Source organism: Dermacentor albipictus, chromosome 1 (genome assembly GCF_038994185.2).
Source record: "Dermacentor albipictus isolate Rhodes 1998 colony chromosome 1, USDA_Dalb.pri_finalv2, whole genome shotgun sequence".
Classification (NCBI taxonomy): domain Eukaryota; kingdom Metazoa; phylum Arthropoda; class Arachnida; order Ixodida; family Ixodidae; genus Dermacentor; species Dermacentor albipictus.
The window spans coordinates 308,464,890-309,040,808 of record NC_091821.1 but is presented as its reverse complement, the minus strand read 5'-3'; the positions used below and the strand labels follow the sequence as shown (position 1 = coordinate 309,040,808).

Sequence of the window (575,919 nt, the reverse complement as noted above, 5' to 3'; positions counted from 1 at the left end):
GGATCCGCAGTCACTACCTGCCCTAAGTAGATGTTTTCCCTTACCACATCCAGTGCCTCGCTACCTATCGTAAACTGCTGTTCTCTTCCGAGACTGTTAAACATTACTTCTGTTTACAACAGTTACCTTGATCTTGATCCGCTAAAACAGGTTTGCTCACGACGACTGGTTCATGGTAAAATATTGAATTTTTTGCATTTCTTCACAGAAATCCTCAGCAGTAATACGAGGACTTAACTAACACTGCAGTTTAGATTCTACCAGCACCACTTGCTTCTTTAACTGCTTCTAAAAATTAGCCGGATCTTCACGTGTTTATTTTAAGTGGCAGTACTTTGAAGTAAAGCTAACTGAAGCTTAGAGCTGCTTGCAGAATACGAAAAGGAATTTACCAGTATATATACTGTTTTCCATGGTGTATGTTCAACTCGAGAAATTCACTGGTGTTTGTTGCTTGAGGAATACGCACGACTAATCTGTTTGGCGAACTGACACAGCTGCTCGGCTCAAATTTTTTTGTGAAATACGCCTTTTGGACCATGTGGCTGCAGCTAGAAAGAAGCTGAAGCGTCATTCATTAGTAGTATGGGACATATTGAAGATATCATAATGTCCTGGTGCAGGGTCAAAAATCAAGTGAAATATGTAAGTGGTGTCTCCTTATGAAGGTTTGCGAGGTTCTCTTTTACGTACTGATGAAGTGAATAGTTCTCCGTATGTATAATTAAACGACGCCGGATCGGGATATGGTGAGGCAGAAGGTACTTGAATTTTGCTTTTAGAGGCAGCCGAAGCTGCGCTGTAGTACCTCGAGTATGCTTTGAGCATTACAATTGGCACTGTAAAAAACTGCCTCATGGTTTCAATTCGAAGTTGTAGTGAACTTATTGGTTGTGCAAACAATGCATGCTTTGCCATAACGGCAGTCAGTTGCTTCCGTTGCATGGAGGGGCTACTGAGGGCAACCATGAAACATTTCAGCGCTTGCAATTGATTGGCTCTCGATCTTAACCATGAGACGTTTCTTTCAGGTAATTTCTAATATTGTATTTTTGAATTAACTATGTAAATGCTCTATATGACGTGCCGTCATGTTAGCAGCCATGAGCAATTCGTTTTATGGGGGCTTGTGTCAGAGAGTGGCGAAAGTAGCAGCAAATTTTTCATACGAAATGCGTGCCTGGCTCTATCCTTTACGCATCAATAAAGTGGCCATATTTGACTAGAACAACTCACCAGAGTAATAAGAATCATGATGACTGCTTCGCTGGGCAGTGTCTTTCTAACACGGATAATATGTTGACACCAAATACTAAGATTTTTCTTCCATGTGAAGTGCAATGTCTCTCATATCTAAGTACCAAGAGTATGTTAAGTGTTCAGTGAAGCATCATACACAAGTTTGCGTGTTGAATTTGCAGATATTCTTTTTACTCAAAATTTATAGACAGCCACGGCGCATATATGCATTGTAAAAGCAGTAGATCCCTTCAACGCTACATAGCTTGCGATATCCAAGCTGCAAATTTTCTCGACTCGCGCGCTTTAGAAGAAGGAACTGTGGTTCAGGCGTAACAGCAGAAAGAAGGCAGCATATCCTTCGATAACTACGGCTCGAGCCGCTCGTACCTCAAGCATACGTGAAGGAAATGAACGCTCGCGGCAGCCGAGTGAGCAGGAATGAGCGACGTCCTGGCCGTGACGTCACTCGCGTGTGGGCCCCACTCTAAATTCTCGTCGCTAATAGTGAACTCTAGTGCTGTTGGCTGCTGTCACACCTTTGTGGTCTCAAGGATTGGAGTGTGATTGTTTCGATCTGATTTGATTCACAAGCAGAATGTAGAACCAAGAAGACATTTTTGGTTTCTCCTATGGAACCTCGCAAGCAATACGTCGGATGTCATTTATATTGCACCTACTTCAGTTTTCTTACCAGTGTAATCAAGAGTGACCACCCAGTTACCATTTCTTTATTTAAATTATTATATTAGTCTTCCACACTAGTGAACTGTTTGACGATCACCAATATCAAATGCTCACGGGTATTACTAACATGCTTGCCCCTTCACAAGCCACATTCAAATTTGCCTCTGCTAAAATGACAGCAAGCCCATGTGCATTTACAAGTGAGGTAGCATGGTTGAACCACGAGTGCAGTGAATAAATTGATGAAAAATTTCAATAAAGATGGTCAACCAGAAATGAAAATAGTTTCGTTCTGAAGTTTCTTTTTTAAACAGTTATGTTTCGGTTAAATACACTTTGCGTAGGGTTTAAAGGGGCATTAAAGAATCTTCAGCTGAACTCTTCAATTACAATTTTTAATATTGGGAGGACAGCCTTTGTTGGGAGGGGAGCCTTGGCGAGCCAGAGAATTGACAAAATTTAGTTGCTAAGCAACCTTCATGTTCTGATACGATGGGTCCTGATGACGTTGCATATTTTTACATCTATTCATGAGCTGTTAGTAGTTTATCGGTGAACATGGATTACTTTGCATTTTGAAGGATGCAAGGCTGCAGCCTAATTTGTTTTGATATGTTTCTACACAAAAATAGCCCAAGCACACAAAAAGAACATCTAAATCTGTAACATCATGATAAGACACCAGTGCTGCTGCTGCTTTGGCACAAATATTGCAAAAGGAGAGTCTTGCCTTCATTTTCTTGTTTAATAATGAAATTGTACTCTGCCATATAAATGCTGATTGAGTCTTGCAAGGGTGCTTTGTCAATCTGAACCGATTTTTTATTTTTTATTAATGTCCAATAGAAACACAGGGCTACAAGAGGCTCGTGATCACTTTGATAGTTTGGAACATCTGGCATTCTTGTACCACACACTGAAAGCATGGTACACAAATGTTCTTGCATTGTGTCCCCATCAGAACGCGTCTGTTGTAGCTGAGGAACAAATCTCCTTTGAAAATGAACAATATAGCCACTGAGTGACCACAACGGGGGAATTGAATTAGGTATGAATTGTCTATAAAAATATCTTCGGATGGAATAATTTTCAATGCATTAAAAACTAAAGGTGGTAAATCGTTTTTAAAACAGGCTCGTTGAACAGTTTGCAAGCAGAGAGTTGCATGATTGCATGCTCAATTGGTTTGCAGGGGTATGAGCAAATAGGTTAATGATCACAGGAATTTGTGCAAAACAGGTCAATCTTCAGAAATAATGAAAAGTGACTGTGCAACATCACACCAGCACCGTGCTTTGCTGCGACTAGATTTTTTTTTGCTGCCTGTGATTATGTCCATTATTGTCTGCTGATCCTCCACTACTCAATGCTAGTTGAGCAGCGTTGAGTTCTCATTTCTGGTTTTCCGACGAGGCACATAGCTTTCTTTGCGCTGGTAGGAGTTGGTGACATGGAATTTACATGCAGCCTGGTGCACATAGGGGGGTCTGTAATGATGTGTAATTAAAATGGCTTGCTTCTCGCACTAAAGAAGCAACCTTACAATATTACACAGCAGACGATAGGCTTTCATTTAGAATAGAGGATTAAAGAAAGTATTTGTGGCTGAGCGGCAGGCACTTGAAGCAGCCATCAAGCAGCCACGCTTTGCATGGACCTTAGAGCCTTGTGCAAGCTCTAGTTATTGCAGTATACTGCAATGTTCAGTCAAAAGCAAGTGTGAGGAAGATCGGCATGCTGAAAAGCCCAGTTGCCATTGTGTGGCTTGTACCCAGTTCTTCACTCAGCACACTGAGAAATGTCGACAACTGGCCCGTTATTTGATATCTGCTCAACAGTGTTGTCAAAAACAGTGTCATGACCTCAAACCACCTTCTCACCCTTTCACCATCAACAGCCTCATGTGGCTTTGGGTCCCACCTGTTGCTGCTCCCGGGAATTCGTCCAAGCTCCTTCCAGAGTACTATGGGCCCTACCAGATGCTTGCTCAAACATCACCAGTTAATTACCTGGTCAAACCTGTATCGTCATTTTCCGATCTCCATCGTCACGGTCGAGAGACTGTCCGCATTAACTGGCTCGAGCCATATTGTGATCCACTGACCTCTCCCTAGGTCACCAGGACGGCTACTCTTTCATACCGGGGGCGATTGTGAGGAAAAAGATCGGCACACTGAAAAGCCCTGTTGCCATCGTGTGGCTCGTACCCAGGTCTTTCTCCGGCTGCGCCCTACCTGCTCATGCTCCGTTTGTCATGGCTGCTCTATGATCCGAATAAGTCCCCTTTATACAAGTAATAGTTGGAAGCTGTGAACCTTGAATTTTTTAATTGGGTGCTGTTTGAATAATGCAGGAAGCAGCTTGTGATACCATTACACATACAAATTTAAACAGGAGCTTGTGTTCCTTTTCTTTTTTTTTTTAGAATCTCTTTAGTGCTGTGTTCACTACTTGAATATAATGAACGAACCCACTCGATAGACTATTGCTAAACAAATTTTAAACATGTTTCAAGAGGTTTCAGCAGTTTCCAAGAGCTACCTACTTTGCAGACCCATCACACATAATGCACATTGTCATACCTTGCACGCATAGTAAAATTTAAATTATTCCATAGACACACTAAATTTTGTATAACTGTTTGTCCCTAGTTGGTGTACATAAAATGATACGTCTTTTAGCACCGTGTGGTAGGGTGTCACTCATCTGGTGTGCAGCTTTGAGTAAGTAGCTACCAAGGCCAAGCGAAAACTGGTACTGTGGCATAACTGTTCATGTCAGTAAGCCGAGATGATTGCATGTGGCGATGCAGCATGCCGGGTAACCATTGTATAAATATCATATTTCTTTCACATCATTGGTTTCATGACATTAGTTTGCTAGAATGTTGATAAAATGACTAATTTAATGGCAAATCCTGAAAGTGCTTTAACTGAATGTACTAAATTGGCTTAGTCATTGTTTCAAAGCTGTCTCTAGAAAATTGCAATTGAAGGATGAACTCCCTTTCCTCAACTTACAATGGACTCTAGTAGCAAGGGCATCATCACATAATGCTTCATACTCTGCTGCCAGTCTCTTGCATCTGTATCTCTTTGAATCGATATTTCAGAGATTTGGGCTGGTTTGCAGCGAGAAAAGTTGGCCGAGATTCCTAGTTTGAATTATATCGGAATTACAAATGGAACATACACAATATATTGACTGCTGCAAGCAATCCGAATAGTGAAAAAGCTGTATGTGCAAAAGAATATAATTGGTATTGTTTGCAATAAAAGTAGGGGTGGGCGAGTATTCAAAGTTTCAAATATGAATCGAATATTAGTAATTATTCATACTTGAAAAGGAACTATTATTTTCGAACACTGAAAACTAACTACATATTTCAGAACAACTGACCATTGCAGATTATTAGGAGTGAACAATGAATTTTCAGAGCAATGTTAAAACAAGATCAATAATTCAAGCTTTGTTTTCAAACAAGCATTTGGCACAGACCTGCCTGGTTAGGAATATAACTGTATTAAAGACTGGCAGAACACTATGCAAATTTTGTTTTAAAAACAGTGCGTTTCATATCCGGCTGCTGGCCCCCAGCATCTTACTCTTGAAGGAGCTGATTCAGCTCTGAAACAGGATTTTTAAAATAAATTTTGGTTGGAGTTCTGTCAGGCTTCGATTAAGCTTTGCTTTTGCACCACATGACAACTTCCGACTTTGTAGTGTGTCATCTATGGCAATCTTGTCATGCAGCAGTTTTATTTTTTACACTACACCCAGATTTATACACAACAGACGAGTGCAGACATTGCGATTCTAGAGCCACCCTGGAGCATATCCTATGAGAATGTACGGCTGTGATACAGAACAATGGTGATGCAGCCTCAAACAGCGACAGCCTCTGTGCGTGCTGGGAGTTTGCGTTGCTCACTTCAGACCTGCAGCACCAACTCTGAGCCGTCCAGCGAGCCGAGGAAGCCGCCAAAGGCCAACAACCCTTGGCCGAAACGTAGGTGAGGTCCAAGCCCACCCTACCAAATTGCAGGGCACTCAATAAAGTTACTTGAATGAATGAACCTGCAACGTTTTCCTAGCAATCAGCCCTTTCACATTACTCTAAGGCATAGAAGTCCTTCAGCACCTTTTTTCAGAACATCCCATCATTTTTTAGCAACCATTTGTTTAGAATTTATAGAAAGCTACATATACAGGCACAATTCTTTTTAGAAAACTTCGTTTGCAATCGCGCTTTAAGGTTGTTGAAAAGCTATTCATATATTTTTAATCACAACTAGTGATCTTATGTTTAAAACTGATCCTTGGTCTCTAATAGCTGTCTATGTTGCACTAGTCAGTACAGGAGTGCTATATAATTATACCAAAATAAATATTCCTTCTGTAAATATGTGTCTGTGCTTCAAATTCAAAAACATTTATATTCTAGTTTATCAAAAAGTGGTGCTACAACAGTTTTTCTACACAATAAGAAAATGTTCGTCATCTGTAGATGACGCTACCACAAACATACATGCCAAATACTATTTCAGTGCATGCAGAGGGAGCCTATATGCTGCAGGGATCTTCTACAGCAAATGGGCAAGTGATGATGATGAAGCCTCAGGTAATGGCAAAATGGCAGCTGCTAATGCATCCTGCTGATCCTGTTGCCACTTCTTTCTTGCTCTCTGTCAGATGCAAGCTTGAAGCGTAACCATAGGTGCACCATGGAAAAAAGTAAGGAAACACCAATAGGCAAGACATCTTTATATCCCCATTATTATTGGGCCCTTTTCAAAAATATTTGCAGCAACAGTATATTCACTGAAACACATTGCACTTACTAGTGTCTTCCGTTTCAAAGAAAAGGTGTTGTGGGGCCCATTTAACCTCCTTATGTAAAAGCAGTGCAACTAACTATATTAGCTTTTAGTAAAACAGTGAATGGGGCTAGTTGGTGGATGTTCATGATAATACTATGCTAAGTGGTACACTGACGAACATAAGGAGCAAGACGCAGACGTACGTATTGCACCACGTATGTCCGCGTCTTCTTCCTTATGTTCGTCAGTGTAACACTAAGTGCAATATATTCACGTTTTTTTGCTTTCTACTGGTGCTGCAGCCATCACAGCTATAATGCATCAAGGGTGTGACCAATACTAAAGTGTTGTCTCTAAGGCCAATTTTAGGACAGTCAAGCATTTGCATCTTCCATTACATAGTTATTTACACCACCTTATGCAATGGTTTAAAGATATGATCGCTAGCAGCTTAGCATTTCATTAACAGTAAATCTCCCAACTAAGCCGGCCCTCAGTTGCTTTAGATATAGAAGCAGCCAGATGAAAACAAATTCAGAAGAGGGAGTTTTAAATGTGCCAACCCTAGCTTGAAATTCTTCTTTAGTATTATTGTGTAGAGCAACAGGCCAACTGATTACAACAGAATCAAATGCTGAATCTCAGTCCTGTTTTACAGTCAGAGGACTGAAATGTTCAACTTAAGGCCAACTGCATGCTACAGTTCAACTTTGCTAATCACTAAAGCATAAGATTTTATTGCATTTACTGATGCACTACAAGGTCTGGCTTCCTTGAGTAAAATCTAAAGCACAAGCCTAATCATATTTATTGAACACAAGTATGTCCATGTAGCAACAATAAATCAGAATGCACATAACAATTGTAACATACTGTGAGATAACTAAATGGTCACTCAATGGCTCTCAGTTCTTTGAGCAGCCTTATTATGGTTAACATGTAATGTTTAGAACGCAAGTATCTGACTTATTGAACACAGGTATGTCAAAGGAGCAATAACAAACCAAAGTGAATTATTCAATCACAACCACGTCTTGGGATGTTGGTAAATGATTACTGAATGACTTTTGGCTCTTTGTCTTTGACGAGCCTTGTGCCTCACTTCTGGGTCGTTTACTTTGAGCATGGTCACTTTTGCTTTGCTTGTGGCGCTTTACCAATACTGGCAATGCGACTTCTGGAGCAGCTAGACTTGTCATCAAGAAAGGGCAACGAACTTTTTCGCCTTTGTCAATTTCTTGCTTCCTCTCACCTATACGAATATAACTGATGTAAGCATAAGGAGTGATGTGGAACTTTTCAGCGAGGTAGCCTTCCAGCAGTGCCCATGCAACTATCGTCTCACACCGCTCCCGTGGCAGGTCCGTTTTTGTAATCCCTCGTTCCTTCCATTTTTTGGCATCTTTGCCCATCCAGGCGTCAATCAACTTTGTCGCTGTCAATTGCTCCTTTGCCTCACTTGCTGCTGAAAGCACTTTATAGATGTTCTTGATGTGCACTGTGACATCAATGTCTTTCACTGTCTCTTTGAGTCGGCAGTTGTCACAGATGCCGTCATGGCAACGTATGTCTTGATGTCTTTCTCCAAAGTGTCGCAAGAACATAGCACGACGACACTCACGCACATCCACACAGTACCGCACCATTGTGTAGACATTTTCTCGGCCACACTTCTCCGTGAAGACAGATGTTGTCTGGCGAAATATGTCAGCAAACCGGAAAAGTATCAAACACGTGGCTGGTTGATCATCCCTTCCTGCGCGGCCACTTTCTTGGTAGTAGTTCTCAACAGATTTTGACAGTGTGTGGTGAATGACAAAGCGCACATTTGGCTTATCAATTCCCATACCAAAAGCAATGGTAGCAACAATGACCAAAAGTTTCCCATGCATCCAGAGGGTATGAACATTGCTGCGTCTTTGAGGTTGCATGCTGGCATGGTAAGAGTCCGCGGCAATACCATAGCCTTTCAGCTCCTCTGCCAATTCATCAGTCTCCTTAATGGAAAAACAGTAAACAATGCCGCATTGATCTTTAAAACGACCGAGAATGAGCTTGGCAACATTTTTCACAGCTTCGTCAGTCCCCGAAGGCTTTGGCAGTACTTCATAAACAAGATTAGGTCTGTCCAGTGGTGCACGCAGTACCACAGAGCTCTCAATGTCAAGCATCTTCTGAACGTCGGCAACGATGGCTGCAGAAGCAGTGGCCGTGACTCCTAAAATTGGTACTTCAGGAAATTCGCGTTTCATTATGGCCAAGTACTTGTAGTCTGGCCTGAAGTCATTGCCCCACTGGGAGCAACAGTGCACTTCATCTATAGCAAGCCTGGCAAAATGCTTCCTTTGGTATGCCTTTCCTAGCATGGACATAAAACGCTTACTTTTGGCCATCTTTTCTGGTGTCACGTACAGCAGCTTTAAGCTGTCCTCTCCGTCAGCCATAGCCTTCAGTATCCGGTTTGTATCTTTTACAGAAACGTTGGCAGCCAACATGGCAACTGGGTATGACATGGCCTCCAGCGCCATGACCTGGTCTTCCATGAGTGAAAGTAGGGGTGACACGACGATAGTGACACCTTTTGAAATCAGCGCTGGCAGTTGGTAGCAAAGGCTTTTTCCGCCTCCGGTTGGCATGATGAGAATGCAGTCTTTATTTGAAAGGGTGACGTTTATGGCTGGAAGCTGCATGGAACGGAAGCGTTTTACGTGGAACACATTTTCTAGCACCTCATTAACTCTATTTGACCACGGGAAATCGGACCTGCTCCAATCTGTGCGTGCAATCTCGTCCAGCGACTTTTGTTTCAACTTAACAGTAAGTTCATGCTTTTTCCTCGTGAGGCATTCCCGTATTGTGCTAAGACGAACTATCTCCTTCTCAGTGGATATTAATTCTTTTTCTACTTTTCGAAGTTCTTCTTCCCAAGACAACAAGGCCATTTCAGTAACGGGGCGAGTTACATACAGGCACGAATCAAGAAGTCATGCTGTTCGGACTCGCCAGGGAACGGCGCTACGGAACAGGTCGCACAAAACTGCCGCACTTAAAGGAACATACTGTCAAAACTTGCTTAAAGTTTGCTTCCGCTGTTCGAGCTGCGTGGGTGACGAAGTGACGGCGGCGACGGGATGACACGGCATCGGCAGAACTAACATTCGCTAATTTGAACCGATTTCAGCGGTAATCTGGCAGGGGCCGCCACCGATTTCCATTTCCGCCTTACGTCACGGATGAATCACAGCACTACGATTGCTGTGCGAAAGCAACGACAAATGTGACGTAGCAAACCTTGCGCCGAGAAAAATAGTTACTGTTTTGAGTTAACTTATTTAATACAAATCACTTTAACGTCCAATTTTGCGGTGGTTGCCGCCCAATTGTAGCAGCACTTAAATAAATGAACAGTTATTTGAAAACGTTCAACGCTTACAAGCTCTGCGCGCATTTTCGAAGGGATTGTCCGCAAGCCCACTAATGATGACTAATCGCAATAAAAAAAGAACAAATTTAACAAAGGCATTTTATAAATTTGTATTTACTCTCTAGCTCGTAGAATTCAAATTTTGGGGGAAATGCATCTGTTATCCCTACGCAATTTTTGTAGATACAGGTACTTTCATGGGGTGGTGCCGTGTGTGCTACAAGCGCACGTCATGCGCATTTTGAATATCTTTACTATTTACAGCAAGAGTCACTGTTTGCCAGGCGCCTAAAATGGCGAAAGATGTTTGTAAAACTCCGGCTGATAATTTCCTCCTCGTTCTCGCCCACTGCGGCGTTGCGAGCGAGCAAGCAGTGACAGCTGGTTGCCAGTATATAAGCGAGGTGCCGGCGGATTCCGACGTCACGTGCACCGGAGCCCGGCGGAGTGATACGTCGTGCGAGCATCGGTCGCTCTCGCAGTGCCGGCTTTGTTGGATTTTGAGCGCATCTGGTGCCAGCGCTGCGGCTTCGTGTCGGATACCTCTGTAGTGCAACGAAAACAACGCTTCAGAAATGTCTTGGCAGACGTACGTCGACAACCAAATTTGTGCACAGGTCAACTGCACAGTGGCCGCAATTGCTGGCCTCAACGATGGAGCCATTTGGGCGAAATATGAAAAGGACTCCAACTGTTCGGTGAGCAAGCGGCTCCAATGCCGGTGCCTCGACTAGGCCTAACACGCCGACATGTTATCACCTTTGTGGCCGGGTTTGAAAACGGGGCATTCATTGCTCGCCGTCGACTGCTTCGGCTGTGGTGCATTTTGCCGTCTTTCGTCTGCGCTTTCGTTTGTGGTCTTTCTGTTACACCTTATCGGCCCTCGGCCGTCGTTATCGCTCGAGATTGGCATTAGTACGCGTACACGCCCAAAGGCGTTACCTTGTTTGTCAAATTTTTCCGTGAACGTCAATAAATTTAGCGCGCGCTCTCGTCGCAGGTCTTTGGTGTTTTTGATTAGCTTCCTGTGACTATAAAAGTGACATTTGGCTGCAAAATGTATCCTACGTAACCGTTCATTCCTCGAATTTCATGTTGACTATCCTGGCCGCCGCATGTGCTCGGGATTTTTACTTGTGACCGAGGCATTAGTTTGATTATATGTTCACCTACGCTCGCTCGTCCTGTATTCGCGGTGTGCGGCAGCATACTTGTTCTTACTAGCACAGAATCTACTTGAAGTTGCTTTTTACAAGTTTCATGTCGCTTTCCATTGAATATATAAAAAAAAAGCGGCATTCTGCCGGTGGCGAGCATCAGGAGGTAGGCCTAGGTGCGACTGAGCTCGGGTCATCGCGGTGCGAGCCTTGGTTATCGTGACGCGGTGTCGGTCGACTTTGCTTTTCTATGTTCAACCTGATCGGAGGGGAGGGGTAATGTCATCGAGCTGAGGCGGGGCGGGGCGATTTTTCGTTTTTGTGCGCCGGTCGAACCAGTTTGTGAACGGGGGGAGAGGCTTCATCTGCTTGCTGGTATCGGCGCAGATCACGCAGCAGGAGCTGAAAACCATCGCCGACACGATGCGGACCAACCCTAGTGCTTTCAACGAGACCGGCATCCACCTTGGTGGCCAGAAGTATGTCTGCCTATGCGCCGAGAACAACTTGGTCCGGGGCCGAAAAGGCAGCTCAGCATTCATCGCCGTCGCCACGAACACCTGTGAGTTCCCGAAGTCGCTTGCTCTGTCATAAACACCGGATATGCCAGTCGTACTCACGCATGGTGCAGTATGGCAGCAAAGTATGCTACTATGGGAGCCGACAAATTCTTATTGAGCGCCGTTTGTGTAACAGTGAACATGGCCATTTCGAGCAAGCTATTAAAATCGGCGGTGGGCAAGTGACTAGAGTTCGACATGCTACCGCATGTCGAACTTGGACAGCGGTTGAATTAGGCCATAGTTTGCGGGGACGCAGTTGCTGATCGTGTTCCTGTCGGTAAGTATGCGGTCTTCTCGTTTGGAAACGTTCATTAGAGCAGTTGAAATTGCATTCTACCGGTGCACTTCGCAATTATAATATCAGGGTTGGCTCAGTGGCAATAGCTTCTGCTGCTGAGCAAGAAGACTTCGCTCATTCACGCCGGCGACTTCAGGAGGTCGCGCAACCACAAAGCGACGCAAGGCGACCGGCACGTCGCAACAGTCTCGTGATCGATGCCGTTTCAAGTCTGCTCGCAGTGCTATTGAAACTTAAAGTAAGCGCCAGCGTATAAAGACGTCGTGTTCCTGCGCACCTGATTTTTTTCAGGTCTGCCACTGAGAAACCGTGCAGTGAGCGACCGACACAAGCAGCACGCGTTTCGACCAAAGCGACAATTTGCAACTGACCTGGTCGCGCGACGTCTTGTCAATCGCCGGTGTAAATGCCTGTGTCTTGGAACACATCTCAGTGCATTACTTTGCTTCTTATTCGCAGGTCTGCTGGTAGCTGCCACCATTGATGGCTTCCCTCCTGGTGTGCTCAACACTGTGGTCGAGAAACTAGGAGACTATCTGAAGCAAAATAACTATTAGGTATGTTTAGCTTTCATTAGTCGTTTATGCCTGTTCTGTTCTTGCCACTTTCTTTGCACGGGCCTATATCGTGGTAGCTTTCATTAAACTTGCAACAATACATCTGCTGAATGCAGCTTTTGATTATTAGCAGTTCCAGTTTCATTGTTTTCGCGTCAGAAGTATTTTTTGCTTTATTTTCCATTTCAATGCTCAATTATCATTTGGCAGCTTCAGTGTATTCAGATGGACACTTCCCAAGGCTGCAGTCCTTGGGTTTAATGTTACCTTCATGCCTTGTACAAGTTTAGCCCGATTTTTGCCCATAGTCTTTGTGACACCTACAACGCCATGTACCTTCTCGAGCTGTTCGGAGTTTTGTGTGGTTGTCTCTACGGCTGTTGTCCAATTTGTAATGTTTGTTCACTTTTTCTCTGCAGTTTTACAAAGCAAAGGAAAGTGCTGTCTGCCACGAAATTGCTCGGGCTGCCTCCTCCCCCTGATCCTGCTGTCGCTGCCACCTTCCTTTCCTGCCCCTTCCCTGATGGTCAAACCATGAAGATGCCACAAAGCCAACATGACGTCCGCCGAAGACCGCAGCCCCATGCATCGGCGCTCTTGCAACTTCAGTTTGCACCACCCATTCCTTCGAATTCGCTTCCTTCCACTTTCTCACGAGCACTGTTAACATGACACGTCCGTGAGTTCTGCGGAGTCCCTCTATATTGTTTCTGTGAAAGGGGAGGGGGTGTGCAACTGCGAAGGAGAGAAGACTCCATCACTTCTTGCCTGTATTCGTTGGCACATTTTTAATTGTGAATTGTAATCTTTTTTTTTATGCGTTACAATGTATTTTTCTTCTCACCTTCTCCTCCTCTTCAATGTTTTTTTAGGTGGGTCGGGGAAACAATTTGTGCGTTAATGGCAAAGCTGTCAAAGCCAGTGAACATGGTGTTGCGCCAAATACGCCGGTTGGAATAAATTCCAGTGTTGGTGAACTTATACCCAACTTTTTTTTATGCACACATGTTGAGAGGTGGACAGGTGCTATTAAATTATTTTGTGCTGTTTCTCTTCGTCCTTGTTTGGTTTATTTTCTTTTTCATGCTTTTTTGCTAACGTGTTCTCTTCAGCGCTCAAATCGGTGCTGAGTTAGGTCGGAAGCTTCCCGGAAAAAAACATTTTCTTTCCATATTGTGCCGGCTGGTAAGCCACACTTGCTTTCAGACCTAGTGCCATTTTAGAACACTTCCATGAAGCATGAATGCTGTGGCATTCTCGCTTTTCCCCCTCTTGAAGAAAAGAAAATTCAGTGCCGAGTATACTGAGAGCCTAGTCAAGGAAACTGTGTGGTGGGGTTTCATACATTTTTAATGGGGATGTATGGATGTGAACGGACAGTTTCATGCGTGGTGCAGAGTGATTGACAGCCTGTTCATATAAAGCAGGCACCAACTTTTGGCAAATGTTGCTGGCCAAGACCCCCTCCCCAAATTGTCTTGCGAGGCCAGCTTGCCTTCCAGTTTGCTGTTGCCAGCATTCAGCAGCATTTGTAGGCAATTTTTTTTTTACTCCGTGGCAGGGAGCTCAAATTACTGCAAGCTCTTGCCTCGTTGGTGCGGCATGTTTGGCGATTTGTAGTCTGGAAGCTCCCCACTGCTTGAGTGGTAGTGGGTCTGTTTGGAGGAATCCATGGTGCTGGATGGGTGATTCAACAGGGCAAATGTGCGTTAGTTGGAAAGCTGCTCAAGTTGAGGGCCACGCCCATTGTCTTGTGTAATGACTGCTGGTTATGTGTGGCATTTTTTCTCTGGCCCGATTACGCATCAGGAGTAACTGTGCCGAACAAATTTTGTTTACCTTCCTTCGCCTCCACTCCGTTGATTGATGATGCAAGTGCTGGCCAGAAGAATAAAAAAAAAAAACGCGACATCCTAAGCCTTGAGGCGAATGAATGCGCTCGTGACGATGGCATGAGAAGGGTTCGGAAATTTTCCGAGGACTTAACCATTTTGTTTTTATATGCGGGAATAAAGGAATGATAGTGACCTTGAACAGGCTGGTCGTGGTGATTATTGGCGCCCTCGGCACATCACTGTTGCGAGGCGCATATCGCAGCGTATTCCCGAACCATACGTCGGCTAACCTCGTGTAATATTTTTTTTCTAAAAGCAACCGAATCTGCTTTCAGCTTTTCCCTAAGCTGGATTGGCTATGTACCGGTGACCTTGACCTCGCGTGCAGCGTGGAAGAGACGCCGTCAGCGCGCTCGGACAGGACAATTTGACATGAGCGTACACTTCAACGGCTGGCTGGCAGTTCAGAGCTATCTGCGACGCCCACGTATGTTACGATTGAGTTTACAGCAGTCCCGTGTCGCACACGGCGGTTTGTGTAGGTGGACGCGACTGGCATTTGAGGAGCACTCTCTCTTGGGAGGTATGATTTTGCGGTGTAAGCGCATTTGCCTCTGTTTTTATAATCTTAAATCGGCGATGCCCTAGAGATAGAGGGTCGTAGTTGCACGTCCTTAAGATGCTGGCTGGCGGCATCGGCGTACCCCGAGATGAGAAAAAAAAAATCGTTGCTGGGCTTCTCTCGGAGACATAACTACCAAGTTGATCCCGGAAAGCGTGATAGGTTGCCCTGGATAATCATTTTGTGCCTGTTCGCCATCCCTGTGTTAAGCTAAGGAAAGCCCGCTTGACCAAATACAAGGACGACAGCAACTGTCCGGGACTTAGGCGTTAAAACAGGTCCGGCGTACGCAGGCTGCATACCGGTATGTTCATGTGTCGCGCAGGCTCGCTGGGAACTGCAATGGGGGCAGAATTTCCACAATTAGGCCTTTTCATTTTCTTTCGCCTTGCGAGGCAGTAGAAGGCCAGATACACGATCTACGACCATAGAAGAACTGCCGGACCACAGCTGAGCGACTGCACTGCTGTGCCCAGAACGTTGGGAAGCTACGAATTCAACCGACGCGCGAACGACTTTCGGTGCACCGCGCGGACGAGAACATCCTTCGCCTGGCTAATCTGATCGAATTCCACGTCACGTAAAGATGGACTAGTCTGGTAGGATGCTTGCAGGGGTCAGCACATGCGCCTCCTTGCTGCCTATCTGTCTGAAGGGCGCTGGCGAGAACTCGCGCTTCCAGGGGTCCTAGGCCTGTACTTGAGGACTAAATGCAAACATCCAAGAAGCGTTGGGAGGCCGCCACGGGGTGTGGGTGCCACAAGGCGCATTTTATTGAGTCCTGTCGGGACCGATTTTCTCGATCGCCATTGGATGTTTTGCGAAAGTGAGCCAACCGCTGTCGAAAAGTTGGATAGCGATTTGAAATGCACCGTGTGACTGACGTCCGTGCAAGACGGAAGACGTTAGATAAGCAAGGGGAAGCCGGGAGATTGCTCGATAAGCATGATGGAATCTGTCGGAACGTAAAGGAAGTTTAGGCCATGCATTTTTACTGCGAAGCTGTATATGGCTAGGGCATTCCGCTCGTGTGCGAACTAGCTCGTTGGTGCCCCTCGCAGGCCACTCGGCGCAACCGCGCGCTCGTGCCACTGCTCACGCGTTTGTCGTTGTCGTCTCCTTCCCCAGCTGGCTCCGTTGCACTCATTGATTAAGGAGGTATGAGCCATTCATTGACAAGAGGAAACTATCGTCATCTACCATCATCATAAGCAATGGTTCGAGCACTGTCGCCTTACACAGCTGGCTCGTTTGCGCCACTCGGAGCAACCGCTCGAACTAAACGTATATGGTTAGAACGCGCTCGTGCCTATGTTCGCGCGTTCGTCATTTCCCACAGCTGGCTCCGCTTCCGCTCATCATTCCAGCGTATAATTCAATTTCTCTTCTGTCGTTGACTCCTTTTAGCTGAAGTAAAATGTTCTGGGCGGCTTCAGCACCTGCCACAAGAGTGCCATCCTGACACTCAACGTGCAGGGGGCATTCGACAGCGTCTCCCACGAACCAGTGCTAAACAGTCTACAATATGACAACTACGAACGGCGGACGTGCAACAACGTCCGGGAGTTCCTGACGGGCTGAACAGCGATCGTAGGCCTGGGGAACCTCGGGACTAACACGCTCCAAATACCGCAGAAAGGGACCCCCCAGGGGCCGGGATCTCCCCGTAGCTCTTCGGTATAGCGATGAGGGGATATTGGCGAACCTCCTGGACAACATCAGGGGTATCCGTCTCGCAATCTACGCGGGCGACCTGACCGTGTGGATGTGCCCGGGATCGGCGGGTGAGCAACAAGACGCCCTGCAGGAAGCCATCGGCAGGACCTATTGTTATCTACACTGTTGCGGCCTCTCATGCGCACCGGTAAAGCCGGAGCTCCTTATCTTCAAAAAGAGGACGAGAAGGTGGCCTCCCCAGAAGACACCAGACCCAACATTGACCCTGCACGGAGTCAACATACCCAATGTGGACGTACTCCGCATCCTGGGCCTCACTTTCCAGAAGGATGGCGCCGGTCTCGTCGCCGTTAAAAAGCTGCAAGCGACAGTTACCCAAGTCGCGCGCCTGGTGCGAAGAGTAACTGACAGAGAGCACGACCTGAAGGAGCAGGACACGATAAAAAGAATACAAGCCCTTATAATCGGCACTGTCACTTGCGGTATTCCGTACCTGGATCTAGATAACAGCGAGGAGGACAAGCTGAATACTCTCATAGGAAATACCTACAAACTGGCACTGGGACTTTCCCGACGACATCGACGGAGAAGCTACTCAGCCTGGGCATCCAGAATACTTGGGAGAAACTAGCAGAGCTACACAAGGACGAGTCAGATAGAGCGACTCAAGCTCATCAGAATGGGCAGGGACACGCTAAGAAGACTGGGCTACCTAGTCGAATATGAATCCAGAAAACAGCGGGTCCCTCTACCCCTGAGAGATAAGATAATAGTGGCCAGCGTCCGGAGAAACATGCATCCGGAACACAACAGAGAAAAGAGTCAAGCGAGAGTACAATCTCTATGTAAGGACTACGAAGAACCAAGAAGTGTGGAAGTCAGATACATCGACGCGGCAAAGTACAAAAACAGAGCAGCCCACGCTGTCAGCGTGATCAACGGTCAGGTAGAAGAGGTAGCAGCGTCCTCATTGAACACTCCAGATATCGATTCCGCGGAAGAAACGGCGATTGCTCTGGCGGCCACGACGGGCAAGCGAGATGAAGATCACATCACAGTCATCACGTACTCTCAAACAGCGTGCAGAAATTACCAAAAGGGCCGCATTTCTAAACACGCCCTCAGCATCCTCGAGAAATTGGACAATTTCTAATTAATATACATTGTCTGGGCCCCACGACACGAGTCCCTGGCGGGTAATTAGCGGCTCACGCCGCTAATTACCCGCCACGGTCGGTGCACGACCGTCATAAGATTGACGACGTGAAGCTTTCCAAACCATTGTTAATAGCGCTCACGTTTGCTGTGTTGTAATCAAATACTTGTTTAGTTTTTAGGTGACGTGAGCATGAAGGTGTATTATGAACTGTGAAACCGGTTGTCGCTGAACCAATCCGCAAAAATGATGGTGTTAACCCTCTCGGGCGCGGACGATAGAACAAGATCCAAAATGTTATTGATACGAGTTGGTTGGTCGGTTAATTGCACAAGTGAAAGATCAAGTGTTAGTTGAACGAACTCACAAGATGCACGTGACTGGCCTCGCAATTTTGCCAGTCATTGTCTGGAAAGTTAAAGTAACCAAGAAGAAAAATGTCAGCTTTGTTATATTTGGATCCAATAGAAGTAATGTTATCGTGTAATTCGGGAATGAAATTGTAGGAGCTATAGGGTGGTCTGTAGCATATACCATAAATTGTATTCGATTGGGGAAATGATACGCAGACCCACAAAATGTCGAGATTCGAAGGCACCGGCACAAGAAATGACGTGATATGTTTTTCTTTATGGCGAGCTATACTCCACCACCTCTTCTGTCGTCCCTATCTCTGCGATAGATAATGCAAACATCGGAATCGGGTAGAACTTCGCCATCCGTAATTTCAGAGCTGAGCCAAGTTTCCGTAAGTGCCAATACGTCGCATTCACAGTCATCTCATCGTCATCATCATCAGCCTGGTTACGCCCACTGCAGGGCAAAGGCCTCTCCCATATTTCTCCAACAACCCCGGTCATGTACTAATTGTGGCCATGCCGTCCCTGCAAATTTCTTAATCTCATCCGCCCACCTAACTTTCTGCCGTCCCCTGCTACGCTTCCCTTCCCTTGGAATCCAGTCCGTAACCCTTAATGACCATCGGTTATCTTCCCTCCTCATTACATGTCCTGCCCATGCCCATTTCTTTTTCTTGATTTCAACTAAGATGTCATTAACTCGCGTTTGTTTCCTCACCCAATCTGCTCTTTTCTCATCCCTTAACGTTACACCTATCATTCTTCTTTCCATAGCTCGTTGCGTCGTCCTCAATTTGAGTAGAACCCTTTTCGTAAGCCTCCAGGTTTCTGCCCCGTAGGTGAGTACTGGTAAGACACAGCTATTATACGCTTTTCTCTTGAGGGATAATGGCAACCTGCTGTTCATGATCTGAGAATGCCTGCCAAACGCACCCCAGCCCATTCTTATTCTTCTGATTATTTCTGTCTCATGATCCGGATTCGCAGTCACTACCTGCCCTAAGTAGATGTATTCCCTTACGACTTCCAGTGCCTCGCTGCCTATTGTAAACTGCTGTTCTCTTCCGAGACTGTTAAACATTACTTTAGTTTTCTGCAGATTAATTTTTAGACCCACTCTTCTGCTTTGCCTCTCCAGGTCAGTGAGCATGCATTGCAGTTGGTCCCCCGAGTTACTAAGCAAGTCAATATCATCAGCGAATCGCAAGTTACTAAGGTATTCTCCATTAACTTTTATCCCCATTTCTTCCCAATCCAGGTCTCTGAATACCTCCTGTAAACACGATGTGAATAGCATTGGAGAGATCGTATCTCCCTGCCTGACGCCTTTCTTTATTGGGATTTTGTTGCTTTCTTTATGGAGGACTACGGTGGCTGTGGAGCCGCTATAGATATTTTTCAGTATTTTTACATATGGCTCGTCTACACCCTGATTCCGTAATGCCTCCATGACTGCTGAGGTTTCGACAGAATCAAATGCTTGCTCGTAATCAATGAAAGCTATATATAAGGGTTGGTTATATTCCGCACATTTCTCAATCACCTGATCAATAGTGTGAATATAATCTATTGTTGAGTAGCCTTTACGGAATCCTGCCTGGTCCTTTGTTTGACAGAAGTCTAAAGTGTTCCTGATTCTATTTGCGATTACCTTAGTAAATAGTTTGTAGGCAACGGACAGTAAGCTGATCGGTCAATAATTTTTCAAGTCTTTTCAAGTCTTTCTTATGGATTAGGATTATGTTAGCGTTTTTCCAAGATTCCGGTACGCTCGAAGTTATGAGGCATTGCGTATACAGGGTGGCCCGTTTCTCTAGAACAATCTGCCCACCATCTTTCAATAAATCTGCTGTTACCTGATCCTCCCCAGCTGCCTTCCCCCTTTGCATATCTCCCAAGCTTTTCTTTACTTCTTCCGGCGTTACCTGTGGGATTTCGAATTCCTCTAGACTATTTTCTCTTCCATTATCGTCGTGGGTGGCACTGGTACTGTATAAATCTCCATAGAACTCCTCAGCCACTTGTACTATCTCATCCATATTAGTAATGATATGGCCGGCTTTGTCTCTTAACGCATACATCTGATTCTTGCCAATTCCTAGTTTCTTCACTGTTTTTAGGCTTCCTTCGTTCCTGAGAGCATGTTCAATTCTATCCATATTATACTTCCTTATGTCAGCTGTCTTACGCTTGTTGATTAACTTCGAAAGTTCTGCCAGTTATATTCTAGCTGTAGGGTTAGAGGCTTTCATACATTGGCGTTTCTTGATTAGATCTTTCGTCTCCTGCGATAGTTTACTGGTATCCTGCCTAACGGAGTTACCACCGACTTCCATTGCACACTCCTTAATGATGTCCACAAGATTGTCGTTCATTGCTCTAACACTAAGGTCCTCTTCCTGAGTTAAAGCCGAATACCTGTTCTGAAGCTTGATCTGGAATTCCTCTATTTTCTCTCTTACCGCTAACTCATTGATCGGCTTCTTATGCACCAGTTTCTTCCGTTCCCTTCTCAGGTCTAGGCTAATTCGAGTTCTTACCATCCTGTGGTCACTGTAGCGCACCTTGCCGAGCACGTCCACATCTTGTATGAAGCCAGGGTTAGCGCAGAGTATGAAGTCTATTTCATTTCTAGTCTCGTCGTTCGGGCCCCTCCACGTCCACTTTCGGCTATCCCTCTTGCGGAAGAAGGTATTCATTATCCTCATATTATTCTGTTCCGCAAACTCTACTAATAACTCCCCCCTGATATTCCTTGTGCCTATGCCATATTCCCCCACTGCCTTGTCTCCAGCCTGCTTTTTGCCTACCTTGGCATTAAAGTCACCCATTAGTATAGTGTATTTAGTTTTCACTCGACGCATCGCCGATTCCACGTCTTCATAGAAGCTTTCGACTTCCTGGTCATCATGGCTGGATGTAGGGGCGTAGACCTGTACAATCTTCATTTTGTACCTCTTATTAAGTTTCACAACAAGAGCTGCCACCCTCTCGTTAATGCTATAGAATTCCTGTATGTTACCAGCTATATTCTTATTAATCAGGAATCCGACGCCTAGTTCCCTTTTCTCTGCTAAGCCCCGGTAGCACAGGACGTGCCCGCTTTTTAGCACTGTATATGCTTCTTTTGGCCTCCTAACTTCACTGAGCCCTATTATATCCCATTTACTGCCCTCTAATTCCTCCAATAGCACTTCTAGACTCGCCTCACTAGATAACGTTCTAGCGTTAAACGTTGCCAGGTTCATATTCCAACGGCGGCCTGTCCGGAGCCAGTGATTCTTAGCACCCTCTGCAGCGTCGCAGGTCTGACCGCCGCCGTGGTCAGTTGCTTCGCAGCTGCTGGGGACTGAGGGCCGGGCTTTGATTGTGTTGTTCATATAGGAGGTTGTGGCCAAGTACTGCACCAGGGTGGCCAATCCTGCTCTGGTGAGGGAGTGCGTTACTGGTTCTGGTCACCGGGTTCTGGTCACAGTCATCTAAGTATGACGAAATTTCATTGCGTTTAGGAAGAATGCTACGAATGTTAGTTAATGATATGGATAGGTGCGAGGGCATGATGAATGTGTAATCTATGTGCTTCATTCCTTTTTTAGGACCTCTTACAGTGATTTCTTATTCAGCGCAATAATACAGGGCAGAAGGGTCCCGGAATCACCACATCTCTCTGTAGGATTGGGGGGCCAGTTCACCGCGCTTTCTTTTATTCTGAAGGATTCATCATGCGTATATTCTTTCCAGGATGCAGCATCCTCGACTTTTACAATCTAGGGTCGCTCGAAAATGGCTGAAGTGTTGAAAAGAAAAAAAAAATGATTGATGCCCACCACATTCGAGAAGTGTCACGACACAGAGGGATAATCGCAGCGAAGTACCATCCTTGGCTTATTTCTTGGAAGAGTCTCAGGAGGTGGCTCCGAAGCTGCCTGATGCGAAGAATTGAAGAGAATTAAGAGGCCATAAGTTTAACATAGTAACCAGTCGGGCGGTAGCAGCGCAGCGTTAGGAAGAGGCAACACTTTCATCAGTGGCGAGCCCCAGCGTATGCCACTCTTGGCCTGCTGAAAACCGCTGGATGGGCATTCCTCTAAGAAGTAGTAGTAAACATTATTTAGAAAAAAAAATCCTAGGGCACCTAAGCACTTCATGAGTTGTGTATGCGAAAGCATTAATTTCCAATTGAACGCTGCTGAGCGGTCTTTCGAGTTAGGAACTCTTCGCGAGGAAGTGAACGTGTTTAGACGTTTGGCCATGCTTGGCGACGGAAATTTCGGTCTAAGCAGCATGATGTCACAAAACAGAGTGCACTGGCCTGCTCGTTTAGCCGAGTGACTGATACACTCGGTCTTTGAGCGTGGGGGTCGTAGGCAGTGGCGTAGCTAGGTCATCTGGCACCTGGGGCCGATGGCTCTTCTGTCACCCCCCACCCGGGTGTTGTCGAGGAAGGCGGGGATATCGACAATTTTCGGGTGTCTTCAGACGTATATGACACCCCCCCTCCCTACTGGCCCCGTGCCCCCCCCCCCCCCCCCCGTTGCTACGCCACTGGTCGTAGGTACGAAACTCACTACCGCCAACGTTTTTCCTTTCGAATTCTGTTCTGTTTTTTATTTCTTTGAAGCGATAACCGAGGCGAAATTGGAACGCTGACGAGAGCTTGCGCGGAAGAGGAACGCGCGCATAACCGCGGATAACAAAGGCTTCCAAGAGTGTGGGTGACATGGCGTCGAGGCAAATGCCCTCACGCAACACCTGGGGTGGCAGCACGTGTTCCCTTTCGCCCGCTCTGCTCCGTCGAGGCATTGGGAGTTTACGTGCTGTTGGGCTGCTGCAGACGCCGACTACAGACGCCTGCAAATTTCCTAATCTTATCACAAGAACTAATCATAGACCGTTCTCGACTGCGCTTGCCTTCCTCCTGCGCCACAATAATATATGGGGTTTTACGTGCCAAAACCACTTTCTGATTATGAGGCACGCCGTAGTGGGGTACTCCGGAAATTTTGACCACCTGGGGTTCTTTAACGTGCACCTAAATCTAAGTACACGGGTGTTCTCGCATTTCGCCCCCATCGAAATGCGGCCGCCGTGGCCGGGATTCGATCCCGCGACCTCGTGCTCAGCAGCCTAACACCATAGCCACTGAGCAACCACGGCGGGTGCCTGCACCACATTCTGTTAGCCTAGAGCACTGGTTATCTGCTAAGATCTGCTCTATACGAATCATGTGACCTGCCTAACTCAACTGCTACCTCTTAATCTCAACTAGAACATTAGCTACACCCGCTTTTGTGGTACGCATGACTAAGTCGAAAGGGAGACACATACGCTAAATGAGAATGTCGGCAAAACCAGCAATTGGACAACGCAGATGGTGTTTTCAGAATGCCTCCCGCAAGGCTTGTCACTTCCGCTACATAGCGCCGATCGAACAGCGAGCGATCGTGGTTTCAGTGTGCACACGCGATCGCAGCCACCAGTTTCCTGCAGCGCTTTCCTCTGGCGATCCCACTTCCTGTAGGGGCGGTGGTCGATGCTCGCGCGGCTTCCTGCGCTGCTGCCGGGGGAGCGGTCCGCCGCGCACTATCGGTTTCCTCGCACGCGTCCCGCCACTGCAGAAGACTCGTGCCGCTCTGCACTCGCTGGGCGTCGTTCTCCTCATTTTTGTTACTTTTCTTTCGCTTGATGATGCTTACTTCTGTTTCGCCGAAAAGGAGAAGTGACACAAGTGAAAAAAAAAAAATGCTGGTTCTCCCGTAATCGAGAGTAGATGTAAGCATGGCTACTGTCGAAGCAGATTGGTTGACGATGATACTAACCACAGTCTTAAAATTGGTGTAGTGCATGTTCGCAACGGCACACCCCACCACACCAGTCCGCACCACACCATACTGTGCACTGGTCCATCGGTTGATAAAGAACTTTCCCCTTCCCTTCCTTTCTGTGAAGAAGGGTGACCAGCGAAGCTGGATATGTGGGCCCCTTAATGGCGATCTGCACCTCTGTCATGGGTCGGCTCGGCATCGCACTATCTTCGGGATCGGCGCACGTATGGGGAGTGCTTAGCGCCTGCACTAAGCACTGGACAACAGATAACCGATGGTGCAGCGGTGGCGTAGAGGTAGAACACCCGCCTCGCGTGCAAGAGGTCCGTGGTTCGAATCCCGGTGCCGGCAATTTTCCACTGGATTAAAAAAAAAAAATCCGCGTGTTGATAAAATTGCATAAACAGGCCTGGAGTGTGGCCTGATCCCGGTGACCAGAACCGGTAACGCACTCCCTCACCAGAGCAGGATTGGCCACCCTGGTGCAGTACTTGGCCACAACCTCCTATATGAACAACACAATCAAACCCCGGCCCCTCAGTCCCCAGCAGCTCTGAAGCAACTGACCACGGCGGCGGTCAGACCTGCCACGCAGCAGAGGGTGCCACTGGCTCCGGACAGGCCGCCATTGGAATATGAACCTGGCAACGTTTAACGCTAGAACGTTATCTAGTGAGGCGAGTCTAGCAGTGCTATTGGAGGAATTAGAGGGCAGTAAATGGGATATCATAGGGCTCAGTGAAGTTAGGAGGCCAAAAGAAGCATATGCAGTGCTAAAAAGCGCGCAGGTCCTGTGCTACCGGGGCTTAGCGGAGAGAAGAGAACTATGCGTCGGATTCCTGATTAGTAAGACTATAGCTTTTAACATACAGGAATTCTATAGAATTAACGAGAGGGTGGCAGGTCTTGTTGTGAAACTTAATAAGAGGTACAAAATGAAGATTGTACAGGCCTACGCCCCTACATCCAGTCATGATGACCAGGAAGTCGAAAGCTTCTATGAAGACGTGGAATCGGCGATGGGTAAAGTGAAAACTAAATACACTATACTAATGGGCGACTTTAATGCTAAGGTAGGCAAGAAGCAGGCTGGAGACAAGGCCGCGGGGAATATGGCATAGGCACTAGGAATATCAGGGGAGAGTTATTAGTAGAGTTTGCGGAACAGAATAATATGAGGATAATGAATACCTTGGAAAATCTTGGAAAAACGCTAACATAATCCTAATCCATAAGAAAGGGGACGCCAAAGACTTGAAAAATTATAGACCGATAAGCTTGCTGTCTGTTGCCTACAAAGTATTTACTAAGGTAATCGCAAATAGAATCAGGAACACCTTAGACTTCTGTCAACCAAAGGACCAGGCAGGATTCCGTAAAGGCTACTCAACAATAGACGATATTCACACTATCAATCAGGTTATAGAGAAATGTGCGGAATATAACCGACCCTTATATATAGCTTTCATTGATTACGAGAAAGCATTTGATTCTGTCGAAACCTCAGCAGTCATGCAGGCATTACGGAATCAGGGTGTAGACGAGCCGTATGTAAAAATACTGAACGATATCTATAGCGGCTCCACAGCCACCGTAGTCCTCCATAAAGAAAGCAACAAAATCCCAATAAAGAAAGGCGTCAGGCAGGGAGATACGATCTCTCCAATGCTATTCACAGCGTGTTTACAGGAGGTATTCAGAGACCTGGATTGGGAAGAAATGGGGATAAAAGTTAATAGAGAATACCTTAGCAACTTGCGATTCGCTGATGATATTGCCTTGCTTAGTAACTCAGGGGACCAACTGCAATGCATGCTCACTGACCTCGAGAGGCAAAGCAGAAGAGTGGGTCTAAAAATTAATCTGCAGAAAACTAAAGTAATGTTTAACAGTCCCCGGAAGAGAACAGCAATTTACAATAGGCAGCGAGGCACTGGTAGTCGTAAGGGAATACATCTACTTAGGGCAGGTAGTGACTGCGGATCCGGATCATGAGACGGAAATAATCAGAAGAATAAGAATGGGCTGGGGTGCGTTTGGCAGGCATTCTCAGATCATGAACAGCAGGTTGCCATTATCGCTCAAGAGAAAAGTGTATAATAGCTGTGTCTTACCAGTACTCACCTACGGGGCAGAAACCTGGAGGCTTACGAAAAGGTTTCTACTCAAATTGAGGACGACGCAACGAGCTGTGGAAAGAATGATAGGTGTAACGTTAAGGGACGGGGGAACAAACGCGAGTTAATGATATCTTAGTTGAAATCAAGAAAAAGAAATGGGCAGGACATGTAATGAGCAGGGAAGATAACCGATGGTCATTAAGAGTTACGGAATGGATTCCAAGGAAAGGGAAGCGTAACAGAGGGCGGCAGAAAGTTAGGTGGGCGGATGAGATTAAGAAGTTTGCAGGGACGGCATGGCCACAATTAGTACATGACCGGGGTTGTTGGAGAAATATGGGAGAGGCCTTTGCCCTGCAGTGGGCGTAACCAGGCTGATGATGATGATGATGATGATGAGCGCCTGCACTATTTTCGGGATCGGCCCACGTATGGGGAGTGCTTAGCGCCAGCTTGACCTCCGCCGCAAGTCGGGTCGTCATTGCACTATCTTCGGGATTGGCGCATGTATGGGGAGTGCTTAGCGCCTGTTAGACCTCCGCCGCAAGTCGTATCGGCATTGCACTACCTTCGGGATCGGCCCACATATGGGGGGTGCTTAGCGCCTTCTTGACCTCCGCCGCAAGTCGGGTCGGCATTGCACTATCTTCGGGATCGGCACACGTATGGGGAGTTTTGTGTCTACACACCAACACGATCCCGGGGGAACTAGGCCTTAACAGCTTCGCTGTAAAACTTTCATTGAATGTCCTGCAGATTGATGACCCGCGGCTGAGGTCCCTCACGTCGGGACGACCAGGCGACACCGCGTTCAAGGCCTTGCCTAGTCGCGGCTTCGCGGGCCTCCTGGACGAACCAGATTTGGTCAGCGATCATGGAGCTGTGCAAGGCATCGGCCCACCTCGCCGAGGGAACATCGTGAATAATGCCTTTAGTCTTTGCCCCTTATTCCTGATCCGTATTTATTTATTTATTGAAGCTGTCCTTACATGCCTCGTATGAGGCATTGGGTAAGGGAGGTGTTACAGAACGATTGAAAGAGTATGTTGACTATAAGAGGAAATTGTTCTAACGTATCTGAGAACGCATTTAAGTCAAAAGGCGAGTCATGGAGAAAGGCATGGCGGTGCCCTACTTGTAGAACGAGCCGGACGAGGGGTGTTCAGGAAAGCAAGCCCAGGATTGAAGCTGACTTAGCAACACTCCTGGTTGCTCTGAATGAAAAGGTGGACGGACTTGCAACGCTTAAAGATACTGTTTAAAGTATCGAGAAATCAGTTCAGCTGATGTCAAGTCAGTATGACGAAATTCTGATCCACATGCATCGCCAGGATAAAGATATAGGCGAATTGAAGAAACGTGTTGAAATAATTGAAAGGCAAGAAAAATGTTTGATACCTCCCAGATCATGGAAGAGGTTGACCAGCTAGAATGGCAAAACAGGAAACTGAATCTCGAGTTTCACGGCATCCCGGTAACTGAAAAAGAAAACCTGTTGTCAAAGGTAAATGAAGTAGCAAGGAAGATTAAAATTCCGGAGCTGAGCGATCACGATGTCGCTATTCACAGGCTGCCAGCCGCTAAGGATAAGGTGTCAGGAATTATCGTCCATTTCGGAGGGCAGTCGACAAAGGAAGCGTTTATGAAACAAAGAAAGGAGCTAAACACATTGAATGGGCGATGTCACATCCTTGAAAATCTTACGAAAAGAAACAGGACACTTCTTGCGAACTTGAAAGACTGGGCACGAACGCATGCCTTCAAGTATGCGTGGCATCGGAAGGGAAACATATATGTTCGCCAGAAAGACGGTAACAGCGTTATCAACGTCCGCCAGGACTAGGACCTAGATAAGCTCATTTAGTTCGTTCGATCCCTTGTTGCAACCTTGGTCCCACAGTTTACCATGGCCGAATCCGATTATGTTTTGCCTTCAGATCTTGGCAAACAATCTTGTAATCTACACCCTAAATTTTTAAAGTTCTTTCGCTTGAATGTACAGTCTGCCAGAAATAAGGTCGCTCAACTCGAAACGTTGTTCTCAGAAATTCAGTCCCACTTCGACTTTGTGATGTTAGCGGAAACGTGGTACGTTGACAATTCAAACGCCTTTCACTTGAAGGAATACAGCAATTTTTATCTCAACAGAACTACTGGCCGTGGGGGCAGTGCTTGTAAAAAAACAGTTTTCATGTGAAATCTTGCCGACCTACTCATGCATTCACGCAGACTATGAAATCCTGTCATTAAATATAGACAGCACTACAATTGCTGTTGTTTACAGGCCGCCTAGCGGAGACGCACGCAACTGGTTTAATTTTTTTTTTTAGTCTTGACTGGCTTTTGTCGGGGATAATAAGCACACTATTATAATGGGCGGATACTTCAATGTCAACATGCTTACTGATACTCCCGCTAAAAGAGAAATGGAGCACCACATTCTGTCCCTTGGATGCCCACAAATGTTATTAGTTCCCCCACTCGAATTACTGCTACATCTGTAACACTACTTGACATATTTATAACAAATAACTACACACCTTCTTGCAAAGCCGGAGTAATATGCAGTGATGTTAGTGATCACAATGCCATATACATGTACCTTGAAAATAACAATGCACGCCCAAAGAGCATACAGCAAGAAATAGCACCTAAAAAACTTAGGACTTTTCAGACAGAGAGTAAATAATTTTGATTGGAGTGATGTGCTGTGCGAAACAGAAGCAGATCATGCATACAACTTATTCTTGAGTAGCTTTATGAAATTATATAATGCATCATTTTCTTACAAGTACTTTACGCAGTAAAAAAAAATACTTAAGCCCTAGATAACGCCAAGTCTACTTAGTAGAATCCAAGCGAAGGATAGGACGTATAAGAAGTTCTTGGAAACTCGTAATTCTGATCTCTTTAAAACATACAAATGCCTTCGTAATAAACTAACGAAAGATATCAGAACCGCTACAGATCAGTATTATTGCAATTTCTTTTTTAACTCAACCTCTAGGACTGACGTGACGTGGAAAAAGTTAAAAAGTGTGCTTAATCCTCCCTCCCTATCAAACCAAGTTATAAAAATTAGTCAGAAAAATGAAGAATTGTCGGGCAGGAAGTTGGCTGATGCGTTTAATGATTATGATGTGATGGCTCTGGACTACATAAATTGTACCATAGATCAGACATGTTTCCTAAGTCCTGTAACTGAGTCCGAAGTAGAGACCGTATTTCTTTTATAAAATGATTCCGGGAGCTGTGATAAAGACAGTATTAAGGTGAAACCTGGGAAATATGTTATGGATGTAATATCACCGTGTCTCACCCATATATATTCAACCTTTGTCTGGCAAATGGTGTCTTTCCTCAGCAAATGCAGATTGCAAGAGTAGCAGTTGTTTATAAGAAAGGTGACAAGAATGACTTTGCAAACTATAGGCCTTTGTCAATACTACCTGTTTTCTCGAAAGGGCTTGAGAAAGTAATTTTGACCCGGATGAATAATTTCTGTAGTACGCATGATATACTTACACCTTCACAATTTGGTTTTCGGAAACACCGGTCCACCGAACTCGTTCTATTTGAACAAAAAGAATAAATTCTAAAATCTCTTGATGACATGAATTTAGCTTTAGGAATATATGTAGATCTTTCGAAGGCTTTTGATCACCTGATCAACAAGTTACTTTTAAAAAAGCTTCAAGTATATGGCCTTCGAGGAACGTCATTGATGCTTTTGAGCAGCTATCTTGGAAGTCGACAACACTGTTTTGAAATAAACGGTCGCCGATCCAATGTTAAAACTCTCTCTCCCGGGGTGCCGCAAGGCAGCATTTTGGGCCCGTTTCTTTTTAATATATACGTGAACGACATAACACAGATAGACAGTGAAATAAAAATGGTCATATATGCTGATGACACCAACTTATTGTTTTCAGCCTCGTCTGCCTCGAACACGGTCATGAAAATAAATACAGCACTTAGGCAGCTTGAGAAGTGGACAAAATATAATGCTCTAAAGATTAACACTTCGGAAACAAACGCCATTATTTACCGTCCAAAAAAACAAGGATGTTGATATTAACGATGATATCGTTCTTGATAATTTTAAAATAGAGATAGTAAATTCCTTTAAAGTGCTAGGTGTACTTTTCAATGAGAAAATGACATAGGATGACCACACAAATTACGTAGCATCTAAACTGTCACGTGTCATTGGATCGATTTACACTCATAAGCACCTCCTCCCTATAAAAGTGATATTGCTACTTCACAATTCATTGTTCTATTCCCATCTAAATTATTGTCGTTTGGTCTGGAGGGAAACATCCCTCACGAATCTAGGAAAATTACACGTTCAAAAGAAAAGAATGCTCAGAATAATATACAATGTAGCATATGAACACCCATCTAAACCACTCTTTATGAAAGACAACTTAATGCCGATTCATGATCTGTACGCATACCGCCTAATTTCTAAATACATTACCGAGCTCAAAAACAACGTCTCGTTCATTGCACAAATGGCATCACTGTAGAAAAGAAATATGACGTACGCAACCAGAAACACCGATATTTTGCACATACATTCATTCAGAACAGGTTACGGACAACATATGCTCAGAAACACTCTTCCATATTTCTTAAACCTATGCAAAAATTACAATTTTAAATCTCCAACGCATTCGGCCAAAAGATTTGCGTCATTTTGTTTCAGTTATACGCGAAAGGGTGGCACTTTTTGTTTGAAATGTACGACATGACATTATGCACATCGCTTCTTTTTTAAATTGTACATTTGTGTAAAAATTCTAATTTGTTTGTGCATTGTGATATTCCTTTTTGTCTGTGCTCATATGCTTGTACTGTTGGCCTTTCTTTTTTTCTAGACATTATGTATGTGTATCGGGGAGGCGAGAACCCGTCAAGCTGGAAATCCTGCTTTTTCTCTCTGCCTCCCACATCCTTGGGATGGAAATTCAAGGCACTATTATTATATAGGGCATGTAAGAAAACATAATAGACATATATTATTAATAGACAGTGGAAAAATGTATACACATGTTATACAAGCATTAAAGCATTGTACAAAAATAACAGGGTCGGCAATGTACATATTAGAAAAAAGACAAATAGTGCAGTTCTTTCGATAAACAATGCAAAAAAATGTTTCCACTCCAGTACAAATACTATACAATACTAAATAAATACAAGAATAATAAGCGAAATAACGAGCTCATAAACAAGAAAGCACATAACTGGAAAACATAAGAAAATGCATCATGCACTTTATTGAAGTTAGACGGTGGAATATGAACTGATTAGCTGGCGGAATTTATCGTGATTAGATTCGGAGACGATGAAATCAGGAAGAGCGTTCCACAATCGAATGGAACGAGGAAGCGCCGACCAATTGAATGCATGAGTGTTCCCGTAGATGCGCGTGAAGCTGAGATGATTATATAATCTGCGAGATGTGCAAGGTGTGACTTGAAGCCGTAAAGAAGATTTCTTAACCGTATGAACATACCAGTGAAATAATGATATGAGCGCAAAATTACGTCGAGTACTTAGTGGATGAAGTGAAATATCAAGTTTTATTTGTGAGATGCTTGAATTGTAGGTGTAGTTACGTGAGGTAAACCTGGCGGCCCTATTTTGAACTGATTCTAATAAGCTGATTAGGTTGTTATGATGGGGTGACCAGATTGGAGGGGCAAATTCGAGCTGGGGGCGAACAAACGTCTGATAAGCTAGCTTGCGGATGTTCGAGGGCGAATTACATTGGTTTCGGCGTAAGCACCCCCAGTGATTTTGAAGCTTTAGCACATATAGTAGTAACGCGATGGGTCCAGGAAAGGCTTGGTGCGAGATTAATGCCTAAGTATTTGTAGGAAGTAGGTGCATAAATTTCCTTATTGTTTACGTTGTATTGGAAATTAGAGATTGAGTGTTTACGAGTGAAAGACATTACTTTACATTTAGATGAATTAAGCGTCATTATCAAGTGTTACACCAATCCAAAATAAGCTGAGGGTCGTTTTGAAGAATGAGGTGGTCATCGGGGCTGGTTATAGGGCGGTAAATAGTGCAGTCGTCTGCGAATATTCGCACTCAGGATGCTAAGTTATTAGGAAGATGGTTAATGTATATTAAGAATAGTAGCGGCCCAAGAACGCTACCTTGTGGCACGCCGGAAGTGACATAGGGAAGGGGCGAATAAAGATTGTTAATGATTATAAATTGTCGGCGACTAGAAAGAAAGTTCCGGAGCCAAGTAAGTGTCAGTGAATCCAATCTCTGTGAGTTTAACTTTGAAATGAGGCGGCAATGGGCTACGCGATCAAACGCCTTGGAAAAGTCAAGGAGTATGCTATCAATCTGTACATTATGGTCCATGCCTAAATGCAGGTCAGTCGTGAATTCTAAAAGCTGTGCCTCACATGACAAACCCTTCCTGAACCCGTGCTGATTGGTGTAAAAAAAGTTTGATTCCAGATGGTTGTATATGTGAGAAGCGATTACCGCATTTACTCGATTCTAAGCACCTCCTTTTTTTCACGATCGCGATGACCAAAGTGAGGGGGGGTGTTTAGATTCGAAAAATATAGAATGAACCCCCCTCCCTCTTTTCGCTGCGCCATGACGACGAGATGGGCGGGAGAAATAACATTTTATTTTGCAAACATTCAAAAGAAAAATTGGTGCAGACAGTGAACCCACCGCTTGTGTAGGATGCTCATGCAGTCACTATCACTGCCATTCGAGTTCGCCGCACCGCTTGAACCGTTGCTCTCGGTATCCCACAGCACGTCGTCTTCCGTTCCGTCGAAGTTGTTTGTGATCGAGCACTTCTTAAATGATTTGACCACAACGTCCACGTGGACCCTCTTCCACGCGTCCGAAATCCACATTGCGATGGTTGATGGGGACGCTTTGTGCAGCTTTCCCTTTGGCGTCTTCTTCCGGTCAGGGTTTCGCACCCACTCTTCGTACTCCTGTTGGAGATTGGCTTTGAAGGGCTTGTTGACTGAAACGTCGAGGGTTTGCAGCACTGGCATCATGCCACCCGGAATCACAACCATGTCGCTATTGATGTTCCGAAGCTTTGTCTTTACCTCCGGGGTCAGATGGCCGCGAAACGCGTCCAACAGAAGCATCGACCACGTGCCTGCAGGTTCGCCGAGCAATGATTACAGAGCGAGCAAGCGCGTTTGGCGGCCTTGGTTACGCGCTCTTCCTAACAAATAGGGGGGTGCTCAGATTCCCTTGCAAACTTTTTTCCTAACTTTTTCGCGAAAATAGAGGGGGGGGGGTGCTTAGAATCGCGAAAATACGGTATATGCTCGAGCATTTTACAACAAATACACGTGTGTAAAATTGGCCGGTAGTTATCCGGTGAGTACCTGTCACCGTTTTTGAATATGGGAACTACTTTCAAGGTCTTCCAATCTGATGGGAGCGCTCCTGAAGTTAGTGACTGTCTGAGGTTGGGATATAATATTTTGCTCGAAGTGATAACGGTGTTCTTTAGTATTTTGGAATTAATCTCATCGACGTCACAAGAATGCGATAACATAAGATTGTTTACAAGAGATGCAATGCCGTCGATAGCAATGTCGATGGGCGTCATGTACTGATAGACCAAATCGGGAACATCATGTCGGGTGGAGTGATCTTCGGTACTAAATATAGATGAAAAATATGTGATGAAGCATGAAGGACACTCATTGTCTGGAAGGGATACGTGGTCGCTATCACGTAAAAAAATGTGATTAGTGTCGCGGTTCGGAGAGATAATCAGCCAGAACATTTAGGGTCGGATATGAGAAGACATGGAAGGTCATATGAAAAATATTTATCTTTAGCAGCGGATAAAGCGGAGTTGCTTTAGGTGATAGAGAAATGTGCGGAATATAACCAACCCTTATATATAGCTTTCATTGATTACGAGAAAGCGTTTGATTCTGTCGAAACCTCAGCAGTCATGGAGGCATTACGGAACCAGGGTGTAGACGAGCCGTATGTAAAAATACTGAAAGATATCTGTAGCGGCTCCACAGCCACCGTAGTCCTCCATAAAGAAAGCAACAAAATCCCAATAAAGAAATGCGTCAGGCAGAGAGATACGATCTCTCCAATGCTATTCACAGAGTGTTTACAGGAGGTATTCAGAGACCTGGATTGGGAAGAATTGGGGATAAAAGTTAATGGAGAATACCTTAGTAACTTGCGATTCGCTGATGATATTGCCTTGCTTAGTAACTCAGAGGACCAATTGCAATGCATGCTCACTGATCTGAAGCGGCAAAGCAGAAGAGTTGGTCTAAAAATTAATCTGCAGAAAACTAATGTTTAACAGTCTTGGAAGAGAACAGCAATTTACAATAGGTAGCGAGGCACTGGAAGTGGTAAGGGAGGGAATACATCTACTTAGCGCAGGTAGTGACGGCGGATCCGGATCATGAGACGGAAATAATCAGAAGAATAAGAATGGGCTGGGGTGCGTTTGGCAGGCATTCTGAGATCATGAACAGCAGGTTGCCATTTTCCCTCAAGAGAAAAGTGTATAATAACTGTGTCTTACCAGTACTCACCTACGGGGCAGAATCCTGGAGGCTTACGAAAAGAGTTCTACTCAAATTGAGGACGACGCAACGAGCTATGGAAAGATGAATGATAGGTGTAACGTTAAGGGATAAGAAAAGAGCAGATTGGGTGAGAGAACATCATCATCATCATCAGCCTGGTCACGCCCACTGCAGGGCAAAGGCCTCTCCCATATTTCTCCAACAACCGCGGTCATGTACTAATTGTGGCCATGCCGTCCCTGCAAACTTCTTAATCTCATCCGCCCACCTAACTCTCTGCCGCCCCCTGCTACGCTTCTCTTCCCTTGGAATCCAGTCCGTAACCCTTAATGACCATCGGTTATCTTCCCTCCTCATTACATGTCCTGCCCATGCCCATTTCTTTTTCTTGATTTCAAATAAGATGTCATTAACACGCGTTTGTTCCCTCACCCAATCTGCTCTTTTCTTATCCCTTAACGTTACACCTATCATTCTTCTTTCCCTAGCTCGTTGCGTCGTCCTCAATTTGAGTAGAACCCTTTTCGTAAACCTCCAGGTTTCTGCCCCGTAGGTGAGTACTGGTAAGACACAGCTATTATACACTTTTCTCTTGAGGGATAATGGCAACCTGCTGTTCATGATCTGAGAATGCCTGCCAAACGCACCCCAGCCCATTTTTATTCTAGTGATTATTTCCGTCGCATGATCCGGATCCGCAGTCACTACCTGCCCTAAGTACATGTATTCCCTTACGACTTCCAGTGCCTCGCTGCCTATTGTAAATTGCTGTTCTCTTCCGAGACTGTTAAACATTACTTTAGTTTTCTGCAGATTAATTTTTAGACCCACTCTTCTGCTTTGCCTCTCGAGGTCAGTGAGCATGCATTGCAGTTGGTCCCCTGAGTTACTAAGCAAGGCAATATCATCAGCGAATCGCAAGTTACTAAGGTATTCTCCATTAACTTTTATCCCCATTTCTTCCCAATCCAGGTCTCTGAATACCTCCTGTAAACACGCTGTGAATAGCATTGGAGAGATCGTATCTCCCTGCCTGACGCCTTTCTTTATTGGGATTTTGTTGCTTTCTTTATGGAAGACTACGGTGGCTGTGGAGCCGCTATAGATATCTTTCAGTATTTTTACATACGGCTCGTCCACACTCTGATTCCGTAATGCCTCCATGACTGCTGAGGTTTCGACAGAATCAAACGCTTTCTCGTAATCAATGAAAGCTATATATAAGGGTTGGTTATATTCCGCACATTTCTCTATAACCTGATTGATAGTGTGAATATGGTCTATTGTTGAGTAGACTTTACGGAATCCTACCAGGTCCTTTGGTTGACAGAAGTCTAAGGTGTTCCTGATTCTATTTGCGATTACCTTAGCAAATACTTTGTAGGCAACAGACAGCAAGCTTATCGGTCTATAATTTTTCAAGTCTTTGGCGTTCCCTTTCTTATGGATTAGGATTATGTTAGCGTTTTTCCAAGATTCCGGTACGCTCGACGTTATGAGGCATTGCGTATACAGGGTGGCCAGTTTCTGTAGAACAATCTGCCCACCATCCTTCAACAGATCTGCTGTTACCTGATCCTCCCCAGCTGCCTTCCCCCTTTGCATATCTCCCAATGCTTTCTTTACTTCTTCCGGCGTTACCTGTGGGATTTCGAATTCGTCTAGACTATTTTCTCTTCCATTATTGTCGTGGGTGCCACTGGTACTGTATAAATCTCTACAGAACTCCTCAGCCACTTGAACCATCTCATCCATATTAGTAATAGTATTGCCGGCTTTGTCTCTTAACGCATACATCTGATTCTTGCCAATTCCCAGTTTCTTCTTCTGAGAGAACAAACGCGAGTTAATGACATCTTAGTTGAAATCAAGAAAAAGAAATGGGCATGGGCAGAACATGTAATGAGGAGGGAAGATAACCGATGGTCATTAAGGGTTACGGACTGGATTCCAAGGGAAGGGAAGCGTAGCAGGGGGCGGCAGAAAGTTAGGTGGGCGGATGAGAATAAGAAGTTTGCAGGGATGACATGGCCACAATTAGTACATGACCGGGGTTGTTGGAGAAGTATGGGAGAGGCCTTTGCCCTGCAGTGGGCGCAATCAGGCTGCTGCTGCTGATGATGATGAAAGCGGAGTTGTAGTTTTTTAAACACTGATTGTATTTTTCCCGTGACGATGGGGTGTCCAATCGTTTAGCACTACTGTATAAGCGTTTCTTTTTGTTTCGAAGACCCCAAAGGAAACAGGTGAACCATGGTTTCGATTTATCATTGGATATTGTGATTACTGGGATGTACTAGTTTATTATTGAACGTAATTTGTCTCAAAATAGTACCCAGTTTTCCTCGACCATTCTACTGTAAAAGAAAGGAAGAAATGCATTGTTGAAAAAAAAAATCTAGGTCAGCATTAATGGTAGCATAGTCACCCTTGTTATAGTTTCGAATGTTTTTTTTTTACTATACCCTTATATGGTAACGGAATATTAAGGGTTAATTGGAATAGATTATGGTCGCTAAAACCATCCAAGTATGTTATTTGCTGTGCTGTTTCAGGGTTGGTTAACAGTCTCGGTGAAGTTGAAGACTAGGGTTAAACTAATGAATTCTAATAACACTCGACAGGTAGAGGTTAGCTTTGCCCAGTCGACGTGCGGAAAATTAAAATCCCCTAATAGATAAATTATATCCGCTGGGCAGACCTTCATTGCAGTAGCAATACTGTTGCGAAGGTCGGTGACAAATGTTTGGTGTGAATCAGTAGGACGGTAACAGGCACCAATGGGTACTTTCGTAGAACGGGTTAGACAGGCGGCCCAAACGACCTCGAGACATGAACGCACTAGTTTCCTGTCACAGACAAAACCTCATTGCAAGTCTCGTCTCGGTCAAACAACCATCTGTAGTGTACATTGTTTAACTGCGCGAGCAAACGAACCACAAAGACAGCGAGGGACAAGGACGGGCGCAGTCCTTGTCCCTCGCTGTCTTTGTGGTTCGTTTGCTCGCGCAGTTAAACAATGTTCGCTAATACCTACCAACTCGCCCAACAACAAGTTCTACTAAACATCTGTAGTGTGCCAGACGTTACCGGCTTGGACGCTGTCGTGCGCTACCGGCGCTACCGGCGTGCCGGACGCACCGCGGACCTTACACACCACTGGCGTTGAAAATAGCACAGGCGACTCTGTCTCAGCGCCAAAAGATGACAAGATGACAAGATCTTCCTTTGAACGTCGCTATTTAACATGAGACCTGAAACTTCAGCGCGTACTAGAAGTTACAGCTTGAGTTATATTGTAAAAAAAAAATTATGGGGTTTAACGTGCCAAAACCACTTTCTGATTATGAGGCACGCCGTAGTGGAGGACTCCGGAAATTTCGACCACCTGAGGATCTTTAACGTGCACCTAAATCTAAGTACACGGGTGCTTTCGCATTTCACCCCCATCGAAATGCGGCCGCCGTGGCCGGGATTCGATCCCGCGACCTCGTGCTCAGCAGCCCAACACCATAGCCACTGAGCAACCACGGCGGGTGTAGTTATATTGTGAGCAAACATTCGGAAGAACTCGGAAGCAATATTTTTTGTAACTTGTTTGGGAAGTAACTAGCGTATAAAATGCGGTCTTGACTAGCTGCCGGATGTTCTCGTTTGTGTGCCCGGATAACGCCTCTGGCTTTTGGTTCAAGGTCACTTGAAGGTCGCCGTCAACGGAAGCTAAATGCATTTCATGCTTGAATGAAAGAAAGAAAAGAACGAGATCAGCAAACTTGAGCTATTCCTTCCTCCGGTGACGCTGAACCCATTTACCGCGGCAGCCGCCATCTTCTCAGCTGAACCACTCTTGCGACGCACGAAACGTCGTCCATGTTCGTTGCGTTGTTGCTTGTTGTGGCCTCCGAAATAGGTGCACATAAGTTGCCATGCACTGTCCGATTGCCTGCGATGCTCGGAACCTATAGCAAAAACTACCGAACACTGAGCATAAGCCCATAGCGCAATGGTACCACGCCCAACCTCTAACTGCACATTGCCGAATGTACGGGAGTTCGAATCCGACTGGCACTGTTGGACAAAGTATAGTTTTTATTTGCTTTATATCGAGGGTGGAGCTGATGATGAAGGCAGCCCGGTGACGACGACAGCTCTAGCTCGTCTTTGCACAACAATTCAGGGACACAGCAGTAACAATTATCAGAAGTAGAGTACTCTGCACAGCACATCGTCTTTCAGCTGTGTCTTAAGGTATGGACGTCAACAACGGTCGTGTATTCTTACACCATATGCTATGAATATTTCTTACCGTATCTCCAGAGGACCGAGTTACAGGTGGCCCACAGTCAGGTCGCTTCCTGCATAAAGTTCCTCCAAGAAGCTGAGATTCTTCGCGCTGCGGTGCTTGCTACGAAACTTCAGGTTACGCACCTTCATTCAAGGCATAGACAGCGGGTGAATTTTAATTTACTTTTAACACGAATAGCATTCTTTGCCTACTTCAGCCATTTGTAGTCTATCTATCTATCTATCTATCTATCTATCTATCTATCTATCTATCTATCTATCTATCTATCTATCTATCTATCTATCTATCTATCTATCTATCTATCTATCTATCTATCTATCTATCTATCTATCTATCTATCTATCTATCTATCTATCTATCTATCTATCTATCTATCTATCTATCTATCTATCTATCTATCTATCTATCTATCTATCTATCTATCTATCTATCTATCTATCTATCTATCTATCTATCTATCTATCTATCTATCTATCTATCTATCTATCTATCTATCTATCTATCTATCTATCTATCTATCTATCTATCTATCTATCTATCTATCTATCTATCTATCTATCTATCTATCTATCTATCTATCTATCTATCTATCTATCTATCTGTTTACGCTGATGCAGTGGCCTAAGTTATCTTGAGTGAGTGAGTGAAGAAACTTTATTGCATGTCCGGCGAGAACGCGAACTCATCGCGCACCCGGCTAGTCCCAAGTCGGTACCGGCAGGTCTAGCCAACCGGCCCGGTCGCGGGCACGCCGGACAGCCAGGATTCGCTTTTCTAGAGCGGGGCTACGCAGAAGCGAGTCCCACTCCTCCTTGATGAACTTGGGGTATGTCGACCCGCACTCCCAGAGCGTGTGCGCTAGAGTGGAGGTCTTCCCGCAGGAGGGCAGGCGTCGTCGCGATACACGTCCGGGTAAGCCTCGTGGAGAACGGACAGACACGGATACGTGCTGGTTTGCAGAAGCCTAAGCGAAACGGCTTGCGCCCTATTCAACCTGGGGTGAGGGGGTGGAAAGACCCTTCTAGACATGTAGCAGCATGTAATAATCTCGTTGTGAGTAGCGAGAGCGTCCCTGTGGCCGTAGGGAGGAGGGGAATCGGTGCTTCTTGCAGAGGAAGCGCGGTCGGTGATGTCACGCGCAGCTTCGTGAACAGACTTACTGAAGTTCGGGGAGCACCCTCGACCGACCCTACGTGAGCGGGAAACCAGTGAATTGAATGATGCGTGAGAGCATATGGACTCGAGCCGCTAAGAAGACGAGCAGCTTTCTTGGCGATGCAACCCTTCTAAAAAGCCCTAACTGCCGTTTTGGAATCACTATAGTTATTGGACCCACGAACGTCTAGCAGGGTGAAAACGATAGCGGCTTGCTCGGCGACTCCGGGGTCTGAAGTGAGACTCGAGGCGCTATTGGAAAGCTTGCCGCTGGAGTCGACCAAAACGACGGCAAAGATCTTCCCGTCGCTGTACTCCGCGGCGTTGACGAAGCTTGCTCAAATGTCGTGTTGTTTGATCTGTTTGAGGATGGCTGCTGCTCTGGCCTTGCGTCTGCCCTTGTGGACAGGATGGATGTTTTGGGGCACAGGGACCACTTCGAACTTCTCTCGAATGCACCTAGGAATCGGGGTACCGACCATCGGGAATCCCGCAGGGTGGTAACCCAGCTCTTCGAGGATGCGTTTACCTGCCGCTGTAGTGGTCAGGAGAGTGAGTTGCGCGCGTTCTTGGGCTTCGGCAATCTCCTGGGCGGTGTTATGTTCCCCCCAGCTTAGGGAGATTCTCGGTATAGGTCCTGATGGGTAGCCCGAGAGCCCTTTTGACCACTTTGCGGACGAGAGCGTTGGGCTTGTCTCGCTCCGCTCTGAGCCAGTTGTGCATAGAAATGGTTGTACGTGAAGTAGAATAATACGAAGGCATTGATCAGCCTGAGGAGATTGTTTTTCGTCATGCCTCGGTGCCGGTTTGCGATTCTGCGAAGGAGGCGGAAAGCGTTGTCCTTCTTAGCGATTCATGATCTTGCGGAGAGCCGTTCCGTTCCTGCCGTTAAATTCGACAAACATGCCCAGGACCCGTCGTGGTCGATCTATGATCGTCATTTCAGCTTCGTGATCTTGCTATCGTCATGTCGTCGTCGTCGCGCCTTCGATGCCGGCCCAGCGGCCCAGCTTTCCAACAGCTTGGGCCACCAAATATGGGCAAGTAGTCGTGATGCCGTAGTGGTCGTTGCATCGTCTTGATTCAAGCTTTGTCATCCGTCTCTCGCCATACCTTCGTCGTACCGTCGTCGTCACGCGGTCGTTTAATGATTGTCATCACATCAGTAACATAATTCCATTGTTGTCAAGCCGTCGTCGCCACACCGCCTTTGTCGTTCCATTGACGTCAATCTTTCTTCGTCATTTTATTATATAATCGTACTGTCGTCTTTCATTCATGATTAAGTCGCTTTTGTCAAGATCGCGAGACAGTTGCTATCATGCATCCGTTGCCACACCGTCGTCATCATGCCCTCGTGGTTGCGCCATGGTCATCGCACCAGCTTCGTCATCCAACGTTCGTCATGCCGTCGTCGTCACGCTTGGTCATTTCATGATACAACGACTGTTACGCCATTGTCATAATGCACTTGTCATCCTATTGTCCTCACGTGGTTGTCAGGCCACACAGTCGTCGTCATGCATTCCTTGTCATACGATCTTCGTGATGCATCGTCGGCACTGCGATTGTCGTCGCGCCGTCGTCGTCAGCCACCGTCGCCGCACTGTCGTCGTCGTACCGTTTTCATCACGCCATCATTGTCTCGCTGTCGTTTCACCATCGTCATTACTACTGTACTTCATCCCATTGTCGTCGTTCCGTCGTCGACATACCACCTTCGTCGATCCATCGAAGTGATTGCTTGTTCCTCACCCTATTGCAAGCATGCTGTCGTCATTCAATCGTGATAATGCCGTAGTTGTCATCTTATTGTCCTCATTGTATGGTCGCCACGAAGGTGCTATACATCAGTTGCCGTCGTTCAAGCTTCCTCCTCCGGTTCTCGCCACACCGTCGTCGTCGTGTTGTCTTCATGCCATTGTCGTCATTGCGTCGCCGCCATACTGTCGTCGTCATGCGGCAATGGTCATGGGCGAACTTGGCAGGCGAGTGCCATGGCAAAACGGGACGATATTGGAGTATGTGGCACATGGCAGAGTCAACAAAACTCTCGCAATTACTACCACACGTGCAGGGTTTAAAAGCGTGACTGAATGGGGTCTCTCGCTATATTGCTCGAAAGCTAGTCGCATTGCCGTCAACAGTCCTCTTGAGATGCGTTCTGCCGTTATTTTCTTCTTTTTTCCCTGCAGACGTGTGGCAGAAAATGTTTCCACCGACTGTGAAAGAAGGGTGTACCGTACGTTCGTTCCCATCTCTCCATTCTTTCAACGTTTTGTATCTTTCTTTTATTCTTACTTTCTTTGCTGATGACAACACAGTGCTCCAAACGTGCACGCTCTGCGCATTTTCGTTCTTTCCAAATTTAGGAGCGCCGGTGAGCGCGGATGTTCCTAATGGCATGTCTCGGATCGAAACCGCGTTGTGCATGCCTCGCCACCCAGCAGTTCTAAAGGCACGGTTCGAACGCTCAGTGCAGCTCTGACGTGGGCGTCTGTGCATCTCTGTGCGCCGCGTTTTCGCGTGCGTACTTCTTTGTGTGCACGCTCATGTGTGTGTGTCTGTGCGTGTTTGTATAGGTGCGCGCGCTACGCGTGAGTGTTTGTGTGCGCGCATCCTCACGTATCTGTCGTGGCAAGACTGAAAGGCGGACTCGTAGGCGTAAACCCGTGCTCGGGAACAAAACAGCGCGAGAGACGAGCGGACGAAGAAGCAAACAACACAAACGCGGAACTCGCAGCGAAAAGTTTATTATGGAAATAGTCGAGATACGCATATACGATATGCTCATAATAGCTGACATAAAAAATACGATCGTAATTCACCAGCGCATGCCTAACGCGAAGATCAGCATGCAGTATCCAGTGCGACACTGGGTCCATAATCAGGCACGGAACTGGATACTGGGTATCTGTGGCACTGGATTTTGCAGTATGGCTTTTCCTTCTATCGTCATCGTCACCCATCATGCACCTCTTTCTTCCCTCTTTCTTTCCCACTTCCCCTTCCCCCAATGCCGAGTAGCTGGCTAGAGGAATATACCTCAGGCCGACCTCTCGGCATTTCGTGTCATTAAACTTCTTTCTCTCTCTCTCTCTCTCTTTTACCACGAATGCAATGAAAATAGAGATATGAAAATGAAAGCTTTATTATTTTATAAACTGACTTAATGTTTCTCTTTGGTGGTCTTTGTAACGTATACGCGTGCCACCTCACAGGCACCCGACTACAACCGCCGCTAGACGTGTGTCGTGTCTCTATACTGTGGCGCTTTGGCCTTCTGTGGGCTCTAGGCTTGAAGATCAAGGTTTCCTTTACGCAGGTAGTAAAGTTCTTGAGCGCCGCTAGGATAGCGCTCTAATATACACAGCGCACGGGAGCAGACGTTCGCGTGTCGAGCGTCTTGCGTACTGTCAACAAAGACTGCACGTTCAGATCGCCACGCAGCTGCGCATCATTCCTACCGGCCTTGAAGGTATCCCGTGCACTGGTGCGCGTTCACGACGGCTGTTCTGAGTCACGGCAGAGTGGCTCTGCAGTCCCTTGGTGAGTCGTCGCGGCAGGCCGAGCGCCTGCGGCCGAGATCTGTGCCGCCTCGATGGCTGCGCTATCGGCGTTCCGCTGTAAGCCCGCGGGGGCGCCGTGTCCCCCGGTTCTTCATATCACGTCGCATTGAAAGATGGTTCGCCCGCTGCACGCCGTTGCCAAAAAAGCCTCCCGTGCAGCTGCCGTTGTGAAAGGCAACTCCGTGCATTTGCAATCGAGCAAGAAATTAAGCTATAGTGCGATTAGTGCAAGATAGAGAGAAATGAAATATTTATTATACGAAGTGTTTTTTCTTTTACAGCGAAGTTGTTAAGGGCTACTTTCCCCACTATCGTGTCCGTGTCTAGAAAAAAAAATCACGAAGATAGTGCAATGCCTGGCCGACCCGCGGCGGAGGTGGTGGTGGTAAAAAACATTTATTAGGTCTCTTAATGAGAATACGTAGGATATGTGCAGGGACCGCCCCTTAAGAGGATGGACCTTACAAATACTAGGTGAGGATCCCTAGTACGGGACCCCATTGGCGTCGGCCGCTGCCTGGGCTCATCCGACCAAGGCCTTTTGGGCCTGAAGGTCAGAGCAACCAAGCAGGGCTGCCTTCCAGTCCTCCCGGGTTGGATTGGGAATAGGGCGATATAACAGGGTTGGAAGGGCAGACCCAAACCATGTGGTAAATATCCGAAGACTTCTCACAGTGCGAGCAACTGCCGAAAAAGGCGGGATCAAATTGTTTGAGAGCTGCAGGGCACAGCATAGTGTTTGTGCAAAGTCGGAGTAGAAGCCGGTCCTCCGCTTTACTTAAGCCTTTGCGCGGGCGTAGATAACGGTGAACAATTTCGCGGAAAGAATATTGTGCATTGCGTGTATGCAATGAATTAAAGAAATAAAGAAAATATGCCGGATTGAATTCCAGGTCATCCTGATCGGGGGAGTCGAGTGGGAATGCCCGGCATGAGAGCGCGCGGGCGGCGTCGCCGGCTGCCTCATTCCCTTCTAAGTGAGCCAGCAGGCGCCGAAGATGCCGCCAGGGCCCAAGCACTCGAGGCCGTCATCTAGGTAGAGAGGCGCAGGTCTCAATCCTGCTCTCCACAAATAAAATTTATTCCTCCTCCTCCTAAGTGAGCAGGAGCCCAGGCTATATTGCGGATTGCGGGGTTCCCCTGATAGTCACCATGCTTCAATAATCGATAGGCTAAGTACGCGACCAAGCCGTTTTCGAGGTTCCGACAGGCCCCTGGCCAATCGGAGACGATAGTTTGCAATGGCTACTTCCTCCGCATGTATCATGTTGCGGGCTCGGAAAGTGAGCCCGTTAACTGTTCGGTTCTCGTGGACGATAGCGGCCATATACCGCCCCACTCTTTGTTTTGGGTCGTAGGCGCCCACGTAGTACACGCCGGGTTTCGATCCATATTGTCGGAGGTGCCGCAGGCGTTAAGCACTCCCCATATGTGGGCTGATCCCGAAGATAGGGCAATGCCGGGCCGACCCGCGGCGGAAGTGCAGTTCACCAAGGGGCCCACATACACAACATCGCTGGTCCTCTTTCTGCACAGAGTGGAAGGGCACTGAGTTTTTTCTCTCAGTATAGCCACCCCACCACCATGTGTTGGCCTACCTTTGCATATGACAGTATAGTTTGGTATGGCTATTTTGAAATCTTTCACACCGTTGTTTAGTAAGCTACGTACATTACATGCAGTACATGCAGTAAGCTACGTACATTAACATTTGCGAATGTTCTTTCGGCCACTGTTGCGCGTGGCGAGGTCTGAGGCGAGGTGCCCGTTATTCGTTTTTGTCGTTTTTTCACTTGACGCTTGAAAGTCAGATGGGATTTGGGCAATTTTTTTTTTCATCCCATACGTATAATTCACCATTTATACGCAGTTTGTCAAAAATTAAAGCAATCTTACCTCCGGCTTCTTTTTTAGCCTTGGCTGCGTTCCATAGTATTTTTTCTAATCTCTCGTACTCGGACAGAAAAAAATCTTTGTAGTTTGTATCAATATAAATTGTAGTTTGTAGCAATATTTTATGATTTTCGTTTTGTCCCTGGTATCGACTAATTTGAAGATGAGGCCTGTATTTATTAGATCGTGGTTTGCCTATGCGATGAATTCTTTCAATATGTGCGGGATCAATCTTCAAGGATTCCTTTAAAACATTTTTACTAACTAGTTCTTCGAGCGAGGCACTGTTTTCTTGGCTTTCTTCTGGGAGCCGTACGGTATTAAGTTTGGTCTTCTGGAGCGATTTTCCTGATCGTCAGTTCCAGATCGTCAGGACGGACAACTGCCGCATCAAAGCACGAAAGACAGAAGGAGGCCGCGTGTACGTTATTTCTAGCACACGCGACCTTTCGCTAATCGCCTCGCAGCTGTCCAAGCCTTCTGTTTTCATATCTAATCAAATAAATATTCCAGACAATGTATTTTTCTTCATAAGAACTAAAACGTTCACTCAATAACAGCAGGCTCACCCATAAATCCCTGATACACTTCAACATACGTAGCCTTTCAAAGAACTATGATAACATGACAAATTTCTAATTTAAATAACCCTTTCACTATCATTTCCCTCTCAGAAGTATGGTTGACGAACGCTGATAGCAAGCTATTTGGTATACTCGGGTACACAATGGAAGTATGTGTCTACCCACCATGGTTGGACAGTGGCTATGGAGTTGGGCTGCTGAGCACGAGGTCGCGAGATTGAATCCCGGCCACGGCGGCCGCATTTCGATGGGGGCGAAATGCGAAAGCACCCGTGTACTTAGATTTAGGTGCACACGTTAAAGAACGCCAGGTGGTAGACATTTCCGGAGTCCTCCACTGCGGCGTGCCTCATAATCAAAAAGTGGTTTTGGCACGTAAAACCCCATAATTTTTAAGTATGTGTCCGTAAGGATGTTCGGTATGGTGGTTCAGCAATTCTTGTCCAATATAACCATCCATATCACCGTCGCCATGATCTATCTTTCTCTTGCCCTAACGTTGAATCTGTATTTTTGGAATTCGACAAATCTCTTCTTTCAGCTAGCAGTAGAAACACAATAATTGGATCAGTATACCGTTCCCCATCATCTTGTTCTGCAAACTTTTGTTCTCGACTAGATGCTATCTTGAACATAATATAAACGAAAACAAAAATGTCTTCATCCTCGGTGACATAAGCATAGATATTACTAACCCCAATGATAGTCATTGCTCTAATTATACCAACTGCTATGCGGGATATGGCCTAGATTCATTAATAACCGTACCCACAATATGTCCTCCGTCCGGATCTCACTCTTTAATAGATCATGTATTATCAAACTTACACCTACAGCAATGTGCTGGCGCAGTCACTGTTCCCATAAGAGACCACTATCCCGTATTCGTTCTATTAAAGTCTATTAACCCACTGTACCAACGAAACATAAAAACAGCGAACTTTTACACCACCAAGTTCATTAGTCAAATTGCTGAAATTGACTGGAGCCCGATTCTTTCTATAACAGACCCAATCCTGGCATTCGAACAATTTAACAACAAAGCTAAAAGCGTGTACTCGGAGTGTACCGAGTCTAACACAAAATACTCACTGGTTCTCCGCCCCTAGAAACTCATGGATAACAGGATCCCTCTTAAAAAAGTATTAAAACGCGTGATAACCTCCATAAAAAGTTAAAACGCCAATATTTTAATGTAACTTTAACGTCGCGGCACCTAACATATTCTAATACACTTACCAGACTCGTGAAAGAAGCCAAGCGTTCCTATTTTGAGAAAACAATTGTTAAACACAAAAATAACACCCGCAATACCTGGGATACCATTAGGTCCTTTCTTCATCTGTCTTCACCAAACCACGCACTGAGCCAACTTAATACAGGAACAAGGGTAGTCACGGAAGCCACTGATATCGCAAATGAATTCAATACTTTTTTCTCTGCTGCACATGATCATTCACTAGACAGTATACCACAGCCAGTACTCAGGCAAACCCCTTATTCATTTTACTTGTTCCCTACATCACCCAAAGAAGTATCCGATTCAATCGCTAGTTTACGAACTACAGGTCCCGGCCTTGATGATTTACAACCTTCTAAAATCAAATTAGTATCAGCTCATATCGCCGATGTACTGGCGCACATTATTAACTGCATGTTCACAACAGGCGTTTTCCCCGACGAATTAAAACAGGGTAACATAACTCCTATATTAAAAAAAGGTAACAAAGAATTAATTTCAAGCTATCGCCCTATCTGCATGCTATCTTTCCTTAGCAAAGTCATTGAGAAACTACTTGTGAACCGCTTAAAAAACTACTTTCACAAATTTAATCTTCTCTCGCCTGAACAACACGGGTTTCGTAAAGGTTATTCGACTGAAACAGCTATAACATCATTCACTGACAAAATAAAACATGCCCTTGACAACTCCCATATTGTTGGTTCAGTTTTCGTTTACTTTAGTAAAGCATTTGACATCATCTGTCATAAGATCCTTTCTTACAAGTTAGAAGCTCTGGGCATTCGTGGCCCAGCTCTTACGCTCATCCGCAGTTATTTGACGAACAGAACACAACCCGCCGTGGTTGCTCAGTCACTATGGTGTTGTGCTGCCGAGCACGAGGTCGCGGGGTCGAATCCCGACCATGGCGGCCGCATTTCGATGGGGGCGAAAACACCCGTGTACTTAGATTTAGGTGCACGTTAAAGAACCCCAGGTGGTCGAAATTTCCGGAGTCCTCCACTACGGCGTGCCTCATAATCAGAAAGTGGTTTTGGCACGTAAAACCCCATAATTTAATTTTTACCAATAGCAAATGCATAAACACTGTAATAAAACGACTAAATTCTGACTTAAGCAACTTATCTGCGTGGTGCACAAGAAACAAACTTCACATCAACCATTCAAAAACTCAGTTTATGCTTTTTCATACGCATAAACGCGTTATCGCGCCCACGCCACCGCTCGTCTTACAAACTCATGTTCTCTCACCTGCACATGAAGTTGTCTTCCTTGGCGTCAAACTTGACCCCCAACTTAAGTTTAACTTGCATGCTGACCTGGTCTCAAAAAGATTGCCTTTGGAATAAGAGTACTAATTCTAACGCGCTCGTACTTTCCACAAAACGTTAGAACTTAACTTTATTACGCATTTATTCATTGTCACTTGCAATACTACATCTCAGTTTGGGGAAACACATATTGCTCGCACATAATACATCTACAACATTTACAAAATCAAGCCTTGAGCATCATCAATTTCTCTAGTTACATGTCACATGCAGTACTAATTTTAAGTTCCTTAAAAATACTACCATTACGTTACATGCTCCAGCTCAAATTGGTTTTACTAATATGCCGCACACTAAATCATGAAATAATTTTAGATGCATTTATTAACTCTGCTCTTACCAACACTAGCAATACGACATTTTCCTCTAACAAAAATTTTTTACTCCCTCGAATAAACACTAATTATGGAATGTTTATTCCCCTTTTCACGGCCATTAAATACTGGAACAAACTACCACCCCATATTAAAGCCTGCCGCACAACATTAACATTCAGGAGAGATACGAAGATATATTTACTAACGACACTAATCGCTACTGATTCATTACTATAAGTATATATTGTGAACAAATTTATTTTCCAGTTTTCAATGATTCTGTATTTACCTAATGTATTGATAGCTTTTATTTATTTTTTATTCTATATATCCCTTTGTCTTCCTCTTTAAACTTTTTAGGCGTTTTAAATTTTTTGTCGCATAGTCTATATAACATTTGTACTTTGCGTATTGTAAGCATATATTTGTTTCTAATTATCTGTTACATTAACCTCGTGTTCTTTGATATGTGTCATTCCTATGTTTCCATACCGTGTCAATTACTACATATTTATTTATTCATACGCTGTATCTGTTTCATTTGCTTGTGTTTTGTATTTCAAGGATTGTAAGCACCTTTTTGCACTTGTTTATTTGCTTCATTAACTTCATGTTTTCTGATGTCTGTCGCTGCTATGTTACCATAATGTATTAATTCCTGCATTGTTAAATTACTAATAGGAGGTCCCCCTGACAGTTCTTGTAACTCCGGGACCTCCTTCTGTACTAATGAGGAATGATGAAAAATAAATTTCTGGTTGATAGCGATGAAAAAAAACTCCAGGAATGTTACAAGTTTTTGGAGATTATTGACATAGTCAGCGCATGATGAGATCTTGTTATCGTTATCTAGAACAGCGAGGTGTTATAATTTCCTATCTATGGATTTAAGCCGATCTTCTTTGATTTCCTTCAAATCATCAGCTATTGGAGTTGTTTGGAAAGCTGGGCCAAATCAGGACTTGGATTTGTTTCGATATCGCCAGCTAGCAATAGCAGTTTCACCAAGGATGGTCATATATCGTAACATATTGCAAGGATGCCAAGGAGCTCTTGATCGCGAGTCCTAGGCCTTCGCATCAGTAACCCGAGCTGGGTCTCGCTCCGCAGTGGTGGCAGTCCGCACAGCGCCACATGCATATTGCTGACTACAAGATATATATATATATATATATATATATATATATATATATATATATATATATATATATATATATATATATATATATATATATAAAAGCGATAATATTCCTTGCTCAGATATAGTGATATCTGACATGCCTTCCTGTTGGTGGATCCTGCGCACTTCGGATATATAACAGTTTCCGTAGTCTCGCACGTGTTCAACGGACGCTGCTGCGCGAAACTTTGATTGGGCCTTGTCGCTGCCAGGTAAGCTCGCCCCGCACGGATTAACTTCCCGCCCGGCAAACGGTCCGACGCACTTGTTCACTTTTGACAAAGCCCTCCGGTGTGTATGCACCGAGTGCGCCCCCAAAATGAAGCGACGCGGAGGCCTTCGTGCGGGCGTTCCTTGCGCGAAAGGCACGCCTGGCTGATGCCGCTCTGCATGCTCAGTTGGCGGCCGCTGTCCTTCTCCCCTCGGCGCAGAAGCGGGCGCGCTTGTGCGCTGCGTTTAGGAGGCGCTCGAGTGTTGCGGGCGGCAGTGGCTACACAAGGCGATGCAGTGCGCGAAATGGCTCCCGCTGAATGCCTCGCAAAATGCGGCCAAGAAGGGACGAGGGGAGCGCGGACGCAAGCTCGGGGTTGGTTGCGAGCTCCCTTGGGCGTCGGCGAGACCATGATCATGATACAAGATGAGCATGAAGATGGTCACAATCACGTGACCACAGTGATGGTGGTGATCGCCATAAGACCAATCAGCCTTTTTCATTAGAACTCGCACCGTTGCGGTGGAAAACAATGGCACGGGAATTCGCCGGAAGAATACTAAGCACGAACAGACATTCCTGGCATTTTGAATTTCGACATCCTTAAATGGCCTGATTTCTCGGCACCCTTGCATATGTGGTGCGCACCACGTGACATAATCGTTTATTTTGTTTTGTCAAGCAATAAGCTTTCGCTTGTCAGTCAGTCAGCGCTCGCGTCGTCCTTTCCTTGTCCCTAGTCCCTAGTTTAAAAGAACGCTCATTCTTTTTGTGTGCACATCGCGCCCTGGTGCGTGCTATAAACTTTGCCAGGTGAAATAATAGTGCAGGATGATGCGGTTGAATGAGTGAAAACAAGGCGACAACCTACCATGCCACTTAAATTGCGTGTACACTATTTTCCACCCTGTTCGAGCGCATACGTTCCTTTTGCGGGGCTTGTTCTCCACGTGAGCCCAGCACGTGCCTCACGCAAGGGGCTTCGCGCAGCTATGGTTCTTGCACCCAGGAAGAAGACCACTCCCCGTCCAGAGATTTACTGCTACCCTCCTTCCGCGTCAACCTAATGATGATGATGATGATGCCCTTGATGAGTTTGGCGAATCCTAGCGGTTATCAATCAGTTTTCGTCTCCTTTGCTACGTTGTCTTCCCCTTGGTACTCACCCTTGATCCTGAATAGATCATCGATTGAGGTAACTACTTCCGCCTCCTGTAAGTCTACGCGGGTTTACTTATTTCGACGAGAGCCTGTAATGATTGATTTTTAAAGTTAATGTATGATTGTCCAGATGCTTGACAACATTCTTTTTTTCCCAGCGGGTCAGGGTTACAGTAGCGTCAACGAAAATAAAAATGGGATTTTTTATACATTCTCATATTCGTTAGTCTTGTCTTCTGCGCTGCGCTTCTGAGCTCGACGTTGCAGGTTCGATTTGCGCCACGCGGCCGCATTCCGATAGGGGCGGAGTGCAAAAAACGCTCGTATATCGTGTACGTATTGGGTGCACGTTAAAACCCTACGATGCCCAGCGTTGTACAGGAGCAACGGCTCAATCGATATTTTTTTTCCTCGTGCTCTATTATGAATTCATACACTTTATGATACGCCTGGGTGTCGTGTAGAACATTAAATGGGGCACCAGCTTGTTGTTGAAGAACGATGCAGAGGTTAGGGCGAGTGGGCAACACGTGCTGACAGGAGGCGAGTAAACCTTTAGTATAAAGGCGCTTTCTTGAAGTGAACTTTTACTTATGCCAGTCTCAGCTATCGTTACCAGTGATGTAATGTGAAAAGTCAAGCACGCTCAAAGTGTCTCGTTTATGTGCAATTGACTTGCAAAAAAAAGAAAACAAGGAGCTACCGCTCACTATTTCTTTCCAAATGAAGATAACAATTTTCCGCCACCGGATTTGATTCTCCAGTGTGCACTGAACCGAGCCGTTTCTCAATCCGTGAAATCAGGTGGCGGAAGTTGATCCGGAGGTCTCTTCCACTGAACTGCGCGTCTCATAACCGGGCATGCACTGTGTACCACTTAGTCTTGTCTTCCGGTGAATCCATTAAATCCATTCGCAATTTGGATATCTCAAGTGGTGAGAGCAACCTAAATGGCATTGCTCAATTGAGGTTTTAACCAAAGGTGATAACCGATATTTAACCACTATTTCTCAACAGATAGCTCCCACGAGCCGGTGATTATAGAGGCTGTCGAGCCTTTTGTTGGCGCAAACTTGAAGTCCATCGAGCCAGTTCACTTTCACGTCGGCAGGCGCTGTCACTAGTGAACTGTTGGCGCAAACCTTCTCGCTTGCGTGGCGCGCTTGGGAAATTTCGAATAATTTCCTGTTTAATTTGTACAAGTTGGTGGCGCCTCTTCGTTTAATTCCTCGTAACTATCGCGTCGCAGATAAAAAAAAAGAAAGATCGGATGAAAAGTCTGGATCCGAACTGCTCGTTTTGCTTGGGCATTTCTCCAGAATAAGCTTCCCGCTTGTCGGCAGGCACGCTTCCTTCCGCTAATGATCGTCATGTTTTACTTATTCGTATGCAGCTCCTTGTTTGTTGTGGAATCCTCCAGCTATCTTATCTTTATATTCCCTCTCTCCCGTTTCCCAGAGTACGGTAGCCAACCAGACGCATTTCTGGTTAACATCCATGCCTTCTGTCTCTGTCTCCTCTTCCTCCAGCTATCATTCCAAACTCGACATGATAACTTGAGTGCAATAAAGAAGAATAAAATTGGGATGACGATACCAAAAAAGTTCATTATCTGCAATATTTTTATATCTTGATTATAGTTTACCCATTCTCAAATGTTCTTTGAATGACTTTACATTTCGTCTTTCTTTTGTTTTGAACTACCCGGTTTTTGCACGGCCAATCACCCAGAGCGGGTATCTGCCACTACATTCTAGGGGATTTTACTTCTACGTAAAATAAAGGTGAATTATAAAATTTTCAACAGACAGTCTAATCGATTTGGAATGTTGTTTTGGCTATACGGCGCGTACTATCACTCTCAATGGGAGCTTCAACGCGGAAGCGCGTAGCAAAGCGGTTGTAGCTCAAACTGAGCGCGTGACAGCGCGAGTGTAGTGGAGTATATATATATATATATATATATATATATATATATATATATATATATAGTATACAGTGACGTCTTCGAGGTCGCCATGTGTAGAACAGTCAGCACGGTGAAGAAAAGCTGCGCGTTATCTAGGTCCGGCTATCTCTAGCTGCCCGGTGGAAGCTTCGAATTAGACAACAATATGGCGTGGATGAAGTCACCTAACTATACTTCCTGTTCATTGTCCCAGCGGCCGTGATGACTAAGCGGCTGTTGAATTCTGCTGCTGATCACGAGGTCGCTGGATCTTGGCCGCAGCAGTCACGGCGATCGCACATCTTTTCCAGGCGCCTTCGCGTACTTTCACGGGAAGCGGGCAGCACAGATCAGCGTGTGGCGTGATCTCGGCGGTTGCAGGACACGACGACCGTCATCAAGCCACGTGATTCACCAGTGACGTCGAGCTCAGCATGTGCGCCTGCGTGGATCCCTGGCTGAGAACTTAAGATCCCACGAAGAAGTCATCGTAGCCTCACTTGGCAGCAGCAGTCACGGCGATCGCACATTTTCTAAGCGGCTTCGTGTACTTTCACAGGTTCGTGAAACTTTTCCCTACTAGCGGCAGCGCTTTCACATTTGCCGTGACTGCTGCTGCTGCTGCACATCGTAGTCTGTCGCTTGTACTTGTTTCAGTTGTACTAGTGTTGTTGTAGCGCTTCCATAAACCGTATTATTGTCTTCCTTCTTGCTCGGTGGCAATGTCAAAGAAGCTTGTTAAACTTTTTGTGGAACTGAAACAAGAAGCTGAACAAGAGCTCCGTGAACTGCGTGAAAGTCTCGAGAGGGGATTAAGAAAGGACACACGAAAGGCAAAGGACAGCTTGAGCTTCATAAATGAGAGCTATGAACGCATGCGGGAGCCGCGTTGAGTTGGAGAACAGGGAGCATCCGTGGGAAAAACTGGAGTGAGACGCTTCTGGGGCGGAAGTGGAAGAAGATGATGTGAGACTTGTACAAAACTTAAAACATATGCGATGTTGCAGCGTTGAAGTGAAGGGTGTGCCGATGAAGCATGATGAGGATGTCATGGAGATTATTAATAAGATAGCTAAATCGATGAGAGTAGCTATAGGGGCTTGTTGGTACGGCTTCTTCTATTTTGTTGTAGCGCAAGCTGAACGACAGGGACAACAGAAAGGCACATTTGACACACACATAGCGCTGTGCGTGCGTCAAATGTGCCTTTCTGTTGTCCCTGTCGTTCAGCTTGCGCTGCAACAAAATAGAAGACAGCTAAGACATTAAGATTCCACTTGAAAAGTGATGACACTGAGATTTTCCATCGCGTTTGAACTACGGGAAATACAGGTGCCCCAAATATAGTGATGCGTTTTGCCCGTAGATCAGTCGATGACTCCTTTCTTGACAAAGCTCGAAAGCAGAGGATAACGTCAGATGGCATTGAACTTGAACGCAAGACCCCAGTGTTCATCAAAGAGCACTTGAGTCTTTCAATAAAAAAATATTCGAAGCAGAAAATGCAAAAAAGAAAGAATGCAAGTTGAAATATGCGTAGGCTCACAATGGCAAAATATTTGTGCGCAACACAGACACTTCAGCAGTCATTCTGATCACCCACCTTGACGATTTGCACATAATTGCGTAGTTGTACCGGCACGCATTTAAACAAGTATTTTTTTGTTACATGGCTATAAACTACGTGAAATTAAGCATTTAGTGGAAAAAAAAGCTACATTGCCTTTTTTTCCATTTAAACATTATATCATTACAAACAAAGAAGGTGAGTTAGAAACTCTACTGAATACTTTCGGAGTGTCACGGCAATAGTGTTGACTGAAATATGGTATACACCGACATCGAACATGTTTCACCGTCTTGGCTATCAAAGCTTTTATCAAAACCGCAAAGTTAAAAGAGGACGAGGCGTTGCGCTTCTGCTTATGGAAACAATATCTTGTGCAATTGTCATGGAATACACGGCAACAACTGCTGATTACGAAATGCTCACACTGCAAAGCTCGAACAAACTTTTCTGTGTCATGTACTGGCCACCTTCCGGTAGCATTACTCGTTTGTTTTAGAATTTCTTTAAAATATTTTTAGCTATGCATTTGACCAATCTGTAGATATAGTTCTAGGCGGTGATACTAACATAAGTACGCTTTCAACTACACAATAGAAACAATAAAAAACAGAACTCCAGTCTTTAATTGCCTCGAACGGTTTCTTTATCGTAATAACAAAGCTGACACCAGTTACTTTAGAAAATACACCCTTATTAAATGTATTCATTACAATTGTTGACAGTAATTTATTAACCGCAGACGTTTTTTACACCGACATTAGTGATCATCTTGGAATCTTCATGTTAACTAGTTGATAAGTCGGCATGTTATTAAAAAGAGGCGAGTAATCTATATACGCAATCTATAACTAATAAATGTATTGAACCCTTTCGTTGTGCCATTAGTCGACAGACCTGGAACCACGTTTTTGAGGCAGACAGCAGTAATACTGCTTTCTGCAATTTTATTACTGCATTTCAAGGCCATCTGTGACGCGCACTTTTCATTGAAGAAAGTGACCACTCCATCAAGGGCGCAGAAACCCTGGATGACGTCTGAGTTGCTCCACATGATTAAGCATAAAAATAGCTTGTACGCACAATACGCAAAATAAAAAAATGAGAACTTGTTTCGCCAATTCAAAAAGCACACAAATAATCTTCCACGGAAACTAAAGGTGGATCGGGATGCTTACTTTGCAAATGCATTTTGCAGTCCGACCGAACAACGATCGGATGCAATTTGGCGGAAGTTGAATTAATTATTGCAGCCAAGCATTTCTGATACTCTCGATAACTTTCGGCATGAGGGAGAGAGAATGTCTGTTACTTCCTTAGCTGATGCTTTTGACAACTTTTTTATTGAACAGGCTTCTCCCAGTCAACAGTGATCAAAATTACGTTCAATTCTTGAAAGGAAGCGTCCGTCTAACATCACATTTCTTTACTCACGCCAAATGCGGAGAAGTTTTCTCGTGTATGAACGCTATAGAACATAGCGAGCCAGCAGATGCAGGTGGCGTTCAGATAGTGCCCATTAAACATGTTCTTCATTTCATATGCCCGGCTATTACACACATTTATGATCTGATATCTACCGCTGTATTTCCAAAGACATTACAAACTGCTCGAGTGATACCGGTCTTTAAACGTGGCGACGAAAACTTGTTTAATAACTATCGCCATATATCTATACCACTGGTATTCTAAAAAGGCATAGAGAAATTAATGCGCATAGTAGGGTACTACAATTTTTTACTAACCTTAACCTGCTCCATAATTTTCAACACGGTTTACCAAAGAATCTATACAAATAAACAGCGCTACTGACTCAAAAAGAAGTAACAAAAGGAAAGTTTCAAAATAAGAAGATAGTTGCAGGACTATACACAGATTTTACCAAAGCGTTTGATTTAATAAATCACAAAATCATGCTGCGTAAACTGGAATCCTACGGTGTCCGCGGTAAAGCGTGAGGCCTTATGAAATCCTATTTGTCTTACGCTGATGACATTTCATTGTTCATATCCGGGAAATCAGAAGGTCATACCGAAGAGGAGGGTAGCAGAACACTATAGATGCCTTGAATACATGGGCGAAAGCAAATAATCGGAAGATTAATTCTAAAAAGACAAAAATAGCATTATACTTTCCAAAAGGGAAGGTAATATCCAGGCCGCTCATTGTATTCTTGAGCCATGATCTTGTAGAGATAGTAGATTCTGTGAAAATACTTGGCATCATATTTTCCATATGTTACTTGGAATGAACATGTTGATTATGCCATAAAAATATATATTCAGCAGTTGATGTTATGTCCCACCTGCGCGCTATTCTTCCTGTTCAAGTTAGGGAACTGGTTTATAGCTGCTTAATTCTCTCTCTCTCACTCACAATATTGCAGTACCGTTTGGGGTAATATGAGTACTACTATAGTTTGTCCAAGTTACACCTTCTTCAAAAAAGAGCCGTCAGATGCATTGCTGGTGTACGTTACTGCTTCCCAACACGTGACCACTTTTTAAAAGTATGAAATCCTACCAGTCTCTGCTTTATACGATTACATACTTTTAATAAGTTTCAGATCTTCACGAAGCGAAGAAAACCACATTGGTCGTCTCGCAGAACTTGCGAAAAACGCCCATGTTCCGCAGACTATACACAAAGAAATTTGTTTAGTTCCGACACCTCGAGCATATTACACTGAACAATCTATCCCTTATACTTTGCCAGTGCTATTAGGTAAGGTAAACCGAGAAATGTTCGACCCTTTTGAGCTTTCAGATATCGTTATGAAACGTTTTTTTTTCTGAACAAGTTTATGTGATGATACTGCGTGCATTTTATAATTATATTGTTGCCCTTTTTGACCACAGCGTGTTGCTATTTTGTTTTGTACTGTAGTGAATTGCGCTGTTTCTTACCTAGTGCACTTTATTCTCTCGTCCTCGTATGTATGTTCGTGTGAAAAATTTTCTTGTTGGTCTGCTGTATTGCCAAGTTAAAAAGGGACAGGATCTCTGTCAATCTTGCGAGCGTTTGGTCCTGTCTGCTTCTCTATTTCAGATAAAATAAAGGACTGATTGACTGATATTCCACGCGGCGGCATTCCGATGAAGGTGGAACAAAAAAAAGGAACATTTAAATAAATACTAGGGTTTTACGGGCAAAAGCCATGATCTGATTATGAGGCACGCCGTAGCGGGGGACTGCGGATTAATTTTGACCATCTGGGGTCCTTTAACGTGCACCTAAATCCGAGTAGGCTACATGGGCGCTCTTGCATTTCTCCCGCATCGAAATACGGCCGCCCCACCAGCCTAACCGGCGACCGCAAGCTCGACAGTACAGTGCAATAGCCACAGAGCTACCGGGGAGCGTGAAAAAAGAATCATTTGTTTGGGTCAATGTTAAAGAACTCGAGATGGTCAAATTAAATCAAGAGCCAGATCATCACAGGAATGTGTTGTGTTTAGGCGTTAAACCTAGTATACCGGTCTTTATGGTTGGTCCTGCAGGCATGCACACCATTGTTAGAGGATGGCAATCGCCACAAAGCAAATGCAGGTCGGAGGCTGTGCCATACGGTGACGCCGGCCCTTCCATGTCTTCCGCTTCCTGCCTGTCAGCTCGTTACAGACGCAGTAGGTTCGGAGTACAACGCATCACACACAGCCTTCCCGACATGGTGTATTAATGGAGAGAGCTAGAGAAGACAGGAAAGGCAGGGAGGTTTGCTACCCTGCACTGGGGGAAGGGGGTATGGGGATGAAGAGTATTAATGGATAAGATAATGGATGAGCTGATGAGAACACCATGTCATTAGCATACACACACCCAGACACGTGCCGGGACTGTACGAATTCCACAGAGCCATCGGCGTGTACTGCGCACACACAACACGGCTGCTCACTGTCACCGGGAGCAACCGCACGAGCCGCGTTCCTTATCGTCCCTGGTGGTCAGGCCGTGTAGCCTCGTAGTGGGCGTCAGCGATAACGTCCAGTCGCTACCACTGCCGACGACCGAGCTTATCTCTGAGACCGCGAATGACTACAACGTAGTTCCGCGAAAAGGTCGTCGCACAGGACGCAGAATCAGCGGTGAGCTGCGGTGATGTATGCGATGTGCGAAATGCTACCAGGCGTTAAATTGTGTAGCAGTGCGCAGGCGTAAAAAAGTACAGATGATAACTTTGACAGGCGGGATTCAAGTGAAAGCGTACCTCAATCGCTAGCCTAGCTAAAATGTGAAACGCAGGTAACTAGGCAGTAATTTGATCTGACGGAGTTCCTGAAATTCCTGAAAAGATGCGCGGAGTTGGTGTCTAAATATCGTGATATTGACGCAATGATGTGGGGCTGCCGCACCGCGGGACGGCGCGCGCAAAGGTCGGCGCCATGAAAGACGATGAAGCGCGTGAGCTGCACGTTCTAACTAATCAAGGACATCATCATCATCACCATCATCATCATCTTCTTTTTCTCCTGACCCGCGATTAAACAGAAGCGTCTTTTGTAAGACTCCGTCTTCAATCTACGTTACATTTTTCTGCTAGAGGGGCGGGGTACATGCTACCACTCCCAGATCGAACAGCGCCTACAAGCCCAGTACGAAGTCCGGTCGAGCTGACTCCTGTTCACGTACGGACAAGCCGTCGACTTCAAGGACTGTTACCTGAGCATGAGCCTCTACCCAATCGAGTCATAAGGATGAGTACCTCAGTTCCGTCTTCTTCCTGAACCGCGCCGACCGAGGTCATCCTTAACCAGCCACGAATCCCCACATCCTTCCATGGGGACACCTTCGAAGATGTTGAAGACTGGCTCGATCACGTTGAGCGTGTCGCAGAATTCAAAGGCTGGACTCCAGAGCGCAAGCTACGCAACGCCTACTTTGCCCTCGAGGAATATGCGCGGACATTGTTTGAGAACCGTGAGGTGGCCCTATCGACATGGGACGAATTCCGGCGACAGCTAATGAGCACATACGCCAGCCTCGATCGCAAGGAGCGAGCTGAATCTTCAATTCAGGCGAGAGTGCAGCGGCCAAACGAAAGCGTCCCAATGTTTGTGGAAGATATGTGCCGACTTTTCCGACGCGCGTATTCATCCATGCTGGAAGAAAAGAAGATCAGGAACTTGATGCGCGACATCCCGGACTTTCATGGTGTGCGCCCCGTTGAACCAGCAACTGGCGACTTCAGGACTCGCCGCACGCCTTTCATGTCTGAGACACGACGACCCCGCAAGAGCGACGTATGGCGCACTGCAGACCGGAGGTCCTTGTGTTTGCATTGCAGTGAAGCCGATCACCTCTGCAGGGCGTGTCCTTACCGCCGAGCTGGGCTCCGTGGATTTTCACTGAATGCGCCGTGCCCGCGCAATGGTGAACGCCCCCTGGAGATTGAAGCCTACATCGCGGACGCCAGGACCTCGTTTGCCCCACGATTCCGTGTCCCCCGGTCACCGTCACCCGCCCGAAACAGGGCTTCCAGCCCCATCTTCACGCCGAGCGCAACAAGGCGTCGCTCACCCAGCCCTGCCTCGCGGGAAAACTGAGTCCAGCGACCTGCGGAGGTGAGGTCACTGGCGTTGCGAACGCTGAAGATCCTCCACTAAGACGACCGCGAGATGACGTAATTGAGATTAAGAGAAACCAGTGCAGTTCGGTATCAGTATCTTGCGACGTACAAGTTACCATAGACGACCACGAAGCCACGGCGCTAATCGACACGGGTGCGGGCACGTCTGTTATGAGCCAGAATCTCGCGCGTATCCTGAAAAAAGTTTCGACGCAATGGACCGGGACTCAGGTTCGTACTACAGGAGGGCACCTCATAACTCCAATGGGCCGGTGCACGTCAGGTGTCAACATTCGGGGCTTCGCGTACATCGGCGACTTCGTCATTCTTTCTGTATGTTCGAAGGACCTTATACTCGGCATGGATTTCCTTCAGGCGAACGGTGCCATATCATCGACTTGCAAGAGTCTAGAGTCAGCTTCGCTACTACGCAAGCCATAGCGAACAGCAATGGCAACGACCGTGACATCGCGCTTCACGTAGCTGACGATCACGTCACGTTATCACCCGAGAGGAGCGTGCTTACCCTTGTCCGATGCGTCATGGAGGACGTCGCCGAAGGAATTGCGGAGGCAAACATCCCTCTTTTTCTTGAGCGCCACATTTTCATAGCCAGAGGGCTTCTTCAGGTGCGCAACAAATGTTCAGTCGTCTTTCTAACAAACTTTAGCAACGAATATCGGCATGTACCGCGAAGAACGACAATCGCATTTCTTCGCGAAATGATTGATGTTACTGACATCGCCACATGGGAAATCGCATCGTCTCAGCAGTCTGAGTTACCCAGCCTAAAAAAACGGATTCATGTTAACGCTGCTCTGCCAGACCATCAGAAAGACCGTCTACTGAGTCTCGTGACTGAATTGGCGGACTGTTTTTCAACGTCGTCCAAAGTACGGCGCACGTCCATCACAAAGCACCGCATTATAACGGACGAGTCCGCACGTCCTGTTCGTCAGCATCCTTACAGAGTGTCTCCAGAGGAAAGGAAAACGATCAAGCATAAGGTGAAAGAGATGCTCCGAGACGACGTGATCCAACCGTCCACAAGCCCATGGGCCTCCCCTGTAGTGTTGGTCAGAAAGAAAGACAACACACTATACGCTTCTGTGTAGATTATAGAAAAATGAACCATGTCACCAAGCGCGATGTTTATCCATTGCCACGCATCGACGACGCATTGGATCGTCTAACGTGCCAATTTTTTTTTCTTCGTTGGATCTTAAATCAGGGTATTGGCAAATAGAAGTTGATGAACAGGATCGTGAAAAAACAGTGTTTGTGACACCTGACGGGCTTTATGAGTTCAAAGTTCTCCCCTTCGGTCTCTGTTCTGCACCTGCCACCTTCAGCGGATGATGGATACCGTGCTTGCTGAACTCAAATGGCAAACCTGCCTCGTATACTTCGACGAGGTCGTCGTGTTCTCGAGAACATTTGACGAACATCTCCCACGACTCAAGAGTGTCCTCGCGGCGATCCGTACTGCCGGCCTCGCCATCAAGCCTGAAAAATGCTACTTCGGGTTTTAAGAACTCAAATTTCTTGGCCGTGTCGTTGGTCCTAAAGGCGTCCGACCAGACCCCGACAAGTTAGCTGCCGTTGCCGAGCTTTCGCCAACCACAGACAAGAGGGCTGTCCAACGCTTCCTTGGTTTGTGCGCATATTATAGGCGCTTCGTCGAGGGAGCCTCGAGAATTGCTGAGCCTCTGACACGGCTCACACACGACGATGTGCCTTTCATTTGGTCAGACGAGCAGCTGCAGTCGTTCAATGAATTGCGCAAGCGCTTGCAAGAGGCCCCAATACTTGCTCATTTCGACGAAGTCGCTGACACTGAAATTCATACTGACGCCAGCAATACGGGTCTCGGCGCAGTTCTTCTGCAGTGGCAAGCTGGTACGGAACGCCCCATTGCTTATGCAAGCCGCAGTCTTACCAAGGCTGAGAAAGACTACTCAACCACTGAAAAAGAATGCTTAGCGGTTGTGTGGGCAATTGGTAAATTCCGGCTCTACTTGTACGGTAGACCCTTTAAGGCTGTCAGCGATCACCATGCCCTGTGCTGGCTTGCAAACCTCAAATATCCTTCAGGCAGACTAGCCCGTTAGAGCCTGCGCTTACAAGAGTACGACATTACAGTTATCTACCCATCTTGAAGGAAGCACAGCGACGCCGACTGTTTGTCACGCGCACCACTCCCTACGACGTCCTCGGACCCTGACCATGACATGCCATTTGTCGGCGCTATCGACGCCATAAGGATGGCTGAGCACCAGTGCGCTGACCCTGAGCTGCTGCCGCTGATCGAGCACCTTCAAGGAGCTGAAGGTGTCTCACGTCGGTCGCTTGTGCGCGGCTCATCATCGTACTATTTGCACAACAACGTCCTTTACAGGAAAAACCGCGGAAGTGGTCCAAATACGTACCTCCTTGTCATGCCGTCGGCGCTGCGCCAAGAGATTTTGCAAGCCTGCCATGATGAGCCATGTGCGGGACAGCTGGGATTCGCTAAGACATTAGCAAGGATACGGCAGAAGTATTACTGGGCCCGGCTTTTTTCTTCTGTGCAACGGTACGTCAAGACGTGCCGTGATTCTCAGCGCCGCAAGAAACCACCAGTTAAACCAGCTGGCTTTCTCCACCCTGTGGACGCTCCTCAAGCACCGTTCCAACAAATAGGAATGGATCTACTTGGGCCATTCCCAGTGACCTCTTCGCGCAACAAATGGATAGTCGTCGCTACCGACTACTCAACCCGGTACGCCGAAACCGAAGCTATTCCGCAAGCAAACTCGTATGAAGTGGCCAAGTTCTTTGTACACCACATCGTCCTACGACATGGTGCACCGTCTGTTCTCATCACCGACCGCTGTGCAGCATTTACAGCCGAACTTATGGAGGACGTTATCCAGCTGACGCATTGCTCTCACTGCAAGAGCACTGCGTATCACCCACAAACCAATGGATTAACTGAATGTCTGAACAGAACGCTGGCTGATATGCTCTCCATGTATATCGACTTAGAGCACAAGACGTGGGATGAGATTTTACCCTATGTAACCTTCGCGTATAACACTGCTGTACAGGAGACTACACAGTTTACGCCGTTCGAACTTGTATACGGGCGCCACGTCACGTCAACACTTGACGCCATGCTACCTCTGATTGATAACAGCCCGCCCAGTGAACACGCAGAAGAATTCGTACAAAGAGCCGAAGAAGCACGCCACCTTGCTCGGCATCGTATCCGGAGCCAACGGCATACCGACACCCTTCGCTACAACCAGGGTCGACGCGACGTCCATTACAATACCGGCGCCTGCGTGTGGGTCTGGACGCCCGTCCGTCGCCGTGGACTCTCGGAAAAGTTGCTCCGCCGGTATTTTGGTCCCTACACGCTGCCTCAGTGACGTGACCTACGAAGTCGTCCCTTGCAGTTCTGACCCCGGTTCGCTCCGTCGTCGTCCTCGCGCGGAAGTTGTTCATGTATTGCGCCTGAAACCCTACTATGCGCGTACGTTAACGCCGAAATGCACCTGAGGAGCTCCATTTCTTGTCGCCGAAAGAACTTTTTGACGCGACCGAAACGGTCGCTTTTCGCATGGGGGGGCAATTGACACAATGATGTGGGGCTACCGGACCGCGGGACGGCGCGCGCAAAGGTCGGCGCCATGAAAGACGATGAAGCGCGTGAGATGCACGTCCTTCTCCTGGCCCGCGATTAAACAGAAGCGTCTTTTGTAATCTTCAGTCTACGTTACAATATTTTGTTTACTCAGTCAATTAACGAAGGCGAACTCCCGAAGGTTTGGTTAACAGCCTATAATTAGACCAATACATAAAGCGTTACGAATTACCGACCTATTTCTTTGACTTCAACAACCTGCAAAATTGTGGAGCACATAATTTACATTGATGTGGTAGAGCTTCTTGATAGCAATCGTTTTCGCAATAAATACCAACATTGGTTTAGAAAAGGCCTGTTTTGCAGCACACATCTTGTTGAAACAGTGCATGAATTAGCAAACGCAATCAATAAAGGCAAACAGGTTGCTGTAATTTCTATGGATTTTATGAAGGCATTTGATAAAGGTTGATGAATTTTTAAATTATTCATATTTCAAAATTATCACATAATAAAACGAATTTCAGCATACCTGACACAAAGACATCAGTATGTATCTTTCCGTGATCACTGTTCCAGGCCAGTGAAAGTCCTTTCGTGTGTTCCCCAAGGTTCCGTTCTTAGGCCACTGTTTTTCATTATATATGTATCAATGGTATAGTAGAAAGCCTTTTAGTTAAAATTTAACTATATGCAGCTGACTGTTCTTTCGTGCTTCGAAATTGAGAGCAAGTGCGACCAGTTGCTGTTAAATCATCAAGCTTTCCAGAAGGTTCATTTGTGGTGCGAAAAGTGGCAAATGATGATAAATCACGACAAGACAGTATTTACGAAAATAACTTGGCGCACAAAACCACTGCACTTTCAATATGACATCCGAAATTTAATACTATTCGAATTAACTGATTATAAATAATTAGGTCCTTGGATCTCGGGTGACTTTAGCTGGAATATTAATTGTGCTGTCGCAAATGCACCGCAAGTTTCTTTTTTTTTCTTCTGAGGTGAGCTCTGAAGTTATATCGCTTATTCCTGTCCGACTTTTGTCTTACACATCTCTTTTACGATTAATTTTGGACTATGCCGTAATAATTTGGTGCCCTTTCACCAAAGTAACATTAACGAGCTAGAGAAAGTACAAAGAATTACTGCGTGCTTTGTCTTTAATAACTTCGCCAGGGCATCAGTGACGGATCTGTTCGAAAAAGCCAGTCTTCAGCCTTTAGGAAAAAGAAATCACTGTTCCAGACTGAATTTTTTACACCATTTGTTCAAAGGACATTTCGAGGTCGTTGTAATTAAGCTATATTCATTTTCCACAGAATACGCCACGAGACAGATGCATAAATTAACAATCACTCCATTTGGCACACGCAACAATACTTTGAAGTACTCTTTCTCTCATGTTTTAAATGTTTTTTCCCACGTACAATAGTAGAATCGAACCCGCCGCAGTGGCTTAGCGGCTATGGTCTTGCCCTGCTACGCACGAGGTGGCGGGATCGAATCCCGGCCGCGGCGGCCGCATTGCGATGGGGGCGAAGTGCAAAAACGTCAGTGTCCTGTGCAATGGGGTACGTTAAAGATCCTCTGGCGGTCAAAATTAATCCGGAGTGCCCCACTACGTGGTGTCCCATAATAAAATCGTGGTTTTGGCCCGTAAAACATCAGAATTCAATTCAGTAGTAGACTGGAAACAGTTTAGCAATAATACAGTGACAGCACAGTCATTATTGGCTTTTTCTTTCTATCTAGAAGCCTGTAATTAAATTTCCTTTATTGAACTGCCTTTTTATGAATGTTCGGTGCTCTGAAATTGCCTGCACTAAAGTTCTAAGTTTGTAAACTATCTATTCCTCTGTTGTGTCTTTAGTTCTGATGTACCGAGTCACTGTACTGCGGTCTCAAAGGACTGCATATAGCGTATACTGTATTTATTGTATACTATACTTATGCAGCTATATGCTGTTATTATCGTATTGCTTACTGTGATTAATGTATGTTCATTTTCTCATTCGGTGGTGGGAAAAATTTGCTGTGCGTGTGTGTAGCACAATGTTGCAGCGTGATATGTAACCATTATGAGATTCTTGCTGTTTTTAGCATCAGTCCAATTTTTTTTTTGTGCAGCATGCTTGCCGTTGACGTATGATTTGTTGTGCCACCCTGTTAAAATCGCCTTTGGTAATTGCAGTATTATAAATAAACATAAAACAAACGCACATACATGACATGCGTGCGCGAGCGATTGCATGTGAAATTTGCGTGCATTAGGTGCAGGTGTCGTACACATACCGTGCAATGGACGTTACTGCGTCACGTGGTCTCTCTCTATCTTTTTCTCGCTCTGTTCGTGGCCCTTTCCTCGACGCGAAGCGGCAGGCCAGGCTCTATTGGCCGGTCTCTCCGCTCCTGTACGTGCGTGTCAAGTACGTCTTCGTCGCTCTCATAATTTGTCGATACTTCGCCAAGACAATGGGCAGAGGCATGAGAAAACAACTTGCTCACTTCATGGTCTATGGCTGGTCTCTGTACATTAACTTATTTGTGCGCGTGGTGTAAGAATGGAAAAAGGGGAGAGTTCGTGGCTTTTCCTTTCCTGACTGCATTATTCCTTTCCACTACCAGTACGACGTATTCAATGTGAACTCTGTACGCGGCCGCAAATGACGTAGGCAATAGGCAATGAGATAAAATATTTTATTCGATTACAGTCTGCTTGCCTGTGTGAGTCGCGCATACTCTGCAAAGGAAAGAACAGTGGGAGCTGGTGACGTTAGTCTCCAATTATTTCCCAATGTGAGGCTTATCGGACGCAAGTGCCGGCGTATGCCGGCGAAAGGGGGCACGCCACCGCATCGCAACTCGTCATGCAGACGCCCTTTTTTCATCTGCTGCAGGCAATCTGGATATGGGGCCCCGCCACTTCATGCTCCAACACCGAAAGCTCAGGCTTTTTTGGGCCACACGACGTCAACGAAATTGCTTGGCTGCCAGCTGGCGACAACTACATCGACAACGACCACATCGACCTGCATCCGCTGCTTCCAGCGGTGGACCAGTCTGCCATCTGGCAACCCGGCACAAGCGCGGGAATCCGGCACCTACATAAGCCGCTGTACCACTGGAGTCATTTGGGGCACGCCACCGCATCGCAACTCGTCATGCAGACGCCCTTTTTTCATCTGCTGCAGGTTAGTTATCTTCCCTGTGCCACGTACTGTCGCTCTAGCAACCCATTTCTGCTAGCGGTGTCGTGCCCCAAAGACGCCATCGAGTGTTGTCAAAGGATGCTGTGTATCGCTTGCTTCCACTTGCTCAACGCCCACCTTATTTCTCTTCTCCTTGTTTTATCTGGTGATGTCGAACTAAACCCCGGCCCTAACGGAAACGATACTCCGCCGTCTTTGGAAACAATTTACCAAGCCATATCTCGTATTGAATCCGCTCAGAGCACCGTACTTGCCGAGCTTGCCTTGATCCGGTCCGCACAAACGAACATTGAAGACTCGATGCATCGTCTTTCAGCGCGCGTCGAAATACTCGAAAAAACTATCGAAACACACCCAGAAAAAGCAGCTGCGTCCGTAACAAACACCGACTTGGCCCAGCTTGCTTCAGACGTTAAAGCACTGACAAACAAGTGCGACGACGCTGAAAACCGCATGCGACGCACAAACATATTGTTCCTCGGACTTCAGGACGAACTCGGCGAAAGCTGGGACCAGTCTGAGGCCCACATTACTTCCTTCTGTTCCGAACACCTGGGTATTTCAATTGGTAGCCAAGATATTGAACGTGCACACCGCCTAGGTCGTTTCCAGTTAGGTAAAAACCGCCCAATAATAGTTAAGCTTGCACACTTCAAAGATAAATCAAGAATTCTAATTGCAGGACAGAAACTTAAAGAAACCCCATTTTCAGTTCGTGAGGATTACTCGGCTAAAGTTCGGCTAGCCCGGAAAAAGCTTTTTTTCTTATGCCCAACAAACTAACGCTTCATTTAAGATCCGCTTTGATAAGTTGGTTATCGGCAGAAAACTTTTCACTTACAACGCCGAAACAGATGCCGTTGTAGAACTTCATTCATAGCGGTTAACGCGGGTGCCGTGCGACACTTCCCTGCCACAGGTCCAGCTGTCAGAATGCCTGCGCACAGCTAAAACTAACAAAATTTCTGTCCTACTGACAAATATAAGAAGCTACCTGCCAAAAAAAGAAACAGTTGAGGCCGTCCTCGAAGACCATAGAACTGACATCGCTTTATTTACTGAATCTTGGCTAACACCTGATATTAACGATTCAGAATTGCTCCACAGCAAACAGTCCTTTCATATCTACAGGCGAGATCGAGTAGATCGCCGGGGAGGCGGCATTCTTGCTCTCGTGAATTCAACTTATTCATCCACTTTACTCGAGATAAGCAGCCATAGCGAAATAATGTGTCTGAAAATTTGCCTTCCCTCTTGTACCAATATACTAATTGTATGTTATCGAGCACCTGACACGGATCATTCCTTTATTACGGACCTTCACTCTGTAGTTCAAGACTTGCAATCCCGTTTTCCTCATGCCAATCTAATACTTTTCGGTGATTTTAACTACCCGGACATCGACTGGGAGGCTCTTACTGCGTCATCTCGCCAATCTAAAGATTTCCTTGAAATGGTCCTGACTTCAAACCTTTCCCAAGCAGTAAACAAGCCAACACGAGGCTCAAATATTCTTGACCTCATTCTTGTATCCAGTCCTGAGCTAATCCAATCCTTTTCATGTTGCAGTGGGCTGAGTGACCACAATCTCTTGTTCTTTAACCTGACGATTGAAGTCTCCCCTTGTCAACCATCCATCAAATACATCCGTGATTACAGTAAGGCTGACTTCGCGAGCATAAACTCCGACCTGGAACACTTTTTCACCCCCTTTCAAGCGTCCATGGCTACCAGATCCGTGAACGAAAATTGGTGTCTTTTTAAGCACAAAATCTTATCGCTCATAGACGCCTACGTCCCACTCATCTGCATTCGCGGGGATTCCACAAAGCCATGGTATTCTAACTCGCTGCGTAAGCTATCACGAAAAAAGAAGCGCCTCTTCCGTAATGCCAATAACTCCGGATCCCCTGCAACATGGGAAAAATACTTCGGCATCCTTCGCGAATACACTAGATTATTGCGGTCATCCAAAAGAAAATTCTACAGTCACGATCTTCTAGAAATATTGCGTGTTAACCCCAAGAAATTTTGGAATTTGCTACAGCCCAACAAAAACAGCTCCTATAACATATCTTTAAAAAGACAAGACGGCACAGACGTTCCGCTTTGCGAGCGATCAGACGCGATGAATTCCTACTTCACCTCAGTTTTCACCCACGAGCCAGCGGATAAGAGCATTATTTTACCGAGCCTAAATTTTATTCCAATGCCACCCGTAACCATCACATCTGAGGGAATTTCAAAGCTCATTGATAACCTCAAGCCGTCCACTGCACCCGGACCTGATAATATTCCTGCTAAAATACTTAGAGGCACGAAACATTTCACAAGCCAAATCCTGCAGCTCATCTTCACCCAGTCCCTCAATACCAGTCAAATTCCGGATGACTGGAAATCAAGCAAGGTTGTGCCAATTTTTAAGAGCGGCGACCGCACTGACCCTTCTAATTATCGCCCCATTTCACTAACATGCATCTCATGTAAGCTCTTCGAACATATACTCTACTCCCATATTGCTAATCACCTCGATCACAATTCTTTCTTCTTCCCCAAGCAGCATGGTTTCAGAGCAGGCTTCTCGTGCGAAACCCAACTTTTCGAATTTACAACCGATCTTCACCTTAATTTAGATTCTTCATTCCAAACAGACGTCATCTACTTAGATTTTTCAAAAGCATTTGACCGCGTTCCTCACCAACGTCTATTGTGTAAACTTGCATGCTTATCACTGGACCCTCTTATCTTATCCTGGATTCGCTGCTTTTTAACTAACCGCTTACAGTTCACAGTCATCGCGAGCCATGCGTCTAAAACTACTGACGTTATCTCTGGAGTTCCCCAGGGTTCCGTCCTTGCTCCGCTTCTCTTCCTAATTTTCATCAACGACCTGCCATCTGGGATTTCGTCATCCGTCCGTCTTTTTGCGGACGATTGCGTCATTTATCGCCGCATCTCCGATAATACCGACCAGGAATCATTACAAGACGACCTAAACAAAACCCAGAAATGGTGTTCTGATTGGCTAATGCAGCTTAATATTTCAAAATGTAAATGCATGCACATTTCTCGTAAACTTTCCACTACCCTTTTCCCGTACTCGCTGAACTCCACGGCGCTATCAGTAACAAACTCATACAGGTACCTAGGAGTCGAAATAACTAACAAGCTAACTTGGGTGGACCATATCACGAAACTCTGCGCTAACACTTCCAGAACACTTGGTTTCATCCGAAGATCTCTGGCTATGTGTCCCCTCCATCCATCAGGCAATTAGCATACGAAACATACGTCCGCTCTAAAATGGAGTATGCCTCAGCCATATGGAACCCTCACCAGGTTTACTTGAGTCAGTCGCTCGAAGCCATTCAGAACCGGGCAGCCCGCTTCATAACTTCCCAGTACTCACCCTGGCACAGCGTTACCGACATAAAATTGACTCTCGGACTCGAACCTCTAGCACTCCGCCGAAAACTGGCAATGCTCTGTCTTTTTCATAAACTATACTTTAACTTTCCTGCACTGCGCGAGAACTTATTACATGCTCCGATACGCTCATCTCGCCGTTTGTTTAACTCCCTTAGTATACAGCGTTTGCATGGTTCTTCCAACGCCTTCAACAAATCCTTCCTCCCCATCGCCATAAAAGAATGGAACAATCTTCCCGAAACCGTGGTTTTAGAGTCAAATCCCTCCAAATTTAGACAGTTACTATCAGACCATTTCAACCCAAAATAGCCACTTTTCCTCGCGTTTCCTCTCCCGGCAATCCGTCTTGCTTGTCATCGCCTATTTTTCCTTTTCTTATTTCTTGCCACTTATGTTTAGCATGTTCCACATTTACGTGTATTTTTTTTTATTTATCTATTGCTACTCAGTTTTGAGATATTTTCATTGTTCTGTTTATACCTGATGTATTCTACAGTTTATTATTTACTTTTCTATTGCCTTTGTTTGCATTTTTTTTTGAGCTGATGTATGGCACTTTCACATCGATGTTTCCCCCCCCCTTATGTAATGTCCCCGAAGGGACCCTTAAGGGAATAATAAATGATGATGATGATGTATGTGGGAGGTAGCGGGGCCTGTTCGGTTCAGCAACCTTTTGGGCACAGACGGGATGCTGAGCAGCGAGGAGTCTCTCAGGCCGCTAGAATTAAATGATGCCTGAGGGTCACGTGTTCTTGACTGTAAGCACTATGCAGTTCAATTATTTTATCCCTAGGTATTAGCATTCAGTGGCTCACCGCTACAAAAAACAGTCGGTATATATTAGCTTCGAAGCGACAACGCAAGGTAGGACAAAAAAAGTAATAATAATAAAAAAACTAGGCTAGTACTTACCAGAACTGACATAGAGGATGTATGCAACAACATGTAACGATATCGTGAGGGCTAAGGGGATACGAGGTATTGTCATCTTGGCGTTATCTTGGTGTGACATTACCGTGCCGTTATAAAAGGTGAAATCAGTGGCACGTGCAAACGGTATCCTGAACTATCAGTCAGGTGAAGCATTATATCTTTCATGCTCGTTTTTCTTTTAGAGGTCATATTTTGTTCTCGCCACGGTAATAGTCATTTAACAGCATTTTAAAGGAGAAAGAAGAAAAAAAGAAAAACTGAGAAACATTCACACAGTAACTCGATGTTACGCTCTACAACATTTAAAGACAGTCACACAATTCGCAGGTCCTTAAAAACTTCAGCAGAGCTTTTGGGGCTTCGAGTGCTGAAACTCGTCTGGACCAGAATCCTAGAACTTTTTCTTCTGTGAAGGGGCGGTTGTCCAGTTTTTCAAGGGCAAACGTGACGCTATAGTTTACGGAACACATTACGGTGTTTCAGGCGCATCGCGATTTGTTCCGGCGGTGTCCGCGACGGGACGCGTGTTGCGCCTCAGCTGCTCCGGGCGCGCATTCGCCCCGGGAAGCGCATCTCAGCAGCTGATTCGCCACTGTGCTGTGCCGAAGCACCGCTTAGCAAATAAGAGCTCGAAGTACCGTGCTTGAGTACCAGGGACCAAGGAGCTTTCTACGAAAATTACTACAGGGAACTCTGGCGCTGCGCCTGTTCGGCTGCCATGGAAACGGAGATGTCTAATCATCCTGTCTGTGCTTTTACACGTTCCTGTAGCGTTAATAATTAAGCTTTAACTTTTAAGTTTCCGAAACATTCTAATTTTCAAAACATGTAATCGCAATGATTTTCGGCACACGTGCATAATAATTGCGAATTGTCTGATTTATGAAGCAATATTGCGTAGAAATTGTATCGCTATTACGTAGTCACAAAGACATTTGAAGCTAGAAGGACGAATTTTAGTCGAATGCATGCACTACACTCACTGTGCCCCACGCTCCGGGGCTGATTACTTGCGGATTTCGTAGACACCAATGTTGGCTCTAGTAATGTTGCAGGAGACCATATGAACATGATGCAACACCGTGCAGTAGCGAAATAACGTGAAAAAGTGTCGGGGGAAGTGGAAGGATTATCTCGGACCCGGGCAATTACTGTGGAGCATACATCTGACATCCTGTTTGAGATATCGCTTCAACAATATCGCTCCTACATGTGCCGACCTGGAAACGGCCAACGCGAACCGCGATGACTGCGGCAGGGGACGCGTCGCGGTTGCTCAGCGCGCTTTTGTGACGAACTTCGCTTCTCACGTCGTGGCTTCAATTTCAGGCTGCCGCGTTGTCGAGTTCTTGGTGCGAAGTTTGTGTACGCGTTTGTTTATTAATCTTGCGGCTTGCCACGTGGCATAATGTCATGCCCTTTATCTGCAGTTTGAACTTCCAAGTCCAAGCTGTCTCCTTTGTATACTATATGCATCGGCATTTACATGAGCCGTGCTCTTCGTGCAATAGTTTTTGTTTCTTCTTCTCTTGCCGGAGATGAGTCGTGCTGGTCAGTTCGCGTTTCGGCACTCGAATATCTTCTTCCCTGCTTTCTATTACTTCCGCTACCGTATGTTTTGATAATTATGCTCGAAGTTTACACGTGTGCCGAGAGAAAGTTTGTTTTTCAGAGTAGATGTCTTTCGCTATACTTTGGGCGACTATAGACCGTTTTTTCGTAGGCGCCGCCATATTGTGAGCGCAGTGGCGCCGCCTATGAGCAGCGCCATACTGGCTTGGGTGAAAGCGGTCTTTTGTATACGCTCGGCGGCAGATTCTGGCGTTTGTTTTCGCCATCGTGCGGCCTGTTTAGTATGACGTGCGTCTTCTACGTGGTAAAAGGTTCTGTGAGACGTACTGAAGTGGTTTAAGGCGTCATGGCCGGAATTTCTGCTGGCGTTGAGGTGGACGGAACACGCAGCGCGATGTGTGCGCGCATATTCGAGTCTACAATCAGCCGCGGAGATGAATTGTGTATTTTTGAATGCTCCAGTCACTAATGTGACCTTATTGCAGTATTATGCTCTATTTCTAAGCTGTGGGTTAGGAGCCATGAAACATACGCGACGATCGTAAAGCCTGACCGTGGGTACCGTTCTGCTACGATAGGAGCTGTGATGGTAAACTTTGACAAGCGTTCAAACTGTTCGCTGCACGTTACATTGCGTGACTACTTGGTTCGATGGATGGGGTTTTCGCCCCTGAATAAAATAGTTTTGGCAAGTGATAGCAGCATACCTTACAGTCTGAATTACGCTTGTCCAGCAAAGGGACTATTTACGAACTGCGCGAGCGTCCTAAGCAGTGGTAGGTGCTGGATTACATATATCTTTGTTCTATATACCGCATGGTCCAAGCATACCGCATCAGCGGTTATATATTTATAAATGTTGTGCGGCGTGACTATGCGCGGCCCTGTTGCGGCGTTAGCCCGTTTTCTCTTGCTTTTTCTAGAAAGAGGATGATAACCGAATTTCTTTTTCGGTTGTGTTCGTTCCATTCTCTACGACGCACTCACACGCATTACGGAAATTTTGTCCTCAAAAATAGGCATCGCATTCTTTTTATGCGATCCCTCATATATTATGGCTGTATGCAGGCCAAAAAGGCAATGCCGAAGCGCACAGCTTACATATGTACCGTGCTGGATCACCAACCGCAGTGATCGCTGTGTTGAGCAGCGCTATCGGCCTCATGCAGGAAGGCTAGCGTAGACATATGGTAATTTCAAGCCTACTAGACTTGAAATGCGTGACAACGATGCCGGTGCATCACAAATATTTGATTGCGCCTGCCGCTTAGACGTTTCGTGGTTGCCTTAGGTTGGCCATGCACGAGCATGCGCTCTTATGCTTTATTTTTTACTCCCTACGCCAAGCGATCAGATATTGAGCAGATTTACCATTTCATGCTGCTAATACAGAGACACCCGTTTTCTTTGCTGAACTAAAACCGATATAAGCAAAATAGTTCACAACACATACACACACCGCGACTGATAATGTGCGTACACCGCGGCTGATAAAACGCGTCACAATTTCGCCCCCCCAAAAGATATTTTCGCCTATTGTAGTTACCGATGCACCGAAAGGCTTCCCTGACGACCATATATGAACGGACATGGCGTAAATTTCACAGAGTACGATCTAAAACATCAAGAAATCATTCCGCAGTACGCGATAGCAGTACTTTCAAGCAGCGCCGCGCCGGATCGCCCAAGCCAGAGAGGAGGAAAGGCTCTCCGCGCGCCCTATCCTCCTCGCCTGATGAAACGGTCTGTAAACCGCCCTTGTAATATCGTTTTCGAATCAGCACAACTACTGCTTTCTCTTTCTCTCTTCCTTTCTTTCTCTCTTTTCGCCCCTTTATTCCGTTCCTCTAGTGCAGGGTAGCAAACTGGAAGTTCTTCTGGCCATCTTACATGTACTTCCTTGCTTCTCTCTCTCTCTCTCTTCCACTCAAAGAAATCACGGGGTACAACAAGCTTTAACTTGGTGTGCTATTGTGGACATCATCAAAGTCTACGATGGCGCCGTATTGAGCTCATCAGAGAAGCCGTCGCAGCGCTTTGGGCCGAACACTGAGCTGACGAAATGGCGAATTGGACAATATGGCGCAATTGACAGCGTCCAGAAGAAATGGTGGCGCATTCACCTTTTGGAGATGATTCGCGACCTTAATGCGATTCGCAATCTACCTCATCAGAAGGTAGATTGCGTCTGTTGGGCTAGTTGGTCTAGCATTGTAAATATCAAACCAGACATGAACACCCCCATGTAACATGTGCGACAGGAGTAGTATATACAGTTCCCTTGAAGTGTGCAAATGTGTACATCGGCCAAACCGAGCGGTGCATCAACGACCGGCTCAGGGAGCACGCGCTGAAAGTTAAGAAAAAAGAGGACAAATATGCACATTCGGTTGCCCAAATCATCGCGTGCGGTTGCGAGGAGCTTTTTTACTGAGACCACTATCTTAGGCAAGTCTGCAAACCACACGGCTCGAGTGGCTTTAGAAGCATTCCACATCTACAAAAATTTATCTACCTGTGCAAGCGAGGCATCTTTGCTTTTGCACAGCGCCGAACTGGACTTCTTGTTATCTAAAGCAGGCAGCAGTTTTGTTCACCTTTTTAGTTTATCACCTTCGCATGGGAAAAGGGGCGTGAACCTTGCACGTGGATCATTTTATAAAATCGGAGGGTGTGTCGATCGGAATAAACAGTTGGCAGTAGCGCTTGTCCGCGTCTTTCGTGTGTTCTTTATGTGTGTGTGTATTTTTTGGGCTGTATTTGAAATTTACAATCTATCCTATGATGGGTGTGTAACTGGTGGTGATATGTTTATGTGTTATGGTGATTATTATGAACGGCGGCACGTACCCAGCGGTACATACCCAGTGACCAAATTTGGCATGAAATAGGTTCGCTGAAGAGCGGCGCCTACCGAGTGTCGTATACAAAAAATAAAATTATGGAGTTTTACGTGCCAAAATCACTTTCGGATTACGAGGCATGCCGTAGTGGAGGACTCCGGAAATTTCGACCACCTCGGGTTCTTTAACGTGCACCTAAATCTAAGTAAACGGGTGTTTTCGCATTTCGCCCCCATCGAAATGCGGCCGCCGTGGCCGGGATTCGATCCCGCGAGCTCGTGCTCAGCAGCCCGACACCATAGCCACTGAGCAACCACGGCGGGCTGTCCTATCCACCCAGTGACTCAACTTGGTCCGTAGGTTGGTCTCGAACCCGGTTCCCTCATCACAGCAGCCCGATGCTTTACCGTAGACCATCGAGTATCCAGTGAACAGACTTAACGTGAAAGAGGTTAGACACGGAGGTAGGGAAGGAGGGAGGGACTCTCTGTCGGGCTGCAAACTGGATGAAGTTCCCAAATAATTCTAATCCAATAAATAGGGAATTTGAACGCTCTAACACCCCAGTTAGTGTTCGCTCACGCACGCTTACGATGTTTACAAGTAATTTATCACAGGGACGAAAAAAAAATTGATAGGCGTAACGTTAAGAGAGAGAGAAGTGGTTCTTGTGGGAAAGGAGGAAAGGCTGGCACTATCTTCTGCAACCCATGCGGGAGCACGGCTCAGCGCCAGCAGGATGGGGCAGATGAGATTAAAAGAAAGAGAGGGTAGGAGGGAGAAAGGTAGAGGGTCGTCCAAGCAGCATCAGAGCAGCCCGGCCGGGAGGGCCCAGTGGGTTCGACCGGAGAAGTAGGCTGTAGGTAGACCTCCTGGTGGCCCAGTAGAAGTGAAGTAGTGGCGGATCAGGAAGCCCGAGGTGGTGGGATGGCCTAACGGCCATCCGTCTTTGTAGAAATTTCCTATAGTCTCGCCGAGAGCCCCGACGAGTCGAGGTACCCGACTACACTTAGGAAGGCCGGTAGCTGATTACGACAGGGGAAGAGGATATCTTCCTGTCGTGAACATGGGAGCCGCAGGCGGTGGAACTCTTGCAGAAGTCGGCCGCGGTGCTGCATGTGAGCAGGGCAGGCCAGCCGGAGGTGCTCCGGAGTCTCTGGTTCACCACAAGAGGCACAGGCTGGCGAGGTGGCTTTCCCAAGGCGGTGCCGGCGGGCTGCCGTCCAGTAGCAGCCAATACGCAGTCGGAGCAGCAACGAGGCATCCCTTCGTAGGAGACCGTGGAGGCCGGCCCAGGGATACCCGTTTGTCCGCGTTGCAGGCGATGATGTGCCGGCGCATCCTGTGTCTCGAGAAGTTTGCGGCCGTTACAGCAGGGCTGAGGGGGACGCTTGAGTGGTGGGCACTTTTTGCAAGAGTGTCCGCCTCTTCATTGCCCGGGATCCCCACGTGTGCCGGTAGCCAATGCAGGGATAGTGAGCATTCTGCGTCCTGAAAGGCCGTCAGTCTTGAAGAGAGCAGCGCAACCCCAAGGCTAGCTCTCTTAGGGTTCTGCAGACAGAGCAGCGCTGCCTTGGAGTCGCAGAAGATGGCTGCCGGGGTTGCTGGTAGCTCCTCTGCAAGTAGGTCCACAGCAAGGTGGAGTCCTGCTAGCTCTGCTGCGGTAGAGCTTGCATGTCCCGAGAGACGGCACAGCTTGCTCTTTTGTAGGGCCGGTGTAACGCAGGCTGCGGTGGATGAGCCCGCGTCCGGTATCACGGATCCATCGACGAAGATGTGAAGGTGGTCCCCAAGTCTCTCTTGGAGGAGAGAGGCTGCCGTCTGCTGTAGGGCACATGCTGGGGAACAGTTCATCGAGACACCTGGCAGCTCCGTCGAAATAGGAATTGGTGGCCGATGTGGTGGGCGATGCTGTACAGCGTTTGCAGGCGTGTCCCCTATGACTTCCTTATAGAGGCCACACAGCCGTCCCATGTGTGATGCTGGCCAGGAGCGTAGGCGGGTCAGGAGTGCTTGACCATCTGCGGCATGGTGTAGGCGATCAATGTGTCGTAGCCCCTGTTGCAGGAAGAGTAATGACAAGGGCCAGGCACCTCCCTCAGCAAAAGTGGCGGCCACTTGTGAGGTTCGGGGAACGCCAAGACAGAGCCGTACGGCTGACCGGTGCTGCAGCTCCAGTTTCCGCAGGCGGGGTGGGGGCAGCGCCACTAGAGGGAGGGCATACAGTAGCCGTGAAGTGGCTGCAGCTTCAAATAGCTGCAGGGCCCACCTGGTGGTACAGCCCTGTCCACGGGCAAGGAGCTGTGAGACCGCCTTGCGGACCCGAAGCGTCTGGGCGCACAGGGCCTTTGTAGCCGGCAGCCAGGTCAGCCGATGGTCAATGCGCAGCCCCAGGTAGGTGGCTGCCTTGCTCCATGGGATCTGGACGGCCTCTAAGCGCAGCCGGACAGCTGAGCAGTGGGCTGATGCTCTGGGATGCAGTAGCAAGGCCTCGGTCTTCCTGGCCGAGATGGTGAGGCCGATGCTGCACAAGCAGGCATCCGCAGTGTCCAGGGCTCTCTGTAGGGCCGCACGTGCCTTGCGGATGTGTTACGGTGATCCTCGCACCCGTAGGGCGATGTCGTCCGCGTAGATTGAGGACTGCACAGGGAAGTGAGGTTCGATCGGCAGGGCAGCAGGCAACCGTGCTATGGCCAGGTTGAAAAGGAAGGGGCTCACCACTGACCCCTGTGGTACACCAGCAGCGACTGGACGGGGTGTGCTCTTCGATTGACCCACACGTATCCTGAGGGTGCGATTGTGCAGGAACGGCGAGAGGAACCCGCGCAGGTTGCCACAGATGCCGAGGAGGTCCAGGCCCTGCTGGACAACTGCGTGAGGGAGGCTTTCGAAGGCACCCTGTATGTCGATCAGCAAGAGCATCACGAGGTCCCCGCCGGCCTTGGCGTCCTCCAGCGTGGACACCATGTCAGCGATGGAGTCTGCAGTGCACCGCCGCCGCCGGAAGCCCGTCTGTTGGTCTGGCAGGAAGCCGCGAGCACGGGCTACCCAGTCCAGTCGTGCTAGAGCCATGGCCTCCATCGACTTGCAGGCAGCGGAGGTGAGGGAGACCGGTCGATAGGATGACAGTTCCTTAGCCGGTTTTCTGGCCTTAAGGATGGGTGCCACAATGGAACGGAAAGAACGCGGTGTGGATTAGAGAGCAAGCGGGGGTAGTCGATATTCTAGTTGACATTAAGAGGAAGAAATGGAGTTGGGCGGGACATATGTAATGAGTTTGGCAGATGACCAGTGGTCTAATTATATTTGCACAATGGGCGCCAAGAGAAAGGAAGCGCAGACGATGAAGGCAGAGTTCTTGGTGGGATCACATTAGGGAATTTGCAGGCACAAGATGGGGTCAGCCGGAGTAAGACGGGGGTGATTGGAGATCGCTGTAACAGGCCATCGTCGTGTAGAGCACATAAACATGAGCGTGCTCAGTCACCATGGATGGTTGTAAGATCCTGTCAGGCAAGGACATTTGCGTTTGATTGCAAGATTCTCAATCATTGCATTCTCCGACGTTATGTTCGTCGTAGCTCGTAAAGCAATTGGCATCATGTCATTTCTTTCCTCCATGACGCAAGAGAAAATGAAGCTGAAGACTAGCAGTAATATGGACTTCATGGAATGCTGCATCGGACAAGTTCCACCCTGTGAGTCTAGTTTTGCCAATGTTAGCACGGAGAAATGGACAGCGAGATATGCGAAAAAGGGAAACAAACAAACAAACATAGAGACCAGTGTAAAGTATAACTATATAAAGCATGCTCGGTTGGGGGCCAAGATTATGACGCTTTCGGCAATGTATGACGTATACTTGGACCGCGAGACTCCGGGAATCACCACAAAGTCAAACAAAACGCCATATGTAAATGGCGCTTCGTAAGAAAGTAACGGTGCGGTAGGCGCCGGTGCCATCACTGTGCGGCGCCGTCTGCTCTTGCCACATGCGGAGTTGCGGCGGGGCGGGACTACTGAGCGGAAATCGCGCCGCTGTGTCATATCGTTTAAAGCGGGAAACCGCACCCTCGCCCTCTTCCTCGTATATACTATCTTTTTCCGTCATCCGCTGTGCTCTGTGTAGCTGTGGGCATGCGTGCAGTCGTCTTTCGTTTCGTCATTTGCAGTTATCGCTTGCCGGCTTGTTTGATTCAATGACCCCGTCTCGATAAATCGGTGCAGCGTGTGGAGCTGCGCCGATTTATCCTGCACCGATTTATCCGATTTAGCCTGCGCCGACCAGTCGGGAAAGTGAGCGTGTAGCTCTACACCAGAGCAATACAGTTATTTCACTCACTCACTCAGTGATCTTCCTCAGAGACGTTACGCGGCCTTCATTTGTCCGGCAAAGAACTAGTGAACGCTGTGAACGCGGAGTGTGTGTCAAATAGTACGACAATTCGAAGCTGAAGTAATGCTTCCACTTATTGACAAATGAAGAGCTCGTATCACGTAGCTCGCAAAATTGGTTTAAATAATGTGACAGGTGTAGAATTATCGAGTTGACGTTTCGTGAGGGGGGGGGGGGGGGGGCAGAGATTAAAGGTACTGGATGCATGACAAAGATGTCCCCCCCCCCTTTTTTTAGAAAGATGTCGCGGAACAGCGCTCACACACACACACACACACACACACACACACACACACACACACACACACACACACACACACACACACACACACACACAAATATATATATATATATATATATATATATATATATATATATATATATATATATATATATATTGATTGATTGATTGATTGATTGATTGGGCTGTACATCAGCATCTCTATATATACAAAACAAATCAGCAAAGTGACTGCCAATGTGCATACTCTTCAAAACCAGCACAAGGATGACGACAAAGGCAAAGGTAATGAAGCACAATTCTCAAAACAGGCTGATCAGATGTCTGTCAATCCGAATTACGCAATGTTACCAACTTGGGAACGGTGTCAACATGCGCTTAACCGTACTAACTTATGTTGCTTTAGAAACTTCATTTGCTGTGTACAACGCCCTATTTGCTGTGTATAACGGTGAATACATAACTGCCACTGCGATGCACCCTCCGCGCAGCTCGCAAGTTGCGCAAAGCTTGCACAAAGCTGTACAGTTTTAATTGGCGAGGCAGTGCGGTTATTGCCTGCTCGTTTAGTTCGGTGCCTTCGACACCCGGCTCGTTCGAGTTCGGTGTCAACATGTATGCGACACATGTGCGCGCGCATCTGCTCTTCGCGGGGCAGAGTGATTTCAGGTCGTTTCAGTCAGCGACCTCCTCGGGCGGCAGCGGCAGTAGTAGAAAGATGCGTCACGGCAAACCACATCCTTTTTGCGAGAAGTGCGGCGACGGCTTGGCCTGTTGCCGTTCCGCTGCGCGGGTGTCGCAGTGTCCGTGGTAACGTGATCCGCGCTATCGCGTTATTGTCGGTGAGCTGCATGTGTCAAGCTCAGTGTTGTGTCTTTGTGTTCTTCTGTTTCTGTTACGCTAGTTTAAACCATCCTTGTTATGGGTAGTGCACTCTTGTGTCCTAGGCTCGCTCTCTTCCTCAGCCACGAAGAGAAATGGAGAAAAAGAAGGATAAGAGAGCGTTAGAGAGAGAGAGACAACTTTTTTAACGACTCCAATTTTGACTCGAATTACGCACGTGGTCGACTCGGTGGCAGCACGTCTACGCAAACTTCAACCGCAGGTTCCTCTGAAAAACAAAAAAAATTAAACACGCTAGAGTGGGGGAGGGAGTGAGATTCTTCTTTAATACAATAACTGCAGCAGCCTTTGACTCCGCCAAGAGAAGAGGATTATTCTGAGCGCCAGGCGATCACGGCAGAGACGAGGATCGAGCTTGTTTCGAGGTGCTCCGAGAGGTGCGTGTTTCGCCAGGAATCTGCAGGACTACACGACGGCACTTCGAGCGCCGAGCGTGGCGCAAGGGCTGGATGCGTCTGCGTCGTCGCCCCGCCTGTGTCACTCATTCGGCGTGCATGCGGACCCCCACATTTTGCCGTTTCCACTTTCTTTTTGCCTCCCCTCGCATAGTGAGCAGCAGCTTTGCAACGCCAGCTTTTGCGCCTGCTAGCAGCGCGACCGAGTTGTCGGCCGAGCCCGGCACACGCGTAGCACAACGCGTTGCGAGCAGAGGACGAGAGGGAGAGGCCGGCTGGCAGCGTTCGGGGAACGCGGTCCTGTCACGCGTGCTTGCCAAGTTCAGGCGGCCTCCCCCACTCTCCGTCGCGCGCTCGTTCAGCTGTGCCGCGCGCTCGCTTTCGTTTCGAGGGTGTGCGTGCCGGCTTATTTGCTCGTTGCCTAAAAGCAGGCGGTCGGCCGCCTCCGGTCTTTTCACGCCGCTCTCGGCGCTGTGCATGCGGGATCCCAAAGGGCCTCGCGAGCGGCGGCGAAGACCGTAACTGCTGTGCTGCCTGCCTTCTCCTCTCACGTGTTATTTCCCGCCGCCACCGAAATTCTCACCGTTCCAACGCGAGAGAGGCAGCAGCAGCAGACGAAGCCAGCAGCGAGGCTCGTCTGCACGTGAAAAGCAAGAACTGAAGAAGCAGGAGGGAGCAGTTTCCAAGAGAGGAGGAGCGCTGCCAGCGCGGGGATCTCCTCGAGACGGCGTCCTTGGTGTTGAACTCTCGTGGCTCCTCTCTGCAGGTTCCTTCAGTGCGAGCCATCGGGCGGCCGTTCTGTAACTCGGCTGTCAGCTCGTTACGCAGTGACGTGCGATGAGCCCGATTGAGAGACGCCCGGGAGCAGACGGATGCCCCCTCGGCGTCTGCTTCTCCGGCGAGGTTTCGGCGGCGCCGAGAGCTGCTGCTTGGGGAAAACCCTCTCTAGACGAGAGTGTATAAACGTCGTAATGACGCCGGCGGGAAAGAATGTCATTCCAAGAACGCCATCGCGCGGAGGTTGGCTCGTTTCGACAGTTTGTGGAAGGGGAGGGAGCAAAGGGGGCGCGTTACAGATTGCACCGTCTCCCTTGCAGAGGGTGAACGCTTAACATGGTTTGATTGTTCCGCCAAGGTTAGGGTGTATTTCTAGCCTGGCAGAAGCCATGACATGAGCTTACATTTTGGCAAGTAGGAAGCAGTGAGTTATATTTGTAATGTGTTGCAAGTTGCAACACCTTATACTTGCGTTTCCTCTTCCCCATCTTCTCCTCACAACGTAACAACAATTACGTTGTGATTAGCAAAACGCAGACGTAGGGCAGAAGGGAACGCTCTATGAGGGCACAGTGGTAACTATCACCGGGCCAACTCGATTGAGGTATATTTCGTAGAGTCCACCCTGGAAGTCAGACGTTCAAGGACGCAGGAAGGCCGAAAGAAAGAAACTTGTCCTAAAGCCGCTAGCCGTTTGAGAGGTTATTTGACTGCTGCTGGTTATTATTGACCCTGCGCAAAGATTCAAATAGGTTCTAGCATTTTGCGCGTAGTAAATTGCGATGATCCCTCTCTTTATTGCAATATAAATTATATGGACAGTACAAGCTGCATAAGTTTTCAGCGCAACGCTAAACCTCACTATCGCTTCCAGTGCTTCGCCTTCGGCCAGAGCTGCCAATTCTCGTTTTCTCCAACCCTCTTGTTGCATCGCATTATTGCGTGAATTTTTCTCTTTATTTTTATCCGCTCTATCGCCTTTTATTTCTGTTAGCCCTTTCTCCAGCACAGGGCTGCCAACCGGTACCTGCACTGGCTAACCTTCCCGTTTTGCATTCCCTTTTTCTCTCTCCATCCCTTCCCATCACAACCGACGACCACTTACCGCAGTTTTCCTCTTGCAATAATCAGCTCCCTGTAATTTGCAGGGCTTTTCGTGGCTATAGGTTGAACTGCCCATTTCTCGCGTATTCCGAAAACAGCAGTCATATATTTCGCATAGCGAGACGCTGACATCCTTGTGTCATGGATATGTAGGCGAGTTCCTAATTGTCCTTTAACAGTTCGAGTTTTATTTTGACTAATCGCACGCTCATTAGAGCCGTCAAATGGTGTTTGTTGTTGCTAGGGATTCTCTTTTATATCTAAACGGGAAGGCACAACGTAAGTGGCGTAGACAGAAATTTACTACGGGGAAGGGGGGTGGGGGGGGTGGAGGGTTCTCTGCCGACAACTAGCAGGTAGCACTCCTCCTCCTCTCTCTCTCTCTCATTTTATGTATCGGATAAGAAGAGCGAATACACGCAAGATTGCCGCGCAACAGGCTGCTCGAGGCACTGCGTGTATTCGCGGGCTTCTCTCACGCTCGGAAAAACACTTTTATGTAGCACGTACTGAGCAACAGAAAGCTGTATCGGGAGCTTTCATTTTCCTATACAATTTTCTCATTGACACCTTTAATCTAATTATATATATATATATATATATATATATATATATATATATATATATATATATATATATATATATACACATGGAGAGAGAGAGAGAGGAAAGGGGAAAGGCAGGGAGGTTAACCAGAGGGAAAGATCCGGTTTGCTACCCTACGCTGGGGAAAGAGGGGAGGGGAGGTGAAGTGATAACAAAGTAGAGATAAAAAAAGAAAGGAGCATGACACACAATCACAATCGGTCACTGTCGCATACTGTCACCGCACAGCACAGTAACACTTGCAGCACTATCAACATCTGTTCAGGCTACAGCCGCTTGTCCAATTCTGTTGCCCTTAAAAACTGCAACAGTGCCCTCGTCGCCCTCTGCTGCGATGGCTTGTGATGACGGCATCTTAAAATAAGTTCCTCTGTTAGAGGTCTTCGGTCAAAGCGCGCTATCGCGGTTGCGAGCAATCGTCTCTGTAAATCATAGCGAGGACAGTCACAGAGAAGGTGCTGAAGAGTCTCCTCGTTACCACAGTCATCACACGAGGCATCGTCGGCCCATTCGATTCGGAAAGCAAAAGACTTGGTGAACGTCACCCCTAGCCATATTCGACAAAGCAGGGTAGCTTCGCGGCGGCAGAGTCTAGCTGGAATGCAAAGACGTAGAGTCTAGGTCGTACACTCTAAGTCTACGGCTGCGAACCTAGACGTAGTCTAGGTTGTCTGTCTGTCGTTGATAGTGGTATCGGCTCCTCTTCGTCGCCTTGAAGAGCCGACCGAGCAGCGTTATCGGCGTGTTCGTTCCCTATGACGCCGTAGTGACTTGGAAGCCACTGAAACGTCACCTGATGTCCTTTCTCAGTCAAGGTATAGATTAATTCTCTAATATCGAATATCAGTTGTTCGTGTGGTCCACGCCGCGGGGCTGATAGCAAAGACTGCAGTGCTGCCTTCGAGTCACTGAATATTGACCATCGCGGAGGTTGTTCTTGGCTGACTAGACGAAGTGCAGTGCGAAGAGCTGCAAATTCCGCAGCCATCGGTGTCGTTGAGTGACATGCCTTGAAACTGATGGTGGTGGCTTTCGCTGGAAAAACCACGGCTCCAGAGGAACACTGGAGAGCTGCCGATCAATCGGTATAAATATGCGTCGGGTCGGCGTAGCTCTCGTGCAAAAGGAGCAGAGTTAGTTGTTTAAGAGCAGGTGATGACAGCTCAGATTTTTTCCTGATTCCTGGCACGGTGAGGTGCACTGCAGGTCGAGCCAAACACCATGGAGGAATCGAAGGCTTAGATGTGGGGGTGAAGCCTGATGGAAGGCAGGTGTAATACTCCATGAATACTTTGTTTAGCGCAAAACGACAGACACAAGAAAGACGACAGGACAAGGCGCTACTCTCAACTGACATCATTTTATTGCGTCACTCCTTTATAGACCGCTCAAACAAGAGGAACATGCGCAGTGAGCATGAGCACCATGCGGTGGAGCCACCAACATCCGATCCCAAGAGCGCACTCATGCGACAGAATCCAAAAAACGAAATTCAGTGCTGTACAAGGTTAAGGAAGGCACACTAATGCACTGTGACCCCAATGACTGAACGAAAAATGCTTCCGATAACTCTCGGGCGGTGGTGTCACGGCTCATCTTCAAAATCGTGGTATCACGAAACAGGGGTTTGCACTTGCATGTTTTACAATGCAGAGCCAAATTGGAACCTGTGCCTGTAGGTATGGATCGCTCATGTTCTCTAAGGCGCTCGTTAACACATCGGCCTGACTGCCCTACATACACTTTGCCACATGACAAGGGAATCTTATAAACCACACCGACGCTGCAATCTACAAACTTCACGTGGTTCTTTTCACAATCAGGTTTTTTACTTGTTTTAGAAATACGTCTGCACAACATTGACAGTTTCTGAGGAGCGGAAAACACTACCGGAATTTGGTATCTAGTGGCGACATTCTTTAGATTGTGAGCCACTCTGTGGCAATACGGCACAACTTCAGGCCTCTTCTTTTGTGTGATGCAGTTACTTTTGTGCCGCTTCCCTTTCAGTTTTTGAAGCAAAACCTCCGAGACTGACGTCACCACCACACTTGGGTAACCAGCAGCCTGCAGCCTATTTAACTGTGCAATGAAACTCATGTTCGCAGAGTTTCATTGCACAGTTAAATAGGCTGCAGGCTGCTGGTTACCCAAGTGTGGTGGTGACGTCAGTCTCGGAGGTTTTGCTTCAAAAACTGAAATGGAAGCGGCACAAAAGTAACTGCATCACACAAAAGAAGAGGCCTGAAGTTGTGCCGTATTGCCACGGAGTGGCTCACAATCTAAAGAATGTCGCCACTAGATACCAAATTCCGGTAGTGTTTTCCGCTCCTCAGAAACTGTCAATGTTGTGCAAACGTATTTCTAAAACAAGTAAAAAACCTGATTGTGAAAAGAACCACGTGAAGTTTGTAGATTGCAGCGTCGGTGTGGTTTATAAGATTCCCTTGTCATGTGGCAAAGTGTATGTAGGGCAGTCAGGCCGCTGTGTTAACGAGCGCCTTAGAGAACATGAGCGATCGATACCTACAGGCACAGGTTCCAATTTGGCTCTGCATTGTAAAACATGCAAGTGCAAACCCCTGTTTCGTGATACCACGATTTTGAAGATGAGCCGTGACACCACCGCCCGAGAGTTATCGGAAGCATTTTTCATTCAGTCATTGGGGTCACAGTGCATTAGTGTGCCTTCCTTAACCTTGTACAGCACTGAATTTCATTTTTTGGATTCTGTCGCATGAGTGCGCTCTTGGGATCGGATGTTGGTGGCTCCACCGCATGGTGCTCATGCTCACTGCGCATGTTCCTCTTGTTTGAGCGGTCTATAAAGGAGTGACGCAATAAAATGTCAGTTGAGAGTAGCGCCTTGTCCTGTCGTCTTTCTTGTGTCTGTCGTTTTGCGCTAAACAAAGTATTCATGGATTCGCACCAACTAGCCCGCCAACGCATTGTGGTGTAATACTCCGAAATCGTAGTACAAAATGATGCCTGCGGCCTTTCTGATGGTAGTGTTGCCAGATGGTGGGAACGGGCACGGGCAACGTGCCTAATGTGCACTCTCAACACTTCCACCGCAATGTCTGTTTGTATATCCCAGGCGATTGCAATAGTCGTTACTGTCGATGTGCATTTTGGCAAACCAAGACTAGCCCTGAGAGCCCGAGCTTGAATAGCCTGTATAGAGCACGAAGATTTGTCTAGCAAGTGTTGGTCAGTACGGGCAAACTGTATCTCAAGAAGCCCAGAAAAAGAGCCCTGTACAATTCCAACATTGCATGCACTGACATTCCCCAAGTCTTTCCGCCCAGAAACTTGAAAAACTGGGAGGTTGGTGTCAGACGCTGTTTAAAGTAGGTCACGTGAGGGCTCCATGAGAGATCTCTATCAACGATTATGCCGAGAAATTTGTGAGTCTTCTCATAAGAAATTATCTGGCCATTTATTGAGATGGCGTAGGGTGTCATTGGTTTGCGAGTAAATGCCATCAGTGCACATTTGTCTGACGAAATTTCAAGACCTTGGTTGCGGAGGCATATAGCTGTCAGAGTAGCAGCTTTTTGAAGTCTTGCACGTATCTGAGGACGTGTCACACCTGAAGTCCATATACATATGTCGTATGCGTACACTGATATCACCCGCCGTGGTTGCTCAGTGGCTATGGTGTTGGGCTGCTGAGCACGAGGTCGCGGGATCGAATCCCGGCCACGGCGGCCGCATTTCGATGGGGGCGAAATGCGAAAACACCCGTGTGCTTAGATTTAGGTGCACGTTAAAGAACCCCAGGTGGTCAAAATTTCCGGAGTCCTCCACTACGGCGTGCCTCATAATCAGAAAGTGGTTTTGGCACGTAAAACCCCAAATATTATTATTATTATTACACTGATATCTTGATCGCTGCTGGCAGATGATCAACGAGACCAATGAGTGTGAGGTTAAATAAGGTAGGGCTTAATACACCGCCTTGAGGAACACCTCGGTAGGTGTAGTGTCGTGAAGTTTTACTATCGCCGGTACACACAAAGAAAGATCTCATAAAAAGGTAATGAGAAATCCATTGGAAAACTCGACCACCCAAGCCAACCATCTCAAGAGCATCGAGGATAGCCTCGTGAGATACGTTATCGTATGCCCCCTTGACACCCAAGAACAAAGCTGCAGATAATCTTTTCGGTGACTTTTGATGCTGGACATACGTAACGAGATCAACAACACTGTCTACTGATGAGCGATCTCGACGAAAACCAGCCATGCAATTTGGCAACATGTTGTAGTGTTCCAAGTACCACTCCAAGCGGGCAAGGATCATCTTTTCCATTATCTTTCCCACACAGATGGCCAGCGCTGTTGGGCGGTATGAGGTGAGTTCAAGTGGGGACTTGCCTTGCTTCAGGAGAGGGACCAAGCAGCTTGTCTTCCATTCTTCGGATACCATGCCATCTTGCCAAGATACGTTGTATAGATATAACAGTTCTCTGCGTGCGCCATCACTCAGGTTGTTCAAGGCGCGGTAGGATATTCCATCTGGTCCTGGGGATGAAGAACGCCTGTATAGAGCAAGAGCCGCTTCTATTTCCTCCATTATGAAAGGAAGATCCATGCGACAGTCACGTGAAACAGGGATGTGACTGGGGGCTGGGCAGCCTGGACCGGTTGCTCGGCCAGCGATCCTTGCACAAAAGTCTTCTGCAATATCAGCCTCTGGTCGCCCCTGGAAGAGCGCCAGCGCTTTGAAAGGGAAGTGTTGTTCAGGGAGGGAACGTAGACCTCGTATGGTTCTCCAAATGTGGGAAAGTGGCTTTCGGGGGTCTAGTGACTGGCAAAACTTTGTCCAACGTCGAGATGCCAATCTATCCATGCGACGTTGAATTTTCTTTTGTAGTAGTCTGGCTGTCCTAAGGTCTTCGATGGATTTTGTACGCCGGTAACGCCGCTCTGCACGACGACGAAGTGCACGAAGTCGCTCCAACTCTAAATCCAAATAATATTATTAATAATATATATATATATATATATATATATATATATATATATATATATATATATATATATATATATATATATATATATATATATGAGTATTATTGACAATAACAATATTAACCGTAACCGTAACAATATTATTATGATTAATAATAATATTATAGTAGTTGGTTAATTAATTGTGTAATTAGGCGGAATGCAAGAGGTTATGAGTATCTACGAGCGATGGCAAACATTATCTTGGTTCTGTCCAGCTACGTGGCATCTGCATATCTTTAAAGTGCGAACTTTAAAGATATGCAGATGCCACATAACCTCTTGCATTCCGCCTAATTACACAATGTCTTAATTAATTAACCAACTTCTATAATATTGTAATTGGATGAAAAGTGTCAATGAGGAAATTGTATAGGAACATGAAAAACTCCCGATGCAGCTTTCTCTTGCTCACTACGTGCTACATAAAAGTGTTCTTGCGAGCGTGAAAGAACCCCGCGAATACACGCAAAGTGCCTCGAGCAGCCTGTTGCGCGGCAATTTTGCGGGTATTCGCGATTCTTATCCGATACATAAAATGACGAACACTTAGTTCGCGGAACATAAACAGCAATTGCATGAACAATTCTCAGTTTTTTTTTTTTTCTGAGACATCCAGGCACTTGCGCAGCTTTAGATACGACGACTATATGCACATAATTTCTGACGATGCAGTTGCTGCTCGGTTTGGACGTGAAACGTCTTCCAGTTTCGTCAGCGTACGAGGTCGCTTGGTGAAACCGCATGTAACGAAAACAAGTAAAACTATTATCGCTAATAGCTTTGCAAGCGTGCTATCCACGCGCCTTCCGTTAGCATCGCTGCGCAGAAGGGAGAATCGTGCCGGGCTTTCGTGCACAGGCGGTGCCGTTGTCGCCCGCACTCCCGCGTGGCGTTCGGAGAGGCAGTGCGTGCGTCTGTCCGGGCGTGAATGGTCGCGTTTGAGAGAGAGTTCACGCGGCCATGCGAGGCGTAACCCATCGAACTTGTGCTCATGACGCACATATAATTCTTACAAGCGTGCATTTGTCGAATAAGTTTGACGGTCATTGGGCGCCCTCGCGTTCGACGCGTAGCCTTCAGAAATGGAGAAGCCCGGGAAGCAAGGCAGAGGGATGCCGATTCGCACCCAGGCCCACTACGAACAGGGCGCGAGCACGATTGCAAGATGTAAGGTGGCAAGATGTCGTACAACCCCTTACCTTCATCCTAGCTTTCTGATGCGCGAAGAAATGGCACTTGCCTTTTTGCTTACGTCATTTCTGCACCCTTTTGCCCATACACGCACAAGACAATGCACGTATCCCACTGCGGCTGCGTTCCCGATACAGCATGCCCGATTTTGTTTTTCTTCTCACGCGACTGTCACCCTCTTTTTTTCGTGTGTGCACAAAAGCGAAAACCGTCTTGCACAGGAAGCAACACCTCGCCTCACCTGCTTCATTCTGAGAAACGAAAAAGGGGTCTACATTATGCATCTCTGGCCACCGTCGCTTTTATTTTTTCTTTCTTTCATCCCCACTCCCCCCGCCTTTATCAGGACGCTTGACTCGCGCTGGAAACACGATTTTCGTGGAGGCAGCTCCTCTTACTGCGTCCATAGAAAAACGCGTGCCCAATGAAAAAAGCAGGAAAAGCCGGATAAATGTCTTTGATTGTGCCTACCTGTGTCAGTATTTTAGCCTTTCTTTCTTTTCTCGTACCAGCTGCCTCAGGCAGGTAAATGACAATATTTAAAGCCTTCTCAAAGGTATATTTATCTTCCATTCTTTCTTTAAGAGTAACCGCACGTGCAGCTTGTTTCTAGAGTGGGAACACGCAATAATAAATGGAAAGAATAATCGAAAATTTCTATCATGTTTGAGATAACTTAGCAGGAGCCACCTGCCGCACTACGCATAACTGCCGCCGTCCACGCAGCTTCGTTTAGGATTGCGACTTCTGTGGCGCCTGTACACTAGCGGTCTTCCTTAAATTTTTTTATTGCATGCGTTCAGTGTTCGCGCAAGACTAATATACGTATTCGGCCCGAGAAGGCTACGTTTAAAAATGAGTAGCCAATAGCATTGTAATTAAGTGTGTTGACGCTTACTCGCTGCATAGGTGAGACAAGTATGACTTGCAACACATCACTTTCGGCGCAGCTAAGGGTATCATACGAAAGAACATACGCAGAGGCAGGCTACTGATTATGCTAACGAAAAAGGGGGGAAATACCACGCTGAGCTTTCATTCGTCGCCTCGTTGGGGACGAAGCTAGCACAGGTCATATTGGACGCGAAAGCGTGCGTTGTTGCCGTCGATTCTGACGAGATAGAAGTGCGTGAGTTTGTCACCGAGCTCGAGCTTCCTCTCCGCAGCGAAATAGAAGATGGCGAAGCGCAAGAACCAGCAATAAATTGCAAAATGAAACTTCGCAATCTTCTGCTGCCATAAACACGTCTGGAAGACGCCGCAGTGTGACCGGGCTTTGTGTGCCAACGCCACGTGATGCGTTGGCTACGCGGTGCTTGGCCTGAGATTAGCGCGCTCACTGGCAAAGATCAGTGGTTTCAACCACGTCGGTTTCCGAGATTTCCCTCTGAGTAGCCCGAACCTTCTCCAGCTTAAGCTAGTTAAGCTTTAGCTGTCCCTCTCCGTTCCCCAACGTGCCATCGGTCAAAGCGAGGCCCCGGTTCTAGACACGCCGCACGGTGCTCACCACCGGTGCGAGCCTTTCGGTCATTTGCGAGGCGTATTTTTCGCGCAGTCGGTCCGACGTTCGCCGTTCAACTGAAATGGATCGGGTATAGCGCGGCAGCGCAGACTGCCGCACCAGACGCGGGATGGCGGAGGCCCTCGTCTTGGCGGCGTTCAGCGCACGCGTTCCCGTCGAGCGCCGGATTCGCCGAGAGGCGTGACACCTCGCACGCCTGTAGCCTGTCAAGGTGCAACGCTCGGACGATGCACACGAGTGGCCCACTTGGAGTCGAGCGCCGAGGCTTCTTCTGCCGCGCCGTTTCTGCTCGCCGCGAGGGAGCGCAAAAATAAAGCATTTTGCACTCCGACCAGCGACTCGGCCGATACGCCAAAGATACGCGACGCGCGCGGTCGGTGGCCCGCCGCCGCAGGGGAAGGCAGGGCGAGGAAAAGAAAGAAAGAACAAAAAATCGCTCGTCTCTTTTTCCCCTTCATTTCTCGCTCACTTTCTTTTCCATTACCTGGGTAGCGTAACTTTTTCTGTTCACCTCTGGCGTAAAGAGCGGGGTGTGTTCCGTCTCGGGCAGCGTGCGCGTTTGGAGTGTCTGGCTGGGGTCCAGGCGAGATTCCGAGGCGTCAGCCGCGCCGCGTGCCCCTCCCTCCGTGCAGGCTGGCATTGGCCTCCCTCGCCGGCGGCCACTCGTTGTGGCGGGCCGCGGGGATGCCCCTGCGCCAGAACGAGCACTGTGCGTTCTCGACATTGCTTGCGTCATTCGGTCCGAAAGTAGCTTCACGTTGGCACTCGCGTTGCGTCGTACGCTTGGCAGCACTCCGAAAGATCGGAGCTGTATGGTCGTCGAGCTCTGCTACTCCCGGAAGTTGCTGTAAACTCGCAAGATCGCCAACTGACCGCGCAACAATCGAATCGCTGTCGCAGCCGTCAAAGTGCCTGCGTCCAAAACACGACGCGTCGTTTGTCGGCTGACTTGTCTCTTATTTACGGCACCGAGGAGCCGGCGCGCTGCCTTTGCCACCGAAGCCACCTACTGCGCGGGCATTACTCGACGTTTCGGCCGCAGGACAGGCGTTTACCGAAATTGCGTACGGTCATCATCCATATGAAAGGAAACACCTAACTTACGTGCTTGTATGTTTCCATATCTAATAATAATAATTTCAAACACATGTAGGGGCTAAACACACAACACACACACACACACACAAGCACACACAAACACACAAACACACACACACACACAAACAAACAAACAAACAAACACACACACACACGCACGTGCGCACGCACGCACGCACGCGCACACGCACACACACGCGCACACACACACACACACACACGCACAACACACACGCACACACACACGCACACGCACACGCACACGCGCACGCGCACACGCACACGCACACGCACACACGCACATGCACGCACGCACGCACACGCACATATTTACGGTGAAGGGAAGGAAGAAGTTGAATTAAACTAGAGGAAGACGAAGTCTGGCAGTTGCCTAAACGCCATATACCTCAGTTGTAAATATAGATTGGTAATCCATACTTATATCTGTTTTATCTCACGCTGTTTAAAGCGCATGTAGTTTTATGTTCGAACGTCTCGAAAGGATTGTACACGAGTTTTATTCAAACGAGCTTGCTCGTGCGATTACCGAAGCGATGCATTTATTCCTCTTAGCTTTTGGTAAGCGTTCGATCTCCGGATTACTCTTGAAACCTGTATCCACTGCTCCCGTTTTTTCTTTCTCTTGATTTTTCTCGCCCCTTCTTCGCTTTTCTTTTCTCGGCTGCTATGATAGACGCCGTGGACGGGACGCGCCGGATAGTTTTCCCTCTGGGAGGCAGCGCTAAGGTTGCCGGCGAGCTCTCCAAAGAAGCGGGCACTAAGGGCGCCGTGATTAGGCTAATTACGAGAGAGAAATCAAAGAGTCAGAATGAGAAGAGGAGTGGTGCCTAAGCCGCGGCGCTTCGCTGGAGCGTGAGGCTTCTCACCCGCTGTCCCATTTGCGGTCCAGCTCGGAGAGCTGCACTGTCAGGACTCGCGCCAGCGACTCGTCGCGGGTGCCCGGCTGCCTCGTGTGGCCGCTTTGCGCACGTCTCTCTTCCTTCGCGCGTTTATGCAGGCCCTCCCCCTTCCCACGAGTGCGATGCGTCAGCGGTTGTGTACACGCGTGCGAGGGGGCCTTGTGCGCAGTCACCGGAACTGAGTGACCTTCTTCGAGGCAACAGGAGCGCGAACTATCTATCTTTTTCTTTTTTTGTATAGCATGTGCTGCCGCACATGGTGCTGGTATATATAGTCGGTTAATTTGCTCCTGCCTTAGCTTTTTCTTAGCCTTATAGTCCGTATTGATATAAATGAAGAGAGTGCATATATATATATATATATATATATATATATATATATATATATATATATATATATATATATATATATATATATATAGAGAGAGAGAGAGAGAGAGAGAGAGCTTAAATGACGGAGATGTTGGTCGGCCACTCTTAGTTTGTAAGAAACGATTGAGGGCAGAATATCTCTGTGGGATTGATAGAAAGACAAAACGGGTAAATAATCAACATTGTTTGCTAAAGAAAATACAATGACAAAGCTAAAACAACTTTAAGGAAATAAATTATAGTCATCGAAGCTTCTCGAGAACGCAGGTGCCGCCAAATTGTCAAAAAACGCCATAAACAATTGATTGTTGGTTCTTGACAAAGTGAACCATCTCCGGTGGGTGCTGAAATAAAGAATATTAGGGAAAGCATAAACAAAACATAAATTCAAGGGCACTTAGGTGGCGCTACGTAGATGAATGCGAAAGCTTTGCTACGTCTCGCCTCGGCCTCGTTCGCGTACTTGCGTGCCGGGGCCAAAGGAGCCGCGCGCAGCTGCTGACTGAGAAGTCGAAGCTTCGTCTGTCGGAGATTCCGACAGCGTTAACCGAAATCACCGCACTCACGGACAACGCTGCGACGCGCGGCGCTATATATAGACCAGCCGCAAAGTTGCCGCATCCCGGCAACTGCAGCTTATGGGACTGTAATCTTTCCCGGAAACGCTTGCGGCAAACGCTATGCCCGAACGCGAGCTTTCTGGTTCTTTTTTATTGTTTCCCTAGCGCGGCCGGCACCGCCGCTGCCACGATGGATGGATGGATGGATGCATGAATGAATGGATGGATGGATGGATGGCTGGATGCATGGATGGATGTTATGAGCGTCCCCCTCTGGAACGGGACGGTATGTTGCGCCACCAAGCTCTTGCTATTATACTGCCTAATGTCCTACCTAGCTTAAACAATAAAAACAAAAAAAAACAATATCAACTCCAACAACCAAATTTTCTGACCAGCTATTGCGAACTTTGCTTTCTGTCATTTCGCTACATTTCTTCCACCAATCTTACAATCGCCTCCTACTAATCTCTATTGCGGACATGTTTACTTTCCCCTGCTCTCTCTGAACCCAAGGGCTTCAAGGAGGCCAGTAGTGCCTAAATCGACCGCTGGGCAGATGTCTTCACATTCTAATAAAACATGCTCCATCGTTTCCCTAGCTTTACCGCAGCAAGCATATTCTTCTTCTTCCTTCTTATATCTCGCTTTATAGGTGCGTGTTCTAAGGCATCCCGATCTCGCTTCCAAACGTAATGAGCTTCCCTTTCAGTTATCATAAGTTGTTTCTTTCCTGATTTCGTTTTTTCCTTTTAACTAGTTACTCATGGCAGGTTTCTTTTCTATCGCCAGCATTCAAGATATTATTTCAGCCTCTCCGACTTTCCGCTTGACGTTCTTTGTTGCTGTGTTGCTCACCCTACAGGCCGCATACTTGCTGGTAAGCTTCCTAGTTCTTTTTCTCCGCTGTGAATCAATGTTCTTCCTGTACAGATACCTGAACACTCTTCCAGCCCATTTACTTTCTTCCATTTTCCTCAGCCGTTCTTCATACTCAATTTTACTGCGAGCTTCCCTCGCTTCAAAACTAGTCCAGCTCATATCACCCTGCACAGCTTCATTTATAGTCTTCCCGTGAGCGCCCAGTGCGAGGCGCCCCACTGACCTTTGGTTCATATCGAGACCCGATTGTACCCCCGATTCAGTGGCGTAGCAACAGGGGGGGGCGGGGGGCCGTGGGCCCCGGGTGCAAGGGGCCAGTGAGGGGGGGGGGGGGGGTGTCATATACGTCTGAAGACACCCCTCTGCGCCGGCTACACCCGGGGAGGGGGGTGACAGAAGACCTATGGGCCCCGGTTGCCAGACGACCTAGCTACGCCACTGCCCCGATTTCAAGCAAACAACCGCATTTCCAAAAGTAAGTCCTGGAACCGTTACCCCTTTCCACATACCTCGGAGCACCTCGTACCTATTGTTTCCCTATAGCGCTCTGTGCTTCATTATGGCTGCATTTCTCTTCCCCTTCACTGTTATTGTTTTTTCCTGTGTTTCCATATATCTATTGCATTCATTTATCCATATACCAAGGTATTTATATTCGTTTACCCGAGGTATTTCCTGGCCCTGTATTGCCACTGTCTGTTCACTGTTTTCATTGAATACCATAACACTTTATTTTCTAACACTAAATTTCAAGCCTAAATTCTCGCCTTCCTGTCCGCAGATATTAGCCAGACGTTGCGAATCACTTTGCCTGTTAGCTAGCAACACAATACCGTCCGCATAAAATAAACCTGGCAGCTGCTGCTCTACTACTGTACCCAACTGTTTGTATCAGAGATTAAAACCGTGTGGAGGCGAGCGCCATCTGGTGGTGTTTCAAGGAGATCAGCGACTCACGCCTCCCGTTGTTTGGTTGCGACCACGTGACTTTTTATACCATATCCTGCCGCACCACCGGATTTTCCGTCTCATAAGCCATATAATGCTTTCGCATTAAAAATGCAGCCGGATGATAATTGTCCCCCTTCCCCTCTGGAATCCGCAAGATTCCAGAGGGGAAGGGGGACAATTATCATCTTTGCCAATGTCTCCGTTCCGTTGTCAGACCAAACGCCGCACGCAACAGCCGAGTCACACTAGGGAGGAGGTTTGCGACGATCCACTCTTGCATGCGTAACCATGCGAACAGCAATTAAAATTTGGAGTCATATTTCAGAGCTCACACACGCTAGAAGAATTGTTCTAACTGATACTGAGCAGAAACACGACTGCCTCTAACTTTTGAATACAAACACACACACTTACTGCAGTCAATAAAAAGTTGTTTATTCAATTGTAGGTAATTGGGCTGCTGACAGCGATAATTATCATCTCACTTTGTGTCCTCCTGGCGACATAACTTGTTTGCACAGGTGGTCTTGGCGTGCCTCCCAGTGCGCAATTTCAAGAAAACCATAAAGCCTAATTTTGAACGCCCTGCATATTTGCGGCCTTCCTCTTGTTGCCATTTGCAGAGCCCAAGGCAAAAATCATGTTTTCCTTCTGCTCAGTAGAGAAAGACACGGCGACTGAGACGAAACAAAACGTGCCTCGAAACGTTCGCACTGGTGTTGTCAATTCGCTTTTGTGGTGATAGGTCTTGTGGCAAAAAAAAAGAGAGAAAAAAAACATCCGTGCACTTCATCTACGCCAAGACAACAGCGTTGACAGCTTGTTTCCAACTAACACCAAACGCGACTTGTTACTTCAGCCGCGACGCGGCAGATAAGGCACTAGCCCTATCACAATGTTGTTGTTTATTTCCTTCATTTCGTACTGGCTAACTGAGAAGGAGCCAGTACGTTTCCCTTTAGCAATAGCAATACCACGTCTCCCTTTCAGGGTGCTGCTTTATGATCAAGGTGGGAGCGCAGTCACGTGGTATTCTCCATATTTCGCGGAGTTTATTTATCCGTTGGAAAAAAATTTGAACACAGTTAGTACGTCGCTGAATATACCACACTTATATGTCCTTTGGCCGTGCCTACAAATGCCTCATTGACACTTTGATAATCAGGATAGTACGTCTCGAGTTAGATAATTAATTACAATTACCTAATTAAATCTCAGTAATGAAACAATTACTGGCAGCTACACCACGATACGGGAAACAATATTCACTAGCTTTTGTTGAAGTAACACAATCGCTCTTTTTTTAAAATCTGGGTGCTTGATAGTTAATTGGGGCACCCTATATATATTTATGACCTCTGCGTGCCATTGGGGATATTTCCATCCGTAATAAATTTAAATTATTAGAAGAGTTCTTTTTTTCATGAGTCGTTAGCATTGCACACTGGGAAGAGAAGCAATACCGACACACACATCATTCACGTGCATTTCACACGCCGTTGATAAAAGAGTGTGGCGAAGGGGTGACTGAAGTCTGCAGGTTTTTTCAGGATCAAAAAAGCACGCAAAGAAATTTGAAGCGAGGTAAACATACAGCAACACATTCATTCTCTAGGCATAGGCTATCCATACCTTTAGAAATAATTTTTAATTGCCGACCTCCTTCTCTTTCAATAATATAATCAGATTTGCCCTGTTTTGCATATTTCAATATATTGTGTACGTGCATGCTGTTTACAGTGGAAATTTAAACCAATGTTGAAATGAGAAAATACGGCTGAGGCAGCCGCCGCTAGTGCTTTTAATGCGTTTGTCCTCATATTGTCAGGATTTGCAGAAGTAAAGCGAAAACATGAGTTAAAAGCCGTGCACGTCCGCGCCGAAAACGATGCAGTAAGCCATTAGCCAGAATAAAATTTTAAGTGATAAGTTAGAGGTAACTCAAAAGAAAACTAAGATAATGATGTGGTTGACAAAACTTTGGCACTTTAGAGTTGGGGGGTTATATAGGCTTCGGTATCGCAGGAAGGGGCTCGGACCCCTCCTCCGTAGTCGGCGCCTATGCATGACCGCGCCCAACTAAACCCCGATGCACAACGGCTTGCCACGCTGAAGAAGACGCGAGTGAGCGGAAGGGCGTCGCTGCCACCGCAGCGCTCGGTGGCATCGGGAGATGGATGCGCTCCGTCCACGAACACTGCAGCTCGCCGAGAATGCACGGGGGTGGTGCGCGCCGGTCGGAACTTCTCTCCGAGGGCGAATTATTGGATCGCAGATGAGCTGTCGACTGACTTCATCGCTGGTTGTTTGCGTTGGCTCCCTTTCTCCTCGCCAATACGGGTGCGCTCGAAAGCTAGCGCGGACACCGACAGGCCCACGTACTTCGCTGCGGGCTGGATGGGTGTTACCGGCAGGTAAACCAAAGAACGCGACCGCAGGGGGATTCCCTTCTTTCGGTGACCCTGTTGGAAAAAGGAAGAGTTTCGGGCTGGTGTGGAGGAGAACGTAGCAAAAAGCTGCTTGGCCCGCGGCGAAGAAAAAAGAAGAACGCAAAAAGAAAAGCCTGCTTATGGTTCTTAAATAGCTTTCGGAAGCTCATTACATTTTTATGTTAGTAATATACGGCATAGATAAGATTGATTGTGACGTTTTGTAGGTTAGTATGTAATGACTCACCTTTCTTTTTTCTTTTTTTTAGGAGACAGTAATAGTGTGCGGTGTTCTGTTCTTCTTTTCCCTCTCTTGTCCAGCTCTAAGATTTGTTTAGTGTTCGTGAAATTTATGCATTTGCTGCTGGCCTCCCGTAAGCCTGATAAGGTGCGGAGCATTTAATATTTATTTCTCGTGACGTTTTACTCATTGCACTTTGTTGGTAATTTTCCTTTGGCATTCCACCTGTTGTTAGTTGCGAACGTCAGTGAGATATTCATTTTTTATGTGACAAGGAGTAGCATACATAGTCCTCTGTTGTGAGCATCTTTTGATCCAATACGAAAAGAAAACCATGAAAACAAATCGGCGGTGACACTTAAGACTGCTCACGTGTGGGAAGCCTTATGCTCTGCGGACCTCGGAACGCCACGAACGCGCTCGGGTCGCGCACTCGCGGGGTTGGCGCCACCCCATTGGCTGCGCCGTAACGCGCCCACCGTTAGTCAGCAAGAACCGTGTAGCCGCAGAGGCGTGGGGGAAGCTTGCTCGTTTCGCACCTCGGAGGTCCCGGTTCGCTTCCCACGCAGGCCGAAATGTACCACGTTTTATTTCCAAAGCCATTAATTTACGATGTTTGCACAAACCTCCCCGAGAAGTTTGACACTAATCCAAGCATTTTTTTGACGTGCTCTTACTCTTTGCGCCGTCGGCCGTGTTTGGTACCATCTTTCCAGGAAAGTCGTGCTCACCTGACGGATCTCTAGAGTCTACGATATTGTTCTTTAGTGTGCGGTAATCAGTGAGTTCTAATTAACTCCCATTATTCCAGACACTTCAGTCACATGTAACTAAACTTATGCTCTCATATCTATAATGAAACCCGTGAATTTTGTGCTGTACTATATTTTGTTATATTTTTGTTTTCTGATTTATTTGGAATTTCCTGCCCCCCGGTCTTCTCAGGAGATGAACCTGAATGCTTCGGAAGAAACAAGAGTGTGACTCAATGCTCGTGTTACTAAAGAGAAGAAAGAAGGGAAAGAAAGAAAAGTATCTAGCCTTATAGCCGATGGCGCCGTGGCACCGAATATATTTATTCAGAGGCATTTCACTATCGTAGATGTCATCGGTGAAGTACTAAGTAGCTGCGGCAGTATCAACAACGTGTACAACGCCTGCTTCCAATACGACGGCGTCGTCGCATGCACCGACTTGGCCACCAAAACGCGTGAACGAATTATTTTCTCACTTTGCATAAGCCACTTCCAATGTGTCGGTGTAGTGAAACAGGCTGTAAGTTAACTCAACCGGGTGTTGTGTTCGCTGCAAGCAGACGCGTTCGCCAATCGGTTCACCCGATGTATCATGCACCATCTGCTACTGAACTCATTTCTTATCTTCGAACTTCAATCAAATCGCAAGCAATTGTCTGGCCACTTTCACGTTCTCTTTCAACACTGAGTATTAGCATAGCAGTCAAATGTCCTGATACGTATTGTTCCATAGTGGTTTCTCTTTAGGCGAACTGCTTTGGTACTAGTCGTTCTAGACGTCAGCATCCATGTAACACAGGAGCCACACCCACAAGGTGTCGGATGACGTTCCGCGGCAGACTCCGCGCAGAATAGAGGGCCCATGTGGCGCCGCGATACAAGCACGCGTTCCCGTGAGCGTGTTTAGCGCTGTGTTCTCGAGCGCCCGTCGTATACGGATCGGCTTGGTGAGTGAGCGCGCCCTCAGCTTCCTGAACGAGGTGGGCTCCGCCGCTACGTCTCGGGTGATGGAGCGAAGCCGAACGAACGAGGCGCTCGTACTGGTGGTGAGGGTTGCGGCGAAACCAACTGTACGTGGGCCTTGCAAGGTGGACACTCTAACTGCCATTTGACGTACTCGTACCTAGATGCCGCTGCGCCATTAATTTCAGCCATTGTCTATAGCAACTGCAGCAAAGAAGTTATTTTTTCCGGCCACGCATTATTGCTGGCATCGTGCGATAACCACAAATAACATGGGGCATTGGTGGACTATTTATAGGTTGAGGGTCATTTTAGTTCCAGAGACAGCGCACCGGAAAATCCATGAACAAATACGAAAACAGACGAGCACTTTGTATTTGTTTCTGTGCTCGTTCTTGCGTATAATAATTAGCTATCTTTACATACAACGCCAACGAGATGCCCAGCTAACGAAAGTCAGCAATTATATTTACATGCACTAATGACATAAGCATGCAACATTGCAACTGTGGTATCAATCAGGTCAATAACTGACGTCGACCCGCTTGACATGCCCGTCGCACGCCAATTCATTATCTGCCGACTCGTATTCTTTTTTTCTTTCCTGAACAATGGCAGCGTTGGGATGATTAGACTGACACACGCTCCTCGCAGCCTAAAGTGTTTGGCGTAATCAGCTGCGGCTGCGAAACCTCCAGCCGATGAATCAAACGCAGGGCGGAGCCTAAGCAATTGTGACTGGAGGACGGCAGAAGTTTGCAGGAAGTGTTATCTGAATCACATGTTGCGCGTTGTGGGAGTGACTGGACGAACGCGCATTGATCTGAGCTGACGCATGGGCGGAAGAACTGCTGATGCGGGCGTATGACCTGTCCGGTGCTGCTACTCTAAACACTCTCGAATTCTGTCATGTTGTCGAATTCGACCATGTGGACGTTTCGAGCTACTCAGGGAGGACGTAGCAGCCCTGTGATCCAATCAGAGTTGACAAGATGGCGAGTGGTGGAATTTGACAGCGGACAAAATAGCATTATGCTAGCGTTAAATTATAGCATGTAGTGCCCTATTGGCCTCGAGATCGAACAGAGTCGGCTCCTAGCGGCGAGGTGACGAAGCTCCCAAGTGTGGATGCCGGCGGCCCGTCGCGGCTCCAGCCGCAGTGTGCAGCGATCGTAGTTCGCGAAATCACGATGGATGTTGTCGAGGACGGTTTGTGCGATGGTTAGTAACCTCTCAACCTGTTATTCTTTCATTTTTGTTACGGAAATTCGTAAAGTAAATCGCTGTACGTTTTTAGTGTACTGATGCGAAAAGCATTTGCTTAACGCGGCCACACCATGTGCGCTCGTCTCCTGTCAACGTGTTGTGAGGTTAACATGCGTTCTTTTTCCGTTTTACAGCACCCTTGCCTCTAAGCACAATTCTCAACCATGTTAGGGACGGTGTCAGGTGTCTCGTCGAAGGCGACCAAGTCGTTGCGGCGGCCCACATCATTGAGTGTAGTGCCGTCGCTTCCGCCTGCTGCTCTGACGGTCCTGTGCACGTTATCGCATTCGTGCTGCAATCGTCCGCGCTTAGTAAAGACCCACACCGAGTCGACCTGAATTTGACCGACGAGACAAAAATAGCAGAATTGAACTGCACATGCCCTGCATGGTAAAGTATTGCCTCAAGTTGTTCGGATGTAGTTGGTCGCGGCGCGTATCGCGATTTGTTTGCATTACATCACACTAAGCTGACTCGCTGATTTGCGATGTGTTTACGTTATGCGATAAATTTAGAGAACTTATGTTGCTTTATCAATTTTTGTTTTTAGCCAGACCTACAAAATCACGAGTTAGTTTCAGAGTGTTACTACCATTGTAAAATGTTTTCGAGTCGCTTTATAACCAGTTGCAACCGTTACACGAAGCTCAAATAAAGCATGCAACGTATAATTTATGTTGTATCATAATCATTAGATCCCTTTAATTACTTTCGCATGCAGGCACTTGAATTTGCAGTGGTGCTTGAATGCAGTGCATCGGGCTTCAATTTTTTCCACCCCCCTATAAAAGACAGGAAAAAATATATCAATATGAGCAGTAGCAATAAATTCGCTCGCGCATGTTCGTTCATCGCTTAATGGACCATCCGCTGTTGGCTCGCGAAACGACACTGTTTAATCTGTACGAGATCATGCGTACACACTTGCCGTGTTTCGGTGCTCGTATTTACACTTCTGAACACGGAGAACAGTTCCCGTGGCTGAGGAAAGACAACGAAAAACGTAACTAGTCACGCTCGGTGACGGTCGTTTAAACGGATTCGCAGCTGAGCGCGAACCTTGAATTCACTGTGCAGGCGGCGCATGAAGTTTATAGAATAAATTGCATGCGTGGACACGCGGTTAATTTACTTGCGGAAGTATATAAAAGCACAGGCAACTCATTACTGGCATCTCAGGCCACGCCGACACGAACTTTCGCGGACTGCAATGATCTTCACACGCACAGCAACCACACAGCAACTACGCATGCAGCAAACATTAATGCCCAGATTGCCGATTTGGATTCCCAAACGTGATATCATATTGGACTACTCGCCATCCTTTTTCGTCAACGAACGCTTGAACGCACCATCGTCCAAGTGCTTACTGCACACCATTGCATACTCGGAAGGGGCCTTGCCGTTCCGCAGCCTGACGAGCCATTCTCGGCGACGTGCCGCGTCAACGGGATAGTAGTGAAAGCTTATCCCTGGCTCTGAGCAATATGTGCTGCATTGCCGAACCAAACAAAATCTCAAGATGGTAAATGAAGCGTTTTCTGCGGGCACGCAGCACAGAATCGCGAAATGAAAACAGTAGCTCCCTACACTTCCACACACCGCACGGGCGACGCATCCACACTAACGGGGCGACGGTGCTGCCACTTATAGGTCGATCTCGCGGCCAATAGGCTCGCTACGTAAATCGTATAGAGAACATTGGCTGACAGACTTGAGCGGAGAGACGTTACTAATGATATTGCAGCTGTCGTTGTCTTTTCGCGGGACACATGGGACCGCTCAGAAGAGAGGCGTCCTGGCTTTTGTGACATCGTTCTAGTGACGCAAGTCTCTTTAGTTAATCGCAACGTTCAAGAGATTCATTTGAGCGTGAACGTTGCGTGGCAAAGTGGTATACTTCACCGGCTTTCTGCAGGTTTAGCTATGCCTGTCATAAATTAAAAGCTGGCGCACAGTTAGAGAGTATAATTACTGGCAAGCGTCTCAATTCTTGCAACCAACGACCTATTACTCATCCTTTTATTCCACAGGAGGTCTCCTCAGTCAATGCAACAAGAGATTAGGTGCATGAGGCTAAATCGATATAAATATGTAGAAGTCTCCGATGACAAATATTAATGAAAATAAAAGCGCAATCACTGCCACTCGACACGTGCAGGCGTGTCCATCCAGATCAAAATATTGTGGCCTCGGTTGCGCGCACCTGAGGCGGTAGAAAACATATTCATGCGCATCCCGAAAGTCTTGAATAACCGCTAGATAAAAGCTGCCGATACTGCAGTATCTCGAGTTCGGTGCACGAGTTGGGTGCACAGCTGGGTGACCACGGTCACCTGCCAGGTTGCTAACGCCTCCCTCAGGTTCGCACCAAATATACATTAATACACATTAACTCACATGTGGCGCAAAATAGGCACGTATTCGTGCCACTTTTGGCTGCGAAACTGATCCGATCCCACTTGTTTAGTTGAAAAACCGTCGCCTTTGACCTGCGAGATCACTGGAGCTGTCAAAAGTACAGCACACACGATGACCAAAGTTGTCTTAACAGCGCGGCGTAGTGTCTTTCTCTTCTCTTTATTATCTATCCGTTTACGTTGTAATGTTCAATAGACATGATGTGACATATTGGAATGGTTCAATGTGGCATTACGTTCAAGTGCGGGTGAAAACGTCTCCCGCCTGGAGCAGCGTCGCGCAAGCGCACTATCGAGACACCATCGCGCTGCGCCCAGCGTCTTGCCGCATCGGCCGCCGAGCGCTCCGTAACCAGGAGCGCGCCGCAAGCTTTCGAGCAGCGACGGCGCTGGCTCGAGGTCAGGACCCGTGGCGGGAGTCCTGCCCCGTAAAAATAGGCCTCTCGCGGGAGGCCCCCTGCGACAGACGCCGCTTGGGGCCGTGCGGAGAAAGCCCAAAACGAAGCGCGCGAAGAAGAAATCCTAAACCGAAGCCGTCATCGTGACTGTCGCTTGTCGGCTGGCGCCGCGCTCTTTTTTGACCTGGTTTCTTTGGTTTTGCTTTTGTCCCGGCCAGCGGCGCCCCGTCTCCCCTCGTTTTCTTGCTGTTCGGCTCGGCTGGCGAAGCATGCAGAGATGCCGCGGGGTCCGCGCGCGCATTCCGGAGCTCGTGAAGCTCTCGTCGCCGGTGGGAGGTGAGGCACCCGCTACGCGTTAACTAACGGGAACCCGCGTGGCATCGTGACGAACAGGAGCGTCGCTTGCTCCTCTGTGCCGCGGCAGGAGCGGGCGGCCGTGTGTAACGCGCGTGCACTGCGCGTCCGCGGTGACGGCTGTGCTTCGAGGGCCGTCGATTGGAGGCAGTTCTGCGCTGAGTGCCCGCGCTATCGGAAACGGACTTTGATGCTCGTGCAAATGCGAAGGGTATTCGGAGGGGCACTTTAATCACTTCATTTGTGAACAGAGTACGTTGGACACCGCAAGGAAATGCTAAACAGAATACGCACGAGAACAGAGCCGGTTCGATTCATCACCTGTGTGTTTGCTTTTTGTGCTTGTGTAGTCCTGCGTTCTCCAATCAAGTGCATTTCGAATGGCGAACGAGAACGGGTCTAGAGAGACAGTGAAGTTCTACAAGTGGAGAAAGAGCGGCAGTTTGACTCACCTCCTCTTTCCATCAAAAATTTGTGGATCAAGTTTCCAAGTCTTGGGAGACCAGAGAAGAACTCGGGGTGCTAACACTGACTTCCTTTTTTGTTTCTCTTATTGTCAAACTAGCAACGCTACGTCGGTGCTTGTGTGATTAGAAAACGAAAGGCGCAGGCATTGCTCTGGCGAAAATAATGTAGGAATTATGAGCCGTGCAGGAGCTCAGACATTGACCGCGCACAGTGTTGAAATGCAGCTGAGAAAAGACAACTCTGGAAGGAAAAAGTGGCTTATCAGAAGATGAACGTATGCGCATGACATCGTTCCCCACAGCGGGTTATAGCGTTCTACGGCGCGCTCAAAAAATATCGAGTCCCATGCGAGATTATGACGACGCTCGTCGTCACGAGAGTCAGGCCCGTGTGCGCCACTCTTTTATCGGCAATCGGCAACACGCAATCTTTCGAGCAAGATGAACTAAAAGCTCAAGGTGGGAAATATGCGTCAACTTCAAACGATAATGAATGGTTAGTTGCCAGGCTGGATGTCGTGTTTTTGCTCTGTCTTTAATAATGAGAAAGGATGCGAGCTATGCAGCACCGGAAAACAATTTCGGCCGAACCCATCTCACGACGAATGTCGATGTTACTGCGATTAGCGTTAAAACAACGTAATGACACACCGCGTTGCCACCGCAGATGCACGAAGTGGCAACCACGCTGCCAGCCACAATGCGAAACGATGCGGTCGATCTCGTTGCAAGCGCTGCACCACAGTTCAAACGCCGAAGAGTACCCATAGTTGCAAGTTAACCGCAATGGCTTTGCGTCAAGCGACCCCGCTCGATGCGGAGCTGTCTGTTGTGGAGGAGACGCTGTCGCTTTAATATATTCAATGCCGTGTATCCTCGGCTCACTTTGGCACATCGTTGGTGACCGCCCATAGCTGCGCGGTGGGCCCTGTTGCGTCTGCGCGCACATCACCTGTTCTCATCCGTTTCCTTCTGTGCCCACTTTCCCTTCCTCCACTGTAGGAAGGGAAATCAGGCGAAGCAGGCGCAACATGGTCAACCGGCTTGCATTTCCTTCTCTTTCTCTCTGTCTTGGCACACTGGTTCTGGAGGATTGCTCAAGAATGGGCACATACCAATATCACATGCGCTGTGGCGACGTTACCAGTTAGGGCGCATACCCAGTGAACCGAGCTGTCTACTCGACCAGGCCAGCAGCAAGCTGTGTCCTGTTGCGTGTGCCGAGGTATGCGTGGCCGGCAGGAGGTCTGGATGCCACTTCACGCAGAGTACATCAGAGACGAGGAGAGCGTTCTCGGCGGAGAATTCTTTATACAATGTTTACAAGTTGTCGTGATTATCAGGAGAGAGCAACAGAGCAGCTGCGAGCTGCTGGAATAACACCCCTCAGACCCCAGATTCCCCAGACAGTCCCTAAGGATGAAACAAGGTCGAGAGAGAGAGGGTCCGGGGCGCCTCCGTGGTCCCAATGCCGCTTTCAGCGGCCGGCGCCTCCGGGAACCGCGCTGCGTCGTCAGGTGGTGGTGGTGGTCAACGTTACTAGACTAGCTTCAGTTTTAAAACTCGGCGCCGTTGCGCGGAACCGCCACCTGCCCGCGCCTTCGTGGCGCTGCAGTCGCGCCCGGCTCCACTTCCTCACTAGCCGGCTACGCGGGCAGGCCAGACTAAGCACGCGGTGCAGCGTTTGTGCATTCTGTGGTTCGTTGTTGACAGCGAATTTCAGCAAGCATGTCATCCGTGTAACCGTAGCCTTCGCCGAGTTTCTTAAGAATATCAGCAGACGATGCCGAAGTGCTGCGTGCCTGGCTGCATAGGCCGCTATCGGAACGATGTACCAGAAACACCGATATTTGGCACATACATTCATTCAGAACAGGTTACGGACAACATATGCTCAGAAACACTCTTCCACATCTCTTAAACCTGTGCCAACATTGCAATTTAAATCTCCAACGCACCCGGTCAAAAGATTTGCGTCATTTTGTTTCACTTATGGGCGGCACTTTCTGTTTGAAATGTACGACATGATATTATGCACATCACTATGTTTTTTGGAATTGTACATTTTTGTAAAAATTGTCATTTGTGATATTCCTTTTTGTCTGTACTCATATGCTTGTACTGTTTGCCTTTCTTTTTATCATGTTTTGTATCGGGGAGGCGAGAGCCCGTCAAGCTGGATATGTAGCTTTTTCTCTCCCCCTTCCACATCCTTGGGATGGAAAATAAAGGCATTATTATTATTATTATTATTATTATTATTATTATTATTATTATTATTATTATTATTATTATTATTATTATTATTATTATTATTATTATTATGTCGACAGTTCGGCGCACCACTTTTTCTGTGCTCTCAGCAATGCGACGCTTCGCTCGGCGTGGAACAGAGCGATTCCTCGTGCCGACCGCGAACTTTCTGCGAAATCCACGGCACGTGCCACTGCTCCCGCGTTCGTCGTCATCTTCCACAGCTGGCTGCGTGGCCGTTCATTCTTTCCACCGTAGAATTTCACTTCACTTCTGTCGTCGTAATGGGGAGGCCGCGTTTACGGGGGTAAGAGCCATTGCTTAAGGAAGTATGAGCCACTCATGGTCTTACGTAACAGAACGATTTAATTTTGAAGAAATAATTTCGAAGAATCGCAAGCGCCAAATCGCAGGCGAAGGCTGCTAACCACGCCGCCGAGCAAACTCGAGACATCGAACGCAAGCGACAACTGCGGACTGCGGGCATACCGTCAGTGACGTCGTTCTCTCCGTCGCAGCCGATTGTGTGTGTAACCTCATGACTGAGAAATACTTCAATGAACCCTCGGGATTAACCTAGTGATAAACACAGGGGCCGCACGCTTCAGCTCCGCTGATTAAGCATCTTCCCGGAATGAAAAATCCAACTTCTTTATTTATTTATTTATTTATTTATTTATTTATTTATTTATTTATTTATTTATTTATTTATTTATTTATTTATTTATTTATTTATTTATTTATTTATTTATTTGTGGCTTGTGTGCACCAAGACCGACCTCATCTTTCTTTTTGCAGCGCTTCTTTGGCGTGGTGAGAAGCTTCGGTGGGGATGAAGATCATCCTACAATCACGCACTTTGGCCAGATATTCAGGCTCGTTAGCCTAAACTGCGCGAAATGTTAAGACGACAGGAAGAAACACACGACATTTAGAAACGCAGCTTCTGCGCTTCGCTGCATGCGTTTCTTCCTTTCGTACAGTTTGCCCTTCTTTCAGTATTAACGAACTGTCGCGATAAATCTTCTTGCTGTAGGTGAATACCGCTTTCTCGTGGTATCACTAATTTGGACAAGGGAGAACGCCAGCGAGCGTGAAACACGCGCAAACTGCCTATCCGCACGAGCTCATGGCTGTGCCGAGGCGTCTGCAGTGGAGCCCGATGGAACAGCGTTGCCACCTGGCGGCTGTCACAGAAGTGGCGACAGCGGCTGTAAGCGCGCGGGCGGGGAGTTTTACAACTGAAGCTAGTCTAGTAACGTTGGTGGTGGTGGTGGTGATGAACTTTATTTCTGCTATTTACAGGAGAGGTGTGAGCTGAGCCCTAAGGGCCCAGCCCTTACAAAGTCTAGGGGGCGAGGTCCCTAGTTCGGTACCCCCATGGATTCCGCAGCGGCTTTGGCTCGGGCCACCAGGACACGTTGGTCCTGGAGGGTTGAGAAGCCGAGCAGGGCAGCCTCCCAGTCCTCTCGGATAGGGTGGGGGTTTGCGGGGAACGTAGGTTTGGAGGGGCATGCGCACAACATGTGGTATGTGTCCGCAAACAACTCTCCACTGTGCGGGCAATCGCCCGAAAATGCCGGGTTGAAGTTTTTCAGCACCGCCGGGCGCAGTACTGTTTTCGTGTAGAGACGGAGAAACGCTCCTCCGTCTTTTTCAGGCCTTTGCAAGGGGGGAAGTATCGGCCGTGATTAAGCTGATACAGCTGCGTGATTTCTTTAAAGGTGATTGCCGGTTTGAATTCAGGGACCTAGTCGACGGGTGATAGAGGCGACGCCCGGAAATAAAGCGCGCGGGCTGTAGCGTCGGCTACTTCGTTCGCCTCTATTCTCTGATGAGCTGGGGCCCAAATGATGGAGCGCCGGGGTCGGAATCCCTAGTTCTCACATTTCTTAAGGATTTGAAAGGCACGATATGGAATTTGGCCTTGCTTTATATTGTGGCAAGCATCCCTCGAATCAGTAGTGACTCGAGACGCTGGATCTACGGCAGCAAGCGCGATAGCCACCTCCTCCGCGTGAGTAATATTGGGGGCCCGGAAGGTGAGGCCATTAACGGGTGTGTTTTGATGGACGACGGCCGCCGTAAACCAAACCCCGTGGTGAGGGCCGGCAGAGTCCGTGTAGAATACTCCTGGGCGACCTCCATATGTTCTGGTGATCCTTGTAGCGCGCGCTTGGCGGCGGCCCCCGTGAGTATCTCGTGTCACGTTATTAGGAAGAGGGTTTACCTGTAAGGTGACACGCCAAGCGTCTGGCAGGGAGTCTCTGGGTTCCGTGTGGGTTAACCGATGGTCATTAAGGGTTACGGACTGTATTCCAAGGGAAGGGAAGCGTAGCAGGGGGCGGCAGAAAGTTAGGTGGGCGGATGAGATTAAGAAGTTTGCAGGGACGACATGGCCACAATTAGTACATGACCGGGGTTGTTGGAGAAGTATGGGAGAGGCCTTTGCCCTGCAGTGGGTGTAACCAGGCTGATGATGATGATGATGATACCTGCCCGGAGCTGTTCCTCGTTTCGTTTTGGCAAGTGCCGCTTTGAGGTCATGAAGCTGGAACGGTCGATCCAGCTCAGCGTTCTCAGAGGCTGCATATGAGTACGCGTGACCTCGGGCATCCTGGTGTGTGGAGAGATATTTGTCTCTGAGGGAGATAGCCAGTGCGGCTGTGTCTCCGTTAAAGTTGTGGATCGCTCACTGGAGGTGTTTTTGTGTTTCTGTCCGGGTTTTGCGTAGGATCAATTAGGGCGCTGAAAAGACGCCATGTACTCCGGTTCGACATTTGTCGAGCGGTTGTATTGCATCGGTCTACCCAGTTGGAGTCGGCGACCTGGACCGCGTACTCTGCCGCCTGCTTGGTGAGTTCGGCGATGCAAATTTTGAGTTTACGGTTGTGTTCTTGCCGGCGCTATCGGCGGACAAGGCTGTGCCGGGCCTCCCAGAGGTGGAGGTGGTTGTCCACCGCCGGATTCAACTGAGAGAGCTGAATCGTCTGTTCAGTGTCTGTGAGTTGCGAGATTAGCTGTTGGGACCAGGTGGTGTACCCCTGTTCAACTATAGGTTGTGGGTTGTTGTAGTTGGAACGAAATTTTATCCACTCTGGAAGGGTTGCCTTGTGGTGAGGACGAGTGAGGGGTGAACTGCGGATTGTGGTCGTGAGAATGCAGTGGTCGCTACCGAGGGTTTCCTCGGTATTGTGCCAGTCTGCGTATCTTATGTTTTTAGCAAATGTTAGGTCCGGGCAGGTATCCCGAGCCAGGCCGATCTGGTGATCGGTCTGAATGGTGCGCCGGGCAAGTTTTATGACCCGGCATAGGACAAAGGGAACCAGCTGCAAGGCACGGGGTCGAAACATAGCCCTCCTTTGGTGGTCGGTCAAAGTGGTGCCCCGGGCGCCGCCGGACAAAGGAGGGGGGGGGGGGGCTGCATTGCTACCGCCACGGGGAGGGACCGAATAGCAGTCCGTGAGCCGGCGGCCGCTTCCGTCGTAGACGCCATGCAGCCACGAGGAAACCCGAGCCGTGCACGTAGTCGTCGTGTGCCCGAAGCGGGCACCATGCGGGGATGAATGCTGCCTCCACGGTCGACACACCGTAGCATTGGCCTCCCTTCAGGCAAATCCCAGGGCACAAACGTCATGAAAACCTACGCCAACGTCGGCGATGTCGTGGAACCTTGCATAGTTGTCACCACCGAAACAATAACTGAGGTCCTCGAGGTGCCTTAGCAGGCTTACCAATAATCGTGGTGCGAACATTGCCCAGTAGCCACAAGAACCAAATTCACACAGCACGAAGTTGGAATTGCCTTGAATTGTTTGGTGCATTTTAAAGCGAAAGCATTACTGGCCGCGAACTTGCGATTTCGCCATGGCAGTGCTCCGAGGAGGTACATGATGTCACAACGCGCGCCTAGTCTCTACTGCGCATGCGCCACTAGTAGCACCGAGCCACAGGTGTTCCGCCGCTGCGCAGAGCAGCGGCCATAGAGTTTCTCACCACATTACCTAGAGGGAAATCTGGCGCTGCTGCGCTGTGGTATGCATGGGAATGCTGGTATATTGTGACTTCGGATTGGCATCGTTCTCGGAGAGCCAGGCAAGCATCGTTCCGTCCATCACAATGATTCATATTCTACTAAAACTGCACGTAAAAAGCTGTTTTAGCTGTGTTATTACACAAAAGCATGCTTGTTTAACTATAAGTACTTGCTATTGCATGTACAATTATATGAAACGTTCTCGCTCACTTTGAAACAGTTTGTTGTCTGTTCTTGCTTTTCTTCCCTTCGCCATGCATTGCAGATGAGTAAAGATGCAGTTTGCGTGAATGGAAACATATTATGAACATTTTACTTTAAGAAAGCGTGATTTGTGTAGCCATATCCACGTTTTAGACGAAGCCTCTTACAACACCAGTCAACACAAGCCTTGCAGGCACATATACCATCATTACCATGACGGCATGGCGTCCCCTAAGAAACTCCCATAGACGGTGGCGCCAGATTTCCCTCTGCGTGTTATAGTGAGAAACTCTATGGCCGCATGGACTAGTAAAAGGCACGCTCACCGAGTAGCCACCCTCAGTGGTGCCCTGGAATAGGGGCTTCGAGCCTGCGCAGATGGGGAAGAAGACCGTGACGACGGCCGACCACATCTGCCACCGCTAATTTCTAAGCAATTAGAGCAAATAAAGTTTTCCTCCTCCTCCACCGCCACCGTTTGGTATGACGTCACACCGCGTTACTCGTCGTTGCGCTCGCCTCCGCTCGCTTCGCCAGTTGCGTCGCATGCCTGATAACATGTCGGAGGATTGAAAAGGAGAGCTCGCGTGCAGCGTAACCACAGTTGAGGCGGCAGTATGGACGGCGACAATTCTGATAAACAGGAGGAGACCTGGAATCGACATCAGAACGAGGAAACGAATCGCCCAGGAAACAGATGAACAGCGCGCCGAGCGACAGGCTAAATAACGCCACAACATAGACAACCAGACTAACGTGCACTTGCAATCAAGATTAACCAAGGCTAACCATGCTATGCCTTAGCTTTCGGTACGTATATCCTGGCATAGCCGAGCTAAGCCACTGCCGATTTGTTTTTATAATGAGAGCACTGAAGAATTTTTGAGCAAGCTGTTAAGCTATAGGTGAAATGTAAGCTTTCGTGACTGCACGCTGATTTACACGGTGCCCGTAAGCAACAAATACCGAATGGCCTAAGTGAGCAAGCTGCAAGGAAAGAGAAAAGTAGAAGGCAGGGAGGTTAACAAGAATAACGTCCGGTTGGCTACCCTACACCGGGGGAATGGGAAAGGGGAAAACAAAGATCACAGGGAGAGAGAGGAGGGAAGGAATGAAGGAAATTGCGGTGAGTTCGCTGACGCATGTGGTCTTAAAGAAATTGCATTAATAGTCACAGATGGTCGCACAAACCCGTCGTCCTTAAGAAGCACAAAAGCGCCTTCACAGCTTTGTGGGCCGACGGGCGATGGGGGTGGTGTTCCAGCAGCACCTGCACAGAAGGCGCCCGATGGTCCAGTTTTTGGAAAGCTTTGGCAAGTTCTTGCCTCTCTGGGGCATATCTTGGACAGTGGCACAGCAGGTGGTCGACGTTTTCTTCGGTGCCACAGACCTCGCATGCTGCACTGTGAGTCACTCCAATTAATGTAGAGTATGCCTTTGTGAAGGCAACTCCTAACCAAAGGCGACAGAGAAGCGCAGCTTCACGTCGAGGAAGTCCGCGAGCGGATGTCGGAGTTGCAGGGAGGGGTTTAGTCGATGCAGTCGTGTAAGTCGTAAGTTTGGCGAGTTCCACTCGGTCACTGTGAGAATGCGTGCCAGGTGTCGAAGCTGCCTTGCAGCGTCAATCCTCGAAAGCGGAATTGGAACGCTGTGCTCTTCTTGATGTGCTGTGCGAGCAGCGTTATCGGCGGAATCATTGCCACTGTTTCCACAGTGGCCAGGTACCCATTGAAACACGGCCTCGTGACCTTTTTGTTGGACATCATGGTAAAGTTTCACGACTTCGTATGTCAATTGGTCATGACATCCGTGTCGGAGAACTGACTGCGTGCACTGTAATGCCGGTTTTGAATAACAGAACACAACCCATTTTCTAGGTCTTTCAGAATCAATGAATTCCAGTGCTCGACACAGGGCCGTTAGTTCTGCCGCCGTTGAGGTCGTGATATGCGATGTCTTGAACCGCAGTGTCATTCCTCGCGTTGGTATAACCACGGCACCACCAGAACTGCACGACGTAGTCGATCCATCGCTATATATGTGCACGTGGTTGCTGTACTTTTCATGCAGAAGTAAGCTCAGCTGTTTTAGAGCAGGGGCCGGTATATCTGTCTTCTTCTGTAGTCCTGGAATCACTATATGTACTTGTGGACGGCTCAAACACCACGGAGGAAACGCTGGCTTGGCCGCAGATGCGTACCCTGAAGTAAACGGCGCACGATGTGCACTGACAATACCGCTAAATGTCGAGCAGGGCCTTGCAGCAGTGAGGCTCGCCAAGTGGTTGGAAGGGGTCCGAGCATGATGCCTGAGATGCATACGCATTGTCTCAACGGTAATGTACGTCGTGATTGGGTAATCCTGCGCAAGGGCAATGGTTTCAGCTGTTGATGTACTGCGTGGTAAGCCAAGACATATCCTAATGGCTTGGGCTTCAATACTCTGAATTGTTCGCAGGATAGTTTTGCAGGTGTTGGATATTGCAGGCAGGCTGTATTGCAGGAATCCAACGAACAACGCCATGTACAGCTGTAACATAGCGTGTATAGATACTCCCCAACTTTTTCCTGCAAGGAACCTGAACAGGTGACATTTAGCAGTCAGCCGCTTTTTCACGTAATTGACGTGCGGAGTCCAAGACAGGTCTCTGTCAATTACGACTCCCAAGAACCTGTGACTTCTGCTGTATGGTATAAGTTGTCCGTTAATAGATACGCCGTAACCTGACATTGGCTTCCTCGTGAATGCCACCATTGCGCACTTTCCGCACGAAATTTCAAGTCCTTGTTCACGAAGGCAGCAAGATGTCATTGTGGCTGCTTTCTGAAGCCGAGCGCGAAGCTGAAGTCGTGTCACACCTGATGCCCAAATGCAGATGTCGTCCGCATAGATGGAAAGTCGTACGGTGCTTGGCAGGTTGTCAACTAATTCGTAGAGGGTGAGATTGAAAAGAGTCGGGCTAAGCACTCCGCCTTGAGGGCCTCCTCGGCTACCGTAATGCTCAGATGTCGGGCCATTTTCTGTGTACACGTAGAATGGTCTCCTCTGTAAGTAGCTGCACATCCACATATATATCTTACCACCAAGTCCGACGGTTTCTAAAGTGCTAAGGATGGATTCACGGGTGACATTATCATAAGCCCTTTAACGTCTAGAAACAGAGCAGCAAATAGTCGCTTACAGGCCTTTTGGTGTTGCACAAATGTTATCAAGTCAACAACGTTGTCTGTTGACGAACGGCCACGTCTGAATCCGGCCATCGCATGTGGGTAGATTTCATAGTACTCTAAGTACCATTCCAGACGTGTTAAAATCATTCTCTACATTGTTTTTCCGACACAGCTGGCAAGTGCGATCGGACGGTATGAGGAAATGTCCAAAGGCGACTTGTCAGCTTTGAGAACTGGAATGAGGCGAGTTGACTTCCATTCTTGCGGAACCGTACTCGTCTGCCACGAGTCGTTGTACAGGAGCATGAGTGCCTTCGGAGCTTGGTCTCCTAGGTTACACAGGGCACGGTATGTAATGCCGTCAGGTACTGGCGCTGAAGAACGCCTGCACAAAACCAGCGTAGCTTCTAGTTCTTCCATGGAAAAAGGGCATTCCATGCGGGGATCGCGTGAGAACAGTGGGTGGTCGAGCGTTCCCGTACCAGTTCCATCGCAATTTGCTTCGCCAGCAATCTTTCTGCAGATAGATTCAGCGACGTCAATATCTCTACATTGTAGATGGATTGCCAGAGATTTAAACGGGTGGCGCTCACCAAAGGTTGTGCGAAGGCCACGAACAGTCCTCCATATAGGCGACATAGGTTTTCGCGGACCCAGGGACTCGCAAAAGGATACCCATTGTCGCGAAGCCAGCTTGTTCATTTGACGCTGTATTTTCTTTTGCGTTCGTCTAGCCAATCTCAAATCACAATTGGACTTCCTGCGTCTATATCTTCGCTCCGCACGACGGCGAATTGCTCGAAATTTCGCTAGTTCGATATCGAAATCGGTTCGGGAAGAACTCTTCGAAAGCAAATGCGTGGTTGTTTGTATGGCATCCTTTATCGCGCCCTGTAGGTTATAGGAGGTGCCGTCACGACAACAGTCTTCCATTATTATTTTGTATTTAGGCCAATCGGTGCACTGGACGGTTCTGGAGGACTTGGAGCTAGTCAAACCTTCGATCTTCAAATAGGTTGGGATGGGGTCGCTACCACGCGTTTCTAAATCCGAAAACCAGTGCACTCTTCTCGAAAGCGAACGTGAAACGAAGGTAAGGTCCAAGCAGCTACTATACGCTGATCCACGCAGATAAGTAGGGCTTCCATCATTTGACAGGAAAAATCCGAGTTCATAGGCAAAGGACACCAACGTTCTGCCTCCAGAGTTCACTTTGGAGCTTCCCCATAGGCAATGGTGGGCGTTAAAGTCACCAGTGAGCACCCACGGCTGTGGAGTCGATGTCAAAATTCCCCGTAAGGGCTCACAATCTAGACGGCTTGTTGGAGATAAATAGGCTCCAAGAATTGCGAACGTGAGCTTTTTTCTTCTTCCCTGTTAAGCAAACGTATTGATTTGCTTCGTCAGGAGGCACTGGGTGATGTACATAAGTCAAGTCACGGCGTATAAACACAACAACCTTGCTGCACTCTCCGTGGGTAAAGGACATAAAGCACTCATGCCCGGACAGTCTGATGGGAGCTGACAGGTTGGGCTCGCAAATCACGATAATGGGAAACTGGTGTGTAAAGACAAACTGTCTAAAGTTGAACATGCGTGACTTAAGCCCCCTGGCGCTCCACTGAAGGACAGATGCATTCTTGACCTCCTCTTGAAACGACAGCATCTCTCGGGCCGTGGTTTTACCCTAGAGCCGCAAGCACCGGACTCAAGGTGGGCAGCACCTGCAGTGCGCTCTGTGCCGACGGGGTTTCCATGCTGCTCAGTAGGACGCGCATGGCGTCCATAAGTGACTTCAGCATCACTATGACTTGGCGATCCTCAGTCGTCGTCCCATCCGCTGTTCGTGAGGTCATTGAGGGCAGCGCAATTCGATGTGACTCCGAGGCAGGTTGTGCTTGTGGAAGTGTAGGCCACTCTTCAGGAGGTGAGAGTGTTGCCCCATTCTTCGTTTTCGCAGTGTCTGTCTTTGTGGTAGTCGGCGTTGATACGGTAGTCGATTTGCCGGAAGATGGTGTATATCTTTCAGTTGGTGTAACTCTTCGTGATGCTCTTCGGTGCCGATGTCGTCGTCACCTGAGAGTAGCGGCAGCCTCTCTGTGTGTTGAATGGTCCCGTACCATACGTTTGAGTACTGCTCGCTCTTTCTTCACCCGCGGGCAATTATTGGATGAGGCCTCATGAGTACCATGGCAGTTGGGGCACTTTAACACAGTTGCGCGGCCGGCATATGCTGAATGAGATTCGGCGCACCGTGGGTACACGAGGTTATTCCTACAGACACCTTTTACGTGTCCCATCTTGCAGCATTTGTAGCATTGTGGGGGCTTCGGTACGTATGGGCGGACTGGATGGCGGACGTGGCCAACTTTGACATGTGAGGGAAGGCTGTCTCCATCAAACCACAGCTTCAGGCAACGGGTGTTGCCAAGTCTTGTGATGTGCGTGATAAGAGTGACTTCTGTAGTTGGCTTTATTAATATCGGTAAGCCGTCGGTCGGTATAGAAATATCGTCTTCATAAATGACGCCGACAGTGCCATTGCAGCCAGTAGGTGTCATGGATCGCACTTGCACTTTGTCGATCTCCGTTACGTGCCGCAAGCTTTGCAGTGCACTATACGATGTAGAACATCTACTGCAAGGACATTCTTCCGTGCGTTTATTCTCACGTCCTTTATCTCGTTTGGCGCGAGTCCCTCTAGAAACGCAGAAAGGACTTGCCTGTTCAGGAGTCGCAGATTTGACACTGGGTCCACAGGCATGAAGAGCATAGTGTACGGCCAGCGCTGTGGTGTTGTCTTCACGGTGGAAACACTTGGCGACGATGACCTCCGTAGAAGTCTTCTTTTTGTGGTTCGGCATCATGACAAGCGTGAAATCGTCGTCCGACTAGTTGACGCTGTCCGAGTACAACTCGGTTGCTGCGCTGTCCGTGTCACTTGACGCATTTCCACGTTTCCTGGATGCGACTCCACGTGATGGCTTGGCTCCAGGAAGGTCTTCGAGGGCTCCTTCATCCGTTGCCGCAACACGGGAGCGGCAGCTTTCAGAGTTTAGAAAGAAACAAAGCGAGACAAAGGTACAAGCGTTCTTTGATAGAAACACTTCGCCGTCGTCTCCGACTAAGTGAGAGTGTATAACACTCTGTACCATACGAATCTAACAAAGGTCCTTCTACACCGTAGAAAGACATTTTCAAGGATCAAAAGGCAGTTTCATATACCATGTCTCGAGTATCGCCTTGTTTCTTGCGTATAAGCACTTAGCCCCATGCCCCTGGTAACAGAAGAAGAAAAAAAAGCAACTGCGAGGGTTTTTGCACACTGGTTCCGTACGGCTAATCTGCGCGAATCTCAGTAACTACAGTAGACTCCCGTTTCATTTATTATATCGTGTTGTGGATACGTGGGCGCGCCTGGAATGGCGGATATTGAGTTATGAGGTTGAAGACGGAACATTTATTAATACGAACACATTATTACGGCGCCCTCGAGTTCGTATTAACAGGAGTCTAATGTGTATAACCAAAAAGCGTGTTAAGAAGAAGCCCGCGAGCAAATGCGAATGCATCTGCACCAACTTAATGTCATCGTACAAGGGGAGGGGGGGGGGGGGGGCGTGACGTAAAGAAGACAAGCCGCCTACCGAAACGTTGGCTACCGCGACATCCATTGTTTTATGCCTCTGTTCATCACTGCGTATGCATTGTAGGCTCATGGGTATCTTAACAGCACAAAGGCTTGCCAGTAGATAAGATATTCACTAATTCCATTACTGTAGATATATAACACCGAAGTTGTCGAAACGCACCAGGTGTTACGTACGTCAGCAAAACGCCCTGAGTGTAGGCGAATACGCGCTTGCGCACATAAGTTGAAAGACAAAACTACGTCAGGACACACAACCGTGATTTCGACTTCTCTCGCCGCATGCTCTGTGCACTAGGCTATCGCATACAGAAATGTCACTCGTACCTGCAGGCACGGAAGACAGTTCCCGTTAATTGTGCAGTGGCTTCGACGCATTCGGCCAATCCTGTACACGAAGGCGGCAAAGGCTGCAATGAAGGACAGATGGGTCAAAAAAACTGACTCGCCATCCCGGCCCTGCGAAAGTGGATGTCCGGCGAAGCTGTTGAAAGCCACCACTCCAAGTGCTGAGGGGGCAGGCGATGCTTTATTGCTTTAGCGTAATGACAATTTTGAGTAATGGTACAAATGGGAGTAATGGTAATTTTGACGGACCACCGCCACCCATAGCGGTGCTGCAAGATCATTGAAATCAGTTGCTAGGTTGGTTATTTTATATACGAAAGTCTAGGGACGTCACTCCCCACGTCGCAAGCTGCAACAGTAACCTGTACCGGGAAACCTATGCGCGGAGCGCTACGTCCTTCGCATTGTTATCAGAAGTGCCCTATTATCAATTAAGTGGATCAGATGATTGTTTTGTGCTTGTCCTTTATTGAAACGTATGCTATTAAGCTTGCTGTATGGCTGATTTCAATGAATGTATGCGCCGTTCGCTTCACTTTTCTGAGTGCTCGCACCCTCGGCCTTGAGCGGGTGCGAGCTCCTGGCCTTGCACTGCCGCCGAGATCGGGCCACATTTATGCTGACGGACGCGGACACGAAAAATGCCGACCAACTAGAGACTAACAGCTTCGCTGTAAAAGAACAAGAGCAAAGAGAGAAGAGGAGAAAGTGGCTATCAAATCGAGTAAGAGTGCTGCGGGAGAACAACTAGGTATAAATGAGCTAGCGCTCGATAAAATCCTACCACATTCAGCAGCATTATAACCTGGACCGGCACAAAGAACGCTCGCTCGAAAAAAAATCAGGTGCGTGCATGGCAGATGAGAAATGTGCTGGACGTTCTGACCAAGCTTGCCCCCTAAGTGCGCAGCGCTTTCCAAATGCGTTTGCAAACAACGTTGTCGTCTGCTTCTCCTATACAGACTCGTCTCAGGTATATATGTCTGATAAACAATTTGCCTCTTGGCAGCGTTCCCGAGTTTCTGTGGCGTGTTTTGGGGTGAATACCTTACTGAAAACTAAGTTAACTTCGTCAGCGTACCATAAACGCGTATGCTTTAGTCAGTGGTTTGCAACGTTAAAGCACCACAACACAAAACTACAGGGAAAGAAATAAAAAAGGGCAGCCGCGCTATTATTCTTTCTCTGTCCTCAACAGGGCGATTTATTTTTCATCGAGGTGGCCAGCAGAAACAGTAACCGTGCCTAAAGCGAAGTACAAAAATACCACTAAAGTAGGGGTAAAAAACGCATCGAAAGCCCACCAGGATTTAGTCTGAACACAGACATACACGCCCTATCGGCTTACCTGTTCTTTTCAATTCTTTTTCCTCCAATGGGCTCGGTTATGCGCCATTATTGTACGCCTTGGAGCTTCGTCGGTTCGGTTTTCTCGTTTTTTATTCTTTCCCGAGCGTGTCAATGGTTTGGTGTTTTCGACCTGGTTGGGCGGCTCGCGCGAGGCATCGTGCGCGCGGCCCATAGCGGCGCCCGCGCCTCCCGCAGGGCGATCGCCATAACATCCGGTGGGCGCGTGCGGTGCATCGCGATGCGACTACATTCGTGGCCAGTCGAGGCGTCGCTGTCACGTCTAGCGGATGGTCTGACGTCACCTCTCGCGGAAGCCGCATCGCATAAACATTTCCGTCTCGCACAACCAGCTGCCGGAGGCGCTTCGAGTTGCTACCGATTGCGAGACGTTTCATCATGGCAGCAGAGGAACTGACGAAGAAAACTCGCACTGCCCTTCGACATCACAAAGCCGCTTGATGCGTTAGGATGGCGTATTCCACACGCTTAAAAACGACCTCGAATGTCAGGGCAAGTCTTGTCTGGTGGTCTGAACGCATATTCTAAGCTGTCTGGAGTCTGTCTTAATCTTGCTCCGCAAACTGCTGGAAAGAATTGGTGTTCTTTGCTTGTAAGTAGGGCGCGTACTGCAGCATTTGCATGGACCACTTAGCACGGGTTTGACAAACAGCCAAAGCTTCTACTTTTGAGAGTTTTGCTATCTGTCATAGGTTGTACCGTTATAGTGACGGCGCAGAGGTATGAACACCAGCATAAAAAAAAATTACTCAAATAACCCTAATAACCGGAGCAGGGACCCCGCTGGGAAGCAGGTTCCTCAACAGAGGGAACGATGACGCCGTAGGAATAGGGGCGAATCATAAGCCGCGTCATGCAATTCGGCAATCGCCTACCGTTTTTCATTATTACCTCCGCCGATTAGTCTTTTATTTAAATGGCTGAAATTCACATAGAGCCTTTTCATTTCATCATCGCTCATATTCCTGTCTGCGTCTTCCATGATGGTATCGTACTCTTCTAATTTTGAGGCACCGTCTCAAGAGAAGTCTCTTGAGACGGTGCTATCTCTATGTACAATGAGAAAGCAGGAGTGCGGATCTTCTCTGAATATCTTCAATGGTCTTACTTTCTTCGCTTTCCAGACTTCGCACCAATATTTCAGGCAGAATTATTAGCGATTGTATTAGCATTACGAAAGCTTCCACAAAATGACCCATTAGTTGTTATTGTGACCGACTCGCTGTCTGTATGCACAGCCCTTACTGCACCTCCAAATTCTAGAATTGTGCGAACATTTTCTTCGATGGTACCTCCGTACGGCAAGTCTACTTCCTTTAGGTACGGAACATCGCTGGTTGCCCTTGAATGAAATGGCTGATTCACTGGCACAAGCATCCCTCAATGGCTATGTCGTATTTGTTTTGCCGACATCAGCTAGCTTATGCCACCGCAAATAGGCAAAGAAACTTCGCTATATCGCAAAAATTGTGCAGTATTCATTCTAGCATCTTCTTCTGAATTCCACCATCTTTGTTTCCCTTGGACAAATATTTGGTGTCCTTCAAGGCAATTGCCTTTACAAAATTGACATGTGGTATACCGCTTCAAAATGTTTACTTACACAGGTCTCGTTCCGCTGTGTACCCTCTATGTTCTTTTTGCAATGCACCTGAATATACTGAGCATTACTTTCTCTCGTGCCGCCGATTCTTTAGATAAAAAAAAACTCTTATAAAACTCATTTCACAAGTTGGGCTATCGCTAACCTTGCCAATCATTCTTTCTTTTGGGGCGACTTCACTGGGATCCAGCCATGTCATAATTTACACAGGGTGTTTCAGCTAACAAATCCACGTGTGCGTTACGAGAATGCGACCAACTCTGTATTTTTCACTTTCCTCTGGAGCAACTCAACAATATTTTAATTAGACTAGCATTCTTATGAAAGTTGATGCACGTCCCGGTGCCTGCCTGCCTGCCTGCCTGCCTGCCTGCCTGCCTGCCTGCTGTCGGAGTTGAGGACGATCCCACCGCTGTCAACCAGTTGTTGGATCTGGAGGACAATCCCAATTGCTGTCCCCCAGATTTTGGACCTTGCCGTTGGGTGCGGGAGTTGGCCGAGGTCGAGGAGGACGTCGGGATGAAAACTGGAGGTTTAGTTACATTATTTGCAGTGAGAGCACAAAGAAATTAACAGTCATAAAGTCATTACGGGCCGGCAGCAACTCGGACGCTGCGGCCCGTGGCAAGAAGCTCGAAAGAGATCAATGAAGGAATGCTCCGTTGCTGCTCCCGGTCTCTGGCTTTTAACCCTTTCGGTGTTTCGAAGTCACGTCATGTTCGGCCAATCAACGACCCCGCTCAGGTGGCGTCATTTTCGGGAAATGGTAGGCGCCCGTGCAATTGTGTCACACCCGGCGCACAGGGTCTCTCCTTGGGCCCCAATTGTCCGAGGGCTTACTTCTCTCTGCGGTATTGCCTTCCCGGTCTGCAACTGCCTTCACAAAGGCGGATGGGGGATTGCTGCCATTGCTTCACGGTGCATTACAGCCGTCTTGCCTTGGGACCCACGTTACCTGGAACAGTGCCAGGCTCTCGCTACACTTTCGGGAAGAGTCAAGCAGTGAATAGCTCCACCTGCGGCGCACGAGGCGGGGGACGCCAACTCGTTTGCACGTGCCGCGCCTTGGGGACGGGGTCGATCTGCTTCTGCGTTCCTTACTTAGGTGTCGCGTGATTCGATGTGGTCTGGTGAACACGAAGGAGGCTCAGGAAAAGGTCCCGTATCTAACACTGCCTGCCTGTCTGCCTGCCTGTTTGTTTATTTGTTTGTTTCTTTTCCCGGCATCTTGCGTCCCTGTGTAGTGTGGGTAGTCTGTAGTTTAATGGTTAGTGCATCCAGCTGCTATGCTTAGGGAATCGGGTTCAAAACCACTGGTTCGACAAACTTAGGTCACTAGTACCGAGTACTCACTGAGTATACACTGAGTACGTATGCGCTGCTCTTCAATGAATCCCTTTCACGGACACTTTCACCACAGTTTACGTGCCGCTGGGTGTGTGCCGCTCTTTAATGAACCGCTTTGACGTCACTGTTGCTTGCGCCTGCCAGTTGGTGTGGGCGCTCAAAAAGAAGATGACAGTCGACAGTAATGCGATTAGTATTAGACATCACCACCTTTTCGGCTATGGTGTTGCGCTGCTAAGCACGACGTCGCGCATCCAAATCCAGGTCGCGGCAGCTGCATTTCGATGGGGGCGATGTGAAACAATGCCCGTGTCCCGTGCATTGTAAGCACGTTAAAGGTCCCCTAGTAGTAAAAATTAATCCGGAGTGCAATACGGTGTCCAATACGGAGTCCAATCCCAATACGGTGCGCCACAATAAAATCGTGGTTTTGGCATGCAAAACCCCAGAATTCATTCATTCATACACATCACCGCATTGATCCGCTGTACCCCAAAGGTAATGTACGAGATTCTGCTTAGCTGTACGTTGGCCACAAAGGCAAGGTGCACCGACCGCCTTCACGCGGACGAAATTAATCGACTCGCCAAGCACAGGCTGCACACAATCATGGAGTAGACCCAGGAGTTTGTGGACAAGCACAACTTTGTGAAGCACGTGACCCTCGCCTCCATCCACGTGCAGTCGCTCGATGCCCACGTCAGGGACCGCTAGGACAACTGGGTAATTTTAGGGACGGACGTTCTCGCGCTTTCCGAAACGTGGAGCGACCAACCCGCGCCCATTAGCGGGTTTCGACTCTTCGCGCACAGCCAAGACGGGGCATGTTAAGGGCGCCTGCGCAAACTCCACAATGTGCCCCCGGTGCGCGGAGTCACACACGGTAGATGTCTGCCGTGCAACAAACTTTAGGTGTGGCAACTGCGAAGGCACCCATGAAGCGACATCTAAAGAATGCCCAAGAATAAAAAAATAGTTCGAAGTTCTGAAGCAAATGGTCAGGAATAACTCAACCCATAGAGAAGCCTCAGAAAAGATCCGGCATCGACGTCGTCATCGACGGAAGCGCTCAAAACAGGGTGGAGTTCGTGCACCGCTTGCGCCAACGCCATCATATTCAAATAGAACGCCCGAGAGCACAAGGAGGCCTCAAACGGAAAAGGCTGCCCCCGTGGAAGAGTGGCCGGCGCTCGCAAGCTCTCAATCTTCTAAAGAGCCTCCACGCTTGATGCTCCCATCGAAGCCCGCTTCTGTTGGTCAGGCTTGAACAGTCGACTGCCAAATGATTCCGGTGCTGCCATCCATTGTGAATGTCATCAGGGCCATGCTGACAAGCATTGACACTCCATCTGCTCGAAGTGGGCTGCAAGTGCTCGACGGGCTGAGCCCCGTCCTAGCAAGCCTTGAGTGAAGCCATGACTGACAATCACCAGTCATTTCGTAAGGAGGTCAGAGAAGCGTCGATCCTTCAGAGGAACGCGAGAGGTCTAAGATCTCGCATCGCCGATTTTCATCAATTTGTTCTCACTAACCCATTTCCAATTATTGTCATCTGTGAACGAAGATTATCACATTCAATAAGACTATCCGGCGACGAGACAATATTCTCATCAAGCGACGTCAGAAGTTGCAAGGTTGTCGTGTTTATTCGCCGTGAACTCACTTACGTCGTCCAACCTGTGCAACGTCATGACGACAATCAGTACGTGTGCAAGACTGTTAAAAAATAGGACAGTCACCTTCGCACTCTTGGGGGTGTATCTGTCTCCATCAAGTCGATTTGACACCAAATTATTTGAAGACACCATAAAAGCACAACCTGGTGCGTGGATTATCACCGGGGACTTCAACGCACACCATACCATTTGGGGAAGCTCAAAGGTTAACGCGACGGGACGACGACTAGCTTCATTAGTTTCCAACAATGGTCTCTACCTGCTGAATGACGCGAGTCCAACATTTCTGTGGGGCATAACGTACAGCAGCTGCCTCGATTTGACTTTCGTCTCCCATAGCGTCGTCACACATGTTAAGTGGTTTTTGGACATTGAAACGCACGGAAGTGAACGCATCCCCACTTACCTCAAGATGGCAAGGGAATGTCTAACACGTATACATCCACCACGATAGGAAGCATAGATTTGACTCTCTTTAAATCCTAGATTGAGGACGCTTGTCACAAAGACCTCTCTTGTGGACTTCAACAAGCTATCAAGAAAACGGCACAGACAGCCACGCGCACATTCACGTGTTCTCCAAGGTATTCTGAATTCGACCTGGAATAGGAGCGGCTTCGTGCGATTCGCCGTCGTGCTGAAAGATATCGACGCACTAAGTCAATTCAGGATCTAAGAACAGCCCGGCGATTGCAAAAGAAGATACTACGTCGCATGGATAAACTAGGGGCTCAGTGGTGGTAGAAATTTTGTGCGTCGCTAGATCCCCGCAAACCGCTATCTCATATATGGAGAACTGTGCGAGGTCTACGTTCTGTTCCGGAACAGCGTTTCCTGTTTAAGGCCCTAGCACTATTCCAGCGCCGACAAGACATTGATGCGGCGGGAGACTTCTGTGTTATGATTGCAGGCCAGCCAACTCGCACAAGTTCGCGTACATTGAATCGTATTCCAGATTCACGAGATTCCCGCATGGATCTGCCTTTCCCGACGCAAGAGCTTGACGCGGGGCTCGCCCTATGTAATCGGTTGTCGTCGCCTGGTCCGGATGACATATCTTACCGTATGCTATGTCACCTTGGTGAACGGGCACGAAGTGCGCTTCTTAAGATCTATAACGAGTCCTGGCAGGAGGGCAAAGTTCCTCAAGATTGGAAAATGAGCCGCCTGGTACCGCTTCTTAAGCCTGGCAAGTCTCCCTTAGAGATTACTTCATAAAGACCAAATGCGCTGGCAAGTTGCGTTGGGAAGGTAATGGAGCGAATGATCCTTGCCAGACTTGAGTGGTACCTTGAACATTACCAAATCTACCCGTACGCCATGCCTGGTTTTCGACGTCACCGATTTTCTAGCGAGAACGTTATCGATCTGGTAACCTAGCTATGTTAAACACCAAAAGACGTGTAAGAGGTTATCTGTCGCAATGTTCTTAGATATAAAGGGAGCCTACGACAACGTTCTTCATGACGTCATACTTGAAGCATTGGAATCTGTGTGCCTAGGCGGTCCATTATATCGCTGCACACGCACTTATTTACATAGGCGGTCTCTATTTCTTAACACTGAAGCTGGCCCAACCTCGCGATATTATACGCACCAGGCACATACCCAGGATTCTTCTTCGGGGGGGGGGGGGGGGCACCACCTTTATCGTCATCATCATCATCATCAGCAGCAGCAGCAGCAGCAGCAGCCTGTTTTATGTCCACTGCAGGACGAAGGCCTCTCCCTGCGATCTCCAATTACCCCTGTCCTGCACCAACCGATTCCAACTAGCGCCCGCGAATTTCCTAATTTCATCGCTCCGCCTAGCCTTTTGTCGTCCTCTATTGCGTTTTCCTTCTCTTGGTACCCATTCTGTAACCCTAATGGTCCAACGGCTATCTAACCGGCGCACTACATGACCTGCCCAGCTACATTTTTTCCTCTTGATGTCAATTAGAATATCGTCTATACCCGTTTGCTCTCTCATCCAAACCGCTCTATTTCTGTCTCTTAATGTTATGCCTAGCAGTCTTCGTTCCATCGGTCTTTGCGCGGTCCTTAACTTGCTCTCAAGTCTCTGCCCCATATGTCAGCACTGGCAAAATGCACTGATTGCACACCTTACTTTTCAATAATAATGGTAAGCTTCCAGTCAGGAGCTGGCAATGTCTGCCGTATGCGATCCAACCCATCTTTATTCTTCTGTGAATTTCCTTCTCATGATCAGGGTTCCCTGTGATTAATTGACCTAGGTAAACGTACTCCTTCACAGTCTCTAGCGGCCGACTAATGATCCTGATCTCTTGTTCCTTTGCCCGGCTATTTATCATTATCTTCATCTTCTGCATATTAATATTCAATCCCACTCTTACACTCTCTCTGTTAAGGTCTCCAATCATTTGTTTTAACTCGTCTGCATTGTTGTTGAATAGAACAATATCATCGGCAAACCGACGGTTGCTCAGATATTTGCCGTCGATCTTTACTCCTAAGCTTTACCAGTTTAATAGCTTGAATTCTTCTAAGCACGTAGTGAATATTTTGGAGAAATTGTGTCTCTTTGTCTGACCCATTTCTCTATAGGTATCTCCCTGCTTTTCTTGTGTAGAATTAAGGTAGCTGTAGAACCTCTGTAGATATTCTTACGCGAAGGACGAGTCAGTAAGACGAGAAACTATTTACAGATTATATTTACAACAACGGTTGCAGCGCTGACCGGTTAGATTCACAGCGCGAGCCCAGTTCGTTCTTCCTCCTCTTTTCTCGAGTGATGGCGCCCACGCACCTCGTTCAAACAAACAAATATCTCACGCATGTAGCAATATTTTCCAAACTTTTTACGTAAGCGTTCTTTACTCCTTGATTACGTAGTGCCTCTACGACTGCTGGTATCTCTACTGAATCAAATGCCTTTTCGTAATCTATGTAAGCCACATAGAGAGGCATATTGTACTCTGCGAATTTCGCGATAACCTGATTGATGACATGGATGTGATCCATTGTAAAGTATCTCTTCCTGAAGCCAGCCTGTTCCCTTGGTTGACAAAATCCAGTGTTGCCCTTATTCTATTGGAGATTTTCTGCGGCTTCTTCAGCCTTTCTCATGTTATAGTTTCGAATTTCACTTATTTTCGCCTTGTTGATCAGTTTTGACAGTTCCGCGAATTGCGTAACGCTGTGTGGGCGCCAGTCCCATACAACCGCGTAGAGCGCAGGACTCTGCCATTCTAGACGTACTGCGCTCACCGCGAAAGGAAACACCCATGTAAGCACAGCAGAGAAGTGGATACGTGAGGCGGTTCGACCGATAACTGTAGAAGCGTCATTCAATCAAAACACGTAATTGTTCTCCACTTCCTACGGCGTTCTCTCTACTTCCTTTTTAAATAAAAAGATGTTGATCCATAAATATTCCCATAAACAACGGTTAAATTTCTTATTATTCAATTTCCTTGCAGATTGGTTGTTGCCTTGGCTCTCTCCCTTAGTAGATCGCTTAATTTCTCAACTCCTGGCGATTTTTGTTTCCGGTTGCCAATTTTGCACGAAAAGTGCTATACAATTAGGGAAAAACAGACGAGGTAACGGGCGACAGTCATCTTGCTTATGGGTTTAAGGGTTATTGCAGGGTTTCATGATGGACGCTGTTTCACATTATTTTATTCCCCCCCCCCCCTATCTAACCCATATCACGTGTATATGGTTCCGGGCATCTGCCAGCGTCGCGGCGAGCCGTCATTCAAGGAAATAATGAAGCAAAGGGAAAAGTTAAACGCAATTGACGTTTTCTCCGGCCGCAACTCGTTCCACGAGAGTACCGACCAGCTGAGTAATAGCATCCCTCTCCTGGTCCCAGGATCAGCCTAAACAAAGAAGGTTGAACTAACAAAAGCAGTAGCTATGCGCGTGATGGTTGAATAGATGGTGACAACTGAACACATCTCGAGATAATCGCGCGGGTGCCGAATCTATGAGAAAACTGTCCTTCATATTACAAGAGATGCCGATAACTACCGCCATCTAAAAGGAGTGAAAAAGGCAGCATAATGCGGACTGATGAATAGCTGCCAAGTCTCAACATCGATCTGGCGGCGCTTTAGGAATGTGTGAGGCGTGGTGGCGTGGGTGGGGTGGGGGGGGCGGCCCCCCGCCCCCCGGGTACGTGCCTGATACACACCATGGAGTTCCACAAGTCCCACGCTTTTCAACCTTGTACTGATTGGTCTCGTGGAACGACTTCCGAACACAGTTAAAATATCAATGTATGCCGACGACATCTGCGTCTGGGCATCTGGTATGACCCGGCCGCAAGTACGCGCCAGGCTTCAAAAAGCTGCCATGTCAACATCGGCGTACTTAAATGAACAAGGCCTCAAGATCTCGCCAGAAAAATGCGCATTGGTCGCGTTTCGCCGAAAGCCAATGAGATCATACGATGTCTCTATCGACGGTCAAAGCATACCTTATGTCAGGACGCACCGATTCTTAGGCGTAATCATTGATCGTGAGCCCTCATGTGGCCTACCTAAAGAAGCGCCTGATGGATATTTCTAATGTGTTTAAGTTTCTTGGAGGAAAAGTCTGGGGTACTTCAGTACATGCAATGATGCAACTGTACAGGACGCTCTTTCTTGGGTATTGCGATACAGCTTGCCTGTGCTGACCAACACCTGCAGAAGTGATATCCGTACACTCGAAAGCGTCCAGGCCCAGACACTTAGAGTGTGTCTTGGATTGTCGCGGTGCTCGTAAACGACTCAAACAATTGCCATTGCACGCGATTTCCCAGCCAAGACCCATGTAGCCATGGAAGCGCTCAGAGCACACGTAAGACACCTTGCTCGAGCCCCTGCTCATCATCTAGCCTCACTGCCAGAGGATTGACCACGTGCTTCCTTGTGTGAAACAGTCCTGCCCTATCGTGCACACCTTCCATCAGGTTATGCAGCTCCAGCGAAAGTTCCGTTTCCACTTGCTACTTGGCTCAAGCAAAGCTTCGACTTATGGTACCAGGAAAACGAACAAAAGCCCAACTCTCGTCTCCGGCACTCAAGCAGCTTTCACTGCTCTTGCTGTACGAGATGTACAACGAGCATCATCATCTATGTACTGACGCTTCAACCACGGTGAATGGATCTGAAGGATCAGTGATCTTTCCTACAAAACCCTCCACCATAAAGATTCGACTATCTCACCAGACTACATCGACTGCCGCAGAGCTTGCTGCTATTCGTTTTGCACTTCATGTAATTTCTGAAGAACTACCCAAGAAATGGAGCGTGTTCAGTGGCTCCAAGGCTGCTCTTCATTGTTTGGTTTCTGCTTTACGCCGAGGACCCCATGAACAACTATTTCTAGAAATCAGACTGCTGCTTCACCACATCGTCGAGCAAGGACACGACATCACGTTACAGGGGATTCCAAGCCACTGTGGCATAATGGTAATGAACATGCCGACGCAGCAGCACGATCTGCACATGAGGAAGGCTTGCAAGACTCCATTCCATTCTCAGGAACAGACGCTGCAATGAAAATTCGTGTGCTTGCAAATGAAGCCATCAAAACTTTATGGAACACACCAAGCTTGAAGCATACACGCCTACACCGACTGGACCCATCCCTTCGACTTCGACCTCCATCTGGAGTCTCTCGACTCGAAACAGCAGTACTTTGCCGACAGTGGCTTGGTGTCGCCTACACAAGATCTTTCGCTTTCTGAGTCGGTATGGACGACAACGTGGCTTGCAGTCACTGCGGCGGCGAGGAAACTATCGAACACGTACTTTGCCACTGTCCTCAATACAGCTCGCACCGGCGGCCCCTAGCGACCGCGTTGGCACGCCTTGACGACAGGCCACTTTCAGAACAGTCAGTCTTGGAATGACGACATGAACTGTCGTCGCAGCGAAAGTCGGTCGAGGCTTTGTTGACCTTTTTACGTGACAGTGGCCTATTAGAAAGACTACAATGACCCCATTCCATCCCTTCTCACATTTTTTTCTCACGCTTTTATTTTTGTCACGCTCTTCTTTCCGTCTTTACTTCCCATTTCCCTTCCCCTAGTGCAGGGTAGCAAACCGGAGGTTTTAACTCTGGTTAACCTCCCTGCCTTTCTCTCATTTGCATCTCTCTCACGCTCTCTTCGCGCACAGCAAGCGGCTCAAGGGAAGGTGCGCTGGTGTCGCCCTGTGCAAGGACGTTCTCATGCGCTATTTCACGATCGGATGCGTCGCGCTGCGCCTGTGTGCGCACGCTGACTATACGCTAGTGCACAACGGTATCAGAGACGTCGGCATGGGTTACATCATGTAGAACGGCTAAGACACTGCTGTCACCACCGTCTGCATCAGCCACCGAGGAGATGCATATGTTCACTACGTGATAGCTTACACCAAGAGCGGGTTCAACCCCTGCCACAACAACTCTCCGGAACGGAACATGCTGCTCGTCTTCTGCAGGGAGTTCAACATCGACCTCTCGAAGCCAGAAAACGCGTTGCTTCCCAAGTACACTAGGGAGCCATTTGGCTCGAGCGGACCTCCCTAGATATGGTGCCCACGGCCAGGGCCAGCAAAGTGCTCCATCACACCTTCGTCCGCGGAATCAGACCCTTTACGCCTCTCACGTATGCATGTACCTGCCAACTCTCCCGATGTTTTCGTAAATTTTACGGATTTAGGGTCGTATTACGACTTAGGAATGTTGCGTCAAGTTTTACAACAAATGCTGTTCGCGAAATAGATTCGTTCGTTGGGCTCAGAACCTCCCGTCGGAAGTTTTCCTCTGGTAAAACGGGAACAAAAGGGGCGCTTGCTTCAAGCAAGTTGACACAGACAAGTTCACGAAGCAGGTCAAATTTGCAACGACAAAGCCACAGAAAGATTTACTGTAATATCAAAACTATGCATTGCTTGTCAGTCTCGGCAGTTCTAAGTTCGCTGCTGCTGCCGCCTGTGTGCCGTACTTAAGCTAAACCATCGTCAATAAAGCACCTACGCATGCTACAAAAGACGTGTGCTCAAGGGGGAGGAAGTAAAGGGAGAAGGCAGGGATGTTAACCAGAAATGCGTCTGGTTGGCTACCCTACTCTGGTGGAGGGGAAAGAGGGAATAGAAAGATAAGATAGAGAGAAGGGGGAGGGGAGAAAGCCGCGGTGAGCTCGCGCACGCACGCGGAGGGCCTGAGCGAGTCAAAGACGTTCACAGAGGCCAGTCGCCCTCAAGAAAGACAGAAGTGCCTTCAAGCTTTGTAGGCCGACGAGCGATGGGGACGGTCTTCAAGTAGCACCGGCACAGACAACGGCCGATCGTCCAGTCATCGCAATGTGATAGATAATGTTTGTCTTTCCGACTGCAATCGATTACATTGGCACAATAAATGTTCGATATTCTCTTCCACGCCGCAGACGTTGTATGCAGCACTGTCGGTCATTCCGATCAAATTAGTGTACGCCTTCGTGAAAGCCACTCCCAACTACAGCCGGTATAGAAGTGATGCCTCACGTCGGTGAAGGCCAAGTGGATGTCGGAGTTGTAGCGAAGGGTTCAGTTCGTACAACCTGGTGTGCCTTGTACTTGGGATGTTCCACTCTGTTAAAGAGAGCTTGCGCGCCAGATGACGAAGCTGCTTTGCAGCGTCTGTCCTGAAAAGAGTAATGGGAACGATTTGTTTTTCTTGATGTGACTCTCGGGCAGCTTTTGCTTGATCATTTCCACTGATCCCGCAATGACCAGATAGCCACTGGAAAATAATCTCATGCCCTTTCTGTTTGACGCCCCGATGAAGTTTGACGCTTTCGTACGTTAGCTTTCGTGAGCTCCACGTCTGAGAATTGACTGCATGCTGTGTAAAGCCGGTCTCGAGTCGGAAAACACGGCCCATGTACCAGGACTTTCTGTGTCAATAAATGTCAATAAATAAAGACCCGTGAGTTCTGCAGTCATGGACGTCGTGACATGTGACGTCATGAATCGCAATGTTATTCTTCTTGTCGGTATGAACACAGCAGCCCCAGAACTGGGCGATGGGGTCGATCCGTCAGTATCGATGTGTACGTGGCTACTGTATTTCTCGTAAAACAGGAGTAAGCTCAATTGTTTTAGTGCAAGCGGTGGTAGATCTGACTTTTTCTGAAGTCCTGGAATTCTGAGGTGTACTTCAGGACGGCACAAAAACCATGCAAGAGAAGACGACCTGGCCGCAGGTGCATACTCCTATGTAAGCGAGACACGATAAGCACTGACAGTTGTGCTAAATGACGTGCGGGGTCTTTCCACGGTGAAGGCAGCGAGGTGGTGGCAAGGGGTCCGGGCAATGTGCCTGGCATGTGCAAGCCTTGTCCCGACGGCTATGTGCGTCGTGATTGAAATAATCTTGAGCAATGGCAATAGTTTCAGCCGTAGACACACTGCGTGGTAATCCAAGGCATATCCTCAGAGCTTGGGCTTGAATGCTTTGAAATGTGCGCAGATTGGTTTTGCAGGTGTTGGATATTACAGGTAGGTTGTAACGGAGGAAGCCAACAAACAACACCTTGTGCAGCTGTAACATAGATAGTGTGGACACCCCTCAGTTCTTTCCTGCAAGGAACCTGAACAGATGACATACAGCAATAGCTCGCTTTTTCACGTGGTTCACTTGAGGAGTACAGGACAAGTCTATGTCGATCACAAAACCCAAGAACCTGTGACTTCTCCTGGACGATATCACTTTTCCGTTGATTGACATGGCGCGCGCAGACATTGACTTCCGAGTTAACGCCACCGCTGCGCACTTTCTCCACGTCACCTCCAGAACCTTGTTTACGAAGGTGGCATGATGTCGATGAGGCTGCCTTTTGAAGCCGAGCGCGAAGCTGAAGCCATGTCACCCCCGATGTCCAGATACAGATGTCGTCGGCGTAGAGTCGAACAGTGCTTGACAAGTCCTCGAGTAGTCCAATAAGGGCTAGATTGAAAAGCGTTGGGCTTAATTCTCCGCCCTTAGGGAGTCCGCGGCTACTGTAATACTGGGGTCTCGGGTCATCCTTAGTGAGCACGTAGAATGATCGCATCTCTAGGTAGCTACGAACCCAGAGATATAGCTTTCCACCATTTTCTATTGCTTCTAAAGCTTTAAGGATGGCTTCATGGGTAACGTTATCGTAAGCCCCTTTAACGTCTAGAAATAAGGCAGCAAACAAGCATTTACAGGCCTTCTAGAATTCGACGTATGTTACGAAGTTGACAACGTTGTCTATAGATGAACGGCCGCGCATGAATCCTGTCAACGTGTCTGAATAAATTTCATGGGGCTCTAGGTACTACTCCAGACGCGTTAGAATCATCCGTTCCATTACTTTGCCTACACAACTAGCAAGAGCGATCGGACGGTATGACGCAATGTCCAAAGGCGACGTGCCAGCTTTGAGAAGCGGAATCAGGCGACTTGTCTTCCATTCTTGAGGAACCGAGCCAAACTGTTACGAGTCGTCGTACAGGAGCAGGAGCGCTTTCCGAGCTCGTTCACCAAGGTTATACAGAGCGCGGTATGTAATGCCATCTAGTCCTGGCGCTGAGGAACGCCTGCATAAAGCAAGCGCAGCCTCTAGCTGGTCCAGAGAAAAAGGGCCCTCCATACGGGGATCACGAGAGAATGGTAAGTGGTCGGGAGCCTGCGTTCCAGTGGAGCTTGTTTCACCGGCAATCCTCCTACAGAAGAATTCTGCGACTTCAATCTCTTTGCATTGTTGTTAAGAAGGGAACTAGGCGTCGGATTCCTCATTAATAGGAATATAGCTGGTAACATACAGGAATTCTATAGCATTAACGAGAGGGTGGCAGGTCTTGTTGTGAAACTTAATAAGAGGTACAAAATGAAGATTGTACAGGTCTACGCCCCTACATCCAGTCATGATGACCAGGAAGCCGAAAGCTTCTATGAAGACGTGGAATCGGCGATGGGTAGAGTGAAAACTAAATACACTATACTAATGGGTGACTTTAATGCCAAGATAGGCAAAAAGCAGGCCGGAGACAAGGCAGTGGGGGAATATGGCATAGGCACTAGGAATATCAGGGGGGAGTTATTAGTAGAGTTTGCGGAACAGAATAATATGAGGATAATGAATACCTTCTTCCGCAAGCGGGATAGCCGAAAGTGGACGTGGAGGGGCCCGAACGGCGAGACTAGAAATGAAATAGACTTCATAATCTGCGCTAACCCTGGCATCATACAAGATGTGGACGTGCTCGGCAAGGTGCGCTGCAGTGACCACAGGATGGTAAGAACTCGAATTAGCCTAGACCTGAGAAGGGAACGGAAGAAACTGGTACATAAGAAGCCGATCAATGAGTTAGCGGTAAGAGGGAAAATAGAGGAATTCCAGATCAAGCTTCAGAACAGGTATTCGGCTTTAACACAGGAAGAGGACCTTAGTGTTGAAGCAATGAACGACAATCTTGTGGACATCATTAAGGAGTGTGCAATGGAAGTCGGTGGTAACTCCGTTAGGCAGGATACCAGTAAACTATCGCAGGAGACGAAAGATCTCATCAAGAAACGCCAATGTATGAAAGTATCTAACCCTACAGCTAGAATAGAACTGGCAGAACTTTCGAAGTTAATCAACAAGCGTAAGACAGCTGACATAAGGAAGTATAATATGGATAGAATTGCACATGCTCTCAGGAATGGAGGAAGCCTAAAAACAGTGAAGAAGAAATTAGGAATTGGCAAGAATCAGATGTATGCGTTAGGAGACAAAGCCGGCAATATCATTACTAATATGGATGAGATAGTACAAGTGGCTGAGGAGTTCTATAGAGATTTATACAGTACCAGTGCCACCCACGACAATAATGAAAGAGAAAATAGTCTAGAGGAATTCGAAATCCCACAGGTAACGCCGGAAGAAGTAAAGAAAGCCTTGGGAGATATGCAAAGGGGGAAGGCAGCTGGGGAGGATCAGATAACAGCAGATTTACTGAAGGATGGTGGGCAGATTGTTCTAGAGAAACTGGCCACCCTGTATACGCAATGCCTCATAACGTCGAGCGTACCGGAATCTTGGAAAAACGCTAACATAATCCTAATCCATAAGAAAGGGGACGCCAAAGACTTGAAAAATTATAGACCGATCAGCTTACTGTCCATTGCCTACAAACTATTTACTAAGGTAATCGCAAATAGAATCAGGAACACCTTAGACTTCTGTCAAGCAAAGGACCAGGCAGGATTCCGTAAAGGCTTCTCAACAATAGATCATATTCACACTATCAATCAGGTGATAGAGAAATGTGCGGAATACAACCAACCCTTATATATAGCCTTCATTGATTACGAGAAAGCATTTGATTCTGTCGAAACCTCAGCAGTCATGGAGGCATTACGGAATCAGGGTGTAGACGAGCCATATGTAAATATACTGAAAAATATCTATAGCGGCTCCACAGCCACCGTAGTCCTCCATAAAGAAAGCAACAAAATTCCAATAAAGAAAGGCGTCAGGCAGGGAGATACGATCTCTCCAATGCTATTCACAGCGTGTTTACAGGACGTATTCAGAGACCTGGATTGGGAAGAAATGGGGATAAAAGTTAATGGAGAATACCTTAGTAACTTGCGATTCGCTGATGATATTGCCTTGCTTAGTAACTCAGGGGACCAACTGCAATGCATGCTCACTGACCTGGAGAGGCAAAGCAGAAGAGTGGGTCTAAAAATTAATCTGCAGAAAACTAAAGTAATGTTTAACAGTCTCGGAAGAGAACAGCAGTTTACAATAGGCAGCGAGGCACTGGAAGTCGTAAGGGAATACATCTACTTAGGGCAGGTAGTGACTGCGGATCCGGATCATGAGACAGAAATAATCAGAAGAATAAGAATGGGCTGGGGTGCGTTTGGCAGGCATTCTCAGATCATGAACAGCAGGTTGCCATTATCCCTCAAAAGAAAAGTGTATAATAGCTTTGTCTTACCAGTATTCACCTACGGGGCAGAAACCTGGAGGCTTACGAATAGGGTTCTACTCAAATTGAGGACGACGCAACGAGCTATGGAAAGAAGAATGATAGGGGTAACGTTAAGGGATAAGAAAAGAGCAGATTGGGTGAGGGAACAAACGCGAGTTAATGACATCTTAGTTGAAATCAAGAAAAAGAAATGGGCATGGGCAGGACATGTAATGAGGAGGGAAGATAACCGATGGTCATTAAGGGTTACGGACTGGATTCCAAGGGAAGGGAAGCGTAGCAGGGGACGGCAGAAAGTTAGGTGGGCGGATGAGATTAAGAAATTTGCAGGGACGGCATGGCCACAATTAGTACATGACCGGGGTTGTTGGAGAAATATGGGAGAGGCCTTTGCCCTGCAGTGGGCGTAACCAGGCTGATGATGATGATGATGAAAGAGTCAGGGAATTAAATGGGTAGCGCTGTGCAGGGGTTGTACGGAGGCCAAGAAGAGTTCTCCATATAAGAGACAAAGGCTTTCAGGGATCCAGAGACTCGCAGAAAGACATCCATCACTGTGAGCCAGCTTCTTCATACGACACAGTATTTTTTTCTGTGTGCGTCTAGCCAATCTGAAATCATGAATAGACTTTGTGCGCCAATATATTCGTTCCACACAGCGGCGAATGGCCCGAAATTAATCTAACTCGATGTCGAATTCGGTGCGTGCGGAGCTTTTCAAAATCGAATGTGTGGCTACCTGTGAGGCACCTTTTATTGCATCCCTTAGGCTGGATGGTATGTCGCCTCGACAACAGTCTTTCATGATTTATTTAAATTTCGACCAGTCGGTGCATTGGACAGCTCCGGAGAACTTGGTGCTAGTCGGCCACTATGTGAGAAAAGTTGGGATATGGTCACTTCCCCGCGTTTCCAAGTCCAAGAACCATTGAACCCTTCTGTTATGCGCGATACAAAGCTAAAGTCAAGGCAGCTATTATACGCTGTTCCTCGCAGACAGGTGGGGCTTTCATTATTTAACACACAAAGTTCTCTGTTTGTTAAAGCTTGTTTAAGTTAAGTTGTTTAAAGCTCAAGGCAAGCTTTAAATGTGTATGCGCTACCGAGTTCCTCCTGGTCACTAAAATGGTGACCACTTTCCACTTTCGCAAGACGTGTAAATCTTTGTGCACTTCGATTATCATTTGTTTGGTGAAAAGTGTGTAGGGTGCTGCACGCACAGCCCCGCTTGCACTTGGCCACCCATGTACATCCGCAAAGATGGCAGCCCAGCTTCGGGATAAACATTACATGCTCCGCCACACCATGCTTTATGACTTCATCTCCTGGCCAGAAAGAAGTGCTGCGATATCACCGCTTTTGCCTAACACTTAAACCGAACCTCTTATCATATTAAATCATGCGACACTAGTCCGATCGTCTTCATTTTCATTGCGCTCATCATCCTTGTGAACAAGGGACCCGTAGTGGTCTCGAAACGCCATTATATGTTTTATTTCCTTTTGAACCTTACACGAGTGCCAGTTTATTTAACAATGTATCAACCTCGCCTGACGAGCTTTTGTCGAACTTTGGACAAAGAGTACATATTCTAGGCAATAAAATCTTCCTCGCACTCTAAAGTGTCAACATTTTCGTAGGACTTTCAGAAGTTCAGATAAAGAAAAATGGGTCGGATTTCATCTGCGATATGCCTTGTCCGTCATGCCGCAGTAACGCAGTTCGACTCTTCATGCCACTCGACGACACTGCGTTCCATATAGAACTAATTTGAAAAAAATGCTCTGCAATATGCCACGATGCCACGCTACCTTTTACCTGCCGCGGTGGCTTAACAGCTATGGTGTTGCGCTGCTAAGCCCGAGGTCGCGGGATCAAATCCCGGCCGCGGCGGCCACATGCAATTTCGCCGGCCGCGGCGAAATGCAAAAACGCCCGTGCATTGGGGGCATGCGAATGATCCCCTGGTGGTCGAAATTAATCCGGAGTCGCCCACTACGGCGGGAATCACAATCAAATCGTGGTTTTGGCACGTAATGTCCCAGAATTAAATTAAATTTAAACGCTACCTCTTGACATGGCTTTCGAAAGCCACTGGAGGCGACCACACGTGGACTATTATTTGTGTGCAAGGTAGAAGTGTGCCTGCCTGTTAACGAGGAATACGATTTCATAATAAGTAGCAGCGCGCGCTAGGTGGTGTTGGGTTTCTGGTCTCCAAATAATGCTTGTTGTAGTACTTATCAGTGAAAGTTGCAATCCGCGAGGTTGAAAGCTTGTAGTATTGTTCGGACACGGACATTTCTCGAGCGACCTTCATGAAACGTGCAAATGGCAAACGTGAATAGCAGTGTCTAGTTGCAACATATTACTGGGCGATCGCCTTCCATATTCTTTGGTTTGGTTTGGTGCCTAATGGTAGGTCTCAGTCTACTACGGAGAATCGACCATGAATCGACCATGAAGCCAGGGGGCTTCGTCTTTACATCAAGTGCGCACGTTTGCTCAGCACCCGGGCCCTTTCTAGACAGCTGATCATTTCGTTGTGTATGTTCATTACACTCGCGCCTGCGCTCGACAAACCACACGAGTGCGAACTGGTCCCTCGGTTCTCCGATAAGGACGATGTTTCACGGCGCTGAATTTCCCGAGCAGCTATTTGCGGTCGGCCGAAGGGGAGGCAGGGGGTGTGAAACGCAAGAGGCGTTGTGCCTCGACGACGGCCGCCCTCGGCCTCGGGAGCATTCAGAGCGAGGAGCAGACGACGCTGAGGTCCCGCGCTTTCACTCGCCGACTGATGCTGCATACGGATCACTCTCGCTGATTGTAGTGCACCGGGGTTCGCTTTACCGTCACCTCTATAAATAATAGGTGGTACTTCGGACACCTTCCCTCTGTTGACTGTTCCCTTGGCCCGCATTTGTGTCAGGGCTACAGTGATCTGGATTTCCTGTGCGGGAGCGGCAGGCCGCTCATACTTCACAACGCTCTGGTCAGCAGCTCCGAGTCTGCCTCGTTTGGCTTGCTCTGTTTGTTCGTTTTTTCTTAAATATATGCGTAACTCTTTGAGCTCGGCTCCTGTAGGTGTCTATTTCTACGAATATAAGCTGTGTTCAGGTGGAGGAGGTGTACACAGGGTGACGACACAATTTCGAAACGGTGACATCACCGATGGTCAAGACGTCGATCATCGCACTTAGCATTGAAGTATTACCCTCCTCACCGTGAGGAAAAACGAGGACGTACGACGATTGATACTTCGATATTTCTAATTATACGTGACAGGCTGTTGCATTGATGCTTCTCCCTTTTCGCCCATCGAATAAGAGAAATCGCGTGCTCCTCGGTGCTGCCGAGCCGCTTGACGCAGTAGCATTAAGATGCACATTGCAGACAGGCTCTTTCGCAACACCCCGGTGGGAAAATATGAGCATTTGCAACGCATTATTATCCAGCTCCCTGCCTGTGACACCTGCTGAATATTAGGAGCGACAGATTTTAAACAAGGGATGGGAATAGTGCCGAATTGGGTCACGCTGGCAAACCATGCTGATCGACCAACACAGGTCGCACACAGACATGGTCACCAGGGCTGGCGCTTCACCTCTCAGCACTTTCGTGCTTATTCGCATCATGCTTGTACATCAGTCAGTATGAAGCGTACGCCGGCACACTTCTCAGAGTAAAGACAGTCTCTGTGTACCAGACGCGCAAAAGCTGTGCAACTGGTACGTTGTAAATCATCCATTGCCGCCAGAGTCCGTACCTGGAGACGTCGTGCGCTCTAAATGTGCGGCTGCTGCAAATGCGTATTGTCGTGCTCAGTGTCTCCTGCTTTGTCCACCGCTCCATGGATGCTTCCACTCAACACTATAATTCATTTGCTTTTAAGTAAAGTATGTATTACATTGCCTCCGGAACCTCATAAACACTTGGCCTGGCAACTCTTGCAGATAATTTTTGCGCGTGAAGGACGTAAGCATGCTGGAACATCGCGAAATTCACTACATATACTGACATCATCTGTGTCGTAATTTGTGCGCGAGATGTAGGAGGTTATGCTCTCTGATAAGCCAGGCGAAAGGAATGCGCATCGCGACGTGAAACAGGGGTAGTCCAGGATACCGTGTGTCCCAGCTAACGTTAGTCACGCTGTTCAATTAAAAACAAGAAAGCTTGAGAAAACGTGGTGCAAGATACAGTTATAAAGTTTATATCCGGTACTCGGTTGTCACAAGTCTGACGACCGAACACCGTAGGTCTTCAGGTCGTATTTAGAAGTTTTTTTTTTCAAATCTTTTGTTTTTCAGTGAATGGCTTGGCCAGCGTTAGCTGGGACACCCCTTGAAGGGCTGGGTACCGTTTTCCAACGCTTCATGTCTGTAGCGTGCACTAAGCTCCACACTGTTCGTGTCCATCTTATCTACTTCTTCGACAATCAACGCCCTGTCTGTCGTCAGCGGGCCTTGATGTTTTTCGACTACGCGTGATTATTTGTTCAGGACAACATTCATTTGGGCTAGATGGTGCATACTTGAATTAGGAAGGAACAGCGCCAACTAAGGCGATCACGAGAGGGAGAACGACACAGGACAAGCGCCAGGCCGCCAGGTCTTCAAAAGCCCCTTATATCCCTTAAAGTTCAATATCCGCACGCCACAAAGAGTTCAAAAGATGTTGTTAGGTTTCTTAAGGAAGGTACTTCCATTGGTTATGTGTTTTCAGTAGATGTTGAAGACATGTTTTACTCTGTGCCCCACGATGCCTTTAGTCCTGTCAGAGATGCTATAGAATGTAACGGTGCAGTAGAGTTCCAAAACTCCTCTGGCGTGTCAATAGACAATTTTATGAAAATGTGTGACGTTTCTCTCTTTTGAGAACAAGTTTTATGGTCAAAGACAAGGGAATTGTTTTGGATCCTGCATAGCCCTGGCGCTTACTATCATTTTCTTAACCTGTATTCCATTGGACGACGGCATGGGCCAGCTACCACCTATTTCATGCTGGACCCCAATCCTTACAATGGGTGTTTTTATTTTTTTTATTTCCCCTCTCCGGCTCTTTTTAAGTGTGTACATTCTTTTCTCCATTGTTTCTTCTTCTTATCATCTTTCTTTCCTTTCTCTATCCCTTTATCCTTTCCCCAGTGCAGGGTAGCAAACTAGATATCTGTCTTCCAGTTAACCTCCCTGCCTTTCTCATTTCGTCTATCTCTCTCTTTCTCACTTCCTGTTGGAGTGTAGCTCAACGCCTCTTCCTTCAGTGTTAGGAAGACATCTCGTGTCGACAAGTGTGGCCTGAAGCCACACATATATTTTGACAGCAGAATTTGGTCTTCTTTATAATTCGTAAGTCTTGTGTGGATGACTCATTCGTAAAGTTTTCCCAAGCACGACGTGAGTGAGATCGGTATGAGGTTTTGTATGTTACAAGCCTTGTCGGATTTTGGCATTAAAAATGTTTTCTGCCGTTTTCCATTGTTCAAGAATTCTCCCGGTTGATCATACCGCTCTGTTGAAGTATTGAAGAGTCGAAACTGCAGATGATAATGAAACAATTAAAGAAGGTGACGATCTACGAAATAATAATTTGCCGGCTGTTGGAGCCGAGCACACAACCTTCGCACGGCTTCCCACCGGCCGCAAGATAACTTTTCGTCCACTTTCATTTCCCCTTTCTTTATCGTTGTCTCCATTTCAATTTCAACCACAGCTAATTTCCGCGATGCGTTCCTTGGCTTCATTGTGTTTTGGCTTAATATGGTTACGATTAACAAAACTCGAGCCCCTTGGTTTACCTTTTCTCTCGCGTTCATATATGTGGCTGACACCGAGCATCTCACTCTCAAAAGAAGGTTAGCTGCGCCAGATAGGCTTGAATTGCAGCGCTTCCAGGCTCACGGGCGCTCAAACTCGTTGCACAACGTACGCAGTGTAAACCACTCACACCCATGAGAGTCTATTCCAAGGAGGTTTTCCGCAGTATGCATTATCGATGAACCTTTCGCAACTACCACACCGAAAGTGAATACCGACGAGGAAAACCCTCGAGTAGGCTGAATGCGTCATTATGAAATGCCTTGGTTTACGCAAAGCGGAAGGTCTCCTTACGCCGACTTAGTCAGCAAGCTTGTCCCGCTTTGCCTGCGTGAGCCTCGGAGCTGAGATGTATACGCAAGGTCGCCGACTCTGAGCTCTAGCTTTACGTCGCTGTGGCGAAACGCTCGTCTCTTCTCTTTCTCGCGACATCCTCCGCGACAGCCGTAAGCGCTAAGTTTGCGCGTCTCCTTTCGCAAGTGCAAGTAATGAAAAGGTCGACGTCACAAAGACGATGCCCAGCGTAGTATATTTCTTGTTTGACGGAAGTACAAAATTGCCATACTACATAATCTAAACGGTGCGAAGTTGCTGCTTTGCCCTTACACTATACCGTGTTGCCCAGTGATAAGCAGTGTGGTCCGACTTATCTATATGTTGTCCATATTATGTCCTTGTTTCGTGGCTAAAATAAAAAAAAACACGCTCATACACTGCAGGAGTGTGCTAAACTGTACTTGGTGCGTGCTGGAGGCACCATAGCATAGCGCGGAAGGAACCCTTGCCTTTGAAGCATGGAGCGCGCCGCAAATTAAAAATTAAGTTCTGCGGTTCTATACGTGCCCAAACCGCGACATGAATATGAGGCACGCCGTAGTGGGGCACTCCGGATTAATGTCGACCTCCAGGGGTTCTTTCACGCGCACCCGATGCACAGCACGCGGGCGTTCTTGCATTTCGCCCCCACCGAAACGCGGCCGCCACGGCCTCGATTCGATCCCGCGCTCTCGGGCTTAGCAGTGCCACGCCAAATCCGCGACGCCCGCTCCGTGTGCCGCTGCCGCAAACCCGGCGCGCGCCAGGTGTCGGCCCCGCGGCCCGAATACCCGCAGCCGACTGCGAAAGGCAGCCGCGCCTTTAGCGCGCGGTTCGTCGTTTGGTGCACGAGGCACACAGTGGCGCGTCGGCGCTGACAGCGCTGTAGGGCGGAGGCCAACACGCTCGTGCCGTTGTTGCGCGGACGATGGATCGCGCTCAGCGCGCTGCAACCGCGGGCACTCGAAGGCCCGCTGACGGAACGGTGGCAGCCCCGAAAGAGTCGTCCGGCAGCGGATCGTGTATGCAGGAATGTCGCGGGTCTCGTCTCGACCGCCCGGCCCGCGCGCGCTTCGTCGACACGCGTCCGACCAGCATGCGCCCCCCCCGCCCCTCTCTCGCAGAGCTTGTGGCACTATGCTTACGCGGATGCGTTTCTGCGCCGTATGCTGAAGGCTCCACGCCCGCCAGCGTTGGCGATCGCGTCTGTTAATCGATCTAGACTGGATCTTGGGGCCTCCACCGCAGTCGTTTCCGCAATTGCAATTATGCCGGCTAAGCGTGGCGTGAAGCCATGAATGTGCACCTTTGAAGAGTTATACGCCACTCGGCATGTCACCTTCGGCGGAACGCTGACTGGTTGGCGTCCCTGCCTTTGCCTTGCTTCTCTCTCTTTCTGGCCCGCCAATCGGGGAAGGATAATTTTGTAATATAAGCATTACATCTGTCGCAGCCGAGAGAGAGAGAGAGAGGACAATTTATTGAGGAATCGCATATAGAGGTTGGCCTGAGGTAATATCCTCCAGCCTGCTGGTGTGCTTAGAGGGGAGGAGGAGAAAAAGAAGGGTGTGACGAGGGGTGATGAGGATACGGTGCGATTATGCGAGAGAGAAATGAAGAAAAAGAAGGACAGGGCGCTTAATCAGCGAATATATCCGGTTGGCTACTCTATACCGGGGAATTTATTTATTTATTTATTTATTTATTTATTTATTTATTTATTTATTTGGAATACCTTAAGCTCATTGCGGGCTGTTACAGGGTGGGAAAGAAAAAAATAGAGAAGAAAATCATATTGCTACAGGAAGCACAATTACAGCTTTCCATGAAAAGTTTCAGCTGAAATGGTAATAATATTTGGGGTTTTACGTGCCAAAACCATGCTGAAATGGTGTCGTGAAACACATGTGGATCAAGTTTATTAAATTCAACAATAGTTTTTGGAAGGTTTGAGTACTTAAAGAGATCAACTCTCCGTGTATACGGCATAATGGGGAATGGGTGGTAGTGCGGAGAGATATGTAGAGTAGAGTCTCAATTAAATTTATTTTCACGAAACATATAAAAAAAGTTGAGAGGCTCTGTTTTTCTACGTGTGGTTAGTTCAGGGAGTTGGGCTTGAATGCGCAGAGCGGTCACGGACTGTGTTTTATGGTAAGCGCAAAATATAAATCTTAAGGCTAAGTTTTGCCCTTTTTTCAAGTTCGTTGATGTGGTTCCATATTATACTTGCATATTCTAACTTGAGTCGGACTGCAGTCTTATATGCTTCAAGCTTGACATCTGATGTGGCATGTTTCAGTTTCCGTTTTAAGAAGACAAGTTTGGTTGGGCTAAACCACATGTGTGATCGATGGGGTCACCTCATGTAAGGTTTCAGTAATTGTGACGCCTAAATATTTCAGTTTACTACGCTTTGGCATAGGAATGTTGTTAATACTATAAGGAAATACTAGAGGATACTTCTTATTGGTAATGCCTATGGCGACAGATCTACTAGGATTAATTTGCCTCTCCCATTTGATGTATCAGTTCCAAATATTTTTCAAAAACTGGTGTAGCAACACTTGATCATCAACATTTTTCACGTGACAGAACAAGAGACAATCATCGGCAAACAGCCGCGACTCCCCATGATGCTCTATATCCTCTGCAATATCTTTAACGTACAGTAAAAAGAGTACACGCCCCAAAACTGAGCCTTAATTAGGGAAGCGCAGATGATACATGAGAAATGTTTGAGCTAGCTTCGGCTATGTGAACAAATTGTTTCCTGTTGGTAAGATAAGCGCGAGTGCAGCTAATAATCTGCAAATCAATCCCATATGCATATACACGTTCGTATCCACAGGGCCCATTCATAGACTTGAATCTATCCCTGCGTAAATTAAGAATTCTAAGAGTGCGGGAGTATGTTTATTACCATACGTCAGGATCTCCCGAGATTTACGGATAAAAATTTGCCGCAGAAACGTTCTATTTACCGCGCTTTTCTCACGGCGTTCTTGGGCAGCCACAAATAATGTATGCGCATGGATCGGTTTGTATCGTAATATGACAATCACTGCCATAAAAGCCGATTCTGTTGGAGGGTCACCAATACTCTGAATGAGTAAAGACTATTAATTATGCAATAGGAATTACCTAGAAATATAATGGTTACAAGGGGTGAGGTCGTGGCTTGCTATGCGGTCTGGGAAAAAAAAATGAAATTCTGTTGGTGTACAAAGCAGCCGTTTCACTTTTAATGCCGTGCACAAAAGCAATGTGCGGTCAAGCTGCTAGAGTTTGAAGGAAATTTAACGAGTACCCGACTTAGTAACTCAATGAGTGTAACTCCGGCAGGTGAAAAGGGACGGTGACGTGGCTGTTTTCTCCCGCGAACGTTCTGATGTAAAATTTATGCATCCCATGCACTGTGAGAAATAAAATTATACAAATCATTTCATAGGCAGCTAGGTATGTAGCACCGTTTAGGAGTGTGTGTTGGGGGAGGGGGGCAATATTTTCGTATAATTCAAAGAATTGTTTGTGATTACCACAGGCAGAACAAGTAATGTCGCAGAAGCCAATGTTTCGACCCACTGGTCTTCGCCCTGACGAAGACAAGTCCTTTTCCCGAGACGTTGGCTCCGGCGACGTTTCCACCAATGTTGGTGACTTGGCGCGTCCGTCCTCCTGTAAACCGCTTTCTTCTTTTGGAGCAATGGTGCGCATATGACGCGAGCGCGTGCTTCAAGGCGTGCTGCATGACAGACGGCGACGACGTCAGTACGACGGCGCTGGAATGACGACTAATTTTTCGCGCTCTGGCGAAGAAACCTTCCCCGTTTACTTTCATCTGCCCTGTTTACTCCTGCTGTCTACCTCGCACCGGCCGCGTGCTCCTCGCACGAGGTTGCCTTTCACTAATCCTCGCGATTTTCCCTCCCGCGGACGCGAAACGTCGGGATCCGTAGTGCTGCCCCTTGCGCCACGATGGCGAGATGGCGTGCGAGAGCACACCTCCGCCACGGCAGGCTTGCGCAAGCACGCGCTACGAGAGAACACCGACATCGGCGCGGCGAAGCGTTTCGACGCCTCCGCCCGTCGGGGCGGCCGGGGTGGCGAGTGAACGTGTTCCCCAATCGCTGCGGTGGTTCCTCTCCACTGGCCGCCCTTTTCGAAGACCGGAAATTGTCGAGCGACTCGTTCGTGCTACGAGTAGAGCGAAAATACGAAGGTTAAGCGGAAAAGCGCCCGTTGGCAACCCGACGCAGGGCAAGGAGAAGGGGGTAAGGGAGAAAGATGGTTCCCTGAACGCTTGCGCATATTACGCAATAGAATGATATCGCACATGCCTGTCGATCTTAAAGAGAGAAAAGTTATGCAGGCCACAGGGATCTGCAGTTCATGCCATCCAAATAGCGGCGGATTAGAGGGACGTTGTAGCGGAGGGCTTCATACCACATTAGCTTAGAGATCGTTCGCAGTTCATTATGAGACTGCTTCCTAACGCCGTGTCCTAGCGCCGTGTCCTCCTGTCTTTTCTTGTGCCTTAGCTTGTGTACCAGTAGTTCGCGCCCTGAATTTAGCCATCCTTCCTAACGTTTCTTCTCTCTCTCTCTCTGTTATTATTATTATTATTATTATTATTATTATTATTGTTGTTGTTGTTGTTGTTGTTGTTGTTATTATTATTACTCCTTTGTAGCTATCTGATTGCTGTGGTGGTGTGCACTCTACCTGTGCCAAGTCATGCATGTGCAGTGTCAGCCGCCGTATTCGAGAGAGGAAAGCGAAAGCTCAGTGGTGCTTCCTTCACCGGTCATGCTACATCATTATCGGAAATTTCAGCTTTAAAGACCCGAGAGCACCGAAGAACGTAGCAGCCAGTTGCAAAGAGCGGAGTGCAATAAAGAAAAATCCGCCACAACTCATCTCACGATGAATGTGGGCGTTAACGCAATTATACAAACCAGTTTTGGCTTACTAACAGGCGTTCTGCGAAATCTGCATTACTGCTTCAAAACAATATCATAGTGCTTTTAAAATCAACTTTATGTACCTGGAATATTTATTGACCATTCGAAAGGCTTCGATAGAATTCGCCGCACCACTAGATCAACATCAACTCGACTAAATATACTTAACAGTACGGATTTCACTAGCCATTTTGACAGTAGTGTTAACATAATTACCATCAGCAGCAAGTGGAAATCAGTGGTCACCAATAAACGTTTAGGCCCCTTCGCAGGAGCGTGCCGCTAATGCTACCAGGACCTCTGCATTTTAATGTAGTAATATTTAATTGATTAGTATAAATAGTTTATTTATTTATTTATTTGTTTGCTTGTTTGTTTGTTTGTTTGTTTGTTTGTTTGTTTGCTTGCAGATACTGCCATCTCGCATAAGCAAGACATAACAGGAGTGATCGAGCCCGTAAGTATTGAAACCAAAGAAAGATTATCAAACGTAATTGGGCAACTGAATAACAAATTGATCAAGAGGCAATTCACGCAAGGACACTTCAAGGTTATTCCAAAGTGCAATGGTGTGGAGGAAGAAGATCGCAAAAGTTACACCTGTCTACAAAGGCGGTGGTGAGACCAACATTAATAATTATAGGCCCATTTCAGTTCTGACAGTGTTTTCAAAGGTATTTGAATACGTCATCAATCACAGGCTAAGCGGTTTCTTTAATAAACACCGAGTAATAACAGAAGCTCAGTACGGCTTTCAAGTAAACAAATCAGCAGAGATTGCTCTCGTTGACATAAAAGATAAGATAATTGAAAATATAGAAAAAAAATTGCTCACTCTTGGCTTATTTATAGATTTCAGCAAAGCCTTCGACACTGTTCAACATAACATTTTGTTAAGAAAATTAGAAAAATATGGTATTAGAGGAGTAGCAATAAAACTAATCCGGAGTTATCTAGAGAAACGTTATCAATATGTACGTGTTAACAATTGGTCCTCCAGCAGACTCGAAGTACAACAGGGCGTTCCCCAGGGCTCTATTCTGGGACCCCTACTTTTTCTTATTTATATAAATGATATTATAGCAATACATGGATCCCCGCAATTAATAATGTATGCAGATGATACCAATGTTTTTTTCACCGGAGAAACCATGCAATCTTTAGAGACGTTTGTTAATGACTACTTATTACAGTTATCTGCATGGCTTCAAAGAAATCGCTTGAGTCTAAATATAAATAAAACAAAGTACGTCATTTTTAAGCCAATCAATAAACATGACTGCTACCCGGTTAACATTAGATTTGAAGGACGCTTGCTGGAACAGGTTACTGAACAAAAGTTTTTAGGTGTCTGGTTTAACCACAATCTCTCATGGAATACTCACGTTATTCACCTAAAATCAAGCCTTTCTCGCACCATTGGGTGCATTTACAAAGTACAACATCTAATACCCAAACGTTTAAAGCAGGCACTATACTATTCACTGGTTTACTCTAGAATGAGCTATGGAATCTTGACTTGGGGAACAACAACGGCTACCAACTACTACAAACTTAATGTATTACAAAAGCAAATGTTGCGCATACTGGAAAATTTTAAAGGCAACAAGCAGTTATTGAGAACACATCCATTATTTACCAAATATAACATGTTGAAGGCTGACCAGGTGTACTACTTTAAGCTATTGCAATGGATCAATAAATACAAGTTACATATTTCCGCAGTACCCAGCTCAAATTCATACAGTACCCGAAACCCAAAACGAAAAATGCCGCAAGTTAGAACCAACTACGGAAGGCAAGCATTATCTTTTCAAATAACCAATGCTCTGAACAGAAGAGATATGCAAGTCGACTTTAATAAAAATGTACATACATTTAAGAAATACTGTAGGAAGTTTCTTGTGAACAGTGACATTATGTTTTCATTATTGTAAATTACCTCACAAAGTGCGCTTTGTTCTCCTTGCCATGCTTCTCTCAACTAGTGCAATTTTTATACACGGCTGTGAAATTGTGCTTGGTTATTGTGTCTTGGTTTTGTGATGAGTGCCATGGCTATGAATGATGTTGTTGAACGTGCCGACTGATAACTAAATTGCTTTGTTCTGTATTTACGTTGCAGCCATTATGTTGCGCATGTAAATATTTTTTACCAATTATTTGCTGACTTCATATTCGAGCAGTGACTAGTCTCCCTTTTTAATATTGCCCACTGTCTGAACCTATGTCTGTCTGACTGAACTTTGTTGATGTATTTGGTCTGTGTTTATTGTGCAAGGGAGCCGGGGCCCTTGTCAGGCGCTCTGTCGCCTTTAGCCTCCGCCCCCTCTTAGACTGTGTCTGAGGAAATAATAAAGAAAGAAAGAAAGAAAGAAAGAAAGAAATGATCAGATATACAATGCCAACTAATTTAAACGCTTCGACAGCTTATTAGCGTCGCCTATACTAGCAACCATGATTGTTTATTCGTACTTTTAATTATAGAAACTGTACAGGAAAAGCATCATCTAATGTAGGAAATTTTGCTGATCTTTTTTTTTATTCATTTATAGCTGAATGCATTGTATGCTGTTATCGTCGAGTGCCGTATGTTCTTTTGTTTTTCTTGTTTTTTATTGTTCCTTGCGTAGATGCTACGTGCACATTCACAAAACTTACTCGCATACTGTGGCAACACCAGGCATCCAAATTTAATCATTACTTCCATTCTATCTTCTCAAAGTCTAATCAGTGCTCTCCGGTCATTGCTGAAGATGTAGAAAACGTAAATTCTGATTTTATAACATACGAGGGTATATTTTCTATGGTCTTAAATCTAAACACAAAAAAGACATGCGGTCCTGACGGCATTTCTAATGCTTTTCTTCGTCGCTATGCCGAGTGGCTTTCACATTTTCTTCTCGTAATTTTCCGCTCGTCGATATCTTGTGGCATCGTTCCATCAGACTGGCGGGTCGCTCGTGTAGTGCCTGTATTTAAGAAAGGCGACCCTACATTACTATCAAACTATCGCCCTATATCACTGACGGTTACATCTTGCAAGCTTTTAGAGCATATTATCTCAAATTACATGATGGAATTTCTTGAAAAACGTGGTATTCTGTCCCCGTGCCAACACGGCTTTCGTAAGGGGCTGTCTATCACTACTCAGCTTCTCTCTAGCGTCTACGCGTTCGCCTCCGTTCTTCATAAAGCCGGCCAGGTTGATGTTATATTCCTCGATTTCAGCAAAGCCTCCGATAGGGTCTCTCATTTTGGTTTGATAACAAAACTAAGCAACTATGGGTTTCCACCTAACATTGTAAACTGGATCTGTGCATATTTGAGCATGCGCAGACAATTCGTCGATGTTGAGTGCCATTACTCTGGATGTCTCCCCGTAAATTCGGGAGTGCCGCAGGGAAGCGTGCTCGGACCGCTACTTTTCCTAGTATATATTAATGACATAACAGCATGCATAGACGATAGTGTGAGTATTAAATTGTTCGCGGACGACTGCTTACTTTACAAAAAGATTAAAGATGCCAATGATCAAGTGATCCTGAATAAAAGTCTTACGGCGATTTCTGACTGGTGCGACACCTGGGAAATGAAACTTAATCAAGAAAAAACGGTTTTTATGCGCATTACCAACAAAAAACACCCTCTAACATATCAATACACTATTAATCAATCCGCCGTCTCTGAAACAGACTCTTTTAAATATTTGGGTGTAACTATCAACAATCGTCTAACCTCGTCGCAACACATTGATAATGTTTGTGCGTCTGCTCGACGTAAACTCGGCCTACTAAGACACAAGCTGAAACATTCTCCTCCTTTCGTGAAACAACTGACATTCAACACACTCGTAAGGTCGCGATTAGAATATGCTTGCGTCGTCTGGGACCCATTCACGAAAACAAATATTAAAAAACTGGAAAAGATAAACAGGCTTGCCGTCCGCTACATATATAATTGTTATGGACGTTATGACTCCCCCTCTCAATTGATTAATGAAAATAATATTGCCACCCTAGAATGCCGAAGAAAGGTAGCACGCCTAACATTGCTTTTCCGCCTTTGAAAAAGGGAACTACAACTTGGTCATACACCCTGTCTCTAGCCGCTACCAGCTAGAGCTACCAGAAATTATCACCCCGACAAGATAACCCCTATTCTTTCCTAGAACAATAAATGATTGGAACTCTCTGCCAACCGATGTATTCCTGTCCAATAACATATTACATGCCATTGATAAACTGCATTTCAAATAAACGTGTGACCGCATGAGTACTTTCATGCGTGTTAGCATGAAAAAAAAAAAGAAAAAACCTGTGTAAACTGTTACTGTAAATATTTCTTTCCTTTCAATTCAATCCCTTGCATTGTATGCTTGTAGAATGTGTTTTAATGTATTTATATCATCCTTCAATGTACCTCATATGATTCAATGTATTTCATATTTCATATGCACTTCTTTTCTTTGAACGCATTTAATTACATTACTGTATGAACGTATTCCCTCCTGCCTGGGTCACAAGTTGGCCTGCAGTATTCTTTAAATAAAAATAAAAAAATTAAAAAGTGTGCCATGTCATTTTTATTTTACTTGGTCAAGAAATTTGCGCAGACACACCCCGTCAAGCCTTCAAGGCTTCTGAGGAACTTCAGTTTGGCCTAGTTGGTGTTTACTGCATATCATATTGACTGCAAATTGCGGTCATTATGGTGCACAGTATGTGATATACGGTGATACGCGCGCACACGTACACGCACACACACACGCACACGCACACGCACACACACTCACACACGCACCTCTCGCAACCGAACATAGCCCAACGCGTCATTTTTCATGCGCCCAATTCGTTCGACATCTCGAAGTTCTGATTTAAGGGCGGAAAATTAGACGCAAAGCTCATGATGCAGTTGTTTTTTATAATATGCTGAAGCCTTTAGGGTTCTGGGCTTCTATAATTTCTATACAAATTTTACCTCAAAAATATTTCGCACTTTATATTTGTATGAATGATTTTTCGCGGACAGAGTTACAGGGGAAGAAGTTCTAGTTTCCCTTCATACAGAATGATGTTTGGCCTTTGTGTGTGCGAGGGTGGGAGAAGAGAAAGAGAAAGACAAAGAGAGAAAGACCACGTTAACTTGAACAGTGGTCAAGCATAATCGATTCTGGAGTGCGCAGTCCTTGCAGTGTCTCAGTGATCGCACCTATCAAACCGGCTTGCACAATTTAAGCTCTGCTTTCTTTTTTTCCCCAGCTTCCTCGGCCTCTGACCTGCGACTATCGGCGTGGCGTCGAGGGAAGTCACGGTCACGCGACGGGCCGCGGTGGGCGTCAAGCGTCGCCGAGTGGCGCGGACGTCGTCTGCCCGAAAACCTATCTTATCACTTCGGCGCCCGTGCTTCACCTGCATGCAGTCGGGCATTGTGCGCGGCCTAGTTTCCTCGGTTTTCTTTCGTATCGCTCCCATTGGGCTCAACTGAAAAGCTGTTAGAGGGCAGCCCGTGTATCTACCGGCGCTGGCGGCACCGATACGGCTGTCATGTTGGATCTCCAGATCTTTTCACGAGACTTGACGCCGGTGCTTGGAGAGTCGTGTTGTTTTGTCCCAAGCGCCTCGCTTAACAGGGGATTGATTTCGTACTTTATAGTCTTGTTTCTACGTTCTAAACATTAAATGAACGCTGTGCTACATTTTTTACCTCCCTTCTAGCATTTATTATTATTATTATTATTATTATTATTGTTGTTGTTGTTGTTGTTGTTGTTATGCTTGCACGGCTCTCAGTATTATTTGCGTTATTAAATGTTCGTGCAAGCCACCCCTGGACTCGTTGACTACTTATACTTCGCAAGGTGGTACTAAAATTTCAGAGGTGTGCCGAAAGCAGCGATAGCCACGCGTCTGCTTCCGATTCTGAAGCCATCGTGAAGTTCTCTCAATATGCCATTATTGCCTGTCCATGCCTGCAGTTTTAATTTAATCGCCCGCATTGCTAACCTGCATATTACCGATGTAATGGTCAACGATCCCCATAAAAGTGAATTTTTTTCCGCTTTTCCGTTATAAATTAATGTAATTCTACCTTTCCCCAACTGTCTGGTATTCGCCTGTCTTGTAAGCATTTTCCTACTGCTTTCAACACCACTTCCTAACTTCTTGGTCCTAGTTCGTTAATCAGCCTAACGGGAACCTCGCCTAGCCCTGTGGCTGTGCGTTTAGGAATTTTGTTCGGCTTTATTCTATTTGAAATTTCTCAGCACCAGCTCCTTTTCCATGTAGTTCTTGTTCATGCTCTTCTTTTTTGTTTCAAACTACTTCGTGTCGTTCGCGAACGCCACTTCGCGACAATTGTTCACAACTGAGGGCAGACGCGATGGGTAGAGTCAAAACAAGACACACTATACTGATGGGCGACTTCAATGCCAAGGTAGGCAAGAAGCAGGCTGGACACAAGGCAGTGGGGAAATATGGCATATGCTACAGGAATAGCAGGGGAGGGTTATTAGTAGAGTTTGCGGAACAGAATAATATGCGGATAATGAATACTTTCTTCCGCAAGCGGGATAGTCGAAAGTGAACGTGGAGGATCCCGAACGGCGAGACTAGAAATGAAATAGACTTCATACTCTGCGCTAACCCTGGCATCATACAAGGCTCAGCAAGGTGCGCTGCAGTGACGATAGGATGGTAAGAACTCGAACTAGCCTAGACCTGAGGAGGGAACGGAAGAAACTTCTACATAGGAAGCCGATAAATGAGTTAGCGGTAAGAGGGAAAATAGCGGAATTCCAGATCAAGCCACAGAACAGGTATTCGGCTCTAACTCAGGAAGAGGACCTTAGTGTTGAAGCAATGTACGACAATCTTGAGGGCATCATTAAGGAGTGTGCAATAGAAGTCAGTGGTAACTCCGTTAGACAGGATACCAGTAAGCTATCGCAGGAGACGAAAGATCTGATCAAGAAACGCCAATGTATGAAAGCTCTAACCATGCAGCTAGAATAGAACTGGCAGAACTTTCGAAGTTAATCAACAAGCGTAAGACAGCTGACATAAGGAAGTATAACATGGATAGAATTGAACATGCTCTCAGGAATGGAGGAAGCCTAAAAGCAGTGAAGAAGAAACTAGGAATTGGCAAGAATCAGATGTATGCGTTAAGAGACAAAGCCGGCAATATCATTACTAATATGGATGAGATAGTTCAAGTGCCTGAGGAGTTCTATAGAGATTTATACAGTACCAGTGGCACCCATGACGATAATGGAAGAGAGAATAGTGTAGAGGAATTTGAAATGCATCAAGTAACGCCAGAAGAAGTAAAGAAAGCCTTGGGAGATATGCAAAGGGGGAAGACAGCTGGGGAGGATCAGATAACAGCAGATTTGTTGCAGGATGGTGGGCAGATTGTTCTAGAGAAACTGGCCATCCTGTATACGCAATGCCTCGTGACCTCGAGCGTACCGGAATCTTGGAAGAACGCTAACATAATCGTAATCCATAAGAAAGGGGACGCCAAAGACTTGAAAAATTATAGACCGATCAGCTTACTGTCCGTTGCCTACAAAGTATTTACTAAGGTAATTGCAAATAGAATCAGGAACACCTTAGACTACCGTCAACCAGAGGACCAGGCAGTATTCCGTAAAGGCTACTCAACAATAGACCATATCCACACGATCAATCAGGTGATAGAGAAATGTGCGGAATATAACCAACCTTTATATATAGATTTCATTGATTACGAGAAGGCGTTTGATTTAGTCGAAACCTCAGCAGTCATGGAGGCATTGCGGAATCAGGGTGTAGACGAGCCGTGTGTAAAAATACTGAAAGATATCTGTGGCGGCTCCACAGCCACCGTAGTCCTCCATAAAGAAAGCAACAAAATCCCAATAAAGAAAGGCGCCAGGCAGGGAGATACGATCTCTCCAATGCTATTCACAGCGTGTTTACAGGAGGTATTCAGATACCTGGATTGTGGAGAATTGGGGATAAGAGTTCATGAAGAATACCTTATTAACTTGCGATTCGCTGATGATATTGCCTTGCTTAGTAACTCAGGGGACCAACTGGAATGCATGCTCACTGACCTGGAGAGGCAAAACAGAAGGGTGGGTCTAAAAATTAATCTGCAGAAAACTAAAGTAATGTTTAACAGTCTCGGAAGAGAACAGCAGTTTACGATAGGTAGTGAGGCACTGGAAGTGGTAAGGGAATACATCTACTTAGGACAGGTAGTGACTGCGGATCCGCATCATATGACACTGAAATAATCAGAGGAATGAGAATGGGCCGGGGTGCGTTTGGCAGGCATTCTCAGATCATGAAGAGCAGGTTGCCATTATCCCTCAAGAGAAAAGTTTATAACAGCTGTGTCTTACCAGTACTCACGTACGGGGCAGAAAGCTGGAGGCTTACGAAAAGGGCTCTACTTAAATTGAGGACGACGCAACGAGCTATGGAAAGAATAATGATAGGTGTAACGTTAAGGGATAAGAAAAGAGCAGATTGGGTGAGGGAACAAACGCGTGTTAATGATATCAGTTGAAATTAAGAAAACGAAATGGGCAGGGCAGGACACGTACTGAGGAGGAAAGATAGACGATGGTCATTAAGAGTTACGGAATGGATTCCAAGGAGAGGGAAGCGTAGCAGAGGGCGGCAAAAAGTTAGGTGGGCGGATGACATTAAGACGTTTGCAGGGACAACATGGCCACAATTAGTACATGACCGGGGTAGTTGGAGAAGTATGGGAGAGGCCTTTGCCCTGCAGTGGGCGTGACCAGGCTGATGATGACGATGATGAAGAGAGTAGGCCCGCTTCTCTGGGAGCGCGACCCATTCCACAGGCATATAGTAAAGCAGGCAATGCCACAACCAACGATTCTGCGAAATAAACACTTCCAAGCGCGAGCTTACCTGCCGAGTACCAACTTCAACAAGGACTGAAAACAGGAAGCCAAAATGCATTGTGGGAATGGATTTCAGGAAAGGGAATTCTGTTACGCGACTGGTAGAGTTTACGCGATATTAGCAGACGAACGCTGCGTGTTCTCTCTATTTTAATGTGACAGCGTTAAGGGCCCCTGTCGCAGAAATTCTAGCGTCGGTGTCGGCGTCCACGGCCGCAAAAAATCCTGCCGAACCACGCAGGCCCTCCGCGTGGCGCATAGGCGTCACTGAACTGATTGAATTCCGCAAGATACGGCAGAAAATCGGTAAAGTATGACTTACACACAACCTACAGACATGATAGCATCGGAATGTAATTTGAATATAAGATAAAACATATTTCTGTTACGCGGAAACTAAAACACGAACCCGATTTCCAGCTGCCGTTCGACGTCTGTCACAGCAGGAGCGGCGCGGCCCGCCCGGTTCCTTGCAACACCATCAAATTTAAACAACTTAAATTCTAGTGACTGTTGGTTTAGAATTTTTGATTTAGGCCGTCAATATTTTGTTTAAAATTGGCAAAAATCGCACATTTTCAGAAAATGACACTATGAAGTTTACAACTCTAACTCAGTAATGAAAAATTATATTGCAATTCTGTGAATTGCATCTAACGGTACATCTAAAGTGTAGCAAATTGATATGTTAGAGATAAATCTTTAAAAAATTTAGTAATATGGAAATAGAGTTTTAGCAGAATCTTTGCACACAACGTAACGAATTGACCTAAGATATAAATTTCGAATTATAGATTTTCGAATTTTATATTCGAATTTCGAATATAAATATCGAATTTGTCATCTCTAAATGTTCTTATAGATGCCGTTTACAGAACCACAATATCTGTTGTTGATGCAGAGTTATTAGTTTGTAAACTTCGTGTTTCTATATTTTTTTGAACTTTTGAATTTTTGAAAATTCTTTTAACAAAATTCAGGCTCTAAATTGATATTCCACTTCCAACAGTCACTAGAATTTACTTTTCTCTCTCAAATGCAACAAATTTTATTAAAATCGGTCCAGGGGTTATCTCGGAAAAATAGTTTCTGCGTTTTACGCTAGTGTGTCGTGGGGCAAACGTTGCCGCACAAACGCAAGTTTAGTTTGACACTCTCTCAGCTTACCGGGACTTACCATTTTCTTAAGAACACATGCGCGCGAGCACTCTTGTTGCACGAACATTCCTCGCCGACCTTTCAGGAGCGATCGCTGCTGAGTACTGGAGTGCTGGCACCAAGATGGCGTAGAAAGACAGACACGCGAACGGATCAATGGGCGCTAGTAACAACTGTTAGATTGTTAACAGGCATCTTTAATTACAGGACTAATGTACATCTTCTTCGGACTCGCAGCCACGATCCTGTTCTCTCTCTTGAAGAAGAAAGAAAAAGAAAACCGTCCGGCAAGCGGCGTGTATACCTGGGCCCCGTCAAACAAGCGATACAGACAAAACGCGCGCTCGGGGTCCCGTTTCGGGTGGCTGCGTTGTTTTTCTCAGTCGGAGGTTGCCCACTTGGCAGAGTGCCGACCGTGTGGGGAGAAGGAAGGAGTGAGTGCTGTTTAGAGGACGAAAGCGAGGGCCGGCATCAGGTGCATAACGTCATCAGACTCTCCACTGTCGGTGACGTCACTTGGCCGCCTGGGCATGGGCGCACTTCGTGCACCTGCTGTGTCGCTGCTGCTGCCTGGCGGTGAGTTTGAGCAGCTGCGGCTGAGCGTTGGCGCCGTCCGCTGATGGAGGGGGCGGCGGCGGCGACGAGGCGGGCTTTTTGTCCTTGCCGCTCAGCACCGCGCTCGACTTGCACCTGCGAGATGCACCGTACGCGCGGTGAAATGTGGCCCGTCAACACCGTCTCCGCACTGAGCATCCGCACTAGACGACGCCGTTTTAAGATATTGTAAAAAAAAAAAGATAGCCCTGCCAACTAACAGATTAGAATCATCAATAAATACTGAAATTGAAAATGATCGTTGTTTTGCGACAAGTGAGATACAGTTACTATGTTACATACAGTCAATATAAACATATAAAAATAAATTACAAATTGTCAAAATAATATCCAGGACGAAATGGATACGAAGTAAGACTACAGATTTCAGGTCTTAAAACAGCGTGAAGAACTTTTATAAAATATCGTATGTAGCAAGCAACAAAATTTAACAATGTAGTAATTACAGCACACTTTGAATATATAATGGGAAGCGAAAACAGTCATTTATAGTCGACTGCACTGTCTATTGTCAATTAACAAGAAATTGAAAGATTTCTTAGTAAGCACATTCCACCCGTATACATCAAGAAGTTTATTATCTTTTATATATTGTAATAACTTGTAATACAAAATTTTGGAGACCTTTAGTACATGTTTCGTAAACAAAGGCTCAGTACTCAAGTGTTCCGGCCTTCCTGGATAATTTTCCGAAAATCTCAGAACTCGATTTTTTTTTAAATTTTCTATTTAACAAGTTCCTTGTTATTCGAAGTATAAGATCTCGAGAGCGAGATATTTGATAGGAAAGTGGCATTTACTTTCAACTTCCCACTTATTTTGGGCTTCTCAGGAAGCTTCTTCGGCGTTAAAATTTACTGTGTTAGGAAACGACAAAGCCTTACGTAAGAGAGAGAGCGGGAGGCGGGGGGGGGGCGGAGGGGCAAGAAAGAAAGCTCGAGGATAAACGCAGACAGGGAAAGGAAACACACAGGATTCGTAATTGTGTAGTAGTTCTACAATGCGAATCCATACAAACGGCAGATGCACTTCACGGCAACACCTGCATGTATGACCAGCATGCATGCATATGTGTAGGTGCTATTTTCTTCGAGAATGTAGTTCGAAACACGTTGGTTCCTATCATGCGCTTTTTGATAGTATGGTGGTTTTACTGACGACCAAGTTTTTAAGTTTCCGAAGCAGAATTTACAACAGTTTAGTTTTTTTCGAGAAAGGCTGCACCGGAAATAATAAGAGGAGGAAGAAGAAGAATACAGTGCGACTGTATGGATTGCGTTACACAGCTATCGCCTAGAACCTTTAGAAATTTCAAAAAAATTATATGTAGTGCCTAACTACCGCCTCACCAATGTCAGTTAAAATTGAGAACGGCTAAGCAATTCATGATTGTATAATATTTATTTATTTACTTCTTCGTAGCCTATATTTAATCTCTACTTCAGCTTTTCTGTGTTTTCAATGCGTTCTGTGAGCCACTAAACAATCAAAACATATAAAAGAAGAATGTTTCAAGAATGTTTCTAATAAATATATTTTTCAATATTATTTATTTGTACTGGCGTTTGTGGTTGCAATGGTCACTTCCTTTCTTCGCGCACATAGATAAATGCTTCTAATAATATGGCTGTCGTATAATATAAAGCCAAAAACAAATTACAGAATCGCACTTTACCGCATGGAGTATGCACGTGCGGAAAAGCCAGCTTTAAAGACGCCACTTACGCACGTGCGTTGCCGTTAGTACCATTAGTACTCGTGAAAAATACCACAGAACGAGCTTTGCGAGAACATAGTATTGCAGGGAAGCTCAGCCAGCCGTCATTTCGCAAAGGCAGCAGCTTTACAAGTAGAAACACATTCAGCCTAACGAAGTACAATGTCCGGAAGCCTTGAGTCTTACTTTTCTAAATAATGTGTTTCTCTCATTTTCTTCGTTCTTGAGTGCTTAATGCTGAGGTTGTGGGTTCGGTTCCCACCGGGGACAAGTTACCTTTTCGCCCACATTATATATATATATATATATATATATATATATATATATATAATATATATATATATATATATATATGGTAATTTCCCCTGTGCTGGCCTTGTTGGCATAGTCCCGTCATGGGATTTGCGGGGTGCGTGTGTTCGCGCGTTTTTCTGGACCCAATTAAAGTTTGTTCACTCACTTCCTCTCTTATCTTGTGACACACACACACACACACACACACACACACATATATATATATATATATATATATATATATATATATATATATATATATATATATATATATATATATATATATATATATATATATATATATATATATATATATATATATATATATATAAGTGTCTGTGAGTGTGTATAGGGGGGATTGGAGACCTCAAAGAAGTGCGACGAAATGCTAACGCATTTCTCTCGCAGTTACCGCTAAATCGCCACTGATTTTTTTTTCACCTCGTTTTCTGCCATTTTATGAACTAGTGAACGCTATAAGTGCAAACCTTGTTTTCATAGTTTATACGAATTTCATTTTCTGTTTAAGCTAATGCCATTCGAATGGGTTCAAGGATTGTGTAGCATTTTATCGCTTACCATACATATTTAAATAGAAAATCGGAATTGGGCTAGCAAGATACAAGTTTAAGAGCGGCAAACACGATAAATAAAATTCTGCAAATTACTTCATTTTACGTGAACGAGAGGAAATAGGCTACTGAAGAGCTGGCTGTCCAACAAACATAAAAGCTAAACTCAAGCTATTAATAAATATTAAGAATCAACAAAACGCGCGCATAAAGAAAGACCAATAAAGAACAGGAAGATCGAAGGCAAATAGCCCGTAATTCGCACGTAGCCGAGCATTCTCAGGTTAAATAGCCGCACCACATTATGGGAAGCTGTACCAACCTGCGGATTTGCGCTCACAGTGATATTCCGGAAGAATGGCACATTTGCAGCGCACAAACTATAGATGAGGCGCGCACGAACACTTTAGGAAATCTGTATAAACGGATACCTAGACTTTGTCTCCTTAGATAGTTACACCCCGGCTTGTTCTTTCAATTCGCCAAAGTATCGCGCCAATCGGTTGAGCGGCTGCCGAGCCAAACTATATATACGTTCAATGTATTTAGGTGGGAAAGCCCCGCGCACAGCTCCCCGTTAAGCGGCCACCGAAAGTGTTCCAGCACGTGGGCGTCCGTGCACGTACCGAGAGATGATCTTGCCGATGAGCTTCTCCGCCTCCCTGGTCGGAGACATGTTCCTCAGCTTGGTCAGCTGGCTCGCCGCGGTTCCGTTGGCGCACCGGACGCTCTCCAGGGGCACTCGGGCCGGGCTGCGGCCGAGCGCGTTCGGCTTGGTCACGGTGGAGGAGATCTTCCCGGTGCGCACGTTGTACACGTTGTAGCAGTCCGTAGAGACATCGCTCGCCGCCGGAGGTGGTTCGAACGTCTTCTTGACCTTGGGGTTCGCCTTGGGATCCTTCGCTGCGTGTCCCTGCGGCGTCCTCGCGGTGTCCCTCGATCCCGCTTTGCTGCCGTGAACCACCTTGGCGACGGCTGGCGCTGCCTTGGTGCATCCGTTCAGCCTGCGTTGACACTGGGGCGACGGCTCTCCCATCTTCCCGGCGACGGGCGAGCGAGTGCCGTTTGTTGCCCTATGGCACACGGGCGACGCCGCTCGGCCTTTTCCCGCTACGGGCGACGGAGTCTTCGGGGGCGGACGCGTGAAGAAGCCGTCCTCCGGACAATCTTCGGCCGAGGGCGGCTTCTCCGCGGAGGAAGGCCTGTCTTTGTGTTCCGGCTTCTCGTGGGTCGTGGGAAGGATGTGGAAGGTGACCCTCTTGAGCGTGGGCGAGGCGTTCTCTTCTGCCTGCCGCCTGGCCTCCTCCTTGGCCTTGCGTGGTGGAAGCGGCGGAGGTGAGAAGTCCTCCATCGTCCTGGACGCAGCGACGCCGTCCGACAACTCGGGTTTCCGATGGCTTCGGAGACTGCGACTGCGACACAAACCTGCTGAGCTCGATACCGCTGCGGTGTGGCCATTCTCGATGATTGGGTCACCGTTGCTAGGCGACGCGGCGCTTTGTGTCCGCCCGTTCCAAGGAAGGCCGTCGCGAACGTTGAAGTCCACGTGGATGGAGTTGCGAGATTCGGATTTGCGCCGGAAGCTCCCCGTTTCTGGCAGAGTTCGAAACGTTACTGTTAGCTTGGTGTTGTCCCTATCGTGAAAGGTTCCGTTAGGAGAGTCACGACCGTTGACCACACGGGCGACTTTGCTGTCTTCCGACTCCAAGTGACCATTCTGTGAACGGGCCGCAGGCTTAAAGCTATCTGACTTATTTTGGCTACTGAGTTGCCTTTCAGCAATGTCATTGGAGTGGTTCTTATGCTGACTTGGGGAACCAACCCGTAAAGCTGTTCCCGATGGTTTCTTTGCCTCGTCACCTACATCCTGCACACTTGCATCTTGCCACTGCAAAACACACGGCTTAGAAGAAGAATAGAAGAAAGCCCTGGAGCATATAGGAGACGACAGTTGCCGCCGAAGGCTGCCGTCATTCGTAACAATGCCGTCCTGAGGCCTACCATCGGCGCTGGAGCTTACGTAATTGTCAGAAGCATGGCTGCCCGTCCTCACTAGCGCTCTCGACACTTCCATCGGGCTGGAAAGATCAGCAAACTCTTTCGGCAGGCACGTTTGCACTGGTGGCGACCGGAAGTCGCCTGCAGAAGTCGTATGCTTACGGAGACCGTCGTCCCTGCCGAAGCTGTCGACGCGATCCAGATGGCCCGGTGAGTCGCCATCACAATCTACGTACGCCGGCTGGCTACCTGTCCTAAGCAGCGTTCTGGAGGATATCGTGTCGCTTTGGCACGTGACAGCCGTCACGCGAGGTTGTTCGGCTGGTGGCCTCGGCGTCGTTGACTGAAGGATGGGGTCGAGGGGAGCGATGATAGGACGCCGGATAGGACGCCGGTCGAGATGGTTGTCCGGCGAGTCCGGGATGCTTGCCGAGGTAGTGCCGTTATTAGCGGCATTTCCGTTCATCATCAGCGCCCGTCGTCTTCGCTCGGGACTTAGGTACCGTCTCCTCGGCGGAGGACTGACGGGATACTCGCGCGATGACGTCACGGAGCCCGTAGAAGAGGAACGGGGCAGGCTTGGCGGGGGCCGTTTGGGCACCGGTGGTGGCGTAGTGTCGTCTGCTGCCGGTACGCCTGGCTCTTCCTGCAAAATGCGCAAGGGCACAGTGAGAATTAGTGCTCACTCTTGCCGGCGCAGAAGCGGTCTGTTAGATTAGATCAAGGCTCTAACAATAATCTAAGGTAGTCATGCGTTTGACGATAGCACGTGTGGGTTAGAATCATCATATTAAGAGATAAACGCGGACCCTGAATTTAAACAAGAAGAAAACACGCATGACGGGCGGAATTCACTAAACCAACTTGAGAACACGTTTTGGCGTAACAAAAATCTTACGAGAAAATTGAATTCACAAAGCTAAAGCTGCTCTTAAGATCAGCAAGCGTGCGATGCCCGCCGCTGCAAAGACAAGCGCAATAGTCGAAAGGGGCGTATACAAGGTATTTCAGCGAACAATTTCAATTTTTGTAAAAAAAAAAAAAAACTTCGAATGGCAGATAGACAAATTTAATCCGTGAGCCGGTCTACTCGAAGAGGCGGACATTACTTGCAAAAAAAATGAAACGCGTAATCAAATAAATAAAAGAATCACTAATTAACCTTATAATAAATACCTCCTGACACATATTGCAAATTACAAATTCTAGTGGGTGAAACTGCAAGGCATATCCACTTGAAAATAATTGCGTGGATGACGTCATTTACGAGACATACGCCGTCGAACTTGCGGTAAGAATGCACTGTCGTTCCGCTTACTTTCTTAACAAAACGTCGTTTTACGCATTGAAGCACAAAAGTAACTGGAGCGTCAATGCATTTCTCCACAAAGTTCGGGAATTAATATGAAGAAACCGGTGTTATCCTGAGAATTCGTTCCAACCAGATCCGCCTGGAGAGCTCCCCGGCTAGAACTTGTAAATTGTAATAGGTGCCATAAAGTGTTAATTAAAAAGAACCTTTAGCTCAGGCCCAACTCCAACGCGTCCTATTCAAATAGATGTAAAACGCAAAAACACTTTTCTGAGATGACTTCTGGACCGATTTTAATGACACTTGTTGCAATTGAGAGAGGAAGCGAAATTTCGATTTACGGCCTGAATTTGGTGAAAAAGAATTTTCAAAAAATTGGAAAGTTCGAAAATATAGACGCACCAAGTTTATAGCTTAACAGCTCTGCATCAAAAACAGATAACGCGGTTCTGTAAACGGTATCCGTTAGATCATTCAAAGCGGACAAATTCAATATGTCAATTTATATCTTACGTGAATTCGTTACGTTGTGTACAAGGGTTCTGCAAAAACTGTATTTCCATATTACTGCACTTCTTAGATTTATATGTATCATACCAATTTTGTCCACTTTAGATGTGCTATCAGATACAATTTACGGAATCGTGATATCGTTTTCCCTTGCTGAGTTCGTGAGTTGTACATTTGATAGTTTCGTTTTCCGAAAATTTTCGATTTTGCCAATTCTTAATAAGGTATGCACGATCTAAATAAAATATTGAAAACCAACAGTCACTAGAGTTTCAGTTTTTTTTTAATGCAACAAACCTCGTCAAATTCAGTGAAGTGGTTGCCGAGAAAAACGAATTCTCCTTTTACATGTATTTAGATAGGAGCACCCGAGCTAAAACTTCCTCTTAAAGGGAATCTCACCAGGCCCCATAGCAAGTTTTGGTTATATACTGGAAGCTGTCACGTGTCTTCTAGGGAGCGTTCTGCCGCAAACATTTTTCAAATCGTCTCATTAATAGCCGAGATAGAAATGTTTCACTGCCGCAAACCCACGATTTCAGCAGGCGGGCTCCACTGCCAAGGAAGACGCTCTCTCCACTTGCCCCGTCTAGCCTACGCTAGCGAATTTCCTTGCCTATGTTCTTCCATAGCGGACCTCGAGGATCGCGTGACGCATACGTCACAGGCCCCGCCTTCATTTCTTTTTTTACCCCTCGCTTTCTTTTTCGGCGCTATGCACTACCGCCGACGGCGTCGTGCGTGAGCGGTTGTCTCGTTCGCGCAGCGCAGGATTTTGCGCGCAGTGCACAAGGAAACATTACTAGTTGTATAATTCAGCGCTACACGAATACCCAGGCAGAACAAGCGGATCGCAGAGCATGATCTATGCTAGAAAATGGCATAGTTTCGGTACCTGCGCACGTGACCGCACGACCATGGGAACAAGCAGACGAAGCGGAAGTACATCTCTCTTGCTTCGGTGCGTAGTGAAACAAAAAACACGAAGACATTCAGTTTGTGTGTTTTATTATTTCTCTAAACTTCAATTCGTCAATTCAAGCAACAGATCGCACAGACAACAGATGTTCTCTTGAATAACTCTCGAAGTCACGTGTCACCACGAGCGACGTCAAGCTGCGGACACGACTACGTAGGCGCAGGGGCACGACTACGTCACCGTCCGGCTTGGAGCGCCGCGGACGCGAGAAGGAAAAACGGCGCTCAGTTTGAAATTTCAGATCTTTCCGCGGCGCGTAGCGACGTAATACTTTGCAAACAGGATCGTTGGCGCCAATGTATGCTCTGCGCTTGTCAGCTCAATATGGCCAGACCTGGTGAGGGGTCTTTTAAGATAAAACCTTAATCAGTGAATTAGTTAATTAGAAATTAGTGTGCAGCGCGATCACATACCAAACGGATGAACGTACTGGTGCTGGGCCCTTGCCTTGAGGTGCAACCAACATTATTTTATGAAGTTTTTTTTTTCATTTCCATGGTTAGTATCGAAATAAAGACATTTAGTCGTTTTGTAATACGGTGGTAGTGTTGGTGGTGTACACAGGCGGGGTTAGCCTGGCAGATCTGGCCGGCAGTTGCTCCGGCAGAGCGTCTCTTTCTGCGCCAAATGTGTCACCATGTGTCTACCAGTCCTGTCTCTCGCAGAGGTGTGAGAAGAAAGCGTAACACTGAAAGGGACACTAAATGTTACTATGAAGTCAAGTTAAAGAGATAAAGCAATGCTCTAGAGCGTCTAAGGGCCAAACAATGAAATGTTCCTTACCTCAGTAAGGAAGCCTTAATTGCGGTGAGGCCACTTTATGTCACTCTGAAAGCTTCCTTACTGAGGGACCCTCGGTGAAGGCTTCCTTGATGCTTCCTCAGCGTAAGGTAGCTCCGAAGCTACCTTCATGCGTCCTCACGCCGCTCCTGGCCCTGAACGAGCGCTTCACCTCACTACTTAGCTACGTGACGCTTACTTGCGCATGTGCGCTGACAAAGGAAACGCAGCTGTTTTTCTTTATAGTGGTGACTACACCAAAAAAATGCTAGCACTGGTTAGTGACGCCAACACCTATAGTCGCCTGACGCGTGATCCAACAGGAAAACTGCAAAGGAACTTCCAGAAGTCTCTAGCTGACGACTTCCATTTGGCCCCGCCCCGGCACAAGTCGCCCTATTACCAGCTACTTTGTATCAACGGATAAGCTCCGGCACTTCATGGCCTACCAAAGATACACAACCAAGGTGTTCTTATGCGGCACATTGTCGAATTCAGTCGCTCACCTTTGTATAAGATTTCCGGTTTCTTACACCGGATCATGTCGCCACTCGTTGGAAAATGCGGCACTCAAGTACGCAATTCTGGCGACATTATTGAACCGATACGGCATGTTGTTTCTGCTCATGATGATATCATGGTCTCATTTCAAGTTAAGTCACTATTCAGAAGCGTTCCAGTAGAACTGGCTGTAAAGGTTTGCACCGCTGCCCCCGAAGCTGACGGGTCGCTGCCTCAAAGGTCTCCAATTGACGTTTCAGACCTGTCCTGTCTCCTTAAGTTCTGTTTGTCGAATATATACTTCGTCTTACAACAAAACGTTTACCCGGAGACGCATGTTACGGCTATGGGTGCATCTATATCAGCTTCTGCTGCGAATCTGGTCATGGAGGACGTCGGGCGTTGGCATCTTTTACCCCTTCTCCAAAGGTTTTCTTGGGGATATGTAGATGTTTGCTTCTGCATAATTCACAAGTATACTATCGCTGGCTTCACTGCTCGCCTTAACAGCGTGGAACAGGCGATTCAGTTTACTGTCGAGCAAGAAGTATACGGTTGCCTACCATCGCTGCCTATAAGCGAGGCGTTGGGGCGGGGCAAGGCTACGCCCTGAAACATTTTGTTCCGAAACATTGCCCACTGCTACTTCCAATAGCTCTTTGCTTGGTTTCTTTCTTGATTTTCTGTTACATTAGCTGCCCGCGTTATGTGTGGAAAATAAAAGAAGACCTAATGTGGTAGCCTACAGACGTTTGTCTATTCCCTGAACACAAAGCGCGAGCACTGAACACAGGAGGCCTCCCTGCTTCAGTCCTCGGTGAACTTCCACTTGTTCAGTGCACACCTAGCCTTACCACACGATTTGTATATATACTTGAAGCAGCTCCACAAAATCGGCATCTATGCATGATCTCGTGCTTGCGAATGTTTCATAGAATTCCCTGGTTACGTTGTCGTAAGCTTCCATACTAGTTAGGAAAGCTATCCATAATGGTCTACTCTGAGCGACTGAAATCTCTACTGAGTTAGAACAAAGATGTTGACCTCTAAGCTTCGGCCTGCCTGAACCCCATTGCATAGATCTTCCAATATACAAATTTTCTTCGCCAATCTTGACAGCTCTACTTTATGGCTTGCATTGTTATTCATACAGTGTATCACGGACGTTGCGTTGCTATAACTGTTACTGATCTGTACGAGCTCGTCTTATACTCAGAATAACTTTTTGCCTGTCACTGTTTTCTTTTTTTTTCAAGTTTTTGCGCTAAAAGCATCGTGTTATACTTATCCTTTTTGCCTTTGTAGATAACGACTCACTTGTGCAAGCATCTTCGACTGTGTGCTGCTATCTGCGCACGTGAACACATTCACAGCTTTCCTCTCTCTCTTCTTTCTAATATCTCGTTGTTGTTGATGATGATGCCTGCGGCCACATCCCTTTGAATCGGGACATCAACGGGCAAGGCCAGATCGGATGGTCAAACTAGGCGTATAAAATCAAAGGAGTTAACAATTCGAACGTTGGAGCTGAAAAGTGAAAATTTTATGTGTGGGAAAAAAGCAATCAGAAGAAAACAGTGCATAAAAATTAATAACAGATAAATAAATAAAAAGTATGTAAAAATACTGAAAGATATATGTATTGCGGCTCCACAGCAACCGTAGTTCTCCACAAAGAAAGCAACAAAATCCCAATAAAAAAAGGTGTCAGCAGGGAGATATGATCTCTCCAATGCTATTCACAGCGTGTTTACAGGACGTATTCAGAGACCTGGATTGGGAAGAATTGGGGATAAGAGTTAATGAAGAATACCTTAGTAACTTGCGATTCGCTGATGACATTGCCTTGCTTATGAACTCAGGGGACCAATTGCAATGCATGCTCAATGACCTGGAGAGGCAAAACAGAAGGGTGAGTCTAAAAATTAATCTGCAGAAAACTAAAGTAATGTTTAACAGTCTCGGAAGAGAACATCAGTTTATGATAGATAGCGAGGCACTGAAAGTAGTAAGGGAATGCATCTACTTAGGACAGGTAGCGACCGCAGATCCGGATAATGAGACTGAAATAATCAGAAGAATAAGAATGGGCTGGGGTGCGTTTGGCAGGCATTCTCAGATCATGAACTGCAGGTTGCCATTATCCCTCAAGAGAAGTGTGTATAACATCTGTGTCTTACCAGTACTCACGTACGGGGCAAAAACCTGGAGGCTTACGAAAAGGGTCCTATTTAAATTGAGGACGACGCAACGAGCTATGGAAAAAAGAATGATGGGTGTAACGTTAAGGGATAAGAAAAGAGCAGATTGGGTGAGGGAACAAACGCGAGGTAATGACATCTTAGTTGAAATCAAGAAAAGGAAATGGGCACGGGCAGGACATGTAATGAGGAGGGAAGATGGTCATTAAGGGTTACGGACTGGATTCCAAGGGAAGGGAAGCTTAGCAGGGGGCGGCAAAAAGTTAGGTGGGCGGATGAGATTAGGAAGTTTGCAGGAACAACATGGCCACAATCAGTACATGACCGGGGTAGTTGGAGAAGTATGGGAGAAGCCTTTACCCTGCAGTAGGCGTAACCAGGCTGATGATGATGATGATGAAATAAAAAGAAACTATGGTGAGGAGGGGGGACCATCAGTCTAACATGGTAATCGATTGGTATCGATTAGGTAATTTTTCATTGCCAAACAAATATTTCTGTGACTGAACCCTATAGTGGAGGCTGCAAAACATAGGACCACAGGCACTGATAAATTTAGGCCAATATTGCGAAGCGGGATTTCCAGAGGGGCGTCGACCCTGCGAAGATGGGGAAGAAGACCGTGACGACGGCCGACCACATCTGCTACCGCTAATTTCTAACCAATAAGAGCAAATAAAGTTTTTCCTCCTCCTCCTCCTTTTCCAATGATAATTTTCTTATAACAGAAAAACGCCAGCAAGGCAACAAGAAATGGTCTATCGCCACAAATGAGCATAATAGTGAGGCGACCAGGCCAGACCTGTGTAAAGAGAAGTTCGACGTAGATATACGGGAGCGCAGCCTCGTGATGGACACTTCAATGTTTGTGTTTCGCAAGAATTTCTGTGCCATGGGCATAGACGATGTCAGTAATCAATGGAATTGGTAATAGCGGAGACTGATACTGGCTGCATAATGACACTCCTGCGGCAGTCAAGGGACAATACGGGAGAATCGGGCCGCTTATGGACGCCTTGGCTAGAGAATCTGCAACTTCATTTATAATTAGACATTCATGGCCAGGCACCCAAATCAAACGCACGCTTCCTAAGTACGCAGGCACCAATGAATGAAACGTCCTCATTGCGACAGAATCATGAGAAGAGCAAACAGATAACGGATCAGTGATTATCACGGCTGACGTAATTGATGGTCATAAATTGCGTAATCCCAGCAGCACTGATGCATTTGGCTAAAAAGATCGGTATGAAATCTGGCAGCCGAAGAGAGAATGTCCAATCAAGGATCGGGGAAATTATTCCTACACCTGACTTTTCTTCACATTGCGAAGCATCTGACACAATTAGGATGTTTGTTTGGAGGTTCTGCAGATGGTCTTGTAATATACCTTCTAGAATACGATGTGGACGTAATTTCGCATTATTAGGAAAAATGTCATCGAATTGAATATCCTTGGTAACAGCTCTGTCGGGAATCGGAAGTATATCGCATATACGCACTTCCAACAAGTCAAGTAATTCTTGCACAAATGTAAATTTGCGGAGTGTGTAATTGCAGCCAGATGACACCGAAAAACAGCGCAGGCTGTGAAATAAATATTGTTTGAGAATGCCGCAGCGGTGATTCATAAATTCTCAAGAACGCTTCGACTGTCAAAAGCCAGAACCTGCACGAAAGAGGAAGAACACGGGATTCTAGATAGAGAGCAGACTTTGCAACAAATTTAGGAAGACCTAAACACAAACTTAATGCTTCTCTTTCTAAGAGGATTAGAGGACGGGACTTGTAGGATGGAGCTCCAGAGAAGAGCACGCAACCAAATTCCAATACAGGGCGTACGTGCGTGCGATATATCATTAAGAGTGTGTCTCTTCTCAATCCTTTTCGACGATTGCTCAGCCTACGCAATATGCCAATTGCACGGCTACCTTTCCAGTCACATGATCTATGTTTGGGCTCCAGTTGAGAGAGGCGTTATAAATAATTCCGAGGTTTTTAATATATTCCACCTGTGGTATGTCTTGAAGGTGGTAAGACAATGAAATGTGCACTATGTGACGTATCGAAAAAACGAGAACAGCACATTTGCTGGCATTGAGTATAAAGTGATTAACATGTAGCCACCTCTCCAGAGCGCGAAGGTAAGTTTGCAGTCGTTGGTATAGCGTGTGGATGCCGTTTGCAGATGCGAAAAACGTGATATCGTCTGCATAAACATAAGTTGTTCCTTCTTGATGACAGGGAAGTGTGCTCATGAGAATATTAAAAAGCACCGGGGAAAGGACTGAGCCTTGCGGTGCGCATCTTGTTTGTTTATCCCTAGAAGAAGAAAAGCCACTTTCGTAGCAATAGAATTCTTTTTCACCTAAAAATGAGTGAATTCACGCTACTACGTACCCAGGAACAGCACAGTATGTTAACCAATTTATCAATACAGTGTTCTCCACGGTATCGCATGGTTTAGCGATATCGAGCGTCACTAAGACAGCGCATTCCTTATGACGTCAAGCGAGTTGTATTCGGCTTTATAAGTCGACGTGGGCATGCCAGATGGAGCAGACGGTCCTGAAACTAATCTGACAGGGACTAACAATGTAATTATCATTAATAAATTTAATGATACCAAGGTGAAGAAGCCTCTCAATTAATTTTACTGCGTTTGGTGTAAGTGCAATGGGCGTAACGTTCTCCAGTACATACCCTCCCCCTTGTCTCTTGAGCATCATTATTACTTTGGCAAGCTTCATTTAAACGGAATAGAAGCATTTTTAATTGATCAGTTTACCATGTTTAAAAGAACGTTAGGCGATTCCTGTAACAATATTTTTAACATTGCATTTGCGACTCCGTCAGGGCCAGGGGCTGTATTCGGGAAGCATAGTGCAGTATCATATAGCTCAAATATAGCGAAATTGGAGTGAAGACATCGGAAGTATGTAATGGAAAATGAATAGCCGGAAGCCGTGCTGTAAATAGCTTTTCTAAGCCTTTCGCAATCTTTTCTAAGGAGGCGCTCAATTCTTGCGGGGTCAGAATAATCGGGTCTAATGCTAAGGGCGTTGGTAGCACCTTCCTAGCACGAAAAAATGCGAATAGAGCACGCTCATTTTTTGAGTTTGATAGATAAACGTAACACCTAATATCATATTCATCTTTGGGTCGATTAACAGTACGCCTAAATACACTAGCGTGAAACTGATAATTCTTCCAATTTATCGGGCACTGATTATGCAGAATCATTTTCCAAGCGGCTTTTCTTTTTATATAGTCCCGCGTACACTCATCATTCCACCAGCGACAAGCGCGTGCTGCCTTTATCCGAAGGAATAATAAATTCAGCTTGCTTCCGGGAACCTTTTAGAATTGAGCAAATGGTTGAAGCGATTTCCTTATCATTGGCATTGGGAAGTTTCCAAACGGCTGAACGCAAGGAAGTCTTAAATTTCGTATAGTTCACAAATGTACATGCCTGGTATTCTAAAGATGTTATGGGACATATGATTTCGAATGACACAGGAAGATGATCACTGTTGGTTGCTGAGTCAACCGCTAACCACGATGAAACATTTATGCCAACGCTGCAAAATGTTACATCTAACACCGAACGAAAGTGTCCACTCGCAAATGTTACTTGTCCTCTGTTCTGACATGAAAGGTGACTATCAATAGTCCACTGCCATAGTCTCTTATCACACAGATCTGTTTTTAGCCCTCACGACATGCGATGCGAATTAAAATCCCCTGAAAACAAAATTTCTTTTTTACAAGCAGCCACAGTCCTATCAAACTGACGCGTACTTTGCGCACCGGTGGGGAAATAAGCATTTATAATTGAAAATGGATGATACCCCGGAGGACTTAAATCTATTGCCAAAATTTCGCATTCAGAGTCCATGATTTAAAAAAAAAACTTTGCCATATGACAAATGTTACTGGAAAAAAGTAATCCTCCACTCCAGTAATCCTCCACCTCACGAGTATTGATCTAATCGGAAAGACCGAAAACCTTTCAAATGAAAAGTTTTCTGTGGTGAAAGCCAAGTATCCTGAAGAACTATGACATGTGGATAAAGTTGATTAGATAGGCAAGATAAATCTGTTAAAGCTGAGAGTATAGAGCGACAGTTCCACTGCAGTACTTTCAACTGTCCAATGGTGTTGATCGCACAGCAGCGGCAACTGCCGCATTTAGAATACTTTTTTTAATCATGGGAGATGGTTGACTCTTTTTTGATTTTGGTTTCATAATCGTAGAAATTGGTGATCCCATGCGTTTGGGAGCTCGAGTGTCAAGTTCCATATCTGTGACACTAACGGTGTCTGAATAAGGGGGATCATCCTCGTCTGGTTTGACTAGCGGAGTAGTTTCTGCCGACTGATCCACAAATGTAGGAGGCGTCTCTACACCTCGTTGCTAGGCATTCGAGGTGTGGTATTAGAATCAAGAATCAAGAAGTCTTTATTGAGTAACACAAACAAAATGTATACACAGATATTTGGACCGATAGCCAATGAGGCTAGTAAGCGGTCCAATACAAAATAACATATAGGACAGCAATCACAAACACATTGAAGAAAAACTAACTTTGTAGCCTTGCTTCCATTCCCAAAAAATGTTTCTTGCATGTCAGTTTGAAATTCCTAGCTTGCTTTACTTCAATTGGCAACGAGTTCCAAATTTTCGCTCCTGTAAATTCTATTCGTCTTTCTCCGTACGCATTATGGCAAATAGGAAGGTTAAAATTGCCATTGCTGGCTTGTCTAGTGTTGCGGACGGGAATACTGAATGCACCAAGAGGTAAGGGGTAGTTGGTATTTATAATATTATTAACCATAAGAGCTATTTTGTAATCGCGTAAGGTTGTGAATGACATTATTTGCATTGCGTCAAAAATGTTATTGTTAGAACTATTCGAAGAAGGTAATCCCATGGTTTTCAAGGCACGTTTTTGTAGTCTTAGCAATGGTGTTAAATACGTTTTGTATGTGATTCCCCATGATTCACTGCAATAACTGAGATGACTGTGACATAATGAAAAATACAGTGATCTAAGAATAGCAGGTGGAAAGTGCCGCCGTGCCTTAGACAAGGTAAAACAACCGTACGCAACCTTTTTACACACACTGTGCACCTGTTCCTTCCAAGACAAGTGGCAGTCGAACATGACCCCTAAATATTTAAAAGAAGACACACTATCAATAACATTGTTGTCAACACATATAGAAAAATCACTTAATTCAATACACTTTTGTTTTGAACGAAAAATAACATATTTAGTTTTTTCAGTGTGTAAAGTTAGATGATTATTACGAAACCAGGTCGAGATACGTTGGAGTTCATTGTTAATAGGATTTTCTATTGATTCAAGTGAGTTGCCAGTAAAGATAAGTGCAGTGTCATCCGCATACATCAAAATTTGAGAACACTGTATTGCATTGGGGAGGTCATTAATAAAGAGCGAAAATAAAAGCGGTCCCAGAACTGACCCCTGGGGTACACCACACGTAACAGTTTGGTATGCAGACTTGAACTGTTTGAGGACAACTTGCTGCTGTCGTGAAGAAAGATAACTTTTAAAGAATTCAAGGGCCCCGCTACGCACACCATATGCTTCCAGTTTCATTAAAAGAATGGAGTGTGAAACTGTGTCGAAAGCTTTTTTGATGTCTATAAATACGCTTACAGCAACATTATGGTTATGAAGAGCAGATAGGATAAGCTGTGATAGAGTAACTACAGCCGTGGACGTGGACCTGCTAGAAACAAATCCGTGTTGCTGAGGACAAATAATATGATTAACATCAAGAAAGGTTTTCAGTTGGAAAGCAATTAATTTTTCAAAAATGGTATTGACGACACTCAGTACAGATATTGGCCTGTAACTAGACGGGTTGTTAGGGTCACCAGTTTTAAATATCGGAACAACTTTTGCAACATTTAAAGTATCGGGGTATAAGCTAGAGTGTATCGCACGATTGAATATTCTGCACAAAGGAACACAAAACAAATCAATGTTGTCCTTGATTACCTTAGCCATTATGCCGTCTGGCCCGGCCGCTTTATTCGTGGGCATGTTCGCAACAACACTTGCAACTTCATCGCTAGTAATGTTCGAGAAACTGAATTCATTATTAATACATCGAGGTATGTAGGATGTCACTGAAGCTAAGGGAGTAGGTTGCGCACTGTTCTGACCGTATGTTGTGAAGAACTGATTAAACTGGTCTGCAGTCTCTATTGACAAGTTGACAGGAACAATCTGTTTTCTTTTAGCTGTTCCCGTAACTTCTCCTACAATCTTCCATACTTGCTTTGTGTCATTTCCTTGACGATTAACCAAATTAGTATAATACAATTTCTTTGATTTTCTCATCAGCGCCACGGATTTGTTTCTGTAATGCTTAAACTGTTTCAAGTAATAAGCATTTGTTCTGTTGTTTTTGAGCTTATTATAGTATGAATCCTTCTTTTTCAATACTGTGAGTATTTCCTCAGTAATCCAAGGACATATGGCATGTTTGTAGTTGCGCCGAGAAAACGTCAGTGTTGACTTAGTAATTGCATCGGAAACAGCAGATACGAAGTTAGCAAATTCTGTGTGAACGTCACTGTGACACAGATTTTCGAAATGAATAGATTCGAGCAAACGCCTGACATGCGCGTAGTCCACCCGTGAAAATACATTGGTATGGGTAGGGCAAATACAATCGATACCCGACCGTGGCAGAAACAGAAAAGTTGAACAGTGATCAGCAATGTTTTGGTTACAAACACCAGCGCAGGCATCCATATCACGGTTACATAAGATGTGATCAATAATTGTTGCAGACTGATGTGTAATTCTAGTGGGCACATTGATAACATTCTTGAGGTTGAACGATTCCAGTAAGAAAATATAATCTGGACAGTCATCCTTTGATAAGTCGATATTGAAATCACCAACTATTGCTAACTGATTATTAAAAGACATCAGAGGAACCAGAATGGACTCCATATCAGATATGAACTGACTTGTGCACGTGTTTGGCGGACGATATACCACGCCTATTACGACGTCTGTCTTAAGGCGAATAAAAAGTGCTTCTGTGGTATTAGAGCTCAGAGAGGAATCCGAGAGCTGTTGATAATCTATGCCGTTTTTTATAAAAAGAGCAACGCCACCCCCTCGTGCGGTGCTATCTCTTGGTAAAGATAGCGTTGTGTAATCCGGTATGTACGGTATTTCTCCTTTCTTAAGCCAGGTTTCAGTTACAGCGATAAGATCATACTGGAAAGAATGTTGCGATAAATGTACAGTGAGTTGGTCTAAATTTTTATTTATACTGCGGACATTGCAATGAAAAATGGAAAGGTTTTCGCTCTCGTGCCACTTAGCACTGATTTCCTCGACGGAAAAGGCCATGTTTCTAGACTACCTGAGCAAGATCAGCGTCACAGGTTATATGTAGAACATGCGAGGTATCTGTCTTGCGCATCAGGATCTTGCCATCTGATACCCATGCGTGTTTCCACTGTTTTTCCTTTTTGGCTTTCCGTGCTTTACCTAGCAAAATTTTGTTTGCCGGGCACAAATGTTCGTTGATGAACACGGGATTTTCGTGATCGTCAAAGCTCAGAAGTGTAGTGTTCAGCCGTTGCTTTTTCGCTGTTTTCAGAATGCTGTCTCTCACTTTCCTGGAAGCAAACTTAACAATGATGTTGGGTTCATCCTTGTTTTTTGAGGGCACACGATGGATAGCTTCAACATCGGATTCATCGAACTTGGTGCTCAAGAGATGACAGATCGATGTCATCACTAAAATCAGATTTTCAGTGGGTGCTGGAGGGATGCCTTTGATTTCAAGGTTATTTCTTCTACTGTACTGCTGCAGTTCAGTCAATTCGTGCCTGAGAGTTTTCACTTCATTTGTGAGTCGGTTGTTTTCTTTTTTCATTTCCAGGTTTACGTTTTTCACGTCAGACAGGGTCTTTTTGAGCTCAGAGATCTCTGTTCTAAATTCTTCGAACTTTTCATTGATAAAGCCCATTGAAGTTTTGACAGATTCCATTTCAGATTCAATCACATGCTTTATATCTTGCTTTAGTTCACTTTGCTTAGAGTTAAACTGTGCACTCAAGTCAGTCATAGCCTTTACAAGTTCTTTTATGGTTGAAGGAGGCTTATCACCCATGCTGGACACAAACACGAACGGAGCAATCCAGTAGCCTAAGATCGATGTAATCAAAGATACAGGATACACACCTGCAATGAACGAAGAAGGCGGTTAGCCTCTGCCTGGTTGCGAAGGCTGCCTGGATTGCTCCGTGAATGATGTGGGGACCGTCGTGCAGCGGTTATATAGGGGACGCCGTTGATATCGGACAGTAGTGCGCAGGTGCGGCTTGCCAGTAGAGAACGGAGGGAGGGGGACGATCCGTGGACACGTGTAGGTTCCACCAGCAGTGACGGTAGCAGCTTCGGATTCCGCTCCTCAAACGCGCATTTCTGCAATGAACGAAGAAGGCGGTTAGCCTCTGCCTGGTTGCGAAGGCTGCCTGGATTGCTCCGTGAATGATGTGGGGACCGTCGTGCAGCGGTTATATAGGGGACGCCGTTGATATCGGACAGTAGTGCGCAGGTGCGGCTTGCCAGTAGAGAACGGAGGGAGGGGGACGATCCGTGGACACGTGTAGGTTCCACCAGCAGTGACGGTAGCAGCTTCGGATTCCGCTCCTCAAACGCGCATTTCTGCAATGAACGAAGAAGGCGGTTAGCCTCTGCCTGGTTGCGAAGGCTGCCTGGATTGCTCCGTGAATGGCGTGAAAGATAATGAGGACTGCATCGATATCTTAGAGGCCTGCATTATTTGTATCAAATGAATGGAAATTGTTTGCGCTAAGCAATCTGATAGGCTGTATATCAATTTATACATAGCTTTAACCATTGCTTTTTCCACAGCAGAGTCAATTGCTTCCGAGAGATTAAGATCCATGCTTGGAGTGTTGCGCGCTGTAACACCAAAGTATACGAAGGCCCTGTCTTTAATAACTGCAAGTGCACCTCTTCGGGAGTAGCGACGGCGGTCGATTATTCCATGAATTTGTATTTCTTGGGCGTGAGCTGAGTAGTTCGAATAGTCTGGTGGGTGTCTTCCCCCATTTTGAGGTTGTGTAGAGGATTCACTTGAAGGATGACCATCTCCGCAGGTTCGGCAAATCAAGCTCGACTTACATCTTCCTGCGCTGTGCCCGGATCTCCAACAATTCTGACATTGGATTGGACGTGAAGCGAGTGGTTCTACACAAAACACAAGAGGTCACTATCTCATTTCTGGCGGACACGATGTGCCCACAAACGTTGCAATTACAGATTCACTCGGAATCCTCTCATTATTTGCAAGCCGATTGCAACGGTAAATAGCAATGACGCCTGCTGCGGAGAGCTTGTCCAGGGTTTCAGTTGGACTTAAGCGGGAGTCTACGCCCCGTATAAGAACCTTGGTGCACGCAAGGTGAGGCGGGATAAAAGCACTCACTGGGTTGGAAGCGAATGAAGTGCATTTGAATTTTGAAGTGAATGAAGTGCAACACAGGTCTGATCAGGTGACCGACACACTATACTTCCCCGTCCGAACGCTCGCACGTCAGTGATACTCTGGAAGTGGTTGGACATGGTCTTAAGTTCCTTCTGGACCGCTTGTGGGTTGGTAAGCCTGATGGAACCTCCATTGGTAGACACAAGCGCAACAGGAATGGTGCTGATGCCACTGCGAAAAAAATAAATCTACGGGCAATTCTTTAGCTGTCAGGGATGCTGGCGAGGAGAATTTATTTATTTATTTATTTATTTATTTATTTATTTATTTATTTATTTATTTATTTAAGATACTTTCAGGGCCCGAAGGCATTACAGAAAGGAGTGGGTGAACATAACAAAATATTTGTGCAATATACAAAGACAGATTCAACGTGGCGTTTCATGAATGCTGGTTTTGAAAGTGTCGGTATCCAGGATGGCTGCAACGGTGGCGGAAAGGTGGTTCCAATCTTTGCTTGTGCTAGGGATGAATGCATTACTGCAAAGTTTAGTACGTGAAGACGGCACACCAACTTTGAAACTATGGTCAGAGCGAGATGATATGTATGACGGTTGGGTGATAAGCTGTTCTTTCAACAAAGGGTTGTGGTGAATTGGTCGACATCAGCCCAAGACGGCTGACGCAAGGAATCCTAATAAACCAGGGACTAAAGCAAGGCTAGTGAGACACCTGAAACCATCCGATCCTCAGCCAAAATAGCAATGCAGATCAACGAAGTTTCAAGAGGTACCGCACAGCTCTCGGTCCACCGCGTCGGTGTGCGTTAGCGCGCCCAATTGAAACTGCTTTTCTGATTAACATCCCTTTTTTCTTTATTTTCTCCTTAAGTTTATAGCAGTGACAAGCATCCGCTGTCCTAACTAAGTGTCGCATATAATTACAATATAACCGAGGACTTTACGCGAATGGCGATCGATGATGTTGACGGCAATGATCATTTCCGTTTTCTTTTTTGCAATATAGCTACTTATTTAAGCTTAAATATTTACTTCTTCATTCACCTATGTTGTGGATAAGATATCAATGCAAAAGTTGTGGAGGGTGTCTAAAAATGACCGATGACGGTGTTTAAGGAAACCTAGGTCGTGTGTGGTGCTTTCTTTCGGTGAAAAAGGACGCCTGTCAAAAAGAAAAACGAAAGGAACTCCCACGTGACAACACGTCCGCGCACCAGCAGCAGCACCGGTCTCGTCAGCACGCCTCGCCTGGAGCACGCCAGGTGCGAACGCCTGCGTACTCCGGTCCGCAGAGTTTCATGCAAAAATAACTGGAGTGAGCTCTGGCGCTACGATCGTTCATCTGCCATGAGTGCATGCATGGTAATGATGGTTAGCACATGGAATTGTCTAATGCTCGATCCTGCGGATTTCAAGTTTTCTTGTCACGTTATTTATAACGCTTTACTTTTCTAAATTTCCGAGCGCGCATTATTTTCCAAACATATCAATGCAAATATAGAGTCTGCGCAATGCGTAATCATTGTGAATCGATGCCCTAATAACGATGTGGATTCTCGAAAATGATCGTATTGCAAAGTCACAGAGTCGTTTCAAGTCAGAAGGACGCAATTTAGGCAAATCGATGTACTGCCGCGTACTGCCGTGGCAAATCATTACCACGCTGGCATGCACGGCATCCCTGCAGACACTATAGAACCCGCGTTTCCTCCACGTAACTTTGCTCGGAAACTGTAGTACGCCGGAAACTCTAGTACGGAAACTCTAGTACGCCGAGACGCCATGGCTGTGCACTCTACGCGCGTTGTAGGCCAGGCCGTCGCGCCTGACAAGGTCGGAAGCTGACGGCAGCCCGGACGGCGCGAGAGCGCTTAGAGGGTGCGTACAATTGCCATCGCAAACACGCTTACGACTAACATGCCCTCACCGTAAGTGATTGCTGCTCCCGTAAAGTACTGCGTTAACTTTCATTCTTGTTGACAGTTCGGACAGCTGGTATATTGTCGACGCTGCTGTAATTTGTCTAACACGACCCGTATCTGGTTTGGCTATCTAGTAGATTAGATTCATCCTGCTTTGTCGCCACCCAATTAGAATTCTCATTGCTTGACTTAAACCGCCGTGGTGGCGCAGTGGCTTTGACGTAGCGCTGCCAAGACCGAGCGGGGCGCGGGATAAAATCCCGGACGCTCATTGGGGGCGAAATACAAGAACGTCCGTGTGTATCGTGCATTGGGTAAACAAGTTGCCCGGTGGCCAAAACTAATTCGGAGTCCCCCACTGCGGCGTGCCTCATAATCAAATCGCAATTTTGCCAAGTAATAGCCCAAAACCTAATTTTTATTTTGTTTTAATGACTTGCTCGACGCTGCTTGTCAGCTGCGTCTTGCTCCTTGGGCTTGATCAGCTCCGTTGGGATTTCACCGCGTCTACTTCTTCCGTAATTATCAGGGACACTTTCTTCGGATTTTTCCCAGTTGGAGTTTTATACTGTAACTTTTGTACTCTGCGGCTCCTCCGGCTGTTGGATATGCTTGAGCTGAAACTACTGTTCCTGTTTTGCCGAATTTATCGCCAATAAACCCTTCTTACATGCAGCAACGCAGACCTTCATACAGTATGATGGTTCGCGCATTTTTAGCTGGTGCCTTTCGGCGCGTCTTTGTAGCTCGTCTGCGAATGTCACGCACTCAACGTTCACCTACGCGTTTATTTTTTTTTTCTGGCATTAGTTTACTCTTTTCTTCTCGAGGTACTCGTTTCATCCGGGCAGCACTGCTTCTTCGTGCGATCTCACTAGGTGATCCCTATATGTGCGTTTACGTGCTTGTTTAATATCCTTGTTCCTACGGCTTCTTCGTTTCTTCTTTCCGCTTCAACGGTTTGTGAGCCGTGCTCGTCCAATCTCCCGTAGCGTGCTGTCCGTCTCGTAATCGTGGCTCGGCTCATCAAGCACTTGGCTGATCACTGCGTGAACTGCGGCTGCTTGCTGTTGCACATCATAGCTATAGGCTGTTTCAGCGCCAATGCTGCTCGAGAAGTTATGGAAGCGTACCATATCTTAAAAAACTCAGATGATTGTACGAGTTTCTCTTCAGTGGTAATGTGCGCTACAGGAGATAGATCTCTTGGAAGGCAGGTGAAAAGCGCTGCTGTGTGCACTTTTTTCAATCTTTGTAATATTTTCTGTGCCTGCTTGACTATTGGGTGAGCGGTTATCGAAGCTATTTATTTGCGTCGTTTTAATAAAGTATTTCAGTTACGAGCACCACCATTGTCCGTCCTCATTTCTTGTTATCTGCTTGGCGGCTGAGAAACTACTATGAGTCGATATCAATTAGCCCAAATTTCTGTTCTTTATATTTATCTTACGGCGCACTAATATTCATCAGAAATAAGTCCCTGCCAGATTCACTTGGACTCAGACTCACGTATTTTCACTCGTACTCACAGAATGATTGGCTCTGGCTCCTTGAGACTCATGAAATCACGGACTCGCTATAGGACTCGGATATTCAGACTCACTCGATGTATCTTCTCGGGGACTCAGAATCACCAGCTCACGGTAAGCATATTCGCACAATCAGGAGTATACACCACAAGGCTCTTACGCTAGAACTGTTCACAAGAGCAAATGCCAGACCATTCTGATGCCGGACATAGCCAATGGCAAAGAGCACTCACTCACGAACAGCTTTGTGAGTTCGGCCCCAGGTGTAATGGCGTCACAATCAGCAAGTTGCTGACTGCCGGTGAAATAAATGCGTGCGCACGAGTGTGTAGTGAGCTGTGACGCCCTGTCATACATTGCTTCAAGATGTTTTCCAAGTGGCGAACTCAGTGGCCTTTGCGCAACAAATGAATTGAATGAAACTCAATAACTTCAACCTCGTACACGTAAAATTTGATTTATGGCCCTTGATTTACTCAGGCTTACTTGTGCCAGCGGACATTCTTTTTCCTGACATCACTTCTACTAAAGGCTTAATACTGCCATCGGTAAATCTAGCAAATAATTCTTACCTGACATACCCACCTTCTTACAATATTCGCTATTCAGTGCGGAGTTTCTCATTTTACACAATAGTCTTAATGGCACACGTGTAATTGGCAAGCTGTGTTAAATTTCTGTCTTAAATTTAAGTATACACACTGCGTCGCTGGGCCTGCTGGTAAACCATGTTATTCGGGAACCTACGGATCTTACGGGCCGAAATAACGGCTGGCTTGAGAACTTTAATGGGTTATATCGAACGGTTTAACCGCCTAATGAAAGTCCCGCAACGAAAACCTTTATGAGAGCATCATTCCGGGCAAGTTGGTAAACGATTACTCAAATAATATTGCGTAACAAAAAATGACATGGACGTAAGAGAAGAAGACGCTTGGTGTGTCTTCTTCTCTTACATCCGCGTCGTTTTTTGTTGCGCAATATTACTTGAGTAATGAAAATCTGTCATTTCCTTCTGTATGAATGCTTCAGAAGAGTTGACCTTTAATCAAATATAAGGCGTTCAAGCGTGACGCGGGAACCACGAGAAATGTCCTGCTTTCCTAACGCAGAGCACGTTGCTATACCTAAGGGCCTATACTTGGCCTGCAGTGTACGACCCTCGATCGTTGCCTGTGTCCGAGTGCTTGTGCTTCTCGACCGGCTTGTATCGCACCCGGCTTGCTTTCCTACAAGATCTGGCTTCCCAATTGTGTGAGGGACGAGATTTCTTTTTTTTTTCTCATTTTGTTTCTATATTTTTACCTTATTTTGTAATACTGCGACCTGCGCTTTTTTTCTTTTTATTTTTCTCCATACTTGCGCGCTCTATTCTTTCTCGCTGCTTTACTTTAGTCTTTGTAGCCTGTCATGCTGCTGTTTCTTTCTTTCAGCTGTTCCTTTGCTTCCTTTCTTCGTCAACTTCTTTTATATCCCCTCAATTCCTAATGAATAGGCAGGCTTTGTGCCCCTCTCGGTGGCAGTCGCCAGCCTGCTTCTTCCCCATTTCCCTCTCTGTGCATTGTACGTGCGTTTTCGTATCAGTAATAATATTAATAATAATTTTATTCTTTGGCTATAAACGTTCGGCCAGCTTTCTTCCTTTCATAATTTCACTTCGTTCTTGAGTCGGGCTGACTGACAGAGCTCCTCGCCAAGTAATACTAAAATGTCAAGAAAGAAAGCGGGGAAACAAAGAAGAGGGAGAAGGAGACACACTAATCACAGGAGCAACGCGCACAATTCACGCTGTTCGCGCAGCGAGTGGATTACCGCGATAGACTCCACGCTTGATATGGCGCAGCCCAAGCGCGTCTCGCGGAGTGAAGCAACCGCACGCGCGGACAATTTGCCTCGATCGTTCTGGAATGCCGTTTCTTCGACGCACGCCAACGTATACGCAACCCATCGCCGCGCCACTAACCTTAACGACGTCGTTCACGATGACCAGGTTGACGGAGAAGCGCTCGTGCGGCGGCGGCACGTCGGGTCTCTCGTCGGAGGCAGCAGGAGCAGGGCGGTCGTCCGGTCCGCTGAAAAACGGCAATGACACACGTGCTCGGGCACAGCCGAAACTGAGCACGAACGCGCACAGTTCACCGATAAGCATGTGCACTACCCGCGCGCGCTTGTCCCATCCTCATCGTTTGCTTTCGCTTTCGTGCCCTTAGGTTGTGGTTGACCCTGTCTGCTGGCTGGAGCGCACAGCGTCACTTCAGTGCAACACCGCTGGCTCCCGCCGTCGGCCGCCTTCTCCGTCCCTTTGCGTTACGCGCCCAGCTTCGCATCTCCCTGTCAATCTCAAGAGGCATGCAATCGCTCATTATTTGTTTCATGTCTAGTCCGGTCTGTTACACCTATCATTTTCCGCTCCATCGCTCGTTGCGTGAATTTTCTACGTTATCATCATCAGCGTGGTTACGCCCACTGCAGGGCAAAGGCCTCTCTCATACTTCTCCAACAACCCCGGTCATGTACTAATTGTGGCCATGTCGTCCCTGCAAACTTCTTAATCTCATCCGCCCACCTACGCTATCTCTAAACGTTATCTAAACGTTCTGCGTTATCCTCTAAACCTAATCAACCTAAGTTGGTACTGGTACAGGCGCTGATTGCACATATTCATTTCCAAGCACAGCATGAGGTACCGTTTTCATGCAAGACTCGAGAATGCCTCTTGCGTGCGCTTGCTGTAGCGTCCGGCCCCGGGTGTGATTCCATCGGCGGGCGTTGTGCCCGCTGGCTCGGCCGTTCATCGCACACTCGAAAGTGGTGCCCGGGCCGAAAGAGAGTATTGCCACCCAGAGTGCACGCGTGGCACGCACAGCAAGGGCGTTTCGCGTTTCCCGCGGCTTCAAGTTCGTCGTGGACAGCTGTTTTCTGAAGGAAGTTGTTTAGTGGCGAAGTTGGTTTAAGCTTTAGGAATAAATCGCGCTCTATTAAAGAGTGAACTCCACATCACGGTATCGATGTCTTGGTCATGGTTATTTTGATAATCATATTTCAATTATTATTATTATTATTATTATTATTATTATTATTATTCATTTCTTTCCGTAGAACATAAGCACGTGGAATGTAGCCCAAGGTGATCTCTGCCTCAATCTCTCCGCCGCAACAAACTTACAAGAGAAAAGAACGGAAGGCATCCACCACACGAACACAAAGTGCGGGACAGCGTCGTCGTCACACCGGTTGTGCGAGACGCCCCCGTTGCCGCGCGGCAGCCCCGCTCAAAGCTCACCCCTTGGCGACGGTGGCGTCCTCCTCGGCAGGAGCGGGCATCACCGCGGTGTTCTCCGCGGCATTGCCGTTGTACTCGGCGATCACTTGGTCCAAGAAATCCAGGGACGCCCGGACATCGTCGGAGCTGCACGAACACGGCAATGAGTAACACTGGTGAAGGAAGAAGAAAGAAATATAAAACAAAAGAGCCGCAAAGGAAATACACGCATATTATGCGAAGCATACTAGCCGCACAACCACGCTCTTCCTTGCTGCGCCGCGCGCGGCCGCGTAGCTACCATATGAAGTCATAACAGCTGCAAAGCGGACGCTTAAGCTTCGCCTTCAAGAGTGGAACGCGACAGCGTTCCCGTCGACCCGCCAAGGGGTGTAAGACAATGGGCTACGGTGCAGCGACTACGCGCCCCGCATCGGACGCGGTGAGCGTCGAGCAACGCAGCGTTCGGCGCGACAACGAAATGTGCGCCTGAGCAAGCGACGCACGCCTGAGCCGACGCCGACGACACCGGCTTTTCTGCGACACGAGCTCCTTAACGCTGTCGCGTTAAAATAAAGGCTAGTATGCTTCGCATCCAGCTAAGCCACAGACATTTTTTTATACAATTTCGACATTCACTTGTCTTTTGCTACTGCGGTAAGCTAATCTATATACTCATATCGTTGTACACTTCCTTACGGTATAGTTATCTGTTTACATGTTGTCACAGTGCAGTGAATGTGAAAAAACGGAAACACGGACAAAATGGTTAAATAATCCAACTTTTTTTAGGGCCCGAACCTTGGCTCAAGAACCAACGAAAATGAAGACAAAACAAAACATTCATCGCATTTCTCCGACATTAGCCCAGCGATCAAACACGGAGGAAGAAAGGCACAAGATAGGGACAAAAAGTATTATCGGCTATTGTCAAACACCCCGTAAACGAGGCGCCAACGACGGGCAATATTCCAAAGCCGACTTATGAGATTCCCAAAATAACCCCACGAAAGCACGGACAATTAATAAGAGCCTTCTGGTGCGCCAGCGAACGCCGGTTGTGGTCAAAAGATCGAGTTCAGAGCCCAGAGTTGTCAAAACTCAACGAAATATATTCTTCAAATAAGGCGGTTACATGAATATGCGCACACTACAGACACATTCCAATGCAATTCGAATGGGTATTAACAAAACTCTGGAAAATAATTAACGACAGGCAATAAGAGTTCGACACATTCGTCATCATCGTCGTCGTCATCATCATAAACAACAACATCATCATCACCAGCAGCAGCAGCCTAATTTATCCCACTGCAGGGCGAAGGCCTCTGCCTGCGATCTCCAATTACACCTGTCCTGCGCCAACCGGTTAGAACTAGCACCCGCAAATTTCCTAATTTCGTCGCACCACCTAGTCTTCTGCCGTCCTCTACTGCGCTTAATTCCCTTCTCTTGGTACCCATTCTGTAACCCCAATGGTCCAACGGTTATCTAAACTGCGCAGTACATGACCTGCCCAGCTCCATTTTTTTCTTCTGATGTCAATTAGAATATCGTCTATACCCGTTTGCTCTCTGATCCAAACCGCTCTCTTTCTGTCTCTTTACGTTATGCCTAGCAATGTTCGTTCCATCGCTCTTTGAGCAGCCCTTAACTTGTTCTCAAGCTTCTTTGTTATTATCCAAGTCTCTGCCCCATATGTAAGCACCGGAAAAATGCACCGATTATATAACTTCCTTTTCAGTGATAACGGTAAGCTTCCAGTCAGGAGCTGACAATGTCTGCCGTATGCGATTTAACCCATTTTTATTCTTCTATGAATTTCCTTCTCATGACCAGGGTTCCCTGTGATTAATTGCCCTACGTAAACATACTCCTCCACAGACTCTAAAGGCTGACTTGCGATCTTGAATTCTTGTTCCCTTGTCAGGTTATTTATCATTATCTTTGTCTTCTGCATATTAATCTTCAATCCCACTCTTACACTCTCCCTGTTAGGGCCCTGAATCATTTGTTGTAACTCGTCTGCATTGTTGTTGAATAGAACAATGTCATCGGCAAACCGAAGGTTGTTGAGGTATTCGCCGTCGATCTTCACTCATAAGCCTTCCCAGTTTAATAGCTTGAATACTTCTTCTAAGCACGCAGTGAATAGAATTGGAGAGATTGTGTCTCCTTGTCTGGCCCCTTTTTTTATAGGTATCTTTCTACTTGTGTAGAATTAAGGTGGCTGTGGAATCTATAGGTATTTTCTAGGGTATTTACGTAAGCGGTCTGTACTCCTTGATTACGCAATGCCTCTATGACTGCTGGTATCTCTACTAAATGAAATGCCTTTTCATAATCTATGAAAGCTATACAGAAAAGCTTATTGTAATCTACGAATTTCTCGATTACCTGATTAATTACATGGATGTGATCTATTCTAGAGTATCCCTTCCTGAAATCTGCCAGTTCCCTTGTTGACTAAAGTCCAGTGTTGCCTTTATTCTATTAGAGATCATTTTGGTGAATATCTTATATGATACTGGGAGTAACCTAATGTGCCTATATTCTTTCAATTCTTTAACGTCTCCCTTTTTGTGGATTAGTATAATGTTTGCATTCTTCCAGTTTCCTGGGGCCTTTGCAGTCGATAGACACTTCCTATAGGGAGCCGCCAGCTTTCCAAGCATTACGTCTCCTTCATCTTTGAATAAAGCTACTATTCTTCCATCTTCTCCTGCTGCTTTTCCCCGTTTCATGTCTTGCAAGGCCCTTCTGACCTCATCGCTAGTTATTGGAGGAGTTTTTGCATGCTGTTCATCACTGTTTCGAATGGAGTTCTCCTGAGTCCTATGGGTACTGTATAGGTCAGTATATAATTATTCTACTGCTTTTACTATGACTTCGAGATTGCTGATGATAATACCCTGTTTATTTGGTTTGTGCATTTTGGTTTGTCCTATGCCAAGTTTCCTTCTCACTAATTTCAGGCTGCGTCCATTTTTTTTATGGCTTCTTCAGTCTTTCTCACGTTATAATTTCGAATGTCACTCATTTTCGCCTTGTCGATCAGTTTTGACAGTTCCGCGAGTTCTATCTTAACTCGTAAGTTGGACACTTTCATTCTTTGTCTTTTCTTTATCAGATCCTTTGTTATTTCAGTGAGCTTGCCTACTGGTTGTCTTGGTGCCTTGCCTCCCACTTCAATTGCTGCCTCTGAAGCCAGCCCTCGTTGCGATTTCACTCATTACCTCTATGACATCATCATCTCTGTTCTAAGGCTGCATATTTGCGACATGTTCAGTACAGAATGAATAGGAGTACCAAATGTCCACTGGTATTAACAAGTGCTGGTCTTGAGCCAGACGTCTTCGACTTAACTTGAAGCAAATGTCGAAGAAGGGACTTCCGGAAATGCAGACGCCCGAGGAACTCGTCGGCTAGCTTGCCGGAGAATCTTCTTCTGCAGACGATCGGTCTAGGCGTCACATCTCTTCACCGGCGCGGTCTGATACCCTGGTTCCAGCACGGCACTATTATCGCCTCCGCGACGTTTCTCGAACTTTCTGAGGGAGTCGTGCTCCCATGGCATGAACAAAGCCTGGGAATCTTCTCAACATTTCTCACGTTTTCGGCCGCGGCCACGGAACGTCTTCGAGGAGGTTGGTGACTCATCCGTTGGCGCGCGCTAAGGCTCTCCCCTCTAACCATGCTCGCCTTGTGTCGAGGTCTGAGAAAGTGTTTCGGCGCGCGCCCTCTCTCGCCTCTCTCTTGTTCGAGTAACTTGTCGAAGCTTCAGTGAGAATGCGGCCTCTAGCATCAACAACATTTTACAGCGAAGCTGTTAGCCTCTCGGTGGTCGGCATTTTTCGTGTCCGTTAGCAAAAGACGGGGGCCGATCCCGGTGGCAGTGCAGGCCTGGAGCTCGTACACCCGTAAGGCTTTAAGCACTCAGGCAGAACAGCACACGCTTCAATAAGGAACAAGCTCAAAACAAGCATCCGAACCACATAATTGATGAGAAGACGCTCTTGACGACAGCGCAACGCACGTGGCGCTCTCCCGCACACGTTTCCCGGCGAATGTTGCTCAAACTGCCGCGGCGACGGCAGATTGCGACGTGGGGAGCGACGCCTTTCGTGCATGAAAGAAACAGTCTAGCAACCGGTTTCAATGTTGTTGCAGCACCGCTATGGGCAGCGGCGTGCTGTCAAAATTATCATTACTCGCATTGCTACAATTACTCTAAATTATCGTTACAACCATTGTTGTAGTGGTGGTCGTAGTCATGGTTTTAAACAGCTTCGCTGAACACCCACTTTTGCAGGGCCGAAATGGCGAGTAAATTTTTTCCCCATTCTTTGTACGCACAGCACTGCATTTACCAACGTTCGTATAGACAGCGAGCGACGCATAAGCATCTAATTCGTTTTCATGATAACGCAGATGTAACGCGATTTGGATTGTTATGTATTTTTTTCTGACACGTCTGTTTTTATATGCAGCCTTCTGCATCAGAAACAACAACATCAACAACAACAAAGACTTGCTCAAGAGGGGGGTTCCAGAATGAGCTATGGGCGAACCAGGAAATGCGTGACGACCAAGTGTTTGTCAGAACCACTGCCTTTAGGACACACCTATGCGAGGATTCACTGCAGATCGCAGTCAGTCCTCGAAGCGTCGTAGGGGACGTCTCGTGTACGTGCCAGGGAGAGTCAGAAAAACGAGGGCTCGGACGGGCGAAGTCATCGAACGCGCGCATATAACGACTGTCCTAGAGAAGGGCTCACCCACCGACGATCGTCTCGGGGAGTTCACGACCGACCACCGCGTGTGCTTCCAAGGCTGCTGAGAGACCTGGCTGTCGGCGAGAACCCGTCGCCGCGAAGCAGGGCGTCGCGCACTTGCCCACGTGACGCGGCCATTGGGCGCGTGAAAGCAGTGATCGGCGAGCCGTAATCACCGGCCGCGGATGGGAGCCGATCACGACTCCCCTGCACGGCGCAGCATCGGAGGTGCACGAACGTCTTTGCCAGGCGGTGATCGGCGAAAGGTGCATGTCGCTACACACATCGAGCACTCGCTGCGTGGTCGCTTCGAACCGTCTTTCAAATGAGGCATACTTACGTGCGAGCTGCTTCTGCTGAAATCGTCGGCACGGGGTCTTTCGGCATTATCTAGAGCTGCTGCGTTTCGCAGAAAAAGGTACCCTGAAAAATTAACGAACGTGAATTAAAGAGGTAACTGACGTCATCAGAGGCATACGAAAGAGGCTGCAGAACACTCTCTCTTCCCGTTTGGAGAACGGTGCAACACGTACCACGTGTTGTGTTTAAATGCACAGTTCTCCGAAGCTAAGAAAGCTTCGCTTACATGCACAACATACAAGGGATGCATTTTCTGCCTAATCTTTTCTGCTTCATTAAGTATGCAAGGCCTCCGTTACGGCGAAAATAGTTTCGTGAAATTAGACACGAATTGGCTGTCCGGACAGATTAAAAAAAAAAGCAACTAACAGTTACAGCGCGCTGACTGAGCACTGAAAGCGAGTATGCAGTAATGTACTGCAGCTATAAATGCTTGCTTTTTTTTTCAGGAATAAATAGGAAGCTATATTATATTTAGGCGTTCTTGCAGCTAATATATACGAGTATTTAATATACAGAAAGCTTTAAAATATGGGCTCCTTTGCAGTTTTGTTTTGTGGAAGTACGAGCAGCGAGAAAAAGGATAAAAGCAGTGCGACGTACAAACTAGCTGAAAAAGAGCCAACGCAGGCTTTAATTCGCTGGGGTTGTCTACGTGCTCCGCCTCGCTCAAACTTCAAGTGCGCAGACTTCACGCACCGTGCATGAGCAGGGGGCTATTCTGTAGGAGTCCGCCTAGTGGACGGTCGATTTCGGCCGCTTCTGATTGGATGCAGGTGTACGAGGGATGAGGAGGCGAGAGGCCCTAGCTAATCAGCAGCGGCCGAAATGGACAGTCCACCAGGTGGACTCTTACAGAATAGCCCCCCGAGCTATTTCGCGCTGGCACTGATGTTTATAACCACAACGCAGGTGCCCGTTCAATGGTTTAAGCACCGCTGAGTGATCTAATTTATTTGCACGAAGACCTGCATAAAGATACACCTGATCACTCAAAGCAAATAATAAGGAAGCTAATACGTAATATTCAAATTGTTCTGCGTTTACTAGGATGCAAGCTGGAGGCTGTGAGCACGAAAGCTTTACTGCATGATGTTGCTCGGCTGGCTACGGTACTTAAGTAACAAACTAAAAAGAAATAGAAAGACGATAGCTTCCAATGTACACGAACCGTGCCTCGTGGCGCTCTCCCCACTACCAAAAAGCGAGGACAGATGCGCAGGGTTCTCTGAGCCTTCACCGCGCCTTCTCATGCGCGCCATCATTATTCGAAGCGTTTTCTGGTGCACGATTTGCCCCGCGCGACGGCACGTCACCGCGTGCGGGCTGGGATCGGGAAGTGATCGCAGCCGACGAAGAAAAACGAAGAAGAGGTGCCACCACCAAAGAAGCCGACGGCGCATGCGCGTCAATCTTTATCATTTTCGCTTTTTTTTTCTTCTTCTGTCCGGCAGCTAGCTGACACGAGTAGCTCGGCGGGCCCTCCCGGCGTGACGAGAGCGCGGCACCCCGTCGACCCGATCAGAGCGGGCGTTCCTTGGGCGAAATTAAATATCCTGTCGGCCGGCGCTCAGGTCCTCTTCTTGCAGCCCTCGTGGAGCCAATTCTCTCTCACCCCCTCCTCTCTACACAGCCGCGCATTTGCCTACCGAGACGAAGGTTCCCACTATTGCCTCCTGATCTCCCGCTTATGGTGATGTATCCTGTGACTTCAATTTGAATCGTATTAATCATGTGATCACTGATACAGGTGACAAGGAAACGAGGTCGGCACATGACGACGCAGACGAGGTAAATTGAGGCATGGTTTGGTAACTGACCGAAACTCGACAAAAAGCTCGTTGATATATAGCGGCAACGAGCCTCGTCGACCGAAGAAGGCGCATCGATCTTACCGAGTAGACGACACGTCGTAGCGCGAAAGCACAATTACAAAGAAGAGGCACGTCACGACACGTGTCTTCTTTGTAATAGTGCCGCTACAATGTGTCGTTAAGCAAAGCCATTTCGTGCTCTTTCTTCTGCTACAGCATATTTTCAAAGCAGCTTCGATGGCGCGCTCTAGGGTAGCACTGAAAGAAAACGCCAATCGCCTAAGCATAGGCATGGCGCAGCTGCACAAGCAGCTTTCTAGGAAAATGTTATATATAGCCATCGTGTTTCTGAGTTTCCGCCGAAGAATGCGAGCTCTTTCTATAAAGTCACAGCTTAAGGTAGGAAACCTGTTTGATTGAGACAATGACTGTGCACAAGCCCCGCATATTGTGCTTGGAAGCAGACGAATGGGCTGTAAAAGAGGCCTCACACATGCGTTCTCAGCCAACACGCAAACAGGCATCTCCGAAGAAGTTCAAGAGCGAGCGGGATGGTTCCGTTCCGCGCATTTTTGCATTATGAGCCACGAGAAAACTGGCTCTAGTTCGCATCACCAATTTCATAAGCCGCATGCCAAGACCGCTACAGAGCTTCACGTGCACAGCGCACGAAAAGCCTGAACGCATAATGCTAAAGCAACAGTAAGTCATGCGTGAGAACGTATACTGTCATCTGGCTTTTCCCACTTTATCCTACAGATGAAACTCCCTCTGGGTTGGAACCTTTTATTACCGACACATAAATGTTTCGCTTTACCAAATAGTGAAGCTACCGCAGAGCTCGACGGGATAAACGTCAAGTGCTGCGCTTCGGAATCAAGTTTGAGGTTTAGCGCGGGTGTGTCGGCAAGAGTTGCTTCGAGGCGCCGCTTGTTCCCTCCGGAAAACGAGCACTCTAACAGTGCGTTCACGTATCTTTTGCAAAGTTCAGTACGTGGTGAGCGTCGTAGTGTACACAAAAATGCGCCGTTGATGCGGGAGCGGCACAAGTATATATTGCTCGACTGCAGTCTCGCACTGTCCGTCTGGAAATCTTACGCGCAGTTTCAGCGCTGCACGCAAACGCTGACACTGGTGCACAGCCGTTCTCGCTCCACACGACGCCGTACAGCCAGGTGCAGACCTCAAAGAAGAAGCCGCGTGTGCTGCTGCTGCCGTTCTCAGAGTGAAGCGCCCCGACACAGCGAGAGGGCCGAGACGGGGAGGGATTTGCGGGAGGCAGCGAGAACACGCCAGGACGGTGGCGAGAAATTTGAAGCCGGCTTGTGGGAGCGCCTCCGAAGCCAGCCGTTGTCGCCGCGGCACATGTCACGCTTGCTTAGAGAACGCCACGGTCACGACGGCTCGATCAAATCGGATCGCAGGGGAACAGCTTCGCGCGCTTGAAGCGCTGCTGCATGGTATGCTGCGTGGCACGACCGCCGCCTGGTCGTGCCACGTTGTCGCGACCGCTATGGAACAGCAGCAACAACAGTAGGAAGGATTCGGGTGACACCCTTGCTTTAGGCGTAGCATGTCGCGTAGGCGTAGCATGTCGCGTAGCATGTTCCCCGTGACGGAACTGCGGAACCGCGTATCGGAGAGTGGCGGTAAACGACAGGTGGCCTACGTATAAGTTGTATACACTGGCGCAAAACGCAAGACGTGTAGCAGAAAGTAAACTAACAATGGCTGTTTTGCTGGGGCTCGAAAGAATTTTTTTACTAAAGCGAGGCTTCCTTTACCTCTTCCTTCGACTTTTCCACTGCTGCTGCTGTCGTGCACGCCGCGTCGGGAGGTGGTTCAGAGCGCGCACATAATTGGCAGGAGTGTGGCAGAGAAGAAAGGACACGCGACAAGCTCGTTTGGACATTTGTACTGCGTGGCACATGTGCACAATGCCCTCTAGAGCTCCCTGCGCATCTCCAAGGTGCCCTCTCTTGATGGCTGCAATTGTCCCTGACCCCGTGCGAAAGCACTGCAGAAACTCTTGCGTTTACCTTTCCACAACGCGCAACCGTCCAGAGGGGAGGTGATTAGAATGGTAGAGAAGAATAAAGTCCACAAGTGAAGATATTTGGGCTTGTTGGTGTAACATATTGCAGTTTTTCCCCTGTAGTGAAAATAGCACAAGGACGTAGAAGAAAAACACACACACAGGCGCTAACTTGCAACAACAATTTATTTCCGGGACGGACACCACTTTTATACCCTCACTTTTTCTCTTGCTTTTTTTCACAATAAACGTGTCTACTAACAATGTAATAGAGCATATGATAGTATAACACACCTGCATACTAGACAAAAAACTATTATCTTTAACGCATGCGCGGGAACTCCAACTCCTTCTTTGATAGTTGATAGTAACAGGGACGATTTGCTGACACAAGCATCGCCAAACTCTTCAATGCGAGCGCTTTCAATGATAAGACCACATATTTCGCATTTGCTTCTCCCGATAATAACTGCATCTTCAAAGCGAGGAACGCATCCGCACTTGCGACAATGAGCTGCAAGGAAGCCATCCGGCGAGGAGGTATGGGAGAGCAGGCAGGGGGTGGGCAGAACCGCCACGAAACGAGTGTATAACGGCCGTGGCACTCTTCGCTCGCGACTCGCATATAGCGGGGAGAGCGGGAGAGGGAAAAGGCGACGTGAGAAGGTGAGGAAACGCTACTGCTAGACACCATAGAATTTCCTGCAATATACTAGAGGCAACTCTGGCGCTGCAGTCATTGACCCACCATGGGAATGGTGGGAAGTACATGGATTTGTATGATCTTCGTGCTTGTGGATATAGACGTTCTTGTGGCTTTGTTTATTACGCTTTATATGCCTTCATTGTCATAAATTTCAGAGCAATCTATACCCTTCGAAGTGCACAAGACGCTGCAAACACGAATAATTGCTATTAATTGCAACGATTGAGCTTGTCGAGATGGCCAAATCAAAACGCGCCAAGCGTCTCAAGGTACTTACTGCCATGCCCGCCATAAATTGGTAAGGGCGTTTCACATCGCTTATCGATGCATGCATCCGTTGTGTAATGGTTTCAATATCAGGCTTCTGTGCTAGAGGTCTTGTGTTCGAAGAGACGAGCTTTCAAAGTCACGGAGCCGTTTGAAGCCACGATGACGAAGTATAGGGAAATCCATGTACTTCCCATTACTCCCATGCTAGGTCAACGGCTCCCATTGCAGCTCCCGTAGACACTAGCGCCAGAATTCCCTATAGTGATTATTGTATGAAACTCGATGCTAGACACGAAAGCGGTTGTAGACAAACTGGGTAAATTGAAGCTCGAGGCACGGTACGCTTCTGCTATTTCTGAAAAATAAACACCATGGAAATTTGTCAAGCGGACAAATGACGCACGGCAAGTAGACTCAAAGCCGCATAAAAGCACCGTAGCGTCTCGGCGACACCGTATAGCACCGTAAGATCTAGGCATCGCACGTCATTTCAACACTTCTGTGCCCACCGTGGTAGCTTTGCGGCTATGGCACTCGAGGCCACGGGCTGGATCCCAACCGCGGAACCCAGGGGGTCTAAATTAATGCGTAGTCTGCCACTACGGCGCTTGTGGCTTTTGCACGCACACAATTCAATTATAATTTGACACTTCTGCCACGATGCGATGTGCCATGCACCCCTCTCAGACATTATGAACAATGACGCACAACGACGCCTCAAGCGAACACGTCTCGCTGTGTGTTCTGTGTACCACGCAGACCAACAGCAGTGGTGCACGTATAAGGTAACACTATCAACTCACCACTCTCTTATTGCACTAGAAAACGCTGACTAAATTAAACATACACCGTCAATAGCACCACTAATTATCGTCAATAAACGCAATCAGCACAGAAAGCTTCGCTTACGTTGATTCCGACAGTGCGTGGAATCCGCCTAATTTTTGTTGTGCATCACCTTCCTGCATTCATTCATTGCACTCTCCCGAGCGATTGCTTGTCCTATAAGTTGAAGGGCAGGCGCCTCGTTGAGTGAGCCGTTTCAACCCCTCACACTTGCCCTTGCGTTTTTACAACGTCGCAAATGTCATGGAAAATGAAGTTGAAGTACACCGAGAGAGATAATAAACATTTATTTGGCAAAACAAATAGGATATTTTCCTCGATGAGTGGGACCCTCAGTCCAGGGCTCCATTGCCATGCGCGACTTCGCGAGCCCCCTGGATAAGTCGTTGCTGTTCCTGCCAGTTTGTGCTGAGCAGCGCAGACTCCCAAGAGGAAAGGGTATACGGTTTGGTATAGGAGGAACACCCGAAGGGTTTGGACATTCCCATATGGAGTGCATGGTACACCGTGGGTTTGGTCCCACAGTGGGGACAATAGGAAGGGTATAGGGTGGGAAGAAAGATATGTAGCATGTGAAGACAAGGAAAGGAATTGGTCTGCAGTTGCCGCCAGACAGCGGAATCTGCCCTATTAAAATAGCAAAGCATGAGGAGGGGGATAGTTATGGCGGCTTTGTCGGTAGTACTCGAGCGTCTCGGTGTAGTGTAGGGGCTCTGGCGGGGCGTCGTCTGGGTTGGACAGCTCATCCGATGGTGCCCGGCCAGTCAGACATCGGGCTGCTTATTAACGCGTTCATTACCATGGAGAGAGGCGTGTCCAGGAGTCCAGACGATACGCACCCTGCGTAACGCGGGAGGGGGGACAAAGGAGAGAATTCGACGTATGTGTGCAGTCACAAGTCCTTGCGCGAAGGCCCGGCAGGCAGCCTGCGTGTCCGTCACTGTGGTGATGGGGGCGCTATGTGCTGGAAGGATCGAGGCGTGGACGATGGCCAGGGCTATAGCTCCTTCCTCTGCTGAGCAGCTGTGCGTTGTGAGAACTGTGGCACACACCCTAAGCGCGTCTGTGTTATCAGTTACAGCTAAACACATGGCCCGCCTCCCTGGGTAGCGGGCCGCGTCAGTGTACAAAACCGGTGTCATTGTGGTGCCGTCTCCAAAAATGCGTGCCAGGACCTAAGTTTGGGCCCGTCTACGGCCGGCGTGTCGTTCGGGATGCATATTGTGGGGAATCGGAGTTACTTGTATGCTAGCGCGTAGAGCAGGAGCGAGGGGATATTGTGGGACGTATGTGGGTGTCTCAGAGACAGGGCAGCCAAGGCGAGACAGTATGGCGTAGCCCTAACGGCTGCGTCTGAGACGTTGGAGCTGACCGTTGCGATGAGCCTCGGCAAGCTCGCCTACGGTGTTCTGGATACCAAGCTGAAGAAGCCGTTGTGTGGAAGCATGTGGAGGCAGCGAAAGAGCCGCTTTCACTGCCTTCCGCAGAAAGGCGTCATCTTTTGAGTCTGAATGAGGGTGTGATTATGATAGGGGAGGTGATAAATGAGCCGGCTGATTATCAGAGCCTGTACTATGTGGAGGACGTCTTTGTCGCGAAGGCCTCGTCTACGATTACTAATGCGGTTTATCATATGTGCGACGTGTGCTATCTGCTGACCCAAAAGGTGCGTAGTGTGCGAGGCTTGGCCATCAAACTGAATGTGGAGGCCCAAGATACGGAGTCTAGCTACCTGAGGGATGGGGCTGCCGTGTAAAAACAGGGAGATAATAGGGGATTCGTCGGTTCTGCGGCGCCGCCTGTGCACGAGGAGCAATTCGGACTTTTCGGCTGCACAGGCAAGGCCTCCCATGGCTGCATAGTTTTGTATGGCACGCACAGCTTCCTGGAGAGCATCCTGGATGGCCCCGTCGGATACCTGGGTTGCGCAAATCGTAACGTCGTCGGCATAGAGAGCGTGCCGGATGGTGGGTATCTGGTCTAGTAAGTGGGGAAGCTTAGCCGTAGCCACGTTGAAGAGGGTGGGTGATAGGATCGATCCCTGGGATGTTTCTACACCTGTGGGTGTGATGACGTCTGACCGGAGCTCTCCTATGCCAATGATGGCTGTGCGGTCCGAAAGGAAAGCTCTGACGTAGTTATAGGTAGGTGTGCCGCATTGGGAAGAAGTCAGATTGTCGAGAATTAGGTCGTGGGAGACGTTGTCGAAGGCCCCCTTGAGGTCCTGGACCAGAATAGCTCTGGCCTGTGCCGCAGTGGGGCCATCCAAAACGTCCTCCTTAAGCGGCAGCAAAACGTCCTGCGTAGAGAGGTTAGGGCGGTAGCCTAAGAGTGTATCCGGAAAGAATTGGCTGTCTTCGAGAAAGGGTTGTAGCCGCGAAAGTACAACGCACTCGAAGAGTTTACCTACACATGAAGTTAAGGATATAGGTCGGAGATTCTGGAGGGACAGTGGCTTGCCTTGCTTAGGAATTAGCATGATGTCCGCATGGCGCCATTCCTGTGGAAGCGTGCTATTCCTCCAGTGGTCATTGTAGAATGCAGTTAAGTCGTGAATGGCTAGATAATCTAGATTGCGTAGGAGTGTGTATTGATTCCATCAGCCCCAGGTGCGGTGTTGCGCCTAATGCCCTGCAAGGCCGCCCTAACCTCGGCTTCCGTAATATCGGCGTCTAGGGGAGTGGCGTCTATGTGTCGCGTCTATGTGTAGTCTGTGTAGGTGGGGCGGGTGCCTGTAGCAATGTAGCGTTGCTGTAAAGTGTGAAAGCCATGTCATCGAGACCTGATTTGTGGAGGATAGTGCGGACTCTGTTGCTAGTGTGTATTGTGGTTTGCGTAGGGTTTAATAATGCGCAGAGTAGCGACCAGGTCCGAGGTGTGCTGAGCGTGCCGTTGATGCGATCGTTGGCTGCCCAAGACCTGGCTGGCGAAAGAAACGGCTAGTGTCATCCCTGGCTCCGTATAAGCATCAACCAAGCAGCTTCCAACACTGCATGGCTTGCTGAGCGCCATGATAACCAACAATGCGGAAGAATCCCATCTTTCTAGATCTAAATATGGCAGCGGATTGTTTAACTATACCTTGAAATAACTCAAGTATTGGCATGCTGGTGTTCTGTTACTGCATCTAGCGCACAGCACATGTAGACAAGGACAGAGTCTTCGTCGGTTTTTACTGTACCCTTGTCTTGTGTTGTGCGCTAGATGCATTAATTATACCCCATGGTTTATACGTTACTGAAGGAGCACCCTGTATACCTATAGATGTTTGAAACCATCGCATCGGGAGCGCGTTCAACGGTTAGCGAAACAAATGCCTTGAAACGGTTATGAGTTTTGAAGAGAAAGCCGCTAAGCTCAAGCCGCTATTCAAATACTACGTGTACGACACAGAAACGCCCTTACTGGGCGACTGTCTAAATCAATTGAATGAATTTGGGATTTAAAGTTATCTAAAGTAGGAAAACTTACAATTGATGCATTAGCCTAGCTACATCATAACGAATATAGATATCGCAATTCTGTAAAATATCTTCATTTCAAACGGACAAAAGTGACATAATAGCTTTTGCCCCTATATTATACAAACAGCTTATGAATGGCACATTAGCAGAAGTTATGAAAACAAAGCGATGATTTCGTGTGCACTAAATAGAACTACTCAATATAGGTGGCTTGCCCGCTTTAGGCGCTACAGTAGATGCAGCTTGCAGACTTGCATAGGTCTTTGTCGTACAACGTTAGGAAATCGCGGATTTGTAGTGCATCATTTTATTTATCTGGCGAAATTTCGTCAACTTTTCAGAAAGTTGACATAAAAAGCCTTCAGCCACCTGTTCAGAATATTTTAACTTTCATTTTAAACGCAACACGGCTTATTCAAATCAGTTGAAAGGTATCTTATAACGAGGGCGACGTGCGTCTTTAGTTATTCGAATATATTAGAAACACGTGGGTTTCGGCGGTGGCTCCCGGATATACACTGCGATTTGCAAGAATATCGAGGAATGAGAGTTGTTCGTCGACCGCGGACGGTGAGGCGAGTGGGCACGCACGCACGTGACAGAGCTCGCGTGACGAAACGGAGGCACGACGTGCGCGAATACTCGGAAGTTGCGCAGTTCTCGGCGTGGCGGGATCGATTTCTCAGATGCGTCGTTTTACAGATCATCTTAAGCCGGTCGTCGACCCTTCGTGCAAGGCGCAGACACTGGAAAGAACGCAATCTGTACGAACACGAGCATACGTTCTTTTTTTTTCTTTTTTTTATCGAGTAGGATGCGCTTGCTCTCGGTACGCGTACGCATGATTAATCCTTACATTATGTCGGGTCACTACAGATACCATTCCAACGACGTATAGGCTATTCCAATTATGTACAGAAAAGCGAAAGAGGAAACGTGCCAGCAGTGACCCGCGCTTGTAGCAAACACGCACGTAACACACACGCTCGTGAACAAACGTGTCATCAGTGACATCGCGTCTCCCGTTGTAACTGCAGCGACCAAATTGAAACATCGTACATGCCATAAAAAGCAAGCATGGTGCGCCGTGGAAGCCGCACGATCACGCGTGGCGGCAGTGGTTTCAAACAAGCAAGACTGGTGCTCAGTACACCGCCCGTATTATTCGACGTCATCGCATGCCGGCGCCCGGCGCGCGTCAGAAATATTGCAATTGCGAAAAGAAGTCACCGACCGGGAAATTGAAGCATTTCTCGTGCCATTCTGGCTTTCGCACTGCCAGCCAAAAGGTGGAAGGCCGCACAACGCAGAACTGAGACGCACCTCGAACGGCCTGCTCGAGCATCCATTGCTCGACTTGCGCGCCCTTCCCGTAGAATCCTCGCTGGTGGACACATTGAGCGTGGCAAGGGACTGCCATGATTACAGGCAAGCGAACAGTACGCGAGCGTCGACTGTCCAATTGGCGGCACTCGAACTGTGCACGCGCGCAGTCTCGTATTACTTTTATGGGGGCACCAGAGAAGGCCCCGCATAGCGGCATCTTCGCGGCTCATTGTACACGACCACCGCCGCCATTGCCTCGAGCAGGAAACTGTCTTTGGTGACACCGTCGCTGTTTCGTGACGATGGCTAGAAAAAAGAAAAGAAAACGTGGTCCGCTCACGCCTATAAGTTGCTGAAGTTCAATTTGACACGCGCTACTGAGCGTGACAAGTAGACGTTCTGCGACAGAAAGCGATCCTATACAGGGAAACATTCTCAGGACGTCCCAGTACGGGACGCGTTATGTCGTCGCAGAGATCCATAGCACGGTTCACGTAACCCGAACGATTACCGTCTCCTTTCTTTATTTATTATCATACTGCTTTCTTCTTTTTGTCATTTGGACGCTCGGAGAGGAACTTTATATACGCGGCTGCCACCCGACAGCTTGGCCCCCCGGAACTGTCTGGCGGAAAAGCGGCGCGATCGTATCGTCGTCGCGGTGCAAGGCGAATGGCGCGCGCCCGTCGTCCGCATCGCTCTCTCCAATCTCGAGCGGCCTCAATGCGGCCGGCGGCAGTGCCTTTCCGCATACACGAAGCCGGGGGCTTGCCGTGCGGAGCGGTGCCGATGATTGCGGGGAGGGCAGCAGAACGGAGATGGCCTCCCCTGACCTTGATTGCAGCTCGCGTCGTCGGGAGACGAGCACGCGAGCAGCACGCGCGAGGAGACGCTGCGTGCTCCCAAGTAGAAGACTGCAGCTGTTGTTATCAGCCGCATTACATGTACACGGGACAACGAAGTGGGACACAGGGGTCTAAACGTAGTGCACGCATTATATATAACGAACGTAATTTCGGCGGCTCCTGCACGCAGCCGGCGCCTCAGAACGGATGTTTATTGTTTTCATCTGTCCTTTGTTTAGCCTTCTTTGGGTTTTGTCCGTGGCAACGTTTTTGGAGGGCGCACGTACGTCTCGGTAAGAACACTGACTTCCTCGAGAAGCGATGTATTGCTTCGAACGTCAGGACGCCTCGCCGTTCTAAGGCGATACAGCAATATTCTAGGGTTTTACGCGCCAAACACACAATCAATTTATGAGGCTCGCCGTATTGGCAGACTCCGGATTAATTTTTACCACCTGGGATTCTTTACCGTGCACCCTAGTGAAGACGACACAGCAAGCCACAGACTAAATCTCGTGGAGGAGAAGCAAGTCAGACTTCCATGGTTCCTCGCCATTCGAACTTCTACGTGTCATAGTCTCTCCCACTATATATCCCCCCCCACACACACACACACGCACACGCACACGCACACACACACACACACACACACACACACACACACACACACACACACACACACACACACACACAAGAAGGCCTGCAGTTTAGTTAAGAGACCGAATACGATCGCACTATATTTCATTTTAATTTGATCTGGAGAGCTATAGTGCGCGTTGTACAAAGAGTAAACGGAGGCAATAATTTCTGGCTGAGACTCCTGCGAAACCGGTCACTTGCGCATCCTAACATCGATGCGGTACCATCGGTGTACACGTCTGTCTACCCGGGAAAGCTGGCACGTGCTGTCGCTCGAGCTTCCGTGTTCGATTGGATTCGTTTGCCTGCAGCAGTCTCTGCAGACGGGACCGACAGCGTGGCAGCAGGGGTTGCCGATCTCGCGACTGTCGGCTTCGCGTTTAGACAGGAGCGTCTCCTCGCACGCGCACCTCCCAGGATGTGATCGTAGGGCGCGCCGTCCCATTCTTAAATGCAGCACGACTGCCCGCGTCCTCCGCACGCTGGCGGTCTGTGCTCTCCGATGCCGCGCCGTAGTAAATCTGGGCAGCGCTGCGATGCCTATCTCTGGTCTAAACGCAAGCGGAGGCCGCGTTCTCGATCGGTTCGTGTGGAACTATTGATACGTTTCGTGCATAACGAAGTTAAGGATAGATCAGGCTGCAATAAAAGTGGAGCAGGCCGAAGCGAGACTTAGGAGCGGTCATGGAGTTATGCCTAATGTTTATGGAATAGTAGAGTGTTTGTGTAACAGTTTTCTATGTCTTTCTTATCAATGTTTAGGTCGATAATCCCATATTATTTTAGCGTTATTCATGCTGGAGAGACAACAGAACATAAGGGTCTCTTAGATTTCACTTTCCAGACTGCCCGAGACGCTACGTACGCCTGCGTTCATCCGCTGAAAGACAGCGTCTCGATCGGGTAGTCTGGAAGTGCAAATCGAAGATTGGGGTCGTTTCCCTATACAATTCGTACGAGAACGCACGCGGTTATGAAATTGGGGCCGTATATTACAACGATCCGCTTCATTTTAAATCCATTTTGCTCATCGCCCACACGAAGCCGCGTCCCCGCTGTCGCCAGAATTGACCAGTTGGCACAGCGCGTGATAAAAAATGAGCTGAATCGGAGGAAAAGAACCCTTACAAAATGCGGTTCCTGCTCAACACAGAGAAGTGCATGACCAGCTGGGATAGCTCGTCATACAATGGCCGAAGTGCCGATTAATCACGAGCGGGTATTAAAGTACTAACCGCTCTTATTAATCATACTAGTTGCTCCAGTGCCCGTTCCACATATACGTATGTTCCACAGCAGTGCACGGATGCAGCGAGGAGTGCACGTAGCAGCCACACGGCAGCGCGCCGCGTTAGTGAACAAACGCGGCAAGAGCGCGGGGCACGTGGAACCTGTCGTACATCCGTGCATGCTTGAACGCCGAGCGACCAGGAAGAAGATGGCCCCGTCATACACGGCGCACTCCTCGACGAACGTACGTTTCACTCGGCGTGCGCTTAATGAAAGGCGTGGGTTCCGCTTCCCTGCACGACGGCTCCGCGTCACCCGTTATGTGCAGCCGGTCAACAAAAGGCGCTCTTCGTCTCCTTCGCCAGGGGAGTCGTTTTGTTTCGGTCCCCTCTGATTTGGGCGCCGCATCGCGGAGCGTGCTCGCTGCCCACGGGAGCCCCCTAATTCACGCGCGCGAGAGCACTCCGCGGGCCATTGATAGGGTCGTTAACCTGCCTGTACGCCTCAACTCGCCGGACCCAGTTCCATAGCGGACATTGGCCGCACTTGTGCTCGTCTCGGGTTCGTATGCGGCGTATACTCCGACTCCTTAAATGCAGTATCCCATATACAGCTTTTAATTCTGTCGGCTTCTCGCAACTTGAGAGTCAACTGTACATGTTTGGACAAAAAAATTTCAAGTTTCAGTTTTATGTGGCAGCTCACAAAAACTGGCACTACTTCCATATGCACCTCCTAGTTGTCTCTTCACTTGCGTTATCTTAAAATTCGTCCTCAATTTCTGTTCCTATAGTTTTGATGAGTTCGAGCCGGGGTGTCCAGCTGAAACGTGCCCCTCTCCCCTGCCCCCCTCTGTCACGTTAACAGTTCTTGTCTTCCGTTGGACATCCTTGTTTTGCCCTTCTGGGACGTCCGAAGTGCTTGGCACATAGAGCGTAGGTGTCTTGAGGCAACGGCCACTTTCCCCCAGCCGTACTAACCCAGCGGAATGTCTGCAACAGCAGTTATTCCGAAGGGGCCTATACATATCAGCTCCTCCTCACTCTTTGAGGAAACATCTCTACTCCTAGCTGTAATCCTACATTATCTCGATTCTGCTCTTCATGCCGAGGTCCCGTTGAAGCGTGTTCCTAAAGTGCGGAGAAAGAAGTATTTGTGCCCGTGAAATACATTTAAACATGCCCAGCAGCTTTCATACCGCTCATTTCCCTTCGCAGTGAGCCTGATTGTATAACAAGCAGAGCGAAAGTACAACTCCTGAAACTCCAGTCCCCCCCCCCCCCCCCTCCAACCGGAGCAGCAGAAGAGAGCGCCGTGCACAACGTGCATGCAAAACGAAAGGATGAGGAGAAAAGAGCTCCGCGGAAGGCAGCCGCAGCCGGCTATCTCACAGCGGCAGCCAGTGACCGGCAACGCTGGGCCGATGCGTGTGCTTACAGAACGGAGCAGCGCAGCGGCCACAAAAAGATGCCGGGGCCACAAAAAGATGCCCGCCGCGGAGCTCGCGATCGGGCAGGCTAAGCGAACCCGGTCACACCGGTTCCTGCCTCGCCAGCGCCTGGCCCAGCGCCGTGCCTGTAGCTTGCCTGCTGCTGCTGCTGCTGCCCCGATGAGAGCGGCGGCCAGCAGACAGCCCCGCACTGCACGGCCCGTGCTCGAAAGCGGCCGCAGCCGATGCCACTCGGCTTTCGCACAGCGCTCGATCACGCGGCAACACTTCTGACGTGGCTCGGCTGAGTATAGCGAAGGCTCGCGGCGTGTCCGGTTGTTGCCGGCGCCGGCCACATTGAAACTCTCCGAGGACCCGGGAACAGACTCGAAGCCCGATAATACATTGGTGTGAGATGACGGCGTTCATGCACAGCAGCTCTGATAAGGAGACCTTTGTACCGTGACACTCTGGCCCCTAGTATTTTAGAACACGGTTTCTTAGACCAAAGAGAGAGAGAGACAGAAAGCAAGGACAGGAAAGGCAGGGAGGTCAACCAGAAGAGTATCCGGTTTGCTACCCTACACTGGGGGTAAGGAAAAAGGGGGGGGGGCGTCAGCGGCGGCCGCCGCTGACGCCCCCCCCCCCCCCATGGGTTGTACATGGGTACATGGGTTGCTATTGCGATAACGTTACATAGCACCAAATAAAGCAAAAGTTTACCCTAATAAATAAATAAATAAACATTGAGATTAGCTAAGATAACAGCACCGCAACAGCTAGTTCACTTGACGCCTGTACATGCCACTTACGGAATAATATATATACTCTGTAGTCCTCATCAATTTTTACAGGAGTCCTCCAAGTGCTAAATACATAGTAGGTCCAGACACACACTTCTGAAAGAGGAGCTTCAAAAGATGTTAAATGCTGATATCATTCGTCCATCTGTATTACCATTTGCATCGCCAATCACCATCGCTCCAAAAGAAGACAGTAGCCTCAGGCTGTGCACTCACTACATAGAGCGATCAACAACCAGGTGCATCTGATCCCATTTTCAATGCCTCGAATAGACAGCATCACTGACGAAACAAGCGGATGTACCTGGTTTTCAAGAACAGATCTGTGAAAAGACTTCTGGCAAATGCCACTTCAAAAAGAGACCAAGCAATACACCGCCTTTGTGACACCACTTGGCATTTATGAAAATAATCGTCTTTCATTTGGTTGCAAAAGTCGCCCAGCTGGCGTCAGAAGATGATGGGTACAGTTCCGAGCCCTTTTATTGGTAGTTTCTGCAACGTATATGTAGACAATATCATGTATAGTATAAGAGTGAGCAACAACATGAAAAACACCTTGCGCATGTTCTCACGACCTTGTCCGAAGTCATGCTAAAGGTTAGCTTAAAAAGAAAAGCCAGCTCTTCAAAAATGAAGTCACTTTTTTGGTCGAGTATTGGGTGGTACCACCAAGAATACGAAAGAAGAGTCCCTGACGCACATGGTTAAGCTTGTGAAGCCATCTGATGTCCATTCGATTCGCTTGTTTTTGCGACTGGGCATTTCAAGGCTTTTATTCGAGACTATGCTATGAAGACACGGTGCTTAACAATTTTGACGCAAAAAGATGTAACGTTTCGATAGACAGAAGAATGCGATTGCGCGTACGAAGAGTTGGTACACAATTTCTTCTGACCATGTACTTTGCCTAACCGACTTCTCGCTTTCATTTGCACTGAATACACATGCGTAGCACTGCCGCATGGAAGGGGTTCTGTATGAACGAGACTTCACCTAGGCAACCCACCAACAGCTTTGAATGGCGGGTTACTACAGTTATACTTTCATCAAGACGGAAGCAAACTACACAACAAGTGAGAAAGAAGCTCTCGCTGTCCTAAAAGTCATTAGGTACTTCCGCTCCTACTTAGAAGGAGCAAACTTAAAGCTCTATATTGATCATGGAGCACTGACACACTTTCTGAAGTTGGCGGCACATAAAAAAAGATCGAATGCTCGGTGACCGAGCATCAACAGCTTCACTTCGAAGTCAATCATCGCCCTGGGGCTTCCATGAGATACACTGATGCTACGTCGAAGTTGACGGCCACGCCTGTTTCAGATTACCAAGAAGCAATAAACGTCGCCATACTTTGGGAAGGAACTGAATCATTGCAGCCCACAGTGAAGGGGAAAGTGGCAGTGCCTCCCACCCTTCTGTATAAAATCTTGGATCCCTTTCATAATAGCGCTCACTCAGGTGGACATGATGGGTTTTGGAGAGCCTACATATGAAGCTCCCGAAGCTGTTTACATGGCTTCACGTGAAACGAGACGCGAAGATGTATGTACGATCATGTCATGAATGTGAACTGAATAAGGTGAAGTTCAAACAACCAACCGAACGAATGACATTGCCGAGACATTCAGGGACGCCATTCGAAGTTGTCCACTTAAACTTCTCCGAGCTGCGTAGGAAGTCCGAAGATGTGAAGAAAACGCAAACGTTCTTTGTCCGCGTGGACGAATGCACAAGGGTGGTAGCAGCGCGAAACCAGGAAGAGAGGACGTCAACAGTGTGATCTCATTACTCAACCGCAAAATGCTTGGCAAAGTGAAAGTTTTGATATCTGACAACGGTCCAGCCTTTAGAAGCCATAAACTGCAGGGATGGGCACAACGACGTGGGGTGACACTGAGATTCACTGCCCCATACCGTCCAGCAGCTAATGGATTAGCGGAACGAAATATTTGGGACCTGAAACAATACATCAGCATGTACTCAAGTTTCCCTGGAGGATGGATGTGCTGCGTTGAAGCAGCGGTATTTCACGCAACTGGCCTAGGATATACACCCCTTTTTGTTACAACTGGAAACCAACTTATCTTTCCGCTGATGTATCCTTGGGAGTCGACAAGATAGTGCAGCTTGCAGAAACAAGGACAGAAGACAGCCAAGCGAATTACCGAGAGAACGAAAATAAACTTTGATAAGAAGCAAAACAGAACGTTACCAGTGCTGGAGGTAGGAGACTTCGTCCTCGTGAGAAAAGGACTATCAAACACTGGCTCTGCCTATAAAGCATCGTATCGTGTCATGAAAACCGCAAGTCAGCAAGGCAACTTAAAGACTTTCTGGTGTATCCGTACAAACGAAAATGAAGAATCGGCTTCTATAGCGAATGTGCTTAAATACAATCCCACGAGGGACGAAGAAAAATTGTTGGGGGAGTGAAGCGTGACGAAAGGGAAGAAGTCGAAGAAGATCGGGGGGAGCCAGGGGGAGACAGAGGAGAAGAATAAAGAAGTTAGAAAAGGTGACATGACGTTTGTCCGATATATATGATATGTGCGGGCTCATTACATTACAAACCTTAAACAAGAACTTGACCTACAGCCGGTGGATACCCGTTGCTCTGTTTCACTTTTATTTTTACTACATAGATACGTGATATGCCATATTCTAGTCACTTATCAGTTCACTCTAGCACGCATGCACCACGAGTCTACATAATAATCTAATTTATTCTACATAATCTAAATAATCTACATAATTTTTGGAAGGCCTCAAGCTTTTAATTCATCTGCACTACCACGCGTCATTGCACCAATGATATTCCCAAAGGCATCATCACGATCACTGACCGTAACTGCTTTCTTGAAAAATTGGGCAGACATTTTAATATCGTGCAAGGATTCCACATTCTCTTGTATTACATACTGAATAGATCTGCATAGTATATTGATGACACTTCAGCGCTTTGTCTTAGTTGTCTTCTGACATAACTCTGTTTATTGCTCGGTGCCCCCCTCAGTCAATGCTTCTTTGGAAACCCTGTGGTGTGTCGTAAATAAATAAAATAAAATAAACAATTAAAACATGGCAAATGGCACAGACATGTCACGACAGGAGATACATGAAGAGGAAAGATGCGCTGGCTACCGACAGTGCGAACTCTCGTGAAATTAGCGACTGCACGAGATCCCATCCACTCCAAGATGACATGCACCAGCTTGCAAGCGCTTCTGAGTCCCGCACGTTGTGTAACAGCTACCGCGACGCTGCACATTATGAGACCGGTGCGCCTCGACCCGGACAGCTGAGATGCGGCGACCGCGCCGAGTCCGTCCCGGGGCATGTCGCGATCGGTGCGCGCCGATTCTGGCGCAAAGGGCCGGCGTGCGTGACACGGATGGGCGCACCGAGGGGACACGTGTAAGCACTTGCACGCTTCGTGTGCGTCGCAGATGCATACGAACGCAGCGCACTCCGCTAATGCATGCGTCTGGATCGGCGGACATGGGAAGTTTCGCACGGGTCTCTGCGGGGAACGCAGCTATGGGAAACCAATGCTGGCGAACTGCACAGCACGGGATGGAGGAGTGCAGCAGTCCATGTTTAGAATCATATACTAGACGAAAGGCAACCTACCGCGTTCTCGCGCATGTTCGGACAAAATGTCGAGCCAAAGCTCTAGCTGGGTCTTTATTTGCATACGCGAAGGCGGAACGGCGGGGCCAGCGTGAAAACAGCAATGTGTAGTCGAGATTTATCTTGTTCTTAATGTTTCTTGAGTATTCTCTCACATAGAAGTTGTCGTTGTTGCTTGTTATCTGATGATATATATGGGAAAACTTGCTACTTCATAGCTAACTGTGCCAGATTCATCACAGCTGGTAAATCAGCATTATTGTTGATGTATGGGGTTTCTTTGGCGCAAGGGCCAAAGAAGGCCAAAGAGCGCAAGGCCAGTGTTAACGAGTTTGCAGTCGAGCAATGAATTACGAGAGGTAGATGTGACGTGGCTGTAAAGATGCCTAAAAAACTGTCGCTGTAAAGTGAGTCAAACCGGCATGTAATAGAATTATGGCGATGGCTAATGAGGTGTACTGTGGACAAAAGCAGCATTATTGAAACAACCAAACGAACAATTATAGAGATAAACCCTCACAGTAAACTAAATAAACACGGAAAAATAAATTAATAACGACATTGCGCACGCAAATCTAGGCCACGCTATAGGCGTTTCACTATGCTATCCAGTATACACAGGGAAAGCTAGAAACGTGCTAAGGAGTCCTTGAGCAAGCCAAGCCCTGTCAAGAAAGAAACTGTCAGACATCGCATTCAGCTTGGTCCAGAAACTGAACAAAAGCACAATGCTTCAGCGGCATGGTGTCAGATTCGAAGTAATTGAAAGCGAAAGGACTGGCACGGCCAAGTGCAGCCTTGTTTGCGCACCAGGCTCCGTCAGCTCTTCCGAATGTCACCTCGTCTTCAGAAATGTTTTCGAATGAGGTCTAGGTAATTACAGGCCCCTAAGTAAAAAAGTAACCGCCCAAACACTCTGTACAGAGGGCTAACCAGCGAAGCTGAAACGTGCGGCCTCGGCGTTTATCACTGGGTGAATCCCGACCGTTCATTAAACACCGGCTTGGTGGGCTGCCGGATCCTCGGTACGCAGTTGCTGATTGCGCTCGGCTGCACGAGCCTGTTCTTGTGCCCGGCTTGCAGCATCGGAACGGCGTAGACGAGCACTTTCCCGATTCTGCTCGCGGCGTTGCTGATTGAAGGCTGCCTGCTCTTCAGGAGCACATATGACGCGTGGCCTACCCATTTCAGAGCCGGAGAGAAATTGGTGCGCGCGAGCTCGGCTGCGACGGTGAGCAACGACGTAACTACTGGCGCAGCCAATCGCGCGTCTCTCTTGCTTTATTTATTTTCGCGCATGCGTATGGCGTAGCGCCGGAGGAGTTTTCGGCGTACAGGCGACAGACGGACAGACGAATTGGCTAACCATATTCACCTTTTTCGCAGAGTAGTTTGTTCTAGAGAAACGAGATGGCGCTTTCGGCAGCACGCTACACATCGCCTTAGCGACAGCGCAGTAATACGAAACCATTACCGCTTCTATCGTGCCTCTGTGCGATCAGCTGTCGGGAAAGAGTTTTAGTTAACGCACTGTGCACCAATCATGCCGGATTGAATCATGTGGATTGAAGACGTGTGCAGTAGTTAGCTGCAAAAATAGTGACTGGCATATTAAGGACTGGAATGAATCTGTGTAGCCAAGTTCGCGGAGCGTTTCTGCAACTGTCCGTACGTGTTACCGGCACTTCGAGATGTACGGCTTTCTTCGAGGATACAGAAATTTGCTCAACAGACAACGTTGTGTCGCTAACCTTAAAAAAAAATGAAGTGCTTCAGCCCCGGAATGTGGGCAAGAGTGAGTACCACTCGTTAAACAATGACAAAGGGAGTAGCGCCACATCCTGTCATCGTACGTTCCGCGCATAGTATCTCTCAGCACTACTCTATCGGACACGTGTCAATAAAAGAATGGGCTACACTTGAATATATGCGCACTATATAAGCACAATAAATGACCGACTACACCGATAGCGCACGAATGATCGAAGCTGAATGTTTCGTGACGGTTTACAAGAGTGAGCGAGTTACTAGCGATAATAAATAATATTTGCTACAAGGTATTACAATGTACAAGACGGCTCCGTTTCAAGCCTTGCGCGCAGCAAGAACAAATCTATCGGCACCGAGCACACCTGCGAGCGATTAGGCAGAAATAATCAGATGGTGACCGCACCAAGGAAATATACTGTCAGAAATGTGACAAGCCACTGCTTCAAAATATTTGCCAAGTAAATAAGGAAGAGCAAAACACACTAATCCTGATTCAATTCATGAGCGGAAAGTCTGGATAGCTTGGAATACAAATGTAGCCTCGCTTTTAAAACAAGCACCATATATGCCACTCGCGACGTTTGGACATAGCTTAATCAGCTCCGAAAGCTATTTTGCATGTTATCTGAAGCTATGGCCAACTTCGTGTCGTCCACCCAGTCACAGTCTACGGTATATCCCAAAACAGAGGTTTGCTAAGCCGCACCGGCGTGATACACATCCATTGTAAACGCGGAGGCAACGTAGGCAGTTGAGGCAAGCAATGGACGCGTCCGCACGTGATCAAGCATGGACGTGCCCAAGGGATCACCGCGAATAGGGTCAATACAGCTTCGCTGTAAAAATAGTGACGCCCCACATTTTACAGAAGCGTAACATAAGCATCATTGCGCTTACGTATAAAAACCCGAACGACTGGTGCTTCGGCGGAGCAGCACATGTGCGTGACGTTATGAGGAGTGGATGTTGGAAAGAAGTGTTTTACGCATCGGCGTAGGGTATAATATACAGTAGCTGTAGAGGCAGCCATAGAAAAGGCCTTTCTCTTCTTCTTCTTTTTCCCTTTTTTTGGGGTACCCATTAATGCAAGCGACTGCACCAAAGGCATTTTCATCCTGAACAAAGCCGCCTGAGAACAAGCGTTCTCGGAGCACCAGGGAGCCGTTAAGCTTTCAGGAAGCGCTCGTTCGACGGCTGCCTGCCTTTATTTTCTCTCTTTTTTTTTCCCCCCGGCAGCTGTCCGTTGCCTCCCAAGAAGATGTCTGCCCTGGGGCGCCCATGAACCACCGCTGTGTGTTTTCTGAGAGATAGTAACAGTAAAAAGTAAAGCAAAGGAACAACTGAAAAAATGAACGCGGTGTTTCGCGGCTACGTCCATTCGGTTTGCGGTCGTTTTGTGCTCGGCCACTCAAGGGCGTGTCTTCGCATCCTTCGGTGGGTAGGAAATGCGGCGCGCCCGTTGGTTTAAACACTTGTCGGCGCTTGCAAACACGAGAATGAAGAGAAACGCAAGAACCAAGGAAAGCCATTCGGGCCGCCACTTGCGTTACCTATGTTACGTGCCCGGTTGTTTTAAGTAGCGTACATTGAACACATCGCCAGTACTAAAAGCCCGGAACTTCTGCTTTGGATTTGTTCGCAGTTGGTGTTTCTATTTTGCAGCTACGTTCAAAGTGAGCATCTGTGAGCCGCGTCATTTCCACATGGGACCGCAGTTTTCGATTAACTAATCCCACCACTTGCTACGCCCTTTAAAGCGCCGAGTCATCTGACATTTCCTGCCCACCACATCTTACGCCGAGCTCGCTTCTTCCTGCCACTAGATTCATCAACGTCTGCGGTTGAAAAGGTGCTCCATGCACATCCACCATCTTGGCCTTGAGTGGCCCTGGCTAACACTGCCAAGGCTAAATACATAGCACGCATATACATAACCGAGGAAGGGGGACGGTCCACGTAGATACAACGTCCTATTCTTCCGTACTGCGCCGATAAATCCAGCTGTAGCTACACCGCTGTCGAGTAGATCCTGTTGCTGCAGAGTTGAGATTATGTGGAAGATGTGGGTTCGGCTCACACCGGTGGCAAGTTATCTTCCCTCCAAGTTTCATTTTTCTTGTTATTTCAACATATAAATTAAAATACCACTTTATTTCCCTATGCTTTCCTTGGATTAATTCATTGTTCCTTGACTTCGTGTGGTTGTCAATTATAACAAAAAATCGAGCCCCTTGTTCCCCACATTCTTCCATAGTCGATTATTTATAAGTTTATGTGAAACAGAAATAGAAGTGATCAACACAGTGGCCGAACGAGGGACGTTGCTGGAGCCGAGGTATTGGCAAGAGGACGAGTCTTCGTCAAGGAAACGACAAGTCTCAGGACTGGTATAAACATTGGCTGCGTCACTTGCTCGACCAATGCTGAGGTACACGCCAGAGCTGGGGCCGCATAGGCCTGCTTTGATGATGTTATCTTTGTGCATACGTTACGAGTTCACGTCGCTATAGTTTCGAATGACTACAGCGTGCTCAACCAGGGGGCACACTATTTGACAGCAATATATACTGTATGTTACGAGGCACAAGGTACACACAACAGTTTCCCATCAACGATGCTTGGAAGGACACGGAAACACTGGAACACACTTCCACTAACTCCGACAGCGTCGCGCCGTATCCTTGCTGCTACTGCAGTTTCCTTTTTTTAATGTGCTTTCTTAGCTGCAATTGAAACTGAGAAAGCACGGTATCTTTGACTAACAAAAATACGGTTAACGGAGTTTTGTGGGCACCAGGTCGAGCGATGACTGGCGCAAAGAGTGCATCAGAAAACACCACGAAGTTCAACTGATACAACCTAAGGCTATCGATAAGCTATCGTCCGATGGCACTGTCCTAAGGCGCAGATAGCAGCTACAATATCAGAACAAGGGAGGTGCACAATCTAGTGAAAGCGAGAGGACAGCCATGTCTGGAGTTTGTGACACGGTAATACGAGTTAGTTTAGTTGAATTAGGAAGGAACAGCGCCAACTAAGACGAGCGGCCGGAGAACGACAAGCGCCTGTGCGAGAGCGACACAAGATGGCGCTTGTCGTTACACCATGATGATATGCGCTTTACTGTTACAAGCTGTTCGGAAATTGAACGTTTTCTGTGATCACGTAATCCGTAAACTTTTGTGGTTACTGTACTTGCTTCCGCTTGTAAGTGCATCGTCTTATGTATGTAATGCAGCTCGTTCCAATAAATCCGGCCTGCCCGACTGCGAGCACAAAAAAGGCAGATAATGGCGGTGACGTGACGCCACACCGACCCTGGTTACGTGCCGAGTACGAGAATGCGTTGATATAGAAAAAGCCGTATAGAAGACAGTCAACACCGATTGAGAACAGGTAATGCTCTCATGCTTACACTATAGGCGCAATGCAAAATCACAAATGTCCCCGTAGACCGCTAGAGACAAGCGGTGGCGCAGAAGCGCGTCTGTCGCCTTGAGGGCCGATTGGAGGCTAGGCCAAGGTTTCAAGCTCTTTGTTTAAGAGAATCGACAGCCACTGCGGACGGAGTGGTCGTCAAAGCGGGGACAACGACGATGCTCAATAAGTATCTCCCGCGTCTGCAGGCAGCCGTGGTGCGTAGCTCAGTCTGCAGGACGTCCCAATGACAGGTCACGCGAAAGTCACGCCGACGAACTATAAGGAGGCTCTCATCGTGCGGGCCGTGCAGGAAGGAGTATACAGGGTGGCATAACACGAGAAGACTGCGTAATGTGTACACAGCTTTCGCTTTCGACGCACTCCTTCGGACGACGACACCGGCCGATGTATGCGCGTAACAATGGGTCATCGCGGTCGACCTCGGCCTGCCTTCCTGCTTGTATCGTGCGCGTGGGCAGAAGCCGCACACAATGCTCGGGCGTCGCTGCCCACTCCTCGTGCGTTCGCTTCCGAGAAAGGAGACCGCCACGACGCGCGGACGGAGAAACGAGGCTGGAACATGCCTCGCAGTGAACCGCTGTGGGCCCTGCTCTCGTCCTCCTCCGCCCTCTCCTTACACGGCGGCAGTCGTCGAGGAGAGAACTAGAGCAAATCTTCGCCGAAGATATACTGAAGAATCGGCTACGTCTGCTTCGGAGAGAACCGCGTCTCCAAATGCCCGACGCTCCGTGGGACAATCACGGCTCACGACTGCAAGACAGCTTCGGGCATTATGTATTTCCACCCGACCGGTTATATTCTTTTCTTATCACCCATCATAACTAATGGCCGTTACCAGCGATAGCGCAGGCGCCGCATCCTGCCAGCCAATCACGAAGGCTAAACAGAATGGGAAATTAAAATAACCGGCCTAGTTCTCTCTAGGGTTCTTCTATACGTAACGGCGAACACCGTGAACCGAGGCTCCCAATCATATTTGTCAAAGTGTCTGTGCGAACGCCGCGCATTGCGGATGCACACTCGTATGCCGTCCATGTAAAATTGTCCAGGCTGTTATGCGCGACGACGCATCCGTTTCAAGGACGCGGTATATGTAACATTTACACAGCTCGCCGAAGATAAATAAATTAAGAAATACGGCTGTTCTTGGAGCTTCGGAAGCGCCGGCAGAGCACCCCGCAAGGCAGCACGTGTTGCTGAGACCCTGAGCTGTGTCTTAATTGTGCTTTAGACTCAAACGGTACGTTGATGTCCACTATCCCTTTTCGGAATCACTGCGTCTACGGCGTTGAATTGTGGTTCTGACTTGTTTAGGACTAAATTCTCAAATAGTAAGAATAATTATTCTTTAACGAAGCCACCAGCAACGCTATCATTCGTCGCGCGAAATATCTCTTAAAGCGTGATAGGAACAAAGGCGGCCCTTTATGCTCCCGGTGCTCAAGTTTCGCTGCTCGTATTGCGCACCAGGGCGTCTCGAGAAGCTCGTAAAGGCAGGGACCACAACCCAAACGCGGATAAGTGGCCAGGCGAACTGGGCGATGGCGCGAAGGCGGCGCGCTCTGTGCCTCGCCGTCAGCTGCAGACTTTTTCCGAGGCAAGGATTCTAAAGCCCCTTTAAAGGATTCTTGCTCGAAACACCCCCTGCCTTCGACATTCGCCGTTCGGTCGCACTCTCTCCAAGAGCTCGCCTCAGAAAGGAAATGCACCCAGCAACGCTGTGTGTTAGCTGCGCTGCTGCGGGAAAAGCGAGGAGCGCTGCGGCAGAACATTTCTAAGCGCGAGGTATGCGTGCTCCGTGCGTCCCTTCTGTTCGATTATTATCTGCTCTTGTTATGTGTTTAGTGATCGGTGGAACGTTCATTTCTTTCGAGACTTACAAAAGTTCGTACAGCGCTTCCACTTCAGCAGCCTCTAGCAGTCATGGTTTTCCACTGCTTCCAGAAACAAGCCAGACCATAAAGACAACCTAACGTCTTTAGCTGCTCATAAAAGTCAACTTATCTAGCTCTCCCTCTTCCGAAAATCTGAAATACGCAGGTATTTCAGATTTTCGCAAGGATGGAGTATGGCTTGACAGGTGCGGATAAGGCGCAGGTAGCGTTGCGTAGTGCGTGTAAATGTGAATACATTCCGTAGTATTATAGTCATTATTGCCTTATATATCGTTGCGCACTATTGACTATGTGGAATAGGATCCCAGATAGCGTTTTTGATATCTCTGTCTAAGCTTGCCTTGCTGTACGCACGAGCACGGAATTATATATATATGCGCTTGCACCTAAATGTAGCACACCAGATTCACGAATAAACAAAATTTTCCACTCTCCGTAATTTCCTGTCGATAATTGGCTGCCTCCATACAGCAGCAATTGGTTGGAAAGGTATGCAGTCTGCAGCTGAAGTGCTGTCTTTAACGGCGGTGAAGTTAGCGACGAAGAACCTTTTGAGAAGATGTCACGGCCGGCCGGTTCAATCTAAATCCATCTTGGGTACTAGGCGCGAACACACACAAGACACAAGGAAGTCTGTCCCGTCTCCTTCCTTGCGTCTTGTGTGTGTTCGCGCCTAGTACCCAAGATGGATTGTGACCAGCTCGCCCAACAAGACGTCCTTTTAAACAATCTAAATGTTCAAAGAAAGAAAGAAAGAAAGAAAGAAAGAAAGAAAGAAAGAAAGAAAGAAAGAAAGAAAGAAAGAAAGAAAGAAAGAAAGGAACGCTTCAAATCTTCAAATGAACACTGAACAAGGCGCACAAGAAGCAGATATAAAGCGCTTGAAAAGACGAGAACGAAGGAGGACGCCACATAATCTTTGTGGACACGTGCCATGTTTTGAAGGAACAACTATCGATCGTGTTGTGTTCTTTCTTGGTCCTCGTCTTTGCAATTGCTCTTTATGAAACTGACTTTAGCCACTTGGCCAGCTAGCTTCGGCCACTAGTTTTATATGCGTTGCAAAGTACGTTCCAAATGCCGTCTTGTACCTGTAAACGAGAATCTCACCAATTTCAGCTTCTGACCGTTCAGACATTCTTAGGACTATATTGACACGTCCGCTTGTTTCCGGTGACCGCTGTTCACCGGCTAACAAATGTTAGACGTTATCGCTCAGCACAAGACGCGCCTGCACGATTTGGAACTTACTCGAATACTATCGTTCATTCTAGCTGTTGTGTATGTCCTTGCCGAAAGTTGCATTAGGCAGTTTTAGGATAGCGTTTGCCGCCTTACGTGAGTTAAATGTAATCACCTTTGCGGGACGTTACGGTGCGCGTCTTTTCAAGACCTTTACTTTATCGTACGGGAACGCAAAGGTAAGGCAGACGTTATAGAAGAGGCGCCGTCTGGTGCCTCGTGCCAAGCGTATCTAAGCCAAGACAATCAATTACCAACCATCCTCTTGTTGCTATGCCGACGCGTCTCGTTAGGCCTACGGGCGCCGGAATCGCTCGAACGATCGCGGAAATAGGATGCGCTATGCTCTCATAACTATCGTTTCAGGTGAGTTTAGAGAAAGCGAAAGCTCATTTCAATAGTTACTGGAGATCAACGTGAGTCAGAGCGCAGATATCACAAGAATTCACGCTGAAGCGGGAGCCATGGGTGCCGCCATGTTCGACAACTGTATTTCTTAGCGTACGTAAACATTGGAACGTTAAATTCGCCAAATAACGTACATTATCATAGCGCACGTAAACCGCAGAAACCCAATAACGTTCAGAGCATGTGATGACAACGCTATTTCATTACATACGTAATGCGTTTACGTTTGGTTGCAAACGCTATCCATTTCTTGGCCAATCCCTCACAGTGGGTAGGGGCCACATCCGTGATAGGAAACAACAACTGACTATATAACGAGGGGGCTCTTCACTGTAGCCCTATAGCACTAGAGTGACGAGGTAACAGCAGCCGATGCAGAACCTGTGCAACAGCGCACCTTTCCGTCTGGTTTTATGGCGCCGCGGAGGCGTTGGTCTCATGATTGTGGGTTCCTGGGTTCGAACTGCGTTGTGGCAGTTTCTTTAACGTTTCTGCATTATTATTATTATTATTCTAGTTTTGCTTCTTCCGTACTTATTTTCTGTTATGCTTCACCATCGCATCTGACACGGAGGGCGCGAAGCAGCCCGTTGCGTGTAGCCCTGGGGGCCTCGAGTAGGGGCAGCTGTAGCAGCCGCGCCGACCGACGAATAATGGCGCGTTGTTGCGCTTCCACTGTACGCCTCAATGAGCAGGCCAACCGCTGACTAGCCTGTGCGCACAGCATGCGGTGGAATAAAAAGGGGCTACCCACACTTTATCATCGCCTATACGGTGAGGGGGCGCGTCATAATAGTGCACTGACTATTATAACGGGCCCCCTCGGTGTTATAAGCCCGGTGCTTCATACCTGCTATCATGCTACATCAACAAGGTCGAAACAACTGCCTTCGCGTATGTCTTGGCCTTCCGAAGGGGTCGTCCCGCTCAGGGACTATAGCAGAAGCTGGATGCCTGCCTCTGGAAGTGCTATGTTCGCAGGAGACACTTCGGATACACCTCCGCCACGTCATTCATACGAAGACTCACTTTTTAAAGAATATTTCCAGAACCCGTGCAACATATAGCTTTGGGCAGGCCGTCGGAAGCATATCTATTTCGATTCCTGCTCAGGTGTCACAAATTATGCCGCGAAACATTTCACCATGGACACTGTCCCCACTGGAAATCGTGCCATATATACCTGGAATCAGTGCGAAAAAGAAAATGCCTCAAGCAGCGACTTATCAGATAGCTTTAGAATATATGCACAAAGAATACGCAGCCTCAACGCACATTTTCACAGATGGCTCTACAACTCCACATCGTTCATCATGCGGACTTTTTGTTCCCTCTACAGGGCAACGATTCTCGTTTCGTCTTGAGCGAGCGACATAATCTACTTCAGCGGAGCTATATGGCATTAAGGAGGCCCTTGTGTATGTACTTCGACAGCAGCCGCCGAAGACATGGGTGATTTTCACAGATTCAAAAGCAGCCCTACAAAGTATGTGGAACAGGCACAAGCGTTGCAATAATCAACCAGCAGCATTTGACATTGCTTATATTCACCACGGGGCTAAGATTGCTGGGCATCGCATAAAGTTGTAGTGGATACCTGGCCATGCCGGCATTTCGGGAAATGCAAGAGCGGACGAAGCTGCCAGAAATGAACTCCAATACCGCAAGTTCAAAACAACATTTTTTACAAAAGCCGACGCTTCAAACATGGCAAAAAAATATGCCTATCAAGAAAAAGACCGCATCTTGAATCTGCCGCTTCACCAAGATAACTTCCTACGTTACATTGACCCAGAAATGAGACTGAAAACTCCACGACCACTTCCTCGACACTTAGAGACATTGCACCATCGTCTTCGACTAAACGTGGCATACACGAACAATTATCTGTACCGCATAGGACTTACTATACTAACCCATACTGTGATAACTGTAGCAACTTTGAGACAATTGAGCACATATTACTAGAATGCCCCGCGTACCGCGACGAGAGACAATTTTTTGAGCACCAAATGGACATGATTTGCCACGAACCATTAACGTTACCGAGCATCTTAGGTCCTATGCCCGGCCCTTCAAAACAGCGACGGGTTTTGGATTTATTGTTCAAATACCTGACAGAAATTGGTCAAATAGGAAAGCTTTAAAAATTGCACACTTCCTATACAAAAGCCTAAATTTACCCGCCATGTCACCTGTAAATATTAGTATCAGGTCCACTCGGACATTTCATATTTACTTTTATCCCTTTTTCCTCCCATTCGTTTCTGCAATCTTTTAATCCCATTCCCCATCCCTATACAGAGTAGCATGCCAGCGGTCATATACGCGCCGGCAAAATTCTCTGTTTTTCTAATAAAGAGCCCTCTCTCGCTCTCTCTCTCCCCGAGCAACAACCCTTGTAGAGGAGGACAAAGTTGCCAAACTTGAAGCCCCACAGCAAATAATTTCCTTTAGCTACCTTCTGCCGCCCGATTCTTGGCCTATCCCCTTAGTGGGTGCGAGCCATGACAGAGGTTCATAATCATCATCATCGTCGTCATTGTCGTCGTCGTCGTCGTCATCATCATCATCATCATCAATACCGCAACGGAGGTGCCACGTCAGCGTTCCAGAGATTGCGCTTGCCGGAGGTTCGCCCATAGCCCCGATCAAACCTACTTCCGAGTTTGCTGTCAAGTAGCCGGCGGTTACTCTCTTATACTAATTGTTTTATTTCGCACCTATTTTAATTGAAAGCCGTGGCTATGTCTCAACTGATGTCTGTCTCATCTCCAGACCAGAGGGCGGCAGGCTAGAGCGGGAGGCTCTTCGCAATTGTCTTGGTTTACCAAAATTTGTTGCAAAAGATGTTTGATATCGAGAAGCACGGCTGCATACTCTTCCCTGCAGATTCCACATTCTAACAATAAAACATTTGTGAATCTTCTTTGAGACATTCACAATTTCTATTTATTAGTGAAATGAGGGCGTTTTGCGATTAGCGTTGTTCCCGCTTACGTACACCTCAGGTTTTGTTTGTGCAAGCTGAGCTGGATTCACGAAATGTACGCGACATCGTTTGCCCAGACAAGCCCTTGACTAATATAAAGATATCAATTTGATGATATATTTCATTGATTGCCAAAGTCCTGCCCACCACATACGTAAATGGCATGCTGCAAGATCATTTGAAGCAGTTGGGATAAGATAATGTGATCGCGACTGATGCGCCATTGAGTGAGGAGAAAGCGGGTGTGGGTCTTTTTTGCTAGTCACTATCTGGTCATGTCATATGCATTACGCCTATAGGATTTCACACTTGTATTTCTGGCTAAACTATCAACCATTATCTTAGCTCTTCGAAAACTTCCTTCAAACTATTCAACAATGGTTACAGTGACTGATTCACTGTCAGAACGCTCACTCACTTCATCTTCAGACACTACTGCAGCCAATATATTTAAATCATTAATCCCTCCAAACTTGAGTCGGGTGCGATTGGTATGGGTTCCAGGCCATCGTGGTATATTCTTAAATGAAATGGCTGACACACTTGCGCGGGTACCTCTTGATCGACCAGTTATATCCGTTATGTGTAGCTACCTCGGCTTATGCTACCTCACCGCGGCTAGGTTTAGAAAATGTTCTCCTTTCCGAAGTTCTACAAAACTGAAAATCTAAAAGGCTTAATTTAATCGTTTGTCCTTTTCATGGGATAATAAGGACAATAAATGGTGTCCCTCATGTAAATTAGAAATCTCTGTAACAAAATTATTCTGCCGCATCCCACCATTACTGTGCCCCACCTGCCAGGAACCTGAAAACATTGAGAACTTTCTGTTAACAAGTCGTCAACTTTGAAATCAGAGGAATAAATTTGAAATTTGATTCCGAAAATTGGGCATTTCTTTAACTACTCAATATATTCTCTCCTTCAAGGCTTCTCCATTTGGCTTCAACCACAGGAACATCCGCGTGGCCATTTGCGACTGTCTCTGTGACAGAAGAAGGTTACCTTGTCAATTCTCGAGATCAATAATTGGAAAGCTCATTAAATAGCTCACTGTGTGTTGCAAATTGTCCTAAGACCAACAAAAAAAAATTGCTCGTTATATATAATTACAATTATTTTCGTTTCTGTTGCTGTCAGGCAAATCTATTTCCTGATTATATTTAAACGTTATAACGCACTCTGATTTACTTTTTCCTTCAGGCTTTTGTCTCTCCCCATTCGTTTTAACATTTAACCGCCGGCTTCTTGGCCAACCCCCGTAATGGGTAAGCGCCACAAGTGAGGAACAAGCAAACAAGCAAGGAAAACCGGCCAACCGACAAGTGCAGAGAAAGACGAAACATGTCGACAGTGCACCTGAATGTGGTGGACAACCACGTCGGCGACCTTAGAAAGGCAACGCGGCGTCCCAAGAGAGCTTTCACACTGCGGGAGGGCCTCGGAAGAGAAGAAACATGTGCGCGGCAATCTATCCAGCCTCTATTGCGGTACGCCGCAATCTGGGCGTGCAATCAGACGTGCCTCGACGTCAGACTCAAGGCCGGCGCGCTTTAGCGAAAAACGGGCTCGATTGCAGAGGGCCACACGCGACCCCGCGCACCACGGAGTTGAGCACAAGTGGTTTCGAGAAACGGCGGCGCCGGGGCTGACCCCGAAGTCGGGGACGTACCGGGCACGTTTCGCATCTCACGTGGTGATGCGCGCCCTTTCCTTTCATACGTAGCCGGGGCAGATCTTAATTTGGTCGTGGGCAGCGCGGCAGAGAGCGCGATCGCGCCGAACTGTTTCCGCTCACACGTGACGGCAGCCGCGAACGTGCGCGCCCACGCCACATTGGCCGTGCACGGAGCCTGCGGGTGGTGGAACTAAATAATGAACGGTCGCTCGGACACGGTAGAACACGAGCCTGTACGCGCGCTATATCTATGGAGCCCGCGTGTCAAGGCCTGCCATCGAGGGCGGCCCCGTGTTGTGTACGACAGCTGAGCAGTCCCTGCGTGAACTCGCATGTCGGTAGGAGCTATGGTTGAAAAATTGAGCAGGCATGCTGCAGCATAGACAGGCCTCCCGATGACCGACCGATTGCGTTTGCTGTCGTTGACCGCGGACATCGAGAACCGCCGCAGACGAGCAGGGCTGCCGCGAGGGACGTCAAAGGATGAAGCGAATGAACGCCATCATCGCTACCATGCGTGGTTCTATATGCAGAATTTCTACGTTCGCTCACGCCTCGACCGTATCTGTATTCACAAAAGGCGAGCGTGGAAGACTGAGACAATTTCTGCTTCACTAGTGCGGGGCGACATACGTACGGCGCCATAAATGGTGGACACGCAAGATAACGCTGAGACACGACTGAGCGCCAGTACGGACTCCACGTTGCGCGACCGTCATTCGCATTGTAAATAATGACGCACAAGACTGCCCCGACTTGTGCACTTCGGCACAAAAGTTTACCCACCACTGATCAGTTAAAATAAAGAAAAAGAAGAAAGCACATCCTGGTGGAATGATGTTCGGAGAGCGCGCAGGCGCATCGTGTTCGCCGCACTGACAATCACTGAGGTCACAGTTTAATAACCAGGCTTGAAATCATGGAGTCGAAGACAATGTTGCTTTTTCGATGACTGTGGTTACAAAACTTTTCCCCATAACAATTATGTACACAGCGTGTGGAAACGAAACGAAACCACACGATAAGTTTTCAGGGCAGTCCCTCGCACGCCTCCTCCACGACGTCCTACGCACTTTGGCTGTGGGTCTCTCCTTACGTAACAAACGCTCTTTCCAGCCGGCGAAGTTGCCGGAAGGGTCCTTCGCCGTCGCCTATGCATCGTGGTGGGATGGCGCGCGTCCCTGCCATTTTCCTTCGAAGCCCGTCTCGCGAGAAGCGCTTCCCCTCCGAGCCCACCTGGCGTCCGAGCGTCCCGCGCGGCCGTGCCTTTCGGGCGGCCCACGCCTGCTGGCAGCGAGCGACGGCGGCGGAGGCGTCCGCTCACGGACGCTGATCCGCCCGAACAGCGCCGACGCGAAGCCGATCGCGTATACGCACGCTGCCGAGCCGAGGCCAGGAATCGAACGCGCGCATGTCCCGCGGCCTCGTTAGTGCGTGCTCCGACGAGAATGCCCTGTCCCGCTTCCAACGGATGCCGCTCGTGGACGGCGCCATGGAAACGTCCACGTCGTAAATTCCACGAGATTGGCACCGCGCTGGCGACAGCTGAGGAAGCGTTCCCGCTCAGATAGGTCGCTTTGCAGCACGAGCTTTGGCGACACACACAGTTTTCCTCCCACCACGCGTATCAAGCAATTTTTTTTTTAGAGTGTTATCTGATAGTCCACAAAGTCGTCGGATCTTCTTGTTTAGCCATTCCAAAACAGACATGTAGCGTTAGCGCTGCCGGAGAAAGCAGCTCGGCTCGCGGCCTTTTGATTTTGCGGGTTTTATCGCACTGCACAAACAGGACATGCCAGCACACCGGTCCTTACGCCACGTCGTTAAAGCGTGACACGACGGCACAATCCCTCATAGAGACGTCGGCGTCCGAATGCTGTGAAACACGGACATCCTTTAATTCCCGTTAGGTGCGTAGCGCGGGGATGTACGCACACGCGGCCGGCCTTTAAACATATCTTGCACTCCCATTGCTTCCACCCGATAATGAATGGCAATAATAGACACAGAAGTGCGCGTTCGAAATGACAAACTCTTTTGTCCTCGATATCACAGTTTTCTCAGTGCGCAATGCCGGCTTACGCGTAGAAACCTGCTGCTTCTCACGCCGACCGTACACCTCGTCAACCTAGTTTCGGAGCGGCAAACCGTAAGAGCGATCGAAGGAAATCTCTGTCCGCCTGTTCCCTGTCGCTCCGCAAGTCTTCGCGCTCGCATTCTCCGTGAGCAGCGGGAGGGAAGATGTCGGCGCTCGATCTGCCCCGTAGCAGCTGCGGCCTCACGGGACCAGTCAGGACGCAGTGCGGTCCATCGAGGTCGTGGGAAAGGACGCTCTCTCATCGGCAAACAATCGGTCCGCGCCGAGTGATCCTGTAGTGAGAGGGGTTCACTGAGCAACTCGTGGCCCGGCGGCAGATCCCGTTACCGGCACATGCAGCGTCCACCGAGGCCAACCAGATGCTTTCGCGAGCTCGCCTGTCCTCAGATGAGCACACTGGTGTCAAGGTTCCTGTTTTGGGAACCCGCGCTTCCGGTCGCCTCTCATCAAGCTACCGCTATAGCGATTCTGAGCTTCCCGACATCGCAGCGAGAGCGTTCCTCTCCTCGTATACTGTTTCGAAACTCTCTCGTTTCGCGTGCGCAATCGCTGCTGCTGATGCGCGCCAGTCCCCCGTTCTTCTTGACCCTTCCGCACACTGCTGACCGATGTTTGGGTGTCAGCCGCGCTCTAGACCATGCGGCCGCTTAATTACCATGTGGTCAGCAAGCTTTCCCCTTAAGTCAATCTCTCTCTCTCTCTTTTACCGCATCCGCTCATGTAACATGTTTTATGGAGCAAATTAAACCCGCATATTGTAAACACTTTGTTCATGATGGAAATTTTGGGAGGATGAGGAGGCGCAGAGAAATACGATCAAGAGATTTAGCGAGGTCCAGCATCAAGTGCACGCGGCGGAATTTTTTTATTCTGCAGTTTACAGGTGACTGACGAAACACTTGCGTACGGAAAAAATGATCCAGAGATTTCAGCATCATTCATATAGCAATGGCCGCTATACTGTAGCAGATTCCGATTTCAGCAAAAGAAACCCACCGTGCTACGCTGCTCGCTATATCGCACTGACCTATTCAGATATCATATCGTGGTACGTGTCGGTTAAACTGTAGCGTTTGTGGGCTCGAAATATGAGCTGAGCAGCACACTTGTGAAGGCTGGTAATCTTTTTTTTTCGTTTGTACTCTCGTTCAATATGTGTGTTGCTGAAGTTGCTGACATCGTCAATCAATAAAGATAGCGGTCGTGCGAATGCAGAAGAGACTTCGACGCGTTCTCGATCCTCCCAGTCCAAGCGCCGTCCGTGCATTGTCGCGCTCCACAACACACCTCGCAGCTTCCATTTCGGCGGCATATTACTTCTTGCATGCATCTCTATTGCTGCCAGCGCCTCCTCGTGCTTAAGATAGCGCCATGTGTTCTGCCGACATTAGAAAGCAAGCAACCGCGAAAGTATAAAGCAGCAGACACGCAACGCGCCGTCCAGTGATCTATAGTGGCGCTATTACATACCCGGGTATATCGGCACAACATTCAGCAAGCGTTCAATGAGTGTCCGAGGCGTCGTCTCACGGAACGGATGGTTATGACACACACCTGGTTAAATCACTGCAAGATGCCGCGCGCGTATAGCACAACTACAGTCTCGAGAAAAGAAAGACGAGTTCAGGTGCTGCGGCCGGAAATCTGCAGCGGGTTGCGAAGCGACCGACAGAGTTCTAGAACACGATGAGCTGTAACTATGTTCTAGTGACTCTGCCATAGTCGTGCTGAGTAGGATTTTAACCCTATATTAACGACAACACCGTTACAAGATCTTCTACCTTCTCCTGTATTATGGCCAATATGAGGCAACGGCGAAGTGTCAACAGACCCGACGCTACGCACGACCCTCAAATGGGGGGATTTCAGAACGTGTCGTCACCAGAGACGGACGCAACGCGCTGCCGAGCGAGCGGCGTTGTCAAGAAGGGAACGGGATACAGATGACTAACGGGCTAAAAAAAAAATTGGCCGTGGCTTAGCTCAGCTATGCCAGGATGTACGTAGCCTAAAGGTACGGTTATGTTAGGTTAATTTTCCAGTCTTTTGCACCGACTGGCAGCGGCTCGGCTCTCCTTAACCTCCATGTCGAACGCGCTGCATCAACCGTCTCTCCCGCGCACGGTGCGCCCTCCTCGCGCATGCGCAGTGCCGCGCGGCGCCGCAGTCGTTAAGACGCGTTGTCCGACGTTATCGGCGCGCGGGCGAGCGTCGTTGACGCCGTGGGCGCCGGAGCGCGTTGGCCTAGTTGGCCACGTCTGGTTACGTTGGCGGCGCCAGTGCGTCGAACCATGGGTCGAACTATAGGCGCTGTTGTTCTCGCCAACGTGACGTAACGTGTGCGCGCGTTCAGGCTACGTCAGACTATATTTAGGCTTTAAATGCAGCAGCGGGCGCATACGGCACCGGCGCGTCTGCGGAGACTGCGACGTCACACCTCTGGAATGCGCCGCAGTCGGCGGCAGCTAGCGCGACGCAGCTGCGCCTCTTGTGACGCCACGCGGCTCTCGCGCATGCGCAGTACGGCAGGCGCAGAAGCACGCGAAGCTCGGCTCCAACCCGCGTAGTGTAGCTTGTAACTCCAACCCGCGTAGTGTAGTGTACCTAGTGTATCGTGTATCTATTTTTTTTATTTATTCGCATGATACTGCAGATCTTTTTGGTCCAAGCAGGAAATGCAAATTCAAAAAAATAAAATGTATTGTAAGAACAGCAATGTACGTATATGTTAAGATGCATGCATGTAGATATAAAACACCTCTAAGTACATATCTGGCACCTCCAACAGGATCACAATGCAAGTGCCAAATACTCTCTATTAGAGGTTAAAAGATATCGTTTAATGGCCATCTTAAAGTTTCCACACGTGGAAAGCTCTTCAGGTAGTGAATTCCAGTCAGTTATTGTTTTCGGAAAAAATGAGAACTTGTGGCCATTGGTTTTTGCCAAATGAGGAGTTAAGCTATAGTTGTGTATTTGTCCTGTTTTGCGAGTTAAAGCCAGCGTGACATATGGTGTGGCCGGCATTCCGTGGTTTCCGTGTAACAAGGAGTGCAAAAATTCTATCCTCGCTATTTTCCTTCTGGTACAGAGCAGTTATGTTTGATTAGTTTTTGTGAGGAGAAATAGAGAGTCAGAATTCCTGTATTTGTTGTAGATGAATCGGACGGCGCGCCTTTGGACGTTCTCAATCTGTGCAATGTCCTTTTTTTCGTGTGAGGATCCCGCACCACGTCGGCATACTCAAGTTTTGGCCTAACAATAGTTTTATCAGCTAATTTCTTCACACTGGCGGTGCTCCCTTTAACCTGTGTCTTCAGAACCGCAGTTTTTTCACAGCAGATGAGGTTATAAAGCAAATGTGACCAAGTAAGATGGTTATTAATAATTATGCCTAAATATATGTATTTTGTGACCTGAGTCACAGATGTAGTGTTCAAGGTGTAGTTAAACGTAAGAGGCGTCTTCTTCCTGGTGATGCTCTTAAATATTGTGTTCTCAAAGTTCAGATACACCCACATTTGTCACACCAAGACAAAACATAATTCAAAGCAGTATTCAGCAGGTTTTGATCTAAAACAGAACGTATTTCTTTAAACAAAATACAATCATCGTCAAAAAGGTTAATTTTGTCGTTTTCATCAATAAAGGAGGCCACGTCATTTCTATAGACCAAAAACAATAGAAGCCCTAGCACACTCCCGTGCGGCACACCTGGTGTGACCTCAAGTGGAGGGTAACAAAAACCGTCAATTTCGGCATAATGTGTTCTCTGCGCTAAGTTAGCAGCAATCCATTTTATGAGTGGTGTCGGTACTCCAATTATATTAAAATTCAGAATTAGTTTATCGTGAGGAACCTTGTCGAATTATAAGGTGGAAGCTTGGGCGAGTTGGTGATTCAATATCGACGTGTTTGCACAGCGCAAAAGACGAGGACCGAAGGAAGAACACAACACAGCGCTTGTGTTGTGTTCTTCCTTCAGTCCTTGTCTTTTGCGCTGTGCAAACATATCGATCTAGTCGAATGCTTTTCTGGAATCGATGTGTAATACGTCAACTTGTCTGGACGTATCTAATATGGCATTAAGGGAGTGAACAGCTGTTGTTAATTGTGCAGTGGTTGAAAATCCCTTTCTGAAACCATGCTGACATGGACTGAGCGCGGAATTTGTATTTAGAATCGGCAATATATGATTTGCGACTATGTGTTCGATGAGTTTATAGGGGGAACAGTTTAAGGAGATAGGACGGTAGTTCCCTACCTAAAGGCGGTCTCTGGTCTTGCTAATAAGCACAATTCTGGCTGTAAGCAAGTCGGGGTTTAATGAAGCTGACAACAGTGATTCACGAAAGGTTTTGGTTAGGAACTGGGCTGAGGATTCTGCATAGCGCTTTAAGAAAGCATTGGGCATACCATCCGGACCAGTGGAAGACTTCGGATCGAGTCTAAAAAGTACCTCCACGATGCCCTCAAGAGAAACTGAAATAACGGGTTCGGATGAGGAATCGCAATAATTGCTGTCATTATTAACACAATCGTATCCACTGGAAAACACAGAATGAAATTAGAAGTTAAAGTACGCTGCCATTTCTTCTGGACATGTGATGACAGTCATTTACAACTATCTCTTTAATGGGCTGACTGTAATTCCGGACACGATTCCACAATTTACTTGGATTGTCTTGTATAAACTGTGGGAGGGTCTCAGTAAAGTAACGCTGCCTCGCCGAACGAATACTTGCGGGTAATTCAACCATCCATGTTTCTAAGAAACTAGTTTTTGGGGACTTGCATCTCTAGACGCTTTATTTTTCTTTTCAATTGGACAATGTACCGGCTAAACCGCGGATTTATCTTCTTCGTGCGTATCTTTTTATCGGAAATAAAATTATTAATGGAATAATGGAAGTTCTCCTTGAATGTTGCCCATAATTCTCGCACATTCTCAGCAGAAAATTCTTCGAATGCTACATCTAAGTAATCCAGTATCCACTCGTCTCTTGCCCTTGAGTAGTCCTTTACGGTCTTATGTTTTACTGTGTTAGCTTGATTGCCTTACAATAGAGCGAAGAATACTACTGCTATGTTGTGGTCAAATATGCCTTCGTATACTTTGGTTGAAATATCAGGAGTGCTATTGTTACTAAACACAAGGCCAAGGATAGCGCTAGCAGAACCGCGTGCTCTAGTTGGCTCCATGACGAGTTGTTTTAGGTTATGAGAAAATATGATATCTCAAAGAACGACCGAGTCATGCAAGGATTCGATATTTCCATTAAACTAGTCAATGCTGGGAACACTGAAGTCGCCGGCAAGAATTATGTTCTTCCTGCCAAATGACGAAATATGATCCTGCAGCCTGCGCAGGTGCTCATTTCCAGAATTTGGTGGTCTGTATAATGCGCATAGTATGAATGTGTGGTCATGGCACGTTATCTCTAGAAAAACACTTACAAAATCTCTGTTATGATGGCTACGTGCGGATTGTATAACGTGTATCTTCAGATACAAGTGTATCTTGAGATGCAAGATACTGCTACATCACCGTGCGGAACTATAAACGTTGGCTGAACTCCGCTTCTCAAGCTGATACCGCTGCCACTAAGCCACCTGATAAAACTAAAGGTAGCAACATTCTTTTATCTTTCGGCCAGCGTTGTTGCTGCTGTACACCTGTCTGGTAAACCGGTATTGCGTAAACGGTAATACGTTTACGGACAAGGAAAACGTCCACAGCGGTATTTCCGCCATCGTGCAGGGGCTTCTTATAGACGTTCTTGCAGCAAGATGTCGGCTCACTATAGCTGGTTGGCAAGCAGAGCAGCGACTCCCGCCTATTACAAAAGTGACAAGCACAAACTGCTGAAAGCGCAGCGTGTAAAGACCTTTCATTTTAAGCAGCTAAAGCAACCCCAATAGATTGTTTCGGAATGAAAGTATTATAGTTGAGCAAGAAAGACAAAAATTGTGAGACACTAACAGACATTTTATTCATACGGAATTGCTGCTATATATATATATATATATATATATATATATATATATATATATATATATATATATATATATATATATATATATATATATATAAATACACACATTAATTTCCATTAATTTATCGCTTCCTTATTTCATGTATTACGCACAATGTATATATATATATATATATATATATATATATATATATATATATATATATATATATATATATATATATATATATATATATATATATATATATATATATGAGAAATTTACCAGTGTCTGGAAGCACCTTAAGTTACGATTGGTAAGTGTCGCATGGGATACAACAATTGCGGCAGTGTCTTGTGTCTGTATCTCAAATGCTCGTTGCCCGAGTTCCTTGTATCGCATAATGATACAATTGCAGAGTATCTTCACCCAGCCCTGCGTCCAGCGAAGTTGTTCCAAAACCATTACTACAACTGCTGAGGGGGGCATGCAATGCTTTAGTGATGCTTGGGATGCTTGTTTTGAGCTTGTTCTTTATTGAAACGCACGCTGTTCTGTACGTTGTATGCGTGATTCCAATGAATGTAGGCACTGTTCGCTTCACTTTGATGAGTGCTTGTAGCCTCTGCATATCGAGAAAGATGAGCCATTGCTGATTATGATCATTTTTGTTCAAAGAAGGACACAAAAAATAGCGATCGCCAACAGGCTAACAGCTTCGCTGTAATAAACAAGTTGCTGGTTACATGAGGCCGTTCATGAAATACTGAAATACGTTCATGAAATGTTGTTGAGAACAGTGATTTGGGAGGCTATACAAGTGGTACAGTGTTGTTTCAATTATGAGGCTAACTTGAGGTATGAGAATGATGATTAAAAGCAAGAGGAAATGCATCCGCCAGACGAACGAAAGAGAGTGAGAGAGATTTATTCTGTGCTTACAGCCGGCGAGCATGAAGGTGTCGATGGCGAGAGAAAGGTGCTGCTGCGACGGTGGTGGACATGAAACAGGCTACTAGGGAGCAGTATGCGAGGACAGTGCATCGCGCTGCCGTCCGCAAATGATCCCCCCTTCCCCCTCCCTCCTTTAATATCAACACCGAGCCTGTCACGCCGGCTGTAGTAGAGATCAGTCAGTGACTGAAAGACGGACCAAGGTACATTAAGCTTTCTGTTGTAAATGCAGCCAATCTCGCTCAAGCAGGTTCAGCGATTTTCTTTTCAGAGCCTTTCTGTGTTTCACATTTATTTGAATATGGGGAAACCGGAGCTTGCCCCGACTAAGAGAGCTTTCTCTCTCGTATTCGCATCCGCCTAACTAAACAGTGCATGGATACCGGCAATACGAAGCATGCCGGGTAAACAAGGTCGTGCAAGTATGCAGCTTCCACTCATATGGCGGCGGATGCGGGAAGTGTCGCGGTCACGTGTTTCCTTTGTGACGCATAGCGTGGCGCACCTGCCACAGCCTTGTTTCTGTCAGCGCCAACCGCAGGCACGACTATGCTGCGAGTCGGTGCCGCAATCGGCAAACTGTGTCGCAGCGGAAGATATTGTTGATCCTAAAAGGCGCTACCCAAAGCAAAGCGTACACACTGCGGCCAACGACACATGTGACGCATTTCCGGCGTATATTCGCACCAACTCGCCGTTCGGTTACCTCGCTGCGTAGTGATGATGAGATGCGTTACGATTACCAGAAATACAATGGCGCAGCCACGTGGGACACATTCCAGAGGCGTGACTGTTTGTACAGCTTCGGCATCTCACTGCATGAAATATAAGCTTCGCGGTGAAATTACACCTGAAATGCACCCCCCGAAGGAACATCCGATGGCATTAATTTTCTGCAGAAGCTGTTTCAGAGCTAATATATCCGTAGCCTGCGACTTCACAGAAGACGGCACATCGATAACGGCACAACAACGGCACAGGTTCTTCTTTTAGGATGCACTTATACTTTGCTCGTTTATATTCTTCTCGAAGAGAATATCTTCTTTAGTGAGTTACGCCCACAGTACCGTGTACCGGGTATCTGGGTTTCTAGCCTTTCTCGTGGGCAGATCGCGACCATACGTGCAGTCCAAACGTTTAAGCACTCACACGGCCCGCCTCACTCTCCTCAAACGAAGGCTGAGCGGCGATCCCGCGCGATTCTCGACCCCAACCCGCCCAGAAAAAGTCTTCGATCTGCTTCAACTAGCGGTCGGGTCGCCTTCCAAATTTCTTGTTTTCTATTACCCCTTGATGGCTTGTAAGCTTTCCATTCCGTGCAATTAATTACTTCCGTTTAATTTACGTAGTGTTGGTGGTGTTCCAGAAGGCTCGGTTAGCCTGGAGTAAAACTATACAGGGTGCCCCAGCTAACTTTGGCCAGAGTCCAAAAATATGTGAATGCCACGTAGCTGGACAGAACAAAGGTCATGTTGTTTGCCGTCGCTTGGAGATACTCAAACTTTGTTCATTCCGCCTAATTAGATAAGTAGTCTTAATTTATTAATCGACTTATCAATTATTATAATCAGATGAAAACTGTCGATGAGAAAATTGTAGAGCGACATGAAAAACTCCCGATACAGCTTTCTATCGCTCAACACGTGCTACATAAAAGTATTTTTTCGAGCGTGGATGAAGCCCGCAAATGCACGCTAAATTGCCGTGCGATTGGCCGCTAGAGGCACTTTACATGTATTCGCAGGCTTCTTTCACGCTCGGAAAAACACTTTTATGTAGCACGTGTTGAGCAATAGAAAGCTGTATCGGGAGTTTTTCATGTCGCTCTACAATTTTCTCATTGACACTTTTCATCTGAATATAATAATTGATAAGTTGAATAATAAGTTAAGACTAATTATATAGTTAGGCGGAATGAACAAAGTTTGAGTATCTAGGCGACGGCAAACAACACTGCCTTTGTTCTGTCCAGCTAAGTGGCATTCACATATTTTCAACTCTGGCCAAAGTTAGCTGGGGCACCCTGCCTTTACTTTTACTTAAACAGCAAAGGCAAATGCCAGCTAATCGCAATGCCGGACATATATCAGCGAGCGGGGCCCCATGGGCGTCCATCGAAAGGTGAGAAAGCCACATCAGGCGCGCTGCCTGTCCCTTTTCCATGTGCATTCCCAATGAAAACAGCTGAAAACTAACGCTATACAGTCCATCGACTTTCTTATCAAGCGTTCCTCTGTCTCGCGTTTACTGGGACAGTGAACTTCGGCGCTGCACATAACTACGGTCATCCGAACTCGTCCTCCGTAAATAAACCTACCAGCGGACATCTGTTACTTGAAGTGTAAAACGTTCCGATGGACGTTAGCATTCCAGTCGCGCGGATTGGCTGTCACCTTAAAAGCTTGTGAGACGTTTATCGCCCCATAACTGACATCCACGCGGCGGCTGGCGCGTGGACGTGAAACTTCCACGAAGGCTCGTTCGTTGTGCCTCTCTCCTAACGCCAGCGTATTTTTCCTAATTTATACCTTGTTCCGTTTACCCTAAAGCTGAGTAGCATGGCTATAGAACGCACTGATTCGGGCCAACCTTAGAGCTTTTTCTTATTAATAATATCTACCTCACCTCGTGTTTATTGCCGCGTTTATCGCATACTGGTGGCCTCATCCTTTCAGGGCTCCGATGGCCGTCATGCGCGCAGAGAAAACGGGCAGGGCTGCAGTGGCGACACGCGACGCCTCTGCGCACGGAAGACAACGTGTGCCTCCAGGAGGAGCGAGCTCTTCGGGTGCGGGAATTCGTGGCCCCCGCACTGTGACCCATTACGCCGCATCCGAGTCATCCGCCCGCGAAGAAGCCAACCGCCGTGCGAAGCCACAGGCGCCCCCGCGCGCGTGTGGCTTCGTGTACAACGGCGCCGAAACGGTGGGCGATTACGCGCGCCGCCGCCATTGACTTGGAGATTCGCTCGCGTGGGTGCCGCGCGGTTTCGCGATTGCCGGGTCGTTGTCGAGCTCTCTTGCGGTGTCGCTCGCCGAGCGATGCGCCCGCCAGCGTGAAGACGTGCCAGCGGAAGCCTAATACAGGAAAGGCCGGTTGTCTTTCACTCAGAAAAGAGCCAAAATGATCCAAAATACGTGCTAGTGGGAAGCGATGCAAGAACAGCGGAAGGGAAGGCGTTCAACACCGATACTCGCTGTTCTGAAATACCAATGGCAAAGAAGTCTGTCGAGGTCGGGGACGCGTACATCGTCGGGGGAACGACGACAGAAATTATACCGTGTGTCACTCTGCACTGTTTCACACGCTGATCTCTAACCTGAACACGTCCACACTCCGACGGCATAGGATCTACGCTCGTGCCTTTTCAATTCGAGATACATAAAAACAATAATGAGCCGATCTTTGCTAGACTCCATGCACGAAACAAACTTGTTCGTATACGTGTGGCGCCCTTTTGTATTTTTGTCGTAAGAAGTATTATGCATAAGGGTAACCGCGCAAGAGAAAAAAGAAAAAGAAAATCAGAACCATTCTGCCTTGCGATGTTGGATGGCCAGCGGAGCTGTAAGCGTCGTGGTAAGAGAACTTGTCTTAAATACTCAATTGCATCACTAATTGTCATTTAGTAACGACGGTCACAATGTCTTTGTGGTCGCTATGATATATACCGATCGGCATACTCGCAACTGCAGACACATTCTTTGATGATGTCAAATCGATGCACGTACGCCGTTGGGCGGTCGGTTGGACCGGATCGGTGTGGCATCGAAGTCGAAATGTCTTCAACACGAAACGCCTAAACCACTAACTTTTCGGGCCCGACACATCCACATTGAAATCACCTAAAGCGACCGCAGGGGTAGTGTCATCGCATTTAACCCACGCAAAATTAGTCGCCATGAACCTTACGGGGCTATGTGCCATGACATTCATGCTTGCTTACAGTGGTATGACCCATTGATGATGAAAGTTTTCGACATGCTGTTCTGTATGTTGTATGCGTGATTCGAAGGAATGTAAACACTGTACGCTTCACTTTGCTGTGTGCTTGTACCCACTGCCTTACGGGGTAAGCCATGCATTTTTTGCTGGCTTACGGGAGTATGAATGCTTACACGGGTACGAACTATTGATGATGATAGTTTTTGAGTGCGGACACGAAAAAAAAAAAAGAACACCTCAGTGCCTTTACACTCTGTGAAGAAGAATGCCCAGCGAAGCTGTGTATGTGGGCCCCTTAATGGCAAACTGCACCTCCGCCGCGGGTACTGGTTGGCCCGGTATTGCACTATCTTCGGGATGGGCCCCTGTACGGGGACTGCTTCACGCCTACTTCACCTCCACCGCATGTCGGCCCGGCACTGCACTACCTTCGCTATGGGCCCACGTGATGACGTTTTATTCTAGTAGGGCCGCGTCAATCACGCTGCGTACTGTTAGGAATGGCCCGACGAGATGCCGCCATGCAAAGTTTTGCTAGCCAGGTGCTACTTTGGCGTCGACCTTTCCTGGAAAGCCACCGCCACCCTCCAGCCACACGGCGTCACTAAGTCTACTGTGTGCGGAGAACACTACGCAGCGTCCTCGACCCTTCGTCGCGGGATTGCCGAGATGAGTTCGACGAAGCAGGCTATGTGACTGAACCCGCCACCGCCGATCTGGTCTGCTGCGAGCAAGGGAGTTCCCGAGGGAATGCATCTGGCGGCAACGACGCACGCGTCTCTCAAGACGCAAGACTATGGAGAACCGGGGGCCACGCGGCGGGGGTCAGCTTGGGGAATAAGAGGCGCCTCCTTTGTCCAAGAAGTAAGCCCCGAGTTCTGCGAAGCCCGTCTGGCCTCGGTGGGGGCAGTGAAAGCTGTGCGTACGTGTGTGTGTAAGCCCTCCCGCTCAAATGTGTAAGCCCTCCCGCTCCCGCTTCGATGACTGGTCAAACTGTTCTCTCACCTAGGGATCTAGGAAGCACGGAGTGTTTATAAACAGCTGTTTGTCGGTTGCTAGAGTGTGCTCTTCATCGTGCTCGTGCTCGAGAAGCAGTGTGTTTGGAGCTTCGTGCTCGTATGCTGTATGCTTCGTCTTGCGTGCTCCATTTGGGAGCCACGTTAGACTGTCGAATGTATCTCTTGTTTGTATGCCTAGTTCCCTGTATGCCTAGTTCCTCCCAAGTTTACTCTCTACGACCTTCAACCCTTACAAATGGTCACAGCGGCGAGATCGTCCTACAAACAGTACTCGACGGCACGAGCGCAGGTGGCGCCTGAGGCGGACGCCGGAGGAGAAGGCTCGGGTTTTGTGTCGACACAGGGACACGATCCTGGGGTAACTTGTCCTTCATAATTTCACCGTAAAAAAAAAGGAGAGAGAGAGACAGATCCGATGCCGCGGCCAGCACCTCAGCGCGAATAGACGCGCGCGCACATTCTTGGAAGCCACGAGGCGTGCCCTAGCATTCGACACTGTGCTCGAGGTTGAGAGAAATACGATTTGAGGCGAAAGCACACGCGGCGCGGGGACACTTGCGTTCGCATGGTCACGGTCTGGACTGACCGGAGCAGCCTCCAGTGCAGACACGGTTGCCTACGCTCCGGGAGCTCACACTCCGCCGCTGCATTAGAGTGGGACAGCACTGACATTCGAAAGGTTTGCGGGCGAACGCCCGAATCTCGTAGTGGTCGTGAAGCTTTCGTTTTCTTTTTTTTTTTCGGAAAACAACGAAGAGAAAAGGCAGTGCTGTGGAGGTCAATCTGATGCATGGGCAATCGTAAGCGCAAGTCCAACACATTAAAAACATGACAGAAACGTTATGGAAGCCCGGACTACTCAAGTGGGGCGCTAAATTTACTAAAATCAATCAGTAACTGTACTTATATTTTAAAAATACTATAGGCACGAGCTGAGTGGCGGCCAAGAAGAAAGAAAACTATAACGTCAACGAATGTGGCAAGAGTAAATTGTCGCCGTGCGAGGATCGTCGTTAAGTCAATTTCTTCATTTTGTAGAACGCTGTATGACGCGGAAAAGTTAGCTGTCGCACTACATAGAAAAAGAGGTCCCGTGAAGGATAACAGAACGAGGTCTTGCGCTTGATTCAGAACTCGACCGCGCCGCGAAGCTTTATCTTATTACATAACCAAACGCTCTTTCAGCGAAGTTGCGACATCATGTTTTCCCTATTCGGTCGTTATCCCCAGGCCTCGATAACTGATACTTATCATCAGGTCTCGATCGTAATGCTATTGCGCAAGGAAGGCATCGACAAATGTGTCCACGACATCGGACAGCGATACCGGTGAACCCGGATGTTCGCGCGGTGTAAAAGCCAACCGCTGGCGGCCAGACGCTGCCAGAGGCACCGGGGACCTTAAGTTCCAGCACGCGCTCGCACACACACAGGCGGCCTGAATACGTGCTTCGTGCGGGTGATTAGCGATCTGTTGGCTCCTCTCAGGAGGCGCGCAAGCGGGAGCTTGGTGTGTTTGAGGGCTCGGGGGAGGGTACCACATACGCGCAGTGTGCCAGAGGTGGAAGGGGAAAGAAGAGCCGGCTCGTTTTCCTCTTCGCTCGGATCATGCGGGAACGAGAAGACGCGCCGCGGACGAGCGGCTGGACGACTTGGACTGGGACGCACCAACTCGCTGCCGGCGACTGGCACCTTTCATGCGCGCCTTACTGAAATCGGCGCGAAGCACTCTCCAAGGAAACCCATCGCGGTGGCTCAGTGGCTAATGCCTCCGAACAGCAGGTCGCGGGCGCGATTCCCGGCCGTGGTATAGACGTGCACCACTGGGCCCAGAATGCAAGAAGCACCGGCGCCGTGCTTCGCGCGGACGTTAAAGAACCGCGGGTGGTACAAATTATTCTAGAGCCCCCCACTAGGACGGTCCTCGCCAAATAAGCACACGAGCAGACACGAGGAGAACAAAACAAAGCTGAGACAAAAGTAAGGCAAGTAAGAGTGACATTGGTTTAATTTCTGGCGTGTGCTCAAGTCGTTGCACAAATCACAGCGTAAGCGAGTCCGCAGCTGTTGTACAAATTTTCTGGCGCTAGGCGTCCAACCGTACCACGTGCAAGCTTCGCACCTGTCTCATGGAGTTGTTCGAAGGCACTCACCCGGAAGAAATGAAAACCTCCTGTCAAAGCTTTATTTGCAGCTCTTCAGGAGCGAAGCGTATTATTTTCCTTCCTTCCTTTGTTTGTTTGTTTGTTTGTTTGTTTGTTTGTTTGTTTGTGTTTGTTTGTGTTTGTTTGTTTGTGTTTGTTTGTTTGTTTGTTTGTTTGTTTGTTTGTTTGTGTGTGCGTGTGCGTGTGCGTGTGCGTGTGCGTGCGTGTGTGTGTGTGTGTGTGTGTGTGTGTGTGTGTGTGTGTGTGTGCGTGCGTGCGTGCGTGCGTGCGTGCGTGCGTGCGCTCTTTGCGCGTATTTTTGTTTCTCCGAAGTCCGCTCGCACAATACAACGGAACATACAGGCTCGTCGAGCGGCGCCGCGTTGTCGGGCGCTCTCTCGGCGTCGAGAAGCGAGAGCTCAACTTTCCACGTGTACAAACACAGCCGTTCGGCAGGCGCGCCTGCGAGCGATGGCGAGTAGACGAGTATCAATATATAACGCAGGAGGACAACTGCGCGAACACAGCGGTACTATAATATTACTATGTGCACTGTTGAACAGTGTTGTTTAAGAATGCCTATAAGAACTTACCCGCTGCTTAGGGTGATCGCAATCAAGTTTCCTAGCGGTGCTGCGGATTCCGCCAAATTTCTTATTGTGAGAATGCCGGTCGTCCGACGTGCTTATACCGACTTACAAGAAGGGCGCATTGTTGCGCGCATGACCGCGTCGCCTGTACATGCAGGTCCGAACGTCATTCGCTGCCCTTATTTAACGTAGCAACGTCGTGTGAACGACCAGAATACAACACATCGCCGTCGTCAAATAAATAACCGAATTTCGCCTCTGCATCGCTTCTCGATGAGAACAAGTCTCTCCCTTCAACAACGTCCTCAGCGTGGATGAGTCGGGCGACGGCATGGGCCAGCTACCATTTATTTCATGCCCGACCTCAATAGTTACAGGCCTCAGACTTACTTCTATATATTTCATTACTCAAACATGAGCGCCAAATGCTCGCTTCGGAACACGAGGAAGGTCGTGCCGAAAATTTGCACGTGCCTTTATGAACAAAGAGGCGCGGGGCCGGTAACGCGGCTATTCTCGCTGGCCTTTAAGGCCACAACACACGATCGCGCGCACGCCCACACGCACGCACAAGATGTATTTATACAACGTACTGTTGTAGAAAAACATTTGCTTCAGTTACTTTTAACCAGTTGATCAGGTAATTGTTATGTTGACACAACCAGCAAAAATGAAAATCGCAAATGTGGCCTCTTTAGCTTTTTAAGAAGTTAACATTCCTTTAATGTGCCATCGCTCGCGTGCGCCTAGACATTTAGCGACATTCACTCCGTTTACGTGTACGAGTGCACACCTAGAGGGAATCCGATTTTTACAGATCTTCAGCGACGTCGACATCAGAAGAGGCTAGCAGACTGAAAATTCAACGCCGCATTATATGCCCCTACTTCCCTGGTTCTCATTAAAATACGAGGACGTGTTGCACGTATACTATCAGAAAAAAGGGGCAAGAGGAAGAAGAATAATAGAATAAAATTTGAATACCAAAAATACAAAACAGGAAACAAGAAGAAATATTGTCACGTGGTACTGACGGTGAAGAAAGCGCGAAGCTGTGAGTAGCGAAACTAGCGTTTTATTGGGCGAACCCGTGCGCTCAAATACAGGCTACACTCAAGGAACAACGACCGCGGCGAACACAGTCAGCGATCGTCGAAAATCTGATCAGCGGGTAAAGCGCGTCGGCGCTTATACGTGAGCCACCGGAGGTTCGAGATTACTCGCTGGTGCCTGCGTGTCTTCCGGAAAGTTCTGCACCATTCGCGTCGCGCATACATGCAATGAGGTTACACAAGGTTCGGCGACAACAGACAGCGGATAGAAGCATCGATAAGGTTCCAAAAGCTTCCGATACATGCAGGCGCGTCCTGCGCTGAGCGATAACATTTGTTAAACGGCGAAAAGCCGCAAGTTGCACGCAGCAGTGCCGGCGCAAAATTGGAAATGGCGCAAGCGACACGTGCAGACTCTGGCGGAGAGTTTGGAGGCGGCGGTTACGCTTGATTGACTGCGCACTGGTGCTTCACCGCACTCGCAAGTAACCTCGTGACGCGCGAACTTGTTTATCTTTAACGCGTGAGGCACGGAGCGATTCGCTAAAGCAAGCGTCGGTCGTAACGCGCAGGAAAGCCCCACTGCGGACAGACCGGTAGCAGCAGCCGCGCTGCGCAGGCTGGAGACAGGTGGCCAAGGAATGCGTTACTGCGAAGTCCAAGCATCCCGCAGCCTCCACAGGCGCCCAAGAGTATCGCGGCCGCACCGAGTGGCGAATAATTATCGGTGCCAGCGACCGGCTGCCGACTTGCCCGCAGACGCGAGGCCGCCGCACTTGGTCGCGGATTCCCGCCTCTCCCGGCGGTCGAACACGCGATGAGTCAATTGTTCGGAGCCGGTGAACAAGCACGCTGACACGCCCTGTTCCAGTCCGCGCGCGGATAACTCGCACCGCCTGCGTTTTCACGAAAACGAGGTTACGGCCGCCCCTTTCTTTTTTTTCCTCCTTATCCCTCCTTGCTGAATTTTCTGTCTTTCTCGCGCTTTTTCCTCGTCAGGTGCACGCTCGAAAACGAGACAACAAAAAAGTCACAGAACTGGGTTGGGCAGGGGCACACGAAGCCGTGAAGCTAAGTCACAAGTCGTCCTGTGCGCTCGAAGAAGGAACGAAAACTGTGCAGCTCGGAGAAAGCGCTATGAGGAACACTGGAAAATATTTATTTAGACCAAGAAAATGAGGAGAAATATATAGGTGTGTGCGCTCTGAAATTTTCGTAGTTTCTTCCGTCTTTCTTCTTTCTTTTTTTAGCGCGTCCGGTATTCGGGTAAACGCAAGTGGCAAGCAGACTGGTCGTTGTACTGGATCAGCGGAGGCGCAAACGGGAACTTTAGAACGGCCTGCACAGAGCTAAACCGGACAAACACTGGGCTAAAATGTCAGGAGCCAAATGCTCTTCTTTGCTGCTGGTGTAAATTTTCGGCAGGAACGTAATAGTGAACACGTTTAATTGTTAGCAAGCCCGCACATATAAACACATCAAACAAGCGTCATGTCGCCATTTCTAACTTCTTTATAAAGCGAAAGCCTTAGATAGCTTATGGATCGAAAAATCCGATGTACGGCCTTATGGCATCAAAATTGTATGCCACCAGAAAGTGGCACCAAACCCCTTTGGTGGGAGAAAATAATAGGAAGTGACGAGGCGTTCGAATGCGAATGTCGGGTAATTTAATTAATGTCCCGTGCGCGCAGGCTTTCGCCTATGCGAAAGCCTGCGGGACAGCGTATGCTAAAGAGACTGTCAACTTTTTCTTTATCTCCCTGACTGCCTCCTGTTCTCCCATTTTTTTTCCTTCGGCACGCTTTACCCAACCCACATTTTTACTTCAACCCTCCTGGGATGGTTCGCTATAGAAGCCAGCCGATTCTTGATTTTCGTTCGTACCGATACACCAGAGTTTTTGAGTTGCCTTGCTGGATTGCGGTTTTCACGACACGATACGGTCGTTTATATAAAAAGCCAGTGTCTGATAGTACCTTTCTAACAAGAACAAAGCTTCCTACCTCCAGCGCTGGTAATGTGTTTTGTTTGGTACCAACGCTTCTTTTCATTCTTTCACGGTAATTCGCTTGGTTGTATTCTGCTCTTGTTTCTGTAATCTTGTCGACTCCCAAGGAGACATCAGCTGGTAAATTGGTTTTACAGTTGCAACAAAGAGTGGTGTACATCCTAGACCTGTAGTGTTCGATCGGTTGTGATGAGACACGGCTGATGTATTGCTTCAGATTGTTCATTCCGCCAATCCATTAGCTGCTGGATGGTACGGCGCGGTGAATCGGTGTTAACCCACGCCGTTGTGCCCATCCCTGCAGTGTATGGCTTCTAGAGGCTGGGCCATTATCGGATATCAAAACTTTCACGTTGTCAAACATTTCGCGGTTGCGTAATGAGATCACACTGTTGACGTCCTCTCTTCCTGGTTTCGCTGGTACCACCCTTGTGCATTCGTCCACGCGGACAAAGAACGTTTGCGTTTTCTTCACATCTTCGGACTTCCTACGCAGCTCGGAGAAGTTTAAGTGGACAACTTCGAATGGCGTCCCTGAATGTCTCGGCAATGTCATTCGTTCGGTTGGTTGTTTGAACTTCATCTTATTCAGTTCACATTCGTGACATGATCGTACATACATCTTCGCGTCTCGTTTCACGTGAAGCCATCTAAACAGCTTCGGGAGCTTCATATGTAGGCTCTCCAAAACCCATCATGTCCACCTGAGTGAGCGCTATTATGAAAGAGATCCAAGATTTTATACAGAAGGGTGGGAAGGGTTTACAGAAGGGTTTAGCCATATCTTTTTTTCTCTCGATAGGTTGTATGACTTTTTCCGGACTATAGGGGTGTCGTTTAATTCAGAGGGGAATTAAAACTTGGTGGTACCAGGAGAATAGCCTCCCGGGCAGAACAATTCCATGTAAAGTTTCTGAATACAGTCTCCATTCCTGTGCCTGCGAATTCGGTTTGAATCAACCCCGGTTCGGAATGATCTTCCTTGGGGCTTACATACACAACTTCAGCCCGATTAATGCTTAGCCTCAACAATTTCATGCCCAGGAAAGAGAGAAGCAAGTCGTATTCGATGCCTTCCATAACTGAGGCAAGAACTTCCGCGTACTACGACTAATATTTTAGCCTTAAGCTTATGCATTCGCAGTGCTCCTTTTCACGACGGTCATAAGCTCGCACAAGGACTTACCTGACTGTGAAAATGTGCTCTGCATTTGCTCTGCTTCTCTTGAGTATTGATATTGAAGCTGCACGGTCAACAAGAGCTCGCAGGTTCTGTCCGTTCACTTCAATTTGTATGTGAAGTAAAGTTGAAATTAGCGAGATGGTATAGTTTCGCTTCGGTTGAACACACTGAGTCTTTGGTGTCATCTGTTTCTGTTTGAACGTTTTCGATGACAGCAAGACGTCATCGGGTCCTGATTGGGCCACATGTGGTCTAATATTTCCGCTATCTTTAAGTTGTGGCGCCCTTCCATCCGAGTTGCTGGAATGAGAATCTGACTGTGTCTGAAGATCTGGCCACATCTTGCAGCTCCTCTCGGACCAGTAGTGAAGGAATGCTTGTAGCAGCCCTAGTAGTACTTCTAGAGTTTCCAGACCTTTTATTTGTGCATGCCGTTGCAAATCTCTTGGGAGACTGCGAATTACGAGCGCTAAGACTGACCCTAATGGCAACTGTATTTCTGCTAGTAGAAGCAGTGGTTGCTTTTCAAGAAAGTAGTCAAGCCGGGAACCAGACTTAAATCGGTAAAACAGCGCCTGGTCCCATCGCTGAACTTAATTTTTTCGGTATGTTGACAGAAAGCTCTGTTTGCACAGGCACCAAGGTTCGTAAACAAGCCAACAACTCATGCCATTTTCTCGGTACACCAGTGAGAAATTGTCGCATGTTTAGGACTTGGTTTTGGTCAGACAGACAGTCAATGTATTTCGCTGCGACATCGTAAAAAGTGATCCATACCTCTGGGTTATCAGAAGACACGTCAAAAATTTCTGGCAGTAAAATTTCAGCTGGGTGATTTGCCTTGTGGCGTAAAGCAGACAGGAGAGTTTCCGTCATGGCATTCTGTCGCGAAAATTGTTTCGTCGTTATGGCCTGAAGAATTGTTGCTTTCGTCATATGACGCTGCACGACCGAGCGGTCGTTCGAGTTCCAGTTGGTTAAACAGGGTCACTAGAATAGTCACCTTCACCGAACCTCGTTCAAAAAGCTTCTTTGGCGACACAGAAGCTCTATCCAGAACCGCATCCAGGAGCTCACCCGTTGCTGTGTTCACAAAGAGGTTGACTAGAGGATAATCCTGGACTTGTTAGCCTTTAATTACCACTCGGCCGTTGTACCTCTTCACGAAAAAAGTCGCCCACATCCTCGTTCGCACATCGGCTGTGCCAAAGTTGATTGATTTATTTGTTTATTTATTTATTCAAAAATACCCCCAAAGGCCCTCATTACTAGGGTATGAAGGAGGGGGGGGGCGATCACAGGCACTGGTCACAGTTCGTACATCATACTAAAAACAAGAAAATCTAACAAAAGTAATAATAGAGTGAAACATAGGTAATATTGTGAGACGAGGTTTAGGCAGCCAGTCTCTTCTTTATTCTCCCGAGACAGAGCTTCACCACCAGGCCCCAAAACGGTGATGATGAGTATGTACAGGTGAGAATATGAAGCGTATGAATAATGCTCACACTAATTTCCCCGCGCGCGCAAGCGGCCAGCCAGGCCGCGACTTAGCCAGGAGGGGAACGCCGAACGAAGCGTTTTAGGCGCGAAACGTGAACGATCTCCGAACCACGACAACGATGGTCGGAAGAAACGTCTACGGGAGTAACGCGATAGTTCACGGGGGATGTTTGTTCGTTAATAATGTAGGGTCCAAGAAAGCGGGATTCAAACTTCTCGCACAAACCGGGTGTACGAATGGGTGTCCAAAGAAGCACTTCCTCTCCGGGACGAAAGGAGACGTCGCGACGAGAGATGTCGTAACGTTGCTTGCGATCTAGCTGACTGACTTCTGTGTTGAAACGAGCACGTTGACGGCATTCCTCGAGTCTCGAAACGAACTGTTCGGGCGTACTGTCTGAGGTGTTAGTTGGAGCATTGAAGAAAGCGGCGTCGATGGTGAATGTCGGTGAACGGCCGAAAACTAGGTAGAAAGGTGAGTATCCCGTAGTTCGTTGGATAGCGGTGTTGTGAGCAAAAGTCACGAAAGGTAAAAGTTTGTCCCAATTGTCGTGGTTTGGCCCGATATACATCGATATCATATCTATTAGTGTGCGATGAAATCGCTCGGTTAAGCCATTTGTTTGTGGGTGATATGCGGATGTCGTCTTATGAACTGTGCCACAAGCTCCGAGTACTTCTGCGAGCATTGTTGACATGAAAGTCTTGCCGCGGTCGCTTAACAGTACACGAGGGGCACCATGGCGCAGTACAATGGCATCTAGAAAGAAGGTGGCGACGTCGGAGGCTGAACTAGAGCGTAGAGGAGCGGTCTCTGCGTAACGTGTGAGCTGGTCAACAGCTGTCACGACCCATCGATGACCCGCTGGCGTTATGGGCAGAGGGCCGACTAGGTCTATCCCAACGATGGCAAACGGTGTCTCGGGACATGGGATGGGCTGTAAAAGCCCAGCAGGAGGCGAAGTCGGTCGTTTCCGCCGTTGATACTGAACGCAAGAAGCGACGTACTTGGCCACAAAGGTAGACATGCCTGGCCAAAAGAAACGGCTCCTAACGCGGTGGTATGTTTTGTGGAATCCCAAATGGCCAGCAGATGGGTCGTCGTGCAAGGCTTCGAGGACTTGTGTGCGCATCGAGCGTGGAAGAATAGGTACCCAGCTATGTCCGTCGGAGTTGTATATGTAGCGGTACAGCACATCGTTGTCAAGCTTAAATAGTCGCAGTTGTCGACGTAATCTGGCATTTGGTGCAGATGTAGTTCCGCACAGGCGTTGGATGATGCTGTCGCAGTAGGGGTCAGAACGTTGACACGAGGCGAGGTGAGTGAGGTGATTGGAAGATAACACGTCAGTGACCGTGAGAGGTAATAACGGTAATAACGGGAGTGACGAATTAGTCTCATCATCAAGTGGCGAGCAATGGAGAGGTGTACTCGAAGCTAATAATGGCAGCGGGCAGCGAGAGAGAGCGTCGGCATCTTGATGCTTTTTCCCAGACTTGTAGACAACGTCAAAGTCGTACTCTTGTAAGCGTACTACCCAGCGACCAAGTCGTCCGGACAAATTTTTGATTGACGACAACCAGCATAAGGCGTGGTGGTCGGTTATGACCGTGAAATGGCGTCCGTAAAGATATGGTCGAAATTTTTGGATCGCCCAAACTACTGCGAGACATTCCTGTTCTGTGATCGAGTAATTCGTTTCGGCAGGTGTTAGTGCGCGACTGGCATAGGCAACAACTCTCTCTCGTGAGGTGGTATCACGCTGTAAAAGTACAGCACCGATCCCATGGCCACTAGCGTCGGTATGCAAGCAAGTCGGTGCGTTGTCATCGAAGTGACAGAGGACAGGGTCGCTGGTTAATGCCTGCTTGAGGGCTTGGAAAGAAAGTTCGCATTCATCTGTCCAAGGGAAAGCAGAGCCCGACGTGAGCAACTTGTGTAGCGGCGACGCCATGGCTGCAAAATGACTGATGAAGCGGCGGAAGTAGGATGCCAGGCCTAAGAAACTTCTTAATTGCTTTTGATTTTCAGGGCGAGGGAAGTGATGCACGGCAGCAACCTTTTCAGGATCTGGTCGAATGCCATCTTTGCTGATAAGATGGCCCAATACTTTGATGTTCTTTCTGGCAAAATGGCATTTCTTTGTGTTGAGTTGGAGTCCAGCGTTGGAAATGCAAGTGAAAACTTCGTCCAAGCGCTCAAGGTGCTGACTAAAAGTTGTAGAAAAAATAACGATGTCATCTAAATAGCACAGACAGGTCTTCCACTTAAGGCCACGTAAAACTGTGTCGATCATGCGTTCAAATGTTGCAGGGGCATTACATAAACCGAACGGCATGACGTTGAACTCGTAAAGTCCGTCTGGCGTTGCAAAGGCTGTCTTGTCCTTGTCCGCTTCGTGCATGGGGATTTGCCAGTATCCGGATCGGAGGTCTAGACTAGAGAAATATTCTGCACCCTGGAGGGAGTCAATGGCATCGTCAATTCTTGGCATCGGATATACGTCTTTGCGCGTGATCTTATTAAGGGCTCGATAATCGACGCAGAATCGTGCGGAGCCGTCTTTCTTGCGAACCAGCACGACAGGAGACGACCAAGAACTGGAGGAAGGCCGAATGATGTCTCTTTTGAGCATGTCATCAACGTTATCCGCAATGATTTTCCGTTCTGCGGAAGACACGCGATACGGGCGGCGGCGTACAACCGAACTGCCTTCGGTTTCGATGCGATGTACTGCGACGGAAGTGCGCCCCAGAAGCTTGGAGTGGACGTCAAATAAGGCTCTGTGTTTGTGCAGGAGTGCCAGAAGGTCTTCTTTCTGCGCAGTGGTCAAATCGGGATTTATAGCGGCCGTTAAAGCAGCGGCAGCAGTGTGATAATCAGTTGTGGTAGACAAAGGTGGTGATTCGGTGTGAAGCGGTACCAGCGAAAGAGGTTCGGTGTCAGTAAAGCATGTCACAGTAGAGCCCTGGGAGAGCACAACTGGCGAAGAAGTAGGGTTATGAACAGCGACTGAGGCTCTACCGTCCTGAAACCGTACTAGGCTAGGAGTAAGGCTAAGCCCACCAGAAATGCAGTAACCACTCGGTGCAAGGAACACATCACCATTAATAATAGTGTCGGAAGTCAGCGTCAGAATATGCTCAGTGCCCGCGGGAATGAAACAGTCGGTAGACGTGACAAAACGCAGGCTGTGATCATTGACAGAGGACGAAGATTCAGTGTCTGTCATAAGAATAGTCCGCTGACGGCAAGAGATTAAAGCTGAGGCGGAGGACAGGAAGTCCCATCCCAAAATCATCGCGTAAGTGCACGAAGACAGCACGACGAACTGAATGTGGTGGAGGATGCCATCAATGAAAACGCGCGCAGTGCAAACACTGGAGGGCTGAACAAGAACTGCATTAGCACAACGAAGAGGAGGGCCATTATACGGTGTCTTCACTTTTCGCAATCGAGAACACAAATCACACCTGGAAGCCCAGCAAATACCGGTGGATCCTTCTGAGGGGTGGTGACTGTCCAAGAAGGGGTTCCCGCAGGAGTCGGCAAGGTGGATGTCGTGGTACTGGACTGCTGGTCTTGCGACATGGTCGAGTGCAGGTGGTAGAGGCGGCGACCCGAGCGGAGCTCCAGGGATGTAGCGTAGGTGAAGCTGGAGAGAGACCGGGAGCGAGAGGGCGAAGGGACCGGACAGCACACTCCACCACTTGTGAGACGAGGTTTAGGCAGCCAGTCTCTTCTTTATTCTCCCGAGACAGAGCCCCACCACCAGGCCCCAAAACGGTGATGATGAGTATGTACAGGTGAGAATATGAAGCGTATGAATAATGCTCACAATATATACAATAATTAAGTCACAATTATTACAGATAAAAGCATTAGTACATATTAGGAGAACATATAAGGCAACTGCAATGAAAAGCAAACAGCAACAAACATCGAAAACACTGTAAATGTACAAAAAATAATAATAGTAAGATTAGTTCACAAGTCGTGAGCGAATTAAATCTTGAAACTCAGTCAAGTCACGTTCCGTGGCAATGTCTGATGGTAAGGCGTTCCATTCGGTTATTGTGCGTGGTAAGAACGAATATGCATAATGACATGACTGGCAGTTAATGCGTTTGACTTTGTATGGATGGTCATGGCGTGGAAAGATAACTGGTGGTGACTGAAATAAATCATCATGGAGTGATGGATGGCGATAAAGCTTATGGAAAAGTCATAGGCGAGAAATTTTACGGCGAAGTGCTAAGTTGTCCAACTCAGCTTTATTCTTTAACGAGGTGACGCTGTTATAACGTGAATAATCTGAAAAAAAAAATTAAATCGCACAGCACGGTTATGCAAGGCTTCGATGTTACTGATGATATAAGTTTGTTCGGGATCCCAGATGGCAGACGCGTATTCTAGTTTAGTAAGCCTGGGCATCGGCAGCCAGGCGGCTAGCGCAGAGGCCGGAGGGGCTTCGCGCGCCGGCTCCAAGACAACTGGAAGCAGACACGGCGTCCCATCGTGACGCAGAGCCAGTGAAGGCGGAGCTTAGCCCCGATCCTTCGGCCAACAAGTAAAGGAGAAAAAGCGAGGCTAAGGAAGAGGATAACTCGTAATCGCCCGTGGTTCTCTTAATATGAGATGCCTCACTTGGTTTGTGGTACAAATGATTTAATGTGGCTGTACCCTACGCGCCTACACAATTTGTCCTAACCATTTCAGGGATTCTTCAAGAGCGGACGAGAAGCTGCAGTCAGAGTATGGTTGCCAAAGTGGCGAGTACCTTAGAAGACAGCAGATTCCCATAAAAAGTAAAAGAACGGAGTAAGGTGTGTTGGTAGTCGCGTACTGTACGCCAACCGGTCTGCATAAACGCGAGACCGAATTTCACGTAGAGCGGCGGCTTCTCTAAAGGCTAAACCCCATGAGCGCGATTTTGTGCGCGACAGCGACGGCTTCGAGCGACAGATCGGGCCGTCGCGTGAACAGATGGCTTGGTCTTGTCGCGCGATCGCTCGGTTCTGCAAATCTAGGATTCGTCGCTCATCGCCCGGAAGTGCTATGAGCGACTAGCATATAGCGCGAAGCCGGAACTGTATGTACATAACTCAACTACTTCCGATTGTCGTACGGAACGAGCAAAGGATTGAATTTTTATACAAGCAAGGATAAGAACCTACTGGAAGACTTTCAGAAATATATTATGCTGGTTTTCACAGTAAAACCCATCAACTTAAGTTAATAAAGCACGCGTCACGCTAGTTTCGGCGCCTATATTGCTGCCCTCATATCGGCAACACTGGGAAGACGTCGCTCGAAGTGATCGCTCGCATGAGGTGCGACTTGTAGGCGACGAGCGAACGCGACAGCCATCTCCATCGCGTCGCTTGTCGCGCGCAAGATCGCTTGCATGGGGTTCATACTTAAGGACGCACTGCCGCAAGCCCAGAAGCAGAGAAAACGTAGTGCTCGTTGCGCAAGCCTGCCGCAACGCCATTCCTCGAACCTGTCGGTTTAGCGCCGCCGGTATGCAAAAGATATTTCAGACGGTCGATGCAAAAAAAGTAGGAGCATGCTGAGTGTTTGTAAGCGGTATTACAATGTCCGTGGATAGCGCGCTGTCATCTGGATGGAACTGCTCCAACGTGCGCGCATTTTCACTCCGAGTCTCTCTCCCGAAGGAAGAACTCCTGTGCTATTGAATTAAACTGTCGATAAATGAAACCCTTCGTGACGGCAGCCGATTCGTACATTGGCAGTCGGCGAAGGGAGCAAAGAACGGAAGGTGTTGCTTTGCAGTGACGAGATCTTATGGGCTAAAGCAACCGGTGCTCGAGTATCTACATGCAAGCTACATGCTTCGTGTACGCCTTCTTTCATTGTCTCGTCTAAGTAAAGGGAAATAGAAGCCCACTGAGCGCTGACGTGTCCAAGTGGTGCTGAGTGCACAGCGCCAACCCTGGACGCTCAGTGACTCATCGACCTCAACAGGGACGCTGCGGGAAGCGGATTTCTCGCAACAATCTCGAAGCAGCAGCCTATCGAAAGTGGTGTGATATATGCACTATTGCTTCCAAAAATGTAAATCTCAAGCTGACGCTAAGGATAAAATGTTACTTAAGCTGTCCTAGTAAATTACCCTTATACAATGCGCGAAAAAAAAAAAAGCCGCTCTTGCCACGACAGAAGGCACGGTAAGTGACAAAAGAGGCGAAAGACTCTAGGCGACGCCAACCTGAAATTTGACGGCGTCTGCGCGAGTGAGTTAACATAAGTAGCGGTGAAATTTGAGTAAATTATATTCCAAAAATAGCCGAGGACTGAAGTCAGGAGGTTTCAGTAATTGTCGCTGCACTATATAGAACAGCCTAAATGCGAAAAGGGAAATGCTTTAAGTCCGCGACGTCAGACTGGCCTATGCATCGGCACCGGGGTTTTGAGGCGAAATGTGAAAAATGTAACTTTGACCTTGATTTCCTCTTGTATTAATCAACCCATTATCTCGAATTAAACGAAAATAAAGTTCTTCAAGAATACTTTGTTAACCTAAGCATATTTAAGTGTCTCCTTAAATGGCAACCCGTACCCGCGGCTTGCATAATTCTAGTTATATATCAGCAATACCGGCCCAGAACCGTTATTATAAAAAAATGTCGAACACAGTTTTAAAAACTTACGGACATTCCCGAAACAGTTGCTGTCACGGCCAGGTGTGAGAGAGATGGCGAGATAGCATTTTTTAGAATTGTGCGTCGACCCATGCTATCTTGCAAGTGTGTCTGATGATTCGTCAAACAACACGCAAGTAACACAAACAAATCATTAATGTCGCGCGCGTGTATTGGCTTCCGAGGAATTGTGAACCTCAAGTCGGATGTAATGGACAAGCAGCTAATTGACAATTGCTTTACAAGGTAAACAATACTCTTGCATTCCGGCCCACCCGCACGCGGCGTCTGCAAACGGGAGAACCGATCCAGCGACGTAAGCTTTTACAATGGCTAATGTATCCACCCTGACTCTCGGTTTTAGACCTAATCATCAAGGATGGTTTCCAACACATTAACGCCCGTCGTGATTAGGGTGCCTTTTTGCCAGTTACATAAATAAGGCACCTAACAACGCGCAACGCTCGCTGATAGGCTAAACGAATCGACGGATGACCTCGACCCTGGCGTCGCACTATAAAGTGAAGACGGCCACCATCCCGGCGGCGACAAACACCGCGGTCTCGTTCACAGACTCGCGCCTCGAACATCGTTTGTCCCGCTTCCAAGGGAAAGCAAGAGGGCGCAAGCAGCCGGTGCCGCCTCCGGACGGGCGACATCAATTACTTCCAGCCAGCGGCTCCCCTAGATTTGCATCCGGGGCAAGCCCGCACTTTTGCTACAAGCGCGCCGACTCCTCGGCGTATCGTCTCCTACGTACGAATGCAGCGAAGGTTAATAAAAGCGTGCGAGCGAGCGCTCTTTCACGTGCGAGCGCCGCCCTCCGCGTGCCCTGAGCACGTCGCGCGGGCGTACAACAACGCCCACCGCGTTCTTCTGACAGGACGCGCGCGCAGTGAAGGAAAAAGGGAGCGTGGGGGCCAAGCTGCCTGAAGGCGCTTAATTTCGGGGGTCGATTGCCTTTCTCATTCAGGGGACGCGAGCAACTTTCGTGCGGCATGCGAGACTGCGGTGGTGGCGGCCCGCTCTTCACTTAAGCTACGGCGTTGTGATTTGTTCTTGAGAGCGGAGAGAGGTGCGGATAATACTTGCTTTGTCTATCGGCGCCACAGAAGGGGAAAGCGTGACACGGCCTGTGCGCGAAAAAGTATGTTTTGAAGTACGCCAGATAACATTCGGTTTATTGTTCCCAGTGCGGTGAAGACGCGTACGTCGGCGCTCACGCTAACGAAGGCTTTACTGGGAGATAGTTTCGAAATGCTAGCGGCGCTGTTATCTCTCTACTGAGAGCCCCGACAGCTGCCCGGCTACCTTCCTGGAATTTTAGTTAGTGGTAAGTGGAGTGCATTATCGCATTAGGCGAGAGGAATAAGAAAGACTCGGTAAGCAATAAAAGAAAAAAGAAAACAAGATGGTAAACAGGCCTGCGCCGAGACACCCTTTCGCAGAGAGAAAGCTAAGATTTGAACACCTTTTTGCTTTTATAACTTTCCTAACTTCTTGGCCATATTCTTCATTGCCAAGCAATATAGACAGCATAAGCTTTTTGTCATGACGTGTACACAGAACACTGCATGATCGAACCTGATTTCAGCTCACGAAGGAAAGTGGGAGTTGGCGCAGCGACCTAAACAAGAACACGTGGGCGATGTTCACGAAGTTAAACTACGATTCGACAAAATTGCAAATGTAGCTAAGGCCTGGCAGGCGGCGGTTCGTATAGTCTCCCAACCAAAACATTGACGCATATGAAAACGAGCAGACGAAAGATAGAAGGGAATGCCTATCGAGGATCGCCATCATGCGTCACTCACTCTTCGACGTTGGCGCGCTTGGCTGATCGGATTCCGATGCTCTTCCTCGTGGAGCAGCCGCCTGGCTTGCCCTGAACCCTCCACTTCATCATCTTGGAAGTCGACGCACAACCATGCTCACGACAGACGCAGACGACAACACTGTCGCTGAGAACGCCGCGCCACGGGAGGACGGAAAGGAACCTATCCGGCAGCACTGCTTCTCCGGTGCAGCAGGGTAGCGGCACCAACAAAAGGCAAGTCGCACGCACCGCAGGGCATCCAGAATGCGTGGAGCACACACAGACCGCTTTCTCCGGCAACCGCTGCCACCACGCACCCACCGGCGGCCACTGCCGCACAAGAATGCCGAGCGGCCGGCGGGCGCTCAAAAAACGCACGCGGGATTCCGGCGTTCCTCCTCCGCGCGCTGTTGAGAAGCGCTTCCTCTCACCTTTTCGCCAAAACAGGGAGAGCGGAGCGTCACGTGACACTTCTCACCGCGCCCTCATTGGGCGGAGAGAACGAGAGAACTGGTTGCAGAAGGTGCGGGCCCGCTCCGGTGCTCTCTCTAGAATGAAAATAAACACACACGCTTTACGCTCGCAGAGGTACAGCAGCGGCTCAGCAGTTGTGATTTAAGTTGTGATGGGAGTGCAGCGTGCGTGCCGGTTGCCGACTAAAGTGCCCGCTTTTTGACGGAGCACTGTGAGCGGTTCTTTGTGCGGGTCCGTGCCTCGTATCCTCTCTCTTTCACGACTTGTTTGATCACTGGGCTTGAGGCAGCCCGTCTATCCCTCCTCCCTCACACTCACTCCGTCGCAACTTCACCGTCTTTTCATGGCATTTCGCTCTCCCCGTTTGAATCACCTCGTCGGTTTATGATTACGCCTTTCGAATCTATACAGCCTGCGCCGAGTCTTCGTCTAAGATTTCAGTTTCTCTCCTCCCTCTGCCTCGTTATTGAACTCGAAACCACTCTACCTGAGAAGGCGTGCCTGCATACAGCGCATTTATACGTATCCCGTTTCTTCTTGAGCAAGCGCAGGGCTGATCGCTCTAAGAGCCCGACACCTACGTTAACGGAAAGTCAGTTATGTATTACAAAACGAAATAGACGATATCATGGACATGGCCAAGACTGCAAATAGTAACATAGCAAAGTGTGGGTATAGGTCATTGGCGATTCACGACTTGGGAAGTTGCCGCAAAGAACACGAGACTTCAAGAAAGGGACAACAGGATGCGTACTGACAGTTGATTTAATGATACGAATGCCGGCTGATAAGTCATCTACAGAATCTACGTCATTTTTGCCCAATGTGTGTCATAATTTAAAGAATAATACACATTTCCTGTTCACAAACATCAGAAGTGTTCTTTCCAAAACTGTCGCCCTTTCTTCGCTCATAGATTCTACGTGCGTTTCACTTCTAGTATTGACTGAAACTTGGCTGGACGATACCGTTCCGGATGATTACATTCTTCTGAGCGAATCTGAATTTTCCTTTTTCCGGTGTGACAGAATAAATAGAAAAGGAGGAGGTGTCCTTGTAGCCACAAAGAAACAATTATCTGCTGTTCCCCTCGCTGTTGATACTTTCCTCGAATGTGTATTGATATGGTGTAAATTCGGAGTTACTGATGTTATTATTGGTGCTTTCTACCGGCCGCCCGATATGTCTGATGGATTCTCGGGTGAATTCCATAGAATACTCAGCGACTTACATGTGCGTTTTCCTAACTCTATTTTCCTCGTATTTGGCGATTTTAATTTTCCAAGCATTGAATGGTCCACTCTCTGTGTTAATTCCACTGATAAAGAGGCCCACACCTTTCTTCACTCCTGCTTAGATTTTTCTTTTGCTCAACTTATTATTAGTCCTACCCGTCGCTCCGCTACCACGGCTAATATCCTTGATCTTGTCCCAACAAATAACCCGGACGTCCTTTCTGATATACTGCATTTACATGGTTTATCCGATCACGACATTATCACTGGGTGCATCACGCATCCATTTACTGAAAAGAAAACTACCATTAAGCGAATTCATTGCTACAATCGCGCGAATTTTGAGATGATTAACTCGGAACTAAACACCTTCTCTGAAAGCTTCCTGGCTCAGTATTCATCACGCTCAATCGAACCAAACTGGCTGGCATTCAAAACCACCTTGTCTCACCTTGTTGATAAGTATGTGCCAATCATCACCATCCGACATCATAAAAATTCACCTTGGTTCACACATCGTCTTCGTCGTCTTAATAATAAGGAAAAAACGTTTGTACCGCCAAGCAATGACTACACGTCTCCTGTCATCATGGAACAAGTACAAAAACTGTGATAAAGAGTATCAGTCCCTGCTTAAAACAACCCGTCGTAATTTCTTCACTCACGACCTGTCTACTATGTTAACCAATAATTCTCATAGATTCTGGCGCATTATCAATCCGAGTTCCTATCCTGATATAGTACTAATTAATGCTGACGGACAACCAGTCACTGAAACTGAGTGTTCGCAGCTTCTAAACAATGCATTTTCATCAGTGTTCACCAATGAAGATATAACTTCTTCGCCTATATTAGAGCCATTGCTTAACATTTCCATGCCAGAAATTGTCATCAGTGATTCTGGTATTCTTGCCCTGTTGAATAACCTCAAAACTACTACTAGCTCTGATCATCTTGGTTTCAATAACAAGGTACTTAAAAACACTTCTTTAAACATTTTTCAAGTGTTATCAGCCATGTTTTCACAATCATTATCATCTGGCATTATTCCTCATGACTGGCGAATAGCTAAAGTAATACCAATATTTAAATCAGGTGATCGCTCTGTCCCACTTAACTATCGTCCTATCTCATTAACTAGCAACATATGTAAACTTCTCGAGCACGTCATACACACACAAGTCATCAACTACCTAGAAGACCATGATATCATCTTCAATTACCAGCACGGTTTTCGCAGGGGTTATTCATGCGACACTCAGCTCACCGGATTTACTAACGATATATTTTCCGCACTTAACGAAGGATTTCAAGTTGACGCAGTGTTTCTTGACTTCTCTAAAGCTTTTGATCGCGTTCCTCATCACAGGCTTCTAATCAAATTAACACACTTAAATATTTACCCAAACGTTCTTGCATGGATTAAAGATTTTCTCTCCAACAGACAACAATTTACCTGTGCTAATGGCTGTAACTCTTCTTCTGTTCCTTTAACATCTGGAGTCCCCCAGGGCAGCATCCTCGGTCCCCTACTTTTCTTAATTTTCAATTATGATCTACCCAAATGTGTCTCATCTCGAATTCGTTTATTCGCAGATGATTGTGTTATATATCGTAATATTAGTAATGACGCTGACCGACTTTCCTTACAAACTGATCTTGATGCTGTGACCGCTTGTTGCTCTTCGTGGTTAATGTCTTTAAATACATCTAAAACCAAGCTAATGTCATTTACCAACCATTCCACTCGACTTCCTACCACCTACTTTCTCAATAATGCTAGAGTAGAACTTGCGCCCTTACAAGTATCTTGGCCTTCATCTTCAGTCTGACTTAACTTGGCATTACCATATTAACACCGTCTTAGCATCAGCTAACCGAGCACTCGGTCTTCTTAAACGTAACCTCAAGCACGCACCTTCTCACTTAAAAAAACTTGCTTATATCACGCTTATCCGCCCAAAAATTGAATATGCTTCTGCCATATGGGATCCCGATCAAGCATACATAATCAACAACATTGAATCTTTGCAAAACCGTGCTGTTCGCTTCATCTTTTCCGACTATTCACGCTTCACCAGCGTCACATCGTTAAAACAACGTGTCGAGTTGGAATCACTATCACGTCGACGCCAGTTTGCTCGCCTAACCTTATTTCATAAACTTTATCACCATTCCACGCTTCACGAAGACTTCTTTTCACCACCCCCTGCAGTTTTCCCGCGCCGTGACCACACTAACAAAGTAAAACGCATAATGTGCCGCTCGTCGCTCTACGCAAAATCATTTGTTCCTCGCACAATAATAGAATGGAATAACCTACCATCACGCATAGCTACTGAAGTTAACCTACCATCTTTCCAAACTTTGTTGCAAGAAAACGGTTAGTGGTAGCAGATTAGATATTACTTATGCCTATATGCACATATTAACATATTATGTAAATTGTTCTTGTGTTTTCATGCCTAAGTGCATTTACCCCTTGTTCATATCTATTTATTTTATGTTCCTTGTGTGTATATTTATTTTATGTAGTTTTACTTCTTGTGTATATTTCATGTTTGTACACCCCCCCCCCCTATGTAATACCCTCAGGTGAGGGCCCTTAGGGGTAATGTAAATAAATAAAATAAAATAAATAAATATAGATCAGACCCACGTGCGCACCCGAAAAGCAACGTAAAAACCAATAGAAACACAGAGCAACCTTCAACAAGGGTGCGAAACAAATGCTAAGATAGATTTCCGTAGCGCTACTGCTAGGGCTGCTCTACTTTGTTATCAAAGACTGAGATTATTAGCAGAAAAAATGGCCAACTGGAAAGAGAGATTGTAGAGGCAGTGGCCATGCGACGCTTTAAGCATGGTGACTGCGGTTAGCTCGCCGTCAGTTACTGTTTCTCAGAAATCTTTCTAAGGGACACACACGTGTTCGGTGCTTCAGCAGTCTTCAGCGTTTATCTTAGCATTTGTATCGCACCCCTGCTGAAGGTCGCTCTGTGTTTTCATTGGTCTTAACGGTTCTTTTCCGGCGCACATGTATGTCTGATCTATATGAGCTCAGTGTTCGTTTCATTAAATCATCAGTTGTGTCAGTACAGCCTCGTGTTATCGCTTTCTTCATGTCTCGCGTTTTCTTTGCGGTAAGATCCTTTGCGCTAACTTTTGTACAATCCTTGTACACAACGTAACAAATTCACGTAAGATATAAATTGACAAAAAGCATTTGTGCACTTTTAATTATCTCATGGATGCCGTTTACAGAACCGCGATATCTGTTCTTGATGAAGAGCTATTCATTTGTAAACTTCGTGCTTCTATGTTTCTTTAGAACTTCCGAATTTTTGATAATTCTTTTAACAAAATTCAGGCTCTAAATCAAAATACGCTTCCAACGGTCACTAGAATTTAACTTTCTGTCTCAAATGCAACAAATTTCAGTAAAATCGGTGCAGGGTTTATCTCAGAACAGCGTTTCTGCGTTTTACATGTATTTGAATAGGCCGCGTCGGAGTTGGGCCCGAGCTAAAGCTTCCTGTTAAAATGCCTCCGCGTCTGTCAGGGACCGAGCCCAGACCTCCGCTCTATAACAAACTGCATTAATAAATGGCGTAACCTTGACTCTGTCGTAAAGAATGTCATTGCAAACACTCGCTAAAACCTGTGCTTAAGACAAAAATTGCCTCAGATATGCAAGGTTATCAATCACTTCACCGAAATCATTGCCATCAGGGAATGTCATTTCTTAAGCGATCACAAACGATTAATACAGCGCTACAGGACAGTCCTGATTGCCCAACCGTATGTCGTCAATTGTTATTCATGAGTTTGAGTTATTCAACCCTTCACTGGTGTAGGCTGCGGCTAGGCAGACGGGAAGCCACGGGAACGCAAACCGGAACAGAGAAATAATTGCAGGCTTGGTGAAACGGCACCCTCTCCTAGCGACGACTCTGTGCGCATGTTCACCCTGAAGACTGGTTCCCTCTCCGAGCGACGACTCTGTACGCATGTTCACCCTGAAGAATGGTACCCTCTCCGCGCGACGAATCTGCGCTCATGTTTAACCTGAAGAATGGTACCCTCTCCCAGCGATGACTCGGTGCGCAATGTTCACCCTGAAGAATGGTACTCTCTCCTAGCGACGACTCGGTGCGCAATGTTCACCCTGAAGAATGGTACTCTCTCCTAGCGACGACTCGGTGCGCAATATGTTCACCCTCAAGAATGGTACCCTCTCCGAGCGACGACTCTGTGCGCATGTTCACCCTGAAGCATGGTACCCTCTCCGAGCGACGACTCTGCGCATGTTCACCCTTAAGAATGGTTCCCTCTCCCAGCGACGACTCTGTGCGCATGTTCACCCTGAAGAATGGCACCCTCTCCCAGCGACGGCTCTGTGCGCATGTTCACCCGGAAGTATAGTACCCTCTCCCAGCGACGACTGGTGCGCCTGTTCACCCTGAATAATGGTACCCTCTTCGAGCGACGACTCTGTGCGCATGTTCACCCTGAAGAACGGTACCCTCTCTCTCCGAGCGACGAATCTGTGCGCATGTTCACCCTGAAGAATGGAACCCTCTCCGAGCGACGACTCGGTGCGCATGTTCACCCTAAAAAATGGTACCCTCTCCCAGCGACGACTCTGGGCGCATGTTCTCCCTGAAGAATGGTACCCTCTCCGAGCGACGACTCTGTGCGCATGTTCACCGTGAAGAATGGCACCCTCTCCCAGCGACGACTCTGTGCGCATGATCACCCTGAAGAATTGTACCCTCTTCCAGCAACGACTGCTGCGCATGTTAACCCTGAAGAATGGCACCCTCTCTTAGCGACGACTCTGTGCGCATGTTCACCCTCAAGAATTCTACCCTCTTCCAGCGACGACTCGGTGCGCATGTTCACCCTTAAGAATGGTACCCTCTCCAGGCTACGACTCTGTGCGCATGTTCACCCTGAAGAATGGCTCCCTCTCCCAGCGACCACTCTGTGCGCATGTTCACCCTGAAGCATGGTACCCTCTCCGAGCGACGACTCTGTGCGCATGTTCACCCTTAAGAATTGTACCCTCTCCGAACGACGAATCTGTGCGCATGTTCACCCTGAAGAATGGAACCCTCTCCCAGCGACGAATCTGGGCGCATGTTCTCCCTGAACAATGGTACCCTCTCCGAGCGACGACTCTGTGCGCATGTTCACCCTGAAGAATGGAACCCTCTCCGAGCGACGACTCGGTGCGCATGTTCACCCTAAAGAATGGTACCCTCCCCCAGCGACGACTCTGGGCGCATGTTCTCCCTGAAGAATTCTACCCTCTTCCAGCGATGACTCGGTGCGCATGTTCACCCTTAAGAATGGTACCCTCTGCAGGCTACGACTCTGTGCGCATGTTCACCCTGAAGAATGGTTCCCTCTCCCAGCGACCACTCTGTGCGCATGTTCACCCTGACGCATGGTACCCTCTCCGAGCGACGACTCTGTGCGCATGTTCACCCTTAAGAACGGTACCCTCTCCGAGCGACGAATCTGTGCGCATGTTCATCCTGAAGAATGGAACCCTCTCCGAGCGACGACTCGGTGCGCATGCTCAGCCTAAAGAATGGTACCCTCTCCCAGCGACGACTCTGGGCGCATGTTCTCCCTGAAGAATGGTACCCTCTCCGAGCGACGACTCTGTGCGCTTGTTCACCCTGAAGAATGGCACCGTCTCCCAGCGACGACTCTGTGCGCATGATAACCCTGAAGAATTGTACCCTCTTCCAGCGACGACTGGTGCGCATGTTAACCCTGAAGAATGGAACCCTCTCTTAGCGACGACTCTGTGCGCATGTTCACCCTGAAGAATTGTACCCTCTCCCAGCGTCGACTCGGTGCGCATGTTCACCCTGAAAAATGGTACCCTCTTCCAGCGACGACTCTGTGCGCATGTTCACCCTGAAGAATGGAACCCTCTCCGAGCGACGACTCGGTGCGCATGTTAACCCTAAAAAATGGTACCCTCTCCCAGCGACGACTCTGTGCGCATGTTCATCCTTAAGAATGGCACCCTCTCCGAGCGACGAATCTGTGCGCATGTTCACCCTGAAGAATGGAACCCTCTCCGGGCGACGACTCGGTGCGCATGTTCACCCTAAAGAATGGTACCCTCTCCCAGCGACGACTCGGTGCGCAATGTTCACCCTGAAGAATGGTACTCTCTCCTAGCGACGACTCGGTGCGCAATGTTCACCCTGAAGAATGGTACTCTCTCCTAGCGACGACTCGGTGCGCAATATGTTCACCTTCAAGAATGGTACCCTCTCCGAGCGACGACTCTGTGCGCATGTTCACCCTGAAGCATGGTACCCTCTCCGAGCGACGACTCTGCGCATGTTCACCGTTAAGAATGGTTCCCTCTCCCAGCGACGACTCGGTGCGCATGTTCACCCTGAAGAATGGCACCCTCTCCCAGCGACGGCTCTGTGCGCATGTTCACCCGGAAGAATAGTACCCTCTCCCAGCGACGACTGATGCGCCTGTTCACCCTGAATAATGGTACCCTCTTCGAGCGACGACTCTGTGCGCATATTCACCTTGAAGAACGGTACCCTCTCTCTCCGAGCGACGAATCTGTGCGCATGTTCATCCTGAAGAATGGAACCCTCTCCGAGCGACGACTCGGTGCGCATGCTCAGCCTAAAGAATGGTACCCTCTCCCAGCGACGACTCTGGGCGCATGTTCTCCCTGAAGAATGGTACCCTCTCCGAGCGACGACTCTGTGCGCTTGTTCACCCTGAAGAATGGCACCGTCTCCCAGCGACGACTCTGTGCGCATGATAACCCTGAAGAATTGTACCCTCTTCCAGCGACGACTGGTGCGCATGTTAACCCTGAAGAATGGAACCCTCTCTTAGCGACGACTCTGTGCGCATGTTCACCCTGAAGAATTGTACCCTCTCCCAGCGTCGACTCGGTGCGCATGTTCACCCTGAAAAATGGTACCCTCTTCCAGCGACGACTCTGTGCGCATGTTCACCCTGAAGAATGGAACCCTCTCCGAGCGACGACTCGGTGCGCATGTTAACCCTAAAAAATGGTACCCTCTCCCAGCGACGACTCTGTGCGCATGTTCATCCTTAAGAATGGCACCCTCTCCGAGCGACGAATCTGTGCGCATGTTCACCCTGAAGAATGGAACCCTCTCCGGGCGACGACTCGGTGCGCATGTTCACCCTAAAGAATGGTACCCTCTCCCAGCGACGACTCGGTGCGCAATGTTCACCCTGAAGAATGGTACTCTCTCCTAGCGACGACTCGGTGCGCAATGTTCACCCTGAAGAATGGTACTCTCTCCTAGCGACGACTCGGTGCGCAATATGTTCACCTTCAAGAATGGTACCCTCTCCGAGCGACGACTCTGTGCGCATGTTCACCCTGAAGCATGGTACCCTCTCCGAGCGACGACTCCGCGCATGTTCACCGTTAAGAATGGTTCCCTCTCCCAGCGACGACTCGGTGCGCATGTTCACCCTGAAGAATGGCACCCTCTCCCAGCGACGGCTCTGTGCGCATGTTCACCCGGAAGAATAGTACCCTCTCCCAGCGACGACTGATGCGCCTGTTCACCCTGAATAATGGTACCCTCTTCGAGCGACGACTCTGTGCGCATATTCACCTTGAAGAACGGTACCCTCTCTCTCCGAGCGACGAATCTGTGCGCATGTTCACCCTGAAGAATGGAACCCTCTCCGAGCGACGACTCGGTGCGCATGTTCACCCTAAAAATGGTACCCTCTCCCAGCGACGACTCTGGGCGCATGTTCTCCCTGAAGAATGGTACCCTCTCCGAGCGACGACTCTGTGCGCATGATCACCCTGAAGAATTGTACCCTCTTCCAGCGACGACTGCTGCGCATGTTAACCCCGAAGAATGGCACCCTCTCTTAGCGACGACTCTGTGCGCATGTTCACCCTGAAGAATTGTACCCTCTTCCAGCGACGACTCGGTGCGCATGTTCACCATTAAGAATGGTACCCTCTCCAGGCTACGACTCCGTGCGCATGTTCACCCTGAAGAATGGTTCCCTCTCCCAGCGACCACTCTGTGCGCATGTTCACCCTGAAGCATGGTAAGCTCTCCGAGCGACGACTCTGTGCGCATGTTCACCCTTAAGAATTGTACCCTCTCCGAGCGACGAATCTGTGCGCATGTTCACCCTGAAGAATGGAACCCTCTCCCAGCGACGACTCTGGGCGCATGTTCTCCCTGAACAATGGTACCCTCTCCGAGCGACGACTCTGTGCGCATGTTCACCCTGAAGAATGGAACCCTCTTCGAGCGACGACTGGGTGCGCATGTTCACCCTAAAGAATGGTACCCTCTCCCAGCGACGACTCTGGGCGCATGTTCTCCCTGAAGAATTGTACCCTCTTCCAGCGACGACTCGGTGCGCATGTTCACCCTTAAGAATGGTACCCTCTCCAGGCTACGACTCTGTGCGCATGTTCACCCTGAAGAATGGTTCCCTCTCCTAGCGACCACTCTGTGCGCATGTTCACCCTGAAGCATGGTACCCTCTCCGAGCGACGACTCTGTGCGCATGTTCACCCTTAAGAATTGTACCCTCTCCGAGCGACGCATCTGTGTGCATGTTCACCCTGAAGAATGGAACCCTCTCCCAGCGACGACTCTGGGCGCATGTTCTCCCTGAACAATGGTACCCTCTCCGAGCGACGACTCTGTGCGCATGTTCACCCTGAAGAATGGAACCCTCTTCGAGCGACGACTCGGTGCGCATGTTCACCCTAAAGAATGGTACCCTCTCCCAGCGACGACTCTGGGCGCATGTTCTCCCTGAAGAATTGTACCCTCTTCCAGCGACGACTCGGTGCGCATGTTCACCCTTGAGAATGGTACCCTCTCCAGGCTACAACTCTGTGCGCATGTTCACCCTGAAGAATGGTTCCCTCTCCCAGCGACCACTCTGTGCGCATGTTCACCCTGAAGCATGGTACCCTCTCCGAGCGACGACTCTGTGCGCATGTTCACCCTGAAGAATGGAACCCTCTCCCAGCGACGACTCTGGGCGCATGTTCTCCCTGAAGAATGGCACCCTCTCCCAGCGACGGCTCTGTGCGCATGTTCACCCGGAAGTATAGTACCCTCTCCCAGCGACGACTGGTGCGCCTGTTCACCCTGAATAATGGTACCCTCTTCGAGCGACGACTCTGTGCGCATGTTCACCCTGAAGAACGGCACCCTCTCTCTCCGTGCGACGAATCTGTGCGCATGTTCACCCTGAAGAATGGAACCCTCTCCGAGCGACGACTCGGTGCGCATGTTCACCCTAAAAAATGGTACCCTCTACCAGCGACGACTCTGGGCGCATGTTCTCCCTGAAGAATGGTACCCTCTCCGAGCGACGACTCTGTGCGCATGTTCACCCTGAAGAATGGCACCCTCTCCCAGCGACGACTCTGTGCGCATGATCACCCTGAAGAATTGTACCCTCTTCCAGCGACGACTGCTGCGCATGTTAACCTTGAAGAATGGCACCCTCTCTTAGCGACGACTCTGTGCGCATGTTCACCCTGAAGAATTGTACCCTCTCCAGGCTACGACTCTGTGCGCATGTTCACCCTGAAGAATGGTACCCTCTCCCAGCGACGACTCTGTGCGCATGTTCATCCTTAAGAATAGCACCCTCTCCCAGCGACGACTCTGGGCGCATGTTCTCCCTGAAGAATGGTACCCTCTCCGAGCGACGAATCTGTGCGCATGTTCACCCTGAAGAATGGAACCCTCTCCGAGTGACGACTCGGTGCGCATGTTCACCCTAAAAAATGGTACCCTCTCCCAGCGACGACTCTGGGCGTATGTTCTCCCTGAAGAATGGTACCCTCTCCGAGCGACGACTCTGTGCGCATGTTCACCCTGAAGAATGGCACCCTCTCCCAGCGACGACTCTGTGCGCATGATCACCCTGAAGAATTGTACCCTCTTCCAGCGACGACTGCTGCGCATGTTAACCTTGAAGAATGGCACCATCTCTTAGAGACGACTCTGTGCGCATGTTCACCCTGAAGACTGGTTCCCTCTCCGAGCGACGACTCTGTACGCATGTTCACCCTGAAGAATGGTACCCTCTCCGCGCGACGAATCTGCGCTCATGTTTAACCTGAAGAATGGTACCCTCTCCCAGCGATGACTCGGTGCGCAATGTTCACCCTGAAGAATGGTACTCTCTCCTAGCGACGACTCGGTGCGCAATGTTCACCCTGAAGAATGGTACTCTCTCCTAGCGACGACTCGGTGCGCAATATGTTCACCCTCAAGAATGGTACCCTCTCCGAGCGACGACTCTGTGCGCATGTTCACCCTGAAGCATGGTACCCTCTCCGAGCGACGACTCTGCGCATGTTCACCCTTAAGAATGGTTCCCTCTCCCAGCGACGACTCTGTGCGCATGTTCACCCTGAAGAATGGCACCCTCTCCCAGCGACGGCTCTGTGCGCATGTTCACCCGGAAGTATAGTACCCTCTCCCAGCGACGACTGGTGCGCCTGTTCACCCTGAATAATGGTACCCTCTTCGAGCGACGACTCTGTGCGCATGTTCACCCTGAAGAACGGTACCCTCTCTCTCCGAGCGACGAATCTGTGCGCATGTTCACCCTGAAGAATGGAACCCTCTCCGAGCGACGACTCGGTGCGCATGTTCACCCTAAAAAATGGTACCCTCTCCCAGCGACGACTCTGGGCGCATGTTCTCCCTGAAGAATGGTACCCTCTCCGAGCGACGACTCTGTGCGCATGTTCACCGTGAAGAATGGCACCCTCTCCCAGCGACGACTCTGTGCGCATGATCACCCTGAAGAATTGTACCCTCTTCCAGCAACGACTGCTGCGCATGTTAACCCTGAAGAATGGCACCCTCTCTTAGCGACGACTCTGTGCGCATGTTCACCCTCAAGAATTCTACCCTCTTCCAGCGACGACTCGGTGCGCATGTTCACCCTTAAGAATGGTACCCTCTCCAGGCTACGACTCTGTGCGCATGTTCACCCTGAAGAATGGCTCCCTCTCCCAGCGACCACTCTGTGCGCATGTTCACCCTGAAGCATGGTACCCTCTCCGAGCGACGACTCTGTGCGCATGTTCACCCTTAAGAATTGTACCCTCTCCGAACGACGAATCTGTGCGCATGTTCACCCTGAAGAATGGAACCCTCTCCCAGCGACGAATCTGGGCGCATGTTCTCCCTGAACAATGGTACCCTCTCCGAGCGACGACTCTGTGCGCATGTTCACCCTGAAGAATGGAACCCTCTCCGAGCGACGACTCGGTGCGCATGTTCACCCTAAAGAATGGTACCCTCCCCCAGCGACGACTCTGGGCGCATGTTCTCCCTGAAGAATTCTACCCTCTTCCAGCGATGACTCGGTGCGCATGTTCACCCTTAAGAATGGTACCCTCTGCAGGCTACGACTCTGTGCGCATGTTCACCCTGAAGAATGGTTCCCTCTCCCAGCGACCACTCTGTGCGCATGTTCACCCTGACGCATGGTACCCTCTCCGAGCGACGACTCTGTGCGCATGTTCACCCTTAAGAACGGTACCCTCTCCGAGCGACGAATCTGTGCGCATGTTCATCCTGAAGAATGGAACCCTCTCCGAGCGACGACTCGGTGCGCATGCTCAGCCTAAAGAATGGTACCCTCTCCCAGCGACGACTCTGGGCGCATGTTCTCCCTGAAGAATGGTACCCTCTCCGAGCGACGACTCTGTGCGCTTGTTCACCCTGAAGAATGGCACCGTCTCCCAGCGACGACTCTGTGCGCATGATAACCCTGAAGAATTGTACCCTCTTCCAGCGACGACTGGTGCGCATGTTAACCCTGAAGAATGGAACCCTCTCTTAGCGACGACTCTGTGCGCATGTTCACCCTGAAGAATTGTACCCTCTCCCAGCGTCGACTCGGTGCGCATGTTCACCCTGAAAAATGGTACCCTCTTCCAGCGACGACTCTGTGCGCATGTTCACCCTGAAGAATGGAACCCTCTCCGAGCGACGACTCGGTGCGCATGTTAACCCTAAAAAATGGTACCCTCTCCCAGCGACGACTCTGTGCGCATGTTCATCCTTAAGAATGGCACCCTCTCCGAGCGACGAATCTGTGCGCATGTTCACCCTGAAGAATGGAACCCTCTCCGGGCGACGACTCGGTGCGCATGTTCACCCTAAAGAATGGTACCCTCTCCCAGCGACGACTCGGTGCGCAATGTTCACCCTGAAGAATGGTACTCTCTCCTAGCGACGACTCGGTGCGCAATGTTCACCCTGAAGAATGGTACTCTCTCCTAGCGACGACTCGGTGCGCAATATGTTCACCTTCAAGAATGGTACCCTCTCCGAGCGACGACTCTGTGCGCATGTTCACCCTGAAGCATGGTACCCTCTCCGAGCGACGACTCTGCGCATGTTCACCGTTAAGAATGGTTCCCTCTCCCAGCGACGACTCGGTGCGCATGTTCACCCTGAAGAATGGCACCCTCTCCCAGCGACGGCTCTGTGCGCATGTTCACCCGGAAGAATAGTACCCTCTCCCAGCGACGACTGATGCGCCTGTTCACCCTGAATAATGGTACCCTCTTCGAGCGACGACTCTGTGCGCATATTCACCTTGAAGAACGGTACCCTCTCTCTCCGAGCGACGAATCTGTGCGCATGTTCATCCTGAAGAATGGAACCCTCTCCGAGCGACGACTCGGTGCGCATGCTCAGCCTAAAGAATGGTACCCTCTCCCAGCGACGACTCTGGGCGCATGTTCTCCCTGAAGAATGGTACCCTCTCCGAGCGACGACTCTGTGCGCTTGTTCACCCTGAAGAATGGCACCGTCTCCCAGCGACGACTCTGTGCGCATGATAACCCTGAAGAATTGTACCCTCTTCCAGCGACGACTGGTGCGCATGTTAACCCTGAAGAATGGAACCCTCTCTTAGCGACGACTCTGTGCGCATGTTCACCCTGAAGAATTGTACCCTCTCCCAGCGTCGACTCGGTGCGCATGTTCACCCTGAAAAATGGTACCCTCTTCCAGCGACGACTCTGTGCGCATGTTCACCCTGAAGAATGGAACCCTCTCCGAGCGACGACTCGGTGCGCATGTTAACCCTAAAAAATGGTACCCTCTCCCAGCGACGACTCTGTGCGCATGTTCATCCTTAAGAATGGCACCCTCTCCGAGCGACGAATCTGTGCGCATGTTCACCCTGAAGAATGGAACCCTCTCCGGGCGACGACTCGGTGCGCATGTTCACCCTAAAGAATGGTACCCTCTCCCAGCGACGACTCGGTGCGCAATGTTCACCCTGAAGAATGGTACTCTCTCCTAGCGACGACTCGGTGCGCAATGTTCACCCTGAAGAATGGTACTCTCTCCTAGCGACGACTCGGTGCGCAATATGTTCACCTTCAAGAATGGTACCCTCTCCGAGCGACGACTCTGTGCGCATGTTCACCCTGAAGCATGGTACCCTCTCCGAGCGACGACTCCGCGCATGTTCACCGTTAAGAATGGTTCCCTCTCCCAGCGACGACTCGGTGCGCATGTTCACCCTGAAGAATGGCACCCTCTCCCAGCGACGGCTCTGTGCGCATGTTCACCCGGAAGAATAGTACCCTCTCCCAGCGACGACTGATGCGCCTGTTCACCCTGAATAATGGTACCCTCTTCGAGCGACGACTCTGTGCGCATATTCACCTTGAAGAACGGTACCCTCTCTCTCCGAGCGACGAATCTGTGCGCATGTTCACCCTGAAGAATGGAACCCTCTCCGAGCGACGACTCGGTGCGCATGTTCACCCTAAAAATGGTACCCTCTCCCAGCGACGACTCTGGGCGCATGTTCTCCCTGAAGAATGGTACCCTCTCCGAGCGACGACTCTGTGCGCATGATCACCCTGAAGAATTGTACCCTCTTCCAGCGACGACTGCTGCGCATGTTAACCCCGAAGAATGGCACCCTCTCTTAGCGACGACTCTGTGCGCATGTTCACCCTGAAGAATTGTACCCTCTTCCAGCGACGACTCGGTGCGCATGTTCACCATTAAGAATGGTACCCTCTCCAGGCTACGACTCCGTGCGCATGTTCACCCTGAAGAATGGTTCCCTCTCCCAGCGACCACTCTGTGCGCATGTTCACCCTGAAGCATGGTAAGCTCTCCGAGCGACGACTCTGTGCGCATGTTCACCCTTAAGAATTGTACCCTCTCCGAGCGACGAATCTGTGCGCATGTTCACCCTGAAGAATGGAACCCTCTCCCAGCGACGACTCTGGGCGCATGTTCTCCCTGAACAATGGTACCCTCTCCGAGCGACGACTCTGTGCGCATGTTCACCCTGAAGAATGGAACCCTCTTCGAGCGACGACTGGGTGCGCATGTTCACCCTAAAGAATGGTACCCTCTCCCAGCGACGACTCTGGGCGCATGTTCTCCCTGAAGAATTGTACCCTCTTCCAGCGACGACTCGGTGCGCATGTTCACCCTTAAGAATGGTACCCTCTCCAGGCTACGACTCTGTGCGCATGTTCACCCTGAAGAATGGTTCCCTCTCCTAGCGACCACTCTGTGCGCATGTTCACCCTGAAGCATGGTACCCTCTCCGAGCGACGACTCTGTGCGCATGTTCACCCTTAAGAATTGTACCCTCTCCGAGCGACGCATCTGTGCGCATGTTCACCCTGAAGAATGGAACCCTCTCCCAGCGACGACTCTGGGCGCATGTTCTCCCTGAACAATGGTACCCTCTCCGAGCGACGACTCTGTGCGCATGTTCACCCTGAAGAATGGAACCCTCTTCGAGCGACGACTCGGTGCGCATGTTCACCCTAAAGAATGGTACCCTCTCCCAGCGACGACTCTGGGCGCATGTTCTCCCTGAAGAATTGTACCCTCTTCCAGCGACGACTCGGTGCGCATGTTCACCCTTGAGAATGGTACCCTCTCCAGGCTACAACTCTGTGCGCATGTTCACCCTGAAGAATGGTTCCCTCTCCCAGCGACCACTCTGTGCGCATGTTCACCCTGAAGCATGGTACCCTCTCCGAGCGACGACTCTGTGCGCATGTTCACCCTGAAGAATGGAACCCTCTCCCAGCGACGACTCTGGGCGCATGTTCTCCCTGAAGAATGGCACCCTCTCCCAGCGACGGCTCTGTGCGCATGTTCACCCGGAAGTATAGTACCCTCTCCCAGCGACGACTGGTGCGCCTGTTCACCCTGAATAATGGTACCCTCTTCGAGCGACGACTCTGTGCGCATGTTCACCCTGAAGAACGGCACCCTCTCTCTCCGTGCGACGAATCTGTGCGCATGTTCACCCTGAAGAATGGAACCCTCTCCGAGCGACGACTCGGTGCGCATGTTCACCCTAAAAAATGGTACCCTCTACCAGCGACGACTCTGGGCGCATGTTCTCCCTGAAGAATGGTACCCTCTCCGAGCGACGACTCTGTGCGCATGTTCACCCTGAAGAATGGCACCCTCTCCCAGCGACGACTCTGTGCGCATGATCACCCTGAAGAATTGTACCCTCTTCCAGCGACGACTGCTGCGCATGTTAACCTTGAAGAATGGCACCCTCTCTTAGCGACGACTCTGTGCGCATGTTCACCCTGAAGAATTGTACCCTCTCCAGGCTACGACTCTGTGCGCATGTTCACCCTGAAGAATGGTACCCTCTCCCAGCGACGACTCTGTGCGCATGTTCATCCTTAAGAATAGCACCCTCTCCCAGCGACGACTCTGGGCGCATGTTCTCCCTGAAGAATGGTACCCTCTCCGAGCGACGAATCTGTGCGCATGTTCACCCTGAAGAATGGAACCCTCTCCGAGTGACGACTCGGTGCGCATGTTCACCCTAAAAAATGGTACCCTCTCCCAGCGACGACTCTGGGCGTATGTTCTCCCTGAAGAATGGTACCCTCTCCGAGCGACGACTCTGTGCGCATGTTCACCCTGAAGAATGGCACCCTCTCCCAGCGACGACTCTGTGCGCATGATCACCCTGAAGAATTGTACCCTCTTCCAGCGACGACTGCTGCGCATGTTAACCTTGAAGAATGGCACCATCTCTTAGAGACGACTCTGTGCGCATGTTCACCCTGAAGAATTGTACCCTCTCCAGGCTACGACTCTGTGCGCATGTTCACCCTGAAGAATGGTACCCTCTCCCAGCGACGACTCTGTGCGCATGTTCATCCTTAAGAATAGCACCCTCTCCCAGCGACGACTCTGGGCGCATGTTCTCCCTGAAGAATGGTACCCTCTCCGAGCGACGAATCTGTGCGCATGTTCACCCTGAAGAATGGAACCCTCTCCGGGCGACGACTCGGTGCGCATGTTCACCCTAAAGAATGGTACCCTCTCTCTCCGAGCGACGAATCTGTGCGCATGTTCACCCTGAAGAATGGAACCCTCTCCGAGCGACGACTCGGTGCGCATGTTCACCCTAAAAAATGGTACCCTCTCCCAGCGACGACTCTGGGCGCATGTTCTCCCTGAAGAATTGTACCCTCTTCCAGCGACGACTGCTGCGCATGTTAACCCTGAAGAATGACACCCTCTCTTAGCGACGACTCTGTGCGCATGTTCACCCTGAAGAATTGTACCCTCTTCCAGCGACGACTCGGTGCGCATGTTCACCCTTAAGAATGGTACCCTCTCCAGGCTACGACTCTGTGCGCATGTTCACCCTGAAGAATGGTTCCCTCTCCCAGCGACCACTCTGTGCGCATGTTCACCCTTAAGAATTGTACCCTCTCCGAGCGACGAATCTGTGCGCATGTTCACCCTGAAGAATGGAACCCTCTCCCAGCGACGACTCTGGGCGCATGTTCTCCCTGAATAATGGTACCCTCTCCGAGCGACGAATCTGTGCGCATGTTCACCCTGAAGAATGGAACCCTCTTCGAGCGCCGACTCGGTGCGCATGTTCACCCTAAAGAATGGTACCCTCTCCCAGCGACGACTCTGGGCGCATGTTCTCCCTGAAGAATTGTACCCTCTTCCAGCGACGACTCGGTGCGCATGTTCACCCTTAAGAATGGTACCCTCTCCAGGCTACGACTCTGTGCCCATGTTCACCCTGAAGAATGGTTCCCTCTCCCAGCGACCACTCTGTGCGCATGTTCACCCTGAAGCATGGTACCCTCTCCGAGCGACGACTCTGTGCGCATGTTCACCCTTAAGAATTGTACCCTCTCCGAGCGACGAATCTGTGCGCATGTTCACCCTGAAGAATGGAACCCTCTCCCAGCGACGACTCTGGGCGCATGTTCTCCCTGAATAATGGTACCCTCTCCGAGCGACGACTCTGTGCGCATGTTCACCCTGAAGAATGGAACCCTCTTCGAGCGACGACTCGGTGCGCATGTTCACCCTAAAGAATGGTACCCTCTCCCAGCGACGACTCTGGGCGCATGTTCTCCCTGAAGAATTGTACCCTCTTCCAGCGACGACTCGGTGCGCATGTTCACCCTTAAGAATGGTACCCTCTGCAGGCTACGACTCTGTGCGCATGTTCACCCTGAAGAATGGTTCCCTCTCCCAGCGACCTGAAGCATGGAACCCTCTCCGAGCGATGACTCGGTGCGCATGTTCACCCTGAAGAATGGAACCCTCTCCCAGCGACGACTCTGGGCGCATGTTCTCCCTGAAGAATGGTACCCTCTCCGAGCGACGACTCTGTGCGCATGATCACCCTGAAGAATTGTACCCTCTTCCGGCGACGACTGGTGCGCATGTTAACCCTGAAGAATGGCACCCTCTCTTAGCGACGACTCTGTGCGCATGTTCACCCTTAAGAATGGTACCCTCTGCAGGCTACGACTCTGTGCGCATGTTCACCCTGAAGAATGGTTCCCTCTCCCAGCGACCTGAAGCATGGAACCCTCTCCGAGCGACGACTCGGTGCGCATGTTCACCCTGAAGAATGGAACCCTCTCCGGGCGACGACTCGGTGCGCATATTCTCCCTGAATAATGGTACCCTCTCCGAGCGACGACTCTGTGCGCATGTTCACCCTAAAGAATGGTACCCTCTCCCAGCGACGACTCTGGGCGCATGTTCTCCCTGAAGAATTGTACCCTCTTCCAGCGACGACTCGGTGCGCATGTTCACCCTGAAGAATGGAACCCTCTCCGGGCGACGACTCGGTGCGCATGTTCACCCTAAAGAATGGTACCCTCTCCCAGCGACGACTCTGGGCGCATGTTCTCCCTGAAGAATGGTACCCTCTCCGAGCGACGACTCTGTGCGCATGATCACCCTGAAGAATTGTACCCTCTTCCGGCGACGACTGGTGCGCATGTTAACCATGAAGAATGGCACCCTCTCTTAGCGACGACTCTGTGCGCATGTTCACCCTGAAGAATTGTACCCTCTTCCAGCGACGACTCGGTGCGCATGTTCACCCTGAAGAATGGTACCCTCTCCCAGCTACGACTCTGTGCGCATGTTCACCCTGAAGCATGGTCCCTCTCCCAGCGACGACTCTGTGCGCATGTTCACCCACAAGGACGGCACATTATGTTGGCGTGACGTGTACTCTGGCGGTCCTGATCTTCACCATCACATCACGTATATACCATCACACCATCACAGCTGCGCTCCACAGTTCTTCGCGAGCTTCACGACGCCCCAACCGCTCGCCACTTTGGTGTCTAGCCCGATCAGCACGGCCTTATGTCGGTGACTGCGAGCTCTGTCAACGCCGAAAGGAACCGTCTACGCTTCCTGCTGGGTATCTTCATAACATCTAAGTCCCGCGTGAGCCATTCTTCCGTGTCGGTTTGGACTTATTTCTCGGACCATTTTCTACATATGCTTCAGGAATTAAAGACTTGCCGTCGCTATCGATTACGGGACGCGCTACGCAATGATACGAGCGCTGGCGACCAGGTGTGCTGCAGACGTTGCAGACCTTCGCCTCTGTGACGTAATTTTAGTACACAGTGCCCCACGTCAGCTGCTGACTGACAAAGGCTAAACCTTGCTGCCTAAAGTCACCGACGATATCCTGCGCTGGTGCTCCACGCAGCACAAAATCACCACCTCATAAAATCCCCAGACGAATAGGCTCATCGAGCGCTTGAATAAGGCCTTCACATACATGCTTTCAAAGTGCGTGTCGGCTGACCACCGTGATAGGGACCTTGCACTGCCATACGCGACGTTCGCATATAATTCGCATATATATCCAGCCGCCATGCCGCTGGATACTCACCCTTTTACGTTTTGTCCGGACGGGAACCAACTTTCCCGTTGGACGCATTTCTTCCTTCACCTGCAACTTCGGCTAGCGAATATGCACGCGGCGCCATTGTTCGGGCTGATTACGCGCGGAAGGTAGCCCGTAGCAGACTTGCTGCTTCGCAAGATGTCTTGGGAAGCAGGAGGGGACGCGCGGGTTTATGTCCACTTCCTCGTTTTTTGCAGCCAAACGTATCTCGCGTCGCTGATCTAGCACTCCACGCACGCGGGGTCGCGCATGCGCGTAGATATCGTCACAGCACTACTGCGACGGCGCGATTGCGACTCGAGCGTCCGTATATACAGCGTTCAGGCTAGTTGGTAATCCACACATGATGCTGTTTAAGCGCAGAATTTACAAAAACCACAAAGGGCGCCTGTCCCGTCCATGTCCTTTTGACAAGTTGAGACACTGGACGCACGCACCCAGTGACTCAACTTGTCTACTCGACAATACTGCATCCTGCGCATACCTAGTTGCCCAAGTTGTCTGTATGCATATGCAAATAAATTCGACGAGGAAACGACGATGAAAGCCAAACCCCGGGGCAAAGAGACAAAGAAAGCTTCGCTTTAAGACGAGAAAAAAAAGTATCAAATTCTGGTATTTTACGTGCCAAATTGCAATTTACAATAGGTAGCGAGGCACTGGAAGTCGTAAGGGAATACACCTACTTGGGGCAGGTATATAGTGACGGCGGATCCGGATCATGAGACGGAAATAATCAGAAAAATAAGAATGGGCTGGGGTGCGTTTGGCAGGCATTCTCAGATCATGAACAGCAGGTTGCCATTATCGCTCAAGAGAAAAGTATATAATAGCTGTGTCTTACCAGTACTCATCTATGGGGCAGAAACCTGGAGGCTTACGAAAAGAGTTGTACTCAAATTGAGGACGACGCAACGAGCTATGGAAAGAAGAATGATAGGTGTAAAGTTAAGGGATAAGAAAAGAGCAGATTGGGTGAGGGAACAAACGCGAGTTAATGACATCTTAGTTGAAATCAAGAAAAAGAAATGGGCATGGGCAGGACATGTAATGAGGAGGGAAGATAACCGATGGTCATTAAGGGCTACGGACTGGATCCCAAGGGAAGGGAAGCGTAGCAGGGGGCGGCAGAAAGTTAGGTGGGCAGATGAGAGTAAGAAGTTTGCAGGGACAGCATGGCCACAGTTAGTACATGACTGGGGTTGTTGGAGAAATATGGGAGAGGCCTTTGCCCTGCAGTGGGCGTAACCAGGCTGATGATGATGATGATGACGACGCGCCAAAACCACGATCTGCTTATGAGGCACGCCGTAATGGGGGATTCCGGATTTATTTTGACCAGCAGGGAACCTTTAACGTGCTCCCAATGCACATACGTGACATGGGCGTTTTTGCATTTCGCCCCCATAGAAATGGGGCCGCCGCGGCCGGGATTAGATCCCGCGCTTTTGTGTTTAGCAGCGCAACACCACAGCCGCTAAGCCGCCACGGCGGGCGCTTTACGACGAAAGAAAGAAAGAAAGAAAGAAAGAAAGAAAGAAAGAAAGAAAGAAAGAAAGAAAGAAAGAAAGAAAGAAAGAAAGAAAGAAAGAAAGAAAGAAAGAAAGAAAGAAATATGCTTGGCCTCTCCCATAAACGTATAACGTGTAATCAGCAGAACTGTTATGATCTGTTCTCTTCGTTACGTCCCCCTTCGTTATCAGCGTAAGAAGGTTTTCCCGACGTTATCCGGCGAAGTGCAATGAAGTGCTTCGAGGGCACAGGAGAAGCGCAAGCGCTGTCGGTGTGCGCACTGCACACACGTTGTCGCCGGCCGTACGCACCCGATCATTCCACACCTCAGTGGAAACGCGGTCGAGCGCGAACTCCGCGCGCGAGCACACTGGAGGCGAGCACCGGAACAGCCGCGACTCGCTTCCCTCCCAGAACCAGCGACAAACGTTGCGACTCGCTCCCCCGCTCCAGCCGACGAGCATGCACACATGGCTTCTGAGCTTGGTGGTGTGGCCACTTCGCAGGCATCAGAAGGGTGCGCACCAAATCTGCTCAGCGGCACCTTCGATGCCCCGCTCGGAGACGGCACCAACGCGATCGCCGCAGCAGCAAGGAGAGCAGCCAAGCCCAGCTGAGCGGCGTGAGCTGAGGGCGTACCGTTCACGTCTGGCCCTCCTCCTCCGCTGCTCTGATCGACGCATTGTTCGGACCAGACTATCTTCATATTTTGCTCCCGCTGCCGTGGTCACGACGGCTATAAGGATCGAGTCATCTCGATAGTACGGTGCAGCGTTGACAGAAGCGCAGCTGTACACGTTGGAGTCGGTGGTTTAGGAAGGAGCTTCAATAGGCCCTCGGTCGGCCTGCTATATTGCTTATCACCTTCGAATATTTCCAACGAAATTCCTGACGCGGTCGTCCCACCTATGCTCGCTGCTTGGTCCGGTCGTATCTTCGCGGCGAGCAAGTACGCTTCGTTCTTTGAAAAAGCCGCGTCGTTTGAGGTGCCCCAAGAGCGCCACATCTCTTTTAAAGGCCTACTGACACGATGTTTATGACTACTTAGTCTTTTTTTTTTTTCGTTAAATGAAGGTTACAGACATCTAAACTCCAGAAAAGATAGTCTCTAACCCCACAGCACCGGAAATAATTTAATATAATAGCTTTTCAACCGCCAGTTTCTGTTACATAATGTATCATGACGTATGTGATCACGTGGGAGCAGGGCATTGCAATGTTTTGACGCACGCTCCGACCCACCCGGTAGCCTCGTATGCTGCTACTCGTTGTGAGGCTCGATGTAGCAGTATTATGGGCGACCGAGTCAGCCGGAGCTGGTGTCAAAACGTCGCGATATCCGATACGTCACTACACAGCAGTCGAAATGCGGAAACTGGCTGCATAAAAGCTATTATATTATATTATTTAGGGCGGTGTGAGGCTGGATACAATTTTTTCAGGAGTTTAGGGGTCTAGAATCTTCATTCAACGAGAAAAGAAAGAAAAATGAATACGTGAAGATACCGTATCAGTATTTTCAAACCGAATAGTTTTTTTTTTCTTTTCTCGTCCGTTCTCGCGGTGGTCGGATTTTCACTGCCGATGAAAAGGCGTCGACGCAGACGCTTGCGCTTGCGCTTGCGCTTGCGACGCAGACGCTTGCGCTTGCGAAACCGAGTTGCGGAACGCGTTCGTCTCCACGTGCTGTCACGCGAGTGGGGCGTCTGAGAGAGAGAGAGAGAGAGAGAGAGAGACGAGCACTTTATGTGACATGGGTGATGGAGTCGGAGGAGGCCCTCAGGCGAAGGCATCGCTGTTACAATTCTTCGACGCAGCGTTAACGAACTTCACCAGGTACTCCAGCGCCGGTAAGGAGGTGGAATTGTGTCGACCACGCAGCCGAAGCGGTAGAGGGGTGGAGGGACAAGGAAGCAGCGAGAAGCGGAAACCACGAACGGCGCTCGTGTTGTCCACTTCTCTTGTGTCCGTGTCTGCACGCCTTACCCTTTTTCTGCAGGAGGATTCAGCCTGCCGTTGTAGAATGCGATGTGCACGCGGGAGTGCCAGGTGGGGAGTGTGGGGAGGAGAAAAAGACGCGCCTAAGGAGACTATAGTGTTCTAGGCCGTAGGGCGCGCAGCGTGTGGAGTTGGTTCGGGGACATTGGGAGCCCGGCCGGCCTAAAGCTTCAAAGGTGAGCTGATTGGCCCGTTCATACCTCGATAGTCCCGCTTGACCAGGAATCTCCTTCAGTGTGCGTAAATAATACGCTATGAGACTGGCGAGTGGGAAGTGCTCCCTGCAGACGTTTACGACAAGCTTCCATGGAATCCGTAAATATTATCAGGGGTTGTGCGGAATTCGGAGACACGGAAGGCTGCAGCCAGGGCATGCTGCGCGAGCGTATAGTATCGGTTTAGACGCTGTGGTGGAGCGCTGGGGAAGTACAGCCCTCCTCTCCCTTTGTGGGAGCTGTAGGAGAGGAGGCTGGGAGTCGCACTCCACGCAAGCGCTCGGGCCGCTGCAGACAACACACGTGACGAAACAATTTATATGTACAGTCACATGTACTAACGCCGCGGATATGCTGGTTAACGGCTTTGTCATCTACGGAATTACGCAATGAAACAACAAACACAACATATAAGTATCCTCACTGTAACAAATATACGCCTTCAAGATCAGTATTCTTTTAATTAAGCGAATAGCTTTCTGGAAGCGTTCGACTGCAGGCGTGTAAGTTCGCCTAAGAGAGGGGGATGAAAGGGAAGGACAAGACACACGTAGCGCATGCGTGTTTTGTCCTTCCTTTGGTGCTTGTCTCTTAGGCACATTTACGCAGCTGCAATGCTGAACCAACTCCCCCGACTAGCTGTGTTTATCGTCAATGGTTTCTGCGCAATTTCTACACATTTTGTGAGCCTTAGTAGCAGCGAGGAAAAATTGCGCAAAAAGAGCGCCATGGAAACAAGTACATAGGGTGCTGACGAAGGCGGCCTGCAACTCTCCGCGTAAATGTTCTATCATTGGATGAATAATGAAGTATGGCGTAGCCGATCTTAACTGATGCAGGTAACGAAGTAATTGCAAAGACGAGATATGTCTTGACTTGCTCAAGACTGTTGTAAAAAAGGTACCACGAGTAGGACCAGTCTACCATTTTTTCACAATCTTCTAAAATTATGGGATTGTACGTGCCAAAACCACTTTCTGATTATGAGGCACGCCGTAGTGGAGGACTCCGGAAATTTCGAGCACCTGGGGTTCTTTAACGTGCACCTAAATCTAAGCACACGGGTGTTTTCGTATTTCGCCCCCATCGAAATGCGGCCGCCGTGGCCGGGATTCGATCCCGCGACCTCGTGCTCAGCAGCCCAGCACCATAGCCACTGAGCAGCCACGGCGGGTTTTCACAATCTTCGGTTACGAATACCGCACTTAGCAAGAAGCACACACGCATTCCTTTCTGAAAGTCGGTGATATGATATTCATTGCAATGTATATACGTATCACACGCTACTTACAGGAGACAAAAAGTAAAAGACAGAAAAAGAGAGAGGAATAATACGCAGGAACATGCTGAAAGCGATGACCAAGGTAACTGCGCCAAATACGACGATGACGCAACGACGATGATATAGGCGATTACGCAATGGCGCTGAGGAAGTCGACGAAAATGACGAGAACGACGACGATACGAGGGCAGCTACGACTCGATCACTGATACGTTGCGGTCCCGGGAACGAATTTAGAGCGGGGCGAACAAAGTGTTCTAGTGGCTTCGGGCCTGATGGAAATGTGGAAATGATAAACATAGTGTTGATGACTATGAGGATGTTACCTACCACAAGTTTTCCCCAAGGTTCCAACAGTCGGAGAAGTGATGTTTCAAGTGCGTCCCACAACAGCATTGGATAAATCATCGCATAATGTGATTTTTTCGGGGTCGTAAGCTGGGTCTTTGTCGGATATATCACTTTCTTTCTTTTTTCTTTAATTCGAAAGCATGCCCTGCGGCGTGAAACGTGTGAGGCATGTATGTTATATGATTGTACACGTATAATTTATTGTGTTCAATGAAGTCCAAAAGGGGCATATAGGGTGGGTCGTGGATCCACAGATGGCTTTCAGCGGTGGCTGATTGCCTCAGCCAGCCGGCAGAAGTCCCGTCGCGCCATATACGCCATTCGCACAGGTGAAAGCGTGCCTACGATCAGCCGAGATGACGGCCCAAGTTTGACAGCGTTCCTTCGCGTTTCAGCATTGCGCCAACTGGGGATACATTTTATTATTGCGATAGCAGTCGCATGGCCACTCCAAGCGAGTTTCTGCCATCGCCGTGAGGTTCCGCATATATATTTAGGTATACGCGTGCTATATACCACGCCCCACCATCCTGCATGCAGTGTATGCGGGCTATATTGCCGCACCATTCTATCACTAAAGTTGCTCGTGCCAGGTCTTGCATTCCTGACAACACTGTTCCTCAATACTTTGAGAATAGCAGCCCACAAACAAATGTCATAAAACAAGACACCGACAGCACATGCCTTTCATTTTAAGTCTTCTCAGACTTTAGCAGTAAAGGTGTGCAACAATAATGAGCTCAAACCTTAAAATGACGTAATTTCATTGGCGCGGCTGTGCACTGCTTCCGTGATCAGCCTACGAAAGATATATGGATGGACGGACACAACTTTCTTGCACGTCCGGCAAGGTTTAACACGACCCGGGCTCAGGTCTCCCACGGGGGAATGTCAAGGCCCTGCCTCAACGCCGTCTCACGGGCTTGCTGGTCTGCCCACGTTTGGATTCCAAGAAAGGTTTGAAATATATACACCTGATGCGGAAAAGTCGTGGTAAATTCGCTAAGAATGTCGTTGGCTTTTATTAATGAACATATATGAAATGGTTTACTTTGCACGTACCGAGAGATACGACAGGTAAAAGCAAGCTTATTCACAGAAGAAGAAAAATGAGTCTGGTGCACCTAATCTACAGCGCGCGTAAGCACACATAATGGAAGCTCGTAGCCCGCAGTTTTCGTAATGCAACACGGATTTAGGGAAATCGTGCAGAGCTTGATTGCTAAGCTGCGGCCAGCACGCAACAGCAACGAAGGAACACGAAATGGGAGATTCGGTTTCACGAGCTATACTTGTTTCTTCCGATGGGGGAACACCTGTCGTGTCGCGGCGTGCGACTCCGTCCGAGAAAGAAAGGCCGCGTGCATGGAGAAATCCATCCCGACGCACATTTGCGCATCCGCCTCGGCCGTAATGGGTGGGGCACTGGCGAACGGCCCGCAGCACCCGATCGTGTATCGTTGCATGCGCCATTGCCTCCCCTCGGCATCGGAAGAGGGACGGTGAAACGCGATTGCGTTGAGCGAGCAGAACGAGCGGACTTCTCGGCTCGTTCTGCTTTCACCTCCACGCCGACCCCTACTCGCCCCTCCGCCGCCACTAATAGCCCTTTAATTCCACTCTTGTTTCGGTTGCATTCAGACGGGGTGGCCGGAAAACGGTTCGGGCGGATCGCACGCCGGGTACGTTGCTTCCGGCAGGGATAGGAAGTGCGATCCCAGCGGCTGGAATATCATAGCCAGTGCGGTTGAACTGGAGGAGGCGCAACAGCGTTTCGGTAGCGCGACGATAATGCGCCGTACGGCTGATTCGCACACCTGAAATGTATTGGTGTAATGTGCAACAAAACAATTCCTTTGTTTGACGCGGTCTTGGTTCAAGCTCGCAACTGAATGGAGGAACAAGAGCCGCTTCTGATGACAAGCGTAGACGGGCGTGTTGGTAATACAGCCGCGTGTGTGTCGTCCCACCTTGTCCTCCATCTTTTGCGCTGGGCTGATGTTACGTGCCACTTCTGACGTCTGTTCGATGTAAATTAAAGTGAACTTAATGGTCCCGTTAGGTGTCGCGTTGCGTTATGAAGGCATCGTACGGAGTTGGGGGCAAGTATGTTTCAGTGTACGAAGCACAGCGTAGTTTGCTTGTGCTACAACTAGCATCGAAAATATAATTCTCATAACAGCGCTTGCCAGTCGGACGCACGTCCATGTTATATTGCTTTGTGGAAGAAGGTTACGGGAAGAGCTTAATTATTTAAATACTCCCCTCGATTCAATTATCTGCAAGCTGCACGGTTTCAGTAAGAGATCCATAAATATTTAATTGCTCGTGAGCGTACAAAGTTTAATTGCGTTGTAGTGGACAGCTCGCATACCAGCGCCTCCCGAATTCTCTTCGTCGCCGAATACACGATATTCGCCCCCGACCTTGTGAGCCAGACAACTTAACCTAAGAGAACAGCAAGACGGCGTACTGAGTCCTCAACGACGCCGCACAGCTGCCTCGAAGGAAAATCCACGTGCTGCCTTATTGGATTCACATTGTGCTTGAGCGATTTCAGCTCCGTCTTCCACCCGCCGTAGTTGCTCAGTGGCTATAGGTGTTGGGCTGCTGAGCACTAGGTCACGGGATCGAATCCTGGCCACAGCGGCCGCATTTCGGTGGATGCAAAATGCGAAAACACCCGTGCACTTAGATTTAGGTGCACGTTGAAAAACCCCAGGTGGTCGCAATTTCCGGAGTCCTCTACCACGGCGTGCTTCATAATCACAAAGTGGTTTTGGCACGCAAACCCCCATAATTTAATAATAATTAAACCTGCGTCTTGAAAGAAGCAGTGGACTGTGATGTAAATAAAATAACGGGGGTGACCCGCAATATTGTCACGACGGTTCACGCGGTCGTTTCCTCCATCGCATTCGTGGGGGTGCGCCGGCAAACTGAAGTTGACGAGGCACACGGCAGGTGCCGTCTGCGCAATAGCTGGCGCGCAGCAATTTGAGACCACAGTTGCATTTCTTCACTAAGCATGCGAAGTCTCGGAACCAAGATTAAGACTGAATTCTTCTGCTATACCGCAAGCCTCTCTCTCTCTCTTAGGCCGTACGAAACGAGAAGGATGTGCACGCTGGCAGTCATTTCGTTACCCGTCCATTAAAAGTGCGATACACGCCGAGGAATAGCGTTCGTGTTATTTCACGGTTTGCTGGGTGAAAGCACTTCGAGCTGCTCGTTAGGCTCTTGTTCTGTAAGGACGAACGAAAGGGGACGCAGCAAATGACTCAACTGACGCAGGAGCGAACAACCACTCAACAAGAGCGGACACTTCCATGGGAAACCAGCGGCTGAATTGGCTGTAGCGCACCAAGCGGCTGATGTGAAAACCAGAGTGTCAACGCACGTGCCGGCGTACGCCGGCTGCGCTGATCGGCGCGGCATTTGTTTTTGCTTCTGCAGCTGAACCGCGCGATGTCTTGGTGCGGAATCGTTTGTCCTTTATTTCGTGAAATAAATATGATTGCGAGCGTTATTTACAGGCCTCCATCGACTCTGTCTTCCGTGCAACGCGCAATTTCATAAAGTAGACGCAAGACGCCTTGTAAAATGAGGGAACATTTATTTCGCTCTATATAAATGTTCGTTCTGGACTTTTTGTGCGTTCATCCAATGTAGTGGCATCAGGCAAGCAAGCAGCTGTCGTTCCTGTACGGAGGTCCACCGGCCGGAATCAGCTGAAGAAAAGAAAGTAAACTACAAGCATATGTCATTTTGGGATTAGACTTTTTAGGAAAACTGCGGGTAGAGGCGAAACGTGCGAAAGTGATGTATGCGCGACATTACGAACAAATGCAATTCGCTTTTAGAAACATGACGTAGAAAATATCCGGCTCATCTCAAACAATACCATACATGAGGAAAACATCTGATTTCCAAGTATTCCCCCATGCCCGGTCCTTCTTTCCTGGTCTTTATGAGCACACAGACACGCGGGCGCTGCTGCATGTTTTCGACACAACTTGACCTCAGCCAACACGATGTACGCCATGTACACAGAGGTGGCCACAACACAGGCTCCCAGCCGGACCATGTTAGGTGCTCGCAGAATGCCTTCTACTCGCACTCAAGACAAATTCGTGGGCGCAAATCTTGTTTTCAGTCGTCCGTGAGACGGAAGTTTCGAGTTACAAGATCCTGGTTTTTGAGCTTCTCGGTGTTACCGTTTGAGCGTGCTGCGGGTGCAAGCAACACACTGCCGTGTTATAACTCTTGACACTCGTTAGTCGCATTTTTTACAAGCATGAATACTGAAAGAAGGTATACAAGTGTGTTGTTGGGGGGGGGGGGGGAGCATAAAAAGCGTCATAAACTTGGTCCCGTAATATTCAATTAATATTCAATTAATGAGAAACGAACACTCCTACGTTAAACTGACTGCGCCACAGCGGCCGACCCGTATTTCGCTCTTTCGCTAACTGCGCCACAGCGCCCTGTGCGGCCAGCGCGCCCAAAAATTCAGCCAAAGACTACCGAAATAAGTTGCCAAAATTGGAGGCTTATCAAGGTTAAGCCCAGTGGATGCGAAGCATGTATCACGTGATGCAGCGATTGTGGCGCCGCCGGGCGACGTCCGACGGCGCGATATGAGGCCCCATCTGCAGCCGGTGTGAAGTCATCACGTGACGTCACATCATGTGATCTCACTTCAGGGTCAATGGTGGCCACCACCGGGCGACGTCCGACGGCGCGATATGAGGCCCCATCTGCAGCCGGTGTGACGTCATCACGTGACGTCGCATCATGTGATCTCACTTCAGGGTCAATGGTGGCCACCGCCGGGAGGCGACCGACGGCGCGATATGAGGCCCCATCTGCAGCCGGTGTGACGTCATCACGTGACGTCACATCATGTGATCTCACTTCAGGGTCAATGGTGGCCACCACCGGGCGACGTCCGACGGCGCGATATGAGGCCCCATCTGCAGCCGGTGTGACGTCATCACGTGACGTCACATCATGTGATCTCACTTCAGGGTCAATGGTGGCCACCGCCGGGAGGCGACCGACGGCGCGATATGAGGGCCCATCTGCAGCCGGTGTGACGTCATCACGTGACGTCATGTCACGTGACCTACTTGAAGGTCACTTTGTGGGGATGCGCGACCCTCGGCCTCCCCTGATGTTTTTCCCGCATAGCGCGTCTCCTGTAGTGCGGCTTCGCCGCACATGCGGCGGTCGGAATGGTACAGGCGCAGTCCGAGAGATGGCGCGAGTGTTGCGCGGCTAACGCCGCGAGGTTACTTGTGCGCCGAAAGGAAAGCGCTTGCTCTCTTGGGTTCGAGACAGCCAGCGGGACAGACGTGCTGCACGTGCAGCAACGCTCTTCCCCGGCGGGTCGCCGAACAGCGCGGACATTCCGCGCGCGCGGCGACGGATGCATCTGCGAGACCGCCTCGCGTGGCCGCCTTCGAACGCGCCACGATTCGCGTGACTTTACACGCGAACGACCAGGCGTTGGGATCCAGCATGGAGCGAACATATTCGCCCGCGAGGACGCGGTGAGTCGGACTTCTAGATTTGTCGCGCGCCCATCGGCATGTTTTGTGGATAGCAACTCGGCCAGCAGGCATTGATGTATGAAAGGTGCAATAAATGCCCTTGTGATTGTTTGCACTACTGTGTTGTCGTTCCTTTGTCCCAAGAGCACGGTGTGAGAATCCCACATCAGACCCCAACATCTGGCTGCCCAACGTGGGACTCTTGGGGCATCGGACGATAATTTTAAGTGTTGCTTCGTTCGAGACCTTTGTTTGAACCGAAGCGTAGGCCTAGCGTGGATTTTGATCGCTAGCGTCAGCGGCGTGCTTTCTTGAGCGAGGCGGCGGTGGCAGTAGTGTGTTTGAACATGTCAACATACTAAGCCTTTTCGCAAGTGTTTTTTTTAAATGGCATTCGTTGGTACGAGAGCCACGTAGTCTGCATCCTGGGAGAGCGAGGCTGAGCGCCCGCGGAGCAGTGGCAAGCCTGAAGCGAGTGAGTACGGAAGCCTCGTGGGTGGTCCGAATTTCTTATGTAAATAGCTTCTCCTATCTCTTTGACTGATGAAGTCGCGGCTCTGGGAGCCGGGTGGCCGCGGGCCACGGGTGCCACTACGGGCTGACTGGTATTGCGGCCTGGCACCGGGCGCTCCGACACTGTCTGGGACGGTGGGCGCCGTCAACTCGGATGCTGTGTGCACCGAGCGGAGTATAGGACCACCTCACAGAGCTGACGTCTCCTCGCGGCTGCCTGTTTTGCGCTCATTTTGGGTGTTGTTTTTGGATGCCGGTTGTTGTCAGAGTAGCGACGCTTTAGGCCTAAGGCTTTACGAAGCTGCCTGTCGCACGTGGATGGACACAACCTGGTGGACCGTGGCGTTGAGATGTTGCACTTTGCTTACCTCATTCTAGTTAGCCTCGCACGAATTGAAATTACTCGTTCGACTCAAGGAAGCGAGCTTCGTTCACGTGAACTTAGCATCTGAGTAGCTGCCCGATCTTTTGCTAGCCGAGTTGAACATCGTACCACGTGGGCGATGCGCATGCAGACTTCCTCTCCCTTGCACTACTTTAGTGTTTGCCGAGTGTGTTGAGTTTACGCAGTGTGATTGGAGTCACCCCTGGTTTGCCGTCACCTGCACATCGTCTGCGCTGCTGCCCCGGACTACGATCGAGCCACCCCGGGCGAGGGTGAAGCTGTGGCCAGTTCGGCGCAGCGACTTCGGCGGCCTCCTGTATCCAGCTCACAACCCTCGGCGGCGGACAAAAGAGCCGGCGGTCACCGACAGCTACGGCGGCTCTTGCCAACAGGGTGCGTCGGCGCGAGCGACGCTTGCTCGTACCGACTACTGCGTCGTCGTCTCCGGAGTCCTGGCTTGGGATCGTGCCGTTGAGGCTGCAAAGCTGCTGCTGTGACCGGCGGACGCCAGCGGTGCACCCGGGGACAATGTCGGCTCGCATGCTATGGACAGCGTGTGGACATTTCTTCGGCGCGGCCACTGTTACATGTACTACCTTGTCGCGAAGCGCGCGTTGATGTGAGATCGAGTGACATGTTTCGCCGGAATATGTAGTGATTTAAGGTTGGGGGGATGTGGGGATGCGCGACCCTCGCGCCTCCCCTGATGTTTTTCCCGCATAGCGCGTCTCCTGTGGTGCGGCTTCGCCGCACATGCGGCGGTCGGTATGGTACAGGCGCAGTCCGAGAGATGGCGCGAGTGTTGCACGGCTAACGCCGCGAGGTTACTTGGGCGCCGAAAGGAAAGCGCTTGCTCTCTTGGGTTCGAGACAGCCAGCGGGACAGACGTGCTGCACGTGCAGCAACGCTCTTCCCCGGCGGGTCGCCGAACAGCGCGGACATTCCGCGCGCGCGGCGACGGATGCATCTGCGAGACCGCCTCGCGTGGCCGCCTTCGAACACGCCACGATTCGCGTGACTTTACACGCGAACGACCAGGCGTTGGGATCCAGCATGGAGCGAACATATTTGCTCGCGAGGACGCGGTGAGTCGGACTTCTAGATTTGTCGCGCGCCCATCGGCATGTTTTGTGGATAGCAACTCGGCCAGCAGGCATTGATGTATGAAAGGTGCAATAAATGCCCTTGTGATTGTTTGGACTACTGTGTTGTCGTTCCTTTGTCCCAAGAGCACGGTGTGAGAATCCCACATCAGACCCCACAACTTGAAGGTCAATGGTGGCCACCGCCGGGAGGCGACAGACGGCGCGATATGAGGCCCCATCTGCAGCCTGTGTGACGTCATCACGTGACGTCATGTCACGTGACCCCACTTCAGGGTCAATGGTGGCCACCGCCGGGCGTCGCGCGAAGGCCCGAAACCTACGTTAATATGCTTCGCATAATAATGTCGGGGCCCATAGAAAGCGTTGCAAGCACGTCCCGGTGCGATATCCGTGCACGCCCAACTAATCGCCGAACTAACTCGCCACAAGGGCCGAGCTGTTTTTTGCTAACTGCATCCCAATGCTCGGTGCCGTGCCCTAAGCCTAAATTACTTGAAATGCTGCGCAGACCGTCAAACGAAATTTCTCACCTTGCCTGTGTCCAATAGCGCAGGATTGACGCGTGTCAATGTGCAGCAGGAACGCAAAAATACGCCGAGAGCGCAACAGACCAGAACTACACTAAGAAATGGGCTCCAATCCCCGTTGTGAAGGTGGTCGGCCAGCGAAGCTGTGGTATCCCTTGATTTTATAGATCAACGTGATGTAGCCTTGAACTGGGTCTTGCCGAGTTGAGCACGACGCCGTTGTGCATATTGACGTTGTTGTTTTCGTCGCCGCTCGTCCAGTCCTACCTATGCGTGGAGTCCGGCATGAAGTCGAAGGTAGCTGGCCCATGCCGTCGTCCAACTTATCCACGTTGAGCAGAACGTGAACAAGGTGAATGCAGGAGCCAACGTTTCGACAAGTGGACTTGTCTTCTTCAAGTCCACTTGTCGAAGCGTTGGCTCCTGCATTCACCTTGTTCACGTTCTGCTCATCGTCTTGAATTGCCATCTCCCGCATTCCCCGTCTTTTCTCTGGATATCCACGTTGAGGAAGTTGATGAAGGGAAGGACTGCTTCTCATCGAGAACGAGGAATAAGGGTTTATTTACAGTATTTACATGTAGTTCATCAGTCTAGCATGACTTCGAGAGAAAGTACGTCAGTCTAACACGACTGCTTGAGAGAGTGTCTCAGTCTAACATGACTGCGTAAGAAAGTGTACTGAGCATCCGGACATCAACCGTTTATAAACGCTCAGTCCTCCCCCGATTCCAAGGTGGCGGAAACGTTCGTCCAGTCATCGTAAACACGCCGCCTCTACGCGAGACGGTTTACACACACACACACACAGGTTCCCGGTCTGAAACCGACATCACACGGATTTCGTAGACCTCGTAGAACTCGGAGCGGACCCTCGCAGTGCGCCCGGGTAGCCATTGTCTTGCGTCTTGGTCGGCGCGTGGGAAGAGGTGTCCGACGACGTTCCCGCGGCACTCATAGCAGATCAGGTCCGCGTTGGTGGGTTCGGTAACAATAGTTGGCCCGCCGAACTCATTCAGTCACAACGGCGACGAGGCTAGAGCGTAACGGTGGCGTTCCTTGAAAGTTGACGCCGCCGTCATCACAACTGGCTGGCAACACTTGCACCTCATCTGGGCCGTTCTTAACAATACGTAAAATGTTTCAGTTTTAGCGGGAAAGGATAATAAAAAAAGAACGTCGTCTGTTAACTTCATTTCACATTCGTTTATTCCCATGCTCGCATCAGCTAACGACTGATGTGAATACTAGCGTGACGTATTCCCTGTAGCCAATTTTCGTCGATTGTCCGCTCTTGTTGCATTTCCTTGTATATTGAATAACTGCGTCGCCTACTCACGCGATGAGAACTTCGAACGGTTTCTCCTGTCAGTGAGCATTCGACGCGAAGATACATAAAGCCCCGGCGAAGGCTTTTCAAACAACTTCGTGCGCGGGCGTGTATAGACGTATGCTGCAGAGGAAACGGGAAATATATGGCGATGAGCAGCCGAGCGATGCCCTTGCCAACTCTTTCCGGGATTTGAGTAGGTCTGTTTTATCGCCCAACGCTTCCCTCGGTGGGTGTCATTCGCGAGTTGCCAGCTGGGAAAGAACGCTGTGCCGTCTGCGTTGGCAGAGCCCATCTGTTGGTAGAGCAGAGCCCGTCTGTTCGAGGGGCGCGAAGACCGCCGCGTCCTTCACTGCGTCTGCGTTTGTCTCCGCAGCCGCCTCCTCTTCGACACCAACGTTCGCAATTGCGTGATTCAAGAGCGCGTGACACGTTTGGTGCCGGGTTGCTCCGCCGACCTCAAAACGAGGCCACAGCATCTTGACACGCCTGACGTATATAGCTCGTCGAGCGCGTTAGTTTCGAACACTCCAGCAAGGATCGTGTCTCATTGGAGGCCGAACACAAGAGACTGGGCTTTATCACATGAGGTGCAGAGAGACGACCACGATACACTTATCAGGCCACAAGCGCACATAAATACAAATGAAGTACATATAAGTACAAATGAAGGAAGTGGGTTGCGTTCGCATAACTCTACCCAACGGGGCCCTTAGTACAAGCCTAATATTTCTAAGTGTTCAAGCACACGCAATGCTTTCCGCTGTGCTGTTTTCGATGACCAAGGAACGAGCCCTCCCACTAATTTGAAAGGTCCGCGGGGATGAATTACGTCTAGTGTGTGTGCGTGTGTGTGCTTTTCTTTTTTAAACTGTCGTCTCGTAGCGTGTCTTTCCAATCTATACACCGTTTTTTTTCGTGGCCGCCGCCATATTATGAACGCAGTGGCGCCGCCTATGAGCAGCGCCATACTGGCTTGGGTGAAAGCGGTCTTTTGCATGGCAGGTATACGCTCGGTGGTAGGTTCTGCCGTTTGTTTCCGCGGTCGTGCGGTCTGTTTAGTATGGCGTGCGTCTTTTACGTGGTAAACGGTTCTGTGAGACGTGCTGAAATGGTTTAATGCGTCATGACCGGAATTTCTCCTGGCGTTGAGGTGGACGGAACACGCAGCGCGATGTGTTCGCGCATATCTGAGCCTACAATCAGCCTCGGAGGTCAATTGTGTATTTCTGAATGTTCCATTCGCTAATGTGACCTTATTGCAGTATTATCCTCTATTTCTAAGCTACGGTTTAGGAACCATGTTATACTTTGACAAACGTTCAAACTGTCGCTGGAGGTTACACTGCGTGACTACTTGGTTCGATGGATGAGGTTTCCGCCCCTGAATAAAATAGTTTTGGCTAGTAATAGCAACATACCTTACAGTCTGAATTAAGCTTGTCCAGCAAAGGGACTGTTTACGAACTGCGCGAGCGTCCTAAGCAGTGGTAAGTGCTGGATTACAGATATCTTTGTTCTATATACCGCATGGTCCAAGCATACGGCATCAGCGGTTACATATTTATAAACGTTGTGCGTAGTGAGTATGCGAGGTCCTATCGCGGCATTAGCCAGTTTTCTCTTGCTTCTTCGAGAGAGGATGATAACCGAATTTTTTTTTTCTTGGTTCTGTTCGTTCCGTTCTCTACGACGCACTCAAACGTATTACGGAAATCTTGTCATCAAAAATAGCCATCGCATTCTTTTTATGCCATCCCTCTCATATATCGTGGCTGTATACAGGCCTCACGTATGTTACTCACGTATGCTTCTTTTGTATAGTGATTTTCTTTCTCGCATTTGTATTCACCCACTCCTGCAATAGCCCTGCTGGGCTGCAGTATTTGTAAAAGAGTAAATAAATAAATAAATAAATAAATAAATAAATAAATAAATAAATAAAGTCAATGTCGAAGCGCACAGCTTACATATGTATCGTGCTGTTTCACCAACCGCAGTGATCGCTATGTTGAGCAGCGCCGTCGGCCTCATGCGGGAAGTCTAGCGTAGACACATAGTAATTTCAAGCCTACTAGACCTTAAATGCGCGAGAACGATGCCGGTGCAGCACAAATATTTGATAGCGCCTACCGCTTAGATGTTTCGTGCATGGTTGCCTTAGGTTGGCCATGCATAAGCATGCGCTCTTATGTTTTATGTTCTACTCCCTACGCCAAGCGATCAGACAGTGAGCTGATTTGCCATTTAATGCTGGTAATACACAGACACCAGTTTTCTTTGTTGAAATAAAACTGATATAAGCAAAATGGTTCGCAACATATACACACACTGCGACTGATAATGTGCGTACACCGTGGCTGATAAAGCGCCTCACATTTTTGCGCCCCCAAGACATATTTCCGCCTACTGCAGTAGTTACCGATGCACCGAAAGGCTTCCCTGACGACCTTATATGAACGGACATGGCGTAAATTTCACAAAGTACGACTTCAAACATTTCGCAATCGTTGTGCTGCACGCGAGAGCAATACTTTCAAGCAGCGCCGCGCCGGATCGCCCAAGTCAGAGAGGAGGAAAGGCTCGCCGCGCGCCCTATTCTCCTCGCCCGATGAAACAGTCTATAGGAGCGCATGGTGAACGCCCTCATCGTCTTGCCACAGAAATAAGCTGGAGATGACGTCTGTTTTATGTGGTATAGGAAACGTTTTCTGTATGCTGTTCCATGGTGCAGTCGAAAAAGTAGTGTCTCCATACAAACTGAAAGTCCACATTCAACTGACAGAGATAGATAGATATATAGATAAATGAGATGCAAAAGGCAGGGAAGTAAGCCGGAAGATAAATATTCGGTTTGCCACCCCGCACTGGCGAAGTAGTAAGGGTAGACAGAAAGACAAAAAAGAAAAACATAAACAGAGAAAAAGAGAGAAATAAGAAAAAAAAGAAAACGTCAACGCACACGAAGGAACGGTATTTAAAATGTGGGTCCGCTTCGTAAAGCATCGATTCCTTAGTATTTTCTGTAAAGTAGGTGGGCAAACAATTCTTTCCTTATTACTTTTATTAGGCATCGTACATTTATTGACGATAAATAATCAAGCGAATTTCAGCATATATATCGGCCGGCTTTGCCAGCGATCCATTAATTCATTGCCTGCTATATATGCCAGAATGTCCCGGGACCCACTGCAATATCATTTCTTGTTTTTGTTGAGCAGCCCCAGTTGAACGCTTTAGAATCGTATACGTTATTTGCCCAAGTGGTTGGCGTTAGTCAATACAATCAAGACATGCTAAAGCCAATAAGAAGTCCTCGCGGATCATCCACTTTTTAGTATCTCGTATATGGCACAAATTCTGTGACTCGGGGAATCGACACTAATTCAGCTGTTCTCGGCGACGGCGTGCGTCCCAGCCGACAAGTGCGTACTCCATTCGTAAAGATGCCATCGCGTAAGCAGCTGTATTCTTTGTTCACAGAACGTACCAGCCGTGCAAACGCGGATAGAGTCTTCATGCACTTCAAATAGTGCATGTAATGCCAGTTAATTTGCTGCTAACGTCGAAACATCGTTTGCCATTTCAACTGTTTCAGGTGTCCTTTCCATTATCAGTATCTGTAAAAGCGATGACACTTCTGGGAAGCACGAATAATTGCACATCCTGATACAGCAACTACGCATTGCATAGCATGGAACATTAAATTTCGTCGACATGCATACCGTTACAAAAGAGCACGAGGGCCCGATGGGTGCTTCCGACACCTGAAGAGAATTTCGTCTTTGAAAATGTAAGCCGTCTATAAATCTCACCTCGTTTGAGCTGACCAGGATGACGCTGTAATTAATTACCTGCAAAGGTAATCTACTTGAGAGGTAATCTAGCTATAAAGCTACAAACAACATAAGCGTATGTGGGAGGTGGCCTCAAGAAGTCAATTGTGCTTAACCGGTAAGGCTTTGTTAGTACGAAATCTTGCGAGCATTACGCTTCGTTGACCAATTAACTGTGTGTATCTGTTGTAAAGTCACGTCAGCCGCAATCAGACTGCCTTGCAAGCGCTGACGGCACGTGCGTTTATCGTTTGATATCCTTCCCTTGTTCTCCCTTTCCCCTTTCCCCCTCTCTGTTTCGTATATATATGCTCCGAGACGGAAGCAATAAAGATTCATGTTCCAACCTTCGAACGGCGTGCTGTCGTACATAGTAAGGCACGGCACGTGTGTCGTAACTATGTAACAGTATCTAAAGACGTTCTCACTGCAACGCCAAGGGGGAGTCGCTCACCTTATGCAGTTACAGTGCACAAAAGAAAAAAGAAAGAAAAGAAAAACGAAAGAGCGAAGGAAGAAAACATGCACGCCATAAGTGCGGTGTCACAGACTTTAGGCTGCGCATTCTCTAACCGTATCGCGCGCGGGTCTTCCATGTTAGGACAGTGACTGAAGCCAGGATCTGTACGCGCAACGGAATCCGTACAACACATACTCGCCCTGTACGAAGAGAACGTCGAGTTGAACGGCCTGACCGCCAGGTCGACGCTAGTGCCGGCAGCGGAAGTTGTATTTACGGCTAGCTCTTACGAGCGCCGTGTTACAGCGCAAGGGACAAAATTACATAAGAGAAAGGAAGAGCAAGAAGATAAAACAGCAGACCGCCATGTTTTACTACGAAGACGAAACAGGAAGTGATGGAAGAATGCAGCGGCTTCGCCGTCTGCCCGGTGCGGATGACGGCGGATGCACCTATACATCGTCTGCTCAAAACTACTGCACAGGCTTATCCTGCAGTTCCGTGCTGTCAGCGAGTTGCAGTAACAAAAGGGAATGAAAATATAATAAACGCTTCCTCGATCAAGAGAGCGTGCAAAACGAAGGAAAGGCGCGCGAGTCTGCCGCTGAAGACAATAAAAGGGAAGAAAGAGTAAAGGATGAAAGGCATCAAAGGCGTCGAACATTCGCTTGTAGAGCTACTCGGAGCAGGTTGCCGTCACGGTACTCAGTCCTTCACTGATGACACGCTGCGAATAGCGAAACACAAGATGAAAAGTAAAAGAGCAGAAGCAGCGGTGGCAGCTTCGCATGTTGCCGCCCTGTGTCAAGAGGGGACAAGTCGGGAGGACTATATTTAGACAGGGACCTCGCTTCATCCTTGCACTTTTTCGTGCGTGATTTTTTTTTTCCACGGAACAGGCGTTTTTTAGAAAGCGAGGCCGTGCGTTACGCGTAAAGCGGAACCGTCTTTCGGAGAAGCTCGTAGGGTGACACTCGTTTACGAATCACACGACTCGAGGCGCTTGCAAGGCTGCGTATGACACTTTGTTCGTCAGCTCCCGTGCCGAGTCTGCAAGGATTCCACGACGTCAGGAATTCAGTAAGCAAGGATTGCCTATAAACTAGTTGAGCTAGTCTGATGAGTAACGTTCCGAGAAAAAGAGCGCAGCAACAGGAGCGATGAAAGACAAAACAACGGAGGCATCGCTCCTGTGTTTCCTCATCCGAGTATAGCCCAACTTTGCATTCGTGTAATTTTCATATCACTCGTGAATCGCGATATAGCCGCTACAACCTGCTGCAAGGCTAGAACAATAGGAACGGATAAAATTCGCACGAATGCAAATTCAAATTGCGCCGGTCTGTTGACATTCAGAAGTCCCTAATACACTGGTGCTAGAAACCCTTCAGGCTCCATTACACCGAGTGTTTTATTTTAACGTTAATACAATTTTTGGAAATCCTGTGTTGCATGTAGCAGAAATGTACTTATTGTGCTGAATTACTCGAAAAGGCAGACACTAGTTACACAGGAAAGAAAAAGAATGCCTAACTGGCTAATTAACCAAATTTTACTGACTAAATATCCCACTAGTTGTTTCAGCGCACATATTGCAATACACGAATTGAAGCCAGTAATTTGACAAAGTACTTACACTTGGAATGAATCTCGAAACTAGCGTTAGTTTTGAGATAAGTGCTATCAAACTTGCGGTAAAAAGGCTCTGTTGCTCCACTTACCTTTTCAAAGAAAAGAAAGAAACACGTCGTTTTGCGTATAAAAGCTCGAAAGTTGCTGGAACACCAATGTATTTCGTCACAAACATTGAGGACGCGTATACAGAAGCTGTTGTCCACATAAGAATTCGTTTACAGTGGATATGACTCTCGAAGTCACTGGCTTCAATTCGTGTATTGCGAAATGTCTCGTAATGTAATTAGATTTAGACAAAAATAGCATTTTTAATAACAATGAAATATTCATTTTGATTTCCGATGTATCTGATGTCCGCCTCTGAGAGTAATTCCACTCATGTGCGAACATATTCTCGTATGGAAAAATGAATATATATTGCTTTAGTCAGATTTCATTTTAATGTTGCCAATTTTTGATCAGCAAGTCAATTATTCGTGTTTATGAATGAATTTTGCCTCTGTCAACTTTTGTTTCGACATGTGGGGTGTTAAGCAAAGTGCAGGTGCAGACAACGCAATTTGTTTTTTTTTTAAATATTTTTCCTGTGTCAGATTAAGATGTCATACTCGTTCGTTCACGCTAATGTCCAGCTAATCTGCGTAATGCCATAAAGAACGAGTACAGGGCAATGAACACAAGGGCCGCACCGTTGAATGTGTCAAAACTTCTCGCAAATTGAAAATGCATTGAGCTAAATTTTTTTTTATGCGAAGCATATTACGCGAGCTCAACTCAGCTCCTCAGGCGCGGCGGTGTCGCCTTCAATACCACGTGACACCGTGACGTCACGACAGAGGAGAAACGGGGCTCCAACTCGCGCCGTCGCTCGCGGCGTAGCGGCGGTATATAAGCAGCTGCGCTTGCCTCTGCTAGACGCTCACGAGGTGAGAAGCCTCCTGGAGACAGAGCTGCTCGTTGGAATGAGAAGCGAAGGTTGTGGCGTGCTACAGAGACTGATTTTCTAGGTGGCTTTGGCTCAACTCTTGCAAGATGGGCTGGGTGGGAATCGAACCAGGGTCTCCGGAGTGTGAGACGGAGACGCTACCACTGAGCCACGAGTACGATGCTTCAAAGCGGTACAAAAGCGCCTCTAGTGAATGCGGTGTTGCCTTAGAAACGAGCTGTTTCTAAGGCTCAGGCGTGCGTCGCTTGCTCAGGCGCACATTTCGTTGCCGCGCCGAACGCTGCGTTGCTCGACGCTCACCGCGTCCAATGCGGGGCGCGTAGTCGCTGCGCCGTAGGCCATTGTCTTACACCCCTTGGCGGGTCGACGGGAACGCTGTCGCGTTCCACTCTTGAAGGCGAAGTAGAGTAACGCATGAGTTGTTTCTTCGTCTAGCCGAACCAAATATAGCCAAGCAACAGCAGTTCACCAGGCTAAACAGTGGTTCAACAACTAAAATAAAGGCTAGTATGCTTCGCATCCTGGGCTTCTTTATATAGGCAGACCGATTATATTATAATATTACCCGTCTGTGAGCCTCGGGCAATCCGTCTCGTGCGGAACATTTCGCACCAGCCGCCGCACACGTAGCGTAGTTTGGCGCAACTGCCTCGCTTATCTGGAGGTCGCGCGAGGCAGCGCATAGGCGCATAGGAACGTTGCGCGGCGGTGAGATGGCAGCGCGTTCGTAGACCGACGTTATCGGCGCGCGGGCGAGCGTCGCTCGACGCCGGGCGCGTCGGAGCGCGTTGGCAGCGTCCGGTTGCATCGGCTGCGCCAGTGCGTCGAACCACCGGTCGAACTATAGACTCTGTCCTCGCCATCGTAACGTAAGGTGTGCGCGCGCTCACGCTACGTCGCACTATATTTAGCCTATAGCCCGTGATTGACGCCGCTGACGCTGCTAGCGACTCAGCTGAACGTGGCCCTGCGTTTCGGATTGGGAAGCGCGCACCGTGATCCGCTCATACCGAGCCTGCGATTCGGCAGCCGGAGAGGCGCCGCCACGGAGGAAAGGGGGGGGGGGGGGACTTGTTTTTTTTCGAGGCCTTGAAGAAGACAAGTGCACTTGTCGAAACGTTGGCTCCTGCTTTTACCTTGTTCTCATTTTGCTTATCGTCATAAGTGCTTTATAATGTATTTGTTTTGCTTGCGGTTTTAAGCGATGAAAGTAAGCTGATTTTAGGGAATTATAAATTGTTGTATAAAGCAATAGTTGGTGTTGATGTCCTCCATTTTGTGTGTACAAAACACCTAATTAAGACGCAATGACCTTCTGTGCAGGTCGTATCATTGGCGGATTACTAAACGGCCGCGCGAGCAAATACCAAACTGAACGCGAGCACGTGTGGCGAGAATCCGCGCGTGAAGAGCGAAACGGAAAATCATTGCACACAGACGCCACCAAAAGTTTCAGCTCTGTTGCAGTGTTCATGTTGCGGCAAGGAGCTTCGTGCAGTATCTCGATTCTGCATACCAGCATGGGTTATACCAATAACGTGGTCACTCGGAAATGCTAGTGAGATTCGTGTTAGGATTGACATACCGAGAGACAGAGGGGAGGGGAGGGGAGAGAGAGAGAGAGAGAGAGAGAGAGAGAGAGAGAGAGAGAAATAGAAGACAGGAAAGGCAGGGAGGTTAACCAAATGCACGTCCGGTTTGCTACCCTGGACTGGGGGAAGGGGGTATGGGATGAAAGAGAGAGAAAGAGGAAAAGAAAGAGCACAGTTTCGCGCACATTTGAAGGTTCGCGCTAAGTCTACAAACGTTCGGCAAAACCTGTAGACTTGACGTATTGCAATAACGCTTTCGTGGCTTTCTGTGCCATCGATGCGTACGGTCATAGTCCAAGGATCTTGATTTCCGAAAATGGTCTAGAGTCCAGCCGCTTCAAGGCTGTCCGTAGAGCTTCACGCTCGACGTCGTACAGGGAACAGATACATAAGAGGTGATCAATTAGTTCTGCAGTTCCACCAGATTCACACGTGGGTGTATTCCCAATTCAGATGCGGTGAGTGAGCTTTTGTAAATGTCGCCCCGAGCCACAGGCGGCACAGTGCTGTAGCCTCAGAGCGGGAAGCTTTCGACGGCACTTGTAGCTTTAGGGATGGACCAAGCCTATGAATACTTTGGGGGATTAGAAGAAAACTAATATTTGTGTTTCATAGGTTTAACCACGAAATAGCCACGAAATGAAGCTCTCTTGCACAGTCGGTTCTGGATAAGGGGATTGGAACTGGTCTGGCTTCTACGAGGGCGGACCGGGTGGCTTCGTTGGCGAGATCATTAGCCGGAATGCTTGTGTGTCTAGGCAACCAATGATATATAATTTCATGCCATTTAGTTATAGCTTGATGGTGGTCCTCTCTTATCTCGTATGCCAGCTGCCCATGAGTCCTATGATACAGGGTAAAATGCAGACTGTGACGTGCTGCCTTTGTGTCGTAAAAGATGATTTATTCCCGAGTACTGTGTAGGAGGTACTTTACCGTAGCATGCAGGTCAGCAAGCTCTTCCGCCGTTGATGGTGTCATGTGTGAACGTTTGCATTTGATTGTAGTTTTCGTAGCCGGAATGACAACGGCATCTGAAGAACTCGTAGATGAGTCCGAACCATCACTATAGATGTGCATCCCTCGCATGTCTCATTCCTTAATAGCAGCGTCATCTGTTTCAGTGCTCTGTTTGGGTGATTGGCCCTTTTCTTAACACCCGGAAGAGGCGCGCCGGAGGCTGTTGGAGACACCACAAGGGGAATGAAGGCCTTGCTTCTGGTGTGCATCCTTATGGAAGACAATCTGGATGGGTAATGATAACTTCAGAAAACGTGGCATCTGCGCGGGTAAAAACGCCAAGCGGTTTCGGGGGACGCGGGATAGATGACGAATACGCGCCCTGAGACAATCCACAACAACGTATGTTTGGATGCAAAGATATTTGACGAGCACGATTGTTGCAGATGTTGATGCGCAGCAGTCCTAAACACGTGCGCAGTGCTTGGCCCTGTAGCTCTCCAATGAGCGAGCATTTGACTTGCACGTACTGGACAATACTGGGAGGCTGTAGCATAGAAATTCTACAAACAGAGCTCTGTGCAACAGAAGGGTGGAGCGTGCAGATGTGCCCCATAGTTTGCCGCACATGAATCTCACTACATGGAAATTCAACGACAGTTTCTTTCTTCAGGTACGCGCAATGAGGGCTCCAGGAAACATTTCGATCGATTATTACTCCCAAGAGTCGACTCGTCTTTCAAAGATTGATGGTGTGTCCAGTAATGAAGACTGGGTATGGCGTCACAGCTTTACGTGTGAATGCAGTCAGTGCATATTTCGCGCTCGATACAGTGAAACCTTGTGTTTGAGGGCATTCTGATGCCAAGTTGCTGCCCGCTGCAATCGCGCCATAAATGGAAGGCAAAGCTATCGCGTAGCCCCGCAGCGCGCGTCTGTCGACTATAGTACCGAGGGCGCAAATGCAGCGATATGAGCTGCTTCGAAAACGGCTACTTAGCCGTGCATGACCACCAGCTGTCCCCTGCAGAAGAAATGCGCCGAAAAGGAGGTCACGTCGAGGGCTCTTTGCATCCTGCCTGTCTGCCCGCAACGACAAATCGAGGAGGGGAGAAGCGCGTCGCACGGCGATCAAGTGCTTCTGATTGGCTCGACAAGCTGTCGTTTATTCTTCGTGCTGCGCGTTCCGAAGGACAAGGCGAAGCAAACACGCGATGTTCGGGTGCCGATAGGGTCGCGCACGCGCTGTACATGCGACGAAGCGACTCCGCTCACTCACTCCGCTCTTCCTAGAAGCTTGTTGGCAAGCGCAGCTCCTCGCTAACATAGAGACGAACCAGCCTTGTTGGTCGTTTTCATACGTCTCCCGCACCTAGTAATATCCATGCCACCTTGCAGCCAGCTTGCACGTTCATTCTCTACGGAAGGCAAAGAAGATCAAAGGCAAAGCTGGTAGGTTCGGGCTTCAGGAGTGTGCTGAACTGGGCTGGCTGCTGCAAGTTGAAGGGAGTTTGGCTTGCTACACACGCTAGCGAGTGCGCCGTATTGAGGCCACATTTTATTGAGTTCAGATGTTAAAGGATGAAAGCATAAATGACGAGGGATAGTGCTACTGTCAAATTATCGCGCAACGCCATCACAGTTTGCCTTATAAGCCCACCATCGCTAAAAAAAAAAAGCAAAGCCCGTATTTCTTGAGGTATTTTTTTTCTCCGACGCCATCCTTTATCTTCCGTACCACCTAGAGAGGCCAATCTTGGAGATAGCCAAAGGCTAATTGTGCAAGTTGTGGACGAAGTGTGAAAAGGACGGGAAAATTGAACTAATTGTTACAAAGTGCGGACCCAGATCTTTTGATGCCTATTGCGTAAATGTACGTCGAAACTCAATGGAGCGAGACTTGTAGAGTATTAGTGTAGTATAGAGCGACTAGAAACGCCTAGAGGCCGGAACCCTCTGCACGGGAAGCGCACGGCTATGCAGGTTACCGAACGCGGAGGAGTACACCCGTTTCTACGCAGAATGGTGATGCAGACCCGCGTGAGGTGTGAGACCGTCTCACTGCAAGCACGTGCTTGACAAGCAGGTTACGTCAATGCCAAGGGAAAGGAAGGGCCCAGAGGTAATGCGAATGGGAGTGAGGGACCTTCGTCTAAATAGCTGGGCTATACCACTTGCAGTCGTACGGCAATCAAGCTGAGCATCTGCTGGACCACACAGCGAAGGCGGCGGATTTGACCAAAGAGACGTGCCTTACAAAGCTTGTGATAATTTTCAATGAAGGCTTGTGTTTTTCGTGGATACGACGCTAAGTGAACCGCTGGAACGACAGCGCTTGCATGATCTTTACGCGAAACACACGAGGAAGTATGCAATAGGCTCTCATCTAGACTCCTATTTCTACTGACTTGCTGACTTTCTACTGACTGTGACACCTTCGAGCTAGTGCGGAGCCGTAAAGCAAAAGGAAGATTTCTCAGCCCATTATCGAATTCGAATGCCTCCACTATGAAATCTTCGCGGAATAACGAGGTACTCCCCATCCTTTTCTCGTCAGACGCCTCAACAGGCAAGCCGTGTCTTCACATCTAGAGGCGCTGGTTCCAAATCAAATCAAAGACATCAGGGTAAACACCCTAAGAACGTCCTAGCAATTGATGTTGAACACGCGGCTGCGTTGGATTCTTTGCGCAAAGTCATGGAACTTGACATGATGAAGGTCCGCCCTCATATTCCACCGGGCAAAGAATTCAGTACTGGCGTAATTTACTTTGTTGACGAGACCATTGCCGACTGCGATCTGTAGATCCAGCTGCAGAAAACACCGACATCACAAACGCGTTTCGTCTCGGCACGTCACAGTATGTAAAGATCATATTTAAGGGCGAATCCCTCCTATCGCATGTAAAGGTGGGCCACTTCCGACACGCAGTTCGTCCTTTAATACCAAAACCGCTGCAGTGCTGGATGTGCATGACGTCGGGTCATGTGAGTAGTGTATGCAAAAACACTGCCGCGTGTTCTCGATGCGCTGGGGCCCACACCATTAACACGTGCGAGGCCAGTGTGCTGAAATGCACAAATTGTAGCAGGCCTCACCATGCCTCCTCGAAGGAATGCCCTTTGATTCGAAAAAAATTGCAATATTGAAGAACATGGTTAGAGACACCTGGGGACTCGCCGAGAAGCAGCAGCCTATTCTTCGTTCCTGTTTGCTTGCGCACAAAATGTTTTAAGAGCAACATCTTGTAAGCGAAGACGGTCACGGCGCCGACGCCGATCAAGAACTTCATGTAGCGGACTACTAGTGCCACAATGATCCGGTCATAAAAGACAACGAGGACAAGCCCGGCACGCTGACGGTGCGCGAGGAGTGGAATCGGCAGCATCAGGCGAACGCCTCATTGAGCGGGCTCGGCTAAAGATATAATTTGTGGACACCAGGCACCAGCGTCTGTCTGGTTTTTCTTCACGCACAAATTGGGGACTCCGGACTTCGCGTCATCGATAACAGCTCACGGTGCCTCAGCCACTTCGCTGGCCCTGCCGCCGCAAGGACCTCGAGCCCCGCGGGAACTTTTCCTACAGCCCCTTGCACCACAGCTGCGCATTATTCTGACAGCGTCTTCATACTCGGCGCTGGAATCTCTGGCTCAGTTGGCCGACAAGCTTATGGATGTCGGTTTTCCCTCCGTGGCCACAGTTCATCGCCCTCTTGACCCTCCGTCAGAGGGCGATGAAATCAGCTGCTGGCGACAGTTATGCGCATCTACTCGAAGGTAACGAAGAGCTTACACGGCAACTAGCGCGATTGACAGCTGAGGTCACTGCCATCCGAACACGCCGGCCGCGTTCTTCGTCACGGCGTCGCCGCCCCAGCCCCGGCTACTCTGGACGCCGTTCTCCTCCTCCCTTTACGCTTTGCTGGTACCACCTTCGCTGTGGCTCTCGCGCAAACCAGTGGCGCCAGCCCTGCTACTACGCGGGAAACAGTTGAACCGAACACTGACGCCAACCACTGTTCCCGGCCCCAGATCCAGACGCCTTTTCTGCGTCATCGACGTGTCACCAAAGTCCGCTTTCTAGTGGACACTGGCGCCAAGATTTGCGCCCTTCCTCCTACGTTGGACCCAAAGCCTGGCTCCTTGCACTATGACGCTTTAGCCACTTCTGCTGTCCTATTTCTTCTCGATCAGGCCAGTCCTACTCGTCGCGTGCTTTTCACTCCACGGCCATCCGCGCTTCGCCATTCGCCCAGCTCACGGCTTCCTCTCGAGAAGGGGGGCCCTGTGGCACGCTACTACACTCTAAGAAAAATCCCCGGGAAAACGGGAGTAACTGCGCCGTTAGTCCTAAAAAGGGCGCTTTCGTCCCTCAAAGGACTAACTGCATGAATGTGCATGCCGTGTGCAAATTTCGGAGAGTAAGTGTTTAGTCCCTGCTCGGAAAGAGAGCAATGGGAGGACGAACGGCAACAGTTACTCCCCAGGGACTTCGCTGTTTTCGTCCGTGTCATGGAGCGATGCGGCGAAAACGGTATTGTCTATAAATCGTGAATGTTCGAAGTTCGTGCATTGTCTATTGAACTGCATGCAAAGCAGCACCTTGCCTCTTCGTGAGATAATTACGTGAAACTTAAAACTGGAATGTGAAGAGGCATGCCCTTCGTGCGCACCCCATAAGTGAGCGATACACATTAAACGCGCAAGTCATTGATAGACGGCTAGATTTTCTTGGACAACAGTACCTAAGTTCCTTCCGTTCCAAGGAGGTTGCGAACTGAAGCGATGTGTAGCTCAAACGGCACACGCTAAGCGACAGAGAAATTGCCCTTCTCTGTCGTCTTCGGTGCCCCGTTTGAGCTCGCTACACGTATACATGGCGTAGTGCCTCAGTTTAAGTCACCCTAAAAATACTCGGGCTGATTTCTTTTCGCAGTCGCTTATGGTTGCAAATACACTCAACTTTAGACTCTCACTGCATAGATTGCACAAAATACGGAGTCACTTTTATACTGCCGCACTTGAGTTCCCATACTTAACTTTGTCTAAATATCCCGCATTCTCAAGCAAGCGGCGTGGTGAAGTGGTTAGAGTACCTGACTTGTGGCCGAGAGGACGTGAGTTCGAATCCTGCTCTCGCCATGTTTTTTTTTTTCAACTCATTAATTTTTTTATTAGGGTATAAATGCCTAATTTAATTAATTCCACCTTTGCGGAGCATCGGAACGAATTACAGTTACTCCCTTGAGGACCATCGGGCAGGTGCAACTGTTAGTCCCCGAAGGCGTAAGCGCATGGGGAGTAACAGTTCATCCCATGTCAGTTCGTCCCCAAAAGGACTAATGGTTGTGGCAGATCAGTTAGTCCCCAAAAGGACTAACCTCCCTACCCCTTTTAGTCCTTTTTTTCTTAGAGTGTACGTGCCACAGTAGTCCGGTCACAATAGACGACGAGGACATGCCCAGCACGCTGACGATGCGTGAGCAGTGGAATCGACGGGATTGGACTTCAGCCTGATTGAGCAAGCTCGGCTAAATGTGTAATTTGTGGGCACCAGGCACCAGCGTCTACCTCGCTTTTCTTCACTCAAACAAACCCGCTGTAAAACCCGAGCCACGTAAACCACCTCCTCTCCCGCGCAGGCAAAACGCCGTCAGTTTCAAGAACAAAGGAGCATCGAACAGCGCGGCAGCTGATGCTTGGCCTTAAATCCCGAGGCTACAAGCACCTACTCAGCGAGATCAGACTTGTAGTACATCAAGGGACACTTTGTCTGTTCCTGGCAGGTTGACGGACCAAAATCGTCAAATTGTTACCATGATCAGCACTTTGGTGCGTGCTATTCGTGTTCTTCTGGACAAGCTACAGACGCCAACAGCTCGAAGTGCGTTACAAGTGCAATCCGGTTATCGCAATCATTAAGAAGTCTAGTGCTTGAGAACTTCTTCAGCAGAACCATGGCTCATCGACAACACCGATAGTGCCGGGATGATGTCAGAAGCGCCTTCATATTACAATGGAATACGAGAGGCCTGAGGGCACGTATTTCGGATTTCCGGCACTTCGTCCTTGAAAACCATTTTCTTATACTTGTCATCTGTGAACCGAACTTATCAGCCCCCATAAGACTGCCGGGATATGAACCCTTCGTTTCAACTATATGTGCCCAAAGTAGTGTTATGATCGATATGTCAAGTGTGAGAAGCGTTCAAGCGGGCGCGCCCATGTCGACTTAATTGCCCTCTCCTTCGAAACAGTGTCACTCCATTTATTCCCCGAGCTGACACAAAGAGAAGGACAAAGGAAAGAAGACCCGAAGAGCAGGAAGTCTTCGACGGCAGAACCTACTTCTACAGGCTCCCGAAGAAGACGTCGACGACCTCAAGACCACCAGGGTGTTATTTAAGGTCGTCCTGACCCCCGTGTTAACCAGAACCGCACGAGACTTGGAGAAGAGTCACAACCATGTACCAATGAAGTAATACATTCTTCTTTTTTTTTCATCATCACGATGTTCGGCTTCGTCGTCGTTTCCTGATTTTTACGGTGAAGACCCAGAAGAAGAAATAGCACAACATTGAAGCCTGGTGACGTAACGCCGTGGGTGGGGCATCACTATAGGCTCCGCCTCCCTCCGTCGGAACGGAGGAAGTTGAGGAGGAATGAGAGAGATAAATATTCCTCTCGTGATATCTACGCTCCTGCTAGGTCTTTAAAAAAAATTCTTTCGATTATATGTTCATGCGAGGTACAAAACCCTTCCGAAGGTGCTTTTGAGGCTTCAGAGAAAGGTGGTTCAGGGCCCCTTTAAGCAGCCTCAAAGAGGGCCAGGAGGCGCTGAAAAACTCACTCATACCACCGCATTTGAGCGACGTTCCGTAAGTGTCAGAAGGAGAGGAGAATGCCATGGCGGCCAAGCAGGGCAGTAACCCGATCCTCAAGGATTTCAAAGCCACATTCGGTCACCGCCTGGCATGGGAAAAATTTTTCAGACGGTGCAAGTTAAAACAAGCCGAGTATTCGGCGCAGCGTGAAATCGAGAAAGACGACACACAGCAGCCTGTAACACAAGGAAACCGGCCATCGTGCAGACGTTCGAGAGGTTCGTTGTGGCGGTTGAGGAAACGGAGGCGTCGCCTAACAAGACAGGACGCGTCTCTGCGGCTGAACGGTTCAACCGGGCTGAGATATGCGTGTACGAACAGGGCTAGTCGGAGAGTCACTGCAGTGGAATGCGCCACGAGAGTGAGGGCAAAGGGAGACTGGCGATTCTTCCCGCATTGACGGCCTCCCCTTCGGGGACGAGAAAGGAAGCCGCGGGCACACAAAGTGGCAGACGACGACAGAGGGCAGCGTATGCCTGGCGCCCTCTGTTGCGCTTGGCGAGGCCCGAAGAATTCAGACAGCGATCCAATCGAGCGCGCATTAAGAGGTAGTAATTGTCGAATTGGGCTCATAAGTTTCTTGCTTTTAAATAGAGCTCGATAAATTTTTTTTCGGTGGTTAGCTAATAAGAGCTTACTTTAATTTCAAATATTTCGCGTTATGCTCAGAATTTCATTGTATGGTTTGTTGTGCGCGCCAGTTACAAAAATGCGAGGCCGGTGCTGCCACGGACGGTGGCTCGTGGTCACCCTGGTTTTTGCAGATAAGCATTGACATGGGCGGTTTGTAGAAATAAACCGTTTCGGGTAATTCAACGCTTAAAGTACGTCATCACTTGCGGAAATAAGCGCGCGCAAGGCGGCGCGCTTCAAAGCGCGCGGCGCGAAAGTCGCTTTCGCGGCAAGAATTCTCTATAAACCCCCGAGTGCGGAGCATTGGGAGAGCCGGCTCGTCAGCTGCGAGCTCGCCGTCCAAAGAAGGATGGTGGAGCACGCTAGGGACGCGGCCAAACTCAGTAGAGCACTGGACTGAGGGACCACCCGTGCTGAAGAGGCTTCCCTTCGACGAGAAGACAGCGTGAAGAAGAGAAGACCTCGATCCGCGAGAATTCCATATTATGATTCAATAAATGTTTCTCTCTCTCTCTCTCTCTCTCTCTCTCTCTCTCTAGAACAGCAGCTTGGGCTTCTTGGTTTTCCATACTGCTGTTAAAGGGACACTAAATGTAATATTAAGTCAACATGGAATGTTGAAAGACCATCCCATAAACCTCGAAATGCTTGTTTCATGCGAAGAAGCGACTTATTTTAAGAGAAAAATGCGTTCTAAAGCGTTCGCGTACCTCTAGCGTAGTTCAAATCGCCCGCCCTCTGATCGAGGAGTGTTGACCTCATGGTCTCATAGTGACGTTGCGCCGTCGGTGAGTAAAATGGCGGCAGCAGACGGCGCTACGGCTTTTCTGCGCAAAATGCAAATGCGCGGCCAGAAACAGAGCCAAGACAGAGCCGACAGCAGCGCGAAAGCGCAACTATGGTGACTAGCGGAAGGGAAAGCGCGCGACGATAAGCTGGTTCATTTTATGACGCCAACTTTGACGCTCGTTGCAATGGATGACCCTGACAACGACACATTGGCTCGCGATGCTGGGCTCGACTTCAGCAATTTAAGCACTGATGAACGTAACATGCTTCTGAGGGCTCGCGCTGCCGGCGTCGTTGCGTACTACTACGACGGCAACTGTATGTCATGGTAGTACATATTCGCACATTTGTAGCTTTTTCTTCGTGAAAACTAAATGCCGCACTGAAGAGCAACTGCAGTTCTTGCGCTTCGGAGAACGCAGGCAAGACCGACGGAACAGCGCTACGAGAAAGCATTGCTTTGAAAGGCACTCCACACGACTTCAGTAAATCGGCGTAGAACTCGTAATCATCTGGACAAAAGTGCGGCGAGCACACTATGCGATTTTTCGTCTCTTTGTCAACGCGCTGTGGCAGAGGTACGGCACTTAACCATTTCGAGCGGAGAGGTTCACTCGTTGGCACACAGTGATAAGTAACGTTGGATTCGCCGCTGCAACTGCCCTTGGCCAAGTTCCGCGGACCGTTCGCGCATTCCACGACATCACATGTATGTACGTAGCATTCTCGCTGCTTGTTCCAAATGCATGTTTCGCGAGCCAGCAAACCAGCGCAGCACGACGCGATAACGAAACGACTGAAACTCCAAAGCGTGCGCGGCGCAGAGTAGAGCGAAAACGATACCTTTCGACTACCCATACTACTGAAGGGTAACGTCAAAATGTTATTTTTTCTTAGAATGTGTAATAACCGATGTGGAGGTAGCAGCAGCTTTTGCAAGATTCCTTTATTGCACAACAAACAAGGGTTTATGTAGGCACGATGTATCGCTTATCGGCACACGTGCAACGGGTTTAACACGGAAGACATGCGCACAAGATAGCCAACTCAGTCACGTCGCTCTGTTATCACATCCCTTCCCACCTTGCAGTCAATGCCATAACGAAGCACTGGGCGACGTACACGAGTAGACCTACGGCATGCTTGCGGAACTTCTGGACTAGGCGATCTCTGCACTGCAGTTTGCGTCGCTGGAAGGATAGGCGATCTCTGCACTGCAGTTTCAGTCGCTGGAAGCTTGAAGCTGGGGTTGGCGTGAGAGACTATCGGTATAGCATCTCATGCTCTCCGCACGTGGTTGCGATGACGTCGGTGTACTGAACCATCGGAAGTCTGTACATGACGTGGCCCAAGCGATGCAGTATCCGTGCGGCCAGCCACTTCGGACCACGAGAGAAGTTTCGCACATACACGGGGTCACCTTGCAGAAACTCCCTCGAGGATGGCGGCTTCGTACATTCAGGGCCTTTTGCGCCAGGGTGCAGTTTCGACAAGACAGAGCGGAAGCTCCTGCCCAGCATGAGTTCTGCTGGCGTCTTCCCGGTTTCCGAGTGGGGCGTGGAGTGCTGCTTGAATAAAAAACGAGAAACTTTACACGCCACTGTGCCCTGGCTCTGCTTTCGAAGCACACACTTTAGCTCGCGAACCATGCGTTCAGCCCTTCCGTTGCTTGCGGGATAGTATGGAGCGGTATACATGTAGCGCACGCCATTGCTGCTCGAGAAGGCTGTGCCGTTATCAGAAATAACCAACTCCGGCAATCCGTATAAAGCAAACATTCTTCGCAGTTTTTCGATCACAGCTGAGGAATGAAGCGATGGCATTATCTCGATCTCGGCCCAGTTTGATAGCGCGTCCACGACAACAAGGAAGAAAACGCCTTTAACCGGCCCTGCAAGATCTATGTGAATTCTGCTCCACGGGCTTTCGGGTTTCGTCCAAAAATGCACAGGCGTTTTAGGTTCGCTTTGCCTGTTATCTTGACAGAGTTTGCAATGACGCACGAAATCTTCAATCTGGGCATCGATCTTCGGCCACCACACATATGACCTTGCCAGAGCTTTCATGGCCGTTATGCCAGGGTGATTTGCATGGAGAATGGCGAGGACTTCTCTCAGTTCTTCTGGCAGTATGACCCTGTTACCCTACAGAAGGCAGTCACGGTGAAAAGACAGCTCTCCGCGCCTCACCTGATAGGCAGCATATTCTGGGGGCACACCTTGTTCTGGCCAGCCAGCTGCGACCCATTTCTTCACCCGCGACAAGGCAAGGATCACGCATAGTGGCTTATGAGAAGTCTGCTGCGCTCACAGGAGGGTACTCCACTGCTTCCAACAAAAGCACGCCACCAGGAGGCTCGATGTCCCTCCTGTCACCGGGCATCGGTAGCCTGCTTATACAGTCAGCGTTTGCGTGATCTTGCGTCCTTCTATACTCTAGTTTGTATTCGTAAGCAGATAACAACAAAGACCATCGCAACATGCGCGGTGACAAAACAACGGTAATCTGCTTGTCTCGTTGAAAGATACCGAGTAGTGGCTTATGATCTGTCAAGATGCGGAATCTTCGCCCGCAGAGGTACTGATGAAATTGATGGACGCCATAGACAATAGCTAGAGCCTCGCGGTCAATCTGGGCGTAATTACGTTCCGCCTTAGTGAGTGTTCTTGACGCATAAGCAACAAGTTGCTCTCGTCCTTGAGCGTCGCGGTGAGCTAATACAGCTCCCACACCCGCGGGTGATGCGTCACAAGACAGAACTAGGAGTGCATCAGGGTTGAAATGCACTAAAAGTGACTCGGACGTCAGCAACGTCTTTAGTCTTTTGAAAGCTAGTTGCTGCTCTTCAACCCAGTTCCACGTACTGTCGCTGTTCAGTAGGCGGTACCGTACTGTAACTTCGGACGGACCCTTTAGGAAACGATTGTAGAAATTCACCATACCTAGAAAAGCTTGTAGCTCCTTGTTCTTTGGTACAGGTGCTTTGTGAATCGCCTCGACTTTAGCCTTTGACGGGTAGATGCCGGTGGCCTTTATCCGGTGTCCCAAGTACTCCAGGCGCTCTTTGAAGAACTGACACTTGGCGCCTTGTATACGCAGTCCCGCTTTTGACAGTCGGTTGAGAACCTCCATGAGGATTTCGTGGTGCTCCTCTGCTGTTTCGCTGGCCACAAGGATGTCGTCGAGGTATGCCGCCACCTGGCATAGACCTGCAAGCACTGTATTAATTGCTCTTTGAAATAATCCGGGTGCTACTGAGACACCAAACGTCGCACTTTGTACAGGCCCTTTACTGTATTTATTGTGAGCATTTCTGCTGTAGCGTCATCAACTGCAAGTTGCTGGTACGCTTGCGTCGAGTCGATTTTAGAAAAAATACGGCCTTTCCCCAACTTTGCGAAAAGTTCCTTGCTAGTAGGTAAAGGATAAACGTTGTTCCTTACCGCTTGGTTTACTGTACTTCGATAGTCGCCGCATATTCTTAATGACCCATCTTTTTTACGGACGATCACCACAGGGGTGGCCCATTCTGAGTACTGCGTCGGTTGCAGAACACCTTGACGTTCCAGTTTTTCCAGTTCTGTGATGAAGTTATCCTTCAGTGCGAACGGAATACTGCGGCATTTTATAAACTTGGGCCTGGCGTCGTCCTTCAGCTCGATGTGTAGGGGTGGCAGAGCAGCGCCTGGAAATGTTTCGTCAAGAACATCCGGAAACTTTTTGATAAGGGCTTCTGCGTTTTGTTCGATGCTGTGAAGCCCAGTGACATTAATGTTCAAGACCTTGAACCAATCACGACCCAAAAGCGTGCTACCTTCGTTTCTTACAACGAGTATCGGCAGCTCGAAGTCTTGTTCCTTGAATTTGACCGGAAGTGTGGCTTTTCCGAGGACGTCCAATCCTTCCTTGGTGTCCGAGCTTGGTGTCCGATTGTTCAAGCTTTATGAGCCTTGCCACTTTCAGTTTGCTGAACGTGTTTTGACTTATAATCGACCTAGCTGCTCCTGAGTCGACTTCCATGGGCACTATTTCACCGCCTATACTTACGGCCACCATAAACTTCGGACAACCGCTATAGTCACTTGACTATATAATATTTAGCATGTCATCATACTCAATTTGCTCAGAGTTTGCCATATTTTCTAACAGGTGGTTAACCTGACCTCTTTGTTTCTTGCGACACGCTTTGGCCAAGTGCCCTTTTACGGAACAGTTGAAGCATACTGCGGTTTTAAACCTGCAACGGTATGCAGCGTGGTTGCCCAAACACCGGAAACACTGTCGTTTCAACTGCTCGCTTGAAGTTTTTACATCTTGCCCATTCCTATGCTGCTTCATGGGTTGCCTGTCCACCTTAGCTGTCAAATCGTCTGTTGTTTGTTGGCCGAGAAAGACCTAACGATCTGCCTACGTCACTGCGTACGATCTAACAGTGACGGTAAAGGCTGCTGCAAAGCATCAAAGGGTTATGGGCGGCCTACGTCCTGACGTAGGCCGCCCATAACCCTTTGATGCTTTGCAACAGCCTTTACCGTCACTGTTAGATCGTACGCAGTGACGTAGGCAGATCGTTAGGTCTTTCTCGGCCAACAAACGTTGCTGCACAATGCTGTCAGAGATTCCAAAAACCAACCGGTCCCTTAGCATTACGTCAAGAGGAAGCTGGTTGTCGTTGAACCCGCAGTTCTCGGCTAGCTTACGTAAAGCTGTAACGTAGCCTGCGACAGATTCGGCGTCGTGCTGATCTCGCTTCGAGAACACGTACCTCGAATATAGCTCGGATGGCTTCGTGTTGATGTGGTTCTTCACGGCTTTTACGATGGACTGGTAGTCAGCGTTCGGTGTTCGGAGAAGCTTGACGAGGGTAGCTATCAGGGAGTATGTATCCTCCCCACAGCAGCTCAGCAATACTGCCCTCTTGTCGGCGTCTTCCTTGAGCTTGTTTGTAGTGCAGCATAGCTCTATACGCTCGACGTAATCCTCCCATGAAGAGTTACCATTTAAGTGAAATTCGACGATACGGACGCCGAAGGCCATCTTGCTGGAAACGCTCTCCCCGCATGGGCACAACCGTGCCTCGTCGCCAGTGTTATAACCGATGTGGACGCAGCAGCAGCTTTTGCAAGATTTCTTTATTGCACAAAAAACAAGGGTTTATGTAGGCGCGATGTATCGCTTATCGGCACACGTCACTCAGTCACGTCGCTCTGTTAATTATCACAGAATCCAACAGAAGTAGACAAGTAGCATTTTCTTCCGTCTTATGGCCTAATGAAATGATCTTTTTAATACGAGTAGTTGAGTACTAGTGGCGTAAATTATGATGAGGAATGCCTTCGTCATCGGGCTAGTACCGGAATGTCGCTGGGGGATCTCAAATCATGTCATGCATTTACCTGGAGGAAGGAAACTGAGGAGAGGCCCTATCCCATGGAGGAAGGAAACTGAGGAGAGGCCCTGCCCCCTCCGCGCGCTAGGAGAAAAGTGTGGAGGAAATGACGTAGTAGGTTCTCCTTTTTTACTGCTTTTTTATTTCTTTGCCGTGGCAGCCACGCCTTTCGGGCCACAATGGCGGCTTTGTTTTGCTTCTGTGCGCTCACACGTGTTGCTCCGTCAGTTTCGTACCGTGGCAAAGGCGCCGTGCGGGCAGGTTTGCGTTGGTCTCCGTGTTGCGCTGCGTTATCCGGACCGTGCTCTACCGGATGTTGCTGGGGCCAGGTGGGACAGGAGGAACTAAAGTTCGTAAAATGAACTCGCATGCAACGCTGTACGCAATGTACCGCGCCACAGCAATGGCAACGGAGGAAGAAATATCCGCGGGAAATTTTGCCCTTTTTGGCGGAATCATGCTAACGTGCCATCGCAGGCCGAAACCGATGCGTTCCAGAATCTGTACAATGAACGCCTTGCAGGTTAGTGATTCCTGCTTTTGACAGCGCATATGGTGCATTTGCGGCACGTAGAACGTACGTTATGAATACATAGTTCGCGTTCAGTAGTAACTTGCTTTTGTGCAGATTAAACCACATGTTGCTTAAGTGTTGCTTGTTCCTCGTAGTACTCGCGATAGCACGAAGTATATTAAGCAGAGCGCGTTCGAGGTTCATGCACACCTGCACAGGTGTACCTCAATACACGTGCTGATAGAGCGTTGCGCAGAATATGTGCATTAATTTTGCTGCCCTCGGCACCGCGCGCCTGCTAGCCGACGCTTCATCCTGGAAGATGGGAAAGCGGCAGCTTTGACTTAAGGAACGAATCCTCCCCACCGCAGGCGTATATTCTCTGTGCGCGCGAGAAGCACAAGGAAGTGAAGGTTAGCGGATGCGCTGCAAGAGTCGGCAAGGCTCCACAGAACGTACGCCTGCGAACTCATCAAACGGTTGTTCCATGGTCGCACGTAGGCCGGTTCCACGCGCGTACTGTCCTGCACCGTACGCCGGCTATCGCAAAACTTTGGTTCCATGATGCTTCACTTACCGTGGTAAGAAAGCACCTCAGGCCGCAGTCAATGAATCTAAACGCGGAATCAGAAATGACATTGTGCCTCCTCGCCGGCGCGCTGTTGTAGTGATGCGCGGCCACCCGAATTTTGTTCAATAAAGCACAACCATTCCTTAAGCAAAAATGTGTTTGTTCTCATAAACTCCAAATGGATCGCAAATGGGTCGGTGTGTCGTACGTTCTTGCAGTGTAGTGAAAATGCGTAGATTTTTTTCGTATCGTCGGACGTCTAGCTCGCAAGACTGTCTGAGAGCCCCAGAAAGCCCAAGCAGAGAAAAGCAAGTAGAAGGCAGCGATAAAGGTGACCTTTATTTTAAAAAACACACGCGAGAACTGGGCAGAGAACAGTTCAGTTGGCAGGCCTTATAAGGCATGTTTATTTTCATAAAAACCGGTAAAAGCAGCCGATTCGACCTCACGGCCCAATTTGCGAAGTTCGTCATGAACTTCTTTTAACATGACTTCGGCAACGGCAATGCAATGAGACATCGCGATTGTTTAGTACTGCTGCGGAGCGTGCGCGTCCGAGCAGCCCGGGTGCGCGCAGCGCGGCGTGGTTTCGCAAGAAATGTAAGCGAGAGAGGAGAGGTGGCCCGATAGGCGGAGCAACGCCATGAGCAACGCCAACTTGCGGCTTCACTTTAGCTTCCCAAAGAGTGACGCCAGGACCTCTCCTGAGTTTCCTTCCTCCATGTGCATTTACCTCAATTTCTCCGTTACTAAAGCTGTGTTCGCGATTATATTGATGCCTTAGACGTTCTAAAGCATTGCTTTATCAATTTGACTTGACTGCATAGTAACCTTTAGTGTGCCTTTAACGGCACAAAACGTAGACGGAACACGAGACGAGAAGACGACACCACAAGCGCTGCCGAAATAAGCGCGCGAAAGGAGGCGCGCTTATTTCCGAAAGTGAGGACGTACCTTTACAGAGCTGAGTAGGTGCGTTTATCGGTCACCATCGCAGAAATTTGATTTGCTGAAGTGCGTTTGGAGCAGCAAACATTCTTTTTTTTTGTTTTTTTTGCGCGTAGATAGCGCTATTGTTTTTTTTACGCATTAAATGCCACTTAATGAACCAGTTTAATTCAGAGTTGAAGCGGTCTGCAAAGCCGAGCTGACAGCACGACCGAACGCGTAACTCACTACTCAGCTTTTAAACGTTTGATCATTTCCAATGCGGTCTCATTCTCTCGATAACCATGGCTTCCTCGGAAAAAAGAAACTCGAAAACGTTAGACATCAGGTTGGTTGAAATAGGCACTGAAGTCTGGTTTTCTCCTTTGTTAGTTTTCAGGAACCTCGAACGAGGGCTGCAGGTACGATTCTGATAAGGTTTTATGTGAGGAACACGTGAACTTGGCAGTTCTCGTGGTTAGTTGGGTGCTCTCTGTTTGTCGTGCCTTGGGCTTGGTGTGGTTTATTTCCAGAAGGTGTCACCTGGCAGGCCTTGGAACGATCAGCAAATGAAGCAAAGGCACGGAGTCTGCCGGTCTCTTCAAGTTGCTTGTGATACTGCAACAGCTTCGAGACCTCCTGCAGCGGCGGACGGGCTGTTATGATCGACCTGTCAAGTGTGAGAAACGTTCAGGCATGCATTCCTATCACGAGGCAATCGCCTCTCTCCCACGAAAAAGCGCCACCCCTTTAGGCCCTCAGCAGATACAAAGGGAAGGCCGAAGAGGAGAAGACACGAAGGAGAAGAGCTCGTCGACTTCTCAACCTGACAAAGGCATTGACATTCCCACATGTTCGCCAAGTTTTCCAAGAAGACATCGACTACCACAAGACCGCAAGAGGTTAAGGCCATGTCGGGTCTCGTGTTAGGTATGTTATGATCGACCTGTCAAGTGTGAGAAACATTCAAGTGGGCGTTCCCATGTCCACATAATTCCCCTCTTCCCCGAAAATGCGCAACCCCTTAATACCCTGAGCAGACACAAAGAAAGACGAAGAGGAGAACAACAAAGGAGGAGAGGAACCGAAGGGCAGGAGCTCGTCGACTTCAGAACCTGACGTAGGCACTGGCACTGATACTCAAGTTTTCCAAGAAGACATCGACGACCACAAGACCGCGAGGGGTTATTTAAGACCGTCCTGGCCCCGTGTTAATCAGAACCGCTCGACACTCAGGTAGAACCACAAACATGTACCAATGAAGTGAATACATCCATTTCTTTTTTTTTTCATCATCCCGATGCCCGCCTTCGTCGTCGTTTACTGATTCTTGCATTGAAGACCTTCCTCACCAGGTCGAGATTGTATCACTACCAAGGAAACGGGGCATTATCAGCAATAAATGCTGTAAGCGGTTCCAGCGCAGTCTAGCGCTATCTTAAATGCGACGGGCTCTGCCTATAGCTTTCTAGCGGACACAGGAACCTCCGAGTCGCGCGGGCGCACGGGCGCACGGGCGCAAACACGACAGTGATGACAAAACAAACTAAACGCTTCATTGGGGCTTCCCAACAAGAAGCCCTGGGCTTCCGGTACGCTTCATGAGCACAAGGGAGGCAGGATAGCAAGATTCGTAGGTATTTGCTGCGGCCTCTGGCGTTTATCGTCGCTCGGTGTTCTCGGTCGTGATTCTTGGAAGATGATGATTCCGGCTGCATGCTTACACTCCGGACGTATGCAGAATCATCACCATGGCACCTTTTCATTTTTTTTATGGCGCGGTAGGTCGCATTCGGAACTCACGTGGTTTGAAAGGGAATCGGGCAGGGTATACGGCTAGCCTGGCCGTGGGTGAAGCAACGGTTTTCCGAAATTGTCCAAGCGTCTCGCTCTTCAAGACCTTATGCCACCCGACTGCAAGTGACAACTACGTTACCACGAATTCGCGCTGCCCTTACCTTCGCCAGTCTATGTTGGTCCTACCCGGTTTTGCTCCTACTTAGATGCTACGGACACTGTCTAGCTTCCCAACGCACACATGCACATCGGTGCGACCGACCTAATGAGACACCGCGGCCGCTGTTGCGTTCTCCAGGGTAGTGTACCTCGCCGCTGCCGACCAGTTGTTGCGACGCCTGTTTATCGATGCTCGTCCGACGTTATTATTGGATAGCTTAGCGTTGTCGGCGGGCTGCAGGCATCCGGTAGACCACGGTGACCAGGCAAGGACGAGACGATTTCTAGTGCGAAACTTGCACGGTTTATTCGATGGTTGGTGAACGATAAGAAGAAGAGAATGAAGTGTAAAAGTACATTGCGGGGCCCTTTAAATAGGCCCACTAAAGTCGTAGGCGGGATCTTGCTCACGTCAACGTCACGTGATATGCACTGAGTTCCACGGTGCTTGGCGGCGGCACCCACTCACCCGACGACCTTTCACGAGCCCGCCTCCGCAGGCGTCAGCCAGCAGGTCCGGGATCGTCGGCGCTTATCCTTCCTTCTAGGCGACGTTGGTTCGCGGAAGTTCTCCTGTAGACCTTGACAGTTCGTGGAAAGAGCGTCTGGTTGTGTATAGGCGGCTGATCCATTGTCCCAGTTGACGTCTTCACGAGCGTGCCTCCGCTGGCGGCAGCCCAGGGGTCCTGTCTGGTTCGCGGAAAGGGTTTTCGCGCACACACACAAAGGGACCTGTGAACATTGCGGGGCGTCCGCCAGACCGGCATCCACTCGAGACAACCAACACAAATTAGGCATCCATCCTTCGTTCCGCTTAGGCAAGCGCGCACACGGAGGGGCCTGTAAGCACTGCGCTGCCCTGCCAGACCGGTCATCCACTCGAGACAACCATGGCAAATTAGAAATCCATCCTTCGTTTCGATGAGGCATGGTGGTAGAGCATCCTTCTTGTCCGTGGTGTTACACGCCAACCATAACACCGCACGAGCACCACACACACACACACACACACACACACGAACACACACACACACACACAAACACACACACGCACACACGCACACACATTGATAAAAATAGAAAGAAATCAAACGCTTTATTGGGTCTTCCCAACCAGAAGCACTGGCTTCCGAGACACCCGATGAGCAGGCAGGAGACAGGCTAGCTCGAAGCGAAGGAACTCACTTGTGCTTGGTTCTGCGGCGTCTGAGTGTGCCCGCTGTTCTGAGTCGCGGTTTTTGAAAGGCGCCGATTCCAGCTACTTCCGCTCCAGTCGGTCTTCCATCATCGTCTCCCATGCTGATGTAACCAACGCAAGAGTGGAACGGGACACTAGTATGGTGACAAGAACAAGCGCTGACTTACAGCTGGCGTTCACTACAAAAAGGCATGTATATATAAGCGCTCGCACTTGAATCCAATCAGATACAATCGCGGAAGTCAACATAGTCACCACAAATCAACAAAGCGCGCCAAGGTCTAAGTCCGCCTTCCGCATACAGACCCCAGGTAAGCAAGTTCTTTAACAGTCGACTCTTTATGGACGGTTTGCTAACGCAGCTGCCTTCTCCGACAGCCGCTGCCTGAATGATGAGTCTTGTGTTTGCATGCGTATTTCTTGCTAGTATTTCTAGTATTGCTATTATTTATAAATACTAGCAAGTTCAAACCTTTCCTCGATCGGCAGGTTATGAACGCGTAGTGTTTTGTTTATTTTTATTCTTGTTTCTTCTTGTTTATTATTTCTTTGTTTTATGACCCCCACCGCTAACCCGCACCCCTGCTTACTCCACTGAGCCAACCTTTTCATTGAAGTTCATTCTCTCTCTTCGTGACCGATCTGCCAGCCTTGTCCTTGGGGAGCTCCGCTCCCCTACTGAGCCTCTATCAAACCACAGCGTTCCCTAAGGCTCTGTGCTATCTCTACTCCTATTCACCCTTGCCATGCGAGGTCTCTCTCCCCACCTCGATCAGATCTCGGATGTTCATCATGCTCTTTACGTAGACGTTATCACTGTCTGGTAAAGACAGGTTCCCTCGGACACATTGAAACCCGGTTGTAGGAAGCAGCTACCACCATCGAGCAATACATCCGGCATGGACGTCTCACAGTTTTCCTGCCAAGTCGGAGCTAACCGTCGGCACAAAACACGCTCGCGGACAGACTTGTCTCTCTACATCACATTGGATGTCAAACCCGTTCCGCGTAAATCGTTCATAAGGGTGCTCGGTTTCCCTTTACAAGTCAACGCCAAAGCAACATGTACACCCAATGTAACTAACTGATACATATGCTTCATCGGCACTCTAACCGCCGACATGGCTTTAAACAGGCTGATGCCTTACACCTTGTGCATGCCTTGATACAATCACGCCTACTATACCACATAACTTATCACAACCTAACGCGCACTGTACCCGCATGCATGTCTACCCTATTAAGGAAAGCGCAGAAACTTGCACTTGGTCTTCTTATGCATGCGGCTACCCTTAGCATGGAGCGACCTTGGCGACTGACATTCTCGAGGAACTTTTACAAGCCCAGCTGACGTGCATGCTTTCCAAGACCCAGAGACTGAATCTTATTAGTTCACTTGGTCACATATACGGTCCTTCCCTGAAGTTAGTGCCAAACTCACGGTATCTCCTATTCCACGCAATATACACACTACTCGCCATACTGCCCGCCCGGACCATCGGTCGCGCTACTTGCAGCGCGAATATCCCGCGGACTGCAGCGCTGTTAGTGCGCCCTTCACTGACGCCAGCCCAGCGGATGAACGCAGGGAAGTTACGGTAGTAGTGGACTCTGATCTTATGACCGTATTCGCAGCCTCGGAACGTACATTAATCGATTTCTCCCTCCTGAAAGAACGTGCGATTAGTAGGGCAATCTTTTCCACCTCTTCCCTGCCCCTTCTACACCCAATCATGCTCCCAGGTACCTGGGAGCCTCACAGACTCCCAGGAACATTTTGCGTCCTACCACTACGTCCGTACTCGAATCTTTCCTAGCATCACCATCGCATACTTCTTCGATTGGTCTACGTGCCTGGACACGCAGCAACCTCCGGTAATAAGGCGTTCATGCGCTGGCCCGAGAACTTTCATACCGAGCCGCTGGTGATTGCTTTGTCACCATCCGACCGTAGCCTTTCTAGCACTCATTCCAAGTTGCTGCGATATACCTAAGTCACCAACATTTCCCCCATCTCATCTTTCCCTTACTCGCCGACAGGCTGTCTGTTGGCAAGAACTACAGACGAATACTCTCCCGATGCCCTTTTTCTACAGCTAACTCAATCCCTGCCGTCGTCCAGCTGAATGCCCGCACTGCGGCGACCGCCCCACGCTACTGCACGTGCTCTGGCTTTGCCAAGACATTCCCAACGTCCCTCCCGTTCCTAACGCCACCCTCAACTCCTGGAAGGCGCGGCTGACCGGCACGACGGCGAATGGCCAGCAGTGGCTCATCGACCGTGCCGAGGAAGTGGCTGCTCCCTATGATGCCACGGACTATAGGGCTCGAACTTCTACGCACAACTGGTCTCCACGATCTTGCAATAAAGAAAATTCAATGAATCACTTGCTCCGCTTCTGGCCCGCCTATCACAAAGAGAAGGCTTCTCTTTCAACATTGTTTGTACGGCTTTGCTGCGGTCTCGGCATCGATATTCGTACCGCACCAGGCAGCAACTGCTTAGGTTCCTGGAGAACACGTGGCTGGTGTCCAAGATGTAAATCTCAACGGCATTCTCTCTGTTCTTTCCTCTTTACGTCCCCCTCCCCGTATAGAAGGCGTTGAGACGTGCTCCCTAAAGGGCTGCAGAAAATAGTGCCTCTTCCTCTCAACAACCCCCTCTCCCTTTACAGCAATGTGCAGATGAAGCTTTTTGACGATTCCACGGGAAAGATCTGTATTTATCAATGCCGCTTTGAAAAACACATGTGATAAGAAAACTTATGTATTGTACCGCCCATACACACTTGTGTGCTTGAAATGCATCCATTTCACGTGTTCTGACAATGAATGGGCGTGGTGTTGAACGACGACTTCCGCACAATGGTAGCCGAGAGCGCATACGGTATGCAATGCGACCCCTATAGTGAAGAGGAAACTATGTCACATTCTGTGCCATTTCCCACAGTATCGTGCACATAGACGATCATACACGCATTTGCTCAACAAATTGGACGAGTGGCCTTTGACGTAAGATATATTCCTTTAACATACACGTGACGTAATCGCAACAGAAGACCGCAAGAGCACAATCATGCTTTAATTGTGACAGCAATTATATATGAACGCTCCAGGCACTTTCGCGCAGTCGGCACCCCCGTGCTGTACCGGCATGGAATGTGGTTAGATCTTCAGAGACGTGAGAGACGCACAGTGATTTGGCCTGCAAAAGACGAGTAGACGCACGCTCCGCTCGACCGGCTCTGCAGTGGAGCCAGGGTACCTTTCAACCTTTTGTTTCGACTCCTGCGCCGTAAGTACGTGTCGGAGTCGCACAAGTCGCAGCTCTCCACGGAATGTCAAGACACCTCTTGGATCTACTCCCACACTCATCAAACTCGTATTGCATTCGTTTAGCACAAACGACCTCCTCCTCATTGAGCTCCAGAGACGTAACTCAAGGTAGCATGGAAGGCCCACGTCTTTTTGCAAATTCAAGAAGCGTTTGTTCTCACTCGAGATAGCATGTCTCAAGATCCTATTGTAGTGCGCTCACCACTCCTATCTTCAAGAGGTCTACAGCTTCGAACATCTCAACGTTCTGGGCTATCCCACTGCTGCCACTGAATGTAATGGGAAGAATATCCCCTAGCTTGTAGATCATTTTATTGTTGATGTGGTTATACCACATCATGAAACACTATATTTCGCGCTGCACCTTCACGCTGTAAGAGTTGGACGATCCCACCGCTGGCATACAGTTGTAGGAGTTGTCGGGCGATCTCGCCGCTGCCACCATTTGTAAGGGTTGAAGGTCGTAGAGAGGAACTTGGGAGGGACTAGGTGAACAGGGTTTATTTACAGTATTCACATTTTAAACAAGTGATACATTTACACAGTCTAGCGTGACTCCCAAATGGAGCCCGCAAAACGAAGCATACAGCATACGAGCACGAAGCTCCAAACACACTGACGAGCACGCCGACGAGCACCGAGCACGACGACGAGCACACCCAAGCAGCCGACAAATAGCCGCTTATAAACACTCCGTTCTCCCTGGATCCCTACGTGAGAGAACCGTTCGACGTCATCGTCAACGCAGTCGACCCGCCTGTTGTCCATTATCTTGAGTCTTGAAAGGCGCGTCGGTTCCCCGAGCTGACCCCCGCAGCGCGGCCGCCGTTTGCCCATAGTCTTGCGCCTCTAAATTCCAGAGCTGCCTTTCTCCTGTAGTCGCCACAGTGTCAGCAGACTGTGACGAATCCTGGGGCCCCCGTACCGCAAAGCGCCCTTTTGTTAGGGAAGCTCTTCTTGCTGCCGAGAGAGACCAAGAAGACCCGGCAAATCAACCAACAATACATTGGGCGCCAAACGTGGCCCGCCTTGCTGTCGTCACCGAGTCTCTGAACGAGGCGCATGGTGGATTAGCGCTGTCGTCCTCGCTGGTTCTCCTAAGAGCGCCAGCACCGCGGGTCAATTGAAGCACGTGCAGCGGGCTGAAATAGCTTAGAAGAGCAGTACCCCTGCAGGCCGATCCTAACAACGCCATAGCTCAAATTCACTGTCTCACTTCGCCGTTCTTTTTTCCTCTCTTGCCTTCACTGTCAACATCATTGTTACAAACCGACGCAACCAGTGAAATCTCGCCACCGGGAGGTGCGGGGGGTGCAGAGGAAAGAGCGGAGAGCTGCGGTAGCAGGGACAATTCAGTCAGTGTTTCGTCCGCGGATTCAGGTCGCTGGAACAGACTGCTTGTTCGACGGGGCAGACCGCTTGCACACGTTGTCTTTCTACAAATTCTAATTCTTTTACTCTATGGCCTCCAAGTCTACAGCCAAGTCAGCAACTTGATGACAGTCGTATAGGTGAGACTGTTGCAGAAGAAGCACGGAGGCTGCACTGCTTCGAAATGGTCTCTGATCCTGCAGGTACTGCTCGAAGTTGTTCTTCCGCAGGATGTGTTAAAGAAACGTCGGCAAAATGGGTTGCACGCCATCGACTGCATCATTTGTTTATTAAAGCGAATATCTTTCTAGAAACGTTCGGCTATTCGCTTACACTGATAATCATCGTCGATGACTTCTGCATAACTTCCTTTTCACAGCTACACCTTCCTTCTCATCTTTCCTACCGCTTCCTTTTTCCCCCATCACAGGGTTTCCAAGTGGACAGATAGTCTGGCTAACCTCCCTGTCTTTCATCTTACATTTCCAGCCCGGCAGCAGGCGGAAATCCCATGTTGTGGCCGACAGCAGTAACACCGGGTACCGCAACGTTAGTCGCGCAAAGTAAACTTTGGTTCGGTTCTTCACGGTGCGGCGACTGACGAGGCCGCTCAAGGCGCTGCCCACGGGTTGCGGATGACCTCTGAGCGGCCGTCGGACGGCGCGCTGGCAATGGCCGACAAAGAGGATGTTGTTTTTGTTAAGGTGGCCGCGGGTTGGAGGGTGCCCGCGCCGGCGGCACGAACGCGCGCACGCAGCCTCGTCTCGGGCGAGACAAAGGAGGCGCGCGCCCCACCTTCAATGAACCCGCGAGGAGGCAGGCAACGAGCCAGTGCACGCCGCGGCGCCTCCGCGGCGGCCTATCGTCTGTTGGTCCTGCTGCTGCTGCTTTGACAGGAGCCGATAAAGCGGCGCCGCGGACTTCGCCCGGCCGTGCTTCAACCGCGCAGGAGATAAAACGAGAGAAGCCTCTTTTTCCGAGTCGGCGCTCGCCCGTGCGGACATCGGGAAAAGTGTTCTCCTCCCTCGCACTTTCATGCGTCGACCGGGCCCACCCGACCGCACCGTCCGTCCGCTGTAGGCGAACGAGTGTTTTGGGCTTCTGGCTGGACCAGCGTGGTTTCCGCGCCTGCCAGAACCACTACTTGGCGGTGCTTCGGCGCAAGCTCTTCGAAGCGGACGGCGCTACCAACGGCCGCAGCTGGGCAGGTGAGGCTGCCTGTTACCGGTTGCCATGGGGCGCGCTCTCCACGGGCGTTACTTTGGCGAGCGCTATCGTTTTTATTTAGTTCGGTGTTGCGCGCTGAACCGTGGTAGATCGCTTGTACTTTCCGAAAGCACGTCTTGACACATCAGAAGGATAACGTGGGAAGCATGTGGGGCGAGTGTCACAAATTAGGCCAAGGGGACGGACAGTGGGAATCAACACGAAAGGGAACCGAAAGGGAATACCTGATCTGCACTGAAAACTTTGAATTGTTCATACCTTTGCGCCAAAATAAAAAAAGTGCTCAGTGAAAGCTTCTTCCGCAGAAGAGTCGCACAGAACAAGTAATATCGAGTGAGGCCCAAGGCCCAAGAGCTGTGAAATAATAGTTGTCCGACTACTGATTAAGCGCTGCCATTCGTATTGGGCAACCCTGTACACATAAGCACCGGTCATACCTCCCCCCACCCCCCGCCCTTCGCTTACCCTTAAGGAGCACACATACGCACACCTCTCCAGCCGTTACATTGAACGTTTATTGCTCGTAGGCGACGTACATAATAGTGACCAGAACCCGTAACGTTCTGAGTATTTTAGCCAGCCTCACTCAAACTGAAAAGTTGTTTATTTAAGTAGAAAAGTGAAAGGTGGAGAACTGGTCAGCAAGAAACTTATAGGAAAAAACTGTCTTACTGTACAAAAAATAAGTGCTTTCAGGGCGCCGAATGAGGGAGGGTCAGCATTCAAGGAAGTCAAATGAGATTGCTAGCCTTCTCGCACGCGTGTTTTTGTAACACGGTCATGTAAGCGAACCTGTTAGATAATCAGCACATTCTCTCAGAGAGACGTACTTTCGCGCAGGCTTATCTGCCATATGTCAAAACAACTTTAAGGATTAAATGGCTCAGGTATACGAACAACAGCGCGTTAAAGCAACAAATGAAATATTATGAAATATTTTCGGAAGCAAGGGTATTCCCTCGCTTCCGAAACCACTCAGTCGTCCAGCAGCTTTGCTAAGGGGAGGGACAGGTGAGATGCACTCTAGTATGTAGTTTAAGTGTTTTCATAGAAGCAGAAGGCCTTCCAATCGGTCAGTGGTAGTTCAGCTTCAGGCCTCCTCTAAGATTTTTTTTGCTCCCTTTATTGTGTTCTCACTTGCGGTGTTGTTGAGTGATCAGTCAGGAATGTTTTCAGGGTGGCTTTGTGAAACTGCCTTGGATGCACAATATTCGTTCGTCTTTCGAGACAAATCTGACTTTATGTTTCCGTCCATTACGAAGTTCGCGGTGGCAACATTCCCCGCGCTTGACTACTTGACAATACCTTGAAAATGATCAGTTCCACCTTAAACTAAAGGATCGGGAAGAAGCAACCGCAAAGAGCAGTGAATGTCATACTGCGTACTAGTCATTGACCATAGCGCGGAGCACAATATCTGAGACAGAGCTGATAGTTTTTAAAAATTAAATCCTGGTATTTTACGCGCCAGAATCACGGCATGATTATGAGGCACCCCGTAGTGGGGGACTCTGGAATGATTTCGACCATATGGGTTTCTTTGACGCGCATCGAAGTGTATGAGCGTTCTTGCATTTTGCCCTCATCGGAATGCTGCCATCGCGGCCAGGATAGAGCCTGCGACCTCGAGTTGGAGCTGATAAATTATATGGAAATGTCCAGCAATCAGGCACGGTTGATCTCTTCGCCTTGCACTTTGGAATGGAGGTAAACCATTCCCAATACAATAGTTGACGCCAGTGTGCGGGCTGCATATCATCTTTAGTCGGTTCTCGGTGTCGGTTTCCGTTCCTACTGCAACAGTCAGTAGTTGCAGACGCTTACAACCTGATGCATTTGCGACGTTCAATACAATGAAACAAGCCCGAGAGCATGTGAACATTGCAGAGATCTCGGAAACTGGGAACTTGTGAATTTTGGAGCTAGTACCTAAGACGAAGAAAATTACAAAGGCCGTCTTTTTTTCAATATCGGCATACCTGAGGCCAACGAAACTATACGAGGCGGTGATCAAAGAAAAAGAGAAATGTGGCGATCGTGTTACTCACTTCCAACTCTAGTTTCTGTGTGATAAAGCAATGGTGAAATAACTTACTCTATGAGTGTTCAAGGAGTAGCCTACAGAACACTGCGAAGGCTGCACTACTGCGAACACGGTTTTACGAGCGCATGCAAATCGCGCTAATGAGGTATGATTGTCCTCCGGTTTTGTCCTAATGTATATCTTTACGACATTCATGCGGGTTTTACGGTGTGTCAATTCACTCCGCGGAGGACTTTACGACTCGTCCCTCCCCACAGAGTGCACACGCACACCACGGGCTGTGGCGCAAACGAGGCCCCATTGGCGCGCAACGTTTCGTGGGCGCACTTCTTTTATTAGACTCGTGTGCGAAAAGGGCAAAACGTGGCGCACAGGAGCAAACGGCCGAACGATGTAGAGCGCTGCAGTGCCCACACATCGCGCCTGGTATAATTATAGTGTGCTAGATTATAATATACGAGAGCTCGAGCACTGTTGCCAGCATACGTTGAGGTTTTTTCGCCCCATGAGTTCATCGACAGAGAGGCACTTCCTGAGGAATTGAAGCCATATACCGTATTTACTCGATTCTAAGCACCCATTTTCTTTCACGATCGCAATGCCCAAAGTGAGGGGGGTGCTTAGATTCGGAAATCTAGAATGACCCCCTCCTCCCTCTTTTCGCTGCGACATCACGGCGAGACGGGTGCGAGAAATAACATTTTATTTTGCAAACATTCAAAAGAAAAATCGGTGCAGACATTGAACCCACCGCTTGTGTTGGATGCTCAGTTACTATCACTGCCACTCGAGTTCGTCGCATCGCTTGAACCGCCGCTCTCGGTATCCCATAGCAGGTCGTCTTCCGTTCTGTCGAAGTGGTTTGTGATCGAGCAGTTCTTAAATGATTTGACCACAACGTCCACTTGGACCCGCTTCCAAGCGTCCGAAATCCACTTTGCGATGGTTGATGGGTACGCTTGCTGCAGCTTTCGCCGAACAGCCGTACAGTCCGGCTGTACGGCGTACTCGCGCCGCGGACGCCGTGCCACCTCGCGACTGCGACGGCTCCGGCTCGATGACAGAGTGAGCAAGCGCGCTTGTCGGCCTTGGCTACGCGCGCTTCCTGACAAATAGGGGGGTGCTTAGATTCGCATGCAAACCTTTTTCCCAATTTTTACGGGAAAATAGAGGGGGGGGGGGGTGCTTAGAATCGGGGGGTGCTTAGAATCGCGAAAATACGGTATTGTAGTGCCTCCGTGACTGGCGATTCCATGAAGTGATGGCGGTGCAGGCTAATGGTAGTCGCAGTGGTGCCGACGTTCCCGTTTCTTTTTTTGTGTGTGTGTGTCTGATTAACAGCCTAGCGCGTGCAATCTGCTGCGTCGAATACTCTATTTAAGCGTCGCTAACATACGCTCGTATCACCACTCAAAGAAGCGTCTCCATGTGTAGTAAGAGAGCAAGCACGTCAATGCGATGTGCCAGTGCGCAGGACAGCACGTGTGATTTCGCCTTTCTCGAGGTTGTTCGTCGTAATGTGAGCGCGGCCGTGGGCAACAAACCGAATATGCGCAGATGGAGGCGCGGCTGCCGCCACCACGTGCCACAGACTGATTCGCCGTTGAGGAAGACGGCGTTGGCAGCTGTTTGTAAGGCCGCTGACCGGAAGGAAGCGTTTGCTCCGTGTTTCTGCGCTCGAGTCCCGTCTTGTGTGCTATTTCCTGAACGGCGCCGGGGTCAAGCGCAATGTCGAGCTCTGTATTCAAAGGGTGACAGAAATCTGATTATAGAGATCGTCAGCGCGCACATGCGTGAATCCTCTTTAATGAAGTGCACGAGAAATGCAGCTAAACATATGCGATGTGGTTTATATATCCGTGCCAACATTCGCTATAGCTAGGCATGGTTGAATTTGTCGCAAACGTTTTTTTTTTTTTCTGGGGGAGGGGGGGGGGGTAGTTAGGGATGCACCTATGCCACAGGCACATATTCACTGGCGGCCTTCGCTGGCTTGAAGCAATGGCGGATCCAGCGGGTGATTGGCTAAGGGAGGAACAACTTTCCTATCCTATGATTTAGAACCAAGAAGAGAACCAATTACAGTTTCTTAAATGCGTCAAGAGATGTCTTAGGCTACAATTTGTGACCCATTCCTATTGTCGGCTGGATCTGGGTTTTCTGTCAGCAGTGTCCTATTTCTATATCGGGTCATCGTTGTTGATAATTTACCTCCACTTCTTCTAATCGTTTACCCACGCAACGTTACGATCTACTAGTTGCCTTAAAATGTGCCATTTCGGCCAGCTCGCGACTCTTCTTCCTCGTTTGTGCTTATCTTCAGGAAAACTTTGCCTCCTCCTCTGGTCAGTGCTCATATCGGTTAATCTGGTGATGACTGCACTAGGCCGCAGTTCTCATTTTCATTACTGCTTGTGTTTGGTCAGTCCACTGGCTGTGACGTTGCCGGCTATCGTGTCTGGTCAGCGTTGGGGTCCTAAGCAACCACGTGCACACAACTGCCGTACGATTCCCGCCAATGCCACTCTTAATTTACACTCTGATTTACTTACTTCCGATAAGCTTACAGCTGCTAACTTCCACGTCGGCTAACAGATTTATTTATTTATTTATTTATTTATTTATTTATTTATTTATTTATTTATTTATTTATTTATTGACAGAGTTAAGCGCCGCAGCTGTGACTCGCCGAAATGGGCAATCCTTTCCGGACAGCCGCTGCGTGCCGTACCTGCTTCTTTTTTTTTTTCTCGTCCCCGCGTTCAAGTACTGGTCGCGGCGAGTCGAAACACGTGGCATCGTAAGCAGAACTGTTATCAACTCGCGCGCTTATCACCCGTATTGAGACCGCGCGGTCTTGGGGCTGTTTGCACAGGCCCGCTCTTTGCATGGGCGCGCCTGCGTGTAGTTTTTCTCTCGTCAGGAAAGCAGACTTTGCTGCCGTGCCCGAAAACAAGCGAACGGCTTCGGCACATTGTCCAAGGCGAATACGTATTTTGGGAACTGACGAGTTGTTGATGTTGGTCAAAAAAAGATTAACAAAACAAAAAAAAGCCATCACAAGTACCCACGACCGGTCAATGGCCACACAGCGAGAAACTTTCCGCTTCAATAACGCTCTTCTTTATCTTTTCGCGCAAGTACATTCAACATCTCATCAAGCATTCTGCAACCATTAGAGAGGGTTAGAGATAAATGAGGTGCGAAAGCCGGGGAAGTTGAGCGGAAGATGGATATCCAGTTTGCTACCCTGCACTGGGGAAGGGGTAAGGGGAGACCCAAGGATAAAAAAGAAAAGCACAAAGAGAGAGATAGAGAGAGCAAGAAAAAGAAAACGAACACACACAGAAGAACGCGGGAGTGTCACAGTCGTTCAATTAGGTCGGTTGATGGGAATATAGCATTGTAATGTAGAGCGTCGCGTGTTACATAAGTGCATATCCGTAACTGCAAACATCAGGCGACGGGGAGATTATATTTGGGTAGCTAAAAGCAAGAAGTCCAGCGCAGCCCTGAACATACGTAAAACAACAACAATAACAACAACAGAAGGAGACTAGTCAGTGCAATATTTGTGTGCTTTTGTCTTATGATTGTGTCTAGTGCCTGTTGAGATTTTTTTCTTTATTGCTTTTTTCGTAATTTCGCTATTCTTGCCTGAGTAGTGTATTTCGGATTTCGAGCACCAAAGAAGCCTACCTTTCCAGTTTTCGACACTAAAAATACAACTCATTATAACCAGCGCCGTTCTTCAAGAAGACGTTGTCACTGAACAAATCCAAAGCTGGCGCGTGAGAAGAAGTCAGGCGGGAGAGACTTTTCTTGGTGTAACTTGAGACGCTTGAATACGATGACACGCACCCAGCGACGTTGCAGCAAGGTTAATTCTGTCCTACGCACGATAAAGGTAGGGAATCCCGTACAGCCTGTCCACGAGTGTCCAAATGCACGGCTGCGGTGCTTTTCGCGTACTTTCATGGCCTTCCTCGTATGCCCTTCCACTTTACGATACTTCTTCTTCTTCTTCTTCTTCTTTTTTTTTTTTTTTTGCCGAGGATGACCGTTACGTTCTGCAGCGTCGAGTCGGCTCCGGAGCATTTTGTGTCCCAGCGTGCGGGCAGGCGATAAGTGCTCGTCGTAAACGCAGCAGACCTGTTTGAACCGCGCACAGGAGTCGCGCGCTTCAGGCCGTTCGTATCTCCGCCCTCAGAGAGAACGCAGCGCTGTTGTACACTGCGAGTGCCCATGCCAGAGCAGCCATTCATCCACGTATATGCTACGTTGTCGGATGCATTGCACAGAGAGCGCAAGTAACATCTCCGTTGAAAGAGATTACGACGCTCTCGGAGCGGCAAGCACTGATGTCTCCGATGTGGCTCTGCGCAACAAGGCTTCGAACCTCCGCACCAGCCTCTGTCCACTTCTTACGACACGACGTGAGCTACTGGTATAACACGGCGCTTATTTTGGGTGTGTTGGTAGTGTAACGCCTTCGCGCGGTACTTGTCGAAACAGCGACAAAAAACTTTTCCTGGTACAAATCGTTTGTCGTGTTTTGAAACAAGCAGCAGTCATTATAGGCCACAGGTTCCATTTAAAAGAAATTGCTAAGAAATTGCTCTGGTACTTCACGACACCCTGAAGTCGCAACGAAGTCTGTTGTGCGAGGGCACTTCGTGCCCTAAGCCTGGCGCTTCCATGGGGGTGACGAGAAAGTGCGCACGACATGTACCTTTGGAGTCGCGTCACACGACGTCCCGCTTACGAGACAAAGAGAGCGGAGTTTTGTTTGACGCGTCCTTTCCTTTCCTTTCCTTTCCTTTCCTTGGGTGCTATTGTTATCCATATGTGTGTGCCCATTTAGATGCGCCACGAAGTTGGATAACACCTTGTTTATTGACGATGCCATAACGCTCCGCTTTCCGCTATGTTCCTTTCATGCCGCTTCCCGAGTGTTTGTGCGAGTTGATTCCTGTTCGTTTTCTTCTCCTCTCTTGTCCTTTGATATCTTATGTGTTAAACACGTAGTGGCATGCCAAGCCTTCTGCTCGGCTGACATCCCCACCTATCACTAAAGTTTCTTCCACCAGCGCGCACGTTTTTCACTACTGGTTGATATTAGGGTTTCTTTGAGATACATTCTTCGAAAAAGTAACTTGTGTGCACGGTGGGTGGGCTATAAAGCGCGATGACAATGCGTGCTCAAGAGACTATTGCATTAGGCTAACGGTATGGCCTAACGTTCTGAGCACTTTAGCCCACAGGAGCGAGAAAAATATCATTCGCTACCTGTACAATGTATGGACGTGTGGCGACGCGCTCCTCTCCGCCTTGTCCACCCCGGCGAAGCACGGCTGCGTGCTGCACTGCGCGGCCGGCGAGGGAACACCGCCACCGTAGTGCGGCACCGCCTGCCGCCGGTGATGGGGAAGCTACAGAAAGCAGGCTGCGTGGCTTGAAAAACACACGTGCTAACGGACGCGCGAAGCACCGGTACGATCACGTACCTGCTACTGCTGATACTGAGGCAATTAGCAAAAAAAGACGATTGAATAAATATAATTACGTCCAGCCGCCAACTTGCGACTATGTTCAGCGCTACCGCGCTCCGCGACTTCTGCCGGCACGCCTAGGGACAAGCGTAGGCAACACACGCTAAGAAACTCCTCTGTAGTGCCTAGGCAGAGTCATATATTCAAGGAGCAAAAGTCCCCACATTTCCTCTCTGGCACCCGCTCTTACCCGCGCATGCGCGCAAACGTCCGGCGTCTGCGCAAGTTCCACGCCCCGCTGTACCTACTAGCAAATGTAAATACGCCGCCCGGCCATGCCATATGCAGCCGCCGTCGGAGAGCGAACCCCCACCCCCCCATCACTCCCCTCCCTCCGGTGCCTTGCGCATGACGGAAGACGGCGCGCTTGCTCCCCGCTTGCCCCACCATTGCGCGCGCAAGATTTAGCCACCATCGTCGGCTCACCTTCGCACGCTTTCACTCTCAGATGCAGCAAACGGTATGCGGCGACGATGTTATCACCCTTACGCTTTACAGGGAACATCGCGGCGGCACCGACGCCGATGACGGGAATGCTCTTGCATGGAGTGTCCATATAAGTGTTAGCGCAATAATATGATCACACCATACGTATTTTATTGTGTTCATAGAGGTGTTGTGTACATATATACGGCGTGCGTATATGTTTATAGTAAGTGCCTTCTTGTGCTGCTATGGGCCCTGATCCACTTGGACCGCACAGCAGGTGCTTATCACATAGTGGGGACTGCGCCAAAATGAACAAGGAAATGGTGGCCTTGAACAGATGGCGAGAGACCATTCGTCTCGTCGGGAAGCTGTTGCGGCGCTTAGAAAGCGATGCTTCCGACGCCGTCGGACTTCAAGAACGCAGATGCCTCTGTGGATAGCGCGCTACATCCGACAACTCCTCCTCCTTTGCCCCCTAAGCCTGGCGGAGTCGAATCTAAGGGCGTGCCGCACAACACCAATACTGAAGCTTGGCCCGCGCTACCAAAGCGACAGCCACCGCCACAGCTGAAGCTACAGCCGAAGCAACCGCCGGGGCCACAGCCAATGGCACAGCTGAAGCCACAGCTGAAGCCACAGTCGAAGCCAGAGGTAGTACCACAGCCGAAGCCACAGCCGGAGCCACGACCGATGCCACAGCCGATTTCGCAGCCGGAGTCACAGCCGGACCCACGGTCACATCAAAGGATACAGCGCACTGCGGTAGAGTCCACAGCGCCGACTCCCGATAAATTGTACGAAGAAGACCGGCAACTGGAAGTGATATGCTTCGGTCCCTCATAGTGCAGTGCAAGTGCTGGATGCTCTTAATCCAGTGCTTGCAAGTCTCGAGTAAGCCCCATAACTCACCTGCAGCCTCCTATTCGCGCAACGACCAGTGACTCTTTGGTCGTCCCTGATGTCATCAACGCGCAGATCATTAGCTATGGAACTCCGCTTTGGAGTTACGGTGCTTCACTGTACCCACAGTCATCACTTCCGTCGTCTTTTCTTCTTTCTATTCCCCTTTCTCTCACCCCGAGTCAAGGGCAGCAAACAGGGCTTTCGTCTGGTTGACCTCCCTGCCTTTCCTCTCTTTGCTCTCTATTTCTCTCCATCATCACTCCTTATCCTAATCTACTTTCCTGATTTCTCCACATGCCCTTCAGCCCTGTATGGAGTAGCAGGTCAGAGGCACTCTCCTCCGGCGAACCTCCCCGCTTTTTACACTAATTAAATATTATTCATTCTCTCTTTTTTTTCCTTCGTAACTGCTATCTTACATTGGCCGGCCGCCCTCGCTAATAGTATGTCCCGCATCAGAATAGGGGATATGAGAAATTCTGTAAGCAGGCATTCCCACGCAGCTAACATGCCCAAACCAAGATGGCCGCGTTGCAGCTAGTAGTACTTTTAAACCTTAGACACGCGTTTTCATAGCTTAGATGGTGCGAGGGAGTGAACACAGCAGGAATAGTGTCGGCAGCCCGCATGTTGACATCTTAATTATACGATTCTAACCCGAGATATCAATAACGGCAGGTTTGTACACTTTTGAACGCGCCTAAGGAAGTCGCTAGGTCTGGCTAGCGAGTGTGAAGATTAAGGATACGCTTGTGCCCTTGGGCGAAGGGTGACATTCCGTGTAACAATGTTGACGTAAAGAAAGCAGATCTGCACTTCCTTCAGCTACTCCTGTAACTATACAATACAAAACATTTGGGACAATACAGCACGATGCAGTAAATAAAGCATGTTCTATAGTTTTCGGACGACATGATCGGGGAGGGGAAAAGCCGCAGTAAGCACTAGGCTCTCACGCCAAATCCTTTTAGCGAGGAACAATGGACCACGCAGCTAGCAAATCACTGCACAGACAACCTTACAATGGCTTGATATAGATGTCAGCAGAAGCTTTCAGAGCACTGCGCAGGCAGCGTCGATTGTGGAATATGCTTGTAAGGAATGCGTTGGTACAAGAGGCCGAAGGGTGAGGCTGCCGAATCACCGGAGTCATAGGAATGGTCGGCGCTGATATCGGCTGGAAAATAAGATGTCAGGAAAGTGTTGCCTGGAGGAGCCACTCGTGCCCGCCGACGATGCGCTCCTTGGATAAGGGCTCGCCGCTTGAAGCCCGCCTCACGGCCGCGCAGCTGCAGCAGCTAAGCGTCTGCGCGTGAAACTCGACGAGCCGCGGTCGTTGAGGGTACGGAGCAAATATATTTTATCACCGCGCGTGTCTCTTGCCTGGCGCCGAGGTCGAAGAGGTGCGGGGCGTCTTCCGAAGATCGCCCTCGAACACCGGACTCACTGATCGGTCAAGACAAAGCAATTTGTAGTGTTTGTGACGTCCCAAAGCAAACATGACTATGAGACGACGACGAAAACGAGCTGTCCGGATGAATTCCGCCACCTGGGGTTCTTCAACGTGCAGCCTAACGGAACACCGGCCACCGCCGCGAGGAATCGAACTCGGATAGAGAGACACAAGGAGGAGTCAGAAAATCCTTGCCCCTATTTTTGTTTGGCCGAATTACGGCTGTAAATGCGAAGTCAACATATCCATTTCCAGCGGTGGACCTTTCTTGGACCGGCTTGGCCCGGCCCGGCTTTGTCCGCCGGTAGCTCCGTGGTACGGCGCTGCTGTCCGTTGTTGAAGATGGCGGACAAGTCCACGTTCTAAATATGACTAACAGCGATTTTGTGTGCATGATCGTTTCAACATCACTGACAGACGTGCTCTCGCAGAGAGCGAAGTGCTTGGACCGTGGTCATGCTAAAAAATTATGCACGACTCTGCTATCGCAAACACCAGAGACTAGCGGAGATGGGGCAAAGTCAGTAACGTAGTGCCAAACCGCACACTTTAACTTTTGCTGGGCTTCCCCCAGCTCAGCTGGCGTCTGGTGCAGAGCCACGCATATTTTTTTTTTCCACTGCGAGAAAGAGGACGGCCGAAGCGAGCGCGCGAATTTTTGTCGGAGAGCAATTACGTCACACCACCTGTGTTACCGCCGCACCGCTCCTTTTCCTCCGCTAGGCTCCACCCACTCCCGCCGCGTCGCTATACTGCGCAATGTTATTTTTACACTCTGCTTTCACTCTTTCGAATCGCTCCCCCGCAGCTTGGCAAAGCTGCGAACGTCAAGAGAAACCCAGCGAGGTTCTAACAGCTCCACTGTAATAAGCAGAGGCGTCCTGTGTGTGCCTTTCGGGATTTTTTAGTTGACACTAACCTTATAGACTCCTTTATATTGTGGTCCTTAATTAACCAGCTGATCTCGAGGTCGTGTTGTCCGTATTAATGTTTGAAGAGACTTGTGTGGACTCCTTCACTCGAGTATGAGTGGTCACCCTATAGTTGCTAGACTATAATTTCGGTGCTGGTTGGTGTCCGTATTTTAGACAATGTCTGCGCCTTTGTGTTCCTGTGAGTAGCGTGCTTTTTGATATTTTCTTCATTCCTTTGCTTGCTATTGTTTCTTGAAAAACAAACGGGGATTCGGCTCTGATGCAGCTTACCTTCCACTGTTTCTATATCTCAATAAAAAAAATTCCGACAGATCAATAAAAAAATGAGACATTGCGCAAGCTATGTATAACAAAACTCTCATACGGTCTGCTTTAAAAATAGCAACAAAAAGTACACCACGGCGATAACCCCCAACACCGTAACCTTCTCAACGCTTCAATGAACTTATGCAGAGCACCATATGGTGCTCCGGCGGCTGCGAGGGCAGAGTCGAAGAAGCTATGCAGGAGGTGATCGACGTGATCGAGGAGTGGGACTCGCTTCTGCGTAGCGCCGCTCTGGACAAGTAAATCCTGGCTGTCCGGCGTGCCCGCGACCTGGTCGGTGGGCTAGACCTGCTGGTCCTGACGTGGGACGAGCCGGGTGCGCGACGAGCTCGCGTCCTCGCCGGACATGCAATAAAGTTTTTTCACCACCATGCAGAGCAGCCATAATAGACCTGTGGTTGGTACCTAATTGGCGGGCGCCAAAGGACAGTTAGTTTGATGTTGATAAAGTTAAGCCTTGATTACTAGTCGGAAGTACGAAAAGCGTTATGCGCAGAAATGAGAAGGGAGGACACGAAAGAAAGAACTAATCAATTATTTCTGATTCGTTATAGAAAGAACAGAAGTTAGCTATAGAAAAACGAGAACTAAAAACTGATAATTTAGATGCAGAACTCCATAGCGGAAGCTTGATGATGACACCTCGCATTGTCGTGAAAGACAGCTGCTCGTGTTCCACGGGAATTGTAGGTGTTGGAAATCGCCTAAGGGAATCAGGGATGACGACCCATTGTACTTTATAAATAAGTTGCGTTGAATCTATCAATCAAACTTTATTTATCCCAAGAAGAGAAAGGGGGTGGAAGGAAAAAGCTACTTAACTCCAGCTTGATTAAGACCGGTCCCCTGTGTTACAATTCGGCAGTGAGCAGCACTGGCATAAGTACAAGGTATTGTTATGATCGACCTGTCAAGTGTGAGAAACATTAAGGCGTGCGTTCCCATGACAACATGATTTGCCTCGTCCCAGTAAAGGCTGTTAGGAAAAGCCTGGACATCGACCTGTCAAACGTGAGAAACGTGCAGGCGTGCGTTCCCATGACGAGACAATTGCCCTCTTCCCCGAAAAAGCGTCACCCCTTGACACCCTGAGGAGACACCAAGGGAAGGACGAAGAGAACTCGAAGGGCAGGATCTCGTCGACTGCAGAACCTGACAAAGGCACTGATACTTCCACTGGCTGCCCAAGTTTTCCAAGAAGACATCCACGACCAAAAGACCGCAATGGATTATTTAAGGCCGTCCTGGCCCCCACATTAATCACAACCGCTCGAGACTCGAATGGAGTCACAACCATGTGCCAGTGAAGTGAATACATTCTTTTCTACTTTTTTTTCATCATCACGATGCCCGCCTTCGTCGTCGTTTCCTGATTCTTGCAGGGAAGACCCACCTCACCCGTTTGAGATTCTATCAGTAGTTTGACATAAAGCTAGGCACTGTACAAGAGACACAAGAAATGCGAAGAAAAAATACTGTAATACAGCAACAAAAATGTACACGTTGGAAATAGGTTCAGTTAAAAAGTACAATGCTCGTTTTAGAAGAAAAAACGTGCAGCAGCAATAAGCATAGATGTCGACGAAATTACACAAGTAAGCTATAGAAAATAATTGCAAACTGAGAAGAAATAGGCACATCAAGATCACCCTGGATATATATAAAAAGAGCAAGCAAGAATCATTCAGGGGTCCCTTGTCATAAGAAACGAATGAAAATGGAACAAGCGGAAGCAGCTTTATTAGTAGCCAGGGTGTTTAAAATAGAGCAGCAATGTGCTATGAAACCGATTGCCACCCATAATCTGTGCGACAAAAACATTCCAACTAGAGGTCTTTGTGTCTCGCATTATGTGGAATTGCGCGATGGTTCAGGTTAAACAAGTTCATTTAACCAACATCTCCCTTTTGCAATGTGGGTTTGTGCACACACGCCAGACGAAATGAGTAAATAAATTCAACCAACATTATTCTGTACTGGAAAAAAAATTATAAGTGTATTCTTTCGAGGAAATATTTGCTACTGCACGAAGTGCGCGTTTTTGACAAAAGTTTAAGTTGGTGATATTTTGCTTTGATGTTGTTACCCAGACTAGGTGACAATATTTTATTGTAGATAGAAACAGTGTCTTTGTTACAGTCCCAGAGTACGCGAGTGGCTATATCATTGTGGCAGACCCGCACGGTGCAAACTGCGGAACACTTGCGTGGGCCTTGCGCATCCTCGGCCCTGGGACGCGTCCAGCGGCAGGCCCGCGAGGCGGCGGCGAGGCAACGCCTCGACGACTCCACGCGGGAGGCCCCGTCGGCGAAAGCTCTGCACGACTATGAGTAAAGTTGTTACCAACCAAAATGGAAACGGCGAATTACGTACAGTTAGTTTCACAATAGTGAGGAAGACAGGCCGGTGTCAGTATATTGGTCCTATTATTCGGACGTAATAGTTCTGCGGAAAGCCGCAAAGTGGAGAGAAGTGATTAATGAAGGGAAAGCGAGAGATTCACCCAAACGTATCCAAGTTTGGGTGGATGTCTCACTTTCCCTTCATTAGTCCTGTTATTCTGTTTAGCTCACTGCAAGAAACTCGACATATTGGTTCCAAAGTAAGTTTTCTGAAAATATAACTCCTAGTGCTTTTATCTCACTTAAAATTGTAATTTCCTCAATGTTCACATAAAGAATGTTTTAAAGATTTAGGGCCTTATGCTTTGCGCGAAAGATGATCGCTTGTGTTTTCTTATCAGTAATAATTAGGCAGTTTCTATAGAGCCAGTTTAATATATCCTGGAGCACGATGTTTGCAGAATTAACGAAAGTATTCTGACTCGTGCCCCTGAAAAAAAAAAAGGGTGGTGTTGTATGCATATGCAATTAATTTGATATTTTCAGTTGTGGAAAGCGTATCATTCATTCAAGCACATTATTGGTCACAAAGTTCGGCAGACTGAGACGGAGACGCTGAGCTTGCCTCTGCAGTATAGTATTAGAGGTCGTAGTTTGTAAGCTGCACAACCTTGAAATAAGAGCACAGCCGAACTCAAGAAAGCTGCAAAATAAAGTTTGTAAATCATCAATAAAGTAGGTCTACGAATACCTTCAAATTTATTGTTCAAATGGCGCAACAACCCCTTTGCAAGTTCACCTTTATGAGCATATGCTTCGATCTGCCGCTGGCAGTTTAACTTCACTTTAAGTAACCCCAAATACGATGCCATTTGCGATACCTGCTCATTTTCATAATGAAGAAATAATGAACTGCCTTTGCAAGCCTAGATCCGCCTGTAGCTAGCCCCATCGTCTTCCTTCTTCTTAAGCGCTATGAGGAAAGCTAAAGGAATGGAAGGAAAAAACCGCAAAACGAATGCGAGGAGCACAAATCAACCTCGGACAAGTGCCCGTTATCAGATGACAAAGAGAACGATTAGTAACTTTCTCGAGAGTCAGTCGAGTGATACAGGAAAGAGGGTTCGCTCTCTTCGGCCTACATCAAATGAAAGAAGTAAAACGATACTGCTGCTGTGGGCGGGGTGCCTAAGTGTCCTGGCGATGTCGGCTCCTGGAAAGTTTGCTTTTGTGCCTCCCTTTATACTACACTGCAGAGAAGCGCGAAGGAGAAGATGGTTGGCTGCAGGCGGATCTTACTTTGCGGTAATTGGGAGGAAGAAGAAGAAGAGGCTGCGCACGGTTGCACCGCACATGGGTTCCGCCTTTATATCGTTAAACCCTGGATAATTGACGTCAGCGCCGCCACAACCAACCTCAATCGAATCCTTACGTTGAGCGGAACTCGTGGACACCCAAAGCTACACTGTGAGTCGCTTGCTCCACGAATTTCCGGACTCTGAACTTCGCAAGAGGCGCCCGCCCAGCTAAGCTTAACGACGGGTACGGTCTAGCCGAAGACCTTCACCCAGTTCGGCGCACCAATGGCCACCAATGATGACATCGAGATGAATCTCGAGCACGCACAAATCCCACTTCCTTATGAACCTGCCGGCGGAGACTGGCTCACTGTTAAGTACGGTCGGAAGAAAACATTGACTCCCACCAATCCACCCCTCTTACCCCGACACCCAGCGGTTCCCCGACTCCCACCGCTGCTTTCAAACGACCTAACGGTAATCATCCGTCCCCGAGAGGGACTCAACCTTGCCACCTGGACCACGCTACAGGTTGCTGAAGTCATCAAACTGGCATGTCAGCACCCCACTACTGAGCACGTACGGACCTTTACTGCAAGAATTGACCCAGTACAAAACATCGCTATTGCTAGCGTACCAAACGAAGAGCTAGCTATGAGCATCCGTCACATCACTACAATTCACCTGGGCGGTCGAGAATTCGCAGTCACGGCGTACGTGGCGGCACCCGACAGCTCCGTCAACGGGGTCATTCACGGCATTCCCGCAGGAACTCCCACAGAAGTCCTCCTTAACGGGCTCTATGCATCTTGCTGAGAAATCTTACATGCCCGTATGCTCGGACAAACCGCTGCGGCAGTGATCATATTCACTGGCAAGTCTGTACCCTTCTACGTAGGATACTACAGCGGTGAAGTACGATGCAAACCATACCGACCAACCACGCATTTCTACCGCATCTGCCACCAAGTCGGTCACCGGACCGATGTATGCCCAACTCCAGAAGCAAACGTATGCCCCCAGTGTGGTACATGGAACCCCACTCAGGACCACCCCGGTCACCCCCGGTGCGCCTTATGCCACGGGCCTCATCCTACGGCTTCCAAGGAGTGCCCTAATCGACTGAAGAAGGCATCCTCAGCATCCCAAAGGACCAGCCGCCGGAATTACTCACGGTTGAAGTCTCGGTCACGTACAGACCAGCAACGGAAGCGTTCCCGCTCAAAGTCTCGCTCCTGCTCGTGGAACCAACAAGGAGCGACCCGGAACCTCAGCGGACCTGCTGTACCGGGATCACAAGCGGTGAGCTGGTCAGCACGGCTTTTCCCCCCTCACACAGTCAACCAAGACAACACCCTCTCATCACGTCTACACACAGCACCCACCTCAAACAATTCTTCACCCATACACAATACTGATGTTCAACTGCAAATTCTAGCTGAACTAAAGGCAATCAGAGAAGAAAACAAACGCCTTCATGAAGAAAACAACAAACTTCGCACGCAGATTGCAGAACTATACGCCACTCGTACTGCCACTCAGCATTCCACACCAAAAACCGCACCCCCAATGCCATCATCTTCGGAATGTTCTGAACCCATGATTCTCGCGGAATCAGCAAAACCGACAGAAATCGCAAAAATCGAGTAGAAAGTTGATGTACTGCAAGGGCAGCTTCTAGCAATGCAACAAAGCATCCAGCAACTGGCAAGTGTTATTGAACAAACACGGCTCGCAAAAGATCAGCGACGCAAGAAAGTTAGAACCCTAGTACAACAGGAAGTAGAGCAGGGACACCCTGCCGATCCACCCGTCAGCCAGGACGAATAGCAACACTAACCACAGGAACGAAAACCCACTCATAATCTGGCAATGGAATTGTCGCAGCTACAAACGCAAGCAAGAATCACTGAGACAGTACATAAGTAACGCCAAAACGACACCAAGCGTAATCGCACTACAAGAAACAGGCACACGCCCAACTCAAACTGGCTACAACACACATACCACCACGCCTGAAAGCCGCGTGGCCACGCTTACAGCTAAAACGTTCACAACCACACAACACGCAATAGACGGCAGTGACGTCGATCATAACATAATTGAGATCCTGCCGCTCCAACGAGGACGAAAGAGCCTTTTCATACTGAATATATACAGCCCACCCAAGCAGAAGTGGGCCAAGTTCGACTACTTGATCACTAAAGCGATTGGCATAGTCAAAACTAATAGTCTGCTGATTGTAGGCGACTTCAACGCGGCTCACCAGGCATGGGGCTGCACGACAGCCACATCAAAAGGCACTGCACTCCAGTACACGATACAGCAGCACCGTCTCACCATCTTCACAGACCTCGCATACCCCACACGTCTAGGAAACAGCGGATCCCGAGATACATGTCCCGACCTCACCCTCACTAAAGGGATACAACAAGCTGCCTCGCACAACACGGAGGAAACTCTGGGCAGTGAACACTGCATACTTGCCACCACATTGAACGTTACGCATGCACGCCACCCGATAAAAAAGACAACACTCACAGATTGGACAGCTTTTCGCAATGAGCGAGCTGATGACTCCTCAACGGGTATTACGGATCTCCAGCAGTGGGTACGAGAGCTCCAACAAGACGTAGCCAGACATTCAAAACAGATCACACTCACCACAGACATACCAGCCGTAGACCCGCGCCTTCTTCACCTCTGGGAAGCACGTCGAGTCCTTGTTAGGAGATGGAAGCGCCAAAAACATAAAAATTAAAACTATGTATAGCGAAACTCACGGACACCGCGGAATATTATGCTGGGGAGCTCACCCGTCACAACTGGCGACAACTATGCAAAAAGTTGCAGGGTAATCTTAGCACGGCCAAAACATGGTCGCTGCTAGGCCATCTCCTTGACCCCACACAAAGCAAGGCAATTAGCCAGCAAAAAATCCAACGTATCCTCTACAACCATCCGGGTTCTGATGACGAAATTTTGGAGGAGTTGCGGGTGCGGTACATAGGCGATTTCGAACCCGCACGAGGACAACCTCTTACCTACAGCGGGAGCGACAATTACGACCCCGACAATCCGATCACTATCACTGAGGTGCAACAAGCACTCCATGCACTCACACGAAACACCACCCCAGGCACGGACAAAATAAATAACAAGCTCCTGCGTAATCTGGATGATGGCACCATTCAATCTTTTACTGACATCTTTAATCATCACTGGGAAGCGGGTACGCCACCAGCAGACTGGAAACACGCGGACATCATACTCATTCCGAAGCCAGGCAAACTCGCCAGCTTAGAAAATATGAGACCAATCTCACTGACTTCATGCCTAGGCAAGCTTCTGGAACATGTCATTCTGAACAGGCTTCAACCTTACCTAGAATCCAGCGACCTCTTTCCCGAAACAATGTTCGGATTCCGGCCCCACCTGTCTACTCACGACGTCCTTTTTCAGCTGAAAGAACAAATCCATGAACACATCTCACCGCACAACACCGGAGCGATTTTAGCACTCGACCTCAAAGGCGCGACAATGTGGCTCACCATACCATTCTTACAAACCTAAACCTCACGAACTGTGGTCGTAATACTTACAATTATATACGCGCTTTTCTAAGCAACCGCACGGCCACAATAGGCATTGTTAAGGACGGTCCGCTGAGGTGCAAAGTTTGCCAGCCAGTCGCGACAGCAGCGTCAACTTTTCTTGGAAAGTCACCGTTACGCTCTAGTCAAACGGCGTCACTAAATCTACTGTGTGCGGAAACAATGCCGCGTCCTCGCCCCTCCATCGCGGGCGCCGAGATCAGTTCGACGAACCAGGCTTTATGACTGAACACGCCACCGCCGATCTGGTCTGCCGCGAGCGGGGGAGTGCCCGAGGGGACGTAGTTGGAGCCCCCTTCCCTCGCGCCGTTCAAGAGGCAAGACAATGGACAAGCGACGGCCGCGCTGCGGGGGTCATCTCGGGGAATAAAAGGCGCCTTTCCTGACGTAAGCCCCGAGCTCTGCGAGGACCGTCTGACGTCGGTGGGGTCCATGAACCTGTGCGGATGTGTGTGTGTGAGTGTGTGTGTGTCCCGCCCGCAGCGAGGCGACTCGTTTACGATGACTGGTCGAACGTTTCCCTCACCTTGGGATCGAGGGAGGACCGAGTGTTTATAAACCGCTGTTGTGCGGCTGCTCAGTGTACTTTCTCTCGCAGTCGTGCTAGACTGATGAACTGCAAAGTCCTGATGTAGATACTGTAAATAAACCCATATTCCTCGTTCTCGATGAGAAGCAGTCCTTCCCTTCAACACCGTCCTCAGCGTGGATAAGTTGGACGACGGCATAAGCCAGCTACCTTCTAATACATGCCCTACTCCAATCTTGACAACTGATTACTAGCGATAGGATTGACCTCCCAATCGTTACAGCATTGGCTCACTCAGACCCCCGACGTTACCTACCTGCAACAAATGAACCTCACAAGGTGCTGTTCTATCATCCACCATTTTCAATATTGCTATGATGAAATTACATGACAAACTCAACGCAATACCTGGAATCAGGCATGCAATATACGCCGATGACATCACTATCTGGACCACCACTAGTTCCGAAGGAGAGAAACAAGACGCCCTTCAACAAGCGACCGACGTCGTCCAGCAATATGCAAAAACAAGTGGTCTCCGGTGCTCCCCCGAGAAGTCAGAACTATTAGTCGTTCGACAGAAATCACGAAGAAAACTCAATGAAATACCCCACATCACACTCACCCTCGACGACAAAGAAATATTCACAGTAAACCGCGTCCGCATTCTCGGAATCCACATAGAACAGGACGGCGGATGCGCATACACCATCCAACGTCTCAAGGAGACCACCTTCCAAATCATGCGAATGATGAAGACGACATAATACAGCTCGTCCAGGCTTTGATAATCAGCCACATTGCCTACGCTGCCCCGTAGTTGCCCCTCACTCCCAAGGAGATAGATCAATTAGACGTACTTCTTCGGAAAGCCTATAAGCAAGCGCTCGGCCTAACACCGGGAACAGCGACACTCAAGCTTGAAGCCCTAGAAGTCCATAATACTATAACAGAAATTATAGACGCCCACCTCACAAGCCAACGAGAACGACTAGCCCTCACACCAACAGGAAGAACAGTCCTAGCGCGCCTAGGCTACCCCACACACGTCAAAGGCCACGAACAAGCAATCCATCTGGCCCCCAACTTCCGGGAGCACATCAAGGTAGCCCCTGTCGCCAGAAGCATGCACCCGGAACATCATGCCGATCGGCGCCAAGCTCGCGCAAAAACTCTACAGACAAAATATGGCAGTCTCCCCACCACACTATACACAGATGCCGCGCAGTACCCCGAAAAAGCAGCCATGACGGCCAGCGTTGCCGACTATAACCTACAAGAGGTGGTCTCGATGACGGTCCGCACTGCCAGCGCCCTCATAGCGAAAGGAGACAGCCATCGCCTTGGCCATCACCTTTAGTCTGACCAACGAGTACGTCACAATTATTACTGACTCCCAGGTAGCTTGCCGTAGCTACGCGAGAGGCACAATATCTTCAATCGCCCACCGACTCCTCAAACAAGCCTCCCAATTCCCGGACGTTGAAATAGCGTGGACTCCAGGACACGAGTCCCTCCGTGGAAATCAGCGTGCGCACGCTGTAGCCCGAGCTCATGCCTCCCGGGCGCCACAAGAGAGGGATACGGCCGCATCCATGGAGCCCGTACCTTTACAATACAACGCCATACTACAACACCACAGATTGAACAGGCGACAATACCCACCTCTACACAAGACCCTCTCACGTGAAGACACCGTAACATGGCGACAACTACAAACCAATACATACCCCCATTTGAGCAGGCTACACGCAATACACCCTACACTACATTCATACAGATGTCGCCTTTGTAATGATTACGCCTCCCTATATCACACCACATGGGCGTGCCCCAACGTGAACGCTGCCCCGCAAATACCCAACCCCACACCCGAACAGTGGGAGGCCGTGCTGACTAGTTCGGACCCTCGTAACCAGCAGCAACTGGTGCGGCGGGCCCGGGAGACAGTAAGAGCCGCAGGAGCCCTGGACTCTGGGCGCCTCCCGCACAAGTAGAAAGACACCTGCTTGTCCTTTTTTTTTTAAATAAATGTTTCTCCTCCTCCTCCTTGCGGTAATTACTGGCAGTTGCTTTGCCAGAGCACCTCTTTTGATGAGAGCTTCGGAAAGGAAGGAAAACTTATAGCAACTTGTTAATCGAATGGAACGTAATCTGAAGGGCAACGCGAGAGAGGTGAACAAAACAACGCGAGGCGGAACGTGACGTGGAATAGAGTGGAGTAGGGCGGAGAGGGATGGCATGGAGGAAAAAGCCGAGCAACCAGGGATTTTAATGCCTTCGTATTAGGAGTATGGAAGAAAGCCTGTGAAGCGTCTTCGCCCATTCCATCCGCTCTTTACCTCAACCATGGTTAAGGTAGAGAGAGGGGATGAGAGAGCTTAGCAGAGTATGTATGTATGTATGTATGTATGTATGTATGTATGTATGTATGTATGTATGTATGTATGTATGTATGTATGTATGTATGTATGTATGTATGTATGTATGTATGTATGTATGTATGTATGTATGTATGTATGTATGTAGTCGCGGCGGGCCACTGCCCCGGCTGCCGCCTACCCCCCCCCCCCCCCGACTCGTAACTACTACTACTTAACCAACTTCTCTTTCTTAAGTCCACACGGCCATTCAGGTTGGCCCTGTGAAGAGAGGACGCACGCTTGCATTCAATCATTGGATAAAGCGGCAACTTTTAATGATGGTAACGGACCGTATCTTTCCGGAAATGTGTATTGTCTATCCACGATACGCCCCAATGCAAAGCTCGAGCTATCCGTCTATACGCGGATGCCAGGTCTCAGTGTCGTCGTGATTAAACAGCGGCGGCTCTTGAAGCAGCAAACGAGCGACGGTCATTTCTAGGCCAGTTTATGCCAAGTTGTCGCTCAGACGGATGACGTGAAGGCTGTCACGGTGTGCTAAAGTGGACATCGTTGTTGACAGCCGAGGCGGGCGCTTATCTGCCGACGACGCGACCGCTGGCAGGCCCAAGCGGCCTGCCTCCTCGCCCGAGGTGCCACGACGCGGCGATTTTTCCGGCTTCGCTATTGTTTCTTTTTTTTTTCTGCTCCTTCCTTTCTGACTCGGGCAGCGATCTCCTTCGACGAAGGCGTCGCCCGATCGTCCAGCCTGTGAGGTGACGGCGCAGCGGTCGCTGGCTTCGCGCGAGGATCGTTGATCGGGCTGAGCACGCGGCCGCCCTGTATACGCTGGCGAGCGCTTGCACGGCGTTAGCCTCACCTTATTCCTCCTGTTCGGCGAGGCCGCTGTCTTGGACGACAGGCAACTTGATCCGAGAATGCGTCCTACCGAACCGCAGGTAGGACGCCCTTATTTTTGATACGTACGAGCTATGAGAGACATCTGCGGGGCTAGACCTTAATAAGAGGCGCCCCGCTTGGGCGTATCTTGTACGTTCGTGTGCTCTGCGCCAGATGCTTTCTTCATTTTATGACATACTATCGCTGGCGAAATGACAGCCAGGCGAAGAGACAGACGAGAGAAACAAATCGTGCTTTAAACTTCGACATTAAAACGGATTGTACCACCCTTGTTTCCTGTATAGTACGCGGTAAAGTTGACGCGCTTCTCTTGTGATGAATGACACTTTTCTCTTGCTTCAACTCCCTTTACCTTTGTCCTAGGCAACTGTGTCTCGTACAGAAACGAAACAAAAGCAGCTTCTTTCGAGAGACCGGAACAACGACAGAGCACGAACCCTTTCTATCTGGTTTGTCGTAAAAGTGATGGCGTGTACGCGAACGCGCTATCGTGAAGCGTCGGCAATTTCAACTGTGAGGGCGTAGATCAAAAGCACACGGACGCGTTGTGCGAGGCGCTGCGAGCAGCACGTGCCTTGCAGTCTGTGCCGTGTGCTTTCCTCTTGGTGTCTCTGACGACGTACTGAGGTGAGGTCAACTACTCGCTTCTTCGTATTTTGTCTTAGCCATAAGGCAATAATCCACTAAATGTATGTCGCTTCTGTATAGCAAGATGACACCTGTTACCACCGCGATTTAAATAGCATCCATCCATCCATCCATCCATCCATCCATCCATCCATCCATCCATCCATCCATCCATCCATCCATCCATCCATCCATCCATCCATCCATCCATCCATCCATCCATCCATCCATCCATCCATCCATCCATCCATCCATCCATCCATCCATCCATCTATCTATGAGACATTCAGGCATTTGAATTTCAGGCTATGCAGAGAAAGACGCCATAACGGGAAGTCCCGGATAAATTTTGGGCATGTGGGGATTTTTAGTAGTAAAACTCTTGCTTGGGCTAGTTGGTTCATGCTTGAATGAGTAAAGGCAAGGCACAAAAGTCTAGGGCTGAAGAAGGACACAAACGACAGGACCGGCGCCTGTCGTTTGTGTCCTTCTTCACTCCTGGTCTTTTGCGCCTTGCCTTTACTCATCTGTAATAGGAACGGATGTTTCTGTACGCACGGACCTTTTACAGAAGCTGTATGGGGAAGACACACTGCAGGATATTACGTCGACGTGATGGTGGCCAGTCGTGACAGAACTTTGAAATATACAAACAAATAGCAGTATGTGCACAAGTGACAGAGTTATCTGAAAAAAAAAAAGATATCATCGACGATTACGATGCTCCCTACGGCGAAATTTGAATGCAGCTCCTCAAGTGTTTCGAATTCCACAGGTTGCGCGCCGCTCACTGTTCAGAAAGAAGGCGCAAACGCGGGAACGAGTGTCTCGAGTGGAGCGCATTCTCGTGCGTATTCTCTAGCGGCGATAGCGCGCGCGAACTAGCGCAGGTGATGTGGGTCCGAAGCACAAGCCAACGCTATGTTTTTATATATGGTATAGGTGCGCGCGCTCGCCTAGCGCTCGCCGCATGATGATGATGATAGCAACTTTATTGTACCGCCGGATAAGAAGGCCCCTACTCCCCGTCCCCGGCACACAGGCCTTGGGGGCGGGGGCCGGAACCTCCGCGATTAGAAGCAAGCAAAGAGGTCTTGACTCTTCGCGGCTGCCTTAGTTATGACGCCATTGACGCACCACGGCGCATGCTACTATGGCGCCATCTGGTATTCTTGTGCGGCACTCTCCGTACTCTCCTCCTCCGCTTTCCTCCTCGCGCTCTCCTCCATATCGCCGTCTTTCATTCCCCGCTGCGCTCTGCGTTCGCTCTTCGATCCTTCGCTGTGCTCGTTCGCTCGGTAACGCCGACGCTGACGCTCAACGTGGGAACGGGCGCCTAAGAACTGCGCTCTAAAATCGTCATGGCACCCACGACAGTCAAGAGTCCAGCGAGCTGATTTTTAATGTGTTTGTCATTTGATGCCGCTACGTCAAATTAGTCACTGATACAAGGACCGCAAATACACGGATCACTGTGTGTCACGACGAAACTATACCGGCTATGCATCGTCAACACTCACAAATAAATAAATAAATAAATAAATAAATAAATAAATAAATAAATAAATAAAAATAGAAAACATTGCTCTACACTTTCCTCACTGAAACTAGGACACAATTCTGTCCGTAGATGGATATATTTGCAACTCATGTTTATCTATTCGCAAAGTGTAACTGCAGAAACAGAGTCGATCAATAGGTCCTTGCACTGAGCTGTACGTAATTTCATTCGGACGCGTTATAGTCGGGAAAACAATATTAACGTGTAGAGAGCAGAGCAGTTGCACGTTACATTTTTTTTTGAAGAACAGCCATTTGTTTAATTAAAAAGGGGGGTGTGGCCAGAACAGTTCATTGTCTTCGCACGTCCACCGTATACAAAAACCACGCAATCATCGCGACTTTTCTTTTTTTTTTTCTTGTCTTACTTTTGTGCTCTGTCTTGGTTGTTTCGCACCGTATAGAAGAACGTGCAGTAGTCAGCACAATTAAGCTTGTTCTTTTGAGATAAACGCACATCTGTCGGAAACAAAACGGGGCTTCTGAACACTGGCAGTATCGGAGAAAAACGGAAAACTGAGCGCGCGGGAACAGCATGCATCAGCGGTCCGAGAACGGCGTCAAAATAGGCTGAAAGCGAGCAGCTGAGAGAGAGAGGGGAGAGTTGCTCAATGTATGGAGTAGAGATTCGTGATAGTGACGGTGCTCCTCAAGAAGCGGCGCGTGGAACAGTTCGTATACTTTCCTTTTCTACCTTCGTTAGTGGTGGACTTCAGTGACATATGATGTTGAAAGTGTGGTCACAGTGAGTCGAAAGTAGTAAAATCGGTGCTCGGGAGGCAACTGAGCCGAAAGACTTTTGAGACGTATGAGTGCCGAGAGAGAAAGAGACAGACTGGGAAGAGGAAGAGGCGCTATTTTTCGCAACCCTTGAAGACGCACTACTCAATGCCTTGGGGAAAGTGCCGAAGAGGCGCAAGTACGAAGAGTGGCGAAAAGTACGAGGCACGGACCTAAAGCGATCTGAAGGCTGCCGGAAAGGAGCGCGTGCCATTCGGAGCTGAGTGGAAGGTTTTTTTCAGGGAAAGCTGTGAAATCCAGTGCGAGGTTGAAGCGGGGGGTTTATCGCCTGTAGATTCTGTTGCCAGGTGGTTCGGATGAACCTATCGTTTGTTAGCTTTTTCATTTCTGGCATCGTCACCATTCCAATATCTGGGCGAAGCTTGTGCGCGGACGCACGCGCTTAAGTGCGGGAAGGAGCGTCAGCACGACACTCCTTTCAACCTGCGCTTGAGCGTGGTCCCGGCAGGCTATCAGCGGCCATCACAAGCTGGTTAGCATTCTCTGGCTTCCTTTCGCTCGATTCTCTTCCTTTCGTATCGCTCGCCGGTCGATTCCGGTGATAAGGTACTCGGAGTGGTGCTCGGACAATAAGCGCGAAAACGAGTAGCTTTGAAATAGAATCGCGACATTACCCCAGTCGTGCTTACAGTTTCGTATTACGTCCTTGCTCCCAACTTTGTGAACTCCCTCTAACCTATCTCGATTGCGCTACCACTCTCTGTTTGACCCATATGACTTTGCCTGAAGGAGTCATCGCAACTTCCTTAACATACGTTTTCATCATCAGCACCAGCGTCTTCAAGCGTTAGGCGTAATCACGAAAGTGTCTGAGTGTCTGAAATTTATCTTCACGCGAGAGCTCGCGGTCATAACGTACACGTTATGAGGGTATACGCGTGGAGGGTATACGCGAGCCGACGTCCGCGCCTCTCTAAGAAACTCGCCGAGCTCAGCGCCATCTTGTGCGCGACACGAATGCGCAGTTCAGTATACAAAGAAAGAACTGAAAGCATTGCGGAGGCGTAGAAGCCGCACACCCACACAGTGCATGCATCGGCACGGCGGTGTGGGAAGTGCCGTTGACTCTTCTGCTCCGAGACAATGGTCCTTTCCATCAGCGGAGGCTGCGACACGAATTTGACTTTGGCAGGGGCGGTCGCCCAGGGCAACCCTATCTGCGGCGCTTTTAACCGAGACCTTCGAGCAATGTTGAAAAGTTTCGAGCAAGGAACAACCGCGTACAGTATACAGATACAGCATATAACAAGTGATCGTTTAGTGGAAGCAGACGTGAAAAAATATTATATGTGGCAAATGGCGCGATCACTGTCATATCAGCTGCATTGCTTTCAGCATTATTCCACGACAAATCGCTGTGCGATTTAACGAAGTTACACTCATTAACATAGTGATTCTTCAATTTAGGCCACATTTACCGATTTGACACAAAGTTGTACAAGTTTGAGGATTAGGACTGTTGTCGCATCTGTGCTGGCGCAAGTATCGAATAATACTTCCTCAATATAGTTTTGTCTGTACGAGTGTGAAGGTCCGCGCGTGTGCGCGCGCGTTTTCGTGCTACACTATACACACATATTTCTGTAATGAAACAGATGACATGACCACCGAAGCGTACAACTCAGGTTCCGAAGTTATTTTCTTTAGCCGTCCCACGAGTATTAACAAATTAGGAGAGCAAGGATCGAAATTTCGCCTCTGGTTGCGTAAATGCTTTTACAACACGCAGCAAGTACGTTCTATCAATGGCACCTGTGTCCTTCCTTTCTTCTACGACTCTGCTGCGCCGTCGAGCAGCACGCAGTCACCGCAGTGCGCGTTTTGTTTTGTTCTCGGAGGAGACAAAGACGTGCAGTGAACGTTACGCGCACGTGGAGTCCCGCCTCGTCAATAATGTCTGGCCTGCAGATGTGCGCTGGAGCAGAAACAGCGCTCGCTTGCCTCAGCATGTCCTCCGAGACCGCGCTAAGCCGCCCCAGCAATCTCGAAGGCTTCGACACCACGCAGGCGTGCGGCACCAACAACTGCTTCGCCGCTATCCGTTCAGCGCGCGCGCCTCTGCACTTCCTCGTCTGCGCTGCTCATGCGACAACGCCGCCCTCGATTCGAGAGACACATCGTAATGCAGCTGCCAGCAGGCTCACTTGAGCACCGCCTGCGCGTATAAAATGATGCCTCTGCTGTGAACATCATACGCTACTTAGCGTTGGCTTGCCCGCGGCAAGGCATGCTGACGTTTTAGATTTTGAGCAGTGAAACATCGCAACATCATAGAGAAATGGTGAACGACGACGAACGGCGTGGTGTTTTCTCCGCTTATCTAAGCCAAGAAGCAACCGAGCGACGTAACCACACTTCAACTGGGGTCATGAATGCGCGCGAAGAATTGGGACCCGCCGTTGTCGTAAGTAAAGAGCCTTTTTATCGCTGAGCTATACCATGCAGAAGTAACTGATTCATCAATGCCGAGAGGATAGCATGATATTCTTAGTCACGTGTGAGGACGAGGTTGGGTGTACATAGGCCTAAAAGCGACAGCTCACTTTTTATGCTGGAACTTCGTACAGTGGCTTGTACTATACTGCAAGCCTCAGCGACTCTCTATGTTTAAAAGTCGTCATCATTAGTCTTAAGGCATCGCGCGAAGAACTCGTCGTACCCTGGCACTTCCCTCTCAGCTTTAGAAGAACCATGGTTAATAATGTATATCATCGTCGTTGCGATCAGACGATGTTCAGACCGTGAAGTCAGCATTGCACAACTCAGCCCTTTGACTCAGTCCTACGCATTCTTCAGCATTTAGTACACGAACTAGCTTGTCCTATTCCTGTGGTTAGTGAGTATAGATGGCTACGGATGACACCATTCTGCCGTGCTTACCAACACGTCCTTACAGTCACTACATATATATATATATATAGCCTACACGTTACACAAGTTTCCCGCCATTTAACAAAAATGCACAATTTCATCCGGCGCTTTACATATATTTAAGCTAGCGTTGTCCTGACATTCCCAGCGGTTTCACTTTTCCCAAAATGCCCGCGTCTTTGTCGGCCTCTGTTCATATTTTGGAGGATCTTTAATAGACCTTGAAACCATAGCACGGCCCCCTGACCACGCTGCTCAAGAAGTCATTTTATTTTCCTGACGTCCTGTGCAAGCTTCTTCATTATTGCCGTTCACCAACCTAATGATTTCCTTGTAATTTGTATCCCAATTTGACGCGTACGATCCCACAGAAGTTGGCAATGATGTAATGGTCAAGAAATTGAAGCCGTTTAAATCAATTCTACCGTGGACACGACAGCAGCTCACTGCGAATGAAAATATTGCATTAATGAGCGCCATTCTTCAAGATACAAATTCACAGTCTAAAAAATTATGCGGACCCCACGCACTGTGCGAATCGATGTAAGCGAAGCGTTCTGTGTTGTTTGCTTTGATAGACAATAGTTAGCGGTAATGGTGACTGCGAATGTATAATTCCTTCAGCGTTTCGTACAATACGAGAGTAATGAGTTGATGGCAATTGTCACCTTGCTGGCACTACAGCTATTTGTCAACGTAGTGCACAACAAACAGCGAGCCGTGTTTGCTTGAGGCGTTGTTCTGAGCCATTGTTTGTAACCTATGAGAGAGTTGAGCATTGTCATTGCTTCACATGGCACATCGCACCGCGGCAGATGTGTTGGCAGAGTTATGGGGCTCTCTACGTGCAAAACCACAATCGGAGTATAAGGCACGCCGTAGTGGCGTACTCCGGATTAGCTATGATACCCTGGTGTTCTTTAACGTGCTCCTAAGTCAAGTGCACGACCGTTTTTGTGTTTCGCTCCCGTCGAAATCCGGCTCCCGCGGCGGGGGTCGAACCCGGGACCTCGAGCAGTGCCATAGCCGTCAAGCTGCCACGGCGGGCACAGAAGTGTTGATTTGACGTGTGACCACTTCAGTATAGTGTCGCCTATGCCCTGCGGTGGTTTAATGCGGCTTTGCGCCTGCACGCTCGGCGTTAGTTGTACACTTGAAAAATTTGGATGGCCCTTATTTTTCACAAATACCAGAAATGTACAGTACCGTGCCTTCTGTTTGCCCGCAACCACTGTCGTGTCTATAGGGGTAGCGTTTCGTTATCTTCTCACGTCGCCTAGGGTAGCCAACCGGACGTGATTCTGGTTAACCTCCCTGCCTTCTTCTTCTCTCTTTCCCTCCCTCTCACGTCGCCTTTTCTCAGTCCCGTCATTCGCCCCCTGTACGGGAACTGCGAGCGAAGAATGGTAAGTCTATTATTCACTCGTTTCACGACTACCTCGGTTGTACCCATTCTCTGCCTCCTTCTCCCTGCCCCCTCTCTACTATTCTATCTACCTCTCCTCAGGACTTGCATGTTAGGATAAGGGTAAGCGCTGCAGTTTCTGCAATGCTTTTGGGGGTGGTCACGGATAAATGCAGCTGTCAAGAGGCTAATGTGGCGACGCCCAGGAAGCTCCAGAGGGCACTGTGCACATGTGATACGATGCAAAGGTCCATACGAATTTCTTGCGCCGCCTTTCCTCTTTTCCCACGCTCCTTCTTCCATGTATATGCACGCTCTGAACCTCCCTCCGACACCGCGTGCAAGACGGCAACAGCGCCAGTGGAAAAGTCGAATGAAGAAGCAAAGAGAGCTTCACTTTCAAAAAGTTGTCCTCATTTGTTGGCGTACAGTGGCGCGTCGTTGTGGCGTCAACCGTCCTTTGCGCGATTTCTAGGCTGCGAGAGCCAACTTGCCGACTTGCCAACTAGGCTTTCCGCCTTCAGGAGCAACCTTATCCTGTTGCCAAGACGCGAATGGTCTATCCAGTTTACTACAGACCTACAAAACAGTTTTTTTTAGCTTGTTCACTATTTGCGCCCTCCACAGCTATACTGTCGTGGTACCTCCTTTTTACTACACTGCATTAATAAGTGAAATTGTTTTTGAAATATATTATCTTATAGTGTTGTATTCTTGCTATCATTGCCGTACGTAATTTACTCAGAGAGTTCAGGCACCCTCTAATAAAATGCTTTCACTTTTTGCCTAATTACGCCTGCCATTGCGATGCAAATAAACGTAACTTGAACTCAGTTTCTCAGAAATAAACGCTGATTGATTGATTGATTGATTGATTGATTGATTGATTGATTGATTGATTGATTGATTGATTGATTGATTGATTGATTGACCGAGCTGGGGTGCCCGCCTCTTACCCTAAACGCAGGTGGGGAGGGGGGGGGGGAGGGTAGGACGAAGCAATCCCCGCGCCTTGAGGACGGTGAGTCTTCATGGCCTCAACGGCCAGGCGGATGGCTCGACGCTGGTTGTCTTCAGCCTCGCTCTGGAGCAAGGCCTCCGACTTCTCTACTGTCAATCTTTTCCTTGGACCCTGGGGAGCCAGCACACTCCCTCCCATATTACATGGTCTAGCGTACCTTTCTCCTTACAAATTTTGCAGAGGGCGTCGTTATAGTCCCTCGTCTGAGTTAAGTAGATCCAATATGGTGATGTATAATTGTTTCCCTGGGGGCGTCGCCAAGTGCGAGCGTCCTCCAGAGAGAGAGAGAGAGAGATACCGATGCGGATGCGGAAATATTCTTCTTTCGGCTTTGTAATGATCTATAATTTCCTTGTACGTGATGATGTTATTTCTGATTCCTGGAACCGGCTGCTCTAGAGTTGCCCGGTGGTAAAGTGCTCGGGCGAGCTCGTGAGCGGCTTCGTCACCTGGGACATTTTCATGGGCCGGAACCCAACTAAACGTTATGTCCCGCCTGGGAGTATTTTTGAGTAGAATTTGGAAGGCCTCTTCCGAGATTCTCCCCTTGCTAAAATTTCGGACAGCTAATTTGCTATCGCATAATATGAATCCCGCTTTTGCACCCGCACAGAAGCGAGCACTACTGCAACCTCCCCGGCTGTACAGGTGTCCCTCTTGCACGTGGAGCACGCTATCTTAACGCACCCGTCGCATCCACCATCGTCGATACCGCAGCCCCGTCCCTGCCCGCAAGCGGCGTCTACGTACGCTACTTTTTGCGCCGGTGTGTTTTTAAGTTGAATGAAATGCTGACGTCATCCTGAACAATATCAACATGCGCCGTATTACTCGATCTTCTGATGCCCCCTATTCGCAAGCTTACTTTATTTTTCAGCGTGTGTTCCTGTACCGCAGAGACGTCCGTCGGACGCCTCTGATGAGCTCTTTTTTATTCTCAAGCACCCAATGTAAACTGTCATCGCCGCAGCGTCATAATGTCCTGTTGGCAGGACACCATGGCATATGGTGCGCAAGTATGACCACGCTGATTCATTTAGGTTAGCATATGCTATTTTGTGCGCAATACTTCCCCAAATTCATTTTTAAAAATATGCCAAAGCTTGAAAAGGCCGTCCACCTAACCTGATTGTCTTCTTCAGTTTCTTCATATACCATACGAGTGCTGTCATTAACTTATTTTTCAACTCACTCGTCCCTTTTCCTCTGTTTATTTACGAAAGGTGTGTGTCAATCGCTGCTGTTACCAAATATGCCCAACGGTTTGCTACAACTCAAGCCTTTCTGTCGACCTGAGCAACTGAAGTCGCAGGCTTTCTTCAACACGGCATCGAAGTTCAATATGGCTATCCTCAAGTACTTTTCGCGGACCGCTCACCGCTTTCCCTCCAGTGTCATCACTTACACTACTCGCTCGTGCAAGACGCAACACAAAGACGCAACGACTTTGATGAAGTGTCAATTACACGCTAGTTGACATGTTATCGATGTAAATTTCTGCTGATCACCGCGATACGAACTCGGCCCTGTCTTGCCTTGCAGCTCTTTCTTAAAGATCTCCAAGACTTCCGAAACTGCAGGCTCGAAAGCGTGATCAGTGCAATCAGTGGAATCAGTCGTTTTCTCAGCCCCGGAAAAGCTGGCAAGGCTCTGTAAGCGTGTAAACGCGTCCAAATCACGTCAGAGTTGTTGCTGTGTCGGGCACAGAAAACGTTTTGTGACTTGCACAACGAATGTGGTTTACCAAATTCCCCTGACTTGCGGCAGTAAATATGTTGCAGACACAGGCAGGTGCTTAAACGATCGTCTAAGAGAGCACTGTAAGAACGTCCATAACACTGTTCAAGGACACTTGAGCATCCACTGCCGGGACTGCGGCTGCGTGCCCCTCTTTGAAGATACGGAAGTTTCAGCGAGACAAAGCTCACAGCTCACCTGGGAAATTGTGGAAGCTGATTTCATCAGAAAACTGGGTAGTATGTGCGCTAGTGCCCCCTCTATAGCGCTGACCCCTAGTGAAGTCACGTATCTAAACAGATAGAAGTCGTAATGCTCGTTTTTTTCAAGTGACCGTGTCCTTAGTATAGTGACTTGCTGTTAGAACACCCTTTGTGACTGCCTTTCATTTTCCGCGCATGCCCCCCTTGTATGTATACACACGATGTGGAAACGCAACAAAAAATTGTTGGAAGTCAGCGCTGTGTATGTCGTCTCTCGCAGTCCTTGTCCTTCGCGCTGTTCGTTATTTTTTAACCGCTTGTTCGACAGTTGAACATATGTCAAGGACCCACGATACGAACCACCTTCAGGTCGGTATCTGCTTGCAAAAGGTAAACTCAGATGAAACATTTTCAAGCGGATAGGCTTCTAATTATCATGAGAATATTTTTTATTGAAATTTCCTGCCTTGCCGACGTGGAAGCTGACTAATAAGCATTTCAATTTTCTTTATTCTTAAGACCTCTTGTTAACATAAGGTTACGGTCCTTCAAAACCTCCTAAATTAAGAAATAAGTTCTGAATAATAAGGTTTTGCGTTAAATGCGTTATATTACACCCCAAACGTGTGTATAACCAAAGATATACACCCCAAAGGATATAAACTTTTTTAGAGTGTACACTCTAAAAGAAATTTACACCCTTTGGTATGTATATTTGCTACAAAACGATAATCGTCATCTGTGTTATGCTATGTTCAGACTACGTTCGTAAGGCGCCGATTTTTCGTAACATGCGTAAGCGGAAGCGCAACAAGCGTATGCGTCTAGTTCACACTGCGAACGTAAAGGTACCAACGTGCGCAATTCACGCGAAAATCGTGGGTGAAAGTGTTAAAGGGTCGGCAACATTTACGACTGTTATATTACGACCGTTGCGGCACAGCCAATGACCGATAAGCCTTCGGTTTTCAACAACCGGTGACGACACTTCCGTCCTCCCGTCTGCAGACAGCTCCGGGCGCGGGAAGTGCCATTCCGCCATTCCGTGCGCACGATTGGCTGTGTTCGTGAAAATTTTTGCACTGCGCCTTGCGAGACTGTTTTCAGTTCATCTGGTTTATCCGCCGAGGAAATCGATGGCCGCAAGTGCATGCTCCGAACTTCGATGAGTGGTCTCACTAGGTTTTCAAAGAAGCGGAACTGCGGGGGCGACATGCGCATGAGGTTATGAAACATCGCAGCGTTAACTCGGAGCTTGGCGAAAAGGTTGTGAAAATCGCCATCTACGGCCCTATCGAGAAATACTTGCCGCACCCAAACCCCTCTGCGTCGCCTCCGTCGTCTTTGGGCGACTGAATACATGACTATAAGTTTGTTTTGAGCGTGAATTTCTTCGATCTCGGCCAGCGCTCGCATGTTGACAGGAATCATATTGGACCGCTGGTGACGTCGATTCTGCATCTCCAAATTTGATTGGCCTGATGTAAAAGCCGTAATTTACGCAGCAGCAAATGTGAACAAAGGTGCCGGCTTAACTGCCGTAACATTTTTTACAGCCGTTACGTTCGATACGCCGAAAGAGCTGTTACGCGCGTTACGACCGTAGTGTGAACATAGCTTTACCCGCACTTCCTTTTTTGAAAACGTTGCGCTCGTTACTTCCCTAGCTGTCGGTAATGCTATGCGATGCTGATAACGCGCATGCCGTTCGTGACTTGGAAGCACCGGGCTCGCAGCGTTAAAGAAACGGAATGCGGACAAGACAGATGACGATTATTGTGGTGTTGCAAATATACACCCCAAAGTGTGCAACTGTTTCTAGAGTGGTGGAAGAAACGCAGCTTCGTCCGCGCCCCGTTTGGTTGTTATTTACTTTTCACGCTTCGCCGGGGCTTGAGGATTCTTACGGGCGGCGGTGGTCTGCTGTGTTCCCACGCCTGGACCCTACCTCGAGCACTGCGTACTGCGAGCATCAGACGCAGACTAGAAGTTTCTCACACGGATCAGCTAACTGTAGAGAGAAAGATGCACATCGACTCACAAACTGAACTATCATTTGCTTTTATCCTAAGACACACTGACCAAATAATTTAACATTCTTTAGCCTCCTTCTATCAGCGCACAATTTCCGCATTTAGCACCTGAAAGCGAGACAGACGTTGCTGCCCATATATTGTGAGATGTTATGTGTGATATACTGCAACACGAGTCGGCAGTGCGAAGTTGCTTATACAAAGGACAAAAACAGTCACGCATAGTACTTATAGCAGTGGATCAACGCCATGAACTAGTGCTTGCACCTTTCGGAGGTCCGCTACGCGCGAACACTTCCCTTTTTAATGCGAAAGCATCAAATGTCTCATGAGACGGAAAATCCGGCACTGGCCAGTCCACACAATGGGACGGAAAGGCTACGAAACCTCGACCTTTCGTGAGACTCGAGCCCAGAACCTTCGGTGTTAATTAAGGCGAAGTTAATTAGGGCCCAGTTAATTAAAACACTCGAACCCGCGACCTTTGATGGGAGTCATACCCACAAACTTTGGTGGTAATTAGGCCAAAGTTAATTAAAGTACCATGAATTAAGGTAGTGTTAATTAATGCACTCGTAGCCACGGCCTTTGTCGGGAGCCGAACGCTCGACCTTTGCTGGGGGTCGAACCCAGGTCCTTGCCTTGTTGCAGCATGCCTAAGCAACGCGCAGTGGTCGCAATTTTTTCGCCTTCATCCACGTACGGATAGCTGAGCGCATCTCGAATTTTTTAGGATCATGAGGTTTTAGGTGCCAAAACCACGATCTGATTATGAAGCACTCCGAATTATTGTTGACTTTGTTAACTCCCAAATCGCTTGAAAGGCAAATCTTTGTCGTTAAAGACTGATGCGGCTCGCTGGGCAGGCCGCACGTTTGCACGCACAGCGCTTATATTTCTGCGATTTCATCGCCGAAATCCTTGAGACGATCAAAATAAGGTAATCGCGCTATAACAAGGACCCTTCCGGCTTCGACGAAATACTTCAATTCTACGCCACAAACAAGAAACTTCAGCATAGCACACAGAGCACCAAGTGAAAGTTCCGCCGTGAACCTTGATGTCGTATCCAACTTTGTTTATTTGAACAGTGTTGCCAGCACAAGTAATGAATCCTGGAGTTACCAATAAGTTGCCGCCTTGGTGAGTTGGTATCACGCTTTGCAGACCGCAGGTACAGTTTCCGGCAAGTGAAGCGGCAAACGGGGAGATATAGAGAGATATAAAACAAGGAAAGGCAAGGTGGAGGTGGACGTCCGGTTGGCTACCCTGCACGGAGGAGAGGAGATAAGGGAAAAAAGAAGAAAAAAGCAGGTGAACAGACAGATAATTCACTCGCACTGCAGTTGGCGTAGGGTGTAGCTTTTCCCATTTAGCGTATAATAGCTAGTTCTTGACAAATGACATAGCATTCGCTCGTAAGTACGCTCTAACCGTGTTCGTCTCTGCAAAGCTTTCGCAGCGTAACGGCGTGTGCACGCTGAAAGCCGCTTAGAAGATGCGCCGCCACCATTTCTCGCTCGTCCGTGTTGTGTGTGTGTGTTATTGCGCTAACCTAACCTAACCAACCAGCTCAATGGAGGACCACGTGCATTTCGTAACGCGTGCCTTTGCCCTATTCGTGTGTTAGTTGTAACGTCTTGTGTGTAAAGCGCGCACGTTTGACAGCGAGACAGGAACAAAAAGCCGCGAGCATGAGTGCAAATTTGCAATCACTGTGGTTTATCTCGAAGTAGCAACTATATGGCTGCACACGAGATGTGTCACCACAGACCAGACCAATCAACTTAGGTAGTTGGAACACTGGCGACCTCTGCTGTGAAAGGTTATCAAAGACTGCGCCCACCTTTTCGGATGGCCTGCTCGGGCAGTTATCCGGCGCCCCCGGAGGGCTTCTAAAAACGGCGATTCCGCTTCTCACTGGTGCGTCCGCGAAGAGTTCCGACACCGCCGCATGGTTCTCCCCGTAGCCGTGCGCAGCCGCACGCGCTGGTCGCGTGCTGTTAAAGCGGGACGCTGGCTATCTCCAGATTGGCCGCACTCGGAGCGGCCAACGGAGGCTGGCGCGCCTCGGTCAACGAGATAAGCGGAGCGCCGTGCTCGGCCCACCTGCTCTGCGCCTGCCTCGACGCGGCCTCGAAAGCCGTGGCGCGTATAGACGCGAGCGCACTGCTGCCGTCCGCGAGTGCCTGGCGTTTATTACGAGCCTCTAAAACGGTTCTGTGCAGCAGCAGGTGCGACTTTGCGGCAAGCTGTCAAAATAGCCCCCCCCCCAAAAAAAAAATATTTATAATAAAAAGCACCTCAATATACATATATATTAAACAGGCTTTCTAGCCGTTTATTTTCTCCTTCTTTCTTTTTTCTTCCGGGTAAAAATAAACGGAGGAGTTCTTGTCGTTTTGTTCGCTCGAAACGGCTTCTCCTTTTCGCTTTGTTCGTCAAATAAGATCACCTAACACAAAGAACACTACATAAATCGTGCATTACGCTGCGGGTGAAAGTGTTCCGGGAAGAGTTGCAGTTGGACCAAAGCCTGCGTACGCGCACGCGCAGACGCACGAATGCAACGCTTGCACGGGGACCGTGCCACTCACTCACGCGCTGTTCCGTCGGCTCAGCCGTTCCTCTGTCGTGCACGTGCGTGCGCGGGTTAGTTGGGGACGTCGTATGGTTGAGCATCGGTTTAGTCCCCCCGCGGTCCCTGAATGCACCCTAAGAACGGTACGCGAGCGTTTTTGCATTCTGATGGGGTCTCAATAAGCGAGCCTTCTTGTAATTCCGTTTAGGTGCATGTACGGAACCCATATAACCGATCGAAATTATCGCGTAGCTTTCCACTACGACGTCTCTGTGTTTCTTTGCGACGTTAAACGGCACTAAATAAACAGTAGACAAAAAATGATCAGTTGCGAGATAACATCAAGAAGCAAGACGCAAAAATGAAAAGCTTTACCTCACATGCTTCTACGTGTAAATAAAATTTAAAAAAATTGCTTTACTACAAAAATTACTGGTCTCGAGCCGCAACGCTCTTTGTTATCTATAATATAGCAAAAGCACTGTTGTGCGCGTCATTATATCACCTTGAGGGCAGTAAATAGCGCAGAAATTGGGCGTTTCCGTTATCTTTATGTGGCTCATGTGGCTGGACTTGTCGAGCGTCGGCCTCCAAGGTATCCGGAAGCGCCAGTGATGTATGTCTGGGAATTCGCTCGTTCTTGAGGGATTGGCGAAGCCGTCAGATTATACGGGTGGACGTGCACCCTTACGGCGGCTGCTCAGAGATAAATCTAACGGCCGACATTCGCACGACTGACTGCATTAGTACGCGACCACTGCGCCGCCCAGTTGAAACTCGTGGTTCAGTCAAACAGGCAACACAACCGCGACATGCCTTCTTGTTGCACCGTAAGCTGCACTGTTTATTTCTCCTGTCAGTATGCTATCCTCTTTTTGTGTGTGCGCTGAATATCGTTAGAGACTTCATTTTCGAGCTTCCCTGTTCAAAGCACGTGATAGCAGCAGAAATACTCTAAATTTTTACCTGACCGATATTGGCTAGATTCAATACACAAAGGCAAAATCTACAGACTGTTAAAGTTAACGCCGCTTTAGATGTCCCGCACATGTGACATTTCTTGTTATCTTACAACATTTGTCTAACAATATTAGAAGAAAAAATTAGAAAATATAAACGAAGCTGCAGCATCCAGTTTAGAAACTTGACTCGCGAATAAAAAATATAGTGCACTTTTGCAAGCTGCATCTGTTGGGGAACTTAAAATGTACAAATGTGTCCCTCAATGGACTGCAGATGACCCTCTGACATTGAGAATAGGAATCTTTGCAAAATCACGTAACTAGAGTCACAATTCCACGCAATCGAAAAATTAACACATTGAGTTTTCTTTCTCTTGAGGGTTCTATTTCCTTTCTTTTACTTCTTTTTTTTTTCAATTGGAAGGCTCTCTAAAACTTGCTTGCATAATTTCTATACTGATTTCTCTTGCGGAGCTACGACATTATAAAGCTGATGCTTGTACATTTTCTTTTTCTTTATTGTCATGTATAAGTTTTCCTCAATGCTTGTAAAGCATGTGAAGCGTCAATATTGTCACGTTTAATTGGCAGGCGACTTGTAAAAGAGACGGTTAAAGTCGGAGTCGTCGAAGGGGCACCGCAGCACCGACAAAAGACGAAGGCGCGAGCTCGTGAGCCAGACCGTCCTCGTCGTCTTCTGGGCGCAAGTGGCCCAAGCGCGTGGCAATATTACACCTGTCCCCACAACGGTATAATCAACTGCGACTAAAAAAGTTAAGGGCAGGCGAGAATGCCAACGGGATCGAAGAACGCGCGGTTTTCACTCTACGCTGTGAAATGAATGCTTATTTGGGCGAAGAGAGAGAGAGAGAGATTTAATCATACGCTGGAGATGTAACCTGGCTGCTCGCCTGACGTGCTACTCCAAGTACTCGAGCGAAAAGAGAGTAACGAATACCATAACAGCAATCACCAGAAAGGAAATTTCGTGATTAAGATCGAGAGTAGCCTTCACAGTGGCCCTCAGTAGCCTTTATCGACAATATGGCACGCCCTTCACGCAACGGAAGCAACCGACTGTCGTTATGGCGAGGCACGCATGGGTCTCGACACCCATCAGTTCGCTACAACTTCGAATGGAAACCTCGATGAAATTTTTTACAGCGCGAAACTGCAATGAGAACTCGGAACGCTTCGTCAGTATATCAAATAGATCCTCGCGTATCCGCCTCATAACGAAGACACCACAAGCCTCGCATGAATTCATTTGATTTTTTTTACCTCCACCGCGGAATAATATCTTCAATATGTCCCGTACTACTAATAAATGAGGCTTCGGCTTCTTTCCGGCTGCAGCCAAACGATTAAAAAGGCATATTTCACTCAAATTTGGGCCGAGCAGCGTGTGTCAATTCGCCAAACAGATTCGTCATGTCTGCTCCTCAAGCAACAAGCACCAGTAAATCGCTCAAATGAGCTGAACGTACAGCACAGAAAAGGGAATAAATATTGGTACATTCTTTTCCGTATGCTGCAAACAGCTGTACGTCTCAATTAGCTTTACTTCAAATTGCTGCCACTTGAAAGTAACCGCAGAAGAACGGTCCAATATTGAAAAGTAGTTAAAGAAGCAAGTGGTCCTGGTAGAACCTAAATTACATGCACTGTTATTCTTGCAGTTAATAAACAAGAACAACAACAATGTGATTAGTCCTCGTGTGACTGCCGAGCGCTACTGTGAAGAAATTCAAACATTCGATATTATACCACGAACTGCTCGTCGTGAGCAAACATGTTTTAGCGGGTTAAAGTCAAGGTAAATGTTGTAGAAGTCATAGATCGCAAGCGTTTCTTAGATGGCAGGTATGATATCCTAAATGGATTCTTATGTGCTATGTGATTGCGTTGATGCTTTTATTATTCACGTGCGCTACCGCTGCAAAGTGTAGATCCACGCCTGAAAAGCCCGCAGTGGGCTGGTCCGCGCTCCTTCAGCTGGCACTGTAGCGTTACCTTTGGGAAATATATTGTCGTCTAGGAAATAAGCACTCTGAATAAATTTTCGCGAACGAAGACGTTGTAAAAATATATTTGAGACGACCGTCATGAGTATACAAACATACGGAACGAGAGCGAACAAACCGAAACACTGCAGAAAGGGCCCGGACACTGCCCGAACTGCAGCAGACGACGGGCGCGAGTCCGTGCCCTGACGTCACGCCAGCGGCGCTCGCAGCGTCCCTGTAGGTCGTTCTCGGGGCTAATACTCGTGGAACTAGTGGCAGATACTCTCACAAGAAAAAAGAAATATAGACGAAAAAAATGATTTGGACAGCTGCTAGCATTAGGATAAAGGTTGCTAGCATGTAGAGAAAACGAACTTAACAAAAGCATTTCCTTGCCGCCTCGCACAGCATGAATCAGAGTTGTTCGCAGGAGTCAATGAACTTGACACAGCTGTTGGCAATGAAATCCGAGTGCGAAACTTCTCCAGTCGTGCCAACAACATTTGATTCCTAACTCGCCCATCTCTACAACTTGGGATTATGCAGTTACGTTACACATTTTTACTGCCTGGGATTATGCAGTTCGCCATAATATTAACAAAAAACATGTGTCATTCAATTTTCATGTTTTGGAAAGACCAATATTGTCCAAGCCCTTCGGTTCTTATGGTTCAGTGTTTTTTTTTTGTGTGTGTGTGATGCCTAAATAATATTTTGTGCTCAGTAAAAAAGTTACTTTGGAATTGGGCTCATGAGCGGCTTAATGGACTTGCTGTGAACTTCTACATATTGTAAACGAGCTGCCGTAGCCTATATGTATCTTGACCGCATGCAAAGAAATGAGCCCGAACCGCTCATTTCTGAACCCAAACCGAAGAGGAATGTTGCCACTATGTGGCAACACTCCTCTACGGTTAGGGTTCATTTTTTGTTGGATGTTTCTTGTTGGTTCGTTTCTTGTTGTAAACCAACCATTTCGGTTGATTTACATTTCTTGTTTCTTGGAATGTTGCCGCATAGTGGCAACATTCCAAGAAACAAGAAACGTAAGAAAAAAAGAAAAGACAAGTGGCGGATTGGGGGGGTGTCTTTCATAAGTACACTAAGTTTTTATTATTGTTTCATCTTGCCTGCTGCGGCGAATGCACTTATTGCAGTCGTAGGAATGTAAACGTGGCTTTCTTTCGTGTCACTGCCCTGGATAGGCGTTTGCTTACTTGACTAAAGTTATTCGGAAGGATTAATTCATTTTGCAACAACGGGAAATATTGCGTCATATAACGTGAGCATAACCGAAACTCGAAAGCATTAAGTAGTCAACCGAAATTACGCATCTAATAAATAAAATGACTTCTACTTCAATGAATTCCTTTAATCGCTGCGTCTCGCCCTGAATACATGTAAATATGTAGACACATCTATATTCCTACCAAAGTACGTGATCCTGGACAAGGACGTGAATGTATGACGAAACAAAGCTCGAGAAATCCTTAATGGGTGACAGTACGTTTTAACAGTACGTTTTGAAAAAAGTTGCACAAATAATTTGTTTTCAAAAAACTGTTCTTAACCTTGTGCTTGGGTTGGGACCTCTTTGGGTCCCACGTGTGACAAGGGTAGTTCAAGGGCGCGTTATAGGTCCCCGAGTCTACAGGGGTATGTGCCATTGAGCTTGGACCCTTTGTGCACTATCACCAGGATTGGCCCACATGATTATTTGATTTTGACAACATTTCGGACACATTTTTTTTCCAGATCCTAGCCATAGACAGCTTCGCTGTAAAATCAACACTTTTCAAAGTCACGAAGCCATTTAAAGCCAGAAGGACGAAGTTTAGGGAAATCCACGTACTAGCCATGATTCCCGAGCTGGCTGAACTGCCCTACTTGCAGATTTCGCATACATACTAGCATACAGTTCCCCCTAGTAATTGTATGAAACTTTATGTCTCGAAGTACTTGTGTCTAGATACTGGCTCGAGTGGGAACCGGCGTGCTCGAACGTTTGAGCGCATGCGCTTCTCCAAAGCGCATAAGTACATATCAGATCTTGGCTGGACGCATTCAGCTAAAGCGAACGTTGATTCAGGCGCGCTGCTATTGTAATCCAAAATGTCGCACCATTTTCGCGGCGGCCCTATCGGAAGGTGTCAGCATAATTCAGCTTCACACTAAAACTGCCGTTGCGCCTCCTGGCCGGCGCTGGTTCCCCATAAATGTTCACCAATACGATATTGCCTGCAACATCACGTAGTTTTGTGCGATCTATTTGCGAAATGCTACACTAGGTGGCCATTTTGGCCGACAGATGGCCTCCATTATAGCTTCGGCTGTTCGGTAGTAACTGAAACAGATTATCGTGCAGTCATTCGGCACACTTGTCGCGTTGTTTGCGAGACGCGAACAAGCTACGCGCCCGTACGAAGGCAACGCAATGAGATTTTCGACCTGACTGATTAGTCCTGCAGGTTGTACTTGGGCGCTCTGTTGACCCTGAGCCAAGCCGCACTCGTCCGGCTCCTTTCCCACAGCTATCGCAACCATCTGTCTAAGCAAACAAAATAAGTGGCGTGCAGTTTTGTCTCGCTGCTACTGAACAGCGATACCGAAGCAAGACGGCAGGAGGTGGATAGTCCTCAAGTGCGGGGATCTCTAATACGTATAGCTCACCGGCTTCGTGCGCTTTCGTTTCGCTATTGTCTTTCCTTTAAGAAGTGTGGAATAACATGCACGTGTGAAGCGTGGTACTGCCGAAAGAACCTTCCTGTAAGGCCGCGTATGTGTCATTTACTACGCTGAGAAATGGCTGACAGTGACCTGTTATGCTTCCTCAGAAGGGACGGGCTCCCCCAAGTAAATGACCCGACTCTCGCTCTCGACAGGCATATCCAAGCCCACAATTTGCTGCCGGGCGCTGAACCTTTCATTCCCTTGTCCAGCGGGAAGGAGAACGGACCGTGAATCCGATTGTACACCGCAGTCGCTCTAGTGTCTGACGGTCTCGACACCTACTGCCGACTATAGGGGTGAAGCAATAGGAAGTGGGGTCAGTGTACGTAAGCAACGCCATGGGTGCGTCGGAATGCGAGAACCGCGAGCACAGAAAAGGGTAGTGCAGTTAGATAACTAGCGCTAGAAGCGAGAGAGGGTCCATTCGCTCAGCTGTTTTCTTTTCTCTTTAGGCCCCCCCCCACCTCCCTCCTTTTTTTTTACATTACTTTCATAGCCGCAGTACGGATCACTCGCCGGCAGTCTTGAATGTAACCACGCAGTGGTAGAACAGTAAGGTTCCATGTCTCGTACTACGCATTAGCAGCGTCCCGGGCTCTAACCCCCTTGACAAGGTGCAGAAGAATGAGGGCCTACTAAAGCTATTCGCATTCTGTGCAAATGTAAATAGTTTGCTTGTAAGTACCGTTCACCATAGTTTCTCGACGCCTCCTGTCTACTAGTTCAGCCCCACCGGGCTACAAGGACCTCGTCCCTCAACATCAATGGAAAGCAATCATTACTTTTTCTTTCTACGTTAATTTAGGAAGAGAGATATCATGCGACTGGAAAGAAAGAAAGGTGATACAAACACAGCAGTCGAGTGCTGCTGTCTCTCGCTGATTGAAGTTTCCTCTTTGGCACCCATGTGCTGAGTGGAATTCTTTCGAAACAGGGTTCAGAATAAGCGTTCGCATTTTACTGCACGTCATGTGAGCTTAAACGTTTAGCCTGAACAAGGGTCCTCGTTTTTTTTCCCTCGCAGGCACGCGACCGGCCCCATGTGCACGTCCTGCGCGTGACACCCAGGATGCTGAGCCGCCCTGAGCGAAGGAGCAGCGGCAGTGCCACAGCCATGAAGCGCTGCCAGACCTTCTGCATGCGCGTGAGCATGCTCATAGCGCTCGTGGCCGTGCTGCTGGGTGCCATGTGTCTCATCATGCTGCGCTTCCCCGAGAAAGACGTGCACATGGCCTCCACCGACATGCGGCTCGTCGAGGCCGTCTCCAACGTATGGTGCGGCGGACAGGAGTTTGTGTCGGCGCACCCGTTCAGTGTTTACCGCGTCAATGACCTTCCGCCGGCTGTTCCGGCCAACCACATCCATCACACCATAGAGCTGTCTGCCAGTGTACCCTCGGGAAAGTTCCACTACCTACGCTACTATTTGCTGCCGGGCTCCAACGTGACAGCCGACGTGATGGCCGACGGGCCCGGGGGCACAGTGCATGCCATCCGTGGCGAAGAGGAACTGCAGAGGTGCATCCGCACGCTGCAGGAACAAGTGGAAGACGACTACGGCAGCTCCGAGGAAGACGACGACGAGGACACATCCAGGCGCCTGCCTGCCTTCTACCGCTGGGCTATCAAATCGAAGCGCGTGCATCCATCGGACACGTTGGACGCGGCTCATCTCACCTTCCGGGCCACTGCGGCGGACCTCTATTACGTTCTCCTTGTAAACGAAAACCGGTCCTCGTCCTCGCTGGTGAACTTCAACATCCGCGTCGACCTGAACCGCACCGTGTTCGGCGTGAGCCCCCAGGACGTGGTGTGCCTCGAGCAGACGCACTGTGTGTACCACGTCCATTTCGGCGCAGAGGACAGGCTCATCCTACATGTGCCACGAGAGAGGGACGCCGGCAACGCCGTATTCACCATAACTACGTCGTGCCGGCCCCGCGTGTTCTTCTACGCGCTTCTGTTCATCCTCATACCCATCCTATTCCTGGTGTTCTTGGGTGCCGTGATACGGGCCTTCAGTTATCTCGCAAATTCATCGACAGACGAAGGGAAGTACCTGCGCTTTCGACTCTTCGGCGAGGACGAGAGGACGCGACGGCGTCGTAGGAGGCTCGAGGAACTGGTAGCATCGCAAAGTCGCGAGGTCCAGGAGTGTGTGGCCGTCGGCAGTGGTGTAGCGGTGTCTGCCGATCCCGCTGCCGAGCACTTCCTCGTGTACCACGTGCCCGGCTTGGACCCGCCGCCCAGGACTCCACCGCCATGCTACGCGTCACTGCGGACTCAGCAGGAGCCTCCCGCGGTGCCCGAGGACGAATCTCTGCTGGGCGATGTTGTGCCTCCTATCGATGCCCCGACGCCCATTCAACCACCTCGCTACTCCGAAGTGCTGCGGCAAGAGAACGCAGCGGACTTGCTCATTCCCTTGGAGCCCATCCTGGCGCCGGAGAGGAGTGCTCAGGAGGCTGGACCCGGAGCAACGGCTGCTCCATCCGTCCAGCCCATGTGACCGGTTGTCTAGTCTTGTGCTCGCGTCTAGCGCCTGCGAAATGGACCCATTCGCACCAAGCCACCGAGACGGTTCGTCCCCAATAAAGAACGCACTTCTCGTTCACATCTGCGGCAGAACAGAACGCAAGCGATGTCCCCGACTCTGTCGCACTTGTGCTTGTGTCGTGCTAGCTGTTGCCAGGACCGGCAAGGAATGTTGGCGAATACCCACCTTGTGCACGTATAACTCCCGGCAGAGTGCGAAAAGACATGCCTGTGTGCGGGATCGCAATTTTCAGTCGGTGCAAACAGTACTACGAAAGCATTGTGGTTTGAGGACACCGTCGAGCGTCCGCAGTGACGCTGACGCTTGACAAGTGCTAAGTAAGCCTATATGTGCCTGTGAAGCTACGAAGGAACTTTATTAGTGCGCTGCGCTTTTTTCTTTCTTTCGCGAAAGTATGTAACAAGTGAATGTGCCATAACTCCTCGGCAGGTTGCTCTTAGCTATGTGAGAGTCTTCCAAAGTGAATAGTCAAATTACGTCTGGGCAGCACGTATTCTTGCGATAAATAATATGCTTTCCAAGCTCTGCATAAGCAGTTAGCACATCCTTTCTTTTTCTTTTTGTCGCCTTCGTTTCATGTATCACTGTCTAATTAGAGCACCGATGCGAATGCTCGAAGCCACAATGATTGAAATTGTTCGGACACGTTACACATTAGTCTTTTTACGTTGCACATATTTCCCTCTTCCTGAATATTCGGCAAACCAAGGGCATGAAATGAAAACACAGCACGAAAAAGGCGTCAGTACTCCTTCGTAGACGTATATAAAAGAAACAACGGGAACTGAGCGGAAAGTTAAGCGCATACCGGGTGGCTTTAGGAATTCAGGTGTGCTAATGCAGCACCTAGGCAAGAGTTGCTAACCGTACACGAACACGAAAGCAGCGTGCCTTCAGTATCGCATTTGTTTACGAGCTTATGGAATACGCATGGTTTGAGCTCGCGTCTCGGATTTCATACACGAATCATGACCGCGGAATTCTAACGTGCACTCGACAGCAGATGCATTTGTCCTGTGTGCTTCGTGAAACAAGTGGCGACAGCTCGGTGCTTATAATAAAGTGGGAGGCCCCCACAATAAGAACCTTCATGTGCCGTGGTTCGAACGGTAAAACGACAGGCTTCCTATAAGGAGCCGCATGCACTAACTGGATACTTGATTGATTGATTGATTGATTGATTGATTGATTGATTGATTGATTGATTGATTGATTGATTGATTGATTGATTGATCGATCGATCGATCGATCGATCCGTGGGATTTAACATACTAAAGCCTCACAGGGGCTATAAGAGACGCCGTAGTGGAGTCCTATGGATTACTTTTGACACCTGTGGGCTTTTATAGCGGGCACTTGAATGCAGGTGCACCTGCTCTTCTTTCCTTTCTTTCTTTCTTTCTTTCTTTTTATTCATTTATGCATTTCGATACCAGCGAAACCAGCACAGGCGAGTCGGGAAAGCCCAAATACATGGCGCTTGCTGCATTTGTGTTCATACTTGGGCGATGTTGCGAGAACGAGGGACGGACTCTTGGAACAGACGAAGAGGAAACGAAAACATCATACCTTTCTGGTGAACCGGCGTACTGACACGGACACGGCGAAGAAACACAAGAATACACGACACTCGCCGTGTCCGTGTCAGTGCGCTGCTTCACCAGCAAGGCATGATGATTAACCACCAACTAGCCCAACTTTCCACATTACTGAGGAAACGAAAAGATTTGTCCGCGTACAATATGTTGTTAGGATTGGGGGCTCAATCCCATTGCTCGTACCCCGTTGTCAAGATTGGAGTCGGGCATGAATTAGAAGGTAGCTGGCCCATGCCGTCGTCCAACTTATCCACGCTGAGGACGTTGTTGAAGGGAAGGACTGCTTCTCATCGAGAACGAGGAATATGTGTTTATTTACAGTATCTACATGCAATTCTAGAAGAGTTGACTGTTGGGCTAGTTGGTCGTCCATATTTGAAGTAGTAGCTTAGCGCAAATAAAACCACAGACACAAGGAAGACAGACAAGGACAAGCGCTACTCACAACTGTTTAATGAAAGGAAGGATAGTGCGTTATACATATATCCTCTTGTCACTCATGCGCCTACCAAGCAGAAGTGAAGCCGGTACATGCACATCAAAGGCGGAAGTGCTGATAGATATACGTAGTGGTAGGATAGGTAGATATAGATATAGGTAGATATATATAGGTATATATATAGGTAGAGTGGTATATAGGTAGATATAGATAGATAGTGCTGAAGATGTGTGAGTGAGCGTTCCATCACATTACTGGATGCCGAATTTAACTTCTTGCGCGACCGCCTTTGATGTGCATGTACCGGCTTCACTTCTGCTTGGTAGGCGCATGCGTGACAAGAGGATATATATATAACGCACTATCCTTCCTTTCATTAAACAGTTGTGAGTAGCGCTTGTCCTTGTCTGTCTTCCTTGTGTCTGTGGTTTTATTTGCGCTAAGCTACTACTTCAAATATCTACATGCAGTTCATCAGCCTAGCATGACTGCGAGAGAAAGTACATCAGTCTAACATCACTGCTTAAGAAAGTACCCTGAGTAGCCGCACAACAGCGGTTTATAAACACTCGTTCCTCAATCGATCCCAAGGTGACGGAAACGTTCGACCAGGCACCGTAGACAAGTTGACCAGGCACCGTAGGCGAGACGACCAGGCACCGTAGGAGCATTTATTCCCCGAGCTGACCCCCGCAGCGCGCCCGCCGGCTGCCCATTGTCTTGCTTCTTGGTCGGTGCGTGGGAAGGGGTCTCCGTAGACGTTCCCGCGGCAACTCCCCCGCTCATAGAAGATCAGGTCCGCGATGGCGGGTTCAGGCACAAAGCCTGCTTCGTCAAACTCGGCTCCAGCGACGGAGAGTTGAGGACGCGCGTATTGTTCTTCACACACAGTCGACTTAGTGACGCCGTGGCTAGAGGTTTGCGGTGGCGTTCCAGGAAAGTTGACGCCGCTGTCGCAACTGGCTGGCAAAACTTGCACTTCAGCTGGCCGTTCTTAACAATGTACAGAGAGAATATAGCGTAAATGTAGCGGTAAGAGCGCAACAGACCGGCGGGGCGACTGGTGGCGACTCTCTCCTCTAACCATGGGCCGGTTTTGCCTTAAATCCATTCGGCGAGCCGTCGTTGGCAGTAACGAGGCGGGGCGGGTGCCTACGTCGCCCGCGTCGCATTCCTTTTTTCATCACGCGAGAAGTCTTGGGGCTGCGTACCACCGGACTCTACGGCAAAGCGTCAGCAGTTCCGAGGAACTTTAAAGGTCGTCAGTGGATGTATGAAGCTCAGCACAAGGGCAACCACTTCAGAAGAACAAGAGGGGAGGGGGAGGAGCGGCAGTCGCCTCGATGATAGGCACGTATTGTGGCACAATAGCACCCCCACCGTCAGATAATGCATCAAGAAGTCGAGCTGTTCGACGCAGCTCGACGTATGCGATGTGCTGGTTGATTGACGTCTTTGATGGCATAAAGGGAATGGCCTTGCTGCTCTTTCGTCCGCTGGTCTTTCCTTTGCTTGGCTCCGAGAAAGCCCACTGCAGTGACTGAAAATCAACGTCAAACCACTTCGGCGAAAGCGATCACCCTCCCAATGCCCTCCACAACGCCAGACCAAACTGTACGAAAAGAAATGCTCTAACCGCGCTGTGTTGTCAACAGCACCATTAAGGTTATTATACTAAACACGAGACACGCACCCGATTAAGAGCTCGGGATACAGACCTCTACAAATAGTACTCTCAAACAAAATGCTTTCTGAGAACATAAACAGCTAAAAAATGGGTTGCAAAGCAATTCTCAACAGTCATTGGGGCAAACTAGAAACAGCTGAGGCGATCGAAGAAAGTTTATTTTTTGCCCTGTTTCGCTCCCAGTCACTTGGGTTGCAATGACAGCCCATTCGATCGGCAGCGGTAGGCTCTCGAGCGATCAGAAGGCTTATTTTGAGCCGTGACACTAACCCTACGATACCCTTCACACGATGTGTTTCGTAAGTGATTATAAATCATTTTCAAGGTTGCCAGCCTGGCCCTTGCTTTCCCTTTTCTGTCAAACATATATACATGTTTTTAAAATAAATAATAATAATGTAAAATAACTGAAGAGAAAAGAATATACATGAAAACGCAACACTAAAATCTTGAACATCTAAGGAAACCTCACAGATAAACAGAGGCTGCAGCGTAAGAAGCTCGGCTAAGTTCGCCAGCATTTGTAGGCAGCCTTGTTGTAGCAAACTCAGAAATTCTGGTGTTGAAGTGACAAGCTCCAGCTGAGCAGACGGCCATTACTTGGTGACTCGGTGTGTAACCAAGACAAAGGACAATGCTCCGTCTAAATGCGGACCCGGAAACATAACAACCAAGCCTATCGACAGCCTATACCAGGCAAGCGCACTCCTTTTTGCACGTATAACTATACGCCTCCTCTCTGGCAGTTAAGCTTCCGGTTCAAATACAAGACGGGCCGCTCGAGCCCGTCGGCATCCTCCTGGTATGACTCCTACGCCGCGGTCACTTGCGTCACATTGTGTAATAAAGCTTTTAAAGAAATTAGGAGTCATAAGCACATGCCTTTTTTCCAGGGCTTGTTTCAGGCTCTTAAAAGTAGGGGTGTGCGAATATTCGAAATTTCGAATACGAATCTAATATTTTCCTTATTCGAAGCGTATTCGATTCGAGAAATGCATATTAGTAAATTCCCGAATATTCGAGGACGGCCGAATAATGGTCGAAACGGCGAATATTCGGACAGACTGTGAATAATTTAGCAATTAACGAATTATATGCTTGCTCCACATTCTCCTAAAAACATGTTTATTCATTGAGAGCTTCACATGATCCGCTCATTATCTGTATGCTCTGCATCAAGATGGCAAGTTGGGCCAGTTTGTTGGGATTCATAGTAAGGTTCGTTGCAGCGCAACACAAAACAGGGACAGAAGAAGGTACAAAACGACGACACAGCGTTGCAGCGCTGTGATCTAAAGTGCTGTAACGAACCTTACTATGACTGTGTACGCTCTGTTCCAGTCTATCTGCATCAGGCCCGTGAGACATGATCAGTTTCAGTTTTTTTTACCAAGCTTTATTCCAGGGCTCTTTCATAACAATATATGATGTACTTTCGGGCTTTGTAAGTATGCGCAATAAAATATGCACCTAGAAAATGTTACCTGGACAAATGTTGTCACAGTGCATAGAGAGCCCTTACTTTCTGAACATGTTGAGCAGTCAATTTTCCTTCGCGATAATCTGTAACAAGCGGTTTACCTGACAGAGCATTACCTGACATTACCTGAGTGCATTACCTATAATGAGTGCCTCTTTAACCTGAAGCAGCCTCGTAAAATGTAATATTATCTTTAAAAGGGTGATGAAGCTATTGTTACCTCGTTTTGCAATTTTTTAATACTACACATACATTCGATATTCGATTCGATATTCGAAGACAGTTATGCGCCTTATTCGTATTCGATTCGTATTCGAAAATTTCAATATTCGCACACCCCTACTTAAAAGCCTTCTCTTTATTTTTAACCCAAGAAATGATCGCTGGTTCTTATTTGCGGTGACAATCTGTCAAAAGGCCAGCGAGGTTCGAGTAATTTTTTTACTTATTGCTGGTAATACCCCGCAAGTCCTAAAAACTTCCGGCTTTGTAGTTGGACACCGGTACTCCAGAACGCCAACTTTTAGCTCGGAGGGTCTACGCTGGCCGCGCCCCACGACCTGTCCCAGGTCGCTCACACTACTAGCACACCCCAAGTGGCACTTCCGCGCTCTGACAGTGAGACCCGTCGACCTAGGACTGTGCGCGAATTATTTAACAAGCTCCTCCCAGGTGTTGAAGAAATATTTCTACATCGTCCAGGTAAGAAAAGGCGAAACCTCCCAACCCCTGCAACGCTCGATCCATTCGGCTCTAATAGCAATAGGGAGCATTCTTTAGGCCGAAGCTCGGCATCAGAGGACGGAATGTTCCTAATGGCGAGATGAATGCTGCATGCATTCACGTTCAGTCAGTGGGACTTGATGATACCCTTGCACTGAATCTAAAGTGGATAGGTACATGGCATTTGCCACGGTCTCGACTTTTTCTTCGATGTTAGGCATTGGGTACGCCATGGGTAGGGCTACCGAATTTAACTGGCGATAATTCACGCCAGATCTTGGCTCTTTACCTTTACCGGGCACAATGACACCCAGGTCGCACATGCGACGGATTTCGGTTTCCATGGTTTTCTTTTGCCGTTGCGAGTCGCTGAACGGCTTGCTGCAAACCGGCCGTCCGCTCTACTACTGAATATCGTGTTCATTTAGAGTTGTTTTCCCTAGCCGGCCCAAAAATGCCGGTTCAAAGTGCGGAACAATTGCCCTTAAGTCGAGGTTTCGTTGGCTTTCGAGAGGCGCTGTTCTTCAGCGATAAGCTCAAGAAACTGGCTACGGCGTCGCTTCGCGGAGGAAAACACAGAAAATCAGTCTGTTCCTCTTCCGGCGCATTTACGGTTGAGTTTACTACTGCCTGACGCTGAAAGTAATGTTTTATTTATTATTTACATATACTGCCATCTTGCATAGCAAGATATTGCAGGAGTGAGTGCATACATATGTCAATCAGTTGAAGAATACATTTGAGTGGCAAAAAGAAAACAAACAATCGAAAAAAAAACAATATCAGGAATAGATAGTTGATTAATGAACATGATTAGGTAATAGGTTGGCAAATACATCACTTGGTAACTCGCGCAAGGACCCCTCGAGGCCATTCCAAATCACAATTGTATGCGGAAAAAAGGAAAACCTAAAACAATCAATCGTTGCATTCAAAGGAACAATGTTAAGATGATGACTTCTTCTGGTGGGCCGAGAAGAAGGGTTAGTGAAAACAATAGGCGCATTGACATAAGTTTTCCCATGAGCAATTTTATGTAGCAGAACAACACGGTCACAAGTACGTCTATGGGCCAGTGGCTTTAGTAGTAGCTTGCTAGCATGCGATGTCGGTGAGAAATGGCGGTCATAACGATTATATATAAACCTTATGGCCTTTTTCTGAATAGACTCAAGCATGTCTATGTCTTTGGAATGATGTGGCGACCACACTACCGACGCGTATTCAAGTAGAGGCCTTATTAGTGATCTGAATGCCGTTAATTTACATTCTTTAGTTGCATCTCGTAAGGTTCTTTTAAGATAACCCAGTTTTCTCAACGCCTTGTTGGTTATACAGTTAATGTGAGCATGCCATTTTAGATCAGGGGAGAAAGTAACACCAAGGTATTTAAACGTGTGGACGCTTGCAAGCTTGTGCGCTTCATTAAAATATGTAAATTGTAATGGTTGTTTTTTATTCGAAAAAGTCATTGATACGGTTTTCTTAAAATTAAGTGACATTTGCCATGTTCTGCTCCATTCGCAAAAACGGGTGAAGACTTCATTCAGCTCTAACTGATCATGATTACTACTTATACTAGAATAAAGGACACAGTCATCAGCATATAGTCTTATTTTGACAGAAGTGCCCGCGGTTACTTCAACGACATCATTTACATAGACTACAAACAGCAAAGGACCCAAGACAGACCCCTGTGGTACACCGGATGTAACATTGACACGAGATGAGTGAACATTGTTAAATGCAACAAACTGAGTTCTTGTACTTAGGTAGTCCTGTATCCAACCTAGTAATTTATAATCATGAATTATTGCCTTGAGTTTAATGAGAAGCTTTTTATGGCACACTGTGTCAAAAGCTTTACTGTAATCAATAAAAATGGCATCAAGTTGTCCTCTAAGGTTAAGTGTGGATGCAATATCATGGGAGAATTCTAGAAGTTGTGTTACCGTGGAGAATCCGGAACGGAAGCCATGCTGAGCATGCGAAAGAAGATTATGTTCAGATAAGTACTCAATGATATATTTATGAATAATGTGTTCCAATAGTTTACAAGATGTTGATATTAAAGAAATAGGTCTGTAGTTAGATATTTCCTGCTTATTACCGTCTTTGTGAATTGGAACAACTTTAGCACATTTCCAGAGTATTGGAACAGTGGATGATTCTACAGATTTCGAAAAAATTAGGGATAAGTACCGAGAGCTCCATTCAGAATATCGCCGTAAAAACATATCTGGAATATTATCTGGCCCAGTACTTTTCATAGTATCGATCTTGAGTATAAGATTGTGTACACCAGCTGAAGTGATTGCCATACTAGGAAAAGGTGATGACGAAAGAGTAGTGCAAAACGTGGGGGTGCGTCCATCATCACAGGTGAACACTGATTTAAAGTAATTATTGAAAGCTTCAGTAATGCTAAGATTATCTGAGCATGGTTGATTAGCAATTATGAATGAAGGAGAGCTCTCACTTGGTGGACTGATGGTTCGCCAGAACTTTGATGGCTTGTTTTTAATGAAGTATGACAAGGTGCTATTAAAATAGAAACTTTTCGCATTTGACATAGCAGATTTTAAGTTGTTTTTAAGTGTGGTCAATACTGAAGCTTTCATTGGATTGTTTGCATAGGGTTGTTTGCGCAGACGCCTGATGCGACGAATTAGGTGTATAATTTCACGTGTGTACCAAGGGTGCTTGGGATTGCGCTTTATACACTTGGTTGGAATGTAATCAGTTATACATTGATTGACAATTGAGTAAAAACGGTTCACTAACACGTTAACAGAGGAATGGTTTACGCAACTCGAAAATTCATCAAAAGAGCATGCGAGCAACTCAGTTATGGAGTTGTCATCAGCACGTTCAAAGTTCAATACTGTCTGATGTGAGGGGCGCTTAGGCATAGTTGCTAAATTCAAATAAACAATGACCCCTTTATGGTCCGAGAGGCCTTCAACGATGGTACTATCATAACCATTTTGTCTAAGTTGCTCATTTATGAAAACAAGATCTAAAATTGAGCTTTCTCGGGTTGCGGAATTCACAATTTGCGTCAGATCGAAAGAAATAGACATGTTAATCAAGTAATCACAAATGGCTTTGTGACGGCCACCAGCAGATAGCGTTGGCCAATCTATGCCAGGGGTGTTGAAATCACCAGCAAGTAACATTTTACAACAGTTAAGTTTATGTTTGGTTATATAATCGGTAAGATCGGAAAAGACACTGAGATGTTGCTATGCTAAATTTTGTTTTGCTTTCCGCCGAGTTTTACCGCGTAGTTCGTGTCGGACAGCCTCGACACTACTTTAGCAGGCCATTCCCATTAAACAACCATCTTGTTCTTCGTGCACTTTCTTAGCCATATTACCTAGTTGCCAATGTGGAACGTGCGCTTCCGTGGTGGCATATCGTTAACAAGTCTTTGCTGAGCTCTGAGCAACTTTCATATTTTCTTCTACAAGCTCGTTGTTTGTGACGCTCTTTCCAGCAGGTCTAACACGTAGTTGACCACACGTGGGTGTCCTTGATAAACCTCCCAAGCGTCTTTCAGCAAGCTCAATGGTGACCTCGGGTTACGCCCGTAAACTAGCTCGGCGGGGCTAAGCCCAGTGCTCTAGTGTGGAGTTGACCATACTGCGAAGAGTTCTGCCGGGATGCAAGCATCCCACTCTTCGGCGTGCTCAAAACAAAGTGCCCTCAATATCCGCTTAAGTGCGGAATGCATCCGCTCAGCAGGTTACGACTGGGAATTATAAATATAGCTGTCACTTATCTTTATTCCGCAGCGTTCAAAGAACGTTGTTGCCAAGCAACTAGTAGACACGCTCCCGTTGTCACTTCGAATCTCCACCGCGAAGCCAACACGGACGAATGTGGAAAATAGTGCATCAACAATGCACGGGAAGTTTAGTTCTTTAAGTGGAATTGTCTCGGGAAACATTGTTCCCACACACAGTATGGTCAATATATATCGGCAACCTGAACGCGATTCAGGGAGGGGTCCTACCACATCTATGACAAGCTTTCGGGACGATTCTGTAATAATGGGAACGCATTTCATCGGGGCCTTCCACTTGTCATTGGATTTACCAACTCGCTGACATGCGTCACACGACCGAATTAGCGTTTCAACCTCTTTTCAGCATCGCGGCCAGTAGAATTCCGGCGCTAGCCAAGCCTTTGTATTCTTGAGACCGAGGTGACCCGCCCAAACATTCCCATGAGCTAACTCCAAAAACTGCGGTGGGTATTTTATGGCACGAGAAGTTGGCTGCATCGACGACCCTTGGATTCCTGACATTTCCGGTACCTAGTGTAGAACGAGGTGTTCTTTCGGGCTACTCCTTTATTCCCATTAGCCTCCAGAACAGTTAGCGAAGGGTCACTTTTCTGAGCCACGATAAGCGCCTCTTCGTCAAGCTTACTAAGCTGCTCCCAGCAAGAGATGCGGGACTAAGCAGTAACCCTTCTACTTCGTCCCAAGGTGCCCCGTTTTCCCGCGTATCGAAAGGCTCCTCACCTTCTGTCGCTGATCCGGGTATTGATTTTTCGCAAGTCTGGGACCTCTGCTTCTCATCAGCCGTATGTCCCGGCCTGGGATGCCGCTGTGAGGACGTTGCACTGCGAGTTGTTTCCTCGTTTGAAGATGAGCTTTCAAGCTATTTTGAGGACATGTGACCGCCATCGCGTTAATGCCATGCAAGCAATGCTGGTTGACAATAACCAACCCTTTTCCAAAAGCTGCCCCGATTTGTTCGAAGAAAGATAAGAAAAGTGTTCGGGTAAACTTGGGCTCATTGCTGCCTCCGTTCGCAACCTTCCGAAAACGCTCTCGGGGGTTACCCTGGCAACTGGCAAGCACGCACTCGGCTCTTCTGCGATATGTCTGATCCAGGCGCTATTCGCTGTGTAGTCCCCGGGGGAAACACATGACGGGTGAATAACATCCATGGTGGCGGCTAAATCGCGAAGTGCCCTGCATATTTTCCCGTTTCCCCCGATATCCTGCATCTATGGTTGGAGCAGCTTCAGATTTTCGCTGACTGACTAATGCTCACGAACGCGGTTTGCCCCTTGCACAAAGTGTTGCGAGAGGAAAGCGGCTTTAAAGAATAGTTATTTTTGCCTAACCTGTCTTTCTGAATAGGTTTTTCATAGTAGTTTCGGCACGTGTAATATTCCTCCGCGAGCTGTGCTGCCTTCTCGAGGTCTACCTATGGGAGCCTGTCCTGCAGCCAAAGTACCACTTCTTCTGGAAGAACTCGGTAAAACTGCTCTAGTGCTATGCATTCAAGCACCTTGTCGTGGTTGCCATATACTTCTGCACTTTTGAGCAGCTCTTTTAAGTTCGATTTTAGCTCGTACGCAAAGACAGTGTGCGACTCGCTGCCCCTTTTTGCCTGTCTAAACCGCTGTCGAAGTGCCTCGGCCTGGAGGCGATATTTGCAAAGAATCGCGGCTTTGACCTTCCTATAGTTCTCGTAGTCCTCTTTAGACAAACGGGCGAGAACTTACGCAGCCTCTCCTGGAACAACGGAAAGAAGTTTTTGGGACAAAAGGCTTTCGTCCAGCGTATATCTTTTCACACGTACGTTCGAAATTCACGATATCACCGCCTATCCTGTACGGTAACATCAGGTCCTGTATTCTCAATTAGGCGTATCGTATCCGCCAGAAACGGGACTTGAACGCGCCGAGCTGATTCTCGTTTGCCCGATTTCCAGTTATCTGGAACGATCTCGCTGTTCGCGCCTTTCTTTCTTTTCTGCCTCCTCACGCACATTTTTTTTTTCGAGAATTTCTCCCGAACCTCTTCGACTTCCTGCTCAGTTACATTTTGTGATCTCATAACTTCAAGAATTTCATAACCAAATGCTCGTCTCCTGACAAACGTCAAGAAGATGCTGTATCCTGAGCTTCTCTATCGTGATCTGACGGCTCGTCTCCGGTTTTGCCTCTAAATTAGCTTTGCTTCTGAAGCCGGAAATCTATGCAAGGCTTGAAGCGACGTAAGACAAACAGCTGCATCTTCCTTCAAAATACTTGAGCAGATGCCCTTAGCATTTAGTTGTGCGACAGAGGTCTGGCGATGTGAAAGGCAAACGTCGGGCACTCATACCATCGAAATATCTGACGCCGGTCGATATCGTGGGTGCCGTTGAGCGGTGTAGTGAGCGTTATCGGACGTTGAATCCGACAGCTTGCCATCGACAGTAGTGACTTCGGGGTGGAGAACGAGGGATGGACTCTTGGAGCAGACGAAGAGGAAACGAAAGGCTTTATACAATAAGTGCAGATAGAAGATAGCCTCTAGTGGCGCCGTTGTGAGATGGGAAGAGGACTTGGAACCCGAAGGGGCGTGTCCCACAATTTACATGCACTCATCAACCCAACATCATTCAGTGCATTGACCCGGCACCCCCCTTCTACCCGGGTTGATTGGGCGGGGGGGCCTTTGGTTCAAGCCAACGGCCCTTTCCGAGCAAGGGGCTGCTGTGGAGCAGCACGAACTGAGCTGCCGCTCTCACCACACAAACAGCCAAGTGGGTCATAAATTACTTGAGTCCGAGAACCCCTCGAATTGCCTTAACGTAGAAGAGGTCAATTCATAGAACTACGCAGACCACCAAAGCCGTCGGCAGTGCAGCGCGACCACACGAGGGCGCGTTGTCGTGAATTGATAGCTCGAACAACAATTCTTCGCTCACTTCCGTTTTCCTTTCTCACGTACGTTGCATGTGTCTCTTGTTCCAACCGGGAACAAGCTTACCTTGGAGAGTGTCCTCTTTCATTTTCTTTGGAAAGGCACCACTGATTGTGCAGCTCGTCAGGTGCTTAAGTTGCGCAAGGTTAAGGGAGAACTCGGAATTCCTGACTTGATCATTGTGGCTACTGCATTACATGTTAGGTGGACTCAGGTGGCTTTTAACTCGGATGTGCTCCGGACGCGAAGCTTGGCTTCCTTTTTTCTTAGTATTCGAATCGGTTTGATATCGCAAAACACATTTGCTCAATGTGTGCCTCGCTGAAGTTCCACCGGTTCTGGCTCTGGGTTTCACTGAGCCAAACACGACTGGCACACAAGGGCGAGTCAAGCGACCTTAGGGGCATGCATCATAAGTTAATGGAGAGAAAATTTCCACTTGACTCGTCAAAAATAACGGCAGGGCGAGCCCCCACTTCGAGAAACTTCTCGCCCAAGTGATCCCGCTCCCGGGTGAGATGGAACCAGACCTCCTCCCGCGCTTTCGCAAGCACATCGTGAAGGCCCGGTGCCCGCCCCCCGAAAACCGCATCATAGCGTGCTAACCAAACTTGGTATGAGCACTCGCCAAGAAGCACGAACAGGTGATCGCCTGCTCAGGCAAAGGGTACAAGAAACAAACAGTCTGATTGAACTCCTGGGAGACTAAAAAGACGAGTTATCCATTGAAGAAGAGCTGCGGGAAGCAAACACTGCGAAAAGATATGGACCGTATCCTCACGTCCACCACAAAAAGGACACACTCCACGAGCCGGGCTGGCTGTGGAGCGCCTGTGACTCAACGGCAGACACCCTCGCGCCAGGCGGTACATGAACGTAGCTCGCCTGGCGTCGAAGAAACTGGCCGTAATGACCTTCCAGCTTGGCCTGTGGATAGACAGATCGTACCTTTGGCAATGCGGGAGGAGACCTTGGGTGAGGATATCAACTAGTTCTTGGAGTGGAATTGAAACTACATCGATGACGGGGTGAACCTTGACGGAGGCGCACCAGAAAATTGGCAGCTGCTGCATAAATGGCTGACGGGGAACCTGAGCGAGGCATACAGTGAGAAAATGTGCTTTGCGATATCGAACGGAGTCGAGCACTAAGAAGAAAGGAAGTTAAGTTTCGAGTCCGGAGCAAATCGCAGTTAAAATCGACCTGGGTCCACGTGACATGTAGTGCAGTAGCCACAATGCCCAGGTCAGGAATTCCGAGTCCTCCCTTATCCTTGGGCAACTTAAGCAACTGCCGAACTACACAGCCAGTGGTGCCTTTCCAAAGAAAACAAAAGAGGACACTCTCCAAGGTAAACTTGTTTCGGGTTGGGATAAGAGACACACATGCAACGTACGTGAGAAAGGATAACAGAAGTGAGCGAATAATTTGCTCGAGCTGTCAATGGACACGACAACGCGCTGAATTCTTGAATCCTGGTTTCAACCTGCTCCTTAGCTTGCTGCCAGTTTTTCAGGAGAGAGACAGTCTGGATCAAAGTGGAAACCTAGAATTCGCCACCGCGTTTTCACGGGTAGACCATGAATGGGCTGCGGATTGGATGGAGTAGAATTCAAGTAGATGGCTGCACTTTTCGACCTATTCGACCTTGCACCACTCGCCCTGCAGTAACTGTCCATGACATCCAGGATGGTGCAAGCTGATACCTCGTCCGGGACGACAATAGACAAGTCGTCCGCATAGGCAAAAAGTGCAACTAGAAGGGAAGCTCGTGGGAGTACGAATCTACCAACTCTACTGTCACAGGACAACCTCTGCAGAAGCGGTTCAAAAGCGAGTACGTTGAGAGCAGGCGAGCGAGGATCTGCCTGCCGTACACCACGACCCACAACAAAAGCCTCCGAGACGCGATCCTGTAGGAGAACAGCAGTAGTCGGTCGAGAATACAAAGCTTGAAGCATTCGCCGAACACCTACGCCAAAGCCAGCCTCATCCAAAACCTGGTACAGGAGCCTGTGGCTAATGATATCGAAAGCCTTCTCCTGATCAAAGGAGCAGAGAATACCTAAACGTTTCCTGGCATTAGCCCACAGGAGAAGGTTCCTTACTGCTAAACCGTGAAGCTGAGTGGAAAGCCCCCTGGATACAACATACCTGGTATGGACCCAAAACAGTGCTAAGCACTGGAGTGAGTCGCATACACACTTTGCTACGAGCTTTTAGTCGCAGTTCAAAAGTGTGATTGGACGCCACGCTCGCAGATCGGCGCTTCTCGACTCATCCTTGCAAAGGAGAGTGATCAGCCCCTCTTTTTGAGAGGCTGGCAAGGTTCCTTCACTGAGCAACCTTCACTCGCACTAACGAAATGTGCAGCAGACTTCATCAATGATGTGAACAGCTTCTCTTACAGTTTCCAAAACTTCATATAAAATTCAACAGTCAAACCATCGGATCCTGTACCCCGATTATGCGCCATAGACTTAAAGGCCGAAACGAGCTCGTCCTCGACTATGGCAGAGTCACTAACTTCCTTGCGGCTCAGTTGGTGAAACAAATGGAAAGATAGCTGGAGTGGCAGCTGGTTCGGTATACACGCTCACGTAAAACAACCTCGCCAGTGCAAGAACTCTATCTGGTGAATGAACTATGATCTCATCGCTTTGATCAACTATGGAAGAACGAGTTGTGCTCCTTCTTGAAAGATGCCTACGGAAGACATTTCCACTGCACCACATTTCCATTTCCCACCGCTCTGCTTGGACTATGGCTCTCAAGCTATCCCAGCCTCGCTGCAAGAGCATTCGAAGTTCCTTTCGGAGTGAGGCCAGGGCTGGAGCAGCACAAGTCCACAAGACAGTGGCCCCGAGAGCAGGAGAGTCGCGTCAGAGACGTCGTCCGCTCCAAAGCTACAAAAATGTCATAATCAGCAATGGATGATACCCCCCTTAAGCAAGCGAAAAACACAATGACTCATACCTCTCGTAACGCAGTGGCTACAAGCACCCAGCAAAGTGAAGCGCACAATGCGTACATTCATTGCAATCCCGCATCCAACGTAAAGAAACGCGGCGTCTAGTCGAGCGGTACAAAAAACCACGTGACCATCTCAATAGCTCACACCCCCATAAGCAAGCAAATAATCCAGTAGCTCATACCCCCACAAGGCTGAGGCTACACGCGCTCACCAAAGTGAAGCGAACAGTGCATACATTCATTGAAATCACCCGTACAACACACAGAACCACGTATGTTTCAATTCCCGGTTGAGAGGATGCAATGCAAAGTCGAAGAGAAACGTCGTTGGCGTGAGCCTGACCCCGCTATACGAGCGCGCCAAGCCGCACCTAAGCGCCGAAACCAAGCCGGAGAAGCCGAACTGCGAAAGCAGCAGCGCGATGAAGCGAGACGGCGCATTACCTATGCTGCAGCAGGCTTTCGCCTTCACGTGCTGCAGGAGCGCAACACGCTGCCGAACTTTTTGTTTCCATTCTTTACATCCAATTCACTGTCTATGTTTCTCTCACTTTCTTTCTGATGACTCCTAGTTGTCTACTTACACTTTCAATGACCCTGTACATGGTCGCCAATTTTCTTGGCCTCTTCCGACATTCTGTGTTTACGCTTTTCATGTATAGATAATTGTGCACTTTAGCCGCCCATTTATTTCGATCCATGTTCCTGATCTTTCTTTTTTCAAAACTAATATTGCTCTGCACTTCCCCGACTTCAGACGAGGCCCAACCCATGTCACCATGCACTGCCTCATTTGTGGTTTTGCCGTGAGCTCGTCAAGCCATACCGATCTTTCGTTAACTTCCAACCCCGACAAGATATCCGATCTGAAGCACAGAATGACATTTTCAAAGGTTAGCGATGGCACCATTACTACTTTCCATATACCTCCTCCTATTTATTGTGGCCGCAAAGTGTCCTGTGTTTCATCATTCGTGCATTCCGCTTTCCCTTTATTCTCAGGATATCTTGCTGGATTCTTCGTTTATGTATACGCCGAGACACTATTATTGATTGACTATGGGTACGACTAGCTGTTGAATTGACACCTCGTAATTACTCGTTTCTTCATTAAAGATCATAACTCCCGATTTCTCTGTGCTAGATTTAAAGGGACTGAGAAGTGGCGAGAATGTCTTGTAAGACCTTGATGGAAATGAAATTACCATGATTTATAGTGATGGAATCCAGCACGTTGTTCGCTATTTAAAAAGAAATTATAATTTTTAACTTGTAAAGAATGTCTCAAAAACCAGTAAGTGGCGAGACCTGACGGTTAAATATTGGTACTTCGGGTGTATTCCATGAGATTACTGTAGTTAGTCGACTGCTAATAAGTATAGTATAATTATTGCGTAAAATTTCAGCTGGTATATTGTTCGACACTTAATAAGCATTATTCTATGCTTCGGACAACAAAACGCACGCGTGGCTACGCCAACGCCCTGAACTTCATCTCACCTGCAAAGGCGCCATTTCGTTTTCGATCCGATTGATTTCGTTTTGACTGGTTAAATACCAAAGCCGTTGGACAGGATACCACGAAAACACGCAGCTATTATCTCAGAAAAAAAAATTAACGATTCCGAAAACATGAATCGCAGGAAAATCGACTTGATAAACAAAATCATGCTGCGGTCACACTTCTTTTTTATTCAAGTACTCTGAAGGCCCATGCGGGCATTACATAGGGGAGTTACAATAAATTAATGATAGGTACAGTATATGTATTTAAACAGATAATGCATGCTACAATAAAAAAGACACAAGCGGAAAAACAGTTAAAAACAATAAAAGACAGTAGGAGCAATATTACAACGACACGTCCTAAAGGTTGAAGATACATATAGATTTAAAATGGGTGTTACACAACATCAATGTAACTTGGTCCCTTCATACAAGGAAAAATGCTTGCTAAAAACGTATACATACCAGCAGATACTGCATGAAACAATGCAAAGCACAAGCGGAGAAAAATTTATGCAGTACAAGTGACTCTGTGCTAACCTAGAACAAAACCATTTGCGCAAGGAACATCAAAATATGGTGAGGAAAAAAAAGTAAAATAAGATAAAATAAGAAAAAAGCGCGCAATAACACAGTGATGCCTATAACAAATGAGCAAGAAAATACTATGTTGGTACGTTAAAATAGTGTTTTAGTTTTGCTAGGAAATTATCATGGCTTAGAGCTGATACGATTTCATTTGGTAACATATTCCAGCGATATATCGCGAGAAAGAGGGGCGAGTGATTCAAGAAGCTAGTGCGCGCAAGAACGGGCTGCACTTTAAAGGGATGATCAAGGCGCGGCAAGATACGATGGGCGGGCCTGATGTGGCATGCGCTGAAAGACGACCCGCAGTGATACAGCTTGTGGAAATGGGAAAGCAGTCCTATCAGCCTTCGATTTTCTAGCGAGGGGAGATTTAGATATTTTTATGTTAGTGATGCTAGAAGTTCGTGGGTAATTTTTCGTGATGAAGCGGGCTGCTTTGCTTTCGACTGACTCGTGCTTGTTTATGAGGTACGACTGATGAGGATTCCAAATAAAAGACGCGTACTCCATTTTCGAACGAACCAGTTTAGTATAGGCTAATAATTTAGTGGACTTGTTTGCCGAGTAAAGGTTACGCCTAATGTAGCCAAACGTTTGAAGATAAACGAATTCCCAAGTATTTTATTGTTTGCGCATGTGCAATACTAATGCCGTCCATCATGTAACGGGTAACCCTTGGGTTGCTAGATCTAGTGAAAGCTACAGCCTTAGTTTTTGAAACATTTATTTCCATTTGCCACTGTTTACATCAGTCGGTAACTTTCGCGAAGTCAGATTGCAAAATGTCAGTGTCGAAAGAGTTAATTATTCGTCTATAAATTAAGCAATCATCTGCAAATAGTCTTATTTTAGATTTAATATTAATGCTGATGCCGTTGACGTATAGCAGGAATAAAATTGGTCCCAATACAGAGCCCTGCGGTACTCCGCATTCAACTAGTGATCGCGGAGAAGAAAATTCATTACTAATTACAAATCGGTACCGGTTAGTTAAAAATTTACTAATCCAATTCGTAATCACTTGTCGTCTGCCTCCCACTAATGCCGGCGTATAATCGCTATCGCTCTCACCTATCACCGTTTTCAGCATGCCTCCGGTGAACGACTACATCTTCACTGCAGATCGAAAATGTTCGATAAGAAATGCCCCACGGCATCTTCCGCGTTAACACTTCTTGATTACACACTCGGACCGGTAAGCTCTCCATTGCACTAAAAAAACGTGTACCTTGACAATCACCCACATTACGTGGGACTGCCAGAACAGGCCACCCAAAATTAATACTCCAAAAATAGCCGGCAAACTTTCCGGAAGGGAGCAGTGGGAGACTTGGCTCGCCAGCGAGGATCGGGAGATGCAACTAGCGCTTCTCGACCAAGCATGGCGGACCGCTCAAGCCAGTGGGGCCCTGGACTAGGGGCTCCACCCACTCGCTTTCTGCAATTTTTTTTCTCTTTTAAATAAACGTTTTGATATATATATTGACAATCGGTTGTCAGTCCCTTCAAGGCCTAGATTTGTCGCTGCGTTACCGCACATATTCGCCAAGTGCCTGTAAATATCTTGCATTGTCTGCTAGTAGTAGCACTATGTCGCCCGCATACTATGTCGTCCGCTATGTGGTCCGGGGAACTTCTGTTGCACCATTTGTCCATTACGCATGTATGATAAATCAAAGTCTAACTCACAGTTTTCCAGTCGTCCTTCTATGCCCTTAACATAAAGTGTGAACAACAATGGAGACAGAGAATATCCTTGCTTTATTAGTCCTTGGTGAATATTCACAACTTCATTACATTTTGGGCCTTCCCATACAATTTGTACTTGGTTGTCTCTCTCTATACAAGGTATCCCAACTATCACGCGCCAACATTTAAATATATACAAATGCGACGTAGCTGGACAGAACCAAGATAATGTTGTTTGCTGGCGCTTGGAGATACTCAGATTATTTTTAGCATTCCGCCTAATTATATAGTTAGTGTTCATTAGGTAATCAACTTTTCAAATATTATACTTAGATGAAAAGTGTCAATGAGAAAATTGTAGAGCAAGATGAAAAACTCCCCATATTTATGTTGCTCAATACGTGCCACATGAAAGTGTTTTTCCGAGCGTGAAAGGAGCCCGCGAACGCACGTAATATTGGAGCGCGACTGGCCGCTCGAGGCACTTCGCCTGTAGCTGACGACAAGTGCACGGTTGACCCGAAGCAAAGAAGACTGGACGAGAACAGAAGGAAAGCGTTGCTGCAACTGCACTGATATCAGCATGACAGTAATATGGTAACAGATGTAAGAGCATTCAAACCGTCGTGTACTAGTCCTTACATTGCAGTGTTTTTATACGAAGCATATTACGAGAGCTCAACCCAGCTCCTCAGGCGCGGCGGTGTCGCCTTGAATACCACGTGACACCGTGACGTCACGACAGAGGAGAAGTGGCTTTGGCTCAACAATTGCAAGATGGGCTGGGTGGGAATCGAACCAGGGTCTCCGAAGTGTGAGACGGAGACGCTACCACTGAGCCACGAGTACGATGCTTCTAGTGAATGCGGTGTTGCCTTAGAAACGAGCTGTTTCTAAGGCTCAGGCGTGCGTCGCTTGCTCAGGCGCACATTTCGTTGCAGCGCCGAACGCTGCGTTCCTCGACGCTCACCGCGTCCAATGCGGGGCGTCCAAGGCGAAGCAGAGTAACGCATGAGTTGTTTCTTCGTCTAGCCGAACCAAATATAGCCAAGCAACAGCAGTTCACCAAGCTAAACAGTGGTTCAACAACTAAAATAAAGGCTAGTATGCTTCGCATCCTGGGCTTAACCTTACCTAAGCCACAGCCATTTTTATTAAGGAGTTTGATCGGATCAAGGTCAGGCTCTTTGGTCTTGCCTCTAGAAATGTCGCTACGTGACTTTCGAGGTGTCGCGAGACTATTAGATGCAAATGGCGTGTCATATCGTTCAAGGTCGCAATAAGCCAAGTGCTCTTTCTGCAGGACAGACGTGCTGGCCCCCCTCCAGTGAATGACAGTAGCAACAACACAATCTCCTTTATAGACCCGGCAAAGGTACGTGCCCGCAATAAACAAGATTGTTGTTAACGGTGACGCGTCCTTTTAGAAGGCGTCATAAATACACTGTTGCTGCAGAAAAGTGCGACAGCCGCGGCGCGCGAATCACATCACCAAGTGTGATGCAGGCGCAGAACCTGCAAGCGCGCAAGCAGAGCAGCGGCTCTATTTGCAGATAAAGTACACAGGCAGCAAACGGTCCGTCAGGCGACTCGATCGTCCGGCTGGGCCGAAGTCGAGGTCACCCGCTGCGATGGACAAGCGAGAGGGGCGGCCGCTGCCAAGAAGAGGTCCCCGCCCCGCTCGCCACGAGGGGTGCAAGACGGACGGAGATATCAGCTCGTTCACGCCGCTATCGGCGGGCACGGCTCGAGCGCTAAGTGAAGAAATCGCCGAGCGGCGGTGCCAAAATGAAAACACGAGCGCAGGAGTCGCTAGGCCAGCTCCGCTGACAGATAACAATGAGGGCTTGCGCAAGAGCGGGGGTTGCGCCGAGAGACGAGGAAGCGGGGAGCGCGCGCGCAGCGCCTCGAGCGAGGGTTGCGGACCGTGTGAGAAGCAGCTGTCGGCGGGCGGTGCTCCTTTCCCTGCTCCGAGAGTGGGTGAACACGACGTTCACGCTGTATGTGCTACACAGCGCGAACGTCGTGAGAAGGAGGCAACGTAGCCGACAGTTGCGCGGCTGGCTGGAATCGCATGCTCGCCGAGGAAGGGAAAGCGAGTCGTACTCGTGGAAACCCGTGTGGACCCGCTGTCGTCTCGTTGATGCCGCGAAAGCGAAGCGGCATCGTCGGTGCGCAGATTTCGCAACAACGCGACCACGTGCTCCCAGGAAACAAGCGCGCTCCGAACAGCTGAGCGCCGCGCGCCGGGGGGTGTCGACGTCGAACAAAGACGGCAGGGCGCTGCAACGATCAGAAGGCAGCGTCTGTGCAGAAGACGAAAGTGGGCGCCCGCGCCGCCTCTGCTGCCGATTTCGCGAGCTGGCGTTCGTGCCTCTGCAGAAGGGTCCGCGAAACACCGTCGCCCGGCCACAGGAAGGGGTTCGTCCACTCTCGTCGCTGGCCCATCCGCCCAGCGAGCAGCACGCGGCTCCGTTTCTCCGGCTTGCCGCGCGCGAGCTATTTGTGGCCCGAGAAAGTTGCTCTCTCTTCTCCCCGAGTTCCGCTGAAACACTGCCTTGACGAAGCACAACTCGGAAACGTGGACGGGCCGTGGCTCTCGCTCGACGCGGCCGGGAGTGTCTGCAATTTCGCTTTTCGTAAGGACGAGCAAAAACTGCACGGGGGGAGAGAGTTCGAAAGGAGCCTCGCAGTTAACTCGCAGTTGCAACACTCGAGCATGTGACGACGAGCCTCGGCAGCACGGCCCAAGTCTTTCACTCGTCGCGCTGGGAGGCAGCACGCATTGGCAACCAAGCTCCCTCTGCAGTGCCGCAAGCAAGGCCATCGGCCCGAAGAAGCCGTGCAACGAGCGGAACATTGCTGCAACAAAGAGAAACCCGAATCGTTCGTTAACCCAACCTGGGCTTCTCCTAGATCGAAGCTGGCAGTGCCTCAGAATCCGCCCCCGATGGTCACGTCGCTCGGAAACAACGCCTGCCATACGTAAAGCACGGCACATCTGGTGGCCTCTGCGTCCTCGGCAGTCTATACTCGTACCGAAGCCACTGAAGAAAGAGGTAGTGGGACACCTTCACGATACGTTTCAAAATGACAGACGGAAAGTAGTGCGCGACGGTTTCTACAAGTGCGCCGAGATAAAGCTACGTGAGCGCACCTGTAGACAAAAAAGCTCCCCGAAGGCGGCGAAAGGCAGGCGCCGCCTCCTCGGGCTTCTCCTCGGACCGCTCGGGGTGGGCCCGGTGTCCGCGCTGCGAACGAGGCGACCACCTGAGCGGCCGATGTGTGCTCTCCTGCGGCGGCGGCGGCATGCACGTGTACTCGCACCACCCGTTTCTGGCGCTGGCCTTCGTGGCGGCGGCAGCCGTGCTGTTCATCTACCCGTTCGTGCTGCGATTCAACGTCTACAAGGAGACGCTAGTGGCGATGGCCGTGTCTGACGTCATCCCGGTGCGCGAACGCATCTCCACCGTCTGGTGCTCGGCCCAGGAGCTGGTGATGAACCACAGCTTCGACGCGCACGTATTCCGCGACTCGGACGGCACGGTGACGGCGCCGGCGGGCAGGACCCTGGAGCTTTCGCTCACCATGACGGTGCCGAAGCAGACGTACGAGTACTGGGGCTTCTACTTCGTGGCCGGCTCGAACTTCACGGTGTCCGTGTGCTCGCGCCTCTCCGGCGCCGCGTTCTCCCTCATCCGGGGCGCCGCAGCGCTGGGAAAGTGCCTCACGGCCCTCGAGACCAAGCGGTGAGTCGGCCGCGCGTCACCACCGTGAAACGCGCCAGCGTTTACACAACCTGCTCGTAAAACGATTCGAGACTCGCGCGGCGGTGTTCCAAGCAAGAACTCCCCGCCCGCGCGGACGCGACGAGTGAGGCTGGAACACGCGCACCGGCAGCCGTCTCGCTTAAGTTCGCCGCTGGACGCCTCGATTCGGCGCCCGCCGGCGTTCTTCTCCCCGTACCTTTCTTGGCGTGTTCACGCCAATGCTATTAATGAGACGCGATCGGTTTGTGATTGCCTACGTTTACGTGAACCTGATGCGCTATAGATCGATGGGCAAATGTCGCGTTCATCTACTGGGTGTTTCAGCGAACAAATGGTTGCCTGTTGCAGATAGCACAATTCTAGTTCATGAGCTGGCGTACACGAAGAGGCGGGCATTCAATTCAATTTCAATTCAATTTTATTGATAAGTAAATTAATACGAAAGCAGCTGTATACAGGAAGGGGTCCCAAAGTAACGATGAATTGTAAATCGTGAAAAAAAGCGAAACTAACAATGCATAGGTGAAAAATTAATAAGCAGATGAAAGACGAAATAAGTACTGATTTCATGCACAATCATATAACAAAAACAAGTTACAAAAATAAAAGGAGTACGAAAAGTACACAGAGAACCAACACAAAATGAAAAAGTAATACCTCGGTATAACATGTATTCAGGATAAATTTAAGTAAGTAGGCGCAGAACAATCAAACACTATGCCAACTTAATTAGTACAGTCATTTTTTTATTCAGATAGGTAGTCCTTTAATTGAGATTTAAAGATGGAAAGGGAGTTACATTGTTTTAAGTCGGTAGGCGGGGAGTTCCATAGTGATATAGCAGAAAGAAAGAATATCTTGTTTTCCACGGTTAGTGTGCACCTTGGGCAAAAGAAGATTGCCCTTAGAGGAAAACGGGTGCAATTAGCGTTAACCAATACGTATGATGGAATTATGTCAAGGTAGAGATAGTGATGAAACATTTTGAAAAATAATAGACCAAGATTATAGTAATAAGATAGGGATTAAGGAAGTACACCATTGTTAATAAAGGAAGGGAGTGAGTGTGATTTTCAGGGGGCTAAAGTAAAATAATGCGAATAACCTGTTTTTGAAGGGTTAGGAAATGTAGATGGATATTATAGGTGCGGCCCCAGGATTCAATACAATAATTGATATGACTGTGAATAAATGCACAATATAAAGTGACAAGTGTTGCGATGTAAAAAAAAATATCGAACGCGAATGCGTGCCCGAAGTCTTAGTGCGACTTTCCTAATAACCGAGAAAATATGGTCGCGGAATTTCAGCTTGGAGTCAATAACAACACCTAAAAAGTGAGTGCTGCTGTTAGCTTTGATTTCTCGAGCTTGAGTATATAGAGAACGAGGAATTGAAGTTTTTTTCTGAGGAGGCGTAAAAAGCATAAAGCACGTTTTCTTTACGTTAATTTTTAGCTTATTTATAGCGGACCAATTCTGAAGAGAGTTTAAATATGTTTGAAGGTTGAACATTAGATGGTCCAGGTTGGTATGGAGAGGGAAAAATGTGGTATCATCCGCATATAATATGCACTGCGAAGAAGCTAAACACTGGGGGAGGTCATTAACGAAGGTTAAGAAGAGGGCCCAAAATAGAGCCTTGAGGAACGCTATATTTTATGGTAATTGGATCCGAGTTAACACCATTAATAGAGATGTGCTGTTTTCTGTTGTCCAGAAAACTCCGTAAAAAGTTTGAGGGTGGTCCAGTTGTGCCATAACGCTCCAGTTTTATAAGAAGTATGTTATCGTATGTTATGGTGAATCGAGTCAAAAGGCTCTTGCAAAGTCAACGAAAATAGTTCCAGCACAAGTTCCATTATCAATATATCTTTTAATTATGTCAGCGAAGTTTGCAATAGCTATATTCGTAGAAAGTCTCTCACGAAAACCAAACTGACAATTTGAGAGAATATGAAACTCTGTGAGATTCATGATTACATAGCGCTTAGTGTTACACTGACGACATTAAGTGAAGGACAGGACGTGGACGTACGTGGCACTACGTACGTCCACGGCCTGTCCTTCACTTAATGTCGTCAGTGTAACACTAAGCTCTATGTAATCATGAACGTCCACCAACTAGCCTCCTCCATTGCTTTACTCGGTGATTTATATGCTACGGAGGATTTCAATCAGTTTTTCTAAAATTTTGTATAAGAAAGGAAGCACGGAAATTGGCCTGTAATTTTGACAAGCTTACAGTCACTTTTTTCTAAAGACAGGCAATACCTTTGCCTCCTTGAACTGTTGCGGAAACACCCCAGTCTTAGATACCAAGTTAAAGTTGTGTGAGAGCACAAGCCCGATTAACGTACTGATTAATTTTATGACAGCACCATTAACGTTATCTAAACCCAGGCCTGTGGCGCGCAAACTGGTAGTAAGCGATTGCACTTCTTCAGGGAGAGTAGGCTATGAAACAAAGAATGAGAACAACGGGGAATAGTACAGGAGCAAGGAGAGGTATACAGGTATCGAAGCGAGCAGACGAGAAGTGTTCAGAAAAAGCGTTTGCAATCCCTGAAGAATCATTAATTCATAAGCCATCTTGAAGTCACTTGCTTATGTGGTGTTACATTGTTAAAAAACTGATTAAGCAGTTTCCATTTTGTTTTGAAGTCATTTACACAATCCTGAAGCTGCTGACTGTAATATTGCCGTTTGGCTGCTTTGAGAAGGGAGGCTAATACAGCCGAATACTTTTTATAGCGTGATTTCAGTTTGCAGTTGAATGGCTGTATTTTTTTTTATAAGTTATCCTTCTTCCGTAAATAAGAAAGAAGAGATTTAGTAATCCAAGGAACGCGTGGAGACCGATATCGCCTATTGTAAGATATAGTTTTTGCCCTGCTCTGTATCGCATCAGTAATGACGGAATAAAATTCAGACAGAGCAGCCTCAGGTTCTGTGAAGTTAAGGAAATGTGACCAGTCAGTGTCCGAAATAATACGGACAAATTCATTGCTATCAAAGTATGCACGAAAGTGAGGCAGATGGACGGGAGCTACAGATTTAGTGAGGTAAAAAATACACTGCTAGGTGATCACTGATATCGGAGTCGAGTGCACCAGAATAGACATGTTCATCGAAATTTGAGAGTGAGTGTAGGCACATTTATCAGACTGCAAAACTAGAGAAACAGCTGATATAATCAATACAGACCTGGTTTAAGTGTCAAGTAGGTTAATATTAATATCGCCCATTATAGATATGTTCTTGTTCTCGATGGTTAACTTGTGAAGTGCCTCAGCAAAAGCGTTACAAAAATCAGCCACGTCAGAAGACGGGGAACGGTAAACGGAGGCAAATACATATTTCTCGTTATTTATACTGCTGAACGGCTCAAGTAGAATCCAAACGGATTCGCATTTTGCAACATTAATTTCAATGTCTGTGCGCTAATTAATTCAGTTTTGAGCAAATTATTTTCTGTCCCATATTGCAATTTACAAATTCCAGCCATGGAATTCGCAAGGCGAATTACTTTCTTAACGAAACGTCCTTTTATGCATTCAAGCAGAAAAGTAACTGGAATGCCAATGCATTTCTCGGCAAAGTTAGGGAATGAATATCTCGAAACTCGTGTCATCCGCAGAATTCGTTCGAAGTGGATCCGCCTTGCGAACTCCACGGCTAGAGCTTGTTCATTGCAATATGGGCCATAAGTTAATTAGTTCAAAACTTAATTCGTGCATTTTTCTTAATTATTTTATTACGCATATCAATTTTTTTGTGCAAGTAGTGTGCACCGCTTGGTGTAGACCTGCTCGTGAACAAGAATTGTGCTGTCTGCCACAGACAACCTGTAAGGATTTTTGAAAGCGCTCGCTGAAAACCCAATATATAAACGTGGCTCCTTAGTAAAGGCTGCATGGTATATTTAAGCACGTCAAACAAGTATGCGCTAAACAAAGGTCAGGGAGAGATATAAAGATTAATTTTACGTCTGCAGCGGTTACCCTATATAGCGACGGGCTTGGCATGGTGTACTCTATAGGCGTGATTGGTGACAGGGATGAACGAGAGAAGACGAACGACACGCACTGGCAGACCTGCACCGCCTCGCAGCGAGGCCTGCCTCCCGCAGCAATGCTGGGAGGGCCTCGCGATGGCGCAGCTGCTATAGGATACCTCCGCGGTAAAAGGTCGCTAAGCGAAGGTCAGACTACTTCGTGGAAATAATTATGCAGACTGCTCGAGCATCACGCCGGAAAAGAAAACGAAAAAGAAATGTAGCAACAATAAACGACCTTTCGAATAGCGTGTTCTTTAGGTACGCATATGTTTACCGTGCATTCAGCCACTGTGTTGATGAAGTCGAGGCTCCAGAGTGAACTTGTGTTCTATAAGAATGCTAGGTGCACAGTGAACGTGGCGTTTTTGCAGAGGAGTTCGCTAGGCGGACATGCACTGCCGCGAATAACGTAAGTGTCAGAAGAACATCGTTAACGAATATTCTTAAATTATGTTTTTATTGGAGCCTTTCGGGTGTTGTTTATATGTCATATATGGAGACAGCACATTTTAACGCTCCCAATTTTTTTTTAAATCTTGAAAATCGCACCTAGTTCGAAATATTCATAATCGAATTTCAACGCTCATTGCCGCCAACAAGATAAAACAGCCCCGCTATCATGTCAGACGGAAACGCGGCCGTGAGGAAAAACGCGACCGAGTTCAAACATCGCGGCGCATACTGATACGCGATACATGCCAACTCCTGAACGTGTCGTAAAGTTGACGAATTGGAGAGAATTGATGTACGATTTTCCGAATGTTGCCTCAAGTTTGACGAAAAATAGATTTTGTTCGCGAGAATGCTTTAAAGGTGCTGAAGGATGGGACGAACAAGATCGAATTTAAATAAATTGCGGTGGTAGGTGCGCCTCCCGGATTCAAGGCGCTAACCAGAGAGCTACTTGCTCCGAACAAGCTTATCCAGGCAACTTCCTGGCTAAATCGACAAAACCAATGCCGCCGACAGAGTCACTATGATCTAAAAACACTAGTGCTTCTAAGTTTCTACTGTGTCTAGCTTGTTGCTCCTTATACGTGCTGCGTCTAAGCGTCAACAATCGTAAACAAAGTGCGCAGGTACCCTGAAAAGGTCGGGGCAAATACAAAGAAAAATGCGCGCTACTCCATTCCGCCCCTCCCCTTTCTCTTATACGCATCAGTGTATTTATGGATTGTAATGTTGCCAGTTTGGCAGTTATGGATACGGGACACGTCTTGCCTGGCAAGCATCTGCCGCGTCGCGGAATGTCACTATTTGTCGCGGCAAGCCATCATTCAAACTTCGGCACGCAATTCGTCGCGGCCGGGGGCCATTTTTTTTTAATTAGACTTTTGTAACTCACGTTATTAGCGCCAAAATATGACCGCCTCGCCTTAAAACCCTTCCGCAAAAGCGCCACCATTTGCTTTGCTCATAGCTGTCGACACTCTATAACCAAAATTACATTTTATACGATGCCGAACGTGTACAAAAATCTAGAAGTGCACCGCCGACTTAGACGGCAAATAATTGCATGTGCTACGCATTTTGGCTGCGTTGTATATAAAGATAAATTACGTGCACTCTTGGAACTAAATTTGGTTCTGTGACGACTATTGTGTCACATAGTCGTGAGACGCGCCATGAGACGCTCGCCTCGCAATTGTTGGTACTTTACGAAAGAAGTTTTTTCTCCTTTTATTCCCTTTACCCAGCACAGGGTAGCCAGCCGCTACTTACACTGGCTAACCTCCTTGTCTTTCCTCCATTTCTTTCTCTCTCTCTCTTACACTCAGAAAATGCTTGGAGAAACTGCGCTACACGTCTGCGATGAAAGTACCTTTCCACTTTGCGAATATCGCCGGGTTTTTCGTGACCGTGGGAGCTACGTGGCTGTTCTGTCGCCGAATAGGCCACCGACCAATCACAGCAGAGGAGGCGGGCGTCACCGCCGCTTGGTTTCTCGCATCGCCACCAGACGCCCCCGATGGGTGAAGACTAAGCAGGATAAGCATGACGCATAAGGGAAAGGGGGACAAAGTTGACAAACAACTACCGTCCCATAATAGTGACCTCAGTGGTTTACAGGATGGTGAAGAAGGTTATAAATAACAGACTGCAAGCATGGGTGCAGGGCGAGGGGATGCTGAGAGGACTACAAAGTGGCTTCCGGAAACAAAGGAGGTTAGAGGACAATTTGTTCTCATTGATGCAGTGTATCGAAATAACGGAAAGGGAACGCAGGCCCCTATGGCTGGCATCTACGCATGTCAAGGGAGCCTATGGAAATGTAATTCAAGGGGATTTGTGGGACACACTGGGCACGCTAGATGTGGAAGCTGGAGTAATTAATTTTTAAAAGCTATCTATAGAAGTAACAAGGTGCTTATAAAATGGGGGGGGGGGGGAGGTATCTGAGCCTATAGAGATACAGCGGGGGCTTAGGTAAGGGCTCCCGGTGTTATCTTTGTTGTTCACGTTGTACCTACAAGGATTAGAGACCAAATTGAAGAAAAGCGGACTTAGCTCCAACCATTTTTTTTTAAATTTCAAGCGAATAAAATGGATTGAACAGTCATTGCCAGGACTGATGCACGCGGATGACATAGTACTAACGGCTGACAACAAGGAATTTGCAGAAATTTATGGACATATGTGGTAAAGAGGGAGATAGATTTCAAGTTTAATAACGAAAAATCGGCAGTCAGGATTTTTAATGATAATCAGGGCGGCGAGCATAGGATACAGGAGCTACGCTGGAGGTAGTGGATAAGTACGAATATCTTGGCCTGTGGATAAACAGTGTGGCTGAGTACCTAACTGAACATGCAAAATATGTAATGACTAAAGGTAGCACGAACGCAGCTGTGATGAAGAATAGGGCACTGTGGAATTACAACAGGCACGAAGTGGTGATAGGGATTTGGAAAGGAGTGATGGTTCTTAGTCTGACTTTCGGCAATGCGGTCCTGTGCATGACTACATAGGTTCGAGCACTGTTGGAAATTAAGAATCATCGGTTAAGAAAATTGTTAAAGATACAGATGCAGACAAAATCGGCACTGGGAACATACAGAACTTTCAACCAGGAAATTGCCAAAGAAAATATCTGTGATAGTTCTAGGGGAAGCTCTTCGTTTTTTGAAGCCAGGACGGGAGTTATGCGGACTAAGACGTACCGAGTCAAGCACCAAGAGATAAACACGTTATGCCGTGCGCTTGGAGATGAGGAGGAATGGCTGAACGCTTGATACTTTTCTGTGAATGGCTTCGCCCTACATTTCGAAGCAACGGGGCTGTCTTTTTTTCAAAGCGCTGGGGTTTAGGGACAGTGGAGGCAAAATAGACCTTAAGCGGGCAGAAATAACCATACGGAGGTCATATCTCACCGATGGCTAAGACCAGGGCAACAGAGAAATGTCATCCTCCGCTAGGTACAAGATATATCGCTACTCACGGCTAGGTGGCGCGAGCCGCCGCCCGATTTAATTAAGCCCTTATCCATCCATCAGTGGCAGCGGCCGTGTGGGGGAAAGAAGGAAAGCTCGCAATGAGCAAGTAAACGCTTCTTGCGAATAGAATCGATTCGACTTGCGCTACGCACGTGTGCGTACGCTGCCTCTGAAAGCACATGATGCGTTCAAGGCGTCCGCCGTGCAGCCGGCAACTGCGCTTCACAGAAGGCTCAGTACAATGCACTCGCGTTTCGACTCTTTATGCACTCGCACAAAGCTTTGCTGTATATAAATCCCAACTCGTTGGATCTGCTGCATTCTTTATACAATATTTATTAACCTAGTCGTCATTTACGTGCAAATATTTTTCGTTATGTAGAATGTTTGTACATAGCACTGTTGAACTATTAATTAAGTTCTTCGCTTACTTCTTGCATTACGATGCCTTATTACGAAAATGAATAGTTCGGACTGTAAGCGAGTTTGCAAAGAGAACTGCAAAGGCTGCTTGAAGGAAAATGAAGCCAGCTGTTGCTTCCTGAATTTCAATGTGAACTAAAATGACGTTGAGTTTACTCGCGTCTATGGTGGACCGAATAAAGTTGTTTCACTCGCTCAATCAAGTCGCTCGATAAAACGATTTCAGATGACTCATCAATTTAAATATGGTGAAGTTATAATGAAGCGTCCGCAAGTGATATGCGAAGTGAGGCCTATAATTGCCGCATGCTGTGGGACGAAGGTTTTCGGATCACCGCACTCATCATCACCGTATGCGTGGAGTGAACTAGGTGGCCTAATCATTGTCGGCTCGAAGCAACAGCGGCTGTACGACTTCAGAGCGCGCAATGCATCATGTAGCAAGCGGCCTGGAAAAACGACGAGGGGGGGGGGGGGGATTGACATCGAAGCAGCTTCTCTCACTCTATGCACCAACGTCTCCTGCGCCGTTAAACCAGTTTCGAGGAGAAGTCGGCATATTCCTAATGTTCTGCAAAGGCAGACGTAAAGCACCCACATTAATTCAGCCAACTGAAGCCACCACAGTAGAAAGCTATACTTGTTTCAAATCGCTTAAATGTAGCGGAGCCGTTGACAGCGGTTGCGACTGCACGGAAAGAAAGCGGAACAGAGAAGTAAAACGCAAGCACGTGTGGGAACGAGTTGTTGACGTTAGGCCCGGAGCAGCGTGTACGCTTTCCGCGGGGCGCTCGTGAGCAAACAAACGCGAGCGAGCGAGCGCGCGAATGCGCCGCCCGGACGTGTCCTGCAGCCGAGCAGCACGAGGCTCCACGGTGTGCCCGTCCGCGGCTTCGGGTGGGGGTCGTCGACAACGACCGAGCGTAGATGAACGAACGAGAGAACGAGCGAATGAACGAACGGTTTCCCTGCAGACCACCGACCAACCACGACGACAGGCGAAAGCGGCAAAGAAAGCTATTCGTTTTAGTAGGGCGACGCTCGAAATGACTTAAATTATCATGTAGCTGAACCGGCTAGGTCAAATGGCAGATTTGAAGATTAGCATAAAAGAGACTAAAACAATTTCAACAGCATGGCAAGCGCACAAAAGATTATAATGTTCACATTGTGGTGGAGTACGTTGATCCACAGGCCGCCCAAATGATAAAACGTCCGAACGAACAAAAAGAGCTCGGAGGGAGATGGCAGCCACTCTCAAGCATACCCGCGAAAACTTCCTAATTTTTCGTAAAATTTACGAATTTGCGCTTTTGTTACGAGTTGCTTAAGCAAGTTGCAAGTTGCTTAAGTTCTGCGAATGCACAGGGTGTCCCAGCTAACTTTAGCCGGAGTTTAACAATGTGCGAATGCCACGTAGCTGGACATAACCAAGCTAATGACTTTTGCCGTCACTTGAAGTATTCACGCTGTGTTTTTCATTCTGCCTAATTAGATAATTAGTCTTAATTAATTGATTAGCTTCTCACATATTATAATCAGATTAAAAGTGTCAATGAGGAAATTATATGTGGTACGTTCCTCAATACGTGCCACATATAAACGATTTCTCCGAGCGTCAAAGAATAAGCCCGCGAATACACGCAAAGTGCCTCGAGCAGCCAGTCGCGCGGCAATTTTGCGTGTTTTCGCGGGCTACTTTCACGCTCGGAAAAACACTTTTATGTAGGACGTATTGAGTAACAGAAAGCTGTATCGGGAGTTTTTCATGTTGCTCTATAATTTTCTCACTGACACTGTTGATCGAATAATAATATTTGAGAAATTAATTAATTAAAATTTTCTAATTAGGCGAAGTGAAAAAAAATAATTTGAGTATTTCCAAGCGACGGCAAACATCACCTTGATTCTGCCCAGCTACGCGGCATTCGCATACTTTTAAACTCTGACTAAAGTTAGTTGGGACACTCTGTATAAGTTCTGGCTGCGAACTTTCCTTTCGAATTCTTTTGATGGCGAGAGGACGTAGGCCAAGGGCTATGTGCTTCAGGCAAGCTTGCACAGACGAGTTCCTGAAGCAAGCGAAATCGGCGGCAGCACATTCGTTCACCCTTATCTAAAAGCCAAGGTGTCGTTTGTCAGTCTCTACAAGTTTCATGTTGCTGGTGCGCTGCGCCTAAATGCAAATAATCGGTATTGAAGCGCATATGTGTCTCTCAAAAGGCGTGTGTTTGTAGAAAGCTTTATCAGATAAAACCAAGAACTTTGCACTCCTCTTCTAGGTGTGTTGATCTGCGAGATTCAGCAAATCTTGAAATTCATAGGGTGGCAGGTATATGCTCTCAAGTCATGTACGGCAGCCTTTACGGACATCCTCAACAATGAAGATGTTCAGCACAATCTGGCGTCTAAACTTCTTTGGTGGTAAAGAAACTTGAGTCGGAGGACCACATGCAAAAGGGAGAATGATGAGCGCGTCGTTGAAGGACATTTCCCGTTCTGTCGCTCTTTCTGTGGCCCTTCCTCTCAGGTTTACTGGCACATTTTCAAAGGCGCAGAAAGTGAAACGCACGCTTCTCGTACGTAAAGGGATGCCACTTAGAAAGTATGTACGTTGAGAGACAGTAATAAGATACGTTAATGTGACGCTAAAGTAGATCTCAAAAGCCAGACCTATATTGGCATCGACATTATCGCGACGCCATGACACAACACATTTTGCTGACGTTATGTGACAATAAGGCTAGGTACGACATCGTCGCTCATAAAAGACAAATGTACACAAAAGTGTTTCGCGCGTACTCTTCTTCTTCTAAAATTAAGAAATGCAGACAGTCATTTAACGCAAGAAAATGACACGTTTAAATTGTCATGTCAGTGCCCTTTAAGGGGTAGCAGCATTGGCTGGGGCTGAAAAGAACTCTCGAATTTTTTGTTTGTTTATTTGTGTGCCCAAAGTGAAGTTAACAACAAGGTATACATGGCCTTCTCTCGCAGGCCTGAGTAGTGCGTAGTCGAGATTTTCGTACATGAGCGAATCCGCCGAACACGATGCGCAGTGCGAGCGAGCAAGGCCTCGGACAAGCGTCAGTTTGGGGGTGAATACGACAGGAGTGACTGGCGTAGCACTGAGACAGGGAGAGGGAGAGTATGCGATATCAACCTGGGCGATCAGCAGGGAGCGCTGAAAAAACAGCTAGAAGCTCTATAAGTGACTCTGCTACAAGACACTGAGTGCCGCGGCAGTTTCACAGATTGATGTATAAAAGAATAAAGAGCATTACCTATCCCCTGAGAGAAAAACGGAACAAGGTTGATGGAAAGAACCCTTGAAGCACGGAATCAGCCTGAATTTTCAGAACACGTAAACCGACGTTGCGGCGGACAGGTGAGTTGACGGCTTCCACTATAATCTGGCGCATATCACTTTGTCGTCTCCTAACAGATATGAATTTGCAAAATGCGAGAGCGATTCGAGCGCTCGCCCGGGAATCCAAGTAGCTGCTCCGTAGCGAACAGCACAATTCGCCAATAGTTGCAGCGACCTGTCAGAGGCTACGCTTACACGAACCCGATGCGAGCGGGTCGAGTCGTAAATAGGGCGGACCGAGCTCGGCGCGTGACCGCGTGTACGTGAACTCACCCTGTGACGATTGTGGACAACGACGGCATGCGTCGTCGCGCCGAGTGCGTTCGAACTGTGCTTCCGTCCCCGCTGCACAGCTCTGTTTCGTGGGCCTTATCGCTACGACGAGGATGCGCTGCACTGTGCTTGTCCCGATCCCGCTGGATACGCTGTGACGTCGCAATATAAATCGAGGGCGTCACAGCAGTGCCGCGCAAGTCTCGGCGCTGGCGGTCCCGACCCGTCCGCGTTCACAAGCACCCTGCAAGCGGGTCGGGCTGGGTCAACCAACCCGATGCAGTCGGGCTGAGTGAGCCGCACTCGATGCTCATTGAGCCCGACTGGCTAGCGTTTACACGAACTCGACAGGCATATTCCAGCTCGACAAACCGACTCGAGCCGTTTCTGTCGGGTTCGTGTAAACGCCACGAGAGAAGTTCTACAGCGAGGGCAGACTCGTGACTTGCGAACAGCCGCTCACCGCTTCGTACGCTACAGACTTCCCGGCAGCTTATGTGCAACCACCGTCATATTTACTAGGAAATGCTTGCAGCGAATCCTATGTGCGAAGGCGAGCTTTCTGGTTGCTTTCTTTTTGCGCTTAGTTTTTGTGTTAGTGCTGTTACCATTTGTTTGTTAGTAAAATTACTGTTACGTATTATGGTAGCATTGTGCTTTGTTAGTTTCTTGAATTTATGTTTGTTTTCCATTGCAACGCAAATGGCATTATTTCTCTTTTTCGGTTCTACAAGTAAGAGTGCACGTTCTTAATTAATTCATCATGATATTCTACTATCTCTGTAAATAACTTTCGTGAATGATGCTCTCAAACATCTGTTATCAGTTTACCTGTCAGATATCTCGCCATGTATGTATGGTCTCCTGTGCCCCATCAAGCTGTTTTCTTGCAGCTTTTAGCCCAGGAGTCCAGCCAGCATATTTTCTGGTAAACAAAGAGAATTCAATTGAATTAAAGAATATACAGCTTCGCTGTAATATAAGGATTGGCCAAGCTTCCAAAATAAAAAAAAATACATTAGATCTTTAATAGCATATGTTTCTGGGATAGTTGGCTCATTTTCGTGTGGAATAATAAGCGCACATTTTAGACGAGAGAGTGGGACAGACGCCGGCCCTTTGTCTGTCTCACTGTGCCGTCTAAAGTTTGCGCTTATTATTTCACACAGCATTCAGTTCTGTCGACGAAGCAAACCGTACATTTCGGGGAAAATAAAAAGAAAAGTAAAATAACGTAATGTATCCAAGAATTTTGCAAGAAGTCACCTTGACACAAATAGCGATACCTCGACGGCTGAGGAAACATTCCCTGTGACATTGTCCAGGAGGGGAAGTTCCTACAGAAACAATGTCAGAAATGAAAGGATTCAGCCCATGTACAACCAAACGGTGCCGGTAAAAGTGTGATGGGGAACATTTCGCGTTGATGCCCTTGCCGCGGTGTACAGCGTTCTTCCTGTCCGAATCTTCTTCGGCTCGAGCGAGAGCAGACCAGCAGGAGGAGGAAAACAGCACGTTATTTTCCATCCAGCGGAGCTGCGCCTTCCAGGAAAGCAGGACGAAGTAGAAGAGCGTTTAATTATGCGCTTTCTCGTTCGAGTTGGCATCGTTCGCGCTGCTCGATTGTCGTATTGTCTGCGCTTCGTGCACGCTGCTGAAATTGCACTCGAGTATCTCGTACGTGTTGGGCAAACCTTCGGACTTTCAAGTGACTTAGACTGGACGACAAGTGATCGAATCTTTAAACGCATTCGATAGCGGTGACCGCTTGCCGGCCGCTACAAAACGATTGTATACAAGCAATGGCGACAGAAAAAAAACGAGAATAATATGGAGAGAGGCGTCCTTGATTAATGGCATATTGTCCTAAATCAACGCTGGGTTTATCAGAGACGCCGTAGTAGAGGTCTCCGAAATAATTCTGACCACCTGGGGTTCCTTACCGTTTATGCGCCTAACTCTATGGGCAAACAAAAGTGTGCTCGAGTCTACGGTACCGACGTTTCGCAAAAGTGATTTGTGAAAGCGAAACTATGACGGGGATTTCCTCCTCACTCGCACGGAAACGTGGGCCCGTTGTCGACCACAGTGGCGAGTGATAATGCGCGCTATATAGGATTTTCCGATCATGCAACGACACGATTTTAAAAAGGCAATATTTAGATCCGGGAGCCTCACACATGATCATGCATGGAGGCCCTTGTATATTTGACACTGCGTAACTCACATAATGTATAGGAGGCGACAGTGTATACACACGGTCTCTACGCGCAAGCGAGGATATTAACTGTGCAGATTGAACGATTAAAGTGAAATTGCGCAAGGTGCCTCTTTGCTAACTTGACACCGGCATGTAGGCAAGTGATATGTCTGTGTAAGCGATACGGCACAAAGGGCGGCAGCGCTTTAATCGGTGTATCTGCTGGAACTCCTATATCAGTCAAGCTTACTTCTGGGGGAAAAAAGAAGAAACAAGACTATGCCATTCTCTCGACCACGAAAAAAACCATTGCAGCAGGGAAAAAAGAAATAATAATAATAATAATAATAATAATAATAATAATAATAATAATAATAATAATAATAATAATAATAATAATAATAATAATAATGACGCATCGCCAAACAAGAGAGAGAGTAAAAGTAAATTGGGCACGCTGGAGTGTTGTAGCACGATGAGCGTGACGCGGTGCCAAATGCGGCGCCATTTTTCACGCCCAGACCACAGCGCCGCTAATTTAGCGCGACGTCGCCTTTGTTGAGAAAACGATATATGAAATTCCCTAGGTTTGAGCCTTTGGTTCCTTTGGAAACAAATGTTTATCGATGAACTATTAGCCGAGCAGGCGCTCTCCAACTGTCACGACGTCGCATGACGTCATATACAACTGGCGCGGCAACTTGACGACTCGTTCCTTGCTCGGCCGCACGTCGGCGCTGCAGGCGCGGCCTGGACGAGTCGGACGAGAAGACGGACTCGGACGAGCCCGGCGAGGACGAGTCGTCGCCGGAGTCGGACGACCAGTCGTCCACCATCTCAAGCAGCGAGGGCCTGATGCTCAACGAGACGCTGGGCATCAGCGTCTGCAACAACGCGCTCTTCCACGTGCCCCTGCGCTGGACGTACAGCTGCGGCACGGCCAACGACCGCCGCGACCACCGGCACAACATCAGCTACGCCGTGCCGGCGTCCGACTTCTACTACGTGTTCTTCGCCAGCAACCCGCCGCTGTACGTCGCGTCCAACACGATCGTCGCCGACTTCTACCTCGACAGGTGGGCTCAGCCTTCGTGTATAGTGTCGGCCCCGTGGCCTGGTACAGCACATTGAGTGCAACGCACCGCAGCTGCGAGGCAGACTGCGAAAGCGTTGTTGGGCTTCTTGCATGCCACGGCGCTGGACGAGTGGCTTTAGCATATAGCGCTGTGTAATGTGCGTACGTACATATACGCATCTACTCCTTCCTTCCTTGTTCATCCCCCCCCCCCTTCTCCCCACCACTGTACAGAGTAGCAGCCGCACCAGCTCAAGCCTACTTCTTTCCCTTTCCTTAAATAATATTTTTCCTCCCTCTCACGTTGCCTGGAAGTGCAGCATCCTGTCAGCCTCGATCGTCGAGGTGGCATAGTCATACGGTTTAGCGCGAAAGTAGACCCGCACAGAGCACCGATGACACCGCCTACTTCCCCCGGGCAACAGAAGAGAGACAGAGAAAAAATAAAGGTACAATAATATGAAGAAAGACACGTACACGCGAACACGGCACGATAATATCCGTTTCGAGGATCAGCGAACAAGGAGCATATAATACCGTTAATGCGTTGGTTTTCTGACATGATCGAACACTGCGCTGCGAAGCAATGCTTTCGACACGGACGTAGAGAACTAAGACATTATAGACACACAGGAAGCCACGCTGTGGACGTTCTGCACTTCATGTGTGTCTGTACAATGTCTTAGTTCTTTACGTCCGTGTCGAAAGTATTGCGTCGCAGCTCAGTGTTTCATTGTGTCAAAGCACATGATGATGCGAAGATATAGCTTGGCGATGGCCCATTTTCTGCTACAACGTCATCCGTCAATGGGAATTGGCATCGCACTAGCAGTGGTAATTTTCCTTTAGCGTGGCGTCACTTGTCGCACAGGCAGGAGAACGGCCTGGAGAACGAGCCTGCCGGTGCGCACACACTGCGGGCCGCAGCCCTACGCGACTGGTTCTCATAGTCATGCGGCCTGTGAGAAATCGCCATATGACACGCCGAAGTGAAAATCCCCTCGCAAAAAGAAATGATTAACATTCTATAGAATGTCTACAGATGTTTTTCTGTGCAGTCAACTGATTGTCTGTACAGGAAGGCTGTGTGCTCCAGACATTACACATTTTGTTGGCTAATGTCTGTTATAAATCATGGTAGGCCAGCAACAATAGTCAGACATTTTTTTTACATAAACACATTACATAACAAGATATACAAGTTTGTAAAAAGGCAAGGTAGTCTGCGAGAAGACTTTAGAAGTGATTCCTGTTTGGCTAGTTGATGTTCTTGATTAACGTTCATGCTTTTAGTGGCGCAGAAAAACTGACAGAAAGGAGATAGGACGAGCGTCTGTCTTGTCTTCTCTGTCTTTTGTGGCTCTAAAACCACAAACGTACGAAGACAATGAATAGACCCTCTAAATTTATCTTTATGAGGGGTACGCACCTTCTGCGCCCTGGCTTGTGATGCATCTTAAGTTCGGGTGAAGCAGGAGCCATGCGACTTTCGCGTAGCAAAAATTGCAGCGCAGAGAAGCAGGCGTCCGAGTTCTCAAATATAGGTACGTGCTGAGTGTTTCAGCGCGCGCGCGCACGCACGCACGCACGCACGCACGCACGCACGCACGCACGCACGCACGCACGCACACACACACACACACACACACACACACACACACACACACACACACACACACACACACACACACACACACATGTCAGTGACGGACATCAAAAACCTTGCAGCAATAGTCAGCCCAAATCAATACGCATATGTGATAGAGTTGACAAAGCACTTTAACTAAAGTCCGCTGATAAACATTTTGAGTAGGTAATGGCTTCAGGGCTCATATCGCAACAGCGGAAATTCAAGCTGGTCAGCGTTGAATGCGCATATATTTACGGTAGGAATACCAAGACACGTATTAGTTCCAAGACAACGGCCTTGGTATTTTAGACGACATGACTTGGCGTTCCACGTAACGCACTATTTATTTAGTTGCTGACCATCTTCAGTTCCGCAAATGTTATAATTAAAAAGCCAGTTGGTGAATTTTAGTCAATTGCAGAGCTTGTTGGCGATTATCGTGCAATCTTGACCAGCAGAAATTATCGTTCTCTCCCGAGCCCCCTTTTCTTGACATTTGTTGATAGTGCACGAAACGCCTCGCGCGTACATGCGTGCCTGCATGTCTCTTGCAGGATGGCGTACGACGTGTCCAGGAGCTACAGTCCGGATACGCACTCGTGCCAGAACACGACCAACTGCTCGGTGCCTCTGGACTTTCTCTCCGACGAGTACGTGGTGGTCGACATGCAAGGCGAGCCCCGGGGGTCCACGCACCTCAACTGGACCTCTGACGTGCTCACGTCGCGTTGCCTGCCGCGCAAGGGCGTCTACTTCGTCTTCTACTTCGTCTTCGGGCTCCTCGTCATGATGGCCGCCTTTCAGGGCTGATGGCGGTCGGCAACGGATTGTGAGCGTGTGCATTCGTGACGAAGCACGCCAGCTGCCAAGTGTTACGGTGACTCGCGATATTTGCGCTCTCGCAGCTATGCGACGTTAAACGGCCTTGTCACAATCGGCTTTCGAGCGCCTCGCAGTAGCAGATGAAGCTAGCCCGTGTGACACGATATAATGATGCGCACAATTGTAGAAAATTGCTGCAGTACACAGCGTGGCTCCTTTTAATGAAAGAGCTGTCGCGGATCGCACCTCCACCTCGCGGACGCCCTGAAAAAAGAAATGGTCGCTTTACTTCACCTTCGTCACACGGTGCTGCCTGCGCGAGGTTTTTTATGATCATATGGACTGTCTCTCTCGGCCTCCTTCATTTTTTTATAAGCACGATGTTTCAGGCACGTCAGCCAAACTTTACTCAGGCATTTGCCAGCAGAGACTTCGCAAGAGGGCGGAGCTTTGCCTGAAGCGACTTCGCTCGTGATGTGGCATGCATGAGCTCAGCGCTGTAATGACCAACATTCAATGCTGAATGAATCGGCCGCTTAGTGAATCGACCACGTGTCGGCGCACAGGAGACAATACGAAAGAATCTCGCAAGGTTCACTTGTAGAGAGCATGCGCAAGATGCTGGCAAACACTGATAAAAGCCTTCGCTTCGAGACACCGTGGTTCGACGATAGTGGATCCCTATCGCAAGGACGTCAGTCGCCAGGCATGTCCTGCATGCAACTGATGGGTCCTTGGGTCCTTCCATCATCCGTGCCAGCGTACAGTTCTGTGCATTGGATTCCGTGCAGTCCTGTTCTGGACAGTTCTGTGCAATACCAATTCTGTGCAGTACCGATTGAAATCTCATGCGCACTGCCGGCCTATGGTCTACCTGTGTCAACTGCCCTCAGCTTCGTCATTTGGACGGTCGCGGGCAGTGAAGCACGTGCCACCAAGACTTGACGGCGCAAGTCGTTTGAGAGCCATCTCTGCGTTTCGCCAACTTTCATGCCAAAGCAGCCAGCACAAATCGCATGCTGCAGGCCAAGTGTTATGTGTGCACTACGTTGGGTACCCTGCATGAACGTGCGCTCTGCATGCACGCACGCACTGCGTGTAAATGCCCGTGACCTTTGCAAAGCGACTACACTGAGGACGTAGCCCTGCCACTTTAGATGCAGAATTCCAGGCATGTGTACATATCTCCAGCACTTCAAGGTACAAAACCTGAACGCCCTCTTTCTGCGACGCCGTCCCTCTGAATGTGTTCGATGCCTCCGTCGGAAGAAAGCACGTATGGCGAAATATTTTTTTCTTCCTTTCTTTTTTTCACACTGCGGCATTACGCTTACTCGTGAGTGCGATATAAGACATACTTTCGATAAGATAATGTCAGTTGCGCACACATTCGCAAGGGCTGCGCAGGTCTGCGACTGAGTTGCGCAACTATTTTTCAGATCGGAAGGAACAATTCGTTACGTAATGTGCGTCAAATCAAAGGCTCTCCACGTAGTTTGCGCAGTGAGTCGTGGCAACGTGAAAGGAGCAACAGGAGAATGCACCAACGGTGTTTAACTGCAAAGGCAATTTGGCATCGTGAAACTCTCGCGCGTCGGCGAAGCCCATATAGATAAACGTAAATAACAGGTGGCGTTTACGGCTGAGGAGTCACGTAGCCCGTTTAAATAAAAGCGTCGAGATCTCACTTGCAATTCCCGCCTTGATATTTACCAAGGCTGAATTGAAGTTGTGCCCAGATTACACCCATACCGCTGTCAAGAACAGATGCAGGCACACCTCTTCGCTTCCAGGCACGCGAGCTTACGCTAAGTCTGTGGAACACCAGTGAATTCACAAACACACGTCTTCACAGATTGGATCCAAGTTTCCAACTCCGTCTTCCAACAGGGTTGCCACGAGCGGGAGCAACACTTCTGTACCGCCTATGGCTCGGCGTGGCATTCACGAACTCATATTCCTTCCGCATTGGTATGGCCGACAGCCCTGCTTGCGACACCTGCGGCTGCGAAGAAACGATTGCGCACCTCCTTTGTGACTGTCCGCGTTATAATGTGCGAAGGAAAGTGCTCGTGACCGCGCTCGAAAAACTGGACACTCGCCCCTTCACAGAAGAGAAAGTTCGAGGACACTGGTCCAGACGGGTTTCGGCATTCAAGGCCTTAAGGGCTTTGCTCAAGTTCTTAAGGACATGTGAATTGTGCGGCCGCCTTTGACTATTGTTGCGCGTAACATCGCGTTACTGTGTGCATTTTTCTTTTTTTTCCTCTCTTCCTTCTCCTTTTATTCCCTTTACCCCTTTCCCCAGCACAGGGTAGCCAGCCGGCATTTACACTGGCTAACCTCCCTGTCTTTCCTTCCCTTTTGTCTCCCTGAATTGAAGTTGTCGATGAAGCTCAAGGAATATGTCACTCAACATCTCGACCAGCAATGACATCTGCTTATGCCTATATCGTAAATCTAAGTACGTGGGTGCTTTCGCATCTCGCCCCCCATCGAAATGCGGCCGCCGTGGCCGGGATTCGATGCCGCGACCTCGTGCTTAGCAGCGCAACACCACTGCCACTAAGCAACCACGGCGCGGGTCACCTAAGGCTGGTGTATATAGAATAAAAGTCATCGCTTGCTAAAACAATGAGCGGGTAATGTCTGGGATGCGAGGGCAGTCGAGAGTTCTTTTGCCGACCATGTCGACTTTCACACTAAAGATTAAATTCCGCGGTTAAGAAACGCCTTAGAAATGCCCACATGCTACAGATTAGTGCAGGCGAGTATTAGTCACCGCGATGGGTGTCGTTATGGCGCCTTAAAACGTCTAGATGGCGCTGCATACATAGCCCGTGTTCTACAGTGTCGCATCTATTGCTCGAAAACATTACGCCTGCGACCTTCACTCATTTTCTTCGATCAGACAACTGACTGTGCCAGTCTGCCCCCATTGAAGCTGTGCCAAACATAATTTGATAGCGAATATATGCAATAAATAATATATGCAATATACGCGATATATGCAATAAATAATTTTAACTTTCTCACACTTGAAGCACAAAACACGTGTTTATATCTCAGACTGTTCCTCTGAAGAAATGCACGCAGTGCTTGTCAGGTGACTGATTAAAGCGGGACCAAGCGGCATCCATCAAGAATACATTTCATGAAGAAAAGCGGTACACCTCGTTGGTAGTCCTTCGCACACCACATTGATTCTGGTGAAATATTTTCTCACAGTGTCTATGTACAAAAAAAATGTTTATAATGTACAGTGTACATGGCTATGAAAAAATAAAAAAAAATACTTAGGAGTATTTTGTTGCATTTCTTTTGGGCCAAGCTGTGCTTGTTAACTATATACCTTCACTGTCACTGAGGTGGTGTATACACACGGCACAAGCCAAAGAGTTGTGTTTATCTTTCCCTTCGCACTGTATGCTACTAATATGAGCTTAGTAAAAAAAAAAGTCTGCGGCGATTTAGCGGTAAACGCGACCGAAATGCGTCAGCATTACGTCGCACCTCTTCGCGGTTCAGGGTCTAGGATTTAAACGACATTCGCCACATTGCAAAGCGTTGTTCAGGAGCTCAGTCGCCGCGCACGTCCTGCCTCTTCGAGGAGCGAAGCGCAACTGATGGCGGACCGGAGCGGACCACCGTCGGATGCACTCTATATACGATCATCCCCAGCAGGGGCGTAGCCGGGGGGATGGGGGGGCTTATGGTGCTTCAGCCCCCCCCCCCCCCCCCCCGACACTTTTTCGTGCTGTCAAGCACCGCCGACCGAAACAACTCCGGCGCCGGAAATTATTCTGAATTTTGTCTACAAATGCCTGTTTTATGCTCGAAAGGACATTTCGGCACGAACATTGCGAACTCGGGCTGGATTTCGCGGGGCAAAACCCATGCACCTGGAATCACATAACGCAAGAAGCCCAATCCGAGCAAAAAGTTTCAAGGGCGTTTTGGTGGCGAGCGGGATCGTCGGGGCATCCCGCGAAGGCCCCAGAATGAACGGAGCGCACGGATTTCAATTGCGAAATTTTATGGGCATAAAATTCTTAGAAACATTTGATACCAAAGGTGCATTGACTTTTCTAAAGTCGGACATCCGACCATACAATGAGATAAACCAAATGGACACGTTATCATACAACTTGGCAAAGGACGCAGCGACCTCCTACGAGACGAAGCGTTGTGGCGGTTGACTGGCACCGTTGTGTAGCAGAAAAGAATATCAGCATTTTTTTCGCCTGAGCCAAAGCATCAATGTCAAGACAGTAAAGCCAGCAAAGGTAACTGCTTTCTTATATATTTTTTCTACTTTGACTTTTATTCGCGAGGACACATTCAGCCTCTTCATTTTTTTTTTTTTCGCTACTCACGGGCTGCCAGAGCCAGCCAGAACGACGGAGAACCGGACACAGTCACCAGACGCTATGGAGCCATTTTAGGAAACCAAAGAGCCCCAAGGATGATATACCCCCTCTCCACAAAGACCTTAGTAGAGAGCAGTCGGTTGCCTGGAGACAACTGCAGACTAATACATACCGCAATCTGAGTCTTCTCAGCAAAATTTATCCGTCAACATATGGCAATAAATGCCCACTATGCGGGGAACGCGCAACGCTCTACCACGTTACATGGGCCTGCCAAACCCCAAAGGTAGCGCCAGTACGCAAAACACCAACACCGGAGCAGTGGGAGGCTGCCCTGTCCTGCTCGAAGCCTGAAGAACAGCTCAAGCTGATCGACAGAGTTCACAAGATGGCAAAGGCCACAGGGGCCCTGGAATAAGGGCTCCATCTTCGCCCGTATACCTCCTTTGTGAAAATAAAGTTTTTCATTCATCCATTCCCGTGTTGCCCCGAGCACCGCGCTGCGGACTTTGGTGCGCGTTCGTTTTTTTTTTTTTTTTCGGGCCGAGAGGATTTTGGCCCGCCAGAGTTTTGGATACTTCCTAGCTAGTAGACGAGAATAAAAAACAATGGTCGCTTGCCGCAATCACTGTGGGCGCTCGTTGGATTGCAACGTCTCAGCTTGAGAGCATCGCCTTCGCTTTGATGTTATTGCAACCTCTCCGTAATGTCCTTTGTCTCACCGGTGTAGGATACCGAGCAGTACGCGTATGGTTCTCTGTGGACCAAGCGCCTCGCGTTTTCTTCGATATTCCTTCGGAAACCTCATTAAGTGTCGACAGGCATCCGATTGCGGCAAACATGCTTTCCTTTGCGTTTTCTTTTTTTTTCACTTCGGTGCCCCTGGCCGAAAGACATTGTTGCGGCTCAGCAAACTGTTGCATGGGAAAAGTTCGATTTTGTTACTTCTTCTTTTACGGAAAGTGATGGGCCACATAACTCTGATGCCCTTATTATTGCGATAGAAATTATATGGACACTTCAGGCGCATTCCTGCTGTCACCGTCATGTTCCATGTAAACTCCAAGAGCTAAATCAAAAGTTTGACGGTAGCCCGTCTGGCCGGAATAATGTTGAATAAACGCGAGAAGACTGCGTGATTTTAAGGGCTGAACGACTGCTACTACAAGCAATATAGGAGTGCAAGGCTAAGGTCCACATGCTGGAAAATGCGGACCTTGCGAAGCAACTGACCACGGCGGCGGTCAGACCTGCGACGCAGCAGAGGGTGCTAAGAATTCCTGGCTCCGGACAGGCCGCCATTGGAATATGAACCTGGCAAAGTTTAACGCTAGAACGTTATCTAGTGAGGCGAGTCTAGCAGTGCTATTGGATGAATTAGAGGGCAGTAAATGGGATATAATAGGGCTCAGTGAAGTTAGAAGGCCAAAAGAGGCATATACAGTGCTAAAAAGCGGGCACGTCGTGTGCTAACGGGGCTTAGCGGAGAGACGAGAACTAGGAGTCGGATTCCTCATTAATAAGAATATAGCTGGTAACATGCAGGAATTATATAGCATTAACGAGAGGGTGGCAGGTCTTGTTGTGAAACTTAAGAGGTACAAAATGAAGGTTGTACAGGTCTACGCCCCTACATCCAGTCATGATGACCAGGAAGTCGAAAGCTTCTACGAAGACGTGGAATCGCGATGAGTAGAGTTAAAACAATATACACTATACTGATGGGCAACTTCAATGCCAAGGTATAGCAAGAAGCAGGCTGGAGACAAGGCAGTGGGGTAATATGGCATAGGTACTAGGAATAGCAGGGGAGAGTTATTAGTAGAGTTTGCGGAACAGAATAATAAGCGGATATTGAATACCTTCTTCCGCGCGCGGGAAAGCCGAAAGTGGACGTGGAGGAGCCAGAACGGCGAGACTAGAAATGAAATAGACTTCATACTCTGCGCTAACCCTGGCATCATACAAGATGTGGACGTGCTCAGCAAGGTGCGCTGCAGTGACCATAGGATGGTAAGATCTCGAATTAGCCTAGAACTGAGGAGGGAACGGAAGAAACTGGTACATAAGAAGCCGACCAATGAGGCAGCGGTAAGAGGGAAAATAGAGGAATTCCAGATCAAGCTACAGAACAGGTATTCGGCTTTAACTCAGGAAGAGGACCTTTGTGTTGAAGCAATGAACGACAATCTTTTGGGCATCATTAAGGAGTGTGCAACAGAAGTCGGTGGTAACTCCGTTAGACAGGATACCAGTGAGCTATCACAGGAGACGAAAGATCTGATAAATAAACGCGAATGTATGAAAGCCTCTATCCCTACAACTAGAATAGAACTGGCAGAACTTTCGAAATTAATCAACAAGCGTAAGACAGCTGACATAAAGAAGTATAATATGGATAGAATTGAACATGCTCTCGGGAACGGAGGAAGCCTAAAAGCAGTGAAGAAGAAACTAGGAATCGGCAAGAATCAGATGTATGCGCTAAGAGACAAAGCCGGCAATATCATAACTAATATGGATGAGATAGTTCAAGTGGCTGAGGAGTTCTATAGAGATTTATACAGTACCAGTGGCACCCACGACGATAATGGAAGGGAGAATAGTCTAGAGGAATTCGAAATCCCACAGGTAACGCCGGAAGAAGTAAAGAAAGCCTTGGGAGCTATGCAAAGGGGGAAGGCAGCTGGGGAGGATCAGGTAGCACCAGATTTGTTGAAGGATGGTGGGCAGACTGTTCTAGGGAAACTGGCCACCCTGTATACGCAATGCCTCATGACCTCGAGCGTACCGGAATCTTGGAAGAACGCTAACATAATCCTAATCCATAAGAAAGGGGACGCCAAAGACTTGAAAAATTAGAGACCGATCAGCTTACTGTCCGTTGCCTACAAAGTATTTACTAAGGTAATCGCAAATAGAATCAGGAACACCTTAGCCTTCTGTCAACCAAAGGACCTGGCTGGATTCCGTACTACTCAACAATAGACGATATTCCCACCATCAATCAGGTGATAGAAAAATGTGCGGAATATAACCAACCCTTACATATAGCTTTCATTGATTACGAGAAAGCGTTTGATTCAGTCGAAACCTCAGCAGTCCTGGAGGCATTACGGAATCACGGTGTAGACGAGCCGTATGTAAAAATACTGAAAGATATATATAGCGGCTTTACAGCCACCGTAGTCCTCCATAAAGAAAGCAACAAAATCCCAATAAAGAAAGGCGTCAGGCAGGGAGATACGATCTCTCCAATGCTATTCACAGCATGTTTACAGGAGGTATTCAGAGACCTGAATTGGGAAGAATTGGGGATAAAAGTTAATGGAGAATACCTTCGTAACTTGCGATTCGCTGATGATATTGCCTTGCTTAGAAACTCAGGGGACCGATTGCAATGCATGCTCACTGACCTGGAGAGGCAAAGCAGAAGAGTGGGTCTAAAAATTCATCTGCAGAAAACTCAAGTAATGTTTAACAGCCTCGGAAGAGAACAGCAATTTACAACAGGTAGCGAGGCACTGGAAGTGGTAAGGGAATATGTCTACTTAGGGCAGGTAGTGAAGGCGGATCCGGATCATGAGACGGAAATAATCAGAAGAATAAGAATGGGCTGGGGCGCGTTTGGCAGGCATTCTCAGATCATGAACAGCAAGTTGCCATTATCCCTCAAGAGAAAAGTGTATAATAGCTGTGTCTTATCAGTACTCACCTATGGGGCAGAAACCTGGAGGCTTACGAAAAGGGTTCTACTTGACAGCAGGGCCAGCAATGACAGCAGCATGACAGCAGGGCCACCGGCGAGTGGCACACAAAACCCATCTGGCGCCGGAACAGAGGGCGGAACGAGCTACCGAGACGCCGTGCGGCGCGGCTGCCCTTACGTGCGTTCCGACCAGCGCGAAGCTTCAAATAGTAGAAGTGACAGCAGGCAGCCCAGCCGGAGCAACAGCCAGTCTCGTAGCCACTCCAACTCCAAACAACGAAGTGACCAGGCGGTATCGCGGAAAGTCGCCTGGTCAGCCAATCCCGAGCCCAACCCCACGCCCACACGACCTCAACAGGATGCAAACCAGGTGAGGGAGCTCGCTGAAGAGATTAGAGCACTGAGACAACAACTAGAGGCAGCCAATGCCAAAATCAGGGCCCTAGAAAGTAGGCAGCCAATTGGAGGCGCCTCTATGACGCCGGCTGCACGCGAAATAGTGGCCTGTGTTCGGAAAGCTGAACTTGAATCGATGGAGGCAGAACGGTCAAACAAACGCAAAGCGTCAGTGCGGGACACACCCAAGGAGTCCGAAGCCTCAAACCATATGGACAGAGTAGATAAGTTAGAAGTAGCAATTGCTCAGCTAGCTGAGACAGTCTCCAGTCACATAAAGTCTACCGCAGAATTTCAGCAGATGGTAGCCCACGAGCTTACTAGGATAGGTGCTGTGTATAGAGCTGAATGTACACAGAGCCTTACACAAAGCCCGGAACACGAACAACTTGCCACCACAGCCACCAAAGTGCTCAACACTAAGGGCTTCAAAATGACACCTGTATTGCCGGTAAGGGCAGAACCGTACACCGAAAAAGATGGCTGAAACTATTAAGATTATACAATGGAATTGCAGATCCTTTAAGCAAAAGCGTGCAGCACTGCAGTTCCAACTCGCTAGCTTTGATCCCAAGGTAGATGTTGTAGCCTTACAGGAAACAGGCACGCAAGTAAAAATTACTGGGTATACCACGTTCAATGAATTCACTGAAGCCGACAATAAACCTTCTACGGCAGTTGCGATACAACGCAACCTAACGGCAATGCAAATTGATCTGGATGAAGACAAAATTCCTTACACGTTTGTACAGCTACTGCCTAGGAAAAAAGAACACAGATGTGTATTCATCCTTAACTTGTACAGCTCCCCGAAAGATAAAAGCAACAGAGTTATTGCCCTCCTGAAAAAAGCATGTAAAGCCGCAGAGAAGGAACAACTGGTTGTTGTAGGAGATTTTAACGCTCCGCACACAGTCTGGGGATACCAAACCTGCACTAGGAAAGGCAATGCACTATATTCAGTGACAAGTGACTTGGAACTTACACTCATCACTGACCCAGATAGGCCCACGCGTATCGGCAACAGTGTAAGCAGGAATACCACACCCGACTTATGCTTCGTCAAAAATGCCAATGGTGCTCTTTGGGATAACACCGAAACTAGTCTTGGGAGCGATCACTATATCGTTGTTATCACTATCCCTTCAAAAGGGGCATAAAAGGAAAATGAAGCTGATTCCACATATTAAATGGGATGTATTCCGATACGTAAGAAACCGCAAACAGCTCACCGATATAGCACACCTCAGTGCATGGACGAATGAGCTTATCCAGGATGTGGACAATGCCACAACCATGGCACCGATAGAAGAGGAAGGCCCCGTGCCAGACTCAAAACTCCTAGGTCTATGGGAAAAGCATAAAGACCTTCAGCAGAGATGGCTAAAGAATAAGATCAACCGCACGCTGCGCCACGAACTCGCCGCCCTAGAGAAAGAGAATCAGGAGTACTCTAGCGAGCTCAGCACTATGCAATGGAACCAATTATGCGACAATATGAATGGCCAGTTAAGCAAAAAGAACCTCTGGACCCTGCTTAAACACATGCTAGATCCACAACACTCTAAAAGTGCTGCTGATAAAAGGATTCAGAAAATTGTACACAGTTTCCCGGGAACAGACTCTGAATTCGTAAACCTCTTGATCGGGCAATATCTTAATACCGAACGGGAGCCGGGTGCATATATAGAGTACAGAGGAGACGAAAACACAACATTAGACGAAGACATCACCGAGGCCGAAGTACGCGCCGCTCTCAGCTGCCTACACACGACATCATCAGCCGGTAAAGATAAGATCACCAACAAAATGCTCAGGAATCTAGATGACCCTACCATAACAATGATCACCAAGCTTTTTAATCAGCTCTGGCAAAACGGTACACTCCCGCAAGAGTGGAAGCACGCTAGCGTGGTCTTCATTCCTTAACCGGGCAAGTCACTCAGTCTAGAGAACCTCAGACCCATATCCCTTACCTCTTGTCTTGGTAAGGCTATGGAGCATGTGGTTCTCAATAGGCTGGTTGTCTATGCCGAAACCAACAACCTCTTCCCAGAGACAATGATCGGTTGTCCTAAACTGTGCACCCAAGACATACTGTGGCAAGTACAAAATGATATCCTTAACAGCGCCTATACGCGCAACTCGAACAGTGTTAGCATTAGACATACACAAAGCGTTTGACAATGTCTCACATCGAGCCATTCTAGAAAGCGTATCCAACATGAACGTAGGTAAGAGAACATATACCTATATTACCACATTCCTCAAGGGACGTACTGCCAACGTAAACATAGGCAATATTGAAAGCAAAACCATAGAGCTCGGCACTAGAGGTACACCACAGGGAGCAGTACTTTCTCCTTTCCTCTTTAATACCACCATGAGTGGCTTATCCCGACAGCTCAAAGAGATTACTCATATCAGGCACGCCATCTACGCCGATGACGTAACGATCTGGATGTGCACTGGGTCGGATGGAGAGATTTCAGAATCACTGCAGGCAGCGGCTGACGCAGTGCAGAAACACGCTCGCAACAATGGCCTCAGCTGTTCGCCGAAAAAGTCAGAATTGCTTATAGTCCGGAAAAAAAATCCCGCAAATGCGGCTGCTAATTTGCCGGCACACATTCAGGTGCAGGTAGCTGGACAACCGGTCCCACCCGTTCCTAAAATCGGAGTGTTAGGATTGTGGATCCAGCAAAACACGCACAACCAAGAAGCCGTAGCACGACTCCAAACTACAGCTGGGCAATTACAGAACCTTCTCAGGAGGGTCTCCAACCGACGGCACGGAGTTAAGGAGAAAGATGCCTGTAGGCTAATCCAGGCTTTCTTTCTGAGCCGAGTGGCGTATGTCTGCCGTTACCTGCATCTCAGGAAGAGGGATTTGGAACGGATTAACGGTCTGATCCGAACGTTATTCAAACAGGCTCTTGGGCTACCAAAATGGACTAATACAGAGGCACTCTTGAGTCTAGGGGTGCATAATAACGTTGATGAAATCATAGAGGCCCACAAATGGGCTCAAACAGTTCGATTATCCGGCGCACATGCGGGACAGCGGATCCTCGACACCTTAGGGTATCGCCCAGCCTTAGACATCCCGCAACGACAGCGAATACCTAACACTATCCGGACCAAGATCATTATCCCCCCGCTTCCGAAAAACATGAGCACTGAAAACAGCGGTAGACGCAAAGCTAGGGCGGCGGCACTCTGGCAATGCTACAAAAACCAACCCGCTATATACGTGGATGCTGCTCGCACCAGTGATGGTCGACACACCATAGCCGTCACTAATGGCGACGGGCACACCATCAGCTGTGCGACGGTAAACACATCTTCCATTGTGGAGGCGGAAGAGGCCGCCATCGCCATGGGCACCTCCATTCCAGGCAACAAGATTATTATATCCGACTCGAAAACAGCGATTCGTAACTACACCTCAGGCTTCATTTCCCCTCGAGCATTCAGAATAATTAACAAAAACCTCAATCAATTGAAGTTGGTGTGGGTACCCGCTCATGCGGGCAACCCTGGCAATGAGGCCGCCCACCTAGCCGCCCGAGCAGCTAGTAACCGGGAGGTGGGCTTGCCCGACGGGGTTGACCGACATGAAGGTATCTACACCTACAACGAAATGACCGTTTATTACCACGAATCCAGGCGAATATATCCATCCCCGCACGAGATCCCCGCACGAGATCCCCGCACGAGACACTGACAACAATACAGGCCACTAAGCTCAGGAGAGTACAGACTAGATCTGTACTTAGTCCAAAAAGGCTAGCTGCAATGACCGGTGGTGAATATCCACCAAACTGCAAACATTGTAGCTGTCCCCTTGCGGGCCAAGATCACATCTTGTGGGAATGCCAAAAGAACCCTCCCCCGAGAGAACTCTTTAGGCGAGCTCCCTCACATGACGAGTGGGAGAAAAAAACGAAAACTTCCAACCCGCGAGACCAGATACGGTTGGCGGAATGGGCTGATAGCGTCGCGGCAAAGCAGACGCCACGCTAGCCCACACCGCTGGGAAAGAAAGCTCCACTAAAACTTGACAAAAGTTTTCTCTCTCTCTCTCTCTCAGGCACACATCTTACCAGCCAAAACGAAATTCCCACGAATTGATCGCGAATTTAAGGTCGAACAACCATTTGCACGTACCAAACTATTGCAGTTTTCATGTCTGCAGTTAGCCATTTCGGAAGGGAATCATCTCCCAAGTAATATAGCCGAAATAACTTTTACACTGGAATTTACACTGGACTGGAGCCAGAGCGCCAGGCCGACATGATGGTTCACTCGCGCCAAGGGCACAGACCCACTTCGTCGTCGTTCTCGCGGTGGCTCGTCCCTTGAGCATCGCCCGATTATGTCGTAATGATATTATATTCAAACAAGCACTTAATGGAACATTCGGAAATTAGAAATATTAACATTTCTTCCTGCATTTCTTCAGATGCCAGAGGATGTAATAATATTGTTTGTACAATGTAAGAAATATTGGCGCATGATGTTGTCGAATGAGAAGTGATGTAAAGGTTGCATAGCATGTACGACTTCATATAAGGATATTCGACTTACATGCAAGTTGCGTTATACCTTTGTATATCAATTGTTCTCCGCCCCCCACCCCCCCACTATGTAATGCCCAAGCTGGGCCTTTAGGGTAAATACATGAAAAAGAAAAGAAGAAATAAAATACCACGCTACGCCATTGCAGTGGTAAACCCGCAAGGAGGTCTTCAACTACTGTGAGACCTTATTATTGTAGAGTAGAAGGATATAAATTATGAATGAAAAATAAGTGTTCGTGTGATTCGCGAAGGACTGAAAAAATAACTTTCAGCTATTTCAAATAAAAGAAAGCTGACTGACATTATCTAGCTGAACAGCCACGCTTGTTAGCTGACCTCCGAACAACACCGCTCGTAAGACGTCATGCTGACAATAAAGTATCTTGAGCAAGGTTTTGTGAAACGTACTTGAGCATGCATTACGGCTTTCTTAATGCAGCTGTCTAGACTCGGCATGTCCACTTAGGCTCCTCGACAGTGGAAGCACGCGCTTTATTAAGAGTATGTTTTCCTGCATTAAGACCCCTGCCCCCAGCGCCTCACTTGAGCGTAAAGAAAGCAAATGGGATTATGCAACGTCTAAAATTCACAATTGCACGCTGGGAAAGGTTGGCGAGAAAAACACACAAAGTGCAAAAGTAAGCGGACATTACGTTTTGAACGTAGTAAAACACGAGGATGCCCCGCCCACTGGTGGAAGACGAATACGCGCGCGTCAGGAATTCCTGATACCCACTGTCATCGGTCGGTGCATTGCATAATGCTACGCAACCTGCCGGTACACTTTTTCTTTATAGCGGCGCCTTGCTTTGAAAAGCATTTCCAATTAAGCCGGCCAGCCGAAGGAAAGAAGGCGGCGTTGTGCATGCAGTGTTGCAATCTTCGCAGACAGCTCGCTGCGCGTGGCGGCCCGAAGGAAGAAGCTGGAAACACTGGGCGCGTCCGGGCTCGGATCAGACCATTGCAGCCTCGTCGGCGACGCTGCAGCTGCGGCAACGCACGGGACTAGGTCCACGTATCGTTCCTTCTTCCGAAAGCAGGTCGGAGAACGGCGAGGAAGGTGGCCCGTCCGCCTTCGGCTCCTGTCCGAGCACCGGCGCCGTTCGCGTGGACCGCGCCGGTGGAGACAACCCTGCGTGGTGCGCAGCGAGGCGCGCCTGGCGGCTTCGATGCAATGCAGGCCATGAGCGGAGGCGGCTCACCGGGCTATGGCGTTCTCGCTGAAGAAGCTCTTGCTGGCCTGCTTCCTGGCCGCGTGCGGCGTGGCGCTGCTCAGCACGCCGCTGCTGCTGCGCTTCTCGGTGTACTCGCAGCGGAGCCTGCCCATGGGATACCAGGACGTGATCCCGCTGCGCCAGCACAGCTCGACCTTCTGGTGCGAGAACATGACGACCATGTCGTCGCACACGTTCAATGCCTACCTGTACGACGGCGCCGAGCCGAACGTCACGGAGCACTCTGTGCAGGTCAGTCGGCTCTCGCGAGGCTCGTGCGTGGCCTCCCGAGCGCAGCCACTACTGCGTGACAAGCCTGTTCGGGGGTTCACGTTTGTCAACCAGTCAGTACACTATTGGGCCAATTATTATTTTATATCCACTCTAATGCCATGTTTTCGTGAACTGTGGAAATAAGGGTTTTTTTGTTTTCAGTGAAGTATATAAGCTTCACCGGCGGATGGATTACTAAAACTACCACAGAGCAAGTTGTGTGTGCCCTCGCGCACGCGGCAGCGTTCCGTGTGTTACAACAGCCGTAATATCCTCTGAAAGAGAGCACAATATTACTCTGCATGACGTAGAGCTTGGCGGTGAACAAAGGGGCCAGACTATTTAGGTGCACGTTAAAGAACCCCAGGTGGTCGAAATTTCCGGAGTCCTCCACTACGGCGTGCCTCATAATCAGAAAGTGGTTTTGGCACGTAAAACCCCATAATTCTCAATTTTTAATGGGGCCGGACGTGCGGCATGAGATACGACGATGCTTCGTATGTGCAATATAAGTCATTTCAGCAAGGACTGTCACGGCAACAGATTCCGCTCTGATAACCCAAGCTATTAGGGGACAATTTTCTTTTAGTACTCTTTTCATACTTCGTCACTGACACCTAGCTGTTATCGTCGGAATCGGTCACTCGGGTCTACGAATTGGCGAAATAATAACGGTAAACCTCACCGGATTCGCCAGTTCTGCCGTCGTTCAACGAGGCTTCAAAGAATGACACCCGAAGCACGATCGAACTGCAGGCGTCGACGTTTGTCAAGCGTTCATGCAATCCGTGAATGCTTGTTCTGCACTACCTCAATCAACATTCCGAGAAATACAACGACAGGAACACACTACCGATGACTACAAGCGAGCACCAGATATGGCCACTCAGCAGGAACAAATCTCGTATATAATGCTCATCCTGTCGTGCGCGCGCATACACGTGCACGCCTACATTGCGCCATAATCGCGCTAGAGAGCCGCGCTAAGGTAGTTTGGTCCGTTGAAGCATTCTTACAAGACTTCTTGTTCTTTTACTTCACGGCAATGTAAGCGCGGGGAAAATGACAGGTATTTTTTTTTTAATTTCCCGCCGAAACCACTCCGCCGGTACGATAGTGTGACGGCATAAAATTCAATTGGGAACAGCTTTAGACGGTGCAACACAGCACACAACAAAATAACCACTGCTGTAGTGATTTTGCCGTCTCGTGTGTCGCGCTGGTTAAAGCTGTTATTTGCAGTATGTACCAACCAGCTCAAATGAACACGCTGTTAATAACATTCAAGGCATGTTCACAAGTCTGGGCAGCCTTTAATGCGTTCGCATTAGCAATGTCAAAGTGGAAAAAAGTGTGTGTGCGTGTGTGTGTTCAGAAACAGTTCTCCAATATTAGCTAGACTTGACATTTTGTTCCTATGGAATGCAATTAATTTATTTTTTATTCGTATACGACTACCTAGCCGCGTGTGGACGCTGTCAAACTCTGTGACGTCGTCAGTAGCGCCTTTAAAGTTAACCTTATCATGAGCAGGTTTTTGCTCATGATTTTAAGAGCTGTACATTTGGGCTAATTCTCTATTTCGCTTTTTTTATTATTATTCGGACATTTCAAGAAATGCCCCATGAACAGAGGAGAAGGAGACAATCTGTCTCCTTGGAATTACAAATAGCTTTCAGCGCAAAATACTCACACGAGGTACAAGAATCGTTGTGTTTGGCCTTCGTGCGTCTATTCTGCATTGACAGGTATGCTGTGAGCAAGGCTCACTTTTATTCCAAGGAGCGTAATTTGCCAACACAGCTCACCTTAGCGCTCACGTGGCGCCATTCAGCCCGAACAAGAACGCTGCCGTGCGCAGAATCGGCGCGTGCACGTGCGGGTGGCATCGTACTACTACCTGGGCATGTACTTCCTGCGAGGCTCTCGCGTCTCCGTCACCTGCTGCCCAGCCGGCCGAGGGACGAAGCTGCACCTGATCGCCGGACCCGGGAAGCTCGAACAGTGCCTGAGCACCGTCGCGGGAAGGTACGCCGCAGTGGCTGTCCGGCAGTCTGGGCGCAGTCGCTCCACACACCCTCGAGAAGTTAGGTGCTGCGAGACTGAGCAACTACTGCGCCAGCGTGGAACGCTGCTGCTGAGCGCGAGGTGGCCGAGGGTTGTGATGCGAGGCTGGGCCATTTTCACGAACCGCGCTCGCAGTGCTGCGGGGTCCCCGGTGCTCGAAGATGATCCGGAGCCCTGTGCGGCGTCTCTCGTAGCCGTCCACAGCAGTGTCGGGAAGCCTAAGCCGCACGGCGGTTGATATAGAAATCGCCAACGTCAATGTGCATTATAGTTCCCCGTCGTTCGCTCCTTGAACGAAAAGCTTCGAAAGCGGAAGACGACGGCTGGGGCTGCACGTTTCAGATCCTTTCTATTTACACGATTCTTTAATTCGCCCTTCATCGCTGGTTTCGGACCACGTTTGTCGGGCGCCGCCACACTGCCGTTATCGACGAGATTGGCTAGATGGATGGCAACAATGTGAAATGTCAAGAACTGTCACAAAGTACGGCCTCCGAACAGATTTTTTTTTTTTTTGCGTCGTCGTGTGTTGGTATCGCTGTAGGCCTTAAGTAAATTGCGAGCCTCATGCCTCAAATGCGCGCGTCTGCTTATCGTAGCTGCGCGCGCTTCGAGGGTGTTTTTTTTTTTTTGCGTGTTTGGAATTGTGACAGCTCTGTCGCCAGTACTCACGTACGGGGCAGAAACCTGGAGGCTTACGAAAAGGGTTCTAATTAAATTGAGGACGACGCAACGAGCTATGGAAAGAATAATGATGGGTGTAACGTTAAGGGATAAGAAAAGAGCCGATTGGGTGAGGGAACAAACGCGAGTTAATGACATCTTAGTTGAAATCAAGAAAAAGAAATGGGCATGGGCAGGACATGTAATGAGGAGGGAAGATAAGGGTTACGGACTGGATTCCAAGGGAAGGGAAGCGTAGCAGGGGCGGCAGGAAGTTAGGTGGGCGGATGAGATTAAGAAGCTTGCAAGGACAACATGACCACAATTAGCACATGACCGGGGTAGTTGAAGTATGGGAGAGGCCTTTGCCCTGCAGTGGGCGTAACCAGGCTGATGATGAATTGTGACAGGATGTCTCAATCACACTGTCATGACTGGTCCACCGCTGGACTAGTCGGCGATCTAATCGTGCGACTGAAGCGCGACACAGGCCTTCCCTTCTACATCGCAGCGGTTTCACTGTTCTGTGCAGGAACGGCTCATCCAGCAACGACTTGTTCCCGGTGCCGCCAGTGCGGGGCCCTATCTTGGACTCGCAGATCAGTCGCAACAGCACGGGCTGGTCCGTGCGGTGCGCCTCCGAGGCGTCCGTCGACTTGGTGCCGGACGCCTGCGGCGGTGCCGGCCCTCTTAGACCTCGGCCTGTGCTGTGGCACGAGGTTTGACGTCCTTTGAGCTTGCACATTCGGGCGCCAGGATCTTTCTCGGCAATCACGACCACATAATTCCACACGCCCTCAGGAACACGCTGCATACTATAAAGCCGTCGCAGGTGGCTGAAAAAATGAAAGAAGCTATAGTCCCGTTGACTCGATTGCCACAACCGTGTACGCTTGCATTCCATGCCGCGAGAAATCGCGTATGCCTAACAGCAGTGCACAATTGGTGTAGTTTGTGCCTCGGAGTTGCTACAGAAGTCAGCAACCAGGTTGAGGCCCTCCATGGCAAAGCGCGCTGCTCGTGACACTGATGGACACGAACACACAGTAACTTTCGGACGTAAAGAATTGGCAAAGCAACGAATCATTAACCAGGCCCGTTTGTAGTCCTGCTATAGACTGAACGCGCACGCACGTTACAGCGTTCGGCTGATAAGTAGAGCATATTGTTGCGTACTCTGAGCGTGGACAAGCGCCGCTCGTGTGCTAGACGCAGCCCGCCACATAACACCTCCCGCGCAGACGCCGGCGGACGGCTACTACTACCTGCTCTTCCTGAACGACCCGGCGAGCGAGGCGTACAACGACGTGCAGCTCGGGGTGACTGCGTGGCGGCGCGTGTTTGACCGCAACCAGACCCTGGACGCGTGCCGCGAGGCGCTCAACTGCAGCCTGCCGCTGGCCTTCTTGTCGCAACAGTTCGTGGTGGCCGAGCGCAGCCGCAGCACGCCCGCCCGCACCGAGCCGGTGTTCGTGCATGCGCGGTGCGAGCCCCGCCGCAAGGTCTACTTCCTCTTCTACCTGGCGTTCGCCGTGCTCTTCCTGGTCACCGCCTTCCAGTGAGCCCACGGCGAGAAAGCCTTCGCCCGTCGTGCCTTTCTTTCCTGCGGACGACTCGAACAGCCAGCGGCTTGAGGGACGCTGGATTCAGGCGAAGATTGCGCCACCTGTGCACTCGAGACTACACGAACGGACTGCAACAGCAGCTTCTAGCAGTGTCTGCAATCAGACTGTCCGTACGTCTGACGTCACCATCGCAACGACTCGGGTCAACTCAGCCCTGGGTTGTGGTTATCTTTAGTGTTTACAGGCGTTGTAAATACAGCGAATGATTTTTTTTTTCATCTGACACTACTGTGCTTCTAGTATTCGGAGCTTCCAAGAACTGCTAAGACAACGCTTAATAGCAGTAGCTCGTAACAGATCTAGGACCGCTGTCTTCTGAGGCGTTTTGGATGGAAAGGTGAAGTCTGTTGCGTTTGTCAGAACTGCGTGCGAAACTAATGAGATTCACGCATTTGGCCCTGCGAAGCCTGCATGTGTATGTGTGTTTGTCGCTATTTCCATTGTTACGTTAAACCGCAGCATAGCTGCCAAAGTGTGCGCACACACTCTTCACAGGCTCTGAGCGTTGATTTGTTCTGTTCTGTCGCGCATTACATTAACGGTGCAGATAGTGACGTTTTATAGCACGATTTTCGTTATGCTTAATTGGTTTTTTACGTGTCACTCGGGGGCTCGCGTCGTTTAAGAACTACAGTTATGCACATGTTTTGGCGTTCTATAACCTTCTATTAAAACTTTCACACTGGAAACGCCGTTCCTTCGTGCATCTCGCGCGGTGTGCAGTGGGCCAAGTTCGGTCGCAGAGACGACTTTGTTCATTGACGACTCTATAGTCCGAATCGTTAAAGCCCCTTAAACTTCGTAAGGTAGTGCCACGCCTTGAAGAATGCCGCCTTCTGCTCGCGCCCTCTGTCCTAGGCCGACGGCGCGTCGCTATTGGCCTAATAGCACCACGTGGGCCCTCGCGCCGTGCATCACCGCCATTTTTGCTCGAGAAGAGTCTACGGAGTGGCGAGGAGCGCATGTTGGCCCCGTTGCTACGCTCGAGCAGTGTAGGCGGCGCCACTGTCGAGGAGGGAGCGGGAAGGAGGAGAAACGAGGTGGAGAGTGTCGCTACTTTACGAAGTTTAAGGGGCTTTACGAATCGTCTCCATAAAATAAAGAACCAACTTTAGAAAAGTGAAACTGTACCTTCCGCAGTGGTTCGAGAATAAGCAGCGGCAGCGCATGGAACTTACCTAGGTGGACGCCAGATGGCGCTGCTAAAACAGGAAGCGGAAATGTAGCTGTTTCTTTAGCGGCAATATTCAATATGACCGCGTTTCGCCGGTCGTGTACGCTTGTATCCGCTCGTACGCGCCGTGCTCGCCCTGCCGGCTATGCGGCATGCCTCGGCTGCCGCGCAGCCGGTGCGTTCTAATTGCCAGGAGACCAAAGAGCCTCTACTGACGCCCATACAAGCAAGCCACAAGTGAGTGAACAGAACGTGCGACTTTATTGGCAGAAGACAAGCAGTGTACATTCTCGTGCAATATCAGAAATAAAATTTGCATGTCGAGATACGCTGGAATCATTGACGCGAGCTCGTAAACGGCTCACCGTCGTCGTCCCACATGGCGGTCTAGTAACGAGCGACAACCCGCGGCGCACACAGATTGGACAGAGTGTCCCACCTATTTGCAGCGGCAGTCGCCGTTAAAGATGAGCAACTTGCATTGCGATGCTATCGGGTGACGCAGGCATCAGCTGCCGCAGCCAACACAGCGACATGGACTACACGGCATTTTAGCGTTGACTCCTTTCCAATCTGCACGTTTCTTTTCTTTCGGGGACCGCTAATGTGTGGCTCACACTTGGTTTCCAACATTGTCTCAATATGGACAAGTCGCTTTCATGGGTATCACCTTCATCAGCCACTTTTGCGGGCTTTTCCACCCATGTGGCTATCAACTTCATACACGTCGGACCATGTAAGCACGTATGCTGGTCTCCGTTCGTGCTTAATCGCAGCCGAGAAAGGCCACAGGCGCAATTTTCTCATGGCTGCAGCAGGAGAGGGTGAACAGGGAGCACGAATCACGAGGTGTGTAAATTGGTAGTCTGCGTCGCTGTGCAGACTGCAGGAGCAAATGCTTGCTTCAAGAGACTGCTTTCCAATGCAACTGATCAGGCTGCCACATCCGAGAAGCATAACATGGCGACCGTAACCAAGTGAGATAACAGCAAAATTAAACAGCAATCAATCACCGCATAGAGTTCAGACAATACATTATACATTGGCTACGAACCATATGGCAACAGTGAGCATTCACGTACATAGGTCTCTTACGGTACATTCAGCCACCTACCTACAGGCATAGTGCTTGCCTTCGTCGCATGTGGTGGTCTGGTAACGAGCGACAACCAGCGGTACAAGCATATTGGACAGGGCGTCGCACATGTTTGAACCGACAGTTGCCTTTGAAGATGAGCAACTTCCATTGCGAAGCAATCAGGTGACGCAGGCATCTGCTGCCGCAACCAACACAGCGACATGGACTACCCGGCATTTTAGCATTAACTCCTTTCCAACCTGCATGTTTATTTTATTTCGAGGGCCGCTATTGTGTCGCTCACACTTGGTGTCCCACTTCGTCTCAATATGGACAAGTCGCTTTCGTGGGAATCACCTTCGGCAGCCATTACTGTGGGCCTTTCCACCCATACGGCTATCAACTTTATACACTTCGAACCATGTAAGCACATATTCTGGTCTCAGTTTTGAGTAAAATAACGCCGAGGTAGGCCAAAAGCACAATTTTCCCATCGTTGCAGCAGGAACGAACGAACAGGGTGCACCAGTCATGGTGTGTGTACACAGGGAGTCTATGTCACTGTGCGGACTGGAGGAGCAAATGCTTACCTTGAGAGATTGCTTACCAATGCAAATGACCAGGCTCCCACATCCGAAAAACGTAACACGGCTACCACAACAGGGTGTCTACCAAGTTGACATTTCCAAATTCCCTGAGTTTTCCAGGTTTTCCCTGAGTGCCATTGCAAATTTCCCTGAGTGATGCAGAACTATGTTTTATGTCAAGACGGGCTGAAAACATGTCGCCTGAGGCTGTCACTCCCTAGTAGGCACATGAAAAAAATTAAAGAAGCGACTTAATCCAATTTGAATACTAAAAAGTAGTGTTTATGTTATTCAAGAAGAGAATAGAAGGCAGTGGTTAGTAAAATGCACAGCAAATAACGTGTCTTCGAAAAACATTGCAATGGAGTCGGACATTCTCAAATACGAATAAAAAGATGCATATAGAAGCAAATATTTTCGAATATGAGCTATTCCTATCAACTGATTGCAATCTCAGGGGTACGGGGCCGGAATTCTGTCACAATTGAGATTCTCTCTCAACACTCGTAAGTCAACCTCAACTATACTGAAATACTCTCAGCCCGCGCACGACGCCCGAGTGTTGTGTTTCACTGCTTTAAAGAGTTTATTTTGGTTTGGATGAGGGACACCTGCATCTCGGCATCAGCCAAAACTTTATTTTTTGAGCTCAAGCTCCTTCAAAACGGCGGCAGCAAGCTTCCTTTCCCGTTTATTCCTCAATGCGTAGGTCCTTTCTGATCCTGTCCTCCTTCCGCCACTAGTTCGCCCCAAGGACCATTTGAAGCATCTTGGTCAGTTGCACAGTCCACGACCGATTTTTCGAACTCCCTAGGGGCCGCGAAAACGTCCGAAAATTCGGCCAGTTGCAAAAAAATAAATGCGTGTCATTTACTGCCCTTAGGGACTCAAGCCGCCACAGGCACGTTCGAAAACGCTCTGAAGGCCTGTCGCTACACATATTAGACATATCGGTGCTCGTAATGTGACAGGAAATACCGGGTGCACGCGTGTATAATTAAGGAATACATACTGTTTTCCGTGGCAATAGCCCCTTCCCATGCTTGTTAAGCTTCACTGCAATACTTTTGTGTATGCTTCACCAAGTAACATTTCTTCCAGAGGCGAAGCTGACTTTCAGGAACCGGCATTTTCTATGTCAATCGCGAGGATCACAAAGGCGGAGTCCATGCCATTGCTGGCAGCAGCTAATTCTTTCAATAAAAAACTCGGCACCCAACGACAAGAAGTTTCATAGCGAACGTCGAAGCAGCTAGGCCTAGCGTTGCCGCAGTGGTGGCAACGGCTGCCAGCGGATCTTCGTGCGAGAGTGCCGGTTCGAGGTGGCGAAGCAATCAAAACGGCAACCGTGGTTCCTTTGATTATTGCCGTTTCGGACCTGCCGTCACGGCAAAACGTCCGGAAAATCGGACGGCGAAGAGTTTTTGCGTCGGAAATTTCACACGTTCTGATACGTTGACTCTGTGGGGTACGTGACGGTGCCGCGAAGCCGTCCAAATTATCGGGAATCCGGAAAGTCAGTCCTTGACTGTACACTAGCAACTCCTCCAGCCGACGGCAGGGCGTCAAAGACGATTCATTACGATTCCTGTCTGTTACTCGAGCCAGCATTACTGCGACTTTCGACCCTTTCAGTAAAATTGCCGCTAATTTTCCCTGATGGAGGCCCAAATTCCCTCAGTTTTCCCTGACTTTTTCCAGACTACTAAAAATCCCTGAGAATTCCCGCTTTTCCCGGTTTTCCCGGTTGGTAGACACCCTGCACAACCAAGTGGGGCAACAAAACCAGATTCTGCAATCAATCACTTCAATGCAGCTTGCGCAGAGACCCAGGCTATCGAGGAAGAAGAGTAATCATCAACGAAACTAGGAATATGTAAAATGAGAAAGCCTACATTCAAGAGAGAAGCCACTCTGCTCTGCAAGCATTGCAGGCTTTAAACATCAAGAAAATAAAGTGGTACATAGCACACGGTGTGTAGGTTAATGCAAGACCCATACCGGTGCTGCATCAGCTATTTCAGGAGAGGAATTGTGCATGACAACATACACTAGAAGATACTGCTACAGATATGTTAGCCTACTAGACAATGACTGGTATTAAGTATCAGCGAAGAATCGGTTGACCTTTATGTTTGGATGACGATGAATGATCTCTAACGAGAATGGGCAATGAAAAAGCTTGCATTTATAGAAGAAAAATAACACTTGGCACAAATGGAATTGACATGGCCAGGAAGCTGATTAAGGGCAAACTGACGAAACTCTTTTGGCCAGCGTCGTCCGTGCTTGGTCAGAAGTTGCAGGTGCATCTGAACATGAAGAATTTCTAGAAAGTCCTGCTTGAATTACCTGGATGACTCAGCTAAATGTCCGTGCTGGTGGAATGTTGGCCGATCGAAGCTCTTTTCAGTCTTGGCGCAGTCCTCTGCAGACTTGGTATCTCATCCAAATTCTTCTGCATGCGCTTCTTTGTTCGTGGTGTAAAAGCCTTGCAAATTCAGCTCCAGCCCCTTCCTGTTGGTGTAGATAGGAGCTCCTGTGATGACCAAGATGTGCATGGCATAGACTCTGTTGGGGCGGAACGGTGACACGAGATACAGCACAGATTAGGCAAACTCATGTGTGTTTTATTTTATGTTCGAACCAATTATACTGAACCATAATATGAACAAACATTCATATCTGCTACAAACAGCAAGCCAATACAGCATATATCAAACATATTTATTTCTGAACCATGCGTTGTTTACCTTGTAGTAGTAGCCAACGTCTACACAACGACCTTGTTGTAGCAGGCAGCAGCTTCTGTTTAGTGCGTGGAGTGTGTTGCTTTATACTGGTGCCGTCCTTATTACTGCATGTCTGGCACAGAAATTTTGACTGAATCAGAAATTGAGAACGCACAATTTTGCAATATGAAATGCAAAAAAGTGTGACATATATACTGTAATGGTTTGCGACTACAGAACACATGCAAATGTGCAGTTTGTTCTAGGGTGCTTAAGCAGCATGTTAAATATTGCTGTTGTCCATAAAATTGAACTCTGCCTAACTACAATGCATGTCAACAGCTTAAGTGTCATTAAGATCACAAATAAGAACATTTGTGCGTTCATTTATACACTAATCACAATGATCGTTCCACAAGAAAATTCATGAAAGTCATGAAGCTATTAGAACCGATGCATTATTTTTCTGCACGAACGTGATGCACCGCTTCACTACTGCAAAAATAAATGCCCTACAGTAAACCAAACTGAACAACAAGAACATTTGGAACCAACAAGTACGAAATATGGGTGAATTATCATGCTTGCAACTGTTTAATACATTAAACTGTACTTTCACTTCATTTTACCAAAGGATTATTCGGTTTTGTGGACGAAAGAAGTTGCCGGCGGACTCGAAATAAAGTTTTATATGTACATTGATAAGGCTACTCAGTCACCTATGACCACGGCTACAATAAGATGAAAAATGAGACGCGCGTTACGATATCGCTCTTTCTTTCCTGATTGAGTGTGTATAACGATAGCCTCGCAAGTAAAGGTTTATTTAGAAAACAGCAACTGAGATCCTGACTGCTGTAATGCAGGTTCTAGTTCGTTAACTTGTCCCCGCCTGTAAGTTAATGAGACGGATGTTACATAACGATTCGAGCAGCGGTGTTAAACGACTCACCGTTATTGCCGTTGTCAGCCGCAGCAAAATTCAGCTCCCGTTGCGATGCAGACGTTCCGAATGTCTCACGATCGATACCCAACTTTTGGGCTTACATGTCCGCTTGCAAACACGTCACTTCACCCCAAGCTAAATAACGCGAGACATCAAAGCGCAATTAACTAGTTTTAGAAACAAAGAAGCAACCAATCTGAGTGTACGAACGAATGAATCCGTGCCGCCGTGCACTCGAAAATACCGGTAAAATTTTAAATCTAGGCCAGAGGTCACGTGAAAGATCGATGATGCTGAACGCTATTTGCGTTTATAGGGGCAAAGAAACAATAAACTTACTAATAAATAGTGTATTATCTAATTATCAATGATAGTTTTGCCCTGTTTCTTATGTAACAAACATGCTTCGGTAATTGTAAGAGAAAGTGTGTAAGATAAAATTGCGCTTATTATGGCGCCTCTAGCGGGAACTGTTGGAACTAGCGTAAGCATCCCGAAGTGATTCTACTATGCTTGTTTTGTTAGCAGCGGCGGCGGGCGATTTTTTCGCCCTCTTTGCCCATTTGTTGAACTTGAGAGTGTGCGGGGTCTGACGTCTCTGCGAGACTCCCCCTGGTCGTGGAGTGCTAGCGATATGTCATCGTCCCCTGGACGTGGCGCACCAGGAGCCCGCGCGGGGGTCTGGTGCAGATCTTAGTGTGGTGCAGCCAAGCTCGTTCAAGTGTGCCCCCAACGTTCCCCACATGTGGCCGTAAAGTACGTGGGCTAAGCGACAGCGGTTGTAGAATCTTGACACACAACGGAAACCATCTAGATCGTGCGGTAGCACGAAATGTGAAATGCGATGGAGTGCGAGTCCCTGTCGCTTTCTTTTTTTCCTTGTCATTCGCGAGTGCATTAGCTGCAACCTTCGTGAAAAACCAATTGCTTGGGTAGTGTATTTTAGCACGAAGGTCAGCACCGCTATCATGATGTAACAGCGCAGTAAAGACAAGACGCTAACAACACACGACTCACTAGATTTACGTAAAATTTCTCGTGATACAGGAAACAAGAACGAAGATGGGAAACGAAACACTAGCGGCGATATGCTATAGTGCTTACAGCGCAGTCAGTAACACCACAAATCCGTATCAACGAGTCCATTTTCCTCTGCCCCTCAATGTCACTGTGTTGGTGAACTTGCGATGTGGTCGAGAGGCACCTGACACTTCTACAGCGCGCTGCAAAATACTGCGAGACCTGCATCAGCACCCGAAATGAAGCCCATATATTCCCGATCGATAACTCTCAGAGAAGCGCTGCTTGGCTGAGCCAATGACAGATTGGATGCCTGTGGTTTCAGTGAGCCGACGCGCTGGCCGTTACGTGTCCAAGAACACAAACTTTACTCGAAAGGAGCCGACTGAGATAACGCGCTTTGCGCTCGATTTGCGCCGGCGACGCGGCAACCCAGCAACAGCTCCTCAATATTCGCAAAAAAAAAAAGGAACAACTCTGTGCCCTTCCCCTCTGTGAAGAAGGATGACCAGCGAAGCTGTGTATGTGGGCCCCTTAGGGCCGATTTACGCTCGAGCCGCCCATCGCCGCAAGCCGCACCGCACGCTTGCGGTCGCGCGAGAAATTGCACGTATCCAGCACTTGTGCACAAATTTACACTGTGTGCACAGTGTATACCTTACACACTGTAAACCGAAATTTGTGCACAAGTGTTTGATACGTGCAATCTTACGCGCGACCGCACGCGTGCGGTGCGGCTTGCGGCGATGGGCGGCTCGAGCGTAAATCGGCCCTTAATGGCGAACTGCACTTCCGCCGCAGGTCGGCCCGGCATTGAACCATCTCCGGGATCGGCCCACGTATGGGGAGTTTTGTGCTTACCACGCCAACAACGACACGAAAATTTCCTTGGACGGTAGATGTATACAGATTCGCTGTAAAAACTGAACAATCAGAAGGTGTTTACTTCGTCGTCAATCTGAAGGTTTTCGCCTAGGCGGCGAGTGGAATGGAGTCAGCAGCGCGTGTCACACCCGCCACTCGTACCGCAGGCCTGGCGACAGCGCCCGGTGTTGAAACTGCGACGGCACTGCGGGCTGCAACTCTACGAACGGCGTGGGTGGCCTCGCCGATGATGGCTTCAGGAGCCGGCGACGCTGCACAGGAGCCTCAGCGAGGAGTTGCGACGACTGCATCGCCGACCCAGCCTTGGTGTAAGGCGCACTCTTCCTCGATCCACGGTCAGTCGGTAAGAATTTGGGCTCGCTGTTAAAAAAAGAAGAGAAAAAAATTGGCCGACGATTACGCTTCTTGGTAATGCCATCTTTTAGCGCAGCTGCTTCCTTATTTTCAACAACAGGCAACCACATACAGAACACGCAGTGCCGAACGGAGGCGGTTCCGCGTTTCAGATTGGGCAGCGCACACCGCGATCCGCCGCTATCGAGCCGGCACTCCGGCGACGCGCCATCTTATAGTGGGTCACCGCCGCGGAGAGGGGGGCGGAATTAGCAATGATTATTGAATGTTTCTTCTGAAGTGGGATGAGGAAACTGGTGGAGAACAGGGGTGTTAAGTAGAGGTCACAAACTCATTCGTTCACAGGCAGGTAGGTCTCAATGTTGCCGCACAAGGTTGAGGTACGAAGTAGAAGTAAGGGGACGAAACGCTATAACTGTATTTCGAGTCACCACAACGGCACTGCGCCAGGAAAGGGGAAGTATAGGGCAAGAGTACAGGCGGGAGAAGGGGACAGCCAGGCGCAAGCACTGCCTGAGGCGACAAATGCCAATGAGGAACGCACCCCGCAAACGGGGAAGCGAGAGACACGGCTGAAAGCCGTACAGTCATGCGACGCGGAGACGGAGGAATGGAGAGCCATGGATCACGCGCGACGGCGGCAAGGAGCGCCCGCCGCCGGCACCGCGGCAGTGCCGCGACAGCGGGAGAAGGGACGGCGAGGGCGGAGTGGACAGTAGCGGCGAAAGTCACCGCAACGGCGCTGCGCCGAGGAAAGGGGCAAGAGGATAGGCGAGAACACGTGATCCGTGATTGCGCTACGTCCGTCCACGTCCTGTCCTTTCTTAATATCATCTGTGTAAAACTGAGCGCAATATAACCATGAACGTGATCCGGCTTTGGAGGACAAGGGGAGAGCAAGGCTCGCGTCGTGCGCGAGAGGTGGCGCCAGGAGCGCGCGCAGCTAGAGCAGCACGGTGTACGCGGCTACGGAGCTGGTTACGGCGAGGCACAACGGCAAGGCCAACGGCGACGCGAAACGCGGGAACGGGCGCCAAAGAGGTGCGCTCTAAAATAAAGTGCTGTTCCCGCAGAAGATGTCACGCACAAAAGCGCCTTCGCAGCCTGCTCGGTGCACTTCTCGGTTGATGCCAATGATCGTGAATAAATGGAAAATCAGACATCCACCCGTTTGTAGCAATTGCTACAAAGGAAACCCATACGGGTTCCTCGAAAGAAAAGCCTCATAGTTGAAGAAAAATTCGTCCTGGTCCGGGACTCAAAAAAACTCACTGCCTCCAAACTTCACTTAGTGCAAGCATTGCCCTTTCAATTGCATAGCCCTGCCTTTCAATATCTCGCACCATGCACACTGCCATTAACACCTCCTTTGAAACATTCCGCAGGTCCGTAATCCCGTTTGTTATGTGCTTCGCGACATGTCCTTGCAGTACGTCAATCACCCCGGCCATTATCACCACTATACTCACGGACAACTTTCTGTGGCCAAGAAGGGAAAGTTACCGAGGCAAAGCGCGCACAAGTGAGAGCGCTTCTGAAAGTAGTCCCGCATTTCAATCCACGTTCATTTAGGCTGGAGAAGAGAAAACATAAACACCTTATTAGCAACAGTTAAATATGACGGAACACACCACTGAGTGTAATGGTTTATTCATATTGCGGCTTTTCCCTTCCGCGTCTGAAGAAATGCGAAACCGTCGCACGTGGAAACTGCGCCGATTCAGCGTCTGTTCCGAGCAACCAAAACCACTGTCAAACGCTGCCGGGCTACTTGGCGCGGTAACACATGTGCAGCAGCCACGTGCCTGTAGCTTTCCCTTCATAGCCACAGAAAGTTGTCCGCGGGTATAGGTGCCACTCCTCCATTGCGTCCAACATGCATTGGTTGGCTTTCGCTATCACTTCCTTAATCGGTTTCACCGGAAGCGCGCTAACCTGGAATCGCTCGCCTGCATCTACCACATTATCGCCGGATCTATTTTATGCACGTTTGAATCCCCAACAAAGGCAACTCGACGCGTGTTTTTGCTCTTCCTCGCCGCCGAAAGCTGCACCTGGGACCGCGACGCCCTCCCTCCGTCTCATCCTCGCCCTTCGCTATGCTGCCTTCCGCGGCCGGCACGTCAGCGACAGCCCCGTTCGCCGTGCTTGCATCGAAGCGTTCACCACTGCTTTGTGGGATGGCGGCCCTTCACTTCTATGTTGGCTAGCTTATCTTCTACCACTTTCCTCTGCTTCTGCACGCTCTTGAGTTGCTTGAGTTCCGACCCGCTTAGCTAGCCTATGCTTCTTCTGCTGTATAGACGGTTTGATGGCGACCACACACATCCTGCAGACACATCCTGCAGACAAAAAAATTACAGATTACAGATTACAGATTTACAGCCGTTTTCTGTAACCATACTCCCTCCGTAGACGGCCATGTATTGCCAGCAGACGGGAATTCTGTAACGTTTACCACTTCACTGTGAACTAAGTAATTATAGGTAAATGAAACTAGCGGAATGATAAACGCAGCCGATTTCAGTATGATTTTTTCCAAAATGCGTACATTAGATTGAGAACTACAGAGCATTCGCAAGAAACTGGAGACGAAAATTCTTTCTTGTCGACGCAACGTGTAGACGGACAGACATTGACCACCGCCGGAGGACAGCTATTGGCCTCGAGCTCCACCACTGGAAAAGCTGGCGCCACCGTCACCGTGACGTGCTATTAGGGATCACGTGGACATAGCGGCCGCGTCGGCTGCTTCGGGAGCGTCGGCTACTCGAAGCGGGAAATTTTCCCGCTTCGAGTGTCCCCCTTAAAACGCCTGAAAGCACTACAATAGGTAGTGGCTGCCTTTTAAGGCGCGCAACATGGTAGGCTACTGCTCGGTGCCGCAGGGCCGGACGTACGCAACGGAGCCCGGTGTCAGCCTTATTCACACGTAGCCGCAGGACAAGAAGCTGCGTGAAGCTTGGCTCGCGAAACATAAAACCGTCAAACAGTCATCGGCTACAACTCGGGTATGCAGCAAGCACAGCCTCGAGGAAAATTTCTGCTACGGCGCCGGGTCTGCGGTGTTCGGAAAACTGAGACGCTCGCCCAAGTCCGCTGCTCGACTAATGTGATGACGGTTCGGTCTATGAACCTGTCGATGCTATAGATACTGGCAAGTTTACTGGAGTTGAAAGGGAGCGGTAGGAAGCACATTAAAAAAAATCATGGCATATGGTCATGTTTATGTTATACATTAATACACTGGATTACAAAAAAGAAGCAGCGGGAAATCGCACGTTGAGCACACCGATAAACATACAGTGCGACGCAACTCGAGAAATAGTATTGAAACGTTCCAGAACTTGGAAGAAAAAAAAAAGATTGAATCGTCGCGACGGCACATCACAGTCCCCGTAGGTGTCGAAGTATATACAATGAAATTATTTTTTAATAGCTCTGGTAGCGCCCACGCAACAATGGTTGCTTGTATACGGTGATATGCTCATATTCTGCGGCCTAAAGCTTATGGCACGGTGCGAAAACATGCACGCGGCGAAAGCGAAACAGTGCGCGGACATGGAGACGCGCAGTCGGCCGCTGCGAATCTGTGCGATCGCTGCATTGAGGCTTCATTATATTACGCTCCATTTAGTTATACAAACACTATAAGAGCATATTTCACATAGTTTGCTCTCAGCGTTTACCTACCTTTCACGCAAGAAGCCTGTTCGGGAGACTCCGACGCGGCGACCGCGCGCAATGGCGTTCACTGTATGTATTCGGTAGAGATAGCGTCGGTTAACGTTTCTGTGCTTTCAGTTTGCCCAAGATTATTATTTAGACAGTAAAAAACTTCTCTCGTTTCGAAAGTACTCACAGAAATGTCCGGGAGAGCTCGCGCGTGGTGTTTTCAGTGAGCGCTGACAGCAAAGCCTACGAGAAGCGCGCCGCGTGATCCCTCATACTACGCCAGCGAGGCGCTTCCGATAGATGGCGACTCGTCGCCGCCGATATATACAGCTTCGCTGTAGAACTTATAGCTTGGGCGCGGGCATTACCAGTCGGCACGTCTGTGCCCTTCGGCGTCACTCAAAAGAGTGATATAGAACCAAGGAGGTTGAACACTAAAGTTTCTGGAATGGCAGCTGCTGCGGCCGCCTACGGGAGCGAGTGAAGCCACCGGCGGACATATTGTCAGGGGCAGAAGAGGGCAGGCCCATCACACAGGCCGCCGCGGAATACGCGCGGCACTCGAATGCGTTTTCGGTTCCCCGATGGAAAATTGCAAAGAAATATTTATCTTACATAACTATATTACTGACCATGAGCCAATTTAGCTACAGGAATATGTGATACATTTATTTTTTGTATGCGTGAAATCATTTTAATAATTTAATGCGTAAGCATTCTTTCGGTAGTATCACAGCTCCACTATACGCGAAAAGTGTAAGTAGTACTACAACAGATAACACGAGGCGTCAGTCCATGCTTTTGTTAGGCACCGTAAATATGTTTTGCGAGGACAAGCTGTTCACTACCAGTGCAAATGATTTTGACTATTGTGAGTAGGCTTGCACCGCTTCGCCGGCTCGGCAGGATAAAGTGGTGCACGAGTTTGTTGGCTCATACTGACTTGGAACTGCGCAAAGGGGGAAAGCGCTCATTGATGGAAACCATTTCCACGTGTAACTTTCGCCCTTGCATACGCTTTGTTCACAAATGAGGTACGGGTTCCACTGTGATGTTTGCGCTTGAGAGCCAACGGCATCAGTCTGTCATAAAAACGTAGGACCAGTTTCACTGCATGGAGAGATGCCAGCGTCATGACGAAACGACGAGAACAGCTGAGATGCTCCGCGTTGATCGCCCACGTTTCTAATGGCGCTCGCGTTATTCATGCGAATATGTCATGCGCCTTGCCTTCGGTCATCGTGGTACTAAGATGATTAAATTATGAAGCTTCACAAACTGGACACACGGCAGTCGATTGGGTACACGCAAGTACAGGCGTACGCACTTCGAGCAGCGCAAACGCATCCGAGTTGGTGAATCGGCAGGCATACATAATGCTGCAAACACGCAAGCGCATCGCCTGTGGCGTGTACCGGTGAAACCTTGATCGCAGCCCTTTCTCGCCGGGAAAGTGTCTTTAGAAAGCCAAATAAAGAATCTGATAAATGCAATAGAAATAACTCGCGAAGCGGGTTGATCTATGCAAGCCGCGAGACTGTTCTTGCCTACGAGTACAACGCACGGCCGTGGACGACATAACACTCAAACAAAGATCTGGCATGTATATAAGCATCGTGTACATTACGTATACATTAGTGGCGAGACAAAGAATTGTGGTTTTTGTGCTAGTACTCGACACTAAAGGGAATTTGTCCACCAAACTAACCTCAAAGGCCTTTTTTTTTTTTAACTGGAAGCAGGCAGCCAACCCGAAGCCACAAAACAAGCGCGCAGTTACGCGCCTCAAAAGCATAAAAAACACCTGCTTCTGCCAGTTTCATAGCGTTTCATCATCGCTCCTAGAACAGCACTCAATGATCAAGCCTTAAATACGGTAAGAATTCATGCGCCAACACCCAACAATTTTTAATGTCTCACCTCGCGTAATCTATGGGCGGTTTCCGAGCGAACGACCAAACTGCGAGGGCGAGCTACGTGAGAAAGAGCGAGCTGCGAGGATGCCAGGAGAAGGAGAGGCCGGGCGAGGAGGAATGTCGCTACGTTTCAGTTTTATTCAGTGAACTTATGAGAAACCAAAGCCCCTAAATATATGGCGCACGCCTGAAGCGCCATCTCTTAGTTATGATGCGCCGGAAACCGTAGGTTTCCTCCTCACCTGGTGTGACGCCACTGCGCTGTCCACTGTCGCGAGCGGCAGAGGCACGTCCGTGCATATCCCCTTCCTTACACTCCACCTCAAGCGGTTGAGGTGTCCTCTGTTGAGAGACAGTTGGCGCTTCGCTTTTTAACGCTCACGTATAATCTCATCTCGCGGATCGGACAGATTCCTCTCTTGAAATAATTCTTGCGCCGTGTCCGGAACCAAAATATTTCATCACGTCGGCCACGTCTGCTTGGGCGCCCGACTGTAAATGTGTTGCACCTTTAGTGCGTGATTGATACATAGGCTCGTGTCTGAGCTCTTTTAACGCGACAGCGTCAAGGGCCCCGTGTCAGCGTCCTTTAGCGAAAAATCATTCTGAACTGCGCAGGTCTTTCGTGTAACGGAAAGAAGTTACTGAACCAACTGAATTTCGCAAAGTAAAATAGTAAGTAAAGTATTATTAAATAAAGTAAGTAAAGTATAATTAGAATAATTAAGTCGTGCCTCATTCCTTATTTTCCTTTCTTTAATATAAGTACAGCTGTGAACTCACCTATCACAGCATTCGAAGCCCCCAAGTACTCTAGAGCGCGCAAAATTTTCTTTCTTCTATTTTGCCTATATTACTCTTTACAATCACACACACACTTCTTCTCTCTTTCTAATGTGACCATGTGCAGATGATCAAATATGGTATACCGCAAAATCACTGGGCCTTTAACGTGACCCTTCAAATATGACTGACATTAAATAGATGTGGAAATAGACGTCTAAAAAGCAGCATAGCTGGCTTACCATCATCAGAGCCTATGTGCAGTCATGCGACGATTGAGGCGAAGAGGGTGAATCATGGCCTTGCTGGTCCGCAGGCGGAACCGAGGAAACAGCAACAACAACCGAGGGAGCCGGACTTGGACGCAGACTGCCCCGAAATCGTCGATAAGTGCCAAGCTCGCTACATGCCGTTTGGCGAGGATACGTTCCAAGTACGCTCGCCGCTAATCTCGGCGACTGTCGGCGGCGTCTGTTTCCTTTATTCAAAGATCCTACGGCTGCCTCTACGAGAGAGGGACTACTGCTACCTGCGGCCGGCCGCCTTCGCCGGGCTGAGCGTGGCCGTCTGCAAAGAAATGGCCATTTCACGAGACGCCAACGGGAACCGTATTGTGCGCCGGCGCACAATACGGGAACCGCCCGACGGGGGCCCCTCTACCCGCGTGGTGCCCTGCACCTGGTGGGAGTTCACCGAGCACGGCAACACCATCCTCAGCGAGCGGTGTGCAGTCGCATGTGGACGACGGACATCGCCCACTTCGTCGCGTACCCCTTGACCACATCTTGTCGTTGCCGCTGGCCGGAGCGGCCGCCGATCGCGTCGGCCGCAAAGCAGTCGCCGTCGTGTCCCTCTCTGGGCTACTGCTGACCACCTTGGGCAGCTCGCTCGCGCTGAACTTCCAGACGTACGTCGTGATGGACGCCGAGGCTATGGCGTCGTCTTCCACCCTCGTCATGGTGTACATCACAATATACGAAGTCACGGCCAAATTGATCAGGTTGCTCTACTGTACCATCGCGCCGGCGGTTTCGGCCACCCTGGTACCGATGTTCTCCGTCCTCGTAGACGTGTGAAGGCTTGCATTGCACTTGCGGGTGGCGGCACTGGCCACGCTGCTCCTGGCCGCCTTCAGCACGGTGAAAGAGACACGCCTGGCTCGTGGCAAAGAACCACGAGGCCGAGCAGGTCGCCCTACGAGCGGCGAGGATCAACGGCGTGGCGGCAATCGAGTGCCGAGCCCACCTCGGGAGGGAACTGCAGCAACTTGCGCGAGTCGAGACGGTAGAAGTCGCGAGCCGAACGCGGTCGGCATCGCTGAGGCGCAGGTGGCTCCAGCTAGCCTTCATTTAGCTCGCCATCAACAACATCAAATAGAGCAGTTTTATGAAGATGAGGAATTAGCGATGCGAAAAGTGCAAACTCAGTATACTGTAGTCACGGGCAACTTCAATGCAAAAGTGGGCAAAAAGCAGGCTGGTGAACAAGCAATTGGCAACTACGGCGTGGTTTCTAGGAACACTCGAGGACAGATGTTCGTAGAATTCGCGGAAAGGAATAAGCTGCGAATAATGAACACCTTCTTCATTAAGCGTTGGAACAAAAAGTCAAATTAGTCATGAAGAAACAGGCCAACCTAGACGCAGTTAGGGTAAAAGCAGACCATTCAGGTTGGCACTTGCAAGCAAATATGCAGCCTTAGAACACAGAGATGAAGATGACATGGACGCAATGAATGAAACCGCAACTAGGCTGGCTTTGGAAGCAGCAATTGAAGAGGGAGGTAAGGCACTAAGGCAACCAGTAGGTAAGCTCCCCCAAGAGGGACCTAATAAAGAAACGACGAAGAATGAAAGTGTCCAACTCAAGAGATCAGATAAAATTCGCGGAACTGTCAAAACTAATCAATAAAGCGAAAATAAGTGATATTCGAAATTATAATGCGAGAAAGACAGGAAGCAATATAAAATGGACGCAGCCTGAAATCAGTGAGAAGGAAACTTGGCATATAGGACAAACCAATATGAATGCACTGAAACATAAGCAAGATAATATCATCAGCAATCTAATATATAGTAAAAGCAGCGGAAGAATTATATACTGACCTGTACAATACTCAAAGCAGCCACTATACCTCCATTCGAAGTAGTAATGAAAAAGTTACAGAGGATCCTTCTATAACTAGCGATGAAGTTAGAAGGGCCTTGCAAGACATGAAACGGGGAAAAGCGGCAGGAGAAGTTGGACTACCAGTCGATTTAATCAAAGATGCTAGAGACATAATGCTTGAAAACCTAGCGCCCCCTTATACGAACTGTCTATCGACTTCAAGTGTCCCAGAGAACTGGAAGAATGCCAACATTATACTAATCCACACAATTCACAATCCACAAAGAAGCCTCCAAGAATTGAAAAATTATAGGCTCATTAGCTTACTTCCAATATTATATAAAATATTCACACACCAAGATAATCTCCAAAAGAATAAGGGCAAAATTGGACTTTAGTCAACCATGGAAACAGGAAGGTTTCAGGAAGGGATACTCTACAATGGATCACATGCATGTCATCAATCAGGTAATCGAGAAATCCGCAGAGTAAAATCAACCTCCCTATGTGGCTTTCATAGATAACAAAAAGGCATTTGATTCAGTCGAGATACCAGCAGTCATAGAGGCATTACGCAATCAAGGAGTACAGGACGTTTACGTAAATATCTTGGAAAGTATCTACAGAGATTCCACAGCTACCTTAATTACCCACAAGTAGGAAGATAAGTATAAAAAAAAGGGGGGTCAGACAAGGAGACACAATCTCTCCTATGCTATGCACTGCATGCTTGGAAGAAGTATTCAAGCTATTAAACTGGGGAAGGCTTATAGAGCAAGGATCGACGGCGAATAACTCAGCAACCTTCGATTTGCAGATGACCTTGTCCTGTTCAGCAACACTGGAGACGAGTTACAACAAATGATTGAGGACCTTAACAGAGAGAATGTAAGGGTTGAAGATTAATAAGCAGAAGACAATGTTTAATAGCCTGGCAAGGGAACAAGAGTTCAGGATCGCCAGTCAGCCTCTAGAGTCTGTGAAGAAGTACGTTTACCTAGGTCAATTACTCACGGGGGCCCTGATCATGAGAAGGAGATTTACAGAAGAAGAAAAATGGGTTGCAGTGCATTCGGCAGACATTGTAAGACCCTGACTGAAAGCTTACATTATCATTAAAAAGAAAGGTGTACAATCAATGTATTTTACCGGTACTGACATATGAGGCAGAAACTTCGAGACTGACAAAGAAGCTCGAAAACAAGGACCACGCTAAGAGTGATTGAACGAAGAATGTTAGGTATAACGTTAAGGAGACAGGAAGAGAGCGGTATGGACCAGAGAGCTAACAGTGATAGCAGATATTCTAATTGACATTAAGTGAAAGGAATGGAGCTGAAATGATGATGATCATGATGATGACGACGACGACGACGACGACGACGACGACGACCAACTGGCCGGATAGACGCTTCAGCGGAGCACGCGGCGTCTCTCTCGACCCTGAAGTGCTCGTCGTCGCCTACCTTTGTTTTGTGCAATCTACCAATAAAACCAGTTGGAAGTCAGCGCTCTGTTCCTTCTTCTGGCCGGCTCGGCCGGTTCCCTTCCATGTTGCGCTGTACCAGTTTTAGAATGCAGTACCAACTCGCCCAATCCTCAACGCTAGCGCCTACCTCGGCACACGCCTTGCTTTCCTGTTCGTGTGGCCTTTCCTGCAAGGCGGTCGCATATAGTCAAGGCAGCCGTGGCCACGTTCGCCCTCGTCACCGGCGTCTTCAGGGCCCTTCTGGTCGCCGCAATCACCGATGATCAGTACTTGTGTCCATGCGGCTATCGCTCAGCGTTCCAGTCACACTGATGTTTTACCTCGCGGCCAACCTCTACGCACGGCTGTCAGCGCGGGCTACGCCTTCGCCCTGCTCGGTGATAGCGCGGGGAACACACACTACTGACTCCTCTTCGGGCGAACCGAGGACTCCACGAGGCTGGCGATCGAGACGATGCTTCCGGCGCTGGCCTCTGTCGCTCTCGTCCACCTATACGTTCGGGCGATGGCTCCTACAGAGAGCGCCGTTTCTGGCTGATGCTCATCTGTATAAGACGCCCCGATCAGCTTGACATGCGCAAGTAACAGACATACAAATAAACGCAGGGGTAGGCATTGATATTTTACCCGCCAGGAAAGAGGTGACACAGACTGAACCGGACGAATCGATTTACAAACGTCGCACGTGTACGGCGTACATGCAAGTATACGTACACATGCGCGATACATGCACAAATGTTGACTAACGCATACAATGACTGGTGACAAATTTAGGTGGGAAGAAATCACTTTCAAAACTTTCAATAATTTTAGGGGAGGTCTTCTTTGGCGTACTATTAAATCCGGCAATGCGCACCGACAGTTATGGCAAGTATAGAGCGAAAGAGTTGCGGGTTTTTAACGGCCGACATAAGGGTTCTGTGTTGAGTATTTCAATTTCCGGAGACCATAAAAGGGAGGGAAAGGGGTGGGGGGCTCTGCCATGCGTGAAACGCCGGTACGCACGCGATTGATTGACATATAAGCTGGCGCCACGAACACTGGACGGTCTCCTATTCAGCGTAGGCAGGCAACCACTGTCGGAAGGCGTTGTTCTCAGCCCGTGGTCACATCCCACAAATGCAAATTAGATTCCACAAAAGCAAATTAGCAAACAACAATAACTTTACAGAAATTTCTACATGCATACTACCGGACCCCAATACGCCGACGACGACTTAGCGAGAAGCTTTTACGCCGCTATTTCGCACCGAAATAGTCCATGTTGTGCAACTTAAGTCGTTCTACCAGCGCTAACGGACTTTGGGACTTTGCATAGCTGAGCGCTGGACCTTCTTTTCGTGGACTTTGTTACTTTGAACTTTGTCTCTTTGTTATTTTGTTACTTTTATTTAATAAGCACCCTGTTGTGTTTCGCTCTCTTTTACGTTTGTAGCATCGGGACGAGGCTTTTTAAGAGGGAGGTGTTGACACGCGTGTTTGTTTATCTTTATCGGGTGACCACGTTTCACCGCCTAACAAATGTTATCGCACAGCGCAGGACGCGCCTGCATGTATCGGAAGTTTCTCGAAAGTTTCTCTTTCACTCCCATTCCCCTCCCCACGTGTAGGGTAGCAAACTGGACTCAGTCTGGTTAACCTCCCTGCCTTTCCGTCTTCCCTTCTCTCTCTCTCTCTTCTCGAAAGTTATCGATGATTCTATCTGCTGTCTGTTTCACCGAACCTTGTGTAATCTGATTTCATCGCGCGACGCGAATGGTGTAGAACTTTCTGGAAGACACGCGGGCACCAGCGATTACTCTGCAACCTTCGATGACTGAAGTATAAAAGCCGACGCGCTTGACCCGCTGATCAGATTTTCGACGATCACCAACTTTGCTCGCCGCTGTCGCCATTCTTTGAGTGTAGCCTGTTTTTGAGGGTACAAGTTCGTCCAATAAAGATTTAGGTTCGCCATTTACAGTTTTGCTACTGTGTTCGTCACAATCACTACCACGTGACAATATTCAATCTCTATCAGACGCATTTTTGGCCGCACACGGTATTTCAACAATTCAGCATTGCCACGCGTCATAGCACTATAGAATAATCTTCCTAATGATATTGCGTCGATAAGTGATCCTGTTGAATGTTCCAAACAATGGTAACTTCAGATGTCGTTTTAATTTTGGTTAACGATGCGTATTTCCGCTTTGTTCTGCGCTCGTGTATACATTGTTCTTTTTTCTTTCAGTGTAGAAGTTATCTCAGCTTTTTTTTTTTTTTGCACTTCGAGTATTTTTATGTGGTGTTCGCTCCTTTCAAAGGGAGAAGGGGGGGGGAGAGACCCTCATTGTTATTTTCTTACTCCCCTATTAAATGCTCCTTTATCGCCTGTAGGGTAATATGAATAAATACGATAAATATCACCCTTATTGTAGGCAGTATAGCCATTTTAGCGATTTTATCGCTAGATTTAGCGACTTTCGTGTCTATTTAGCAACAAATTTTTGTGTTAAGCGACCGGCGAAATTTTTTAGCGACCTGACAAAACAATTTGCGGCATTTAACCGACTTGTACCATTTCGTGCCGTACCGATAGCCAGATTTTTTTCGGTTCACGTTCGGTTCGAGTTCTGGCACCTTCTAAGAATATCGGTTCTGGTTCTGGTATGGTTTTCAGTTCGGGTTAGGGACCGGTTTAACATCTTGGTTAGAACACTCTTCGAGGAGTTGAGCACAGCGTCAAACCTTGCTTTTGCAGTTTTGATCAAATACTGTCAAAAATATTTCGCAGTTTCGGGCAAAACTGCCAAATTTTTTAACAACAAATTAACACTTCGTGGCTGTTGTTGTTGTTCTTTTTCTCGCGACGCAAGCTGCTGCGGGCTTTGTCACGGCGTCACGCGTCACTGTCGGCGTCATTGGTTCCATCCCGCAGTCAACAATGGACGTCGCGTTTCCGTAACAACGACGCTGACCTGAGTGCGTAGTCCGGTCGGCCCCGTCTCGAACTCCAGTTGGACGGGAAGGCCGTCGGCACGGGTTTCACGGTTCGGGGCCGCGGAGGCTTGGGCGGTGCAAGTGCTGTCCTAGCGGCCGGTACAGCAGCGTTTCTGGTTGAGCCGGAAGAAGTTTGCTCGGGAGTCTCTGGCTCCAGGTCGCCAGAGAGGCGAACGTAAAAGCCGGTCACGTCCGCATCCTGTTCTTGAACGGCCATGACACCTACGACGCGGCCAATACAGAGATAGCCGAGGCTTTGACTGGTGGTTACCACCGTTTTCTCTCCCAGAATAGCAGACATATCTGGGGGGGGGGGGGGGGCGGTATTCTGTAAGAGTCCACTTAGTGGACTGTCCATTTCGGCCGCTGCTGCTTGGCTAGGGCCACTCGTCTCCTCCTCACTCGTACAGCTGCATCCAATCAGCAGTGGCCGAAATGGGTGGACTCTTACAGAATACCCCCCCCCCCCCCCCACTCTGGTTAATTTCCTCGCATTTCCGCTTAGGACGCTTTTTTAAGTATTCAAGGACTCTAGAGCTACTGTGGTTCGAACAATAGAGTCGAACGGGATGCAATGTGTGTGTGCGCGCAAGGCCTTACTGCCATGCTCGTGAGCAATTTCTCTAAATAAAGGGGCCCAGCTGAACCACTATTTATCGAAGTGGAGAAATGCATTCCAAGTTAAATTAGGCTATTTCAGATATAGTTTGCCGCAAAAACTACCTCAATACGTTCAGCAAAAGCGGAGTTATTGGGAATCAAACCGAGCATGCCCACAGCGCTCCGCTTACCGAACGTCACCGTGGCACGCACTTCAAATTTTATTTTGAATGTTCACGCAGACGCCACTATTTCCGATTTTGGCGCCTACGACGCACCAAACGTGCCAAACCAACACCACCTAGACAAGAGAAGGCCTGAGCGCTCGGCGAGTGACGTCACGGAGAGGAGGCCGGCGGCGTGCTCGGGGATACGGGTTGAACGAAGGGATCGGGCACTTACGTGCAACATTATCCAGAGCGCAGTTATAGTTTTTTTTTTTTTTAGGCATAGTTGAACAGATGGCACGCAGAGCACAGAGGGTGTTCCAAGACTATTTTATTTATGCGAAAGTATTTACGCGCTGCTTTATTAAAAAGCCCGTCCATGAAAAAGGAAATGGTTCAACCTTAGGATTGAGAACGAATTTCGGGTACACCATGACAGGGAGCATCGCTTATATTGAAAAGTCACAGTGCTGCCTTCTTCTTCAGAGTAGCTTCGACCCTCAAAGGCGGGTCGATTGCGCCCCAACGACTCTGGACGGTCCGATTGGACGAAGGTAGGTTGGACAGCAGTTTTGCCTCCGCTAGGGATCTAGGGAGGACAGAGGCTTTTGAAGCAGCAGTTTGTCGGCTGCTAGGAGTGTGATTGGTGCTTGGAGCTTTGTGCTCGTATGCTGTGTGGTGGTAGCTTCGTGCTCCTTTTTGCAGTCATGCTAGGCTGTTGAAATGTATCTCTGGTTTTAATGTAAATACTGTAAATAAATCCTGTACTCCTAGTTCTCCATGAGAGCAAGTTCCTCCCTACAACCACGTCCCAAGCGTGGGTGAGTTGGACGACGGCATGGACTAGCTACCATGTAGTTCATGTCAGACCAAACCTAATAACTGGATGCCAGCGGTGAGATCGTCCTACAACTCTAATACTGGACATAGCGGCCGCGTCGGCTGCTTCGGAAGCGCCGAAGCGAGCTTTTGAAAACGAAAGTTTTATGTCCCACCTGCGCCGCGGTTCTGATTAAGTGGCGAGGCTTTACCGCTCTGGGTGTCTGCTTGAGAACATTTGAAAGTACTATAATAGGTGGTGGCTGTCTTCGGAGGCATGCAGTACGGTAGGCTACTGCTCGGTGCCGCAGTGCCGGACGTACGCAACGGATCCGGTGTCAGCCTTATTCACACGTAGCCGCAGGGCAAGGAGCTGCGTGAAGCTCGGCTGGCGAAACTTAGAATCGGCAGACCGTCATCAGCTACAACTCGGGTATGCAGCAAGCACAGACGCGAGGCAGATTTCTGCTATGGCGCCGGGACTGCGCGATGTTCGGTGAGTAGCAGAAAACGCACACTGAGACGCGCGCCCGCTGCCCGGCTAATGTCATGACGGTTTGGTCTAAGAACTTTTTGATGCTAGATACGGGCAAGTTGACTGGAAAGTAAAGGGAGCGGTAAGACGCACATTAAATAAAAAGGCAGGGCACATGTCCATGTTTGTGTTATGAATTAATGTACTGGATTACGAAAAAGAAGCAGAGGGAAATCGCAGGCTGAGAAGCCCGATAAACATACATCGCGACGCAACTTGTGAAATAACTCTGAAATGTCCAAGAAATTAGAAGACAACAAAAGATTGAATCGTCGCGACGGCACATCAGAGTCGCTGTTGGCGTCGAAGTCTCTATAACGAAATTATTTTTCAACAGTTCTGATAGCGTCCGCGCAACAATGATTGCTAGTGTGCTGTCAAATGCTCATATGCTGCGGCCTAAAGCTCACGGCATGGTGTGAAAATGCGCTCACAGCGAAAGCAGAACATTGTGCGCGGACATGCATGCAGACGCGCAGTCGGTCGCTGGGAACCCGCGCGATCGCTGCATTGAGGCTTCATTCTGCTATGCTCCATTTGGTTATACAGATAGCCCACTATAAGAACATATTTCACATAGTTTACTCTCAGCGTATGCTACACCTTTCAGGCATGAAGCCGGTTCGCGAGACTTCATCGTGGCGACCGCGCGCAGTGGCGTTCACTGTACGTATTCGGTAAAGAGATAGCGTCTGTAAACGATTCTGTGCTTTCAGTTTGCCCAAGATTGTTACATCGACAGTCAAAAACTTCCCTCGTTTTGAGAGTACTTACATAAATGTCCAGGAGGGCTGCCGCGTGATCCCTCGTACTACGCAAGGGAGGCGCTTCCGACAGATGGCGACTCCGTAACTCCTCGCCCCCACTAGCCTTGAAATAAAGGGCGTTAGCCCTTAAACGTCGGCAAGAGTGAGTACCGCTCGTTAAACAAGAGAGAGATTTAGAATTGTGGCCCCAAGCGCTTTAGGGCCCCAAGAAGATACCGGGCCACAATTGAGCATGCGCAGAACGCAAGGCAGCCCTGCGTTTTTACGTTAGGGTCAACCTAAAGACCCTAAAGTCGAAAAATAGCGTGGGTTCCCAAGCCGCCTTTCGCGCGGGCAACAAGCAGTTGCGTAAGAGCCAAGAGAGACATACGAGCCGCAGTCATCCAGAGCTTGGATCGCTCAAAGTTATGGCGCCAAGCATGACTGGCCCCCATAGGGGAAGGAAAAATGGCTGTGGCTTAGCTAAGGTTAAGCCCAGAATGCGAAGCATACTAGACTTTATTTTAGTTGTTGAACCACTGTTTAGCCTGGTGAACTGCTGTTGCTTGGCTATATTTGGTTCGGCTAGACGAAGAAACAACTCATGCGTTACTCTGCTTCGCCTTCAAGAGTAGAACGCGACAGCGTTCCCGTCGACCCGCCAAGGGGTGTAAGACAATGGGCTACGGCGCAGCGACTACGCGCCCCACATTGGACGCGGTGAGCGTCGAGCAACGCAGCGTTCGGCGCGGCAACAAAATGTGCGCCTGAGCAAGCGACGCACGCCTGAGCATTAGAAACAGCTCGTTTCTAAGGCAACACCGCATTCACTAGAGGCGCTTTTTTACCGCTTTGAAGCATCGTACTCGTGGCTCAGTGGTAGCGTCTCCGTCTCACACTCCGGAGACCCTGGTTCGATTCCCACCCAGCCCATCTTGCAAGAGTTGAGCCAAAGCCACCTAGAAACAGTCTCCGTAGCACGCCGCAACCTTCGCTTCTCATTCCAACGAGCAGCTCTGTCTCCAGGAGGCATCGCACCTCGTGAGTGTCTAGCAGAGGCAAGCGCAGCTGCTTATATACCGCCGCGACACCGCGAGCGACGGCGCGAGTTGGAGCCCCGTTTCACCTCTGTCATGACGTCACGGTGTCACGTGGTATTGAAGGCGACACCGCCGCGCCTGAGGAGCTGGGTTGAGCTCTCGTAATATGCTTCGCATAAAATACAGGAGGAAGCATTACGCCACACAGCCAGCCTTGCCAAGCGAACGCTCCGCGAATCCACAGAGATGGCCCAGCACGTGACCTCTTGCACCGAGATCACGGAGCAAGAATCGAGATTCGCTGAGACGTTTGGTTTCCAGCAGCCACTAGGTTTTATTCGGTGCGCGTTTGTTCGGCTGCCCTGCCGTACCAACCGCGCACTTTGACGCGAGATCGCGCGCTGGGCCAGCAGGTTGGCTTCAATCGCGTTGCGGTATGCTCCCTTCCTTCCTCCATGCTGGCCATATGCGCGGTCGTGTCTCACTCCAACTTCAATCGTTGCAGAGCAAACTTGCCATGTTCCGTGTGATTTTCGGCATATTTAGAGGCAAGGAACGCAAGAAGACGCTAGCTGAGATCGGGTCGGCGCAGAAAATTGTCACGTAGTGACCGCACCGAGGTAGAGTCAGAAACGTGACAGGTCGTTGCTTCAATATATTTGCCAAATAATGAACGAAGAGCAAAATACACTAATCTCGATTCAATCCGTGATAGGAAAGTTAGGATAGCTTGGAGTACATATTTTGCCCCGATTTTAGAACAAATTAAGCACTATATACGCTGCTCGCGACGTTTGGACATAGCTTAATCAGCTCCGAAAGCTATTTTGTATGTTATCTGAAGCTGTGGCCAAACTTCGTGTCGTCCACCTAGTCAGCGCCTACGATACATCCCGAAACAGAGGCTTGCTAAGCCGCACCGGCGTCATACACACCCATTGTGAACGCGCAATGCGTCACCACGTGTCACCACCACGCGTCACCACGTGATCAAACATGGCAGCTCCCGCAGGATCGCCGCGAAAAGGGTCAATACGGAATGTTCCAGGACACTGTTCCCTGCGAAATCTAGCGGAGTCGCAGTCGTCACCACGCTTGGACTTCTAGCGTCGTCTGCTACTCATCATTGTGTATACGTGCGTGTACGGCGGTGGTTTCTCGTCACTGCACTTCCGTTGTCGTGGCGCACTCATAATGATTTGTCGGCCCATTTTTGACGATGAATTGCAGCAGCTGGCCACCTACAGTGTCTGCGCTGCAATATCCTGTTTCGCTGTGCACCGTGTGCTGCCTGTTCGGTCGCCTGCTCCGTTGGCCGCAGACATTCCGATTTTGTTGCTGCCCAGCGGGTTAAGCATATCACGAAAGACGTTCGATGCCATTCTCGGTAAACTATACGTGATCGATGCGGCGCGTTAATGCATGCACTGCTTTAGCGGCATTGCAGCAAAATGCGGTCTGGAATGGCGGACAAAATCAGTGGGCAAAAGTTACGTAATGTTGCGCTACAGTGTTGACCTTCGCAAGGAAATTTTATTTAAACTTGCTTACTTTCACCGTGACACAGCTCGTCCCCGCATGTCAGTCGGCTCGGCGTACACCCCTCTCTTTCTTTGCTCCTGCCGTACATGCCGCGAGCACACTGCACGAGCGATGGTTCGCCCATCGATGAAAATCGGTGCTATCGCGCAACGAGCGGCGACCTTTGCAAGGACCTTCAAAGTGTTTTGTTCTGTGAACGCGTCCTACGTATTCAGAACTAAAACAAGAAACTTGAGAAGCTTAGGTTTGCCGGTACTTGGACGCAAACCGCATTAACTCACACAAACGAAGGCACAATAAAATGCTCACAGCCTTTCCGGCGTTAATTTTCTTTCTTTTTATAACATACTATTTTGACAACGATGACAATTAAAGTGATGTTTTCGGAGCCGTTTCCGGTAGTGTGAAAGTGCGGTGATCAGAAACTGTCTTATGCTAGCCTAAAGAAACATCAAAATTGTGCTCGAGGAAGTCGTGATGAGATTTATTTGCAAAAAAAAAAAGAAAAAAAACAAGGAATAGTGTAAAGCATGCGTGAAGACTGCGTAACACGATAGACCGCGGTGCAACCGGTGTTCAAGAACAACCGCTTGCCAATAAAATTATGATAGTTTTCTTGTCAGAAAAAGTTTGGTATATGCAACACCAACTGACTAGAATTATGTGCGAAATCTAAAATTTCTATTCAACTACAATGCCGTTTAGTCGACGTGAAATTTTACCAATCAGCCTTGCGATCGTGTTCCATTTTCAAATGTGTATAGACTTTCACTTACTCGCTCGGCGCGATGTTTTATGGCTCAATCACACGTGTAATGACATTACCTGCCCACGAGGGATGTGGCTTTATGAAATTTGATTACATTACAAATTATATTCTGGGGCTTTAGGTGCGAAAACCATGATGGTTATGAGCTACGCCGCAGTGGAGGACTACGGTATAATTTTGACCACATGGTTTCTTTAACGTGCATCTAAATCTACGAGCGTTTTTGCATTTCGCCCCCGTTGAAATGCGGCCAGGGTCGAATCAGCGACCTCGAACTTGGCAGCGCCACGCCATTACCACTGTGCTAACACACGGGGTGGTTACATAGATGATACATTAAATATATAGCGTGGGAGCAATGAAAATGAAGCTACTTTAGCAGGAGCTTAGCAGACGACAAAGGCGAGTCCCCCGTCTGAAGTTACCACAGCGCTGTTCGCAGTGCCGTCATCGGCTGTGCACCAGGGTAATTTGGTTTGTGCACGACAGCTGGTTCTTTATCCTATGACGACAGGGCTCACATGCTCCAGTCTGGCTGTGCTACGTGGTGCGGACCGGCTTTGTCCTGTACCAGCTTGAGCGACGGATAGCAGCCACATCCAACTTGCGAATTTTGAAGCGCTATCAATAGTTCGATCATTACGAAGCGAAGTCTGCCAAGGCGTCTGACAGGAGCGGCCAGGAGTGAGCGTGCGTGTGGCCTGACCTTAAGTTTCGCGTGGTTGGAGGTTCGAAATTAGCGAGACCAGACGGCTGCGACACCGATTAGGTAGAGCGGCCAAAGTTTAAATCCCACGCGGGCGGCCGCGCACGAGCAGGTGATAAGTCGGATAGCCTGCGCTGTACGCCTGTGGGACGGCATGTAGCAAACGAATTCGGTACCCACCAGGGTCGTTTATGAGATTTTTCCTGATCCACTTCCTCCGGGCTGAGGAGAACAAAAGTTTGCATATTTATCTTCCTTTACGTGGCTGCCACCGAGGCCTGCCCACACACTTCTGTCATCATCTTACGCAGCTGTTAAGACCATGCCCGTAGAAGTCCTGAGGTTGGCCTTGGAGCAATGACTTCACTTCGGCGATGAGCGTGTATTTATGAGGAAACTACCTGCGTTTCAAAAATGACTTCATATGTGCAAAGGGGTGGAAACCGGAGGGCCCAAGGTCGGGAGAGTATGGAGTTTGGCGATTCAAGAATTTCATAACCACAGGAGCTTTCTCCTATTTATTTGCCACAAATGCAAGTTGTGAGCAGGAGCATTGTCTTGCAGGTGCAGGATGCCTTTTTACAGCATGCCACGCCTGCTGATTTGCATGAATTCCCTCAATTTCAATAGCGTAATAGGTCCCCGTACGGTCGCATCTTTCGACAGGAAAGTTGTCATCACCAGGAGCGACCTGCAGCCGTGAACTCTTGATCACGTCCAGAAACTAATAGCCCGCCTCACCGCGGTGACTATATTGACAATGTGCCTTAAAAAAAACAAGACTTATTTTGGAATTAGGATGGACTACACTGTATGAAACATGGGTTCTACATTATGACCCATAAACTAAATCCGAGTCTAAACAATGACAGCTCTATGACTCGCAATCACCTTGTGAATATCACTGTCACCAGCTCTTGAAAAAATTGTTAAGGTTTGAGAAAGAGAAACTTAAGAGGAAGCTTTAGCTCGGGTGCTCCTATATAAATACATGAAAAGGAGAATTCGTTTTTATCAGCAACCACTGCATCAAATCTGACGAGGTTTGTTGCATTTAAAAGAAAAGCTTGAAATATAGTGACTGTCGGTTTCGAATTCTTGACTAGGTCGTCAATTTTTAATAAAAATTGGCAAAAATCAAAAATTTTCATAAAACGAAACTATCAAGTTTACAACTCTGTAACTCAGCAAGAAAAAAACATACCATAATTCTGCGAATTCCATCTGATAGTACATCTAAAGCGGACAAAATTGATGTTACACATGAATCTCGAAAAATTTAGTAATGTGTAGATACAAGTTTTGCAGAACCCTTGTGCATAACGTAACAAATTCACGCAAGATATAAAATGACATGATAAATTTGTCCGCTTTCAATGATCTAACGGGTACCATTTACAGAACCGCGACATCTGTTTTTGACGCAGAGCTATTAATATCTAAACTTCGTGCTTCCATTTTTTCAAGCTTTCGAATCATTAAAAAATTTTTAAACAAGATTTAGGCCCTAAATCGAAATTCCGCTTCCAACAGCCACTACAATTCAACTTTCTCTCTCAAATGCACCAAATTTCATTAAAATCGGTCCAACGTTATTTAAGAAAAGCGTTTTTGCGTTTTACATGTATTTGAATAGGCCACGTCGGAGTTGGACCCGAGCTAAAGCTTCCGTTTAAGCCATGTGTTCCACTACCTCCATGCCCCCATCCTCCTCAGTCTCCAGACATGTAAAACTAAGAGAACTATTACGAAAAAGCTGAATTTGTGTTTTTCTTTTTTCTGATCTATAGAAATACAAGTCTAGCACTCTGAAATTTATTTTGTGTACGCCTAAGTGAAGTAGGCCAGGGGAAATCTTTATTGAATGTTTACCGTGAAACCTAATCGAGTTACACAGCCTGTCGCTGTGTGCGTGTAATCGTCCTTCATAGCTAGTGTAAAATTATGCAACCAAACTTGCCTTACTTCACAAGAAGTCACCGTGAGAACCGGAATCGAGCACAGTCCAGGAAAACGTACGGCATTGCAACTAGATATCTTATTTTGTTGTATAGCGCAAGCTGAACGACAAGGACAACAGAAAGATACATGTGACGCACACTGCTATAACTTTGGCTAACTATGGACGACCCTAGATTGGTCGAACAGGTAGATGCATAAATGACAGGCTGCGAGAACACAATAACAAAGTAAACAACGTGGCTGTCGACGGCTTTCTTGTCAGCCATTGCCAGAGGTACAAATGCAAACCAAGATTTAAAGAAACAGTCATCATGAGTAGAAGCAGGTGTGAGATGACACCTAGAAGCGAGACACACATTGACAGTTGGTGACACATGCGTCAGTAAGCCTTCCATTTCATTATCCGCAAAAGAGCTGCTGGATTATCTTTGTTCGCGCTGAACGTGTACATGTCTATCAACCTGTGTGGCAAAAAAGCACTTGCGCGTGGTTCCCTGTTTTTTGTTTATGTTTACCGAGATTCTACACGTGTATGACGTTTCGATGGTGTATATATAGCGACAAGAACTGGAAATAAATTTATTTTTGAATGTTAACGCTGTGTGTGTCAGATGTGCCTTTCTGTTGCCCTTGTCGTTCAGCTTGGGCTACAACAAAATATATGCCGTACGAACAAGCCCCTATAGCTATCCCCATTGCAACTAGAGATGCTCAAATACCCAAAATTTCATGATCATTAGTTCGAAAATGCGCGGCACAAACCTGCACAGAACGACCCATTAAAAGAATGTGCTCGCAATGCAAGTACGTATGTTTCGCGAGTCGCCGATATTCGAGTGCATTCTTAACAGCCAGGGTATGGTACAGAAGCTGACAAGGGACATTATAGAGAACCCAACATTACCTAGACGATTGGGGCTTGGCTACCCGTGTGTTCACATATAGCACGTGCGTCAGGCCTGGATGCACTGTGGGACTCGGAACAAGGCTCACTCACACGCTCCGCCAAGTATTCTAACGTACTCTGGTCGATACTGATCGCATTTATTAAAAGAGTTGGCGTCTCAGCCTGTTCTGGGGAATGAAGAACTTCAGTACCGCACCTCCGTAGCCTCTCACGGCTGCACGAGACAGCGCACGCAATCAGCATTCCCGTATGGTTCATGCATACACGATGTCTGCTTGATAATGACTTACAAGGCAGTCGACGCTGAAGGAAATTGAGCACGCGTTCGAAGAGCGAGCTCATGATGCCGCCGGCAAGACACAGTACAATCGAACTGGAGAACGTTCACTGATGCAATTGTTTCATCACAGGGTTTTAGGTAAGAAGTTAACATCGCTACTCTCCTATTTTATGAATATCGCCATGGCATTTAAAGCAACAGCTTGAAACAAACGTTAAAACACTGCAACCTTTAGCTTAACATATAAGTCACGAGTTCAACGCGCGTTTGTTTTTCCATTGTTGTTAGACTACTAATAGCATACGACTGCGCATGGAAGGAAAGGGTTCTACCACTGAGATAACTTGCGCGGCTGGGTCAAGTTATCTCGCAGGCACTTTCATGTGAATGAAATGAAAATGAGATTACTGTTTATTTAATACTTTACGAATAACAAGGTCGGCTAAACTAGAGTTACTGTATATGGTCCCCGCAGGGAGCCAACCAACAGGGAGCCAGAGTTGGCCATAGATCCGCCATCTTGCAATACAGTTTTGTGCAGTGAAGCCACCTCTCGTTCACGCAGGGACTAAATTCTTTGCTCAATACTCTACTCAAGACCACAAAGGTATTACAGAGGGGATCCATCTCACAAGCTGGTTACAGCCCTGTGGAAGCTACACGAATTCTTAGCCAATAGGAAGGCCGAATGCCCCTCGAGATGTGCTCATCTGCGCCGCGTCGTGCGCTCAGCGTCTGCTTGCCATCATGTTACATACTCCGTGGTTGTTGGATTGGCGGAAAAAATGTTATGACGCCGCAACTATATGCTGCGTTTACATGCATGCGGCAGCAGGGCTTCGCTTTACCTAGGGTTGAGGATTGGGCGAGTTATACGCTTCCCTGCAGTTGCCTTGCAGCTCCTTAGCAAGCAGTAAGGGCGAATACACTTACACATGTTCACCTGTGCCGCAGCGTCTGCTCGGCGTCTATTTGGCGTTTGCTCGCTACCGTGACCACGTACGTACCATGCTAAAGCGGGGCAGTAAATTAGTGATGCATTGAACTGTAGACTTTTATAGCTTTCCGCATCGTCAACGCACCACCACTGCTGATGCTGTGGCGCCATCTGCTAACTAGAAATCAAACCAGTTTTACGGCTTGATGCCGTGTCTGCAGACCTAGCAGCATGAAAACAGCCGATCTCAATTATTACGGCAAAACATACCTAACGATTTGACCTCAGCTTGACATTATACTTAGCGATGACAGATTTTGCCACTTGTTCCTTGCTGACAGGGCGGAGAACCAGTATGAAACGCGAATTCATATCGAAGAAGTGGTTGGCGCTGTATGGTTGCTGCCATGTTGCCACAGTTGGGGTGGCTTCTCCGCAGTAATTCAGAGTTCCACGTGACTACGCTTGGTGAATGACAACACAGCGGCACGTGGGTGCTGACCACACGTTGCCACTGTTAGTGTGGCTTCTCTGCAGTAATTCAGAGTTCCACGTTACTGCTCTTGGTGAATGGCAATGCAGCGGCACGTTGAAAACAGAAGCCCAACTCTGGCTTCTGCAGGAGCCATATGCAGTGCCTTTGGGCTAAACTGCACTTTTGTGCACTGCGCGGGTGCCGGCCACACGTTGCTATATACTAACAGCTTGCTGGCTAATGGACAGTGAGCGACATCACTGCACGTTTTGTTACACGAATATTTTATTCTGCAGGAAACGTTTTAAATACAGTTGTGCTTCAACACACGTCTACCATGTTAACAAAGTGCAACACATTGTTTTGAGCACACACACAGTCGAGGTGGGCAACAGACGGCAACATCAACAGTGATATGTGCAAGTTTTATGATTGTGCATTTCTGACATCAATCAGGGTGATATGTGCAGGGATCTAACATTAACATTTCTTTTTTTCTTGCAGGAGGTATTAATATCTCCTTAGTGGAGGGACATCAAACAATTTTCTATTGCTACTTGGACTCTTAAAAATTTTTTTTTACAAAATAGTTCTGGCTTTTCACGGAAGGATCATGCAGAAATTCTGGTAAACACTTCATTTGATTATTACAGCTGTTTAACACAGACACTGACAGCTTGATAATGTGACAATGGAATATGTAGCTATGTATGTGACACACAACTAATGATACAAAAAAGTATAAAAGAAGAACATGAAGGCAATACTAAATGCAGACATGCACAAATAACGAAATGTCTAAGATCTAAAGGCAAGTTTACCGACACAGTTCATGAACAAAAGCATGGATTTGAATATGATACCCAACACAATCATAAGAGTGAATGCTAAAGTGAACAGTATGCAGATAAATTCTACATATAAAAATTCCTCGCAATACACTTTTTTTCTTTAGTGGCCAAAACAAAACATCCGAAGAAGACAAGGAAGATGGAAGCTTGAAGCATTGGTGGAACAAGGAATGTTGCTGAAGTGACAAGTCTACTTCGGGTCCCTGACGAAGACAAGTTTCCTTGTGCAAACTTTGTTTCCAGGGACATTTCTTGTTCCAATACTGCTTATCACTTCAAAACAAAACATGGCACACATGAAAGCAGCAGAGCTCTTGAAGGGCAGAAAAGCATTTTGCTGCATGCAAAGAATAAAAACATACCGCAACTTTTCAAACTTTGAAGCAGCACTTGAGCATTACAGAAATCACATCGTTTTTCACGTTAGTTTTTCGTGCAGTCATAGCACACACATTGCTTGTGCTGCCAATAATTCGGGTGCAACAGTTCTCTTTCATTTAAAAAGGAGTGAAGAAGTGAAAGACTTGGTTACATTTCTTAGGATCAGGAGGCTTAAGGAGGGCCGACTTCTCGTACCCCATTACAAGGTTACTTGGCAGCAAGTTGTTCCAAGCATAAGTTTTATGCTGCAACATAATTTTCTAGTGTCTAAGAACACGGCTTGTGTGAGGCACAGTCAAGTAATCTCAAAACAGCATTGAGTAACTAGCTATGAAAGAAAAGCTGAAGCCTACGGTGCTTCCTCAATGACTGTCCATCATCACCAGCCACTTTCCTATCACTTCAGCACTTCTTATGCAGCGAGTTACAAGAGTCAAAAATGAAAACAAACACACACAGCTTCATCTGCAGATAAGCTGTTGTTACAGCCACAAAGAGCTTCAAGATAAACAGAAGCTGCAGAGGATGATTTACTACTTGACATCAGTATGGGAGAAACCCCAAGTTAAATAGCAACACCAAATTGCTTTAGATCAGTGAAGCAGTCTTTTAAGATACGATCTGCATCCACTTGGTAAAAAGGAGCTGATTACGAGCAAAAAAAATGTAGGCTAATGTTTTGTTTCTTGAATTTGGCACCTAAAATAGCAATGCCAGCAGTTGAGTGAGGTGTCAGACTTCAAAAAATATTTGTGCGCTTAGGCTATTTTTGTATAGAAGAATTCCCAAAGCTTGCTAAGTTCCATATTTGGTTCCATTATAATCTAATGCACCTATTGTTTGTCAAATCCCAAGCAGAGGCTGACAAAATTCCATGACACCATGGGGACAGAATGTGGGAACTACAAGGTGGCACTTGTAGGTTCATCTGTAGTTCATTTTTACATCTTTTAAAGCCAAGCCTACACTCATGTTCATATCTGAAAAGAGATTTAGAACGATGGGCAAATCAAGGTACATACATATGCCCTCAATCTAAGTGCTTTTTCAAAGATGACCCTCTACCTATGCACTCAGTTTGACATACATCATCAACCTACACTTGCAATTTTTGGAAATTTTTGTATTCCAGAAATGTATTTATCAAACCAACTTAACTTGGTATTTCTCTTTAAGCAAATAAATGCTTGGATAATTGCAGTAAATTTACAGCCAATACTCAAAGGATGTCAGAAGCCATTTTGCATGTCTCTCTTTATGTAAAAGGAAGAATAGTTAAAGGTGCACTATCATGTTTGTTTACGCACCTTGTCTTTCTTACACTATTTACATATTACTTTGACAAGTGGTATAACTTTACGTTAAGGGCTAATCAATAATTTAATAATAATTACTGATTCTGCTGAGTATTTACAGCATCCAACAGCTAAGTCGCATTTACACCCCTGAATGGTGAGCAACTTTTGCAGCATTATTGCTTTTGGACATCTGAGAAGAAGGTCATCAACAATGTTCCCGTATCACAAACTACTGAGAAGGTTGAGATCAGGACGGGACATTCACTCCCTCCATGATGTTACTGTGCTGCTAACATCAGTACATCTATACAAAATGTCTCGGCGAGCTATATTGTCATCTCATTCCCCTTTTGTTTTGAACAAAAGCATTACTACAAATTCATATGAGAAACAGAACAACATTAATTGCAGGCAGCATATGAATCAGCAGAACTGATGCATTAAAACCGTTAAAAGAAATGTTTGCGGGCTGTTGTGTAGCAGGCAGACGTACTAGATCCAGCTGCAAGAAAAACTGAGAGGTACTTCAGAACTTTACAATGGGCGGACATGCAGTGCATGGCACATATTCTGTAACATCCCGATGTAGTATATACACGTATATTACACACAAATAAAGACCACATGCACCCAGAACCGCATAAAAGCATGTACAGTGCTCACAGACTAAAGTGTTTTAATTTAGGGCTAACTAATGAACACACTTTTGTTTCCATCCTCTGCAGTTCGTGTAATATCAGCGCAGTTTTGGCTCGTGTACTTAAATCAAAATATACATCAACTTTAGTGACCAGATTCGTAGCGACATGACATGGTACTCTTGAGTAATTACATATGTGGAGTGTCACATTTAAAAGAATTCCTGTTACACTTCATTCCACGAGCATAGTACTTTATTAAATGTTAGAACACACTGAGATACCATGGGATAGAAAAGCCTTTTGCTCTGAAAATCACAGGCAAGAACCTCATCTCAGTAATCTTGGTATACAACTTTAACTGTGATGTCCAAGTAAAATGCATTCTTTAAAACACTTAAACTAGATTGGTTCCTCAGGCCACTGCAGATCTGGCACTTCTTTTTCAAGCACACTTGTTCAGCTTCACAGATGTGCGCATTTTTGGTGCAAGAAAGCAAGACTAGCAGATTTCACTGGTTGATCTGCAGCAGGTTCTACTGTTACACTGGGTTGTTTCAGATCAACTTGCTCTGCATCCTGGGCACTCTCTTGCTCTTCACTGTCTCGGCATGGATTCAGTTATAAACTCAATGTCACATACTCAGGGGACAGGTATGCATGCCTTTAGGTTATGTAAACATTGATGCACAACATCCATTTTTTTTTACATGATGACTGTATTTTCTGTTGTGCAGAAGAGTTCTGCTATTTCACGCAGTGCAAGATGCAGAAGTGGCAACACAAAAATTACCATACCTTGATAAGCTTACAAAATCAGCAGAAACTGGAGTTTCTGGAACCAGCAACACATGGCAACTTCTGCCAGGATTTCCTCTTGAGCAGTTTACTTTGCCACTGCCAAATTCGCCTAATGAAATGACAGTGCTCGCTTGAGTATTTGTGCAACTGCTGCAGAGCAAGCAACAGAAGTTACCGTATATGTTATAATAACTTAGAATGTGTAAGAAAAGGCCGCATAAGAAGTTTTGGTGCAATACCATGTATGGATTTCAAAATGGCTCTGCACTCTAGAAGGAGCAGGCTGATAAAAATAATGCAGAATGTGTCATTTCCTTTTTTTTTTTAAGTCTCCCACTTGGATTAGCCATCAGTGATTTATAGCCTCATTTCTAAAGCACCTAAAATGGCATGAACGAGCTGAACTGAGGAGCTCGAAATTATTATGTTAGTTTTATGGGACAAATAGTGCACTATCCAAGTGATTTCTAGGAGACTTAATAGCAGTTCACCTGGCATAAAATTTCTGATATCCGCACTAGCCCATCCATATGAGATTCTTTACGTCTAGTGACAAGATTCACAAGTAGTCATAGACATCATCACTGGAAATTTGTCGTTAATTTGTCATTTGTGTGGATAAATTTGTAGAAAAAGGTCAGTGAGACACTTGCTAAACTGAGCCAGCAATACGTACATTTTGTAACACAATGCAATGAGCATATCCAGTGTCATTCAATTGTAAACCACTGGATCAACGTTTTGTTTCAACAGGTTGCAGCCTCGTTTGTTGCAGCAGCATGTTCAGGTTGTCACGGGCACTTTTCAGGTCAGGCTTGAGCTTCAATGCATATCGGTAGCATTCCTCTGCCTGGTCGTATTTCTTCCAGCGGTGGTAGAGCACACCTTAGCGAGAAATGAAGCCAGAAACGGAGAGTCTCAACATCTCGAAATACTGGATTTTGGAATATCTAGCAGAAATCTTTTATATGAACTATGCCGCCAAAAGACCAACCTCAACATGGGTTATAGAATGCAACAAATTTGTCTGTCAACAGTTATGGCTCTCAGCAGGCTAAATGGCAATTAAGGTTTGGCATCTGTGTTACGTTTCATGTTAACTGTCGGGGAAATGGAGGAACAACGGATATTCCAAAAGGATGAAGGGCTGATTAAAGAAGTGGGCGAATAGTTGACAAGGTAATGGCATTTTTGTTGCCTTAGTGATGGAGCTTTAAGGTGCCAAAGCAACTCTTCACCTGTGAAAGGCAGTATAGCCTAACCACCTGAAGTTCTTTATTGTGCACTTAAACCTAAACCTGCAAAGTTCCACCTTGTAGTTTCCACATTCTGCCCCCATGGTGTCATGAAATTTTGCCAGCCTCTGCTTCAGATTTGACAAATAAGCGTGTTAAGGAAACGTTAAGCAGCTCAAACTCCTGGTCTTGCGTAGTTCAAAAAGGCATATCATCACTTAGTAGGTGAACAGCATATCCAAATGAATGATAAATTATCTTTGTTTCGGGAACAGCTATGTGCAATTCTTAGTGCAAGGGCTAGCAAAGGTTTATGACAATAGATTAAACTAAGTGTTTAATGATAAACAGTGCGCAATTGGCAATTGTGTATAAAGAACTACAGATGTCAATCTGTCGCACTGCTGCCTTACCAGCTCGCACACCAAGGGTAAAACTCCCAGAAACATCCATAAGATTTGCCCTTTTCAATGCTAGCAACACATGCTGTCACACTTACAGAGCTTCGGAAAGTCAGCATTGTGCACTTGAACACGATAATATTTCTAATCAGCCGGTTCTGCAGTGCACTTCCTGAAAAGGGCCAGCATTCAACGAGCACACCCATACGTATGAAACTTACTAAACCTTTTATGATTGTGTACTTGAGTGCCACTTCCTTTACCATAAAACAAGGATTAAAAGAAGGCACACGAATAGAAAAATGCACAATCTGACACCGCATACAGCTCGGCACTTGTCTCGTCTGCGAAGTTCCCTGAAATATGCAGCTATGCAGGCTGACCTCGGTGTACTGCGTTTTCAAATCTGTTGTGTCACTGAACGATTGAAAAATAATGTGTACCAAGCATGCGGGAGGACGAGGCCACACTTGCCATTGTGGAAACACAGCCACTAGTAGCACACACTCTAACGCAAAGGGGCGTGCCGTCACTCAGATGGGAAAAGAAGGGACCATGGCATCCGCAATCATCCGCCGATGTGTTATGGCAACCCTAAACATTAGAACCTGCCTGCTAGGGAAGCAATCGGCATTGGCATCATGGGCATAAACTCAAGGCTGCCTCGTCAATACAAAATGTATCTTTCTATAGATAGGCACATCTCAAACATTTTGCTCTGTGATAATCATGGAATCTAGCATTAAATCACGTTTAAGCATGTGTCGAAATTCACAAGGAGAGCAGATGCTTTTAGCTACTGGGGGCCAGCTGGCTTTATGCCTGTAGTGCGATTCCCTCCCCCATAGCCAATTGGATTGGTTGCAAGCTAAGACTGTCATGTGGTCACAGAGTCCTGTATGCTTGGACGGAGCGAAAGAGTGAGGCAAGAATGCCAGGACTGGAAAGGCCCAGTGAGATTTTGGAGCAGATGACTGCCAGCAATGGCCAAGGAAGGGCCACAAGTAAATGTGTTGCTCCTCTCTCTTGTCATTACCTGCATTTTGTTCGCTGTACGACCTAAATGAACATCTTAGGTCACTACTGGCCCACCTCAGCCTGCATCCCAGCGATACCTGTGGCTTGCAATAAACTTTGCTTTGGGCAAAGTATGCCTCGCGCGGGTCTCTCCCACTGGGACCGCTCGTTTCTCCTTCGGCTGTGCATTGGCTGCTACAACACGGCCGCCAGAATGCACAGACTGCACGGAAGAGGCAGCCCCGCGTGCTTGGATTGCGGCGAGGAGGAGACGCTTGAGCACCTTCTGCTCCGCTGCCCGGCCTTCGATGTTGAGCGCACTGCGCTCTTTGCATCATACCGTCGTGTGGGACTGCCCTGTGACTCGGAGGGAGCACTTCTCTTTCCGGCAGCCCACCCTTCCATTGTCAAGAAAGTGCTTCCTGCCCTACTTGACTTTTGTTCTGACACGCAGCTGAGAGCGTGGCTGTAAGCCCCGCATTGCTTCTTCAACTTTCTTGTTATGTTTTTTCCGCCCTCCTTTCCTTCTCTCCCTTATCTTTTTCTCCCCACTCCCCTTTCCCTGTGCAGTGCTGTTGAGGTGTCCTCCTCTGAGAGACAGCTACGGCACTGGACTTCTCTCTTCCTCTCCTTCAAAAATCACTACACACACACACACACAAAGTATGTTTGTGTTGTGTTTGCTGCTTGGTTTTGTACCATCAAAGCGCAGGCATGCAAATTAAGTGCTCCAGGGTTGGCCAGCAACCATAAACTTCAGACAATAAAAAGAGCCATAGTTAGAACCCAGTACACAATTAGTACATCACAAATATGTTTGCCACAAATGTCCTGAGTGAACTGGTTAAGGCTCTTTGCATATGGAGTGCAGAAGTATTCTTTCAAATTCAATATGTATGGCCTTCTGAGGTGCTCACTTAAACAAAAGTAATGCATTAAAAAGGTTCCACTGTGCCACCTTGAATTGAGGAGCAACTTACCAAGGTTGGTGTGATAGCTGGGATTGTCCAGTTTAAGTCGAATGGCTGCCAGGAAGTGCTGCTCGGAGCGCTGATATTTTCCTGCCTTTCCGAGAATGTTGGCCAGTTGGAAATGAAGGGCAGGTTCATGGGGGAGGTGCCTCAAAGCCTGGAGTGCGGCACGCTCAGCATCGGATGTGTGACCTCGTTGGTCCAGCATCAGGACGAGGTTGTTCCACGAGACGAGGTGTGTTGGTCGCTGCCGAGTAGCATTGCGCCATGCACGATAGGCATCTTCATACCGCTTTTGCTCCAGGTACTGTAACGAAACAACAACACAGATGCGCCACTCTGATTCAGTGGTGAAATAAGCACATTCAAACTCACACCTGCAAAATGCACTTGCTACAGCTAATGCCTGAAAACACATTTCAAAACTACTACCAAAAGTTGGACCCCTGGCACTCAATTTCAGCATGTGGAAGTTTTACTACACTAGAGGATGGCATGAGCATGGTCAGACATTGTCATACTGAGCTTTCATGCCTTTTCTCCATATCTACGAAAATTTTGAAGAGGCTGATGCTGGGCAAACATTAAACGGGCTTGGGTGAGGGCAGCTGAGAAGCCAGTGGCATTCATTTGCAGCAAACAACACAAAGCACAACAGCTACCTAACATAATATACTGGCACCTGCTGGACTTTACTGCACACCCTTTCCACTTATAATAATGAGAGCATGCGCTACGGCCACATCATTTGTCCCCCATGTAAAGAGAGAGAGAGAAAGCTCTTTAATGGAATGCGGAGAATTGTGTCGCCATTTGTGAAGTTGCCTACATGCTACTCTGCATGGGGGAGGGAATGAGGGATTTGAAAGGACAAGGTGTGAACAAGATCACCACCTAGTCAACGCCACTGGCCACTTCATTACATTCCAGTGGGTTCCAGGACACTGTGGCTTTCAGAGAAATAAGATAGCAAATGAAGCTGTCTTCAGAGCTCTTCAGGACAAGAAATACATAAATATATACTTTACAAAAAAGTGGTGCATCAGCAATGATGAAAAGTCATGCTAATGTAGAAAAAAAAACGCTTCTGGACCCAACCAATTCACACCTGGATTTGAGATCAAAGCTTCCTCTCCAGTAACCTGATATGCTTCTTAGCATCAGTGGTGCCTGAAAATTTTTGTACATTTCGTTTTCATAAAAGGTTATTTCATTTCTATAGGCTAGGCACTCTAACAGGATATGCTCTAGCACTTCTAAAGCCCCACATTTGTCACAGTAGGGATTGGTAGAACATCCAAGTCAGCACAAATAACTGCTTGTAAATTTAGCATGCATGACGAATAATGCTACCACAGACGGCTGACTATGGACACACTTATTCAATCAATGTCTCTTTTAGGACTCTTACCAACATCTTTTTTCAGGACTGCCTGAACGATGCATTGGCAGAGTTGTGATGGTTTACCACTCCAGCCTTGGCCTTCTCTATCCGAGAAATGTCTAATGGGAACGACACGGAATCTCCGGGGTTTGTGACCAGAGGCTACAAGCGCTAAGTTGCTGTTTTGCTTTGTTATAGGTAGGCATTCAGTCCTATTTGAGTAGTGTTGTTGTACTTGAGTGGCTGTTGATCCCCTTTGGCTGTTCGAAGTGTTTTGCTCATGCGAATGAAAACTGCACCATGGGCATTGATTTCAGTGTCTATCGTGCTCGTATTTCATTTATTTTACCCTCAAGGTACACAGTACATTATAGAGGAGAGGGGCTAAGAGAATACAAAGTAAACATCGCAAAAGTAACTCAAACAAAATAAGCCACAACAGTAACGATTCCAAATTTTGAGTTGACATCCGATGATAACAAATAGTCGTACAAAAGATACAAATACAAATGTGACATACACGATGGTAAAGAGGTTCAGAAAACATACTATGTACAGTGGATTTACAAAATGCATTGTTAACTTTTCTGATCATGATGCTGATGAAAACGCTGCAATAGGGAAAGGTACATACACATAGGCAAGACAAATGGTAAGTATATTACAAAAGTTCGTTTTCAAGTGCATTTCTAAACATAAGTGGATTAATTATACCTGTTAATGAAGGGGATAAGCTGTTCCAGTCTTTGCTAGTCATTGGTAAGAATGAATTCGCACCCATGATAGTATTGACATGTGGTATGCTAACTTTCTGATTATGATCACAGTGAGAAGAAATGAAAGGTGCTGGCCTGATCCAAAGAGTGTGTAAAAAGGTGTTATCATAACAGATTTTGTGAAAAAGAGAAATGCGTGAGTGTTTTCGGCGGTTGGATAAGGAGGCAGGTTTAATGAACATTTCATGTGTGTTACGCTTGCTGTCCGACTGAAGTTATTTAAAATGAAACGGGCTGAGCGGTTTTGTATAGCTTCCAGCGTGTGTGTTAGTGTTGAATGCCAGGGATCCCACATTGATGAAGCATACTCAAGTTGCGAGCGAACATAAGTGGTATACAGTAATTGTTTTAATGATGATGGTGCATGAGAAAAATTTTGGCGCACGTACCCTAAAGTGCGGTTAGCTTTGGACACTATAATGTCAATATACGATTTCCAAGACAAACTGTTAGTTATGGTCACTCCTAAATAACGATACGAGGTCCCACATTCGAGCGATATATTAGTGAGAGAATAATTAGGAGAACTAGAGTTAGTATGAGAAACCCTCATAATTTTGCACTTCTTAATGTCAAGTTGCATTTTCCACGTGCTGCACCAATCAGTTATTTTATTTAAGTCAGTTTGCAGAGCTGTTACATCACAGTCATTAAAAATCTTGCGGTACATCACACAATCATCTGCAAATAAACACATCTTTGATGAAATATTAGCATTGGCACATCCTGCCCATGCTCGGGACGCCTAAGTTTAGCTACCAACCAAGTAAATGATATCCGTTTACTTTTGCTGAGACCTTCTCTTGCGTTTGCTTCCTTGCGCTTTGCCTTTGTGCTGGTGATGTCAAGGCCAACCCTGGGCCTAAGGTTGAGGACGTTCTTATCCTCCTCAGAGAGTTCATGGATGACAATCAAGCAAAATTCAAGAAAGCAACGGCTACCCTGATGGAAATAAGAAAAGATATCAAATACTTAAGAATGCAACTTAGTAGCATCGAGCAGGACATTGGTGGCATCTATGAAATTAGGGATGACGTCGGTTCTGTCCATGGCACAATAAATGAAGTAAGGCAATCCATATCAGACAAATGAGGAGCTCGGCGACATTGTAGATGATCTTAATAACAGATCAAGACATAACAACCTGTTGACAAAGGGATTACCAGGGACCGTGAAAGAGGACTACGCAATCAGTGAAAGAAAAATAAGAGATTTTATTTCAGCTCACATAAGTTTGCACTTACAGAATAATGACATTGAATGAGCTCACTGCATTGGTATACGTCGAACAGCACAAGATAACTCCGTTATAATAAGTTCTTAAACTTAAAGTTGAAGGAAGAAGTACTGTGTAATGCTAGCAGACTAAAGAATGTCAAGCCCAAGGTATAGCTAGAGGACAACTTCTCACAGAAAGTACAAATGGCCCGCAAAAAAGTTGAGAAATTTTGCTAAAACCAAATGCAAGGGAATCGAATGCTTCACAATCAGGTTTAACAAACTTTGGCTGCATGGCAAGACGTTCAAATACAACGCAATCTTAAGTAAGGTAATCAAGACAGCCGTACAGGAGGCGCATCTTCCTAAATGACAAGGGCCATTGCGCAAGTCAAAGCCACACGGAAATAGTCCTCTTTCTGTGCTGCTCACAAGTTTCCACAGTATTCTTCCTAAACTAGACGCAGTGAAAAGTATGATACACACATACACCGTGGATATTATTATCAGCACAGAAACATGGCTGACCGCTGATATCCCGAATGGTGAACTATCCCTCCCGACTAACTTGACAGTTTTTCGCAAAGATAGCAGTGATTGCAGGGGAGGAGGTAAATGATCGCTATACAGAACAATTATCAGCCGTCACCTATGCCCACTGACACCACTGTATGTTATGTTTAGACATAAAGGCATCACGTACATCATAGCAGCCAGTCAGACTTCATCGATCATTTGCATGACTCATTAGAACACATGTTCAGCATGCATCCACAATGCATTCTAATACTAGGCGGCAATTTTAATTACCCCAACATAAGTTGGACGACTTCCTCTGTGAACCTTCGACTAATTGTCACGAGTGTTCCCACTTTCTTCACACAATAAACATGCTCGATTCGGTCCTGCTGGTACACGCGAACATATTCTTTATTTGCTATTCATAAATACACCAGAAAGCTCATACCAATGTACTTGAGGAAATTAGCGACCACAGACTTGTTCCCTATACGCTTCTGCTGTTCCTTGGAGCAAGATCTACTGTCACAAAACAGATACTAAACTATTCCAGATCTGACACTACTAAAATGAAACGAATGCTGGATGAGTTTGCCCCCATGTTCGAAGCCATGTTCCATACCTGGGCAACAAATCACAACTGGATCATCTTCTGCAATAAAATGAAAGAAACTGAACTTGCTTGTATCCCTAAAATAGCCATTAAAACCAGAAGAGATGTGCCATGGTTCACACGAGAAGTTAAGGAACTCCTTAATAGGGAAAAGAGAGCATACCAAACAGCGAACAAAACAAACCCTGACAGTGATTGGCAAAAGTACAAACAGGCGCACGTTACCGCTGAGACAGCAATTAATGAGGCTAAAGACAATTTCTTTAATTATATGTTACCTAACTTGTTAAAAATAAACCCTACAAATGTTTTGGTGAGTTATTAATCCCAAAGATGAACACACAGTTCCTTTAATAAACGATGAAAGCGGTAACGCTGTACCCGCGGAACCCACGAACGATGTCTTTAATAAATACTTTTTTTGAAAATTTCACAAATTAGTCATCTTTCCAGGCTATTCTTCAAGGCACTAATTCAGCTCTTCGTCACCCATCACGGAAGCACAAGCATGGAAGCACAAACAGGATGACAGTCTCATACCGTATCTTCTTATTCGTGCAGTTTCTGGCCATTTTCACGAGCTGCGGTCAGAATTCTGCAGCCTCTGTTGGTGTCTTCAACAGCACTTCTTCGACAAATGCTTTTTCCGGGCAACCCAACGGGACGCAGTCCCACTCGCCAATCATCGAACATGCTGCCTTTGCCATTTGGAGCATGCCTGACGTTTTTCCCGAATACCGTCAGAACTGCCACCTAGGCACAGTGATGTCCACAGTGCTAATATCGCCAAGCATAAAAGCCAACTTCACCCGTGTCGTCGCCAGTAGGCATGGAAGCACAAGCAGGATGACAGTCTCCTGCCATATCTTCCTATTTGTGCAGGTTGGTCGTTTTTCCATGCTGCCTACCGAATGCTTCAGGTCTGAAGATTGCTTTATAATTGTGCATCCATGCCCAGAAGCAGTGTTTGATCCTTTTTGCAATTTACTCTTGTCGATGAGTGGTAACATAGAGCGAAACCTTGGTCCTGACGAAAAGGTTATATCCAAACTGCTTAAAACAGTAAAAGAAACAAACGCCTGTTGTATTCACATTGAAACAAACCAATCAGGTATGTCACAGGTGGTAGAAGAGCTTAAACGTTCACAGCAGTCCATCACAGCCAGCATCATTGATATTAATGATCGTCTGCAAGCTCTAGAATGTCAGACTGTTGACTTTGAGACTCAGCAAGAAATTAGTGACACATGTCAAAATGTAAAACGTGTACAGCAAGAGACTGCAACACTTCTCGTGTGGCTCAATAACGCGCAAGACAGATCACGGCAAGGAAATCTCATATTCTTTGGGATATGTGAATGCACATCAGTGTGAACAAACAGTTATCTCCATTGCCTCAGACAAACTGGATGTACGTCTACCACTAGACAGCATAGAGAATGCACACAGAATTGGTAAATTTGTCAGCGGAAAATATTACAGGGTCTCTTAAGATCTCTCTTAAGAGGTGTATGGCAAAAGCTTACTCTTCCTCCTCTTATCATTTGCCTCTTTCTCTTTGCTGATTCTCTTTCGCTTCTTTTATACGAAGCAATTTTAGGCATTTGTAAGAAATTGTAGTCGTTACAAGTTGTCGTTAGACATACGGGTCATTTCATAGTCATTAGTAGTCTTTACAAGTCATTACTGCTCACTAGAAAGCATTCTTAGTCATTTGTAATCAATTGTAGTAGTTACAATTTGCCATTAAACATATTGGTCATTTCATAGTCATTGCAAGTCATTTCAGTCATTACTAGTCACTACTGGTCATTACTAAGCATTTTTAGTCATCTGTAATGAATTGTAGTCGTTACAAGTTGTCATTAGACATATTGGTAATTTCATAGCCATTACTGCTCACTACTAAGCATTTTTAATCATTTGTAATCAATTGTGGTCATCACAAGCTGTCGTAAGGCATGTTGGTCATATCATAGTCATCAGTAGCCATTACAAGTCATTTCAGTCACTAATTAATCATTACTGGTCATTACTAAGCATTTCTAGTCATTTCTAATGAATTGCAGTAGATACAAGTTGTTAGACATATTGGTCATTTCGTAGTCATTACAAGTAATTTCAATTATTAGTCATTACTACCCCCTACTAAGCATTTTTAGTCATTTCTAATCAATTGTGACCATTAACAGCCGTCGTTGGACGTGCTGGTCATATCTTAGTCCTCAGTAGTCATTACAAGTCATTTCAGTCATTATTAGACAATAATGGTCATTACTAAGCATTGTTAGTCATTTTAAATCAATTGAGGTCATTACAAGCTGTTGTTAGACATATCAGCCATTTCATAGTCAATACAAGTCATTATAGTGATTTTAGTCATTACTATACATTACTAGACATTTCTAGTAATTTCTAATAAATTGTGGTCATTGCAAGCCGTCGTTAGACATATTGGTCATTTCAGAGTCATTAGTAGTCATTACAATTAGTAACCATTATTAGTAATTGCTAGTTAATTACCTCTACCAATCCCTATTATAACATTATCATTCACTAACTGTCACTATCAATCATTTTTCATTCTTAAATCTGTCTTCATATGGCGTGATGACGCTTCGACCTGACCGCCGGAGTGGCGGTCAGGTCTGCTGACACAAACTTCACCATGGGCCTTTCTAGGCCCATGGTGAAGTTTGTGAAGGCCAATTTTTTAAGGCGAAAGCCTTAAAAAATAGGCCTTTAGTAGTGAAGTTTGACACTTGGAAGACAAAAGAGCTGGTGTTTTCCAAAAGTTCTGGTTTTGGGGGAACTGGTATCGGCGTAAACAAAGACTTTTTCGCCGCAACACGTCACACCTGGAAGAGACTTCTGGAATTCGACAGAGGCTTAAACGCTAATTTCAAATTAAGCTACAAGACATTATTGTAGGAGGGAAAGTGCTACATGCTCAATACTAATGAAAATTCTATTATCGAAGTGAATCATCATCATCATCATCATCAGCCTGGCTACGCCCACTGCAGGGCAAAGGCCTCTCCCATACTTCTCCAACTACCCCAGTCATGTGCTAATTGTGGCCATGCAAACTTCTTAATCTCATCCGCCCACCCAACTTGTTGCTGCCCCCTGCTACGCTTCCTTTTTCTTGGAATCCAGTCTGTAACCCTTAATGACCATTGGTTATCTTCCCTCCTCATTACATGCCCTGCCCATGCCCATTTCTTTTTCTTGATTTCAAATAAGATGTCATTAACTCGTGTTTGTTCCCTCACCCAATCTGCTCCTTTTTTATCTCCCCATTAACGGTACACCCATCATTCTTCTTTCCATAGCTCTTTCCGTCATCCTAAATGTAGGTAGAACCCTTTTCGTAAGCCTTCAGGTTTCTGCCCCGTAGGAGACTACTGGTAAGACACAGCTGTTATACACTTTTCTCTTGAAGGATAATGGCAACCAGCTGTTCACGATCTGAGAATGCCTGCCAAATGCACCCCAGCCCGTACTTATTCTTCTGATTATTTCAGTCTCATGATCCGGATCCGTGGTCACTACCTGCCCTAAGTAGATGTATTCCCTTACCACATCCAGTGCCTTGCTACCTATCGTAAACTGCTGTTCTCTTCCGAGACTGTTAAACATTATTTTAGTTTTCTGCAGATAAATTTTTAGACCCACCCTTCTGCTTTTTGCCTCTCCAGGTCAGTGAGCATGCACGGCAATTGGTCCCCTGAGTTTCTAAGCAAGGCAATATCATCAGCGAATAAGAGGTTACTAAGGTATTCTCCGTTTAATCTTATCCCCAATTCTTCGCAATCCAGGTCTCTGAATACCTCCTGTAAACACACTGCGAATAGCATTGGAGAGATCGTATCTTCCTGCCTGACGCCCTTCTTTATTGGGATTTTGTTGCTTTCTTTATGGAGGACTACGGTGGCTGTGGAGCCGCTATAGATATCTTCCAGTATTTTTACATATGGCTCATCTACACCCTGATTCCGTAATGCCTCCATGACTGCTGAGGTTTCGACTGAATCAAACGCTTTTTCGTAATCAATGAAGGCTATATATAAGGGTTGGTTATATTCTGCACATCTCTCTATCACCTGGTTGATAGTGTGAATATGGTCTATTGTTGAGTAGCCTTTACGGAATCCTGCCTGGTCCTTTGGTTGACAGAAGTCTAAGGTGTTCCTGATTCTATTTGCGATTACCTTAGTAAATACCTTGTAGGCAACGGACAGTAAGCTGATCAGTCTATAATTTTTAAAGTTTTTGGTGTCCCCTTTCTTATGGATTAAGATTATGTTGGCGTTCTTACAAGATTCCAGTATGCTCAAGGTCATGAGGCATTGCGTATTCAGTGTGGCCAGTTTTTCTAGAACAATCTGCCCACCATCCTTCAACAAATCTGCTGTTACCTGATCCTAGCCAGCTGCCTTACCCCTTTGCATAGCTCCCAAGGCTTTCTTTACTTCTTCCGGCGTTACTTCTGGGATGTCGAATTCTTCTAGACTATTCCCTCTTTCGTTATCGTCATGGGTGCCACTGGTACTGTAAAAATCTCTATAGAAGTCCTCAGCCACTTGAACTATCTCATCCATATTAGTAATGATATTGCCGGCTTTGTCTCTTAACGCATACATCTGATTCTTGCCAATTCCTAGTTTCTTCACTGCTTTTAGGCCTCCTGCGTTCCTGAGAGCATGTTCAATTCTATCCATATTATACTTCCTTATGTCAGCTGTCTTATGCTTGTTGATTAACTTCGAAAGTTCTGCCAGTTCTATTCTAGCTGTAGGGTTAGAGGCTTTCATACATTGGCGTTTCTCGATCAGATCTTTCATCTCCTGCGATAGCTTGCTGGTCTCCTGTCTAACGGAGTTACCACCGACTTCTATTGCGCACTCCCTAATGATACCCATAAGAATGTTGTTCATTGCTTCAACGCTAAGGTCCTCTTCTTGAGTTAAAGCCGAATACGTGTTCTGTAGCTTGATCCGGAATGCCTCTAGTTTTCCTGTTACCGCTAACTCATTTATTGGCTTCTTATGTACCAGTTTCTTCCATTCTCTCCTCAAGTCTAGGCTAATTTGAGTTCTTACCATCCTATGGTCACTGCAGCGCACCTTGCCAAGCACGTCTACATCTTGTATGATGCCAGGGTTCACGCAGAGTATGAAGTCGATTTCATTTCTAGTCTCGCCATTCGGGCTCCTCCACGTCCACTTTTGGCTAACCCGCTTGCGGAAAAAGGTATTCATTATCCGCATATTATTCTGTTCTGCAAACTCTACTAATAACTCTCCCCTGCTATTCCTAGAGCCTATGCCATATTCCCCCACTGACTTGTTTCCAGCCTGCTTCTTGTCTACCCTGGCATTGAAGTCACCCATCAGTATAGTGTATTTTGTTTTGACTTTACCCATCGCCAATTCCACGTTTTCATAAAAGCTTTCGACTTCCTGGTCATCATGACTGGATGTAGGGGCATCGACCTGTACTACCTTAAATTTGTACCTCTTATTAAGTTTCACAACAAGACCTGCCACCCTCTCGTTAATGCTATAGAATTCCTGTATGTTACCAGCTGTATCCTTATTAATCAGGAATCCGACTCCTAGTTCTCGTCTCTCCACTAAGCCCCGGTAGCACAGTACGTGCCCACTTTTTAGCACTGTATATGCTTCTTTTGTCCTCCTAACCTCACTGAGCCCTATTATATCCCATTTACTACCCTCTAATTCCTCCAATAACACTGCTAGATTCGCCTCACTAGATAACTTTCTAACATTAAACGTTGCCAGGTTCAGATTCCAATGGCGGCCTGTCCGGAGCCAGGTATTCTTGGCACCCTCTGCTACGTCACAGAGCTGACCGCCGCCGTGGTCAGAAGCTTCACGGCTGCTGGGGACTGAGGGCCGGGGTTTGATTGTTGTATTCATATAGGAGGTTGTGACCAAGTACTGCACCAGGGTGGCCAATCCTGCTCTGGTGAGAGAGTGCGTTACCGGTTCTGGCCACCGGGATCAGGCCGCACTCCAGGCCTGTTTGTGCAATTTTCTCAACACACTTTTTTTTTTCCGGTGGAGAATCGCGCGTCTGTATTACCCACTTGTATATATTTCGTCTATATTTTTATGATATGCTTATTGTGTCACTATAACTTGCGTTATTTTCACATGGTACTATGCACTGTTATGTGATTATTGTGTTTTCTTCTTTATATAATTACCTGTATCTACCTATTAGCCCTTTGACAAGGATGGAGGGGCTAAAAGTGCCACAAGGGTCAGTTATGGGACCATTGCTTTTTCTCATTTATATTAATTATATAACTTATAGGTTCTCAAATGAGACTTTTTGCTGATGACTGCATCATTTACAGGCAAATATTAACTCCTCAGGATGTGACTAGCTTACAAACGCACCTAATGCAACTCGGCAAGTGGTGTAAGGTCTGACATATGGAGATAAACGAATAAAAAACAAAGCTTATTACATTTTCTACACTTACTAGTACTCCTCTAAACATTTACACAATAAACAATACAGGTATAGAGAGAGTGCACAGTTTCAAGTACCTGGGCATCTATTTAACTACAGATCTAACTTGGCAAAAAACACATAGAATATATAGGTAACCAAGCTGGCACTTAAGAAAATAGGATTAATCAAACATCATTTGTATCCTGGCAACTCAGAAACAAAGCTTCACAGTCACACATCTCTCATGCGGTCTTCGTTAGAATATGCATCCATAATATGGCACCCAGGTACTGTTGCTTTAGAGAACCGCATCGAGTCAGTACAGAATAAGGCAGTAAGATTCACACTTTCCTCATATTCATCCTATATGAGCGTATCATTGTTAAAAAGCAGAATCAACATTTCCGCTCTGAACACCTGACGCACAAATATTTGCATTTAACATTCTTTCATTCTTTATATTACGGCGAGCCAACATTTGCAACTAGTCGCATACAACCGGCACATCACATTTCATCCAGGCGGGATCATGAACACGAAGTGCAATCCATATCTGCTCGTACACTAAAGTACCCATGTTCACCTCTAGTGCAATCCATAAACGAATGGAATCCATAAACGAATGGAACGCATTGCCAGAAAACATTTTTGCTTGCACTGATGCAGCTAGTTTTCAAAGGGAACTACTGAAATCTCCATGCATAATGGCTGTTTTTATGTGTATGCGTCTCTTAGAACCATATAATGCTTTTCTTTCTTTCTTTTTTTTATTTACTCGTGCAAATTTAAATATGGCACTATATTATAATACTGAACTTACCAATTCTGAGATTCATTTCAGTGTTTCTGTTATTTATGCACATTTGGAACTGTGTAATATTTATCTCATTGTACCTGATTTCAATTTGAATAGCATCCTGAATGTGTCATGAAACTTCACACCACGGTGTTTTCCTTTTACCTAACTCATAGCTTTCTTTTTCTTCTTGTTTGTTCAGGTGTTTCTATATTTGACACAATGATGTAATGTACCCCCCCCCCCCCCGCCCCCACTTAGAGTTTTAGGGTACATAAATAAATAAATAAATAAATAAATAAATAAATAAATAAATAAATAATATGGTGTGTTTCGTGCATGCATTTGTTTGTTTTTAACTGGCCAATTTTTGGGACGTTTTCGGGGTCCTTGGGCAGTCCCTAGAGAATTCGACATTGACTGTGTTGCAAATGTTTACCGTAAGCCTTCTTGCATTTCTGGTCCATCTAACATAAATGTACCCCATAAGTGTGCACTAAATACGGGGGTTAACTTGATACAATTTTGTAATATTCGTCACTACACATTCTGGTATGCTAACTTGCTTGCAATGCTGGCATGGCACCTGCATCTACTTCATGACAGCACTGTCAGTGCACTGCCTGTAAATTGTTTGCACAGTGGGTTTTTCAGCAACAGAATAAACTAGTAAGTGCAGTAACACATTTTTGAAAAAAACAAAGGATATGAGTAGTAAAACAAATAAGTAACAAAAAAAATACCATTAACCTTACATATGAATAAAGAGTTAAATAAATGGAAAATAATGTCCACAAAGTAAACATTGACAACACTGAGAACACTTGTGTAGCCATTAAATCAATCAATCAATAAATCAATGAATCAGTTTATTATTCATAAAAAAATGGAATACAGTGCACCACATCTATACAGTTGGGCTCCCAGAACTCAGGGAGTTGTGGAAGGGGTCCCTATGATAGATAATGTTATTTATATCTGTGTAACAAGATCATATAGATGGGTGTACACATCAAAAGAAAGAAAGGCAAAATGTTATACAGTACACAGAAGGAAACAAACTTTTTGTGAATTTCAGAACTGTACAGGAAATACTAGTGCAGTGAGTTTGAAAAATACTGAAAGCATGATGATGAAGTTATGTCTTTAGGAAGGGTGTTCCAAAGACTGGCTGCAGTATTTGTAAAGGAAAATGTTCCATAATTTGTGCATGTATGTGAAACTGTTAACAAGGTAATAATGAGGATCATGTTGGACACTGTGCTACTTGTTGATGAAACTGAACTGACAGACCTTGTATAATATTTTTCAGAAATTTGTACATAAGAACTGCAATGCGAAAACGAGTGTGATTATGCAACATTAGAATATTTAATAGAAGATAAGCAAATGATATAGACTCAGTATGTTGGGAAAAACTGATTATCATCCATCAGTAATTGGTTTCCATCAGTAAGTAAGTGGTTTCCATCAGTAATAGCTATCGCTTTAGTTTGATGCATTACATTATTCATTGCAGAGTTTAGAACTTTCCATGTTTTAGAAGTATTATTAGTGGCACGCAATATTTGTGACTGATAATAATCAGCCTTCAAAATATGCAATAACTTTTCAAGGCGTTTCTTATATGTCTTATAGCTCGTCTTTAAGTCTATAAGGACAGAGCTTAACTGTCTTATGTAGATTATTCTTATGATTAATTGATTTTAAAAGGCCTTGTGTAATCCACAGCTTTCTCTTCAAACCTTTTCTACTATAGGATATCATAGAATAAGAACTGCTCATGTGACCGTGACCTATATTAAGAAAAGCTTGAAGATTTTCATCGGCGGTAGTGACATTATAAACACTGTCCCATGTTTCTAACCCTAATTTCGATGCTATGGTTTTGTAGTCATACACTTTGTGGATATATATTTCATTCTTAGCAGTGAATGACGAAGTAGGCACAGTAAAGATGGGCATATGGTTTAACCTTGTTACACCCACTTTCAGTACTCACCAGGTTTCCAAGATTGTAGTAGCAGTCTGGATACTTGGTTCTGTGGCTTATGGCAGTTCGGTAGCTCTGCTCAGCATCATCCAGCAGGCCTAAACTGCTTTGAACAATGCCTAGGTTCATCCAGGCAGCTGCGAAATCTGGCCTGCATGGCAAGGGGACCATCCTTGTCATTTGGCTCACACAACTAAGGTAGCAAGGCATCGGAGTAGGGAAATGTACAACAGAGATATAAATGGAGTAGAAGAATAACCTGGCCATGCAGCAAGACTGACTGATTTGTGAAGTTAAACATCCCAAGGCTACAGTGGAGATATGAGAGCTGCCTCAGTGGAAAGCTCCTGATTAATTTTCCCCACCTAGAGGTTTTAGAGGTGGGCAAATATATAAACTTTTGCGAATATGAATCAAATGCAAATAGTAATTGTATTGAATATCGAATTTGAATATTGCATAGTCAAATGCAGATGTATCTATGTACAGCAGGAAGAGTTCCTTCAGAATCATTAGGTACTATGCCTGCACTGACTAGCACAAAAAAACAAAAAAACTATCAGGGACAGAGGATAAGTTTTAAAGACAAAATCACTAATTGTCATCAGAAAATATTCACTGACAATTATGATACTCCTTAATGCGAATATTGAATACAGCTGTTTAGGTCTTTTGAATTCATATATTGTGGCAAAGAATTTGATGCTGAATGACAGGGTCCTCTTGGCGACGGCTCTGAGCCTCTGCTCAGGCAGCTCGTTTAGCAGCAGCAGCAGGCAAAGCATTTCCATCAGTTGCGACATTCAATGTTCAGAAAGAAAGCATGAACACGGGAACAGATGGCTCGCACAGAGTGCATTCTCTAGTGGCAACAGTAAATGGAAAAGCGCATGCACACTGGGTCCAAAGCCCACGCCAGTGCTTTGTTTCCATACATGGTATCGATGCGTGCACTTGCCGCATGCCTAGTCACCGCCAGCACTCCGCTTTCCTTCTCACCCTTTCGCAGTAATCTCCTCCTCCGTTTTCCTCTTCATGCTTCCACTGCACCCTCCTCCTCTGCTTTCCTCCTGGCACCCTCTTCGTAATCGCAATCTTTCATCCCCCACTGTGCTCCACACTCACTCTTTCATCCTTCACTGTGCTCGTGCACTCGATTATGAGAAACGCTGACACTGAAGCTCAACGCAGCAACGGGGGCCCCAAGAGCTGTGCTCTAAAAAACTGCTTGAAGATCTTTAGAGCCTGGTTTCAGACAAGCTTTCAAAGAATGAGTGGCTGCTGCATGATGAGCTTTACAAAAATGCCAAATAAATGTTTGTTGAAAAACGATCAGAAGTTGCGGAACAAGAAGAAAAGAAAGCTGGGGAGGGACTTGTGTTTTAGACACATGTAAAAGAGTCCCTTGCAAAAAAAAAAAAGAAAAGAAAAGAAACGTCACTGGTTGCAGCATAAACTATAGAACTGCTACATGATTACACTGCCAAAAACACTAAATGACATACTACAAGCAAAAATTACATGCTGTCAAGTAGGCTAACACCACAGAGCCGAAATCAAACCTTGCATAACAGATTCTGTTTCTGCGTTACTTGGAAAAGTTTTGTGGTCTCACTTCTGATTAAGAGCGACATACATAGTTTAGCAAACAGTGAACAGTAACCAGACTGTAAAAGTCAGTTGTTGCAAAATATTTGGTCAGTAGTACTTCCACTATTTACCCATCCTTAGTTCTTTAATGTGCACCCATATCCTGCTTTTTGACACCATCTAAATGTAGCTGCAGGAGCCAGGAAATGAACTCGTGACTTTAAGCTTAGCAGCAGAACCACGTTGCAATAAAGGAAAAATTGGCCTCTGACAAAGAGAATATACACAAAATTTGTTTCAAGCCCCCCTAACAAATGCTGGCTTCATATCCCCAAAATACATACTACAGTCAATGACCGATCTTCTGAATGTCACCACGAACCGCATGAGTCGATGTATAAGAATGTCTGAAATTTTGGATGCAAAAGCTCTTCACTGTCTGATTTTCCGGAATTTTTGCCATGACTGCAGGTTCGAAACAGCATCAATTGAAGCCACCACCGCCGCCATTTTGATTATCCTGCTGCCTTGAAATGGTGCTCATGCACGTAAATCTCCTGGCAGCCATAGCCACCTAAATTAACTTCATCAATTAAATTATGGGGTTTTATGTGCCAAAACCACGATCTGATTATAAGGCGCGAAGTAGTGGGAGACTCCGGAAATTTGGACCACCTGGGGTTCCTTAACGTGCAACTAAATCTAAGTACATGGGTGTTTTCATATTTTGCCCCTATCAAAATGCGGCCGCTGCGGCTGGGATTCGATCCCGCGACCTCATGCTTGGCCACATGCGGCAACGTTAGGCCTAGCTGCTTCGACGTTCGCTACAAAGCTTTTTGCTGTTCAGTGCCACGTTTTTCATTGAAAGAATTCGCCGCTGTCAGCAATGGCACAGGCTCCCCCTTTGTAATCCTCGCCGTTGGCAAGACGCGCGGAAAGCACAGCTTGCGACATAACTCCTGGCCCCAAAAGTCAGCTTCGCCGCAATACAGAAATGTTGTTAGGTGAAGCATACTAAGAGCGGAAAGGGGCAACTGTCACGGATCACGATATCTATTCTTAAATTATGCGCACGTGCACCCACCACCTCCTGTGAGAGTACGAGCACTGGTACGCCTAATATGTGTATCAGCAGGCCTCCAGAGCCATTTCAGACGTGCCTATGGCAATTTGAGCCCTTCGGAGCAGTAGAAGGCATGCATTAATTTTTTTGAACTGCCCAACTTTTCGGACGTTGACTTACATGTGTTCGCACAAAGCGCACAGCATTACAGCCATCTTCGCGAGTAATTCTTTGGTGCACACCCACATCTCATTATCTTGGAGGACCACAAAGGTTACCAGGATCATTGTGCAGCAACACCTTCAACACATTTTGATACTCACCTCTTCCCATTCTCCTGCTACGTCATATGCCCATCCAAACACCAGCAAGAATTTCATTGTGTGTATTGTTTTCAAAGCGTACCCATGGCTTTGAATGAATTTCATTTACCAAAAACCTTGCCCACCTCACATGTTGTCTGTGCTCTGTTCCTTATTATTCGTATCGCCACAGTTTATCTAGGATGGTGTGTTCTCACGAAGTCGTCAGTATTAGCTGTTATTGCTCTTGCAAAAGATGTGCCTGCAGTACTCAAGCCTTCACGAATATTGTCATAACTTCAATAGCAAGAAGGGCCCATCATAAGCAGATTAAACCCATTTCACGAAAGCTTTACTTGTATAGTACACACTCAAACCCAAATTAGTATCACCATGTTCGGGATTGTACAATGATGCACATACAATGGAAGAAATCGAGCTGTGTGGTTCACTTCAAAAATGGTTAACTAAGCAGCTATTATTTACCTCCCTAAACAACGATCATGCTATTGAAGGCTGCAGCACGGATTGCACTTCCAGTGGTTTATGTGTTGGGCGAGCAGATAAACAACTCTTCGAACAGTAACACTGATGATGAACAGGAGCTGTGTGGTTCACTTCAAGAATGGTAGACCAAGCAGTTATTATTGCCTCCCTTTTTGGGCACAAAACCGTCGCCTTGTCTTATGCCCGTGTCACACAAGCACCAGTGAACTCCTTTTGCCTCCTTCGTCTTTATCTCAAGAGAGATTCACTTGGTGTAACATGGGAACTCTTGCCAAAAGAGTTTAATGAAGCTTTCATATAAAGGAGGTCGGCAATCTCCATAGAAGGCTGAAGGGAGTAATGTCGTTCCCACAGTGCTTGAGCTAAAAGTGAGTTTGATTTTACAGTGAAACTGTTTACCTCTATGCATCCCCCGCATGCATCTCCCGCATGCATCCCTTGCATGCATTCCCAGAGGGAGTACCCCAGGCATCTTGCATTTGTATTGTGGACAGGAATGCACGCGCAGCCAACCATTTGGGGGAGAGGGACAAAGAGTGTGGTGACGGCACTTGTGCACACGGCTTGCACTTCTGTGCTTATAACATCACGCACGTCAGAGGTATCGGCACTGCTAGAATGGAGATGGGCAGGGGAGCAGGGTAAAGAATGTGCTGACAGCACTGCAGCAATGAAGACAGGCAGGGAGAGATGGGGAAAGAGTGTGGCGATGCCGCCTGTGCACGTGGCCTGTGCTTCTGTGGTTTTAACGTCACATGCATCGGAGGTGTCGGCACGGCTGCAGCAGTGGTTGCGGCAGATGCATTGGAGGTGTGGTGACCACGGCAGTGCTTGTTTTGGTGTAGTGTGATGCCGTATGAAAAAAATATGATTTCATAATGTATGCAGCCCGTGTATGCAGTCCATGTTTGCAGACTAAACAGCTTCACTGGTAATCCGTTCCCATATGAATGTGCTTGCAGCCCCATGATTCTTTTTGTTTGTCATAAGCTTACCCTTGCTTGTAACTATAACAATTTTGGTTCCATAAACAGTTCAAGCACCGCTTGATCCCACTTATGCTTGCTGCTTCCCTCATCTTAATACAGAGCACCCTTTGATTGCATACACAAGCACCAACTTTCTCTTGATCACTGCGAGGTTTACTGCATATATTGTCATGTAGTAGTGACGGTGAAGAAGGCAGCAAAACTGTTATTAACGAAACTAGCATTTTATTGGGCAAACTTGTGCCCTCAAAAGCAGGCTACATTGAAAGAATGAAGATAGCGGCAGACACACTCGGCGATCATCGAAAATTTGATCAGCGAGTCAAGCGTGTCGGCTTTTATACATCAGTTGTCGAATGTTCCAGAGTAATCGCTGGGACCCGCATGTCTTCCACAAAGTTCTACATTATTCGCGTTGCACATACATGCAATCCGATTATACAAGGTTCAGTCACAGACAGCGGATAGAACCACCGATAACATTCCAGAAACTTCGGATACGTGCTTGGCGCATCCTGTGCTGTGCAATAACATTTGTTACGTGGTAAAACATGGTCGCACAGGGTAAAGAATGTGATTGCCAGCACTGCAGTTATTGCATTATTGCATTGTATAATGCATTTGCATTAAAATGCAAGCTACTTTGTCACACTTGCCTTTGTGCCGTGCAGCCCATGCTGCACGCCTTCGTCGCATCACATTTCAGGCCTCATGCACCCCTCTCCCTGCCACCCTCTCCCCGACATCAGAGGGGTGGAAGGTAGGCGGGAGAGAGGCTCGAAAGGGTGTAAGGCAAGTGTGACAAAGTAGCTTGCATTTTAATGCAAATGCATTATACGCCCCATTACGTGAAAATCCATTGGCTTTGACGTGACCAAAGGATGGTACCGATAATTGCCGCTGGTGCAGAGTAAAAACACATAAACGAAAAGGTAGTGACTACAGCAACGAGGCCTGGCACTTTAACATCTGTACTACCGTGACGGGGCCTGGTACTTTAATATCTGCACTACAGTGACAGGGCCTGGCACTTTAACATCTGCACTGCACTGACGGGGCCCGGCTGCATTGAAGCTTCTTTCTGTTATGGTCCATTTGGTCGCATACAAAAGCAGGCGTGACGCACTCGAGAACCGATACACCCAGCAGGCTGCTGTTCAATAAGCTAAACATATTGCCATTTGATCTTATGCATGAGCATAAGACAGCTACCTACGTAAACAGTGTTGCGAAACGTAATCATCCTTTCCCTGTGTCCATATTTTTTTTCATCATCGCATTCTACCAGAAGTACTGCCGCTGGAAATTTCAACCTGCCTCCTGTACATAATGGATATGGCAAAAGACTACTCGAATTTGTTGGAGTTAAGAAATGGAACAACATATCCTCAAAAACAAAAGAAACACAAAATTTCGGCAAAGCACTATTTATTAGCTATACACCACTGATTTGGTGCCTGTGTTCTTGCTTGGCATTCTGTTCTTTGCAGCTTGATAATTTAGGTAACTGGCGATAATTTTTATGCATACTGTAAAATTTTTTTTTTCTATTTTTAATGTGCTAATGTGTTGCATTCATTTTCTGTATTGATCCCCCTAGGCTTGTACCGAATGTCTATTATATTTCGCATATGCGGACGTATCCGCTAGCCTGCAGCTATTGGGTCCAACAGTCTTTTGCACATGCACTGTTAACAACTATGATGATAATAATAAAGAAAGAGAGAAAGAAAGTTCATTAAAATGGAAAAGGAATGATAAAAAGCACATTAAAAAAGGCATCGTACATGTTCATGTTCAATGGATAATGACTATTGTACTGGATTAAGAAAAAGAAGCAGCCGGTAATTGCTCGCTTAGAAGACCGACAAACATACAGTGCAATATGCAACTTGAGAAATAATGATATTGAAGCTTCCAAGACTTTAGAATAAAAGAAAATACGGCACATCACAAATCTACTGTCATAGGCATCGAAGTCCCTAGTTATAACGAAATTATTTTTGAACAGCTATGATAGTGTCCATGCAACACTGGTTGCTTGCGTACTGTCAAATGTTCATATGCTGCGGCCTAAAGCTCACAGCACGATGCGAAAACGCGCTCGCAGCGAAAGCGAGACGTTGTGCACGGACATGCATGCAAGCACGCAGTCGGTCGCCACGAACCTGAGCAATAGCTGCATTGAAGCTTCATTCTGTTAGGCTCCATTTTGTTACACAGACAGCCCACTATAAGAACATATTTCACATAGTTTTCGCTCAGCGATTGCCTGCCTTTCAAGCAAGAAAGCTGTTGGGGGGAATCTATCGCGGCGACCGCACGCAGTGTCCCAGCTTACTGTACTGTTAGAGGTAACACGGAGTGGGTGGCTGCACTTCGCGGAGCGCCACGACGGGTGCCGAGCGAAGTATTGCAGCACAACTGCAATCAGCAGCAGAGGCGGAGTTAGCTGCGCGTCGTCTGCTACAATTCCTCCCACTTCACAGCGAGCAGCAAAACCTAGACTGCACGCAGGCTTTGGAGTATACAAACCCTGTAGCAATGGTGTGTCAACAGGTAGTATTCTAAATCAGTTATCAAAGCACGCAGGCATGCTGTAGACCTAAATTTTTAAATGCGTCTTTTACTTCTAAAAGGTCCCTTTTGTCACAGAGGGTCGATTTCAGAATTTGCCTGCTAAGGAAGTAAAAAATCATACGACAAACAAGGCATATTTATAAATCTATGCTTCAGATTTATTGTATGGTAAATACAAAGCCCAGACCACGGCTGCACATGAAGCTTAGATGAAGGTCTCCTTTTTTTTCAAGCACCATGGATACAGTCTTTTTGTACCAGAGCACGTGTGGTGAAGTGGGAGGAACCACAGCAGACGATGCGCAGCTAACTCCGCCTCTTGCGCTGATTGCACTTGCGCTGCAATACTTCGCACGGCGCCCGCTTGGTGGTCCAAGGATTGCGGCCAAGCGCGCGGTGTTACCTCTAACAGTGGCCGCGCCTGTACATAATAGATTAAGAGATAGCGTCCATAAACCATTCTATGCTTTCCGTTTGACCAAGATTATTATTTTAAAGGTAAAATACTTCTGCCATTTTGAGAGTACTTGCAAAAATGTCCAGGAGGGCTCTTGCATAGCACATTTATTTAGCGCCGATAGCCAAACCTATGCGGAGCGCGCCGCATGATCCCTCAGACTACGCAAGTGAGGCACTTCTGACAGATGGCGACTTTGTAAGTCCTCGCCCCCAATACCGACATCGTTATAGTGACGGCCCTGTCGCTACAGTGTTGTTGTTAAAGTGCCAGGCCCCGTCACTGTAGTGCAGATGTTAGAGTCACTACCAAACGAAAATGCTTGGATTGATGCTACATTCCTCAGGGAGGTTCCTGTAAACAAAGTAAATTAATGGCTTAGACAAGAAAATTTGGTACATTTTGGTCTAGGTGACAATCGAACTCGGGTCTCTGGGGTGCGACTCGAGCAAGCTACCCTGACGCCACAGCAGCACCACGGTTCCAGCTGACTAAAGGTGTGCCTAATGTGTGCGTTAATGAATGCATTCATGCGTGCAACGAGCATGTTAATGACGTACTGAGGTCTACTGACGTATGAGGTCATGTACAGCATGGTTTCAGGCATGGATTTAGCACAATAACACAACTTGTCAAGCTCAAGCATGACATAGCTTGTCACCTGGATAAGGGATTTCAAATTGACACTATATTCATAGATTTTTCAGAAGCTTTCGATACTGCACTTTATTCAAGACTACTGTCCAAATTAAGTGCCATTCTTAACAACAATCATTTAGTGAACTGGCCAGAGAGTCTCTTGTCTCACCATTCTCAATTTGTAAGATTTAACTTGCTCAATTCCTCGGTGGTAGGTGTGTCATTAGATGTCCATCAATGATTAGTCGTCAGTCCTTTTCTTTTCTTACTACTGTATATATTAATGATTTACCATGTGATCCTCTAAAATCCAAATATATGCAGACGACTGTGTGTTATATGACATAATTTCATCTCTCCTTGATCATGCTTGCCTTAATGAATCATTCCTCAGTTTTTCCAAATGTTGTGGGACATGACGAAATGAATATTAACTCCCGTAAGACTGTTGTTATGTCCTTCTCTAATAAAGCTTGCTCATTCTTTTTCAGCTACGAATTTAAGGATAATTCTATTCAACGTGTTTCTGAATATAAATACTTTGGTCTCACTTTCACCACTAACCTGTCCTGATCAAAGCACATTGATTCCATTACGACTAAAGCCCTACAAAAACTTGGCTATTTATGTTGTAGGCTGCTTGATCCCCCATGCGACACTAAATTACTATTACAGTTAACCCTCGTTAACACGAACTCGCTTATCTCGAAATATCGGTTAAGTCGAAAGTTTTCCACGCCGCGCCTTCCCCACCCATAGGTGTTATGTATTCGCACCCGTTTATCTCGAAGCATTTTTCGGGCGTAATACGGATATCTCGAAATTTTGACCGGGACGGCTGAAGGCAGAGGCCGTTACCTAAAGGTGATACAGGGTCCGAGCGAGCGCTTGGTTCCTACTAGAGTGCCGAACGCGGTCACGATCTAAGGGCGAATACAAAATTCCCGCGGATGCAGCCGTTTTCAGTCAACCACGTCAAGTAACCTTGGAAGCAGTCACGTGGTGTGCGCCGCTTGCGCGCGGGGGCTCATGGGTTTTATCGGGTAGTCGTGCCACCGCATTTCGCACGTGCGAACGTTATTGTGCGTGTGCGATTCTGCTGTTCTTTGTTTCGTCGCGCTGTGCGCACGACGCGTTGACTGCGATTTTTTTTTGTTGTGTGCGTGGTGTGTGGTCAACGGACGACGACGATGTCCCGCCCCAAGCAGTGCAAGTCTCTGACGCTGGAGAAAAAAGTCGCGTTGATCAAGGAAGTGGAGAAAGGGGGAAGATCCAAAACAAGCATCGCCAAAGAATTCGGCATCCCCTTGTCGACGCTTTCGACAGTTGTAAAAAATCGACAGAAGGTCTTCGATGGCTTCGAGCAAAGTTTTTCCAGTGAGCGGAAGTGGATTCGGGCCTCGAAATTCCCCGACGTCGAAGCAGCGCTCATGCTGTGGCTCCGGAATGTCAGGGCAGCCAACCTTCCCGTGACAACCCAAATGATGATGGAGAAGGCAGACGCGCTGGCGTTGCAGATGGGCCACACAGACTTCAATTGCAGCAATGGCTGGTTTGAACGATTTAAAAAAAGAAATAACGTGGCCTCGAAGCCTATCCACGGCGAAAGCGGCACTGTTGATGAAGGGGCTGCAGACACCTGGCGCAACCACCGCCTCGCTGAGCTGCAAAAGGCTTACGCGGACAAGGACATTTTCAACCTCGACGAAGCAGCACTGTTCTATAAGATGCTGCCTAGCCGCACATACACACCGAAGGGAGAAGCGTGCTCAGGCGCTAAGCAGCGCAAAGACCGAGTGACGATACTTTTCGGAGCCAACTCCACCGGCGATGAAAAACTGCCGCTGCTTGTTATCGGTAAGTCGCTCAATCCAAGGTGCTTCCGAAATGCACGGCTCCCGAGAGATGCGACTTACCGCGCCAATAAAACGGCCTGGATGACTGCAGCGCTCTTTGAAGAGTACGTACGTGCTCTTGACCGCAAAATGGCAAGGGACGGCCGGAAAGTGTTGTTCGTCGTGGACAACTGCCCCGGCCACGGAAAAATCAACAACTTGGAGGCTGTCACGCTGGAGTTCCTGCCTGCTAATATGACGTCCGTGCTCCAGCCGATGGACCAAGGAGTCATTGAGGTTGCTCGCAAGTACTACAGGAAGAGTCTGCTGCGCCGCATTTTGTGTTCTTACGACAGTGGTAAGAAGTACGAAATAGATTTGCTGGGTGCAGTCCACCTGATCGCCGAAGCCTGGCGACAAGTGCGTCCATTGACGATTGCCAATTGTTTCGCGCACGCAGGATTTTCGAGCGGCGAGAAATCGCTCGAGCCAGACACTGACGAGTTTAGTGACTGCGATGAACTTTGCGACGAAGTCCGCAAAGCTGCCGGCTGCGCCAGCGATGCCGAAGACGGCGAACTCACTTTTGAAGAGTACGCGCTCTACGAGTCGGACGTGCCCGTTACCGGAATGTTGTCTGACGCCGACATTGTTGAAATGGCAGTGAACGACGACGGTGATCACGCTGACCAAGAACCACCTCGAGAAGTGCCGACAACTGCAGAAACAAGAAACCTGCTACGTTTGCTCCGCAACAAAGTTGAATGCAGCGGCGGCGAACAACGGCTCATGCGGTGCGTTCAGCAGCTCGAGGACGCTTTTCTCGCGCCGAATGCCAACGCCAAGCAGGCAAGCATCACCCAGTTCTTTTCAAAACAATAAAATTCAGTTTTTTCCTGGGAATTCTGCGTTTTTTGCAAAAGCTCCCCTCGTGCTGTGGGGCGTTTGTTAGCAGTGCTGGTTGTTACTGGCTCTTTCAGTGACCCGGTCACTGAAATTTTCGGCACTTTGCTTAACTCGAAACTCTGCTTATCTCGAAATTTTTCCCGGATTTTACAACTTCGAGTTAACGAGGGTTTACTGTATATAAAACTATTGCCCGCCCTATACTTGACTATGGTAGCATTGTTTGGAAGCCCTACAAGCAGTACGAAATAGAGTTGAGTCTGTCCAAAGGAAAGCCAATAGATTTATCGACCATCGTTATGGCCGCCAGTTCTCACCATTGTCATCCATGTCCTCACTTAATCTAACATCTCTCGCCGAACAGCGACACATTAATTCTTTTTTAAATTTTCACGGCACTATTCATTTATCCCATCCGCCTCTTCATCACCTTAGCTAAATTCTCTTCTAGTAGGAGACATCATGTGCTTAACATTACAACCTTCTATATGCGCACTAATACTTTCAAATATAGCTTTCTCCATAAAACAATTGAAACTTGGAATTCGCTACCAGGTACCGACCGTTCTCTCCCATTAAACGAATTCTTGTCTGTGCTTCCTCAACATTGCGCTTAACTCCTGTTGCTATATTTCTTTGTTGCTTGTTGTATTTTTTTTTTAGTGTACTGTATTATCCACTCCTGCTATAGCTCCACCAGGTGCGCCAGCATGTGAAAATAAGTAAACAAATAAACAGTATAAGCTTTTGTATTCCAACAAGTAAGTAGTCTTAAGTGTCTCTGCCAAATTCTTTTTTTCTTCCAGTGTTCTTCTTTGTTTTGGCACACATACCCAGTAGCCAGATTTCATTGTTGTAACTGATAACGAGGCATGGGAGTATTGTAGTAAACGATTTTTTTTGCCATATAACACATATGAAAGTTGACAGTGTATCAGCTGCTCATTGTTATATTCTACACATGTAGTCTTGTTATAAGTGGGTATGACTGTACCAAGTTTTTCACATGAACTTTGTGTATTAGGCTTCTTTATTGAGGCATGTACCATTAGGTAAAATAGTTTAAAGGCGTAACTTGTGGGAATCCATGTTCTAAGGCGGTGGCTCACGTGGCAAAGGTCAGGTGGAAGCACCCCAGCAGGTTATGAGAGAGGAAGAACCTTCCCTGATGCCAAGTGCACACGGTAAGCGCAAGCACTATGAGAGCTACCAAGCGAGTCACGCAAGATCCCACAGCATCACTTGAGGCTTTTTAGTGCCCAGCAAGCAGTGAGTGCAAAATTCTCCGCTGCCAGTTCGGTTTTCCTCCATGTGGTTAGCCAACAATGTTTCTGCCGTGGTAGACACCACAGCCGCTCATACCCTAACTGGCAAGTCAAATACCCATCTCTACCTGTCTTTTCAAGGAAACCCTCAGTGTTGCAAACTATAGCTAGTTGACCTGCTTGAAGTGTCAGTTGCGGGCATAATAAATTATTTCCAAATGTATACACGTGGCTGTTGTTCATTGTTTCCTCAAGCTTGAACTGTGCCGTGATCGACGAACAGGCGTGTGGCCAAACGCGTTGCATGGTGTGTTGAGGAGTTGGCAATGGCACCCCCCCTTATCCCTAGAAACTAGAGGTGAATTTTTTGCATGCTTGCGTAAAACGAGCAGAGCCTAATGGGCCCCTGTTGGCTTTTGTTAAAAGCTAATTAGTGGCCATGTGACACGACCAAACCACCCCAAAGTCAAACTCCTTTAGCAAGTCTTGTGCTCATTTGCTGCCAAAGCCGTTGAGGCATCGGGCAGCTGTATTTTATACTTCTCAAAGCTACTGACGGACGGCAGCACATGTCGGTTTATCCAATTACAGTTAGATATGTTACCACTAGATGGCAATGCACCTGCGTTGCTTGAAAGCACTTTTGTATGTTTCTGGTTGTTTCTGACCATCCCGAGTGGCAGAAGAAATGGTAGCGTCTGGTAGCTGTCGTACTCTCTTCGAGCATGATATATTAGATATTCCCTTCGACAGTGACAACAATGACAAGCCTTGTGACAACAGGACTTTCTCTGAGCCTTCTTTTGAAGAACAAAGTGAATCTGACAGTAGGCATGACTTGGATTCAACAAAGGATGACAGCCCATGCCGTGCTGAAGTGCTTGAAACATTTTCACACAATGAAATGCCTGTGACTTCGAAAACTGCACAGAGTAATATCTGAATGATCCTCCAATGTAAATAAATGTATGTGTCATAATTTTCCCACCACATATTTGACCTAGGCACTGAGGGCACAAAGAAAAATGAGTGTATAGCATACTACTGCAATCGGTAAAAAAAGATGTGCAGTGCAGAATGCCCGCAAACGCATGCGGCGGGCAGCAGCAAATGGGGTAAGGGAGTTCAGGGTGCGTGTGTGACATGGGCATTACCAGCACAATTTTTTTTTCGTTTTTACCAAAACAAAAACAACAAAGATGTATAAGTCAGCATGAGCTGGATGAGGAGGAAGCCCTGCTCACCTAAGCTGGACAGCCCTCTGAAGCAAAGCTCGTGCCTCTTCCAGCTCTCCAGTGTCCCGAAGGATGTTTGCCAAGTTGTTCATTGCCTGGTCATAGTCTGGGTGCAGGCGCAGCGCCTCCCGATAGCCCTGGATGGCCCCCTCTCTGTTCCCGCTGTCACCCACATTCTTGGCAAAGTTGTAGTGCACCTGATCAGCAGCAAAATATAGAGAGTGCCTACAGTAAAAAATCATGACTATGCAATTGAGTACAGAGCTGTTTTCACTTCTGGTATGAATAAAATATCAGTCAATTGCTTGAGCTGACACTTAGGGAATCAAGGCTCCCAATTGTTTCCATGATGAGTTCAATAGCTTTTCAGCTGCTGGGTGAAAATCAGGGGGCTGAAATCAAAACTGAACTCCATAATAATAAAGTATTTATAATAATAATAATAATAATAATAATAATAATCAATAACACTTCTCCCCAGGGACACAAGGAAGAGAGCTGGATAGGCTGGCATAATGAACCAAAAACAGCACAATGACCGCTGCATAGAAACACCAAAGCAGTCCTCACCTTCGCATTTCCTGGACATACTTTGAGACCAGACTCGAACAATGAAGACTCTTTGGTCCATTCATGACACCTCTGCAATAAATAATGATTCCTCCATTGTCTCAATAGTTCTTTAAATTGAATGATGCTGCAGATCAGGCTGCATAATGACAATAGGCAGGTACCACAAATTGAAACAGTCAAGTCAAACAAGCAAACACCATAGGGAAGTACTGACATGATATTTTTATTTTTATTTTGTAAATGAACGTATACAAATGCTCGAAACCATAGAAGGATACTGTGAAGTGCCAGAGCAGCTTAAATAATTTACCAGAATGCTTACCGTATAGACTCGTGTAAGGGCCGCACTTTTTTTCACAATTTGGCAAGGTGTGACCCTTACGCAGGACCAAACCTTCTGGTCAAGATGGTGCGGTGACTGGTGAATACGCTGGATGTACCACTGCATCAGAGGTTAACATGCAGCTCTCGCCATCTAGTAGTGGCATGCGGTAGTACGTAGTGTGCGAGAATTCACTGATGCGCACGCGCAGCATAAGGATCGGGGCACTGAACGCGATTGCTTTTCTGTTGGAATTTTCTTTTCCCCCAAAATTTTGGGCTGCCAAGTTGGGGGTACAGCCCTTGCACGGGTGTGGCCCTTACACAAGCCTACACAGTATCTCTATGAACCAGTCTGGGTTTCTGTGCCCAGGAGGTGGGTGCATCATGACATCACGATACAGTGGCTAGCTTTGTCCCTGCAATTTATGTGGCTGCCACATGCAAGTGCAGCAAGAACAGACACACGAGCACTCTCTTTTATGTGTTTATGAACAGCACCATCATAGCTAGCCCAGCTACTACTTGCCATCAGCAAATTTTGCTCTGGGTGATGATTGCATGATACTGTCGATGCCACCAGGTTTGGCATTTCAAGACAACTTTAGCATCAAATCAATATGTCTTGTAAGTGTTCCCAAACTTTCATACTTACAAGGTGTGGTCTTGTCATATATGAGAAATGTATGGTATAGTTTCTATAACTTCGAAAATACTATGTGTCAACCACAAGACACATTTCAGGATCATCTCTGATGCAGTATCGCCCAGCATTGGTATATCTATTTGTTTTGCTCAGCATTGATATCACGCAACAACCAAACTGTGGTTACGCTGCCCACCTTATTCAATAGAAGCTGATATACTACTATCAACGTTTGCATTTCAACTGTGACAAAAGCGTGCCATTAGGCAGCATAATACGGCACACCTACAGCAGGAGGTACTACACTTAAAAAAAGTAAAAAATATAGTCCGTGCAGTTGCCCCTTAAAGGGCCCCTGAAATGGTTCGGACAAATTTTGTCGATGAATAGGGTACAGCTAAAGTTAATCATTCGCACCACAATTAGTGTGAAGTGTCTCATATCAAGAGAGTTACAGATGATTACAAGTTACCCTTTTCCAGAGTCATTCATTTTCTCCTCAACTTGTTCGCCAAGTGATCGGGGCTCATGTCCCACTGCCTTGCAAAGGGACACGATGTCACAGCTTGACATGTTACCAGTTGCTATGTTTGCAGCCCACAACACAACAAAGTCGAATCGTGGTGCTCACAGAAAGACTGAGACCGACTGTGACCGTGGAGCTCTCATCAAAATGGAGCATGTTGTAACACAAGTAGACGGCACTTGCTGTGTGCCAGAAGAACTTAAATGTAGTGAGAAATTTTTCTTTTGCATTCTCTTTCTGTTACTTTCTTTATATAGAAAGAAATAAACATTTCAACTATTATGAACAACATTTGTTCCCTATAAAGTTAGAAAAATTACTGATGACGCGCCCTGGACAGCCAGTAGGATAGCTCACTCTACTAATGTCATTGGGGCAAATGACGTCAAATAAGTAGGGGCGGCTTAAAATTCAGCCGAGCGATGTGCTGCGATCGGCAGTGATGTATATTTTTGAAACCTTATAATAAATTACCTTCTTTGCCCGGAGCACTTAGATGCGTCAATTAATGATCAGAAGGACCTACTCTAACGACTCGGTCATCATCATCATCACCTTGTTTTATGTCCACTGCAGGACGAAGGCCTCTCCCTGCGATCTCCAATTACCCCTGTTCTGCACCAACCGATTCCAACTAGTGCTCGCGAATTTCCTAATTTCATCGCTCCACCTAGCATTCTACCGTCCTTGAGTGCGTTTCCCTTCTCTTGGTGCCCATACTGTAACCCTAATGGTCCAACGATTACCTAACCGTCGCATTGCACGGCCTGCCCAGCTCCATTTTATTCTCTTGATGTCAATTAAAATATTGTCTATACCCACTTGCTCTCTCATCCAAACCACTCTCTTTCTGTCTCTTAATGTTATGCCCAGCAATCTTCGTTCCATCCCTCTATGCGTGGTCCTTAACTTGTTCTCAAGCTTCTTTGTCAGTCTCCAAGTCTCTGCCCCATATGTTAGCACTGGTAGAATGCACTGATTGTACATCTTTCTTTTCAATGATAATGGTAAGCTTCCAGTCAGGAGCTGACAATGTCTGCCGTATGCGATCCAACTCATTTTTATTCTTCTATGAATTTCCTTCTCATGATCAAGGTGCCCTGTGATTAATTGACCTAGGTAAACATACTTCTTCGAAAACTCTAGAGGCTGACTGGCGATCCTCAACGCTTGTTCCTTTGCCTGGCTATTCATCATTATCTTTGTCTTCTGCACATTAATCTTCAGCCCCACTCTCACACTCTCTCTGTTAAGGTCCTCAATCATTTGTTGTAACTCGTCTGCATTGTTGCTGAATAGAACAATGTCATCGGCAAACCAAAGGTAGACGAGATATTCGCCGTCAAAACTTGCTCCTAAGCCTTCCCAGTTTAACAGCTTGAATACTTCTTCCAAGCACACAGTGAATAGCATCGGAGAGATTGTGTCTCCCTGTCTGAACCTTTTCTTTATAGGTATCTTCCTGCTTTTCTTTTGTAGAATTAAAGCTAGCAGTAGAGCCTCTGTAGAAATTTTCCAAGGTATTTACGTAAGCATTCTGTATTTCTTGATTAGGTAATGCCTCTATGACTGCTGGCATCTCTATTGAATCAAATGCCTTTTCGTAATCCATGAAAGCCACATAGAGAGGCTTGATATACTCTGCGGATTTCTTGATAACCTGATTAATGACATGGTTATGATCCATTGCAGAATATCCCTTCCTGAAGTCAATAAATTATGGGGTTTTACGTGCCAAAACCACTTTCTGATTATGAGGCACGCTGTAGTGGAGGACTCCGGAAATTTCGACCACCTGGGGTTCTTTAACGTGCACCTAAATCTAACTACACGGGCGTTTTCGCATTTCGCCCCCATTGAAATGTGGCCGCCGTGGCCGGGATTCGATCCTGCCACCTTGTGCTCAGCAGCCTAACACCATAGCCACTGAGCAACCATGGCGGGTTCCCTTCCTGAAGTCAGCCTGTTCCCTTGGTTGACTAAAGTCCAGTGTTGCCCTTATCCCTGTGGAGATTATTTTGGTAAATATTTTATATAATACTGGGAGTAAGCCAACGGGCCTATAATTTCTCAATTCTTTAACGTCTCCCTTTCTGAGGATTAGTATAATGTTTGCATTCTTCCAGCTTTCTGGGACCCTTGCAGTCGTTAGACACTTCGTATAAATAGCCGCGAGTTTTCCAAGCAGCATGTCTCCTCCATCTTTGATTAAATTGACTGTTATTCCATCTTCTCCTGCCACTCTTCCTCGTTTCATGTCTTCCAAGGCCCTTCTGACCTCATCGCTATGTATAGGAGGAGTTTCTTTGTCCTGTTCATTACTGTTTCTAACGGAGGTATCCCGACTCCTCTGGGTATTGTACAGGTGAGTATAGAATTCTTCTGCTTCTTTTACTATATCTTCGAGATTGCTGATGATATTACCCTGCTTATCTTTCAGTGCATACATCTTCGTTTGTCCTGTGCCAAGTTTCTTTCTCACTGATTTCAGGCTTCATCTATTTTTACAGCTTCTTCAGTCTTTCTTAAGTTATACTTTTGAATAGCACTTATTTTCGCTTTGTTGATCAGTTTTGACAGTTCCACGACTCTAATCTTATCTCTTGAGTTGGACAATTTCATTTTTTGTCGTTTCTTTATTACGTCCTATGTTACTTGGGAGAGCTTGCCTACTGCTTGCCTTGGTGCCTTGCTTCCCACTTCAATCGCTGCCTCGGAAGCCAGCCTAGTTACAGTTTCATTCATTAGCTCTATGTCATCATCATCTTTCTGTTCTAAGGCTCCATATTTGTTTGCAAGTACCAGCTTGAATTTGTCTGCTTTTACCGTTACTGCCTCTAGGTTGACTTGTTTCTCCTTGACCAATTTTGCTCTTTCTCTCTTCAAATTGAGGTGAATCCTAGCCCTCACTAACCTATGATCACTGCACCTTTACCCTACCTATCACTTTTACATCCTGCACTATGCTGGGATCAGTAGAAAGTGTGAAGTCAATTTCATTTCTTGTTTCCCCATTAGGGCTTTTCTAGGTCCACTTTCTGTTGCTAAGCTTCCTGAAAAAGGTGTTCATTATTCAAAGCTTATTCCTTTCTGCGAATTCGACCAGCATCTCTTGTTACGATCGGCCTGCAGGGGTACTGACCTACAAACCTTCCCCAGCCCACTGTAGTTTCGATCGACCTGCAGGGGTGGCATCCTTCGGAGAAGCGACCTTCGAACCCTTCCCAGCCCGCCGCGACAAGTCGCTTTGGGAAGCCAACAATGTGCCTCCTTTACAGAAGCGACCTTCGAACCCTTTCCGGCACACTGCGACAAGTCGTTTTGGGAAGCCAACAATGCTCCTCTTCGGACAGCCCAGCAGCGCCAGCGAGGCTAGCCACGTTCGGCGGACCGAGTATTGTTAGTTGATTCACTGTCGCCTTCACGATCTATTTGGAGCAAGAGAACTCCTGGAAAAGGGTGTTTTGCGGTGCTTTCTCACGGGTCCCTGAAATCGTCACAGTCAATTGACAGAAGCAGCGGCTAACTGCGGGGCCAGCTCTGGAGTCAAGAGGCGCCTGTTTGGGTCAAGCGTATCAACCCCTGTCTACGAGGACCCGCTCATCTCATGTTCAGTGAAACCAAAGTGCGGAAGTGAGTGTGTGAACCCTCCTCCTTAAAGGCGGGTCAACTACGATGACTTTGGACGCTCCCATTGAACGAAGGTTAAATGGCAGTTTTCCCTCACATAGGGATCTAGGGAGGACAGAGGGTTTTTAAGCAACCGCTTTCGGCTGTTCCAAGTGCTCCACTTTTCAGTCTTGTTAGACTGATCAAATGTATCTCCTGTCTTCATGTAAATATTGTACATAAAACCTGTATTCCTTGTTCTTGATGAGGACAAGTCCCTCCCTTTAAAGGAAAGCTGAAGCGGTTTTCAATTTCCATGAATTGCTGGGGTAGGGAACAACAGACCTATTCATTTACGGTTCTGATATTTTTTTCTTTGTTTTGTTAATATAAGGGGCAGAAATAGCCTTCTAAATCCCCCCGTGGACACGCCCCCGTCGCTTCCCGGAGCGCAGGGTGAGGTGCTTGCCAGAGGAGAGAACCAGCGAGAGTGACGTCACTCGCGGGGACCGTACTGCCGGACTGGCGTGCTGGCATGTGCTGGCATGTTTCTTCCCATCCTGCGCTTTACTAAACGACGCTACGAGAGATATGCCGCCGCTGACGTTTGTTTTCTTTTGCGATTTTCGTGAACTGTGCTTTCTTTCTGTGCTGCACGAGTGCCTACAGCCAAGGGCGCCTAACCTGCCCTCGTTCTGTGCACATTCGGCTGTGCGAACACAGGCGGCCGAGACAATGTGGTGTTTCACATGTTCCCAAAGGACAAGATAATTTCGTGCCAACGAAATCAACTGTGCTGTGCTCGGAGCATTTCCGCGACAGTGGTTATCATCAGAGCTTGACAACGATGCGGGAAATCGGTATTTCAATTAAATCGGCGCGACTGAAGCCCAGCGTTGTTCCGTCTATATTCTCTGACAAGACAAACACCTCGCCACCTCCAAGAGCGGCCTTCGCCAGGAGGAGAAAGGGTGAGGTAAGGGTTTTAATGTGCACACGGGCAATGTTTTAAACAGATGATCACCTGAGTATCGAACAAACGGCCATACAGCGGCCTTTGACGAAGCGAGGTGGAGGCACAGCCGGGAATATGCACATGCGTGCAAACAGCTTGCCATTTTCATCCGGTTTTTCCCCTCCGCTGGGTCACGGAACACTGTACTACGGCTGTTTGTTCGGTGCTGTTTTGATACGGTGAAATAACTGACCGGGGGTACGCTTGTGCATTACGTGATATTTGCTATTCGTCCTACCATGCGGTGCTCGCAGGTTTAGCTGTTCAGCATTCGTGTTAAAATCGCACGACATGAGGCGTTACGGCAATATTTTCATGCTCGCGATACAGTAGTTGAACTCAGCGTGTAAAAACTTTGTTCTGTAGATTTCGCACTCACAGCTTGCTACCAGCAGCGAAATGCCGCAGAAACAAGCGTCGGCACAGCCGCGCCCGTGGCAAGGCGAACGGGCTCAAATAAAGAAGTAACATTGTGAGGTATTGAACCTGTCAGCGTTCGATGTCGTCTAGCCCAATACAGGCATCGCTGCTCTACAAAAAATGTTTTCTTGCCTTTGTACCTAGAGAACTAGCTATGTATCAGACATGACAAAATTCTTATATTACATTACTCATTACTTTCTTATTACAATCATCGATTTGAATTACGCTACCAATTACCACTTTCAAAAATCATATTACTTTACGATTGCTTACAAAAAGTTTTCATGCATACAAGAAGCAAAAAGAAAAGTTTAAAGGGACGCCAACCTTTCTTCAAGGTAACATGCACTTGCCAACATTTCATGCCCTCCCCCCCATGTTCCTCCACGACACCTCACGACACTACCAACGTTCTGGCACCATACACAACTTACTGGTGCATATTTAATGCAATTAATAAATTACTTCAGCCATGAAATTACAGACACCAAATAATTCACATTGCTAAATCACTAGACAACTAATCCATCACATAAATTACTAAAAAAGTATTTGAATTACTGGAAGTAATCTAACTGTTGTCATGTTTGCTGATATGCATGATATGCTGAAATTCATGACATCCATGCCTTGCACTCTTTCAGGTTCTAGCAGAGCACCTAGAGAACCGAGCCCCTGATGAACCTCTTCCACTACCATCACCAATCGAAGAGTTTGAAGCAGCCAGTGTGACACAGGCAGATAATGTTGAAGAGCTTGAAGTAGCCAAACGCGGCACTTATGTTCGCGATCATGTATCAACACGCAAAAAACCACGGAACTTTAGACAAGCTGCGGCAAGGTGCTTGACATCGCATAATTGCACCCGTGTTTACAACCTAATGAGAAGTTAGTGCTTCGGCATTCTTCCAGCAGCAAGTTCCCAGTGACACTTTAGCGCATTTTTTTCCCGTCATTGGAACGTGCAGCTAGATGAAAAAAAAAAAACACAAGTACCAGCTAAGATTTCCAACGCGTGAGAAGGCGCACACATCGCTCTCGCTGTTGGCACACTCAACATCATCGTTGCCGCCATCGTTTTCCGTATCAGCTGTCGGTTCGAACATGTACGGCGAAATCACAAGCTGTCCGAGACAGCGAGAACGTTCCATAATGCTTACAACTCAGCCATAGAATAAAGAACAACTTTGACTCAGCTATGAAGGCAGAACAGAACAGCGTGCTACCCTCTGAAACGGCAGCGCCGACCAACGACTGCCGCGAATGACGTCACAGCGGCCCCGACCAATCACGGGCAACAGCGGCGATCGCGCGATGCCCTGAGGCATTGGTGCGCGTTTTCTTGGAAAAACAGCTTCTTGCGTTTGTTTCCGCCCTTTTTGAACCAGATATTCGTGTTCAGGGGATTAAAAACTGTAGAATGCCGCAGAGAACTCTTTTTTTTTTTCTATAAGTGTTTCAGCTTCCCTTTAACAACGTCCTTAGCATGGATGAGTTGGACGACGGCATGGGCCAGCTCCCACTTATTTTATGCCCGACCCCAACTCTTACACTCTCCTCTAGCATTCCTAGAATCGACACTGTAGTTGCCAATTGCTTGTTCACCAGCCTGCTTTTTCCCCACTTTTGCATTAAAGTAGCGCATTACTAATGTATACCGCGTTTGCACTTTTCTCATTGCTAATTCAATGTCTTCATAAAACTATCTACTTCCTCATCGTCGTGACTGGCGTTGGAGCGTAGGTTTGCACTACCTTTAATGCATACCTCTGATTGAGTTTGATTACGACTACTGCTACCCTCTCAATCGTTGACGCTGTAGAACTTGTCAATGTTGCCCGCTATGTCTTTATGGATTAGGAATCCTACCCCGTGTTGCTTCTTATCCGGGAGACCATGCCGAAACTCAGCAATGTGTAAGCCTCACCAGTTCTAATCTCACTAAGGCCGATAATATCCCAAGCAATGTCTGACAGTTCTTCGAAGAGTCCTGCTCAGCTTGCCTCACTCGAGAGGTTTCAGGTGTTAGACATTACAAGGGTCAGTTTCCATTGGCGGCCTGTCCGGACCCAGGTATTCTTAGCACCCTCTGCTGCATTGCAAGTCTGACCGCCACCTTGGTCAGGTGCTCCGCAGCCACTGGGGACTGAGGGCCATTTCATTGAGGAGATCATTTCATTAGGGAGGTTGTGGCCGAATACTGCACCAGGGAGGCTGATTCCTGTTCTCGTGAGGGAGTGTCTTGTTGAAGCTTAATGGGCCTTCCTAATTTGGTTGTACCTGGATTATTATAGCCCCTCGCTCTCAGAATCTTTTGCCGGTGACAGGTGTCACCGGCAAGGCGTGCAGGCCTGCACATGTTGGGACTCGGTATGTTTGTACAAAATCATCAAAATCGTTTCAGGGTCCCTTTAACTCCACCTGATGACTTCAGGTAACAAGGCAGAAAGCATAGAGATGACAAACCAACCTGTGTGCTTCTGACTGTGAAAACCAGTAGTAGCACTATCAGACAGTACTGCAACACCTGTAAGGGGTAAAAAAAAAAGAACATAAACCAGAACAGTCAGGTTCAAATGCAATTGACAACTGTGAGAAAAATGTCTGAGCACTGATTCTGTTGACAAAGTGGAATGTATTTAAGGGTGAACAATGATGAGGTGGGGAAGGGGTTTATAGGTGACGGCTTGTTGTACAGTCACATAATATGAAGAGACCGCCTCCGTGCTTGGGTAGGTTATTTATAGTGTTGTGGTGGCACGCTGAATTGCAGACGAGTGTGGCCCCCTGCTGGTTATAACATGCAACACTTTTCCTCCCCTTATTTTGGATCACTAGCAAGCAATCATTGTTGCCTATACCTTTCGTACACTCACCAGGTCCTAGTGGATCGCCGCAGGAGCACTGGTCCTACTGGCTGCCCTACTGGCTGACCCTCTCCCAATGATTTGCAGCTATTGGCCACAGTTGAACCGGTACTGACTGTGCAGAACTTCGTACACTTTGACAGATCTCACAAATTCATACTATGTTTTCTAGATCTGCATCCAGATTTGGCCACCAAATCCAACTTCGGGCCAGCATTTTTATTTTCATCATTCCTGGGTGGCCCTAATGCATTAAAGACAGAACACCTGGCCTGAGAGCTTTGAGGATAACAACCTGATTGTTCCACAACAAACAACCCTGCTCTATCAATAACTTGTGTCGTTGATTAAAATAGGAACGGTATTGCTCTTCTGTTTCTTGCAGCCAACAGTGCCATGTCATGTCCATTACTGTGCTCAAAACCTCATCCCTGCTTGTTTCTTCAGCCACTTCCTGGGCTGTAAAGAGAATTTCTGAAAGTGGTGAAAAAAAAATTTCTTGTTCGTCCTCCGCAGTTGCTTCCAACAGCAGCCTTGATAAACTATTTGTGTGGCAATAGCTGTTGACCCTTCTTGTACTTGATGATGTACTGATAACTGGCGAAGAAATTTTTCCATCACTGCACACTTGCTATCATTACTTGACTGCAGTGTATCTTCAGATCGAACAAATGTGTCAGCGGCTGATGATCAGTTACTATTTTGAACTGCCAACCGAGCAAGTACTTATGAAACTCTTTAATGCCAAAGACTATGGCTAAAGCTCCACGCTCCATTTGTGCACAGTTTCTTTCGCCCACGGTAAGCATGCTGGACACAAAAGCGATAGGTCTTTCATCATGAGCTTCGGCATGTGTGAGCACTGCTCTGAGGTCACATGCCAATGCGTTACACATAAGGCGCAGTGGTTTGTTTCTGTTGTACAAAGCTAGCACTGACTCCTCGCTTAGAAGCAGCTTGAATTTTTGAAAAGTGTTTTTGCACTCTTTTGTCCACTCCCACGGAGAATCTCGAAGAATCTCTTCTGAGCAGCTTGTAGAGTGGTTCTAAGGTCATTGCTGTTTGGGAAAGGAGCCTAGCATAAAAATTCATCAGTCCTAGGAAAGCCTTCAGTTCAGAGATGCCAGTCGGTGTTGGAGCCCTAAATATGGCTTCCACTTTATTTTCTGAGGAATAAATGCCAACTACATCAATTTCGTAACCTAGGTAGAGGATGTGGTGTTTAGAAAATTTACATTTACTGGCATTGGCACGTGTGACATGCTTCCGTAGTGTCTGTAGCACCTGTTTGGTACATCTTAAGCACTCGTGTTAGGTCTTTCCTGTTATGAGAGCATCATTGAGACAGCAAACTGCAGCCTACAAGCCAGCCAATACTCGATCCATTACCGACTGGAAAATTTTGTTATGGCAGGGGTGCTCACGACATCGAAAGGCAAATGCACGAAATGAAAAAGGCTGAGGTGTGTGTTTATCGTTAGCAACTCTTGCGAATGGCTATCCACTTGAAGTAGCAAATGCGCTTTCAATAAATAAAGCACACTAAAACAGGTCTCCTCTGCCAATGACACGAACACATCCTCTGGTAATGGCAATGGATAGTGGGCTATCTTAATACTACAGTGGCTCATGGACACATGGTAGTCACCACAGAGTCTGACGGCCTATCTATCACTCTTCAGAACAGCTACGACAGGGGTTGCCCATTGACTTCTACATACAGGGTGCAACACACCTGAGACTTCCAACTCCTTCAACTCTTTTTCAACCTTGTCTTTCAGGGCTTATGGCACTGGTCTAGGTTTACAGAATACCGGTTGTGCTCCCTGTTTCCAAACAATAGAACCCACGAACCCCTTAATAGTTCCAATTAGGCCCGCAAAACATGCTCTTGTACTTGTCTAGCAGTCCATCCTTTTAGTGATTGTGTTCACTCGGAAAACCTGTGACCAGTTTAGGTGAATGTGCTTCAACCAGTTTCAGCCAAGCAATGCCGGTACTGTGCACCTTTGTTCATTCGCAGTTACCATGAGCGGCAGTCTCAAAGAAGTGCCCTCATGAGTTACAGTTACAGTGGCACTGCCCTTCAATGAAACACTTGAGCCATTCTATATCCATAAGCAGAACTACAAAGGCTGATATGGCTGATGTCCAAAATATTTCACAAATTCACCTTCAGGAATAACAAACACCACTAAGCCTGTGTCTATTCTCGTAGCAATGGTTTCCCCGTTTACATTCATGTAAATTTTGTATGGCTGAATTCTTTCTCCTAGAGCATACTATTCCAAACTAGACAACCCTTTCCCCAGTGAAATTTTTCTGCCTTGTATTGCCCATGCTAGCTAAATGTCCCATCCGAGAACAACTGTACTTGCATTGATGTTTAGACAGTCCTGCTGGTGGTGGCAACCCCCACAACGAAAGCACGACAGTATCCTGTCCTTGTCAGCAGAACCTTTTTTTGCGCTCGCCATCACATGTCGCTGACTGTCATTAGTGGACCGTGTAGTCAGCGCACTGTTGCCGCGTCGCCACTTAATGTCCTCTGGTTCTCATGTCACGCTTGGTCCCTGTAGCATCTCCCTCGCGTGGTTTTCCGCGGCTGTCATGGACATGGTGATAACATGCGCTTTATCCAACATTAGGCCCTTGTCGTCTTCAATGGCCAAAAGCTTACACCAAATAGCCTGGCTGTGCACACCCACGACAAGCTGGTTTCCGAGTACCTCAGTTAACAATATTCCAAATACACAGTTCATCATCAAACGCTTCAATTCTACGACGAAGTCAATTGCCTCCTAGTATCCCTGTGTGTGTTTACGGAAGTTATATCACTCCATGACTACTGGCCACTTCAGAGTGTAATGATTTAGAAGTGCTTGTTTTATCTTTTCATGTATGTTCTTTTTAGAGACCTCCGGAAACATCAAGTTCCGCAGCGCGGTATATGCGCTGCCACCCAGTAGCGTGATAAGCATGTCCGTCTTGCTTTGCTCGTCCGGCATATTCACTCTCGTCAAGGCCTTGAACCGCTCGAGATAGATAGCCATGTTACCTGCAGAATTCCGACAGGTGCCCAATGGCCAGGGGATGGTGCTAATTTTTGGGAGTCGTCCATGATGGTTGCTGCGGTTTGATGCTTTAGTCATGGCAAGCAAGTTTGCGGCTTCCTTGTCGCCATTGTTAGAGAGGAAACGACAGGTGAGGTACAGGTTTATTGGCAACAGCTTGTAGGTACAGTCGCATAATATGATGACGATGCCTCCCTGATCGAGTAGGCTATTTATACCATTGTGGTGGCGCTGAATTGCAGACGAGCATGGTACCCTGCTGGTTATAACATGCAACAATGTGGAATTCAAAGCTACTCACTCTAGCAATACTGACAAGGCTTGCTATCAGCAGCACCGAATCTGCTGAATAAGTGTAATGCATTTAATGATAAATATTAATGACAATGATAATTATTCATGGAATCACAAGCTACTTGCTAATTTCTAGCAGTAGTATTCACAAAGCTCACCTGCCGGTGTTGAGGCAAAGTGGCAGCGAGGCGTGCCATTCCTAGCACGACCAGCAAGCAGAAGCCCAGGCTGGGAAGGTAGAGCACTCGCTCGGCCACGACAAAGCCCACACGAAAGAAGATGTTTGAAGCGGGCAGAAATGGCACCACCAACAGAGAGAGCGCTATGCATAGCAATCTGCACAGAACAAGGTATGAGAACATCCTGGGGTGTTTTTGCCACCTCTGTAGTGCAGAGAACAAATTAGTACCTTTGTGTGACTTAGTGGAACAAAGGGGCTCAGATCTTTGTTGGTAAAAACATAGGAAGTCAATAAACAGTAAAGCTTAGGAAAGCATCTGCCACAATAGCCATGAGTGGCGCTGGCTAACGCTCCCAGGGCTAGTTTTAGTACACATACACAAATGCCCAAGAATGTGGACGGGGTGACAGCCACCGCCATAGCTTATTAGTAGAGCATCACAAGCATCATGTGGAGCTTGCAGACTTAGCTCCCACTGACTGCAAGTTGTCTTTTCTTCCGCTTTCATTTTCTTAATATTTCTACACTTCGAATAAAGGTATGCCTAATTTGCACTGTGCTTTCCATGGCTTCATTGTTTGTTGGCTTCATGTAATTGTAACCGTGAAACTAAAGTGCTAACCACAAGTATGAATCAGCATAAGGCATCTGATTGTGGAAAAGGTGACTATTACTTCTAGACAAAAAGCTTTTGGAACCACAGCACTCCATACAATAAAGTGTTTCCCCCTCTACTTTAGGGAAGACGCATGCCATTGGGACCCAGATCTGTCCCTGACAGATAATCTGCGTACGCATCTGAGGGGTTGGGGGAAGCAATGGCAAATTGTGTGCCCACTTCATCACCTCCACACTGGCCCTTGAACAAAAGCAGTAGCCCTGCAAATTTCTGGACTCTCTCTCTACCACAATGGCTTGTTGATCCTCTTTGCTTTTTCTCCCCGTAATTTACATTCTCTTTTGGTCACACCCACCTTCAAGTCATTGTTCAGCTGTTCAGTCGTTGCAGGTGCAACCAACAGAATTCTGTCCCTTCCGTTCTTTCTTCTAATAGCCACAAAGATACTATATTTTTCCAAAATCACACTCGGACGGCAAGTACGTGCGGTTAGCAATTTTGTCACGTATATGTACGGTGGGGCTTTGTTATAGTTCAGCAGCATTTCACATATGATTTGTTTCTTATAACCAAGATTAATTCTAAGAATATATTTGTTAAATGCTGACATGAGTGAGAAACACTCTATATTAACCTTATCATGAGAAGCCAACAAACAAGGACACCAAGGAAAACATAAGGAAAATTACTTGTACTTACCAGTTGAATTAAAGAAATGATAAATTAATAGCAATGAAAGTGGATGAAAAAAGAACTTGCTGCAAGTGGGGAACGATCCCACATCTTCGCATTACGCATGCGATGCGCTTCGCATTACCCGTGCGATGCATATGCGTACGAGCATTGCACGTGCAATGCAAAGATGTGGGATCGTTCCCCACCTGCAGCAAGTTGTTTTTTCATCCACTTTCATTGCCATTAATTTATCATTTCTTTAATTCAACTAGTAAGTACAAGTAATTTTCCCTATGGTTTTCCTTGGTGCCCTTGTTTATTGGCTACTCATGATATGAATAATAAAAATCTGGCCCCTTGGTTAACCCCATTTCTTCTTGTTTTTCCATTAACCTTGTGATATCAGGCATTTTGTTGGTAAATACGTTCATTCTACCAACGTTACACTGTATCGCTTGTTAGCAGCAAACATAAGTATATGAAACAGCCTCTTGTAGTAAACACACTGCAATACTCGCACATGAGCAGGTGATTTGCACATAAACAAACGCGAGCGAAATAGTGCACACATGAACTATATGTGCAGGTGCCTTAAAAGCACCAAGTTAAAAGGGCATGGTTGTACCTTCTTTGGAGGAATTGTGCTTCATATACAGTCGACTTCCATTAATTCGACCTTCACGGGACTGATGAAATTGATCTAATTATCCAGCGGGTCAAATTAAACAAGACACAGAAAAAATGCCAGAACACCCCACTGATTCATTTTGCAGTATTTTCCTGATTCTAACACACCCCCAAATCAAACACGACGCACTTTCATGTGTTCAAAGTAGAAAACTACAGTAAAAATGACATTAAAGCCCCCAAACGAAGTAGAAACAAACGCACACCCAATCTTTTAGCAAGAAAAACGTAGCATGCCCCTGTTTATGGCAATAAGCAAAAGGATGAAATCAGCTAACTTTACCTTCACAGAATGGAAATTTATTTACCTAATGTCCATCGTCATCATTTTCAAGCAGCACTTGACCACTGTATATGAAGAACCCCGACATGGTGTCCTCAGTACGGTCCATAGTGCATTTTATGTATTCCAAAGTTATCGAACAATTCTGCAACAATCGCAAATGGCATGGTGACCGGAACCCTGACTAACCATTTCACTAGGACTTCTTCTTGGGCAAGTTGGTGCTTAGATTTCCTAGGTATACTTTGTGGCGCAAAATAGATTTCTTGAAAAGGGAATGTCTCCCTGTCTCCACTGTCTCCCTTTCTTCTGTACCTTTTCAAGAAATGTATTTTGCACCACAAGGTATACCTAGGAAATCATTTCACTAGTCCCACAACGCATCAATTCTGCGGACCAGCAAGAACACGTGACAATAACTTGTTGTCACTAGTTTAACATGTCAAACAACTTATTGTTTGAATGAACATTCGTAATTAGTCTGAAAGTCAATGACATGCCTAAGTTGTTATGCTATGCAAGAACTCATTCTGTGCGCAATCTGTGTGAAGGAAACAAGACTAGGGGGGAGCGTCGCATGATTCCACTAGCCTTGGCAAGCCATCCTCCTGTGACGCCGCCCCACCCGCTCTTCAGGACCTTGTGCGTGGTACCTCTTGGGTAGGAGTCATTCCACATCGTCGCCCGTTCATTCGAGATTGCTTGGTACATGGTAACTTTTAGTGGCACCTGCCATCATGTAAAAAGCAACGGGTGTTATTTCGCTACCGTACGCGTGGAGAAACACTGGGACGAAGTCTCTCTCCACGTTGACCCATGGCGACAGAATTTTTCAAACCGTCATTTGCGCTCCTCCGGGATTAGTGGAGTTGCAAGTGCTCTCGCCTTGAAACCCATACAGAATACCCGAGCACAGTCTATTCATTCATCTAACCAGCTGTTGTGCACCTTAAGCTGTGGTGTGTATTTTTTGCTAATATTTGCCCCGCTGTCTTGCACGTAGGAAAAGATTAGATGTCTTGCGGGTCACTTTTTTTGTCACGTTCTCCCTTAGTAAAAGGTTCAGCTGCGTGTCTTTCATTGTGAGACAAATAAATAGCATTAGCCTGCACTATAAACATCGAATCTGTCACCTTTCCTGCAGATGTACATGCACTATTTTGTAAATTTCTGTGGTGCGACATCATTCTGCTGTTGAGTCGTGCCTATTGACTTCTCGTCAGTCTGCTGAGAGGCTGAAGACTGAGCAGAAAACGACAGCGTCATCCAGGACCGTCTGCCTTAACAATGGGCCGGCACAGGCTTAAATATGTTTGGGGGCCCCGGCTCACCAGTCTGCCAATTCACCAATTCGTCCCTTGTTGGGCACAAGAAGGGACAAGTTCTTTCCCCATGGGTAAGCAGTCCCTGCGGGCCCTCGACGTTCGCTTAATCGCCTGCAGGTGTTTGTGGGGGCGAAATGCGTCATTGTTTCCCAGAAGGCGTCCCCAAACGCAACGCATCATCGTCAGAAGGGTGGCTTGGTTGCCTGGACATGCTTGCAGGGTGAAAAGTTTCCTCGCTTCCCTGAACCGCCCCGAAATGCGATCAGTTGTACTTGGGATACAAACATGTGAATCAAATAGAACATATTCCTGGTTGTGCGGGAGCAAACACCGTTCTTAGCATTTGTTTCTATATAAGCTGTAAATATCGGGGCGATTCGTGCTGAATTTTGTGACGATTTCATGCTACTAGCGAAATTTTGACTGTAATGTCCACTTAGCCACTAAACGTTCAAGTTATGCGAGAAAGCCAGCCTTTCAGCACCAAGGGGCACAGGTTTGCGAGCAAGCAAGGGTGCACTTTTTTTTTTCTTCTTTCTTTTTTTCAGCGCTACCACCATTTCTGAGTTTATTGCTTGACAGCAAGTGAGATGACTGGAGACTGGCACAGGGTCAAATGCCTCCGAGTTTACAGGCATTTGGTGCAGTATAATAAGGCACAGGCTGGCAAGGACAGCTAGAGGGAATTACTAAATTTTCCAAGTTAACATGAGCCAAATACACAATGTTTCAGTATAAAAGCTTACTAGTCTAGTTTTTTAGCAGTGAAAATTTAATTCCAATGTTCCAACATAACAAATTAACCGAGCCTGCTAATAGGTGAATGTGCGTATCAGTATTCGATATTCGAAGCTAAGTATTCGTATTCGATTGGTATTTGAAAATTTTGATATTCACACACCCCTACCGAAAAAAGGCATTTTCAATGGGAAATGACATGTGTTCACTGTCCACTAAGCAGCGCCGAGACATGTGCTGCCACTAAAGGCATCGCTATTGGGATCACCATAGGGATCAGGCGCTTGCATGCTAACTGGTCAAATTCCAATTATTTGGTGAAGACCAATTTTAAAATCGAAATAACAAATATTTGGGACCATAGAAATGTATGGGCACTGCCCAGGACCTTTGGTCAGGATTTAGCTAACCAAAGTCAACTTAGTCAAAGTCTAGTGTATGTTACTAGCATCCGCCAACTTGATTCAGGCTATATCATCATCGAATGGTGTGGCATGACTCAATTGTGCTTCTGTTCTTGTGCTGTTCTTCATCTCAAATCATACAAGGGTTAATAAAGTTCAATTATATATGAATCAGTGGAACATATTTACTTCATGTTGTCTGGCAGAAGGCCAGGCTATATAGAAGAAAGACATGGCACCACAGCAACATAGGCTGGCCATTGTGTACAGAGAAGCACAGTAGACTTTAGGGAACGGCAAATAGTGATTTTTGAGACCGAACTGAACACGAATCAAATAGTGCCAGAAATGAATCGAATCATATGAAATATTGAGTAGTTTTCAAATAATAAACAGCCATTACAACAATTATGCAAAACAATGTTCACATCCTAGTTTTCTTAATGTTAGCAAGTTTCTGTCATTACGTAGCAGGCTATGAGGCATTTTAAAAACACAAATGGAGCATTAGGAGAAAACAAGTACTAGCTTCTTCCCATGCACAGGACTCTTCAGAGAGTGCGATTGATCACTGTATGGCCTGTAAAGTATGGCTACCTCAGCAACATAACCTGCTTCACTATACAAGTTCTCATTTTTTATTTCTGTACTATGCCCGCAAGGGTGAAAATTTACTGCACTTTTGTTCCAATTCTATGTTTAATTGGGTGCAGTGGACGTTTTGAAATATCTGAAAAATATTTGAAAAATATTTGCATTTAAAAATATTGACTATTCAATTCAAAGACCATGTTGAATAGGACACTACTCGATTTGTTATTTGAAAATTTCGAATATTCGCACAGCCCTAGTAGACTTGCTTACGATTAACACGGGGAACTTTGGAAATCTGTTGGTTTCACTGCCACCTTGTCTTAACAGAGGTGCACTGCTTCTGTGAAAAAGTAAAAGAGGATGCTCAAACTTTTGTGCTTACATTATGGAATTTGCTTTTTTATAGAAAGTCCATTGCCCATTTTTGCCAGAAATGAAAAATGATCAAAACTGCAGGTGACCATTCTAATTGGTCTCATGGTTCAGACTACTGTCAGTCCAATTATCTACGTGACAAAGGATGCATGATAGGTTGCGACAGTCGAAGCACTTTAGTTAAGAGTACTTTTGCACAAGTGTCTCATTGCAACTTGTGGGGAGCACACGTGCCCTGCTTCCCCCGCATACTTACGTCATCGCGGTCGCACATTGCAGGCACGAGAGCCGGTGTAGACACGGGAGAGGCGCACTACGCCCTCTCCTGGTTCTCCCTTGCTCTCGCGACGCGCGCACCCTTTCCCCCCGACTCGGGGAAGGTATCTGATGGGCGAGGAGGACATACCCCTCAAAAAGGTAAAAAGGTATAAAACAGCGTCACTGTGGGAGACCCTCTCTCTCTGGTTCCAGGCCTCTAACCTGCTGGATGTAACTGCTGCAACCCATGAGTGAGGTCATTTGCCTGACTATCCCAGGCAACGAGACAAGCCTATTTATTACTTATTACAGAGAGGACTTCTGGCTGTCAGTGTTCTTTATTCCTTATAGCAATAAATGATGCTAGAGCTGACACAGCTGGTTGCCTTATTCGCTAGAACCCGACGTAGCTGTGATTACACATGCTACAAGTTGGGGAGTACCACGGAATGACTGCGTGTGTGTGGCTAGATCTGGAGCTCGTCTTCCGCCCTAGCCACACACAGAGCGTACCCCCACAAACTTGACATATAAAGCATGCCCTGTAGGTTACTGCCAGGTCACAAAGATCAAGTTAATTTTTTTTGTTGTTGTTCACTGTTTGTGCAGTCTGTGGGGAGCACAAGCACCCATCTACCCCCGCGTCGTCGCGTCGAGAGCCGGCATAGACAGGGGAGAGGCGCACTATGCCCTCTCCTGATTCTCCCTCGCTCTCGCAACGAGCGCGCGCCCTTCCTCCCCGACTCAAAGGGCAGGTAGCTGACGGGCGAGGAGGACATTACCCTCGCCCAGGTAAATAGGTACAAAACAGCGCGACCGGGGGAGACCCTCTCTCTCTGAGGCCGGACCCCTAACCTGCCGGACTGGAGGACTGGAGTACCTGCCGCAACCCGTGAGTGACCACGTTGCCTGACTATCCCGGGCAACGAGGCCAGCCTATTTATTACTATTACGGAGAGGACGTCTCTCTGCCAGTGTTCTTTATTGCCGGTAGCAATAAACGCTCTTACAGTTGACGCCGCTGGATGCCTTATTCGTTCGAACCCGACGTAGCCGCGATTCCCGCACTACGGGTTGGGGAGTAACACAAAGTGACTGCGTGGGGCTAGGTCCAGAGCTCGCCTTCAGCCCTAGCCGCACGCACAGTGGAACCGCCACAAGTCACATCCTAAAGCCGCCTTTGAAACCAATGCAAGGAGTTGGCTAGGCCTACTTTACATAATTTTGTTTGAGCAGATAAATTTCACACAAGCATAGAGCTCAAAGCTTTTCCAAAAGAAAGGCCTACCTTCGCAGCTGGGCATCTGCTGCCAGCACCATTTGGCTGATAAGCACAGCAAGGGAGAGCCAGAAGGCCACAACGCTGGCAATGCGAACGTCTGTGATGGAACGGATGAGGGACACGCAGCCCATGGACCAGTCAAAGCACAGCCATTGTGGACACAGCAACAGCCAGGTGTTCAGGGCATACACATGGTTGTAGTTTGCCACCTGCAACCACGTGTCCACACACATTCATATACAGCAGCAGAGCATGCTTTTCCACAGGTACAATGCAATGCATTGTTTAAACACTGCTACAAGAGTGCCGAAAAAAAGAGCGCAGTACAGTGTGTTCACACTGTAAAACAAGAAGTGCAAAATTATGTTTACAGAAGAAGTGGACAGCACATTCATCAATTCTCAAATGACACTTCTATTGCAACGAGCTGCTTGTATACAAAGTAGATAAATGCCAGAAAAAGCATTCACAAAAGTAAAGTGGTAGAAACAGGAAAAAATAATACTAAGACACACAGTGACCGCAACCACTGCTTATTTATGGCAGATGCAACCAGGATCACTTCATGGGCTATAGGCATCTTTTTAAAGCTTACACATGTAACCTGTAAAAGGATATTACGCCGACCATTTGTTTGTTTTTGCTCATATTTCATAACGAAATTAGATATTATGGTTTGCTTTGTTCAATAAAGCATTTAGCATTTTGGCTTGTGTTATTATTCCAGAAAAAAAGTGAAAAGCCACAGTTGTAATCTGCACTTTGCGAGTGGATAAATGGGTTGGTACAGAGAAATAACTTGGTCTTGCTGCATATGGTAAAGCAAATAATCAAACACATGGCATCATTGTTTGCCAAAGCAAGGCAAACAATGATGCCATGTGTTTGATTATAAGACAGAAGTCAAAGATTGTAATACCATTGCAAAATTTAAGTAAGAACAAAGTAGTGGTAAGGGACCTTAAAATTTCCTTAAAGTAAAAAACCAGGTCACCATACAAGCTTCATTATAGTCGAATCTCGATATCTCGAACTCAAAGGGGCCCAAAAATTTGTTCGAATAAAAAGAAGTTCAAATTAAAAAGAGGACTTGTTCTTGACCTACTTGTGCACTGTAGCACGATGCATAAACGGTGCAAGTCGTGAAATATTGCGGCACACAAGCACACAGCGAGCGAGGACCACGAAACTGCCCACGCCGGCCACTGCTCCCTTCCCAATAACGACAGAAAACTAAACTTCAGGGAGCAGGCGAAGCTGGCGCCAGGCTGGCGCCACCGGCACGGAGGCGAGGGAGCCCGATGATTATCGAAGGTGAGGGAGTTAACAGGGAGTTGAAAGGTAGGATGAAGGGAATGCAGTTGCGAGTAGGGGCGGGCAGAAGGCGAATTTGCTTTCCCGCCAGCTTGATGGTCGGCACTAATTCCCTCTGCCACCTAAGACTGGCAACAAAGCTGCTGAGTTGCTTCCCGCTGTTAACCTCTGCGTGCTCGCATGCTGTTTCCTTCGTCTGCTGAAAGATTGGTGCTGCATTTACGTTCTTCGTCTTGCGTTCTTAACGCATCATGTCTTATGAAGATGACGAAGTCAGTTGCCACTGATCATAATCGTGTTGGTGTGCTCATAATTGTGTTGGTGTGCTCCCTTCTGTTACAGTGTCGCCGCATCCAAAAGACAAGGAGAATGAGGTACTGGGTGTCGCTTTCACGTCCTTGTATTCAGGGTCCGTCTTGCTGTACAGAATGGGAACAACCTTTCCATCAGGACGTCTCGGTTTAGACTCCTCATTGTAAATAAAGTTGCAGTTTCAGCCGAAAGGCGAAGCATCAATTGCGATAGCAAATTAGTGGACAGCTATACGAAGCAAAAATAGTAGTTTTATCGGCCGTACAAACTTGTAAACATAGGCATACTAACTAAATTAACAAGCATGGTGTCACGCACACACAAACAAACAAACACATTTCACTCAATGAATGCGGAAACTCACTGTCAAAATGATGGCATGAGGAAACGCGGCAGCAGCAGCAAGCGAAATGACATTCGTGCTGTCTATCCCTTCAACACAAAGTGCGCACCGAGAACACACAGCATGCACAAATCTACGAGCTGCTGACGCACCTAGACTGACCTAGACGTTGCCCCCAACGCAGATCACACTCAGGATACAGCCGGGCAACCACGCACAGCCACCACATGAGCAATCGCAGCCGGAGTAGATTGCCGCCCCCTTGTCTGCCCTGCCCCAGGTGTCTCGCAACGTTGGGTGCCTCGCGTGATGGAAGACGGCGCACTTCCTCCCCACTTTGTCTTTCGTATGAGTGAGACTGAGTGGCAATCACACACTTTCACTCGCACACACAGCGTAGGGCATGCAGCAACGTTGTTATTCTCTTTGGATGTTAGTATATGGAACTGCACACGCTGTGTTGGGGGGGGTCTTTACTAAGCTTTTCCTCTATGGCAGGGTCAGAGCAATGCTGGTCGGAGGCATCGCCACGTCATTTGACGCGCTGCTGAGAGCATTCCCGGAGCAGGGTATGTTCAAATTAACCATCGCAAATGCTTGCGCGTTCGAATTACCAGGCGTTTCCATCCACTGGAATACACACAGCTTTGACAGGACCACAGCATCGATTCGAATAAACCGGAAGTTCGAATTAGGCGTGTTCTAGTTAACGAGATTCAACTGTATATGATTGCATGTGATTATATGTGATCTACTCTTGCACAAGAGCTCTGTCATCTTGTAAAATGATGAGAGAATGCTCAGCATCCTGCAGAATGCTGAAAGCATCATAAAGTTCACAATATACTTTCATGCACACCTCTAAACAAAGCATGTTGTTATTTAGTGCTCTTGAGAAACATGATCCCACATGGGCCAGGGAAGCTCTCGTGCACAGCTCACATCGATGTTTCCAGCCTTCCATTCTCACGAGTTGCCAAACCTTTTATCAACAAAAGTCTCATTCAAAAGCCTTCTATATATGCTATATTCAAAAGCCTTAGAAAACAACAGCAAAAGAAACAAGTGTACAAATTGGGAACAAATATGTATACTCTTGTCTGAAACATTGTTGCTATTTGTGGAGTTATCATTATGTCCTCAAATATTCAGTGCACCTGGTATGCACAGGTTACAACATCCTCTGACAACAACAAAACTAATCAAGAACTGTTAAGTATGAATGCCGCATGAAACATGCTAAACTAGACTCCTTTTTTAGATAAAGATGTGAGGAAACTTCAGAAATCAGTTTGTCTTGACAGAACTGCACTACCCGGCATATATGGAAAACAAAACATAGGGTATCAGTGGGTTATTTTGGACTGCTTCGTACATCTTGTTAAACAGCAGAATTTTGTACAGTGTGACAAAGGACACAGAAAAGAGGCACAGGACAGATTGCTGTCCTCTGCCTCTCTTTAGTGTACTGTGTCACATTGTTCAAAATCTTCCTTATCAAGCTGAAGAACATTATTTAGCAATCGAAAGATGAACACAAAAGCAAGAAACATGAACGATAACGTGGGTGGTGCCACCATTCCATTTTCTCGCATTGGTATTCATCTTTTTAGCAGTAGATATGTCTTTTAGACAGAACCACCTAGGCAAAAAAACAAAATTTCTGCCACCAAGCTGACCAGCTTATCAGGCATTCAGGCTTAACAGAGCTCACCTTAACAGGAGGCTCTTAAAGAGCCATGGTGAGAAATCAGTTGCACAAAAGCAGCATTTCACATACCCTGACAAAGAAGTTCTCCTCAAAGGAAGCCGGATTGTCAATCCTTTGGAACACAGGTGAAGATGAACCCATGACCTTCCAGCGTATAGCCAGTGCTGCACAGGCCACCGTAGCAAGGGTGCCTTGCCGCAGAGCTGCTCGGAAAAGTTGCCTCTAATGGAAAAAAGAAAGAAAGAAAGAAGTTTGCCTTGACTTTCTGCATTCAGTGGCAAACACCCAGCAGCTTATAACGTGATGAAAACCATGCAACTGATGCATTAGTGCCGCGTGGCTTATCCAATGAAAATACAGTGGCTTTGAACTGTATTGGTGTTGCCTGTTTCAATATACAAAAATCACAATGCAAGTAGGTGAGCTGTAATACCTGCCATAATACCAGAATCACAATTCATACCTTAAGTTGAACCATGCCACTTCTTTCCCTGATGATGTAGTGCGGATCAAGTTTACAGATGATAACTGTATCGTATATGAAGCACAATCCCTGCAAAAAGAAATAAAGAGACAGCCATGCTCTTTTAACTTGGTACAAATCTCACAAATGATGTGGCGTGTTAGTGAAGAAGGGCTGTTTGGTGTACTTGGTTGGCTGAAGTTCACCAAGCAACACAACTTTTTCGCCATCACAAAAGCAAGTGAAACGACATATTAGAGGCAGTGTAAATTTACGAAACAGCAATGGACTCAAGTTAAACGCTGCTGCATCTAGCAGGCAAAAGAGAGAGAGTGAGTCTGTATGCATGTCTGTGAGTGGCATGCATAAATATTTGTGTGCGTGTGCACACATTATTTATGAGAACATCCAGCCTTTCCAAGGCATTATATACTTTCATGCTGTTGTGTAGTCTTTATCCTTGTGGGCATTGCTGCCTATGTGACATCTTGTGCATGAGTTAAGCATTGATTTTTCATCATTTTAATCTTAAACCATTTGCTGACATCAGTTTTTTAAAACTGTGACACCCTCACTTTGTACGTAAAGCTTCCATTGCAGGACCACATGTAAAGCAGTGTGTAATGCCGCAGCTATCTTCAATAAACAAACAGCTAAAGGTTACTGGACAAGTATCAACAGTTTTCCTTCGCTTTCCTCGTATTGAGAAGCACACATCTTACAGGAGCCAGCATAGTGGCTACAGTGTTCTGTCACTGATTTAATTCTTGGCTTCCCCAGATGCCTTCCAATGGAGGTGGAATGAAAAACAATCATGTGCCAAGCACTGTGTGCACATGGAGGAACTCCAGGTGGGCCAAATTTATTTAAACACCTTAGACTTCCGTCAACCAAAGGACCAGGCAGGATTCCGTAAAGGCTACTCAACAATAGACCATATTCACACTATCAATCAGGTGATAGAAAAATGTGCGGAATATAACCAACCTTTATATATAGCTTTCATTGATTACGAGAAAGCGTTTGATTCAGTCGAAACCTCAGCAGTCATGGAGGCATTGCGGAATCAGGGTGTAGACGAGCCGTATGTAAAAATACTGAAAGATATCTATAGCGGCTCCACAGCCACCATAGTCCTCCATAAGGAAAGCAATGAAATCCCAATAAAGAAAGGCGTCAGGCAGGGAGATACGATCTCTCCAATGCTATTCACAGTGTGTTTACAGGAGGTATTCAGATACCTGGATTTGGAAGAATTGGGGATTAAAGTTGATGGAGAATACCTTAGCAACTTGAGATTCGCTGATGATATTGCCTTGCTTAGTAACTCAGGGGAGCAACTGCAATGCATGCTCACTGACCTTAAGAGGCAAAGCCGAAGGGTGGGTCTAAAAAATAATCTGCAGAAAACTAAAGCAATGTTTAACAGTCTCAGAAGAGAACAGCGGTTTACGATAGGTAGTGAGGCACTGGAAGTGGTAAGGGAATACATATACTTAGGGTAGGTAGTGACTGCGGATCTGGATCATGAGAATGAAATAATCTGAAGAATAAGAATGGGCTGGGGTGCGTTTGGAAGGCATTCTCAGATCATGAACAGCTGGTTGCCATTATCCCTCAAGAGAAAAGTTTATAACAGCTGTGTCTTACCAGTACTTACGTACGGGGCAGAAACCTGGAGGCTTACGAAAAGGGTTCTACTTAAATTGAGGACGACGCAACGAGCTATGGAAAGAAGAATGATAGGTGTAGCGTTAAGGGATAAGAAAAGAGCAGATTGGGTGAGGGAACAAACGCGAGTTAATGATATCTTAGTTGAAATCAAGAAAAAGAAATGGGCATGGGCAGGACACGTAATTAGGAGGGAAGATACCCGATGGTCATTAAGAGTTATGGAATGGATTCCAAGGGAAGGGAAGCGTAGCAGAGGGCGGCAGAAAGTTAGGTGGGCAGATGAGATTAAGAAGTTTGCAGGGACAACATGGCCACAATTAGTACATGACCGGGATAGTTGGAAAAGTATGGGAGAGGCCTTTGCCCTGCAGTGGGCGTAACCAGGCTGATGATGATGATTTATACGAAGTATAAATAGCCGCGAGTTTTCTAAGCAGCATGTCTCCTCCATCTTTGATTAAATTGACTGTTATTCCATCTTCTCCTGCCGCTATTCCTCGTTTCATGTCTTACAAGGCCCTTCTAACCTTATCCCGCTAGTTATGGGAGGAGTTTCTGTATCCTGTTCATTACTGTTGCTAATTGAGGTATCCTGACTCCTCTGGGTACTGTACAGGTCAGTATAGAATTCTTCCACTGCTTTTACTATATCTTCGAGATTGCTGATGTCGAGTGCAATCATTTTCTGTAAGTTGGCGATGGTACAAGTTGCTGACTGCGATGGTAGAGGAGGATCGGCTGAATTGTCGTCTACTGAAATTGATGCTACAGAGTGATCCTCGAATGAGCAAAGTTGGGCCAGAGACATCCCGCGTGGCAGCACTTGTGTCGTCAAGCCAAAATTGACCACCGGCAGGCAGACGCAGTTCGCCGTAATAGATAAAACTGTATGAGGTACTGTGATCCCGTGTGTAAGGAGGATGTCTTGCATAGGAGCCGCGATGTAGTGACCATTGGGGACTGGTGGGGATGACACGAAGTCAACGTAAGTCAGTGCCAAAGGTGGCAAGCGAACGAAGTCAACAGAACTGAGGCGAGTAGGGTGTTGTTCAGCGGGATCCAGAAGAGGCAGGTCGAGGCGGAGAGTACTGGTGGAGCAATCGATGAGAGCAGAATGTGCGGAGAGGAAGTCAAAGCCGAGGATGATGTCGTGGGGACAGTGAGCGATGACTGTGAATAGCACGGTAGTGGAGCGATCGGCGTAGGAGACGCAGGTGGCACACATACCAATTACAGGGGCTGTTCCGCCATCGGCGACATGGATAAGAGGCGTCGTGGTGGGCGTGATTATTTTCCTCAGCCGGTTACGAAGGTCAGCGCTCATTACCGACACATGCGCCCCAGTGTCTATGAGAGCAGATACAGGAACACCGTCAACTTGCACGTCAAGAAGGTTCAGATGAGTGGGCAACTTCAGGAGAGGATTTGGCGGCGTAGGGAGCAATGCAGCGTTACCTAGAGGCGCTGCATCGTCTAGTTTTCCGGCTGGGAGCGGCATCCGAAGGGAGTCGGCGAATAGGAGCGACGGGGCTGGGGGGAGCGAGATTGTCGTCGTTGGGGCGAAGGCGAACGAGAATAGGGGCGGTTCGGCGCAGGAGAATCAGTGGCAGCATTATCTGAGCGGGCAGCATAGGGACGAGAAAGGCCACCTGGGGGGCGAGAGTAGGCAGTATATGTAGACTGGTTCGGGGAACTCCAGCGACTGCAACAGTGCCGAGAAATGTGCCTGATTCGATGGCAGTGAAAACAAATTGGCTTGTCGTCTGCAGTGCGCTATTCAGAGAGGTTGCGGAAACGTGGTGGGTAAGACGGTGCGGGACGGGGAGGAATCGAAGAAGCCGGGTGGGTATCAGGTCGATGGGCCGAGCAGATGGTGTGAATACCCATGTTGGCGAACTCCTGGCGGACAACTGCCTGGATCAGGGAAACAGTGACTGCAGGTGCACTGGAGGGGTTGGAGTCGAAGGCAGCCGGATAGGCGGCCTCGATCTCACGCCGGACAATCCTGGTAACATCAGCAGTGTTCTTGGGACGAGGAGCGTCGGCACAGGAAGATGTCGCTGGGGTGTTGGGCAGACAGGCAAACTGTTGGTCGATACGTCGGCTTTTAGCAAGTTCCAGACGGCGGCACTCTTTTATAACTGCATCCACCGTCGCCACATAGTTAAATACGAGCAAGTTGAAGGCGTCATCGGCAATGCCTTTGAGGATGTGGGAGACCTTGTCGGACTCGATCATGTGTGCGTCAACACTGCGGCACAGAGACAAGACGTCCTGAATGTACGTGACGTAGGGCTGCGTTGACGTCTGCACATGACCGGAAAGCGCCTTCTGCGTGGCAAGTTGGTGACCGTAGGGGTTGCCGAACAAGTCTCGGAGCTTTTGCTTAAGCGAATCCCAACTGGTAAGTTCATCTTCGTGCGTCCGATACCAAACTCGAGGTGTGCCACCGAGGTAAAAGACTACGTTGGTGAGCATGATAGTAGGGTCCCACCAGTTATTGCGGCTGACATGTTCGTACAGGCTGATCCAGTCCTCGACGTCTTCCCCATCTTTTGCCGAGAATACGCCAGGATCACAGGGAGCGGGGAGAGTGATGTAGGTCGCCGAAGTGGCAGCAGGTGTCAAAGCCGGTGGAGTCGAGTTGTTGTCGCCGGGAGCCATGAAGGAAGGCTCGACGTACCGTCCATTGCGAAGCTCCGCACCTACACCCCGCACCTCCACCAGATATGTTACATAGGAAGACACCCACGAAAAGCTATTTACAAGCATATTTACAAGGCAATACGCCGCAGTTGGCTAAGAGGCAACAGCTCACGCTAGCTTCCAATTGTCGTCGTCGTCTTCTTACTGTTCGGCTCTTCGTCATTGGAAATACTATCCCGTAGCAATATTACCCTGCTTATTTTTTCAGTGCATACATCTGGGTTTGTCCTATGCCAAGTTTCTTTCTCACTGATTTCAGGCTGCGTTCATTACTTACTGCTTCATCATTATTTCTCACTTTATAGTTTCAAATATGACTTACGTTGTTGATAAGTTTTGACAGTTCCACGACTCTAATCCTATCTCTTGAGTTGGACATTTTCATTTTTTGTCGTTTCTTTATTAGGTCCTTTGTTACTTAAGAGAGCTTGCCTACTGTTTGTCTTGGTGCCTTGCCTCCCATTTCAGTTGCTGCCTCTGAAGCCAACCTAGTTACGGTTTCATTCATTAGCTCTGTGTCATCATCATCTCTCTGTTCTAAGGCTGCATATTTGTTTGCAAGTAGTACCAGCCTGAATTTGTCTGCTTTTACCCTAACTGCCTCTAGGTTGACCTGTTCCTTCTTGACAAATTTTGCTCTTTTTCTCTTCAAATTGAGATGAATTCTAGCCCTTACTAACCTATAATCACTGCACTTTACCCTACCTATCACTTCTACATCCTGCACTATGCTGGGATCAGCAGAAAGTATGAAGTCAATTTCATTTCTTGTTTTACCATTAGGGCCTTTCCAGGTCCATTTTCTGTTGCTATGCTTCCTGAAATACATGTTGATTATTTGAAGCTTATTCCTTTCTGCAAATTCTACCAGCATCTCTCCTCTAGCATTCCTAGAATCGAAGCCATAGTTGCCAATTGCTGTTCACCAGCCTGCTTTTTCCGCAATTTTGCATTGAAGTCGCCCATTACTACAGTATACCAAGTTTGCACTTTTCTCATTGCTAATTCAACATCTTCAGAAAGCTGATCTACTTCCTCATCATAGTGACTGGAAATTGGAATGTAGGCTCGTACTAACCTTAATCTATACATCTTATTAAGTTTGATCACGACTACAGCTACCCTCTCATTAACGCTGTAAAATTCATCAATGTTGCCCGCTACGTCCTTACAGATTAGGAATTCTACCCCGCATTGCTTTTTATCTCAGAAATTCCATAGCAGAGGTCATGTCCATTATTCAGCAATGTATAAGCCTCGCCAATTTTTCTATGTCACTAAGTTGATGATATCCCAAACAATTTCTGAAAGTTCCTCAAAGAGTCCTGCTAAGCTAGCCTCACTCAAGAGGGTTCGGTTGTTAAACGTTCCAAGGGTCAGTTTCTATTGGCAGCCTGTCCAAACCCAAAGGTTCTTAGCACCCTCTGCTGCATTACAGGTCTAACCACTGCCTTGATCAGGTGCTCCGCAGCTGCTGGGGCTGAGGGCCATTGGGTAATTGAGTGAGCCATTTGGGAGGGAGTGGCCAAATATTGCACCAGGGAGGCCAATTCCTGTTCTGGTGAGGGAGTGTCTTGTATGTGGGGAGTATGTTAAACTCTATCAACAAATAAATCAATCAAACATGTCACAGCAGCTGCTCTGCAGCCAGATGGAGGAACGTGGTGGGGAGGAGCACTGGCCTCCCTGCCATTATAGTTTTCTCACATCAGCTCTGCCATCGCCCTATTTTTACTTTTTTATGCAACCCAGTTTGAACAATTATTGGTTATAACAATGGAATTTTCGTGGCACTTGAATATTGTTATAAGTGGGTTCAACTTTATCTTCACCCACTCTGAAGCATTTCACTATTTCAACTGCACTGCTTCAATGGTACAGAGATATTCGCACATGTAGCACTGACTTATGGCTAATACACTGTTTCCATACTTTTTATAAATTACAGTCATTGAAACATAACTTTCCAATAATCCTTAATAGATGTGGGCAAACTTATCTTGCCATTATTTGTAACATGCCATGGTTGCTAGTGTGGCTATGGTGTCAGGCTGCTAAGCACGAGGTTGCAGGATTGAATCCTGGCCACGATGGCCGCATTTCAATTAGTCAAAATGCGAAAACACCAGTGTACTTAGATTTAGGTGCACGTTAAAGAACCCTGGGTGGTTCAAATTTTTGGCACCCTCCACTACGTCCCTCATAACCAGATTATGGTTTTGGCACGTGAAACCCCATTACCTAATTTTTAATTTTTATTATCTGTGCTTCACATTGTAGTGCTTCATACAGTGAATAATTTCACATTGAATTGTTTTAACGCTTAATGTTTATCTAATGCATTTCTACTGATCTGTTATTTTAATGCTCTGTTACCTACCGATACGTTTCCTGTATTATCTGTGTTACCATTTATGTTAGTATTTTTTACAACATGCTTACTTAGATATCTAGTATTGCATACTTTAGTACTCTAACACGTTTAATCTATTCTTTGTGTTATAATTTCTTCTTAGCATTTTGTATGATGTACTGTATTCTACTATTCTCATTTCTGAAGATTTGTTATTTTGAATGCTCTGGTAACCTACTTAATGGCCCTTTTCACGTAGCAATTTGTTCAAGAGAAATGGAATGGCGCTTTCAACGGCACGCCGCACGTCACCTCAGTGACAGCGCATGAATATGAAACCATTACCACTTCCACCTTGCTTCAGTGCAATCAGCTGTTGGAAATGCAATATAGCTTTCACTAACACACTGTGCTCCAATCATGCCAGATAGAATCATGTGGATTGAAGACATGCGCAGTAGTTGGCTGCAAAAATAGTTATTGGCAAACTAAGGAATGGAATGAATCTATGCAGCCACGTTCGCAGACCGTTGCTGCAACTGTCCGTATGTGTTACTGGCAGTTCGAGATGTACGGCTTTCTTCGAGGGTGCAGTAATTTACTAATCCACCAGCGTTGTATTGCTAACCTTCAAAGAAAGCTCTTCAGCCTCAGAATGTCGGCAAGAGTGAGTACTGCTTGTTAAAGAATGACAAAAGGAGTAGCGCTGCTTCCTGTAATAATAAGTTTCATGCACAATATCTAGACACATCTACCCCAACTGGTATGGAATCTTAAAACCACTCTATCGTCAACATGTCAATAAGTAAATGAGCGCACATTTGAATAGATGTGCACCATATACGCAAAATAAATGATGGTCTACACCGATAGCGCACAAATGGTCGAAGGTTAATGTTTTGTGACGATCCACAAGAGTAAGCAAGTTACTAGTGATAATAAATCTTTACTACAAGGTATTACAATGTAACACGGCTATGTTTCAAGCCTTGCACGCAGCAAGAACAAATCTCTCGGAACTGAGCACACCCACGAGCGATTAGGCATAAATAATCATATAGTGACCGCACCAAGGAAATTTACTGAGTCAGAAATGTGACAAGCTGCTGCTTCAAAATATTTGCCAAATAAAGAACAAAGAGGAAAACACACTAATCCTGATTCAATTCATGAGCGGAAAGTTTGGATAGCTTGGAATACATATTTAGCCTCGCTTTTAAAACAAGCACCATATGCGCTGCTCGTGCCATTTTCCAAAGTGCTTTTGCATGTTCTCTGAAGCTGTGGCCAAAGCTTCATGTTGTCCACCAAGTCACCGTCTACAATACCTCCCGAAAGAGGTTTGTGAAGCTGCATCGGTGTCATACACACCCTTTGTAAGTGCAGAGGCAACGGAGGCAATTGATTGAGGCAAGCAATGGATGCATCACCACGTGATCAAACATGGCAGCACTCACGGGATCACCGCAAAAAGGGTCAACATGTATCTGCTCATGGTTTGACATGGACATCAAGGACAGGCACCACATGTGCATGAATTAAAGCCCTGCCTTGTATTTGGTTTCTGGGTCTTTGTCAAGCCGCTGACCACAGTTTTAGGCCCTAAAAGCCATTCCAAACATGTTTGGGAAAATAAAGAATTTGAATATTATCAGAATATTATCATAGTGTCTCACACCTACTTCAAGCTTTACTGCACTTATAGCAGGACACATGACTAAAAATACTGGGAAGATAAAGAAAGAAAGAAAAACAAGAAGAAGCAGAAAGTAGACAAGATGGTATGAGGAATGTGTTGTCTACTTTTCTTTTCACTTCATTGTTCTCTCCGCTCAGTTTTCGGCCATGCATTCCCGTCAACTTGCCATATGTTCATACCAGAACACTGGTAATTTAAAACCATCATGTTTGTTTGTTTGTAGTGTGCTGAAATGTAACTCTAGCACAAAGATTGCTCTACAGGAATACAGAAGCAGCCAACAAGGTCACAAACAAGAATTAGGACAAATTTATACTTACTATGACTGTAATGCCAGGTTCCTTGCAAAGCATGGACACAATACTCAAAGATGCAGACGTCATGAGCCAGAGACAAGATGACCAGGCATTCTCTGAAGAACCAAAAATTGACAGTCAGTTAAGTATCCTTACGTGATTTTAATGTGAAAGCATTAGGACTTGTCTAAGCTACCACCTTAAACTAAAAGTCCACTTTAATCCACCCTACTCTAATTTGCACCAACCTTAATCTATCTTAACCTACTTTAATCTGCCTTAGTACAATTTTGGGAGTGGGTCAAGTCCAATGCCATGGCTGTTCACTGTAGGATTTCGCAGTGCGAGCTGCAGCAAGTCCAGCCCTGGCACTGTGACGTCATCACTTGATCATGTGGGTTTTGGTACCATCAGGTGATAACAACGGGCACCGTATTTTCCGCTTCATGGGGCATATAATGCTTTTGCATTAATAAAAAACATGAGTATTGTTTCCACTTCTACTATTAGAAACATGACAGCCCAATTATCGCAACTGAAAAAAAAAAAGCCTTTCCTAAAGCTGTCCACTGATCTCTGTCATGCTCCCACCTAACTCACCATATCAAACCCACTATCAGTTTCAATGTTCCTTTATAACTATGCTGAGAACAGTGATACTAGAAAACCACAATTTGCGCTGTTAGAATACACCACACTTGTCCACTCTACAATAGAATATGCCACGATTATGTGGAACCTGCATTAGATGTGCATAATCACACAACTAGAAGAAATACAAAATAAAGATTTAAGTATGTACTCACATAGCTACAGCATCACTGAAATTAGGGAATGGCTTTTTTTTATCTACTAATGCAGTTGTCACATTTTCACATGCTTCATCAATCACTGTAAATCCTAGTTAAGTAAATCTTATGTCAACATCAAGGACATCATGTTTTTCAGCATTTAAATTCCCATTTTAAGTACAGCCCTGTTTTGCCTGCACTAACCTAAGTATATCGCCATTTATCACTTTTCTTGGCAATTCTGTATCATTGGTATAAGGCCACAAAAGGACATAGCATCCATAACTGATTATGAAGTCTTTGTTTGCAAGCTAAAGCTTCTTATAAAAGTTAAATTTTTCTCTCAGCTCAGCGCATTGTCTTGCATATGTAATTTTGCCGAAAGGTATTTCTGTCGCTAGCTTTTACTAATGTTTTTCAATTGGCACATTCCTTATAAAAGTTATCTCCCATTACAAAGTGCCTAAATGGGCCCTTGAATGTACAAATAAATAAAGAAAAATAAGTGATTTCAAGAAAATATGCGAACAGAAAAGAAAACTGTATAGAGGCTGAACGGTTTCTCTGCACCTGCCACTGTGGCTCAATGAATCATGATTTGCCGTATTTGCACGAATATAACACAAGAATTTTAAAGAAACGTTTGGCCTCAGAACCCATGTCACATTATGTTTGTGTTCATGACACAAACAGAATGGGTTTCTTTCTCTTTAAATATTTATGCCTGCTTGGCAAGCTCTCTGTACCCGCTGCCACTTCATCTAGCGCAAGAGTGCTGAGCTGGAAGCTGTCACTGTGCATTTTGCGCTGTCTTTCTTCTCCTGATTCAGAACGCTATTAGTAACTCACCAATGTAGTAATGGGGTATTAATTGCAAATTTAAGCAAGACAACCAGCACTGTTGTGCAGGCACATCAAGCAAGCGGTCTTCAAAGTCATGCGGTACATCAACGTGACTTGTGAAAGGCTTTGCCGTGTTCAATTGCGTTGCAGCCATTTCTGAAGTGCTGCTTGTCCTATAACCTCGGTGGATGCCACGGAGGACAGTGCCATTCTTGCCAACGGTGATAAAGACATCAGCACTCGTCTTCTTAATTTATTTTGCGATGTCAATGTACAGTAACAACAAGTAAGGCCCTGTGGCTATCTGCTTTTATGCGTCGTTTCTTTGCAGCATCATTTCGTGCTATAATTGTAACATACTCTTTGTTTTGTTTTTCTGAGAGACCAATAGTCCCCCCTTGTGTTATATAGTATTTGTGGTTGCATTATTTGCATGCAAATATGGTGCCAGCCTTGGTGGCCGTATTCTACAGAAAGATGCACATGTGCACTGTGCTTTGGATGCTCAGAACCTAGTGGGCAAAAATTAATGGGCCATGTTATGGTTTGGGGCATTAAACCCCATGAATCAACGAATGGATCAATAAATTTAAATGCCATCACCATGTGTTCAAGATGATGCACACACACCTGATGAGCAGGAGCGAGTGAAAGACAGGAAGGAGAGGATGAAGAACACAGCACACAGCAGGTCTGCCCTGCCCACCACAGCTGCCACCTGCAAGGCATATACATGAGCATTCCGCTTAAAGGGCCCCTCACCTGGTCAGGCTATATTGAGCTGACAAGCGCAGAGCATACAATGCGTGCTAACGATTGTGTTCGCAAAGAATTACATCGCTATGCGCCGTGGAAAGGTCTGAAATTTCAATCCGAACGCCGTTTTTCCTTTCCCTTGCGGCAACCGAGCTCCAAGCCGGACAGTGACGTACTCGTGCCCCTGCGCCTGCATACTCCTGTCCGCAGTGTGACATCGCTTGTGGTGACACATGACTTCAAGAATTATTCAAGGCAACATCTGTTATTTGTGTGATCTGTTGCTTGAATTGATGAATTGAAGTTTAGAGAAATAATAAAACACACAAATAGAATGTCTGCGTGTTTTTTGTTTTACTTCACACCGAAGCAAGGGAGATGTACTTCCGCTTCATCTGCTTGTTCCCACAGTCATGCAGTCATGTGCGTAGGTGCCAAAACTATGCCATTTTCTACCATGTTCCAGCGTGTGATCATGCTCTGCGACACACTTGTTCTGCCTAAGTATTCGTGTAGCACTGAATTATACCGCTAGTCATGTGTCCTTGTGCACAGCACGCAAAATCGTGCACTGCATGAAACGAGACAATCACAAAAGCTCGTGCACAATGCTGTCAGTGAAAGTGAACAGCACCAAAAAAAAATAAAGTTAGGAGAAAAAGAAAGTGAAGGCGAGGCCCGTGATGTATGCATCATGTGATCCTCGAGGCCCGACATGGGAGAACACAGGGAAGGAATTTCGTTTGCGGAGGCTAGACGGGGCGTGTGGAGAGATTGTCTCACTTGGCAGAGGAGCTTGCCGCCTGAACTCATGGGTTCGCAGCACTGAAATATCGATATTTCAGCTATTAATAAGCCGATTAGAAAAATTTTTGTGGCAGAACACTCCCTAGAAGACACGTAACAACTTCCAGCTTATAGCCAACATTTGCTATGGGGCCTGGTGAGGGGCCCTTTAAAGCAACACTAAACAGAAAAATAGCTGCATAGGTAAATTATCCTCCCTCCTAAAATGCCAAAACTAACACACTTCCTGCGAGAGGAGGCTTAGTAACACAGGAAAGGTTAAAAAAAAAATTGGTGGCAACACCACTTTCAAGTGCCGGTGGCATGCAATGAATTTTGAGGACATCTGGTCGGGCCTAGTTGATTTTCTATCAATAAAGATTGGCTGTATTTTAATCTAAAGGAGCATAGACTGAACTTGCAAGCTTCAAATACTTCTTACTGTGCTCACAATGGCCACATATAAAAGATACTTTGAAATTCATGATGTGACACTGACATAACAACGCTAGCGGTCTGGCGTGAAATTCAAGATATGGAAGTTTGGCCTTCATTCTCTCTTCTGGTAATCAATGCTCTTAGCACAAAATTAATGAAAAAAGACTTGCGAAAAGGTGCTTTACCAACCTAGACTGAAGCAACAATCAACAAGGGGTATGCAGATGAAGAATTTATGCTTCCTTTTTCAAAACACAGCAAATATGAGAGTGCATTGTCTTTGAATGTGAAATTATGCTTTCAACAGTATGCTTTCTAACAATGCAGTTTTGGTCTCTCGGAATGTTGAGCCTGGTCCAATGAACATCATCGTATTCCACAGGCAGCTGAAGCAGAATCACAGTGAGACACAGAGAACTGGCAACTACGAATGCATAGAATGCTCAAATTTATGCACTGCAGCTTTATCAAGCTTCAAGAAAGGCACAGTAAGTTGCACCATTTACTAAGACTCCACAATTACCAGATTTCCCAGATCTGCTTTACAGGTTATACAATGAGAATGTGTAAGGCTGAAACTGGACTGATGCAATAAAAGAAATTTGTTAAAGAGCGAGTCTGATGTGTGGGCAGCATTTTTATGCAGTTATCCATTGTGAGCCATGGTTTTCTACACACCAAGAAGGAAATGAAAGTTCAAATGAAAGTGAAAAACCTGCATATGTATCACCAATTACCTTGCTAACACTATTACAAGTGGGGCCTTATTCTCAAATGACTGCTGTCAATTATTTTCTTTTTCAATATGTATGTGGGTACTCTTCCCCTATATGTAATCTTCATTATGAGTGACCATGAAGAGCAAGGGCACTGACAAGAGCAGAGACATACGCTTAGTGGTCAGGAAGTGCACTTCACTGTTAGGCACATGTGCCACAAAGAACCACAACCATAGTGTACCTCTGAAAACGATGCCAGATTGCATTAATGTGACTGCTAAAACTGACCATTAGAGAACACGCTTGCTAACTTCAATCTCAGCCACTTGATGCAACCTCAGCAATACAGATTTAACCATGTCGCCAACATCTGGTTCCACTCACTGTAGTGGTGTAGTGGCTTTGACGTGCTGCTGAGCCAGAGGATGCAGGATTGAATCCTGGCCACGGCGGCCACATTAGCATGGAGGAAAATGCAAAAACGGCCATGTAACATGCATTGTGTGCACTCTAAAGACCTAAAGGTGGTATAATAAAATCAGGAGTCCCCCACTACAGCGTTCCTCATTATCATATCTTGGTTTTGGCACGTAAAACCCCAGAATTTAACATTTTGTTCCAGGCTGTTGCAGGCAGTAGCTATTGCATGTACATATGCACAATCACTGATAAATGATTTCAAAATGTAAATGCTTATAAATAGAGAAAAACAAAACAAAATTGGAACTTCTTGCTTCATAAAAGTACATGCAAAAAAAGCAGTTTGCTAAAGCATCAACTTTTCGTCAAATATTCACATTCATTCTTCCCATTGCAGTCAATGTGTAAACTCCAGCATTGAATGTTGAATTGCAGTGGGTCACAGACGCATGTACAAATTACATGTTGTGATTACTGGCTTTGCACTTTTGCTGCACAGCTTTCCTGTTTTGAAAAGTTCTGCAAGTGGCTGTGCTGCTTCAAATTTTTCAGCAAAAAATTTCAACAAGTACAACCACGAGAATTTTTAAGAAAAATAATTTTTCACACAATAAGGTTGAAGCAGCTAGATGCAGCAACACACATTTTTTCAATTTAACAGCTGTACATAAACAATACACTGATTCTACACAACATAAATGCAGCTAAACCGTTCTCAAAAGCTTTGTGCAAAACATGCTCTTATACATACACTTTCTGTATGGACTGGGTGCACAGCAAACAGTAGGGCACAGAGGAGGGAGGCACGTGGCGCCCCCTGAAGAAGTATCCTGAAGAGATGCAGCGAAAGTAGTGACACGAGTGCATGGAGGACCACATTGACAGCATGAAAGTGGCTGGCTATGAGGCCTCCAGCCAACATGCAGTTGAGCCTGGAACAGAAAATTAAGGAAAAGTTGCAGAGAGACCACAGCTGGCAGTACAGCTGGGGTAAGGGGGCAATTTCAGTTGGTTACCAAAAGCCAATTTCACTGCACAAAAACATGTAAACCAGAGTGCTGAACCAAAAAATTTGGCACAGACACTTAATACTGCTTATCTGTGGGAATGCGAAAGCATTCCCACAGATAAGCAGTTTACGCAGTTTACCCAGATTAAGCAGTTTACCCAGATCGAAGTTTACAAGGGTGGCCCAGCGAACGAACTAACAAATTATAGGCCTATATCAGTACTACCAGTATTTGCAAAGGTAGCCGAACAGGTTATAAACAAAAGATTCGTCCGTTTTCTCACCGCGCAAAATATTATAGCCGATGAGCAATTTGGCTTTAGGAAAGATAGATCAGCCGAAACCGCACTCCTCGGGATAAAGGAAAAAATTCTAAACAACATTGAAGAAAAGGCACACACCCTGGGAATTTTCCTCGACTTCAGAAAGGCATTCGACTGTGTTCAGCACGATGTTCTAATAAGAAAGCTTCCACTTTACGGATTCCGTGGCGTGTCGTTGACCTTAATTGAGAGCTATTTAACGTCAAGAGAGCAATTTACTGTCATAAATGCTGCAGCCTCACACGTAAAAACAATAAAATATGGTGTGCCTCAGGGATCTATTCTCGGACCTGTACTCTTTATTTTATACCTGAATGATATTGTGAATATACCAGGCAGCGAAAACCTAGTGTTGTATGCTGATGACACTAATGTCTTTTTCTCAGGTATTGACCCCTACGCGCTCGAAAGAAAGGCTAACTATTGGTTGACCGGCTTGAGTACATGGTTAAAACTAAACAAGATGCAATTAAATGCTAGTAAGACCAAATACATTCTCTTCAGAGCAAAAGGTGTAAAAGCTCCTGACAACCTAAACTTAAACTTTGAAAACACTCAGCTGAAACAGTGCTCGCAAATTCGTTTTCTAGGTGTTCTGTTTCAAGAAAATCTCTCTTGGAATTCGCATGTTGATCAGCTTCGAAGTGATCTTTGTCGGGCGGTTGGCATTTTAAACAAATTGAGATATCTCCCGGCGTCCATAAAGCGGCAAATATACTATTCATTAATACATTCCCGTTTAAGCTACTGTTCCCTTGTATGGTTAACGACGACACAAACAAATCGAGATTCCCTCTTTGCAATTCAAAAGCGGGCGTTACGAGCTATTGGGAAAATACAGTTATTGCGCAGCTGCTGGCCCTTGTTTAGGTCTTATGGAATACTAGAAATAAGTAAACTGCACACATACAAATTATGTCTGGAAATATTACGCCAGTACAAACTAGACAAAATAACCTTCGAAACCACCTATCACACTAAACTTAGCACATACGAACTTAGGAAACAATGTATGGAAACACCTCGTGTACGCACTAATTACGGTTTTCAGAGGTTAGGATGGCAAATTCCTGACTTAATTAATCAATACCCTATTATTCTGGATACTGTACGCAGCACTCCCTCTATACGTAAATACAAAATGTTAATTAAAGCAATGCTCATAAATGAACCTTAAAGGTGAAAACTGAACGTATACCTATCACTAGTGTGTTTTGTAAATACTGCTATGGTCGAATTGTGCTTTGAAGTATGCTGTTTTGTTTTTCCGCCGAAAGCCTGTGTTTTTGTAAGGATGTCTTATGCATTGTGTAAAAAATATTGAATGTGTGTTCTATTATGTAATGCTCTTTCTTGATTTTTGTAGCCTGTGGTGCCGCCTGTCATCCGGGTGGCGTGGCCTCGTCAGGCAAAGTATGCCTTTTGCCACGTCACCCTGGACAACCTTTTCGTTGTCTCAAATAAATTCTGAATGAATGAATGAATGAATTACAGTTTCTTTGGTGAAATGTTTTTTCCGCACGTTCCTTGCTTGCACGATATCTTGCCTGCATTCTAAATGCACCTCGGTAATGCCAAATCAAAACACACCAAGTGTCTCAACGTGCAAGGAGTTCATAAACATGATGTGTGCAATGACTTATGCACTAAGCACACCTGTAGTCAGCGAGAACTGTGGAGCCGCCGTGGCGTTAGAGAAGCGTGCTCATCTCGCGCCTCGGAGGCCCGAGTTCGATTCCCACCCAGATCGAAGTTTACCAAATTTTCTTTTCAGAGCCATTAATTTACTTTGTTTACAGGGACCTCCTTGAGAAATGTGACATCACTTCGAGCATTTTTTTATGTGTTTTTACTGTTAGCGGCACTGGCCATTTTTGGTACCATCTTTCCGTGACAAAGGCGGAATTTCACGCAATGGGGCATCCATTACTTTTGCATTAAGAAGTACCGATTTGGATATGGGTTCAATGCACTTCAATAATGTTCCAGTTCGGAGAAATACGGATTTATAATGGTCTATCCTGCACCATGGCAGTATGCAGAATAATATTATCGACTTGCCCACATGGCGCAAGAGCAAGTCTATCAAGAAGAAGCAAAACTTTACAAAGAAATTTCACAGATATGGAGGAATATTCACGTACATATTAAAAATAGAAGTGATTAACGAGAATCCCTGCATCAACATAAGGTGTGCTTAGCTTCCACATTCATAACTTTGACAGCAGCAGAGTCAGTTAATTTTCATTTTGCTTCAGGTTTTTACTAGACTGGTGGTGAGCAAACTGTGACATGTGATCTACGATGTCGAAGACCACACTAATTCACATTGTTTCCCTAAATTACACAACTTCAAAACTTCTAGTCTGTAGCTGACTTGGCTTGGTCCACTACACTATACTCCCCTCTGCCTTTAATCAAAAGTTCCAAAATGAAGTTCAAGAATATACAAGGAAAACATAATGTCACGATAAAATGAAGGAATGTGCTAGAAGGAGAAAAAAAATTGGAGGACGCTTAAGCTTCGCCTTTAACAGTGGAACGCGAAAGCGTTATCGCACCCCGTTTGCGCCGCCCACTCAAAATGATCTACGCGAGCCAAACGTCGTGATTGGCACGGACAGCCGGGCCGCGACGCGCCATGGAGGCAGACGCGATCATGGGGCGAGTGGCGCACCACGTGTTGGGGCAGCGCCATACATTGCGAGGAGGGGATCTTCTGTGTTTGCCGCAAGATGGCTTTGAGTGTGCGCAGAGCGCAGAAGAAATGTAGCGGAAACGTACTTCGCTACTCGTGCAACTGCGACTTCTGTAATTCACATGCTCGTAATTACCGATATACACTGCAGTATAACTTTCTATGGCACGTTTATAAGGCAACACCGCATTCACTGGAGACGCTTTCCCGCTTTCAACCATCGAACTCATGGCTGAGTGGTAGCGTCTCGGTCTCACACTCCGGAGACCCTGGTTCGATTCCCACCCAGCCCATCTTGCAAGTTGTTTTTATTTATGAATTGCCTTCCGGGATTTTTAGCTCACGGCCAACGCCACCGGCGCCGACGACACCGGCAATTCTGCGACACGAGCTCCTTAACGCTGTCGCGTTAAAAGTTGCACACAGCAACTTGACGGGCCATAAACCCTGTCTGAGGGCAGCATCGGTAAGCACAGGCACTGATGCAGGACCGACAACACAAGCAATACAATACGACACAATGTTGGCTTCATCTTATGCCGGCAAAAAAGGCAATTTCAATACAAGAAAAACATTACAAAAGGTCAAGCAATCCAGAGTATACACATGAGAAAAACAGCAACAAATTGCAATTTTGCAATTGCACCGACGCCGTAGACACCGGCTTTTCTGCGACACGAGCTCCTAAATGCTGTCGCATTAAAAGAACAATGTCTGTAGAGTTTTGCTCATGAATTCTGTAGTGCAACAGCTTGATGCCTCTTGACACTCTCATGGGATATCGTGCTCGACTTCCTTGCTCTTAGGTGTTCTCGTTTTCAGTTTGGGATGGAGTGCTCTCTGGGAGCAACATGGCTGCATTCCTTAGGGGCATGGGATCTTCTTCGACGTCCGATTCCTTACCTCCACACTGAATTTCCCGCTTATACTGGCGAACGGCACGAGCTAGAGAGGTGTGTGCTTGCTCTCATTCTTTTCTGTTGTTTGGGCTGGCCCTATAGCATCGTGCTGTTCTTGTGGACTTCGCAGCCGTTAATGAAAAGCGCCAACTCCATGTGCGTTGTGCCGCACATTCGAGTGCATTAAAAGGGAGACAGGATAAATAACGAGTTGTGCTAGATTGGTACATACTTTTCTTGAAGAAGTTTGCATTGCCTGTTATTTTCTTCCCCTGTTTTACTGCAGTGACTTTGGATCCTTGCACTACTGTGACAATGTATGGGTCAGGGTCAAGGTATGGTGTGAGCTTATTCTGCCTGACTTCCCGAGTCTCCTTGCTTAAGCCCATTCGGCATGGTGCTATGCCTTTTGTCTGCATATAATTTGGATTGCAGTTTAGCAGTGAGGTCATCTTGGTGCACTTCCTCATTACCGCAACCTTCATGGTCTGGTGCAGGTCATGGTAGTGCTGTCTGCATCTGCCTGCCACATGGAGACTTTCATGCTGCTGCGTGTAAAGTCGCTCTATAATGCGTTAGGAAGTCATCCACGCCTTGGACCCAGTCTCTTTCCTGGATATGCAGTGCTTTGATGGGTTTAGTCAATGTTCTGACAGAACATTCTGCCTTGCTATCTGCCTCAAGCCAAAGCAGTATTATTCTGTTATGTGCAAAACCATACTCAGCAGTAAACCGCTTAAAGTTGGTTTAACTGAAAGGTGGTCCATTATCGCTCTTTACTTGGACAAGGACGCCCATTTGAGCCAATATTCGGCGAAGCACGTTTAATTGCCGAGTTGAGCAAGCCTTGTTCAAACGGTCTTCTGTACTTTACAGTGGAACGGTGTGCAGATAAATATGCAAGTGGACACAGGATCACCAGTGTCGATTATAAGTTGGCTGATGTACCGATGGCCTGGGCTGAAAAAGACACTTTTACCATTTAAGTGTTTTCTCGGCAATCTTCCAATCAAGGGCCAGCTGAAAATTCCAATTACCTACTCTGACAAGACCCTGGAGGCTACTTTGATCGTACTTGGTTGCTCAGAACCCAATTCATGCAGCCGTGACATTATCAAGGCTTTCGAACATGAAGGCAAGCACATACTCAACTTTGAATCAGCGATCGGTAAGCAACATCCTGTTACTGACTCCCAATTAATGCAGCTGTTGAATGAGTTTCAAGAGTTGTTCTCACCAGGGTTGGGACTAATTAAGGGACCACCTGTACATTTGCACTTGCACGCTGACGCTCAAAGTTCTGTAAAGCCCGCTCTGTACCCTACACAATGAGGGAGTAAGTATTTGTAGAGATAGACTGTCTCGTTGAGGCTGGCATTTGGGCACCAATTGTTCATTGTGAACAAGAACGGATCCATCAGTCTCTGTGGCGACTTCAAGGCAACAGCAAACGCAGCCTGTGTCACAGAGCAGTATCCCTTGCCGAAAACTCTACACACCTTCGCAAACCTTGGTGGCAGTGAAGTCTTTAGTACCGTCGACCTTAAGGTGCCTACAATCAGCTGCCATTAGATAAAGACATGAAAATTTTCGTTGTGAACACAGCAAAGAGATTGTTCTGCTTCAAAAGGCTTTCTTTTGAGGTGGCCTCAGCACCAGCTATTTTTCAAAGATTCATGGAGGGCATACTACAGGGTATTTCAGGAATTCAAGTTTATCTTGGCGACTGTTATGAATTTCAGCGTTCTAGAAATGGACAGAGACACAATGCAAACACATTAAAAAACATTTACCCTAAGAAACAATTCTAACCCAAAACAAGTAAACAGCAAACTCACACAGCATAAACCACATACACGCAAGAGACATTCACAAAACTGGCTATATACATAGGAAAAACAAACTAGATATTATGTGTTCACTGTTCCTAGTTTAACTAGCCAAATGACACGTAGTCCCTAAGACTCTAATGTTCTGGCCATCATAGTAGTGGTAAACGTTGGCCCAGCGTGGAGTAAGCCGCCGGCCTGCTCAGTTGTGATGCGGCATAGGCATCAACCTCCACTGCGAGCAACGGGGCTACATCCTCTTTAGAGGCCCGCTGGCACATGGCACGGTCTGGGCCAGTCAGGTATTGTGCCGCTGACATGGCCAGGCGATTGCATCCGTGGTACTGGACAGTGACTGGTTACAGCAGCGTGGGGCTGGACTGGGGTCGTGGAGCACTGCCACGGCATCAGGACTCGGGAGCTGGAGCTGTCGCAAGCCGACTCTTGGACGTCCCCTCTACAGTCCGTAGTCCTTGAAGCTGCCGCTTCCAGTCTCCAGAGCACAGCTGGAGATGCATCTGCTGTGCTCCTCATCCACATCTGCAATTCCAGCTCCTCCTCCTTCATCTCTCTTTTCCTCATTCTTCCTTTCACGCTTCAAGCACTTCATATGCTTCTCGCATCACATGTCCACTCTCCGTTTCACTGACCGGCATCAGTGTCTTCTTCACATATTCGCACATGCTTTGCCGGTTACTCATGAACATGAGATGGTGGTGAAAAAACAAGAAAGTTGTGAAAGGTTGCCCCAAGTGTTTGCGAGGTTAGGAATCCTTCTGTGTGAAGCTGCAACATAATAAGTGTGCCTTTCGACAATAACAGGTCGAATTTGTCGAGCCTCTCACCACTGCAAACAGACGGTTCCCAGACAACACAAAACATCCCGTGGATGTCCCAGAAAGATCCTAATGTCCTAGCTCTTCGTGGCACATACTGAGGATGTCTACAGCACCATGCCCACGATGAACTTTAAACACATCTACTGCTGGGCTTATCATGAACCTAACTGGACGTATATTCGAGAGACATCCCTGGCAGGATATTCTCAATATGTTGCTTCCAGGTGCGTTAATTTGGGAGCGTCATGCTTTCTCAAACAAAAGTGAGTATAACCAAAAATTAAATACAAATGGCACACTGCAAAAAATTAGAAATTTTTTTATTTGTAGACAATATTTTACATTATTATTATTATTATTATTATTATTATTATTATTATTATTATTATTATTATTATTATTATTATTATTATTTGTCATGGTCGCCAAAGCACACCTTCCATCTACTTTTCTCTTGAAGTAACAAAAGCAGATCTTGAAGGCTATGCTATTGTAAGTGGCAGAGTGGTTGTGCGGCACCCAAAGCAGTTCGTTTGATACCAAAATTATTTTTAATGAGGGCAAAAAAACAGATGCAAAGTTTGAAATTTCAAAGCACATAAAAGCACACAAATATCAAAACAGAACCCTACAATATGGGTTCTCATATCCAAGCTGTGTCATGCATATAATAACCCAATTTGTAAATAATGAATTTCCCTCTAATTACAGTGTGAAACAGTAGTGCTTTGGAGCATGCCCTGACATAATCCAAAAATGGTCCTGCAAATTATGTACCTGGTATGTTCTCAGTATCTACTTGGGACGAACAAATAGCGTTGACCACGAGCCTTTTAGGATTAGTGCAGGGCATCCTAAGGATATACGAATGTCCTGATGCCGACATCCCAGAGACTTAGTGAGGATGCCTTTGCATTGTCTGAGTTACCTAAGGAGGGAATATAGATGCAATGTTGAAAATGTGTGTGTATGTGTTTTGAAATATTATTATTAGTATTATTGCGTTATATTACGTACTACATTGTATTTATATTGTATTTCATGATAACTTTCGGTGTAATGTTGTATTAAGTACTGTATGTTTCAATATTAATATTGTGTACTCTTATGTATTACATGTATCCTTTTGTACCATCAATCATCTGTATTTTAACAAATGTATAATATTCCTTCCCCCTACTCTAATGCCCAAACATTGGGCGCTGTAGGTATGTAAGTAAATAAATAAAATAAATTAATAAACCATCATGCATATCAGAGTTGTGCTCGTTTATCAGCTTTGCAACAGATTACAAAGCATTTCTGAAGAACCTCGCAAGAGTGCTTACACCGCTGTATGAACTGCTGCAGAAAAATGTCCTCTGGCCTGAATTGGCCTGAGGTCTGAGTTGCAGTGAAGGAATGAATCTATGCAGTCTGGTGCACCTTGTATGTGCGGTGTTCCACTCACCTAACGAGAGTGTGCATGCTAGAATGCAAAGCTGTCCTGCAGCGTCTGTCCTTGAGAGAGGAATGGAGATGCAGCAGTCTTCTTGGTTTGATGTCCGAGCTGCCTTATCTGTGTCATCATTTCCTATGATACCGCAATGGCCTGGTATCCATTGACAGCGGGCTAATGACGTCAAGTGGTTCAGCAAGAATAATGATAGAGGATGGTGCATTAATGAAGGCCAAACACTAGATTCATGAAGGCTGGCCAAGTAAATTGTAGGGGAGAGACGCAGGCTGATGCACATTTTTTCACAAGAAGAATAAGCCAATTTGTAGCAGTTGTGTCATCCAGAGTCATCAAGCTGCAATTCCAGTCATGGCCCAGAAGTCGATGCTGTGTATACTACACGACATGCACCAGGGTATCACTGCTATGAAAAGTCTTGCTCACTCGCTGTTTGGTACCCAGGTCTCGATAGAGGTATTGAGGTCATGGCCAGGGCCTACTCGACTTGCATAGAATGCAGCAGCATGCATTGATTATATTGGTCCTATTGAGGGCCAAATGCTGCTAGCGGCAGTCTACTTCCATATGAAATGGATTGAAGCAAGCCTATTGAAAACTGCCACCACAGTGAAGATGTTGGAAGCACTGCAGACAACGTTCGTCAGGTTTGGTCTGCTGCGAACGCGTCTCGGACAATGGGCCACAGTTTCAGTCTTTCATAAAGCAGAATGGCATCAAACACTTGCGCGCCGCACCATATCACCCATAATCAAATGGATTGGCAGAGAGGGTCATTAGAACGCTGAAGCATGGGTCCCACAAGAATTCATGGGGAACACTGCAATTCTGATTAGATCAGTTTCTTTTGCGCTGTTGGCGTGCCCCCTTGAATAATGGGAAAACACCGGCGGCTATGTTACTGGGGTTTCAGCCATGCACTTTTTTGGATAATGTCGTGTCCCGACTAACTCTTATCGCAGGTTCCGGACGGACATCCTCCCATCAACCTGACACGCCCGTATGGTTCAGTAACTTTGGAAAAGGTGCCAGCTGGAGCCCCAGTGTGGTGAAGTCCACGGCAGGCTCTCAGATGATTGAGGTTGAGTCAGCCAGTGGGGATTATCACCACCGCCATGAGGACTAGCTGAAGCACCAAAAGACCTTAGAGTCTCAGTGTTCATTGGTTAGGCCAGCGATCCAGATGGACCTCGGTGCACAAACACCATCAGAAGATATGAAAGCATCAGACAACTCAGTTCCACAATACAGCAAAGATGTTGGCGGTGAGCATGCCGTCGAATGGCCAATAGAAGACCTTGCTTGTACAGCAAGCAAGTCATCAGCATGGCTACAAGTGAGCCACTCAACAAAAGTCAACTGCACAGGTCTGTGAGAGCCCATCAACTTCTGGACTGTTATGCACCTTGAGGGGAAGGAAGACTGCTATATCAGCATCAGCAATCTACAGATCATGACAAGCTACTCTCAGCATCGAAGTGGTGTCATTTCGGCTTCATTTCGGCGTCATTTCAACGGCGCATGCTCAAGTAACGATGTCATGACACAAAAAGAGCCTAAAAACAAATGCTTTCAATAAACACTGTTCAGTCCCTGTAAGCATGTCAGTCTGTAACAGCATTTGATGATGGCACAACTTCTATGGGGAACTGGGAATAATCATGAATGAGTATGAGTAGGTACTTGCCATTGGGAAGTGGACCAGCAAAATCGGTGCTAAAATTTTCCTAAGGTCCATTCAGAAGGGAAGCTGGTACCACAGGATGCCGCTGAGAGCTTGTCATTGAAGACTGACATGGGATGCAGTCACATACTGACTGCTCAACTAATTTGTCCACGTGGAGCAACCAAACACAGGTGTGGAGCAGTTGCTTGGTTTTACAATTCCCATGTGTCCCTTGTGGACAAACTCTACTGCACATTGTTGTAAGCTGGTTGGTAGCAGAAGTTTTCTGCCCCGAAGGATGAGACTGTCGGGTGATGTCGGTTCTGGTTCAACATTTTTGTACAGTTGTAGTGCTGTATCACGCCACAGGGCATGCCACCTAGTACCTACAGCTTGGATGGCTTCTCTTAGTTCACAGTAGGTAGTGTCACCGTTGGCTGTTTTGATTACCTCTTGTGTCATTATCTCTTTTTGCACTGTTACCTGGGACAGGAGCACCCCATATTCATCAGGCACCTTGTGTGTTCTGTACCGATTCTGAGTAAATTTGAGTGGATGACTCGACACGTAGTCGGATGGATTGTCTGTTGTACGGAGAAGCTATAGAGTTAGATCCTAAAATGCAGGCACTCTATTCTAGCAGAGGATTGAACAGAAGGATTGGACAGGATACTGATCAATGGTTCGTGATCAGTGTGGAGCATGAAGTGAGTTCTGTACAAGTAAATGCTGAAGTGTTCAATTCCCCACACAACAGCCAAGGTTTACTTTTCGATGTTGGAGTAGTGCTCCGCATAAGTTAGCCTGCAGCTTGCATAAGTCACAATTTTGATGTTATCATCTACCTGTGCCAGCCAGCATGGCACCTAGACCTTCTAGGCCTTCGTCAATAATGAGATGGGTTGACTTCTTGCTATAAAAGTAGGCCAAAGCATGGTTACCTATCAGGGCTTCTTTTAGCTTGCTGGGAGCCGCTTGGTGTACGTCAGTCCACCTCCTTTCAACGTCAATATCCATTTGGGTTGGGAGAAGCAACATTTCATTGGGTTGAGTGTTAGTCCACAGCTGGATGGATGGACGGACGGACGGACGGACGGACAGACGGATGGATGGATGGATGGATGCATGGATGGATGGATGGATGGATGGATGGATGGATGGATGGATGGATGGATGGATGGATGGATGGATGGATGTTATGAGCAGCCCCTTTGAAACGGGGCGGTGGGTTGTGCCACCAAGCTCTTGCTGTTATACTGCCTAATGTCCTACCTAGGTGCTATAAAGGCACTGCAGCACCATCTTCATGCAGTCATTGTGTTCTGTTTTGCCATACACAAGAATGTCGTCACTAATGTTGATGACTCCTGGGATGCCTGTTATAACCTGTCTGTGTTTAGGAAAAACCCTGTTATGACATTTATTCCAAAGTTCAAGCGCTCGTAGCAGTATAATTCCATGGGCATTGTAAATGTTGTCATGTAACCCGACTCTTCAGGCAGCACCAGTTGGTGCCACTCATCACTTAGTTCAAGCTTTGAGAAGATTGGTGCACAAGTCAGGCTAGTGACAAGATCTTCAAACACTGGGGATGTATGCCACTCTCTTGTTATGGCTTTATTGGCCCGACGCATGTCCACACACATTCATACCATGCCTGGAGAGTGGTGTTTGGGTACCACAATAGGAGAGACTCCTGCGCTGGGCCAGTTACCTACTCAATTACATTGAATCCTTTGAGCCATTCAACCTCTTTTGTGACTGGATCTTGGATGCTACTGGTAGAACAGACTTTTCAATGTGTAGTTTCACTTCAATTCCTTCGAGCTTCCGTAGTACTTCAAACAACCTGGGATGGTCACCTTGAATGCTCTAGCGCGATGAGATGTTATACACATGGGCTACAAGTTCGAGGGCTTCAGCTGGTTTGAAATGTTGCAGGGACTCGCTCGACATGCTTGTGACCAACATGGTATCTTGCAGCTTGGTGCCTTTATATGATATCTCAGCAGAGAATTTCCCTAGCTAGGGGAGCTCAGTTTTTTAACCATAGGCAAATACTTTGGGCCCTGGGGAACTCAAGATTAGTTTGTTGGGCAGGGTGTCATATGTCTCTCAGCTGATGATGTTCAGTGTCGCTCCTGCATCCACAATGAATTAAATAATGACGTCATTGAGGGACGCCATCATTCTTGGGGCTTTGGCGTTGCTGTGTTGTATTGCAAAGGCCTAGTCATCAGAATCTGCATCTGAGCTTTACTTCACTAATCTGTGTGCTGTGCCTTGGTGTTAGTTCTTTCCTTGCTGCCTCGATCTTACCTCGTACGTGCACCCGTGGGTCAGGAGTTGTTCCAGTGTTGCATCGGTTTGGAGTGCAAACTGTTGAAGTTTCGTGGACGTGGTACCAAGCACAATTTGTACCTTGATTTCACTGTCAACATCAGATGAGCAGTACCTTGCCATGGGATAGAGGTGCATATAGAAAATGTTGATCGTCTTGCTATCTTGTTGAGTCGCTCTTCATAAGTTGAAGATCTCGTACTCATGGTTCACTTTTGCTCTGAAATGATTGTGGAGGCATTTCTTGACCTGCTCATACTCGTGTGGCTGGATTCACCTTGACCGGCGTTGCTGCTGGAGGTTGTTGGGGTCGCTGGTACGAGCGTCAGTGAACCATAGACATCATAAATCTCTTCGCCGATGTAGTGGAGGAGAAGCGCCTTCTTTTGCACAGCGTTGTAAATTTGAAGTCCCAACAGAAGGTTTTCAAACCTATTTATGCACCGTCGCCATTGGTGACCAATGGCTGCTGGATACGTAATATGTTCAAAAAATGGGAAAAATGGCAAGGATGGAGCAAACACCATCTTGTTTCCCTCGCTGCTTGAAATGTGGGCGCTGTAAGTCCTTTTATCACATCAAAGCTTGCTCACTAGTTGCAGCACTTCACCACAGCTGAAAGTGATTCTTCTTGCAGATGCAGCGCACCGTCTTCATATCTTGTCACCAGTTTTGTTTAACTTTGTGTTTAATGTTACAGATGAAGGGAAGCTGCGGATACCGCCATCATTTTCAAAACGACACTGACTTTATTCTCTTATTCTTGCCTTGGATCGCTGCTGGCTTCTGGGTTGTCTTGGCTTGGCCCACTACACTACAGTTCTTCACTTAATAGATACTGATGGGCTAGTTGGTGAGCCATGACACCGATGAACCAGCACACTTAGAACAGACACATTCATGCACGCATGAAAAAGGACATTTATAAGCACCGAGTATGTCCTCTTTCATGTGTGTCTGAATGTGTCTGTTTTAAGTGTGCTGCTTCATCCATATCATTCTTCAGGATTGTCAGACAGAGAACCAAGAAAAAAATGAAAGGAAGCTTGAGGAAATTGGCGAAGGAGCTTAGCATGAGTCACTCTTAGAGTAGAAACATCCCAAAATACTGTCTGGGCTTGTGTGAGCGCACTCCATAACATACGTGTTTTGGATGACCTTATCAATTCAAACTGCCCTCAAGAGTACTTTACGCTTCCCAAGCGTTTCCCTCAGGAATGACATGGTGCAGTGCTGTTCACTGATGAGCAACGTTCACCAATGAAGAAGTTTCAGCCACCAAAATGACAGAAATCTGGTTCTGTTTGCCAAGGAAATGAATGAATGAATATGATTGCTACGCTAATCGGGAGGAACATGTGGATTCAGTCATGCGCCAGTCATGTTGACTGCAAGATGCCCTTAATTTTCGCTTACCAGGGAGTGAAAGTGAATGTTCAAAACTATCTGAATGACATTCTGGAATACTACATGGTATTTCCCTAGAGACACTCTCACTTCAACGGTTGACTGTAGGGGTTCCAGCAAGATTCTCTGCCTCCCCACAGTATTAAAGTGGTTCCACAAGGATGCAACACAGTCTGCAAACTTCACTTCACAAGAGCAGCCTTCTTGTTTAACTGACTTAAATTTACTCAACTTTCCTGTGCTGTTCCTGCTTGAGAGCAAGGCCTGCACTACTCCCCAGAAGGATTCGAATATCACTTCCGAAGGTGTTGGATGAAGAAATTGATGACCAAGACCTCCATTCCATGGTAGAAGCATACCCAAAGCGATCTGAAGGCTTGCGCCACGGCAAAGGGCGGGCTTTTCGATCTCTGACCATTGCCTTGTTGTTCTCAGTGTTTAACCCTTTAACTGCCAATGACCAGGCAACTCGTCATCACAATGAGCATCTGCTGGTGCCAATGAGAAGTTCACTCGCCGTGAACTTTCTACAATTTTTGCACACGTGTATATGTTGGTTCTTGTAAGCTTAAGAAATAAATAATACATGAACATGTTCGCTATATTTGTTCAACAAGATCAGTAATAATGCAATAGGCATTCCGGTACCATATATCTGAGAAAAAAAGCTATAAAAAAATTTCGCACTCGTGATTTTTTTTTTTTATTTGTCATCCCAGTTAAGAGGTCAAATAAATTGTTGGATAAGCTGAATGTCCATCTCACTGCTTTGAAGAAGAAAATGTCAGGGCTTTTTAGCCACCCGATATTGTTGGTTGTTCTCGTTAGTTTATGTCATGCTTACTGCTTTTTTTTTTGTAATGGTTGTGCCATTAGTTTTTCCCTGTCATATACTTTTTTGCAATTTAAAGAAAAGTGTGCACACCTCATATTCCAGAGGTGGCAGAATGACTGTTTCATTTGTTGCACTTCCAGGTGGCACATGTGATAAGTATGCCTTTATATTAGCTTCCTTATGTTTCTTGCAATAAAAGTTGATGGTCTGTGCTCTCTTCTTTCTTACTTTCCACCCTTCTTTTTTTGTATTTTTCACAGTACATTACGTGTTTCATTCCTTTGATAAAGAAAGGTCCAGTAGAGCGAAGCATGCTAAAGCATGCAAAATGCATGACACAACCTCATGAGACAGTCAATGAGAAAACAAAATACAAAACAAAACGCAGACAGCCTTCTAGGTACATCTTCCTTTCTTAGAGTACAGGGTAACTTACTTGAAAGTTAGTGTGGTAAGGGGCCTGTATGACTTATGGCTTGACTCAGACTGCAACTCAGTGCCCCAGAAGTCATCTTCAAATATGCGCCGCAGTGGAATTTCTGGCTGTATGTCCGCATTATGCACCACCGCCTCTGTGTCGTCAAATACAAAGTCACCAGCTAGGCTGTGGCCAAAACAAACCAATGAAGCTCCCGCCACTAGCCAGGGTCCACAGCGTATGGCCCACTTGGGTACCGGAAGTGCTTGGTCCCAGCTGCGATCGATCTCTCTCGTCCATTCTTTCTTGGGAAATTTGAGTCCCGTCGAGTTTCGATTGTGGTCGAACATGGTTGCCATGGCTTTGTTGCCAGCAGTTCACATTAGTCATGATGATACTCTGGATGCCTGCATGTGAAATGTAGCATTCAGTGACATGACGTGAAATGCATATACTATGTAGCACAGTTATGAAAGCCACTATATGTAAACATATCTCATGTTCTTTTCAGCAGTGTATAAGCAGGGCAAAACCAAGAGATGCAATTGGCAAACGTTCAGTGATCTCTAAATACTAAACTGATACACGGACAGACAATAAAATGCACAACTGCGAATGAGATTAAGAAATCTCATGCAAGATAAACAAGAGCAGTACGGCGCTGTTCTTAGTAGCGTAATGACTACATGCAAACACCTGCCATGGTTATGCAGCAACATATATGTATGCATGTGTAGAACATTTCTATTGGGATAAGAAACGACTTTCTTTCGGAAATGCTTAAGAAGCGCACACTCATTCGAAGAGTTGTGTTTTTTAATCACTCAGCAGCCAGTGAATCGCTCAAACAGAACCCAATTTGCGATGGAGACGTGCAACAACCTCCGCAACGCAGTCCTATTGTGAGGAGATGACCTTTTTCTTCGTGTCCGGCGGTCGGCAGCTGTCTCTGTTAACTACGTTTTTGCAATGCTATGCTACGCTATGTAGTAGCATTTCAAAGTAATTCGTAGATATACATCAATAATTAAAAAGTGACGCTACATTGTCGAATTCACTTTGAGAGGCTTCTCAATTGAAATTATCCACATGCTCTGCACGGCGACAGCCTCGCACGGACAGTGTACTGATCGGCGGTACAAGTCCTTACAATGCTCAGATGCACTTACACGTAAAGATGTTGCGAAAAAGAAGGCGCTACGTACCGAGTCCATTGTAAAGCTACGATTGCAAACTTAGACGATCATTTTAAAGCTTCTGGGCCATTCCGCGAGCCCAACCATTTGTTTACCTAGCGGCGGCCCACCACCGAAGCCGCACCACGTACGAAGTGCGTGAGTGCACGAGCAGCCACAACTTGCCAGCGGCTTGTCTCACGTGACCGGGGTAAGTTCCGTTTTCGCTTTCAAATGCGGCGCGTCAACTGATTCGTCACAATCTCTGCAACAGAAAGCTTTTGCGTGTTTTTGCTTTGAGTGCATGGCTTCCTACAACGCAGAAGCAAGTGAAAGTGTGCCTTTATGAAAGTATAACTCAGCACGGTAGATATAGCCCAAAAATATTGCTTTGAACCTTTATCCGGCAAACTACTCTAAAAGGAAGCTCTCGTAATTCGTGTGAATAAAAGCTAGAACCGTGATTATATCTATCCGAACGAAATGATGATTGATTTACAAGCTCAAGAATGCAATTATTCTGGCATATTTAGAACGCTGCGTATACAACAGCGCGGCCCCGCTGCCAATATATGTATATATCTGCATAGGTGCCGACTACGGAGGGACTCCGGTGCCCGAGCCCCCTCCAAAGCTTTCCGCCCTCGCCCCTCGGCCATCCGAGGGGCGAGGGCGGGCTTCCCCTCCCCCCTCCCCCCCCCCCCCGGGGTGTCACTACCAGAGTTCTGTCACCCATGTCACCCACATCACTTCTTTTTAGTTCACCTTTTCACCTTTTCAGTTAAATTTTTATTGTGGCTAAAGCTCACTGCATCATTATTGGCGTGAACATGCACGGCTTTTAATTCATACTTTCGCTTTATTTCTGCTAAACCTGACAATAGGAGTACAGGCGCATTAGAAGCACCAGCCGTGGCTACCTCATCCGTATTTTCTCACTTCAACATTTTTTTATTTACTGTAAACACCACGCACAGACAAAGCTTATTGTATTTTTTATAGAGAAGGAGGTACCCAACTATATTATTTCTTATGGTACGAATAGCCCATGCTTACAGAATGAGTTGTCTTCTTTGCTTGTCCTCGTCTTAGGCGCCCTTTCCCCTTCCAACTAGAGAATGAATGTTGCTGTATGTTCACCTCGCTTCAAATTGCTTTGCGTGCTTTTTGATCTTGAAAAAAACCTGCAGACATCAGTGACTCCTTCCGCAGAGTCTTTTATCAACGGAGTGTGAAATGCACGTGAATGACATGTCTCTGCATTTCTTCTTTTTCCAGTTAGCAGTGCTAACGACTCATGAAAAAAAGAAACTCTTTTAATAATTTACAACATTTATTAGGGATGGAAACATCGCCACTTGCACGCAGAGGTCATAAATATATTGTTGCAGGAAGAAAGCAGGCCCACGAGTGTAAAATAACGTATATTTACAACTGGCGTATATATGGCGTTCAGGCAACTGCCAGACTTCGTCTTCATCTAGTCCAATTCAACTTCATCGTTCCCTTCACCGTAACATCACCCTCCCGGTGGAGTATCTCCGTCCCAGTGCAAATTATAGAGCCTCACTTAATGGGGAGACATAGGGCTTAATCCTGGCGACGTGAACAACATCGCTGGTGACATTGCGATGCACTGAAGGCTGACGACTGGGGCGATCTCGTATGTCACGTCGGACAGTTGGCGTAAGATCTGGTACGGACCAGAACACCGGGAAAGTAGTTTTTCCGACAAGCCGACGCGACGTGAAGGCGTCCAGAGAAGGACAAGGGGACCAGGTGAAAAATGGTAGTCTCGGTGCCGAAGGTCGTAGCGTCGCTTTTGAGAAGCTTGCGAGACTGTGAGGCGATGACGGGCGACATCTCGGGCCTGGGCGGCTAAGTCAATAGCATCGCGAGCGTAACCAGTGCTGAGTGATTGTACTGCGGAAGTTAGCAACGTGTCAAAGGGCAAGGTGAGGTCGCGGCCATACAAAAGGTAAAATGGTGAAAATCCGGCAATCTCGTGACGGGACGAGTTGTATCCCTAGCAAAAATTCTAATACAAAAACTAATAGCCTATGAGGTTATTGACACTAATACAGTCTATTATGTCTATTAGTGTATTAGTCTAATAGACCTATTGGTTATTGGCTTATTAGTCTGATAGGTCTATTGGTGTATTAGTCTAATAGGTCTATTGGTGTATTAGTCTAATAGGTATATCGGCGTATTAGTCTAATAGGTACATCGGCGTATTAGTCTAATAGGTCTATTGGTGTGAAAGAAAAGGTCTCAATGCACCAGTTACAGAATGAAAAACAGGCATAATTGCTAGGAGCATTTATTAGCACACAAATATTTTTACAGATTTCTCTTTCGAGATCTTCGTCAGGTCAGCAATTTTGATTGCCAGAGCTTTTACTCCACCACTTCGACCAGAGAACGTCCTTTTGGGGTGGTCAGAAAAACCTGGGTTGAAACATACACACATATAGAAACATTTAAAAGCAGGGGTGCTAGTTCTACCACTAAATGTTTAAGCAGGCAATATTTGCTTCTAAATTGGAATAATATGGCCCCGTAATTTCCAAACTAATTTTAGGGCAAAGTTTGATATGCTTAGTTCCATATGTTTATCATAAAGAAAAATGACGCCATCTGATATGACAAAACAATTAGACAGCACATAAAATGCACCAAAAATGTTCTGTGTGTTACATCGAAACTGTAGGCAGATAAAGAACAACTCTAGACAGAAATCTTGCACAGCATTGTCGGAAACATGCATGTCACTGCTGCTATGCGCACAACAATCGGCCCAATCACACTGTACTGAAGTGCATCCACCATTGGGATAAAAAGAAACAACTTTATACTATACTATAGAAGCATAAATAAGTACAATAGTTACCTCCAAATGGAAAGGAATCGGCGCCGGCGAAGACACATCACATCGATGCACGCTGATAGATCCACGAAGCACAGGGGTAAAACTAGTTGCCTTCCGTTGTTTTGAAGTCACACAACACCCATATCCAAGTATTATATTGCAGGAATAAGATTGCGCAGACGCCAGCACTTCGGGTTCCTTAAAAACACATCGTTAATTCACTAAAAATCGCGCACACCTCGCCTTGACATGGCTACAGTACACTGCAACATGGTAGCCGCCAATGCACACGTGCTGTGCGCAACTACGGCTGACTACGGCCGTACTTTTGCGATCTTCCCGCCTGCCGTGTTCCCTTCTCTGCGATACTGCTCATTGATGTCAAAAAATATTACGGCCTTTTATATGGGGTATTAAGTTATCAATTTAGGTTACAAGTTTAACACTGCTTTATGCGCACTTCAACAGAAGATACGGGACTAACGCAACTTCAGTGGCAAACAACTATGGTTGCTGCGATTGCACCATCGTTCGTAAACCCACCGGGCATCGCGACTCTGCCTCGCAGGTCACGGCTGGTTGTTCGTTGTGTTTTTTTTTTCGTGGCGAAGTATTTGTTGCGTTGTAAACATAGCTGTTTCCTCACGACTCATCGCGACGAGGCTCAACAGAGGCCTAGTTATGAGACGTCGCCAGTGAAACAAAATTAGCAAGACCATGTTGGCGCGCGTCGATCGCTTTCGTGTATATCGCTGAGAGATAAGCTTAGTGCGATGAAACTAATACAAACGTGCGAATGCTGTGTGCTGCACATTTTGTTCTTTATTATTCAGCGAATAATCAGAGACCTCTCTGCAAATGGTCCCCAATACAGACTTAATTTTTCATGAACTTTCACCCTCGCATTAAACAAGCAGCAAAAAGGGGCAACAAAATTCAACAATGCATGTTGCATAACAGACCAGCAACAATCTGTATAAAGTCAATAGGACGTATCAGTCTAATAATGAAACTAGCAGACATGCAACACTGTTTGTATAAGACTAATACGCCTAATACATAGGCTCTATTGGTCTTATAGGTCAATCAGTACAACTGATAGAAATTTCTATTGGTCTAATACAAAACTTATACAACTAATACAAAACTGTATTAGACTAATACAAACTTCTATTAGAATTTTTGCTAGGGATGCGAAAGTGATGTATGGTAAAGCGACGTCCCAGTCACGGTGATCGTCGGAAACGTACATGGCCAGCATTTCAGTTAGCGTGCGGTTGAGTCGCTCGGTGAGGCCGTTCGTTGGAGGGTGGTACGCGGCAGCAATCTGGTGTTCTGTAGAGCAGGAGCGGAGCAGGTCATCGACGACCTTCGATAAAAAGTAGCGCCCGCGATCCGTCAGCAACTGGCGAGGGGCGCCGTGGTGCAGTATGACGTCGTATAGTAGGAAGTCGGCGACATCTGTAGCGCAGCTGGTTGGTAGCGCTCGTGCGATGGCATATCTCGTGGCGTAATCGGTTGCTACAGCAATCCATTTGATTCCTTTGATGGAAATTGGAAAGGGGCCAAGGAGGTCTAGGCCCACACGAAAGAAAGGCTCTGTGGGGATATCAATTGGTTGAAGCAAACCAGCGGGAGGCGTAGCAGGTGTCTTCCGACGCTGCCACTGGTGGCAAGAATTAAGCGACATTACGGCGCACAGAGCGATAAATGCCGGGCCAGAAGAAGCGGCGCCGCAGGCGGTCGTGTACGAGTGATGCCCAGATGGCCAGCAGTAGGAGCGTCGTGAAGTTGCTGAAGCACGGCTAGTCGAAGGTGCTTGGGAACGACTAGGAGGAGCTCCGGGCCGTCAGGACGAACGCTACGACGGTATAAAGTTCCATCGCGCAAGGTGAACATGCGGAGGGACGGGTCATTGGGCGAGGAGCTTAGGCGTTCCATAAGTGTTCGAATAACAACATCTTTGCGCTGCTCGTCGCCAATATGGAGGAAGACAAAGATGGACAGAACACTGATGTCCGAGTCTGCATCGGTATCGTCCGGTTGATCCACGGGATCGCGGGACAGGCAGTCAGCGTCTTTATGCAGGCGCTCTGACTTATACCTAATAGAAAATGTATATTCCTGTAGACGCAATGCCCAACGTGCAAGTCGTCCAGTTGGGTCCTTCAAAGAGGAGAGCCAGCAGAGGGCGTGATGATCGGTTACGACACAGAAGCTCCGACCCAAAAGGTACGGCCGGAATTTCGCGATCACCCATACGAGCGCGAGACATTCTCTCTCAGTAATGGAGTAATTTCGCTCGGGCGTGGAATGAAGGCGGCTAGCGTAAGCGATGACACGGTCTTGGCCCTGTCGACGCTGAGCGAGGACAGCGCCGATGTCATGACCACTCGCGTCAGTTCGTACTTCAATGGGCGCAGAAGGGTCAAAGTGGGACAGAATTGGGGAAGTTGTAAGTCGCTCAATCAGGGTAGAAAAGGCTTTCTCCTGCAGATGTCCCCAAGAGAAAGAGACGTCTTTCTTAAGAAGGTCACTGAGAGGGTTAGCGATGTCGGCAAAATTGTTCACAAATCGCCGGAAATAAGAGCATAAGCCCAGAAAACTACGGACATCGTTTGTTGAACAAGGTACAGGAAAATTTCGCACGGCGTGAACTTTCTGTGGATCAGGTTGGATTCCGGCGGCGTTTACGAGATGGCCGAGCATGTTAATTTCACGGCGACCGAAATGACACTTGGAGGAATTTAGCTGAAGGCCAGCCCTGCGAAACACGGAGAGTATGGTTGTGAGGCGCCGCAGGTGGCTCTCAAAGTTCGGCGAAAACACAGTCACATCGTCGAGGTAACAGAGGCATGTAGACCACTTCAAGCCGCGCAAGAGAGAGTCCATCATGCGCTCGAATGTATATAGCTGGCGCATTGCATAATCCAAACGGCATGACTTTAAATTGGTACAGACCATCCGGTGTGACGAAGGCGGTTTTCTCGCGGTCCATCTCATCGACGCTAATCTGCCGGTAGCCGGAGCGGAGGTCAATTGATGAAAAGTATTGGGATCCGTGAAGGCAGTCAAGAGCATCATCAATGCGCGGCAGGGGATCTTCTTTGTTATCCTGTTGAGGTCACGGTAGTCAACGCAGAAGCGCCACGAGTTGTCTTTTTTCTTTACTAAGACAACCGGTGATGCCCACGGGCTACTGGAAGGTTCAATGATGTCCTTGTCTATCATGCTGTCTACTTCTTTCTGTATGATGGCCCTTTCTGTTGCGGAGACACGATATGGCCGCCTATGAATGGGGCTGGCGTCACCAGTGTTGATGCGATGCGTGACAACAGATGTCTGGCCAAGTGGACGGTCGTCCAAATCAAAGATGTCCCGAAAAGATGACAGGAGGTGACGAAGAGCTGTTGTTTGCTCGGAAGGAAGGTCAGGGGCGATCATCTTAGAAACATCGCCCGCAGGCGTCGAGTGCGGAGGAGTTGGTGACAAAGGTCCGTTGGTAATTACGAAGGATTCAGAGGTCAAAGAAGAAATCTCAACTTCTTCCAAAGGAGTGATATGCGCTATGGCGATACCGTGTGGCAGCACATGCGGCGAAAATCCACAATTGAGGATGGGCACGCGAGCGCAGTTTTCGCGGATCTGGATTAGGGTGCTCGGTAGGACAATATTGCGCGACAAAACCACGTCAGTAAGCGGCGACACGACGTACTCGCCATCAGGTAAGGGAGGACAGGGCGTCAGGAGGACATTTGTAGCCGCCTGTGGAGACAGCCTTGCAAACTCAGCTGAACATAAGTGGTGGGAAACACAAGTTGTTTCGTCGGCAGGAAGCGGCAGATCCAACTGTACAACACCTGCGGAGCAGTCAATTTGGGCACAGTGTTTCGAAAGGAAGTCGAGGCCGAGAATTAGGTCGTGTGGACAGTGTTCAAGGACGATAAATATAACAACGGTATAATGGCCCCCAATGGTCACACGCGCTGTGCACATTCCAAGGACAGGTGAAGTACTCCCATTGGCGACTCGCACAGTGCACGGTACGGCGGGTGTCAGAACCTTTTTGAGCCTTCGGCGGAGAGCAGCGCTCATAATTGAAAGCTGCGCTTCTGTGTCAACGAGAGATCTAGCAGGAACGCCATCAACTTCAATGTCCAGTAGGTTTCCACATGTAGTCAGGGTCAACAGAGGATTTGTGGGCTGGGTCGGAGTTGCAGCTTCACCTGCGGGAGCTGCACCGCCTAGTTTCCCGAAGCGAAGCAACCGGTTGCAGAAGGGGACGAAGAGCGGTGAACGAGAGGCGAACGGGACCTACGACCTTGCGGAGGCGGGGAGCGGCTGGATCTTGGTGGAGCACTGTCGGCGTTGATGTTCCTAGTCGGCGTATAGGGCGAGAAAGTACGATCGTCTGGTACTTGGCGGTAGTGACTCGGCGACGACCACCGAGGAGGCGACGACCAATGGTTGCGGCAATGACGGGCGATGTGTCCAATACCGGAACAATTAAAACAGATAGGTTTATCATCCGCTGTGCGCCAGTCAGCTGGGTTGCGACGAGGGGGCGGAAAGCTTTGCGTCTGGGAGCGAGCGGCCGGAGAAATCTGGTAGGTGTTTGTATGGCGGACAGAGCTGAGAGATGGAATGCCCAAACTTGCTATTTCCTCCCGAACGACCGCTTGTATAAGGGAGATAGCGGGCACGCTTTCCCGGCAGTCAGAACGAACTGGAGCCGGAGCCATGGCCTCAAGCTCACGGCGAACGGTGCGCGTGATTTCTTCCGGTCCTGTGGGCTGAACGAAGCGCGGCGGGTATTCGCAAGAAGATGTCGCAGCGGTATTGGGCAATCGGTCGAAATTTTGGAGCGACGCGGCGGCCCTTCGCTTGTTTGAAGCGCCGGCACTCCTTTATAATTGCATCCACAGTGGCACAATCCTTGCACATCAGGAGATTGAAGGCATCGTCTGCAATACCTTTCAATATGTAACCAATCTTGTCTGCCTCGGTCATGTTGTTATCAGCCTTGCTACAGAGGGCCAGCACATCCTGTATGTAGACGACATAGGATTCTGTGGACGTTTGAGCGCGACACGCAAGTTCTTTTTTTGCCGTCAGCTGACGACCGACAGGTCTGCCAAACAGGTCTCGCATTTTTTCTTTGCAGACATCCCAGCTCGTTAGGTCAGCTTCATGTGTGTCGTACCATTGCCTCGCAGTTCCTCTTAGGTAAAATATCACGTTTGCTAGCATCATTGTTGGATCCCACCTGTTGTTGTCGCACACTCGTTCGTACATCGTAAGCCAGTCCCCGACGTCGGCGTTGTCCGTGCCACAAAATGTCCCCGAGTCCCGCGGATGAGTGAGGATGACCGTTGGCACGGGCTGCTGAGGCGTTGTCGCTTGTGTCGGTTGATTTGCCATTGTGGCGGCAGGTAGATGACGTCCGCTGCGAAGTTCCGTGATTGTACCCCGCACCTTCCACCAAAATGTTGCAGGAAGAAAGCAGGCCCACGAGTGTAAAATAACGTATATTTACAACTGGCGTATATGGCGTTCAGGCATGGTATGGTATGGTATGGTATGGTATGGTATGGTATGGTATGGTATGGTATGGTATTCCTTATGCGATGGCGCACACCCACTGTGGGGGATTGGCCAAGATTTGGATGAAATTAGGCTATCTTTATTAAAAAACTGAGAATGGTAAAGTGTAGGGGTTGAGGGACGGACTCCGGGATGAAGACCAAACTTGGGAGGATTTATTCTACATTATTTACAAGGAGGTGAGCGTCAATTAACAGTCGTACAGTCATTACGGGCCGGCAGCAACTCGGACGCTGCGGCCCGCGGCAAGAAGTTCGAGAGAGGTGAATCAGGGAATCAGGGCATGTCCCAGAATGCTCAGGTCTCTCTGGAAGGCTTCTTATAAACCCTTCGAGCACTGGAAGTCACGTCATGTTCGACCAATAGGAGAGTCCGCTCCGATGACGCCACTTTCCGCCAATGGCAGGCGCCCGTGCGATGGCGTCATACCCGGCGAAGAGAGTCAGCGCCTGGTCCTCCACTCTTGATCACTTGTTCCCGGTACTGCGCTCTTGCCTCGCAGAGTTGCAATCCACTTCTTTCGAGGAGGAGAAGGAGGGGGGGGGGGGGGCGCTCATGCTCCGTTGCACGAGTGCCCACCTGCTCCCGGTGGTACGGCTGCGCAGCGGTGGCAAATGCCTTCTTCAAAGCCGAAGGGGGACGATTGAGCTCCATTGTCCCAGGGCCCCTTCTAATCCCGGCGGCACACGACCTGGGGGCCGCCAACTTGTTTGCACGTGTCTCCTCTGGAATGCGCTTTCCTGCTTCTGCATTCCTCAATTAGCTGTGCTGCAATCCGATGTGGTCTGGGGAACTCGAAGTAATCGCAGGAAACAGCTCCATATCTAACAAAAGCTAACTGGAGGAAATGAACAAAAATAAAATGTTTAAGAATTCAAGACAATCTCTTTGTAGCAACTATAAAATCCTCCACGGTTGAGCAAATATCCGTGTGGCACTGTCCAAGAGAGGAGGCTCCTAGAGAAAGGATATTTATAATTGAAAAGCTCAAACTAAGCTGTGTAAATCTTGATTCTAGATTTTTTCTTAAAGAAGTTCAGGCAACTGCCAGACTTCATCTTCGTCTAGTCCTATTCAACTTCATCGTTCCCTTCGCCGTAACAATATGTAATTCACGCAGTAAACGAAACGAGGTCAAGTCAGACTAATTCTAAATTAGAATGAATAGCAGTAATGCACAACAGCGCTTATACGTGGACTCACAGTAAAAAAAGAAAAAAAATATAGAAAGAAAGAAAAAATTGAGGCTGCAGTTTCGCTGCAAAGGCGATACTTTCCGCCTAAGTATACTACATGTATAGTTAATAAAGATTACTACTAGAGCGTCTGAAAACAATGAAATTGATATTTTTGGTCAAGGGGTGCCATTACAGTGCCATTTCAATATACCTAATGTAAAACTGTCGATCTTGATGGACGTAGCACTCATATTTCTGCTTAAAACATAAAGCAATTTCAAAAAATTTTGATACATCTTATTATTGTACGTGGATCACACTACGATATATTACCCAGCCGTTTATATTAGAAATTATTTATTTCAATCTTCCATCTATCGTTTTGTCCTACTTCCACCTACGACCACTGTAATCGGTATAACTAACGTTGGTTTTAAAGCGATGGTTCAAACGAGCTTCAAATGGCGGTAGATAGCGAGTTAGTATGCATTGATGCATAGGCGGACAGTTTTCATTTTTGCGGGGGTGGGGAGGCGACCTGCTTTCCGAACCCCATGTATATATATATTTGTTGCACTTCAAAAAACTCCGTGTGACCTCGAAGCATTGAGCACTGAAGTGACGCCGTTATATAAGTATATGCAAGACCTCATAGTAGGAGACAGTTCAATTTCACAGCCTGAGTCCTTCCGGTGGTGTAATCTTCCTTCGTGTAATTGTCGTATAATTGGATACTGCTTCGCCTTTCCGGCGTAACTAGTCTCTCTCTCTCTCTCTTTTCTGTGAGTCCGACTATAAGCGCTCCTGCGCATGACTGAATTTGATTCTGATTTCGAGTGAATCCGGCTTGGCGTCATTTCGCTTACTGGGTGAATTATACAGTGTCCCCCAATTATCATGCACCAAGACTTAAAGAAAGAGCAGTTGCATTAATCGAAGAAAGCCTAGTGCATATTCTTTCCAGTACAGTCGAGTAGCCGCAAGTATTATTTCGTTATTGAGATTTAATTGAGTGATTGCAATTAATTATGTAACTCGAAAAGTACTGTCCTAATTTTCAAAGTATCAATGAGGCATTTGTAAACACCCCAAAATGACATCTAAAGGTGGTATTTTAAGCGACGTACTAATTCCGTACTATATTTTCCGACTGGCAAAAAAACCTCACGAAGTATGAAAAATGCCACGTGAGTGCGCTCCTACCCGCATCATACTGATTGAAAGCAAATGCATTACCTGTCGCAAACCCGAATGGACAGCGCATCACCTCGATAATCGTACGGAAGAAGCACCAGCAGCAGGTTTCACGGCTTCGCAGCTATTCCTTCCACTCGTTTCTGCGTCACACTTATTTATTATCCGTCTTTCATGACCGACTGATCGCATTGATAACAAAAGCCCCTTGATAACGCGACCTCAAAATCCCAGCTTTCCTGCCAACGCACGCATCGAAAGAGTGCGTGCGAAGCTATATTTCGTGCCAGAAACTTGGTTCTGACCGAAGCCAAATTAAAGTGACCGTTTTATTTTTCATGAAAGTGTTTACGTGCTGTGAAAACATGTTTGTGTCAAAAATAAAAGCGAAATAAACAGGCCGGGAAGCGGCCAACGTGTAGAGAATAGACAAAACCGTTGCGTTCAAGAAAGTAAATATACCACTTCTCAATTAGCCGAATTAATAATCAGATGTCTGCACAAAAAAAGAGAGAAAAAAAACAGAAAGACCATCAGATTGCACTGTGCCAACATTATCTATGAATTCGTAAGCTCTGTTGAACACCAGGTTAGAGGACGTGTTTGAATAGGTCTCCTTTTGCAGCTATGCAGTATTGTGTCCGCTTTATCACATCTTCAGTGGCTTTTTTGATGACCAACGCCGGAATTCTACGGCATACATCCGTTATCCTTGTCTTGAACTAATCTGAAGTCCGTGTCAATCATGTAAGCACGACCTTTCACATAACCCCAAGCAAAGAAATCGAACGGAGAGAGGTCAGGTGACCTAGCCGGCCAATTTACAGGCCCGTGCCTTCCAATCTATTGCACATGAAAAGTGCGTCCAGCCAGTTTCGTGCTCGGCTGCTGCTGTGTATTGGCGCCCCATCTTGCTGATACCACAGAAGGGGAAGACGTGACAACGGGACTTCGCTGAGAAACTCATCCACCACTCCTTCAAGGATTTCGTTCACGTAGCGCTGTCCAGTTCAGTGTGCAATCGAAGAAGATGGGACCGATCATAACACCGGCGTAAATTCCGAACCACACAATGAGCGACCAATGTTGGCAGTCCAGCAGGCTCGCGCAGCGGCCGCCAGGTATGCCCTGTTGGTCCCTGCGTGGGAGACGCCCACTGCGCGCTGCCGTGCGTCCTGCTGGACTTTTATTAAAGTTTTTCCATTCAACTCCAATGAGCGACCACTGGTACTGGTGCCGATTGCACTTTACCCAGTGTGGACTGGAGTACCTCTTGTAGTGTGCGTTATGCAAATTTACCTAAACGTTTCTGCGAAAATTGGCTTCATCTGTGCACATGATGTTGGTCAAAAGTCTGATGACTCATTGGCTTTTGTGAAGACCCAATTCGAAAAATCTAGACGAGGTCCCTATGTTCTAAGCATTGGTGTTGGTTAAAGCGGTACAGGTGAAAGGCTGACATTTAGAATCCTCCAAACTGATGACTTGGAAATCCTTACCTGCAGCGGCCATGTACCGCACGGTAGCATGAGGGTTTGAGGCCATAAATGCTAGGACATCCGTGCGTAGGCTGTGAATCAAAGATGGAGTCCTCCGCCACTGCTTCTTGAAGCTGCCGGTTTTTCTCAGGTTTTAATAATTTGTGATGATAGCCGATGCGTTTGGTCTACCGCCACACTTCCATGATTGGTATATATATATATATATTTGCGGCCTTCCTCTTGTTGCTATTTGCAGATCCCAAGGCAAGGATCACGTTTACCTTCTGCTCATTAGAGAAACACATGGCGAATAGGACGAAACAAAATGCACCTTTAAACCTTTGCACTGGCGTTGTCAACTCGCCTTTGTGGCGATAGGTCCTGCGGCAAAAAAAAAAGACATCTGTGCACTTTATCTACGCTAAGACAACAGCTGTCACAGCTTGTTTTCAATTAACACCAAACGCGACATGTTACTTCGGTCGGGGCGTGGCAGATAAGTCACCAGCTCGATCACGATGTTTTTCTTTATTTCCTTTATTTCGTTCTGGATAACTCAGAGGGAGCCTGTTCGAGGGCGCTGCTTTATTATAAGGATGGGAGCGCATGCAGTTACGTGGTATTCTCTATATTTCGCAGGGTTTATGTATCAGTCGGAAAAAAGTTAGTACGCAATTAGTACGTCGCTGAAAGTACCGCAGTTAGATGTCCCTTGGCTGTCCCTTCATATGCCTCATTGACACTTTCATAATTAGCATAGGACGTCTCGAGTTAGATAATTAATTACAATTACCTAATTATTACTCAGTAATGAAAAAGTTACTGTCGGCTACTCCACTGTACTGGAAAAATATGCACCAGGGTTTCTTCAAGTAATACAGTTGCTTTTTTTTTTTGTAATTCTATGTGCATGATAGTTAATTTGGGCACCCTGTATATATTTATGACCTCTGCATGCAAGTGACGATGTTTATCCGTAATAAATGTTGTAAATTATTAGAAGAGGTTTTTTTTTATGAGTCGTTAGCATTGCTTATACTGGAAAGAAAAGAAATACTGAGACACACAACATTCACATGCATTTCACACACCATCTATAGAAGACTGCTGAAGGGGTGCACGGGCGAACAGAGGAGGCGGTCAACATTATCGAACGGTACCTCAACACCAGCGGGCTACACTGTGCCCCGGAAAAATCCGAGCTGGTAGTGCTCGGGGCGCTCACCCGGGGCAGACCTCCAAGCCACGACGCACCGGAACCACAAGCCCTTCTACAGGGAGTGCCAATACCGAAGGTCGACTCGCTTCGAATTCTCGGAATCCATACACACAAGGACGGGTCCGGCTTCGCCACACTCCCTGGGCTACAGATCTCCGTGACACAGCTTACTCATCTCATACGACGGGTGGCCAATCGCCGCAATGGCCTCAAAGAGCACGACACCTTGCGAATGGTACAAGCCCTCCTTTACAGCCGCATTGCGTACGGAACTCCTTACCTCAACCTGAAGATAGCGGAGAAACACAAGCTAAACCTCACAATGCGAAAGGCCACGAAGCTCGCCCTAGGATTGCCACCAACCGCCTCCACTGACCGACTGCTTCGCATGGGAGTTCACAACTCCTGGGAAGAACTTGAGGAAGCACACCTCATCAACCAAAGACTCAAGCTCACAACCGCAGGCCGGGCAGTCGTCCGACGTACAGGACACACACCCAACCTAGAACTCGATGGCGAACGTACGGGCAAGATCCAGTGGAAGCTCCGAGAATATCTACAAGTTAGCCGGATCCCTTGGAACATGCATCCTGAACACCACTGAGGCAGACGGCTCGCCATTAGACATAACACCATCAGACATAACCGCTCTAATGACCTGCACGCGCGCTACGTGGACGCAGCCACGCATCCGGGCCGAAACGCCTGCGCCATCAGCGTCACACATTGCAAGGGAGCGACACTTGCGTTGGCGACATTTCTCGCCAAACGTGCGAACGCAGCTGAGGAGGCTGCTATAGCACTCGCCACACAGACGAGCAGGGATGCCATAGTGGTCTTCACCGACTTTCAAACAGCGGCACCCAATTACATGAAGGGCACGATTACCATCAAAGCGATCAACATGCTAAAACGCGGCGACACTCCTCCCTCCCGCACCTGTATCACGTGAGTTCAGGGACACGAGGAATTCGAGAGGAATGAAGCGGCACAGAACGCGGCCCGCGCAAGCGTCAACCGGACTTCCCAGCACGAAATTCTAGACACGTCGCGCCCATCCACACCAGCGAAGGAAACAGAAACAGTAGCACTAACTTACCAAACCCTACTACAGCACTATCGGCTTGGAAGTAGAGTGTACCCGCTCCCACATCCAAAACTAGCATTAAACGAAGGCACCGACTACAGGCGACTCTAAACCAATACGTTCAGCCACGGCATCTCATTGCATCATTTCCAACCGACGCTATAAAGCCACATTTGTCCCCATTGCAGTGTGCCAGGCACCCTGGCACATTTTCTACTGCAATCCAAGAATACCGGAACGAGCATCACATTCACAGCGACACAACCAGGAGCAGTAAACGCAGACCCAAACCTACTCACTGAAACGTGGGCGGCTGCGATCTCCGAGCTGGACCTGGTCGACCAACGCGAACTGATAACCCGGGCCCGACGGGCTGTCCAGGCAGAGGGTTCCTGGAAAAAGGGAAACTCGCACCTCGAGTGACAAGTCACTGTTTCAAATAAAGGTTTATCCATCCATCCATCCATCCATCCATCCATCCATCCATCCATCCATCCATCCATCCGTTAATTCCAGCGTATTTAGATATAAGGACTAGCCAACTCCGGCACCTTTTTCTTTCTTTTAACAGCGGAGCTTAGTCGAGCCTTCGCCGTCCGGCGTCCGGTGTCACGCAGGGGGGCAGGTACCGGAGCTCACCGCCAGAAGGCGCGCCGAAGGTAGGAGCGAGGAACACGCATCTATAAAGCGAGATATGAGAAGGAAGAATAAACATGTGCTTGCTGCGGTAAAGCTTGGGAAACGATGGACAATGTTTTATTAGAGTGTGAAGATATCTGCCCAGCGGTCGATTTAGGCATCACTGGCCTCCTTTAAGCCGTAAGGTTCAGCGAGAGCAGGGAAAAAGTAAACATATCCGCAATAGAGATTAGTACGAGGCGATTGGAAGATTGGTGGAAGAAAAGCAGGGAAACGACAAGAAACGGAGTCTTACAAAAACAAAGTTCACAATAGGGGGTCAGAAAATTTGGTTATACGGAATTCATCGTGGGTTTCTTTTCTTCGTTTCCTTCTCTTTTTTGCCTATGTAGGACATTACGCAGTATAATAGTAAGAGCTTGGTGGCGCAACCCACCACCCCGTTCCAAAGGGGACGCTTATAACATCCACCCATCTATTCAGGACCCCGCCGGAATGGGAGCGTACCAATCAGACCGCGCGCCGGGGGATGGGGAGGAGAGGGGTATAGACGAGAAAACCATGGCCAGGCGGCGCTACTGCGCCTCCTGACAGCGCCCCAATGTGGAAATGCCAAGCAGCGCGGTCGCGTCGTGGCGCAGGCTCCGCTTTGTTTATATTGTGCCGTCGGCGCTTTTCTTCGCTGCTCGTTCTCACGGCGCTCCGTTTTCCTCGGCGGCAGATCGCCTGCTTGCGCAACAGCGATGCAAAGATTGCCGTGCGGTTTCAAGAAGGTTGCCGACGCCGTCAGCTTTTTTTCGCGGCGGCAACCTCACGATAGGGGAGCGTCTGCTTCGGAACGTGTACGGCATTGAACAAATTGTGGACGGTGATGTGAGAGTGAAAGCCAAGTGCGTGTCACAGGTGTCCGACAAGATCGTAGACGACGTCGATTTAGAGGTACGCACCATGTTCAGAAATTTAGCCACTTTTATTTCAATTACAACATAAGTCAGACTGGCAGCAGGAACTTCTGTTGTCATACTACTCGATGACTGCAGATCCATTGGGCTGCTTCTTGACGGTTCCGTCACTTCACAAAGGCATGTTCTGGAGTCTGTTTCACACGTGTCTTGGTGCTGCTCAAGAGCTGCGTCGCTGCACTAGGAAAGCACATGTCCCGGTGGTGCTGACTGCTGAGAAGACTGTTGTGATTGCCATTGGTCTGTTTGGCGCCGCTTCCATCTGCATCGCATATGAATGAACCAGTATGTGTGCCTATTTGTTGTGGGGATTAAATTACTCCCAATAATATGTTTGCAAAGGGAACGTTCCTGGGATTGTGTGCATATATTATTCTACAAGAGTGGCACCACTACAAGTTATGATACTTGCACACTTAGATACTTAGAAATCATGGGCAAACAACAAATATAACGCGCACGTCTCGAGCGGCTGCTTTCCGATCTGCCGCTTCCCGACGCACGCGACGACCGCGGCTTGCATTAAATACGGTCTGCTACCACAGAAAAGTAGCGCGCGGCCCCTTTCGTTACCTGCACAACTAGTTATTTCAGTTGCAGCGTTTGGAAAAGGGAAATAATTCTCTTGAGCTCGTCCATGTCGATCGCGAGGGAAGGCACAGTGCAATCAAATAAATTAGGGGTTTCTAAGTGCCAAAACCATGCAAAAACCACAAAATCATTATGAGGCCCGAAGTAATGGGGAGTCTCAGGAATATATTTAACCTCTGGGGGTTCTTTAACGTGCACAAAAATCAAAGCACGCGGTAACAAGGGTGTTCTTGCATTTTGCCCCTATCGAAATGCGGCCGCCGTGGCTGGGAATCGAGCACGCGTCGTAGAGCTTAGCGGCGCAACACGCATGCATTTACCGCTAACAAACGGCGGATGCCACCAGAATTCAACAACGCGACACGACTAAACAAACGGCCGTGCACTAAAAACAGGCATATGACTATTCCGCTTTCAAGATATTACACGCGAATACGAAAGTATGAGACTTACTTGACACGGCGCACTGCAGTTATCCATGCTTGTCGTCTGTCCTTCTCGCACCACTTCCCAGGAAATCTGTAGAACTTCACGGGTGGCGTACGACCTTTCGTGTTTTCGAGGCTGCTGTGGCAATCAACAACACATCAGTATTGCGTGCCACCTTTCCTGGCTGATGAGGTCGCACTCGGCATCGCAAAAACCACGCGCACGAGCGCTCCCGCCGTACAGAACACGGGCGCGCGCTAGCGCAGCGACGACCCTCGAAACTTCCATCGGTCCGCTAGGGGAGCATTCGGCGCTGGTGCCGCGCGGGCAAACTTTAGGTTGCCTCGTCTGTAGACCAGAACACGCTAGTCTCGAAACACGCATCACGAAACAAAAAGTTATCGCTGATAGATACAATGTTTGCGGGAAGGCGGTTCCAGTCTAGTGACGTCCGAGGCACGAATGAGTGGAAAAATGTATTTGAATTGCAAGAAGGAACGTGAACCTTGTAAGAATGATCGATGCGACGGGATACGTAGCGCGGAGTACGAATGAATACATAATGCAGTGTTGTATGGTGAAACATTTGTGAAATAATGGTAAACGGGAAACATTACGTTGAGCTGCAAGAGATGGAAGAGAAAGGCTAGTTCTCATGGCTGTTCGCTGGCCGTTCTAATTCGAAAAAATAAAACGAGCAGCGTTATTCTGAACTAATTATAATGTGCCTCCAAAATATCGGTGGTGCATCAAAGGCAGTCGGTCAATGGACTTTCTTTTCGGCACGGGAAATTGCAGAATTGGAAGAGGTGGCGATCGCCATGGCGGCTTCGCATCCTAGTTCCGAATACATCATTGCAGACTCGCAAACTGCATATAGAAATTAAACGCGGGGCCAAATTGCATCGCTAGCTTGCAGGATCCTCAAACAATCTGGGGTCTTCGCTTCGCACAAAGAGCTGATCTGGGTGCCAGGTCATGAGGGTGTAGAGGGAAATGAGTGTGCACACGCTGCCGCCCGAGCTTTTCTCCCCCGAAGTGCCTCCTCCTTCCTTCTCGAAGACTCGGACTTTCCAGTGCCATGCACTGGGAACTTATGCACTGGGAACCATGCACTGGGAATAACTTATGCAGACGTATTACAGCACTTGCGCTTATCGCCACGAGAATACCCGGGCCCGACTAAGGGATTAGATAAATCAGAAGAATGTCATTTACGAAGATTACAAACCATGTCATTTAATAACCCAGTCAAGCTAAATGCTATTGAGCCACAATCCTTTTCGGTCGAGTGTAAATTCTGCGGGCAGAACGCAGATTTGTACCATATGGCATGGGCCTGCCTGGCTAATAGTGCCTTAGAAACTATATAACAGCCAACGTGGGAAGGATGGGAGGCAGCCCTGTCCAGCTCAACCCTCAAGGACCAGCGAGTCCTCGTGGAAAGAGCTAGGGCGGTGGTTTAACCAACGGAATTCCGGAATAAGAATCCGACCACCCTTCTCCTAACTCCTCTCCCCTTTTCCTTTAAATAAACCGTTTTCATCATCATCATCTCTATCATGTATAACATGGTATGCCCAGACCGGGTTTACGAAGTTCCCAGCTTGCAGGGGCCGTCATGTGACTGGCTCTCTATTGTTTAGACTTATATCCGGCGGTGGCACCACTCTCCTGCGTAGCCGATAATTTTCGACAATCTCCGTATAATATTGCAGACGCTCGTCCATGTTCCGGTAGTCGGGCGGTTCCACAGCCACCCGGAAGTAGAGAGCTCGGGCTAACTCGTGTGCCGCTTCATTGCCAGGAACGGACGTTTGTGCGGAGGTCCAAATTAGGCTATTTTTCTGTTTAGCCGTCGCCAGAACGTACCCTTGCCGCTTCCGGCGAGGTCCTACCCTTTCTAAAATTCCAGATGGCCGTTGTTCTATCGCTAATTATGAAATGTGCTTCCGTTCCCACGCAAGCGAGCGCTATCGCAACTTCTTCAGTCGTTTCCGAGTTGCGGCTTTTAATGGCGGCGGCCGATACGGGGCACCTCGGCCGTCGACCGCCGCACCCGACTTGCCCCTTGCCGCGTCCACGTACGCAACCGACTTGCTGTCCCTCTAATCGAAGCGTTTGATCAGTGCTTCTGCTCTCTTTCCCCCCCTCTCCGTGTTGAATATGGGATGCATGTTACGAGGGAGGGAGGGAACGATGAGATTTTCTCGGCAGTCCAGCGGGATGTTTGTCATGCCTAGTAGTCCCCTATATCTGTTTGCAGGCTTACCATTTCGAGGATAGCTCTGCCTGTGGTCGTTCAGCTTAATCTTTCGAGCTGCGAAATTCTGACAGCCTCCGCTATCTCGTTCCAGGTATTGTGCACTCCCATAGAGAGGAGCTTCTCTGTGGAGGTGCTAAGTGGTAAGCCTAAGGCACTATTTATGCACCGTCGAATGAGCGAGTCGAGTTTCCTCCTCTCCTCTGACCTTATGTTTAAAGGGACACCAAAAGTTAATATTAAATAAACGTGGACTTTTGAGATACCATCCCACAAACCTCGAAACACTTGTATGATGCGAAGAAGAGGATTATTGTAAGAGAAAATGCGTTCTGAAGCGTCCGCGTACCTTTAGCGCAGTTCAAATCGCCCGCCATCCGATCGCGTAGTGGTGACGCCATGGTCTCATAGTGACGTTGCGCCGTCGGTGAGTAAAACGGCGCCTGCAGACGGCGCTACGGCTTTGCTGCGCAAAACGCAAATGCCCGGCCAGAAACAGAGCCGAGTCTCTCTTGCACGCGTCCTGCGGTCATATGACGTGCAGGCTGCGCACGTTCCCTCCTGGAAACTTAGACACGAGCTCGTGCATGTGAAGGACCCTTTGGAAAAGGACAAGTTCCCAGGCGTGGTGTATGTCATTCCGTGTGCGGACTGTCGGTATGTCTACGTCGGTGAAACCGGCAACTTCAAAACAAGACTTAAGCAACACATGAATGACGTCCAGAAACGACACGTTGCATCGAATGCCTTGGCCGAACACTGCGCAGCCACATCACATAAAATTAACTGGGAGAAATCTCGCGTGATTGCCAAGGAACGAAATCATTCTTCGCGTCTTTATCTTGAGTCCCTAATCATCCAAACCACGGCGCACACTCTTAATCGCAACGAAGGCAATCTGCCACCCGTATATGCCAGATGCCTTAATCATGTTTTGAGACGCACATAAAAAGGGGCGCCAGCTCTGCCGCTTGTTTCATTGTGAACAAGGCTCCTGTGGGGGAGCCGAAACGTAAATAACTATTTTAAACCATTTCTGGTCGGTGTCCAGACCTCTTCCTTTTAAGTATGCATCATCCCGACCAGACGGGCTTCCGTCATACTCTCAACTTCATCCATTTGCGATTGTGCGTACCACGAGTCTTCATTGCCCCGGAATGTGGAGTGGCTTGCCAAGATATGCCTAATAAGTGCTGCGTTCCCAATTGCTGGAGCAATTACATGCACAAATCGGGGCAGAAAAATCATGTCTTCAAGTTTCCGCAAGATGAAGAAGCCCAGAGTGCCTGGATTAGGGCGCTACCACGTGCAGACTTCATTGTATTACCGCACTCAGGGGTAAGATGTTGAGAACTTCTTTAAATATAGTTACTTTTGAAAAATACGGAAAGGTTAATTGCTCAATTACAGAAAGTGCCATTACAGAAAGTGATGATTACTCAGAGTTTGACGCCTGGGAGGATGGACACAAATGTGAATTTGTGTTAAGGCACCTTTTGTAGTGTAGCACGAATATTTTATTGAAGCAGTATTGCTTCAAGATGAATGACAAAATTGAATGCCAATGCTAAGCCAAGGAAGAGAAAAGCTGAAACTATGCGCAATAAGGCAGCTGTTTCCTTGTAAGTAGCTGTACGAATGTTTTATATCCCATTTCTAAACTTATTTGAGTTGTAAGTTAGTGGACTGCGATAATTAGGGCGTCGAAAGCGAAATTATTCGTTTAAGCATAATCTAGATTGGAATAAGTGCAGGTGTCCCAATAATATTGTTCATACACAATTGTGAAGCTAATCGAGTGCGTTACATTCATCAGAGGGAAACATTTTTATGGATTCAATTTATTTGAAGTAATAGGTACGAAGTATGAAGTATAATAATAATAATAATAATAATAATAATAATAATAATAATAATAATAATAATAATAATAATAATAATAATAATAATAATAATAATAATAATAATAACAAAAATTCACATAAAACTTACATTATAAAGACGACAAAGCGCAGCGCTAGAACAAGATGCTGGTATCAATACCTGCACAAGCTTTACAAAGCTGTTTTGTATCTGTACCTCTAAATAAATGCTTTGTAAGGTGTCTGCTGCTCATTCCGCAGTTTCGA

General features: G+C 47.6%; 10 protein-coding genes and 3 long non-coding RNA genes across 24 annotated transcripts; 6 read left to right on the top strand and 7 right to left on the bottom strand.

The window, feature by feature from the left end:
* Positions 1-7,536: 7,536 nt before the first annotated feature.
* LOC135907028 (ATP-dependent DNA helicase Q1-like) lies at positions 7,537-9,977 on the bottom strand. Its single transcript, XM_065438700.2, has one exon. It carries the CDS (start codon positions 9,686-9,688, stop codon positions 7,760-7,762), a length of 1,929 nt encoding a protein of 642 aa, XP_065294772.1. The 5' UTR covers positions 9,689-9,977; the 3' UTR covers positions 7,537-7,759.
* A 602-nt stretch (positions 9,978-10,579) lies between these two features.
* LOC135907029 (profilin-like) lies at positions 10,580-13,794 on the top strand. Of its 2 annotated transcripts, XM_065438701.2 has the most exons (4): positions 10,581-10,868; positions 11,715-11,889; positions 12,648-12,745; positions 13,165-13,794. In XM_065438701.2, exons 1-3 carry the CDS (start codon positions 10,746-10,748, stop codon positions 12,743-12,745), a joined length of 396 nt encoding a protein of 131 aa, XP_065294773.1. In that variant the 5' UTR covers positions 10,581-10,745; the 3' UTR covers positions 13,165-13,794. The 2 variants fall into 2 exon arrangements, with proteins under 2 accessions (XP_065294774.1, XP_065294773.1); XM_065438702.2 differs by lacking the exon at positions 13,165-13,794 and having other exon boundaries at positions 10,580-10,868; positions 12,648-12,748.
* Positions 13,795-14,981: 1,187 nt separating this feature from the next.
* LOC135907031 (uncharacterized) lies at positions 14,982-54,599 on the top strand. Its single transcript, XR_010565868.1, has 3 exons — positions 14,982-15,163; positions 27,096-27,257; positions 54,134-54,599. It is a non-coding gene; the product is annotated as an uncharacterized lncRNA (long non-coding RNA).
* A 22,985-nt stretch (positions 54,600-77,584) lies between these two features.
* Positions 77,585-79,647, bottom strand: LOC135907053 (uncharacterized). Its single transcript, XM_070528034.1, has 3 exons — positions 79,183-79,647; positions 77,878-79,134; positions 77,585-77,791 (listed from the first exon to the last, which is right to left on the bottom strand). The coding sequence occupies exons 1-3, from the start codon at positions 79,645-79,647 to the stop codon at positions 77,585-77,587; spliced, it is 1,929 nt and encodes a 642-aa protein (XP_070384135.1).
* An 18,279-nt stretch (positions 79,648-97,926) lies between these two features.
* LOC135907062 (uncharacterized) lies at positions 97,927-107,922 on the bottom strand. The gene is made up of 2 exons (XR_010565878.1): positions 106,791-107,922; positions 97,927-99,974 (listed from the first exon to the last, which is right to left on the bottom strand). It is a non-coding gene; the product is annotated as an uncharacterized lncRNA (long non-coding RNA).
* A 51,802-nt stretch (positions 107,923-159,724) lies between these two features.
* On the bottom strand, positions 159,725-256,408 carry LOC135907032 (uncharacterized). Of its 2 annotated transcripts, none has more exons than XM_065438703.2 (5): positions 255,859-256,408; positions 187,324-187,449; positions 186,004-186,154; positions 163,396-165,413; positions 159,725-160,261 (listed from the first exon to the last, which is right to left on the bottom strand). In XM_065438703.2, the coding sequence occupies exons 1-5, from the start codon at positions 255,948-255,950 to the stop codon at positions 160,084-160,086; spliced, it is 2,565 nt and encodes an 854-aa protein (XP_065294775.1). In that variant the 5' UTR covers positions 255,951-256,408; the 3' UTR covers positions 159,725-160,083. The 2 variants fall into 2 exon arrangements, with proteins under 2 accessions (XP_065294775.1, XP_065294776.1); XM_065438704.2 differs by having other exon boundaries at positions 186,004-186,112; positions 255,859-256,398.
* A 69,066-nt stretch (positions 256,409-325,474) lies between these two features.
* On the top strand, positions 325,475-372,185 carry LOC135907035 (uncharacterized). 6 transcript variants are annotated; one of them, XM_065438709.2, is made up of 3 exons: positions 325,475-325,837; positions 355,789-355,831; positions 370,128-372,185. In XM_065438709.2, exons 2-3 carry the CDS (start codon positions 355,829-355,831, stop codon positions 371,610-371,612), a joined length of 1,488 nt encoding a protein of 495 aa, XP_065294781.1. In that variant the 5' UTR covers positions 325,475-325,837; positions 355,789-355,828; the 3' UTR covers positions 371,613-372,185. The 6 variants fall into 6 exon arrangements, with proteins under 6 accessions (XP_065294781.1, XP_065294782.1, XP_065294779.1 ...); XM_070531534.1 differs by lacking the exon at positions 325,475-325,837 and adding an exon at positions 353,912-353,958; XM_065438710.2 differs by lacking the exon at positions 355,789-355,831 and having other exon boundaries at positions 325,477-325,837.
* LOC135907054 (protein TsetseEP-like) lies at positions 334,272-334,724 on the top strand. The gene has a single exon (XM_065438724.1). It carries the CDS (start codon positions 334,272-334,274, stop codon positions 334,722-334,724), a length of 453 nt encoding a protein of 150 aa, XP_065294796.1.
* On the bottom strand, positions 361,888-463,827 carry LOC135907037 (uncharacterized). Of its 4 annotated transcripts, none has more exons than XR_010565869.1 (4): positions 463,754-463,827; positions 452,726-452,969; positions 439,501-439,799; positions 361,888-362,093 (listed from the first exon to the last, which is right to left on the bottom strand). XR_010565869.1 is itself a non-coding variant. In XM_065438712.1 (3 exons), exons 1-3 carry the CDS (start codon positions 463,755-463,757, stop codon positions 439,562-439,564), a joined length of 486 nt encoding a protein of 161 aa, XP_065294784.1. In that variant the 5' UTR covers positions 463,758-463,826; the 3' UTR covers positions 439,479-439,561. The 4 variants fall into 4 exon arrangements, 1 of the variants encoding a protein (XP_065294784.1); XR_010565870.1 differs by lacking the exon at positions 463,754-463,827 and adding an exon at positions 462,831-463,113; XR_011511287.1 differs by lacking the exon at positions 361,888-362,093 and adding an exon at positions 436,025-436,427.
* LOC135907033 (uncharacterized) lies at positions 393,753-415,154 on the top strand. The gene is made up of 3 exons (XM_065438705.2): positions 393,753-394,810; positions 409,334-409,666; positions 411,850-415,154. The coding sequence occupies exons 1-3, from the start codon at positions 394,371-394,373 to the stop codon at positions 412,103-412,105; spliced, it is 1,029 nt and encodes a 342-aa protein (XP_065294777.1). The 5' UTR covers positions 393,753-394,370; the 3' UTR covers positions 412,106-415,154.
* LOC135907034 (uncharacterized) lies at positions 425,580-431,505 on the top strand. The gene is made up of 4 exons (XM_065438706.2): positions 425,580-426,641; positions 428,524-428,690; positions 429,925-430,111; positions 430,634-431,505. The coding sequence occupies exons 1-4, from the start codon at positions 426,384-426,386 to the stop codon at positions 430,952-430,954; spliced, it is 933 nt and encodes a 310-aa protein (XP_065294778.1). The 5' UTR covers positions 425,580-426,383; the 3' UTR covers positions 430,955-431,505.
* A 3,626-nt stretch (positions 463,828-467,453) lies between the features above and the next one.
* Tmtc4 (Transmembrane O-mannosyltransferase targeting cadherins 4) lies at positions 467,454-554,459 on the bottom strand. 2 transcript variants are annotated; one of them, XM_065438713.2, is made up of 15 exons: positions 554,302-554,459; positions 553,115-553,503; positions 538,129-538,309; positions 534,889-534,976; positions 532,649-532,740; positions 523,897-523,986; positions 523,503-523,655; positions 519,760-519,962; positions 512,491-512,668; positions 508,568-508,624; positions 499,555-499,626; positions 498,994-499,181; positions 485,623-485,764; positions 471,835-472,132; positions 467,454-469,086 (listed from the first exon to the last, which is right to left on the bottom strand). In XM_065438713.2, the coding sequence occupies exons 2-15, from the start codon at positions 553,453-553,455 to the stop codon at positions 468,935-468,937; spliced, it is 2,235 nt and encodes a 744-aa protein (XP_065294785.1). In that variant the 5' UTR covers positions 553,456-553,503; positions 554,302-554,459; the 3' UTR covers positions 467,454-468,934. The 2 variants fall into 2 exon arrangements, with proteins under 2 accessions (XP_065294785.1, XP_065294786.1); XM_065438714.2 differs by having other exon boundaries at positions 554,266-554,453.
* Positions 554,460-556,578: 2,119 nt separating this feature from the next.
* On the bottom strand, positions 556,579-557,498 carry LOC135907063 (uncharacterized). The gene is made up of 2 exons (XR_010565879.2): positions 557,165-557,498; positions 556,579-556,722 (listed from the first exon to the last, which is right to left on the bottom strand). It is a non-coding gene; the product is annotated as an uncharacterized lncRNA (long non-coding RNA).
* Between the last annotated feature and the right edge of the window lie 18,421 nt (positions 557,499-575,919).

Excerpts from the sequence above, each read along its gene's own strand:
- LOC135907037 (XM_065438712.1), bottom strand. Across the intron at positions 439,800-452,725 it reads CGACCGGACTACGCACTCAG|CGAGCCCAAATTCTTACCGA; the intron begins GTCAGCGTCGTT and ends TTTTTTTAACAG.
- Tmtc4 (XM_065438713.2), bottom strand. The coding sequence starts at position 553,455 with ATGGCAACCATGTTCGACCACAATCGAAACTCGACGGGACTCAAATTT. Across the intron at positions 534,977-538,128 it reads ACCCAGTCCATACAGAAAGT|GTGGCAGCTGTGGTGGGCAG; the intron begins GTATGTATAAGA and ends TATGCCTTGCAG. Across the intron at positions 532,741-534,888 it reads CACTCGCTCCTGCTCATCAG|AGAATGCCTGGTCATCTTGT; the intron begins GTGTGTGTGCAT and ends TTGGTTCTTCAG.
- LOC135907033 (XM_065438705.2), top strand. The coding sequence starts at position 394,371 with ATGCACGTGTACTCGCACCACCCGTTTCTGGCGCTGGCCTTCGTGGCG. Across the intron at positions 394,811-409,333 it reads ACGGCCCTCGAGACCAAGCG|GCGCGGCCTGGACGAGTCGG; the intron begins GTGAGTCGGCCG and ends TCGGCGCTGCAG. Across the intron at positions 409,667-411,849 it reads GCCGACTTCTACCTCGACAG|GATGGCGTACGACGTGTCCA; the intron begins GTGGGCTCAGCC and ends TGTCTCTTGCAG.
- LOC135907034 (XM_065438706.2), top strand. The coding sequence starts at position 426,384 with ATGGCGTTCTCGCTGAAGAAGCTCTTGCTGGCCTGCTTCCTGGCCGCG. Across the intron at positions 426,642-428,523 it reads TCACGGAGCACTCTGTGCAG|AATCGGCGCGTGCACGTGCG; the intron begins GTCAGTCGGCTC and ends TGCCGTGCGCAG. Across the intron at positions 428,691-429,924 it reads CTGAGCACCGTCGCGGGAAG|GAACGGCTCATCCAGCAACG; the intron begins GTACGCCGCAGT and ends TGTTCTGTGCAG.
- LOC135907028 (XM_065438700.2), bottom strand. The coding sequence starts at position 9,688 with ATGGCCTTGTTGTCTTGGGAAGAAGAACTTCGAAAAGTAGAAAAAGAA.
- LOC135907032 (XM_065438703.2), bottom strand. The coding sequence starts at position 255,950 with ATGATGAAGTGGAGGGTTCAGGGCAAGCCAGGCGGCTGCTCCACGAGG. Across the intron at positions 165,414-186,003 it reads TCGTGAACGACGTCGTTAAG|GAAGAGCCAGGCGTACCGGC; the intron begins GTTAGTGGCGCG and ends CGCATTTTGCAG. Across the intron at positions 160,262-163,395 it reads ATCGGCAAGATCATCTCTCG|GTGCAAGTCGAGCGCGGTGC; the intron begins GTACGTGCACGG and ends TGCATCTCGCAG.
- LOC135907035 (XM_065438707.2), top strand. The coding sequence starts at position 353,833 with ATGGTGAACGACGACGAACGGCGTGGTGTTTTCTCCGCTTATCTAAGC. Across the intron at positions 353,959-370,127 it reads AATTGGGACCCGCCGTTGTC|GCACGCGACCGGCCCCATGT; the intron begins GTAAGTAAAGAG and ends TTTCCCTCGCAG.
- LOC135907029 (XM_065438701.2), top strand. The coding sequence starts at position 10,746 with ATGTCTTGGCAGACGTACGTCGACAACCAAATTTGTGCACAGGTCAAC. Across the intron at positions 10,869-11,714 it reads AAAAGGACTCCAACTGTTCG|ATCACGCAGCAGGAGCTGAA; the intron begins GTGAGCAAGCGG and ends GTATCGGCGCAG. Across the intron at positions 11,890-12,647 it reads CGCCGTCGCCACGAACACCT|GTCTGCTGGTAGCTGCCACC; the intron begins GTGAGTTCCCGA and ends TCTTATTCGCAG.
- LOC135907054 (XM_065438724.1), top strand. The coding sequence starts at position 334,272 with ATGCTTCCGACGCCGTCGGACTTCAAGAACGCAGATGCCTCTGTGGAT.
- LOC135907053 (XM_070528034.1), bottom strand. The coding sequence starts at position 79,647 with ATGGCTCTAGCACGACTGGACTGGGTAGCCCGTGCTCGCGGCTTCCTG. Across the intron at positions 79,135-79,182 it reads CGGACGACATCGCCCTACGG|AGAGCCCTGGACACTGCGGA; the intron begins GTGCGAGGATCA and ends GCGGCCCTACAG. Across the intron at positions 77,792-77,877 it reads CCTGCAACGCGGACAAACGG|CCCGCCGGCACCGCCTTGGG; the intron begins GTATCCCTGGGC and ends ACTGGACGGCAG.